Source organism: Falco biarmicus, chromosome 10, assembly GCF_023638135.1.
Source record: "Falco biarmicus isolate bFalBia1 chromosome 10, bFalBia1.pri, whole genome shotgun sequence".
Classification (NCBI taxonomy): Eukaryota; Metazoa; Chordata; class Aves; order Falconiformes; family Falconidae; genus Falco; species Falco biarmicus.
Window position 1 is genome coordinate 21,403,241 of NC_079297.1, and position 520,857 is coordinate 21,924,097.

Sequence of the window (520,857 nt, forward strand, 5' to 3'; positions counted from 1 at the left end):
GAAGTTTTATAGTTGCTACTGCATTGTATAAATGTGAAGGCGTAAAATAATGGTTCCTGAAATGAGGATTTAGCCATAAATGGCCATATTGTCACAAGGAATTTACAAAAATAATTATTAAAAAAAAAAATAAAATCCAAACCTGTTTGTAGGAACCTTTGGAACTCAACAGTTTTAAATCAGAATTTCATTCTGTAGTTCATGATTTGATAGATAGAACTGGTTTTTCTTTTAGGGTACAGAGAATTACGCTTTTCGCTCTAATCTTTCAATTTTTTCCTGGTTTAGGCATTAAGATGGCTGATTAATATGGCTAATGTTCAGCATGTCTAGTCATCGTGGTTATATTTGCCATGCCCAGCTGAGCCCCTTGGAAATGGATGCTGCTGCAGAGATGTTAGATGTGTGGACAATAAGGTATGAAGCACTTAAAGTTCACTTTTTACAGGGTTTTATTTTAAGTGCTTTAAAGATTTAGAAGCTAATTCTCATTTTCTAAAGGGATGCCTGAATTTAGCAACTTTGTTCAGTATCGTGGGCTTTGCTGTGTGTGAGAGGGCCAGGCCCTTGCAGTTTGGGGGTTAAACACCAGAAGCTGAGTGTCTCAACTCTGGGACTTTCACAGGAGCGTAAGGAAATTGGAGCCAAATCCATGTCAGATTTTAGGATTTCAGGGGTCCGTTTGCTGAGGGTACTTTGAAAATCCTTAGGGGCCCACAGATCCCTTAGCTGTTGAGTCCAGCCAAGATTTTATAATGCAGAGATGGGTCCTTGATGTAAAGTTGAAGTGCTATTTTTAATTTTTTTCCTGAGTGGGAGAGCTGGGCTCCATCTCTTCTTGGCCATTCTCCCTGGATAGTTAATGCAGCTCTACTGCCTGTGTCACATCGGGGTCAAGGCAGAGGTGATGGGGCAATGTGCGTGGTTAATGCAGAGGTGACAGAGCAACGTACATGGTATGAACGTTTCTTGTAAGGTGCAAGCAGGGAGGGGCTGGGGCAGGCCTGAGCTCGCTGCTGGAGTACGCAGAAAGCACCAAGAAGCTTGGAACCACTTGGTGTTTGTGCCCTTGGTGATTTATGTTAGGGCCCTTGACACTGGAGAGAGCTGAATCTTCTTTAATCTTCACTCATGTCATGTAGATCATGTACTTGCATGGATTTGCACTACAACCAACTGCAGGGAAAACTGTGGAGAAAGATTTTTGCCCCAAAATGCCAGTGTTTTCCTTCTGAGTTTGTCAAAGAATTTAAGGGGAAAAGGCAAGGAACGAGCTTCAGTTTCCTGGCATTGGTGCTGCCTCCTTCCTGTGCTTCTGTGTGATCCTGGGTGCTGCGTGCCCCTGGAAGGACGCAAGTCCTGGTGAGAGGCTCTTTACAGTGCGAAGGAGCAGTCGGACCCGTAAGGGTTAGCTGGCATTTCATATAAGCCCCGGTCCACCGTGCTTCTTGGGAGCAGAGATGGGAAGAACAGACTTGAAATATGCAACTGGAGCGTACTGGAGCATAGACATGCGTGAATTTTTATATTCCTGGTGGAGTGAGAGTGTAGTGTTTTCTGTAAATCAATCGTAGGGATTAAAAAACACTGCTCAGAGAGCTGGAACACAGCATATCAAAAGCAGAGTGAGCCTGAGGATCAGAGGGACTTTGCTGGAGCTTGGCAATGGAGCGCGTTGGTACTCGGGTCACGTTTGTGGGTAGCTGGGGAGAGCAGCGAGCTCAGAGAGAAATGTGGGTCTTCAGGGGAATAGGGTACTGTGGGCAGAGAAGCGGCAGCTTTGCAGCCTGCAAAACGAACAAGAAGAAAGTGAAGTGCTACGTGTTAGAGTCTGTGTGAAAAAGCCACTGTATTTTGACAGGAGCTGAGGGCCACCAGGCAGTAAGTCAGAACGCACGTTCTGCTTTTCAGAATGGAGCCCAATTGGTGAGAAGGCCGTTTCCCCAAGCCTAATTACTATAGTTTCTTATTCTGTCAAGTGTGCTGTCCAAAAAAGGAAAGGTTTGTGATTTTTTTTTGCTTTGAGCAAGGCAAATTTCTATAAAACTTTGCCTTTATACTTCTCACATGAAATTGATAGTAGGTGTAAGATCAATCAATTACCACTTTGGAGGAGAAAATGAAAGTATCTACTCCCTGCTGCAGTGAGAATTCCTCCATTTCCCAGCTTTTATTCTTCTCTCCCACTCATGCAGGAGTATTTCAATAGTGATCCCATTCTGTCAGGTGTATTTTGTATTATAATTTTGCATTATTAAAGAGCAAGCCTGTTAGTTTTACTGTGCTGGCTGTTTTAAGTATGTTTGTGTTAGGTTTTTTTTATCCATTCCAAGTCTGATTCTTGGGCTTCGCTAGCATTTCTCCTGCCCTAATTTGGACAGCCGGGCACGTTTCACCTGGCAAGGCAGATAGACTCAGTTTCCTTTGTTAGTTGTTCCGTTACCCAAGCGTGAGCTGAATGAGGCAGCATCATCTTCCTTCAGCAAAGCGACTCTGCTGTGTGATTTAAAATTCAGTTGGTTTAACTTCAGCTGTTTGATATGAAAGTGCAAGAGGGGAGAAACAACAGCTGGAAGGTGACGTTGGCCTTAGCCAGAAAGCAGGAACGAGTAGTACAGCCCCTGTATGGTGTGGGTACGCCCGAGACATGGGGCTCCCTCCTCCTAGAAGCCAGACCTTGTGGTGTTTGTGAGTGAAGAGTGAGTGCTTCAGTAACTGCACCTGTGATTTCTGCCACAACCCTTTTTAGATGGTTACTGAACCTTAGGTCAAATGTTTTGAGAACTTTGGCTTGAAGCCTGTCCAGTATCAAAGAACCTGTAGTGTGTGTACAGCGTAGCACACAGCTGCCTCAGACTGAGTTTAACAGAATAGGGGCAAGGTAAGGAGTGTTCATCTTGAAATCTGTTAGGATTTAGTCTGTTTAACAATTAACTTCTCAGGTGACATTGGGACAGCACTTTGCAGAATGCTCCAGGGTGATAAAGAGACTCTGAATTCCTAACTTTGTAACTATACTTTCCTCTGTTTGTTGTTATTAGGAGATGTAATCTCTAGGTCAGGAGAAAATGAGTTACTTAAATCCCTTTCTGATGAAATGCGATTTTCCTTCAGAACACAGAGATATCCCATCTGACACAAAAAAGAACAAAGAGATGCCAGGGGATGTACAGTGTATTACTTGACTCAGGTAATTAATTTGATCAAACAAAAAAGTCAAAATTTGAGTTTAATGTTAAGTTTAATCTGAACAAATTGATTTAAAAATACAGTATAAATAATTCTTAACTTATATAAAACTTGATTAAGAATTAATTTTTTGGTTTTTGGTTTTTTTTTTAACTAACTTTACAAAAGAGCATTACTGAACATAGAAGCAAGACATTTTAACTGTGGCCTTTTTGTTAAGACATAAAATATGTACACACTCACAGTACTTTTCTTTGTGCAAAACATGTACTGACTGATAGACTGTACCTTTCTGTACAAAGACAATTTCAGCTTACTTTGCATAGTATAAAAGCAACACAAAAAACCACTGGATACATAACTTTGTTGCTACAATACTTCAGGTAAACCTTTTGTAAAAATTATTAGACATAAAATTTCTCCTTAAGAGCCAGTTTTAATTCTAAAGCAATTAATAAAGGATATTCCAGTATAGAGATCTTGCCAATAATGTCCAGAGCACACACTGTTCATCATACAATCCAAGATGTGTGCAGTGTGATATCAGTAATTATGGCTGCTGACAACATTCAGCAATTTGATATTCCCAAATTAGTCTTCTGACACTTCAAGTTTTCTTTGAGGAATATACAGGGTTCCTTGAGAGACTTGATTGGCGCCATCTGAATTTGCAGATGGTGAAGACACTGTGTTTGGCCCTCCCGGTGTGCGGAAAAAGTTCTCTGTAACTCTTTGGGGCTCGTGGGATTCCTTTGGAATAGAGGGCTAGAGAGAAGAGAGAAAATCACTTTCATTTAAGGGGAAGGAAAAAAAAAAAGTGAATTCTTGTTTTAGGTTTCTCCAGGACATTAACAAACACTTTTTCCCGAAATTTAAAAATGGAAAAACTTTTTATCAATAAGAATACACCTGTATTCCTTGATATATCTATAAACATATATAGATATAAATAATTAAATAAAAATATTTTTTAGGTCCCTCCTAACTCCTTTTTTAATACAAAGAGATCTTGGGCAATAAAGTATTACACAAAATACACAGAGAAAGTTCCTTTTGAAAAAAATATTCTTTCAAAATCCTCTACAATCCTATTAAAAATCCCTAACATTAAATGCAAGAACTTGGGCAGATTAGGAAGGAAAAATCAAGTAACACATGGATAATTTGTTAATAAGTGTCATCTCAGATCTATGCCAAATCCTCCCTCAAACAGTTGTCTCTTGGTATCTTGTAGTCTTCCAGCTGGCTCCACTTCCACAAAAAGCCACTTGTTCTTCCTTTCTAACCTCCCAGTTATATTGTACTAGTGCCTGGCCTTCACCACCAGCTCTTTTTGGGCAGTGCTCATTTATAGAGATTTAAAAAAAAAAGTTTCTTTGAAAATTTTACCTGCTGTAAAGGAATTACTGCACTATACTTCCTACTCATTCCACCGTGGTCAAGAAGTTGCAATTTATTTTTATTTACCTCTTCTTCCTGCAAGTTTGTGTTTTCTGAGCCATGGCTAACACTTTTTGGTTGTGAAGAGACTGGCACGTGCTGAAGAACAGGATTTGCAGGAACTTGCACACCAGCAGGTATTAGTCCTACGTGCTGCAGCGTGAAGTTCAGAACTGACGAACTTGGACTTTGGGCAGGGCAGGTATTACTCGAATTGAGACAGGAGTTGCTCAGTACAGGTGCAGCAGCTATAGAAGTTGGTGACAGCATTATATTCAAGGGTGTTACGTGAAAAGCAGGAATGTTAACTGCTTTCAGTTCAGACGCTGGCACTGGAATAACACCTGAAACAGAAAAGTCAAGGGTTGAAGCGGTTAAAGAAACTGAGGCTCAAGGCATTGCACTGTAATATCATGAGCTCGGTCGGATGAATCTGGCCTGTGACCCCTGAAGGCAGACAACTGTATGCCTATTCTACGTAATACTCACCGGTAATGGGTGAGCTGTAGGTAGTGTGCTGCACTGAGCATATCCCAGCTTTCTCTTTGTTAAGAAAGCCTGCCTTGTTGCCCTGGGTGCACTGAGTAAGAGGAATAAGATAACCAGATGGAAAAAAAGTCTGAAAAAGAAAAAGACAATACAACTTTACCCCAAACATGTAATAAAGAAAAAAAAAAAATCATCAAGGTTTTCTCCAAAGTTGCACCCCCCTTGCCTGCCTTGTTCTTATTCCATGCCTGTACTACTGTCTGTGTGAAATTAGACCCAAGTGACTCAAGGACACACTCTTGATAGTAATACTGCCCTACTGCACTGAAATCAGTTGGCTCCACTTCCAACTGATATCCTCAGTGAAGAACTGGAAGTCTATCTGGGATTAACACAGTGCAATTAGAGCAGACTAAAGAGAAATCCTGATACTGAATACTCTTCCCCCCTCCCCCCCCCCCCCCTCCCCGGAAGAAACATCTGGACCCAGTAATCATCGTGTCACCTCATTCTTAGATTGTGTTTTTTTGTAAAAAAAATATTTGAAGGCAATCCTTTTGCATTTACAAGTTCTGGGTTTTTGTCAACAGAACTATTCTTCATTCAGGTTCTCTATAGTAATAAGTTTTCACTGCAAAATGCCGAATTTTATTGACGAAGGGAGTTTCATGTGATTCTGTTTCAAAGTATTTGAAAGTAAATAAACACAACGGATGGACAGGTAAGGGATCTCAACGTGGCCTTATTCTACTTAGTCTTAGTTGCAATCATCCCAATTGAAACCTGAAAGCCACTTTCTGTCCTCTTATTTCTGTATTTAATGCAGAAACAGAAGTCTTACATTCCTACAAAATAAGGTTTTAAAAGTGCACTAAAAATAATCCAACTAAAGACAATCTATGTATGTGTACTTCATTATAGCTTTGTTTCTTTTGCAAAGACTGTAACTGATGTTTTCCCAGGTAATGGCAAGATGTGCTTTAGAGTCTGACAAAGCTTACCTCGTGAGCAGGAATGGCAAGTGTTACAGGTATGTCTTGTTTAGTTTGGATTTTGTCCTCTCCTTCCAGAACATCTTCTCTTTTACACTGGTCATAGCAACTTGCCATGTTTTGATCTAACGTTTCAGTTTTGTTCTGTCTCTCTTCCTGGACATTGTCCATTTTGTAATTCGTTTGTGAGCTACTGGAAGATGGTCTTTCATTTTTCATGGATACTCCCTTTAAAAAAAGTACATATAAAAACAAAGGCAGTCATTGTAAGACTTAACATTCTCAATTACAGGTCTACAATGATATTTATACATTTAAAAAATTCGGAAAGCAAGCTTTCTCATTGCTCCTGATTCCCAAGTTTGTGTTATAAAAACTTCAATAAGACAACCTGTTCCAGGTTATCCCCTCTCGCTCCTTTACAGCTAGTGGATGTTTGACACCACGTTGTCACAACACGCTGACAACATTTCACAACTGTTTTGGCAAGGACAATTTAAACCAGCCTAATAATTTAAAGAGACGTAACGCATTCAACAACCAAGGAGTAGGAAGCGATCCAGACCCAGTTTCTCCATACGCATCAAGTATATCTGAAAGTCTTATCATCTTCATGTGCTATATTATTGTACACCAATCCAACATTAACAGTCTGCAACTGTTAGAAATACTTAGAAGGTATCAGGATTTTGGGATGTTTCATGTTCAGCGACTTTTATGTGTCCACTTTCCCTCCTGACACCTCTAAAGCAAAGTATGAACGCCAGCAAGATTATCAACCTGAACTGCTCCGGAATCACTGTATAAATAGGTGAGTCTTGACACAATGTTCTGGGAGTTGTTTTACTTCGACTAACGTGTACATTTTGACATGTCTTCTTGGAAATAAATATATGAAAGAAAGATAAGGGAACAAGGAGAAAAGTACAGCCTGATCCTAGGTTGGTGTTTCAAAGGTATGTTATATTGCATACTATATATTCTGCCTGATGTTTTCATATACCAGTGAGATTATGTGAAATTTGAGATATAGGTAGATATATGTGTGTAAAAGAACAAAAACCAGCCTCCCGAACATCAGCAAGAGCAACAAATGAACATCATCCCTTCAAGCATGATGTTATTTAAAACACCTACATGCAGTGGTAGACTCCTCAATCCCTTTAAAAATGAGTAGGTGGCCACATTATTAAGCTATAAAATGGCATTTTAAAGATAATTTAACTTACCAGAGAAGTATCAAGACTTTCCTCATCGCTTCTATATCTCTTAATTAAATTATTCTCTGGTAATGCTTGTGATCTTTTAAGGCACCGCTGTGAAGAAGTTTGTGATTTTGTACTCGGTCTTTCTTTAGCTGTCAAGGACTTTGTTGGATCACGTGCAGCTATCTGATTGTCCCTTCCCTCAGTGGTTATTTGATGTAGTACCTCTGAATTAATTCCAGTTACATTAGCACACGGTAGAGGCTGCAACATGATACTGGGGCTGTACGTTGTCACAGTGTGGGCTTGGGAAGGGTGCAGATATATTGCATATGAAACACCAGAAGGAGCGTGAGGTAGTATTACTGGTGAGACAGAGCTGTGGCTTGGAGGACAGACACCGAGCAGCTGCGTGAGAGCTGGCTGCTGAGAGGGGGCTGCCATGCAAGGAGGTTCGTGGCTGGGGGCTACCGCAGGTGAGGACAGACTACATTGCAAAGCTGGTCTTGACAACTTCATCTCTGTTGCTTTCCTAAAGAAAAACAAAACAAAACAAAAACACACACACCAAAACAAACAAACAAAAAAGCCCAAACATCTTTTAATACTTTCCTGCAGAAATTAATGCCTCAACAAAGTATTTGCTGCAATACAAAGCCTTAACACAAACTTGTACTTCTCAATCCACTACAGAGAATATAAGTGGAGGAAAAAAAAAATAGCCTGCAGTATCGGGGATTACCAGTGTTTGCAGACTGTGCCCAGCTCAAGCTGAGCATAGCTTTTATTTAATGGCCAGTGACAAAACAAAGCTTCCCACCTTAACGCTTGAGCAAACTTACTTTGATTGTCCTTCCAGCTGATGTTTAGCGACTGCTGGAAGCTGAGCCATTTTACTTGGGAAGGCTGATAAATTTTGATCCGTACCTGGTTGGCGGGGGAAAACAAAACAAAACTGTTAGTACATCAAAAGTAGAAGTTAAATTTTGTCTTGCAGAGACTACGCTGTTTAATGTGGCATACATAATTAATGAGAAGACATTAAGACTCCATGTTATCTGCAAATAACAGCCTTGATTTGATCAATTGGATGGTAGTTTACATGAAACTAATTTTAAAGCCTCTGCTCCACTGTTTTTTTTCCCCTCCGAAGAGAATACCTGAGAACAACATCAACATCGATAGGTAATTTTCTGGCAGTTTTATAGCACGCAGAACTGCTTAGATAGTAAGACCTACAGCACCGTTTTCACAACAAACCAAGGTTGAGGCAGTTCATAAAGATACAATATCCAGAGAATCAGCTATGTTACACAAACAGAAGGTTTGTAGCCAATGAACCATCACATGAAGTCAAAACAGTGATATGTAAAAAAGGATTTCATGTTCTTCTTAAATCCAAATCAGTAATATGCCACTCCTCGTGTCTTTGCTGTGAAAGAGGAGGCTAGAGTCTCCTACCTCATGCAGAATGTAGTCCAGATCTCATGGGATCTATTTCTTTTGCTGCAACTGTACAAGCTGTGACTAGATTTGGTTCCCCAAACTGGAAAGAGCTTCGACTAATCGCAGAGCTTATGCACTGAACACAGATCAATTTAGCTTTGTTTTCACTATGGATCCTGTAAGGCCATAGGATGTACTGGCAAAACATATTTTCCCCTGTCCTGTCTACTTTTGACATGACAGGTTTCTTACCAGCAGGCATACTCATGCATCCGTATCTCCTATGAGAAGATGGCAAGCCTGAACATTTAAAGCAAGACTACTTCCAAGTTAAAAACAAACTTAAAAAAAGATACGTACTTGGGCTTATTTTAACTGGACTGGTCGGAGCGGACTGGATCTTTCTTCTGTCATTTTCTATACTTTTAACTAACTTTATTAGAGATGGATGTCGAGTGAAGTTTTGCTTTCCTTTTGAAGGAAAGAGGTTTTTTGAACACTGCTCTTTGGAAGGGATGGATTCTGACATAGGTGGGGTCGTAGAAACTGGTTCAAGTTTTGTATCTGAAAAGCAGAAAAAAAACCCTAAGAGTAAGTACATCTCATATGCAGTCAGTAATTAAAAGCAGTTATTTGAGCCTGGCTTATTATTGAAGTCCTAGCAGCAGCAAAAACGGGAACACGAGAGTCTCAGTATGAGTTCATCTGCTACCTGGAAACAAATGCAGGTGTGCTACGCTGCCACGGAGCAACAGCAGTGATGTGAGTGGCAAAGACTTTCTGCTTAGTTTACTCTGTCTTTTGGTCAAAAAAATTCTAACAGAGAAAACAAACAAACAAATCAAAATTATGATCAGAAAAAAAGTGACCCATACACCTACCCTGAATATTTGGCAAGATCTCAGGTCCTGTCCACTTGAATGCTGGTTTTCTTCCTCTCTCCTCTGTAACATGAACTTTCTTGATAAGCTCAAGGCTACTGAGAACATTTGCTATGTCATAAAGTCTCCTAATTTTGGCTGAAATAAAATGAACAAATGTAAAGTATAGCAATTCTGATGAATAAGTTAACGTATATCAGATTTAAAATGTTGTGATGCCCTTTTAGCAGCTACAAAGAAAAACCTCTATCTTTTCTTTATAACAACAATTTTGTGGGACAGATATATGAAATAACATACCTTATCACAAGATAAAGTTTATGTGTAAAATACTATGACAGACACAAATCTAGAAAAGAAAATACTGCTAAGTATATTATGCTAAATATAGGGGAAAAAATATTTTCAAAACAAGTTCTGTGCAGTGACCAAACCTATACAAATTCTGAGTGGAAATAAGTAGCTTAAAAAGGAGGTATGCACATGCAACGGCGAACATGGGCAATAGGGGAATAAACACACTAAAATCCATCAGGACAAATACCCTGCATGTTCTTAACTTCTTAACTGGTTCGAGATCAAGCTGTTAGGGGAAAGGTTTAGGCAGCAGTCAAATTACAAGTGAATTCTGGACTGCAAAGTGAACCCGCTTAGGCCAAAGCTGCTGCTACAGAAAATTTAAATTAAACACTTTGGTGTTCCCAAAGGGAACTTGGGACTGCGCTTGTTAGTTAAGAAGGTGGTAAAACATGCGATACCTGAAGTACAGACATAGGGATGGAATGCCCTGAAAATGCTTGTATTGCGATACAGACATTATGGAGGAAGAAGAAAGAATGAAAACAAACAACCCCCCCAGCTGACTACCCACCCACCCTCTCTATGTTGCCATGATGCAGTGGGAAGGAAATTATGAACTGAAACCAGCGAGGATCAGTTTTCCTTTTGCATAGATATGGTTCCACAAAAAAAAAAATAATCTAAGGAGTCTATCTGAGAATCAAGGAAGGGTGCAATTTTCAATGAAATCCACAATTAATTCTTGATCCCTCAAGAGTGAGCACACTTTTGGTTATTACAGATGTACAGGGCTAGACCTAGAAGCGCCTTTTCATTTGAGTGGAGAGGACGAGAGGAAGTGTGCAGGGAACTGAGAGCAGGGTAAAAACGAAGAAATAATGGGCAGTTGCAGTATTGGGTTTCACTTCTTCTCACATCTAAGTTATTAACAGGGCTTTTACAGAATTTTTTTAGATTTCCAACAAGTAAGTTATATGACTAGAGCACAGATTTGCATGATACTGGGGCATCTTTGAGGAGATGACGCCGAAATCTTTGAAAGACTGCTTGAGGAAAGAGAAATTGTTACTAATAAGCAGCCTTGTGACATCATTTCAGGAGAGAGGATTTAGTGGACTTTTTCCTCTTATGTGGTCATTTTGTCATTATGTAGCAATGACTACGCACAAGCGGGTCCCTGTTAAAAACCATGCAAGGCGTTCAGTGAGTTTTTGGAGGCTCAAATGTATTTATGGCAGGAAGATGATGGTATTTTACACCATATGAACTAGTAGTAACATAGCTCATTTAGCTTATGCTTGATAGTTTACTTACTTTTAAACTTGCTTTTATCTAAGTCTTCTAACTGGTCTTCTCCAATCAAGATTTTAGCGGCAACTTCAAGGCTTACTATTTTAGGAGTCGATACAAGAAACAGCATCACAAATTTCTGACTCATCACTCGTAAAGACTTGTCTTTCCTGCTGTTCACTGATGCTGCAGCAGACAGGAGAAAGGATTAAAGCATAAAGTGACTTGGCAGCTACAAATGTTTTTAAAACAATTCCTTTAAAAAAGAAATTTGTCAGTAATAATTATAAGAACAAACAACACAACAACTAGGCAGGGCTGACGTGGACTGAAGTCATTTTTCTACATGGCAAGAATCAGGTAATTAGATAGATACCAAGTCGAACTACAAAGAAGAGGGTGATGTTTCCCCCTGTGTATGTTTCCTGTTGCCTGACAAGTTGTACTCTTAAAGATGCCTAACTGCAGGTTACACAATGTATTTAACAACCCTTAATTAACATTTCTTCCATGAATCAAAGCTAAATTAATAAATAAATGAATAAATTTATGCTTTTGGCTTCTGTAACATTCAATGGTGACAAATGCTGCAACTGGATTTATGTTGGGTATGTTTTGATAGTTTCACCTCATGCCCCCTTGTTCTTGCACTGTAAAACCAAAATCCATGTGAGAGAATTGAACGAATTAGAGAACTGGAAAAGTGCTGTGCACTTTTTCTCACCACAACCAGTTGCGGTGTCTTTCAGGCTGTACCATTTCAGGAAAAAAAAAAGTCCAATAAATATCTATGAACTTGGAAAAAATGGTTATCATTATAAGCACATATTGTTCTTGGCATTATAGAGAATTATTACCAGCACGAAATTCCATTCCTGGGAGCTCAACAAAAGACATTTCTGAGTGGTCATTTGAGCCAAACGATCTTGCCATTTCTTCGTTTCTTTCACCGTTGAGATCAAATTCATGCTCATACTCTCTTTTCTTGATCATCTGTATTTGCTGTGTGTATTTGTTCTCTTCTCCAACTCTTTTCAATGCCTGCAGGGTTTTGGAGAGATTATGTCGCCCGTGCCAAGCGTATTTGTTTTTGGCGAGGCGGCTCACCATGTGTAGGCTCTCTAGCACGTTCACGATATCATATATGCGTCGACGTTCGACATCTGAAAAAGAAAGATTAAATTGACCATAACACATTTTATGTAGTAGAGATGTCATGTCACACGTTTACCTGAAACGTGGTTTGCCCAGAGAAGGGATCCGTTTCCTGTACTCCCCCTCCTCTTAATATACTTCTAAGCCATTTTCGCCAATTCCTCATTACAAAGGTCTCTGAAAACAGCCCTCACAGATCTCACCAGCAAGGAAAAGAAAACCTTCTGGCTTTAAAAACGGAAGAGCTTGCTTGTCCAGTTATACTTGGTTTACAGCATTCCTTCAGAAAAAGAACTTACTGTTGCCAGAAGAGCCATTAGATGAGTTTCAATACAGCTTTAAAAAAACCCAAAGCATTTTTAATTATTCATTGCATCAATTTTAGATTGCCTCATTAAATAACCTTGGAAACTCCTGGTAGCAACTGTTTGTAACGTGTTTTTATATGTTATTGTATTAACATGCTGTCCTTTTTCTTTTGTTGAATTCTTGGTTTTGACTAGGCATTTTCCAAAAGTTGTTACTTTGTACAAAGTATAAGTAGAATAGACATTTTTTTAATTTGCAAGTCATCCCTCTTCTGTGTCCCCCAACATATTCTGAAGATATGACACCGAAAATTTTATAGCAGGATTATTTATAACTGTTGTCAGTGCCATAATCTGTAGAATACTGTTATGTCATAGTTGTCATTAAAAAAACCTTCAGCTTAATGTTAGCAACTTAAAACTTTTGGTAGATCGTTGGTGCACTATAAAAATAGTGATATAAAGTGAGAAAGTTACATTTTAGAGAGCAGAAAATAGTTTCTTGCTTTGATGTCACGACTGGACAGGAAGCTGTGGGTTCAGCTTGAGAAACGCTAGGTCCTGCCACAAAAACCCAACCACTAATCTTAGGCACCACCTCTAGATCCAAAAAAGTGCATCTAGTTATTTGTAGTATCGGCAATAATTGAGATGTTAAATCATAAACAAAATTCAGGGTTTCTCAATTCAGCTCACTGAAGAAACGTTAGCTTTTTAGAATAATTGCTCTAAGAATGAAAAGCTTAAAGCTGGGTTTAAGTGAGTTTGACAGCACTAAGTAGACATTCAGCATTTCAGGGAGCAAAAAAAGTACTAACACAAGTGGTAGGTTATTGGTACATTTGTATGAAGAAATATATAATAGCATATCTGCCAACTTACTAAGCTCTTCAGCTACTTCATCAAGGCAAATGAAATTATCTGCTGCAGCACTGGCGTGATCAGTATATCGAGCTAAGAATTTATGACACAGTAATCCTAGGCTTTTCTCTTTGCGACTCGGTTGAGATTTTTCATATTCATCTCCTGGTAAGTGCTCCTACACGGGAATAAGAAAAAAGACATTTTGAAATCTTCGACAGTATGTAAAGGTAGATATTTAACAGCTTGATTGTGAGCCACTGTCCAAGGTCCAGGGTCCTCCTTTTGTCCTTCACACCTGTGAAATAAAAGCAGCAAAACGCTACCTGTATGAAACTAGAAGATATCCTTAGTTACACTTGCTAAACCCTCCAAAATCAAAACTTAAAAAAAACCCAGTTGCAGTCTGTTAACGTATAACTTTTTCTAGAGAATAGACAGCCTTCAGCCAACTTTCAAAAAGAAGAAGCAAACAAAGATGACACCTTTACAGCGTACCGGCAAACAGTGTTTTGCCTGTAGAATCTGCCTTGCAGTGTTTGACAGTTCCCTCCGCCGCTCCCTGCTCCTGATCTCGGGGCTAGCTGCGCTGATCAGCATTTTCAGGTTGGCAGTGGGCGTCCATGGCTCGGTGGGCAGGAGTTCTTGGGGTTTCGGGGGGGTGGCGAGTGGCTGACAGCCGGGCTGTATCTCTGCCAGCACCGAAGGCGAGGCAGCTCCTTGCTTCAGTGGCGTTCGCAAGGCGCTTCTGCACAGCTCGGGAGGGTGATTTTCCTGCACCGAGAAAAAGGAAAGGGAGATGTTGGAAAGGAGTAGGGCTGCGGTGCACCGCGGGGGGACAGGGACAGCAGGCTGCGGGCAGGGGGACAGGGGCAGCGGGCCGGGGATAGGGGACCAGGGCAGTGGGACAGGGGCAGCAGGCCGGGGACTGGGGACCAGGGCAGGGGGACAGGGGCAGCGGGCCGGGGATAGGGGACCAGGGCAGGGGGACAGGGGCAGCGGGCCGGGGATAGGGGACCAGGGCAGGGGGACAGGGGCAGCGGGCCGGGAGCAGGGGTACAGGGACAGCGGGATGGGAGCAGGGGTCTGGGGGCAGCGGTGACTTTTGGGTGGCTGAAGTCAAAGGCCACAGTTTTAGCCTGAACTGACGGATCGGTCCCTGGGACCTTTAGCTTAATTCACCTTTTCGTATTTTATTTTTTTTCGTCTCTGGGGAGGGCGCAGAGCACACGTTAATGTCTGGCAGAAAGCTATAAAGGCCGATGGGAAGATGGGAATAGTTTTGTTAATAAAACAGAGGAGGCGCGGTGGGAGAAAAGCGGGCTGTTGCGTGGCCGGGCACGGCGCGGCGGCCGCGCACGACGAGGGGAGCCGGGCACGGCGTGGGGCTCGGCCGCTCGGTTACCGCCACCCCACGCTTTCACACGCGTCCTCCCGCACCGAGCCCCGCCGCCGGGCCCCGCGGGCTGTCAGCGGCCGCGGAGCGGAGGGATTACCTTGTCGCCGGTGCCCATCTCCCGGCCCGCCTGCTGCATCCTCCCGCCGGCGCGAAGCCTCAGGAGCCGTCGGTCGCCGGTCCTTCCGCGGCGCTCCGCATCGCACGGCCCACCGGTTCTGCGGGACCGGGGCAGCCAGCGGCGCGTTAGCGGGGACCCCGGTGCCGGGCGGGTGGCGCCACCCCGGCCGCTTCCCGCCGCGCTCCTCCCGCCTCCCGCCTCTCGGCCCGCGCGCGCCCACCGCCCAACGGCCCGGCCCCGCCCCGCCCATTGGCCGCCGGCGGCGGCGGCGGTGGGCGGGGCCCTTCCGGGATCCCGTTTAAACATTTGGCGCCACCGTCGCGTCCCGTGGGCTGCTGCGCCGCGCCCGGCCGTGTCTCGCCCCGCCACCCATCCCGCCCCGCGACGGCGAAAGCCGGCACCCACCGGCTGCCCCGCGCGCCCGCCCTGCGCCGCCGCTCCCGGGGCCGGTTTGAATTCGACCCGCTGCGCCGCCGGCGGGGGGGAGGGCGGCCCAGCCAATCAGCTCGCGGCACTCCGCCTAGCGCAGCCAATCGGAGCGCGGCGTTGCCCAGCCGTTCCCTCCTCTCCCTCCCGCCGCTGCCGGCGGGGCTCGCGCCGGGGCCTTTGGCGGGTTCGCGGCGGTGGAGCCGGGGCGCGCGCCGCCTCCTTCCCTCCTTCCCTCCCCGCCCCAACGGCCGCCGCCGTGAGGGGAGCGGGCGGCAGGACCCGGGCCGCGGTTGCTAATTGGATTAGCGCGGTTAATTATCGAATTATTTGCCGCAGGCCGAGCAGATCGGTCGTCCCTCGCGGCCGCTGCGTCCCGTGGCTTTTCCGCTCCTTTAAAGCACCGAAATAACAGCGCCGTATCCCGTCCCGCGGGCGGCGGGGCGGGGGATGGCAGCCCGCCCTCACCTGCGGTGGGCGCAGCTTCCTGGGAACACACTGAAGTCACTGGTGTGCTCCGAGCTGTGAGCAAAGCCCTTATCAAACGGGGGGGGGCGGGGGAAGGACCTTGCTACCTGGCCGGCCGCATGGCTCGGTGCGCGGTGGGCGCCCCGGGTGCTCGCTGCCTGGCCGAGGGGCCCCCGGAGATAAAATCCAGCAGCTGCCTGAGATGCTTATCGCAGGTGTTACGACACGGCTGGTTTGCAGGTACGCGTTTGGGACTGAGGATCAGTTGACTCTGGACATTCATTATGCTAGACTTGGGGTAGCACCACGGCTAAACCTCTTGATTTAACTGTAAAATCTTCCGAAAGAAAGTCTTTGAAAGCACGGACATTCAAATCGAGAAGTTGCCCATGTAACTTTCACTCTGGTAGGCTAGCCGCAGGGCAGCTGAAGCCTGTTCCCTTGCAGAACACATATACCTCACCCTAAAAAGTGATGTTTAGCTTTGGGTTGACATTGGCTCTTTCCCCTTGTTTGTGCTTCAATGTAATTTACCGTGCTTTGGCCTCTTGTAGAGGGTGCGCTAGAAGGTGTAGTTGTGTGTTCTGGGAACTTGGAATTGGTGCATCGCTCACAAGAAGTTCAAATCATGAATACTGAAAAATAGTGGTGGGTTTTTCCCCCAGGGATGAACACATGTGATACCATTTTTGCTGGAATCTGAGTTGTTTAAATGAGGAGCAAATACATTTGCGTGTTTCAGAAACCAAACTGGGGGAAAAATAATCGGGCTTTTATATTCAAGCTGTAGTTTGATTATTTTTTTTTCCTTCATGCAAAGCTTTGACAATTACCTTTATCCCCTAATCAAGAAGCCGTTATCTCTGTTCAAACACACTGTAATATCCCTCGTGCCTTTTGCTCAGGGGTGATCTTTCCTAGTCTCAAAGTTAGTCTTAAATCTGTCCTGACAGTATCAGATATTTTAAAGCAAAGGTTAAAAGAATTGCTGACATTATTGCAGTTACTGAGATAATTGTTCTGTTAGCAACTTGTGTGCCTCTTCTGTGGTCTTCCTCACTATGCTACTGCCTTCACCTTTCTGAGATGATAGAAAGACATGAAGCAGCCCATCGCTGTGCTCCTTTGCAGCCATCTATTTAAGCTGTGTTGCCTTCTGCTCTTGCTTGTGTTTCTCTCTGTAGCACTAGGGATTAGAAGCAGTGCTTACGTTCCCTGCCAGGTACCTTTTTAAAGAGAAAAGCATAAGGATTAAAAATTGTATGGCCCTGATGTGGGAACCAGAGGCACCAGTACCAAGATCAGAATAGCTCTTAATGCATAACCTTGAAGCCTTTTGCCTGATGATTGTGTGCTGTTTGCTAGTTTCAAGTGCTGAATCAAGATACCACCTGATGCCAGAAATCAATGTTCTGTGTGATAAGTCATTTTATCTATGCTAGTTCAACTAAAGAGTTTCTTGAAGCATAGTAATGTGGATTGAAGAGTATGTGTGTAAGTATCCTAGTGGTTTTGCCAAATCTAATGAATGGTAAACTAGGATTATATGTAAGGTGGTTAATAAGTAAAGGATATGTTAATTGAAGTGCTTCTACTGCCTGTATTCTAGTTAAGCATGCCTCCTTATCTTGTCCATACTTTCCTCTTTCAGTAACAGCACTTGCCATTCTGAAGAAAGCACTAATCTGGTTTGCTCTGCATGCTCCGCTCAGAGTTGTACATCTTCTGTGAACATCTGTTGTCAATAATGGATTTGTTTCAGCATGAACCCAAGGCAGCACACTTCAACATCTTGAGCTTGTGCGCTTCATGGATGTGGTGCTGTACTTCTGTCAGGCGGAATTGTAATAAATGGCTCACATAAAATCACATACTTAAAGAATTTTACTGAAATTGTTGTTACCATGTATAAGGTCACTTGCAGGCTGCCCAGGGAGATGGTGGAATCTCCATCCTTGAAGGTATTCAAAAGCTGGCTGCATGTGGTCTTGGGCAAGGGGCTTCAGGTAGCCCTGCTTGAGCAGGGGGTTGGACAGGATGAAATCCAGAGGTCCCTTCCAGCCTCAGCGGTTCTGTGATTCTGCAAGATGAATAGTGATTACATCCCTGAATGTAATCTGTTGTAAGGTTGGGGAAGGAAAAAAAAAAATACCTATGGTATGTGAATTTAAAAGATTCTGGTTTGTACAGCCTTCAGAAAATTAACCTTTCTGTGCTGCTGCCTGATTGTTCAGACTATTTTAGGCTGCTTTCCTCAAGGAACTAATTTGTGATAACTCTTTCTAGGACGGGAATTGTAAATTTGTAAACAATAGTCGCCTGTGGGAGCTTTGTGGGAAAGTGCCTCCAGTTAGGCATCTGAGTCCCTTGTTGAAATACTGCTTGTGGGAATCCTTGCTAGTGCTGCTATTTATTGCATGCATCTCCTCCCATTGTCATGTTTTCTTGCAATGTTTCTTTTACTCAAGTGAATTTTTAAGGAAATGGTTATCTTTCTTTATTATACCTTAATTCTAATATCTGATGGGTATAGAGGAGAAACTGCAGTCTTCCGCAGGTGTATACTTCTAGTCAAAAAGTTCATGATACAAGCGCACCCTGGAATATCTCAGAAATCTATCAGTAGACTGGGTTAAATATGTTATTTACTTACATTTTAAGTGTAAATAATGCAACTATTTTATTCAATAGAAATGAAAAGGAAGGCAGAGGAGATTAAGAAGTACCATGTAGTAGTCAGAAACCACAGCTTTTTCCTTATTCAGATGCTTCTGTAATGTTAATCTCTCCAGTCACTTCAAAATTCTGTAGTAATTAGGATTATAATATTTATCCTCATCTTCACTCTAGGTTATGTTGTAACAAAAATATATCTTTTTTGGACCTATGAATAAAGTTTTCCAGAGCATGAAGATGACTTAAGACTCTGCCTCTCGCAGAAGTGGTGTAAGCACTTGGGTTCACTAGAGGTCAGACTTCTTTTACTCCTTTGTATCTACAAGACAAGACTGCTGTTCAGTCATGGAGATGTGCTTCCTGCCTGTACTCACGCCATGCTATTTACTCAGCAAAGTGACGTGTAATTTTGTACAGTATATAACAGCACTAAATGGCTTTTAAATTATTTTAAAAACCCCAAAACTTATAAAGATTAAATGTATACCTCAGGGAAATGATGGCAAATACAGGGATATGTGGAAGACTAAAAAATAGACAGTGTCTAAAGGTGAGCTCATGTGTTTTTGCCATCTAATGCCGCTGCAGACGGCAGCATGCAGTTTGCATCGCCTGGGTGGTCGGTAGTATCAGCTCTGCAGTAGATGTACGTGGCCTTAGTTGCATGTAGGTACCCAAAGGAATCGCTGCTGCCACTGGCTGCCCCGGCAACTGGTGTGCTTGCAGGGAGAAACGATGGGGGAAGAAATAACTGGCGACCCCAAATCCAGGTGCGGGAGCAGCACGGAGTGGCCGCAGCAGCAGGATGGGAACAGCGCCGGGGGCAGGAGCGGTGGCAGCGCCTGGTCTAGAAGGCACTGGGGAGTGCTTTACTGCAGCCTCACCTAATTTTCTATTCATTAGTCTGCATACAATTAAATTGTATTAGGACATATTATTGAATAAGTTGATTCAATTTAACTTCAGTTTATTTGCTTTCAGTTGTTACATTATCTTTTAATATTAGGCAATTTAAATCAGCTGGTCAAACCCTGAGGTGAAGGGCTGGGAAGGCAACAAAAAAACCCACCCACGATGGAAACCTGAATTCCTAAACAAACAAATGCCTTTTTCAGGCATGCTAATTTCAGGGAATGCTAATTAAAACTTAATGCATGCACTAGAAACTACACTGCAAGAATATTAATGGCATGATACAAAGAAGAATAGAGATGTAGCATTTTGGTGCTTCACTTTTGTTGGTATATTCTTTCTATTAAGATGGATTCCTAGGAAAAGAAGATAAAGGCACATAAATGTGTCTATATTCAAGATTAAACACGTCTGAGGTTCAACAGGACACATTCTTAGAGGTGCTGAGCATATAGGGCTAAGAGCGTGTTTCTACTTCAAATGCTTTCTAATTGTAGTCAAACATTTTACAGGTAATAACATCTAAACTATTTTAGTGTGTTGTAAATTTCATTCCTTCAACGTTTTAGAGACGAGCTATCTCTACGAAGAGTAGAGACTCGTGGCCACCTAAGTGAATCAATTTTTTTGAGGAATGAAGAGGAATTCTGCTTGCATACAGACAAGTCTTTCACTGAGATGTTATTTCCTGATCCAAATCTAAAGTGTAAGTTGGAGCAAAGACCCGTTTCCTTCATGTCCTTGAACTAGATGATTAGATAATTTTTTTTTACTTCCTTGTGTGCTTTTCACTTAATGCACTGAAGTCAGAAATTCATGGGCCAGCTAAAACACAGGGTAAGCTGTGATCCTGAAAACAGGTTATAGTCATAGTGACAAAACCCACATTTATATATATATGTATACAGGGAAAAAAATAGCATTTCTACACAAGCTGCAGATCCACTGCATATTGCATGCCTTGGTCTTACAGGGAGCTACACTGCAAGCCTCAGTGTCCATCAGCCCAAGCTTCTTTGTGTCAGATATTCTCCCATCTCTGCCTTTTGCTTGTGACTGACAGGAAAATGAGAAGATGAATGCTTGGAGAGGATGAGAGAGAGATGATGGAGAGGGGCAATAAAGAAGAGGGGTAGATAAATGTCTCGGAGATGAGAAGTGTCAGTAGTGCTTGTGTACAAACCAAGCAGTTGTGAAGGGCTGTGCTGGTATCCATTCTCAGCTCGCTGCTATTGGAAAGAGGTGCTCTTTTCATGCTACTTTGATAGTACCAGGCAGTGTTGTTCTAGATAATGTTAGATAGTTATAGATAACGTCACAAGCTCCATTGTGATATTGCGGAGGTTACTGCTGTGTATGGGTCAAGCGCACATGATAGTATTAAGTAGTATCTGATATTACTGCTTGACCGAAAACTCAGAATGACGGTACAATAAAAGAAGTTAATTCCCAGTTAATTCCCTGCCAAAATGTTCTATGTGGTGGAGTAAAAAAAAAAAAAAGCTTGCTATTATATTGTTATCTGCAGGAGCCCTTGGAAGATCTTATTTCCCTAAGTGACAGTGCTACTGAAACAACTCTCTTTTGTATTTCGTCTGTTATATATTTATAGTGGAATCTAGTGTGGATTCTTAAAGCCAGCCTAAGAAGCATTTTTCTTAAGACCTAATTTTATGAGGCTCTTGCCAATAAGCAGCATCTAAGTTCTTCAAAAGGATTCCTACTGCACAGACACACCCTAAAGTTAATGTTAGTTCAAAACACAGATTCTTACACAAATTCCATCGTCCCTCAGTGCCTTAGCTGAGAAATGACACATGTAATGTTAAATGGCATGTCAATAGCAGAATACTTTGTACTGTAGGATTAACAAAACAGACTAAACTGACATTGTACAGACATACTTTACTCCTCTGGTTCAACTGAATAGATTCACAATAATCTTCTGTTGAATTATTTAGCTTAACTCATCAAGTAGGAAGAATGTTGTATTCACACCAAGGAATAAATTTTTCTCTAGTATAAACTGACTGGTTTCAGAGAATTTCCATCAGGAATTGATTTGGTTCAAGAATGTTAATAGTATTTTCTATTTGAAGAATTTTCTCTGTTTGAATGGAATTCTCCTTTCCCTGAATTTTTGTACCACGTTACATTTCGGTGCTGTTTTTCTCTGAGTTTGCTCTTCTCATGTCTTGCTTTAAACCTTCTGGCCAGCTCTGCCTTTGGAACTTGAGCTGCCTTTTCGACACAGGGTGCTTCTTGCTCTGTAGGTTCTCTTGCTGTAACTTCTGACAGCTCCTTTGTTTCACACTAGCTCTCTTTTAAGCTCGTTTTTGGCTAAGCCCATCCAGAAGAGGTGTGTTCTTGCAGGCTGTCAGGTACCACAGTGACAGGTACGTGACAGGCACCAGCACTGGGACCTGAGTGTGCACTATAGTTATCTCTTAAGTTTGTGATGTAGTGATAAACGCATTGAATAAGGACTCAGCATTCTTCCTTCCTTCTTTCTTCCATCTTTCCAGCTGAAAGGATTACTTACTGAAAGACCTTCTTGCAATTTGAGAACTCTGACTTTTTAAGAGGTACTCAGCACCATATGCCCTGTGTCCCGTCTTCCTTGTAGTAAGTACATCTGAAAGTCAGACTATTAGTCTGTGCTGTGGATTCCACCATGTGGAATGGGTAATAAAATTTCCTTACTTCTTGGAAATCGCATGCATTATGATGGCATAAAGGGAACAGGGACTTCTGAGTTTCTTCCTTGTACTGTTAAAAGCCAAATTCTGTTATGAGTTGAATACAGACTTTTCTTTCCATTACCTAGTTTTCCTGTGTCTTCTGCGTGTAGAGGAAGTTATCCACCACTGCACAGATAACCTTTTTCTTTTTTCCCCTAAGAGGATGCTGCTTGAGTGTGCTAAATCCATGACAAAGCCCATAATATCTGAAATAAACTTTACTTGCACCTGCCGTATTCTGTTCCAAATGCCATCTCTATTGAAACACTCCTCTATATTCTGTGTATAGAATCTTAACCAAGCTGAATCATTTCATCTGCCACAAAGGGATTAAACATGTCAACAGTAATTATCTCTGCCTTATTCTCTGGCAGTTGTTTTTCCTTAAATGCGCTCAGAGGTTCATTATAACTTTCTCACTAAATCTCATGCCACATAAATATATCAAGGTATCATTTGCTGGCATAGCAAGTGCTGACACCTGTGTCCACTCTTGCAACCAGAAGGTGGTCAGGAGGGTTTTACTCATAAATTATAGTCTGTGTTGTTCTAGTTAAAATCCCAGCTGAGCTTGCACTCTGCTTGGAAGCCTGTTGGGCTGCTGCTAGGACGTGATTCTAACTGGGGAGAGGACTCAGGTTTATTTGCAAAGTTTTGTGTTCTTAACAGAAAGTACTCAGTGCTTTAAATTCTAATGACAGTTGAGCTGTACTTGTAACTAGAAGAATTGGCAGAGGTGAGTGAAGACAGCAGGCAAGAAGAATGACTAAACTGATCTTCAAGTTCAGTAGCCTGTTTAAAGATGTACCACCTGCCAGCCATGGGCTCCTGAGCCTCATATATTTCAGTTTACAAAATAACAGAGTAATATTTTGTAGACAAAGTATTTCAAGTGCTATTTTTCAAAACCTGTTTGTCATTCTTATTGTTACAAAAGGCTTAATTTGATGTTGTGATTTATTAACAATTTTCATTACTTAAAATGACTGTAAAGTATCATTTAGCGAAGCCTCGCAATGAAGGTTTTGATTAAAATATCACAGAAGTCAAGATAAATGAAAAATGTTGTTAATGTCAAGTTTTTAAGGGTGGGTGGTTTTTTTCCAGAAGATTCAAGCCATGTTTTGCTCTTTTGAAATATTTTTATTGGAAAAAAAGTATGTAGTCAAATATACAGTAAGCTGGAACTGCATGAGAAAATAGCTTACAGCCCTCTATTATTAAAGGACTAATATAAAATGTATTAACTCTTCGCTGTATTCCTGCTGGAAGCCTAGTAATTAGGGCTAATAACTAGACAAATACGTTTAGGGTGCTCTCTGGGCATTATAATATTCCAGATGAGGTTGTTGGCATAGGCAGTATAACGCAGTAATATTCACACTCCTAGGAGGCACAGAGGATGATAAATACACATTGTGGTGTGCCCATCAAAACACAATCCAGTTTGCTTTGCTTGGCAGCCTTGCCAATTCTTCACAGAAATGATAATTCTCTGAGGATATTTTCTTGTGAAGATACAAAAGAAAAAAAGAAACTTAAATGCGTTTGAATATTCATTTCTTAGCTATCTTGTTCTGTTTTGTTTCTTCCCCCTCGGAGAATGCAGGAAAATGTGTGGTGCTCTAACAAAGAGCCTTTTTTTCTTCTAAATTATCTGACACGGGAAGATTTTGCATCCAGTGAAGATTGTGGCGAGCTGGGCTTTTCACCATGAATTCCCTCCTGGCTGTACTCCAGAACTTGGCCTGTCAGTCAGGTACACACGATTTGCAGAGTTTGCTCCTTTTTCCCCTGAAGGGACTGATGCAGTGTTTAGCCACAATGGAGAGTTGTCCATTAAAATGACAGGGGTCTGGAAAGACACTCGGCATGCTGCACTCGTGAGATGAAGTATAATGGGCTGTTAACAGTCATGTAGGCACCTTTTTCAAGGGCCATTTATCCTGAAGGAAGCTTGCTGTGTGTCCTCTCAAGTAAGGGATGCCTTTTCGTTGTTACTTTCAAAAAGGGAAGCCTCCTCTTTTGAGAGCTTTGTCATGTGAACTGATGCTCTGCAGTGTGTACGTGCACCCGGCAGGTCCAGCTCCTCTGGGGCGGTGGGAGACTGGTGACAGGGTGGGACAGCAGCCAGTTGTTTTTATACCTATTTGCTATTGCCATATCTTGCTGAATTACAGTAGCATCCAGGAGCACCAGCTGAAATAAAGACTCTATTCTGATATTTTGTGCAAAACCATAAAATACACAAGGAAGAATTTTCCAGTAATTAGGGTGCTTATTCGAAAACCGGGCTTCAATTTTCCAAAATCCTACTCAACCTAGTTGATAGCAGACTTTAGATCCTGAGCCTCTTCTCTCTAGCCAAGCCCCCTCCAGCTTCCCAGACACTCAAATAGCTGCCTCTGGCTATGCCTGGGATTATTTTAAATTTTCTGCATGAGGAATATTGCAGATAAGCAAACCTTTATCAGGTCAGAGAGTGAAAAAGAACTAAATCTGTCACAGCACATTCATCTGTGAGAAGGTACTCCCGGTGTCTGCAGTGAGAATTTCACTTAAAATACCTCTGTATTGTTTGGTGTAGGGCAAGAATGGCAGGTGGATGCCCTCACTTTTCAGTTGCTATGTCTTTCTTTTCTAGCCTAATAAGAAGTCAATTATGCTCTTCATGTGAAAGTCCTTCAGTGGAAGAATTGGGAAGATTCTCCTGGTGGTTAGGGTCACGCTAGGGGAGATGGGACAGAGAAGATACAATCCCCCTGTGTAGAGAAGGACTTCAGCTATTTTACTAGGGAGGAGTTCCAGTTTGGCTTTGTGGGATGGAACAGAGGTAGCTAATTCTAGAAGATGGTGTAGACTAACAAATCCTGAGGGCAAGATAAGGGTGCTCCTTATCAAAATCACACAGGCCAGAGAGGGGTGGGTATGAAGCTTGTTGACTATGTTAACAGCTCAGCTTTTTGTCATCTTGAGTTTGTAGGAGCAAGAACATGCCACCTTCATGCATTTAGCCAGCATATCCATTGCTTTCTCAGTCTTTCTGAATTACTATTTTTATATCAAGTAAAGGTAGAATCTGGGGTGTGTTTTATCTAGACAGGAAAAAAAAAGCAAGGATCAGGCACATAGTCTTCTTCATTCCCCCAGAATCAAGAAATCCGCGGCAAAACAGAAAAGCCAGCATCACTGCTGTTTTTTAGTTCACTGCTCTACAGCTGGATTTCATATGAAAGCGTGATTAAAGAGAGACTATCAGGTAAGTAAGGTTCAATATTTTTCCTTTAGAACTCACAGTGTGCACAAACTAGCATTGACAGACAAGTTTTAAGCAATTAAATACATGAATCAAAACCAGAGATACCAGGGTTACATCCTGGCTTACATGCGAGGTTTGGGTGGACTCAGAAGGCAGGGTCAGGTTCATTCAATCATGAAAAGACAAAAGCTCCATGTTCTGGGAGCTTAGCGGAAGGGAGATGTGGCTCAGAAAGAAACTGGACTCAGACGATAGATGGGATATTGGCATGGAAAGCTACCGTTTATATTGGGAAAGACATGATGGAAGCTTGGATGTACTGAAAAGTAGGGGCCTCTGCAATGACCTTGGAGGCAGCATGAGCAGTGCCCTGAGTGACCTTTCTATATGGGCCAGATAGCTCTTGGGAATTTTGTTTTCCTTCACGTAATTGCTTGAATGAGGCTGCAGAGGTACAAAGCCAGTTCTCTGCTGTTGATACGGGGATGGTTTGCGGGAATGACTGACAGCCTATTGGGTTGGAGATAAACATGTTTCTCCAGTTGTTTGCAGAAACTCTTGCCTTATGTTAAATCATTTATTTCTGTAGTCAGTGAATCACAGATCAAGATAAACACTTGTGCAGAGTCAATAAACCTGATTTTTATTTTTATAATTAAATCTTAAGAGCCACCTGATTTTGCATGGAACCAAGTGTATAATTTCAGCAGTAAACATCTGATATTTTATTGTAATGAAGAAGCTAAGAATGAATAGAGACACATTTTTGATTAATTAGAATTTTGTTGCCAAGGAATTAATCTGTTTTCCCTTCTCTGTGGAAAAAAACCCAACAACCAACCTCTCTAAAATGAGTTTCTCAGCAGGGATAATTATAGAAATGTTGAGTGAACTCCAGCAGCAGATATGTTTCACCGTGCCTTTATTCTCCTGGATTACGGGGGCTAATGGGAGAAAACAGATGACTCTTAAATGCTGAACATGGCTATTAATTTTCCTGAACATAAAGTAAGAGAAAAAGCTAGCCCTGGACCTAAGACTTCCTGGTCACTAGCTATTTCTGGGTGAGATAAGAGGAAGTTTAACTCTGACTGTGATAACTCAGACCTGTATTCATGTAGAAATGGCTCCAGGGTGGAAGTCTATACTAGTTAGCTGCTGCTGTATCAACTGAGGCGTTGCTGTAGTAATGCCTTATAGGACTATGCTTCCTTAGATGATCCTTTGGACTGATTCCCATCTTCTTCTGAGGCAGTGGAGGTGATGCTAACAGAACTGATAAGCCCCCAAAATGAGTTAACTGTACCGCAGTAAACTTTACTCGGTTACTTGCCATTTATAGATGTGAATGCATTTGTGCACACAGCAAGCTAACATGTAATTTCTGTGGGTATGAATAAATAGGGCAACCACTTAGTATTTTAAAAGGTTGCTTTCTGTCGTTACTTGTGGCGGCAGGGGATGCATTTCATTTCTTCTAAGTTTAAAGGAAGAAATGCTTTTTTTTTTGCTAAGAAAAGCTACCACACTTACGTGATTTGTAATAAGTAATGTGTCAGTTGCCATATTCCTGCTTTAATATGTCTCTTTAGGATGCAGAAAGGTATGTTCAAAGCAGTGATAACCAGACAGCATTAGAAAATTTGTCTCTGTATCAGAAGGGGGATCCAAATGTCGCAGTTCAGGCTCATCAATATTGGTAAGTGTTTTAGATGTGAATAATTGAAACTTGCTGTTACTGTGTGCTTCTAGCAAGGTGTGAAATTGAGGAACCAGAAGACAATACCCAAATGCACAGATGCATGACTGCAGTTTGAATGCTTTCCTTGTGGGTGACTGAAGCATTTTATTGCCTAGTTACAGAAACACTTTGGGTCCTAAACTTCACTTCTTCATTTTACTGTTAGCTAAAAAAAGAGAAAAAGCCCAAAGTCCTGTATAAGACTGACTAATGGTGTAGTAAAATGTTAGGTCTTGCTATTAGCATATTTGAAACTGTACTGATGATATTTTTCAATTACTTTCTCTGGAAGTGGTGTAGTGTAATTTTTCTTGTGCGAGTGATGATGTATATGGATTGAAAACTCAAATATGCTGACCTGGACTATTCCTTAAGAAAATCTTTCGTAGTTAAATGAGGCCTGGGTTGTTTTGTTCTCCAGCTTATGCTAAGCAGTGGCTAAAGAACTCTCCCCACATAGAGGAACTTCTTTTTGAAAATTGTCTCCTCTATTAATCATCTCTCCAGCTGTAGGGAGAGGAATGAAGAAGGAAGGGTCCCTTTTCCCATCAAAAGCCATGTAAAAGAGCGGTAAATAAGTCTGCTCAGTAAACAGACTTCATGTCAATGTGATATTAGTTCTTGTGCACTAGGTTCTTAAATAGGGGATGGAAAATGTAGTATCTGTATTAAAAGGTAATAATAAGGTACTTATATCATAGCTCAAAAAATGAAAACTGTTTTCTGAAAATGATTCGGTGTGCAGAGCCCTTCCTAATTGGGAAAATTGGTTCAGCAGTCAGCATGCCAAAAGAAGGAGGGAAGGAAGAGAGAGCATGGCTGAGCTGGGTTGTGTCTGATCTTCCAGTTGGGAAGGGAAATTGGTTCAGCAGTCAGCATGCCAAAAGAAGGAGGGAAGGAAGAGAGACCATGGCTGAGCTGGGTTGTGTCTGATCTTCCAGTTATTTGAGGTAGAAGACCCTGAATATAGCAACCTGATCAGAATTTACCCCCAAAGGTAATTTATAGCTTGCCTATTTGAACCAGCAGCCTATGGTATACTTTTGAGCTACAGATTTTTATGTAAACCCAACTTTGTCTCCTTCTAGGGTAGGCGTAGCTGTTTTTTCCCTGTCTGGTCAGCTACATTTATGTTTCATGGAAGCAGTGAACAAATGTTATTTTGAGTACCTCAATATATACATTTATCATTTACATGAATTGCTTTTTAAAAGAGAATAAAACATTGTACACATACTGGAAATTGCAGCCAAAGCATCTTTTCACTTGAAGAGGAACTAGTGAATACAGTGAATCCAAATTTCTTTGTGCTTCTTCTCTGGTGAGTGTATCAGTTCAACAAAATTCAGGTATCCCACTTAAATCCATAGTCTGCCTTAAGTCTGAAACCTTGTGAATATTCAGTTATGAAGTGAAGCAAACAGTAGGCTGAGCCTGACTGCTAACTCATGGATATATTCTATCTTCTTGCTTGCTGTATCCTACTAGTATCCTACTCTTTAAACAGTGCTGCAAACACCACTGTGACTATATATGAGCTATAATATGAAAGAATGACAGACTGTGCAGGAGGAGGACCTTTTCCATAAATAATTTCCCTTTGCAATGATTCTATTTTCTCCTCTGTAAACTAGTTAGGGAAAAATACTACTATATTCTTCCTGGTACTAATAAGAAAAATCATAAAGCAAAGGAATTCTTTGACTCCAGGCAGTTGTGTTTTATGAACCAGCCCTCAAAATACAAAAAAGGTGTCAGAAGCTTGAATTGGTGTCCCTTCCTGCTTGCTAACAAATCTGCTTCTTTCCCACTTTCATCATAGATATGGGCTTTAACCTTTCCAGTGTTAATATTGAAATTGTGGTTTTTGGTTTAAAAAAAAAAAAAAAGGATACTTTCAGTGTATTGGAGTGTTAAAGTATCATTTCATTTCACAGCATTCCTCCATAAAAGGTTGTCACAGCAGCAGTAAACCAAAGATTAGTTAAAAGCCATGACAAAATTGTAATTTTATTCTTAACGTTCCTATATATAAGAAAACAGGTGACAAGAGCTTTCCACCCCACTGAAAATTCCTGCTCTCTTACATCTTCTTAACTGACACTTAGTGCTTGGATAATAGTGAGAACATAGGAAAAAAAGATTATAGCTATACATTAGTGACACTAGAGTTATGGCTGAAGAGGCGCTTTCATTCTCAGCCTTCATTTTCAGGCACTTAAAGCTTTCTGAATATATTACCCTTTGGGCTCCCATTACACATGCTTGCTTTCATCCCAAAAGGTGGTTTGTGGCTTTTTTGTTTAGTCTTTTTCTTTATTCTTTCATTACATTTTTCTTGGCTCTTTATTTGATACCTAACTATGTGGAAAAGTATCTTCATCATTTCATCGATAGTTCAGATTTATTTCCCCCACTACCAGCACATTGGTGTTGACGCTTCTACGGAACAGCTGCCTTTGATACAGCAGAGAAAATTTCTGCTATAGATAACTATTCAAAGTTCTTAAAACCTGCCACTCCTTCTTGTTTTTTACTTCTTGAAATAACCAGTGAGTTTTTCCTTAAAAAAGAATCCTGAAGTGTGATATCATGGTTAAAAATGTAAATATGTACTAACTTATTCATGAAATTGCTCTGTGTGAATGGTGGCTACACATATCTGAGTAATAAGAATAGATGATTTCTGATGGTTTAGAGCAGGATTCCACTCTCCTTTATGATGTGGTGGGGAAAAAAGCATCTGTTTCACCAACAAATGCCATAAATAAAAGCCAGAGTTTATATACAGCTTCAGTTTCGACTTCCCTAACACTCACAGCCGATCCCCCCTCCCCCCTTTGTTTATGTACAGTTTAGATCAGCAGATTTGATGTGGGAAAATGTTGAAGAACCAGGAGAGTCAAATCCACTGCTATGGCTTCCTGACAGAGCCCCTAGCTGTCAGTCCACAACAATAATAATTTCAGTCTCTTGGCTTTCATTGTGAATGGATTAACTCAAAAGACAAATTAACATTGAGGGTTTTGTATTTCAGTGAGAAACTACTCTGTGTGCCTGTGCACATGCACAAAAAGAATGAAAGATCAGCAAAAAGAACCAAAGATCATTAAACACAAACAAAACCCAAATCCTGAGTGGGAAGTTTCTCTAACACAACCGTGCCTCATCTACAGTCATTCTTAAGTTATTTAAGATGGTGAATGTTGTTTATTTGAGACTGCATATAGGCAATTTATTATGTTTATAAGTAGCATTAGGTGCAGATCCAAAAATACACCAATATTGTACTTCTGAAAGAAAAGCGGTTTTGTACAGAAAAAGCATTTGTAGAAAGCAAATAGTTAATAAGTGCACTGTCTGTGTTCCTAGGGTCGACTTTGCTGTAGTGCTCGTCCCACCTGGTACTGGTAGTAGCATCTTGAAGCAACACACACAAAATGTGTCTGAGCAAGGTCCTCCTTGCCCTCAGAGTCTCTATAAGGCCACAATTTCATGGTGAAAGTAGTCCTGGCGATGCTGGCTGTTGCTAATCTTATTAAGACTGGGAATATGTTTTGGTTGGCACTTCCCCTCTACCACCGCCAGCTTTTTTTTTTTTTGAAGTATATGTGAAGACTTCATAATTCCTATGTCTCAGACAGCAGCCTTTTACTGAAAAGAGAGAGCCCCCGAAGAAGGATGTTAACTGATACTAAGTTTACAGAAATACTGTCTTGTTTTTCAAAGCTGCCATAGGGCATTATAAGGAGAGACAACAGATCAGGGAAAATCCAAGGCTATGTAGCACTGCATGCTGTGAGCAAAATCCTGCAGCCATGAGGCTAAGCGTCCTGTCTGAGCGCCCCTGAAACCAAGCCCTTCTTTGGAACGAGCGTGAGTTATGGTAGAGATGATGTGTAAGTGATGGCCTTGCAAGTGTGTGGCTTTCTTTTAAAGGAAATAGCAAATATGAGTGTAAGGCGTAGTTTCAGCCTTTCTCCTCCTTCTTCTCCATCCTTCCCCCCCCCCCCTCTCCCTCAACTCTCTCACAATAGCTTGGGCAACAGCATTTTCTTGCTTCATTGGTTTTGAAAAGGACTTGCTGTTCCCTGCTGTTAGATTATTTCCAGGAGACCGTCTCAGGTCAATAGTCATAACATTCTTTGCTCAATTCCCTCTTTCCCCCCCCCAGACAAAAAAAAAATATGAAACAAAAATAATTAAAAAAATGGGAAGCGGGAAAGGGAAGCAGTTACTTACATGATTGATCTAGAGTATTTTTGGTAAGGAACCTTCTTTTTCTTTACATGTAGCTGGTCACACACAATGCCCATAGAGAAATTTCTCCTGCGAGGCCTAAGCAGTAGCAGCTAGGTTTCGGTGAAATTGCCGAAAAATAAATGAATCTTCTATCGGTATTAATTTTAGTGCAGTCTTCGAAAGAAGATTCCTTGCTCCAAGGACTGTAGAAGACATTGAATCTAAAGAAGAAATAAGCCAAAATAAACATAATCCAGCTGTGGTTACCTTAGAAATTAGTTCTTCAGGTTTTGTTTCTACTGTCCTTCAGCTTTGTTTTAACAGTTTATAAAAAGGCAGAAAGCTGTTCACCTGAGGTGCATGTTGCCACCAAACCGATGCCTCTTTTGGTTCATCCACAGCAGCTGAGCACTGCAGAGTTGTGGTATCAACTGTTTTATATACAAAGGTGGTAGGTGCAGACTTCACAACTGTGGTTCATCTGCAACTGTTCTTCCCCCAGTCTTCTCCTTCCCCTGAAAATATTTTACATAGTTCAAGGTGTCAGGTTAGGCCTGCCAGTATGAAATAATTGTATTAGGTTTGTTTTGCGTGCTGTAAATTTTGGCTCATGTTAGGATGGATTTTCATTTTCTGGAACTGCTTGAACCCATTAAGTTCATGGGAGTAGATACTTGCAAACGAAGTAAAGACAGTCCCTGTTAACTGCAATGAAAATTTGTTTAAGTGGTGTTTAAATAGAACACTATGTGATAACTAGCAGTCATTGATAGTTTTACAGTATACAAAAAGGGAAAAGACTGTAGCAGGTTGATTTGACAACAGCAGAAGCGAACAAGAAGACAACTCAGTATTGTGCTAGCCTGTCTTGGGAACAAACACGTTTCCTTTATTCTTCATGGGATTTTTTGTAGATCTGATTTAAACTCTCTCTGGTGTGCACCTAACATTGCTGTTATTGGTACGTGGCACCGTAGGGTCATGCAGTTAGGCAGCGGCCAAGCTGCACGCCTCACTGAGATGCTGAATGCCTCAGCTTGGACCAAGAACTGCCTGAATTCTACTCAGTCATATTCTTGCTTTTTTGAGTTTGCTTGGCCAGCTTGGGGCACCCAAGGCAGCAGGGGAACTTATAGTGTCCGTTGTATCTTAGAACTAGTGTCTGAATTAGTACTTAGTAGTGTCAGTGTCATGGAAGTAATTAGAATAGAATTATTAGCTCTATGAGTAACACAAGCAAAATCAATGCATTTTCATCAGCTCCCTAGAATTATAGGCTAGCAGTGAAGCCAGTCTTAGCAGTAAATGAACAAAGGCATACTCTGTGGAGCTAGAGCTTGGTTTTGAAAGTGTTATACAAGATAAGGTGTTATTTACTTTTTTCCATCTGGAAAGCTGATCTTCCCAGTATCTGAATGTTTGGATTTGTGAATTTGGTTTAAAGTCTTTTTAAAAAACAAATAATACAGGGAGAATGTGTTGCACTCTGTCAGAGGAAACACTGACTTCTTGGATATAAGTAGCTTCTGTCAAGACAGACGGATTGAGCCATCCTTAGGCTTCCTTACACATTTCTTTTTGAATAGACATTATTCAGTTTAGATGCATCAGTTTAAATACCTTTGCTTCAGTGCTTTAGGGGAGCAATTTTGAAAGTGAAAAACATAGGTGATGGAGCAGCTTGTCAGAAAGTAAGAATTTAGCACTTAAACACTCTAAACGCATTTCCACATATGACAGCGAACAAACTACTGTTGAGATCTAAAAATCTTCTACCTTCAGTGTTTTTCAGCTCTGGGTAAAAAAGCCTTCCTGAGCTGATGGGGGTTGTCTGAGCTCTGTCAGCCTGGGATAAGCAGCATCTTGCCCCAGTTCTTGGGGTACTGAAAAGTACAATGCTGTGGTGTGTGTATGGCACGTAAGCAATACATTGAGAGAGAGTCCAGACAATTTCTAGAAGAAAGAACTACATGTATCTTGATGCTGCACATCATTACAGAGTTTGGATTAACAAGTAAAATTTTACTGTTCATCCAGATCCATTAATAGTAACGGAAATAAATGCCACTCTTAATAGCAATGCCATAGAGAAGATAAAGGCTGTTGCTACTCATGAAAGATAAAATAACCTTCAACTGAGAGAAGCCTGTGCTGAAGAAACTGGAGGTTTAAGCTCTTAATCTGTTAATGATGTGTGTGTGAAGATTTTTGAGATGAAGGCCAGTTTGGCAGCTAAAATTTTGCAGACCTCTCAAACCCTTCCGTGCCTTTCCTTCTATACTGAGATGCATGGTCCCTTGGCGTGACTCGGTGCATCAGCTTTTACTTTCTAAGGCTGTAGGGTAGTTTTAGAGGGATAGATGCAGCTGGCTTGCTACTACAGTGCTGCTATTCCTGGTCAGTCTGCATAATGATGCTGATTTGGGGGCTGGACATTTTTTCAGCTTGCCATACTCTCTACAGAGGTGGAAGTATGTTGCAGCACAAAGCAAAAGGGAGGATGACCTTTAAATTATGCTCTTCTTTTGAACAAAGTGGTTGCTGGCCAAAGTGACTCAGGAGCGCTTATAGGTGAACACTTGGAATAGTGATCTCCTACAGGGGAAAAAAATTTGCTCCTAGATATTTATCTTGAAGCTTGATTATCATCATTCTAAATAAAGGCTAACATGCACATATTATAACTCAGGTCTTTGCTTTTTATAGAGTGTGAAATGACCTCCCACTTGTAATTGCAGGTATTCTTGACTGATGTGAAGCTATTTTCTCTGTAAGCAGATACTTCCCCATTTCTAGCTCTGTTCAATTTATGAATAATCAATTAAAACAAACTTTGGGAAGAAAAATCAAATTGCAAAAAGGTTCATTTCCTAATGCCCCAGGCAGTAAGAACTTCTGAGGTAGGAAATTACATGCCCTTAACAGGACCTTTGTCTCTTCTGTTGAATGAAAGCCATACACCAAGAGACATCTCTCATTAACGATTACAGCACATATTCTCCCTGGAAGATACAAGGCACTTTCCCTTTGGGTCTTGCTTATGAATTTTTACAGCTTGGAGAACGCAAATATGCTTGAAAGGAAAGTGTATCTGTGACCAATGGAAACATAAAAGGGGAAGAAAAGTTGCAAAACTTCATAGAATACTGCTCACCTCCTGAAATGCCACGTCCCTGTGCATCAAAGGCTATGCTTGCTTTCTGAAAACTGCTATTTTTATCATCGCACATGACATTGCATGCTTTGGGATGAATTCTGCTAAGTATCAATAGAATTATTTATATCTGAAACTTGTCAGGTTAACAGAGGCACAGGAATTTGGCTAGTTATTAAAGATGTGAGTGCATTCTAATGTTTTGTATACTGTGCCTTCCAATAAGTGCCAAGATTCCTTCCTTCTGCCGTGACCTCTGTGTTCAGAGATTGGGTTTGATTCTGAGGAGGAAGGCGTTCTCTAACTACTGGCTTGGTTATTTCATACAATCCTGAATGCTCTAATTTGCAAAGCAAATTCTTTTCAATATAACAGTATTCTGCAATATCTGTTACCTCTATAGGCTGAAACTAAGTTTTACACGTTCAAAACAACCTGGGTTTTTTTCAGTCTGATCTATTCCCTGTTCATTTCTGCTAGTACTGTTATTGTGTCCAGACTGTCTGTCTGTATGTAGTAGTAAACACTTCTTAACAATTTTTCCAGTCCTGTGATTTGGCTTGAAGGCACGTAGGATATAAATGAAGAGGAAAATAGTGGATTTTCCATATGGTCTAAGTTCTAGATGAAGTTTTAGGTGCGCTATTTCCCCTTTATATACATTCATCTCTTTGAATTTCAGTCTTTAAATCATTATCTTTTCTCTCAGACTGCTGTGAGACTTAATTCATTAATGTCTATGGAGTGCTTTGAAATCCTTAGATGAAAGAGATTATAGAAGTGCAAAAATGTGAACCCACAACCTCTCTCCTTCTCTCTCTTAGCTCACCTGTTCATGAAGATCTTTGTAATCATATAAACTACCCTTAGAATTGAGGAAAATATGTTTTCTTTTGATGTACAGATAATGTGAGGTTGTAAATGCCCACTTTTTTCAAGAATCTTTTTCATATTAACAAATTCAATGTAAAAACTTCTTAGCAGTGTTTTTAATCTTCTATTCACCCTCTCTGTGCTTCCCCAATTAAAATGTGGTCCTGGTTAAATCCAGCTGAATCTTGCAGGACTGCATCAGTGCTGAAAGATTCATGCTGCTCTCTTCATAGGCTTATATTAGGAAACCAGAAGTTCCTCTATCGGTTTATGTAACTTTAGATTGTAATGTAACTGGCATAACACAATCTTTTAAAAATGTGTAATTTCTTTTCTAGATGGGAACCATCTTCTCTGTCCTAACATCTGCATTGGTTTCTGTAAAGCAGATCCTCTATTTTCATAGGATGATAGGATAATTCAGGTTAGAATGACCTTGGAAGATCTCTAGTCCAACCTTCTGCTCAAAGCAAGGTCAGCTATGAGATCAGACCAGGTTTCTCAGGGCCTTACCCAGTCAGAGAGCATCTTAGCCTACCAACTTCTATCTGGAACTGCTAAATCATCCGCGAACACAGCTGCTTCTGTTTCTGTTACAATCTAAAACCTATAGAAGCCTTTAATAATATTACTGAAATTAATACCCCAAACCCCAACATCCCAGACTAACATTCACAAAAAACTGTTGCAGGTGTTACTGTTGGGACACAAGGAATTCATTTTTTTTCCCCCACCCCACCTTAACAATTTATCTCTGTAGCCACAAGATTGTCTATGGACCTTCCCAGTAATTTCTTTTTCCCTGCAAAGAAAATTGGAGAAGGGTAAGAGCTGTTAGTGAGCCTGCGGGAGGTAAGCCAACAGCCTTTTCAAGACATTGGAATGCTGCACATTTAAGGACAGAGTTAGAATAAGTAAGGAAGGGCTGCCATCTAAGCTTCTTGATTTGGACGTTGAAAGTCCCCCTCTTCTAGCCTGCTCAGATAAGAAATTCCCTCTCTGCTGTAGCCACTAGTTAAAATCTGTAGAAAGTTACTTTTCTCAGGCATTCATGACTGCCCTTTTAATCCATACTGGGCATCCCACACTGTCTTTCACGGTCTCCAAGAGGAAAGGCTCAGTTTCCTGCCTTCTGAGTCAGTGTGAAAAGACTGACCTTATGCAGGTTTCAGTTTTCTCTCTGGTGCTGGTCTTATGGCTCCCAGCAGGGTAATGCTTTGTGTTACTGCAGTCTTTACTGACAAATAGGATGGAGAACTTGTTATCACTGGGGAGACACCCCCCCCCCCCCCAAACCTGCATTCAAAGCTCAGTTACAACATTCATGATGTTGATTGCCCGAGATGGAACAGCTACTCACGTTTTTAACAAGATACCATTGTAGTGTCTCTCATCATCCCACTGGAGTTCATATGAACCTTTCTGACAACAGCCAATGTATTTCAGAGTTGCTTCGTTCTGCTGCTGCTGTGACACTATCCTGCTCTTCCAGTTCAGCCACTTGAAGTCAGTAGAAAACTCTAGTGACCTCTTTGTTTGCAGACAGAGTAGATATCTACAAGCCAATTGTGGAGAGTAGCTAGTTTGAATCTATATTTAAATACTCACATCAGCATATATTTATTCAGATTTCTCTTTAAAGTTTAGGCTCTGAAAGTTTCTCCTGTATTACATATGCATGTGTTGATATGATCTGGAATTTTGAGTTGATTGTAATATTGCTACTAGATATTAGACTAGAGTTGTTTTACCACCACTTCTCAAAGACGAATTAATCATTGACTTAACTAGAATGCTAATATGAATTATTGTGTTGTTATGCATATGTTTGTTTGTTTAATCTTTTCAGCCTTCTAGGTCCCTTCTGAAAACAAGCTAAGCCAACCAAACTTAACAAGCTTTCACTTGAGTGTGTATAAATGTTAAGTAAACAAAATATTCCTGCTGCTTATGCTTGCAGTATTCAGCTTCATTAAACAAGTTTATATGCAGCCTAAAACCTTTTACAGTATACATGACTAACTGGTAAGACAGATTCCATTCAGATAAATGCCAACGTGGAAGATGTGTTCTGGAGAACTTGTTTGAATGTGGGTCTCCTGAGACACTCTCAAGGTGTCTTGTTCAAGCAAAACAAAGGTCTCAAATCTTGAAAAGTGTGCAGTGTGTAACAGGTCAGGCGGGCTTCTTGTAGATGGACTTTGCACCAAACAATGATGCCCATTCTGCACTGTGAAGTTGCCCATGGTTAGCAGTGTCCCCACTGCCAAGGAGGAATCCCCGGGTCACACAGCGGTTGCAGGCTGAGGCGAGCATGGTGTGAGGGTTAGTACATCCCACTTCCTTTGGCAGCCTGAGAAAGGGTTTGTTTCCAATTAGGCGGCCAGGCTTCAGAGGCCAGGGAGACACTAACAGCAAAGAGAATTTTAAGAATGCCACCACATCTGGCAGATGTTCAGGGAAGACCCTGGGAATGCACACAAAATACTGGGGTCTGCTCCTAGCCTCACCTCCCAAAGCAAGGATTAAACAAATGTGATCAAATTGCTTCTTCCTACTTCTGTTTTATCTTAAAGCACATAAGGCAGTACCATGAGTTTGATGCCTTGATGCAACTGAAGTGCTTGACAGTGATGGAATCACAGTGCGGCGAGATGCCACTTTCTAAAAAATTCTGGTATCCTGAGAGAACATACGTGCTGGGTAAAGGAGAGAGAAGGTTGCTTTGGTAGAATGGGAGTACCGTTAAAATCTTGGGACAAGGGCTTAATGCAATTCTAATGCTTGCAAAGTTTTTTTACTGTAGTAATGAGTGACCATGGAAGATGCTGGCTGACCATGGGTACGAGCCACAGGTGAAGTTAGCAGCGACACATTCTAACCATGGAAATACAGTGACAACTCTGAGGAGCTGGATAACAATACTGACAGTTGATAGAGGGTTGTCTTAGAATATTTACGCTGTAAATACAAGGCACTGTGAAGCAAATCCTTAGCTCAGGTAAACTGCTGTAGAGACATGGTTTTGTGACGTTTTACTCATCTAAACAACTGCCCTTGTGAGCTGCGAGTGAGGAATCTACATATTTCTCACCAAAGAAGTAGGGATACCCACCTTTTACCAAGTGCAGGGTGGGTGGACATAATTCTTAGAGAACAGCTGTCCTTTTTCTTTTAAAACTGTCATTTAAATTTAGCATTTGAACTTCCTCTTTAGTCTAATGGTTTTCAGATCACATGAGATGTAAATGGGTGAAGCAGTTGTTGGGATATTATATACCTGTCTTGTCCCAGTGATCAAATGAGCACTTGATTTCATTTGCCAAACCTCAATTTTATTCAAAGAAATCTTTATTATTCAAAAAAACAAAGCAATCAGCCCCCTGCCAGAGAATACAACAAAGAATGGCAGCATCTGGCTGTCCTAGAGGAAACCTATTAGCTATCTCAAGAGTTAAGCTTTCAAAGGTTATATTGGATTTCATTGAGGGAAATAGATTTTCAGGAGGCATTCTATCCCCAAGATCAAAAATGCAAAATAAGACATTTTTAAGAATGCGTTGCTTTAAGTCAGAGCTTATATGAACATTCAATTTGATTATCCAAAAGCTAAAAGGTACATAACAGAGCCTGAAAAATTAATGAAAGCTTTGCTATTTTAGTTTAACATCCCTGTTTTTCTGCTCCCTAAACACTCCTGCCATTGCAGCCATCAGTTTCGTAACAGAATGGTTTACCAGACCCTGCAGCAGATACACAGACAAATGAATTCAAGATTGTCCTGAAAAGTCTGTGAAAACACCTCAGGAAATGTTGACTCTTACAGTCTAAGGATCAAAGCTGAATTATCTGAAGTTAAATGATTTAAACTCTTTAGATGATGAATTGTATGTAGCTGTTTATGAATGTTTTGTTTTCTAATTATGAAACTGATATTTCACTTACTATAAAATCTAGTTCTTCAAGAATATGAATAATATTCAGTATTTTTAGGCATCTTTTACTGTTTTAGAACTGAACTTTCAGTGACATTTTGCTGTGTCAGAAAAAAACCACTTTGCAAAAGAGGCCTCATATTTTCAAATGGTTATGGTGAAGAGCGTGATCATGGGATCTTGGCCTTCACAGCATTTAAGTGGCCTTGTATTGCAGTGGTAATTAAAACGCGTTGGGCCAGATCCTGCTGTCTTTGCTGAGATCACAACTTCAAGGCACGTTCAGTATTAGTGTGCGCTCAATCATTGTGGACGTGGTATCTCAAAGTTCCAGCTAAGATCAAGGGCTCATTTTGTTAGAATTTCCGTGGAAATTGTGGTAAAAGGCAATCTTTGATTTAATGCATTTACAATGCATGGCTGGCATTTAGTTTTTATCCTGTGGGAACCCAGCATGCTTCCACAGTACCTGGTGTGAGCTTAGATGACAGTTGACAGATTCAGGAGTCCTGAGTCCCCAGCTGGCGCTCCTACCCCACCATCATTTCATTTCTGTGAACATACTAAATGGCTTTTTCATGGGAATCGTATTGGGATTTGAATGACATTATCACTAGACTAAAGGTGTGCGTTTGAAGTGTTTTGTTACTGATTTTTGTAGGACAATGACTGTTACCTGCTGGTATATAAGCATTCTTAAATTAAGAGAGAATTATTACTGTACTAATGTCCAACAAAGTCATCAAAATGCTCCTGGTTTCATTTTTCATCACCAAGATGAGAAAGTGGGCTTTGATCACTGTCTTTTTAGAGTCCAAGCCTGTAACTTCACACATGATTACTTTTACCTATCTAACAGGCTGGAACACATCAAAAGGCTAAGTACCAACAAGAGGGGGAATAGCTTGTGGTTAACATGCTGAAGTCAGTTGGGAGACCTGATTTTGGCAAATTCCTCTCAGCAGCTCTGTGCCTGAAATAGACATTAAAATGTTGGCTTTTTAATCTTGCATTTTGTCCTTCCAGATTGTAAGTGTTGGTGAGGGTACACATGTGCAACAGTTTGTACATTAGTGCTTCTTACTATAACTGTAACATTTAATCAACAAAAACATGCCCTAGACTTCTTTGATTGGTAAAATGCTGCATGTCTCGCTCATCTGAGCCAGAGAGGAACATGTATTTGCAGATGACCTTTAACTGGAAAAAGTAGAAGCTCACAGTCCTTGCCTTTCAGTAGGGGAGCATGAACCCAGTGATGCAAATTTCCAGGCTCTTGGCATGCAAATTAACAAAAGAGGTGGCGGTACACCCGTCTTTTCAAAGCTCAAAGCATCACACATGCACAGGAAAAAAATAAAAAAGGTTACACTTCTGTAGTTCTCTACAGTCAAGCATTCTTTCAAAGGCAAAATCCATCACTTTGAAGAATTTACAGAAGAAAACCTCCACAGCAACCAAAGCTGCAGGCAAGCTAGTGAAAAGCAAAATGCAACTGCTGAGAAAAATAAATAAGGGTCTTTACAGCAGTCCCATTGAATTGAAATTTTCCTTTATCACAGACTAGGCTGTTATAATCTTCTTTTCTACCTCTAGCCACATATTTTAAAAGATGATTTTTTAAATATAAAAACGTTACAGCAGAGGCTGAGTTTCTTACTGGTATATTATAAACCATCTCTTTCCGTACTAAAACGCCACCTGAAATTACCAAAGAACCAATCTGGCTTAATCTTTCATTGCTGTTGTCTGCATGTGAAACATTGATCAGATAGAAAAAATGGCAGCTCACGTACCGAGTGACAGAAATGTCATTTTCCATAGGAGCTGGCATTCAGCAAGCACACTGAATGCTTGCAAAGGCCTTAGGGCATGGGCGAGACCGAGCGTCGCGGTGAAGCCTTCTGCCAGCCACGATGCCCTTAAAGGTCCCAAGAGCCACAGCAGCCCAGGTGCTGGCAGCATCTTGTTTTTCCAGGTAAATTTAAGCAAAACCTCAGGCACTGTAAGTTCATAGACTTCTTTTTACAGAGACCACATACTTTAACATTTAAACTAAAGAAACAGTCTAGATGAGATGTAAATTTTATTTACTGGTGTTCCATGTTAGCAGACATCCTGGATACTGGGCTGAAAGCTGTAGCTCTGCTGAATCAGCAATCCTGAGGATAAAGCTAAAAGCAAGGTGAAACTGCAGTCGTATTTTTATCTGGGGGGAGAACTGAATTTTCTTTCCTCAAGAATGAGGCGCCACAGGAGGAGTCACATACAGGATTTGCTAAAGTTTATACAGAAAATTAGGTAAATGCCTTGAGATCTTGGGCTGGTGCCATGATCCTGCTGAATATATCCTCCTGAGGAACCGGGTCCACTCCTCTCTGTGCTGGCCTCTCCCTAAAGGTGGCAGGCAGTAGCCATCCTGGGTTTCTTGGACTGCAGACAGAGCAGGTGGTGAGCCGTGAGCGGCTGGCTGCCTTCAGAAATCCATGGTCCCTTGACACTACCCGCTTCCGTGGCCTCCAGCCAGCCTTGACTTTGACACTCCTGTTCTCTAAACACGAGGTGTCACAGCACCGTCTCTCCCTATAAAAAGCACATTTCAGTTTGAGGCCAAATCTCTCCACGTAAACCCCACGCATTTTGCATCGGTGACGGTACCTGGTATTTCTTTTGCTTGCCCCCAGCAGCGGTGTGGCTCAGGCAGGGCTTGCTCAGCAACGGGGAGGCCGAGGGAACGCCTCGTGCTGCGGAGCCCTGCCGGGGCCCAGGCACGGCCATGGCACGGCCACAGCTCCCGCCGGGCTGGAGCCTGCCCACGCCTCGGGCTAAACCTACATCCCAGTGGCCTTGTTAGCGCTGGTTCGTTAACGCCGGCAAGGCTCTGGCGCAGGCTGGCTCTGCTCCATGCCATCGAAGCACCTGTGCTAAGAGGAGGCTGGTGCCATGTTTGTCACATCAGGCAGTGCCTGGCACCAGCCGTGCCCTGCATTAGCAGTGCTGGGCAAGCTACACTGCCTGGCGCCGTGGCCTCCCTGCCCGTGCACCCGTCTGCCCTCACCGCACCGGGCTGAGGGGGCGGCAAGGCAGGCGATACGGGACAGCCTAAGGGGCTTGCCCGGGGATCGGGCAGCCGCGGCTGGAGCCCGGCGCTTGGCCCGGCCCGGCCACCCCGTCCCGCCACACGCAGCTGGCTCCCGGCCGCCATCTTCCGCCGCAGGGCTGAGGGGAGGGGCGGGGCCAGGACGAAGAGGCGGGGCTAGTGGCAGCCCCGCCCTGAGGGCCGCTTCCCGCCAGGGCGGGGCCGCGCCCTTCTACCGCCCCTCACACCCTGCTCCCGCCTGGGAAGAGGCTCTTCATTGACTTCGCCGGCCGCGGCCCCCGCCTCCCATTGGTCCGCCGGCCCCACGTGGGCACGGCGGGCGCCCTGTGGTTGGCTACCGCGGGCGGAGCCGTGAGGAGGGAGGGGATGAGGCGGAGAGGGGCGGGAGGCAGTTGCCGGGGCAACGGGAGAGTGAGTAGCGGCAGCGCGGAGCGGCGGGGCCGCAGCCGGAGCCGCAGTCGCAGCCGGAGCCGGGCGTGCAGGGGCGGCCCCCGGCCCTGCCCCGGGCGCATGGGCCGCCGGCCCGCGGGAAGAGCAGCGCGCCCAGCCGCCCGCCCCGCCGCAGCAGCGCCAGGTACCGGCGGGAGCCCGCCCGGCTCGCAGGCGGGATGCGAAAGTTTGGTCCCGGCGGCGGGAGAGCCGCGGCCCTCCGCGCCCCGCCGGCGGCGAGGGGCCGGCGGCCGGCCGTGCCTCGCTGGGCTCGGGCCGGTCCTCCCGGTGGGGCTGTGCCCCGGCCGCCGCGCCGCCCGCCCCTGCCGCCGCGCTGGGCGGGAGCGGCTCCTGCGCGCATCGCTCGGGCGGGTGGGGGGCGGCGGGGGGGGCCGCTGCCGCCGCTCCCCCCGGGGGGGGCTCTCCTGGCGGTAATGGTGATGGTGGTGATGTTCATTGTGTGCTGGGGCAGAGGGGTGCTCGCCCTTCCCGGGGAGCGCGGGTGGTCCGTGGGGGTGCCCCCGCGGGGCTGTGTCACCGGCCGGGAAACTTGCTGCTGTGCTTTTATTATTTTCATTATTATTTAAAACCTACGCACAAGAAAAAACAAAAAAGCCCCGAACCCACAGTAACTTGTGGAGAAAGACCCGCGAATGCGTTTGGTATCGCGGTGTGCCTGTCTGCGGGGAGCCCTGGGCAGCTGCGGGAATGAAACGTTTCCGACGCTGCCGGCTTGTTTGTTGTTTTAGGAGGGGAAGGGATGATAACAACGCAGCGGCGGGCCCGCGGGGGGGCTGCCCGGGGGCGCCTGCTCGTGGGGCGGGGGCGCGGTGTTCCCGCGGGGGTTGCCAGCCCGTCCCCGGGGTGTCGCCGCCTGCCCCAGCCCAGCCGGGCCGAGGGTCCCAGCTCCTCGGTGTGTTTTTTCCGGGGGGGGTCCCCAGTCCGGTCCCACCTGGAGCCTCGGGGTGCTGCAGCCATGAGAAAAGGGGGTGCCGGGGTTCTGGGTGCTTGACATTCTGCTGGGTTTCACGTCTGATGGCTGTATGTGGGGTTGGGCGGCCAGCTTTACTCTTTTCTTTTTTTTCCTTTTTCTTCTAAAAGTTTCTATTTTGTTTTTAATGTCACTTCTGTTAACAAACCCATCTTTGCAAATAGGCATGCCACAGAGATAAAAAGTGAAACTTCTTTTTGTTGGAGGGAATAAGAATAAATTCAATCAAGATACTTAATATTTTGTTTTGTGGCCAGTTTGAATTAAATAGCTTTTCAAGCTTCAGGATAAACTTGAATGTAATTTGTTTTAGACGAAGCTTGGTGTGGCTAACTCACGCAGTGACACTGCATAGCCGGCAATGCGTGCTCTGAGGTTACCGGCACAGACGGAGTGCTGTATACAAGTAGACATTTGTGCATTTCCCCAGAGAGCCTGTCTGCTTCCACGATGGTTAAAGCCATGACATCAAATGCACAGGACCTTCCAAAGGGGTTGCACTTTCTTCCTTTTTTTTATTTTTCTTTAAATTTTTTTTTCTGGTTCAGGAGACCTTTTCACGCAGAGAGACGGCGTCCTTAGTTGCACCGGTTATGTCATGCTATTCCAGCATGGCATTACACGATGTGACTGATGCAGCCTCGTGTGTCACATCACAGTGAAATCACTGGAGGGAAAAAGTTTTCGTTGGTGGGACTTGAGGATATTTATAAAAGTTGGCTGTGGCTTTTTTTGCATTGATACTTGTTGCAAAGGTCAAAGGTCCTTTATTGCCTTCAGGCTACCTGTATGATTTCCATGGATATCGTCAGCAGGTGTGAAACCACAGACCAGGAGGAGGTGGTTGTTCAAAATAAAATTTGAAACATCTTGTTTCTCTGTAAAACAGGTTAATGTGTTTTTAGATCATTCTCAAATGGCAAAGCACAGCAGCAACACTGTGATCAGTCACATCCTTTCCTATACTCGGCAGAAGAAAAAGAACTGCATTAACGACCTACTGCTTTGCTGTGAGGAGCAGTGAAGGGGTGTTTCAAGTGATAGGCAAAAGCAGTATTTCTACCTGTTGTCTTGTGGCTTTTATTTTTTTACCTTGGAATAACAAGGGAATGGGGCATGTAGAGCAAACCTGTTTATGCATTTGACCAAAAATCCCAGTTGGATCCAAGGCAGGTATTTGATGCAGGTATTGAGTTCAGGTAGTGCTGAAGCTTTGTAGAAAGATGGGGGTGGGGCAGAGATATCCAGTTTCTACTGTGTTTACAGAAGCATTCATTTTTCATGCTATCCATCCTTTAGTGATGGGTGAATACCTGATTATTAAGACTGCCTTCTTTTTTATCATCTTCTTTGGTTACATAGGATACTTGGCTTTGGGTTTTTTTGGTGCTTATGACCAGAGCTTGTATCGACAGCATGCAGCTAAGTAGGTGGTCTTAAACCATGCTTGACGAAGGTTGCTAAAAATCTTTTAATATTTAGCCTTTTTTAGATATGGAATCCAGCTTAATAAATGTGCTTTTGCTGGTGCCTGCCTATTGAATCCAGCTGATATTGATCCCACCTTACAAGTTAGCTCGGGAAGCGATTTGTCTCTGTGGTATACTTGGGCTTCTAAGTACAAAACCCCCAATATTATATGGTGGTTGAGTTGCTAACCTGTAATTTCAGGTGCTGCTTTCTTTCCCAAGTGTAACAGTGTAACCCGTTTGTTGATGTATTCCGGTACCCAGGATTTTGGGAGGTGGCACACAATAACCAAATAAAAGAAAGATCCCCGGGTAAGAGACCCCAGAAGAGTAATGAATTAGGCTGTAGATCCAGAAGCTGAATCCTTGCAGGCTTCAGTCGGCATCACAGTAGGCTCGACTCTGATGTACAGTGCTGTCGTTCTGGGGTGGTTTCATGTGAGATGCTCCAGAGGCAAGGTAACATGCTAAATAGGCATCAGAGCATTTTGAGAGGCTTTGTATGTACAAAATAGGCAATTATTGTATCGGTTTTGACCTGTGGCTTCTGGTGGTGGGCAAAGGATATCAGTAGCTCTATGTTTTCTTTCAAGGTGGTAAAAACTGCTTTTTTCCTCCCCTTTTAGGTATTTGGTTGAATACATGGAAGAAGATGACAAGCATGCATGGATGATTTTACGTAATTAACACCTGCTAGATATGCAAAAGGCAATTATCGCTGTGAAGTGTTTACATTGATTTATGGGAGGAAGGTGGCCCAAGAGAGGGATGCTGATAATATCAACACAGTGGATTAAATGCACATTTACACCTTTATTGACATATAAATTATCTGTGCCAGGAATGCACTGAAAAGGCTGCTGATGGAGCAATAATGTGGCACAAACTACTGGGTTTGGATTCAGCTCTGTCATCCTTCTGTAAGGCACGTAAATGGAAACCTTCATCTGAGCTAAAATAGGATATAGAGGCTCACAGAATGGCTGCTTGTTAAGATAATGAGCAGTGATGGCAAACCAGAATTTAGAAGGATGATAAAAAGGATGGACGAGATTTGAAGGAATTTGCTTGCCTTTTTTTATTATTTTTAGATTTTTGTTGTTCATACTATGGATTTTTAGGGAAAGCTTAAAGACGCTGGAAGAGTCCTTGTAGCTGGGAAATGGAACCTGGCTCTGAATCCAGCCAACATCAGAAAAGAAAGCCTGTGACACATGGACTGGAAGATCAAAAAAGGGTAAGTGACAAAAGGCAGAAGCACTTTCTGCTTAACTTGCTGAATGAGGTACAAGTGGCAGAAGAGCTCCTTATAACTCTTTTATCAATTGCAGTTGCTGCATGCCACGCTTAGCTGGCCGTAGATCTCTTTTGGTTATGGATATTTCTTTTTTAAAAAATGTTTGTGTCTCTGTTCAGGCTTATTTCAGTGTGTGGAACGGAGCGCTGAGGGAAGGGAGGATTGTAATATGAGTGAAAGAAGGGAAAAACTGCCAGAATTTTGGATAGTTGTTGATGAAGAGACATACAGTGTAAATGGATGACTGATGTACTGACTCTTACTGAGTCTGGTGAGGTTATTGATTTATTTTAGCTTCAGCTTTTTTATTGGTATCATTAGAGAGCTTAAAATTGCTTTCTTGGGATTTGGTGATTAAATCTGCTGAAAGTGTTGTATGCTTGTCAGCATCCTCCTTGTCCTGATGGTAGCATTCACATTTTACTGTAGTTTCCAGATGTGACTTTGCCTTGAAAACAAACAAAATGCACAGTGGAACGTGCTTAACGTCAGCTGGCGGACCGTATTTTGTACAAGTGCTTTGTGGAAGCTCTGTGTGTCAAGGTAGCATTGTATTATTTAATACTGATGCATTGGTGCATTAAGTTGACCTAAATGAAGTTGCAATCTCAAACTGTGGCTTGTGAACAACTGGGACTTCAAAGTTGTTTTCTTGGCACCAGTCAGGCAAACGGTAATACTTGACATGTTTCTACCGTATAAATCATTTATATAGTTTTCCACGCAGATTTGATGGGTGATAGAAAACAGTGTGTTCAGCTTTGTGTGGCGAGCTCCCTTTTCCTGTAGCTTTCACAGATGATTTTTTTCAGCTGCAAAGTGAGTTGGAACCCCCCCCCCCCCCTTGACCGCCACCTATTATTTTTGCTGTTCAACAACGCTGTCTAATTTCGGAGAGGGGGAGGTTTGTGTCACAATTTCATCAAGTCTGCTGAAGAATAAAAGTGGTTTCCCTGTCACCCCATTAGAAATCTAAGCAGCTTGGAAAACTTTCAGGAATCGGATAAAATGCAGCTGTTTCCTTGGAGAGAAATGACATTTAGGGAACACTTAGTTGGGGGAACCAAAGAGAAGTCCTAAATGTATTTTAATTGCAGCAAGTGTGATCTATTAACTGATAAGCTGCCAAGGTCTTCCTTTTAGTTTTTTTTTCAAGGAAGCATTTTGGGGCTGAAGTAGATGAGTAAGGGTTGAAACAAAATCCTTCTGTTGACTCAATTTCTGGAGGCTGCTAGTATGCTTTTTTCCCTCCTTAAAGTACACAACCTTATACTACATATAGGGTATGATGGGAAAACCATGTGCGAGCTGTGACACCACAGTATACTGTAATTGTTCTGATGCACCAAAATTAATATGCAATTATGTGTGTCCCTCCTTGCTGATAGGTATAGAAGCCTACATCTCCCATCTGCTCCTGCTCCGGGTATTTGGTGCACATGTAATGTGGGGCCTCTGAATGTATAATATAACCCCAAGTGAGGCTCAGTGGCAGCTGGGATAACATCAATTGGTCATGCTTTGCTGACATTCATTTTAACTTGAACTCTAGCCGTCATGGAGATTATTAAATTTATAATGATATATGTAAGATCCATTTTAATGACTCTGCATGCTTGGGTGATCTCTCTCACTTCTGTTTGCAAAACAAGTCTTAATAGAGTATTACATTTCATTTCCTATAGAATTTTCCAGGGAAAGGTTACTGACGAGAGCTTTGCTTAGACTTGTGTTTACTGGGGAAAATAAGTTTGGAATAAAACTGTTGATGCAACTCGGTCGTTACTGTGGAGTTGAATAGTAGTATAAACTTTGGTGTTCTTAAGCTTCAAAGTCTGAGATTTCTGATGGGGAGAAGTGGATGTGTGATTAAGGACCATTAAAATTAATCATCAGTAGACACTTTTGTTACTGGAAATGTGGCTTGTGCTGGAAGAAATAAGGCCAAGATCATCATGAATTAGGCAAGTGCATTCTCCTTTTTATGAAAATCTATTTTATAAAGTCAACTGTTGTTTAGTGTTTTTGAAGCAGTAAGAAATCAGCATGTATAAGTACGCCATTGAAGGATGCATCTGGCCTGTCTTTGCCAAGTAAAATACAGAAAGATAGGTTTGCATTTGTTGTGTACAAATAAAGCTTTATTTGCCCCCCTTTTTTTCTGTAAGTGTTTCTTTAGTATCTACTTAGTAGCTATATTGCTTAAAGCAAGACAAGATTTAGTACTTTTGCTTACTTTTCAGAGGTATGGAGTTCTGCTTTTCGTGTGTTGGCTGATCTTCAAGAACTAGAAACGGGCTGCGTCTGACATTGCTGAAATCAGTAAAAGCAGGTTCTTTTCACTTGTTGCTGTGTTAGCTTTGCAGGCAGAGTTGAAGAGGAGACGATCTAGTATTAACGTTTAGGATAGCATCACATCTGTCTGCGTAACTGACATTGACTCTGGTGGGAATTACATAGCCAAATTCCATGCAACTTGTAATACATGAGTGAAAAATTTGATCAGGTTTAACCATGTAAGTGGACCATCTGAAGGTAGTAGGATTACTAACGTGAATACTAATGTGAATAACGTGAACAGGCTTTATGCCAGTATATGACCTTGGCAACAAAGTCTTCAAATACAAGAGTGATACAGGTGATGCTATAGACTTGTGAAGTTTTTGTGTAGGATATTGTTTTGATACCAAAAATGGATGATCGGTCATGGCCATTAAATTCACAGATTATTTTTTTTTCTTGGAGAGGAGACTTGAGGAAATCACTGTAAAGCAGTAAAAACTGCTACTAAAATAGTCTAGTTAGGTACATTTCAGTTGTCCTGTGTCACAAAAAGTGTTCTGATTAAATGCATTTTCTGCTGATGGGTGAAACGGAGTATTTCTTCAGTTGACTTCCGTCCTTCATTCCCACTCTCCCTGACTTCGCATTTGGATCTGTAGTGGGTCACAGTAAAGAAATGTGTATGTGTAATAGTGACAGAAGTGTCTTCTGCTCTGCATAAATGAACCCTCTTTGATTAAACAATGAGTAAAATATAATTGTGAAATGAATTTAGATCTTGGAAGGATCTCTATATGTGTGTGTATTATGCTTATAAATGATCTGTTGTCCAACTAAATTTTTGGCTCTGATAAAACCCCAAAATGGCAAGATAAGCAGAGATTTATGTGTACCTACCTGGTGTATTGGGTTAGTAGATTTTGGGAAGGACTGTCTTCGTCGTCAGCGGTGCAGAAAACAGCATGCTGATACTGCATCTCATAGGACTTAGAGGTGGTTGGTTGCTTTTGTGTGTGTTGTTTATTTGACTGCAGAAAAAATGTCACCCTGGACTTTGAAGTGCTGGTTCAAGCTACCTAGACATGCTACCACACATGCACAGTGGATCTGGCACTGTAAAACCAAACTGATGATGGTCTGCCAGGACTGGGTTTTTCCCCCCCTTCCTTCTATTTGATAGAAAACTTTCTCTTTTTTTTTTCTTTCTTTTTTTTTCTTTTTTTCTTTTTTTTTTTTTTTTTAAATGAGGAATGTGCAAGCTGCAGTTTCGCAGTGTTAAAAGCAGGCTAACACTTTTTTTGAGGGTGTCTTCTCTCTTGACTTGTTTTTATTGAAACAGTCATCATGGTACACATGACTGAAGCCATATGTTGTAGCTTTCTCTTTGGCTTGTGTTATGTTTTTCCTGGGTTATTATTGATAAGCTTTAGCATCGCTTCAGGATACTTTGCTGCCACCTTTCTATCAAAGTCATTTTAAAGAGCATAAGTGGTCTCGCATGTGTTGACCTTCTCATGTTGAGAACCTGTGTTGTTTAAAGTGGAGTAATGTTGGCCGAGTACCATATTTATTAGTAGATTCATTTTTTTTTTTTCTTCCGAGACATTAATGCAGTTGATGGGTGCTGTGCTGTTGAGCCGGTGTGAGGGCACTCAAGTATAGCCACTTATAAATTGCAGCAAAGCTTACTGTATGAAATTACGGCAAGCTGCAATGTGGTGTTTTGGTAATGGAACTAACTGGGCTTTTATGAAAAAGAAATGCAATAAAAAATCCACTGAGCAAGAGAACTGAGAAAAATGCCATAACCTGTCCTTTGTTTTGCAAATATTGAAAGCCTTCTGTAAACGTAACCATCTGTAAGTGTTTAGTTCCTGGCTATAGGCTTTATGTTTTTATTCTTGTAATTACAAGATTGTTAATAAGTCTACTTTAAACCTGATATTCAGAGAGTCAGATTAGGGAGACTTAAGTGTCGTGATTTAACCCTGGCAGGCAACCAACGCAGCGGCTTGCTCATTCCCCCTCACCCAGAGGGATGGGGAAGAGAATCGAAAAGGAATGTAAAACTCAAGGGTTGAGATAAGAACGATTTAATAGGTAAAGCAAAAGCTGCACACACAAGCAAAGCAAAGCAAGGAATCCATTCCCTACTTGCCATGGGCAGGCAGGTGTTCGGCCATCCCCGGGGAAGCCGGGCTCCATCACAGTAATGGTTACTTGAGAAGACAGAAGCTGTAATGCCAAATGTCCCCACTTTCCTCCTTCTTCCCGAGTTTATACACTCAGCATGACACCATATGGTATGGAATGTCCCTTTGGCTAGCCTGGGTCACCTGTCCTGGCCGTGTCCCCTCCCAGTTTCCTGTGCCCCCCCCCCAGCCCTCTGGCTGGCAGGGCCCAAGGAACTGACAAGTCCTTGATTTAGTATAGTTATCACCCAGCAATAACTGAAAACATCAGTGTGCTATCAACGTTGTTCTCATGTCACAGCCAAAACACAGCACTGTACTAACGACTAAGAAGAAAATTAACTCTATCCCAGCTGAAACCAGGACACTGAAGTTACACGGATGGGCCCTGGTGATCTGTCCAAGGCTCAGCTTCTGCTTTAATGTCTTAAGTATTCTGCTTTTAATATGCTCTTGAAACCCATTTTGTAGATGTGCTGTCTGTGACTATTATAAATCATTCTCTGTTAAGAAATTGGCTCAAAGAAACAATCTGTTTGTTTTGGTGACACAGATTTGCACCTTGATGATTATTACAAGGTGCTCTGTTCTATTTTCCGTTAAAAGTTCTTTCTGCAAGAGTGAGAGCTGTATGTGAGAGTGTGGTTTCGTTATTTTAGTCCTCTCACAGTCAGACTGTGGTCTACCAGAAATTTCCTGAATGAAGGAACAGGGCTTCCTATGACTGTCAAAAATGTTTACGTAAGGTAAACAGCGAATCGTGCTTTTTGAGCTGACATCTGTTGTAATAATTCTCTAATTAAAGTAATTTTGCAAGCTCTTTAAAATTAGAGGGTGATTTTTTTTTTCCAACTTGTGTATATTTACCTTAGGATGTGATACAAAGGATCTGTGGTGATGTAGATGAGTTGAAGATTAGGCTGCAAGTAGTGAACCTTGAGGTCTCGGTGGTACAGTCTCAGCTAGAATTGACTCACCTGTAATTCAGGCAGTTTTTCATCTCCCCCCCCCCCCCCCCCCCCCGCCCCGAATCTCGGCTACTGAGAAATGAAAAAAGCTTGTGTTGGATTTCTTGAGGTCTTACGCTTGCACAAACTGTTGGGTTTTACCTCTGTCTTATAAAGAGAGTAAACCTTATGCAGCGTATGTGCCTAAGCCGTGACTTGTTAAGCAGCGACAGATACAGAGGTAGATGTATGGCTCCTGAAACAAATAGATGGAGTAGGTATGGATGGGCTCTGTAAGGTAGATGTGCTGGATTATTTATTTCTGTTCCTGTTGGTGGTCAGCTGGACATGAAGACATTTAGGAAGCTGAGTGTTTCCGTGGCTCTGCAGGTAGGTTGCTTTTTTGTGTCTGGAAAGCCAGCTTCACTTCAAGTTGAACCGAAGCAGATCTGTTCGTGTCAGGGATTAGGACTGTCGTCGGTCTTATTGTCACACTTGGCGTGCCAGGCTACTTTTGTGACAATCTTCTGTATTGAGTATGATATTTTTTTTTTTTCCTATTCTTCAGTTGTTAATGTTCTGGAGCCTCCTTCCAAACAATTGTCCCTAAAGGACTCCATCCTAAGATATCCTAGATGATGTTAATTATGTGATATCATCGGAAGGGGAGACTTTAGTGCAGCTAACCAAGTTCAAATAATGACTTCTGCCTGATGAGGAGTGGCTGTCTCGTATCTGTCAGTTGTTTGTATTGCTAGGTATGCAACTTTTGTTAAATGACATGTACATCAGAGTCAATTTAGCTTTAAAAAACTCCTCTACGTTGGTGTATTGGCACACTTCTGTCCTCTCTGGTTGAGAATGCTAGATTGAACTCTTAAATCGTTTTGGCTGAACCAGCACAACACTTCTTTCACTTAACAAGAATAGAATAAGGAACAAAATATTCTGTAGTCACTGAAGGCTGTATTTCTCTTCCTCATAGTGAATGAAGTTTGTTATCTTGAAAATAACTTTGCCTTGACTAAAGGGTTTTTTCTGAGGTTCTAAGGATGTGGAAAAAAACACCCATGTGTAAGCACAATAGCATTCCAAGACAACATAGCGTACCTTTCAAAATCATTTGGGTGTGCTTGGAAAATTCTGATGTTATGGGTGGGTTAAGTGATGAAGGGCAATGTTGGCTCTCCACATGAACACTGACTTAAAGCCTTTGTTAGCGGAGGGAAGTAAAGTTGAACTGGAGATGCAGCTGAGTAGGTGATGAGATAGCTAAACAACTGCTACTTGTGTCGTGGCTATGGGATAATTAAGAATGAAACATTACACTATGAAGGATAGGATTCTGGAAGTCTTTGTTAAAGACACTTATACCATCTTCTACAAGCTTGCTGATGGCACTGTCTTAGCAGAATGCCCACTTCTGGATCTTTACCTTAACCAAGAACAGAGCATGGGGACGAGTTACACCGTGCTCAAATACCCTGACACCCGCTTTCCCCCATGTGTACAAAAACCAGAACAATTATTCTTGTGGGCTTATTCCAAAATCCTGGAAAGCATGTCTCTGAAAATGCTTGTATGGAGGAGTATTTACATGGTAGATGAGTACAGATGCCGTATTTAATGGAACTGTGAAAAATCAGGTAGAAATAATTTCTGTTTGCTGAAACTGTGTTGAACAATATGGAACAGCTGGTAATTTCCAGTCCTAAAGGAGTGAAGGTTAATGCTGATTGGGTATTTTTAAGACATCCTTAATGCTGCTCTTGTCTGCAAGAGAGTGTCCCTGCTTGCGTATGTGTTTATCTACGTAGCATCTAGTTTTAAAGATGGAAAAAAAAGATTTTTTTTCTCTGCCTCTTCTGTGATGGTAGATTAAGAACACACTGGTGTGATGTGCTCGGACAAATCCTACAACAGGCTGTCTAGCATGCTGTACCGCCTGTGGCACTGATCGATATCTGATGTTTCAGAGCTGGAGAGAAACCTAACAATATGATGCATCAGCTGGTCGCCTTGCGCAGAGGGAAGAAATCCAGCCCTTGCTCCAGCTGCTGCTGACAATGGGCTTAACGCCCTGTGGTGTTAGAGACGATTATCGTTCTTCTCTTGAACGACTACAAGTATTAACAGTCAGAAATTAGGGGGGGGGATATTTTAGAATTCAGCCAGACAGCTTGATTCGGTGGAAAAGGTCCAGTTGGTGGTGGATTGTACAGAGGGGGGGTATGCTGCACGGAATGCTGGTGTCTTTAGCTGGTTTGGTGGTTCCTTGTCTGGGGATGGTGAACCCAAGTGTGGGCTGAGGAGCAGAAGCCCCCTGACGGGCCTTGGTGCTGCAGCTGTGTCTCAGTGCGTTAGTGAGCCTGTTATTCTAGTTTTGCACATCCCATGGTATAAATGAGGATTTGATAGCTAAGGTTCTAACTGGGCTTCACCAATCTAATATCAAAGGTGATGAAACCAAAAGGCTCAAGCAGTAAATACAGGTAAGTGCTGTGCAGTATAGTATATTTTCTTTAAAGAACAGTTGTTTGAAAATTAAGTGAATTTCAGATGCTAAGAGGAAAAGCCTGCTATACTAGTATCAAACGTGGATTATAGGATGCTATGGAGGACTCCCTGCCTAATAAGAAAATTTCTTCTGTTACTGGATAGTTTCTATAAAAATTACTCCTGACATGTCAGATCCAACGTGTTCTTGGAAGAGCTTTTTTCTCCAGCTGTGAAATACCCTTTCCCTCTTCTTCAGTGATTTAGCAGAAATGGGTGTGTGTATTTCCCTCATGCTTTCTGTGACTGAGATATAGCAAACCCGTGTTTTCTGTGCTATAGGATGCATTTCCCCTGATGCACAGCTTCAGAAGCCAGCCCACTCCTGCAGTCCTTACATGTGTGAACAGTCCAGCGTTAATTACTGAGTTGGAGTGACTTGGTATTGCAAAAATTAGTCCTGTGTGTTCTTCTTCATTTAACAGGACAGGTGCCTCTCTGTCTGTTACATAAAAGGTACAGGTAGCTAAACATTAGAGGTCGTGGGTTTAATTATTTTTATGAAGCAAATGTGACTTTCAGATAATACACGCTAGAACCCATTAGCACGTAGTTTCCTGCACACCTCTTAAGGAAAAATGTTCATTATTATGCAAATGGATAGCCTCTGGCTTTGAAGTAATTGTTATATGGAATAATGTGTGGGCCATGACATAAAGTTCTTTGAAAACTAAATAGCTGGGAAATTCATACTGCACAGTCAGATACTGCCTCTCATGATGCCTGTGCCTGGAAGCAAGTTTGATATCCCCCAGGTCTGCTATCTATTTTGATATTCCTGGTGAGGGGAGTGGTAGGAAATGGAATGGGAAAAAAGGGGAAGGAGTGTAAAGGAAATAGCCTCTCTGATAATTCAGACTGATGTACTTATTTTAGGGCGTATTGCAAAGCTAAGAGTACCTCAAGGGCCTTTCAGAACGGGAGGCATTAGGGAGAGACAGACATGCATTTGTTGGTATTTATTTTTAGGCACCAAGCGTTAGGGTTTTTTCTGGTTGATTATAGTCTAGTTTGACAGATGTGCTGTAGATTTGTTTATGCTTGCATACTACAGCAATTCACAACAACTTTAACAAACATTAGTGACACTTCCCAGTAGCAGTGAGGCTATAGGATATACCTTCTTTAACAAAGAAATTAGATTTCTGTGTTAAGGTATAGATCCAGTATGACAGAAAACTTAAAGCATATTTACTGGTGCTGGTTGTGGCTCTGTAATAGGTTGCAGTGCAGATGAAGGAGCTTCTAGTGAGCATGAGAGGTGTTTGTTCCCTAGCTAGGTATTGCTCTTCAAAAGCATCCTATGTCTGTGTATGCATTGAAATTCATGGATTATTTTCACAGGACTGCTAAAAGGAATATTGAGGATGTAACAGAACCTGGTGGTAAAACAGATGTTACAGATGAAAGCTGATACTTTTCTTCTAAAATTGCTTAAGATTACATTGGTCTAACTGTAAAATAACTGGTAGGAGACTGCTGGACTAAGTTATCTTAACTTATTCTCCTGACCTGTAATCCTCTTGTTAGGGCAGTGTATTACTGTTCTTTGTCACCTAGACCAAGTTGTAATTGCTCATTTATTTGCAGAGAAAAATGGGAAGGGAGAGCACAGCTGGTTGCTTGCCTCTTCTTGCATGGAGGTTTTTGCCCATTGAACAGTTCTCGTGTGATTTCTGCTCTTTTTCTGGCGACATGGAGCACCCCTGAGGTAGGACGTGACAGAACCGTAGGCTGAGATGAAACGGCGTGTGTGCAGTGTTCTAGGGGAGACGGAGCCAGTGTACGTACCTAGACCTTTCTCCCACTCCTCAGGAGCTTGTCACCCCTTCTGATGGGGAGCAGGCCTGTTTTGGGAGCCTCCTGAGGGGCTCCTCTGTGTTCCCATGGCAGTACAACAGTACAAGTTGGTGAGAGCATGGTCTTTGGGGTTTTCTCCTTTACCAAAGTATGTCCTTCGTCCTTTGGAAAGGAATGATGTGGCTCACAAATTAGCTTGTCCTTGCAGCATTAGGAAAAAATAGCACGGTATTGAAGGCTGTGATTCCTTTTCTCGCTAACAGAGTATGATGCGTGGATGTCTCTTGAGGCTATCGCACATTGATGGTAATAAATATGTACTCAGACTTGTGTAGCTATTTTTCAAGTGTTCTGCACTAAAAAAGGAGTTGGATTCAAGGGAGCTGAGGGGCAGGAGAGTATCTTCTGAGATCTGATAATAGGGTGAGTTGAAAAATCGATAGAGACAAGGTAAGCTTGTTATGAAAAACCTCATTTATAGGTGGAAAATGAGCTCTACGTGCTGCAAGCGTTCAGTTTGCAGTTTATTTTCTAAAGTCTTTCAGTTCTTCATTGTGGTGACAGCAGTGACTATCAGATCTTAGTAACTTGGAGGATTTGTTTTGGATAAACAACATACATCTGATACGACTATTCCAAAAATGTAATGAGGCAGATGGAATTGCCTATGCTATTTCGGTGTCTCTCTTTGAGTTTTTCTAATTCAGATGTCTCGTTCTCTTCATTGATTTTTTTTTTTTTGGTGTATCATGTCAAAGAAGGTAATGATTTTTTTTGAAAGTCTTCGATTCAAATCACTTAGAAATATTCAAAATTTCTAAGTAAATCCTGTAAACACACTAGAAATAGGGGAGATCAGAAAGGGGAGACACTGCAGAATTGCTAGGCTTTGTGTAAGGGAAATTAGATTGTCGTCAAAATTTCCGAGAGATGGGCAGGAACTGGGCTTTGGTTCCATTATTGTTCCATTGCTCCACAACAGGAATGTTAAAAAACCCAAACAACACATCAAAACCAGATGATGCTAGTTCAGTTAGCAGAAGCATGTCCTTTCCATATCAGCCCTGATCACAATCAATGTAAGATATTAGAAATGAGTGAAAGTTGCGTCAGCTATCCCTTAGTTGCATAAGGTGGTGCTTCAAAGTTATGTAGCAAAAAGCTATATATGATAGCTCACATCCTAGTGAAGGGGAAAATAATCACCAAACACCAGAAAGATCTTTCTTTTAAACACTTAACTTTTGCAGGTTTTAAGTACTTGCAGCACTGCACTGTTGAGAAACTCATGTAAATCTCGTGCTGGGTTTTGTTGTTGTTGTCTTTTTAATTTGCCTTCCAGACAGGCATCATTTTGCTTAATGTGCTGCCTTCTGGAGCTCAGGCTGGGCAATAGGCATAGCCTGTCTTCAAACTTGTTTTCCTCTAACATGCTTGACTACATAAAAGGAAGATTAGTTATAATATGTGTGTGTTAGGACTGGAGTAAAATCTTCATAAATATTTATCAGGTGGGAAAAATAAATACATGGACGCATCCTTTTAAAACTCAAATGATACGACATAATAGACCAGCTGGCGGAGGATGAAAGTTGTGTATGGGGGAGATTTTTCACATTGTATAAAGTGCCTGTGAACTCTGAGTGCCGTGCAGCACATTGAAGTGCTAAAATAGATGGAAGCATGTACAGACAAGGGCCCTTCTAGATAGGCAGATGATGGCTTTCCTGAGAGCTTGGAACTTGAAATCTTGCTGGTGGGTGGTCTCGTGTCATTTCATTGCATTTGCTGTAGCTGAATCTGAAGTGAAGGTGTTTAATGCTTTGACAGAATCAAAATGAGCCAGGAGATAGATACTGCATAATGATAGTGTCGTAACTGTTGCCTGTGTAATTGTGGAGGCAATGTTGCTGAAAGGTAAGGTGTCATATACAAATCTACATAATTCTCTTTGCTCTCCTAGCCCACGATATGTTTTTGTGGGAGAGTTTGTAAGAGAAAGTGTGAGAACATCGCCTCTCGGTCTTTCCTACCTGTAACGTGGGGTCATACTTCACAAAACGTTTTGGGACCTCCAGCTGACAGAGTTGAGTGATGTTAGCACGAAGTCCAGGTTACTTAACATACATTGTAATCAATAATAGCATAAACACAGTGTATTGTTGATAGACTTCTGTACTCAGCTGTCTTTGTTTGACTTAGAGGTCATATTTTCAGCTTGTAGATGTAGCTATTAGTTTTTTCTGTGTGTATAAGCTTGTGTCTTCATAGAGTGGAATATTAGTTTTTGGTGATTGGGAATAACAGGAGGAAAGATGTAGCGCTTCGGTTTGGAGGAGCGCTCGGTCAAGTGCTGAGGTGTGGAAGGAGACCCTAACTCCCTTGCTCACTGCATTGGTGTCACAGCACCTGAAGTGTCCTTTGGTGTTGCCCTACACGGATGAGAATAGCTGAGACAGACAGCTCACGCTATTGGACTTTCTTTGGGTTAAGATAATTTTTGTGTGTGTGTTTGGAGGGGGCGCATTATTTTCAAATGAATCCAGCTGGTAGCATGGTTTCTTGTGGCTTTTGGGCAATGGGGCTCCAAGATCCTGGATTGATATTGGAATCAGGCAGAACAGGAGGGTGATGGACTGTGGGAAGGTGGAGGAGCATTGGCTTGTTCTTGCTTTTCCTCTTGTTCCTGCAAGTTCTTGCAATGCTGGTTTAATTTTTTTGTTTCTTTTGTTGCTATAAATAAAATGGAAGTTAGAAATGGATAATCTATATGAATGATGAGAAATACTTACTCAAGCCTTGCAGACTAGAACACAAGGTAAGCAACACAAAAGCTAATGTAGTGCAAGCATTCGCTTCATGTGAGGAAATCTGCTTAAAGATTCAGGTATATGCTTGTCCTTATTTCTAAAAAAAATAAACCCACAACCAAACCCAAAACAAATCCCAAAACCCCAGCACCCCCCCCCCCCCAAAAAAAAAAAAAAAAAAGATTTACGCAGCCTGTAAATGACTGTTACTGTTGTATAGAAGGCCTTTCATTTGTGGATTGAAGTTTTGATGGTTCTGAACGTGGTGGCTGGGCTGAGGGCGATGTCAGGCAGAGCCGGGGGTGTGTGGCAGTGGAGCTGAGTCTGCTCGTGCACCGCCCTGAGCTCTTGGGGAACAGCCCTAGAACTTTCTCTATTCCTCATCACTTGAACGTGTTGTTGAAGATGAAGAACAATAACTGCGCTCCCCGTCTGTTTCTCTCTTCATTTCTTCTGCCTGAAGGTGATGCATCATGCTGAATAACCTGTGCCGTGCGATGAACGCTAGTGCCTGTGAAGTGCAGAAGGACTTCTTTAATGACCAAGGCTTTGGTCCAAGGCGTCTTGAATGTGTCTAAAGAGGTGCATGCATAAACTAATTAAACACACTAATTAGGTTATGAGGTGTCTTCTAAGTAAGCATCTAACTTACTTCATACATTTCATGATTTTAGATGAGGGAGTAGTGTAAAGGTCTCGTGTCCTGCTTCTATGAACTCCAGCAGCACTTAGAAATGCAACTTCTACGGTAAGCCTTTTCAGTAGGTGTACTTGGGATATTCAGAGCAGAGGAATATTTTTTAATTTTAATTTTTTTTTTTTGTCAGTGAATCTTGTCTGAGTGAGAGGGTCTAAATTAGGGAATGGGTAGAGGAGGGCAGAGTCCATTTGTTTTCAGCCCTGGCAAGTACTGTGTGCGCCACATCTAGTGCTGGTACACGTACTTCATTTCCCTCGGAGTTTCTCAGGCTTGCGTCTGTTCTGGGGTCAGGAAGGCAACCCCCCATCCCTGATGAACCTCCATATATACTATTAACAACCTCACGCTGCATGAAGTGCTCCAGAGTGTATTGTAACTGCTGCCCTGGCTGACCAGCTGAGGATGTGGCTTTTAAAGAGAGGTAATACAAAGACTGTTAGTGTGGTCCTTGGAGGATACAACAGGATGTAATTATGTTTCCTTAAAGCTTGCACATGTTTTTAGCAAACTTAAAAATGTCCAGATATTATGCCCAAATTCTTTTGGGAGTTTGGAATGACTGATTTTCTTCTGAAAGGAAATAGCATGCTGAAATTATGCCATTGCAAGTCAATTCCTATAACGAACTTTAATGATATCTATTGTTGCCAATTAAGATTACTAATATCTAGAGTGCTTTTTACATTATTACAGTTAATTTCTATTCTTATACCCGTTCTTACTAAACTAGAATGTGGTTTTCAATTTAGGATTTTTTTTTGTGGCATCTAAGTAATGAAAACAGCCCATCTTGACTCCTATTTAATGGCTGGATAAACACTGGTTTTATTTATAATATAGCGTCTTCTCCTTTGCAGATAATGTTAAAGATGTGGTAAAACATCATTGTGACTGCTTAACAGGTTAGTTGCATCGTTAATGCTTGAGAGGAAAACGTGACTGTGCACTTAAGCAAATTGTTCAAAATCAAGCCTTAGACTCGGGTGTCTTAACTTACTGCGTGTCTAGAATCCAAGCACATTGTCAAAGTGCATTTCCACATACGCTGCGTTGCCAGAGAGCATTGTGCAGTTCAACCCTGCTGACGTCAAGGCTTTGATGAGGCAGACCTAGGCAGTATGTCAGACCTTTGAGTGGTGAACTTTGGAAGCCAAAAACTATTCATAACCATTGATGATAACTTAATATCCATGGGTTCTTTTCTTTTTGGCCACCTGCCCAGATTCTGTAATGATGAGTAGTTATCTTTGCAACCTTTCACATTGTTGACAGTGATTAATAACGTGTTGTGCACACTTCTATTGCATGAAATACCAATTTTTTGGGTAATGGGAAAAAGAATATCTAATTAGGGGACTAATGTAATTCACTTCACACATTATAATTTGAGTACTGCTTTTGAAAAAGCGAGGATATGAGTAGTTTATGATTTTTATGTAGTTAGGGAAGTAGATTATTAGATTGTTCATTTCTATCATTTTTCCCATTGTGTAGTGACTGAAATATGAGCATATGAACATAAAATCATATTGAAGCATATTTTTAAAGGATTTTACTGCGAGGGAGAAAATCTTCTTTTAAATCACTAGGTGCCTCATATACCCTTTTAAATGTTAAATCTCAAAGTGATAAAGATGGCAAATGCTTATAAAAATGGGATGGCTGCAGCTCAGAAATCTTGTTTCTGTAGGCAAAACTGCTTTAAATTGCCGGTGTCTGCACTGATAAGCACTAGATAATTATCTCTCTGGCACTGTATAGAAAGTGTAAAGCTGCTGATTGGAAATTAAAAGATGGGTACTATTCTCATACTTGGGTAACTTTCATGTGATTACACTTCCTTCAGTTGCTGTAATTCTTTTTTTATTATTGATGGCATTTAACCTGAAGCTTACTACTTTTTTCTTTCTTTCTAATAGTACTGAAGTAGATTGCACCTCAGTGAATCTACTCAAGAGAAACTGAACTGTCAATCAGGTCACTTAGGCTAATGTGTTTTCCACACCAGTTTTTTTTCCTGAAATGAAGTTAACAACAGATTTCCTACTGGTCGTGTAGTTGTGTGTTAAACTTTTTCACCTTTCCGAATTCGGGGGTTTTTTTTTGTGTTGTTACAGCTGCACTCTTTGCTAATGCAGAGCCTGTAGTTGTTTCATGATTTAGATAATATCTTTATGTATATATTAATTTCTATTCATGTGGCTAAGGCCTGACATATTTAACTGGTATTCTTTCTGGTTTGTGTCATGGTTACTTCATTAACCATGTTGAATTATGCTGTAAATGTTTGCAGGAGCCCAGTCTTTGTGCTCATTCTCTTTGGGGAATTTGCATGGAAATTGATGGGGGATCTGAGTGTTGTAAAGTGGCTCAAGTGGGCATCATCTGCTCTTTCAGGCAGGCAAGCTTAAGTGGTAGAATATATTTATATATTTAACTGCTAATGTACTGTTATGGCAATCAAGGGGATGATTCCTTTGGTGATGTAAGTGATTAGGCAGGATGGGGATATCTATTTACTCGGAAACAGTGGAGATATTTGTCCAGAAAACCTCTGGATAAAAGCAGGGGCCAACAGAGAAAATGCAGGAAAATTTCAGTAAAACTACATAAGATGTGATGGGAAGGATGCAAGTTCAATAAAACAGGATTGTGACACTATAAAAGGCTTTCACTTGCTCCTTCCTCTTAAGTGTTCTGAGCCTACTATGAGTATTGTACTAAAGGTGACATGATTCTGAAAGTTTGCTCTGGAGTTGCTGTATGCTAGGATATATGCTCACATACAGCTACAGGACCAGAGGAAATTACTTTTGAAAATTAAGCAAAATTCACACTACAGTGAAAATCTTTATACGAGGAAGTGTAAGTGACAGGGGAAAATGACATAAATTTGCTCCTTTTTCTCACTGCAACCTTGGAAAGGAAAGGTTGTTGAATAACAAATCTTGTGCCACATGGAGAGAAAGCGCAGTTGGAACAAGTTGGTTTTGCAGATGCACAATAACAGCAGAGAAACACTATAGTGGTCTCATAAAAATGATACAAACTTATTTACTCTTACGTTGACTATTTGGCTCTGACCTGTATTTCAAAACCGTACATGCAAGGGGAATGAAAGCCTGTACTGGATTGTTGAACAATCAGCCTTAACAGTTGGCATCTTTCCGTTTTGTTACATACACAACCTTCATCCTTAGGTTTTTCTGAATAGATGGTAAGATCTCTGGGACAGGAACTCGTTGTGGATTTCTTTGTGATTTCTTTGTGGAATGGCACACAGCAACCTTAAGCCATAAATAAAATTGGTGGTTTTGCCTGGATCTTTCTGTCCATCCTGATTTTCCCTCTCCATTGAGGCTATGAAATCAGAAGCGAGAAGCTTGGTGCAGAACAGCTTTGTGATGGCTTGCTGTATTTTGGGTAGACCCTTTCCTGTTTTCGGATGAGGCAGGTTGGCCATATATACTGCACTACCTCAGTGCTCCACCCAAGACTTAGCAACGAGGCATGATGACTAGTGAAAGCAATGGAAAAAAAGCTGAGGAATTGTTGTTTCGGTTGATTTTCAGTGGAGGGGAAGGGGTTTGTAGTCTTTTTCACAATCTAGTTTGCATTTCACTGGAGACTGCCAGCGGTGATATTAAGGCCTGTGTTATTTCCCTGGGTATTTGGAATTTGTAAGTCTGAGTTAGACTTTTCTTATTCTGCCCTGACTTTCCCTGTGTGATCACTAGGAGAATTTTTGGTTCAGGTTCAACAACACTAAGGTCTCATGATTATGCTAATACTCTCTAAAGAAAAAATGGATTTTCTCATTTGAGATCTTGCTTAAGGAGCTTTATTTGGCTCTTTGTTCCTTTTAAACTTGTACTTGAAGCATCCTTGCCACTTTACACCCAGGGTAAGATTCTAAAATATATGTAGAGAATGCTGAAGAAGGTGATGCACAGTGGTCATGCTTGCTGAAGACCTGCTAGCATGCAAATAGGAAAAATACTTGCCATAAAACATTAGGGGTTTCCAGTCTTGCATTTCCAAAGCTTTCCAAAGTGTTTTCCATAGCTGCAGTACAGTTGTTTCCAAGTAATAGCTTAGAAGCCAGGAGCGAAGCGCAGAATAACAAAGGAAGTCCTGTGAATATCAACAATGAAACAGTGCAAGCGTCTTCCATCAGAAATACTCAGATTTCCATTAAATTGCATGGAGATAAGTACCATTGGTCATGGGAACGAGTCCAACAGTGATTTGGAAACCAGGACTGGCCTACTGCACTGTATTAACAAACTGAACAACGGTCATGTTGCTTTGAAAGTGATACTAGGGGGCTTGCTATCCTTAGCCTCTTCGAGCTGATACTTAGTCTTCGACTCAGTATTAATATTTCAAAGGGTTCCTATCAGATAGTGGATTGCTTATTTGTGATGTTGATGCTGATAACTTTTTTTTTTTTTTAAAAAAAGGTAATTCTTTGCTTCCTTGGTGACTTAAAGGAGTGGGTGTGATGCCACTGGAAAATGAGCGCCGTGTCTATTGCCAGTTTGAGCATTCAAATGGTTGTACTAGGGGCACCTTTCCTAGTAAAGAAAGTTCAGTGCATCATTATTTGTATTACTTCACCACATAAAGGAATCTCTTTTAGTACTGTGAGTTCACTTAAAATACACCCTGGTGAGAGAATAATGGAAAAGCCAGGAGACAGAGGGAAAGCAGCGCTTTCTACTTGCCTAACCTGTGTAGTTGGAAGCTGAAATACCCGTCTTGGCCAAGAACAACCTGTAGGACTCGTCCTTGAATGTGCTTTTTGAAAGGTAGCCCAAAAGTTTAATCAGCGAGTGCATGTTTTGATCCTGTGCTGTTGTCAAGTTCCCCATCAGATACTCGTGGCTACTCCTGCCTGCTCTAACATGCAGTCCTTGCACCTCTGTTGCGTAGGGGTGAGTTCTAGTGTAGGCATAGGACCAGTGGTTGTGGGCTGGCAGGAGAAAGCCAGGATAAGTAGTTTCTGGGCCATATGTTACATAGCTTGATGCAAACATTGGATATTTTGAGATTAGATTAAAACCTTTACCCCACAATTTCTTTCTTAATTGTATTTTGGTTTTATTGGATCCTCATTCCAGACCTTTGAGCAATGGGAATGAATATTTGACTAAGTAGCATGGAAAATACCAGGATGATCATAGAAACTTTTGAGGTTGGAAAAGAGCTTTAAGATCATGGAGTCCAACCATTAAATCAGCACTGCCAAGGACAACACTGAACCATGTCCCCAGGCACCGCATCTACATGCTTTTTGAAACACCCCCAGGGACGGTGACCCCACCACCCCCTGGGCAGCCTGCCCCACTGCCTGACCACCCTCCCAGTGAAGACATTTTCCCTGACCCCCAACCTGAACCTCCCCTGGTGCCACCTGAGGCCGTTCCCTCTGGTCCTGTCGCTGTTCCCTGGGAGCAGAGACCGACCCCCCCTGCCCCCAGCCCCCGCCAGGCAGCTGTCGGGAGCCATCAGGTCCCCCCTGAACCCCCTCCTCTCCAGGCTGAGCGCTCCCAGCTGCCCCCCATCAGCCTTGTGTCCCAGCCCTGCTGCCCATATCTGGGGATACTCCAGCACCTCGGTGTCTTATGTATATAAAGATACAGGACCATATCTAGAACCACTTTGCCGGTGATTGTTGGCAACGAGGTTCACGGTGTAACCATTGCTACAAGGTTTGAGCCTATAAATAGTCTGAAATTAAGCTTTTTGAGGTACCTCTGAACTGCATGATTGGTTGATAGCTGTCATTCCATGGCTAGGTAATGGCGAAGAGGAACCACATCAGACCTTAATTAGCACTTCTATATCCTTTCATTGAAGCCCAGTAGATGCTTTGTATGTCAGGGTCCTGTGTTCAAGGGGACAGGCTCGTAAGTGCATTTAGCCTGGTTTGATAATGATAGTAAAACTTGTGCATTTGTGAACTGATGGACCGCGTTCCCTTAACCTTTGCATCAAGAGAATTTGACACGGTTCACAGATAGTCTTACTTTCCATCTAGAAGCCAAATTAAGTGCCTTACCTGTCCAACAGGTTTCAGCCAGAGATGTATCTTTTAAAGACTAGAAATGTCAACCACAAAATATGAATGTGAAACTGAATGATTGTAGCAGTTCGTCTGCTCTTGAAGGTGAGTAACGTTTCAGTATGTTGTGAAAACCTTGAGATTCGAGGCTCAGCTTCAGTAAACAGGGGGTGGGGTTGGAAGCAGCTCTTCTGACCACCGTTCTGTGACAATCTGACTGTTCCCTGACCTTCAGTCTGACCGAGATCTGAGCTCACCTTTGCAAAACTTAGTGCCACCTGAAGGAAAGCTCTGGCTCCTTAAGAAACACCTGTAAAGCTGTTGGGAGTGCTTTAATGGCAGTCATCCTTTTCAGAGATGACTTTGTGCTTTCAGCTGAAGTGGAAATGTCTGGCTGGTTTGGTCACCCTAATAGTAAGTGAAGTTCAAAGTTTTGTTGATGAATCTACTTAAAATAGGTCACGACCCATTTAACAGGTTTGTCTTTGAAATGCCTCTTAAAAACTGGAGGTTCTTGTGGAACTATTTCCTGTCCAAAGCTCGAAGGTGGGAATTATTTGGGCTTTTTGGGGAGAGAGAGATCTTTTGTCATTAGGGTGGTTCATCTCTGTTTTCTCCTCTTTTGCCGCTTACAGAAAGGTGGGGGTGGTCTTGGACAGGCCACGTGCTTTTCATGGGCTGTCCTACACGTCCCCAGTTCTCTTCTGTGTCTTCTAATAACGTCTATTCTGTTCTGGTGATCTCCAAGGTGTCTGGCCAAGCTGCACAACAGCTGCTGCCTTCTGTTGGGATCTTTCCTAGGTCTTTGCTTTGGTAGTGAAACTCAAGGCTTCTGTCTTTTTGAGACACTTACTCCTTTTTTTGGTTAAAACTGAACTGAGGGGTTAGAAACTTATTAAGGGAAGGAAGGGTGACAAGCTAGGCTGAGTACATGCTGACAGAAGTGTCTTCCTGCAAGAAATAATGTGAAAAAATTTTGTTTGGTGGTGCATCCAAATCAGTCAAACTTGTTAATGCTCATCTGAAGTAATGAGATAAGACTGGGAGCTCTTAACCAAACATTGTGTCATTAGGAATATTGTATTTTCCTTGACTGGTGTGATAAGGATGTATTCCTGGAGGGAATGTTGTTGGAAGAATATTTTTTTCAATGGACTTGTAAGAGCAGGAAAACATCTTACTTGTAACTTTCCATTAAAGGGTAAGTTGATTAAAAACTGTCTAGTGATACTCATGTAGGTACAAGTAGAAGCCCAAAATTTTGTTTTTGAAGGTTTGGATGAATTTGCAATACCACAGGAAAAAACAACAACCCTCTTTGGCAACAAATGTCAGTAGAGCCGGGACTGCGTCTTTGGGGCTGGAACCCCTTATTCTCATGGTGAGATTTGACCCCTTGGCCGTCCGTGTTGAAAATGATAAAGAAGGCTGTTCTGAGGCAACTCTGCCAACAACTTGAGGTTTCCCAGGCTCCTTGCAGTGTGCTCATTGCTGGGTCTCATCCAGAAGCTGAAACCTTAGCAGCAATGGCCTAAGGCAGAGTGGGGTGACACCAAAGTGACTAAACTCAAGTCTTTCCCTCTGAATGCACAGAGGGTCTTGCCAGGCAGCTGGTCTCCATACCCGATGTTCTTCTTATGCTGGGTCCTGCAAGGGTCTCTGCCAATAAAACTAATGATACTTAGCTCCAAATGTCCCATTTAGTCTGTGTTCTCTAGTGTGACTGCATGAAGAGCACATGCAGGGTTGCAGTCATTACTCCTGTGTGTGGTTTCAGCTGTATCTTCTGAAGTGGTTGATGACTTCTGGTGAAATGTCTTTTTCCTCTTATGACAAAGCACTGCATATCCCTGTGCACCATAAATTGCTTGGCCCATGTAAATTGATTGCCCAGACGAAATTAAAATGGTGGCTTTCCAGAAGAAAAAAAAATGCTGAATTTTCACTTGATTTACATGACTTTATAAAAGCATTTCAAACAATACAAGCAAGTCTTGGAAGCTGTCCGTGCCTGCACAGATGTAGGAGCGTAACAACCTGACGTGGGTGGTACACGCGACGTGTAGGCCAGGGCTTTCTCATAAAGTGTAGAAGATGAAGAAGGTGAATGTGGTAGTCACTGAGGTCTTCTGGGGGTCGGTAACGTGTGGTTCGCCAACAGAGGAACAAGCGATTGATGTGGATGTTACGCAGAACTGGGTTTGTGTGTCCTGAGCGCTTGGGTCTGTATCTGTGGTGTGACTGTGCTGGGCTCGGTGCCGCCTGGGGGGGAGGCTGGGGCTGAGGGGGTCGGGGTTTCGGAGGAGAAGGGTGCGGGGAGTGCGGTACCCGCTGGGCTCAGTGCTGCGGCACGGCGGCAGAAGTGTGGTGGCTTGTGAAGATGGATCTGGGGGGGGGGAGGGGGAAGAGTTAGTGGAGTATGAAATGAAATGGATACATTCATAGCACACAGAACTAATGGGTGTGATGTGCACGTATATACACAAATACAAACTGGAACTATAAACTCCCCTGTTCTTTTATAAATATTTGTATGTTTCAGACTTTCATTTTGGTTTAAAATATGTAATCTACCCTAGCAAATACAAGTGTTTATTTTTTTAGCCCTTGACAGACCTTGCCAAATGATTGCTTTTACCAGCCGTTCCAAATAGTAGAAGAAACGATGCGCTTAAAATAAAATAAAATTGGAGCTTGTGGCTTCTTCATTTCAGCATCACTAGAAGATTTGGACAGTAGCTCTGTAATTAAGTACCTACTTTTTTTAAAGGCTATAGCTACAATGAAAATAATACATTTGCCGTTTAAGTTTGTACTTGAAAATCTCTCACATCTCTTCTGAGGGAAGACGGTCGTCCCCACTCATGTAAACCATATATACAGTTAAGAGACAAGTACTGTCCCAAGAATAGAAAAATGCTCAAATTGCCCCCACTCCCCTCCAAAATGGAAGAAAATCTAGTATTCTTGATGATAGTTTTCATATGCTTCTTCTGTGCAGCTGGTTTCTTGAAGCTTTTTGTTTCCGTTTTATTTAAGATAAGGTTCGCTCCTGAAAGCAGTAGAGCCCACCTTGGTGAAGGCAGGCAGTGGTGGTGTGTTTTCACCTCTTCTTGGCTAGCATGTGTATTCTAAAGGCTATGCTGTGGGGTGTTTGGATTGTGGGTTCCCGAGAGTTTGTGGATTTTTGAAATTTCCTTCCATGCTAAATTAGCCCCTTCTTTGAAATATGAACAACAGCTGTGTTAGTGTTCATTGGGAACATGACTGTAATTGGAAGCCTAGGGTTTAATGTCGATTTTTCTAAGCTTCAAGGTGAACTGAGTCATGTTCTCAGTGATGAAGAGTCACTGCTCATAGCGCTCATAGATGTCTAATCAAATTGCGACGCTTACATACATACATGTACTCAGTTCAAGTGACTAAGTTGGAGAAGTATCTCTAGAGTAGGTCCTTCTTGCTGTAGGCAGTTCAAGGTAAACTATGTATTTCAATACTTTTTTTTTCCTCTTTCCAAGGAGTTACATATCTTTTCCTGCTGATACTGGTGGTGGGGTCTTTTTTTGTTTGTTTTGGGGTTTTTTTTGTGTTTGTGGTGTGTTGCGTTTTTTTTGGTCCTTTTTCTTTTCGGTTGAGCTTGTTGAGGATTTGCTGGGTGGTTATTTCCCCTGGTATTTTCCTTGCTTGTATTAGCAAAAACCTAAAGGCTGGCTGGACTACTTTGTCTCCTGCTTTTGATGTTAGCCTGTGGTCTGTTGCATACAAAATTACTAGGTGTAGAAACAAACTAATCCCGTCATTGATGGTTTTTGCTAATGGGTTGTGTGTGTGCTTCTTCCCGTGAATGGAAGAAATATGCAGATGCCCGTTGGAAGAGCTGGGGGAATCTGGAAGATAACGTCACTGGTCACTATGTGGGTAACTTGTTTTGGCACATATTTTCCTGGGAAGTTTCTTGTGCTGCAAAGCTAATCTGCTGCTTACAGAAGAGTCTGTCTGATACTTAAGGGAGATCAAGGGGCTGTTTAGGTTTTTGTTGGTGTGCACGAGTCATTTTTTTGGCTAGCATCGTGCTTATTTTCCAGTTGCATTTACATGCAAGTGTTTGCGATAGCTTTCTTTGTAGTTTGTTTTTTATGGTTTATGTCATAAATACTTGTAGTAGCTTACACTTATTTCGACCCCCAGCAAGGAGTAAGGGTTAAGAACAGTAAGTCTTGTTCCTTCTGTGAAGAATTCCCAGTTCCTAGGGGAAAATAACACATCTGTTCCTTCCTGGGGTGTCTCTTCCAGATGAAACTGCTATTCTGTATAGATGGCTAACCCTATAAATGAGACTGTGGAATAGGGGCTGGCCTTGAAAATAATTAAAGGATTCAAGTTTTATCTAAAATGCTTCTTCTGTGAGAGAGACGCAGAGTCAGAAGTAGACTGGGGCGATTGTTGAACGTCTTTTATTCTCTTTCCAATATAGGCCGAGTTACGAATTTGAAATATCTTCGGTATTCTTCTTTGCACAACAATCATTGAAAGTAGGGCAGGTGCTCTGCTTTTGTCTTTTTAAGCTTATTTAAGATAAATAGTGCTTCTGTCTGGTATAAGTATGGACTTGAAGATCAAATGCACAGATTGAAGAAACCTCTGCAGCTGCCCTTAAACTTTGTAACTGTAGTTGCTCCAACTGTCAGGTTAAAATAATTATTTCTCATCATAGGAGTTAAAATAGCTTTGGTGGAAAAACTACAAGCAAGAGCGATATAATAGGTTTGGCACCCCAAGGTCTTTTACTTAGTGAGCTTTCCCAGTTTGGCCTCCGCAATATGGCTTATCTATGTGTTAGATCCTGAATGTGCAATGAATAGTCCTTTGTGTAAACACCAATAGATAAAATTTTATCACTTAAAACAGCTATTTTCATGTAGCGAGTTGCATCCGAAATCCAAAACAACTGATGAAGGAGAAGATAAGTTTGAAGATGTTAGCAACAGCTTATGAGCAAAAACGTTAACAGAGCTCTGCAGTAGTGAAGGAAGGACTGTAAGCAATTAGGGTATCCGAAGGTCAAGATAAAGTTATAAAGAAGCTGGAAACAAGGGAACTGGCCATAATATTGGAAGTGCCTAGTCCTGCTGCCTTCCGATGTGTTCTGGCATGGCCTCTTCCTGACGGATTCTTTGCTTGTGTATTTGGTAGGACCCTGGGAACCCTGTTTCTTCCCATCCCACTTAAACGTCTCATGAAGTTGCCGTCCTTGACTTTCTTTTCATGGAGTTTGAACTTATCTCACTTGCAATTTTTAGATATGGTCTCTGTGGTTTTGGTTTTCTGTTGTGGAGTGGTAATATACTTTAAGAGGGCAGTGGTGTGATGCCCTGCACTGTGTCAGTATGGTTTACACCACGCTAAGGCTGCTCCATCATTGGAAGGTCCTGCCTGTTGGTATGAAAGAGAGTGTGGTCAACCCCAGTATAGCCCTAGATCACTGGGATTCTGCTGGCAGCCAGCGGAACATGTAGTTCCTGGGGCAAAAGGCAGTATGATGTGGGACTGTGAATGCTGCTTGAATATCAAAAGTATCTAAGTATCTTGTGCATGTTTACCCCAGGACAGAGATGCACAGGCATCTAGCTGCTGATGCTGGGGGGTAGGTAGTCACTGCTGTGAGGCAATGTTCAAGGAGGCTGTGAAAGAGGCTGTGGTGTAGATGGTTCCAAAATAGGAATGAAGGCACCCTTTTCCCACCGTGGAACACCTTCTCCCAGTCTATTTTATTTATTCATTTTATTTTCCCCTAGCCTTCCCCCCATCACCCCTAAATAACCTTTAAGCACAGGCTTTTTAGTCAAAGTATAAATAAAGCATTAGTTTGACAAACACCTTTCTTAAAGCGGTTTAATGCTTCTTGGTTCTGTCTTGGCTGTGATGAGGCAGGTGAAAAGTGCAGGTCCTCCAAATGCTGGTACTTCCCTTGGCCTTTACCATGGTCCTTCCTAACCTGGCCCCTCGTTCTTGACTGACAGCTGACAAAGGAAGAATCGTAGAACATCTCAGCATTTAAGAAAGAAACGGGTGTTTTGAGGCATTTTGAAGCTGATGCCAAGTTGCTGATGAGGATATGTTACCAGAAGCTGGACTCTGCCTTGGGAATACTCTCTATGAATTAAATTGCTGCTAGTGCCTAGTAGTATCTACTACCTAATTGTGCAGAGTAGACGGATAACAGACACCTGAACAAGCATTTGAGACAGAGGCACTTCTGGGTAACACAGATAGCTTTTTCTCCTATTTACCGCCGTGTTAGCTTCTGTGGTTCACATGTGTACACAGGTATTCCCTGTTGAACTGGGTATTTACAGGCCTGTAGAAATATTTGCAAAGCACTTGAATTTGCTGCTCTCCCAACAGCTTGGCGCGAGCCCTCGGGAAACACTGCTGCTCGGAGCAGTAGGTTGCCTTCTTCCTTGGATTTAGTGATTCACTAAATGTCTCAACCTTAAAGTCCATTACAGTAATAGAAATAACAATGCTACCTGGCTTCAAAAATTATTTTCTCTTGTTTGTTTAGTAAATACTACTCCCTGCTTCCTGTGGGTAAACCAAAACAGCAATCCTGGCTCTGTACGAGAAACTTTTCTCCATTTCTTTTCTCTCGTTGCTCTCTAGTTCCTTACTGATTTGTTGGATAGCATGTGGGTCGTCTTAGTCCTTGAGAAAAAAACTTTTTTTTTCTCCTTTAGCTGTTTTTTTTAGAAAATAATGCTTTGCACTTTCAGAGCACTTAAAGCTGTCACCTTCATGCTTCTACCCAATATTTCAGATGTCTCAAGCTTGCTAGTCTAAAAGCAGCACCTTGCCCTTCTGAGGGAGGAAATTAATGAAGAGCTGAGTAAGTTCAATGGTACTAAGCTGTATCCAAGGTTACATGGGGATGGAGGTTAGACCAGTGCTGAGTTTCCCTGGTTTGTGAGCCCTGATTGCTTAATTTAATTGTGTATGTGTGTGTATATACATGACAAAATAAATTTCTTGATTATAATTAACAAGGCTATACATGCTTTTAAAAATTAACCCCCTCTTTCTTCCCAGAGGTATTTCTAGGTGACTTTTCCCTCTGCAAGGGAAGATAGCCTCAAGCCTAGTCTCATCTCCGAACTTTTTCTCTCTGACCTTTTCTTCCCTGCTGCGTGCAATCTCTTCTCTCCACACTGCCCTTGCTCGGAAGGAAAAGCCCTATCTGAGTAGCTGGCATGATAGCAACTGACTTGACTCTCTCTTGTGTTTCGCTGCCAACGTGGATAATTCAATGTGCTCTGCAGGAGGATATAGAAACCTCTTGGTTTGAGTTGCAAAGGTTGCAACAACAGACCTGCCATTTTTAACCCCTGGCACCACTTAAGCTGAAATTCAGCCCTACTCTGAGACGTTGCTACACTTACAGTTAGATTTCTGCTGTGTTAAATGAGAAGGGGACGTAATCTGTGAGGAGGACTGTGAGTCTTACTGAAGAAAACATTTTGCAAGAAACGGAGCTTTGAAGTGATGGATATACCTTACGCTAAATTATTTGAAGGCAGAACTTAACAAGAGTAGCTTAATGGGAATGTTTTAGCCTAAACACAGGCAGGAGTTTGTGTTCAGTGTCTGGGCTGTAGTGATGCAACAAAAAACCCAAATGTGGATATATCTTATGCGTGTGTGTTATGTAGTAAAAGCCTCCACAGTGTGGGTCTACTGCAGATTTGGAGCATGATGTCTTAGGATGCGGTTTGGGTAGTGCTTTACGGGTCATAGATTGGGTAGTCGGCAGGTAAACTGATAGTCAGCACTCTTCCAAGCTGCTCACACCTGGAAGATCAAAAATGTTATCAGTATAGTTAACAGGCTTGTAGATATTTTGTTTATTTTTGAAAGTAACTTTTTCCCTCAATTTTTCTTGGTACCCACACGTGAGAACAGAATTGGTTTTGCCCATAGCTTGTATTGCCACCGGAGTCCTGACGTTTGAGTAGTTGTGTGTCGGCCACATTCCAGGTAGCTGGTTGTAGTATTGAAGATAAAGTCAGAGGGGAGCAAAACAGGGTGAGATGGTGCCCACTGGCAATCTGGAGACCCCCATACAGAATACAAGACAAGGTACATCTGTACACAGTGTGTATCGGGCATTGCAGGGCCTGATACACCTTTTCATTTACTTTGAAAATTCTCCTAAGCTTTTGTGATCCCAGTGTGACGGATGGCTTCTGCTTCAAAACAGAGGCTTTCTTCAGCAGCGTTTGGCAGAGTAACAGCATAGGAAATGTTGTAGCAGAAGGAGAGGGAAATGGGGGAGGGAGGCCTTTCCAGCTCTAGTCCAAGAGGTGGCCCTCGGAGCAGTGTGGCGGGGAAGGCTTTCTCTGCTGTAGGGCAAGAGTGGGAGTTAGACTGCACATCATCTTTAACAAGTTGTAACTTGTTTGGCTTGTGTGTGTATAAAGCTTCATTCTCACAGGAACCGTAAAGCTTAGGTGCACACTGTACGTCCGCTATATGTTTCCTATAGGGGGGTCAAAAGAGAACAAGCAATAGAGAGTCAAAGAGTTCAGCTTTGTATGAGCCTGGAAATCCCATCTCTATCAGAGTGCCTGAGCAGTGCGATAAAACCCGAATACAATAAACCCCAAGCTTATCCACCTGGATTCAGGCATCTTTTGTTGTAACTCAACGTGAATGCAATTAAAATGTCTGGAGAGTTTGAAAATAAATGTTTAGGGCAGCTGGTATAGTTGTCTTTGTAAATCAGTGGTTTCAGTGTTTTATACCATGGTTTATGGTCCCTCAGTACTGGAACAACTCTGTGCAGGAAATGTATATTTTGAAAAGGAGTAAACTGGGCGGACTGTGGGTCTCGGTGCTGTGATGGCGTGACGTGGTCAGTGCTTCTAACTGGTGACTAGCTGTAGGTCTGCTCAGAAAGCACATGCCACTGTCACCAGTGGCAGCGTAAAGAAAATCTCGAGCTTGCTTGTTAGTTCGTGGCAGCGTGGACTCAAAACCACACTTCTGTAGTTCGCTTTGAGCAGGTGGCTGTATTGCACTGAAGTAGTGTGAGCTGAACTATCGGAGTAGATCTGTTTTTCTGGTTGGAGATCTCACAAGAGAGCCTGTTTCGAGGCACACAAAGCTTTTGTTTAATGACCAGCTTCATCCTCTGTGCTTTTTGTAAGCAGAGTCAATTTCTTAATTAGTATTTCTGCCATTTCCATAAAAATTGGGAGTGAATATTGGCACAGTGTAGACAATGTGAAAGTAGAGGTAGAAATCTCATTAGCAGTTACTGTACTTTTTTTCATCTTAGTACTACGCAGGACTCTGCCTTTATATTCAGGGTGTGTTAAACGCAAATGGGATTGCTCTGTCACCGTTTCAAAGTGGCATTTGTTGTAACTTTTTTATATGGACTTGTAGCAAAATTTGTTCTTTTCAGTTTCTGTCAAACACCTGTGACTTGGAGCAGACCAGCTCGTGTAGTGATGTTTTCTGAAGAGGGAAACCTGTGCTGGCACAGCCCTGGGACGGCAGCACCTGTGTGGTGGAGATTTTCTGATTAGGCAGGATTCCAGCCAAGGTGAGCACTAGGAGCTGAAGTCAAATGCCTTTTAGGCACTTACAGAAATAATGGTATATCTTTGGAGAACATGAAATACAAATCCTCTGTGCTGAGCAACTGCAGTTAAGATGCAGCAGGTAGTTTTCAACAAACTGTGTGCTTAAAATGTTATTAAACCTACTTGGTGTCAGCTCAGCATTTTTGTTCCACTTTAAGGCTGGCAAAAAAAAGCCCTTTCAAGTCCTTGTTTTTAACCTTATAAACTAGACTTTTCCTGGGGCTTGCTGGGTATTTTGTTTTGCATTAGATATCTTGATTTTTACTAAGTCCTCAGCAAAAGGAAACTCTGGGTCATGGTCAGCCTCGCAGCGCAGCGTGGCTGTTGAAGTTATCAGTGGTGAGGAAGACGTGTGCAAACAGTTGTTCTGAAAGGTTATTTTGAAAAAAAAAAAAACAAACCACCTGAGACTTTTATGTGTATGGATGCAGCACCTGTAAGTAGTGTGCTGTGTTAGGATTTTTCCCGGTAGAATCTCAGACTGCTCAGAGCTAGGAGAGGAAAAAGAAAAATGCAATTGCTCCTTGTTATGGAGGCAACTGCTACACCTGTGGGGTTTTTTGGCTTTTATCTGCTTTTTGGGTTTAAGGTTTTGAAGTTCTTATCATAAATTGCTTTCCAGATGTGTTTGGAATATACATTGTGCTGTGATTAAATTGATCCTCTGCTCTGGAGGGACAGATGAAGGCATTTTTGTAACCTGGAAGCGGGAGATGTTACACTTGTTTTGCTGCAGTAGTGCACTGCTTTTTCTTGCTTTACTGTGATAAAGGGTGACTATGAATTTCAAGAAACTTGTTTCGGTACCTTTTGGATGTTAATCTTACCAAGATATCTAATGCATACTACCAGTTCTCTGATTGCGTAGAACAAATCCAGTTGTCCCAGGCTGCCCTACTGGTAATTTGGTGGAAGCAGTTCCGTCTGCCTGTGGTGGCTTTTTTCTCTGGCGGTGTGAGGCTGGCACCCTCTCCTCGCACCGTGCTGCCGCGTCTCCTCTGCCTTGCGGCGAGGCAAACTGAGCAGCTGTAGGGGAGATCTTTCTAAGTATTTCTAACGCCTTTTTTTTTAATGTGTTCTGGGTTTTTTTCTCCAAATCTAGGCTAATATTATTATTAATGACTTTTCCAGGCTGTGTTTTTTGTAGGGAAATCACTTATTCACCTTTCCTGTGTTGGTAAAAGCGTGAGATTGCAGGTTCCCTTTGCTAGGTACTGGTAATCAATTAGCTGTAGGTCAGACACACACAGCAGTAGGGGCACACAGACTGTACTACTCAAAGTAATGTGACTTTTAAGATTTTTTTTCCTAGTTACTGTGTAGTACTCTTATCTTAAGAATAATTCTTGTCTCTGGAAGAATGATGTGGAGCTTTTCTTCTAAGGATGAGAAGAAGGGCTGTATATAGAGGGAACCCCCCTCAAACTAGCTCCTGAAATACATGTGCTTGCCTTAATGTCTTATAAAGGAAGGCTTTCAAAAGAATTAGTTACTGAGATGCTCAACTTCACTGAAGGCTCAAGGGACCTAAACCCTGATGGATTTGTGTGGCTCCCAGTAAGGCAGGTGGCAGACTTTCTGTTCTTTTACTGGGATTTGGTGTACACCCTTGGTTTGCTGTGTTTTTTTTCTTTAAAATGAACTACACAACTGCCAAGCTAACAAACAAACAAAAAAAACCCCAACAAACCCAAACCACCAAATCTGTGTGAATATATCTACGCTCTTCAAGAGCTTCATTTTGGTCATGCGAAAGAAGGGCTTTGGCATATATTATCTGTAGGACTAAATACTTGCCCGGTCAAAGCATGGACAACAATTGCTGCCTTGATTTTCTCCAAGGCATAGAACAATGAGAAGTTATTTTGCATTCAGAGTATTTGAAAGAATGAGTTTCATGCATATACCATATTTCATATTCACTCCAACTTTCAATTCAGGAAGAAAGTGAGGATGTCAATTACAGATATTCAGTGTATTAGAATTAACACTTTTAATTTTTAGGAAGAAGTTTGGTGTTGATGTTCCTTGTTCACGAAGTGGAAATGTGGTCATTGTTTCCTCCTGTTAAAAGTAAATCTTGGTGAATTGGTAGTCAAAATATAGTGTAGTGAGCTACTACCTCTGTCTTGGTCCCAGTTGTGCTGTAATCTGGTTTTGCTGCTAGAAGCAAACTCGAAGTCTTACCTTCAGCGATTTCTGGACAAAAGTAAGCAGAAATGACACAGTAAGAAAACTCATGCTATAACTTTTAAGGTTGTCTTTTGGTCTGTAAGAAGTGGACTCAAACATGTTTAGATCAGGGGAAAAAAAAGGAAATACAAGATGGAACACAATCTTTTGGACATAGCTGTTAGAGCAGCTATTGTTTACTGATTAGAGGCTTCTAAAATACAAACTTCATTAATGGTAATAACTGCTGAAAAATTGCTTGCTCTCAAAATAACTATTACCACTTAGGTTGATTCTCTTTGCAGATATCTCTAGCTATTTAAGATCAAAATAGCACTTAATGGGTTTAAGTAATCAATAGTCCTAAAGTCTTCTGAAGATCTTGGTACATAAAATATTAATACTTTGTCTTTGTCTTTTAAGAATCAACTCAGCATTGTTAACACATTACAAAGTACTAAGATTGCAAAGTGCTTCTACTAAATGATGTTAAAACGCTCTACAACAAGCACAAGATGCTTGTTTTATGTATCAATGTAAACAAATGCTGTTTCTGTTCTGTTGAAGTACAGAGTTACTTTGAGGTTCAGTGTTGAGTTTGATTTGCCGACAGGCTCGTTTTACTGCAGGATGGAAAGGTACCTCTTCCAAAATGTCATATTTCTGCAGTCTTTATATTTTAAACTAGATAATATTTCTCACCTAAAAGAAGATCTTTGGCACACTTACTGGACAAGTTTACAGGAAAATATCTGTTCAACTCAATCTTATTTAATCCGGGGCAAGAGTAAGGTGTGTGGTTATTACCTGTAGCTGCTTAAGGCACTGTGAGCTGGGCAGAAGTGTCAGCTGCAGTGCAGGCTGATGGATCTCGAGGTGCACTTCTGAAATCCCACAGCAGCCCAGAATTAACAACCTGTTGCAGCTATTAAACATTTCAGTAGAAATTGGAATTTCAAGTGGAATTTAGAAAAGGAGACTGTGGTAGATATTTAGTGATGCTCTGCCAGCCCCTTTGGTATGAGGAAAAGTGGTACCCGCGCGGTAACTTACTGAAACGCAATTTGACTTTGCAGAGACAACTTGTTAGGTGTTATTTGGAACGGTAACAGTCTGCCATTCCCACCTCTTCCGCTGTGTTTTGTTGTTATATAAGCTAAGCTGGCTGGTGTGTGCTTGGCATGTACATTAGCAGGAGCAAGAAAAAATTGTTCTGTAGCTCCCTGTCTCTGTGTGTGTATGAAAAGCAGATGGATGAGATAGCTACAATGACTGCAGAAGAATGGGTAAAAGTGAACTACAGTAAGGATGTTTTTAAGAAACAAATTATAATTGCTTTAGATGAGCAGTTCAGGTGTATCTGTTAGTTTTCATTGGGAAAGGTAGATCCCCTGATGTATTTAAGGGGAGAAAAAAGAAACTAAGAACTTGAGATTGTCAGGAACACGTGTGAATCTTGACCTGCTTGTCTCAGGGAGGCAAGGTTGTTGTAGATCTCACTACAACGAGCTCATTCCTTTCTAGCAACCCATGTCTAGTAAATGAGACTGTTTACACCGTACTAAAACAGGACACACCGTTTTCTCTACTGGAGGCTGAACGTCTCAAAGAAGTGTCTTTGTCTTTAAACCCATACGTGCATAAACATTCAACGGAAATTGCTATTGATCAAAAGGGCAAGTTGTTTCTATCTGGTCAGCTTTATGCATTACTAGAACAGCTATTTTAGTCACTTTGGCAGTTTTTATTTAGTGGTCTCTCAATCTTCATGCTCTATACAGAAAATGAAAGTAGTTATGATATTTTTGTTTCATTGATACTCAGCTGCTTTCAAGGTGGAAGTGGGGATGGGAGGAGGAAAAAAAAAAAGAAAATTCACAGCTCCTGTCAGACACAGCTTGACTGTGGGAGTACTTGAAGACCTTCACTGGTAGCATATGGTATGAAATTGTGGCTGATAGGGATGTCTGGAGTTTAAGCATAGAAAGAGTCAGGTAATGTCAGTCAGTGGCTGCCAAGAATTGGAATTTAATGAAGCGAGCTTTAACCTGCATACCTAGTGAGTGCCTGTCTCTCAAACATCACCTGCACAGAAGATTAAAGATATCTTTTTTTTTTTTTTCTAGTGGCAGATTGGTACTGAAATCCAAAAAACCCTTTAAGCTTTACCATCCCCCCTCCCCTAAAAAATTGCATAATATTATTTATATTGAATTGCACTTTGGGAAGAATAGGAGAAGGTGGGTGAGAGACTGTGCCATCCATCTTTCGGGAGCAGTCTGTTTTGAAAGGCAGTCTGATAATTTAAAACATCACTTGACTGTGCAGCAGTCATGATGCCAGGTTCCTTCTGAACAGCTGTTTATAGGAAACTTTAAGGGCACCACTAAATTTTCATCTAATCTGTCCTCTCTCCCCACCCCTTATTAAGGCAAAGAAAGTGCTTGTCTGCCAGCTGAATTTCTGCGTGCTGTAATCCTTCCCTCACTGCTCCGGATTGTAAACACCTGGGTTCTTGTTATCTCCCTCATGCTGACAGTGCCATTAGAGGGGTTTTAAATAGTGCCAGTGCGATGCTGGCGGCTGTTGAGATTCAGAATCCTGTTATGACTGTAAACCGTGAACCGTGAAATCTTGGAGGACAGAGATGGGGAGAATATTCTGCTTGTCTACCTTAGATCTGCCTTTCCTTTTGCTCTGGAAGAAAAGGGGTTAACTCTCTTAATCGAAAAAGAGAAAACCCCCAAACAATAAAAGGTAGAGGAAAACCCCTGTATGTGTGTGGTACAGAAATGGATTGAATCAAGCCCCTAATAAATTTCCTTTCTTGTGTATTAGGTTGTTTCTGAGTGATGTGCAGAGGAAACAAGGGTTTTGGAGCACAGTAGTAAGGGCTGCAATCTATCCTCTTGATGTCCAAGAGCAGTCCTTGTGTGAACCAGTTACAGAATATAACCCCCTCACATTCCTATTTTATATTATCAGAGGAGCTCCCTTCCTTGCTAGCTGTTGCCTGTCTCTACCAGTAAGGAAATAGTAAATAACGCTTAGTGGAGGCCTTGGCTCTTATTTCTGCTGAGAAAATCCTCTGTTCCCTTTTAGGAGGGGTCTATGCAAAAGGCTGAGGTTTGTCTCAATAAGGATTTTTATTTTTAAACAATATAGTTTAGCTGGATCACTGTGCATCCGCAATTGTGTAATATTTTTTCAACCAGTTGAGCTTTTCTTGATAGCGCTGTGTGTTTCACTTATTCTGCTTTTCTTGTGTTTTCTAATGCAAAGATATCAGCAGTTGCTTGAGCCTCTGCTGTCGAGTTGTCCTGCCAACTTGTCTGGCTGACGAGAATCTCCTTCAGACCAGTTCAGTGTTTGTAAATAGGCTTGATGTAAGTCATGTCACAGTAAAAATAATGAGAAGCCCTGTATGAAGTGCTACGCTAGTCCACTGGTCCCGATAAGATCGGTTCATCCCTGCATCAATGTAATTTAGAGAAATAGCTGTGTTGTGAAAGGAATTTAACTAAGAAGTCCCCGCGGAAGAAGGGTGGTTAAATTAAAATGGTGTTTAAATCAGAGTAGCACAGAGAAGACGTCAAATATAAATCAGCTACATTAATGGCAAACAAAGCTAATTTTGGAAAGCATGGTGTAAGTGGGAAGGTTCTGCCTTGGTTTTCTTTGTACCTATGCATTTGTAACAGTTTTAAACACACTGTAAAACATTCGAATTTTCTCCCTGCGTGGACTTGATGTCAAGATAAATAACACCACATTTTTTTACGTGTCAAAAGTCAGCTTGACCACAAAACTGAAGAGGTACTATAGTGCAAACAGGGGAGAAAAAAACTCTGTATACAAAGAAACAATAGGCATTAATGCACTGCAGGATCTTTAATTCTGTAATATTTTTTATTTCTTGGTTAGTTTCTTTTTGTATTTGACATATTCTTATCTGAGCAGGGAGGTGACATGAATTGTTTGGTTGTGAAATAAACCTGTACTGTATCTTGAATGTAATATGAACACCCCCACTTCCCCGCTCCAGATCAAAAACAGGGGACCCAGGTTTGCCTTGATTGTTCAGAAGCCAAGTGAGGCAGAGGGACTTGGAAAGGTACGTGGAAAATACCTGCAGCAAGAGAAAGTGTCCTTCGTGTCTGCTGTGACAGATGGCTTGCCGGTCGCTGTATACACCAGATACTTGCACATCGGTAGTGGAGCAGGATGGGGCTGAGGATGACGGTGATGGTGTGCCACCCTGGCAGCTCTGCTGGTCCCTCTGCAGCCCTGGTCCTGGCTTCTGGTTTTATCAGAGAGGATCACAGTCACTGCACATCAACTCTTGCCTCTGCTAGGCTTGTGGAAAGGTCTCTCTCTGCCCGCTGGTTGAAATGGCTTCAGCTGAACCACAGACGTGAGCCAACAAAACTCGGTGTTGATAATTCTGGCCTTGTTGTTCTAAACACAGTGCTCAAGCCAAGCACTGAGAGCTCCAGCTCGTTCCTGATCAGGTCTTGTCTTGGAAGAGTCTAGAAACACTGGGCTGCTGGAGAAAGGAGGCAGCTGTGCACAGTGGGGGGCCCTGGGTGTCGCAGGGCATCTTGGCTCCCTGCTTGAGCCCTTACTATGCTGATGTGCAAAAAGAAATCACGGGGACTACTTTTTAGGCTTCATCTTGCAAGTGATATGGGGTCAACATCTCTGTCAATACTTAGGTTAGTAGATGTGACGGACGGTGTACTGAGGGAGCAGGGGGTTGTGTTCCTTTAGTCCTTTCCCTGAATATTCCTTGCGCTGTGGCATGAGTTACCAGATTGACAGTATCTTACTGACTTGGGGGAGGAAGGGAATGTTTGGTCACGATATAGGTGTAATGATAAGCGGTAAAATTTATTGTCTATATGTAATCAATACCTAGCTCTCCCATGGTTGATTAGATATCCAAATGCTGAGTTTGACTTGTACACGTATGTTATCTCCTGTAGAAGTGCAATGCAGTTGGCTCCCAAATACAAATGAACTATAATTGCAGCTGAAGAGCTCTGAACGTGGATGCTGAATGCACCATCCTGACTGATTTGTTGTGAGAGCTGGGGGTTTCTTTGTTAACCCATCGGGTGACATTTTGCTTTTTTAGCTCTGGTATGCTCAAGACTCCAGGTTTAATAGTACAGCAAGCTAATATTTTGCACTGTGGCCGATCAGAAGCGTAACTTGTCAGTGGGTATCAGTATTTCAGTGAATAATAGTGAATAATAAGACACTCCTTGAGCCTTTCAGTATCTTGTTGGCTCAAAAGGTTTTGTCTAGTCCACTTTAATAGAAGCATTTTTTTACCTAACGATTTTTTTTTTTTTTTTTTGCTAGAAACTTTAGCTAGAAATAGTTGTACTTTTGGAAACAAAGATGCTAAAAGCAAACAGCTGTCCAGGGACTCCTATTGATGTCCTTCAAGCCTGTTACTGATTTATGTATCTCAGTGCATTCGCCACTTCTTGTCCTTGCTGTAGTTTGACTCATTTCTGTCTTCTCACCTTCTCCTGGTTTCACACAGCCAGCAGTGCCTTCCGTCGGGAGCGCCTGTGGTGCCGGTGCCCAGCTGGTCCGAGGGGCCACTGCTGAGTCCTGCTGAGCAGCACCTCCCCGAGGACTGTGGTTCTGCTTCTGCTTGAACCTCTGTGTGCAGGAGGCTTTACCATCAGGTTATATCTGAAAGACTGTGGAAAGCTTTGCTACCATTAGAAATTAAGAAATAAATATTTGACAAATGTACCTTTCTGTAAATCTAATTTGAAGCTCACGCGTGCCGAGTAGCGTAGTGCCTAGAGAAAGGACAATGGGATATGGGACAAGGCAGCAGAATGACCTGAACTACCAGTGGATGCTCTGATGGATCTCACCGTTCATCTTTCAGTACACCGTTTGAATTTAAAGTAATTCAAGAATCTGAATCTGCCTCTTTGGTCTGAGTCCAGAGGATCCTAAAAGCCTTAACTGCCAACAGCAAGAGCGGGGACTGAGGCTGACAAGAGACAAGCCGATGGCCGCTGGCAACTCTTAAAAGGATGGTGGTAACTTGCAGCGTCTGCCCCTTCATTTGTCTTTGGATGCTTTCCCTGTTTGTCTGGTGAAAATGAGAGACATGGTTGCAGAGGATATTTAGGATCATCAGCCTGTCAGAGGTTAAGCCCTGCACAGAGGTTAAAATCTGGATGCTAGCAGCTCTCTGCCCTGAGAGCAAATATATAATGAACAAGCTGGTCCTTCATTTCTATTTAGATGTTTTGTTTATTCGTGAAGACTTCATTTCATGCTTCAGACTGCAACTAGGGGATGAATCCTGAATTGGTGAAACGGCGAAGGTGGCCCTGATCTGGCTGAGGAGAGATTTTTTTTTGTACCAGTTTTTGGGTGTTTACTCCACTTCAGTTTAAATGGAATCTAGCGATGTCTTCCCTAGTGCATGTCGTGGTGTGCTCCTGAGCCTAAATGTATGGGTTTTGGGTGAAAAAAGCCTATATTTGGCTGGGCATTCCTCTGTGATGCATCTCCTATGGATATGACCTTTTAGATAACCAGAAATATTGCTGTATGTTGCCATCTTAATATTTCAGTCTGTCAAATGGCGATGGATATTAATACCCTTCATTATTCAATCAAATGGTAAAAGTCACTGCAGGAAGTTTGAACACTTGCTGTTGGACCTTCATTTATTCCTTTTAGGAGCTCTCCACCATTTTTCTGATGCTAATCTTGAATTCTTAAAGCCTTGTCAACATCCTTTATGTTTTCGTATACTTATTTACTATGCTTTTCAGTGCATCCAATTCACGGATTTTTTCAAAGCGAAAGAATGCTTAAATTCATTAAAGCTGTTGAGACAAGAAATATAACTTCAGAAGGGGTAAAAACATAGACAAAAAGCACCTTATGCGTTCCGAGATGCCAGGATGTTCTCCACTGAGGCTGTAGTGTGGCTGTGTAAAAACTCCTCTATTAAGGAGCGATGCCTGAAGCTGTGCCTGGCTGCCGCATACATGCTTTCTAGAAGCTAGTGTTGAATAAGTGTTTCCTCATCTTTTTTTATGCGTAGTGGTGTATATATATAGCTGAAAAAAACTTGTAGCTTAATTCTTTAGAGCTGTTGTGGAAACTTGCTGTCCTGAGTAAGCTGATATGAGAAGCCTGAGAGGTAGGAAACTAAATATGGGGGTTTCTGAGTACTTATGCTAATGCCTTGTTGGCCTTTACTGCAACTCTTGCATTTCTGGGATCTGGTGGTTTTTTATAAACAGTGTGGGTTTTTTTCACGTACTGGAGAGTAGGGACCATATCTTGGCAGAGATTGTTGGGAGCTGTTGTTGAAGATCAAAGTTAGGGCTGGCACCTCCTTTCTGACTGCAAGGATGTCTGCTGGTGCTGTGGATGCTGGCTGAGCCCGCATGTTGCTGAAGAGCTCTAACCGAGCTTTCCCACAGCGATCCGGCAGGATTTTCACTTCATCTCTACAGTGTGTGTTGAAGGCTTACTCGGGAGTGGAATTCAGGGAGAAAGAAAATGTATTAAATGTGCTAAGTGTGTTTTAGTTTGGATGTCATTTAATCACAGTTGCTTCTGCCATGTTTTCCTTTTTAACTTCTGAAAATTTGGAGGAGAAAAGCTCAAGTATAATCAGGAATGACTCAGTCATTGAATGTTCCAAGGCTTTTAAATGTAGGTTTACTGAATTTGGCATTTTCAAGCCTTGATCAAATATTCTTTTCCTCTGACAGTGACCAGTCACCATGAGAACCTTCCTTACATGTTGTATTTTATAAGAGAAATCTAAAATCCCCTTAGTCTCAAGAGCTTAAAGACAAAGGTTTTAAGAGAGAGGCAAGATCCTTCCTTAAAGAGAAGGTCTGAGATCTGGGGAGAGGCTGAGTGGTGTAATTTTTATAAAACTCGTTCTCAGGTGACTATAATGCTGGTGCAATTGAATGTCATCCTGATGTTAATATCTGCCTTCACTATTAGATTATTACTTTTATTTATTTATTTTTTTAGCAAAAAAATTCCTGGCTTAGGAGCAAGGCGGGGCTGGTGTGGCAGTAGCAGGAGCTTGTGCTGGACAACAGCAGTTTAGCAGAGGATGCAGGCAGCGAACATAACTTATGCCAATCTAGATTCCCAGGGGATAAATCCTCGGCTGGTATGAATTACCATAGCTTCATTAGTGCGGGTGAGTGATGTCAGGCTGTACCCAGCTGATGATGCAGCCGTGTGGCTGTAATACCTTCGGTGGACAATACGGCTTGGGTGGTTGCCTGTGTGTTGGTGTATACACACACTTAACGTATAAAACGTGGGTGTGTTAAACTTGGCATGACTCCGCAGTCGTGGAAGGGCAGCCCGAGGATTTTTGTGAGCAGGGTGTTCACGCAGAGCAGAATGGATGCTGCAGCTCTCCTGGATCCTTTCCAGCTTGAGATACTCTGTCGCTCTTCGAGCCTTTTTGGAAGCTCTAGCTTGGCTGGTGCACTTCTGCTCTTCCCTGGTGCACTGCTGCACCTTTGGAAGAAGAGCCTGGTGCTGTGGCGCTTCAGAAGCCCCCATTTTTGGCTGAACGCTAGAGGAATCAGATTGCTCTGTACACCTGCCCTCTGACAGCACCTTTTTTACTGGCTGTTGCAGTAAACTGCAAAGGGCATTGACTTGCACTTCAAAAATTCAGGCTCGGGCTGTGGCATGGCTCCAGCTGTTTGGGACATCCCTTCTAGGCTCCTGCGACGTGCCAGTAGATAGCACTGAAGGAGATGCAGACACAGATCTAATCTGGCCAGAGCTAAAATGCTTTGATGAACTGTTTCCCTAGAGATGAGAAGCTAATGGTTTGTCCACAAAGCCACACAGCTTTTCCCATTTCTTTTGGAAATGAATAGAGCTGGAACAGAATCATATGCTGCATTGTGATAGCCTAATGCTCTTACAGAGCTGTGTGTTATTACCCGAGCTGCTTTAGTGGACAAATTAGACATGCAGAATTTCCAGATTTTACTTTATTTAGATTTTAATTAACTCGGTGTAATAAGCTGTAAGCACATTAATAGCAACAAAATACTTTGTACTGTATCTGTTAATATTCAGATGAAAAAGCCAGAAGTACTGTTTTCATACAAAGACCGGTGAAGCTAGAAATAATGGAGATCTTTTTTAGGAACTTGGAACATGCTTTTGAAATAATCCTGCATTTTCAATGGTAGATCTCAAATAATAGCTCTGCAGCGGAAGGTACTTTTATGGATTTTTTTAGTATCACAAGCATATTTTTTTTTAAAGCTTATATTTTAAAAATTGATAGATTCATTTGCATTCACTAGCGTGGACAGATGGTGTGATCTGTTACAAAATACTCAACAGCATACTAAAAAGGATCATTTCAGCACCTATCCCCTGGCAAGCAGCTTTTGTCCAAATAACAAGACAAAAGCTTTCAAAACACAGCATCCTCATGCAGGCCTTTCTGAGGTGAGAACGTTACCTGGGCACTCGCAGGTGGACGCTTGCAGAGGTCCTGCCTAAGCTGGAGTCCAGGCTGCAGCATCGCTCTTGGTCCCTGCTGTCCGCTGTCAGCGGATGCACATTTGCACCTGCTTGGGCATCTGCATTGGGAAAGGTTAGAAAATATCAGCTGTATTTATTGAAAAACCTTTTTTTGGGAATAGGGATTTCCTCACCTGCCACTGGCATTGTTTCTGGATGCAGCTAACCCTGCGGCAGGAGATGCACAGCACACCGCTGTGCGCAGGAATAGGTAACTGGGGGGGGGATCCGGCTTCCCAAAAGCCTGTGAGGTGCTGAGCACCACTGTGTGTAGCTGTGCTCCGTCGTGTATCCTGACGGGAATGTGGCCATCCTTTGATGAGCTCTTTTGGCTGTGTGTACAAAACTAATTTTATGGAAATGTTCAGCTTTTTTTTTTTTTTTTAAAGCCACCTTTATGTTCTGATTAGAAGATGAGCAAAACAATATTATATTTTCCACCATCTATTTACGCTAGCATGGTTTACTGGTTTTAACCATCTGGAGGCCATGGAATAACTGTCCATTTGGAACTGGAGCAGTAACCTCCATTCTGTGTCACTTGCATTGTGTCTTCATCTTACAGGGAGACCAGGGAAAGACTTGACCATCAGGATTTTTGAAGAAAATTCGTTGGAGAGGACAATTATTTTAGTAATAATTGGAACTTATTTGAGTTAAAATACCACTGGAATTCTACTAAAGAGGACATCTGTGGTTGCACATTAGGAGAAAAAAAATTTCAGATACTGCCAACTGAGCAAAGCTGCAATATGTTCTAAAAGTCAAGCTGTGTTTTCTCATTTTTGCACATCATAACCAGTAATAAAAGTCTTTGGGGCTAAATTAGGTTCTCTGTTTCGCTTCCGAAACCTCAGTTGCTTTTATATGGTCAGCACCAGCACAAACATAGAAAATAGGATTTCAGCAAGGTTCGGTGCAGGGATAATTACAGAATCACTTGGAAAAGTCCCCACTGGTACAGCACCACTTCTTAAGAGAAATTTTACACCCCTCAAAGCTTCTTAGTACCCTGCAAACAGTAGAGCTTTGAAGCCTCAAAGCATTGTCTGAAAGAAATGGGCTTTTATGTTTAAGGTATGAATCGGCCCTGAAAAGCAGCATACCCAAACAAATGTATGTTTCGGCATCTGTTTTTTTTGGGTTTTTTCTTTTTTTTTTTTTTGGGGGGGGGGGAGGGGGAGGAGCAGAGGGTTAATCCCTAAATATTTATTTTGTGCCACCGTTTGAGGGGAATTAGCAGCTGTTGCTCACCTTCCTGTTCAGCCTGGCAGTTGTGCTGCTGAACAAGGCATGTCACAACATACCCTACAGAACTTCAGGATGTGCTGGATCCACGTGTGGTGAGGGTGGGACAGGGGAGCTTCCCGGTTCAGCTGGAGCAGCCCGCGCTGCGTGTTTGAGCTGAGAGGTGCTGGCCGGGTTGCTGCTGCTGCAGCTGGGCTAGCTTTTTTGGACGATGGGATTCTAAAAAATAGAGGCAAGTTCAGTGTTTGCCAGATAAGCATCACTAACCAAAGGTGAAGGCTGCCATTGCACAGATCCAGGGGGCCTTTCAGATGGTAAAATTTTCCATTATTTGGGGTGGCTGTTTATGTTCTGTAGTTGCTCGAAGTAGCATTTCTTAGTGGCAGGTTGAGATCAGAATTGTTGTACTTTGTTAGAAAGGAATTGTCTTGGTTAAGGAATAACCACTGGACAGTATGATGACAGCAGTTGTTCACCCATCAGTATAGCTTGCTGGGATAACTAGTCATGGAAATATTTTTTTCATCGGAAATTTTTGAGCAGAAATATTGAGAGCTGGGAAACTGTTGTTCTACAGATGCATAAACCGAAGCATTTAGGTTTGGGGGAGGAAATCTGGAGAAAGGTTTTTATTTGCAGGAATGTGGGTGCAGGTACTGAGGAAGAAGCAGTCTGTAATGTTGAGCAGTGATATGGGGTTGTGTTTGAAAAGTAGTTCAGTGTATATGGAGGGATGACACTTAATCATTTTGTTTTAAGAGAGACAGTTCTGGAGTCTTAATGCTGGTCCTGAAACTGGTTTCATTTGTAACATGGGCTCTTCATAGGTTGGAGGGCTTGATGGGATTGTATCCTAACAAGATGATGATTTTTGCCATCCTGCGGGCTTCTGCTCTACCTCTGTCTTGCTTTCTCCGGCTTTAAGTTGGAAGTTCAGCCACTGGGCTCATCCACAGGTTTGTGCTTGTGTGCGCTAATTGTAATGAACTGCTCTGGCAAAGGAAACGCTTAAGTCGGTGCGAGATACTAATTTATCACGCAGATGTCATCAGCTTGCTGTATGTGCAAATACAAAAAATGAGTATTACGCTTGCTGTGCAAAGACCAGCCTCTCCGAAGTTGTCCCAGGATGTTGGATGCCGTGTGGCTGCTGTGGGGCTTGTCTGAGCTTCCCCGATGGAGAGCAAAAGCCAGCCTTGGCACCGTAGCCTGGACTCAGGGTGACAAATGCAAAGCATTGCGTTCATGCAAAGAAGTCAGATATTCTTGGTATGTCAAATATCCGTAGAAGAGTCATTTTGGAGAGGGATTGGTTCATCTTTCTGGCTGTGAGACACCAGGGTTGACTGGGAAGGGCTGATTAGAAGGTCCCAGTGCCACCCTGCTGCAGGGTGCCCAGCTCGTAGCATTCGTCACCTGCCTGTGCTTGAGCCTGCTACATGGGCTTTGAGTGTTTTCATTTGAGACATGCTTTTTGTAAACTGTTACAATGGTAATAGGGACTTACGTTACTATATTGCTTAAATTTGATTTATTTACTTATTTATTAAGAAAGGATGTTTTTGTAAATCACAAAAACTGTCGCTTGCGTCTCCGCTGGCTGGCCCTGGAGTGTAGGGACCACTGTGAAGTCTGGGGCACTTAAGAGAATTTGTTTGTAGGGTTTCTGTACTTTGTTAAATGGGTTTTTATATAGAAAACAATACATTTTTGCGACATAATGGTATTTTGTGTGACATATAATTTTGATGTGACATATAATGGTAATTTAATGTGAGAACAAGATACAGAATATAAAGTGATGGAGGCTTTTACTGTGTTCTGAGCCTCTGGTTTCAGCTGGGCTGCACTGGTTCCTGTAAAGATGTGCTGCCTCTCCTGTCTGATGCCAGGCACTGTCCTTTGGGCTTCTAGATGGGGACTGAAACCCAGAGTAGAAAGTGCGCCTAAAAATAAACTTTTCTTAGTAACATCATGTAACCTCAAATTAAAGATGACAGATAGTCCATAAAAATGAAAAATGAGCGTCAGTCATGCTCTTTAGACTAGATTGTATTAAGCTTTTAGACCATTCAGTTAATGAATCCTTTGATTAATCCCTCAATTGCTGAGTTCAGTTCAGCTGGCTAAATGATAAGGACATTTGTTTTAAATGAAAATACCTATCTTTGCCTTTTTGAATTTTTTTTCTACTTGTTGTTTTCAGTTCAGTGTAAGGAACCGGGTAACTCCATCTCCCCCGGAGTGCAGTTTCAGTGTTACGGTTAGGCCAGTGGGTTCAGGGGATCTGGGGCCATTTCTTTCTTCTGTCACAGGCTTCGTGTGTGACTGAATGAAGTGCTTTATGCTCCTGCACTTGGGTTCCCGGTCAGCAATTGCATACCACAGCGCTGGCTGCCCTGTGCCTGTGCGCGTTGCCAGCTGGCTGGCCAAGGTACGGGTTGTCACACATTGTCAGTGCCTGATCCCTTCTGGCCCCAGCCTGAGACCCCCTTTGCCTCTGGCCTTCAGTACAGCCATGAGCAGGAAAAAATGGTGAACACCACAAATCTGCAACCTACCTGCTTTAGGACTGTCTAGAGTGCTTGGGCACTTGGGCATCAGCTATTCCTGCTGCTCGCATACTGTATCCTGAGGGGGAAGTATGTTGCTGATTTTCCCATCTCCCCGCCCCCCACCCCCCTCAGAAAAATACGTTCTTCACTGTTGATCTTACCTGCTTGATGTCGCTGATAAAATCTTTATTTGCGGATTGATGCAATTCTGGCTCACAATGTAAACAAGCCTATAGCATATTGCTTTTTCAGAGTATCTTCTTTGATATAAAGATTTGATAATCATTTGGTAGTACATTTCCAGGTGAATATATTGAACAGCCCTTAATCTGAAAACCCATCTAGGTAGGCTGTCACCTACTGCTGATGCCCACATCAGTAGTTGTGGTTTTTTTTTTTTGCTTTGTTTGTTCCTCTTGATAGCTGCAGCTCCTGAGAAGCATGGTGGGCTAAATGTTCTAGTGCTTCCTCATGCCGCCCAAGAGAAATAATTTTGGACGGGTACAACAAGCTATACTGAATTTAGTCTGAAGGCAGAGCAACTTCTCAGCTTTTGAAACAATGCACCTAGAGATGGAAGGATAAAGTTACTGAACACTGCTTCATTCTTGAGTCGTTGAGCTGGTTTTATGGTGAAGTGGTAGATGCTTTAGATGCTCCTGAGTGGGATGGTGGCAATCCTCTGCTGGTTGCCATAGTGGTCCTGCCCCGGAGAGGCAGGCAGCTCAGCCTTTCCCGCTCCCAGGTCGGTGACAAGGCCACCGCTGAGCCGTCATTTCATTTACGGTGCCTGATTGTGACTCAGGTGACACCGGCTTATTACTATAGCGTATTATTATAGCAATAATCGCCTGGTGATTTTGAAACTGAACATTGTGAGATTAATACTTTGTGTGAAGAGGGGCTGTCATGTCAACATAGTATTATAAAGTCATGGTTAGTTTTACTGTTTTCTCTCCTGAAAGGAAGGAGGCAACTGTCCTGGAGCCTGGAGTCATGTCAAAACCCAGAACTCCCACCCAAGGACATGTAGCTTAAATTTGCCATCCTATTAAGATTTGGAAATAAGAATTCTGTATTGACTAAACAACATGTCAAAGATGGGACTGGCTTTTTGCCTTTTTGCACTGGAAATCCCTGAGATAACACTGCTTTATTCCCTGATTTCAGTGTTAGGTTTCTCCTCTGCAAGCAGTTGGCGAGGTGGGTCTGGTGTGTGTGTGGCGACTTCATTCCTGGCTTCTCTCCAAAATGCACTGTGAGAAGTAAGAGATGCTCAGTGCCCTGTAAAGCATGCCAGGGTCAAAAACTGATGTTAATAAATTTTCAATTGATAGAACGGTTCTACCAGGCAGGCGATTTGGGATCTTTAACTTCTAATTAGTGACCTGGATCTGAAAGAGAACATTTAGGTTAAAATAAAGCACAATGTTTGTGTCTCAAACAGATGGAAGCTGTGCTTATCCTTTCTTAAGGTAGGCAGAGCTTGTTTCTACCATTGTTCAGCGATACAGAAAATGTACGTGTCGGGCTGAAATGCTTTCAAAGCAGCTGGGGTGAATGTAGTGTTATACTTGCTAGTAGCAGCAGAGCATAAAGACTGATTAGAGCAGTTATTCAAGATAGATCCAGATTATTAAGTAATGTATGGAACAAACGTAAACAAAAATAAGATTAATATCTACAGGAATATCCTGACAGTGATTTATTAGACCCTCAAGTGTTGTAGACTGCTAATAATCTCCCACGGGGTGGTGGTCTGCTCCCCCTTTAGAACATTTACAGGTGGGTCAGTGGCAGTGTCAGCAAATTGGCAGGAGACCTGCTGTCCCTTGTGTCTGCTTGCCATCATTCCTTAACTTGATGCTAAATGGGCTACTAATAAATACTTCCAACTATTTTTTCATAAATGTCATCAGCTTGAAAGTAGCCTTGCAGGTGCAGCTATCACCTACAGGTGATAAAACCACAGTACTTTGTTTCTCAAAGACATCCAAAGGATGCTTAAAACGTGTTCGCTGTGTCTTCCGGTAGAAACTGAGAGCCGTTGGAATAATTTTGACTTCTAAACAGTGCATGCACTTTAGTTCTCACTGGCCCTCTGTTTAAGACTCTAAAAATTGTGGTTGAAAAATATGATTTCTATTGAAACCTTAAAAGAGAGTGAGACCTCCTGGTTGGGATTGTGATAATGCTTCTGAATTGTAACCACAGCAGAGATTTTTGTTTCATTTGTAATTACTTACTTTCATTATTATTTTTTTCTTTTAAGAAAATACCTTTTTTAAGAAAATATGGAAGGGGTTTTTGGTGTGGTTCATATCATAAGTGTCATAGTCTGGGCAAGCCTAAGAGTATCTTGTGTTATTTTTCCATGGTAGTTAATGCTTTGACGATAAAATCTTTCAAGATCCTGATGTTTGTGTAATGCAGCATTTTGGTTGTCAGGAAAGTGAGAAATATATCCTATTCTTGAAGGAAACAGCATCATACTCTCCAAAATGTAAGCTCTTCTTGATGTATCAGTAAGGTCCTTCTGTAGTTTGAAGTCCTAGTTAGTGGTGCTCCTGCTATAGAGAGTGGCTGAGGAATCTGAAATTACCTCTTTAAAAAGAACAAGCCCTCTTCTAAACCTCATGTATTAGTAAGGAATGAAGGGGAGATGGACTAATAAATGGATATTCAAAATTGGGCGTAAGTCTTACTCATGAGTTAATCATTGCTGTGATACGGTGGAAGGTGTTTTGGCAAGCTGGAGTGTCGGGTGCTTGAGCTAGTCTGTGGGTAGCATAGCCCACTGCTGGGAGGCTTGAGAAATATTAGGGTGAGAGACCTCTGATGTGACAGACCCTGAGGGAGATGCTCTCAAAAGGCTGATAGGCTTCACGTTCAGCTTCATTTCAGGATGCCTGGTTGACCTTGTCTCATCAGTGCTTGTGGTAAGCTCTGTTCATCTAACTGGGGTGCCGTTGCCACAAAGTGTTGGGTTAGGTTTTTTTTCCCAGGAGGAGGTTTGTGGTTTGAGGCTTGAAGTTGTTGCAAGAAAGAATTCGTAAAATCAAACTTTAAGAAACGTTGGAATATAATACAGGGTTTTTTTTTTGTGCTGCTGCTTCTCTGCCAGGGATGTTCTCGTCAGCATGAAGTTTGTTTCCGTATGATACAGCTGTTTCTGCTTTTGGTTCAGTGCAGTAAGACAGTGCTTCTTGTATGGGTGTTCATGGGGTTTGCTTTTGTGGGCTTTCTTCCTTGTAATGTGTGTGTCAGAATTAGGGAGAGTTTTCCTATTTAGTCCATGTTTACCAGAGTGCCACATTTGAACCTGCTCTCATTGGACTTTAATGCAGCTTTGAGGCATCAAAGTCTTCTGTAGCTACTAGTGAGGGAAATGTCATCATTTTCAGTAACGCGGTGTTTTATATGTCGTTTTGCTGACTCCTAACAGTTTCTACAAACTAGATTTGATATACATCTCGGTTCTCAGTAATTAAAAAAAAAATAAAATTAAAATATCCAAAACCCCACACCAAATCCAAACACAGAAGACATTCTTTTTTCCTTCACGGAATGCTGTGGCTTAATTCAGGGCGAGATCACTTGCTGTGTTTGCATGCTGTATGTATTGCTAATTCAGCTCGTTTGGGAACCCAGCATGAGGTGCGGGGTCCGATTCCAGTTGCCTTAATTTTCATGTCACTCTCAGATATGTGGTTACTTCTGTGGCTAAATGCAACTCATCGGAAAACAAAACGTCCACGTTGTTCTCTGATGGCCGTGTGTGGGCTGACGGTAAAAGCTGTATTTTTGTGTTGCTGTAATTAGTTGGGGGTGAGTGACTTCCTGGAATAAGTAATTTTTCAGAGGGAGAAATGTGAAGTCAGTAGTCTGTCTTGGACAGAAGGTATGGGCCAACTAGCCACGGGCTTGCCGAGGGCTGGAGGAACCCGGACCTGCAGACCTGCTCTTAACTCTAGCAGAGCTGAAAGCCCCTGACCTTTAATTCCCCCTGTCTCCTGCAATGTGCTTTTATTCTCTCCTCACTGGCAACGTAGCCTTTTTATTTTTTAGCTAAATCTGTCTTGCAAAACACGATGGTTGGGTAAGACGCAATTTTGCTTTAATTATGATTAAATTACTTTATGAATTAACCGGAGGATCTCATGGGACTGGAATCTTTTGACACATGAGAAAATTGCCTTTCTTTAACAAGCTGCTTCAAGCATGCATGGTAATATTAGCATTTTTCAGTTATAGCTTCAGGGGATTAAATAATAAGGGGAAGTATTGAACCTACAATTACATGGTGTGCATGTGTGTGTAAAAAGTCTTAAAACCAAGTAGAAACTGAAGGAATCAGTTGAATTGCTGAACCTGTGACATTGCGCAGTCCGAGTGTGAGTAGGGATTTTTTATTTTTCTTTATGAAATGGCTTGTAAGGTGGATTTTTAAGAAAACCTGCAGGTATCTGAAGAACTTTAGTTCATAGATTTGCAAAGGTTGGTTATCATTTGAATATATTGAGAATAAAAGCATCCTAAACTCGATACACCTGTTTCACTTGAAGGATAATGACCCGAATGCAATAAAGGGAGTGAATGGTAAATTTTTTTGTGTGTGTGTGTGTGTTTTACTTAGTGGAGGTGGGAATTGTGCTAAAGTCAGTAATTTGATGTTAAAAGATGTATTGCATGATTAAGCTTCTCTTGAAGTACACCTAATAGTACATGCTCTCCATACAGCTCTATATATAATATATATGATACATGTGATGGGGTCTCCCAACTATGATATTCTTCTCTTTTAATGCCTCTAAATGCATGCATAAAGTTAAGTGTTTTTCAAGGTATGCTGTGTCTGATGGGTTGCAATTGCTCGAGACGATAGAAATTGAGGGTGTTGAGTTTTCTTAGGAAAAAAAAAAAGGGAGGTGGAGGAAATAGTACAACAGCTTGTGCCAAATTGAGAAGGAATGGGACAAGTTAAGCTGTATGACCTCTGCATATGTTGTATTCAATGTGGGCTTGCACCTGCACGACCCTGTTTGGTTTCAGAGGGTTGCCACTGGCTTGTGGTATCAAATCCAATGAAGTGGAAAATTGACAATAAGGGATTTAAGCTATTGTTGTCCTTGCCCCAGCTGTTCGGTTGTTGTTTTGATGACAGGATTCATTCATGTTCTACACAAATCCATAAGGTAACAGTAATTAGTGGGACCCATAGAAGTTGGGGGGGATTTTACAAGGTTATGAAACCGTATAACAAACAGAAAATGCTAAAGTGTTGCGGCAGTTCTGTTGTTGTAAAAGGAAGGTATGCGCTTAATACGTACTTTATAGGTTAATAAATGTGTGCTACAAAAGGCAAATAATTTGTTTTAATAACAGTCAACGACTGAAACCCAACACCTTCATCTCTAGATGTGAGATGAAACTGTGCCTGTGTAGTAACAACCAAAAGTAATGCTAGTGTATGTAAATGCTCTCAGTAAGGCAGGCTTTTATTTGAATAGATTTGTCATGTCTTATTTTAATTTAAGATTAAATGCGCACTAGCCATTGCAGCTATTGTACCATAATATAACTAGCCTCTCTACATTGACAGTCCAAAGACTAAATGAGGTTGGTAATTTTAAACCTAAACCTGTTCTGTGCTGGCAGAATAGTGCAGTAGGTGACGGTCATAAGGCTGTAGTTTACACCGTTTACCTTACGCAGGCAAGATCCATTCAGTGTTGATAGTCTCTTGATCACATGTGGCTGAACTGTATCTGAAAAATTGAGAAATTCTTTTGAAGATTGCCTGATTATTAGAATTTTTTAATGGTAACTGTGGAGATGACAGAGAAAGTTCACATGGAGGAACAACCAAGCTCTGCACTGTGGTTGCGATGTAAAACAACTTTTTAACTTCTGAATTTCCTTCTGTTTGTTGGTTGTCACTAAAGAGTCAGTTGATGCTGAATGGAACTTTATGCTATGTACAGGTTCAACCCAGGGCTCCAGAAATTTGCAATCAAAAAAGTAAATCATCTGTTACTTTGGATAAGTATTAGCTCTGACAAATTAAAAATGCATTTGTCTGGTGTGCATTACACCTCATCTCACGAAATGATAATTGTTGTTACTGTTATTGCTCATGCTTGTAGTGAGGCGCATCTGTTTCTTGTGTAATTGCTAGTGTTCAAATCACAGTCAGTTTAAAATAACTTTTCAGGACTTTAAGGTAGCATATCCAAAACATCACAGGTGTTCCCGATTCATACTTTTGGGCTTTTCTTTTTTGATGTAATTGCATTTAAAAAAAAAAAAAAAAAACAAACCAAACAAAAAACCCCAACAATAATAAAAAACAAACACCAAAAACCCCCCAACAAATAAGAAAAACAACAAAACCCTGAAAAAGGCAGTGGTTGGACTGAGATAGTAGTGCCTTGTGCTGTACTCGAGGGCAGTACTCCACAGAAACAAGAAATACTCTGAGGTGGTTGAGCTGCCTTTTGCCATCAGCAACTACGCCACTGGCGAGCCTGGCCACAGGTTAGGGAGCCTGGAGCCCACCGCTGCCACTGCCTTAGTCGCTTGAAGGTAGAAATGTGTTAAATGACTTTGTACACTCTTGACATGGCCTGGTGTGAGTTATTGGTGACAAACTGTTTTTATTTTTTCCTCTTTGACAGTTGATCTTTGGGTTTTTTTCAAGCTGGAATAATCATCTTCCTTCGTACTTGTCCCATGCAGCAGGTGTCCTGCTGCTTTGCTTTTCCATGTCCCTTGGCTGTTGTTTTAAAAATCCTCTTTAGGGTTTCGAGGCTCTGTACAACCAGCTGGGAGCTGTATCTTTTTCCAGTCCTCCTTCAACAGCAAATTCTCACACCTGCTGAGAGGATAATGATGATACAAGAACAGAGGCACCAGTTTTTCCTGCATTCTCCGGAATCAGCATGGGGATTTTTAAACTTCCATTACTGTTGTCATCTTTCCCCTCGTCTCCCATCAATAAAACAAGAAAATGCAAAACATAAAGAATAAAAAAATCTCCATCAGAAGAGATGAAAACATGCCTAATAACCAGATGAGGAGCACTGCAGAGCTGCTGGGGGGATGGGGGGTGGGCTGTGCAGAGGGAAGGGTTTGTTTGTGTCGTCTTCAGAGATTTTCCAGTGGTGCTGTACCGACTGTAGTGTAACTGCTTATCAGCCTTACCTCGGGGTGGGGGGTGGTGGTGGTGATGGATCACCTTTAGCAGGAGTTCCTACATCGCTTTTGGGGGACATCCTGTGGTCTCTGCCCTTCAGGCTTCAATCCGCAGCTTGGCTGCGGGGCAGTAGCCTTGCTTGCCATGACCCCTGGCGCTGCCTGGTCCCAGCAGTGCTCCTGATGCTCTGGCATGATCCTCGTGCCTGCCATGGGCTCCTCTTCACGTTTCCCTGCCTCTTGTGCGACTGTGAGGTCACTTATAACCGCTCACGCCGCGGTGTATGTTCATGACGTACGCCAAATCAGTCCTGGCTGTTTCCTTGGAAGGGGCAGGCATAGCTGCAGGGTCTCGCTTAAAGGAAAAATGCTGTGAAAATGCCACGTTGAGCAAAGGTTTGTTTAATACGGATTCCTCAGAGTGATCTGTGCTCCTGTGCAGTGTATTCTGGTTGGCAGGTTGTTGCAGCAATTCCTTGTGCATTTTTCTGTAGTAAACACCTGAGCTCTATGTTGTTATGGCTTTAGGATGAACTTGTTCTGAGAGATGCACCCTAATTATATTTTTATATATATAAAATATATAAATATTCTATAACTAATAACTCTTAGGCGATCTTATGGGAAAATTTGTACATGTTGTGTTCAGTTTAAGTTTTTACACTGTTTTAGAGTGTGTGTGCGGTACAGGAAGGCAGACATGCATGCACCTTGGGTTTTGCTGCTGATGTGGTGAGAGAGGGGGAAGAAGAGCGGTGGCTGCCAGGCGTGGCTGTGGGTGCTGGGGAAAGCCTGTTTGTGTGAGCAGGATGCTTGACGTGCGTCGTGACTTGGTGGAAGTTCTTTATAAACATGTATTTTTTGTCCACTGTCATAGGGCTGCCCACCAGGGTGCCACAAAAAAAGGAAAGATTGCAACTGTTTGGTGATGACTCGGCTGTGTCACTCGTTATGTTTATCCCATAATGATGCTGGGATTCGGGCTACAGCAGAACTTTTAGCTTATTGCATAACCCGTCCCCTCCCTGACCTCTTCTTGTTAACGTTTTTGTGATACCATTGCCTGACTTAATTGGAACTAATAGCACACAACACTTCATTAGGTTTTCAGTAGGAATTTTACGCTTGGGGGAAAAACTGAAGGAATTAAGGGATAAGCTCACTTTTAGCTCCTGCTAACCGCTTCTGAACCTCTCCTGCTTGGAGTTAGGTAGGAAATCTGAAACAGCTGTTCACATCTCCATCTGCAACATCCAGCAGCACATGGGGCATTTCTAGCGGGGGTCTCTGCAACTGTCGTGATCTCTGGTAATGGCCAACAAAACCTTCAGTAGATTTTTGTTCCTCCCTTTCCTCACTGCTGCTTTGCGTAGTAGTGATTACGCACCTCAGCCGAGAAGTCCTAAGAATTTGGTAAGCACATTCCTCAAGTAATAGTCGATACAGTTGTAAGCAGTGATTTATTTTATAATAGGAGTAGTAAGTGGGTTTGATCTGAACGGAATAGGGATGGTTTCCTCCTCAGCCGCATGCTATATGATGGTAGCTTCGTGAAGAGTTTCACTGTTTGCATCTCGCCTAGTGAAAACTAAGAAAAAAAAAAAGTGACACGTGCTGTGTATCAGCTCTCTGGATATGAAACAGAAGATGGCTTTTCTATCAGCAGCAAGGTTTTAGTCACTGGTAGCTGTAAATACTCTTCTCCAAAGTTTGCTGGATGCCGCAGCTGAGCACCGTTGGCTTTAGGTCAGGTCAAAGGGGATAAATAACTTCTGAGGCAGTTACCTTCCTGGCTGTTAAGCGTACAGGCAGCTGTGAAATCTGTGTGTGCTTTGCTGGGAAGCACAAGGGAGCCTGTCCCAAGCCAACGTGTGGTTCCAGTGCCACGGCCATTGCCTTGGGTGGCAAAGAGCCGCTGGAAATGGGGCTGGGCAGCTCTCAGGTGTGGCATGGCTTAGGGTTGTTGGGGTTTTTTTCATTAGTTTCTTATGCTTCTGGAGCGAACTGTGAAACTTAATGTATGCTCTAAGCTCACGTGAGGTTATGAATTTGTATAAGGGACTTGTGAAACTTTTGTATGAAGCAACCAGAAGCACTGCTTAGGAGACATCAGATGCTTTTAAAATGAGTCCTGGCACTGTGAACGCCGTATCTTTTGTGAGAATATTAAAGGGAGCATTTTTATGGTATTTCCATGGGGGACCCAAGGATAAAAAAAGGTCTTGAAACGTAGCGTGATGTATCAAGCTGCCTGCAAAGAGCCCTTGCCATTAGGACTTGCAACAGAACTAGCCCGTGTCTGGGCAGTGTTTGGTGTACAGTTGTAACTTGGGTGTTGTGTCCAGAGATACTCTCTAGCGTTTGACAAATTAACAGATGGTTTTAGTGACAATAGTGTCATGGTTTCTGGTGGTGGCAGAAAGACTGCCTGGACCTAAGAATCTGTGGGTAGTCTTGAGTCCAAGCCTTCCAACAAACCACAACTTGCATTTTCAAACCAATCACCGTCATGCCAAGTAATGACTCATGTGCTGTTTCACCTGTGCCTAAAGGAGTTCTTCCCTCCTTGGGTTAATCATCAAATTAGGTTAATTATGCTGATTAGGCACCAACCCTGACTCGTGTAACTCATCACTTCCTTCATAACTGTCCGGAATGGGATGATTAAACTCTTTCCAAACTCAGCTGGAACAAGTTGAGATCTTGCAGCACCAAGTCATTACCACATGTTAAAGCTGCCTGGAACTCTAAACTTTTCGTTTAGAAAAACCTAAGCGTAAACTCTGTGTATTTCTTCTCCCAATTATGTCTCCCCTATTAGCACCTTCCTCTATTAAACCTGGTTTATGAAATCCCTTTGCCTCTGCTTGGTTGTGGTGATGGTGATCGGTCCTGGGCAGGCTTTGGTGTTACTGGCCCTGCGCTAGTTTTGAATCCCTGTACAAGAATGACACCTGCAAGCCCACTTGGACAAATAGGAATTATTTTTTTCCCCCAGCCTATGTATGAAAGTATTTTTCCATGTAACTTTGTGTAAAAGAAGGCTCTTGAAAAGCAATTGTTGTATTGCCAAGTCAAAGTCCCCAAGAGATGTACAACGTGTGCTGCTGTTGTGACTGGCACTGGTAGAGGTGCTTCTGCTTCGTTCTGCTGCTGGGCTCCTCCTGGCTGATGCTGGGCTGGTTGCCACCTCCCTTGTGTGAGCACAAGCCACCCTTTGGGGACATATGGAGAATTGGTCTTTGTTCTCAGCCTGTCCGCGTGAACGTTGGTCTGCAAAGGATGGGAGGAGCAGGAATGAGCAGCTGTGGGCTTCTGTAGCTCCCTGTGGCTTTTGCACCCTCGGTGCACTTGTGCCAAAGAAAGGTACTGCTGATGCCAGGTTTTTGAAAGGCAGTGTTCGCAGCCTGTGGTATATCTCACTGTTTTCAGGACTACCACATGATATTTTAACGTTATTTCAAAAAAACCCAACCAACCAGCCAAAAAACTAAAAACAACAGTAACAACAAAAAAAACCCCCACCCTGAGTCCCCAAAACACGCGGAAGCATCCAGAATTCTTTCTGTTTGCCTTCCAAATTGTGAATCACGGGAGTCCTGTGTGTGCCTCCAGGGTCTGAGCTGTGGCTGGAAGGCCTGCGAGCCTGATTCCTAGCTCTGCCCTGGGTGAAATCAAGTGTGTTCGCAAGACTTGGGTGGGGGGAGAAAAAAAACCAAACCATAAAAAAGGACTTTGTGAAACCTTGGAGGATGTCAGGACTTGAACTTAAAATCAGGAGACTTAATGCTAAAGTAACCCAATAGGCAATGAGGCATATTTCCCACATTTTTCTGTGGATTCTCCTCCCTTCTGTGCACACATTTCTTCTACAACTAAAAATCCTTTGTGAAAAGGGAAAAACAATATATGTTTCAAAACCCAGGTCGATATATCTGAAGATTTATGTCTGTGGTATCTGAACTGGGTTCAGGTTATATTGTAAAGCTTTGATATCTAAGTCACTTCAGGGAGGGAGCAGGGAGAAACTGTGAAACAGCCATGCTTTTACGGATGAACAGACTTGTGAAGTGCAGTTCAGTACCTGTTTGGTTCCGTTTTTCTTCAGCCTGTGCGGAGACTTTATGTCCTCCAATTCCTACCCAGTGATCTGTGTCAGCCTCTTGGCGAATTTAGCCTTGATGGGCTTGTATCTTGTCATCTCAGTCTTGTTTTAAAAGTCTGGAGGAATGGAGCTCTAATAAAAGCTACCTTGAAATAAGAGTTCTGTGTGTTTGTCCTAATTATTCACAGTAAAACATATGCCAGATTTCTCTTCGTAAATGTGCCAGACAGGCACAGACTGTTGTTATTTGCGCGCAGGATAGTATCGGGGTATAGCAGGCTGCGTGACTGCTGATCTGTTGCTTGTCCAAAAAAGGTTTCTCTTCGCTTTGTGTCTGTGCCTGGCTGCCCTGGGAAGCGTAATTAATCCAACTTCAATGATCTGCTTTGCTGTAAGTTAATATTCCATAAAGTCAAGTAACAAACAATAGCTGCTCATCTGATGGATGGAGGTAGATCAGGGGGAATGGTTTCAACTTGGAGTGTGGGCATAAATACGGGATAATGGGAAGACATGGGAGACGTTTCGGTTCAGAAAATGCCGCCTGCTTATGGGGAGCACCTTAGGGACTGCTGAAGAGACAAGTCATGGCGTTCCTCAGAGGTTTTGGGTAGTAATTCCCTAGCTCCAAAAAGAGATGCTAAAACTACAAGCCCCTTGCTCTGTTCCCCATATATGAGGCGTAAGTAACGTTTATAGTCTTCAAGACAGTGCAGCATGTGTCTCTCTTCATTTACCTCCCGTGTGTGTATTGGATGGTACGTGACATTGATTTCTCTAGATTAGTTTTACTTTTGGATTTCCTGTTAGATTAATCTTTTTTCCACCCACGCTCCTCTTTCTAAAAATCTCTAACTTGTAGTTGGATGTGTTTTTACTGCTGTGTTGCAGACCGATGTTTATTTCTTCAACAGATAAGTCTTAACATTTTTACAGCTCATAGCCTCTTGCTATTCAAGTCCATAAAGCAGAGGAACAGCAGAAAGCATCCATCTGGCCTGATGCCAAAGGCTGGTGTCCAAAGGTTGGCATCCTCACTTGGGAACACACGGAACAGGAGCACGTTTGCTCCACAGCTCATGGAGAACGCTGCCAAGAGAGCAGCGGTGATGTGGCTGGCAAGAGCTGCTGTACCAGTTGAGGGCAGCTACAAGGGCTGGAGCAGCAGTATCGTTGGGAGCCGGGTACCAGTATCTATGTACGCCATATGCTGCAGTTGGGCTGCAAGGGGCAGGAGCGTAGGAAAGGTATCGCTTGTGAGGGAGTGGAACAGTTTAAGCAGATAAGCCTCCTCTAGTGATGCTTGTGTGGCTTGCGTGATTAAGAATGTGTCATTTAAGTTGTGGAAGGACTTTTGTACTCTGGTGTCAAGTTTGGTGCAACATGAAACATGAATTCTCATTCTGCCTCTTGCTATTTTATTCTGTGCTGTTGGGTGTAGTTTAGAGTGTGATTTTTTTTTTTTAAATTTTTTTTTACTTTTCATTGGTTTGATTTAGATTAGGAGGTGTCATCTAGGGTAAGGATATCCTTGGATGTTGTAGACATGGTTGCTCTGGGTGATGGATACAAGATTATTTTCTCTTTAAGAAAAACAGTAATGAGTTTTTTTGTCTTCTGGTGTTCCGTTTGGTATGAATACAGCTTCAAGGCTGAAAGTTTCCCTTCATATCTGTGCAGAAATTACTATTTGGCAGTTAGGTAACACGTGGGTCAAATACAATTTATTATTGCTTTCAGATGGTTTATCTATTCAGGGAAAAAAGAATGAGGGGAAATAGCTGTGGTCCTTCAAAAAACAAACCCACCACTAACTCTGTAGCACTATTAGCTAATGTCCTGTAACACTACCGTTCAATAATCCATAGCGTCCTCTTCAAACCATCACTGTTGGTACTTCCAGTATCTATTTTGAGCCCTAGCTTGGGAGGAGTTAGTTGCTCACTGCCATGCGTGAATGGCACAGACCTTGGAGCTGCAGTGAGCCAAAGGAGGGTTTGCGTTGTGGGTTTTTTTTCTGCCCTCCTTGGAGACAGTTACAGTATTCTGTGTTAAATTGGTTTGATTTGTGATCAGTAAAGTCCAAAAGGTAGAGACAGATGATTAATTACTTAAAAAATATTTACAAGAATCATCAACCAAGGGTCAGCAGCGTAGAAGAGCACAAAGAATGAGTATTAATATTCTATGGAAAAATCGTAAAAATCCAAAACCAACAACACCAAAAAGGTGAAGCACCACAAACCAAAAAAAGGAAGGGCAAATAAGATGGTTGTTTTTAACTGAAAATGCAGTTTCTGTGTATTCATTACGTCCTTTTTGCTTTCTGCAGTGCTTTGGAAATGAAGCAGCTGTGTACGTGGATCATACCTAATGCTGTGATAGCTAATGCTGGTAGCTTGATAGTAATCTAAGAATGGAGCGTGTTTATTCATAAAACACCAAAACATATTTTTTCTTTATGGAAGACAGTTATTTTACATTCATAAGATAATAAATTATCTTTTAGGGCCAATACTCGTAGGTCTGAAAGGTAGTCCTGCAGCTCAAGGACGGAGTGTTACTGTTATTTCCCACTCCCATCATTGTTCTGCCTTTTTCCTTCAGTTCTTCACTACCTCCTCCTCTCATTTACTTTGATATAAATCAGGATCAAGTCTTTTGAAATTGGCAGACTGAGGCTGGTGTAAGACTTGCGTAGGAAACATTTTAATCAGGGCAGGATATGTTGCCTCTAATGGGAGCCCTGATAGTAATAGGGGAGGAGCAGCTGGGACCTGGGGGAGCCTGGTGGCCTGCTCTCCTGCCAGCTGAGCAATTAATCTCGCAGCTCAAAATCTGCCTATTGGATATCTCTGTGAAAGAGGGTAAAGGAGAGTGATGAGCAGGCCAGATATGTTTACAAGGTCTGTGCTGAATTTTTCCTTTCTCGTGTCAACTAATTCTGTTATCCTTTAACACCTCAAATACCTGGATTTTGGAAAAGTGCTGGAGCCGTACTGGAGAGATGTACAGTAACTGATGAAGGCGATTTAGAATCGGGACCAGTAGTGAGGGTTGAGGCTTCTAGGGTCCTTGTAGCTGGATACCGAGTGACACCACGGTGGCTGGCCAGAAAGAGAAGTGCTGCCCTGACTGAAGCCCCTTGTAGACATGGAGGGGACCAGCTCCTCTCCCTATTTGCGGCACAAGAGCCAGAGGAGAAATGTTCTGAAAGTTGCAGCATAACTTGCTAAACTTATGGCCGTATTATCCCTCCATCATCTCTTTTACTTAAGTTCTAAATCCCACATATTCCTGCTGCTTCAGCACCTGATTTCACACATGGGTATTTCTGTGCGTTGTCCCTTCTCTTCCACTCCATTTCTGTGCTAGCTGGCTGGCTGTCCCTTCCCACCTTACCTGTACTCCTTCACTGCCCTTGTATTCTCACCCCTACACCCCGGACTCCTGCAGTTGTAGCTCCCTCTCCCACAACATTCCTTGCTGCTCCCTGGCTGCCTCACCTCTCTTGGATCCGCAAGCCCTGAAGTAAGAGAGCTGCTACCTTGCTTGAGACAAGTGTGACGCTGCAGTTGCTCCTTTCATTTTCAGTCTTCACAGCTGCAGACCAAATAATTAAGGACACCTTGTGTGTGCTTTTTCGACGACTTAATAAAAAGAAAGGCAATGGATCTTCTCCTTGCATCTTGCTGTGTTACATTCCAGTGATCTTGTGTTCAACTTTGAACTTCCAAAACGTGAGCAGAGTATAGGCATTGCCTTTGGCTTTCGAAGCGCGTACTTTAGAGATGTGCTTCCTACATGTGGAGTGTTCTGTCTTGCACTTCTGAACACTGAGCCCCAAAGCCGTTTCTACCAGCTGTCGAAAATACTTTGGCCTCTTTTTCTTTAAACAAAAGCCTGTAATAGCTTAGTTACACCATTTCTTCTAGTCCCCTTCAGCTGGCCTTTGTTGGCTTTGTTTGGAGTTAGCCACTCTGGTGACATGAGACCAGCTTACTTAGGAGGTCCCAAACCCAGCCAGTTTTTAGATGAAGCAGTAGCAATACTGTGTGGGTACCGAGGACGGATGAAGCGCCGTGGAGGAGAGCTCTGCTGTTGGGGTTAGCGGTTCAGTCGAGCTTTGGAAGAGCTCTGGTCCTCACGTGGGAGGGAGTGGGATTGTGCAGCCGGGATGTGGGGAGGCGGCGGGACCTCACCATTCTGATGGCAGCAAGGTAGTGTATCTCAACCCGCTATTAATAGCAAAGAGGGCAGATGAGCCTTCTCCTCTTCTGCCATGTGACCCCATGTTCTTCCCTGTGCCACAGCTAGAACCCATGTACTGCTGAAATCCATGCGGGGTCTTAGAGCGATTTCAGCTGCTTAAGGATCAACCCCTACCTGAATTTTTAAAGTACGGCTGAACTGACCTTGTGGCCGGCTGCTGCCAAAAATGTTGGTGTTGATCTTTCCTCCCTGACTAGAGACTCCTCATAGGGTTTTTTTTGCTCCCGGGTAAAAAAACCTGAAGCCTAGTGCTGGTTTAGTTTTTTAAGCTTGGTTCCCATAAGGGTGAGGTGAGAGCACCAGGCACAGAGGAGGTGGGAGGCTGTGGCCAGGGTTATGGGGACAGGACCACCTCTTCTGGCAGCACCCACCTGTTTGTTGATATGAGAATTTGATTTGCTGTCCCGTTAGCCAGCTGCCTAATTTTACTTTGCCGGACAGTTTCATCAAAAGTGGTTGGCTTGTTTCTTTTTCCCTTTCAGAGCTGGCTCCTGCCACGGAGCTGCCTTGCTGGAGCAGGAAGGTTGGGGGCTTTTGTCCTGTAGCCTGCCTTGCACACAGGGTAGGGGATGGACGGGGAGGGTTTTCATTCTGGGCTTGCCTTGCTGCTCTGAGGCGTACGTGCGTGAAATTAGGAAGAATTCAGGAACCGTACATATGCAAATACCCTCAATCACTTATCTTGATTTTATTGTCTTAGTGTTGTGATCTCATGGCTAAAAATCCATTTTCTCCTGCCGGTATCATTTGTTTCCTCCATGTCAAATGCCATTTATGTGTGGCAGAAAGCCACTAATGCGAGTTAGATGTACTGAACCTGTGAAGAGATAGTATTTCAGGCAAAGCAGCTTAGAATTTATTGGCTTTGTTCTTTTTAGAAACCTTGTTGTTATTTTTCTCTAGAGCTGTCGAAGAGAAGGTGAAAGATTCTGTGCAGCTTCCATGAGCGCGGTCATGCTGAGAGCAGATGGTCCGTTCTTGGAAACTCTCCCAAACGATGGATTACTCATCTGATGCAGAATGATGCACCAGAAAATTGCAGGTTCATTGGGACCACTCTTTGACTCTTCTGAAGCTTTGATTCCTTTAAATTTTCGGGTTTACTTGTCTGCCTGTTTTGTTGCTCAAAAAAACCTTCAAGCCAGAGCCACAGACATTTATAATTTAGAAGGGAAACTAGTACAATGCGTCTGTATGTATTGAGGGGAGGAAAGACTTTGGAAGTATGGTTTCTTGTATTGTGCAGTTGAAAAGAACAACAACAAAAAATCAATTTTCGTTAAGGGTTGCCAGTGAAAAAGAAGCTGCGCCCAAGTATAATAGGCCTCTTATGCACTTGTCAGCGGTATCAATTAATAACATTTCACTTAAACTTACTGCCAGGATCATTTCTTAGGTATGCATTATTTCATGTTTGCATGTGATCCTCGCTTTTAGGCCATGTTAACAGAAAAAAACACGTGTTTGATGAATTCTGATACAGGATGAAGGAATAAAAAGCAAGTCATAAGAAGCTGAGAAGTTGATTGTTATTCATTGTAAATGTATTCAGTGAACCCATCGTTTTGGAAGCTGATGGCTCGGGGTGTTGCAGAAACTAATCTGGCAGGAGTGTTTCTAGCTAAGTCCCTGACTGTTGAAGGATATATATTTATTTTTTTTCCTTCCTGTCTATCGCACTGATTTGTCACATTGTTACTGAGTATTGTCTTCTCTGCAGAGCGCCCCATTCCTACTGCTCACTGTGCAGCTGCCAGTAAAATGACCCTGGATCCACCTCGGAGAGCGCGGAGCTCCCTTTGTCAGCCGCTCCGGTGTCACAGAGTGATGTAAATGGGGGTTTTCAGCCTGATGGAATTATTCCTCCAGAATATATTGAGATTCTGCTGGTCTAGAAGGGCAGGAATCGGGAGCAGGTTTTCATGATAGTTTGATGAAATCATCTAGGCGGTGGAGGAAGCAGCCGTGTAACTCCATATCGAAGTCCAGCCTTGGCCATCCTGTGGTTTGATGGCACTGCTAAAAGCGCTGCAGAGTGGTTGCATGGGTGGGTGTTCTCCTTACTGTGCTGAGCAGTGGTTGGGAGCAGAGTCCTGCGCCCGGCTTGCAGACCCTCGGCACGAGGGGGGACTCTGCTGTCACGGCCTCCTGTTCCGCAGGGGACCGCGGTGTCAGCGCGACCAGAGTTAGTAAGGCTTTGCTCCCACCTTCTTTGTACTCTTCTGCAAAAAACGCTTTCATTTAACAAATCAAAGGTATGAAAAGAGCAATGGTGATCCGGAATTGCTCGGTGTTGGTTTTCTTTCATTGTTTCCCCGTTCATTTAATGGCACCAGTCGTCTTGGTTTTTGGAGACCGACCGATGCACACGAGCGATCACACTGGCCTTCCTGGAAGGATCTTGTTTTCCCAGGAGTGAGGCGCTCGAATGGTCTCTGTTAGCACTGGGGTGACACAAGCTTTGTTGTGCCCACACAAACACCAGCGAATGGGCCTCATTTTGCTGCCATTTACCCTGAGTTAACTCTGTTAACAAGAACAGAATCGCCTCTCTTCTCTGTCAGAAGCAGATTTAACGGTAGTATTTTTGATCCAGTGAGAATCAAACTCTTCAGGCCCATGTATTAATGCCACTCTACTTGATTAGAAGACCCAAGAGCAGAACCACTTGAAATGCCTTAATTATCTTTATCTGTAAATTTTCACAAATGCTTTTTAAAATGAGCCATAATGCTATTTAAAGTTGTAGCTTCATGTTCATCTGTACCGTTCTTTTTACTGTAGTACATGGGAGGTTGAGGCATACGTGTTCATATATTTTATGCGTGTATTAAGTTGTGTGTGAAGAAGCTTTGAAGTCTCTTATGGTTCTTGCTGTTAGCATCTTGGTTGGTTGTGGCGTAGAAAGGAATTGCTATCATTTAATCGAGTTCCTAAATGTTTATGTAGTACTGACTTCATAAATGGGTTTGAGGTGTTAATTTCTTGAAAGAGTGCAGTTCCTTGCGAAGCAGCCAGCAATAGGGTGAGAGCCGGGACAACGGAGCATCCTGCGAACTGTGGGGTTTGTGTTGCAGTGCCTCCACTCATCTCACCTAACATAATTTTCAGTCCTGTTAGTTCACGGGGGGTAAGTGCTGGGGAAGGAATCTGGGAGGTATCTTAACAGCCACTCTATTTAGAATTGTCAGCTCAAACGTCACGACCATAAGCAGGCATGTATTTGAGCAAACATTATAATAATTTAGATTTTTTTAATTAGATGTTGATGAGAATTTTTGCTTTATTTGGTGTTTTGTTATATCCAGAAATCATCCTATTGTAATCCATCACATGCTTATGACCTTGGAAAGAACAAAGGATGGTGAGGGCAAGACTATTTTTCAGGAGTAGGGTATGAGCAAATTTCATCATTAATGTTTGAATCTCTACTGTGTAAGATTATGCATATTGCATGAGGTTATATTACACTGTGTTCATACCGTGCTAGATGCAGAATAAAAACCCTCCAGGACTATCAGAGGGAAGTAAAGCTCTGGTGATACCTAGCAGTGCAGTTATTGGTTGGAGTTACTAAAATCGTGGCTTGCCATCTGTCAGAAGAGTCTTGCCCCTTTTCCAAACCTGATGAAGTATTTTTACTGTTTTCTCTTTCATGTTTAGTAACTTTAAGGTAAGTCAGATCCATTATATAGCCATTTTTCTTCATTTAATTTCCAGTTTCTTCATTAGTTGGATGAGGAAGCGGATCTGGCTTGGGGACGTGGCTCTGTTAAGATCAGAGTCATTGAGGTTGGAAAAGACCTTTAGGATCATGGAGTCCTACCGTAAACCTAGCGCAGCCAAGTCGGTCACTAAACCATGCCTCTAAGCACCACATCTATGTGTTTTTTGAACACTTCCAGGGACGGTGACCCCACTGCCTACCTGGGCAGCCTGTCCCAGTGCCTGGCCACCCTCCCAGTGAAGACATTTTCCCTGACCCCCAACCTGAACCGCCCCTGGCACCACCTGAGGCCATTTCCTCGCCGCAAAGGGAATGGTAACGGTGCAGGTGACTTGGAGGAAAGAAAAAAATATATATTTTTTTTTTCTTTCTGGTGTCGGCACCGCATTGTCATACGTTGTGGTTGAACTAGGACATCTTAAAATCAAAAATGATTATGCGCTCTAAAAGTGAAAGTCATCCAACCTAGGGGGAAGAAACCCCCTGTGTGATGTTCCAATTGAATTAACAACTCTAGCTGAGTTGTTACTACTTGTAATAGTACTTTTAGTTGAGGAACTGCTAATAGTTCAGTTAGGATCTGTGGTGGTGTTATCCACAAAGTGTGGATAAACTAAAATCCATTATTGGTATCTAAGAAATTTATCCTATAAATTATTCATCTGGATTCTTGAACAGAAAAGTGATCCAAATACTGAATTTCTTTTGTTTGGACCAGTTTACTTATAGTGATAATTTAATGAAATGAGAAATGTTTTTCCATGTTTTTCACTTAGTTTAGCCAATATAAACATAAACACAGTTAGTATGTTGTGTTTCTTCTAATGGACTTGCAATCATTTGGTCAAGATGTCGTGGGCTGCTCCAGTCCTGTACCGTTCAGCTCAGTGCTGGGAGCTGCTGGGATCTTTTATGTTAAAAAGAAAAAGGGAATAACCAATATCAGAAGAATGAAAAGACCTGAGTTTATGAAATGTGTGTTCCAAGCTGCTTTTGAATCAGTTCAGACATGGGGCCACATAGCCACATTAGCACATTACCCAAATTTTAGGCACTATTGAATTTTTGTGTATTTAAAGTAAAAAAAAAATAAACCCATTGTATGCTGCTACCCGGTTTCTGAGGGATAATTTAATGAAGGCTTGTTTGCCCAAAGGAGCTATGGAAAGCAAACTGGTAAAGCACAATCCTTTTTGTTCAAAACAGTCTCGTGCCTGGACTTCTTGATCCATACACTGGGCTGAGTGCCCTGCTGCTGACATTGGCGTGTTCTTGGCAGTTTTTGCCTTCTCATTGTTAAACTCAGATCTGTTTCCTTTCATGCTGGAGTGAGAGAGATTGTGACAGCTGAACTGCTGGAGAAAAAAAAAAAAAAGAGAGAGAGAGAGATGGCAAAACACGATAGGGTGTATATAAATGTATAATTTCACTTCAGGGAGTAAATGTCACTTAGATCTCTACTCAAGTTGGTTACAGAACCTAATACGTATTAATGTAATGCTGCTGCCCATGGAAGGAAATGTGGTTATAGGGGAAGTTTGGACGTGTCTATGCCTGGGATCTGTAATTTATGCACGGCAGGTAGTAAAGTGAAGCATTTTCCAGACAGATTTAGGAAGATGTGCGAGGGCAGGTGGTACCTGCCCGTTCCCCTGACAACTGTAAGGGGAGGGAGGACCCTGCTCCAAGCACATCTGAGATCCCAGTCTTCTCCAGCTTCTCTCCAGCACCCCTTAGGACACCCTCAAAACCAGGAGCATCAACAGTCTGCTTTTCTTGGCACCTCACTGTGGCAGATCACTGTCTTTTGGAGTCCAAGGACAACATCGGCGTGTAGACCGGTGGAAGTGTTTAGTATTCAAGGACGCACTAGGTGAAGCTTCTGGCTCTGTTCTGTGTGTCGCAGGGAAATAAGTCTTTAAAATCCGTGGTAGTGATAGTGGGATAGAGGGGGTTCTCTTTTGGCTGGTAACAAAGTCAAAAGATTTGGCACTGACAAGGTGAAGATACGTGTATTAACCTTTTCTGGTGCTATGCAGAGTAGTTTCAGTGATGTAAGCGATGCTGAGGTTTCGTCAGTCTTTGTCTCCAATAGCGATGATGGCGTGCACTGTAGTTAAAACAAAACCACAAAACATCTGTATTTTTTTTTTTTTTTTACTTGAAAATGATCACTTATCATAGCAAATTCCTTTGTTAAAGTAATGTGGACTTTTCAGCATCCTAACTTTGTGGTTGTTCTCCCCCCCCCCCCCCCCCCCCCCCCCCCCCCCCAATTACTTTTTGCTTAGATCCAGGCAGCAGCAGCACTGGTAGGTACTTTTTTTTGTCTGCTGAATGTGCTTCCCTTGTCAGACCAGCAGTTCTCATTCAGCTGTAATGTTGTCTTTAAATATGAGATAATTAAATGAAATAATGGCACTGGTGACCAAGGAAGGGAAAGAAGATTTTGTTCAAGTTGAAAAGAGTTGTTTTTTAATCATAAACAAGTGCACGTTCTCAGGAAATTTCCATATTAAATCCGGTAGTGATTGTGAGGGTTATTAAATTCAACAGCAAGTCAATGTTGACAGTGAAATGTCTAAATAAGTGGGAAGGAAGTCAGAGCTGTCATGTTTGCTGATTATTTTAAACTAAGCCATAAATAAAACCTAATACTTCCTTTCAGCTACCCTGTTTACTTCTCTCCTGATGGGTATAAATTAAAGTCGCTGAATCCCTGCCTGAGCCCAAGTGAGCACGCCTCTTTGTAACGTGCTAAAATGGCCAGCCCTAATGTTTTCCAGGGCTGTTCCTCCTAATGGATGTGGACTTTACATTATTTTCTTCCTTGGCCAAGTATGTTTCCATTTGTGTAAGACAACTGCATCTTTATATGGCTCACTTGTTTCCACTTCCTAAGTGGAGAAGGAATAATAATAATAATAATAAAAGTGTCAGTTTTAATCAATATCATCAGACATTATGGGAATTGAATTCTACCTTGCTGCTAATATATTAGGTGTATTCTGCTTTATCTTCTTCTGCAGAATTGATTTGCCACTATTCAGTTCGCTTCACCGTTGTCATGCAAATTTTGGCATTTCTCCCCCATTGACTGCACAAACCGAGATTAGACTTGAAAATCGAGTCTCACTGACCAGCTGCTGCGTTATTTTTCATTTGATTTCTCCTTCCCTTCCCTTCCCAGTCCCCTTCCCTTGTTTTCACCTTCTCGGCTGGCAAGGCGTTGATAATGCCGTCCTGGGGGAGCAGGGTGGGAATCGGCTGCGTGCAGCTGGGGCTGCAGCCCAAGAGCAAGCCGGGGATGCGCTGCTCTTTTCAAGTAGCTCTTGCTCATGGCCCTCTGAAGTTGGAGGGAGGGGGAGAGGGGAAGAGTATCAATGGTTCTTCGTATTACAGTAGGGGGTAGGGGATATTCGGAGCGGCCGGCTAGGTGGCGAGCAGTAGGGTTTACCTTGTCTCCTGTCGGTGGATGTGGAGTTAGGATGTGGAAGAGCTTGCTGTCCTCACTGGGTGACCTTGCATGTCAAGCAGGTCATTTGACATCACACAGAAATGGAAGCTATGGATGCCCCATCCCTGGAAGCGTTCAGAGCCAGGTTGGATGAGTCTTTGAGGAACCTGGTCTGGTGGAAGGTGTCCCTGCCCATAGCAGGGGATTGAAGCTGGATGGTCATTAAGGTCCCTTCCAACCTAAACCACCCTGATTCTAAATTCAAACAGGGGTAGCTGAATACAAAGTAAGTATTAGAACAGGGTCTGTGCTTATAAGTTTATTGTATTTTGACTGCTTTGTCAGAGCACTGATGGCAGTGTTTAATATCAGTGTTCTCATGTAGTGGTTACTGATGTTCAGGGTAGTTGGTAGATAAAGTATTTGGTCTAGGAGCAACAATTACCATAGACTGAGTTCGCTGTGATCTGAGCTTTCATCAGCTCCAAAAAGCAGAGGTCAGTGGTTTAGTGACTCATGACAGTAGATGTTGTTTCCAATGACTGAGACCAGGGAAGGAAGGGAAACCAGGTGGGTTTCTTAATTTACATGCATGTTACTGAGCCCGTTGCAGCAAGAAAAATGTTCAAGTAACTTGAGGAAAGGGGCAGGGAGGAAGAGACTTACAAAAAAGGGGGGGGGGGGAAAGGCAGACAAGAAGAACAAGCAGGACAGAACTTCTCGTGCTGATGAAATGTTAATTTTAATCTTAGCTGTGTTTGGTTACTTACTGTAACATCTGCACACTGCAGAACCCTTCATTTATTTATCCTTCGTGTTTCTGCAAGAGCAGTAAAGAAATTTTTTTCTCTTACATTTTTTTCTTAAACAGAAGGACAGTAAGATCTGTGCAAACCGGGACCAAATTATTTCCTTTTCCCCCAAAAAATAAAATATTGTAGATCTGAACTGATTCTAGACTTAAAGGTACTTATTTTAATATCAAGTCCTAGTGGAGACAAAGCACAAATAGTTTGTACTTAAATTGTAGTTGTATAGTTGTAGTTGCTTGTCATGTTATCGTTGGCCAGGTTAGAAGTACGATGTATCGTGTATCTCCTTGGGTTTTAGTGCAAAGTAGCAAAGTCAAATTGGATGTTTCTGTGCAGTGTGCTTTCTGGCAGTGAAGGTGCTGTCTAAATAACCTGACTAAGGCTTGAAGGCAGGAGTAGCAGGCAGAAGGGTATCCGCATCTCATGGTGCTCCCCGCTGCTGGCCCAACCTTCAAGCAAGGTTGACCAGGGACACCCAGTTCACATCGAAGAGCAGGATGTGGCAATACCTGCGACAGCCCTTTGGGCCCTTATTTAGCTCTCTGCTTTCTAGGTGAACTGGGATTCCTTTGGCAATGTATGGACTCAGATCCGATGGAGGAGTACAGTAAGACCTGGTACATACTCGGGTGGTTGCCTGATTCCACCAGTTGTGGCAACAGCTATTCAAGGAGTTAGGGTCTTACCTTGAACGCTCTTCATCAGCACATGTCTTTGCCTTGATACTTTGCTGTCTTGTACTACTTGTTTTTAGCCTTCAATATTTGTAGTCTCAAAATTGAGACAATGTTCAAAACACTGTTTTTTTCTCTTTTTTTTTTTTTTTGTGGTCTTTTATGGTATAGACATCAGCATGATTAACATAATAGGGATGTCTTGAAGATTTTGCTTTCACTAGTGAAAACATTTCAGATGGGAACAGATTTAAGACCTAATACTAACTTTCACAGAAGACTAAATTGCTGTTAATCATGCGTTTCTGTATAAATTTTAAAAGGAAACTCACTTGCTACATACATAGTAAATTTAGAGCAGAGAAGAGTATATATCTTTTTTTAATAAAAAAAAAATAGCTCTGATCCCTGCATAAAGTATGGTGGAATTAATTCTTACTGAAGGCAGAGCAACCCATGCTTTTTGTAAGATAAATAATCCTGTATATAATGTATTATTACTGTATCTCCACTTTCAGGTAAGTGATGTGTCCCTTAGCTCGTTCTTGGATTTTCTTACAGTAAATAGGTACTTGGGGTGTTAAATGAACGAGTTAAATGAATGAGCAAGTCTTTGTAGGGGTGGGTTGTGCAAGCCCTGGTGACCCAGTGGGAAGGAGTCGTCTTGACCTGGAGAGACCAATGCCCTGCTTGCAGCATCTGCAACTACTTATTTTAAAAAATATTTGGACTATGGTCAGTCTTAGACCAATGTTTCTTTACCCTTCATTCTCCCTAGGAAAAGGTAACCCGGTAGATGTTGGAAGCAAAGTGAGTGGCACCATCCTCTTGCCTGGACTTGCTGCTCCTGAATTAGCAGTCCAGAAGTTGCTTTTCACTTAAAAGATGCTCACTCAGGTTTCTAGGCAACCGAGCCCATTTTCACTTCCCCCCACTGAGAGATAAGAGCTGACTCCTCATGCAGGGAGGCGAGACCATGATGGATTTCGGCAGCCTTTAATTTGAGCTGAAGATAAAATGTAGACCTTGAACGTCAGGGCGAGTCAGCTTTAAAACAAGACAAAACAAACAAACCACCAACAACAAAAAAAACCCTAACCAAAAAAACCCCAAACCAAGCAACAAAAAAATAACCCAGCACAGTGCTGGGAGTGATGAGAAGCAAATTGGCGCTGCTAATTAGGGAGCTGTAAGAGGTATCTGCGGCACTGGTGCCTGCAAGCAGGAGCTGCGTGCTCCTCAGGCCTGCTGCGAAGGGCTGCCATGTCTCAGTCTGGGTGTCCAAGGGAGGCTGGAAGAGAGTGATTTCCTTCCAGCTGGACTCTTCTCATCCGGTGCTTGGATCAAACAAAGGCAACTTTCCTCCCCATCCCTGAAATCCGGTGGCCAGCTGCTGGTGCTCCCTCATTTCTCATGCACCCAAGCAGAAGATGCTAAGACCTGGCTTCCACGGCATCACAGATTAAACAAAAACTTGATAATGGCAGAATGAAAGAGGAGTTTGAGGAGACCTGTGCGTCTCAAAGCAGCATTTGGGCAGGCGTGTGATAGATGTTTAAGCATCTTCTAATAGTCATGTTTGGAAGAAGAGATTTGGCACTGTCCACTGCCTTCGGGAGCGCGGCAGGCCAAATAGTGGAGTGGGTGTTGGAGGTGTTAGCAATTTTACTCTTGGGGATGTTAAGACAATTCAACCCTTAACTGAAATTTTTCTCTGCCCTGGACTCTGTTCTGTGTACCGGTGCTTCACCCTTAATTCCCATCAATCTGAGACTTTCATTCTAACGTTGTGGTCTTTGTACTTGTCCCAAGTTGCCCAAATTCTGCTGTGTCCCCATGGGCAAAGTGAAGGGAAGCTGGCCTGATTCTCTGTCCTGCCTTCTGCCCAGTGTCTGTGTCTAGGTAAATCCATTTATTATCTCAAACTCCTCGCTGCCTGTGTTCAGTTTATGTCCTGCATATTTTATAAACCCTTCCATAACAAGGAATTATTTTATCCCTGCCAACTGCTGTGTAATACAGCTGCAGTGGTGACAGATATTGGCTTGGTGCTAGCAGCCAGATTTTATGGTGGTTTTTTTTGTTTTCTTTTTAAATTTTTTTTTTAAAGTGCAGTGACCTGCAGGGCTGCTGTGTGGGGAGAGCAGATGAGCGCTGCCGCAGGTGTGGCTGGCTCTGCCTGCTTTAACTCTTCCCCGGCAGCTTTTGCCTGTGGATTAAAGACTTCTGATTCTGTGGTTTCTCCTGTTATATGGAAGACAAAGAGGGATGGATGCTGTTAGGGGCAGGGGTTTTGTTGTTCTGCCTGGGCTTGTGTTTGTCCTGGTTTATTGACATATTGGTATTCATTTAATGTCTTAGAGAGTCTAAATTGAGGGCAGAGGGTTAAATGTTATCACAAATTGTAGCTGTGTTCCAGTATTCATCACCCTTCTAAGGCCCTCCTCCACCCTCCCTCTTCAGCTCCCGCTGTTGTGTGCATCCCTTCGGTGGTATTCCTCTGGATGCCTCTTATTTGTCTGCACTGGATGTTCTTCCCTCTAATTAGGAAAACTGTATTTTGGACCTTGCCCAAAATATATGGTTTAAATTCATTTCGGCGCTGCAAGAAGCAAGACAAAAATAGCTGTAAATAATGTTAAATTACTGTATTGGTAAGCCTTGCAGCCTCTTGTACCTGCAGTGCAAGGAACTGTAGCTGATAGCCTTGTGTAAATGAATTTTTACTGACAAGTGTTATTGTAGCTTTGGAATTAAGTCAGGTACCTTGTTTTGTATAACCTCGTGTGTTTATGTTTTTTGATACTGTGTTGCGAGTGTAATTGGCAAAACATTCACAAGAACATAAGCTATCTTTGTTAGAGAAGTTGGTTTTACTGTGATGTCTTTTCTTGGCTTTAATGTGAATTATATCTTAGTTTTTGAAGCTAAACAAAGCCATTCTTCTCCCCCTCTATTAGTCAATACTTCATTATGTCTCAGATTAAAAATATTTTCTTGTTCTAACCTTAGCCCCTAACTTTTATTACAACTTGAAATGTGCTTCCTACATCACCTTGTTTTTCTGAGGTTACATTGAATAACTGAGTGAAAAGCATTGATTCTGATACGGTAATTGTATTTAACTAAGATCTTAAAAATAACACTCTCTTGTTAGCAGAGACAGAGAAGCCTATTAGTTTACTTGAATTTTCACAGCAGGAAAGCAAATGGAGTTAGGGACTGGGCTGTGTAGAAAGACTAGTAGGCAAAATTGGGCAATTAAATGCTACGTGTGGGAATTGCTTTTTAGTTACCTGTTTCATGGGTAAGTTTTTTCATATAACAGCGACTAGAGGAAAGTAATGCCAAGGGAACCAGTGTGAGATAAGCTCAATGATATTTTAAATTACAGTGTTTGACACGCAAGATCAGACTCTATGAATAAATAATTTTTCTTGTATTTCAATACTGTTTTATCCTGTTGTCAGTGGTTTTGGTATTGGATGTTGAATGGAGTTGAAATGGTGCGTTTGGTGACAGATGGAGTGATTTTCAGATGTGTATTTCAGATTAGTAGGTTTAATTATTTATACTTACATTTCCAGTACGCGTACTAAATCATTATGACAACGGAACTCCTGCTTTCCAGCATTATTTTATTAATCTTACTGTAAGAACACATGAAGTGGGACTTCTTGAGATGCAAAACTTAATAAATAGCCCTAACATGTTGCATGTGGGGTTGTGGGCAGATGTCAGCCCAAGATGCTCCACTAAATGCAAAGTCTGCAGGAAGAGACAGACGGTTGGGTTTTGTGGCAGGTATGTGGGAAAGAGAGTTAAAAAAATACCTACCTGTAACTCATTAGGACACAAATTGCTGATTTCTCAGAATTGCAAGGCTCTTGTTGAGGCCGATTGCAGTGAAGATTTGATGATGCCCAGGCACAAGGCTGAACAGGTCTTGACTTCCTGGCAGCACCTGGACCTTTTGGCTTCTCTGAATCCCAACTCTGATGTTTCGGTTGGTTCCAGGTTTTTTATCTAAGTTGCAAAATAGGACAAGGAGTTGATTGGGAAAGTTCGGAGTACTTCTGGGCAGCACTGAAGCCACAGGTCATTGACCTTGGCAGGAACACTGAAGTGTTGCGCTTCTGCAAGCTGAGCAAGCGTGAGTAGTTGTGCGACAAAACGCCGATGAAATAGCGTTACAGTTCTCTGCGGTCTGACATGCATATACAATCAGGGTGAAAACTGCTTGTTCTTTCACTCTCTCTCTGCTGCAAGAGCTGCAGCTCTCCCAGTGCCTCTGTCTTGTGTAGCATCAGCATAGATCAACTTGCTGACCATGCTGTTTGATGTGCCTATATGTATAGGCATTTTGCTTGATCGTATATACATAGGTATTAAATACCAATTTAATATGCTATAATACAGTATGTGTGCGTATATAAAAGCCTTTGATTGATGTGGCACTGGTGATCTGATGGTAGTCCTTCATGAAAATGGCTGAGATGCCATTTGATAGAATGGTAGAATCATTTCAGTTGGAAAAGACTTTCAGGATCATGGAGCTCCAGCTATAAACCCAGTGCTGCCAAGGCCACCACTAAACCGTGTCCCCAAGCACCGCATCCAAGTGTTTTTTAAACGTCCCCAGGGACGGTGACCTCACCACTCCCTGGGCAGCCTGTCCCAGTGCCTGGCCACCCTCCCAGTGAAGACATTTTCCCTGAACCTCCCCTGGTGCCACCTGAGGCCGTTCCCTCTTGTCCTGTCGCTGTTCCCTGGGAGCAGAGACCGACCCCCCCTGCCCACAGCCCCCGCCAGGCAGCTGTCGGGAGCCATCAGGTCCCCCCTGAACCCCCAGCCCCTTCCCCAGCTTTGTTCGCCCTCTCCGGACATGCTCCAGCCCCCTACGTCCCTGTGGAGTGAGGAGCCTGGAGCACACATTACTGAATGTGATGAGCAGTTTTATCAGGTGTGCAAACTAAATTAGTATTTTAAAATTCTTTTTCTGTTCACGTTTTCTTCTATTTGTACCTTTTCCCCTTCCCTGACTGTAGCTATTAAATGATGGGAATTGGAGGTAATATATCATTATCCTGGAATTGCTTCCTTACTCCTTTTCTTTTTCAGTAAATAGAGTGGAATAATACAGAGACGGGGTTTCTTGTGTTTTGTCCCCTTCCTTAAGGTTTTTTTTCTCTCCAGGAATGGTAAAAACACACTGGTGCTTTGCTGTTTTAGATCTCAGACCCACTTTTCAAAGCTTTGCCTGAAGGTAAGTACAATTTTCATAGACTTGCTACTGCTAGTGACAAGACTGGCAACAAGACTTCTGCAAATTACCCATTTTTATTTACAGCTACAGAAACCTACCTTTGTGGTGAAAAATCTTAGGCCGTGTTACTTCCAGGTGGTATTCACATCCCGTTCACCAGAGTGCAATTTCAAAGGCAGTGACCAGAAAAGAAGAGTTTGCACTCTTTCCTGATGTTTTATTAGTGTTGGGGAAATTTTGTTTTCAGCATCTATTATGTTTCAGTTTTCCCTGGCTTTATGAGGTAGGGCTGATGATTCACAGCTTTACTCCTCTCGGTGAAAGCTGGGCTATATTCTCTGCTTACATGAGGCAAATGTCCTTTTTTTTTTTTTTTTTTTTTTTCTTTCTTTGGGCAGAGAAAAGCGAGTGGGTTGGTAACACAACACATTCAGCAAAGACCGCAAATCCTATCTGTGCACAATGATAAAACATATCCCTAAAAATGTAAATTAGCCCTCTTAGTCTCTAAGCTAATTTTCATGTGTATAGTGGAAACAAAAACATAATAAGGAAAGATGTAGCTGTTTAACCAGATTATCTTTAAAAAGTGACAGAGATATATGCTGGCTAATAGCCAGCTCCTGGTGAAATGCCTGCCGTACAAAGCACGTTAAGGCCTTTCGTTCTCCCAGCAGCGCTGTGCTTTTTAATCAGGGAAAGACAAAGAGTTTAATTCTGTTTTGTTATGCTGCGATAAACTGGACCGCGCGATTCAGCCACCCTGTTCTTCAGATGCCTCTGGGGGCCGTTTGGCTGCTTGAATGGGAGCTAGAAGAGGTCTTGCTGTGTCAGGACCTCCAATTACAGTCATGTTAACAAAGGTTATGATTGACTGCTCTGCTTTTTGGACAATGATTTCTCTTCATTCCCTATTAATCAAAGTATTTCTAGACATTTTAAATGTAAAAAGGAACTAAGAGTTCATCTTGGCTTTGGGCTTTATCAACTGGAAAGATCACTTAATAATTTGTTGTTAATGAGGCTTTGACAACTTCTGCGGCAGTTTTGCTTGGGTAGGTAGAGCTATTTTGCTTCTGGTGGAGGTGATGGAGGGATGCTCTGTATTGACTAGAAGAAAGGAGTCTCCTCCTTATAGTAGCATCTTCCATTTGGGGCTAAAGCTTCATGGTACAGGGGATGGGTCTGATCTAGCCTGGCCTGACTGCAGCGAGCATTTGTGTGTGTGCTGCTGGAGGGGGGAGTAGCTTTGCCTTCCTGGTTGCTTTCTTACGGAGGCTCAGCCCTACTGAGTGAAAGAACCCACCTGCTAACTCCGTATGTGCGTTGCCTCGCCTATGCTGTGTGCTATTACAGTACAGCATGCTGGTATTGGTAACGAACCTATGCTAATCAGACTTACTTAGGAGTAAATAAGTGTGCGAGGGTGCTTTGTCCCACCAGAAGGCAGTCTTTACTCAGAGACGCCGTTATCGTGGTGCTTACAGCCAGCTACGGGCACGGGCCAAGGTCTGCTCCACGACACCGGCGGTGGTCACCCTACAGCTACTGTATGTAAGGGGAGGCAGAGCAAAACTTCCCTGATATAAATTACGCGGAGTAAAGGACTAGGACCAGCTTCTGCCCGTTACATTTGTTAGCTCAGAGGCTCTGACCGTGAGGTATTTTATTTGCTCTGGCAGGTGGATAACGTATTTTGGATCATGTACATTTTAATGAGGCTGGAATGGGAAAAGTACAGGTATGGAAAGGAGTTGGTATGAAGAGATGGTGATGGCAATAATTAATGTTTGGTAGAAGTCTGGCCCAAACTGTGGGGATCTGCATGAACTCACTTGTATCTGAAGATCTCTACTTTTTGCGGGCTTTGCTGCTGCTGGCATTAACATGCTGCTGCCATCGTTCCCCCGCATCTTTCAGGGTACAGAGGGTGGAGGACTGAGCTATTAGGATCTTAACACCTTAATTGCACACTACTGTCAGAAGTATGCTAGACAAGGGAAAGCTCAATTTCACATCTTATCTCCCATAATCCTAGGCAATACTTTACCTAGGTTTTTAGGTAATCAGATTGGTAAAAATGTATTTTCGGTGTTATACTTACTCAGATGAATTTTTAGTTGATTTGCTAATTTCCGGACACTTGTGAACTGGTTTCATTTTGGTCATTCCTAGTTTGGGTGCCTTCTTGCAGTACCGCGTGCTAGAATGGCAAGTCTGGTTAAACTGAAGAGGGGGTGGAAACCCCCCGAAAGCTTCATACCCTCAGTCCTCTGAATCTGTTGTATCTGTAGGTTGTTAGTTTTGACTTGAGCATCCTGATGCTGATTTCTACATTGCCATATGAAACTGACCTCAGTTTAGATGTATTTTTCTAACTTCGTTATTGTAGCTGATTTTTGAACTGAAAGTGGCATAAAGTTGTTGGAGGAGTACTTGGAAGCATGTTGATCTGTAACACTGTGAAAGTACTATGAATGCTAGCTTACATACAGAGTATTTTAAATGCTCATTACGTTTTGCAGATTTTGCACTGCCTGCGAATTCTGTTGCTTTTAAGCTGTCTGTAATACCTTTCTTGCAAAGCAGACTCTACTCGACTCTAATGACTTCTGTAGATCATGAATTAATGACTCAATACTGCTTAAAAAAAGGTCTAAAGCTATTAATGTGCACGTATATTACCCGCATTTATAAACTGGCAAGTGTAATTCTTTTAGCATTTGATAGGCTCTGCTTATAGATTTGCTTAAAAATAGAAAAATTAATGTACTGGAACAATTTTGAAAGGCCCATAAATAATGAGCTGAGAACCAAAAGCTTGAAACATATCTAAGGTTATGTTAATTATGATAAATTACTTCGAGAGGTTTGTTAGAAGCCTTGTAGCAACTATGAACCGTAATTACTGCACATCAGTGAAAGCACAGAGACTACAACTGATGCATCTCTCCCTGGCTGAAGGTTTATTTTTGCAACTTTTGTTGTAATGTGCCTTAAATAGAGTACACACAAGCTTAGTGCCTGGCTGGGGCTTGGCTTAGAAACTCAAATGGGAAAGGTTCCATCGCTGACTCTGTGAAGCTGCTCCAGTCGTGGTTCGCGCGTAGTGGTAGACCTACGTGACAGCTGGTAGTCAAAGACCTTGCAGCACCAGACCAAATTCAGCCTGGTGATGTTTCTCTCTGATCTGTTGTCATCTTCTCAGAGTAAACTGAAAGTACTTGTTTGGGTTGTTTTTTAAAGCAATCAATAGGCATCTTTCATGTGTATGCAGTTAAAACACGATGCAGAAGCTGTGACCCCAGGGGAAAGCTGCAGAATATCAAAACCTAGATGGGTTCCCTGTGATTATGGATGTTCGGGTGGTCTAGAATATGAGGAGAGGAAGAATAATCTGTGGTTTCTGAGCTGTGTTTGGCTTCTGACGCTGCCAGCACACCCTGCAGCCATCAGAGCGGCTGCGTTCATGGTCAGTCAGCTCGAGTTGAGGAAAGCCAGCTTTTCATAGCTGGCTTCATCTTTGCAAAGACTTCTCTTTCCCAAGCTGCGCTATTATCTTCTGAACTAGAGACAAGGCATGGTGCCAGAGACAGTCAGGAAGAAATACAAGAAAAAAGATTCAGAGCTGTCATTCATTATTTAAACAGTGGTAACACCAATCCACATACATGAAGAGCAAGACATGTTGTGGTTTTTTTCCTTTTACACCAGTGTTGCTTATCTGAATCTTCACTGGGGAGTTGTTTTTGGTTTTGTTTTTTTTTTTTTCATGAAATTGGTTTTTCCAAACCAAGTGAGTTAAATTGGTGCAAACCCATTTATTAAGCCCTCTTTACATCACTGAAAAAACAGCTAGGATCCTTAGAGAAATTGAAAAGAAGGGAGATAAAGGTTGCATGTGACTTAGAGTGGTGCAGGAATTGTGTAGCGTAAAAATGCTAAAAATTGTACCTGAAGAGAAGATTACTGGAGTCTTAAAATTCACTGCTACTAAAAATGTGATTCACGCATGTGAAACGTTCAGCTAGAGATTAAAGTAATCCCACTCCCAGCTCGTGAAATGCTGTTTTCTCCGCTGTGCCAGCACACCTTTCAGGGACGAGGCTATGGATGGTATCGAGGGATCGGCGATGTTTGGCTCTGAGCGCGGCCCCGCAAGCACCTCGTGCTCTCCCAGCTGAGGGGTGGTCAGCTATATGTGATCTGGTGGAGGAAAACGGGGTGGGATGAAGGCAGGGTAAATATTTCTTACACTGGTATTACTGCTAAGCTCTTTGCGCTGTGAACCTATGGTTAACGTGCGGATTTGGGTGTAGTTTTACTCAAACTGAATAAAAAAAAAAAATGGTGATATTGCATACTTAGCGCAAACAAGACGGTTATAAGTCAGCCCCATGGTGAAATGTCAAACCCTGTTTCTGCTCAAAGAAAAGCATGAATGTGATTATATCTTGTTCCATTAAAGCTGCTGTTTAAAGGTACCTATAATACAAAAAAAATTAAGGTGTGCGGTTGCGGGAGGTGGAGTAGTGCAGTTAGTGTTTCATGGGCTGTTGCATGGATGGGTGATGAAGATGGGTGATGAAGCTTCATCTGGAGCTGGATGCTCGCTATTGCACGTCTCTCAGAAAACAGCTAGAAGGAGTAAAGAAAAGTTGAAGAAAATATTCAAAGACACGAAAAAAATCTCTTCAAGAGGAAACTGGTGAAGGTTGGGATGCTTCCCTTTGCAAAGCTGGAAATGGGAGGATCTGGGAAAAGTATGAGGCACCTAACTAGTGGGACAAAAAAAAAAAGTAAGTAGGATTTTCTGTTGAGAAGTAAAGACTGAGAAGCCAGAATTTACCCTTAGAGCTTTTGTTTCTGTAAAAATGGATTAGCTGGTTTAACTTGAGTTGGAATCCAACCTTTCTCCCACCAAAAATAATGGCAAACTTCGAACTTTTGCTTCTGACGTGTATTCGCTCCTATGAGCTTGTTTCACTCAGATGTCTTTGCGCTCTGTGCGCAATTCCCATTAACGTTAATGGGACTTCAACGGGCAAATCCCTTGGGAAGCGCTGTGTTTACAGCCTGTGACTAGATCACCTCTTTGCTAGCCTGTGATATGATGGCGTTTCTGACAGTATTTGGCAGTCTTCTTAAATTAGCGCACCAAGTGACGACTGCATCGCTCTTTGACAAGGTGCCTCCTCGCCCATGGATGAACAGAGAGCAGAGGTAACCCACGGTGGCCCATGTTGCCGTTGCAGCTTGGCTTGGCCAGGGCTGCCTTGCCAGACCCCAACAGCAGTGGCTTTGCGTGACAGTGGGAGCCTCTAAGCAACACATCTGAATCCAGGGAAGGGGGGAAAAAATCCCCCCAGACTTGCTTTGGTTGGGACCGTGAGAGAGAACGTGGCATTTCCCAATGCCATGAGGTTGGGAGATTGATGGGTGTTGGGTGCTGTGGAGGAGATGATCTGCAGCGTTTGCCGCTGCCACCCCAGGATGCTATAAGCTTATCTTCCTTAGTATTGGCAAAAACAAGGGGAAGCACATGGCTGTCGAAATGAGAATTCCCTGAACTGTGTAAGAGTCATTTATTATCATCACCTTTGTGTGTGCATGTGTGTGTGTATATATATCTATATGTATTTTATTATTTTTTTCCTCCTGTTGAACCAAATTCGGTGTACTTACAGTGGTGTTGCTATGGTGACCCGAAATGACAGCTGTTTTGTGCTTCTCAGAGGACTATGTGATAATGATGGCTGTTTTCCCGAGGGGAATGGGTTGGTATTAAAAACAAATCTGAAAATACATTAACAGGTAGTGTGTTTAAGAAAAATAAATAAAAGAATCCATTCTCATTAGCAGTAATTAACCAAGCCCTATAGGATTCTAATGGGGGGGAAATGCCAGTTTTAGAGGAAAATATCTTGTGTTATGTGAGTGTAAATAAGCATTATATTTGGTGCAAGGAGGATGCAAAACCCTTCATGTTTCATTATGGTAATTTTCTGCTTACACTTGACTGCCCAGTCCCAATGTCGGGAATGTTACTCTTTGGGCTGAATCCTCAGGCATTCAAAAACCCACATTGTCATCCTTACAGATGAGGCTGTTTGAAAGAAAAATATTTTTTTAAAAAAATAATAAAATGTAGTCTTACTGTTTTTGAGCCATAAACGCACATATGTATACTTGCAAACTTTTCTCTGCTTCTCAGGTAGTGCTGAAACTGTTTAAGTGTACAAATTCCAACACATCACGCGACTGAGGACGGAAAGCACTGTTACTAGCTGCTGTGACTTTGTCCTTCTCTTGAAGGAAACCTCAGTATTGACTGGTTCTTGTCTTCCTGCCATTGATTAAGTGTATGTGAACTTTTGAGTCAAAAAGAATCTTTCAGTGGGTAGTGAGGAAATGTTTGATGCTGTAAGCAGCTTTAATTTCAATGAAAAACCCCGCCGTGTTGCCTGCCTGTGCTGTCATTTTGTCACACGTGGTCGCTGTGCACCATGTGCCTGCGGGCTGTCCTGCCGTGCGCTGCCGCTGCCTGCCCCAGTTAGCCCGGTTAACCTGGTTAGTTGGCTGTGCCGTGGTTTTGTGCCTCTCTTGAGCTCCAGCCTCGCCTACGGGCTTTATCTTTTTCCCTGCCACATGGCTCTCCAAGAGGAGTGTCTCTCCTTCGTTTCTCATGGCAGGACGGGCTCCCGCAGGCTGGACCCCCGGCACAGCTCCCCTTTCCCTGGTGGCTGCTGTTCCCATCGGAGGGCGGCTGTGAATGAAAGGGGTGCAGGAGTTGAAAATACCTATTCATAGAATCACAGGGTGGTTTGGGGTGGAAGATCAGCACGTTCCACCCCCCCTGCCAGGGGCAGGGACACCTTCCACCAGCCCAGGCTGCTCCCAGCCCCGTCCAGCCTGGCCCTAAGCACTGCCAGGGATGGGGCACCCACAGCTGCTCTGGGCAGCCTCTGCCAGTGTCCCACCACCCTCACAGGGAAGAAGTTCTGCCAAATATATCATCTAAATCTACCCTCTTACAGTTTAAAACCATTCTCTTTGCTCTTATCACTACCTGCCCTGGTAAAACACCCCTCTCCAGCTTTTTTGTCGGCCCCTTTAGGTACTGGAAGATGCTGTGTGGTGTCCCTGGAGCCTTCTCCAGGTGGAACAACCCCAACTCTCAGCCTGTCTTTACAGGAGAGGTGCTCCAGCCTCTGATCATCTTTGTGGCCTCCTCTGGACCTGCTCCAGCAGGAGTGTCTCCACAAAGGTGGTCTTCATAGCTCGGTCTGACGACTTGGAGTCCGAGATGTTTGCTACGTCACCCTGTATAAATGGGCAATAAAAAGACAAAGGTCTGTATTTATATTTATCCTAATTGAAGCTGGGAATCTGACAACTGTAATAAAACATAACTGTTCCCAGCTGCCCCACATGGGTTACGTTCCGCTGCGCTCCAAGGTGTAACTAAACATTTATACAGCCGTAAGCAGTTTACCTTTGGCTATGGGTATTGTTAAATATTTTATGTCAATGGCGATATCGTAGACATCGGTTTACAAAGGAGTTGGTAACACTGTGACTCTTCACGTAGTGAGGCTATATCAAGCTGTAGCACTATATATAGTACCAATAAAAAAAGGACTTGTGAATATTAGGCTGAAATATTTAGCCCTTCAGCTTTGATATTATGCAAATAACACGGCAGTTATCTCAGTGTGAGGTGAGGAGATAAAAAAATCTGTTCTTTTCTAGCGAACCTGTTAAGTTTTTGGTCAGTGCTGGGGAAGCAGTGGTGCTCGTGGGTTGTTTTGTCAGATAGGTTTGATGTTCTGCCTATCAAAAGGAATAAATAAAGGTGGCTTGATTAGAGTATATTGATAACTTCACTGCGAGAAAATACTGAATAGCAGAAAAGCTGTAACAAACGTCAAGCCCTGGAGACTGAAGCCAGGTAACCGCAGTGTGAAATGAACAGCGTTTTCAAAAGAGAGGGTGTTAAATGTTGCAGAAGTCTTACCGAAGCTGGCAGCACCTCTCTTGGTGCTTGTAATTCCGTACTTGGATGGCTCTGAGAGAGGTCGCTTTAATCTATTACAAGTTAGTGGGCTCAGCTTGAAGCTTACTGGCCACGGTTTGAGTGGGAACACAGAAGGGACAAGTGATCCCTCTGTCCTTCAGCTGGGAGAAGCCCCCTCTCCTCACTCTGGTTTTCTTCCCCATGCTGCGAGTCGTAGCGTGGGTTTTGCTCAGTCCTGTGTATGTGCTTTCTGCCAGCAATTCGTGCTTTCTGCCTCTGCTGTTTCCAAAGGCTGGAGGAAAACTGTGCAGAGCACCATCCTGTTCCGAGGGGGGAGCAGCCGCTGACGGGAGGTTGTTGCTCAAATGGGTATCTTGTCAAGACTGTTCACTGCGTGCTTGTGGAAGGGGGAGTACTTTGTGCTATTTAAAAACAAATGAACAAAATTAGTTCTAAACTCCTGTATTTAAGCCTATGAAAATGAGCCATATAATGATGCTACAAATGTTTAGGCCAAAATCTGATGGGAGAAGTTACAGTTGTCTCCCGGGGTGCAACTGCCGGCAGGTGGTGATGCTCTTGATAATGTGTTTTATGTCCTGGCTTGTGCTTATTAGGCTGGAGTGTGGGTTTTTTGCCTCAAAAAGCACATTTGTTTGAGGTCTTAAGTTCTTGATATCTGTGATGGCACTGAAGGAATTTTGTGGTAACACAACCATTTATGAAGTGTATGTTTGAGGCACAAGCTGTAATGCACAGCTCTAATTTTCTTTTGGTAAGATAGATGAAAAGCTGAAATGATTGGGTTTGGGGTTTTTTTTGGTGGTTTGGTTGGTTCTTTTGGGATGTTTTTGTTGGGGATGTTGTGGGGTTTTCTGTTATTCTTTTTCTGATTAATTTTGTTGGGACCACTCAACAAGTTTTAGTATTAAATGCCTTCTATTAAGATAGGGAATAGTGTTTCAATGGAGAAAAAAAAAACCACCATCAGCTGTGAAGTCTGTAAACTAATGTAGCTTCATCAGTCTGTAGCACTGTCTTAAGTATTTGTGATGGGTGATTGACAACATAAAGTCTTCTCTTAGAGTGCAACCCAGAGCTGACAAGAGGACCTGGGGGTCCCTGTGGCTGAGCAGCAAGGCTGGCTGAGCACCTGTTGATGTGGTGTGCTCATCAACTTCCATTTCTGAACAAGGAGCTGACAACTGCCCCACTGAACTACTTACCAGCACCTCTGTAAAACGCTTTGCTCATATATTATTTTCTTTTTAATACCATGGATAACAAACAAAAACATGAATTTTTTGGCATTTTAGAAGGAATAAAACATTGACTTAATGCTATTGAAGCACAACTGCTTCTACTTGGCAGTGTGTGTGTGCCTAGCGTTGCTTCTGTGCATTACAGCTTTTTGACTTCGGCGAATCTTTGTTGCTTTATGGCATTCACGGTTCTACGGTAACCTTAATTAGGTGTTTTCCTCATTGATTTTCAGTTAACCGGGGGCGTCTGTTTCTCTGGCTGAGAGATGATTTACGCAGGCAGTCAAAAACCTCTTCAAACATGTGAAATTTGCCTGTTGTGCGGCGGCTGCCTGTGAGACACTATCCTGAGATCCGTAGGTGGCAACTTCATAAGTGAGCATTTTACGCTCTATTGCAATTCAACTTTATTGAGCAATTTAAACTAGCTACTTGGTATTTTGTTTGGTTTCACACCTGAGAGGTAGCATTTAATGGGCAGAGCTAAAATATAAAGTAAAAATAAAATTTCACCCTTGACTCAATGTCCAGAATCAGTCACTGGAAACACACGAGATTTTACCTTCACCGAGATGGATAGTTAATTCCTATTTGAATTATAAAACCTCCCACCCTTTTGATTATTATTTTAATGACCGATTAGGTACTTTGCAAATGAGTATGTACAAAATTTTCTGTAAGTTGAAGTAAAGACCATATAAAAAGGCTGAATTGCAGTGAATGGTTTCAGATTTAAGAACTAAATGGTTCCTCAGTGCCAAAGAGGGTTTTTGTATGTTTTGTAATGTACACTAGTGGAAAAAGTTATGAAAACACAAAGAACTGCAAAGCTCATGAGATACCAGGATTCCTCTAGCAAGTTCATCATTGGCGACGTTGCATACACATTCAGGAATTTATGGGAGTATTCAAAGTTGCATGGTATATTGCACGAGATATAAAATAGGGAAGATTACAGTTCCTCCAGGAGCTTCCTAGTTCTAATATTTTAACTTCTCTGTGCCCGATTTCTTCATGTTTATGTTGACTAATATACATTTTTGGTAAATAACTGTGATAAAGATTGACATTTATCATATTTAATAGTCTTGAGGTAATATGCTCAGTAAAGCCTGCGTTGTAAATGCTGAAATTGTTAATAAAGCTTTACTGTTTTACAATTATGAAAGTATATCGCCAGGGGAGAAATAGGTTTTTATTCTTCCTAGCATCTGACTTAAGTAAAAAAATAGTGTGTGGAGCAGAGCACTTCATCCTTTGCCCGGGGAATAGCTTGAATTTTCAGAGATTTAAAGGGACCGCGTAGCATTTAGGATGTTGTGAAGATTTCAGAACGTATTATGTCAGTAAAAGTCTTTTCTGGAAATACACAAAATAAGTGTTGCTGCTAAATTTCCCATATCTGATACATAATGTTATGAATAGCAGCTAAACTTCCTTCTACCTTAGTCTTAACTGAAGACTGTCAAAATGTTTTGGCTCTTACTGCTTGGCTATGGAGAATATGAAAATATTGTTTTGAAATGTGCTAGCTTTTCATACCTTCCTTCAAACAGTGAGTAACGATCTAATTTTCTGAGAATTGCAATGTATGGCAGACATGCCTACTGCATCTCTTAGTATTGGCGGAATTAAGCCCCAGCGTTACCCGGCTGCACTTGGCTTATTTTAAGAACGCAATTCTTTAAGAGGAAAAAGCCAGTTGAGCAAGATGGGCACAGTGTTCCCGGTCAGCTGGGGGATACACCTGGCAGGTTCATTGCTCAGCTGCTAATTGTGGTAAATGATAATTTTCTAGATTCCAGGGTATGTGCTCTATGGACTGCCAGCACTCAGGGGAAATACAGAAGATTTGAAGAAATGTCTTGTGTGTTCGGGGAGAGGAATAGGTGCACCCCAAGCTTTTTAGGGACAACTTTACTCATTTCTGTGATTCACAAATGGTGTTGAGCGTGATGGCAATCACTGCCTACTCCTGCACCGGGTGGGTGGAAAATAACAGCAGTGGCAGACGGTGTGAGGAAAGGGCTGGAATGCAAAGCCAAGCCATGCTGTATCCCTGTGCTCGTCTTGGAAGAGAGAGAAGGCGAATGGGGCTGCGAGCTACTGCACTGGTCTAAAACGAACCTGGGTATTTTCTTTTTCAAGTAGGCTTGCGACAATATTGTGGAAAGAGCAAACAAGAACTCCGTTCTTGTCTTCTAATGTAATAGGCAGAATATGTCCAGGGGAACATCCAAATTTCTATGGTTACAGGATTGTGTCCTGTTGTGGACTGGAAGGATGATGACACGTGGATCCGATGATCCCACACTACACCTGGAATGCCATGAGGGAAGCAGGAACATGTCAGGGGTTTACAAAATCCTTGTTGTCTTGGACCTGGGAGCACCTTGAGAATTCCCTTGCTGTTCTTGGACTATCCTGAAGGAGCTTTTCATAAAGAATATGAACAACTAGAAAACATAGCACATAAATAATAAAAGCTAATAAATGCATTCTTTCTTAAAAGGTCATATTTCTGGTAACTAAATAAAAAAATGTTGAGGTTATTTTGTTTGCTTCTGTTAGCTTAAGTGAAATGAGAAAAAAATCACTGGAAGAAATTATGAAAATGGGATCAAAACCTTGGGAAACTGAAGTTTACTGCCTGCATGAATGTTGTAGTGGTTTCTTAGCCCTCCAAACAGGAATGATCTTTTTTCCTTAGTCTGATAGTGGCATTAGCAATTAAAGCTTTTTTTTATTTCATTCAGTGGCTAGAGTGTTTCAGGGCCTTGGGACAGCTGACAGTGTATCCCCATCGGGTACAATCCATCAATTAGCTCCGTATAATACTTTAGTTCATTTGTCATGCCTAAAATTCAGATGCTATCTGTTAAACTTCCAATTAATAAAGTCTTTCAGACAATAGAGTTCACTGCTCAAATACATGTTTTTTTTCTGTTTAGCTTGAAACAGCATGATTAGAGCTGGGACCCTTCTAGAAGTGGTAAGAAAGAGCCACAAACTGCACACGGCTGTGTGTAGTACCCAGCCCTAGAATGCGCTCAGGGAAGGCGGGTGGGATGGCAGCCCGATGCGGATGGAAATGATCACGATGTAACCTGGTTGGGGAGGATTCAGGTAGCTGTGGTACCCACATAGCAGAAATGCAAAGAATCCAGGGCTGTGTCTGGTTAAAGCTGTGTTTCCCCCTGCCCGAGAGTGTTTTGGGTGAAGGTGGAGAAGACTTCAGCAGCACAAATTCATAGATCACCTCCTCCGAAACCGCCAGGAATACACACAAACAGTAGTAGTACGTAATCAGCTGTTTAGTCCATAAAGTGTACCATGGGGTGTAGCTTTATGGGCTATTTACTACTTCCATAAAAAAAATGAGGTGGAGGAGGAGGCAAAAGAAAGTCAGCTATGAAAAGAAACCCAGTTGCAGAGCTCTTGGCCTCTGAGGAGTGTCTTCACAGTTCACTGATAACCCAACTGAATTTTGTTTTTTCAGTGGAATTAGAGGTGTAACTCAAGCCAAATTACTGTCTGCATGATGCCAGGTATTTCATTTCCTTAGAAACAGCTGGAGAAGTTTAATTTTTTTTTTTACTCCATATAAAACAGAGAGACATGGAAGATGTGCTCTGTCTTTCTAATGTGGTTAAGCCAGCTGCAGATGAATCCAGAATAAAGCCGGATCAAGGGTAGGATTTTTTTTTTTTTTTTTTTTTTTTCCCCTGGAAATAAGAGGTAGTGCTGCTCTTTCCCAGAATGAAATATTGACAGGGTTACAGTGTTGACAGAGGGAGCTGACATGATGCTACCGAGGTTGATTGGATTATAAAGGGCTTAACTAGTAATGGGATTGGAAGATATACTTCTTGAATGAAAAGACAGCTGTAGAGGGTTTTGAAAGGAAGGTTTATAGGGTAGAGTCGGTTCGTGTGGTCATTGCCTTGCCTTCAGGCGGGCGCTGTACGGGGGCAGGAAGCTCACAGTTTGCAAAGCCCCAGAGGTAGAAATACAAGCAAAACCAGAACCTGAGCCCTTTGTTCAGGGGCTTACGTGGACTTCAAGTGTTCATATAAATGCTTCAGGAAAAAGAGAAGTCTGCCCTATGAAGTTTTGTTTCCTAAGCAAGGGTGAAAATGTTACATGCCTATGGTAACGTGTTGCAGAAGGTCTGTGCTGATTGATACATTACCCTGCTTTCACTGCCACCGTTGTTAAACAGTTGTAGTAATGCAAAAAAAATTTATTCCTGCAACAAAACCATAACAAAAAGGAGTTGACAGAGGAACAAGCACCAAAGCACATGTACCATATATATGCTCTTTCCCTCTGAGAAGATTTGTGTGGGGCAGAAATATCTGTGAAAGTTGTAGGTAAGACTCCTTTTACCCTTACCCTGTGCTTGCAGGAACCCCACATGTTTGACCGGGTACAATTTTAAGAGAAAAGGAGAAGGTGGAGTAGGGATTAGATTTTCAAGCACTATAAGAGATTTAAAAGTTTATGGATTCCGAACATGGTCCAGGTGGTGGGATGTGGAAGAGGTTGTGGGGTTTTTGACTGACTGGATGAACAGCTTTAATTGGCACTAATGAGTCTAGCATCAGCCAGATGATAAATCGTGAGTGAGATGACACATCTTAACCCTTTCTGCAGAAAAAAATAGGCAACTGCAGCGTTGGAGAGACCTTGCAGAGAGAAGTATGTGTCTCCTCCTACCCTGTGGTCAATTTTATGGCCAATTGGAGGGAGAAGAAAGTATTTTTGAGTATTTTTAGCTGTTTGAGGCCACAGTCCATTGAAAATGTAAATACTTAGCAGATATGTGAACATGTGCCTTCATTTCGGTTAACAGCTATGAACTTTGTTCATTTCTTTCTATTTTCTTCTTCAGACCAGCATTTACCTTGCATTGATTAAGTTTGTAACCAGCCAGTATCCTCATTGGTCTGCACTGTAAGCTTAGGTACTAAAAAGCGATGGATATTCTCCTTCGGGGAGGTGCATGCATGGTTTTGAAGGAACCTGTCACTGTCTGTTCTCTTTTGGCAACCAGTGATGTGAGGTTCAATTTTTCAAGTCATTTATTGCATTCAACTCAAATTATGGCTTGAAATTGTGGGCGATCTGTCCACTGGAGACAAGATCTCTGCCTTCCAAGGTTAGGGCTCTTTCTGAAATTGCTCCAGTTCCAATCAGTTTTTCAGTACCAGGTAGGAGTTCACACTGGAATGGGAAAAGTGCTCATCTTCTGTATCCTTTGGATACCGTGTTAACAAAATTAGCTTTCTGTCGAGAAAACTCTGCTGAAGAGGCACCTATATTACTGCAGGAGCAGTTGCTGAGAGCCCGTTTCTGTTGCTTATATACTTCCTTCGATAATTCAAAACACTCGAAAACCCTAATTTTCAGTGACAGATGTTTTACTAAGCACAATTCAAGGAATTTTATCATGTCATATTCCTGTTCATTCAAGTTAGCCAACTGGTTATTGGCTATAAATGCTTATCTCTTTTCTTATATTTATTTTTAATAGAGGTAAATCAACTGTGTCTAGCCTGGGAGATGATGAAATGTAGCACCGGATATCAGGTTTTTGATCTCAGGGACCCGCTGTGGAAACAAGTAATATAGGTGGAATTTTCGTTGGAAATCTGAGGTCAGTTTGCAATTTTAGTCTTAGAACTTTACTAAATGTCCCTCTGTGTATTCTCAGAGGACAAGCAGCAGCCCTGTGTGTTGGGCACGAGCTGCTGGGTCTGTTTCTTATCGTTCCCTTCTGGATTTTCTCTTTCACCTATAGAAGCTCACTCTTGCAGAAATCCTTTGTGGACAATTGATTATATATGTTACAATGCTATGGTAAGTTAGAGAAAACGTCTTATTAGTAGTGGGCTTCTGAATGTGACATACAATCAGGGTTTGGTGGTGATCAGGACTGAAATTCCTACCACAGCTGTACCTCAGGCATCGTCTCCCACATACTCTGTAAATTATTTTTGGCTTCGATATGGCGACGTTTTGAAAAATAAAATTACTGGGACCACATCCATGAGTAATTCTTTTGCGATATGTCCTTAGAATACAGAAGAAAAGGCTATGGGGGTGTGATTTAGGGTTGCCTAACCATAGCAGAGGGGGTGTCTGTACTTGACTGTCATTATTGCTATTAGTGTGACGAACCAAAACAATTATGTTCTGTGGTTGTTATGTGACAACTGAATTTTTGCCACGGCTGGTAAGCTGGCGATAAAACAAAAGGTGAGAATAGCTATAGCCCCCCCGGTAAACATAAGATTTAAGTAATATAGTGGGTATACGAAATATGGTTGCATCAGTGTTTCTGTTCTCTTTCAATATTTCTCTGAATATGTCCTTACTTCACCAAATTATCTTGTTGGGGTTTTTTAATTACTATTTTTAAAAAGTCTGTGGCTTTGTACAAAATGACATTTAAGAATCATTTACTTATACTCCCCATGTATGCGTTGTGGGGATTGTTTTTTTATTTTAACAAATATTTTCGATATTTGGGATGGGGATGCACGCCAATTACAATTTAACTGAAGGCTTTGAAATTATTATTACTATTATACAAATACAGAGTGTGTGGATGGAAAAGGGATGAAAAAATGTTTGCCACCTTTCTGACAGATTGATGCATGTCTCACATAACCTTTAGGCCAGGCAGCTTGGAAGTTTAATGAACCTGAATTATTCAGAAGCCAGTGAAGATTAGTTTGATAGTGAGAGTAAGTATTGATCTGCCAGCATTCTTTCTGCAGTGTTGAGCTTCCAAAATATTTAGTAACTTTTAAAACGGGCTGTTACTTTGACAAAAAAATTTGGCCGGTGTTTTTGCAGAAAAGTTGTGGGGTTTTTGGTAGATGTTTGCTGCATGTGAATCTTAAAAAAACCCAAACCACTTGATTATTTGTTAAAATTTTTAATTATTTTTTTTTTACCAGAGTGTTTAACACCACATCTGACAGTGTCTTCTATCCTTCCGCAACAAGATCCATTTCTTTCAGGCAATTACCGGCTTCTCTTTCAGATAAGATATAGGTTTATTGAGTTTCCCACTGTGCAATTACAGTTCTTGAGAACAGATTACTACGTATGAGCAGTCTGGGTGATGGAGCTGATTGCAGTGGAAAGTAGGAGAAAGGTGCTGCAGCGTGGTGGGTTTTTTGGTGGTGGTTGGGAATATATAGGGAGAAACTTTGGTGGTGTTACTGATGCATTTTACTTCATGGCCAGACGGAGCCAGCCTAATTCTTGCACAAACTAGTGATGTGTGGGGCTGCAAAATGAATTTATTTCTTTAATATAGAAAATACAAAGACCCACCATTAGCTTAAAACACGCTTTCAATTTTCCAGCCTGTAATAGGAAAGACAATGTTCATTTCTACAGCGATTTCTGCAAAATAAATTTTCCTTGTACGATCTGCCAACGCTTCAGAAAATGTTTTTCAGATTTCAGTGGCATTGCATAAAATGCTCTTGCTCCTTGCATTTAGCAATGATTATTATGTTAGGGACCCAAAGAGGGGCTCATTCATATGCAGACACTGTGCTTCTAGGATTAGCATTCCATTCCCAACACCAACCGCACTAGGATTGCCTTGTGGGATTGTTGCTTTTGGAAGGTGAGGACAATTAATTTAAAGCATGTAGCAGGGATACATATTTTTTTTTTAAACTATATCAGCTTAAGTGACTTCTTGGGATGTATATCTTCTTTTTATAATTAATATGTAGCTCTGTGTTTTAGAATAACTGTGTCTCAGTGAAAACTGCTTTGTATTCCCATGCTTAGCCCGTGTTATGCTTGCTCAAGTTACAAGCTTATGCAAATATTTTTCATTCTGTCATTACTCTGCAAGGCTGAAGATTTAGTCAGGCTTTAGAAGCCCAGCTTAGCTGTTCGTGCAGGAGGTATGCCTCTGCTGTGGGTAACTGCAAATTCCAGGGCACGACACATTTTAATATACAGCATTTCATTCGAATTTTGGTTTATGCCCCTTGTCTTAATTAATTACTTGATGGACTGTGGTTTTAAGTGCTGTCGTTGTAGAAAGCAGGAAAAAGGTGTCTCTCTCAGCAAAATGGTGCAGCAGGAGTCTACTGCCATTACACTATCTAAGATGAATCTGTTAGAGCCAAATGACCTTAAATTAATGACCATTTTTGCCAGTAAAATAAGCAAGTCTGGACAATTGTGGAAGATGGATATTGTTCCACAGAAGTCAGCTGTACTGTGCTTTAATTAAAAATAAGCCGGTTGAAGAATTTTATTTTGCGTTGGCACCCTTATTATTTCTGTGTCGTTGAGGCATAAAATAGGTACAAAATCTCTGCTTACCTTTATTACAGGGTAGGAGATATTGCCAAAACGTTGTACATGTGACTGTAGTCAACTGTAAATGTCAAATATAACGACGTTGAATCTGGCTAATGATTCTGTGCCCCTCGACTAAGCAATAATACCGCCTGTGTGAGCCGTGGTGTTGCCGGTGTGCACTGCGAGGGGCGCAGCGGTGGTCCCGTGGTTGGTCTAGCTCTAAGGCAAAGTCTCCTGGGGAGCTAGTGTCTTTGCTAAAAGCAGGTACTGCCACATAGTTCTTCGTGAAAGTAGTTTTGATCTAAAGGAAAGAAAATGGATTTTGTGTAATTAATCCAGTACGTGTATTCTTCTGGTCTACTTGGTTCCACTCGAGTGTTTCATACCACCTCTTGGAGATTCTGGTGGTTTGTAAACCATCCTGGGCTGAGAGAGTTCTCGCTGCAATTGTCAGGGGATTTCTTGGCGTTCTCTTTTTTTTTTTTTTTTTAATTATTTTTTTGTGTGTATTGATTATTTTTCCCCATCTTTGTTCTGTACTGTTGGGGCCCAGTGTCTCCACAGTAATGCCTTAACATGAGAGGAAGGTCTAGGATGCTGGTCTGCATTTCTGTAGGTGTGTGCCTGAAGCTGACCGGATGAGCAATTGCCTTTATGAAATACAGTGCTTAAAATTAGATGCAGGCCTTAATATCTCATTCAGTCAATACCTAGTTGGTGGAATTCAAATCAGTAAATACATTTTCTCCTGAATTAGGCAGTATATGTGGTTGAACTTGTTTTCCCTCAAAGTACTACGCTTCAGTGAACGTGGAGAGGGATGCACTGCTGCTCTGCGCGTAGTGCCTTTGTTCGTCACCCACAAATGCTGCTGGAATGGGAGGGATTGACCCTGCAGTACTTGGCGCCTGCTACTAGCTGGACCGGACTGGCACTCCGGATGCCACCAAAATGGAGAAAATATTTCAGTGGGTCTTAGCAGGTTTGTAGCAATTCAAGAGCTGGCTCAGTAAACCTGTCTACTTAAAGAAGGAAAAATTACAGTTGAAGTCTCTGTTACACGCTGCCCTCGTGTATAGAACTTTCTCCTATGCATAGACAGTACATCGACGTGTGTTCTGACTGTTTAGTGCTGCTGGCATCCCCTGAGCATCGGCTTCATCCACTTCCAGAGAATTTTTTCCGTTTACTGTAATGATAAAACATAATTATTTGAAATAATCTTGCTGCTTCTGGAAATAGATTTTTTTTTTCCATCGATTTGTGAATTTTTGAACATCAGTAGAATATGTGAGTGCAGAGTAAGTGATTGATCTGTCAAAAAGAAGTGGTAGAGCTGAGAAGTGAACTTTATGCACCATCGCGTGGGATCCACGAAAGCCCACTGGAGAGAAGTTTGTGCTGTGCAGGGGCAGTGTGACTGTTCTCTGTGGATAGTATGGAATTGTCTAAATGCTGGAGATGCTTTGTATTTTTAGGTTCAGCACACGCCACCTGACTCCTGCTGCTGACAAACCAAGCACGCAGGCCGTCTGTATTTTAAATATTAACTGCTCTGAAGTTGGCTATCAGGCCGTTGGTATGTGGCTCTGTGTTCCTCATGATATGTATAATCATTTGAACATTGCTCAAAAGTTTTACTTTGGGAATTTGGCTCTTAAAAGTCCCATTTTATAATTAGTTTATTTGCATTCTTTTTATTCCTTATTAATAAATCATGGTTCAGCAGTTTGAGCTGACTACTTTGATGGCAGTATCTGGTGATTCACACACAGTTTCATTCCCTGTTGGCATTTAAAATGCGCTGTTGTGGCAATGCAAACAAGCGCACGTGGCTACAGTTTGAAGAATTAGCAATTCTGCGTATCGAAACATCCTAATGAGTGACTCGCTCCTGTTCATATGTGGTTGTTCATTAAGTGAGCGAGGTGGGGTCATTAGCTGGCGAATCCCTGGTGGCATGACCTCATGGTGGAGCTCTGGCAGTGGATATCCGTGCTTTATGGCATCTGTTACCATTGTTGTTATTTATTTTTTTTAACTCCAGGAAACATGTTTCAACAAAGGAAGAAGGAAAGAAACTTTTTTCTTCTAGGAAACTGCGATGTGGGAAACGTTTTGCAACTAAGGGAAAAATAGAAAACCAGCAAATAAAGAGACAACTCGTGGGAATCAAAGAACTTAATGAGATAACACTGATTTTTGTTGTATAATTTGACAGCGGCTTTGACTTGTTCTAGGCAGGTATGTTTCAGAGCACTGAAATTTCAGCTGCCTCCTTTTGGACCCATCTTCTTTCCTTATGGTATGGGAAGGAGGTGCTTCTCATCACCTGTGATACATAGGATTGAAACCTCCTCTCAAGCAAACTGGTTGCAGTGGAAGTAGGATGTGTTTATAGTACTGGAGTCTTTGCTATCCCAGTTGGTTCCGCAGAGGTGCAGATGGTGGAAACATCCCTCCCTTTTGCTGTAGACAAGAGGGACCCATCTTCTTAGTATGCATTCTGCAATGCTAGAAGTAGAAATTAATTCTGTTCTTTTCCTTAGATTCAAATGCCACCACTTGCAGGGAAAGAAATCACTCCAGTAAAAAGGTCTCTGTGGCTTGAAATAGTTTAAGGGCTATAAATCCTTAGAGATCAGATTCGTTTACCTGAGTATACTCCATATTTAATAAGACTTGCCTCATAACACTTCTTGCACTTGAGGCAAGAGGAACACGTAGGACTCTGCTACATCAATGAACTTCTGTCTGACCTTTGATGTAATCTTTCTTGGCTATAGCTTCATTGTATATGGAACAGGAAAAATACCAAGTGCTGTGTCTCATTCACAGAAGCACTTTGAAGTTAAATTCCCCATTAAAAAACATTTTTAGATCCCTGGAGGGAAGATGGTAGAGCTGCAAGCTGCTCGTCGCTTATATATTTCATATGTGAAGGAGAAGGGAAATTACATATACATTGTATTATGTACTTTATCCAATGGACTGAGTCTAAATATAGTAGCTGAGCAAAAATGTGTTAGCTCATTATGGCTACATGGTAAAAAACTGGGTTGGAAGTATTTTTTGGAAGAGTTTGAAATGAAACCACTTTGGTATGAGATGCTGACCGAAGGGAAGACCTGAACAAGTGCAGGAAGGTTTGGATGTGCAGACAGAAAGCACGTACCTTTCCTTCCCCGCGTTCTGAGTGAAACCTGTTTTCTGCAAACAAGTTTACAAATGCTGTAACTGTATCCTGGTGCCTAAAACCCTAAGAACAAATATTCTCAATGTGGGGGGTGTGTGTACATGTCACACCGTCCGTGCCACAGTTTGGGTTTATAGAGGTATTAGGGCAGTGAGCAGTCAGGAAGGCTGCATCTGTGCTGGATGGGCTTTGTGCATTTGGGGTGACTGGAAAGCCAAGAGCATGATCTGTAACGTCACCCACAGTGTTGCTACGAGGTGCAATGTCTGCAGCAAAAGGTAGGTAGCTGTGCCGGCTGTCCGCCTGAACCGCCTCCCCGCTGGCCCACTGCAGCCGCAAAGGGAGAAGGCAGGAGGAACTTCAGAATTCCGCTCGGTTTCTGCGAGTTGTGTACGTCAGCGGCTTGGCAGGAGGAGCAGACCCGAACGAGCCCCTCTGTGGAAGAAAGGCAGGGAGGGTTCGGCTGCCAGGCACCTTGTCTGTGCGGACAGAGCAGAAGTCAGGGGCAGGGGCTGACCCGCAGTGGTGTGTGTGCCTGTGCCTAGGGGGGCACACGGGGGGCAAGGGGAAGAGGCAGGGGCACCCACAGCACAAGCCCACACGCAGTACTCCTTGTACAGCTCATCGAACTGATGTTTCAAAGCCTTGAATAGCACGTTCTGTGCACGGAGAAGGTTTTGGAATCTCTGTAGCTGAGTGGGAAGAAAAGCCATCGTGCAGCCTTGGTTTTATCTCCTTGCCTCACTGCTGCGTGCGTTTTAATGGCTTTGAGCGGCTTCATATGTTAATGCTAAAATGAGCAATGGAACAGTACGAACAACTTAAATTTAATTCACTTAAATGATTAATGCGTAATTTGTTCTTGCAATTAACTCATTCCCAGTGGCAGTGGTTCTGAGATAAGGCTTGTTTGTATCATTGAACTGTTGGTGTTTGTTGCCATAAAATGCAGTAAGAGATGATGTGTTCTTGAGTAAAAATAGATGAGCTTGACTCTCTGCATACTGCGAAAGTTCGGTATGGTTGTAGTATTGCTTTCTAAACAGGAACTGGTTCACAAAACTCCAGTTAGTTATTTAATAGCTATATTTATTGTTGGGGAATACAAAAATTCAAGTACTAACAAAACCCAAATAATGATGTTTTTTTTTAAACAGCAATCAATTCAGGATTTTTTTTTTCTCCATCTGATTTCACTGGAACTACTTAAGGAATCAAATCATCTGGTGATAGAAATTTGCCCTTTGGAGGCAGTGTGAGTCCCTGGTCAAACTAAGATGCTGAAATATGCTATAAACCCAGGCCTTGCTGCCCTGCCGTGCAGTGAGAGGAACCTCTTTCTGTACTGCTGTAATAATTCTTTTCACTTACGGAGTGGGACTGTTTTCTTTTTCGGGTTTTTTTTTCCCCTCTTTATACTGAATTTTAAATCTGTTCTTTCCGGTCTGTATCAGGAGAATCTTACTGGTGCCAGCAGCCATTGGCTTCACCAGTGATGAGCTGAGCTGATGCGATACCCTGAGCCTTAGCCCTGAATGAATATTGGAGCAAAGGGAAATTGTGACCTATGATAGTTGGTTTTTTCCACTTAAATGATTCTCAGTCGGCTTCTACCAAACCTTAAAATTTCTGTAGAAGGCTTTAAGTTGCTGTCTGTTTAATTGATTTGTGTAGTACCTTGGCGTGAATTCTTGATTTTGTAGGTAAGCATGAAACTTTTCAGGCTGTTGGAGCCACTGCCCTTCCCTTTATAGCATAGACATGTACAACTTTGAAGCATTTCCTATTATGTGCCTGCAGCAAAAAGGGATCCTGTAGCCACAGAAGTGAGAGAGAGCCACATTGCTGAGGGATCACCTGCTTTACTGGAAAGTAGAGGGACAATCTGTGAAAACTGCCGGTATCCTTTCAGTATCCTGGAAATGTAAGTGCCTGCTGTATATATTATATCTCCAAGAATTCCAGCTGGTACAGAAGTAATGTAGGGGAGCGGTCAGCTTTTTTCGTAGTTGTAAATGAAACTAAAAAGCAGATGTGCCGTTATAATGAAAAGAATTTATTAAACCTGCAATGTGGTCATTTGGAGATGGCAAAAATGGATATGCATAATATGCTTGCTCACGAATTCGTGGGTGCTTTCAGCAGGTAAGCATCATCCGTTCTTGTGCAGGAACAGGATGACAGTTCATAGTAACATTTATAGGGAATTAAAATGCAGAACATGCCAGAAGAAAACATGTCCCTCTGATTTGTGGTGCCCATGGGAGCCATTTTCTTCAGTAGGTCATTTTATTTTGTAATAATTGGATGCTATCATTGATTTGAGCTGCAAGCCACCTGGTATCTTACTTAAGGACCACGTTTACTGTCTTGGATGACACAATCTTTCCCATTTGGGCTGCCTGCTGAAAGTCAGCTGGTTAGCTTATATGAGAAAGCACTGCTTATATAAAATGCCTGTGCAGTTCAGTGTTCTCTAAGAAAATTGTCTTTATATAAAAAGCATAAATTTTATGGCTTTAGTCATTCTCGGAATGCTTTCCTTCTACACAGAAATACTGCTCTTGCTCTAATACAATATTAAAAATAAATGAAATAAATCTGCCCTCATCTCAAAGCTCCGCATTAAATAATGTTTTACCTTGGTTGAGCAGTTTCTCCACTGACATCAGGCCTCTGAAGCTTGTCCTTGCAAAGGAGTCCTTTTTCTGAAAAAGGGTAGAAATAAAGATTTTAAAGAAATACTGAGATCAGTAGACTTTGCCGTAGAATCAAATGAACACTGCCTGGCTTGATTTGGTCTGTGGTCCAATAAATGACTTGCTCTTTGAAACTATGATGATGGATGTAGAAAGTGATTAGCCAACTAATTAACAAGCCGTCATACTTATTAATCACAGAAAGACTTAGTAAGTCACCAAAAGGTTGGCTTCATGCTGCTGATGAAAACCAGCATGATACATTTTTTAAAACATTTTTTTTAATTGATGAAGAGTAGGATTAATGTATGTAGGCTGAAGCAGAGGACAGCCACAGCATCTCTCTCACAGCTGAGTAGTTAGGTAGCTGTAGTGGCAATCAAGTCCCCAGATTTATGTGGATCTAAACAATTTCAGGTATGGCCAAATGAAAACTTAATAATAAAAAGGAATTCAGCTGTGAAATGAACTTCCAGAAATGAGCTAAGCCACAGTTTCCCTGCCTTCAGTCCATGCTGCAGCAGCCACCTCTTTCTCTTTGTGTTATAAGTCCTTATTTATGGATTTAAAAGATAGAGACAAGAGTAGATGACCCAGACATGCACACGGATTAGAGGATTTTCTCTTATTTTCCTTTTTTTTATTTCCCCTTTTGCAATAATTTCAGGAAATAGAAAGAAATAATCTTTCAAATGCAACAAACAGCAATATATCCCTTTTACAGGTATTCTCTCTACGGCACGAAGCAGCGTTCAGTCATTGAAATAGAAACCCCTTTGAGCAAAACGAGAAGGAATTACTGAGTTTTGTCTTGCGTAGCACAAACCGAAAGCTTTGTCACTTACAGTGTGCTACAAAGTAAAAAAATATAATTGCAAAATTGTCTGGGCATTTTGCTGAGCTGAGACATAGCGCTTACCCAATCTGGTACTTAAAGCAACTCCTTCCCGTGGCTCCTGCAGGCACTCAAGGTCAGCCGCATTCATTTGATGTTAATGGGCTTTAGAAACCGATGCAATCAATATTAGCTCCCGTGCTTATCTCCTGCCATGGAGTTCCCTGTGCAATTTCCATTCCGTCTTACTTTTCTTGAGCGAGTTTGATGCAAAAACAATACATCTTGTGGAAATGCGGATGCGTAAGGAAACAATCGCTGACTAATTTTGCAGTGATTGTCTGTTGTTTACTGTTCTGATGGTAATCATCTGCTTAACAATGTACATGGCACTGCTGTTTACAAAGAACAAAACCAGGCGGTTGATGCTGCCAGACTAATTTATATCGGCAGCGTTAATTTTTCAAGCTACCTGGAAACTGCTGAGGGCAGCCTTAATTAAAAGTGCTGAGCGTCTTTTTAAAAATACACGTTTAATGGCCTCGAGTATTCAATGCCACGATCATTCTCTTGGCCTGATGCTCTGCCAGCAGGAGAGGACTAACCTATTTAAAACCTCCCAGGGTGTGTTTTGCCTGGTTCCCTCAAGAGGCCCTTCAGGACAAGCTAGGCATGGGGATTTTGCTGGAAGGCTGAAGATCCAGAGGCTGGATAGTAAAGAGCCCCAGGCAGTGCCCAGCGGAGAGTCAGGTTTTCTGGGTAGGTAGAACCTGGGGTGGTCAGGAAGGTCCAGTTCCTGCCACAGGGTTTCTGGCTTTTGTACGTCTACAGAAGTTCCTGACTCTGGGTGGCTCTTACCAGAGGGAAGGATGAGGTGACACCAGCTTAATCTCTACCCACCCCAGCCTCCTGCACGTGGGGCAGATGCAGGTGTCCCTGGCTGGGATGCTCACCAGAGCGAGTTGGGGGGCTGGAGAGCCCCTTACTGCTCTTACCTTCACAGAGGTCTCCATCTTCAGCCTCAGGCTGTCTTTTGCTATCTACAGTGAAACAAACAAATTATTGATGCCCAAGGGTCAAGTTGGACTGGGTTTTTTATAAAAGGAACCAAAAATGATCAGTGGGATGGAGCATGTCTCCTGTGAGGACAGGCTGAGAGGGTTGGGGTTGTCCAGCCCGGAGAAGGCTCCAGGGAGACCCCACAGCAGCCCTTCAGTGCTCGCAGGGGGCTTCTATGAAAGATGGGGACAGAGTTTTTAGTAGGGTCTGTAGCGGTAGGACAAGGGCTAATGGTTTTAAACTGAAAGAGAGATTCAGATTAGATGCAAGCAACATATTTTTTTTACGATGAGGGTGGTGAAACACTGGAGCAGGTTGCCCACAGGGTTGGTAGGTGCCCCATCCACTGAAACGTTCAAGGCCAGGTTGGATGGGGCTCTGAGCAACCACATCTAGTGGAAGGACACCCTGCCCGTGGCAGGGGGTTTAGACTAGATGGCCTTTAAAGGTCTCTTCCAACCCAAACTGTTCTGTGAAAATCTGTATGGTGAAAGGCTGACGGTGGATGTGTCTGGAGTGAGTCACTTGGCTGGAGAAGGTAACGCATGAAATCTGGTATCGCTACCAAAGGTGATTTAGCTTTACGTACTGTAGATGTTTTATTGCAGTATAGTTTTTATATCCTAAATCTGTTAAAATCCTAAAGGGCGGGTGCTGACTACTTGACTAATTTGAGGGTGTTGCAAGGAACATCTCATTGCAGTACTGTGCTGTGTCTATTGCTTGTCTTCCTGCATGGGCTGTTTCAGAAAGCTGGCCAAACTCCAGAAAGACCGAGGTAGGAGTCTGAAGGAATACCTGTTTTCGCCCATGCCATCCATAGAGGCATTTTAGAGGATATTACATCCCTGTGTGCTGGAGACAGACTTGGGCTTTGAGTGGTATCAAGCCCAGTGTATGATGCGGTTGCCTGTCAGTTTGATGCAACATTGCTCTTTTGCAGCACCCTTTCCTACGGAAAACTGCTCCTTGACCAAATTAGTTTCACCTGCAAGAGTTGAAGGAACTGGCTGCTGTGGAGATTGGAGGATAATTTCCTCTTGAAGGGTTTGCTGGTATGTCTACACAAGTATACTACTGTAAAAGCTTCCTTACAGCTCTTCAGAATTTGTGTCTTCAAGATGTTTGACTCCAGGATGCACGACATCCTGACACCATGCGTGGACATTTGGTCACTGCTCTGAGGGAAACGTGCCATCTGCTGAAGCAAAACCAGTTCCTCCAGGTTTTCTTGATGGTCTCTCATGCATGTAATGGTTGAGTCCAACTCTACTTAGTACAGCACATCTAATGGGATCTGCAGGTCGTAGCCTGTAGCAATCTTCCAAGCCCATGTAATTAAAAACTAAACATTTGTGTTGTCTCTAGTTTCTAGTCGCAACTGAGGTGTCAGATTTTCCCTTTCCCTGGTCTGTCATCTCTGGCAATTCCTAAGAACCTCCTAGCCAGCCTAATTAAATAATCAAAAGTGCTGTTTCCCTCTCCGTGGCTTCTTCTCATTCCTTTATTCAGTATTTTCCAGAACTTAACAAAGCAGTAAAAACAGTAATTAGTGCTCTAATTGGTTATAAATAATAATATAACAGACTAACTGTCACAGTAACAACCACAAAGCAATCTGCTCTTTGAGAATCTTTCAAATTCGCAGCACCACGGCATTCAAAGTAGTAAATTATATTACAGTAATTTGCTTAAAAAACCAAAACCCCGTAAATTTATTTTATCCTGACAGCTGTGACAAGCTGCACTCCTAAGCATGTATCTGTTTCAGGTCTGGTTGCTCACCTCTCTCCTGATGCATAGTGCTGCTTGAAGGATCATGTCTGCTCCTAATTCTGTATTTTTACTATTTGAGGTGCATCAAATTTGTAAGCTCTGTGTTTCTGTGATTTTTTTCCCCCGTCCACTTTGCAATCCTGGCAAAAATCTTACCAGCCTCGCCGTAGTGTTACTGGACTGTTTTCTTTGTCTCTCGCAGCTGGTAAATTATTAATGAAGCTGTGAAAGGGGCGCAGGGTGCTCGGGCGGGGCGGGTAGGTTAGCTGGTGGGAGAAGCTGGGCAGAGGGATGTTGGGGGAGCCCCAGGCAGCTGCTGGGGGTGCAGATGGGGGGAATGCACAGATCGGTGACCACCAGGTTTCCCCACATTGAATTTTTTTTCCTGCCTTGAGGGCAGAACAAAAGGGTACTTTACAACAGCAGCGATGGAAAGAAAACAGATGGGTGGAATACGCGAGAAGAGCTTGTGGCAGTGAGAATTTGCACTTTATTGGTATCGTTCAGCATTCGTAATCTTTTTGTTCTTACTCAAGACCCTGAAAACTGATGAAAATGTTATTTGGAGTCTCCCCTTACAAAATTAATAGAAAAACAGTGGGGGGAAATGCATCTAATATTCCATACTTGCATGCTGGTTTAGGTGCTGTGTAGTGCTGATGTCTTTTATTGACATACAGCATTCCCTGCGATTCATGAGTGATGATGAGGTAATCTAGGGACGGGTCTCTTTCCGCCCACCCAAAAGTGATAAATACAACCTTTGGCAGAATCCTCAGCTTGCTCATTTGCCATAAACCCCTTGAGAAATCCCTGATGTATATGAGACACAGCTGCAACAAACAGCAATATTATTTTTTTTATTATTTTCTGGTTTTAGGGAAAGGGTGACAGTGCTTACTGAATTATTTAATGCTACAGGGATCTTACAAATTTATAGACCTTCTCGGTAAGCTGCTAAGATTTGATAATGTGTTTGAAGAGGGGGGTTAGTTTAAAAGTATGCAGAGTTTATCGTGCAACCTCCTAGGAAAGGGGAGGGAGGCATTTTTCCCCCCTCAGCACTCCTGTAGGTGCTGGCACTGAATCTCTAGTCATCGTGGCTATTATGCGGGGAGGGGAAGAAAAAAACCAGCAGTAAGTCACGGCTAAAAGGCATCATCTCAGTTTAGAGCTGTTTCTTTTTCCAAAATATGCTGACTGGGAATGAAATGCAAAATGTGCCCATGAAGGTTGATTCAGCTCTTCCTTCTTCCAAGGCAACATACCCCAGAGGGTATCCCATCACAATAGGATTTTATTCTCAATATTGAAACGAAGGTTTTTGTTTGCTTGACATAATCACTGCGACTTGGCGTGCTTCCCAAGGCTTCTGGAAGTGGGAGTCAGAATGTTCTGACTTGTCTGCTGAAGCGTGTGCTATCGCTTTCTGCCCCAGCCTTGGCAGGGGCTGTGTTTCACTAATGCTGCAGGCATTTTCAGGTACTTTGTCACCTTCTTTGCTGGTTTTTGTTGTTGTTGTTTTTTGGTTTTTTTTTTAATAGAAGTTACTTCTTTTGGGAATTTGTATGCAAATACTTACTTGAACATTTTTACAAAACTTTTTTGTCAGGCTAAATAGGAGATGATTGCATTCAAAATTACACAATAAACATTAACTCAAGAAGAGAGAGTACTTGCTGCGTGGTGCTGATTCTGGGAGAAAGCCCCAGGCACCCAAAAAAGAAAGATCCAGAGGGGCATGTTTGATCTGGTGGATTTGTCAAACACCTTTGTAATTTCTGTAGCATGCTTTTTCTCAATAACGCTGTTCTCAGGATATTTGGCGCTTTATACATGCGCGAGTGGGTTACTGCAGGCAAAGCCTGGTGAGCAGTGTGTCAGAGGGGAAGTACAAGGCAGGTGACTTGAACAAGTGGGATGAAGTTGCCCTCTTGGTGTCTTGGCTTCCCTCGTGTCCTAGCGCAGGTAGTAGTGTGCAGGGTAGCGCTGGCATAGGAAAATGCCTGTTAAGGAGAGGCATATACCCATTAAGTATTGATTCTGTTTGCCCTCACCACACACACATCCTATGCGTATCTAACTGGAGGTTGTCCTTCCTTATAAGACATGTTCGTTACCTAATAAAAACTCATTAATTGTGATGGTACGTGTCAAAGATGATCCCTTCTTGCTAAAGGTTACGGGGCAGGGGAGTGTGTATATCCGCCATCCTCTCCATTCCCCCCGCCAGGATTTTGCTGAAAAGGACACTTGGTCAATATATTTATAATTAATATTTGGATGCAAAATTTGTCTGTTGATAGAGCTACATCATACAGTTAACTGCATTTGTAGCTCTCGCTTTGGTTTGACTCACAAGCCCGTTGAAGTGGATCTAAGATAAGCAGTTTGTCTTGTAAATCGGCCAGAACGCAGCTGCAGGTAGATACTGGGCTATTAAAGGACATGTTTAGTTGCCGTATTTTTCCCAGTGCCCGTCGGGGTTGTGGATGCTGACCTGCTGGGGGGTTGTTGTCCCGCTGAAGCAGGGCCGGGTCCCCGGGTGGGCTTCGCGGCTCCTTGGCAGGGCAGAACCTGCCCTCTGCTGGGTGCTGCAGGAACTGACACACGGGTGACTCCCAGCTTGGCGTGACGCTAATAAATCAATCGTGTATTTAGCTTTAATCCGCTTTCGCTAGTCTGTCCCAAAGCTCCCGCGTTGTTCTGTGTGTTTCGGCACGCTGACACCTTATAGACGCCTTAAACTAACCCGCTGGTAGTGCACGGGCAAAGGAAAGCACCGTGGTGCCTCACGGGTGGCTTCAGTTGTAAAATAAAGGTTAAATCTGGATATTTGAGTTTTAACTAGAAGGTGCTGAGGGTGACTTGATAGAGCAGGCAGTGGGGAGGCGTTCGTGTGGGTTTGGTCTGGAAGGCGTGTGCAGCGCTGGAGCTGAGGGTCTCTTAGGAATGGATACCGAAACCAACCCCAAGGAGCCGTGCGCCGGGCCTGACATACAGGTGGGGCGTGAGGAGCGAAGGGCCAGCTGGGCATGGGTCTGGCGTGTCCTTGTCCCCCCTGAGGCGCTCTCTGTCCCCTGAGTCGTTTGCGTGAGCAGGTGCGTAGTTACTACACGGGAAGCTGGGTTAGGCTCATTGCTGGGAACGGTGGGTGCCCTTGGAAGCTCAAAGCGGGTTAAAAGGGGAAGGCTGGCCAGAGGCTTGAGAAGCAAATATTTTTTTATGGGAACCAGGTTTTCCTTCAGGAAGGAGCCTGTGGTAGATGGCTCCCCCGTCTCTCTGAGGTGCTCCTTTTCCAGGGGTGGCTGTATCACATCGCTCACTTGCCTTCTAACCAGAAATCACCTTTTGAAGTCAAAACTAAGAAAGAGATCTGGGGAGCTGAACCCAGCCTGGCTGGATATTTAAGGATCGTGACTGAACGTTTGTTTCAGCAGTGGGAGGTGTTATTGTCATACAAACCCTATTTATTTATCAGCCATTAAAACTAGGGACAGAAGCCTGCGCTGGCCCTCAGTATGAAAAAGAAAAATTACTTTGTGAGAAGTGGGTTGGTGATGCATAAGAGGAAGGGGACAAGTTGGGGACACTAGGCAGTATTGCATGGGTCTCAAAACAGGCTGCTTGGCAGAGGGACATGGTGCTTGAATATTTCTTCTCTGTTACGTCGTAAATGAAAATTTTAATTCCAAATCGAACTGCCCAGATAGATTTGCAGTGGGGACACTATTGGCTTTATACTAGGCTTGTTAGATAGGACAAAAGAAATTGAATTGAATAAACCCTAGACCTGTACAAAGTAGCCCAGCTCCTCAGTTTTTGGTTGGCTTCAATAGCTGCCAAGCAGAGAGGAGCCCACGTCAAGCAGGTTTGAGGCGGCAGCTGTAGCAGCAATTGATGTTAAGTAGCTATTTCAGTAACTCATTCACTAAACTCAATAAAGTAGTTTTTAAATGGCTTCTATAACCTCTTACACAATAGTGTCCTCCTTGGTGTTTCACAAATGAGCTTGTTCGACAGATATCCCGGGAAGCAACCCAGGGCTGGATCCTAAAGCCAGGGGTTGTGGCCGTGGTCTGGCCAAACCTGAGGACCTCCGTATGGCAAAGGTTAAAGGGTGTCCTTGTGTGATCTCCTTGACGGGGTTTGGAAGATGTGGCACCTTAGAGGAGAAATCTTCAGTTGTGAGTTGTGTTAAATTAAAGCTCCCGGGGAATTACAGGAGGTTCTGAGTGGCTGAAGGATCGTGGTGGAAGGCAGAGGGGTGGTCAGGGATGCCAGGATGAAGTGGCTTTTCTCGATGCTCTGGTTGTGTGTCACTGGTGCATCGCATCTGAGGTGCATTGCAAGTCTTCAGATTTGACCAGAGAACTTTACAGTGACTTGAAATCCCAGTGGTGCTAGATGCTAAACCTTTTCTAGATTTTTTTCCCCGCTCTTAAATTACTAGAGGAAAAACAACCAAGCAAACGGTACAGAACAACCAGCTGATGTCTGTGGCTAGTCATCTGATTTATGGTATTATGGATTAAGACTTTCCTTTACGTAGAAGATGGGAAGAATTAAGGGCTTTTCTGAATGGATTGTACTTTTTTTTTCTGCTCCTCCAACAGCGTTGTTTGTATTAAGTTTTAATTTAGTTGATCTCTGAAGTGATCTTTTAACCAACTCATTAAATCAGTGTCTCTTCACAATGCCATTATAATTACTTTAAACTGGTGTGCGCTGTTTATGTACGTCTGCCCTTGCGTCTGTAGGGTTCAACGCCTCAGTCTTTGCAGTGATCCATGCAGATGTTTGGCTGGCAATACCTCTTCAGGATGAATGCTCGGCTCTGCAGGACTGAGACAGCGTTTGCTAATAGCAGCACAAATGTTTCTGGTATCTAGCTGTGGGGAGAGATAATAATGATTTCCTCCGCTTGCTTCGGCGTTATTCCCAGGACAGAAGTTAATGACGAGCAAACAGCATCGCAGGGGATAGGGAATGTAGAAGTCCTGCCTGTGTGTCTCTGTTGGGAATCCCATATAAAGCTATTCTGTTGACTTAATTTGATAAATACTTTAGGAAATTCCAATTGGGAAATTACAGTATGCGTAATGTCTCTATGCAACACGCAGTGAGCTGGGTTTGACTCTTTGTCTGCCTTTGGCAGCTGCAGGAACAAACCAGCACCCTCAGCCCAGTTTTCCTTCCCACTTACTGAAGTGTCTCGGAAATGAGATGGAAGGGGCCGCGGGGCAAACTGGTGCCAGAAATACTTCAATAAGAGCATCAAAGTATGGATGAGAAATGGTTTTGAGTGTGATCGAGAGAATGTTTTGAACAGGTAAATTAATTAATATATTGGGTTAAAATGAATCTAGTCAAAAACAGCCCTTTCAGCTGGAAATACCTGAATTTTAGACCTGTGGAATGGTTATAATTAGTCCTGGGCTGGCAGAATTACTGGAGTGGCAGCCGTAAGTCACAAACTGTATTAACAGGTAGTTCAGAACCAGCGTCGAAGTCTGTTTTTATTTTATTTTACTTCTTTGTCAACAACCAGTTCCCTATTTTGAATTATGGTTCCCCATCCTGGAAGGAAGCAGTCCTGTGTGCTTCGCTTCCCTAGGGAGAGCGGGGGTGAGTCCTGTGGTGTCACGGCTCAGGGGACCAGGCGCCTGCATCCCAACCGAGCGGGGGATGCAGGCTCCTCGGGGCTGAGCCACCCTCATCGCCAGCTTTGAAGGACACAGTAGCTCTGATGCGGAAACATGGAGGTTTCTTGTTAAAGGTTCTGATTCGTGTACTTGAGCAGGAGTGTGTTAAACTAAGTTGAGTTAAAGGAGTGGTAGTGGGGGTCTTAATAGACATGTCTGATATTTAAGACGATACATGAGGAGCCTCTTAGCAGCCAGCCACACAGTTTTAAAATGTAATTTTTCCTCTAAAAATGCACAAATAAACGTGGCCAGCTAATTGATTTGCAGCAACAGCCACAAACCCAGAGGTGTCTCTGTCCCATTGCCTACTTACGGTGTTGTCATTCAAGGTTTCCATCCCAGTGGCTGAAAAAAGAGAAGCCAGCCAGGGACTTGTGTGAATGCTTTCTTGCCAGATTCATCATTCAGATTTTAGGGCAATTGAGATTTTAGGGCCATTCAGACATTTCGCAATTAAAGGTAAGGACTGCATGTAGTCAGGGATACCTGCTCAATTTTCCTCCTCCATCAACCCACCTCTTCCTCTGCAGTAGCTTTCTAAAGTTAGGCTTCCGTGGAGGGACTGATGTTTATTCCGAGTATCAGGCAGAGTTTGCTGTACGCGTGTTTTATAACCAGCAAATGCACAGGGTGAGAGAGCAGGATGATAGCGGAGCTCTTGCCCGTTATGCTGTGGATCTTTTCTAAATGTCCCTTTGAAAAGAGTGTTTCAGCTGAAAATGCATGGAGGGGAAAAATCCTTCCTTCTATGCAAACAGTGGACTCGTACATTAAAATATTTATCCCGTCTCCACTCTGTTTTCTGGTCAGTGAACTAGAAGGTGCTTGGCCTCTGTCTCCTGCCAGGGTTTATTTCAAGATGGGGAAATAAGCACCACAACTGCTACTGAGTGCCAGATGTTGGGAAGGGAAAAATCATACACAAGACCTGGAGCAATTGTTTTCATATTTATAAACATTTTAATCTAACAGGCAAAGCCAGAACATGCTTCTTCGTGATACTTCAGATTCTTCCTGTTCTCATGTAAGAAAGCATTCAAACGCAGAATAAACTTCTTAAAAGCAGATATTCGTAGATGAATAGAAAGTAGACATCAGTTGCTTCTCCAACATCATTTCATTTTGTTTTGTTTTCCATGATTGTGTTATTTCTTCTTTTGTTAGGTGCAATTTCACAAAGTAACATTGATCAAAAATCACTGGCCAAAATGCAGCTTGTGAGGATGCTTGTAAGTAAAGATACGGAGATACTAGTCCTGCTCTGGAGCACACGCATGATTTCACAGGGAGCAAGTCCAGTGGCTTTAAAATAATGTATCAGTAAAATTTAGTAGTGTTTGCAGAGAATGGAGGCTGAATACTGAAAGCAAAATAATTTGCAGCTGCTTCCAAGGTGAAGGAATAGTAGTTGAGGGGAAAAAAACCCCTGTAACCAGAAGATATATTTTTGGGCATTGGGCAAACCTTAATTTTTGGGATAGACATAACTGATTCCGAATTGCTCAAGTGGGCTATAAAAAGTCTCCTTTTCCATTGCACCATCTGAAGGCCACAGCAATCCCTGAACCGCATAGTGTCCGCTGCCTGCAATTCATCTGCTCTGTCCTGGAAAGGAGAAGAGCAAATTCACCCTGCTGGCATTTGAACCTGTGGATTTAAGGAATATTTTACTGGAGATTAGACCGCTAAACCATTCCTTCTGGCTGTTTAAACAGTTTTATTCTCAGAAGGACATGGGAGTGCAAATATTATTGTTAACTCTACTTGGAGGTAGGAACTGTGTATTTCTATCGCTGGTGAGTTTGTTTGATCTGCCACTTCGTTTTTGGAGGGATAGAAACGTGTTGGTTAGGAATGCCTTATGGCTGCTGCTTAGATTTTGGTTATCTTTTTCTGTTGGATCATTTTTGATCTCCAGAAAGTTTTCTTTGTCCTTAGGTTTTCGTGCTCTCCCCCAGGTGCCGGGGAAGGTCAGAGTAGCTCAGGAGCTCCTCAGGCTTCCTGGGGTGCCCTGATGGCTGCGGATCTGTTTGTAATCTCCTCAGCACAGGTTGGCTACAGCAAATTTGCATGGTGTGGTGATAGGGAAAAATGTCAGTGACCAATTGCTGCCTTCATTTCGCTTATCAAAAGTGGGATATGAACTCACACTAAGAAGCTGGATGGCTGAACTCATAGCACTGATCTTTGCCTTACTCAGTATAAGCATTCGGAGGTAAAGGAGAAAGCTTCTGAACTTTGATGAAACTGGTCTTTAATTCCTTCAAATATTTTCTTCTTTCTTTTTTCCCTTCCCCCTTTTTTTTTTTTTTCCTTTCCCCTTCCCAGCACAGCTAGTTTTCCTTAATACCCAAAACACTGGCCACTTGGTATACATTTGGTTTCATATTCATGATAATACTTTCCAAAAATAATAATATATCGAGCAGAGAAAATAAACTGCCTCAAACATGCAGATAATAATTCGGGAACGTTTTTCACTGTGCGGCAACATATTCCTAAAATACCTTTGCGGCAGGCTGCCTTTTGTTTTAAATAATTCTCGCTATTTCAGTCATTCGGTCCCGCTGTTCGCCTGTTGCTGCAGGGTACCGTGTGTAATTTGCTGACAACAGGGGGCAGAGCGAGTTTATGTTTTAAAGGATGAGAAATCACTGTCAGAGGAGTCAATGATTATTTTTTTTCAAATGTAAGCCTCATCTTATTGAAAGAGATAATAGCACAAGTACTTCTCTGTTTAAATCGGCTCTGCACAACTCAGGGATGTCTAAGCATTTCAAGGGCTTGGTTGCTATCTTAGATCCTCTTTTATAAAGCAGATAAGGCAGTTAATCTATAAGTTTGTATTTATTTAGATTGATTCAAACTCTTTTTATTAACTGTTTATTTAATTTTAGCCACCCAATATGGCTCTGGCAAGCTCTCAGCATACTTCTGGCTGCCTTGACTGTCTAAAGAGACATTTGGCAGGGTCTTAGGTCTGGGATTTGCACGCTTTTTCCATCCTAACAAGCATGCTTGAGGCGCCTAACCATACTTAGAAAATAAAAAAGGAACAAACTTCACTTAACCATGAAAGGAGTAGGAAGGGAATCTGTTGCTGCCGTTATTACCTCTGCACGCCTTGATCCAATTCAGACTTTGATGCTGAAGAAGTGGCAACCTGGTTTCTGGAGCACTTAAAGAAAGGCACAAAAGTATCCTAAACTGTCTTTGTCATTATTGCTTTATTTTATTTAAAGGGGTAAAGCACAAATTGGAGGGTATAGTTGTCATGTTTTGCAAGTGTTCATAGTTATCTGGCAAGGTAACACGTTGCTTTTGGAATGGACTGCAATACTAGCTTCATATTTTGAAGGCTTTTTCTAAATTTATTAGTTGCTTACTGTGAATTCAGCGCTACTGGCCTGGGTTTCGTATTGATCTGTATATGGATAATCACCAATGGAAAATACTTGCAGGTCCCATCAGAGCTGTGAATTACATCTCACAGATAACTCGGTACTTCACAGCAAGTACGTGGTCTTGAGTTTTCCCTCTCCTGATGGTGCACTTGAGTTTCCCAGTACATCTGATGCGTAGACAGAACATAGACTACTTCTGGTTTTAGCTGTTCCCAGCTGAATTATTAGGGACATAGTTAAGCCAGTGGCTAAGGACTGTCTTCGTTTAGAATAAGACATTGGAAATTCCATGTACATCCTTTATATGGAAATGTTTATCCAATATAAACTTCTGCTTAGTAAAGCAACTCTTTTTCATCTGGACAGTCTCTCCATACAATGCATCATGCCAGACAATAGATGAAGTGTTTTAGTGGTGGTAAGCAGTGTGTGTGTGTATGTGTATACATATTAAAAATATATATTTATATATATTCAACCACATGTGAAATGTCCTTTCATTTCCAGCCTTTTAAGGGGAGATTGTATCACACAGCTACCTAACGCCAGCAGGATGTTTAGCTCCCACGTTCGAACGCCTCAGAGCTCATGTTTGGAAATGGGAGGAAGGCAAATCACCTACATCTTATGAATGGGCCAGTCTATCCCTTAGAAGCTGTAATTAAAGCTCTGCTACGTGTCGCAAAAAATACAGGGAAATCACTTCAAAATGGTGATCGTGTGAATAGTAGCTGCTTAAAATACTGCTACTAATAAAAAATTCCTGAAGACAATATTCATCTAATGTCTAAACTTTTGCAGGGTCTCTTTGTGGCAGCAGACACACAGTGTTGCCCAAAATAAGTTTTACTGTTTCAAATGACTGCAAATAAAAATTGCAAACGCCTTTGTCATTTGTGCTTACGGATACATGCTCAAAAAGATCTATTCTAAAACTATATGTCGTACAACTGCTTTTAGGGATGAAAGGAAGGCAAAGGCAGCACAACAGAATGCTCTTTCTGTAATACTTGTAACTATGATGTAAATAATTTAGTCTAGATTATATTCCAGTATTTCCTTCTCGCTTCAAAGGAGACATAGGAACAGCCTGTCTTCCTTACTTACCACATGCACTGTCCAAACGTGGATTCTGTGTGTTTAACTGTCAAGTTTCCAGCTCCCCGTTTCCCGTGCCGTGAGATGGCCGCCTTGCTGCAGTTCACAACGCCAAGGTACCCAGGAACCCAGATGGCACATGGGCCTTCGTTTTGATCTGTGTATGTATCTACACACAGACACACACACACACATATATATATATATATATAACACAACTTAATCAGCGCAACATACATTGACCTGAGGAGTTGGAGCAGCTCCTGCAGCTCAGATAGGGATTAAAAAAATACAAGTATGCGAAATAATGTATGCCCAAGTATGACTGTCTTTGGCATGAATTACTCTGCTGAAGGATTCCCTCCAGAGGGGCTTTTCTCAAATAGAGAAAGTTATCACATAAGGGACCGCAGCGTCTATGCTATAGGTGAAATGGTTCCAGGTGAGCAAAGCCACACTGGCTGTTCAGTGCCTGGGTGAGAGCTGCTTGTCCCATGTTCTCGTTCAGCTGTCATGCCAATATTACTTTTGTTCAGGAAATGCTTTGCAGTTTTACACTCTTTTATTCATGCCTGGACACTGTGAAAATTCAAATGTGGCTTAAAGATACGTGCTGCAAGTGTTACACTCAAAGGGTGAATTGTTGGAATTGGTTCTGTAGAGCCACAGCCATTAGGTGGATCCTTGCTGGTTGTACGTTCAGCTCTGATAATTTTTAGTTCAAAGGCAATGCTCAGGGGGGACCTGATGGCTCCCGACAGCTGCCTGGCGGGGGCTGTGGGCAGGGGGGGTCGGTCTCTGCTCCCAGGGAACAGCGACAGGACAAGAGGGAACGGCCTCAGGTGGCACCAGGGGAGGTTCAGGTTGGGGGTCAGGGAAAATGTCTTCACTGGGAGGGTGGCCAGGCACTGGGACAGGCTGCCCGGGGGGTGGTGGGGTCACTATCCCTGGGGGTGTTTTAAAAAGCATGTAGATGCGGTGCCTGGGGACATGATTTAGTGGTGGCCTTGGCAGCGCTGGGTTTGTAGTTGGAGCTCCACGATCGCAAAGGCCTTTTCCAACCTAAATGATTCTATTAAAAGGTTTCTTAAATAAAGCATTAATATGTCCCCAAATATTAACAAGTTCAGCTGTGAATTTTGAATGTATGCCATTCTAAACAATTTCAAAATGCAGTGTGTAATTGTGCTTTGGAAATAGAAGTGCTAAATGCAACTAGAGGAAATGGAGGGTTTTATTTGAGCGGCACAGTGCTGCTCCTCACGGGCTTCCTTCAGGGGAAGACTAGAAAAGTTCTCATCAAGTTCCAGTTGGGCCAAGTGAGAGCAGCTTTTATTTCTGCTGTTGGGCTCTTAATAGTTATAGTCACAGATTTGGTTGCCTGTATCATTTCCTGGTGTTGGGGTAATTTGAAATAATGAAGTCAAATGCTCAGTGGCACAGGTGAGGCCAATTACCCACGGTTTTGGTACGACCTGTCATGTATTTGGGAGTTTTTGGTGGATCCACAACTTGCCGTGCCGTTCGTTCGGCATGGCTGGTAGATGAGTAAAACTCCTCTGGGCTTCATTTGAAGTTTGTTACTGCATTGTCTTGTGAAGCTGTGGCTGAATCTGGATAATACCGACTTGAAAATGAGCAAGCGAGACGGCACGGCTGTGTCGTGGTGTTCAGGTGGCCCTTGAGCCCCTCACCCCCTGCAGCAGAAAGGATCGCTGCTACGTGTAACTGTGAAAAATGGCTATCGTAAGTGTGAAATGTTTCCTGACGTTCAGTCTGAGCTTTCTTTTTAGTGATTTTCCTTCTGCATACTCATACACTACACAATTTTTACCTTCCTGATGACCTGGATGCCATTTTTTTGGTGATTCCCTTGGGCTTTCTGCAGCAGCGTGTTGGAAGGTGGCTGTCTGCACCTAGGACTTCATCAGAACATACAGGGAGCTGTAGGAATAACTTGGTAGGGTTGATGTCCCTCTGTGGGCAAACTGGAAAGGCTGAAGGGGTCAGGGGTGTTTCCAGAGCTTCATTTAGTAGCTTCTGATGAGTTGGCATATTCCTGGTTGAAATCTTGATCTGGGATGGACAACCAGCAAAGGCCAGTTTTGTGTCTTACCAGAGCATGTGGTGTATATTGTTTAATACAAAATGTCTCATTTATGACGCTGGGTCTTTCTAAAAATACGGTTTTTTTCAGACAGTGTTTATTGATGTAGATATAAGTGAAAGTCATGCAGCCTGTTTTCACAGCATCTCAAAACAAATACTCAGTGACTGAATCTGACTTTAATATGTGGGTCTATAAAATAATAGAAGAGAGCAAACCTTACAGTATTACCTATTCTCTAGTGTGTGTTTGCTCAGAAGTGTTTTGCAGTCAGCAGGTGGTATATTTTATGCCCTTAATTTTCTCTTCCAATATGAAGGCACCTTGCCATTTCACTTCTACAGCAGTAAATGTATCTTACTGTTGCTTGTGGAAGGTACTGAAGTCACCATTTTCATTTTTACCTTTAAAAAGTCAATGTTCAAAAACAAGAGGCAAAAATAATCTGCTTGTTTGCCTAATACGGACATGGATATTATTAGCCAAATAAGTGATTTAATTTCAGATGAAGTAAGCACCTGTATTTCTGTCCCTGTATTGCTGGGTGCTTTTTTTTTTTTCCCCCCTTCACTGTTTTTATTATTTTCTCCCTCACAGAGAGCCTGGATGCCAACAAAATAGCCTGGAAGGGTATTAATCTTCTTCTCCATAAGCTGTCAGATCCTCAAATATGTTTTATTTGAAATGCAGAAGATTCCCTAATGAAGCTCCCGGGCTGCAGTAGAGACCAGAGCACACCCATGGGTTTTATCGTGCATCCCAGAGGTAGGCGTACGTGTTTGACTTCCTGGTTCTGGGAGCACGGTGAATGGCAGAGCTATGTAAGGCAAAGTCTTAGCGTTGGGCCTTCTGTCAAGGGGAGCTCGCTTGCTTTGGAGCCGGCCCAGCCGTCGGTGTAAACTGCAGCGTGTGAGTGCAGCAGAGGAAAAAATGCATCGCCTCTGCCAGATCTCCCGCTGCAACGAAAGGAATATTTCCCCCCTTCTGTGTCTTGCTCCATGTTCTATCTTTTTAACAGCTTCATTTCCTTTCTTTTCAACATATCTATCAACGAAATGCTTTCCATCATTTCAGGCTATTTTTATCCTCTTATCGTAGTTATTTCCTTGGGTAAATAGTTTCCTGGCGGTGCTGCTGGAGTATGCTGCTGGGAGCTGGAAGGGGCGTTGTGGTGCAGTAGGTACGGGCTGTGTGGGAGGTGAGAGGCAGCACTACAGCAATCCTTGGCTTTTTTTGCCTGCTGCAAATAAAACAGCTCCCATATCAGCAGGATGGTGCCTTGAAGGAAGAAAAAAAGAAAACAAAGAAAAGGAAAGAAAGCCACTAAAACCAAAGCCCAGAAAACCCACTAAATTTTATGGATGTAAAATATATTCAGGGAGTCAAAAGGCAGAATAACTAATTTTTCCAGTTTGTCTGGCTGTGCAATCAGCTGTGTGCTCTTTGCTGGCTTGTAGATATATTCCCCTCCACCCTGCAGTTGATTGAGAGTGACAGATCTAAGTACCCACAGGGAGAAGGTGGCAGGGCATGGAGGCTGTAGCACAGACCTTTGATTACTGTCTTGAGAGATGATGATATTTTGCCTAAAAAAAATAAAAAGTCACTGTAAACAAGTGGGGACTGGCAATCTCCGCTATGCGCAGCAGGAGTATGGAAACCATGGTACCTGTTGTTCAAGCTCTTGCAAGCTTGTGATCCCATACGTGCCTCTTTATATGCCATTTGTTATGAGTGTATTCTGGCTTGGTCTTCTCAGTTCAGTTATTTTGAGGGGTTCTGCATGCTGTCCCATCTGTGAGGAAGTTAATTGTTTCCCCACATGCCTTTTGGGGGGGATTTTTATCAAGATTCCCTGGAAGCATTTGTTCTGTTTTCTTACTGAGGTTTTACTGAATTTATAATCCCTTGAAATTTAATAGGCATATGGAGGAGCGAATTACACAGGTGTCTCTGCACATCACTGGAATGAGCAGTTCTGTAAGTCTTGAAAACTTTTTCTAGAAAATGCTATCGTTTTCCCTAGATTTTAATACAAACTGAACACATGAAGTAGTAGCAGAGCAGGTACTGCTTTAAAACAATGTATATGTTGTCAAACTACTGTGTAAAGGGAAGAAAAATATATAAGTGCTTTTTTAATTTTAAAAAAAGCCCCTGATTTTGTTGGGGCTTATGTTAACATTGAAACGCATTAGCTGTATGGCTTCTTAGCGTTACACTGGAGAAAAGGTATTTTAATCATTTCTGTTACTGGGTCATTTCTCGTGCACACTATATTCAAACTTGTAAATTTAAAATCTTGAAAATACTCTTGCCTTCCTTAAACACACAGAGGATGACTTGAAAAGATGCTGGTGAGTATCCTTAAGACAGAAGCAAGTTTTTTAGGTCCTCTGTTGTCAAAAAGGGCTGCCTTGAAGTGAATACAGACTCCTCTGTCGTACAAGTTCCAAAATGGCTCTATTGGAAACTTAACCTTTGTTGTGTTTTAAATTCAGCCAGTCTGGATACTCCTTTTTTTCCTTCCCTATGTTTGTAGCCAAACGAATGTCCTGGGCCAGTTGAAATATAGCTAGGGCAAACGGGTTTTAGAAGTTGTCTGGTAACTTCCTTGGAGCTGCAAGATATATTTGATATTCAGTGCTGCCTGTGAAAAATGAGTTTCCCAACTGAAAGGCTTGAGTCCAGGTGAGGTTCCCAGGGGCTAGGAGCGGAGCTGTGAATCTCATGGAAGTCAATTTGGTCATGGTTGAATTTGAAGGTCATTTGAAACAATTTGGCTGCAGGTGAAGTTAGAAAAAAATTTAGAAAAAAGTACAGTTGCCTTGGCGGTGTGGTGAGATACTGCTCCGTGACGGCAGGCAAACCGTATCCATATTTACACTGCAGCTTCCCTTTTATTGCCACCTTCGTTTGTAACTGGATGTTAACGTTGGAAAAGTTATGTCGTGAAGCTGAGGAGCTGGTGTGATGCCACTGCAGTTCCCCTGCCCTCGGGGTTCCTCCCCATCAATTCCCACACTGCCAAGAACTCGGTTTCTGGTTGCTTTTTGTTTCTTCCCCTTGATTTGTGCCTTTGAGTTATGCCATGCTCTTACTATTCAAGATTAAGGCTTAAAACTCAGCTTTATCTTTGATTGCAGCATTCTCATATCCATTTTGTGCTTTTTTGTGTTGTTGGCTTTTTAACAATAGGTTTCTAATTTTGTCTTCTATTCTATCAGTTATAATAGCATTTATTACCTGGTTTGACTTAATGAAATAATGATCATTACCTAAAAATAACTCTCCAGTGGAAATGTCTAGTTATCACTTCTTTGCCTTTAGGCACACTGGCATTTGATGCCTCTTTTTTTAAAATTTATTTTTGTATTATTACTCCAGTAAGTTACATTTATTAATATCTTAGAAATAAATGCCATAACATTGTCTTTGCATGGTTTTGATTGCAATAGGATTACGGCTCTGAAAGGTTATTACTTGTAAAATTATACTGCTCTAATTGGCAGTTGGTATTAATTAGTAATGAATGTTAGGAGTAAGAGGACCCTTGGTCTGTTCCCAAAATCTCTGCAGGTAGGTTAGGGTCAAATCTGTTTTTCCTATTAATGTCTTTCTAGTGCAAGTACCGTTAAGGAAGATGAAGGCGTCCTTCTGTCCTGCTGCCTCTTCGGGCTTCAGTAGCACATGAACTGCTCAAAGCTTTTATTTTGAATCCCTGAGCAGGCACTGCTGTACTCGTCTTACATCAAGCTTGTAGGATATTAGGGATCATTAAGGAAAATGTGTGATACTCAATGGCAAGAAACCACAGTGGGGTGCAAATTGCTTTTAATTGAGACTTTCCCCCCCCCCCCCCCTCTCTCTTTTGAGCAGGACAGATCAATTTTAGACAAATTTGAATCAACCACTGCATAAGCATCTACCAACAGCAAGAATTTTGGGTATTACAGAGCTGCTCATTGCACTGAGCACCAGATCACCACCCATGTCCTAGCCCCGGGAGAAATCAAAGATGATTTTGAAATGCTTCTGTGTGAGCTGCACCTGATGATCTACTCTTGTTCAACCTGAATAACCTTCAAATAGCAGTGGGCTTTCTTCTGTCAGGTGACTAAAAAAAAGCTGTGCGTGTTTTTTTACCTGTTTACTGATACTCGGGTGCTTTGTCGTGTATTTCATACCGCAAAGAATTCTCTCTCAAATCTGCCATTTGACCTGAAAGTGTTACTAAAGGGAGCCCTTAAACTTATAAAACAACTTCCCAAATGCATCCTACAGCTCACAGCAGTCACATTTTCACATCATGAAACACACAAGCTAAAGGGCGGTAGGAATAAAATTAATTAGCAGAACTGTGGGGAATTAGATATTTCTTTTTTATTATTTTTATTTTAATTTTTCTGTTAATCCCACTCCAAAACTTTAATTATGCCATGGCTTGCAACTAATGGAGGCTAACTTCCCGGCTTTATCACTGTTTTGCACTAGCATGTGTCTCTTATCTAGGGCATGGAAGACAAATGACACCAGTTTGGAAGAAAGCCAAAATTATTTGTACCATGGGGTGTGAATTAAAGCAGACTCTTTTAAATCGGGGTTGTCAAGTCGGGGCGTGAAGAGAACATTGAGCTTTCTCTTGGGTAAATACATTACTTTAATTCTGCCTCAGAAACCTAAACAAATGATGGTACAACCACCGTTTTTCATAAAAAAAAAAAAAAAAACCACCAAACAACGGTGAGGTGGAACACGAGGTTGCCTGTCACTACACTAGTGGTTGCTTTCCCAGTCCGCGGGAGAGCCAGGGTTGGATCCCCATCCCCAGGGGATGAGGTGTGAACCTGCATCTCTTACTGGAGTGGTCCAGGAGCATTTGGTTGCAATATTCAGGATAGGGGTTACCTCATCCTCTTTTTTTCTACATCCTTGGAAAACAAACATAAATCCGAGGTGCTCCTTGGCACGAGAATGTGCTGCCTTGCCTCTGGGTCAGTGTTGTAGCCAGCACACACTCGAGCTTCTCGTTACTTTCTGCCCAAAGCCAGGGCAGGAATTTTGTATGAAATGAAATACTGACAAGAGGAGAGGAGCCACCTTGGCATGGGGTAGGAGCTGGCGATTGCGACATGCTGCGGGCTTGGGCAAAGGTTTACTTCAAGTAACAGCCTGGGACGGGGCCAGCAGGAGGCTGAGCTGCAGTGCTGCTGTGGACTCCAAAACCTCTGCTGCTTCAGGTTTTTTTTCTTAGATTTGCCCATGAAAAAAAACCCAAACATGTTTTTTAAATTTATACTGCTTAGTACATTCAATTGAAACTCATTCCCAGGGATAGTTTAACCAAAATTAGGTTTTAATGGATAATTTAGTTGCCGAAAAAACTGTGCAGCTCTGATGATCGGAATTTTCCAGTCATCATTAGGTAACTTGTTTGTGGCAGTGAGGTCTGTGAAATGACGGAATGATGCAGTTGTGTTTCTGGCACTGATATTGGCTACTGTTTTCTCGGTTATCGTGAAATCTGCAGGTATCGCAGCTGTGGGGTGAAAGAGCAGCACTGTGTATGAAGTCTGCATATCAAGGCCTTTTAAAAACTGTCAAGTAATCATGGATAAATAGAAAATGCTGTCGTAGATGGAACATATTGGCCTATCAGGTGTTCTAAGAATAGCACTACAGGAAGCACTACAGAAAATACTATCAATGTTCAGTGGAAAAACGTCTGCCTGTACCTGAACTGATATATTTACTATTCAACGTCACCGAGAGCCAAAGTTTTGTGGTTTAAGACCAAACTTCTGATTTGTAAGCAAAATTATCTGTACATCCTATTGCCTGGCTTTCTAGCAAAATGAGCCGTATTGTAATTAAGCTGCTGCATCAGCACTGAGTAGGGCTTTTTGCCTGCCTTTATTAGCAGCAAGTTATGGAAAATCAAATTAGCAACAATTCTGCTTCTGGATAAGAAATTAATTTTGAAGTAAGTAGGAAGTAGGTAAAGAATAGCAACTCGAGCTGAGTTCTCATGAGTGATTTCGACCTCCTGTGTGAATTCCCAGCAAAATACCACGTAAAGGAAGCACTGGAGTTACAGGGTAGAGATCCCTGAGGTTCCTTACCAGACCAAAGGGAGTAATAGAGGACTTACACAAATGTACTGTAATAATAAAAATGTAAATGGGTTTTCAACACTTTTAATTGACAGCGCTCACTTGATTTGGCAATATATTTCACAGCATTTAATCCCAGGTACAATTTAACGAGTAAGATGGCAGCCAGAGCGGCTGGGCAAACAAGTTGTTAAAGTTCCTGGTTGCCATCGGTGTATTTGTTTTCAAACTGGGTCTCTCAGTCTGTTTCCCGTCACAACGTCCTCAGAAGACCTTGCTCTAGCTTTTTAAAAAAGCTTTGGTATGTGTTCTTCCCACAATACGTACAAGTATTTCCATTAGAGTTAATCAATCAACACCAAATAACAAATGCTTTTACCATTAATGGGAGCAATGGGCCTGCGAGGAGGACGGAACCGTGGTGTAAAGGCAGCACAAAGAACAGGAGGAAGGGCTGGGGGGGATTTTCTGTTTGATAATATCCCAGGCAGGTCTCGTGTCGGATTTGTATGGTTGCCTGTTGAGGTAGAGCTGGATTAGGGGGTCGTAAAATGTGCAGCTTGTCTTCCAGTTATTTACTTAGCCAGGTAATGGAAGTGGGAACGAGATATTAAAGAATTTAGGGATGGGAGGAAGAGAAAAGAATAATTCATTTATCCATAAATAATTCAATTTTTCCATTTATCTATGTAACATACTGGATGCACGTTTTCAGCACATTGCCCCTGTGGTACTTGGTAGTTCAAACAGCAATTTCTGCTTTTCTGGTAGCAGCGGTCAGGTCTGGTGCATTTGCAGATCTCTAATTAAGCATAAGGACATGTGTAATTAGCTGGTACCAGTTCCCGACCTTTTACATGAACCTGTAATTGGTAAAGGGCCGTGACACATGGAGGCCAGCAGGTGCGAGGTGTTTGCTGGGCACTGGGCAGAGCTGGTGGGTGCAGGGGACACCCTGAGCTCCTGTGGGTGCAGGGGACACCCCGAGCTCCTGTGGCCACCCCCAAGTGACCCTTGGTGCCTGATGGTGATGGTTAGCGATGTGAACATACGCAGGTCTTGCCACAGTAGTAAGTAAGGGAAGTAGTAAGTAAGGAAGAGGTGACTTAAAATACATGATCGATGGGTCAGGGGACATCTGAACACGTAGCGGCTGTGACCGGTGACGCGTGTGCTGAGGGCTCCGCGCAATGCCCCGTCTCACCCGGGGCTGTGCCCCTCTGCCTCCCGCCGCCGAAGCCCACGTGGCTGGGCCATGGGGGGGGCCGGCTGGGGAGGAGAGGTGTGTGCACGTGCTGCTCCGCCTGGCGTACGGTGGGTTATTTTTCCAGTCGTGTCATTTTCTCCTCCTTTCTTTTAGCTGAGAGACGCCCTAAGCTACGGTTTGCAGCAGTGAGCACTCCAGCTTTTCTTTGACAGCAGCAAGGTGCGAGCTTAGAAGTAGCTAATTACATATTCCTGGGATTAGGGGGGTTGTATACACAATTAGTGCAAGTTTCTTAGCCTGATTTGTAGGCAGTTGCTCCGCATTGTTGGTGCACAAAGAAAAATGGATCAGTGTTCAGCCAGTGATGCTTTGTTTTTTGCAATCACTATTGTAGCATTCAAGCAAGTATTATGTATTTTTCCAAAGTAGTAATAAACTTAGTGATAAGTAGTATGTGTATTTTTTAGATTATCTGAAGCTAGTGGTAGCTTTTGTTTAAAAAAAAAAAGGTTATCTTAAGAAACACATTTCATGTGTATTAAGAACTTTTTTTCTTGAGTTTCAGTATATAACACTTCACCTTGGGGAAGAAAACTACAGGATTAGACCGGATCTTTTAATTCTATAATCTCCAATTTTAAAAAGTTACAGCAAGTATAATGTTTGGGGTTTTTATGAAACTATGTTCATTTTAATGGAAAATATTAATTTTATTAACACATTTCACTGTGAAATTTTAGGGAGTAATTCAATTGACTAGGTGAATAAGAGTCTTTTCTTCGTTATTTAACCCCGGTCTCAAGTAAGGGTAACGTGTCCTGTGGAGCACTTTTTGTTTCATGTTAAGCTGAAACATCATCTGAATTTCAGGTCCTTTTCTTTTAAGCAAACCCTTGTGTATTGCTTCATGCAGGTGTTCTTATTACAAACTTCCCTTGAACTGCACATGGATGACTTGAATATGTAGCTCCCACATGATACTGTGAGGAATTCCTGTATAATCTTAAACAGTAAATTCTTAGAATGCGATATACAGCATGAGTAAAAAGTCACTGGTGTAGGCTAAGGATAATGGTGTTGCCACTAATACTTTAACTAAATTCACAAAAGAGTGTTCTTACAGCCTTTCCCAATTTAGTTCTTGTTAAGTTTTGGATTAGTGACGTATATTTGGTGCTGTTCACAGCAAATGAAACGTTGTACTAGAGAGGTTTTTCACTTGGTAGAAAAGCAATTGTTTAGGAAAAGAACTACATTTAAAAAACCCACCCAACCAACCAACAAAACTACACCCTTCCAAACTGGGAGTATCTTATAAAGCACAAAAATCTGATTCCTGCTGAGAGCCTTTTTGTTCAGTAACCTTAAATGATGTAGGTTCAAAATATGCTGTGGGCTCTGATGACTGTTTTGTAAATGCATCACACATTAAAATTTCTGGGAGTAGTTCAGATTTATTTGCTTTTTTTGTTGTTCTCAGGACAATAATTCCCTATAGGATAAAACAGCATTATTAATACCTTCAAAGCTATGTTGGCTTTACCAGGCTTCCAGGTGGAGTGAGGGAAGAAGGGAGGAAAATCTCTGCTTTTTCCCCTGTTTTCTTCCTCTGTCTTGCTTAATGGGCCACATACGTTTCAAATCAGTTTTGCAGATGTAAGTTTAAAGAAAAATACACATTCAGAGTATTCTTCAACTATAATTAATAACAAGCATCATGAGTCATTTATTGTTTGCAAAGGCGTTGAGACATTTATTAATGTCACATTTTACTAATGGTTTAAGAAAGGATAAGTTAATAACTCTGAGTTAGGACCCATAGATGATATTGACTCATTTAGTATTTTGTAATGTTGCCTTGAGTATACTTCTGTATGTTAAATGCTCTGGCCTGGATTTGATATAATATTCACACACACGCTTAATTTGGGATGTTATGGAGAGGCTTAATCCTATTCACACATTTGTGATCGCTGCATTTGCTGGGGAACATCACGCAGTCATAATTGGAAGGATGTTCATTAAGCATATTTCATTAATATATAATGAGTGCCATAAATATAGTGACCTTTGAGATAATTGTCACTTACATGTTTTGATTCATTACTGCATTTTCCTCTTGTTTATTCATCAGGCATGAAAATGTGTGAATTCCTTAGCTTCCCGATGCCTAGCAATATATCATGTGTTCTGTGAGAACTTCTACGGGATTTTACGGAGACCCTTGTGCTAGCTCTGGTTTCAGTACAAGAGACGACAGAAAGATGGAATTAAGCGCTTTGGTTAGCATGGCAGTGATTATCCATCACTTCATCTTTATGAATTTAAATGTAAATATGTCAACAGACTTCATATTCCTTGCAGACGTGTCGATGCAGGTAGGCATACCCCAGCCTACCCTGATGCTCCGCAGTGTTCCCGCTGATTGGAGAGCAGCAGCACTAGCACAAGGCTCACGGCATCTCTGCTGCTGCTGGGGCGAATGCCGTGGCCTGTGCCAAGCGCGACGCTGCCGATCGCTATCACGCTGGTGTAAAGCCAGTGTGGGCATGTCTACGTGAGCCGTAGTCGCAGCTTATTGCCAAGGCAACTCTTGATGTAATCCCTGTATTCCTGTTGAACTTGGCAGATGTGTATGTTGTTGTGTATTGGGGGGGGGGATACGACACAGTGACACACAGACAAACAAACAAACCCCCAAACACAAATCAATTTTTTTTAAAAAAAAAAAGGAATCAAGAATATTTTTAGTACATAAATTTCTGAAATTACATTTGAGGTGTGATCCTTTCAGTTTAAGTCATCCTCAAACCATTTGCGAAGCTGGTTCAATTTCCTTTAGCCTTCTTTTCACAATGCATGACATGCGGGGTCTTCTGAAGATTTTGAGGTCAAGTTTAATTTTACTGTCTGCAGATAATTAAAGGATGATCACTAGAAATGCTTTTTATTTTCTAATGAGCATTAGAGATGGCATATAACAGTTGAAGAACGAGGCCTGTCAAGAACGCGAGGCGTGTGCGTAGTATATTTACAGTGAACAGTCAGTTGTGACAGGACTGTTTCTATCCAAATGCAATACTTAGTCACTTCCTCTTAAAAAATTGAATTATGATGCAACAAACCTAAAGGGTGTATCAATTGGTTTGCCATTGCAATGGCTTGAGTTAAAAAATAAAGCTTCCATTTTCTTTTCCCTACCTTTTTCTATTAAGCTTGCATGTACCCAAAGCAGCAAAATGTTCTAATCCTTTCTATGTCCTCTACCCCAACAATTTGAATCACTTCCAAACTATTGATTGATGGTGGATCTCATTTTATTAACTCACCATGTTGACTTTTCCTAATGGAGCACTTCTCCTGATGCTCTGATTCAGCAGTTGCTTCTAATGCACAGGCATTCCTTTGATTCAATTTCTCTGAAATAAGAGGGCAACTTTGTTGGGGAAGGTTTTATGTCTGTCACTCTGGATTTGTACTGATGAGCTCTATGAGAAACTTCAGCTCACAGAGTCCTTTGAATTAATCTCTGGAAGTTCTGCTTCCCTCTTTAGGTTAAGTGCTTTGGTGGACAACAAAGTGGTGTATGCTCTATTTTTGTCAGTAATGCACCCATAAAACTCATCTAGAGTAGCAATCTCGAGTTGTTAAGGGCACCTTCGGTCTGTTCTCTGCTTGCTTGTGGCTGAGAAGAGCCTGGTCCTTTATATGTGTGTGGCTTCTGGAAAGGTTTTTTAGCCTTTTGGAGCTCTCTTGAAATTCAGCTCGCTACACCAAGGAAGCAGTCACACAAACTACAATTAAGATCGTATTGTTGCTGCTTATATCTTCTTTTTTTTTTTTTAAAAAAATAAAGTATGTGCCTAATGCCTAAAATATTAAGCGACAGCAATTTAAATTCTAATATACCTCTTAAGAGAAAAACCCTGGGTGAGAAAAAAGGAATGCAGAGGGACAGAATCCCCAAGAGCTGGCTACCCTAGTGGTGTTTCACACATCTCCAATCTTATTTTTAACTTTATTTGTACCTAAAGTAAGTTCTTCCAGTCTTACTAATTTCCCTGTCCCTCTATACACCCTCCCACCCAAAAAAACCCCAACCCACCCCCAGCACAGAGCTTTCTTGCTTTGAGTTCCCCCAGTACAGCAGCCTTGCCCTTCTTTCATTATTGTTTCTTGTGAGCTTTAATCTGAAAACCCATCACACGGAGCCCTTGGAGGCTTCTTTTGGAGCCATGGAGAATAGGAGTAATTATCAAGCCTATGATAATCTGTTCCAATATTAATAACTTGCATTACAAGAAATAAAGATGAAATTTTGACTCATAGGATTAAATCCTGAGAGGCGGACGGGTTCGGATTGGCCTTTACCCTGAATACAGTTGGCTGTGTTGTCTGGCCCCTTCGGTCTGTCCCTAGGTTGATGACTAAGACAGTGATTCCACTTGCAGTGGGAATAGCAGACGTTTCTCAACAGCCATGACTTCAGAGATATTCCAATAATAGTGTTTTTGTGGTTTGGGTTTTTTTTGTTGTTTGTTTTTTGTTGCCTTTTTTCCCCCTGCATGTCATTGTATCTACGAGAAGGTCTGAATTTTCAGCAAGTAGTCATTAAAATGCTGTTCGTTCTGTGCTTTCATTAAAATGCTGATTCATACCCAGACTCTTAATGAGAGTCTGGATACAATAAATGGACAGAGAACTGCTGGAAGCTGTGACTGGGATGGACTAGCCTAGCCTAGAGTTTCCTGCAGTAAGAAGAGAATTTTCCATCTGAATCAAGGAGGAAGAGAAATGCAAGTGAGATGATACGTTGCATCTTTTATAGCGGAAGACTCAGAACCATACCCTGTTAAAAAAAAAAATTGATTTGCTTCACAGTACCAGGCTACACCATAGCTTTTCTAGGATTTTGCACCTTGTGAAGGTAAATGTTGACTTTTTCTATTTTCTGAAGTCTGTATTCTTGGATAAGCTTGATCACGTGTTGTGGCAACAGCAGGTTTCAGTGTCTCAGAACAAAGCCTTACGGTATCTTCCTACTGCTGGTGATAGCATTTATCAGATGGAAGTGATTTCGAAGTCTAGAGCAGACAGGAATTGTTTTGCATTTGGATATCTTGCCATCAGAAATTTTTATCCCTTAAGCCTATTGCTATGCTAACATGTAATCTATCTGCACACAACTAATATCATCTTTTCTTCACACCCTAATTATTTAAGTTTCTATCAGCATTTTATGGTTGATGGAAAACTGGCAGAGCTAGATCTGGCAGAGCTAGACCAGTTCAAGACTATCAGTTTGCGTGTTTGGCATTCTTGGCCTGTGAAGTGTTCTATTTTACACTTAATACTTCAAGATTAGCGTGATAGATTAGAGTGCTTAGTTAAATGTTTTTACAATTTATGCTCTTATTAACTGTCCTGTTGATCCTAGGAAATAGGTGGGGTTTTTTTCCTGATGGATGTCACCTCACAGTAATACCTCAACTTGTAAATCAGGTGTTGCTTTTTGCTATCATGATGTTGTGTTAGCACCAATTTCAGATGGAAAATACTGAGATATATAGATATATAAACATCAGCAAGTGCAAAAACTCCGTCTGCTGACATGTGATAGAAATTCACAAACTGTTGTCTGCCTTGCAAGCTTTGTTACTGTAGTGTGATCCACAGGCACAACTGAATTTACTGAAGAGAAAAAGAAGGAGCCTGGCAAGTCCAAGAGGCATCAGAGTTCAAGCGATACCAAGAGCTTACGCATCCGCATGCTTAAAACCAGTATGTGTGAAACTCCAGGACCAGGAACAAGCAAGGCTGTTTAACCCTTGGTCTAAAGGCTGTACATGATCTCACACAGATGTGCATATCGTATCTGAGAGCTTGGATGCTCCCTATGATACTACATTCAGGAAGTTCTGAGGTTTATTTTATATATGTAGACACTATACAACATCTATGTTTCTTTTTCAGTCCACGTTCTGGGATATGGTATCCCTTGGAAAGCAGCTGGAGATATGAGAGAATTTTGGATAACACTTCCTTCAGATTTTTTCCCTCGATACTCTGTTTTTCTCAGTTTCCTCTTGTGCCAGTCGTTGGTCCCTCTCATCGCTTCTAGTTAGGTTGTAGAATTGTAGCATGCATATATACACATATATATATAAAAATAGAAAAATACCTGCGTGCATATATATGTCAGAAAACTAAAAGCTGTGCTCTACCTTGGTCTTTTATCATGATCACTGAAGTTGCAGTTCTCTTCCAATAGAAAAAGGTGATCAAATCTTCATTGCTAACTGTATAAATAACTTAGTTATGTGTTTAATGGTTTTCCAGGGATAACCTCTGGCTTGTTTTGCACCTGCTCTGAGCTGGTTAAGTGTGAGGCAGATCCAACCCAAAACTTCTATACAGCTGCATTAGCGTGTTAGCATACCTGAGCTGGGGAGCCAAGGCTCTTTGCTTTGAACTTCAGCTGGCTCCAGCAGATACGGCTCTGAACATAAGCTGAATAAGAAACGCAAACACTGATAGCATAAATCTCACCCTGTGGGCCCAGGGATCATTCTGTCCTCTTTTAAGTGCCAAACACATAAAACTTTTATGTCCTTCAAAAAAATCTTTTTTTAAGCAGGCTTGATTCCAACCTTCCCTTCAAGAAGAATGTTGCTGAATGCAAGTTAAATAGCAATTCTGAGTGTGAAATGGAACGGGAAGCATTGGTGGCTGTGGGTGTCTTTCAAAACGGAATTACTGAATGATTAATTACTGTTCTGCATGAATAATTGCTGAATTATTAACACCTTTAAAAAAAGACAGCTCCACAGATACCAACTTTTTCATGTGAAAATCTCTAGCATGTAGCTTAAAGGTACAAGCTTGTGTAACAGACAGTGGGAGCCTGTGGTTGTACTTGTGCTAGATGGTCCACACCTTGTCATCAGGCATCTGAAAGGTGTGGCCAGCACCCGAAGGGGCTGCATCAGCTACCCACTGATGGCTGGGCTCGCCTGGGTTACTCTCAGTTGTGTAGCAATAAGTGCTAGTGTAGATTAATGCTAAAGCTCTCTGTGGCATTTTCAAAATTGCCCAGGGAAAGAGTTCCCATCAATATATATTTTTTTTTTCTTTTAGCAGTGATTTTTTTTTTTTTTTTTAACTAAAGATAGATTTTTATGTCTAGGTCTTCCTTAGATGGAGGAACTAAAGATCTTTGTTACAAGGTTAGGTCCTTAAAAGGAACAGATAAATCCTCTAATGAGCGTGGTGTGGGTAGGTATTTGTAAGCTACTTTTTCAGATACCACAGCGAGGGGTTTTGTGGAATTGTGTAGTGATGTTTTCTTTGCTCTCGCCATTCTGTTTGCCCTCCTCCTTTCCATTCTTCTAAACAGTAATTAATGCCTAGGATCAGCATGGTTGCTGCTGCCACGAGAATATACTGCAGGAGGAACAAAAGGATGACGTACACTTTGAAAAGGAGCCAGATAGTGAAAAATGATTACAGCCTGCTTAATTACGGGCTTTTTCAGAGCAGTGTGTTTAGTTTTGCATCACTTAAAAAACTAATAGTTTCATGTCTTTTTGAAAACAAGATAGGGAAAAGAAATCTGATATAGGTTATAAAAAGAGCAGTGATTATTTATTTTCTCTAGTGTAACATCTGGAAAAGTTGAGGCTCAAGAACAGCTTTAAATAAATCGTTGCATAAAAATATCACTTAAAAATACAGAAGATGTGATTTGCTGTTTGCACGCAGCGGGAGATATTTGTTGAAGCCGTGTCGCCTGCTGCTGTGGCAGTTGTCACCTGCAGTTTCAGTGCTGGGGCAGCAGCACCTGCCTGCGCCTGCGGTCCTCCGTCCTTGCCACCTTGCTTAGCAGTCCGTCCTCTTCTGCAGTCTGTGCCTGCTCATCGGGGGGGGGTGCAAGGTGGTCTCACTGCATGCCTCCTCTGCTCAGGTTTGTGTGGGGTTTGCATGGGTTCTGTTCCTATTAGGACACGGCTGTTGGAGGGCTGCTAGGGCATCGTTGCCAGCCAGCACGTTCCAGCAGCTTGCCCATCTTCCTTGCGCCTCAGGGGAGGCTCTGCTGCCCTGGGGCTTGCACGGGGAGAGTCTGGAGTGGAACCAGCCTGAGCTCAGGGAGAGCCCACTCCGGCTTTGGGCTCCTCTCCTGGCCATGCTTCTGTCCCTTGCCTGCTGCCAGTGCCGCCAGTGCCTCTTGGCTCGTGCTACCTCGTCCTTCCAGAAATAACATTTCCTTCAGACTTGCAGGTGGAGCGGGAGATGACGTCTCAGTTGTCTAGCAGATACTCTTCCAAAGTGCTCGATCTTCCTCCCACGCCACAGGCAGGCCAGCACCTGTATTGAACTTGCTTAGGTGAATTGCTTTCCAGATGAGAAATGCAAAAGAGGGGGAAAAAAAGTGCAATTCTTCAAATATAATGGTTCCCAGGTAGAGCTATTCTGATCAACCAGATTAGAGATTGTAGCTGATGGTTGTTGAACTTGTCTGACCTAATCCTCTTGAGGTGGGCTCTTGGGCCTTCAGATGTAACCCATTGTTTGGAGTCAGCTATCAAAGGCATGAGCTGGCAAATTTTCCCTCGTGGAGCAGGTGGCAGCATGAGATAGTACATACAGCGCACGCACAACCCCCCCGATGGGTCTGTATATCGTAGATCAGGTACAACTGATGAACTTAAATGTGCCTTTGTGCATTCAGGTGTGCCTTTCAGAAATACCCTGGGTTTTATTTTTGTAACCGCTTGAGGACATGGAACATCTTCAGTTGTCCTCTTTGAACAAGAAATGTTAAGCCTTATCATTATCCGAAGATGGGTTTTAACAAGTCGTCTTTTGCCAATATCTGAATCCTAAGGTAGCATTCGTCTTATATTAAAAAACAATAGTGATGAATGGAGGACTCTTGCTGTCCTCAAAAGCTGAAATTTTGCTGTTTTATTTCACACAGCTTGCTGGAGTTACGCAGGCAAGCGTCGTGGCAAATATGAAACTACTGATTTTTGTATTGATTGTCTGATCAGATCGATCGTGTGCACTGTGATCTGAACCGAATGGGGTATATTGCAGATATGAGTCAGTTCCAAACTTATCCTATAAATGGTGGGAATTAAATTATCTGAGAGTTGAAAGATTATTTTGATAGCTGTTTCAATTGAGGAATTTCCTCCTGTTTAGTATTAGCATCTGAAAAACACTTTGCAAAAAAGGTTGGATGAGTAAGGAAGCAGTTCAGTTTGTATTTGATAACCTCCCTCAAGGCTTTTCAGGAAAGGTTTATGTCAAGAAGGTTTCTAAGGACTGAGTAGCTAGGCTAGATGTAAAATTGCTGATATTTCTATGGTAAAGGATGACAGAGGGGATTATATAGTATTAATCCTTAAACATAATAAAGGGAATAAAAGTGCAGCATTTGTCCTGTGTCTCTGATGCATTTTTTAAAATCTAAACATTGTTTTAATAGCTTTGCATCTTGTTACCTACTTCTGTCACCATCATGCATGTTTTCATGTATAGGGAAGCCAGTATTTCCCTTGTACTGAATGTGCAGAATTTCTTATTTACCCTGAGCTTACATGAGGTGAATGTCAAGATAGTACTAAGACACTTTCACACTAGTTCTAAAATGGCAGGTTGATTTACATGTTTATTTTTATAATTTGAGTGAAAAAGTAGTTAAACACCACTGTTTTGTATGCAAGAAGAGAATACGTCGTATGCTACGCTTCTGTTATCTGAAAGTGCCTAAATTGCTTTTGGCAAGTAGAGAACTTAGAAAGAAATTGCTTTAGTGACAGAAGTGTTTTGGAAATAAACCTTGAAAGTGAGAATATGAAACCTGTAATTATCTAATGGAAGACAGAAAAGGTTTTTAAAAGCAAACCAAAATGTAAACACTAGAGTTGCTGCAGTTATCTGACCTCTCCACATGCCCTGTCTGTGTGCTGTGGATTTGTAGGGTGTGATGTTTCAGATTCCCGTTAGCCACAAAATGTCTTGGGTGAGGCACTGGGATCACAAAAACAGCGGAAAGCGCTCATGCAGAAAGCGTCCTTGCTTTGCAGGTAGTGCAATTTGTGAAGGCACCAAGTTTTTAGAAGACTTCAGTAAGTTCTTCCTGAATTTCTTTACCGCCTCCGTATTTTTTTCAGTTTTGTGGCCACCCTGTTGACTTTCTGCCCAGGATTGGGGCATGTATTTCACATGAGAGGCTGATGTGTTGCTGTGCTTGGGGTTTTGTTGTGGCTAAACACCCACTGCATGCTCACCGTTGGGCTGGGATGAGCCGCGCTGCTGCAGGGCTCGGTACACCAGGGTCAAACCTGCCCCCGCCACAGGGCTTTGCTGGCGGTCGGGTTTGACTCTTGTGAAAAGTAGGTCACAAAAAACCTGCTGGGGTCACAGGTAAAGAAAGGTGTGAAGATCCCTCTGAGATCTCCAGGACTCTGGGAGCAGAAGGAGGTCTCCCACAACCTGCCCATCTTGACACTTTGGCTGCCAAGCTTAGAGTCCTTTCTTGGTTTTCATGACTGCTGCTCGCCGGTGGTGTCACTGCCGGAGATGAGTGTAGGCCTCTTTATTCGTGAGGAACTCTTGTTATTCTGTACACATAACTTGTGACCTCTGAGAATTTGAATTCTTGGAAAACTTTGGTAAGAAAAGGAACTAGATGGAGAAAAGGTTTGATGGATCCTGTTCCCATTGATGCCCACAGAAATTTGGGATTTTTTTAAGTCACAAATGTCATGCTTGACTGTGATTGAGACTGGATGATGACTTCACCTCCTTGTTACTGGCATCTCAAAAATCCTACATCAGTCAGAGGAAACAAAATAAACATCTTTGCTGTTGCAGCACACGGTTTACATTAATTGCTATGGCACTTCAGCAAACGTGCCTGTTGCTGTGGGCATCTGGCTACATCATGACAAGTTTAGGTCACAGTGTCGGTGTCGCTGTAGGGGAACGGCTCTTGCATATATGCCTGCATAGGAAATATTAGTGTCAGGAAGCTCAGTAAATCCTTATTCAAACTGATACATATAGCTTTAAAAATGACTCTGTAATGTATTTAGTCTCTGAGGGAAATCAGAAGAATTTTTGGTCTATGAAAGACATGAATTTCTTTACTTCCAAAATGCAACTGATTGAGCTAGTGATAGGTTGCTACCAGTGATTGCAATGACAGTGTGTGGCAACACCCAGAATAAAATGTGGATAAGAGAGAGTATAAAGAACTTTGTTAATCTGTTTTGTAGTCCCATCCAGGATAAGGCGGGGATCGGTTTCTGCTGGTACTCTGATGCTGGATTAATCCTTTTGAGCAGTTACAGTTAAGAGCTCTGAGATGCTGCTTTCATGCTTCATATGGTGTGAAGAGTCCCTTTTGGTACTGGAAGTAAGTTCTGCATTTTAAAAAGTAGCTGGGAAGATTTACTTCTCATCCTCAAGGCATCCTGCCAGGGAGGTCGTATGTGACACTGCTGATGGCTGAAAGGACATGTCTGATTTCAGAGTAACTCAAGGGAAGGACTCCAGTGGGTTATTTTTTATTAAACTCTTGACTTTTGTATTCTTTCAGCTCAAACAAAATTAGAAAATAAAAAATCCCAAAAAATACTTCAACTTGCGATTATTATAGCAATAAACGATAGTTACTTTTACCTGGCACACGTTGGCATGGCTGCCAAGAGAAACAGTCCCACCTTCCCCTGGCAACTGGTTCACATTCCTCCACCGGTGCCGCCTCCCCGGTGCCAGCATGAGGGTATGCACAGCTGTGCGTTGACATGGGCTGAGGAACCAGCACAAGGTAACTTTAATCCAGGAGAGGTTGCTGTCTTTTTGTGTTTCTGTTTGATCTGGGGCGCATTAGCCACTGGGGCTTGCAGCCCGTGCCGGCATGGTGGGAGGGAGAACGCGGGGCAGGAGCACAGGATGGAGAGCAGCTTCTGCTCTTGGGGTGACAGTGTGGCACTGCAGGAGAGCTGTGCTGGCTGACCTGAGGGGAGCATAAATAGTTAAAACGTGAAGTTTTTGGATTTGCCACCTTTTAAGTCCCATGTTTTGCAGGACAGCGAAGAGCAGTAGCAACTAATGTGCAAAGTGCCGTGGTACGAGGGTGTGAAGCATTGTTATTTTTCTGCATTTGAATTGTCAGCCCTCAGTGACCTCACAATGCTCCACAAAGGTCTTGCAAGCTATTGTTGTATGAAATAGCCTTTAACATCCCATTTATGGGTAGGTAGTGCACATGGGATCCTGTTATACTGTGGATGCAGCGAAACTTCTCTGTTTTATAGAGGATTTTTTTCAATGGGTTTCCTCCGGTTTGGTTTTGGTGTGTAATTCTCTGTCAAAGTACTTTGCTTAGCGCTGCTGCAATGGGGTTGATTTTAATGCTGGTTTTAACTGCAGTGATGTGTGTACAAAGGTCATCAGAAATAGTTAAGCAAAGATTAATACTGTCTCTGAAGCTGTTTTCTCCTTGGTTGAAGAGAAAACAAAGTGAATTGCATGTGAGTGGTTGTGAAGAAGCTAAGGAAAATTTTCTGATAGGCCTCGATATATGCGTTGGATGTTTGCTTCATTGTGCAACTCTACTGACTCTTATCCAATTCTTTTTTAATCATGAAGTGAACTTGTACAGGCATATATTTATTTATCATAAACAACTTAGGAGCTCTTTTCTATCTGTCATCCGTTTGAATTACGTATCCTTTTCATAAACAACTGTGCGGTCTTCCATACATTGTGCCATAGTTTGCTTATGTAGCTGAACTGAGGACAAAAAGGTCTTTTAACACATTTGGGATGAATGGAAAATGCAGCTTTACTGCCCTTACGAACCCACCTTCTGCTTTTTCTCAACGGCATTAAGAAAAATGATGCAGTTCATGAAGTATTAATTACTGGAGGTGCTCCTGTATGTGACTTGTTCGGTTACTGCTGTTGATGGTGACGGCAGCTTCTGCCTTGCTCCTGGACGTCCCACGCGTGCAGAAGGATGCTTCTCTTCATTCTTTTCCCTTCTTTTCTTTCTTCCCACCTACTGGGCACAGCCTTCCTAAAGACGCCAACACAACCTCCTTTTCCATTCTGAGGCAAAACGTTGTGGGGTGCCTGGGTCCCCTGCAGCCCCTCCATGAGAGCTCTGCTCTAGGGCAGAACTGGGGGGGTCTTGCTCCCTGCACCTCTAGGACACCTTGGTCCCCCTTGCTGCTGTTCTTGTGACCCCCTGGCTCTCTTGGAGCTGCTTTGCAGCTGCAGGAAGAAAGAGGGAGGCCATGAAATAGCAATGGAGGGATGTTTTGTGATGTGTAGAGTGGGAGTTTCTAAATAGGAAAAAAAGAAAAATAATCCTCCTTCTCTCACAAACTGGGATCCCAGCCTCACCTGCTGGCTATTCTAGCCTTTGCTGCGTTACCAGCTTTGATTCCCTTACCTCCAAGGGACTTGCTTCATTTCTCTGACTGGTGTTGGAAGTATCAGTCCAGCTGTTACCTGGTTTTGGTAGACACTTTGGAAAACCGCGAGGGAACCTTGGAGCTGGGAATTCCTCTTCTTTGTATGAATAAACTGCTGCCAGTCAGCTCTTAACGTCTGTTTAAACTTCTCTGTCCCAGTGGGAATTGGGGGCTGCTCCCACCCAGCACAAGCAGAGCACTGCACTGCTCCACGCGCCGTGTGTGTGTTACAGCTTGGGAACTGCCGTGTGTAGTGGTACTGGGAAAAGGTGGGTTACAGTGGGGTGAAAGGGATGCTGGTGGCCTCTTCCCAGCTGTAATCTGGTCTAGAATGTGCCGCCTCCTGCATCTGCACAGCTGCCTGCAGTAAATTTTGAAAACCCATATGAGGATAAATGCAACAGAATGAGCCTTAGTCCGTAACTGAAGAAAAATCTGAGGTTTTAGACCTTTTGTGGTTTATGTCCGTTTAATTAAAAATTCACTTTTAAAACTTGATCTTAATTGTGCTGGAAGCATCTTCCCTTGCAGCAGACGTTCAATAAAACATAAGCTGGGCTTTCAGCATGTACATTTCTGGTTGTGATGTCTTTGTTGTGAAAATGTGTCACTGGTCTGAGCACATCTCTTGGCGAGCCACCTGCCTGTTCTTTTACCCACTGGTTTCCCTTTGAGGTTGATACTGAAAAGCACAAACCTGAAGAAGGCCTCCCTTCTCAAAATTTGCTTCTCACATTGTGTTCTCCTGCTAATGCTTATTTTATTAGCCCCCTTCTTACTCTGGCAGCAAACGCAGTGACGTAGCATTCAAGGCACTGGTCCAAACTCTGAAATTTTACAAGCAGTACACAGTGGAAACATTTACAAATCTGTTCCAAGATACATATACACTCGGTGTATATATCCAAACGTAAATATTCAGATCTGTTTGTTAAGTTTTCAGTTTGCTAACTGCTTAAAGGTTTATGTTCACGTGTCCACGGAGAATCTCTGTGGTCAAAATGACAGCAGGTTTCCTAGGGGGGGAAACAGCCGTTTTCTTATCTTTATGTTCCCCGTGGCTTATCTGGAACCTTCCAGCATCCACGTAGTGGCTGTTGACAAGGAGAGAACTGGCAGCTCAACCAGGTCTGCATTGCTGACTAGTCCTTGATTCTTAGTTATCCATTTGAAGCGATGGGCTGCTGCGGCTCTTTGAGGTGCTGACTTGGGTCTTGAGCCTTTTTCATCTCTGAAGGGGACTGGTTTCAGTTGTTTTGGTAAATCATAACTTTTTTTGAAGGACGGGTTCTTCTGGAGTCCCTCACTTGCTGGATGGAAAGCTGTAGCTCTTAACATTTTTCAGAACAGGAGATGGAGAGGCAGTGGCAGTTTTAATAACTGATGCTCTGTCCTCCACAAGGGAAAAATGATACTGGTTTTCTAACTGTAAGGTTAGATAAGTCTTAATGGTTTAAAATTCAGTTCTTATTCCTTGCTGTAATTGAACTATTTTTTTTTTCTGAATTGCAAGTAAGGTGTTGACCTGTAGGCAAAATCCACTTATGATCGTTAATACCTGGTCAGATTGTCTTGGAAAATGTCATTTTCCAGTATGGATAAATTCCATGGCTGATCAAAGATGGTGATCAAACTGTGTGTCTGAAGAAAACCCAAACCTTGCAAAACTTCAACATTGATGACTTGCATCTAGATTTGAACTAAATGGATTTTTATAAAAGCAAACCTCTCCTAATACTGTAACCAGAAGTTCAGAGTCCTGCAAATTCCTGGTCGTGATTTTTACTCTTAGGTTTATTCCCATTCCTAGGACTTGGTATCGGAGAAATTAACTTTAGCTGATATAAAACCCTTAGGATGTGATCATATTCCAGGGATCATCCCATGAAATGACAGTGAAGGCAAAAGTACACTCTTGGAAGCAAATGTCTTGTTTTAATGATTTAGATATTTATTTTTTTTTACATTACAAATAACTTAATTTGAATCCATCTGTGGTAAGGACATAAATCTTGCAGCATCTAAATAAATGGAACTTGTCAGAAACCCCTTACCAGCGTTGACTTGCTTTTCTGCTTAAGGTTGTTACCTGTTCTGTGCCTGTAAGTCTGTGCTTTAACATTCCAGTGAATTCAAAATCAGATAAACTTTGAAGGAGTTAGAAGTTATATTAACAGTACTGGGCATGTTTTCAGTAACAGTTTCTCAATTTCTGTTTTATATACCGTATTTAATTTGGTAATGCCTTTCAAACATGCTGCAAAGTGTTTGGGGGGGCTTCCCACAGCAGGGTGCTACGTGATGTTGTTATCTGCTTGTAAGGAGGAAAGACTTGGCCATCCAGTGTCACTCACTAGGTCTGTGGTTTCACAGCTGGGTAAGCCCGCTGGAGTGGATGGGCTACCTTTGAGAAAGCTCCTCTGGTTCCTCTGAGGTGGCTGTGCTCTCTCTGGTGATGGTGTGAGCAAACTGGAGAACAGCCTCCCTTTGTCAGGCTGCGTTTCAGCTGGATTTAGTGCCCTTATCTAGCTCATTGCATGAGATGCACAGCTGCTGCTAAGGGCCCTGAAGCGGGGCTGGGATCACAGGATTTGTCTTTTCCTGACAGCCTGCGCTGACATTGACTTAAAATGCTCGTGAAACCCGAGGACCAGTGGCTTTACAACTCACCGAGGGCAGGATTATCCCCCCGTGTTCTGGCGTGATACCTGCCTGGCATGGCAGGGTGATGCTTACACCCCTCCCTGCTACGCACATGCGTTCTGTGTGTCTTAATAATACTGAATGGCATTTTTCAGATTACTCTGTCTGCAATATTATGATATCTGTAACTACAGTAGCAATGGCAACTTACGGAAGTTTGCAGATGCGCTGTTTGAATTCCAGCTCTTTGCCTTACGAAACTATTAAATACATTTGCCTAAAAGAACCATTTGGTATCAGTGTAGCAGAAAAGCATGAAGAGGTCCAAAGGTGTCCTTTGTCAGGTCAGCCAAGCCAGGGAGGGAAATATTGCCCTTGCTTTATGATGGACGTGCCTGTGCCCATTGCTTCCTTTTGAATTGGTATTTTGAGCATATGCTTCACAGTAAGCATGTGTTCAAATACATTCTTGTGCCCCGCGAGGAGGAGAGTGCTCTCTAATTGCTCATCGACCTTCCTAACCACCACAGAAACGTTAGCCTAACTGCCAAAGCACTATTTGGCTTTCCTGCCTGCCAGACAGGTGAATCTTGAGAGTATTCCTTGGAGAAACTGTTGTGGACAAGAGTGGGATGAGGCAGAGCCCAGAGCCCGTATGTTTGGCCAGACATCCCATTGGATGCACTTTTCTTGGTACCTGGCTGTGTTGCTAAATTTTTGCGTAATTTATGCAACTGCAAGCAAGATCTACTTTTTTCTTGCCCTTTTCTTAAAGTTACACGCTGCTGTTGGTCATGTATAAATTCTTACTGCAGCTACAGCTGGTGGAAGACACCGTGAGAAGGCTATGACGCAGGAACTATAAATGAGTAGAAAAGATCAAGTCACAGTAAATAAAACAAGGCAGTATTTTTTACATCAAAGACAAGTTATGCAGAACCATAGCCATTTGGTAGCCCAAGCAACCCAGCTATCTCAACTTAGGTTTTCCTACATCATCGCCATTCAAATTGCCATAATACTTTGTAGTAAGCTTTGGAAATTTTAATAAATTATTTGCAGGAATAAAAAAATGCATCATTAGATTTGAAGGATCAAGCTGAGTCTCCCCAGTTCAGCATGAAACACAGTAAGTACTTGTGTTCCCTGTCTGGATTATTGTCCCTTTACGTGAATAATGAAAGCTGCAGGTGTTTTCATATGAACAAGTAAAACAAGCAGAAAAGTACTGGATTTTGCAGGGTGAACGGCCATAGTTACAACAGAAATAAGGAGATACTAGAATTTTGAGGAACAACCCAGAAACAATTTCTATTGAATTCATCTATATATGAGTAGCGCACAGTCATGGCAAAGAGTATGAATGTACCATGTTCTTAAATAACATTTCTCATTTGTAACTTAAGTGGCTTTTTACAAAGGACTAAAGTATTTCGGCTTTTACCAGATTCAATTCTCAATAAAAACTTTTTTCCTAGCTGGCTTCTGTTCCCCTTCAGTGGCTGTAGTGCCCAACTGTACAGTTGCTGCTTGTGATGAGCAAATCAATAAAGTCTTATTAGTGTGCTCTGCTGCTTCTCATTGCCATCCCCACTGCAGTGCCCGTCCTTTGACGAAGGGATGCTGGGATGTTGTGTTCCCAACGTCCTCTGATTTGTGGTTAGCGAGGCAGGAAGGTGAAAAGGGATACAGGATTGGAACAGTTCAAATATCTATTAAAACAAGCCCTTCTGTGAGCAGCAGAGCCATGAAAGCCTGGTTCCCCCTGGAGTCGTCTCTTGTTTAGATTTTCTGGTGCCAAATAAAACATCAATTTCAGCGTTGCTGGTTTTGAAGCCTTCGTGACTAAATTCTGGTGCCTGGTATCGGTGGTTCCAGCTGCAGCCCTGTCCTCGGTGGGAGCGTTACTCTAGTCCATAAACCCTGTCGGACCTTGATACGTTTGAAGGCTTTGCTAATACAGCAGCTAAACGTAGCTGAGGGCATTCAGAGTTGTTAAAGAAGAAACAAATGCACAGAGTGACAAGATTTGCCTTCCCCCCCCCCCCCCCCCCCCCCCCCTTTAATTCAGGCAAAAATTCAGGAGCTGGTGAACTGCTGTGTGTATTAAGGAAGGCTGATCCCAGCCAGCAATGGCTACCAGTGCCAACACGGCCGCTTTCAAAATTTACAGCAAGTTTTGGTTTTATTTAATTTCTTTTAAAAGTTGAATTTTAGATAGAGATCACTTGGGGTCAGACTATCATAACAAATAGCAGAGTATGGTATCACACAGTGACAAATGACGAGAGATACACCTACTGGAAACACTAACAAAAATATGCCTAGTAAAACTAGACACCGTAATCCTTTCTGATAATCCACGTGATCCTAAACCCGTCTATTCAAAAGAAAAACAAATTGCCACTTGTAAATGAAGTGAATCTTAAGATGTCTTTCCCAGACCTTCACCTTTTAATAAATAGCTTCTAAATATAGCATCGGATCAAATACTTGAGCAGAGCATTTGTGTTTCCACAGCAGTGCTGCAAACGTCCGTCTCCAGTGCTTTATACAACTTGCGTCTCTGGGTTGTGCAAAATGCATTGCTAATAACAGTGCTTCTTATTTATGAAATATTCTTGTGGCTGGTCATTTGGCTCTAGTGGTATCAAATTATAATCCCATTTTTCCAGGTGCTGTAGTCAAAGATGCGGCTTACGGTGTATGGCAGGCTTTGCAGATAAACTACCATTAGTCTTGATGGTTGGCAGATTGTTTAACCTGCCCTCCAGGTACAGTATCCTCGGGAAAGCTTGTGAGTGTTGTTACCAAACCAGGGATAAACGGGGTGAGGAGATGTACCAGAATGTGAAGGCTGATGTTTAAAACCAAAATTTTCTGCATGAGATTATGCATTTTAATAGCCTTTGTCTCAGAACTCTCGAGTTTCACAGACGTGCAAATATTTCTAAATGCAAATACAAATGCTAAATATATTAAGTCATTTAAAAGGAAAATGGTTAAAAAAGAAACAATCTAGGGGATATGAAAAAATGAAGTCAGCAGGTAGGAGTTTTAAAATAAGGAGGAGATGATTTCTAGCCACAGTATGTGGTTAAAGTCAGAAACTGCCTGCCGGATGGTGCAGAAGACATCTCTTCAGGGTTACTAAATATGCAGCAAATCCCCCTAGCTCAGGAGGGTCCCTGGTAAGATGGGGAGGTGTGACAGTCTGTTGTCCTGCTCTTGCAGCCTTCTCTGGGCAGCTGCTTTTGGCACCATTTGGGACCCGAGATGGGACCAAACTGCCCTGTGGTCTAACCTGGTACGTCGGCTCTTCAGTGCCTGCGCTGAAATTCTCACTATAGAGAGGGAAGCAGAGGAATGGAGGGGACGTGTCTTTTGAGGTGGTAACTGCCTCAAGACTAATTAGGGAATGAAAACAGCCTTTGTAGTTAGCCTTGGCAGAGCTTTTCTATGTTGTGTAGAAGAGAGAGGTGACTGAAGACCACCAGCGATATGATTGCAGTATGAATGCTACACACATCTTAAATTTTCCCTCCAGTTATCTTCCCATCACCACTAAGGCAGCCGGTACCTGTACGTAAAAAGGATCTTGTTGTTAGTGCTGTTTCAAGGTGTCTTTACGCAATTCTTTAGGTCATTTTTAACATACTGGAACGACAGGCTGAATTATGCTTTGGCCTCTCTTAAAACTCCTGAAATTCTCTTCTGTTTTTCCCTCTCTCAGATGCTGAGTCGTGATGGTGTTTATCAAAACCTTAACTCATTACCTAGAAATCATGTAACTTATTTAGAAATGCTGACTTCCACATTTTATCTGCTAAACTAAGCAAGTACTAAACTGGCCTTGATCAATGTGCTTCAGTCAAGGGTGCAGGCAGTTTACTGGCCCTGACCTTCCCTGTGTGTTTAAGAGACAAGACAGGGAGGGTCAGTGGCAATTACACCATTTAAGAAATTCATGGAGAGTTAGGCAGCTAAATAACTCCAAGGATTTATAACAAAGCTTTATGTACTACTACTACCTTTTTTTTTTTTTTTTAGTATCAATATCAGCACTTAGTCAAAGGTTCATTCATTTATGGTGAATGAATAAGGTAGATCTGACAGCAGTGGGTTCAAATAAATAAATAAACTCTGCCTTTGCGCTTCTGAAAATCAACTTTTAGGTCCTCTAGAGAACATTATTAAAAAAGAATTACCTAGTCGGTCAGTTAAAAGATCTACATAACACTAGTACAGGCTGTGATACTACTCTTCATGTATTGGACCAGCCTAATAAAATTTAATCCTGTTTTGTGACTCCAAAACTCTTAACTTTGGCTAACAAATGTTTAAATATAGAGTACGTTGTAAGTGCATACATCTCTATAAAACATTTTTGCAATGTTTAATAATATTGTCATTAGTGTGTGTGAACTAGCATTAGTGTTCCCTGCCTTGTAGGGGTGACATCAGGATGGTTGCTACTTTTTCCAAGTCACTGTGATATTAGCTGAAAATTAACATTTTCATTGGAAATCCTCAGTTAAACGCCCATCTTTGTATGTGATGGGCACGGTCACGTGCGACTGATGCCATGGTATTTAATGTAATGGCATTTTGAACTGTAAGGCATTATTTTTGCCCTGGCTTAGCCCCTGGCGTGGGCGTTGTGTCGTCTCCAGCCTTCTCCATGCTTCCCAGTGATGACAGACTGAAAAAGACAGTCATTATCTTCTGCTCTCCGGGTCCCAGAATGGAGCAGGATTTGCAGCCTGGTGTTTCTCTAAGATGCTTTTGTTCACTTAGAGGACTTTCATCATCTGAATATTCATTCGTGCATCAAATTGCACATTTCTTCAGAAAGATGAGGACTAAAGCTTTTCAGTGCTGTAAATTGAGATGCAAAAATGCGTCATAAATCACTTGAAGAATTTTGTCTTTAAATTCCCATATTGCAGTTTATATAAGAACATGTATTTAAACAACCGTCATCAGTGTTCTTTGACATAGGCCGTGCTTACCACAGTGAAACTGTGAGCACCTGCGTGAGGGGGATGTACAGGAAAAAATGTTTAAGATCATTTGAGATTCCTCTCAGAGCACTGCCCTTCTACTTTGTCGTTGCCTTTGGGTTTATATTTGCAGTGAGATTTTCAGGAGCGAGGAGACCTTCATTTATGTTTGTTATTAGGAATTGTAATGTGGGCATCACCTTCAAATGGTTCGTAAGAAAGTGGTTTGATTCCCCCCTGCCCAAGTTGTGTGGTTCAAGGCTTTCTGCGAGTACTCAGACGTAGAGAGATACATAAATGGATCTCTGCATACCAAATACTGGCTCTGTTTCTATCAACAGTTCCATTCTCATGCCAACATCTGGCTTTTATCTCGAGCAGTGCTGTGGCAGGTTGACCCTGCCTGCAGGCGAGGTGCCCACCAAAGCCGCTCCATCACTCCCCTCCTCAGCTGGATGGGGCAGAGAAAACACCATGAAGGGCTGGTGGGTCGAGATGAGGGTGGGGGAGATCGCTCAGCAACTACTGTCACGGGCAAAACAGGTTTGACTCGGGGAAATTAGTTTATTACCTGTCAAATCAGAGCAGGGTAATGAGAAATACAACCAAATCATAAAACAAATTCTACCCACTGCTCCCTTCTTCCAGATTTCCCTCCCGCCTCCCCCGAGCGGCGCAGGGGGATGGGAATGGGGGCTGCGGTCAGTCCATCCCACCCCACGGTGTCTCCGCCGCTCCTTCCTCCTCACGCCCTGCCCCTGCTCCAGCCTGGGGTCCCTCCCACGGGAGACAATCCTCTACACACTCCTCCGGCGTGAGCCCTTCCCCCGGCCGCAGCCCCTCACCCCCTGCCCCGGCGTGGGTCCCCCCCGGTGGGTGCCGTCCTTCAGGCCCAGCCTGCTCCGGCGTGGGCCCCCCCGGGTCACGCGTCCTGCCAGCGACCCTGCCCCAGCCTGGGCTGCCCAGGGGGTCACAGCCCCGTCGGGCACCCCCTGCCCCGGCGTGGGGCTCTGCCCCCCCCCGGTACCCTCCGTGGGCTGGGGGCACAGCCTGCCCCGCCGGGGGCTTCCCATGGGCTGCCGGGAGCCTCTGCTGCGGCGCCTGGAGCCCTCCTGCTCCTGCTGCACCGGCCTGGGGGGCGGCGGCGGAGTTGCTCTCACACGGTCCCCTCCTCTCTCCGGCTGCAGTTGTGTAGGCTTCTCCCCTCCTTTTAAAATATATTATTCTCGAGGTGCTACCACGGCCGGTGATGGGCTCAGCCTTGGCCAGCGGTGGGTCCCTCTTGGCACTGGCTCCGTGTGACGTGGGAGAAGCTTTTGGCAGCTTCTGGCAGAAGAAGGGAAAACTCAAGATAACTGCAGCTAGTGTGGTTTTGTCCTCACAAAACATTCAGCTCTGTAACCTCTGTGGTCCTCGAGGTCTGCACCCAGATTTTGGTGGTGTCAGGGTTGGTAGCAGAGGTATCTTTGGGTACGGTCATGTGGTGTGAGCTCGGAGGCAGAGTTCAGGAGCCGCCCTGTGATGCAGGTTACACCGATGGTGTCCTGCTAACTATTTTTCTGCAATGAACTTTTAATTTTTCTTAGAGTGAATGGAAAATACTGGCATCTCGTCCAGATGTCAAGGACTACAGTTACTTGTTGTGCATACATTTAATTCTACTAAGCTATGAACACTATTTAAATTTGTTTAGAAATAAATTAACTGAGGAAATAATTAACTATAATCTGGAATGATCTGAAAAATGTGCCATTACTGCCAAGACATGTTCTTCGTATGACAAATCCTATAGTTTTTTTGAAAGGGATGATGAAGAGGAGGCAGAATTATTCTGCTCTTCCTTCTTTTATTAGCGCTACAAATGCATCTTTCTTATACTAAAATGCTGACAGTGAACTTTAATAAATCAATTTCATGGATGCAGAACACTGTCTAGGGGACAGTGGTTAATGTAGGGAAATGAATGCACTTCAGTAGACATGTGCTTTGGAAAATTGTGACTGGAAAGAGGTGCAGAAGTGGAATCAACTTGCATAGTTCCCTGTGAATAGCAAAAACATCTCGGTGAACCGCGAAAATAACTTAGAGGGAACTCTGAACCCAGTAATTTCAGCCTGATTGGAAATACCTGCAAGTTAATTTGAGGTGATAGTGAAGTTGCTGAAGGAATGAATGAGTGTGCCTGGGAAATCCCTGATGGCATGTCCTCTGGTAGGCACGGCGGGCAGCTGTGCAGGGACTGTTTTCTCTCAAGCCTGTGGGGTTCAGGTTCATTCCTGGCATACATGTGGTGAGTTTTTACAGCGATTGCAGGCAGGGGAGAGGAGTGGAAGCAGGAACGTGCTGCAGAAGGAGGTGTTTTGGAGGAGATCGGTAATGTGAGTGCATACAAAAGACACTGCCTTTAAGGAGGGAGACTATAGGAAAGCATTATTAGTATGTATTTGAGAAAACCAGAAACAGTTTTTGTTGGGCTTTTAAATTTAATTTTATTTTCTGTGAGAAAAAGGTAATTTTATCCCAAAGTGATTTTTTTCCATTTGTTTCCAGATGCCAGTTGTCCTTTGGTCTGCTGCCTCTGTTGAGCTGGCTGGTGTTTTGGGTTCTTCGCTGTTTCTTAAGTAGCATGTTTATTGCCTTTTGCATTACACTTTAAATGTTAGCAAGGGCATAAACATTTAGGTCAGGTCAGGCTGAGGTCTTCCGTTACTGCTTAATATCCTCCCTTGAGTAGTTACATTCTGCTTTTGTGTGCCGTCTCAGAGGAACTTTGTGTTGGTGGGAATGAAAATGAAGCAAAGCCAACACATTTTTTAAAGGAGGTTGATTAGACATAGACAAGAAAACTGCTCTGGGAACTGTAGAGAGAGAGGATTTAGACACGGAGGGATCGTAGGAGTATTGAATCCTCTTTATTTCTTGTAGCCTCATGAATGAAATCTTCACAACTCAAAGCTCGGACAGTAATATTTAATATGCTGCTCTGCTGAACAACAGCCCAGTTCCAAAAAGCAGTATTCCAACTGACATGTTTTGAAAGAGAAATTAGTTTAGCCTATTAATAATCATGAGTGAGAAAACATTTTTCTGCAGTCGTTATGGATTGTAGTCATCAGTTACGGGTGTTTTTTATGTGTCTCCTTTAGCTTTCCCCATGGTAGCCTTTTTTTCGTTCCAAAGTCATGTATTTTAATCTAGGAAGGTGGAACTTGCATGATTTATTTCACTCTGGTCATCTTTTCCCCTGCTTGCCTGTGGTTTCCAGCCTCATTGCCCCAGTCCTCTTCACAGCTTCTGAATCCTCTGACCCATTTTAACCATTATCTCAGCAGTGCGCTGTAAGGTTCTTGCAAGTTTGGTGAATATTACCACCCAGGTGGAAGAGATAAATCAGATTAATTATTTTGCTAACAGAAGATTTGCAGTGGGGAGCCCATTTTCTCTTAAACCTGCAAAAGGAGAAATGCTGTCAAGGCATCTACCACATAAAAACAAGAAGTCAAAGGAAACTCATGTTTTACTAAACTCCAGCAACTGCAACCACTACACAAAAAGCCATAGGAAAGCAGCTTCATTAGTGCTTCATTAGCTCTACTTAACAGACTCAAAGGGAAATGAGCACTATACACGAGCTGAATACTGTTCCACATGCTCCAGATTATTTTCTAGCTTGTAGTTCTTGTGAGCTGTTCAAATTGGCCAACATCTGCGAAGATACTAAAAAATGGTTCTGCTATTGGAAAATTAGAATATTCCCCTTCTGCAACCCGCATCGCTGCTTCTCCCTCTCTTTTACCCTGCTGAGCCGGCTCCCATCTGCGTTTAGGTGATGTTAGCACAATTCAGACTGTCCAGAACTGCTGAACTTTGTCATACATGGTAATCTGTATAACCAGGACACTCTTTCATGTCTAGAGCATTATTTTTATATATATATATATATTTATGTATATATGTATGTATGTATGTATTCCTTATACCAGAACTGTTGGATAGACATGTAATGTCTCTTTTTTTTTTTTCTTCTGCTGAGACCCTTGCATATTTATGGTTGTTCTTAGCTATATTTAGTTTGTATGATTGAGTTCTTTCAATTTAAACAAGAAGTGTTTAGAAAGAAAATGTTCCAAAGTGGACCACGTGCTTTCCTCTTGTATGGCATTTTTGTTCGATTGTACAGCAGCCGGTGTCAGTGGAACTGAGGCATTTATAGAAAACACACATTACAAACTGCAGAGGGTATTGACTTAGGCAGTAATGCTAATGCTTAACAAATGCCTTTCCTGATCACAAGTAAATAGGAATTTTGGAGATCTGTGTGTACTTTCTTGACAACTGCCGAGTGTGTGTGATAGTGCCTCTTTGTCCTGTGCTGAATTTTTATGAAGAAAAGAGCTGGGCTTTTTCAAGGCAAGACATAATGAATTCTGGTACTACTTTACTTTATATTTTTAGATCACAAAGGATAATTTACTTGTCCTTTTCTTACAGCTCTTGTCGGAATTCATGTTGCTTAATCTCCTTGCTCTGCTATTAAAACTCACCTTTGTGTTTTCCGCATGCTAGGATAGACTAATCTTAGCTCCTGGTAATTAGTGCTTATTTAGTTCTTTGTGCTCCATGGGTGGCCAACAAAGGCCTAATACAGAATGTGCATATTTTATCTTCACAGTAAGCTAAGAATCCAATCAATGAAAAGGCTTTTTTTTTTCCTCCATAATTTGTATCTTGCCCTTCCCCCCCCCGCCCCCCCCCCCGCCCCTTACCATGTAGACCTGTGGATGTATTGAGATAATAACGCTAAGAATCAATTTAACCCTGCTGCTGTGGTAAGAGCAAGAAGCAAGAGCTGACACTCAGAGTACTTCTGCAGAGGCCGAGCTGAAGTGTGACAGCAGCGTGTTTCAAAGGAGCAGTGTTTTCAGCTGCTGCCAGAAGGTAGCTCTTCCCAGGGCTGCGTTAAGCAGCTGCTAGCACGACAGACAGCTGCCTTCCAGGACAGCTTTTGAAGAGTATGTCCAAACGGGATGAAGATCCAGCTCGGACTCTTGCTTTTGACACCCCTCTTTCCCCCACAACCCCAACCACATCAGTAGCCTTCTTGCTTTTTAGAAGCTCATCCTGCAGAAAGGATCTGTTCCTTCCTTGAGGTTAGCGTGTTAAGCTGGTGGTACCTCCTGAAGGAAGCCAGCAGTCTCACAGTATTTCTGTGGTATTTCTGCGCTCACAGAAGTCTGATGGCAGGTCAGTGGCAGGTCTGCCAGGCAAAACAAAGTGCTGTTGGGGGATGCAGGTGCTATAGAAAGGATGTATATGGCTGACAACCATGTTCAGTGCACCCTAAAGGTAGAGCATGTCATGTAAATTCCTGACTTATGTATGTGTGTCAATATGGTGGGATCATTTTTACTTAAATAAATCCTTCTTAGTTTAAGACTGTGCTGGGGATCTAAGACAGGGAGAATTAAACGGTTCCAGTTGATGCAGTTTGGGAATATATTTAAAGTAGTAAGTTCATTGCTTTTTAATAGGTGATATTCAAACGAGTTAGAAAGGCTTGCTGCTGAAGACTGCCTTAGATGTAGATCTGAAACATAGGTAGGTAATTTTAAGAAAGATGTGGAGGACCACAGCTTTAATCCGAGACAGCAGTTATCAAACATCAGTAATGGCTTCCTGCCTTTAGCAGGGCAGAATGTCTGCTGTGGTTTTCTGCCTTGGAGTTCAAAGCTTGAATGTCTGTGCTCTGAAGCTAAACGGACAGGGAAAGCAGTGAGTGCTCCAGTAGAAACGCTGCTTAAAATTTTGGATTTCATTTCCCTTTCCTGTACAGCTGTGAGCACCCAAAAACATTCCCATTGTTTTCTTGGGTTTGGGTTTTCAGTGGCAGCGAAGGATGAATTGTTTCCTGAGGTGGCTCCAGTACTGCCTTTGGATTGCACGGCAGAGGCATCTGCTGGTGCTCAGAGTCAGACAGACCGATAAGTCATAGATAAGCCCTTGTATTTACTCTTGCCGGTAAGCAAAGAATGGAAATGGTTCTCCTGCCCCTTCTCTTACCGGCGATTGCATTTTGTGATGCAGAATGGATTCAGGAGCTGGACTTCTACTCATGCTGCACCTTGACAAAGACCTGTGGCGTTGCCAAGTTGTGGGATGGCACAAGTCATCGCCTCGGGTACAAATCCTCCCCAATTGATGGGCAGAATTGCAAAGATTATAAAAAGATTTAAGATAGGCACACTTCGCTGTTTCAGAACTGATGTGCTTGAATGACAAGAAAGTGTCAGAACAAGCTGAATATTTCCAAGTAAAAGTAGAAAAAACCTGCAAAGTTCCTAATTGCAAATACTCAGATTGAGTGTTTCTGTCTTTTGCATGCATGAAAGTACAGCAATGCATTAATAAATCTGGTGGAATAAGATAGGAGCCGTACTGTTTAGGTCAGTGGCTTTGAAACCTCAGAAAAAAATGTTCCTGAGATAGTTCTGGTTCTTCCAAGCCTTGTGCTTAGGGAGTCTCCCTTCTCATGATGTGTTTTTGTTTTACTGGGAAGTGGTGTGTTACTGATTCACTCTCCCTTCGCTTCCTTTTGTGTATTTAAGCTACTTCCCTAAAGAACTTAAATGTTTTTTGATGATTCCGTTGCTCCTTTTGTCTGCTAGTTCATCTTCTCTACCTCCTTCCAGTACCTTTTGAACCCATTTACCAATTTCTGTAATTGAAGGAACTGTACGTGCATTGAATCTCTACAAATGGCTCAGTGAGGCTAATGAAAATCTCTAGCTGCCCAGAGGAAAGGCGTTCAAACGGAGCCTCTGATGGAGGGAAGTGCATCCTCAAGCTGTGGTGAGAACACTGGAGGTTGTTCAAGAACATCTGGAAGAAACTCTGGATGTTTTAGGGGAAATAAAGATACTCACAGGGAAAGGGATGGCAACAGGAGTAGCAAGGTAGTAGTGAGGTGGTAAGTCTTCAGGAACTTGGGGGAAGCAGGGGGGTATGGTGGAACGAGTGATTACTGGGAATATGTCATTTAGAAGGGCAAAGAGCAAGGATTGTTCGTGATGGATGGAGGCACGTTTATGGGATGTAGGGCACAAATCCACAGGAGATGCTTTCTTGTTCCAGTGTGGGCAGGAGAACTTTCCTCTGGTGGCACCCAATTAATTGTGGTTCTGTTTGATAAATGTTAATATATTCCTGTCTCATAAAACTGCTGTGTTAGCATGTGTCTGGCTGCCATTTGTGAATTCAAACCAGCAGTTTTGCTGTGCAAGTAGGTCTGCTTTTCAAAAGATGGTAAATGAACTCGTGCTGACTTTTCCACTTCAGGTCAGCCTGCGACTGCGTTTGTACAAAAGCATTGTGTTGGCAAATCAAGAAATTAATTCTCTAAACAGTTTGCTGCTACAAAAAAAAAAAAAAAAAAAAAAAAGTGTTTGGACATAGCTGGTTTTAGGATGTAAGCTTTCTAAAAATATAATGTTCCCTGGAATTATTACAGGTACTGCATCATTCCCGTCGGTTGTACAAATCCATTTTTATATGTCTTCATTGCAGTGGCTGCTTTAACTGCTAAATACTGATTAAAGCATTTTGATATAAAGATGAGCTGCTAGCGAATTGTCTGTATGCAAAAATTAAGTAAAATTAAGCTTAACTGAATTAAAGTCAAGATGGCTGTGCTCAGTCAATTTACATTTGCAGAAAAACTGTGCTGCAGTATGTATTTCTAGAATGTGCTAAGACTTACATATGTTTTATAGTCCAGTAAAAAGAAGTAGCATTTGGTGATTACTTAAATAATTTAATCTGGCCGATTTGATAAATCTTTGTTAATGCTGTTATTTTGAAGCTTCTTGCATTGACTTTGGCAGTCTAAACTAAAAATAGGGCAAACAGGACTTGCAGATTTCAAGCTGCAAGTCATTATGTAGTTAATGCACATAATTGATGAACAAATGGGAAAAGCATACATCTGATAAATAATATATGCATAGAAATTGTAGCCTGCCTACAAAGAACTGTGAAACTGAACTGAATAAGCCACAAAATTGGAAATGTATTCAGTGTTATTTGAATTATTTTTGCAAGCAACCAAGATCAATAAGGGCATATACTAGAGATTAGAGCATTACATTAGTGTTAATAGAATGCCCTTCACTTTATGTTTAAAAGCAGTTGCCATATGGTTATTTCTGAGTCCTGCTGTGAATCTGGTTTTGATGAAGCATATGTTTTTGCTTCCTATCTCCTTTGGTTCAGGCATGCAGCAAACTGAACTGGTTTCCTAGCAGCTGGATGCCTATGGCTGGTATCTCAGCAGGATAGCCTACTCAAGGACTCCTTGTATCACTTGATGGAATCTTCTTAGCTGTTTGCAGATTTTTTTGGTGTGAGCACTCTTCTGAGGATCTGAGTGTTTCTACATCAGGTGAAGAGACCACAAAGATGCCCTTTGCTTGGATGCATCACTCTGTTCGCAGTTCTCGTGCCCCTCATATGTCTTTCCATTTAGTGACCTTTTTCCAGCTGTCCTGGTGGAGGGATAGGTGAGCACAGCTCATTCCAGAATTCATTAGTGCTGCTCCAAGCATCAATTAGTAGTGAAATAGGTGGTGGTTGTGGGGTAGCGGTAGTTCCACAAAATGAATCATTTTCATCTGCCCTAGGGACATGAGGAATTGCCTCCAAAACGCTTCCACTGTAAACTCAGATGAAATCACTGTTCTCTGTCATAGCAGCGTGTTCTGCAGTAAGTAAATCACCTGCTCAGTCTATGCTGTTATATCTGTAACAGTTAACCAAGAGTGTGCTGCTGAGGCCCCGAGTCCTATTGTAAACCAAAACAAAACAACAAAACCCTCTGACAAACCTAGCCTCAAAATAAAGAACACAGATACAGAGCTGCATCTGTATTTGCCAAATGAAAGTGAAGAGCCCTGTAGTTAAATTTCTGCATTTGAAGGAGTATTAGATGTGAAAGCTTGTGCAACTGAGTACAGGAGTCTGACTGACTGTCAGCTTTCGTTTATCAGTCAAAGGATATTTCTCTATTCATGTAGTATAGATCAGAGTGGCTGCAACCCAGGGGGGCCACTTTAAATCAGTCTGGGTATTCATGACAGTAGGAGAGAGTGCTGTGGAGGAATGCTTGTGCTCAGCACGCGATGTGGGTTGGTGCCAACCACTGAAGTGGGGGAGTCTCCCTGGGTCTCCTCCGAGTAACAACATCGTAAAAGTATTCAGAGGAAGAACTTGGGTGTAAATATCTGGAAGTTACAATACTGTATGTTTAAAGTGCAAGCTCTTTTCAATGATGCTGCAGGTCATGCTTCGTTTCTGGCAAACACCAGCATGAATGGTTGGTTCTTCCACTGACATGAGCTTTTCAAGGAGAATGGTTTTCAGGTGGCTTTTCTGCACGTCTCGAAGCACTGTCTGTTCCTTCTGTACCGTGTTTTTCCCATCCCTTGTCTCTTGTGTCTTTCTGTATTGCATGCTGTTTGTGGCAGATAAAAATCTCTCATGAGTGTGCAAAAACCCCACCTGGATTGCCAGGTTTGGCTGGGGCTGCCGAGTGCTAATAAAAAGGCTGATCAGAACTATTTCTGTATATACAGTTGAGGCTGTGGTCCTATGAATTTTCCTTTGGGAGTCTGTTTTCTATGAAGAAACTGTCCCAGTAAAAACAAGCAAACCCCTGCAAAAAGATGCTCAAAAATGTAAATGTGGTTACTTAACAATTTTGGTACCTTCTCAGCAGACTTTGTAGTGAGTTCCCAATAGCGGTCAATGCAAATATGGTTATGGACCAACAGCAAACTCAGATTCGCCCCCTAGAATAAATTAATTCTTCCAGTCCTTCTGGAACACAGTAGGTGATGAACAGAAGGAAACTGAATCCCATTTGCTACTTTCTGAGTGGTTGGTTGATTGGTTTGGGGTTTTATTTTTTGTTTGTTTGTGGTTTTTTTCCCCCAAAAGATACATCCTAGTTGTATGCACTGACAAATTTTAAAACCAAAGTTATCCCCAATATACCTCAATTAGATACAATTATGGGGATTAAGAGGGGCTTTAGTCTCAGCTCGTTAATTGCGCAGTCTAGGGATATATAAGCAGTGTTTTTGTATCTTACCTTCCCCACAGTGTGGGCTGAAAAAGCCTCAAGCTACTCTGTGTAGTAAATGTTGCAGACGTTCTTTAATGCTTGTAACATACATAGAAATCTTGGGCAAATAGTATTTTACAGTATTTTGATGAAAAACTGAATTCATTGAAGTTGTTCCTGTAGTTTGGAAGGTGACAGACTTGATCATAAGGAGAGCTAGGTACAGCACCTGTAGAGAGTAGGTTACTACACTACTACAGTCCTTTGTTTCCTACCAAGAATTAAGAATTATATGTGAGCATATTTAAAAATTAAAAATCCATCAATTAATCAGAAGTGATAAAATATTTAACAAGTGTACTGCAGAGTGCAGATCCTTCAGACTAATGCAATAAATATGTTCACAATATTTCAGTTTTCCTACCCTGCTGAGGATGTCGGGAGGACCTCCGTGCCAGGCTAGGCTTGCCTCAGCACCTGGCAGGGAGGAATTCAAGCTGGGCTTTGGCTGTGGGCCATTTCTCCGCTCCCATGTGTAAAGAGCAACCCCTGCTCCTTTCCTTGTTAAAGTAATGCTCTTTCCCTTTTCACAGCAGAAAAAGCAGCTCAGCACAATAAACCTCATCCCCATCCCAGTAAGGCAGTGGCCCCTGGTGACCTCCTTCCCTGAATCTGCTGCAGAGAAGCTGGCTGGTTGCAGTGGTGAGGTGTGGGAGGAAGAGACAGCCTGACCCGGAGAAGTAGGTTAATGCAGCTTTCCCAGGGAATAGCTCAGACAGTCGGCACGCTGCAGGTGCTCCGGTCACAGCAGCAACACCGTGCCTGAAGGCTGCCCCTGGTTTTCTCCTGCCTTTTCTCCTGCCACTGCTTTTACAGTGAGGAGTCATGTTCTGCTGCAAACCAGCACGTAATTATTTGATCTTAAAAAAAAAGAAAAGAAAAAATGGTCTTGTTAGCATATACTGTAGAACAATAAAATAGTAAATACTCTGCACAGAAAAAAAACCTATAGTAAACAGAAATAATAATAATTTAATCCTGTTTAGCATTAGGAATTTTTTTAAATTACTAGCCTGTTTTGTGACCAGTCAGGAAAATTAAGTGTCTGATCTCTCTCACTGCTGAGTAATGAAATGCCTGATTATTAATTGCTAGAAAGTTTTTGATGGGTCACGTTGGAAAAATCTTTTGTGTTTTGCCATTCATGGTGCAAGTGGGCTTTTAATACCACAAGCACGTCAGTCCTAACAAGTTCCCTGGAAAGTGTTAGGCTTTCTGTAAGACTGAGCTTGGCCTTATAAGCTCTCCGTGAGCTGTAATGCAGCCGGGTGGCTGTAGCTGTCAGGATGTCCCAGTTTACTTGTATATCAATTGGCTATATCCAAGCACCATCTGCTTGAGACCTGCTGCTGCAAGTGGAAGTTTACACTTGAAACGGTACTAGATCAGATCAATGTATTGCTGTGCATCTTGATTGTTAAGTAGTTAGGAAGCAGAAGGAAAAATAGTGGGATATTTTATCTTTGGATACAAATTTGCAGGTAGATGAATAGTAGTCTTCTGAAAAAAAAAAATTGCGTATATAGGTTAAAATACTGTGTCTCTTTTTCAGCACCCTAAAATGTTTGTCTTTTATTATATACTATAATAATTTTTAACAAAGAAATATTGAGATTTTAAAGCTGTATTCTAGGATATGCTGACTGAGAATTAGCCAAAACCAGTGAGATAAAGTGTGCAGCAAACTCAGTTAATCTTCTTTACTTTTTGCTGCAGTGGTTTAAAATAAAAACCCCAAACTATCCCATGATCTTTAAGAAAAATGCTCCCACATCAGGGACTTCAGAAGTAAAACTCTTATTGCTAGCTCACAGCAGGGGATAAACTCCCAGCAGGCCAGCAGGATAATACTATAGGTAAATTGAGCAAATGTCCTTGCCTTTCCAATCAGCTAGTATTTGAAGGGTATTATCCTTGCTAAACTTGTCATCCACTTTAAATGGAAGTTGGACTGCAAATGTACGTACTCAGCATGACTTTTGAGTTGCCTCTGCAGTTTAGGGCTTGGATTTAATTCTTAAGGACATAACTCTGCTGCAGCTTTATTTAATCTCCGTTTCTTTGCTTTACTGTTCTTCGGTGTGTAAGGAAACTACTAATGAATAAGCAAAGTAAATAAGCAACATCTTGGAGGGAAGAAAAAAAGTTGAAAAGCTGAGTATCAATTAGATTCTGTAAATTTATTTCTTAAAGTAGACAGAAAATAACTGTAACTACTGTATGTTGAGGAGAAGAAGTAACCTTTCTGGCATGGAATTGAAGGATTGATGTGCTAGAATATTTAGTGAAATTGTGGGTTGTCCTCTCTAGCCAGTGCATTCCACGTAACTAGAAGTTGAATTGTGAAAGCTTCTGTTTGTTGTTGCTGTTGGTTGCCCATTTGACTCCCCTGTTTTGTCCTATTATAGTCATTTTAAAGGCAGATGAACCCAAATATTTGTTAGTCACATAAATGCCATTGCTTCCTCATCCAAAGCCCAGTCTCCTGCAACCATTAAATAGGAACTGCAGTCTTCAACAGCTTCAGCCATGTTAACTGGTACAGTATACAAGGCACGTTTTCCCCTTTTAACAAGTATATAGTAAATCTCTCTCTAAATAGGTAAATATATACATTATAGATATATATATGAAAGACATGAGTGGAGGAAGAATGCACGGAGGAAGAACAAATGAATAATCTCTAAATCCTGCTGAATTTAATATCTTCACGAAAGTTCTTAAGATTGTCTGAATAGCAGTGGTTGTATTAAACTGAGCTTGTTTTGATCGGTACCAAGTGTGAAATTTTGTCACCCGATAAATACCTTGCTCTGCCACAGGTGTGAATAGCAAAGCAACTGAAAATGTTTCCTAGAGACCGGGCATGTTGTCTCAGCTGCAAACTTCACTATCTTCATGTGTGCTTTTTCTCCTCTTTAGGGAGGAAGAGTCTGATGCTACAGGGAGAATAGCGTTGTTAGGCATGACACCTATAATGAGGGGGGTTGCCCATTAGTTTAGTCTACTTTGAAAGGAAGAGAAGGGAAAACACAAATAATAGCAATATCATAAATACAATGTTTTTCATATCTCATGCTGTCAGCTCAGCCTGAAGGATAGCTGCAGTGTCTGTTGAAGGCAGTGCTGAGGAACTGGAGGTTTCACCTTGTTACACACCAGCGCTATTGCTTTAGTGGTCCATCAGTCTGGCTTGCTTACATGAGGACAGCGCAGATGCTATAGCATGGGCGCCAGTTTCTTAGTTTCTCACTGTCAGAGCAAGGGAGATGCAATTCAGATTATGAATGACCATTTACAGGCCCATTTAGAATATGGAAATCAGTGTAAGGTTTTATTAAAAAAACAACCAAACAACAATGATCTATATCTTTTAATAAAAGTAGTCATATTTTTATGTGAAACCAATGTTTCCCTGAAGCCACAGACAACAGGAGAGAGATACTGTGGCGATGTCTGACATGTTAACTGTATTAAGTCTTGTGAAAATACACCCAAAGGGCAGTACTGGAGACCTAGTAACCTAGAAAATGTAGCGGGTATCCTTTGACAAAGTCAGGAAGTACGACACTGTGTGGCAAAAGGCTTGGAGGTTTTAAAATGAAAAGTAATTGAAACAGACTTGCCCTCAGATGACCTGGCTAACCATGTGTTTGGAAGTCCCTGTTACTCCATGAGAAAACACTTCCAGTTTCTGACTCTGTGGATGGAGAGGGTGAAGTTTGCAGCTGAGACAACATGCCCGGTCTCTAGGAAACTTTTTCAGTTGCTTTGCTGTTCACGCCTGTGGCAGAGCGAGGTATTTATCGGGTGACAAAAGTTCACACTTAGTACCGATCAGAACAAGCTCAGTTTAATACAATTACTGCTATTCAGACAATCTTAAGAACTTTTGTGAAGATATTTAATTCAGCTGTTGTATGCACTGGCTGAGATAAAGATGGAGCTTTCTAGGAGTACACGTGAGCCTGCATGTGTGAACGGCAGAGGAGGAGAGGAAGGGGTGGCATTATGAACCCCCAAGAGAGAGGGATGAATATCTCATATGGCCTGGATTAGCGTGTGTTTGTCTGGTGTTTTTCTCGCTTACAGGACAGATGATGATTTTCTCATATTCTGTAGGAAAAAATGACAATCAAATCCACAAGACAAAAAAAGACAGCCTGAAAACCCAGATAATTATTTCAAAAAAATTTCAGCGACGTGCAGCTTGCAAGTATGCTTTTGATAGAATGGAGCCCCTCAGACTGCGTTTTCTTAACCGGGTCTATAGAGCTATTTCATAGCTATTATTATAGCTATAGCTGCTGCATTTATGATCTCCCAACAAACAGCAGAGACACAGTATAGTGTGGACAATGAGTTCGTAACATGAACTGGATTTTGGAAAATAGCAGTTGAAGAAGGATTTAGTCTTTGGAACTACAGTGTTCAAAAGATGCTTTCCAGGTAAAGTGTTGGCATTGGATGACATACCATAAAATTAGACGTTACCTACCTGATCAGGAATGAACCAACAAGGAAAGACTTATTGGAGAGAATTTTGTGTGAAGCACTCTCCCTGTCACAGTGCTTACGCAGTTGAACTACCAGATGCCCAATTACAGAGCTTTTAGTCCAGTGCAGGGATTTGAGTTGGGCTTTGTGATATGTCTTCTACAGTTGGCAAAAATCATGCTCACTCCTCCTCTATAAAAATCTCTGCATCTATAAAAGTCGATGCTATACTGTAAGAACTGTTAAGAATTACAGGTGGCTGAGGCAATATCTATTTTTCAGCATTTCTTGCAGGAACATGGAAGCTCAAGCCTAATGAAATTTGTGTTTCTTTTGGATCATCCTTGAGTTTTTTTGAAACGAAGTGACCTTACTTAAATCCATGTAATCTGAATACATGGTCACTCCAAGCGCTCTGGATGATGTCCCAGAACATTTTATCTTTTTGTATTGCAAGAAAAGACTTTCTCATTTCTTTCATTGCTGATAATACTTGTACTGCAACAGTTTGGGAGTATTTTGTTTGATGGAGCCCATGTTTACGTGAGAAAGTTTTGTTAATTTAGTTCACAGCAGATATAATAGTGACCTCCTCCTGCCGAATGTGTACTGCTTCTACTTGTAAAAGCTCTGTGATCCAGAAGCAATGCTCAGTTTATATAGGCAGTTCATTTCTTCTGAGCATCTCAGGTGCCAAAAGTGGCTGTCAGCCTCCGTGCAGTCTGGGGTACTTTTCACGATAAAGTTAACTTCCGTGCATCTGTGGATTTGCATTAGCTTCCAGTATAGCTCCCTGTGACATTTAAGCAGGATTGTTTCCCTTTATATTTAGGTGCTTGGCTGAGAGCAAATAATTCAGTGTGTTACTTCGTGATCTGTTGCTTCTAGAGTGGGTGGATTTAAATTCCTGTTAAAAAAGAGAGGAACCAATTACTATTCAAAATTACTGTGTCAGCCTCTTTGCGGTAGAGCGATGGCTGATGAAAGTACAGCCTTGACAGTCTGAGGTCTGGGTTTGAAAACTTGCAAGTGTTCCTGGGGAGGAAGTCATTATTGCTGGAGGCTTTTTTTTATATCTCTCTACTGTTCTGATTGTGGGTCAACTCTGTTCTCTGTTTGAAGTCACAAGATTGAATGCTGAGCTGAAAAAAACCAGTTTGCATACCACCTTGGGATTGTTGAAAGGAAGTGCTGTAGTTCTCTGACATTTGTATTTTATAAACATTGCAGTGAGGTCAAACGTAGGCAAGTGTGTTGTAAAAATATATGGCAAAGTTTTAGAGATTTCCTGGCAATAATTGTAACATGTCCTGTTTTATTAGTTCTCATGTAGTTGTTTCTCAAGAGATTGCTTCATTCATGCACAGTACTAGTTTTCTATGGATACAGAATTAATTAGGTGAGGATGGTGTAGGAAAGTTGTGTGCGACTTGCTCTTCGGAACTTGTTTTCCTCAAAAATCCCATTATAATACTGTTTTCCTGCTCTGAGGCTTTACATACTTCATTTGGTTTGCATAAAAAGACTTACTGATGTGGACGGTTAGAAGAATGCATCAATAGGTTTTTTTCTTTCTCTTTCAGTTCATGTTCATTGAAACGTAGGACTTAAGCAAAAACGTGGTTTGGCCATCTGGATTTATTTGAAATAGGAATAAACTACTCAGTTTCAGAACAGGAAGAAAAACAGTTGGTATTTTTTTTTCCTTTTTATTATAGGAAAACTGATTCAAATTATTATTTCTTGTGGGAAGGGGTTTTTGTCACCTCAAGGTTTTGGGGCTGTTCTTATTGTGTCCTTAAGTAGCTGATGAGACCCTGAAACTGAAATTAAGCTGAGGCGTGGGATGAGGCTGTCTTTACAATGGGAGCTATTTAACCCAGTAAGCAAAAGTAACTTTGGGGTTTGGAGTGCGAGGTGTTGATTCAGAAGCCAGGTTTTCATTGCTGACCATCGCTGCCTCACTGGTGGGACTTAGAGTCCCCAGGTCCATCAGCTCTTATCTTCAGATTTAGCACTCGGGGGAGATGGTCTGTTGCTTTGCACTCACACAGGCTACATTTATGCTTCTAAATAGAATTCAGGGAGTGAACTCAGCCATGGTACTGCCAATGTCCATCCTCCCTGGTAGCTGGTCCTGAGGCACTTTATCCCTCTGATGTGCTGAGGCAACATATGCCAGGGACCATTTTTGCCTGGCTCCCTTTGTCCTGCATTGTCCTTTAGCACTACTTCAATGCAGTTGGAAACCCCAGACACCCCGTGATGCCCTTTATGCTACAGCCCAGGGCATGAAACACATATCCCAAAAATCCCTGCCATAAAACTTCCTGGCTGCAATGCAGTCATCGCGTTATTTCAGGCACTTAATTGCCAACGAATGATTCCTGACCCTGTTTTATTTAGCTGTAGTCAAGGAGACTAGAAAGATTGGGCTGCGATTCATCAACAGAGATAAAGCTGGCAGGGTCTGGTTTTTCCTCGTCCCCAGAGAAACAGAAAGCAGCATGAAGTGAATGGGCAATTTCTGGTCAAGGTGGAAGTTCATTGGTACTGAAAAATGCAGCATCACTGAGGGCTTCCACTGTGGCCCTCCACAAAGCAGCCATAGCCATGGCTTTTCCCAAATCATGATCTACCATGACAGAGGTTCATACAGTTTTGGGCAGTTGGCAGTGATTTCTACAAGCAGCCCACGACAAGCTGGGTTTGGAAGAACTCAAAATAGAAATAGGAGCTTGTTGCTTTGTAGCCTGTGCAAACGATGTCAAGGAAATCTCATGTCTGTTTTCTTGCCTAGTATTGGTGTGCTCTCCTGCTAGCCGCTGTCTGGGAATTCCTGGGAATAAGGATTTTGCATGATGTGGCTAAATTCAGCAGAAGCTCCCCAAATTCTTACTACCTGGTACAGCAAAATGTCCCTGTCTCTGTTCTTCACAGGCTCTGAAACAAGAGCACTAGACTTTCAGTTTGTCTGTGTGTGACACAATTTTTAACTCTGGTAAAATAGAAGATATTCTGGTCAGTTCATAGTCTATTGTTTTGAGAGAATGAAAGCCTCTTCCACCCTTTCCTTCCTCCCCAAGTTAGGAAAAGCATAAAGCAAACAGCTTAATTTGAGACAGGCCCTTAGAAGGGAAAAGTCCTTGCTCATGGTAAAGAATTGAGCAGATCCCCAGGCTAAGCTTAGTTAGTAAGCCTGACTTGGTATCTGTAGGCTGACTGAGTTGTCAGAAGGCTGTTTGGTGGCCGTTCATCATTTCAAGGTTAATGCTTTTGATCTGCAGAGGCCGGATGCTTTTGCCTTGTGCAGCATGACAAGTCCTGTGCATTTTATGAAAACGAAAGCATGTGCTGCGTGTCGGCATGGTGACTCCTCCAATGAGTCAGAGGATTTGCTGGTTAACTGACGAACCGAGTGCATGCTGCTCAGATGTTTCCAGTTCAGTTTCTGTCTGACTCGCCTTCCTGAATAATTGTTTACTTTTGAATTACAGGAACATGCCTTAGCATCCAAAAAGTATTAGAGAGAGACAGAGTTGCTGGGAATTAACCAAGCACATGCAGTCAATTCAGTGTATTTTTTATTTCCTAGTAGTATTTTTTAATTGTGCTAGTACTTAGGAAATTTAATGCTTGTGAGAGTTACCAGGCTTGGAAACTCTGGAACCTGGATTGAAACGCATAGCACAAGCAGCAGCAGCAATGTTCTCTTCCCGTTCATTGACCTCATTGTAGAGCTAAGGGCTTCAAGATGGGTGCTGTTCACTTCCTTTAATCAGTCTGTATTTATTATGAGGTGGACAGTTTTGCATTAAGAACTGCATTTATCTCAAAGAAATGTTCAGTAGCTTTCTAGAATGTTGTATTGTTTTCTCCTTTAAGTCTCCTGTTTGTTACTTATTTTGGGAGAGTGGAAATGGTAACTTCACTGAGAGCATTTCCCTGTAGTAGAACCAAGTAATCCAGTTCCTTCCATATAGGCAATTGCCCTTTTTGTGTAGTAATACTGTGATAACTTAATTTTTTTAAACATGAGTGGAGATGAGTTGAATAGCTATTTGTATTATTATCAGAAAAGTGGACCCCATTTCCAGTCTCTGGGTAGTAATTTCCTCAGGTCTCTCAACACTGCATAATTTTAAAGAACCTTATGTGATTCAGTATAGAATCTCTTTCAATGAGAAATTAATGCATCTTTCTGTAGACCTTTGCAGTGTAGACGTATACATTTGAACTGATTGCCTTAGGCTCCTTTTGTAGTTAAAGGACAGAAATAAGCATTTTTAGGATGTGATTCACCTGAACTATTTTAGGTACACGCTGTGGGATGAGCTCAAGTATAGTCCCCTGTGATGGCAAAGGGAATTCTGGCTGGTCCTGGCTTTCACCATACCGTAATCATTCTTTCTGTATACAGCCTGTGTCCTGTATGGATATTCATTATGTGCAAGGTGATCTTTTGTCAAGCTAACTTCTCGCCCGATACAGCCTTCAAATATCTTGGGCATCTGTTGTTGTGCTTGCAAGTAGAGTAAAACTAGTACTATTTTTCTTCTTCTCTACTTTTTTTTAAAACTTTTCTGCTTTTCACACTTCTTCAGCATAGCAAAAGGAGGATTATAGACCAGCTCTGTCTGCCTTGTATGGCTGAATCCTTCAAGTTCCTTCAAACCATTGAAATTCTAGTGTGGAGTTGCCTTGGAAATAGCAAATAGAGAATGATGTGTAGAAACGGCAGAAAAAATGTGAGAAAATGTCTTGAGTGGTTGAAAGAATTAGTCATTTCAATCAAAAATATGGGAAGAAATTAAGCTTGTGTGGTGCTTTTTTTGTTTTTAGTGTCAGTTTTGGCTAGTAACAGCTGATGGTAGGTGAGATGAAATCATGTGTGTGCCTGGGTTGTTGCAGTTTTCCTGTCTTAATCAACCTGTTAGGTACTCCTCAAGTAAACCATGCATTTTTAAAAAGGGCTACCTGGTGGCTTGCCTGTAGGCTGGGGCATCAAACTCTCTAATTCCCTTCTCAGTAGACCTAAAGATCTTACCATGCTCACACAAGTCTGAAAATGCTGTAATTGGTCCAAAGAGGTGGCCCAATAACACTGTTTAGGTTAGGTTGTATTGCAAAGTTTAGATATTTTTTTATCCATGTGTCATGCAGCTGTCCATCGGTTTCTCTGTAGAAGTGCATAGCAGTTCAGCTAGAAATGGTAGGCAGGCTTCTGACTCTGCCCAGTAAAGACCAATGAGGAGCACATGTTGTCTGAGAATAACTAAAGTATTTGGTTTGGCTTTAATAATCTGGATATCTAAATGATGATATTATAAAATGGAAAGAATGATGATAAGAAAATGTCTTCTGTGCATGAACAGACAAGGAAAAAAATTTTTTGCTTTTTATCTGTTTTCCTAGCTAGACTGACAGCTGGCTGAGAGTTGTTGGATGTGTTGCATTGCCACTCTTAATTTCCTTCATCTGAAATTTACAGACTTGTTTATACAGGAACATGTTTCTTCTTCAAACACGGTGGACATCAGTGTTTCTTCTCCATAGAGAGATAGTGCATTGTTATATCCCAAAGGCTATAAATATGCTACAGTCTACAGCATATTGCTGAAGCCTTGATTTAGTTGCTGGGTGAGCAAGTCAGTCATCCGTAATGTCTGCATAAGATGCTGTGGCTTGTATTCTGAAATTGGAAAAGAAATTAAATTGTGATATTAATAATCCACTGGCTCAGGTCTGGGCTTAGCTGCCTTTGGCAGAGCAAGGAAACACTGTACCTTGCCTCGTACCCACCAGGTGACTGAGAGAGCGTTTGTCACTGCTCTGACATACCGGCTTCTTCCAGAGACCAGCAGTTCCCCAGGGCCGAAATTGCCAAGTTTACTACTGTTAGTTTAGCCTGAGATTTGATCCTTATCTTTTGTTTGGACTGACCTTTGCTCTTGCATATTATGAATAGGATCTGTTTTAGTCCAGCCGCATCCATGGAGGACAGCAGTAGCGCTTCCATTAGCCTGTAATTGCACTCCCATGCTAGTGTGTTCCTTCAGATACCCTTCTGCGTTTGAACATGCAGGTGAGGTTATGGAGCTCAGTGGATGCAGCAAAGGGGTCAGTCCTAAACTCAGAAAACCTGTCGTGCTTTTTTTACCAGCTGAGACAGAAACCTCAGTGACTTTCGATGTGTGCAGGGCAGTAGCCATTCTGTCTTCTACTCTCTGTTTAAAATTAATGGCTCCATGCTCTCAGCTTAATATAGCTCAGTTTTTATCACTGCACAATCCCAGAATGTCTTCGGCTATTGTCAGCCGCAAACACAGGAAATAATCCCTCATTAAGCTGAATTATCTAGACACAGCACAGGCTAGCTAGGCTAGTGCTTAAATAGCATTGTATTGGTGAGGGCTTCCCGTTCTGTGCTGGAGAGCTGAAGCGCCCGCTGTGAAACGGCGGCAGCAGGCCCAGTTGAGGTTCTGTCTCGGCTGCTGTAAGGAGCTGTTGTAAAACTCCCCATCCAACAAAAATAAAAACCCAGCTTTTGGGCTACACTGGCAAGAGTTTCCCTTAAGAAAGGTATCCAGTGAGTTGCTCTGTACATGGTGTGTAATATTTTCAGCCTTTTGGGGTTTTTGAGGGGAGAAATGATAGGCTTCAAGATTGCTTCTGCTTTTGCTTAGCAACACAGGCTAGACATTCAGTAAAAATGCGTTAAGAACGTTTACAAGGTCCAGCTAAACAAAGCTTCAGCGTGTTTTGCTGCAGCTGTGGTGCTCGGTGCTCAGAGATGAGGGAGTAGCATGCTGTGAGGGAGAAGGTGGTGTCACCAAAACCGGGAGTAAAGCCTGTAACTCCATTGCAGCATGAAGCAGCAGGCATGCTCTTCATTTACAGCACTGGATGCAGGGGGGACCGCTCCGCCCGACGAGTCACCCGAGGGTGCACGTTCTATACAGCTACACCATTGCACATTCAGTGTATAACATATTCATTCATGTACAGGGTTGATTCCAAGTTGCTTGCTCCTAACGTAACCCAGCGGACACCCTCAGAGGGCACTGCCCAAGGGTTTTACCCACTGGGTGGGCTCCCCAGGCGGGGCTTGCCTCTCTCCAGGGCTGTTTGAGCCGCAGATCCCGATGTCCCACTTCCACAATTACCTTTGTCCTGCTTTCAACCAGTTTGCTGTGACCTGCAGCGCTTTATCAGCTTGTCTCCTCTTGCGACCAGAGCTTCCTCACTCGGGGGCCCTTTGCTGCGTAACGGATAGCGGCATTCTGTCCCCCATCCATTCTTTGTTCCCCGGCCTTCCTGAGGCTGCCTCCCTTGGTTAGAAATCCCTATATTTTAACAACGTGGCCTAAACTTTGTGCAGTGATTTGGTTATTGTATAGCCAAGCACTAAATCAGAGCTTGGCAATTCGGGAGTGGGGGCCTGCGCACCCAGGCAGGCCTGGTCGGTCTCTGAGAAGATGGCGGACAAGATGGCAGCCGGGCAGGGCTGAGCACACCTGAGGGACATGGTCTCTCCTAAAGGTAACACACTTCACACGGCTCCCTGTGTTTATGTTTAAAGGTGGCTGATCCTGTGCGGTGGTAACGAGGTAGAGGTTTCTCTATGTCAAGGTGTATGTGGTGCTTTGGTTTGGAAGATTGGAAGGAAAGCTTGAGTTTGTTTCTGGAAGAATAGAGCAGCCCTGGAGCAACGCTCTCAGTCATGTGCGGTTGGTTCACTGTGTGGGATGTGCTGTGATCAGGTAACTGTAGTTTCTGAAGAATTTTCCTGCGAGAGGGTTAGTTTTTAAATGGCCATTAACCACCCAGGAGGACAGGGCGGCCCCAGCCCCTCCTCACAGAGCCCCCCACCGCTGAGGGCGCCCAGGCCAGTTCATATACCAAGCCCTGCTGTAGTGGCATGCTGGTGGGTTATACCTTTCTCTATCTCCTTTATGCTGCTTGTTTCACATATTTAGAGCCTGCTGGTTTGAGGCAAGATCGTATTCTGATGAGTGGGCATAACTTCCAGCTGGCCTCCGTGAAGGCGCAGCTCTGTCTCTGCTGGCAGCTGGCAGATGAGATGGTGGACATGGGGATAGGTCTTTCTGCTTCAGTGATGGTTGCAAAACAGTTGCGTTGAGGAGAGTGAACCTGGAGCCTGACCGAATCTGGCACCAATTTGTACTGGCCTCACTTTCTGCAGAATTTGTGGGTGTTTTTTTAGACACGATTTGGGTTTGGTACTTTTCATGTGAGACATTTTGCATGAAATCTCACAATCTGAAGTCTAGCCTTTGCCTTTAAAATCATTTTGGTCATGTACAAACCTGCCAGTAAAAGAGAAATATAAGAGCTTCTAGGTGATGGAATCCCAACCCTTGGGAGATGCCTGTTAGAGCTCTCTGCTCCCCTTTCCAAGGGGGAATCCTGAATTTCTAAATTCAGCTTTTAACCTGTGCTGCTCTAACTTTTAGAGTACATTGGGAACAGAATCGTGAGGTTTTTGGGCAGATCCCACAGTACAGAGGTAGTGGCAGGGGTCAGGAACCAGGGAGGGGTCCCCCTGCCCCTTAGCTTAGACTCTGACAGGCAAGCAAGTGACGCTTCAGCTTCTTGCTCTCCCATTCTGTCATTGAAGAATGGTGCAATAAGTATGTCCTTGATGTTTCTGTATGCGTGTTAGAAATTATTCTGTATGGTTGGGCACTAGAAAAAACGTTCCACATAATCTGTACGTCAAGGCTATGTCCATTTTTTTCCTTACCATCTCTTTGAAGTTGCCATCTCTCCAAGTCCCTGTAGTAACCTGAAAGAAAGGATATTGCTTACTAATGCTAAACATAAGCCTTGTGCATAAGCAAAATTATCATGTTTAAGCATCTAATCCCATACATATCCATAGATATCACTGGTATCCAAGCAATCTGTTTTTATTTTCTTGGCTCTTGCATTATTTATATGCTGCAGAGGTCTCCTGGACAAAAAATTCCACATGGCTAGGTAGCAGCCCACTGGATAAATCACCACAGTTTTGTTTAATATAAACGACTTCTATTTTAAAGCCTAGGATTTCCCACATGTTTTTCTGTTGCTGCTTAGTTCAAATTTATCCATCCCCCAGATCCTTGTGATCCCCTTTAAGGTACTTACACAGTGCAAGAAGATCTCCCCTGTAGCCTTCTCATCTTCAAATACATACGCTTAAGCGCCTCATCCTGTCATCTTAGCAAAGCCCTCTCTACTTTTGGCCAGACTCATACCTCCCTTACAGATTTTCTCTAGAATGTGTATATTGCTTATATGAAGATAAGATGTGCCTAGCCTCAGCTTTTGCCCCAAAATGGCTGTTTATAATGGCATGGTCATTGGATTTTTTTCATGTGTAGAAATCATCCTTTGCCAAGTTGTAGAACCCAGCGCATGGCTCTTCCCCTGGAAGAAGTGTGCTCCAAGGCTGGCTCTGGGGAGTGTGATGAGGGAAGCTTTGCTCACGTGGCTGTCGGGGAGGAAGGAGAAGTCTTGCAAAAAGTGATGGCAGTGATTCTGTCATCCCATGATGAGAAGAGCCATCGACTGACATAGTGACTGCTTTAACACAGGATGCAAGATCAGCTAGCTTCGCAGCAGAGGCTGAGTTACGGTGTGCAAGGTACCTGCCGAGAGCAATATAAATAGCTGGCTAGGCTCAGAATATATGGATTGCAGTGAAGGTGATAGAGAGAAGCCACGCTTTTTGCAAAACTCTAGCAATTAATGTTTTTTATTCTCTTTCTTTCAGCTTGGGGGCAAAAAATTACTGGTATTGAAACGTTTCCTTGCAGTATTCACAGTCTGAATCACTTGACTATTCATGTCTGCCAGGAAGTGAATCTGGGAAGCCTGTTTCCTTTGGACAACCCTGGGTAAAATGCATTGAGGAATAAATAGGCAAACAGTGATGGAGTCTGTGGAGGTGTAATTTGTATTATTGCAGGCCAGGAAAGAAATGTTAGCCCAACCTTATGCCATTTGTTAATGACAGCATGGCATGAGGATCAGCGATTTATCTGGGGATCAAAGAGTGACAGCAAATGGACTAGACATAGGAGAAGACAAACCTGTGTGGTCTGGTACAGAATTGTGGAGTTGAGCTAAATGTATGAAAGAGAGATCTGCATATATTTATCAGTTGTGCCATTTCTAGTCATTTCAGTGCCATGAGACTATCCCTTTAGCATAACATTTGATTTAAAAGCACGATTTAAAAAAAAAAAATCTTATATCTTGGAACTTTTTTCCTTTGGTTCTTGAACCTTTTTAAAAACATCTTTTGCCTCAGAGGGAGAGAATTGGTCCTGTACAATATCTCTTCTCCTTTGATACCTCTCGTGTTGATCCTGCACTTACCTGATGTTATAGCTAGGTGTCAGCCTCAGATGTGAATCAGAGGCTTGTCAGTCAGGATCAGATTTATTTTTGCTTGTTGTCTCTCCATACGTGAGACTGCACAGAGAGCATGATAACTGGGACTTGCCTCCTTCCCAGAAACATGGCCTAGGAGGTTAATTATTAAATTTATCAGACCCATTAGTAAGGATTTGCTTTTAATGGACTTGGAGGACTATCTATGCCCATAGAAAAGTTGAGTTTTCTGTTGACTTTGCTTTGGAGTCTGGTGGACTTCTTACTTTGCAGGTGATGTCCTCTGCCCATAAAGCTCTGGTCACAGCCCTCTCTCTGAATGCCTTCCCTCAGTAACGTGGCCTTAATGGGTGCCAGCAGCTTCAACACTAGCTCTGCACAGGCTGACGTGGTAAGCTACTGAGGCAAGGACAGTTTCAGACCTGTGACAATGACAGCAGCAAGTGTGCTGGAAAACGGGTGATTCAGCTATTCCAGTAATTTGTCATGGTGACCTGACAGCCTAATAATACAGCAGGTCATGTTTCGGAGGATTTGGGGACATACCAGCTAATGAAGGGTTGTGACTCATGGGGTGACTTATGCTGGGAGCAGTAGAGGGTCACAACTGCAGAACTGGTTTGCAATGGCGTAGCTGAGGTGGACAGGCAGAGGCTGGACCACTGCAGTTCAGAGCAGCACTGATTTTGGCTTTGTCTGTGTGGGGCTTGCTGTGAACTGCAGCAACCTGAGGCCTGTTTCATGGGAAGCTGGAGCCATATGTGCATTAGAGATTGCGCGCACAGCAGGTCCTAGTGACTTGTCAGTCTTTCCAGTGTGTCAGTCCTGCCTGTGAGTCAGCATCATGAGATGGGATAGACATCCAGATTGTTATTAGATTTTCTTGCAAAAGACCTTGGTAAGAAAATGTTAAATTATGGAGTATAAGGATTGTATATCCATTATTAAAAGTAGGTAGGCAAGCATAAAAAGCCCTTGTCTTTCTGTGCTAGCCTTTAGAGAAGACTACTTAAAGTCTGTGTTGCTGGGAGCTTACTGAGTTACTACAGGCATTTAAATGCAGGTGATTACCTGAGGGCTTACTAAGCTCTGGTCCCTCCCTGTCTCTAATGCAGTTCAATTTACCTGATTAATCTTGTTGCCCCATCTTCTCTTTCCAGGAAGGACAAAAATTGAGAGAATTCTCTGCTGCAAGTCACCACGTTTCTTCCCACACTTCAGTAGGTTTAAAGCTAAAATAATTAGCTCCTTAATGCATAGATTTGCAGGATAGATATGGTGATGTATCCTAAAAGTAATATCTTGGAAAGAAAATGTCCTGAACGATAGATTCTCAAGCTTAATGGAACTCGTCACTAAGTGGGGTTGAAGCTCTGTAGCTGCCTTAGAGGAGTCCCACTACGATCTTCCAAATTGTAAGCAAACAACAAAATACAAATCCCAACATGAGAGCTTGCTGTCCAACGAGCTGGAAATGTTAGCTTTTAGTTTGCCCATGACATCACCCATGTCTTTCGTTGCGCTGTTGCTTCTCTTGTTCCCATTAATTTCAGCTGCTTGTCTGCTCACAAATTATTTCAATTTCTGCTTTTGTTGCCTGCCAAACTCAGGGCAAGGAAAAGCAGCAGGTGTAAACACAGAGCTGTCAGCAGAACAAACTCATGGGTGGTATTTTGAATGTTTAGGTGACTTGCTGTAGGAACATGAATATTTTATTATGATTATTTTTGGTTTTGGAGGGACACTTGTCTATTTTTTTTTTTTTTTTTTTTTGCCTTTTACAAGAAGACGGAGAGTTGCACTCCTTACTGGGAGGCAAAGATTTGGGCTCTGTGGCTTAATTACTAATATCCTAAAATAATCTTTGTTGGAAGGGACGTTTGGAGGCCATCTGGGAGTGGGAGTGTGCGTGGTAGTGTACTGCAGTGTGCCAGGGCTGTCCCCTGGCAGGGTGCAACCTTCCAGCCCTACTCTGCACAGGTGGCTGGGACGTGGGCATGCAATCTGGTCATGGTGTTCCCGTCTCCTTCCCGTTCACCAAAACTTAGAGCTACTCTGTGCTGCTCAAGAGTGGCAGCAGCTAGACCTCTCTAGTCCCCTTAATTTAGGAATCTCAGCAGATATCAACCCTTTCATAACAGATACAAAGAATGTAAGAGTCCTGTCACTCCGTTGCTCAGTACTTGCTATATCTCATGAAGGACATCTCTGATAAGAGCAATTCCTTTGCAAATACTGAGTCAGCCTTGTGAAGTGCTTCCAGACACTGAGCTAAAAGAACCAATGGAAGCACAAAGGTCTTGATTTCGGTTTTCTATACATCTTCATTCAAATCTAGGAGCTACTGCCTGAGGATTTTGTTTCCTTTTACCTATATTTTAAAATACTTTATCCCAAGGTAAACATGTTATTCCCTAGCTCTTGAAAGTGCCTAGCCTAATTTTGACTGTGAGGCAAGTTAGCATGTTGGTGGTTTTTGTTTTTCTTTAGGAGGCAAGTAAGACGATAGATACCTTTATGGTTAGCAGCCATATTTTGCAGTGTTCACTTATGATCTCCTGCGTTTTGTAGCAGCTACTTTATAGTTGGCACCCGTTTTGGACCTTCATTCATGGCTACCACAACTACACCCAGTATAAATAAAAATAACCACTGGGTTGTCAGAGACATAACTGTATCTAATACCAAACCCAGGGTAATGTAAAAGATGTTTATTTCTTTCTCACTCAGTGGCTTCTTACTTACTTGAGGTAATGAATGCAGATAATTATCTTACAGAATGCTTAGGATTATTAATAATATGTAACAGGGCAGCAGTTAAAATTCACAACTGACTACATGTAATTTTTGGTGGAAATTCTTCAAACATCTAGGTTTGTGTTAATGTTGGTACTGATTAACATTTGCTGCTATGTCATAGAGTTAAACTAGGACAGCAAACAAGGTTTACTGCTCCGCATCGGTTCACAAATACTGGAAGGATGCTTGATTGTATCTCTGATAGCCAGAGTGAAGTCAGGTGAGGATGAGGGCAATCCTTGTGTAACAGAAGTGGACGGGAAATGCACAGAAGTAGGAGGTTTGGCAATGCCACTCTTGCTTCTGAGTCACTAGTGAACTAAAAATCTGGGCAGTGTGAGGGGGTGTATTGACAGGGTAAGCTAATTGCTGTCACAACAGTTGCCTCTAATCTTATTTTCATGTATTTATAGTATGTAAGATAACATTTTCTCTCAGCTGAGCCCTCTTGCAGGCCCCTTGGCACAAAGGGACCGTTTTCTATCAGCATCTTATGAAGCAATACTCTGATTACTCAAAGGGGATCATTATTGCTGCCTTGCCAGGTTTTGCTGAGTATGTCTTCAGGTTGAATTCAAGAGCTCTAATGACCTTGATTACAGACTAATAATGAGCTTTGGTGCCATGCTTAAACCCTGAGTGGGAAGAATAGCAAGCAAAGAGGGAGCTGAAATATGGGACCATTGGGACAGTTTCCAGCTTTGACTTGTGATCTTTCTTTGTCCTCCCAGGCTTTGCCCTGTCCATGACTCAATTACTTATTTTATACAAGTATGAAAGATTGCTGTAATGTGGCTGGTTCTTTGTTTCTGAGGTCTGTTTTCAGCCAATGTCCTAAGCAATTGAATTTGCCTCCACATTGTTATATTCAGAGATGCCTTTTATTTGCCTTAATTATCTGTTCCTAGCACAGCTCTGCCACACAAAGGTTCATGTGTGTGTGCCTGTATACACACACATTGGAAACCACTGCCCTTTGTGCTCTGACTCTAGGTGGTAAAGTGTAATACGGAAAGGAGGATGAACATTTTGTGGGGTTTTTGGATCAGGAAACAGAACTAAGTTTTCAAAGTTGCAAACAGCATTAGAGTTCTGTCACTCTCCTGTTCAAGGGGCAGGGACTCAAAATAATGAGAGTAAAAGGAAAGATAAACAGTACCTTCCTTTATTTCTTCCGTCAACATTGTTATCTTCATAACCCTCCCCGCTTTTTATCTGATTTGTTTGGGGTTTGGTAGTGCTGTAAACATGAAATCAAAACAGATATTCACATCAAAAGAGAAAGCTGTTATTTCAGACTGATTTATATATTTATTAGACTTTATTTCTTTGTTTCTACTCTTCATTAGCTTGCTTACATATCCCGAAGGGTTTTTTCCAGTGGTTTTGTCTTTTCCATTTGTCAGACTTTGGTCTCTATCCCCAGTTCCAACTGCTCCCCTGTTGCGATTTATACAGGTTTGGAAGTAATTAGAGCCGTTTCCTGTAACTGCTGCATCCATGTGTGTAAGTCTCTAGACAGGTCAAAGAGCCCTTGCTTGTAGACTAGCGTAGAGAACTGATGTTAGCTGTACCCTTCAGGAAATATAAAATCAATGGTTGTGCTCTGGATTTTTTAGTTTTGTCTTGCTAAGGAGCCCAAAACATGACCAATTTAAACTTTTTTTGTTTGTTTCCTAATTCCAGTTGAGGCTGGTAAAAGATGACACATTTAATAGTCTGTTCTTTACTGGAACAGTTGTTGCCTTTGCCTTCCTTTTGGATTTGCCCACATACCAGTAAAGGCCTCTCCACACCCCCTGTAATGCAGAGGAACTAGACTGTAGGTATGTTACACAAACATAGATCAGCATTAACCACACAGTGGAGATTCCATGTTTAAGTGAAATCTGTATCTGGTAACATCTCAGTATCTGAGGGCCTCCTGTTAACATAGCTGTCACATTTCCCTGGACAGTGTGAAGACATTTTTATCTGGTTTTACAGTTCATAAAAAGAAAACGAAGAAATACATTTCCAAAGCAGCAACTGATTTTACTTGTTTCTATTTTGGGAAGCCTGGTTTGAGGCATTTGCCAAGCTGCCAGGCCAGCTTGCCTACGTTTGCAGGGGAGCTCAGTGGCGGCACTGGGCGCTCATCCCATGCTCTTGACTTCCAATGTCACAACTCTCCTGTAGTTTAAAGTGCTTTTCCTTTTTCCTGAACTGGCCAGATCTGTCATACTCTGTTCTTTCTTTGAAGTTCAAATTGAGAAAACGTAGCTTGTGTCCTGGTTGCAGACTCTTAAAACGCTTCCTGAGAAGTGCAGCCTGGCCGGTCGCAAGGGCTGCCCTTGGAAAGGAGCAGCTTGCTCACCTTGCAGTGTGGCTGGCGAGGCGCTGTAGATGGCATGGAGCACATCAGTGTCGTCAAGACCACTGTGATTAAATTGTTGGGGAGATAGGGAAAGCCATCTGCTATTTGTTCCCCCTGCCTGCTTGCTATTCAGAAAGCTGGTGCCAGACATGACTGCCAAGCCTGGCTGACTAGATGCCAGGCTGTCATGTGGAGTAGGCCTGGCTGCTGCTGAGACTGGGTCAAAGGTTTGGTGACCCATTTGCAGGTGACATTGTACGTACGTGTGGAAAAGCCTTGGCTGTCAGTTGATGGAAGGAAGTTGTGGCGAAGGGTGTGATGGTGGCTGGAGCGCGCCTTCTACAGCTGGTGGCTTTGCAGCACTGGGTGGTGATCCTAGCTGAGCTGATAATGTGTTCTCGCTCTCTTCAGATATATGGCTGTGGGAGTTGGTCTTGTGCCTGCTCCCGCCCTGGAGAAGGAGAGGTGTGTGGGACTTATCCCAGCATCGCTGCAAGGTGATGACCTTGGGGTTGCTGCTGTGCCTACACCAGGATGGTTACCAGAGAGGAGGTGTGCATCCCATCTACACTGACAGGGTTGGGGCAGGCTGCAGGGCTGTTTGTGTGGGGCACGGGGGCGGACTGTGTGGGCTCTGTGCAGTTCTGCTGATTTCCCAGGTAGCGAATAGTCACTGTGAGTTTTCTGTGCAAGTGTCCAAAGCTTTTTGATATACTGTCTAATATACATTGGGAAACTGTCAAATTCCTTAATCAACAACAACAAAAGTGTTAAAAGAATATTAGAATCATTGAGGTACTAAGGTTAAGGATTCAAAGTTTAGGAAATGCCAGAAGCAACATCCTAGGTGTCTGTTTTTTGCCATTTGTGATATAAAGTCTTTTTGTCATGATGATACAGTTTTTAAGGGCATGATCATATACTGCTTTTTCCTGTGTTGGACTTATACAGCAGTGAGTTAACAGGCAGTTATTTAATAGTATGTTTTATTAAAAAAGAATGCTATATGAGACTCTAAGCTGCATTTGCTCTGTTTAACGAAATTCTTCTCTAAACACAAAATACTTACTTTCTCTTCCTCCTTGTGCCCCCATGGATTTTTCCGCTTGGGTTCTTCACAGTGAATAGTGCTGATCAGTATAATACCTAAATACTATATTGGCAGTAATGCACCTTCGCCTCATCCCGGGATGAGATTTGGTGGATTGTGGGGATAGTATGACCTCTATTATGTAAATAAGGGACTGAAACACTGGAAAAGTGAAAATGAGTACTTTGCTGCCTTTGTGCATAAAATACAAATCTGATTTTGGAGCATATGCTGTGTAGCATTTTATAGGTTCAGAGCTTCCATATCTTAATATCTTCCAATTCTCTTTTTCATTTGTGGGTGTTCATCCCAGTCCTGTTCCTGTTGCTGGCTCCGCTCTTCAGACCTTCCTCTTTGCAACCAGTTTCCATTTTCACGTTGTTCCTTAGGCCAATCTCTCAGCCCCACTTACAGGTTTCCTCCTTAAACTTTGTTATGTTCCCCTTTTGTTAGGTTCCTCCTTTTGCTCATTCTGCTGTGGTCCAGCTCAGCTTTTGAGTTAGGCACAGGTAGTGTTGTCATTCATAGCACTTGTGAACCAACAGGAATGTTGCTGGCAGTACTGGGAAGAGAGCGGGGGTTTATATGCAACTACCCCAAATCCCAGTTACAGTGCAGGGTGGCTCTTCTCCTCTCTCTGTGCTGGGGAGTGCCCAGTTCAGCCGTGGGTATGGTACCCAAGCAGCACCCTCACTTCTGGGAACAGTGAGGGATAGTGTTCAGGAGGATGGGCTTGGCAGATCTTAGCTGCTGAATGTCAATGTTCTTACGGAGCATGTGTAAAATGAAGTGTTTTTTACATTGGCTGTGTTTTGTGCATTTTCAGAGAAACCATGTTAAACTTACTTCTGGCAGAAGCATCACTATCTTGCTTAACGGAGAGTTCTTGTTCAAAGTTCTGGAGTGCCAGAGCTTGTTAAAGCAGAGGTCACTGGTGCTTTTTTACGTGGTTGTGTAATGATGTATTGTTCTACCTTGGTTCTGGCATTTTGGCTAAAACGTTTGAAAATTTTCAGCCTGAGGTGGGCTCTGGCATGGTATGCTGCGTACTGGAGTATTAAAGTTTGACGAAATGTTCAGCATCTGACACCGAGGTATTAGAGTGGGAGATCTCAGTCAGCTTTAACAAAATGATGGTGATGTTTACAAAATTTATACCTGATATTTAATTATTCCCTAATGGGGTTTAAAGCTTCCTGTGAGCAACACAAGTGGCACAGGCAACAGTGCTGCCTATCCCAGCGCTCCCAGTGTGTTTGAGCAGCAAGTGCTTGTGGTGGGCTTACAGTGATGAATTCTCATTGATCTTTGCTAATGCAAGGTTAAAGCTTTGGTATTTGCTAGTGCTCTAATTTTTATATGGTATGCTAATTACTCTTTTGAATTGGAAATGCTTGTTCAGCACAGTGTAAGAGATTGGAATTGGCTTCGTGATGCTGTGTTGCAAGTAGTGTCGAACCTTTTCCTGTTTATGTAGAAATGCTGTTCTGGTTTTCTCAGGCCAAATTAGAGATCACCCCATTTTTATTCAGCTCAACAATATGTGTGCATGTGCACGCATGCATATGCATACGCATACACAGTTGTAATTTTTTATTGTTGTACTAGCAGCGATACTGTCCAGAAGAATTTTTTTTCCTAACAACATGGTGGAAGCATGATGATGATTTTGGAAACAGATGCAGCTGTCTGAAAATGAAAAAGAAAAGACAAAATAGAAACACAAATATTTTGTGTCTGTGCAGAGGGACTAAAAGGTAATTAGCCAAAGATAAATGAGTTAGTTTATTTTGAAAGACCCAAAATGGTGACCCAAAATGTTTTGAAAGGTTTTCTGCATGATGGCATTTCCATGTTCAAAGTTTCAGTCCAGGAACCCTCAGACAAAAGTGATAACTGTTGGCAGGGGAGAGCAATGGAAAGTTATGCCTGTGACAGGAAATCATCCTACTTTTAAAAGTGAACATTGCTATTTCAATTTTTAATTCTCATAATGAGCAGTAGCAGCTCATCCTCAAATTGCTTTTCTAACATTAGGTGGTCCAGAACTGCATGAGGTAACTTAATGTGCCATTTTATCCTGAGTCTGTAATTGGAAAAAAAAAGACAGGAACAGCTAACTGCTATTAATTGCACAAGCTATTTACAGCAACAAAAATTTTGTTTCTCATTTATATACGTATAGAACAGTGTTAGTGCTGCTAAGTGGTGCGCTTCAAAGGTTTTGCTTTAATATTGTGTATCAAATACTAATTTCTGTTACTGAAAGTCTGTCTCTGCCTATACTTCATGTGCATTTAGCCAGAGTACCTCTCTTGCTTTCCAGCTTGTTGTTAATGTATTCCCCAGTGGCTGCCTTGCTTGTGTGTCCTTTTACACCCTCCTCACCTCTCAAGTAGATATGGCAGACACCTTGGGTGCAATCTCTGGTATCTTGCTGTGTTCTTACCAGCCTTTCTGGTGGCCACTAATAAGTGGAAGATGCATCAGTGTTTCCTGTCCTATGTTATGCCAACTCTTAACCTGCAGATGAAATTGGGATACCTGAAGAACATTACTGAGAATGCAGTGGGTAGCAAAGGAACATACTGAGATGTCCTGGTGCTACAGTTTACACATATATTATACCCTAGGGTGAAAAAACGCATTGTGGCTTGCATTTTGTGTTGAAATTGCTGTTGATGCAGGCTAGGGTAATGTAAATTGCAAATGTAAGCATCTGTTCACATAAATCAAAGTGATAACACATTTGTGTTTGAGAGAGATGTGGGAGAAGAACTGAAAGAAAAATCACACTTAAACATGTGCTGCGGTTTTCTTCCTAAAATCTGATCTACTGGTATTTTCTTCTGGACCTCCTGCATAAGCATTTGTTTGTGATTGATCAGATCATTGTTTATAGCAGATTTCCCCTTCAGGTTCTTCCAGTGGAGCCCGATGGATATTATTATTTATCTATTTATCTATTATTTATTATTATTATTATTTACTACTACTACTACTATTACTATTATTACTATTATATCTTTTATTTTATTCAGGAATCATTGGGGTAATTCAGATTGGAAGGGCCCTCAGGAGGTCTCCAGTCTAACCTTCTACTCAAAGCAGGGTCAGCTGTGAGATCAGATATGTTATTAAAGGCTTGATTGAGTTGGGTCTTGAAAACGTCCAAGGACAGAGACACAACCTCTTTGGGCAGACTGTGCCACTGCCTGAGTCTCCTTGCAGTGAAAGGTTCTCCTTGTACCCAGTCTGAATCTCTTGTTGCAGTTTATGGCTGTTGTCCCTTGCCCTTCTGTTGTGTAAAGCCTGGTTCTGTCTTCTTGATAACCTCCCCACAGGTAGCAGGGGCTGCTGCTATGTGCCCCCAGACCATATCTTCTCCAGGCTGGATGACCCCCATTCCTCAGCCTCTCCTCCCAGAGTAAGTGCTCCAGGCCCAACTGTCCTGCTGATCTTCACTGGACTCCCTCCAGTTTGTATAGTGAGAGTGGAATAGAGTAGTTTCTTCTCAATTAAAATTAACGTTTCGCTTCTTAGAAATGCAGTTGTCATCTCCTATACTTGACTGGCTCATTAATGACTCCTTGCCACCAGGCTGCTGGGGGGTGTTTGCCTGAGGTCCTTCTGTTAACAAATGGACTTGTGTGGCTCCATGCTGGATTGTGTTTCAGAGGAGGTGTAGTATATGCTTTATTTTTTGGGGGGTGGGGCGTGTGTGACATGGTTGAGTAGATGGATGCCCAGTGGCATTTTCCTGGACAATCTCTTACCGGTCAGATGAGGAGATACAAAGCTGGTTACGCCCAAGGACAGGACTTGCCTTGATTCTTCAGGAAGCTAGAGGTGCAAAGCCTCGAGGTAATTGAAGGTGGAACAGATGTTACATCTATATTGAAACTTAGTTGTGGATCGCTCTCCGAAAAGGTTTATAATTTGCCAGTTATTTTCCAGATGATCATCTTTAATGTGCTGAGGTAGCAGATGTGTTTGTTGTATCCAACTCTTTAAAGTCATTTTAGGAAGTTAAACAGATGGATGCATTTTGAAATTCGGCAGCATCTCTTTCAGCATCTGTAACGTCATCGTTTCATGTGCCAACCGGGATAGAAGGAAACAGAGCATCTCATAAGTACTTTGCCTATGACAAGCTGACCCAACAGCCAATAATATACTAATGTTGTGACAGGAATGATTGACTACTACTGCTTTTACAGCAGGGTGATTTGAGTTTCCAGACAGTTGTCTTTTTTTTTTTTTTTGTCTTTTTTTTTTAATCTTTGAGTAGCTTGAATACAGGTTGTTTTACTGCTGGAATAAACAAAGCTCATGTTGATTCTCATACAGGAGGTGATTGTGTCTCAGAACACAGAAAATCATTCCATCAATTGAATTCCATCTGTCTAAAAAAAAGGTTGTTTATTACAATTTTCCTACTGCTAAAATGGCAAGAGGAAATATGAAATACATAAAAATTATCTCTCAGTGCTATGCCTTCTGTTTGTTTTCCAATGGTAAACATCAGCCAGACCTTCCTTGGGGTGATACAGCATATTAAGGCTGGGTGGTGTTTTGACATTGACACCTTCCAAAAATATTCCAAACACTGAGAGTGGCATTATTAAAAATCATATGACAGGCTATGTAAATTAAATGCAATGCTGTTAGATCTTTAAACAGTGTGGGTTCAACTCAGCGTCATGAGTAAAATTCAGGATGGCAGGAAACCTTAGGATGTAATAATATCCTGCCACCTTAAAAAAGTAAAATTGATTAAATTTTGAAATATCAAAGTTGTTTATGGCAACAAATGTGTCATTAATCATTGCACTGGGAAACTCCTTTGTTTTGGTATGAAACAAAATACTAGGACAACATTTAGGGTTTTTTTTAAATGTTATTTTTGGGTGGTGGATATTACAAAAGCTTGAAAAAAATCAGTATGAAAACAGTAGGAGGCTAGTTATCAGTTTGCTAATGGGAGAGTGAGAACAAAGGAACTCTAAGGATATTCGAGAAGGGAAGCTTGATACTGCCATGCATGATGCTGCCTGGTGGCCCTGCAGCACTTTAGTTTTGAGTATTCTGTGTTAGACTAATAGAGATTAAAGATTAACTGTTTCCTGTACATTTCCTTGCAGAGTGATCTTTCAGACTTTCTGGTTTAAAACTGAGCATGATGTTTGGCAGGTGCAAGTAAACCCCTTGAATGTACACATGATTTTTAAATATAAAATTATTTGTACTTTCTGTTGTTTTTCCACAGTTCATGGGGTAATCCTCTTCAAATTGCCTTGTCACAGATTATCACATTGGAGATGGCAGATCAGTTTTTTTGGACATTGACTCTCCAGAATGGCCACAGCTGTTGGGCTGAAGGTTGACTGGAGTTATGACTGTGTAAATCTGGAGAAGTTTCGCTGAAATTCCTGACTTAAGAATTTCAGTAGGGCCATTAGTATACCCAAAATTTTAGCCTCTAAGGATGTGCTTTTATTTTCCCTGAAATTCAAATCCTTTCTTTAAAGGAGGTGTGGAGGTAGGCAACATTTGTATCAGGGCATTGTGTTAAGCACTTTCTGTGTTTCCTTTATGTGATTGTGAACAACCTAGGTGGTTTTTTTTTTCTTTCTTTTTTTTCTTTTTTTTTTTTTTTGGTAACACATTCAGAAATAGCTGGTGCTTGTAACATTGCAGTTAATCATTGTGACATTATATGGTGCATTGCAGGTGACCTCCAGCAGCAAACCACTCCTGAATGGTTGCCCTGTGGGAACGCTCTCTTTTTTTGGCTTCTAGGGAAGAGCAGCTGCCTGCAGGCTTTGGTTGTGAAGTGTGCTTGGCAAAGCCTGCAAGTGTGGGACGATATTTGTTGTTCTCTGATATCTAGTTGGCAGTTGGTGAGCACCACAACCACTGCTTCCATGGTTCCAGAACTGCACTGTGCATCATCAACTGAACTGGATGCATGGGCTGAGTATACAAGATGATTTTTTTAATACAAATTGATTGGTAATGTGTACTAATGAGAAGGGAAATAACGTGAGTATAGGATAGGATTGGAATAGTTATCTAAGGAAGATTTTGATAAGTACTTCTAATTTGGAAGTCAAATCCTGATGTTGGCTGTAGAGAAACTGCATTGATTCAGTGCAGGTGAAAATCTGATTCTCACTATTTAGTTTGAATACTGATACTTGGCTCTTTACAAAATAGCTGAAGTTGCTTAATGATAATCTGGCCAATTTGTGTTTGTTCAAAACTGCTGATGTGGGAGAGATTGATGGCAGCTGAGGCTGGGTTGGAATGCTTAAGCAGATCCAGTTGGAAAAAGGGCTTTGAAATATAGCCTGTTCTTCCAATCTGCTTCTCAGATGGTTTCTACCATTAGGCTCTGACAAGTCTTTCAGATGATGGAGCAGGTGTATTTGAAACGTGCCAGTAAGGGACAGTGATGTTACAGAAGGTGGCTACCTGGTGTCGTGAGATTGTTAGCGTGTAAGTAGTGGATTTTTTTCTCCTTGCCACTTCTTGAGAAGGTAGGAAGAATAACAGCACGGGGAAGAGAGCATTTTTTTAGGTCTTTTTTACATATTTCATCTTAACTTGATGGTTGTGCAAGTCAAGAGTAGATTGTGGTATTTGGATCATCGTCACCTTCCTTCTGTGATATTCTCATTAGTCACAGATGTTTTCTTTACTTTTCCAAATACGTGAAGCTATAGGTAATGTCAGATGAGGCATAAAATAATACAGAAGCTAGTACTGTTAACCTTGCAGAAACAAAGGACACATGAAGAGATTAAGAATACCCAGACGCACATCTCTGTTGGGGTACGCAAGGATCTTGCTAAAATGGTATTGAAATTTTTATTCCAGGTGCTGTTATTGGCATGGAAAGATGATGTCCCTTCTTATGGTCACAGGCGTTAAGAGATACTTAAGTCAAGGTGAGCTGTAGGTTGGCATGACAAGGCTAGTCTGTTAGGAGCATCAAGATTATTCATGCATATATATTTTATGCAGTCGTCACTGCTGTGACCACAGTATAGACATACAATATGCATCTAAATCTTACAACAGTGCAGAAAGCATTAATTGAAATAAGCTTTTGCATTCCTTGTTCCTTTTTACTCCCGATCCTGATGAGTTTAAGTCTGAGGAATGAATTTTGCATATGAGAACAGAGATGGACCTTTTCAAAGCAAATCACAGAACCGCTGTCAGTATGTCAGTCTCCAGCCAGCTGAGCCCAATTTTTATTAGATTCTGAGAAACTGATACAGGTACAGATCCAAAAGCAATGGAAACATAATGAAATCAAAGATGTGGATGATAATCAAAATGCATTTGCTATGGCAATAGAAACTTACGTAGCTTTTGAGTGAAGCACTACCAGAGTTAGTCCAATGATAAATGAATCATGAAATAAAAAAAATGCCAGTCTGGAATGAGGTAGGAAAAGTATTTCAGTGCAGTTGTGATGCCAGCTCCTACTGTCCATGCTTACATTACAAAACCATGAAGTGTCCTGGTACAGAAACTGGATTAAATATGAGCATTGTTCAGAAGATGCTCATTTAAAATGCTGCCTTTTTGTGTCACCATGTAGAAGTGTCTGCCTGTGTCACTAGTGCACCTAGTGAAACTTTCTGTGTATCTTTAAAAATGAGTGTAGAGGGTGTTCTTGTCCAGGTGGAACTTAGCTTGTGTACTTGTTAAAATCTGACACTGTTATAAAATAAGGTGAAATTAAACCCAGTGTGAATTAGAGAAGTGTCAGGGGATTACAGAAGGGTTTTTAGACCAGAATTAGTGTAATGCAGACAAGATTTCTGTGAAAAGAACTGGGAACAGAACCAAGGTTTCCTCCTTTTCTCTCTGCTCTATATAAAGAACTCACATGTACAGATTATAATTGCTGTGGTGAGAGGATGCCAAATTATATAATGCTTCTACCAACATTCCTCTTTTCTAGTATCTACCATTCCTCTTGTGAGAACACAACAAAAAAATTAGGAGTTTGATCCAATGTACACCTTTATGGGCTCTTTCCTGAAATGGTACCGTAAATCTGTGGATGGGATCAGACTTTTATATACTCGATACTCTGATCAGGGACAAAAGATGGATATGAATGTGCAAAATGTCTGCAGTACCAAAAATAGGTCTATATTTATTCCTGTCATAACTTCACTTAAGTTGATGGAATCGCGCCAAGGCTGAATATGCCCACAGTCTATAGGACAGCTGGCGGCCTGGCAGTAGTAAAGTTCGATGAGAATGGTTTTGCAAGATTAATTCTGCTGATACTGACAGTACATAGTGACATTTTAGGACTATTCACCTCAGCTTAAAATGATTTTCTGGGAGATTTCAGACACATCTGTAATGCTTAAAAGACAAGGATAGCATTGATCAAGGTATTTTTGAGCTTTGAGTTTAGTTCCATCAGCAGTTCTGAATCACCAGACCAGTTAATGACGTGTTCTAATTGATATAGTAATTCTACATAGTTTTTTCACTTACACTAATGTAATACTTGGCTTCGTTCAGGATGGATATTAACCACAAGTTGAAGGGAAGGTCTGATTGTCTGATCCTTTGCTACATTTCATAAAGCTTTTAATTTTACTTGCAATACTCACATGTGATCCGTATAGGTATTTTCTTTCCACTTGGGTCTAGAGAGCCTGTTCAGTTATTAATTGTTAGTGTACGAGCAATGAAGGCAGCTTCAATGGTTTCACTGTTCCAGAAACATTCATCTCACTCATAACGATCATCTGTTCAAGAGCAGTCGACCCTGGTTTTTGTTGTTTACTGCCTTTTTTTTGGGCAATGTGCTGACTTGCCTACAAGCTCTTGAGCTACAGAGTGTTCAAACGTTTTCTACTGATGTGTTAAGCACTCCAGTTCACATGAGTCTGCTCACTAAAATTTTGAAAATATTAAGCCAGTTCTCGACACCGGAGTCTTGGCCCTTGAGATGATGCTACGTGGTGCTCAGTAGCCACAGCTTAAATCCTGAGCAATGGCATCTCCTGAGCTTAGAAATCAGTCCTATGAACCAAGTCACAAGCTTTTTGTGTGTGGTGGGTTGTTTGTTTGTTTTCTTCTAACAGGGAAGCAGAGAGCTTGTTTATAGCATTTTTTCCTCCATATTCCCCCATCTGGGGAGTGGGTGGCTGGATTATAAGCAGATAAGGGGGGATGTTGTGATTATTCAGGCCAAGATACTCATCAGACTTAAAGCTCCAAGGGAATATTCCCCTAGTTAGTGGCTTGTCTGACATTTGTGGCAGGAAGGAATGAAGCTCTTGCTTTTTGTTTAGGTAATTTGCCTGCTTTTTAATATTACTCATCTTATACAGATACAGAAATTTGCATTATTCAAAACAGGGGAAGAGAAACATTTGTTTGGGCTTTTCAAAGAAGAGAAGGAAGATGGGCTTCCAGATCCCATCAGCTGTCCAAGAGAAGTAGTTTCTTTTAAATATTGTAGTCTTAAAACTGGGTTAAATCAATTTACTTATTAAAAAAAAAAACAAACCAATAAACAAACCAACCACACAAACAAAAAATTAGTCATTTCCAAAGATAGACCAGAACTGATGTTGCCCATCTTTGCAGATATAGCCTGTATGTGGTGTGTTAACAATTTATGACCTCATGGTATGGCTGCACTGCCACTGCATACGGTATGTTGCATTTCAGTGGCATTGTGCTGTAGTATTTGGATATATAAAACAAAATATGCATAACATAACCCCTCCCAGGTATTAGATGACAATTGATAATTAATGCAAACTTTTCTCTTAAATATAGCTGCTCTTTACTGAACTCATAAGAGAAGCAGTAATTCTAGGTCACTCTTCAAATGTGTCATCAGGAATTCACATTAAGCTTTGGTAAAGAAGGGGTCCACGTTACTGATTTGGCGAAATAACTGCAGGGGCACAGACTGAGTGCATTCAGAAGACACCATCTTCATCCTCCCTTCAGTAGGCAGGGCTGCACACCAAGAAATCAAATCGTTTCCTCTAGCTGTGGAATATTCAATCCACCATCAAAGAATCAGGTTCAATAATTGTTAAAGGAGCAGTGGAAGAAATCCTTTTCTTTTGCTCAGATTAACTGTGTGACTGTTTTGGTATCCTGTAACCTAGCCAGTTTTCCAAAATGAAAACAGAACAACAAAAACTGGCAAGTTCTGTGCATCTGGGATTGGTGGCCTGAACCTCATAAAACATGTAAGTGAAGAACAGAACATAAAGCTGTCAATTAGATCTTCTAATAGCTTTTAAACATTACTATATTTTATTACAGACCTAAAATTAGCCTTGTTTTCAGACTTGGATCTTTTTCAAGTTTTTCATACCTCAGCTCAACCTTCTTTTAGCTACAAGGCTGAGTTTTCAGCACAGAACAATGGAAATGGTGTCAAAGCATTTGACACATTTCTGCTCCCATAACTACCAGTCCTTTCATATGGTAAATCTGACTTTTTTCATCAGGTTGCAGGGCTTTGAAATTTTCTGTATAGTTGTGTTTAAGCTGATGCTGTGCATGGTGTTACGACAAGGGTGTAAACATTAGAAGATCCATCTCAGCTGAGCAGAGATGTGCAGTTTCCAATCTGAGATTAGTGGATAAAGAGACTAGGGTGAAAGCAGTTACTTGTAAAAACAACAACAACAACAAAAATTACTCTCTTTGAGTTAATACAAACCACCCTGCAGAGCTGGTCTATGTGAAGGCGGATGTGCTGAAAGATCCCAGCAATAACCAAAACTGTGGTTGACGTGAGCTTCATGTGTACTGTGGGAATTTGAGGTGCTCAAATCAGGGCAGTGCTAAGTGAGTGAGGTGGCAGACTGCAGTGACAGTGTGTCCAGACTTTGCTTTTGAGTTTAAATAATCTAGTTAATGTGGGCTATCTGAAAAAGAAAAAAAAAAAAAGAAAAAAAAAAAGGGCAAACAAAAAACCCCAATCCAGCAACAACAACAAACTACACCACGTAGTACAGCTAGTGTCTTCTGGAACTGTGTTCTGTTAATGGAGAGGGACTGTTTGACATTGTGATGTTGAGGAAGAGTAGTACTTTATAATGGGTAGAACACAAGTTCTACTTGATTTGATTTCCAGTTCTGCCACTTACTTACTATGTAACCCTGGATAAATCATTGAAGATGACATCTACAGAAGGATGCAGCATGCAGGTCTCATCCGATTTCCATTTCCATGTCCTAAAATGCTATCCCAATCCTGCCGCCTAATCCTGGAGGATTGTAGGTTCAGAAACATCTACATTTCTACAATCCAGAAATGCCTCGTTTTTCTGTCTGAAAGAGTCTCAGGTGTAAAAACCTGGGTTTTGGACATTTAAGTTTTTCCCAAAAGTCAGGGTGTCAAAGAGGCAGGATACAGCTCCCCTTGGAATGGGTCACGGAGCGTGCTTCAGCCTTCCTTCTCTGAGTGCTCCTCGCAGCTTAGGTGGGGCAGGGTGATGGGGCTGTGCTTCCTCTGTCGCGCCGAGTAGCTCCATGCGTTGGAAGCTGAGCCAGTGTGTATTTCAAATATTTCGAGGTTAGGTTCATTGCTTCACTCTGCTTGCTGGGATCGCTATTGTCCCTACCTCAGGCAGTGGGTGAGGTGAGAATGCAGAGCTGAAGGAGGTGCCCCTGCTTGGGGAATAAAGTGATACCTGGGGCTGTGATGAGGATGTGATTTAAATGCACCTTTCTCTTCCACATCTTGTGTTGGCTTTGTGAATATTATTCTGAGGCGCCCTCCCCTCCCTGTGTATAATGTTAAGAAGCCGATGTGGTAGCTCAAAACCTTTGGCTTCCATTACAGGCTACCTGAAAATGAGGCATTGTGGCCCTGCATATCACGGTGCTAAGACCCCGCTATGAGTCCAGAGGCACCGATCTCCTGGTGCCTCGAGTTGCCACGCTGATAACGCTCTGCTGGCCAGGACGGTGCTCTGTGGGCGGAAAGAGAGATACGTGCAGCTCTGAAATGTGTAATGCCTCGCAGGAATGAGGGATCTGGGGGCTGTAACGGATCAGGGCATCTGCAGAGCAGCGTGAGGAGGAACCTGTGACGCCAAAAGAAAGACTCCTAAAAGCCAAGTGTTGCTATAATAGGGCTGGATTACTCACTGCGCTTATTCAAATTCCTGTTGATGCTGGCAGCGGGAGTTTTCCCGAATAGCAACGAACAATGAGTCATCTCCAGGTGTTTTTATTTGAAAGTGCTTTATTTCCTTTTTTTTTAAGAATTTCAAAAAGAAACCGGCGCGCAGCTCACTCCGCGCAGCCCCAGGGGCATCTCGCCACCGCCACAGCCGCGCAGCCCCCGCCGACCCGCGGAGTTCCCTGCCCGCCGCGGGAGTTGAAACCGCTCCTCCCCCTGCGGAGAAAGAGATTTGATTTTTTTATTTATTTATTTTTTTGTTCCTGCTTGCAGCAGGCAGGACCAATCGGGAGGCCGCCCTGCCTGCACCGTGCCGGCAAGGCAGCCGCCCCCCGCCCGGCCGCCCCCCCGCCCGCGGAGCCTGCCCGGGAGAGGCGCAGGATGCGCTGAGCAGCGCATCGCGGGGACCCGCTCCACTGCGGGAGGGGAACATGAGGTGGCAGCTGCTTTCCTTTCCCTCTGACAGCTAAATGATTTTTTTTTTTAATATTGGGTTTTTTTTTCCCTCCATGTTTTCATGATCAGCACTGGGGGAGTCGGGAAATTCTGTGGCCACTGGCATATTTTGATTTAAAATTGCTGTCAGTGGACGTTTCTCCTTCAGCTCCAGCATCGTTGTCCTGTTCACAGCTCTTAAGGCTTAAGAAGCTTGATTCTCTAAGGCTGGTATCCAAGGGCATCAGTCATTAACACACTGAGCTACATCTGCTTCTTGGCTAAGACTGAAGAAAGACATCTTAAGCTGGAAATCCTGCTTGCTTGCTCACTCGCTCGCTCTCTAGTGCATACGGAAGGGGAAGCATATGCAGCAGCAGGTTCGGGTTTTTTTTATTCCAAAAGGCTGCCTCACTTTGGAGATGCAGTGACAAGATAATGGAGTGAAAGTCTCCCATTTCCAGGGAAGAAAATTACAGGAGTCAGCCAGAGAAAGGAAGGAGCAAGTTAAATAACAGCAGAAATAGGAAAGAGGACAGTGGTGAAGAACTGAAAATAAAATTAGAGGAAACAGGTGGAAGGCTGGCATAAAGCTGAGAGATATTTTAGGCTGAAAGTGGTGTGTTGTTTTTCTGTCTGTCTTCTTTTTTTCCCTTTTTTTTTTTTTTTTTTAATTGGTTTTAAATGCTAAGCTGGTTTTGGAGATCCCTGCAGTAAACCAGGCTGCTTTAGTGTAGAGCTGCTTCCCCAACCTGTGCTTTTCTCTCTCCCTGCCTGCTGTCTCTGCTGGTGCTGCTGCTGACAGAAACGTGTTAGGAAAGCAGAAAGAGAAAATGCCAGCCATCCTGGTAGCCTCCAAAATGAAATCGGGACTACCTAAACCCGTACACAGTGCTGCTCCAATCCTGCATGTCCCAACAGCCAGGACCATCCCGCAGCCCTGTTACCTGAAGTTTGGGAACAAGGTGGAGGTGACGAAGCCATTGTATTCCAGCCAGATTCCTCTCAAATCTCCTAATGGACAAGAAAACGCAGGAGATGGACTCCCACCAAGGAAGAGTAGCTCGGTAGAAAATGGATTTGACACACAGGTTAGAAGGCAGCAAATGTTGGGGAGGTGTATGTGAAGATTTGTTTCTATATTGAATGCGTGCAGCAGGTTTTCTGAGGGAGATAGCAGTGGTGTGAACAGCAGTGAGAGAGGGGGTATAATCTGTGTGTGTGTAATAACATCTGTCTACAGCGGTGGGATGTTTTATATTCCACACAGTGGCATGTGTTACCAAGGGATGATTTTGTAATTTTGTCAGCGTGGTGGAGCTGATGGTGGGGTGGTGAGGGATGGTACTCTCTGTGCTGTTTGCCTGCGTTGCCATCTCTATTGCCTTTGCTTGAACTTGGGGGATTTTCGGAAGGGAGATGGTAGCGATGTTGTTTATGGGGTGTGTTCTTTGTGTTTTTTCTGTAGGTGCTAATTGTAATGGCTGGGTTGTGTGCCCGGGATGGGGAAAGATTGCTGGTTGTCATGACTGTGTTTTGTGTTTGATCATGTACTGTACTGGAGCATTAGTTGTGTGAACGTTGTGTATTTGTAGTTGTGTGGGGAGTGAATGGAAGGCAGTGTTTGATGTTAAATTACAATATGCATGTCATTCTCCGTGCAGCTAAATTATATAGATCATGTAGGAAATGAACACTCAAGTGGAATTGTCTGTTTTAATGCTGTATGTGCATGACATCGCAGATGCAGCACACTATCAATATGCATTTTTTAGATTTCCCTTTAATGTGTGTTAGCTTTCTAACATTTTTATATATGCTGCTTCCTGTATAGGGAGCTCTTCAGCTCGTTCAATTATTGTCAGCACAGTAACATTTTTGGCATGGCTCGGATTGCCTTGTACCGCTGATGCCCCAGTGTGCTCAACAGCAGTGTAAGCAGATAGTATGTGTTAGCGTACTACGGTGTGAGCAAAGCAGATGGTATGCTGCAGCAAGCAGAATTGATGACCATTATATAGAGATGCTGTATAGCAGCGTGATGCACTTTGGCAACAGCCATGTACATTGCAAGCTGATTCTACCAGTATCTGAGCCCAGTAGAAGGTGATACCATTATACTGGGATAGGGAAAAGATGACAGATACTTTTTTTTTCCCACCCTTCTTCTTTTTCTTCCTCAAGGAATAATGGATCATCCCTACCATCTAGATTTTGATCTGTATGGCCTGGTAACCCTATTTTCTTAAGACAAGTGTGACTACTGATTGGGCATGTTTGGCCCTGTGCCCTGAATTTTAGGATGCGCTGCACTTTCATTGCTGGTAGGCACAGTGACGTATTGGGCTGCTCAGGCCAGATATGAATATGACTGTAGCAGTTCCTGAGGGACTCAGAGCAGGAAAAGGAGGCAGACAAGTATTGGTGGTAGGGTGGTAGCAACAGACAAACTGACCTGTGCATCACATCTTGTTCTTAGAGAAACAAGTATTATTTTTTTTTCTTTGTGCAAGGAGTCTTTCCTTGTGATTGTGAAATGTCAGCAAAATCACATTATATGCTGCTCTTTCTCTCAGACACACCTTGGTTTCTGCATAGAAATTTACATTCCTGCAAAAGTGATTGTTATTCATAAATACTTTTCTGTCTTATAACATTATAATCCAAGAGATCCTGCCTAGTGGTAGCTGTTTGCATCAGTAGGGGGAATACTGTGTTGTTTTTAACTCTTATACAGACATGGAACAAACCCCATTTTTTCCTATCCTGATGATGAAAGGGTCTTCATGCAGACTTGTTATATTTAAAGAAGGAGTGATTCTGGGTCAAAGAATTTCAGATTATTTTGCATTTTGGGTAACTTCAGCAGCTGGAGAAATCCTAAGCTTTGTCACTCTCGGTAACCTCATTTGGGTAGCAGTCTTAGCAGATGACCAGCACCTTTTAAGATGTGAACCAGTGATATTTGTTTTACTATCCATTATCTTGAATAAACACAGTCCTTTTTTGTTATTCTTATTGATCCAACTTTGATCCCTCTGCCCACATAAGCATGCAGGTTTTTGCCATTCAAGGTAGTAATTTGAAACGTCAGTCTATATCTAAAGGGAGATTTTTCCAGATCAGTTCTGTCAAGGACACTGTTCTTTTCTTTTTCTGCCGTCCCTCCCTCCCAAGGGAGGAGGAACAGGATTGATGGACAGCTGCCAGATAGTATGTCAGCAGCTGAAGCATTTTTATCTTGGAAAACCTTCAGCTACATTCAGGTATAGAGGTGCTTTCTCATAATAAGCTTAGTAAGGTTTAATCTTAGACACTGCACTAGGACTAAATATCTCAAGAATCATAGCATCATTTAGCTTGGAAAAGATCTTTAAGATCATCAGGTCCAACCATTAACCTAACACTGCCAAGTCCACCACTAAACCATGTCCCTAAGTGCCATGTCGACATGTCTTTTAAATACCTCCAGGGATGGCGACATGTCCTATGAGGGTGATCACCTGCTTGTCTGGATATTTTATCTTAAGCATTGCTGTGGCCCTCACCATTTTACGTTGCAGGCATCTGGCATCCCCTGTAAGCGACGGAAGTTATATTCTTGTTGTGGCAATTTGACTTTAGATCTACAGGTTGGACTGATACTGAATGGTTTGGCACCTGTCTTTTCTAGATCTTGGTCTCCACATGGAGTTTGCAGCCCACAAGGAAAGCCATAGGGTGTAATATGCTCCTAGGTGGGTGGAGGGAGAATTAAAGAGAGACTGGGATCAAAAAACCGAAGAGAAGAAACAAAAATTACTGAAATCTATTTAACTTGTGCTGTATTCCTTACTGAGGCTGAACTTGGAATTTGCATCCCCAAGCTCTCTCTTACAGTTAGAGGTATAAGCTCTATCTATCAAAACCAGGGGTGATATCAGGCCACTTTCAACACAAGTGGCAGGGAAGCGTTGCTTTTGTACAACTGCTTAGCGGTTAGAGCATTCGCTCAGAGAGTAGGCTATCTGAGTTCAGATTCTATTTCAACACGAGGGAATTCAGACTCCTGTTGTATCTCTGAAGGGTTTCATAATCAGCAAGCCACAGGATGTTCTGGGAGTATTTTAGGGAGTTACTTTTAATCCTGTTGAAGTTGGTGCTTTGCACTACATAACATACGTTCAGCTACCTGCACAGAATAAGGAGAGAGAGAGAGTAACTTGACCTAATATTTAGGACATCTGCTTGTAGGGACGGAGGTGGTGGGAGCGATAAAACAGATTATTTGTACATACAACTTTTTCTCTTCCATCATGGTGTATATACATTTCCACTTTGAATTTGTGGATGCCTTTCTCCCTGCACTGTTTACCGACTATTCTGGAGAAGAGGCTGTATCTAAGACGTAGGCCAGAAGTCACAATGTGAAGATGCTAGACCAAATCCTAATGCTGTTTTAGCATGTTTCAAGCCACTTACACACCAGTGCTAGGTTCATGAGCTTTTCTTGGTACCAGGTGGTACCTGTCTTGAGCCTGATTGTTCAGAGAACATGGGTACTGCAGGTGGTATTCATTAAAGTACTCATTTTTTTAAAACCTGCTGACAATTAATGTGTCCCACTTGAGAAATATGGTATCAGTGAAAACTTCTCAATATCTTGCTTTTTGGTGCTGTTGTTCTTGATATGGTTTTACATGTGTAAGCTGGATTTTATAGTAACTGTAAGTTTTGTGCCTTAATGCCATATGAGGGCAATGTGTTCCTTAAAATGCTGTGCAATTTATAAAAAGCATTCCTCAGAGTATTTCAGAGGCACTTTCCAGAGAAAGGTCTGAAGGTTTTACCATCAAACCTGTTGTAAATGCTAGTCGGAAATCTTAGGTTGGTGAATCATGTCTGTATCATTCCTAATTTATTGTTACTGATATACACACTCCATTCATTTTTCCATATTAAATCCCCTGTGTTGTGCCCAACAGTATCCTACTGTTGCACTGGTGCTTATTTTATCTAATTTGAAAACACCGCCAATAAATTGTACCCGTATTTAGAGAGCATTGTTTTGGAAATATTTAACTTTGTTACCAGAGAAACTTCCGTCAAGTAGATAGCAAGATAGTGATCTCTCATATACAAAATGGTGTTTGTTAGTTATTCTGAAAAACTCATATGTATTTGGCTACTAAATTTGCATTAGTTATTTAAGACAGAAGTAATTGCCAATTAGAAGTCCATGAGCATGGTAAAATCGTTTGTGCAGGATGCAAGAACAAAGATACCATTCCAGGAATACAGTCTATTGCCATGTTATGTGGAAGCCACCGAAGGAGATAGAGGATTTAATTACTATCTTTATTACTGCTATGTTGTATTCTCTAGCTTCTTGATTTTCATTCTCTGGAGAACCTAAGAAGTCATTACTGTATCTTAACAAACTGTAGCAGTCCTGAAAGCACCGGGACCTTACCAAGTCATCGGTCCCACCCTTCTACGAAACCTCTTCAAGTTGACAGGCATCTGTGTAACCTGGTATTAAAGTATATGTATTCAGGAGGTACCTATAACTGTCCTTAACATTTGGCAAGACGAGGGGGGACTCATCATTTCTTTGCAAACTTCTTAGCAATATTCATTTGCTGAAAGTTTGACAGTTATTCTCTCCTGGTGGACATGGGAGGCAGGTACTCGCTCGGTGTTAAGTTCTCCCTCACTTCTCTTTTTCTCTACATTAGGCAAACCTAATTCTTTTAACCTTTTCTCTCAGGATTTCCTGAACGCTTACAACTCTTTGTGCTATCTACTGAACTCTTTTCATTTTGCCTAGACCTTTTTTAAGAATTCAGTTCAAAACTGGGTATCTTTGTCTGCAATACACTAGAAATTCAGGAGATTCTTTCATCATTGGGTTTTCATTTAGAATATGCAAAGGGTCACTTGGATGCAAAGTTCCATTCAGTTTTGGAAAATGAGTGAAAAATTTTTTTGCTCTGATTTCACTTTGTGACAGTTCTTGAGTAAAAGAGCATTTGGTCATCATGTAATGTTCCTTCCCAAGTTCAGTACCTTTATTGTTGAATTGCCCAAGATACGATTCCCAAAGATACTGATAGTTGTGCTAATAACGCTGCTGTTGAATTCACCCAAGTTTTTACAGTCCATAGTAGTGTTTTTGAAGTACTCGTTTCATATGACCTTTTTTTCTTGCTTTTGATTTATGCATTTTTTATGCTATTTCTCTGATCTCTGCTAATACTTTATATCTAAGGGGCTTCCGAATTTTAATATACTTAACCTAAGAGCACTACTTAGAGGTAGGGATATTGTTCTTATTTTGTAAATGAAGACCTAAGGCACAAAGAAACTTACTCAAGGTCATAAAGCCTGCAGTGCTATAGAGAATAACTGGCTAGTCCCCTGGCTATCAGATTATCTTTCTCCTTTGCAGCTACTTGTTAATCAGTTCCAAATGCTTATGCATATGGTGTTCATGTTCTCTCTGTGTCCTTGAAACTCTTAGTTTACTCCAAAAAATTGCATTTCTTAAGTGAAAACTCTCTCTTTCTTTGTCCCTGTTTTAGCAAGTAATTTTTATCACCTTCTTTTCTGACAGGAGATGTATGGCAACACCCAAGCAGGACACTTTGGTCCAGCTGTCCTCTAACCAGAAAAAGTTTAATTTTTTTTTATTTTAGTTGTTTTCCTTGCTGTCCCTCCCTGCCTGCTTTTGCCTCCCTGGCTGCACTTGTGAATTTCTTTAACAGCTTTTAGAATTTTGCTTCTTATTCTTCCTAGATGGTTTGTCCATTGTGTGTTCCATAGAACTTCTCTTTCTTGATGCATGTGTTGGGTTTCAGTTCTGTTAGACACTTTGTCTCTGCTGGAGGCTTGTTTGAGCTGAAACTGGCTTCAGTAGAGAAGCATTAAGTTTTTCTACCTGTCCAGCTGGTAGCTGAAATATCTAACTTGTCAATCTACAAATATGGATAAAATAATTTTAATTTGAAAAGCAAGTGTAATGTGAGGAAGCTGAAAGGCAAAAGCATCTGTGTGTGTCATAGCCTGAGCACAGGCACCACTGGAGCTGTGCAAGTGTTCTTAGTGGCTGAAAACCACGCTGGCATGCTTTATGGAGCTCATCAGAAAGTAATTCTCTACTCTTCTGCAAAACACTCTCATCAAAAATCAGGTGATATGAAATAGGAAACCTATCCTAAAGGAGTCTCCTGGAGATGCAGAGAGGGTCATGGATATTAGTAAAGGAGAACAACACATACTGCTCTTTAAAATTCCTAGCACTAAGCCTGAGTTTTACTTCAAAAAAAAAAAAAAATCAAATTGGATAGAGGGGTCTGGTAAACAAAACGTGAACCTTTCCAAAGTTTCAAGCATCTGAGAAGTGCCAAAAAGAAAGAAAATTACCAGACCAAAACCACCTGTGCTCTTTTTTTTCTCTCCAGAGGGAATCGGAAAAGAAAGCCTTTATTTTATTGAGATAGGAAGGGTGGATTGGATTCAGTTCTTAGTTTTGGAAATTGAGAGCTGGTTTTGACTATTTTTTATTTCCTTTGAGAAACGTTGTCTGCTCTGTAATATCGGTTTCTAGATTATCTCACCACTAGATTTAAATTTCTTTAATTTGTATTGTAATGCTTTTAGCCTACAACTCCCTTTTTCCTACCAAGGTGGAAGAAATTAAGGAGGGATTTCAGTCACTAATTATTTTGTCTAATCTCCCCAAACTTGAAACACAGAATAAAGATTGTAAGTGCTGCTTAAGAAGATACAGTTTTGAATGAAGCGATAGCTGGGCCTTTAATGGAAGGATGCGTGTTCTGTCCTTGCATTTTTTTTTTCCCTTTTGCTTACTGCTTATTTAAGCTTTGGGGCAAAACCTTCTATTTCTATTCTGGTATAAATCAAGAGATGCTCTTAAAATTTAACCCATTAATTTATTTTTTCCTTGCAGCAAACACTAGAATTTCATTCTTCTGAGAAGTTCACCTGGCTAAAAATACCCTTCTTGAATATTATTTTTAGAAACATCTATATTTGAAGTATATAAATGGTCAGATTTTATGTGTATTATTAGACATGAACTGTTGGTACATTTTGTAACAGGAAGCTGCTGGTTTTCCATTCACCAAGAACTGGAATTCAGTCAAACACTTGGCACTTACTTGTATGCCTCTAATTTTATCTGGAAATTGTTTTTTTCTGAAATAGTTTGTGGAAACATTCTCAGTTTCTTCAGTTTTGCAAAGCATAGGCATGGAAATAACGGCTAAAACTTAAAACAAATAAACCATTTATCAAAACAAATAATTGAGAAAACAGGTCACTTATTTTAAAACAGGCTGAGATCTGAAGTTTTACTCTGATTCCACCTTTTTTTTCCTCTTGAAAGTATTTTTAGGTGTGTTATCCTTGGATTATTTTTCAATTTACTTTTGGATTATTTTAGAATTGGAAGCAATGTGTGGGAAAACAATACATGAAAGGAAAAAATATCTAACTTCTGGATTTCAAAATACACTTTTACCAGGACTTTTTCCCCTGTGTGTGTTCAGTTTTGGACCATAATACCATCATATTTTGACAATGTCTTGTTTACTCCCATGGCCTCTTAAATTTTACCCTGTGTCTGTCCCTTGTCTTGAAAGTTTTCTTACATCCTCTTTGCAGTCTCAGCTTGTGTGGGTTCTTTCTCTACAGCTATGGTTAGAAGTTGCCATATTATCTCTGTCATAGTTGGAAAGAGTCCCTAAATCTTCATATTTTACCTGTTCTGTCACTAATATTGGTCCATTTCTTCTGTCTTGTCTTTTATGTAATGACCACCGTGGTATAATACAAAAGTGTGTAGTAGTGAGTTCATGTTTGTGGTGTAGATTTCAGAATTGCCTGTAGGTATCAGACAGTAGCAAGGCTTTAGTGGAGGAACTAGTAGCTGTAAAGAGAGTCCATGTGCTGCTTTCCAATAGTAGTTGTTGAGATTTTATTTTATACATACAAGAAGGAACACCTATGGACTGCAGAGACCAAGGAGCTAGGGATTAGCAGGAGCTGGGTTGGTAGCACTAGTGCTATGCCTGACGAGAAAACATGGTCCGGAGTCTGTGAAACATGAACTCTTGGGCAGTAAGTTGATGGATTCATCAGCGTTTCCTTTTAAAGTGGAAGTCTGCCTCTTCATAAGACTTGTAAATACTGTTAGTTGTTCCTTCGAGCTCCAGAAGCTTACAGGAGTGGAGGCTGAGGTACTTGATGTGCTGTTCCCTCCATGCCTTGGGTGGGAGAAGGATGGGTTCTTAGATGTGATGGTCCCAGGGGCATAGAGGACTGGGCTGTAAAGCCTTCTTGGAGAAACCCACAGATGTTGGTCTCGCCTGCCTGACAACAATGTTACTTAGTTATACACATCCAGGCTTTCTCATTAAATAAACAAACAAATAAATAAATAAACAGCCAAACAAAATCCCCCCAAAACCTAAACCAACCTTTGACAGGCAGAATTAGCTGTTGTCGGTGCTCAGATCTTGTTGATCTGCTATACTTTCTCCAAACAGAAGCCCTCAACTGACTTCCTCAATCATGTCCATGTACTTCCTTGTCTCCGTAGTAACGCTGTAGAAGCTGACAAGGCCTTTTTGCTAATAGGCAACTACATTTTTTAGACTTGTATAGGAAGAAAATTTTCTAGGATGGCTATCTGAGGACACCCATGCTTTGTTCTTGGGAGAAGTGGAAGAGGTGTGCGACAGGCTGGAATTGTAATTTTATGTATTATGTGACTGTCATGGAGCTCTTTAGAGGCTTTTCTTCAAACTAAGGGGATTTTGAGTGTGGTTGCCACAACATGTGAGGATCTGTAATTTTTCCTGGCATCTCTGCCTCCTTGTAACCCATTTGAGGGTAGATCTGTCATTTGGACAATAGAGAAATGTTCTCAGTGGTGAAGACTGTTTTAGTAATACCTTTTTGTTTCATGTGATGAGATGAATCTTCCCTGATAAGATCACCTATATTCTACTACAAGTGCTGACCAGAAATTATTTTTATATGGTATTTTTACCATCTATTAATTCCATATACTTGCCCATTGGTAGAACAAAATTAATACCACAGTAGGATTTTGTGTTGCTGGTCTAGCTTGTGTGACATTTTATGGTGAGCATGGATACTGAGACTTCATTACACTTGTATATCTTGAAACAAATATCTAGAAGTGGATTCCTTTTTCTTTAGCCATGTCCACTGTTAGAAACTACAGGTAACTTTAGTACCAATAAGCTAAATACTGCTTTTGTATAAGTAGTTCTAAAAGACTGTAACAGCTGTCTTTCCACGTCATATCTATTTTGGCTGTTTCTCAGATTATGACACTAATTACCAGGAAGTAATTTCTAATCAACTTGTACAAGGGGTCTAGCAAGTCTGTTTCTTCTGGCAGATACGGAACTATCAGGCATAGTATTGTAAAATCAAGCCGATAAAAAGATTTGTGTCATGTCTTTTGGAGTCAGAAATCCTCCTTAAGCTAATGTAGCATGATGAAAAGTTGTATTTCCTCAGAGAAATCTAATCTGAGACCGGGATGTGTATGTGTGTGTCAGAGGTTAAATACCTGGAGCAGTTGTAGAGGACACATTTGCATCCACAAAGATCAGTACGCAACTTTGATGATAGCTGGTAGACACCATAATTAATGGATTGGTCTGGTAAGACAGATTTGATTCAGTTATAAACTGTTCTTCATTTCAAAGAATCTTACGGATATTTAAGTCTTCAAAACTAATTTTAAAAATGTCATGTGTGTTTCAAGATCAAATGTGTATTAGCTATTTGAAGCAATAGCTTAGAAACGCGTTTCTTTTTCTTGCTCAAAAACCATGGGTCAGTCTGCTTCTCAGGACAGCCATATGTATTCCAGACTTCGTGGCTTAACTGGGATGGATTATTTTGGGAAGCAGTATTTTCAGCATTGCTGCATCTTACTCCTCCGGGATGGGCTCTGGAGCACACAGGGGTCTGATCCTCCAGGGTAACATACCAAACAAGTACTGCCAAGGAAAGCTGGCAAAAAGGTGCTATCCTCTAGCATGGAGCTGGAAAGCGGAGGCAGCGGCATCCCATTTATCCCTACACAACCTCACCAGGGGAATTCTAATGAATTTGCTTTAATTTACAAAACAAAACCACTTTCTGCTTTTCAAGAGGGAAGAGCAGCCGTTGCCTGGGATCCTGTTTCCAAGCAGTCGGATCCAAACTTCCCTCACTGCAGCAATGAAGATTTTAATTTTGGTTGCCTGAAAGAGATAGCCTTTTGGCCTTTCACCTGGACCGCATCGAGTGATTTCTGGTGCACACACAGTATTGGGCAGTGGGATGTCATACCACCGGCGGTTTGGTTTGGCAGGTTGGATAGCAAGGCAGCTGTACCTTATTTTTAACTTGAGAATCAGTTCCAGCTGCCCCTTGTTGAGCAAGGTTACTCTCTGCAGTAGGCACTTGAAAAAGGAGAAAAAAAGAAGAGGGGGGGAGCAAAAAAAGCATATGAGAGAACCTGAAATCAAAAAACCAGTCTTTAAAGCTCCTAGACTACTTAATAGCAGATCCTTTACTCTCCTATTGCAGTTTCAGATTTGTGCTGAAACTTAATCTCTTGGCTACATCAACCTGAACTAGATAAGGTTTAGTCCTCTATTGCCTCCTGAGCTCTCTGAGATTCAGCAGAAAAGGGGTTTGCATTGAACAAACGCATATTTTTATCTATTATCTTCATAGTGTAAGAAATGCCTGTTGGTGTGAGACATTATGGTGGGGACTGATGCCACCCTCGGCTCCCCGTACACTGCAGTGTCAGCATTTCTGAGCTGATGGCCCGTCACATTCACTCAGCGTTTATTATACAGCATTAAGCAAAGAGAGATTTTAAATGTAAGTGTTCCACGGCAAATAATGTAATTTTAGAAAATTTTGCTGCGCTTCTTCTCAGTTTATATAAATGGATTTTCAACAATTAAAAGCCTCAGGCTTCCCATGCACATGTGCACGTTTCAGTCATGCAAACAATACCTGTGGTAGAAGGAGTCTCTTGTAAACCATCTTGTGAATAGCTGTAGCATCACTCGGTGCCATTACCCTCCCTCCTTCTTTCTTCTCTGACAGCAGCTGAAATGGCAGGGCTTGGTTTGGCCAGTACTTTGCATCATTTACAGCAATAGTGTTAAATGCTGGGCTGAAACGGATGGTAGCTCAGCTAATTTGCATGATTTAAAATGCCAGCTCGGTTTAATGTAGAGCAGCTGGTATATACTTAACTCCTTCAGGAGAAAACTTAATACCAGCAGATCGCATTATCCAGGACTGTGCTGCGTTTATTTATTTATTTATTCTGTCTCTTCACTGCTTCCTGGAACATTTGTAGAGATCATTTATGCGTCGCCAGGGAAGGGCTTTGCTCTCTGTTGATATTTCTGTGTCTCGCAGAGTTCACAGAGGAAATAATTGGTGTTACTGTGTGACAAGTACTTGTTGCGATTTCCTGAGCATCCACTTACGCTGACCTTAGCAGATAGGACTCTGAATTAAGATGTGACATGATGAAGGATGGCGAGATTAGTTGGACGAGGGACAGGTGTAGAGGCCTGGATTACGTGGATTACTGCATACTCAATTTCTTAGGGTTAAATTTCAAGGTTGAAAATGGCTAATGCCACAATTATGGAATTAGGACGTGCCATGCCGTTCCTCTGGGTGCTGTGCTGGCAGATGGAGTCACCTTGTAAGGGAAGGGAGAGTTGGAGGATCAAATAATTCCTTTGCTCCCCTGAAATAATTAGCATAGCCTCAGTGAGAGGATGGAGGGACCATAATCTTTTAATACCAACCCTTCTCAAAATTGACCTTGTCACAGGCAGATTCAGCTTCTCGCAGAGGAGCAGACATGTGATAGAGTCACACAGAGTCATTACTGCATCAGAAATGCAGGCACAGTATTTCATCTTCTGCCAAAATTCTCTTGTCTTTCCACGGGCAATGGGCCTCGTGTGCCAAAGAGCTCTGCCTTTGAACTAACCGTAGTGTATTGTGCGGTGAGGATGGACTTTTCTTCCTTAAGGCAGTTATGGTGGAGCTTTCTCTTCCTCTGGAAATGTTTTATTCTCTCAAGTCATGACTTGAGCTTAAGTAACAGCAGTTTCAAATGGTCAGTTCTGAAGACCCTTACTAGTTTCAAGCACAAGTCATTAAGCTATAGAGAAAACTTATCTGTTAAGTTCTTCTGACATGTGTAAATCCTTAAATATTGTGTATGAAGTTTAAGCATTTCTATTCTTTATAAACCTTTGTGTTAGAACATACTATGTAGTTACTCAATTGACTTCAGTGTTGTATTTAGTGTATAGGACATGAAAGTCACATTGGTACAACAGAAAGGACAGTTCTTCCCTAATGAAAACTGATTACTGTCATTTTTGTTGTGAAAGGAAAGCCACTAAGAAGATGATGTCCTATAATCATCTTCCATGAATGTAGACAAGATGAATTGCCCTCAGTGATAAAACACTTCATTATTTCATCCTGTGTTGTCCATGTGTAAGATCATTAGCATTCCTGCATGCTGTGGTAGATTATAGCCCTGTATTGTATGGGCAAATCATTTACATTGTAGTGTATGTGTACCATAACTGGGCTCAATATCTGAATGTTTTTGATGTATAATATGCAAATAATTTTATCCATTTGAGGAAAAGGCTTGCTGATGATTACTCTTAAAGGCAGTAAATATATTAAGCAACATGTATCCATCCTTTAAATAGACAAGAAACCATTTTGTGAGGCAGTTCAGAAGGTTCCTTTACAGCTGAGGTAGTGTGGTTTAGGAATTGGTTGTCAGGCACTAGGTCAAAACTTCCAACAATTGATGCTATTTGTGTTTATCAAGTCTGACTCTAGGCTCCTGGAACGGGAGCAAATTCGCCAGGTTTTAATTTATGCTGTGTGAGAGCTGACTGCAAGCTAGTAAATCCTCATCAGCCATGTCACTTGAGTGTTTTAAGTATTGTTTGTTTTCTTTTTATAACTAAGGGATAAGTTTATTTCTTTTAATCCTTTTCCATTGGTTAATACAAACTTTTCAGGGATCGAGGCTTGATCTCTAATGCTTATTATTTCATTCCTTGCTATTTTCCACCACATGTATTTTTAGCTCGATGTTTTTAGGACTTTTCCAACTGGTCAGAAGGTTAGGAAAGCCAGTTCCACCAGACTGGACATGCTGTGAAAAAGCTTGAAAAAATGGTAAGACTAGCTTTTCTGGCACCTTCCTTTTGAGCTGTGCCTCCCTGTCAGGAAGGGTTTCAGTCGTCAGAGGGGAGGGAGGATGGAGTGGTGAGTGTGTGAGCCGTCAAGACCCACTGGCCATCAGTGCAGCTTCAGATGAGTCACTTCCCGCTGCAGTTGGTCTGCAGCAACTGCCTTGTCTCACAGGTGTTCTGCAGAGATAAATCCATTATAATTCCAAGCAGCTCAGGTAAAGTGATACCTGGAGCCATGAAATGACCTTAAATAGCTAACTGTGTGGCTCCTAAGCCTTCATGCCTCGATATGATCTCCTTTTTCCTTATTTTTTTCTTAAAGTAGAATTAAAGTAAGAGATACTTGATATAAAATCCTTTCCACTAACTATTTATAGATTTTATTAAAACTTGTGAAGATAGAAGGCACATCATTGCTTCTGTTAGAGGAAGGTTCTCAGCTATAGACAGGTATCATTGCTTTTGACTGTGCCTTCTGAAAAAAGCAATTTATCTTCTAATGCTGAAGAGGATTTAAAGAGAAGAACTGAAAAGCTGCACATACACTATTTCAAATTATAATGAGGAGTTGTGGGCTGTGGGTTACCATCTGCACTCCACTTTGATGCCATCTGCCCACAAGGAGAAGATCACCAGCGGAGAAAATAGTAGGATGTCCTGCCATTACGAAGCCTCATAACCACCAGTTACACATGAAGACCTTAGGAGATATGTAATGAAACTCCAAGCCTTCAATAGTTCTGCTCTGAAAAGGAAGAAAGAAGTGTAAAAATGGCCGTTGAGGTTTTTGGAGTGCTGAAAAAGAGGATTTTAAGCCCCATGAATCGCATGATTGACCGTGTTAGTAGAAGCAAGGAATCTGCAGAGTATTAATTCGTACCATGTAACACAGTCAACGGAGAACTCTCTGTGAAGGCTGCAATTATGCTAATTTATGCAGTTCACATTGCTACTGCAGTTTAAAGATAGCTTCTTTTCTAGAGAACTAGAGCTACTGTATTGCTGTGTGCAGCAGGTTGACTTAGTGTTTAGCTTTGCAAATTTTACTGTTTTGAACACAGAGCAAACCCCTACTTACATGGTCTTTTTATGGGGAGGGCCGGCTGGTTAGAAACTGAAAGGAAAATGTTAGTCCTCCTTCTGAGGAACGGTGTAGAAGTATTAGTGGATGCTGTGAATAGCTGCAGTGTTAGGCCTGGGGCTGAATGCCCAGAAGAATAGTTGAGATCAAAGTGTGTTTTGGGTTTCTTGGTATCTGGTTTTGTTTTGCAGAGCTTGCTGCCTGTTGCTCAGATGTGTGGTGCTTTGGAGTACCTTCAGGAGGTAATTGACTCTCCTTCCACCACTCTACACATCACTGGTTTTGGTGCTGATGAGATATAAGGAACAAAAAAGGGAGTGGGGGGACACCTCCACGTATTAGTTGTGATTAAAACCAATTTTCAAGTTGTCATGTTTGAACTGAATTGGCAATGAGTGCAGGTGAAAGTGTGAAATAACAAGTATATTACAGCTGGAGTCAGTGGGTAATTTCATGTTCTGATTTCTTATTTTAAATTCTGATGGAGCCAGAATATATCTTGCAGTTAAAGTCATAATTTAGCTTTATGAATAAAATTGCAGACAGTACTGGAAGTGGTTTTAAAGCCCAAAGCAAGTTGAGACAAGAAGTCCTGGTGTGTAACTTGCATTTAAACAGCTGTTCTTCTGACAAGAAGATGGTAACTGGTTTTACCTACCACAAGATAAATCCTTTACATCCTAAGAATGAACGTGCTCAGTTCTGGAAGTCCACAGTGATGGGTGGAAAGCAAGAAAATAAAATTCCCTTTCCTCCTTTTCTTTCCACCACCTTCTGTTGTCTTCAGTCACATTTTTTTTCCCCAGTCTTGGGATAAGACTTTTGATAAAGTGTTAATGCTTCAACCACTCCCTTGGTTAGTGGACCAGCCTTAACATTTTGCAGCTGGCTTCTTCTCTTTCCCTCCCAGCCAGCTAACAGCTCTTCCTGATTAAGCTGGGTGGGACTGGCTGCTGTTGTTAATCAGCCTTAAGGAGCTGCACATGGAAGTGGGCTGCCTCCCTTCTGCTTCCCAGTGTATCTCCACAGCAGGAAAGTGGGGGAGGGGGGGCTTGTGCTGGAAGAAGTGGGAGGCTTCAGGTAGGCATTCCTTCTGGAGGGGGGTGAGGTCTGAGCTCTTTTCTAGGTCATTGTGTTGTGTGGAACTGGCAGGGTTTTGTGGTTTATCATGTGCATCTGAATTGGTGAAGATCTTGTAGGTGAAGCAACACGCAGGAGAGAGGTTGTCTGTGAGATAGCTGGTTTGAAATAATCAGGTGGTGTGTTTTGCTAAAATGGTTTCTCTAGTTCAGGTCAGGAAGGACTGATAACTCCTGAGACCTGGGTGTTTATGCTGTCTCTAAAGTAGCTGATGTGGAAAGAGATATGGGTGCAGATTCAGCTCATTTAACAGAAGAATCTTAGCAGAGAGTAGTAGCTACAGTGCAAATTATTAAAGGTCTGCTTTAGGGTCATATAAAATGTTTCTTGATTTGCTCAGTGAGTTAATCCATGCAAGCCAGAAGCATGGCTGCTAGGGAAGGAGTGCCCTGTTGATCTTTGTGGAGGTGGAAGTTACTGGCAGTCTTAAGTCACTCAGTGCTCAGGATCATCCTGTAAGTAGGTCTGAAAAGCAGGTGGAGATCAATGACTATGATTGTTGCCTACCTTATTGTAATTCCAAATGGGATACTGGTGAGGCCAGACTGCTTTTGGATTTACAGCATCAGAATCTGGTGTGATGCTTGCGACTATATTTGTGTTTGCAATGGGAATTAATTTCAGTACACCAAGCCACGTCTGCTTCTTGATCAAACTTAAACAAAATAATTGGTAAAACAAGATTATTGGGTCCTAACTCACATGGAAAACCCATTGAAAGCTGAGGAATATAAGCATCCTTTCTGATCTAGCTTTCGAAGTACAGTCCTGGAATACACTATTGATCTCAGGTCATCAAAAACACCTTCTTTTTCTGCTTTCCCAGGTGTCCTCTGGTTTTGAGCATAGATGCAGCATTTGGTAGAAGTGTGTTGTGTGCGATTACATGAGGGCATGTAGCATTGTTTCATAAGCAAGTTCCATGAAGATATAAAACAGTAATGGTGTCCTGTGGTAGCAGAAAATTATCGAGTGGCCTACAGGTACTGGGAGATTCAGGGCCACACTGTCACCTGTCTGAACCAAAATACACAGAAGGGGAGGTGGTTTGCAGGAGTGAACCCAGCAGACAGCCTGCATGAGGCAGCTATGCCTTCTGCACAGCGAGAGCAGGATTTGCAAGGTTGGAAGCGATTGTTCATGGATTCTCGGGAGCTGTTTAGATTTGACCTAATCTTTGGACTCTCTCATTAAACAGGAATAGCTGTGGTTGTTCTTATTATTATACATGGTTAGTCTGACACCGAATTGAAGTGCTGGCGAATTAAAAAAAGCTCGGGGTAGTGCTGAGTGGCAGGAGGAAGGGCAGGAAGCGGCTCCCGCAGCTGGCGGCTGCTGGGCTGGTTAGCTGGGCTGCTGCTGCCACCTGGTGGTGTGAGCGAAGCACACGGGATCGCATTTTCCTTCGGAGGCTCCAGGTGAGTTTCATGGGATTAAGTAGCTGTTGGGTATCAATCATTATTGTTATAGATGCGCTGTTTTCCCAGATAATTCTTTCAACGAGGAAAAAAAAATCCATTGTATTTTATGACCAACATTTATTTGGGGCATAGACAGTGTTGTCGAAAAAGATAAAAATAATTCAACTTGAGCATCATCAGTTTCTGAATAGCAGCAAGTTTTGGGGGAGTTAGTTGCTGTGTGAGAGGCGGTTTGTGTGGGCAGCCCTTTGCTGTGTGGGTTGGGTAATGTATGGCACGTATAGCTGTTGTCGCTCTGGCACAGCTAAGGCAGCGATAGGCCAGTGGTTAGCATTTTAATTTCTCTTAACTGTTAATTAAATTTAATTGTAGCAGGTTCAATACTGGTGGTTAGCTTCAGCAAGCACCTGATTTCTTTTTGATTGCCGGACGGGAGTACTTGTCTGGCTGGAAACCCATAAAATAAGCTTGATTTGTGAATCCAGAATCTGCCTTTCCTGGTACAGAGTGACATGACAGAAATCAGACAAGAGGTAACGAAATCTCCTCCCAGCCTCAGAGCATCTCAGCCAGAAACACGCTGTGAGTTGGTAGCATATGGAAGCAGAGTTAATGAACATCTCTGAATTGCTTCAGCATGGCCCAGTCACCGCATTACCAGTGCAAATTTGATTTCTGTGGGTGATTAGTGTCTTATTTTGCTGAAATTAGTGGATCATTATCAAATTGTGACTTTTTGCACTTAACATAAGTGACTTAATTGTTCTTTCATTATATAGAGCCTTATTGCAATCCTTCTAGTAGGAGAATACAGATTAAGTTGTAGTTGCTAAGAAAAGAGGAGGTCCCTGTTCAGTGACAAAGCCACACTCTAGCTTTATCTGTAGATTCTCTGTCTCTGCAAAACATCTGCTGGAATATTTCAGAGCTTCGTAACATTCTCCAATGAAGTACTGGCATAGGTTATTTGCTATGAATCTTTCAGGAAGCACTTAGGAGCTAAGGTCATCTTTGTTGCATATGGAGATTTGATCTGAGCTGTGGTAGGGGTCTGACCTAAATGTCTCTTCCCCTCTGTTGTATCTGTCATGTGCTATGCTACAAAGTCTCTACTTCAGGGAAAAATGTAAATCCATCCAACTCAATTCAATTCAGGGCGTACCTCACAGGACTGGGTGAAATAGATGCTTTGGTGTATTTCCATAGATGATATTTTCAAAGAGAGAGGTACAAAATGTAAATGCTGACTTGGACATTATGGAGGACTAATGGAGTTTAAAAAGTAAACAAAACAAATAATGAGTCTGGTTTATACCTCATTAGTGGCCTGATTCCATATCATCGCTTGTCAATATATGTACTATAAGAAGTGTAGTGGAGAAGAGGAATATGTCTGAGCACTTTATGAAGATACATTTTTATCAGCAACATGGAGTATGTGATGAGTAGCACTGCTAAAATCAATGTAAACCGCATTTTTATAATGTCAGACTTGGGCAGATTATTTCAGCAGCGCTGTTTCTGTTAGTCGGGCAGATTTCATTGCGGTTATTTTCATTTAGACAATTGTGTTGAGGCCTCTCAAAGTTCTGCTGTGTGATGTCAACAGAAAATAATTGAAGCACAAAGATTCTATTGACACTCCTTCAAAAAGCTACACATTCCCTTCAGTTCGGGAGCTAAAGCTTTTTTTTAATTTATTTTCAATATACCGGAACAGGCAGCTAGCTTATTGAAAATCAGTTAATCAATCATAGAAAGCCACCTCCTGTTGGAAATACAGAAAACATTGCCGATTAGGCGTTAGATTTTTGTCTTTGCAGGAACCAATTTCATGCCATGATTTGTATTCTGCTTAGTGGGTTCCTTATGTATAATTTCATCCTTGTTACAGTGCGTTCAAGAGTGCCTGACAGTAAAAGCAGGCTTGAAGAGTGGAGAACAGGAGCTCATCTCGTGATTTCTGCGGAGAGTTTGTACATATCTCTGCTTAGTCTTTTGGGAAGGTGAAGGATTGAAGTTGTATGGAAACCAAGGCTTGGCTGGCTGAAAAATTTTGGAAAAAAACCCCATTGAGTCAGCAAAGCATCCTCGTAACTGAGGCAGAGGTCGCTACAGGTATTAGGTCCAACTTGGTGTTTGAATCTGCGGGCACCACCCTTGTTTTGGCAGTTTTTCACTGGCATAATGCGGTGTATTTTGGATAGACACGTTTGAGATCTGCTTCTTGCTTCCTGTCATAGTAAATACTGCTGTAGCATACAAGGCTTACCAGGGAATGAGCCAAAGGTTTATTATTTATTTAACTTGTAAACTAACTTTAAAAAAATAACATTGTGGTTGCAACTAGCACATTCTAGGATATTGAAAGTATAGTTTGACCCTGGTTTAAAATCTGTTCAGTAGCTTAAAAGTAGTACTAAAATCTCCTCCTTGCAGCGTGGCCTGACATCAATGAAAGAATGTGTAATAGAAATAAGAACGTTTAATGTAATGTAATAAACCAAGCCTGATTCTGTTCTGCCTTGCAGCTTATGCCATGGATAGCTACACAAGTTGAATATGAAGGTGAAATGTTAAGTTATATGGTCAAACTTCAAGGCATAGAAGAGTCAGATCCAATGTATCTTAATTGGATATTAATTTTTTTGATCATCATATTAAGGTACATTCAAAACTGGCCAGTAATAATTTTAGTACTAAGTTATATAGCTAATTAGACACCCAAGTGATGTGAAATGGTGCAATTAGGGGCTAAAAAAATTGCCTTGTATTCTAAGATGATCTATAACTATTAACTGTTTGAGTGAACCCTAAACAAAATGCTGATGTTATGCTCATGGAAAGGCATCTTAAATTGGTATTGATTAATAAGGTTTTTTTAGTAAATTCTTACCACTTTGCTCAAATCAGGCTAGGCTGCAAATCACAGTCCAGATTCAGCCTATGTGGGGAGTGAATTAAAACAATTAGCACTTTCTTTGCCACCATCATGTAAATATAGACCAACTCCTTTTAGAATAATCTGAAGTAGACTGAAAGCAGTATTAAAACCTCTTTTGACATTCATGGGGTCAGGACGTGGTCTGTTCACTAGTGCAATATAAAATAAACTCAGCAAAATGCTGCTGGTTGTTTACCATGGGGCATATATACATAAATATATAAATAAAAAATAAGGTTTTGGGGTTTTCTGTATGATAATGCCAGTAACCTGTGGGAGTAATCCTTAATAATGAAAATATATGGGAAAATAAAATAAAATTTAAAATCTATATGCATACCTCTGTGCTATTTTAATAATCCACCAAAAACATAAACCAAGATGATTTTACTGTAGAATTTTTGTGTTTGTTTTCAAGCAAGTGATAATCCCTTTAGAAGACCAAGTGCATTAATTCAGCATCAACTTCAGTGACTAGAAAAGATTTGCTTTGATAAAATGTGTTTTCAAGATCCCTACCTAGGCAGCTTATCATTTGTTTATCCTTCAGGGAAATCTCCCTCTTCTAAAGGAGTAGGGCTACATTGAGATTTGGATGTATGTATCCGTGATCATGAATTGCAATTTGCATTTCTGTTTCATATATCCTAGAGCACTCCTTGGTGATAAATATCATCTTCATTTCTTTCTTTGTCATTATTATTTCTTCTTCTGTCCTTAATACTGGTCCCTCCAGCCTACAGAGACAGAGCAGCTAAGTCATGCCTTTAGCTGATTTGTAGTCTGCTGCAAACGCTTCTGAGTTTGTAGTTATCTCGATGTTTTCTTAACTGACAAGACTGATGATACAGCAGGATGAAAATTGAGACAGAGGCTGAAAGCAAGTGGCAAGGGTGAATTCCAAATGCTCTTGAAAAAAATGTGGAAATTTTTAAGCAAAATTTGTTTCCCAGTCATTGGACTTAATCTATCATGTATAGAGAAAAAATCTCAAAAAAATTAATTTGCAGAATAGGGAAAAAATGTGGTAAGTACTTAATTCTTTGTTTCTTCAGCTGTTATCAAACTGTTCCTTTGCATGAGCAGTAGTACAGTGAGGAAAACTGCAGCTACCCAGAAATGCAGTGAGTCAAGGGGAGGCTGGCAGAGGAGGTGAGAAAATAACAGCTGGAAGTGAGACAAAGAAAAGCAGAAGCAGCCCAGACAACAGAGACAGAAGTTTTTGCTTTAGCAGAGTAATCTTTTAAGATGTTGAAATACTATGGAACTATAATGTGTTTAACTACACTTTGAACCTTTCAGTTACTGCATATCTTGTATGCAGGTTTCAACTCTGCTTTTACCTTCAGAGTTCAAGAGATTATCAAAGGAGACATGCATTGTGCTCTGTCATTAAGGCTCTAATTATTTAATTCCTTGTATCTTTGTTTTGTAGTGTCAAATTAGTGCTCTTGTGACTGCAGCCTGCCATACCACCATGACATGCACAACTAGTATTTCTCTGTGTGAAGACAAAGAATCTGTGCATTCACCTCTGAAGAGTCTGGGTATGCAAGGATGAAGAAATCATTCCTGCTATGTATGATCATATCTAGTAATCGTGTTTTTCACAACAGTATTCCCAGTATCAAAAAACCCAAGGGTTTCTCAGTTCGTCACTATAAAGCTCAGGGTAAACAGTTCACTGGTGGTACAGAAATCTTAACTTTTTAAAATCCATTTGATTGAGCTACTGAAGGAAGCGCGAATTTATTTAGGAGAGAGAGGAGGGCCATAGCATCCTTGTTGCCAATTTAAGCATCCCCAGCACAGGACCAGGGTTTTTCCTCTGTTTCCATGTGTCCAGTTTATGATATCTAGGCGCTGAAAAACAAACGTTACTGTGCAGCCGCTGGGAATGTGCCTTTTTCTAGTTACAAGCCTGCACCAAGAGCTTTCCCTCATCGTGTGACTTGACATTTTGGGTAAGAGATCGAGATCTGTCCCAACCACTGTCCTTGGCAGTGTTGGTCCTTGACCAGCACTCTTGCAGAGTAAGCAGTATTTTTTCATGAAAATACAGATTGCTTTTCATAACCTATGGTTATATCTCCAAGCTGTGGTCTTCAGGGGACTGATTATGGCTAATGACTGAGATGGACATGATGCATCCCTGACGACACGTCACCTTTACCTTAGAGGCTGGGGAAGGGGACGAACAGAGGGCAGTTTTGTGGGGGTGGCAGCAGCTGTGCCCCGCCTCTTGGTTGAGCAGGGGAGGCAAGGGGAACTGTCCAAGGCTGCCCATGCTGATGGCAGCCCCCAACTCAGAGATGCACAGTGAGGAAAGCAGGACAGTATTGAAAGTTTTCAAAGGTAATGCTCTAATAAGCAACCAAAAATTAATGGGATGGCCCTATTGATTAATTAACGTTGTTCTGTGCCATCGTCAAGGAGGATGGAACCAGGCTGGCATTGTACTGACTTGTTTAGTGTTGAAGATGCAAGTTCAGAAGGCAGTGATGGAAGCAAGAGTAGTAGAGTCCCACCCAGAAGCTTCTGTGGACACCAGGAATGCTGCTTTGAAATCAAATTAGTTGGGAAGTCTGTGATTATGGCACTTCCGTCAATAGTAAATTGCTTACAACACTTATGGGCAAACTACTGTAGGGATTCAACTCTAAATGTAGCCTTTTAGTTAGTACAAGTGGCTATAGATATATATATATATGAAAGTGTGTATTTCTATATGTGTATGCATACATAATTCAGAATATGCATTTTGGCTCAAATCTACAATATAGGCTGTTTAGTTCACAGAATTTTGTGCTCTTGGGTTAACAACTGCATCCTTTAAGTTAATGAAAAGTATAAAGGGAAAGATTTTGGCAAGAGGAACTGGTGGATGCCATTTATTACCAAGTGTTCCAGGTACTAATCAAGGCTAGGAGTATCAGCTATTTTTTAATGAAATCTTAGTTTGCATTCTTTCATGGGAAAGGTTTCAGAAGTTTTTGTGAGGGATCTGTTGTTAAGTACCAAGCAGCTTCATCCACAGACTGTAATTTAAACACTTTTTCATACTGTTGTGCATCTGCCTAAGAAGGCTTGCGTAGTTAATTTTAAATTATTGTTGATGTTAAGGGCACTTGGTAGAAACCCAGCAGAAACAGAGTAACTAACTCTTTCCTGGCTGTATTTTCATTTTTCTATCAAAGTAACCTGAATTGAGAACATAGTAAGTAAATATATTTTTGGTTGACATTATTATTAAGGTTTTTTCTACAGGAAAGTTTACCATTAGTTTTTAGACTTTAAAAGGGGTTGCTTTCGTGCAAGTTATACTGAGTGTTACCTCCTGGGAAAAAAAAGCTGGTTGACGGAAGTGCTTAGTCACTAAATGACTTTCTGTGCACTGTAGCACTTCATGGTATATATAGCTCTTGATTGTATGTAGAATCATCTATTACGGATGTGACTGTGCCTAAAGCAGATGGTAGCTCAGTCTGTGCACCTGGACAAGGTTCTCTTCACAAATATTACCAGTATATTTAAGAATATTTTCTTATTCTTTTCCTCCGCCCTCACTGATCTGAAGGAAAGCAGAGGGTTCATTGCACTTGTGAAAAGTCAAAAAGCTTAAACAATGTTGTGCTTCAGTAGTACTCGGATTTCCCCCTGGTTTTATTTGAGTAGGTGACAGTTATGTCTTTCCATCATTTTTTACAAATACAGTTTCACTTATGAGTTTTAGTTCTGTATCTCTTTTAGTGGCTGCACAAAGTATTTGAAGTTTTTGAATCCTGTGTAAATGACCCATCCTTTTATTAGCCAGGTCTCTGGCCTTTGGAGGTGACCACAGCGAGTTGCCAAAGGAGGAGGACAGCTCCTTGGCCTCTTTATTTTGGCCAGTAGTATGGATGTATGGTGCATATGGCTTATGAAAAGACATGGAAATTATGAGATGTAAACGTCTTTGGTGCATTCTGTCACCTGTAGAACAATATCTTTGGCAGAAGGTGCCCATCTGTACCATTCCTCAGCATACTATTCCTTCAACTATTGAAACTTCCCCAAGTCTCTTAAACTTGTTAACTATTCTGTGCTTGTACATGTTGGGAAACCAGGTGCAAGGCATATCAGGTCACAGTGCTGGGAGCGTGAGCTGGGATTGCATTCGGAAAGTCGTAAGCCCTAAGGGATTTTTGGAATAGGATCTTTAGAAGGTTTCCTTGGCAAAGCTGACCCCTGGATTATTGTCCTCTTTGGACTGTTATGAGGTCATAATTATGTGATTATATATATATATCTCATAATAATGAGGTCATCATAATCTAATGATTTTGTTTTTCAGTTGCTGTGCTTCTCTAGCGGCGTTGTGTTATGGCAAAAGCTAGCAAGAAAGCTACCTTCTTTCATTTCTCACTTTTTTTTTTTCCTTTGGCTGTAGTGAGGAAACAAATACCTGCCTTAGTTAAATAACCTGTAAAAGATGAATAAATAGTGAGTGGCCTTGGGGATTTTTTAACATTTGTAGAACAGCAGAATGTGTTTGGTGATAGTAGTGCTTGACTAAAGAGTTTTTCTCCTTTGCTCTCATACTTGACCACAGTGGGTAAAAATGAATTGCTTATTTGTCCCCCCAGCTCAGGGGCTGGGCCCTGCTGGATGCTTACTGAGATTTAATTGCATGGGTGATATTGCAGACAGAGAGTGTGTCTTGTGAACAAAATATTCTGTCTGGAAATGTCTACAAGTAGACAGATGCTCTTGTGAAGCATGTCTTCGCTTGTGCTCTTGGGTAGTGAGCAGAAGAGAGGGAGATGTGGAGAGTCGGGGCTGTTAGGTGAGGATGGTTGGAAGAGGCTCCTTTCAGCAACTGGTTTGTTTGCTGTGGTTGTGGCACTTGGCTCCCTCAGATTGCGGTGGGAATTTACTGCTCTCCATCACTGGGCAGTCTGGTTAATACTGTCAGCATTGCTTAACCAGTTGTTCAGTGTACTGTTTGGGTTTTTTTTTTTAATTTTATTTATCAGCTTTTTCTATCACATTGTGTATTGAATCAAGAAACTAATGATTAAAAAAAACCAAAAAACAAAAAACAAAAAACCCAAACAAACAAACAAAAAAGCCACAACCACCCAAAACCCACAGCCCCCACCTATTTCTTGGTGCACTGGTGAGCTGTTGAGTACAATCAGGCTGGAACGTGGGGTGGAGCATAAGAAACTTTCCACTACTTTTGTGTTCTTTTAATCCTTAAAGGCTGCTGGATGTTACATGGGTTGCTGGCAAAAGCCAGATGATAGTATCAGTTCTAGCAGTGTTTATACTGCTTTAACTTGTATTGGTGAACACGTGGGAGGCAGTGAGGCCAAAGTGCATTAAAACACCTAGTGATCTGGCCCTAATAGTAGAATTATCAAGCAGACATCAAAAGCTAACTAAATCGGTGATGCCTGAATTTTAAATTTTTTTTAATATTTTCTGTTTATAAATGTTGGGGATAGGGGTGGTTCTGATTTGTTCCGGGGTTTGTTAGATGATTACATAGGAATGTGTCCTTTTGCCTGGCTACCCTTCTCTGCAAGAGTTACGGTTGCAGCAGTGCTTTCTTCATAAGCCTCCTATTCCTCAAGAGGCTTAAAATTTACACCGAGACATATTCTCATATCAGATTGGGCTGCAAGGTAGGTTACTGCGTTTGTGTGTTCTCTCTCAGAAGCGATCTCAGTCTTACCTGATAGTGGGGTCAGTGGTTTCTTTGGCCGGTAAGACTTACTGTTGTAATGCCATTTTTGCTTAGACCTCTGTCATGCTTTAACCCTGGACAGCAACCAAGCCCCACGCAGCCGCTCACATACTTCCCTCCCAGTGGGATGGTGGAGAGAATTGGAAGGGTAGAAGTGAGAAAACTCACGGGTTGAGATAAAATCAGTTTAAGAAGTAAAGCAAAAGCTGTACATGCAAGCAAAGCCAAGCAAGGAATTCCTTCACCCCTTCCCAGGGGCAGGCAGGTGCTCAGCCATCCCCAGGACAGCAGGGCTCTGTCACACATAACAGTGACATGAGAAGACAAACGTCTTCACTCCAAGCAGCCCCCCTTTCCTTCTTCCCCCAGCTTTACATGCTGAGCATGATATCATATGCTATGGAATATCCCTTTGGCCAGTTCAGGTCAGCCGTCCTGGCTGTGTCCCCTCCCAGTTTCTTGTCCCCCCGCCCCCCCCCCCCCCCCCCCCCCCCCCCAGCCCTTTTAACTTGCAGGGCCTGAGAAGCTAAAAAGTCCTTGACTTAATATAAACATTACTTAGCAACGGGTAAAAACATCAATGTGTTATCAACGTTATTCTCATACCAAATCCCAAACACAGCATTGTACCAGCTACTGAGAAGAAAACTAACTCTATCCCAGCTGAAAACAGGACAACCTCCTTGAGTCTTTCTGAAACCAGTGAGCTACAACTATGTGTAAAGGTTGGCAGGAACAGATTTGTAGCTGATACACTTCCATGGGGAATGTAGAAATAGCCTTTAATGATAAAGATAACCATAAATGTGATAATTCACTGACTTCCTCCATGAAACAGTCCACATGACTCTTCCTGAATTACTTCATTTTTTTAATTAGTACGTTATGATCATGTATTTGCCCTTACTCTTCTCTGACAAATCAAATAGAGCTTTGTGAATTCCAGTCCATAACTCGTTCTTGTGGCTCTTCTCTGAAGCCTCTCCAAAGGTTCATAAACCTGTTGAACTGTTGCATGCAAACCAGCATTAAAACCAGCAGGTGACAAAGCCTATCCTTATTTGATAACCACCTGTTCTTATGTACAAGAACTGCCTCATGCCACAAACCCGGGCCTTGCGGTGGCGCATCGTGGCAATGATGCTCCTTCCAGAACCCCAAGTCTTTCAGATGCACTGAATTCGTGGAGAGTCCTTTTCTCTGTGACTTTCTTAGTTTCTCATTGATTATACCTGCTGTATTGAAACACGCTTTCATGGTTCCAGTCAGCATATATGAACTTCTTTCACTTTGATCTTACTCTCTTTTTGTCACACTTCTCCCGTTACTGATGATGTGCCGTCTGCAAATTTTGTAACTGTTCATGCCCCCTTCTAGGGCTTTCTCAGGGAAGTAGGGCTGAAAATGATCCCTGTGAACCACAGTCAAGCTATGTATTTTCTTAATGATAGTTTCTCATTTATAATGTATTTTTAAACCAGTTAGCTCATTTTCAGTCCAGCTGATGTATGTCAGGTTGATTTGCTGTTACTCTGTTTTTTGATGCGTCAGGAGACATGAAGGCAAGAGCCTCTTCGTGGAATCGCATCTGCGTTATCGCTGTCGTAAGCATCTGCAAACTCAGCAGAAAATACCCATTTAGCAAGACACATTTTCCAGAGAGGGATGCTCATTTGCCAGTAATGATACTATCTGCTCAGCTGTTGATTAATTGAGTTGCTATCCCTCGCTGTGTACTTCTGTCTGGGACTGGTGGGAGGCTGATAGGCCTGGGACTATCAAGACCATCGCATTCTCACTCTTTGAACACTGGTACCCAGCAAAAGCTCTCTCTGTGTCCTCCAGAACCTCCCAACAACTGCTGAAACAACCACGATTAACCATTTGGGTAGCTCCTTTGTTGGGTGCCCTAACACTACTCAATATAATGTTTACTTCAGAGGAGGCTGCTATTCAACACCATTTTGAGAACTTGTCTTGAATGAAAATTATTGTTTAGCATCTGTTATGGTTCTGTGAGCTAGTCTCTCCTTCTCTCCCACATCATACATCGCAAAATATTGTTACTGACAACTTCAAGTTTTTGAACCAGTATTTTAATTTTGTAGATGTTTCTATTTTGTAAAGCATGAAAGGAAAACCTAAGTGGTTATTGGCATTTGGTAAAAATAAATAAAAAACCAGCTTTCAGTGAATTGAAAATTTCAGTATTTTTGACTAAAATGCATTGAAGAGCAGAATCAAATTTTCTGATAATATGCTCCCTTTTCCAAATAATAGCCAAGACAAACTGTTATGTGATTAAAAAGCAAAAGTAATGGGTAAGTACATGAGTGTGACTTTGTTTAATAATTGCGGAGCAGGCTGTTAGCACACATATTTTTCAGAGGCAAACAATGGATTATTAGTGAACGGATTTCCCCAAGCTTTCTTCATAGTAAATGTGGCACAGACAATGACTGTAGGCACTGAGTTCATTCATAATGTCTCCAACACCTGTTTCCTCCTGTTTTTCCAACAGTTTTATTTGGAAAGTGTTGAGAACTGGAATGATGTCTCATTAGAGAGCGGGGTATGCCAGGGACACACGTGTTTCTCTGTCATTGAAGACTCGCTAGCGAATAACAAGTGTATTGTTTAGCACTTTAATAGGGATGTTTAGATGCCCATTAGTGCTGTAAATAATGTCCTTCTTTGAAGGTTCAACTTAACACTGTCTCCATGTCATCATGTATGGATTGTCAAAGTTCATAAAAAAAGCTTGCTAGAGAGTTCGAATGCTTTATGGTTAAAGAATTCAAATAAAGCAAATATCCCATCCTTGTTCTCTTTTGAAATCGGACATTGTATGTGCAAGGCATCTCTGAGATCTGTCAGCAAAGCCCGGGCACAGCAATCAGGGAAGAACTCCCGCCGCGATGCTGCCAGGGGGCAAGAGGTCATGCAGGGATTTTACCAACTTCAATCCCAATCTTATCTCTTTCATTCACCCTGTCGAGGGAGCCTAACGGAGAGATAGGAGGATGAAAGGCAGCTCCAAATTCTTACTTTTTAATGGAAGAAATAAATTCCAGTTACACCTGGCAACGCTATCAGAACTCGGGGGATCTTCATCCCAAATCAAGGCTATCTTAGGAAAATCCATTAAATAAAAGCAACACAGATTTTAATTAAGGATATTAATTAATTGTAAAAGTGATTGGGAGGCACAGAACTTACTCTTCAACCTCAGGAGCTTTGCTTCATTAATATTTCAGGCTGATTACGGGTGAGCTTCTCTGTCCGTGTTCAGCACGTTCTGTTGGCCCTTAAGGGATAAAATGAGCAAACATTCCAAATGTGAGCCGCACTTCAGTTAATGTGAAAACAGATGGCAAACTGTGTTCAGAGGAACGAGACTGGTGGGCTGAAGAGCAACTGAAGCCTACACCCTTCCATCCGTATCTGGTCTTTTAGCCTGCCGGTTTGTAACTGGGCACCCCTCGGAGGGGCAGGTTTGGCTCTACCCTGTTGGGCACTGAAGCAGCATGAGGAGGGTCCCAAAGGTGGTGTTTTCCTCTGCAATGGTAGACAAGGACCTGGCATTTTCTGGGACCTCTCCTTTGCTTCTTGCAGTCCCCAGTTTCGGCACCAGGTTGAGGGTTGAATGAAAGCATTTGGCTGCTCAAACTGGCAAAGCAGATCATCAACAACCATTTAAGAGGCTTAGGAGATGTCTGAGCCTACCCTGACTTGTGCTGTGGGTTGTCTTGGCCCTTTGTGTGGACCCTAATCCTGCAAGTGTAAAGCTCCTTGTGTCTCAGCTCCCTTGCTTTTTGTCTGAAGTTGGTGTGTTTTTTGGAAGCCGAGCACAATCTTTGAGTCATGGTATTTCGGCAGATGCCAGCACGTTGGTGGGAAGGCCTTGTGATGTTTCCACTGTGTCAGCAGCAGGGAAGCGACAAATTTAAGCTTGGTAAGGAGCATGCACTACAGGCACTGGCAGCTCCTCTGAGGTGCTGGTAAGATGCTCTTACAAAATCCTTTTGGCGTCACACCCAGGCTTCTTCCAAGTGCATGCATTCATTCTTTCATTCATGGGTCTGTCAGCAGGTTATTGTTTCTGCCTGTGACCCTCCTGAAAACCATACATCTTATGTTCAAGCCCTCAAATGGGCTATGACCTTCTCCTCTTTTGAATGTTGTAGGAATGACCTTTCAGCAGGGTACTTGCTTGTATAGAGGGCTGACTGGGAAGATTTGGCTGTGTTAGAGGCTTTGGTCCACATTGGCCTGAAGTGAAAGAACAAGAGTTCTTTATTCTCAGGAAGGGATTCAAATTTTACTCTTATGGTTTGAATGTAACCTGTATGCATAAAGTCTTTAACTGCTTTCAGCATTGCAGTTCTTTCTCTATGTGCATCTATTCAGGCTACCAAAATTGGTAGGGGAATTCTTTTTACAGTGAAAGAAAATTATTATTGTTTGTTTTGATAACTATTCCTTTTTTCTTACCATATACTTAAAAAAAACCCCAGAACACACAAAAAAATTACAGACTTAAGGAACGAAATCCAAGTCATAGAAGTATAACTCTATAGGGAAAGACTTCAATAAGTGTGTACATGCATTTTTTTCTTACTGAAGTGTGTACATGCAGATTTCCAAATGCTTATTTGCTGATTTATTGTAGTATTTCTTCAGCAACATGCTGAATTGGGTACATGAAACAACCTAGCTAGTAAAATCCTGCAATAGGGGAACTTTTAGCGAAGGAAGCAATCAGTTTTGTTACAATTTTGTCCTTTTTTTGTAATGTCTTGGCTGTATTGTGAGAACAAATAACGTTGTATTTACTCCTTTTGGTCTCTGAAGCCAGCTGTGGGCCTTTAGAAGGGATGTTACAAGCACAGGATTGTGGATTCAACTTTTGCAGGCATAAAATGCATCCTGAAAAAGAGACTCAAGCGCTGTAGCTAAGAAGCAGCCACTTTAAGGCTGAAACCTCCAGTGCCTCAGTGGCAGAAAGTGTATGCTGGGTGCTTTTGTTTAAGGATTGTATCTTTTTAAAGGAAATTTAAGTGGTTAACACTTAGAAAATGATGGCAAGCTGACAGGGGCTGCCTGTGGGCTCCTGGTCTGTTAATCACAGGTTATGCCAGTGGTCATTTCTTGCCTCCCCTCCTGCAGCTGGCACTTTGTGTATAAGACTCACAATCTATATTCAGAGAGAGAGTAGGAAGAGGGCGGCCTGGGGAATTGCTTCAGTTGTTGGTTGGGTTTTTTGATACTTCCCTGTCACTCATTTGTGGCCTGGCGAAGTCAAAGGGACCAAAGAAATGACTACCCAAACCCAGGCTTGGAGAGCGCTGGATGGGGATGCACCTGCACTGCAAGCTGCTGGGTGCGTGGAGCTGCTGTGGCCTCCTGTGCCGCCATGGCGCCTCATTTGATCAGGTACAGTGCCCTCGCCAGAGCAGAAGGGTGAGGAGCAACAGCCAAGTGCGTGGTGTGAGGCTCCTTTCCCACTAGTGATTTCAGAGGACCTTGGGCAGGACCAGACAGGACTCTTCCCACAGCTGAGTATCTGGGCTGGACTGCTCTGCAGGGCAAGATGCTGCTGTTGTGGGAAATTTCAGGAGGATGCGAGAAAGCAGCTGTGGAATGGTCTGGCATTTACATATATGTTTAATAGCTGTAGCTTAAGTACAGACCATGTGGCAAACTGGTATTTATTGCCATTAAATACAGCTATTCTGGATATTCTAAAGATTCTTACTGATGTCTTGAAATGTGAAGTCTATGTTCCTGAAGTTCATCTGTGATGTTCCACGTGTTGAATCATTTTTAAGGCTGTATATTCTGGTCTGGTTTTAAGGGAATTTTACTATGGAAAAGTTTAGTCCTTTCCCATCTAGCAGACTTTAAGTATAAATGAAAGCCGGGGCCGGGGGCAGCCGGGGGTGCATTCGGTGGTGCTAACACAAGCCAGCTTTGGAAGACGAACTCTTTACAGCATCAGGCTGTCAAATCTGGGAGAAGCCCCTGCAATGTACCGCTTTGCTCTAAGCCGTGCCGGGTAACTTGGGGCATCTTCCTAAAGCACTGACTGCTCCCTGGGAACTCTTCTTCACTTCTGTTTTCAAAGATTGCTTTTTGCAAAGCGATCCCTTCCACCTTCCCTGTGTACTTCGTTCCCTATTCCCCCCCTCCCCCCCCTTTCCTCGCTGGGCCGGCCGAGCGGAGCCCCCCGCCCCCCGAAGGGTTAAGGGCGAGCCTTCGCCGGGAGCCGGGGCGGGGGGAGCCCGCCCGCCGCCTGCCCGGGCCCGCAGCGCGGAGCGGCCGCCATGTAGCGCGGAGCGGCCGCCTGGTAGCGCGGTGCCGCCGCCTTGCAGCGCGGTGCCAGCCCTGCTGCCCGCGGCGGGGGGGCCATGGCCGCGTAGCGCCGCCGGCAGGTGCTCGGCGGGGACCATGAGCGTGATGCTGTGGCGCTGGGAGCAGAACAACAGCACCATGAAGCTGGTAAGGGTCGCGGAGCAGGACCTGCGGCAGCCGGGTGGTAACTGATGGGGTTTCCCTTGCCTCTTTCTCCTTAGCAAGCAGGAGCTGGTGTCCGGGTGAGGTACTGAAGTATCTAATTAACAATGAACCAGGTGGGCTGGAAGGGCTGGTGCTGAAACGATGTGCTCTCCCGCTGGAATGCTGTTTTGCAATAGAGTTGCAGCCGGATCTGTTACTCATTAGTTCATCTTTCGGACTGCTTTAAGTTGTTTTGCGTGTTGTTTGATCTCTGTAGTTAAGCGCACTTAAAAGCAAGGATAGAAACGTCGATCTCATGTTTAGTTTCCCCCTCACCTTCCTTTATTTATTGTCTCTTTCACTTTTTTCCTGGGAAACAGTTTTCTCTTTTCTAGTCTTGCTAGAATAATTTTGTAGCTGGGAGCATTTGGGGGTTTTGTTTGCTCAGCAGTTCGTTTTGCAGTTCCCCCCATTTTTTATTTCCTTCAGAGGAAAGTAAAAAAAACCCACTAGTCCCTGTAAGCAGTAAGTGTGTGGCTGCTTCATTCCTCCAGCATAAATGAGATCAGGAAACCCACGTATCTGCCTGTCTGTTTGAATTACAGTCCATACCAAGATTTAAACTCTGGTTAAAACTTAGAGAGACTTCTTGTGAGCAGCTTTTTTTTTTTTTTTTTTTTATTAAAGCTATTAGATGTAAAGAATATCAAGGCAGTGGCTGGCTGAGATAGCTTTAAATTTGTTTTCTCTGCCTCTCTGGCAGATTATTTAAACAAAGAAAATTACATTTCTATGCATTTTTTATAGGAAAGATTTCTTTTCATGAGAAATAATCAAAACCAAGGATTTGCTACAGGTCTAATCCTTTAGCCTATATTTATGAAAACTCTGTTGAAATCCATGTGGGAGTCTGAGGTACCCAGCACCTCTTTGTATCAGGCTCTGTGATCATAGAAATTTATAGTGCATCTAGTAATGTAACAATCTCTTGTTTTTACATACTTTCCTTGCAAGGAATGAGGTGATAAACACGTGCTATTTAAGGAGTATTCTGTTCTAGATAGAAAAGCAGCTCTTCACGTGGGAGCAGATAGTTTTGGATATTTCATGCATGAGTAGCCCCTGGAATAATGAATTTGTGAGCTGGTGGTGAAAATGTGCGGCTTAGTGTGGGGGTTGCCCAAGCTAGGTTCCAGCTGAAGCCAAGTATTTTGGAAAGAGAGCTTAAAGGGAGCCCTCCCTCCCTTTTCATATGCAAAGATCTCTTCAGGAAGCAGAGCCAGCTATGTACACAGGTGTATGAAAAAGTCCTTGCATATACATTGGCTTTTAAACCGCCTGCAAATGGACTTTACAAACAGGCTAAGCATCTGTGAGAACTGAGCGTATTAAATCGAGTAGAGAAAAGGAGATGTGAGGTGAGAAATGAAAGAAGTGAACTAGCTGCTAGTAATCCAGGCACAACAAACTCTAACCAATGCTCAGACTGCCAGTGCTGGACTTACCAGCTTCTTTGGCAGAAGGAGAAAAGTATTAAAACTTTCATCCCATGCCTTACTCCTGACTCACTCTCCCTGTAAAGTGGTGGACTTTTATTGCCCCCTGTAATCTGGGAATTGTAGAGATTGCTCTCGTGGGGGTGCCACCTGCCTGGTAGTGGCTGGCTGGGTGCTGGGGCAGGGAGAGCCCTGGGTGCTACTGAGTCTTGGGGGCCTAGCAGGTCTCTGCCTGAGGGGCTCGGGTGGGCCGAGCTTTGTGCAGTGCTCTTCACAGGCCTTGGCTGTTCTGTAGTGATAAAGTGGATCAAAGAAAGCCAGCTTTATAATGATAATTTAAAAAAAAAAATAATCCCCAGCTAAGTGAGTATTAGGGTAAATAGACCAGAGGATGCCCGATGAAAGTGTCTTGGGTATATGAAAATACAAAAAAAAAAAAAAAAAGTTTTTAATTGGCCACAACTAAAAAGAGGAACTGAAGACCTGAATGAAATATTTAAAATAAATAAAATATTAAATCTATAACTGCATATCTTGCAGGAAATAAGATGGGATTAGACTTCCTCAGTTGTTTGTCACAGCTTTTAGCTGCAAATGACAATTTGCCTTTTATAACAATCAGTGAAGCTGTACTTTTCTGTTCATTCTCTGACCATGAAGTTTTATGCGACATAAATTTATTGAACACAGAATTTCATACAATTGTCCCTGTTTCTCTGGCACAACTTTTCAAAGGATTTCAAAGTACTTCATCAGCAGTTCACAGAGTCTTAATGTAATTTCTCCTGGTTCCCTGCGAGTGAGAAAGACGTCATGACTCCTTACCTTGCTGCTGAAAGGCAGGCATGGGCTCCATCACCATCTAGGAGTGGGCAGCAGGGCTTTTGCAATAGCTGAGGGCAGGAACTGAATCAACATTTTGCTGGATTGAGTCGGAGATGGAGGGTGTTGGTGTTATTGGTGGAGCTGGTGAGTACTGAAGGGGCCCAAAGGACGCCTACAAAGCACTGTGCCCTACCGATTCCATTCTGCCTTCTCTCCGTCCCCCTCCCTTTGGTCCCATGAAGTTTCTGTGGAGGAAAGAAAGAGAAAATGCTTGTCAGCGTTTACTTAGGGTGAGCTGATTGTGGCTGGTATACCAAAAATAACTAAATACCTACTGTTGAGTGTTTTGGGTGGTGACAAGCAAGAATCACTTTGTGGCTGAACGCATAAGATTCAGAGTATGGAAACTTAAGGTTTTTTCTGATTTGTAAGGCAGGACTTTTCAGGTGACCAGGGATAAACCCGTTTGCTTGCTGTTGTCACAGAGTCCCCAAATATCAGATCCTGCAAGACTTAAATTTGCAAATATTGGGATGTTGCCGTAAGTACGATGCAAAAATAGGTGTCTAACTCTGCTTGAAACTCAGTGTTGGTAGCTCCTCTTCTGAAATACTGCCCTTGAATCATCGAAGAGAGGGGATTTGCCTGATTTCTGTCACATACTGCTATGCAATCCATTTAGCACCCATTTCATTTGTGTGTTTGCTTTAGCTCTATGAAAAGTGTATCAGGGGGATTCTGATGTTTAAGGCACATCTTTGTTACTTGTAGCCATGGGACTTAACCATAAGCTAGTTGAAAAGACAGTTGTAGAGGATTAGCAAGTCCTCTGCAGGTCCAGCTCTGATCAGGTTATTGAAAATGGGCTTTCCCCTTCTGTGGACATAGAAATATATTATAAAATAAAAAGTTTCTAAGTAGAGCAGTATAAAAACAGAGTGAAGAGGGTTCAGGTGACTTCTGCAAGAGTCCTTAGTTGAGGTACTGCCAGAAGCCTCTGACCCTTTTCATTTTTCGGGGTTGGGGGTGTTTGCATAATACCAAACTGTGCTGCAGCATCTGTACGAGTGTTTTCCAGTCCTATTCTGGAGTGATGCTCTTTGTTTAGTACACTTGTCTTGAGGCTTGATGGTTTGGCTGTTGATGCTTCTGTTAGACTTTCCACCACTTCACGGCTTCTCTTTTAGGTACTTATCATGCCGCTCTTAACACTTCAGAAAAGAATTGTATATATTTAGAAACAATTGTTTCAGAAATATTTGGCAAGCATTGCGATTTTGGATGTAGTGTTGTACACTATTGAGTTGAGGGTAAACCAGCCAGACATAAGGAGGCTGTATGTAAATTGTGTTTTCTTCACAGTCAGAATTGCATTTTAGACATTTTATCTGTTAATTAAGCTTGGGAACCAAGATGATGACATCTGAAAGATACAGAAGGCAAATTGTGGTGTTTGTTAAGAAAGTGTAATTAAGATCTGGAGGTGACTGACTGATCCCTACGGAGTACTTAAGAGTAACCTTAACTATCACAACTATTTTTCTAAATAGGATCACAAAATAATTTAGGTTGGAAAGGACCTCTGGAACTGATCTAGACCAACTCATTGCTCAAAGTAGAGCAGCTCACTTAAAAGAAACATCAGGTTGCCATGGGCCAGTTGATTTTGATAAGCTCAAAGAACATACTGCTTCTATTCCAGTGTTTCACCACTTCCATTGAGAGATTTTTTTCCCTAAATCCACCCAGAATTACCCTTGATTCTACCAGTGATGCTTGCTTGTCTCTTGCTATGCAACTGCCTTCACCCACCTTCTCTGGATGTTTGAAGGTGGGGACCAGAGGCCCCCACCCCATCTCTTATGTTTCAGAGGCTGAACAAACTTGTCTCCTTCTCCTCCTAGCAGTTTCCCTTCCTTGCTTGCATTGCTTGTAACCTAGCGAGCACTGGCATCTAGTTCCTGAAATGTTCCAGACTTGATTCTGGAAAACTTGAAAAATCTTAGGGTTTATGTTAATCACCTCTTTGGGAAGGTGGGAAAAATTACCTGACAAAATGTTGGTACAAATCTGTTTGTCATCTTGAATCACCTGCATAATACAAGGTTGCTTTTATTGCTGGATATATTTCCTGGGCAACCATGGCAAACTTCTCGCCAGTCTTTCTGGAGCATATTGATGTTGTTCCTGGACATTGAGAGGAATGGCCAGACCATAACCAAGATAGCTTTTTTGCTGAATAGACTCTGCCTATTTTCCCAAGGTGTTGCCAACTCCCAGGAGACAAAAATTGCATTTTGGTAGTTTGCTCCTCCTTTTCGTGGTGACTTGTGCAAGGCTGTTAACCTACCTAGTCTGTCACCAGAGTTCCTTATTCCTAGACTTTTAAAAGCAAATGCTTATTTCTGATTTTCTTTCTGCTTTGCATTTGAGACTAGCAGAACAAAGTTTCAACACAGAGTCTAAAACCTTCCTCTTTGCTTAACTGTTATGAGTCAGCTACACACCTTATGCAAACACCTTTTTTTTAATGTAATCAAAACAAGGACCTTTCCCACTCACTGTTTTATGGCTTAGGGAATTTGCAAGGGGTAATGTATTGGTTTTGTGATGATTGCAGGTTGTAAAAAGCATATGATACTTTCTCTTTAGGCAAGGTTTAAATTGTGTGGTTTTGAGCTGCCCCCCAGCCTTGTAGCACGTGTATACAACTGTGAAATCTGGGAATGTTCCAGCCTTTTACAAGACCTTCCCTACTACTATATCAGTAGAAACATGGTAACTAACCTATCTGGATATAACTAGCACTAGATAACCTTTCCAGGTTTTTTGGTTGGGGTTGGGGTTTTTTTTCAGCCTACAAGCAACTAATGAATGAAAATGGTTTGTATGTCTTCTCAAGAGGAAATATTGTGGGTCTGACGTGGAATAATGAATGACCTCAGATTAAGCCCATATTGTAAGTTTTGTTTCTTTAGATGGAATAAAAGAAACTTGATTGAAGAGCCACAGTAGTGTCAGCAGGAGCTAGCATTTTATTGTGAAATGTACCATAAATAACAGTGTTTCAAAACCAACTTTCAGATGCACAAGTATTTGAGCTTGTTAGGATTTTATTTAATATAGGTTTTGTGGGGTTTTTGGTTGGGTTTCTCTGTTGTTGGTTTGGTTGTTTTTTTTAGGGAGTAGCTTTTGTCTTTTCTCAGTTGGGCTTAGATTTATGGGATATACAGAGCTGGATAAAACTGAACAGAGGATTGCTCAGCTTTCCTTGTTCACCTCTATTCTTTCTATTTCAGTTTATAAAACTTGAATGGTACTTACTATTAAGCAGATAGAATACTGTTTTGATTTTTCTTCCCCCATAATTTTTTTCTGTTTAGATTTTAACATGTTGAATAACATGAGAGAAAAGAAATGTGCATGTCTTTGCCATAAGCACTTTACATATAGGTACTGTAACTTATGAATAGGACCAGGTTCTCATTTTCATAGTAGCAACCAGACTCTGGGTGTAGATGTCCCTTAGTGTACATCCGGCCAGAATCTTATCCTTATTGCAAAGAGAACTCTGTGAGGACTATTTGCACTTGCATTTGCTCAAGCATGTGGGCTGAGGGGAGGGAAATTTCAAGCAAGGATGGTTTTCCCATCCTTGCCCTTGCACCATAAAAGACCCTGAGCTGCAGGGAGTGGGAGACTTGCTCTGGCTGAGATCACTGCTGAGCATCAGGAGGTGCAGGAAAGAGTTGGGCCATGTCTTCGTCCCATACCCCTGTGGCTGGTGGAAAATGATGCTCGAGATGGGCTAGGTAAGGAGGAGTGATGTCTCCTCATACAGCGTAGCTCAGCACCACCCCAAATGGGTGCCAGGAGGTGGATGGTCCCAACTAGACCAGCACATGAATTTTGTCAAAGGTAGTGGGCCATTGGGTAAACCATTGGCATTTTTTTAAAAAACGTTCTTAAAAAAAATATATAGTTGTTATAAAATTGTCAGTTAATTCATAATTTTCCATGTGAAGAGAGTGTTAAAAGATTTATCACTATGTATAAAATTTCTGTCCTGGTTTACACGTGGGTTCTTCTATTAAACTTTTCCTCTTAATGCTGTTATCTCAGTGTGCCTTCTGGACTAATGTGTAGCATAGAGCAAAGAAAATATACTTATTTGGAAGAAACACTTCATTCTGGAAGAGATTTTCGCGTGCTTAACTTAAAAACTGCAATAGAAGAATTGTCTGGGATGATAAAAGCTGTGAAAAGTTACAGTTTGATAGATCTATTTTTGCTAGCTCGTTTAGCTATACTTTTCATTAAGTAAGGGAAAGAATCACTGCAGTTCCCTAAGCTTTTGCCATCTATATTAGTGACTTATAAGCAGTTTATTTGAATCATCAAAGCATTATCTTGCGGCTGATAATTGACTTGATGTTGGAATCGGATCACTGCCTATTACAGAGTTTTTCCAAGCTGAAAAGTTTGGAACCTCAGCCAGTTAGTAGATGTCTAGATTGAAGGCTTAGTCTCTGGCACTCTACCAAGATTAAAATAAATAGCAAAGCACCATTCTGTATTCCATAGGTTAGGATATTTCTGAAAGACACTAATGCATATAATCATACATTTCCCACCCTTCTGTTTAATCACAGTTAAGAAAATGTTCTTTTGACACAGAAGCCTGTGAGTGTACAGTGTGTTTAAAGGACTCATGCATCTTTTTCCTGAGGAGGATCTGTCAAGAGAGGACATAGCAACTCTGAACTGCAGCATCATAAGGCTGTGAAAAAGGCGAATTTGTTCCTAAGAAGTATCAGGAAAGATACTTGCAGTAGAGATAAGGAAGTGTGAATGCAGTGAAACCACCAAAAGGCAGGAGAAACCTTGTACAGAATATTATAAACAGTTGTGGTATCATTTATGAAAGGTCAGTTCAAAGGAAACAAAGGCTGTTGTGTTGACCAAGGGAAAGAAAAATCTGTCTGCTTGACACTTGTGACCAGGAAAACAATGATAATGTGGGCATATGAGTATTCTCTGTAAAGACACCAAACACAGCAGAGCATTTCTAATCAATGCAGGCAGGTACTGAAGCAGGCTCTTTTGAAAAGGTAGACTTCAACGTACCTTTTAGGAGAGACTTTGATCAATTTATGACAGCAGTGGTATCATATAGTTAGTTAAATTGCTAGATAGATGTACTTACCATGCTGTTTTCCTGTTTAACTCTAGGAGCTCTGCATTTTGTAAATAGCATGTGTGTGTGTACTGGGACCAGCTGGGATGGAGTTAAGTTTCTTCAGAGCAACCCATGCTCTTAGCTGCTGGCCAAGGTCAACCCATCCCAGTGTGTATTTGTTCTGTACAATATTTAAATATTATATAAATGCTGCAGTTGTATGAGGCAAAGTTCTTTGTTTAAAGTAAGGAGTTGACATCATCACAGAAATCAAAGAAACTAGAAAACAATTTTAATAATGTATAAATGCTTTAATGTGTGTTTTCAGTTGTTTATATCTCAGTGTAAATAAATACCGTATTATAACTGTTTTGTTACAAGCTGTACGTGTCGCACGTCAGTGCAGATATCATTAAAAAATTGCTTCTTTATATAAGGAACTTCAGAAGTGAGTCTAAAAATAAATGTTGGTGCTAGATGTTGCTTGTTTTAGGCCTTCTGAAATAGTCCAGATTAATCTGTTTGTCTGCCTTAATTGAGAATTGAGATATGGAGATTTGAGCCTCATTTAATTTTGCTCTGTGATTATGGCAGTAAACAGACTGGAAAGGGAAAGGCTGTCCTTCAAAACACATTCCTTTTCTGGTACAGGATGTCTTTTTGGGAGTGCAACTTGATTTTAGTTTATTTACTTCTGCCCTCACAGGACACCAAGGGAAGATTAAAAATCATATACACTGTTCTAAAAACCTCATTATTTCTTATACTCCCAATGACATGTATTTCTGTGCTAACTTCTTCGTTGTAGAGCATAGAGGGATAGATGCAGATGGTGGATACTTAATGGCATGTGAGAGAGGGATTTTTTTTTCACCCTCAGTGTCAGACTTTACTGTTACGATTTACTGATTAACATAATGATATCACCCTGTTAGGGGATATAAAGTCTGAAAACTAATTGGCTTGCATTCTTTTACTCTTCCTGGAAGACTGACCCCAAATTTTTCTCCAGCCTCATCTGCTTTGAACATATGCATAGCCTATTCATATGCATTTGGGGAGATTTTGCCAGCGTGTCTGTTAACTGTTCTGCTCCTCTTCCCCCATGTTCCTAGGCAAAGAGCATCTTACTCTGTGAAGTTTAAATAAGCCAGATTCTTTCTTTCACAAGTCTTTTTTCACAAGACAGTTTCTTAACTTGCTGAGTCCTTTTCTGTACCGTTTCTAGTCAGATTTCCTTCTCCTTGAACACAGGTGACAAGAACTGCACAAGATTTTTCAGGTGAAGTCTTCCCAGGGCATTGTACAAGGTCTTTAATATGTCTTCATTTGCATAGAAATTTTACATGTGAGTAAGCATTCAGCCTTTCAGCCAGCTACTACTTGCATTTTTTACTAGCAGATTGCTCATGATTAGGTCATTATGGTGAAGCTATGACCTATCAGGTTCTGTGCTGCCTTTCTGTTTGCAAAGCCTTACTTCAAATATTCACCATGCCCTTTCAATACACTTGTTTATGGTCATAATGGATCTGCTTTTTCGTTTTGAGATGTGCAAAGTTTCATTTGACAAACATTATTCCTTACAGATTATCTGGGCAGTTACTAGATTTTATTATACTGATCCTGGTGATGTTGGCTCAGGAAAACGACCCTACACAACTTGTGTGTTTCTTGTATTTTATTTCTTGTATTTCTTCAGGGTAATGCTGTGGAAGTGGAGGGAAGATGATTTTGGTGCAGAAGCACATTGTACTTTTGAAGAGGCTTCTGAACTGAGAAGTAGTTATGTATCTTTTTTTTTTTTTTTGGGATAGGTATCTTTTTAACTTCAAAAGTGCTCCTTGAGTATGTGATTTCAATTAGTTGAGTGCATTTCACTGTTTCTAGTACCTTACCATCATGCCTACATTGTAATGTGATTGATAATCACCTGTGAAATAGTTGGGCATTGGAAAGCAAGTTGATTTTCTCCTCTGTGGTGCTTTACATTTAGAGGTTTGCTGTAAGGGCTGTTTCCTTTTTTTTTTCTTTCTTTTTTTTTTTAAATTTTTGGAATTCTTTTTTAACCACCGAAATGCACATAAAATAGCCTGAGCTGAGAATTAGGCTTCCATTGGATTCAGTACAGAGTATATGAAGAGGTCAGTATTTTCTAAGGTGTACCTGAATTCTGGCTTGGTTTTGGCAGAGGCTTCCAAAACCACGCACATGCTACCTTGCTCTCCTGAGTTCTGTGATACGAGTTTTAGTATTCAGAAGGTAAAAATATCTGTTGTTTGATTTTGGTTTAAGATATTCTAGTGGAAAATTTACATTAGGAGAGGATCTACAATATAGGATCCCAGGATTTCTAATGATGAGATGTCTTTTGAAGAATCAGTCTGTTCTGGACATTTTATTGTTATGACTAAGTGTGGATTTCGGATGCAAATTTTTGACCTTTTGAAAAACATTATTTAGATCTTCAGATAGCTGAGATTCATTTACTGAGATCACAACCCTGCTGTGTGAGGTGCTACTGAAACATAAAGCGGCATCTCTTGTCCTGGAGGTATGTAGCATAAATATGTGTAAGCATATTCATCTAAATAAGACAAGGGGTGGGAGGGGTGACAGGCATGCAGAGAGATGAAGAGATTTACTCAGGGCTGAAAACTATTTTCAAGGAGTAAGAAGAGGGAAATGCACCTGCCATTCTGTGCGCCTTGGTCTCATGCAGATAGGGCTCTTTTCTTGTCACTTCAACAGCCTGTGTTGAAAATATTGGAAATACTCGTTGGTTGGCTTTGTACTTAGTTGAGAGCAAATGAATGTATGCAATGAGGTACCCTGCCCCCACATCACATGCAACTCTATATCTCTGTCCCCAGATAACCTGTTGTTAACTGATTAACAGCTACAGCATTGAATGGCCTTTGCTGCCAGAGAGGAAGCCATCAGGCTTCTTGCTTTCTTTAATGCATTTATATTGCATGTCACTCGATTTTTCTGCTCTGAAGTCATCAGTTGCTGAGCCAAATCCTGTTTCCACTGAGGTCCGTGGCAAGGCTGGAGAATGCATGTGCCCTTGAGGGAGGCATATGTTGACGTGGGCGTTGGTGGGACAATCTGAAATCATTTTTTTGGGAGAAGCAACTGAAAGATGCTGTTAATTATCGGGTCATTTTAGGGCTCCCCTGTACTGCTAAGCCCAGCTAATTTCAGATGAGAGCTGTGGGACCCAGGAGAGTTGTTACCTTGCCCCTTAAATCACGTCCTCCCTTGGGCTCGCCAAGGTACACGATGAGCGTGTGTTGTGGCTCTCAGCCGTTCAGGGATTTTGAGCTGTAGTTCTTCAGGTGAGGAATGATGGCTGCTTCCATTAGAAGATTGTTTAAGACTGTACCTTCGACTGTTGTTTCTTAGATGCGTCTATGAATAATCTACTTTGAAGACTGGAATTAATGAAGGGATAACACTGTACCGCTGCAAACATAACTTATTTCCTCATCCAGGGAACCTGACTCTATGAAGTAGGCAGAAAATTTAATACAGACTTGAGTGGGTGCTTGGGAGGCCTTTGTGTAAGATTATACTGTTTGTATGCAAATAGAAGGATACAGAAATATATTGAGGGTCTCTTTGAGCTAAAGAGAAAATGCTTAATAAATGTAGTTACTACTTGGAGGTAAACCAGCACCTTGAATCCAAACAGCATGAAAGCAATGCCTTATTTTTTATGGTGGTACTTAATATTAGGCTTACTATCCATTCTCAAGCACATTTTATCAGTTTATAAAATAAAGATCCTTTAATGTAATTTCAAAGGTAGAGGGATTGGAGGACTGGCTACATGCATTTAACAATAATGTGAATGGGGCCATGTGTTGGGTTCAGTTTGGTGTCAGCTGTTCATTGCTGATCTTTGACTGTTTAATTTAATTTTATCTGACATTTGCTCAACAAGCTTTTTTGTTGTGGGTTTGTTTTTGGTTGGGTTTTTTTTTGCTGACAAGTGATTGCCAATGAGTTGACTGATTGGGAAATAAAGCGAGTCTCAAGGTAGCATAAAGCAGTATGCAAATACATTTGGGGGTCCATGGATCTTTTGCTCTGTATTGGAAAGGAGAGGGAAATTTTTAACCCCATGGAAAAATTACAAGTTTATTACTTTGTTAGACATCTGCTTTACTGGTTAGCCACAACTGATGCTGACTGTGTTTAATCCTGTGGGGGTGGAGGCTGGTCACAGGGATAGTAAGTACTTTTACGAGGTCTGCTACTCTTTGCTGCGCCCATGGAAATATCCGTCTGCTAATCTGATCTTTGGCTTATTTGCTTTTTGAGACAAGCATCTGCAGAGAGTTGGGAAGAGAAAACGTCAGCAGCATGAAGCAGGTGTCCCTGAAACATTTGCAAAGCCCTCCCTTATCCTGATCCCTTACCCGAGCATTGTCACATTGTAGTTCATAAAGAGAAAATGTAAAGGATCATACTAAATAGACATGAGTGTTAAAATACTACAAAGACTAATTCATTTAGATTGTCAGAATACTTTAATGTGCTATTTAATACAAGTTATACTAAAAAAGGAAAAATCTATAATGTAGAAGTACAGAAACGTGCTAAATGCAGTTATATGTAAATGTTTCATTTGAGAGTTGTATTGCTAAGAGCTTATTTTCTGCATTATTGGTTTGCAAAACGCTGGACAAATGTCAGCATATAAAACTGCATAGACTTTGCCCCTTATACAACAGGCAAATGCTAACAGCTTCTCCTTTGGACTGTGGCTTGGCTTTCCTGCTAATGAATTCATGGAGATGGGTTAAGTCCAGTTTAGCTTATCAAACGTCAGCATTATTTCATGCCATGTTTTATACCACGTACGCTCTTGGGGTTTTTAATTTGCTGATTACAATCTCAACATCTAAGATTGCTTGATTTGAAAGTAATCACAATTTCTACCAGTTACTGCCTAAGATAGTTCATAGTCAATAATTATTTCTTAGGTCAACTATGCTGTAGCAGTAGTAAATTTTTGCTTTATGCGCTAATAAGAGGAGCTTTGAGGACTTAATGGCTTACACCAAAGCATGCATCCATCCTTCAAAACCTTTAGGAATTTCTGAACCCTTGCAATGAGATCTGTTTCTTTTGTCGGCACTGTTGTACCAGCTCATCAGTATTCTTTACAGTGTGTGTTGGGAAATGTTAGTTTCTCTGTGCTCTGCAAAACTGTCTCTGCATGACTCTTCTGAATGTGCCTGTGGACTTAAACATGAACATGTTTTTTAAGTGCAGGAAAATAGTCCTTCAGGGGTAGTGTCTGGCATGGTTGTCATCACTGCTATTTAGTGTACCTTTTAAATAGGCATGGCAGAGGATAATTTTCCTGGTAGATGATAGTTTCACCAGAGTAGTAGAAGTATCTAGTGAGCATGTGTTGTGTGCTTCAGCCACTCCTGGTGTTATGGCACTGAACTGAAAGGTTGGTGGCTTCATGAAATGTTGAGAGCACTTAACATAATACTTCTGTATGGATTTGGTTCTTTGTGTCTTCAATGTAATTGTTGCTAAAGCTGATAAGATGTTGATGTGTTTGGAGTTACTTTGTAATTAAATCTGAATACTTTTTTTATGGCCATGGTCACTTTGTGATGACCTTGAGGTCGGAAACTTGAAGATTCCTTATAATGTAACTTTAAAAAAAAAAAAAAAAAGTGTTTGGCCAATCTATTTTTCGCTATATAAATGAAATCAGTGAGAATCTCGTTGAATTTAGATCCTTCTCATGTTTTAAAAATGAAATAATGAAATTGTGCTCTAATTTACTTACAGTTTTTTCTGGAATATTTGGGTCTCCTGGATAGCGTTGGGGCCAGAGTGGATGAATGGAAACTAATTTCTATAAGGATCTATTTTTCCCAACTCCTACTCTAAATATAAATTTGCCCTGTGGAGAGAGCAGCTGCTGCCTTTGTCAGCTCTTATATAGTTCAGTAGGAATTTTTTTCTTTATTGGCTTTTGTGTCAGAATCGCAGTGATAAGGACAAGCACGTGCTCCTTTAATTCATGCCTATAAGTGTCACTCACCTCACTGAGGTCCTTAAGACGATGTCCATGTCCAAGCTGCGATGCAACTGGCCCAGAACCACACACTAATTGTCAGTTGCCTGAATCTATCCTGATTCTCACAGAGTGTGACCAGCTTACATGCTTTGAAATGCATTTGTTGTTTTGCTGAGGCCGCCGTGCCTGTTTTAGTGATAAATGCAATCACAAGTAAAAGCCTAATGCCAAGCAGTCTTGCTCTTCAAGAGTCCAACAGTGATGGCTCAGGAGAAAACCTACAAGAGATATCTGGGAAGTTATTTGTAGAGATAAAAATGGATAATCCATAGCATCCTAGTGATTATGACATGGAACAAACAAAAGTTGCAACAAAAGTGTTGCCAAAGGTGTTAAGAACAACACTGCAAAAATGATAGTACCAGGGACTTAGGCAGTAGGATCACCACTGTTTTTAAAAGAAAAAAAACGAGCTGCCTTTTCCTTTTAGGTTGTTTTAATAGTAGTTTTAGATTTCATTTGCAACTCAATCTTCTGCCTGTGGTTTAGTTAATTTGTGACAATCCCAAGTTTTAGACAGTGCTCTTAGCCTGCCTTTTGAAAAAAATGGCCTGTAACCTAAAATCTCAACATTGTGCTGCAACAGCTATTGCAACTCCGGGTTTTTTCTTTTTTTTTTTTTTGGGGGGGGGACGGGGGACGGGAGCTATTTCTAAAGTTAATGCAGATTGAACTATAGGTGACAAAGAACTGGAGAAAGTAATCCTATAAGTATTGCTTGTGTTTGAGCAGGAAAATAGACAACTAGTCCTGATAGCTCTTTTTTTCCTCTTAGTATTGGTATCTCTGTGGTTAATTTCTGAATTAAATTTTTAGGCTATATGTATGCATGTGCCCTTTTTTTCCCCTTTTTTCTTTCCTTTTTTTTTTTTTTAAACTAGCAGCCTGGTCTTTGTTCCACATTCCTCCAACCCTTGCTCCAGGCAAAACAGAATAACTGATTTTGCTGATGTCCCTAAGCTTTGTTTCTATGCCAGGAGGCTCTGTCCTCCCGAATGATTACCAGTAAATTGCTCTTATTTTATCTGCAGCTAAGCCCTATTCTTATCTGATGTTACTGTAGACCATACTCAGTTTCACCCATAGATGTGCTTTCACCTATCCTGTGTGAACATTCGACCATATCTGTAGCATGGATCAAAGTGAATGTTCTTCTCTGAAGGAAAACTAAGAGTTGACAAAGTAAAAAAAAAAAAAAAAAAGTCAAATGTTTAATATCTATGGTCTCCGGTAAAGTGACCACAATGGATTATTTACAGGGGTTTATTCCCTATAAATTCCCTATTATCAATCTTCTCATTAAACCTGTTACTCAGCTAATTTTAAGAACTTAAGTTTGCTGGAGTAACACTCCTAGGTGTAGCTGTTCAGAAAGAAGCAGGATTTAAATGCAGGATCTCAGCCAGAGAAAGGGATTATGTAGGTGTGCATAAAATTACATAGGAATTTGAGTGATGGAGGCCCCTGGGAGGATAGTCTGCTGTCACTGCCTTGTGCTTCTTGAATTTTCCAGAGTTTGCAGGTCTTTTGATCAAGCTTCTTGCTGCCATATAATTCTTTAAAAAGTATTATTAATAATAATAGAATTTTTTCAACCATCTGCATTTTAAAGAGATGGGTATCTACAGAGATCACAAGGAACTAAAATCATAGCCCTAGCCAGGAAGGTCATGCTGGTTGAGACTTAGCAATTTCCATTAAATATCTGTATGCTAAACCCCTTTGCACTGAAAATAGATTAAATGTACAATTGATCTGCCTCATGACAGTGCTGTTAAAGGACTGTGCTATATATATTTCTGAATAAAGCTTCAGGAGCAGTGCAAAAGTTATTTCCTTTGCTTGAATGAATTTTTCAGGAAGGTGCAGGAGGCCTTTAAGTGGCCGCTAGCTATGCAGGGAGGCTCTCAAGAGGAGATGCCTGAACCTGCTACCCTTGTGGGAATTGTGCTTGTATTTTCATTTCTTGATCAACCATAAAATATTATTTTAAATTATTAATCACTAGCCTGATAAAAATTTTTACTTTACTGGATTTATTTTTTTTCTTGTTTAGAAGGCTGTAGTAGAGGCTCAGTATCAGAAATTTCCGTAAAACCCTACAGCATTGATTTTAATCACTAGATCAATGAAAGCATAGGCTAGTGTCACTTTAGTGAACCTCTCTAATTAGGAGCATAGGATTTGCCATCGCAGATCAGGCCAATGGTCTACTGAGCCTATGAGCCTAGCATCGTGCCTCCAGCAGCGCCCGTGCGGGCTGGCTTGGATGGAAGTAAGCCTCCCCCCTCCCTCCTTCCCCAATAATACATAAGGTCAGTAGGGAGCGAAGCAGCAGAATTTTCCTCTTGTAACGTGCAAAGTGTCATTCTTCATCTCAAAGACAGTGAACTGGGGTCTTTGCCAGCATGTCTGTAAATGGCCTTTAGGGTTAAAAATACTCATCCTTCTGTATTAGCCATAAAATCTAATTATTTACAGAGGTTAGCTGTTTCCTGCTGGAGGGGTATTTCTTACATTCTTCATAAATATACAAATACGTTTTGATTGAAAAGGTATTTCTTTGTGACACAGACCATAGTGGAGGAAGGGGAACTAAGGAGTTTTTACTGTAACCTCTGTACTCTAGAACTTTTTTCTTATATCCCCTTAGCCTGCATCATATGAGGATGCTACACGTCTGAGTTGGATCTGTTGCCAAATGTGCAGCTTTAACCCTTACCAATTGTCTTCTAACTATATAATTGGCATGTGGATCATTATATAGAAAGTGCTCCAAACCCTTTAAATGGAAACAGGAGGAACTAAGCTGAAAGCAGGGTCAGCACAGACAATTTAATTTAGAAAGTTATCAGTCATTGGAAGATTCAGTTAGATTCGTATCTGTGAAACAGATGGCCAACTGCAAGATGATTATATTAGGTTTGTAGCATTTGTGGAAATTAATTCAGCACTTTATTTTTTGTGTGTTTGGAAATAAAGCAACCAATGTTTATGATTTAGTAACTGCTTAGCAGGAACAATTTATGAAGACCACCTTATTCTTTTGTGTAAAATATGGCAAAACACTGGTGAACCCTGGGTATGCAGAAAGTTCATTGCTATAGCCTGATTTCTAGGATGTGTAGCAATATAATAAATGACATCACAACACCAGAAATACTGCCACCTATGGATAAATGCTTGTTAGTATTTCCAAATGCAAGAATTTTATCCTGAGTTCTCATTAGCAAAACATTTAGGGTGAGACACCTGTGTGGGCTGTCCCTTCCCCCCATCTGTGTGTTGATACAAATACATATAGGTATGTATATATATTCCTTCTTCCCTATTGAAGAGTGAGGATCAGGTTTTAAAAATGCTGGAAATCTAGCCCTTGTTTAGGATTTTAAAAAGTATCTGAAGTTTCTGACAATTTGGTTGTTTATTTTGATGGGTACATGGAAGTGATAATCTGGCTCTTAATTGGGATGCTGAAACTTTTTGAGGTTCTTAGTCTTTTTACACGTCTTTGGGATCGACTCTTTGCCACACAAGTTAATGCTCAGCTGTCACAAAGTATTTTTCACTATCTTAAAAATGCAGCTTAAAATAAAAATAGGTCTTTCAAAAGTAGGTCAAACCTAATATTTGTCTAGCCAACTGTCCAACTTCTGACAGTGCCCGAGAGCAGGAGGAATGTTAGAAATAGAAGCATGGGTAGAATATATAGAAGCTTTTTGAAAGATAATTGGCCCCTTCTCAGTCTTACTCTCACCACAAATAATCTTTAGAAACAGTAGAATAAATATGTAATTCTTTAATGACAACTTGAGTACAGTATTCCTGTTCAGAAGAGTTAAACGTTTGCTAACTTGTTGAGACTTGAGTACATGCTTGAAGCAAGTGTGTGGTCAAGTGCTTCCTCATGTTTGGCTCTTGTTTCCTCCTCCATTTGTTCTTTCCATCTCCATATCTTGCATTCACCTTGTTTGGCAGACACCGTGATGATCAGGCGGTTGGCCTTCATAACTCAGTTGCACTGATCTTTTTCATCCATGTCTTGGTTGCATCTTGCTTTATGTCATTTCAAGTGTTTGGGGAGCACTACCTCTCATCAACTTCTGGCAACTTCAGAAGCGTTGCCTCTTAGGATAAATTATGGACACTGACCTAAATTACATGTTTACAGAGTGAGAAAGGCAGTGCAGATGATTTATTGTTTTTTTGAGTGACATTAGGCATCCTATTCATGGGAGTGGAGGATAGTGTGCTGGTGACTTCAGGGTCTTGGTAGGGACACAACCTACCCAGCTCTTGGTTTTGAAGACTTAGTTTTTTCAATCGAGCACTAAGTAGACCCTAAAGGGAAAGCTGTCTTGTCCCTCTTAGCTAAAAGAGGGTTGGTGTTTGGTCTCTTGGGTGAGACAGAGGCCAATTTCTGTGATTCCCTGATCCCCACAGTAAATTGCTTTTGTTTAAAAATTAAGAAAAGTGCTTGCAATGTTTCTGGCGTCACAGTTTGAATCAGGTAACACTCATCTTCACGCATTGCTAGGAGTTGAAATCATTTAGAGCCTTTTGCCTTTGGGATTCATTTTACTTTCAATTGGAGTTACTTCACAACTGTGAACGTTGTTTTGGTGAAGTAAATGGAGCAGAGGAATGAGTCTGTGTTTGAGATGCTACACGGCAAGTCAGGTTTTATTTCCAGCCTTCTTCAGATTGTTAATATCTCTTGGAGTTTTTTTCTTACACTTTCTTTCTCAGAATCCAGTACAGCAGTGATAGTTTGTCTGGTTTCATCCCTCATGTGGCCGTGGCACTCTGCCCAGAGGAGATGATACTGAAACCATACAGCTTTGTGACCCCAGGTGAAAAATACCAATTAAATTATAACAGCTGTTTGGAACAGTCTGACACACCTTTTCCAAATAGAGAAATTAGAAAAGTTTAGAAGACTTATTTGCTGTCACAGGCCAAGTGTGCCAAAATTACATTGAGTTTTGGGACCTGCCTCGTTGAGTATTGCAGTACTGGGTGCTTATAGCAGAAAGCTGTATTTTAAGACTGTAGCTGCCCGAAGTTAGATCTCCCTCCCGTCCCCAGTAGTCAGGGTTTTTGGTGGGGGGAACATGTGCAAACCTCCCCCCTGTCTCACACTCAACGCGGTGCCTGTCTTTGGTGGTAGGGCTGTGGAGTGTTCCTGGGCACATCAGAGACACAGTGCTTAGTGCTGTGTAGGTAAAGCAGCTACTTACGTCTGGGATAGTCACAGTACAGGGTGTTCTCTTCAAACTCCATCAAAGCCCTGCTCACCCCTCACCTCCCCAAAACAAACACACACCTCCGCTGCACTGAGTAGCCTTTGCTGGAGGGGAGAGCTGATGTGGAGACACTGTGGCTACCAACTTATTTACTTTCCATGGACCGGTTAAAAGACCCCTATAGATTTTACTCTGGCAGAAGTGTGCCTTTTGAAAAATTAACAGTTCAAATGTCAGAAGTCAATCCTTCAGCTTGGTGAGAGGGTAAGTGGAGCAGTCGTCGCTTCTCACCTTGTCAACGTTGGTAACGTTATTTTTTTTAATATAAAAAATTTCAAGCAAAGCAGCTTACAAGGGCCAATTCTGTGTATTTTAAAGGAGTCAGCATGGTCAGACCGTGGGATTTAGGGTGACTTGCATGGGAATCTGGATTTTTATGGCACGCAAAATTTTGGATTTCTGTTCAGAGCATAAATCACCACAGACACTGGGAGCATTTAGATGAAGGGGTTGTCTTCTATAGTGGGTAGAAAGTCTTTGGATTTGTGTAAAAACAAACAAAAAAAACCCCAAAACAAACAAACAAGCAAAACAAAAAGCTAACAAAAAAAACCCCAACAACCCCAAAACAGCAACAAAAAACCCAACAAACAAAAATCCCACAATAATTCTGGTAATTCTGTTTTAATGCCTACAGCATCTCATGCAAAACACCTGCCAAACTTTATGCTTGCTGTGAATAGCTTCATTATTTAAGAGTGCATGTGTAAAATATATCGATCCTATTTGGTGTGCACCATTGAAACTGTTACAGAGAATAGTGAGAGAAGCGAGCAGTGGGGCTGTAAGGGGAGAGTGGCAGGAGGGGTGGGAGTTGTAAAATGTGACAGTGTAGAAATCTGAGCGCTGTGCATGCGTGACTTCAGCTAAAATTAACCATCCAAGCTTTGCATGCCAGCGTATATGTCATCATTTAACTGTAGACCCCTTGAGAAGAAAGAGCAAGCTGGACTTGAGCAGCATACATTAATGTTAAATATGCCAATAAGTAGTACAACCTTTCGGGTCCCTGCTCGTGGGAGAAGTAAATTTTCCTGTGACCATTATAAAACAGTAAGCAGCTCTGGGCTCCTTGATAATGGCAGCGGTGCTGTTGAACAGTAACTAACTTCAGTCTCAGAAGTCGTGTTTGGTTTTTTTCTTTTTTCCCTTTCTTCTGCAGCTTGCAGCTTCTTAAGATTTTCTGTGATTTGTCTTCGGAGTAGAAATGTATCACCTTTGCAGATAAGCCCTTTTCTGTTGATATTTGTGTGTGATAGTAGATGTAAATGGGTTTGTTTCATGTATGACAACTGTGATATTTGACAATATTGGTGTGCGCTTTAGGTGACTTTTTAGAAAACGCTGAAAAAAACAGTACGTTTGCCTCCCTTGCTCGCTGAGGTCAGTTAAACTTCATTGGCGTGAGATCAAATCAGTTGATTCACTGTGGCCAGGTATGACTTGGAGTGAGTTTTGCTGATCAGCTCAGCGATCTAAACTCTCTTTCACTTACAGATATGCAAAGGAATTGATGCAGGTGTGAATGTAATCTCATTTCTATTCGGGACTTAAAATGTTTTGCAAGGGGGAACAAGAGTGGCCACCTGCTTGGCTTAGTGTGTGGTTCCAGCTTGAAGGGGATTTGTACGTGGGCAATGTGTATAATGGGAGCATTGAGAGCAGAGCCTGGTGATACAGCACAACTGCTCGCCTTGCTTCACTCTCCGCTGCTGGGAAATGCTGCTTTGGTGGGAAATCCTGACCTCGCTGCCTGTCTGTAACGGGGCTCGGAACCTGTCCTGCTGGCGGGGGGGAATACCTCTCTCCTCCTTTTGTTATATTTAATGTGGTAAAATCTTCAGTAGGGTAAGAGTAAGAAAGGTGCCAGCTAGGCAGTTGAAAGCGTATTATTTGTTTAACACCTACCAAAGCCGCGCTTTGCCCAAGTCAGAGGCAGCAGTGCCTGAAGTGTGGGTAATCCAAGGCTGTATTACTGGGCAGGCTTGCAAGCATGCTCAAATTTACACACATGCTTGGCTGTGTGTGCTGTGAGTCAGGCCATTGCTTTTGAATAGCAGTCATATGCATGAGAATAGGTCTCTCCAGTCGGGAATAAGGCTTTAAAGAGAGAGAAATAAATAGTCCCGGTGGTGTTTGCTTAAATTACCCATTTCTCTATTTAACTTCCAAAGGGTAGTTAATGCAGTAAGCTCCAGTAAAATGTAATATTCAGCAGAATACCTCCCACCAACTGACTAATAATTTAAAGCTGTTCCAACAAACATTTGCACATGCGAGTAGAATAAGTCATGTAGTTTAGTTCCGCTTGACAATAAAAAATAAGCCAAGTTACCTCTGTCTCCCTAAAGAAGTGGGAACCAAGACTTCGGCTGATTACAGCATTCCCAGTAGCCGATAACTGGGAAGTCCCAGAACTTCAGATAATCAGTAGTATTTTATGGGCATCGTATTTGATACTAATTAGTAGCTAATTATTGTGACAGCTATTTTTAGGGGATTGCGAAAGTATGGATTCCTTTCAGGAAGGTCACCTATCTGTCAGGAGGCCACCTGCAATCTGGTCCAACATCACCTGAGACTTGGAGATTCTGGTGGTTTCCTCCCTTTTGGCTGGTGCTGGGCGCCAAGGTGCTGGTAGGATGGAGTAAACTAGTCCCCAGGCTCCCACCCTGACTTTCAGGGTGCTTGGGAGAGAAGACATGTAGCCTAAGGCTGGTGTCTGTGCCCACTGCACCATTCACTGCCTGTCCCATATGTCCACCACTCCCTCCAAGTTGGGGATCACTGGGGACCTGCATGTATCCCTCAGGACAGTGTATTATTGCTTCGTATTCTACTGTGTACTTAACTTTAGCTGTATCCTTAAAGAAAAGGAGCAGACAGAACTCTTTCCTCAAAGCCCACTCATACCTTTTATGTAACACAGAGAAATGTGGGCACACATCAATTCTGTGCCCTGCTTTTTAAGCCTTTTTTATTTTTATTTTTTTTTTCTCTTGCAAGAACTTACATTGGGGAGGAAACCCCCAACAGCCTTTTGGATAGCAGCACAAAGGTGTACTCCTTCTAGAAGAGCCAGTACTGTCTGTTTAGTGGGATTTGTGTCATGGTACAGAAGTATGGGTACGGACTTCCTACAGGATTTAAGAAGCACGTGGGTGCAAGTAAGGCAACAAGTTGTAAGAAATCTCTGAAAAAATGTCTGTGACAAATGCTGTTACACTTTATTTTTATTTTTCTTTTAACCATGTGCCACTTAGTTGTCCTTCTGCCAGTAACCTGGCAAAATATCAGCCATGTTATTGTCAGGGCCATAATCTCTATGCACTTTCAAAATAGCTGTTATCCTTAGTGTGTTTCCTTGGAGCCAGAGGTGCTTCTGAGGGATGAGTTTTTTGGCTGAACCTTTGGTTTCAGCTATTTACCTCTGGGCTTTGCAGTGTGATATCTATTAAGAAGATCATTGTGTTGGAGAGTAGCATGGATCAACATGAGACTGCAATTAACGTTTACCAGTCAAAAATTGTGATTTCATGACACTCTGTGTGTGTAAACCCCATTACGTGGGGTAGCAATGAGTATCTGATGGGCTTTCCTTCCCTCATAGCATTGTAACAACTGCAGGCATTGCCATTAGGATCATCTCAATCTGTTGGGTCTATTTTTAGGTTTCAGGGGGATTTTTTCCCCTGTGAACTTCAGCAGGCAGTGTGGTTTGGTTGGCAGGAACACAGGCGTTGCATTCTAATGGGTGTTCTGATGGAGTTCATCGATGTGACTAACCGTGCTATTCAATCATGAAAAAAGCCTTGCTCTGCTCTAATTATGCTACATGATATCAAAAAGATGCTCTTCAGCTGTTACAAAATTCACCAGATCCTGATTCATGATAATTATTGGAAGAAAACAATCAGTCTCTGATTAGTTAGGAACTGACATGGTGAAGGAGGGAAAGAACAATTTGAAAATATACTTGGACATTTATTATAATCAGATTTATTCTTTTGGTGAAAATGCGTAACAACAGGTTCAGGCATATTTTCTGCTTGTGTAGAAAAGGAGAATTCTTTTCAACTAGTTTTGTGTGAACCCTTTTCATAACAAGCGTACTTTAGAATACCAATGGGGAGGCAAAAAACATTGGGTATGGCTTGCCCTTCCCATTTGGAACTGAATTACATTTAAAGGAGACCCTGGAATACATGATAATACCTGGAACCTTAATCTGGTTGCAGCTCCATGGGTACACTGCGGCTCCTTTATGATCTTTAAAGAGTCTTCCTGGATGCATTGCTCTCATGACTTTATTCATGCTCAGTTTCCTGGGTTTGACTGACTGTGGGAACAGAGGAATATAGTCCTGTAGATGCTGTGTGTGGCCCTATCTGCCAGCAGATCGAGAAGAACCTGAAGACTGCAGCGTGTCTGAGCACCCAGGTATCAGCTTATTGCCTCCAAAAATGGTATCTGGAGAAGGGAATAGTGTGGTTTGAGATGCCAGCTTCAGATTGTTATGGCTAGCTAGGCAAGTTCTAGTTTATTTGCCTTCTGGGTTGATTTTTCCCAGGTTAAAAAGACTGTATAAATTACATTTTAAGTGGACAGAAACGTCAGGGGTTTTGCTTTTTTACTGGGCAGTATGTTCCCCAGCCCTCCCCAAGTGCTTAGTGGTAGCTGTGTGGTCTCGAAGAAAGTACCCATTCTGCAGAAGGCACCTTTTCTGCTGAAGCTAAGGGGCGCAGGGAGAAACACCCCCCCCCTAAATCTCGAAATGCAGTGTTCTTACTCATGGAACACTTAACTGATCATCAGTCCTTTTTCATTCAAAAGCTTTAGAATTTGGGGTTGTTGCGTTTTTGTTTGGGTTGGGTTTTTGGTTTTTTTTGTTTTGTTTTGTTTGGTTTTTTTTTGGTTTTTTTTGCTTAAAGCCTTGCTATTTAGTGCAATAGTGTTTTGGCTGTGACTCACAATGTACTGAATTTTTCCAAAATCATTATTTACCTGTACTGTTCTTAATTCAAACCTGATGGATTGAAGGGGAGTGGGGGAGAGAGTGAAGAAAAAGATCTTTCACATTTGTTTTTAATTTGTTCCTAGATAATTGGATTCCTAAGATCATAGTCTACAGAGGAAAAAAGCTACCAAAAAGCTGAGTCCACGTTTATCAAAACCCAGAATTTAGCCCCGAGTTAAAAATTAAACTGATTGGTCTCAGGCACAAAGACCTGCTTAAAGGTGATAATGCCCAAATCATGTTGTTTTGTTAAGTAACATAATGAAGCTGCTTCCAGTGATTTTCATACTGTGGGAAATCACTGAATGTTTTTTAAAGCCCATGCTGGAATATATAATAAGGCATTATCTGTTTGCTTGTAGTGGATCGAATATTTCATATTGCAAGGTTTGGGGGTTTTTAACTAGATAATTGTTTCGGTAATTTTCATGTGAATTTTCAAATGTGTGACTTGAACCCATTTGCTGAAAATACCTAAGGAACACTCAAAATTCACGTGCGTAGATAGGCATATATGAATGGAAAGTTTCTCAGCAGTGTTTTCCTAGTTCTTTTATTGTTTTCCCAATTATTTGCCTAGTTTTGAACGTTTGAAAACACTGTGTGCTTTGAAACACTTCTAATGTGTCTAGAAATAGCAACCATTGTACACTTGTATTTTTTTCACTTGTTTGTATGGAAAAGGAAAAGAAACATTAGGAATCATATTTGTGTAGTACATTACAAAGACTTGCAACAAACAGTTTTAGAAAACATCCTGGAAAGTTTCCATAATTAGCTTAATATATGCCATAAAAATGAGCAGTGACCATGAAGATCTCCTACAATAAGCCTGGATAATACTGTATGCGTAAGATTGCTTCAGGGCTTGTAAATATATAGCCCAGTCAGTTTAAAAAATATCTTTTTGCATGTTACGCGTATTGCAAAATAATATAGTATGATAAAGTTTTTAAGAGCAGCACAGATTCCTTATACCTGAATTTTCCTGCAAAAGGCATCCCTAATCAACTAGTTGAATGAAATGATATTCCACCCCCCCTAAATACCCCAGAAACAAATATTTTCTCCATACTGGCATGCATTATTGATGCATTTAATGGAATATTTTATGAGCATGAAAACTACTTGCAAACACAGGAATTCACTTCAGCACAGCAAGTAGGCATGACAGGAATAATTTGCCGACAGAGGGAGTTTCTTTATGTGTAATTGGAGACAGTGATTCAGACAGTGGGTATTTGGGGGTGTTTCAAGTTGTCTCCTTTACCAGGAGGATTTGTTAAGGGGGGTAGGGATTTCTTTGATGCAATTTATTTGCAGGGTATAGATGTAAGATCTAGCGTTCCTGGATGCAGCAGGAATTAGTGCAGTAGGAAATGTCAACAAAATAGCAGTTTTGTCATGCCAGTCACGCATTATCATGCTGTTGTTTAACTTAAAAAATCAATCCAGCTAGCTCTCAGGGTCTTGATGATGCTGTATTTCAGACTCTGCCAGGAGGGGTCTGCTCTGCCTATTCTCTGGCCTTGGGGTGTCTCAACTCTAGGGCTGATCCCAGCACATGTTTGATTGCATGATGAGCTCCACCATGGAAATGAGCCAGGCTGGAACTGATGCATCAAAGTATTATCCTACATTTGCTGGAAGTCCTTCTGTGATAAATCAGGACTTTCATCATAGCCCTCCCATTAAAAGAAACATAGGTATTGTATTTGATATGTTGCTGGTCAGCTAAAGCACAGTAATGGTGTAGGGGTGCGTGTGGACCCTTGTGCTGGTGAAGTAGTTTTCAACCTGTTTCCCGATCTGTCTTTACTTGTAGATAAGCTACAACCATGTGGCAGAAAAATAGGTGAAGTCAACCTTAGTTCCTTGAAGTTGTTGGATCTTTAAAACTATTTTCCTGTTATGGAAAATGTTTTCTTGTAAAGAGCTAAGGAACACAATGTCTGGTTTGTGCAAAGTGTGGGGGATTTTTTTCCCTTTTCTTTTTTTCAGCCAGCTAGGGAAATCACTCGTGTACTCAGCATTTATTTCATTGAGATGTTTGTCATTGAGATGTTTTTCAGCTCTGTTTTTCTTCACGGAGGTGTTCCAGCATGTTTTTCTGTCCAAGTCTGTGACGTTGTTGGCATAGGAAATGCACATCCTGCTGCTCTGAAGATGAAATTAGAGGATAAATGATGGAAAATAGGGACATATGTTTCAGGTTATAAGTGACTTGTTCATTGCTGCTACCAGTAGTGTTCTACAGGTTTAAAAAAACAAAACAAAACAAAAACCAAATGATGAAGACTTTGTAACTGAAATCACTCTAGTCAAAATATCTGTTCTTCATTTTCATATTAACATTGAATCAGCGAGTGCAAGAGGAGCATGAAGTTACAATCCTATTATTTCCAGGTTCCTCTGTCTTGTGTAGCAAATACTTGACTCTTAGACTTGGCAGTTGGCTTTTGACTCCCACAGAGGAGGACATAAGCCTTGCATTTTCAATGTGATGCTGAGGATGCTGCTGGGATTAGTAGCCATGGCTATGCTCGGTGATACTAGTAATGTAAAGTATCCACGCTGATATACAATGATGGGGGGGGTTGCATAGCTCGGGAGAGCGGTAGTGGAGGGGGAATGGCTCTAAACCCATATTTTGTTCCAACATTGTGTTGTCAGCAGAGAAAATCCGATTTTAATGGCCATGGTTTACATCTGCTTCCTTAAGGCTGGGGTTAGGAATCTTCATAGCTGGTGATCACAGCCCCGAGGGCTAGGGCCCTTCTCCTTGGCCTCTCCCCATCTGTAGATGTGAAGGAAAACAGCAGTTCCTGGGCAATGCACAGGGAGAGCTTTCCCTGGGCTCCTGGGGACTGATCCCTCCAGGTCAGTGATTCACCCGCTAGTGCGAGGCATTTGTCACCAGCATAGCGCTTGAATTTAAAAACTACAAAAACCCCCACAAGCCAGTACATGGTGGTTTATAGGGGCGGAGGATTGGCATGTGTTATGCTCTAGAAAACGCGTTGAATCTACTGCTGCTTACTAACAGACTGAGTTGGGATGAGTGTATTTCTAATATGCTAGACACTCTTAAGAGCAGGGATGAACCTTAATATATTTCTGTGTATGTAGAAGGTAAAATCCTGATATTTAGTTGGTTTTACTTTATTTTTTGGAATATATATAGATCATATAAAAAAACTTCCCATAGATTTTGTTCTATATGAAGAACAAGAAATACTACTTAATTCATAAGCAGAAATTCCTAATCAAGTATTTTTTCCTTCGTTTTGATAACATAGCGTAAAAAGGTTTTACAAGTTTCCTGGTGATCTTTGATAAGTTGTGCTAGCATGTAGTGAGCAATACTTAAGGCAAATTCAAGAGGGATTTTGACTGCTTCGTTGGCTTAGTTTTCAGATAATAGTTTTAAAATAAATCCCAATGGTTAGAAGTTTGCGTGAGAGATTAAAATCAACTTAATAGACCTGTTTAACCTGTGAATGGGATTCATTAAATCAGTAGATTTTTAAGACCTTTAAAAGGCTTGTTGATTAATATAACAAAGGAGTTTCCTGAAAATGAAATTACTATATGGCTAATATCTACCAGAAGTGGTTCTTGGAAAAGAATCTTTAAAATTTCTCAATAGCAAATATAAAAAAGAAATGTCAAAGGGGGGAGAAGTGCAAAAAAATAGTTGAGTGGAGAATGAAATCTCATCCACACACTTGTTAGTGCCGTAGAATATTTAGCTGTCCACCCAGTGATCCAGTCAAGCTGTATCATGTTCAGGAGTTTACTATCATCTTCTGCAAGCTTTGATGTCAGATTTCTGAATAGGAAAAGCCATGCTATTGTAAGCTGAATACTTGATCTGCACAATGCCTTGAATTTTAATATTGTTGACTTGTTTCAAAGAGCAAAAAAGCAGTGATCTTAAATCAGCCTCCCGGATACTGAGAGAAACAAAGAAGTCACATTTTTAAGGTTGATGTTATGACTAACAGTTTATTTTTGTGTATCTTTGTCCTAACAGATTTATACGGATTGGGCTAATCACTATCTGGCAAAATCTGGTCACAAGAGATTGATAAAGGATCTGCAGCAAGATGTGACTGATGGAGTCTTATTAGCTGAAATAATCCAGGTTGTAGGTGAGTGACTTTCTGGTTTTGTACCGGGTATCCACCAACTCCCTTAGAAACTCACTGTCTTTTATCTCCTGTATAAACACAGGAGGGGAAATCCATCAAACTGCATGGAATTATGTAGTTTATTTTCCTTTAGGGACTTCACTAATTAATTAACTAAAGCCTTGTTTTAAAGCATATTGGAAAAATATTTGATGTTGCTGAAAAGATCTCCTGACATAGCAATATTGCTCCGCACAGCTGGATGTCAAAAAAGCAACTGATGAGGGATTTTTATTTTTTTTTCCTGCTGGGATTCACTGTGTCTATTTCTGATACCTTTGGGGGTTTGGTCTGAACATAATTCACAGTGATACTGACCTGCTGTGTTCAACCTCCTGTCTCCAGCTGGATTTAGAAAATCCATATAAGCAGCCAGGAAAGGAGGAGGAGTATAATTTTTGTGTGGCAGAAAAAAATACCTTTCATAATGAGTTTTCAAATGAGGAAAATAATTTGTCATTAGGACAAATCTGAAATATAGGCAGGGTTCTACAAAGCCTGTAGTTCTCTCAGTTTGCGCCGTTTGTAGATAATGAAGGTTCTGAACCATTTTCTCCATTAGTCCCATGTAAAGCCACATACTGTCCCTCTTCCCTTCGGCCTGGATCCTTCATTAGTTCCTTCAGAGGCTCATCCATCTGGTACTTGGGATGCCACAAAACACATGCATGAGCCAATGGAGATTGATGGAATCGGAAAGCCTGCTAATGAGAATTAGGACAACTATTATTAGAAGCGAACTGACAGATTTGAGATGCAAATTAAGAAGACGGCAGTGAAGTAACAAGACATCAGTGCATGCATATTTATATGTGTTTGAGATGCTAGTTCCTTGATTTAAGGTACAAATCTGCAAGCACTCCTCATCCTCAGATGAAATTGTGAGGCATCATTCCAATGACTCTGCTAGCACACTGGAATACATCAAAAAAGATTTTGTTTGTGTTGTAGAGCAATGTTATATCTCACTAGTATTCTGGAGACCTGCCGTGCAGCTACAGATGTATAAAAACAGGCTGTGAATTGATTGTGTGTTGACAGGTATTCACCATGAACAATGCTTCATCTTATAGCTGTTTCCTTTAATTGGGAAAAATTTTGTAAACCTAGGAAAAGTGCACAAAAGGAATCAACACCTAATAACATCTAGCTGCCCTGCATTAACACTGTTGTAGAAAAGTTTTGCGTGAGAATGTGCATGTAAGAATACCACCATCAAAATGTGAACCCAGTTCTATCAAATATTTCAATGTAGCTGTTTGAGTATAGACTTGTGAAAACTCTTACAAAATTGACGTCACTCCCTCTAAAATACACAGAAATAATATTGCTTCCTCTATTTTGCTTTGGCTCACCTTTGCATTTCTTTTCAGCCATTCTTAGAGCTGCCTTTTGGCTAATATTTAAGATTAGGTCTGTTAGCTTTCAAGAGTTGAAGTAAAAGGTAAAGGATTTAATTTTCTGAGAATGTTTTCCAGGTGAAAGGAAGTTCATATTTAAACATTCTCAGCTTAATCCTCCAAATTAACAGTGAAGAAAGTAATTTGTATCTGCTGTGCATGGCCTTAGGCATGCTGCATCTCATTGTCACAAAGATGGCGGTAACTTTCACACCTAGAAGCAGCTGTAACTGTAGCCTACAGAATACAAGCTTTTTTCCTAACAAACAAGACTGCATACTGAGAAAGCTTCCATATGCAGCGCAGGAGGGGTTTTTCTTTTTTATGTTGTGGTGTGCTATGTGGAAAAGCAGCCATGAAGATCCTTCCTCCTTTTTGTCGTGTGCCTGGAGTATCTGGAGGTTATCCAAAGTCATCAAAATTGATTCAGGTTTTATTATTAGTGACACAGTTTTTCTTGTGTTCACCATCTGAGATTTAAATCACAGCTGTTGAATCTTGAAATACTATTTAATATCCAAAGCTGGAAAAAGAATGAATGTGTTTATTATTTTTTAATGAAGACTCGCTAGGAGTTAATGATTATACAGAGACGGTGCTTGCAGTCCTTTCTGCTTACGTTTCTTAAGTGAAATAGTTAAATATTTTAATATTATTAATAACTATAGGTAGTTCTTTTACCTTAGGATCCAAACAAGGAGCAATTCTAAAAAGACATGAAACTGAGTATCACTGCACTCGACTTCATAGGAAATAATCTTCAGGCTTTAAAACTGCTAATGATGATATGGAAGCATTATATGATGACAGGTTTTTTTTCTATTTGCAAGTCTATTGAAATGCATTAATAGTATTCTTGTTTATTTCAGTTCAAAATTTATGAGTCTATAAAAGAATACATAAGTAATATGCTGTACTAATGCCATATAAACATAGTAGTAGCCATATTTAAATTCAGGAATGCAGATACATTGGGTCTGTGCATGTCCTGAAATTGGTTGTATATCAAATTGTTTGTTGTTCCCTGTAAGAACGTTCAATTTTCAAGACTTAGAATCGATGCTAAAATAAAACTTACTAAACTTCAACCCAGTCCAATAGGAGTTTTCCTGCTGATGCTTAGGATATTTTATGGAATATTTTAATTGACTAGATAAAACCGAAGTCAGATCAGATACAAAAGCTGTGGCTTTATACATAGCTTTTGTCTGCTTTCATGAAAATTGTGTTACTACGTTTGCAGGGAAAGGCTACAGGCTTATGTTTCAAACCAGAACCTTGGGATCAAGCCTAGCAGTACTCTCTAGTGATAACTCTTACCATATTTTGAGTGGGACATTACCCAGAGGTTCATTTTACTAATATTTGAGTGGCTGTACAGTTAAAAGCTGCAGGTGAAAGTTCCTACGCAAATGTAGGAATTTTATTGAACAGTATTCATTCATATGTTCAAGAAAAGTCATCCCTTTTCCAAGGGTATGCCTAAAGTACAGAGTAATGCAGAACAGCTGCTAAGGTTGTAACAGAAGGCTTAATTCATTATTATGAAGAGCATGGACTTACTCTTTTGGATGGTTAAACCATCCATCCATAGCCAATTTTATTTGGTATAATGCTTAATGAAATGCTTTTGATTTGTTCTGATTATAATTTTTCATGCACTCGACGGAATGTCGTTTGCTGAAGATTTTTCCCACCAGGAATGCGTAGCTGTACCTATATAAACAGGACACTGATGGCTGATGGGCCAGTAGTTTTAAAGTATTCTGTGCAACTTTTTGTGCTAAAGGTTCCTTTTCATTTGTGTTTTCATATAATTTGCCTTGCAGTTTCATAATATACATCCTGTCAAAATAAATAAACCCAAATATTCTTTTTAAGTACCATTTTCCAATCCTTGGTTCAGATCCAGCTAAAGAAAGCTCAATGTCATTTGTTGCTGCTTTCATTGAACAGCACAGCTGGTTTCTTCTGTCTCCTTAGTACACCCCTCAGTCTGTACAAATGGGAAAAGTTTGCAAACTCTTTAAAGCATTTGAACGAAATTCACTGTATTCACAGTGAAGGGAAAAAAAAAAAGTGACGATGGAATTTGTGTGGACTCGCTGTCAGTTTAGGGAAAATCTCCAGCATTTCACATTTCTTTGGTTGTGTATTTACATCTTGCTTAAGGCTGAGAAAGCCGTGAGAGCTTTTATGATTGCCAGTGACTTCCAGTTTATGCTAAATGATGCAGTATTCCTATGTGGCAAATAGAACCGGTAGCTGTGAGCTGCTGTTTACCTCAGGCAGAAATCCGTGCTTGTGCAGCTGTGAGATGGGACACATTCCCAAGATCCCCTATGTTCAGTGACTTGTGCTGGGAGCTGGACCATCATGCTGCCTATGGGCACACCGCATCCTTGCCTCATTCACTGCTGGCTCTTGCCAATCATCTCCGCAAGATGGGCAGCCGACCTCCTGCCTGCTGGAAGCACTGTTGCCTGGAGCTAGGTGGAAGGGTGGAAGATAGGGTCCAGCTTATGGCCAAGGAATGGGAGCATCAAAACAATTGCCTGGTGAATTAGGAGATTCCTGCAAAGTGACAAATATGCCTGGGGGCCACTTGGATCCATCTTCCCAGCCTAGGCTGAACTGCCGAAGTCTTGCCCTCCTGGGCTTAATGGAGAGGTGTGAGTTACAGTTCAGCCCCACTGCCAGCCCTTCTGGTTGCTTTTTATTCCACCTGCTCTTCATTGCTCTTGCACCAGCAGGGAGGGGTTGATAATTGCATTAATCTAGTGAAAGGACTAACTAAGGGCCATAGGTGAGTTGACAGTGGATTAGAAGGTGAAAAGGTAGGGCATAAACTTACCCATGGAAAGGTGATTTTTTTTGTTTGCCCAGGAGTAAGCAGAAACAGCACCTGATGGAGCAGAAACTCCAGTTCTTGTTACTTCTCTGATTCCCACCAACTATTTCTGGTCATCTGCATCCTAAATCACCTGTGATAGAGAAGGTCAACAGCATGAAAGGAAGTGATGAGTCACTGGAAACTGATGAAGAATCATCATCTGGGGGGAAAAAAACCCTCCAGGTTCACAGGTGGGAGGGAAGGTTGCCTTGCTTTGACCTAGCTTTGGAGAGGAAGTAAAAACAACTGTCTAAAAACAACAACAAAAAGGTGGAGCCCAGAAAATGCAGAAGACTGATAGTAATGAAATAAGCTGCAAATCAGTTGATCAGAAGAGTACAAGGATAGCTGATGAAATCTTGTAAGTTGATAAAAAGGCACAAGGGCAAAAGGAATGATTTCTAGGTGAGAATGGTAATATAACCGCAGTGTAAAAAAGCAAGAGGATAAAGAGGTAACATCCCAAACAGCTGGTGTGTTGGATGTAAATTTCTCCTGACAGAAAAATTTAAGGTGGCTTACATCTTCATTCACCGTTTATTTTCCCCTGTTACAGAAGGCTGTATTAGTTAGTTTAGAGGGTTTATAGGATTAACCTTTAGTGTACAGCTGTAGAACCAAGCTTGTACTCCAAGCCTGTAGCAATACCCACAAAATATCAGTGTTGAGTAAATATTTTGATTTTACATTTGCATAGTAAAAAAAACCAACCCAAACCCCCCCAAAACCAAAACAACTCAGAAAAAGTCAAACACTGTATTGCAGCAGAATTTTGGAAACAAGTCACTAACAGTTAAGGCAGTTTCAGGTAGGTGAGTCTAGGTAGTTAGTGTGCAAAAGCGTAAAAGAGCCGGGTAATACTATTATAAAAATTATGGTTTGCTAGCACTGGTTTTAAAGGCATCATGTAATGTTTTGGAAGTTCTGGAGGACTAGGGAAAAACCTGCTCTTTTTGAAGGAAGGTAAACAAAATGACTTGGGTTGTTAGAGATATCTCTGTTTGTGTCCCCCGAACAACAGAAAGCTCAGAAGTTCACTAGTTCTTTCAAGTAGTAATTATGAATGGTGCAAATTTGTAGGGATATAGCTATCAGTTTTTTAAATTACTATAAATATAGTTGATAAAGATATTGGATGATACTAAACTGAGAGATGATAAATATTAAAAGCATAGGATTTGTAAATGGGATTTAAATAAATTATTTTTGTTTCAGTATGACCAAATCTGAGATGACGTTCCTGGAAGAACTTGGTGCTCTCTGTGTGTAGAGGCTGATAGGCCACTCTGGGAACAGTACGGTGGATTTAGCTGCAATCTTTTTCAAATTAACATCAGTTCTTAAGTGCATTCCTGGTGTATAAAGGTGTACTGTGATACTTCTGTGTGTACAAAGGGGCATACCAGGCAAGAGGGAAGTTATCTTACTTCTTTGTAATTTTTATGACTGTTGTTGGAATAGTATGCCAAATTTGACACTCATAAACGAGGACAGACATGAAATGAGATGGGAATTCTGACTGATGTTGGGAGTATGTGAGACTGGTAAAAATACAGTTTTAAATATAAGAATCAATGGGAGGTGAATCATTTTGGTTTATCAGATGGGATGTGGACGCATACCTCTATTACAGTGAAAAACTGTGGGAACCTGAACTTTGATTATAACTGGTTTTTGAGCCTAGCACTAGCACACCTCGGGGTCCAAGACTGAAACATGAAACAGAGCAAAGGCGCTAAGGCAGACATTTAACTACCGCAGCAACTTGGGACTTTAAAGATTGAAGCGGTATCTTTTTCTGCAAGTAGGGTTGCATGTAAGCCAACGGCAAGATGCTTGTAAAGTAGTCTTGTGGTTTGTGATTTAAAACAAACAAACAAAAAAAAATGGACTTATTGATAAAGAATTTCCCATCTAGATTAAAAACTTGTATTCACTGTACGAGCAACTCCACTGACGTGCACTTGCGTAGCATTTGCTTTTCTACCCAGCATTGCTGCAGCTTCCAGTGTTTATATCTTTTTTGTAGTTTAAAGGCGTTATCCGTCACTGTGTAAGATGATGTCGGAGCAGTTGTTTTCTGCCCCCAGCTGTCTCTAGAGGCATGACACACCAGAAAACTCCAGCTGCTTTTTTTTTTTTTTTTTTTATTGATGGGTCTCAGTGTTTCACATATTCACTTTGACTGGACAACTACAATCTGAAACCCCTTTATTTAGCTAGCAGCAAGTGCTGTGAAAATTACTGAAATTAACAACTTCAGTATAGTTTTTTGCTTAATTTCCTCTTTCTTTTTTTTTCTTCTTTTCAGCAAATGAAAAGATTGAGGACATAAATGGCTGCCCAAAAAATAGGTCTCAGATGGTAAGTAGTAAAGTCTTCTGTTGGTTGTGTGTAGGTGGTTGAGAACTGAGTGAGAGTATGTGACTTCGATGTCTGAGACATCTAGTAACAATTTTTAATTAGTTTTTCACAGTAGTGAGAACAAAGGTATAATCTGAAGAACATTAATATTACAGTTCTTGCCCTGTTGTACTTCCCAGTAGTTGAATTAGGCCTTATAATTTATCACATACTTAAACAATATTATTCTTACATTGGTACTTTTATATTTCTGAAATAACACATAGTTAAACAGGAATGTATAAAAATAAAATCTTGTTCTTTTATATAGACAGCAGTATTAAAAATACAGAATTACATATTTAATTTGAAGTTGGATTGAGAGTTCCTATAGCCTTTGAAAAGAAAATAAATGAGCAAAATGCACTAACTGAAAAAATCTGAAATTGTAAACCTCAAGACGGTTTATGTATGCAACTTGGGTTTAACTGGTAAGGTTTAATTTGCAAAAAAAGCTGGTTTATATCTTGCTTGTATATAATATTTAAAAAAAGTTTTAAATTTAAAAATGAATGTAAAATTAAAGGCATATAGTATCTCAAGAGTACATCTGGTATGAGTGTTGCTGAAGCTAAAATTATAGGCAGAACTTTACTAAGAACATAAATAATAAGAAACTGATTATTCAAATGCATCTTAGGAGAGGAGCATTTAAATTCTATGATACTTTAAAAGGTTATTTCCTTCTGTATCTTGAGAAAAAACTCGTTTTAGAATATAAACTCTTAAATCTCTCCTTTGCATTGCAAATGCTCGCTTTGGGATACGTTAAGTTGTTTTAATGTTTGTCATTTTTATGACTCTGTTCCCAGCTGCCCCTGCCTCCACAATGGCAACCTGTGCACCACCACTCCCATAATTAAATGAAAGATTAAAGGTTGGATGAGAGTTTGCTATCTTACATCAGAAACTGCACTGCATCCTGTTGTTCTGTTTTGGGTTTTTGTTGGTTTTTGGAAGTTACCAATCTTGCTTAAACCCACAGAGCAAGCACTCTGTAAAAATAAAGCCATCTAAAAGATTTGCCATTGCTACTTCATACTACTTTGAAGCAATTGGTTGCTATTCTTGCTGTACCCACAGCAGCTGTCTAGAGTATAAATAATTGAGGAAATTTTGACAATTACACTTGTGGAACGTTAAATTATAGTATCATAAGAACCGAATTTCAGGACTGGAGTCTATAACAAATTCCAGGACATTGTAACTAAGTCACTTGAAGTCATTATTCTCAATGAAGGAACAAGCGCAGTTCTGTTGGACAGTCAGGTGCACGTTGTAGCTTGCTTCTAGAAGTCAGATCTGTTTATAGGCAGAGGTATGCAGGGGGCATGTGCTGGGTCAGGAGTTGTGAACAGTGCTGGAAAGAAGTGTTTGCTCTGCGCTGTCTCCTCTGATGTTATTCCAGCCACTCATTTGGGAGGGTGGACTGAGCAGCACTGTGTCCCCTGCTCATGAGACCTAGTGCATCAGTCATAGCTAGGGACACCAAGTGGTTTTCCTCACATGAGAAAAGCCAGGATTACGCTTATGGCTTGCATTTATTAAGTGCATGTGCTTAGAGCTCTTTATCATCTTACAGTAAAGATACTATGGCAAAAACGTAAGTATCTTCATAGAGGCGGTGATCATGCAATTGCTTGCAGTGTTTAAGGAGACAACCCTTTTGCAGATCTTTTGTGTTCTAGGAAGAATGTGCGTGTTACAGTCTTTATTTAGATACAGCAGCCTTCATCCCTTGCATTTCAATGCACTTTCCTCTGGAGAATGCTTGTGAGCTATATTAAGCGGGTGGGAGCTGGTGTTTGTGTCTGGTACTTCTGGTTCAGAAAGGCAGCAGAGGCTATCCAGTCAGTTCAAACACTCAATCAGGTGATGTCTAGTCTTATTTTTTCAAATTAATCTTTCAGGTACAGGTATCCATATCTGTATTGTTTTGTCTGTAAGGTGGGCACCGCAAATGAAGAGGGTTGGGGGGGGGGGGGGGAACCAAACCAAAACCAACACAAAAAGACAGTATAAATGAAGATTTAATTTTGCTTATGAAATAGAAATATAACAGAAGCCTCCTACTATCATCTTTTCCCCTGTGGGCAGTTTTCTCCTTTGTAGGCTCAGGATGCCATGGGCAGACACACGCGTGAGCTGAATTGTGAAGAGCCAGCTCATGTCCAGCCAGATGTATCAGCTTAGAAAGCTGCAGCAAATTGGTATCCTCCAAGCCCATTGAAGGGGGTGTGAAAGCAACTATACATGCTTCCATGTGGCGCAGGCCTAGGCCAGTAAAGCCTGCCAAACCCTAGTGAGCTCAACCCAGAGCCAGATTGGGTTGCTTTGCATTGTTGTTCCCATTGCTACAGTGTTGGAAAGCATCATACAAATTTGCCCAAATTGAGCGTTAGGGACAGCTTGGGTCTGTCAGGCTCAAAGCCAGCGCTAATAAGCCTTGTCAAATCAAGTTCAGTACTGCAGAACCATTTGGGACCATCAGTGCTTATCGACCTAGTCCCAGTGCCAGAAATGGCATGACAAGGACCCCCGCTGGCTTTATGAAAAATCAGTTAGGTGAGAACCTATCGGCCATCGTCATCTTGTCTGGGTTTCTCTGCTGTGGGGAGGATCCCTGTCTTCCTCTGCTCCAGATAAGAGTTGGCTGGCTTTCATATAATTTATTATAGACTATTCTATATCTTGTTCTCTGCGTAAGACCCGTTTCAGGAGTTTCTTTTCCAAATCTCTCTATTTTTATTCTGTAGATACTCCTCTAAACAAAAGCCTGTAATTGTGATGATTAATTCCAGCTGGCATGCAGAAAATCCTGTGGTTAAATAGAGGATGTAGTGTTACGGAGCACAGGCTCTGGGACCAGGAACGTTTGGAGACCATCACCACAACTGCATTTCAGTTTTTAGGATGAAGGCCCAGATAATATTGGCGTAGTTCTTTATAACTGGGCAAAAGAGAGTAACATAAGACCAATTTCCTCTCCTACATGCTTCTTAAAAAAAAAAAAAAAAAAAAAAGCCCGAGGTCAATAAACTCGAGTAGGGCTATCTCTGCTAATTTTTTGTTTGGTTATAGAAAAGAGATATTTTTTTTTTCTTTTTTTCAATTTGCCTTTTGTTTTGGGGGTGATATTCTGCAGGATGCTGAATGTTGAGCTCTACTCTGGACTATATAGAAGGTATTGTTTAATACCTGCCCTTGTAGATTATTCTTACTGATGTGGGTGCCTTTACAAGTGCTGAACGTGACCTATTGTAAAAGGGTTCACATCACTTATATTAGTAAAATGACACAGTAAACAAAAAATAGAGTACTTAAGTGCATTGTTATAGGCTATACGTTATATATCAAGTCTGACTGTAATGGCAGCCTATACAAATTCTGCTTTGTAGGGGCTGTGTTCTGTCTGTGAGGAAATATGTTGTGTAAAATGCTCACAGGTTCTGAAGGACGTTTCCCAGTGACGTTTTAGCACAGTGTGATAGCTTAGCGTTTTATTACCTTCTATATTAATATAGCCTTTTTGTATAGCATGGCAAGGAGGGAGAGAGAGGGAGGTTGTCACCACCTATGATGTGATCATAGCAGATGAGATGTCATAACAGATGAGATAATGGTAAAATTTAGATTATATTAAAAAAAAAAAAGGCGAAGAAGAAGGTGTTTGAAAGATCAGAGCGTTAAAGTAGAGAGCCCCTGGAAGTGAAGGAAAGAGAAGCTCCATATCAGCTAGACTAGAAGTGACTGGGGGGAGAGAGACAAGTAAAGAAAAATAATTTTGAAAATGTGGACATGAAAATAAAGAAGAGAGGGCTTATACTTGCCAGTGAAGGGGTATGTTGGCAGACATGAGCAACTATTGAAGCGTAACTGAAGATGGGACTGGAAGAGGCAATAAAAGAAGTAGCAGCAAAGTGTCTTATAGAAGAGGTAGAGGGGATTTTGCCCCTTGAATGTAAAGGTAAGAAATACTGAATGTGACCTTGGAAAGAGATAGGACATGTCCCTATATATATGAGAAAGAAGTATGAGAAGAGGCTAATGAGAAAACAAATTTATTTTTTCCAAGGTTCAAAATAAAATGAAAAAAATCATCATAGATTGTGATGCTATAGAAGAGCTGGAGTGTTAAGTGTGAAAGTCTGAGAAGTGATGGTATGTTACCCTTGTTACTGAAGTGTGAAGGAGTAGGGTGGCAGCAAAGCTGTCAGTGCTGGAGGGAAGGGGATGGGGGAATCTGTAGGTGGATACACCAGACTCTTTCATCTTTCCATGCTAAGCCTGGGGAAGTTGTGGGACACCCAAGACAAGAATTCAGAGCAACAGAAAAGCATGTAGGCTGAACCGACACCACAGTTCCCTCCTATAAATAGAGGAGGAAATAACTGTGGTTTGCATGTAGGTTTCTGGCTGCGTGTCATTATTTTTAAGGATGATTTCTTTGTGTACATAAGTATCTGTGTTATCAAATAACAAAAAGGAGATTGGGGGGTTTTGTGTGTTGACCAGAAGTTTTTAAAGAATCATCTCTTTCTGATGTGGCTATCAAGCTGTCCTAGTAAAATAATGCTGCTCAGTCTTTCTACTACTGTTTGTTTTGCAAACAAAGAATCTCGTACTGTAGCATGGGGCAGAGCTTGCATTTGTCCCCAAGGACTTTGAGATTGAGGTGAAGGCTGTGTTTTTGATGTGATGACTTGATTTGCAAGGAAACCTTACTCTAGTGATGGCAATTTGACTATTCTTTTAGTATTCAGCTGATTTTTTGTATTCTGAAAATGAGCTGTTCTGTAATGTTTGTGACACCCAAAGTCAAAGAACAGTTGGTATGAAAATTCCCCAACCTGGTAGGGACCCTGGTTTGGAAGGGAGCAGCGCAGGGAGTTTTATTTCCGTTGTTGGAGCCAGGTGTTCGCTTCCCTCCTCCGTGTGACCCTTGCCAGCTCCAGCCCCTGCTCTGTGAATCTTATCGGTGAAAAAAGCATTAGATGTTGAAATCTTCATTGTTTGTGTGTATGGCACGTCCTATACATATTTGTGTCCTTTTTCTCAAAGAACACTTTAATGAATTGAAATAAATGTGAGTGCTGCTGTGATACGGCCCATACTTAAAGGGTACAGTTGGTTACACATTAGTGAGTTGACTGGTAGGAATAATACGAGCTGAGCAACTAACTGTGTTTGTGTTAATATTCACTAAGTGGGTGAGCTGATGTGTTTTGTACCAATGACTAAAAATGGCTGCTGTATTTGAAAAATAGATAAATTCTTAGTTGCTTGTATTTTTCTCACAGAAAAATTATTCTGTCTCTGCTCTTCAAGAGCAGGCATCCATTTTAATCTGCTCCCCTAAGCATTTTGAGTATTTTTATATGCCCTGTGTTGTCTAAACGTGCCATAGCTAGGTGCAATAAATCTGGAAGGCTGTTGCTCCGGCTCCCTCTGGGTTGCTGGGGCTGAAGCCTGGTCCATTCCCCAAAGCTGAGGAGGACTCTGCTGCCTGGACATGTGCTGCTAATTCAGGGGAGCAGCTCTACTGGAAAGATCAAAAGCATCACAAGCATGTTTTTCCTTTGCAAAATCCTAGCGTGGGATTTTTGGAGTCATATCCCAGTGGTTAAATATAGCCATATATTTCCAAGTAATCCTACTCCGAGGTTGCTCTGAGCAATGTAGTAAAGGGAGCTTTTCTGGTATGCCTTCCCCCTGCTTTGCTCGGGGAGTTTGTGTCTTGCTGGCAGTATTTATTTAGAAATTCAATCTGTTTTAATGTTACTGCAGTAACAAAAGGGTCTCTTTCAGCCCTAACCCGTGGTACCTTTCTTCACAGCTGAAGGTTAGCTGTGGGGGGAAGATGTTACCTGGAGCTGTGCCAGACACCGGCTTAGCTCTCTCAGCTTGGCTGGGGGGGGGGGGGGGGGGGGGGGGGGGCACTTGGCCAAATACTGAGTTTACGAACATTTAAAGCATTTTCTCTAAGCTTCCTGGGTTTCCGTTGATCACATGTGAACTAGTGCTGTCATGTAGACAAGAATGATTAACTACAGAGGTGATCTGCCATGTTGCTTGTACTTAGATGTCCTTCTTATTCACTTAAATAACGACTGTTGCTCCTAGATGAGATTCATTTTACTGCCTCTATTTTTCTTCCAGAGATCCAGACTGTGGTTACGCTGTGACGCTTACCGCTTGTGTATTGTTTTTTGTATTGTGTGTATTGTTGTGTATTGTGTATTGTGAGACAGGCATGGTCGGATCATAGGTTTCTGCGTTGCAGAGCTTGCAGTCTAAATAAAACCACAAGCCACCCTTCCACTCCTGCCCTCATCCTACACAGAAAATAGCATGATAAACAGAGCTCGACTGGATTGGGAAAGGCCAATATATACATCTCCCTGCCATAAGGCATCATAAAGTGTCACCAAACAGATACTTGTTTCGTTTCTGGAGGGAAGGGCTTCTAAAACTCTCCTGCATGCAGAGGTGGGAGATAAGGCAGTGCATACGTACTGTCTGCCCGTTAGGTGGTATGTGGTACCTTCAGAGACATTGCTGATGGCAGTCTGTCCTTTCTGTAAGGGGATCATCTTTGCGGTCCCCAACCTATTTCTTTGCCCTTTTCAGTGATGCAAGAACTTAGACATCATTTGTCCCTGAAACAGTATAAGGTTCAATACAAAGCAATAGAGAAAAAGTTATTTTAATGGAAAAACTGGAAGATGTGAGCTTAACTGTAAAAACAGAATTAGTTTCTATTTGATCATTTATTTTGCTGTTAAACTGAATTATCACATCTAAAATACCTATGGTTCTGCCTCCCATGTGGACTAAATACATGAAACAGCAGATGTGTTAAGGGGCCGGGGTCGGTGCACATACGTACGTGGCGATTGCTGTATCTTTCACTTAGGTGTTTACAGCTGCACCGAAGTCTAGAAAAATAACTCTGTTTGCCATGTCTATTATTTATGCAAAATTATTACATGAATATACCTTTTATGCAATACTTTACAAACATACAGCTTCTTGCTGTTTTGCATAAATGGGGGGAAATGGGAAATCACGGATGACAGTCTGTAGCTTCCTCCGCCTGTGCGTCAGGCACGTGCCGTGTCTGAAGCGGTGTCCCTGGTGAGGCCGGAGTAGGTGCCGTAGAGTTCATTAGTTTCCCTGAGACTCTGCTGGTGTTGAGCTTGGTACCATGAGCCAAAATTGTGCTCGGACTAAATTTTGTGTGGAGTCTGTCAGGGATCACTTCTGGTTTTAATACAGGGCTAATGTTATCTGAGCCTTTACTAAAGAAAGAAGGTTGATGGAAGGACAGGTGGAAGTAAACATTCATTTTTTTTTCTATTTTCTGGGAAATTAATTATTTTTTCTCAATGCTGGTGACAAAGACAACTTTTTGCTGCCATTTTGGAAGACTACGGTCACAGTCACCTGAGTTTAAAGCTTAGGTCAATAACAAGAGTATCTGCTCATGTCTGCAAGCTTATTCGTGGTTTCAGAGTTGTGCATTGTTGCTTTGCTTTCTCAACTGAAACTCCACTGTCTGCTGCACTGCTTGAAAACAGTACACTGACACTTAATATTAAACAAGAATGTTTTAAATTTCTCTGTCAGGTTTGTGATGTAAGAATGCGAGATGTAAGAATGATGTGAGATGCTGTTTGTATGGTGGTTTCTTCTGGTACCTAGGTCTTTGCTGCTTTTTACAGGATATGTAGTACTAAACTCTTCACTCTTGAGTATCTGAAACAGATCGTAGCTTTTATGAAGCGTTATATGGCCCAGAGAAATAAACTTTTTGTTGAAGTGTCTTGTCATAGATCTTCGATTTCCAGCCATTGCTTATATACTGTAACTGTGTGATAGTGGTTATTTTAATTAGTCTGTGAAGGTAATACATACCCAGATAACTTTATTTTGCTTTTTATGTAGGATTATGAAATATATTTAAACAGCACTATTGTACTTGTCCTAAGCAATTATGCAGGTGAATTTCAGTAAGAGATGTTACTCAGTATCCAGGTGCAAAGGAGAGGGCATATATGTGGTGGTGCCCCTCCAGCCACCAGAATAAATCCATTGGGAGCAGGTGGAGCTGTGACCCTCAGCCCTTGGGACATAAGTATGCATGTTGGCCAGGGCAGAGAGGGTACGCTGTGCCTGGGAACAGGCTGGGGCGGTAGCTCCCTTCCCATGGATCTTTTTTAGAAACAAACAACTGTCAACAGCTATATTGCAAGAGGTCCTTCACGTGACACACAGTTGTATGTATTTGAGTAAACGAAACCAGATCATTTGCTGATGTACTGTCACCTCACGATAATTGACAATCTGTAATTTATTTGCATTACTTAAATTGTTGATAGGTAGGTTGTTTGATTTTTGTAATTAATGATTTAATAGAGTGCAGCAGTATTAATACAAAACTTTTCTGAGCTAAAAGCTGTTTGTGATAAAACATTCTGCATTGTTCTTTCTACATGAGTTTTGTGAAATTCTGGATTCCTGCTGCAAATTGAAGTTAATGATATACAGAGCCGTCAACACCTGAGCTGGTATTTGAGGAAATACAACAGCGTACAAGAGCCAGCGCTTACTGCATTGAGTGGGTTTAGTGTCAGTCCTTCCTTTGAAGTATTTATGCTTTTTAAAAAAATATTCTTTTAATGTAGAGTTGAAGGATGTTTTGGGAAGAAGTTCATCTTCACTAGGTATTGATGTTTTTAATTTCATTCCAGCTGCACGGCACTAGACACCTAACTTTCAGTCTGTAAGCCCCAGATAGAAGAGGGTCTCCTGCAAGCAACTGAGGAGGGTGGAAATGAAGCATTCATGGGACTTGCTACCTTCCCCATGTGTGTTCACTGAGCACAGCCGTGGCTTCTCCCCATCTGTTCCTGTCTTCAGTTACATATAAGCTGAGATGTAGTGCCAGTAATGTACAGTTGGTGTGCTATGTGCTGAAATCTAGTCAAGTGTCTATCGAGACCAGCAAAGAGTTTCATCTGTAGCCTAAATGAATGATTCTCCAGAGGCAGGATACTCTTGATGGCTGTTTTGCAAAGTTGAACTTGTTGCTTAACTAATGATAATTTAGGATGTCTGAAGTTTTCAAATTATACACAAATTATCCACTTCAACTTTTCAAATATATTTAAGGCCTGATCCTGAAAAGCTGATCCAAAAATAATATTTCCAGGGATAGTTTTCAAAGAAATTACCCTTTACTTTTTTTTTTCCCCCATAGGAAGGTTTCAGTTTTGAATAAATAAACATGAAAAAGCCTTGAAAAGCTGAATTTCAAAATAAACTAAAGAATTCTACAACCCTTCCATCTATCTCTCTCAGACCAGATCAGCTTTGGCAAGCTCTGTGAGCCATGCAGGATTGTCTGAAACCATTCACAATAGGGGGATGCCCTTTGGATGCTCTTTGATGTAATTAGAAATTTTGGCAATAATGAATCACAGCTTTCTCTGTGGTGCTGACTGCCCCCATTTCTATTTATATTAGGCACTTTATGAGTGAATATGGAATATTTGTCCCATTCTTTTCAGAGCAAGAGCTGAGGCACAGGAAAGTTTTATCCAGGGTCACAGAGAAGGGGATGCAAGAGATGAGGCTTACGCTAGTTCTTTAGCCTTAGATTAGTGCCCAAACTGTACTTTTCTTAGAAAAATAGAGATCATACATTTGTAACAGAGAGAGTCAACTCTTCACATAGATATGAAAACAGTGTACCTGTGATAACAGATTTTTGTTTCTGTGACTAGGTCGGTTACAGCCTGGGTTCAGCATATGGATTAGCTTAGTTCGCCCTTATGTTACATGTCTGTTACTTCTAAGATAACCACCAAGTTCTGTTAAAATCCTGAAACTTAATTTTGAGAGACATTTTTATCCAAATAGTCAGGAGCAGCATATGAACACTAGGAGCAACGTATTATTTTCTTTAAAAATGCCAACATTTTGATTGCGATAACTACTAATGGAAGATTTATTTTAAACAAAGCGATAATAGTTAGTGCCTCTCCTTCTGGGGAAGATGGAATTTGCAGCTTTGCCTTGGTATTTTTCACATATAATTATGTTTAGGAAATAGTGCGAATGAGACATTATTTGAAGGGAGAACCCCTTCCTCCCCCAAATCTCCAGGGTTTTAAGGACTGTCAATGCAATGCTTAAGATTTTAAGGCTCTTCCAAAGCTTTATGATACAGAAATATTGAGTGTAAAAGCTTGATCTGAAAATACAGACAAGGAATAGATTTTTCCTTATGAAACAGCTTGCTGAAAACAGCTTGAGATAGGCTCCTTCCTCGTTTCCACATTGTATGTGAAGTCTGCCAGAATATTGCATAAGGGTTTGTGAAACTTCAAAAACTTTCACATTAAATCAATCATCATCTTCTTTGAAAACTAATATACTGTACATAACATGGAGGCTCAAGTTAAATGGAAAGCACCGTTTTCAATATAAGTAGTGGGTTTTCTGGATAAGCTCATAAAAACTCCACGTCTATCACTGTGAAAGCTGGGAGCAGACGACTTGCATCATAACATGAGAAACTTCCCATGGTTTCTATGTAAAGGAACCTACAGTAAGTGATTCTGACTTCTGTTTGAGAAAAACATCTGTATCTGTCACATGGCAGCACTAGTGTTATGGTTTACCCTGTCTGTTTGACTTGGCAGACTTGGACAGACAGCTTTGGCTGTAGACCATTTCCATATTCAAGCCTTTGATATAGTCAAGGTTCAACATGTATCGGTACCCACCTATAGGTCTACTTTTACTGGCTACAGGATGGGGATATTTGGGTGTTTGGTGCTTTTTTGTTTCTGGCATGCCCTTTTCTGCTCGTACAGGCCAGGACATGTTTTCTTTCTAGCACAGACAAGAATAGAAATTGAAATTGCTATTACATGACAAGTGCAAAAACCTGTGTGGGTCTGGTGGCCAGTGTTGCCGGAAATACATAATTACTGTAGTGTACTGCTGAGAATAGAAGGAAATCTGAGTCATATACCTGGGAAAGTCATAGTTAAATAAGAATTAAATAAATGTATTCTGATCCACACATAGGAATTCAGTGAAGCTGTTAAATTTGTGTGTACTTGAGTTTCATATGTGTAGGAGCTAGGAAGGAATGAGGAGTGTGCAGGTCTGGTGGGAATGCAAACGATGATGTGCAGTATGTCCTTAACAAAGGTACTTAGAAATCATTAATTACCTGTGACCACTAGCTTTTAATTCTGCTTTTCCAGCAAGAGGCTGATGGTCTTATTGGTGTAGCAAAGCAACTGCTGCTGGTCTGGCATTGGAAAGTTAGGCATGTGTAATAAATATTACTTAGCCATGATGCCTTCTGCTCCCATCTTGCCAAGTGCCACCCAGAGATTTGTGTTAAGAGGAAAGGTGATCGATGACTAGACCTGAAATAGTTTATATGTGGCCATTCAAAAATACAAATTCATTTGGGGCTTTTGGCCGTGAATTAACAAGGCAAGGCTCAGTTTTGGATGCTCCCAGTAATGGCATCTGAGTAAAATAATCACTGTGTATATGTTTCCTTGGTTTTCCTTCTTTTATACAGCTTTCCCCTGTTTTGGGTAGGCGGGAAATGAAAGTGTCCAACTACCATCTTTCCTGCTTTGCTTCTGCTGTGTTAAACATTGCTGGCAAAGCAAATGAGAAATCAGAATTGTCAGCCAAAAAAAAAATTGTAGTTTACAATGAAAAAGGTTATATATGCTCCCCTCTGGCAAATCCAGTCAGTTCCTATCTGCTTAAGGAGTTTAAGCAATGCGAGGACTTGGCCAAGAAACGGCCTATAGAGTCTCGGTGATGATTTGCTGCTGAATGCTGTAATTTCAAGGAGGAGCTGCACTTTGTGTTGGAAGTCACCGTGACACAGGGTCATTAGGCATTTTCTTAGGTGAGATCTATCCAGGAACTTCACTTCTGTCCTAGGTCCATATATCTAAGTGGTCTAACTACCATGCTACTACTTCAGAATAGCTTGTTAGCTCCAGCTCTGTATGCACTGGGGGATCTTTCTCCATAAAACAATATTTGCGGGTTATAAATAATTAGTTTTGCTGTTAATATAGCAGGGGCTAGAGACAGAAGCCTTCCCTGGAGCTTTTATAGGTGAACTTTGTTAAATGTTACACTGTTGGAAATGCTTCTTTCTAGTGCATGTTTGTTGAGAGTAATTTAGCCAAGGGTAGGGCTCTTCACTCAGGCCAGTGGCCACAAAATAGTATTAAAACCTTAAGCTATTTGACATATGAAGATTTCAGTCGCTTTCTTAACTTTAGTTTTTACAACAGGAAAAATTGATGATTGCTTCCCTCATGCATCCCAGCATCACATCTTTCATTCTTGGCACCTCACCGGGGTTAGCAGACAGCTCTGGTCGAGCATTCAGGGCTTTTGCCTCTTCAGAGGCTCAAGTGCCAAATGAGCATGAGCCCTTTTCCCCTGGAGCTGGATAGCAGTCCTAAACCACTTTCATGTGGGCCACCAGCCAGTCATTGTGTGGGAAGCACCTTGAATTCCTACCAACACTAAATTTGAATCATCTCAGCTATAGACCTGCATTCTGTGTTTCAATTTCTTCTTGAAAGTCCCCAAATTTCTTTCCATTTTCCTTTTCAGGCTTTATTTTTCCTTCAAAATCAACTAATTGCTCACATTCCTGTCATTCTGCCAAGTAACGCTGTTGTTATCGTTACAGATACTGCATAAATGTTAACAGAATCATTGATGCGTTTTTATCCTTCATTTGTTTGTTTTTTTAGTGAATTCCATGTATGTGCAATGCTGTACTTCTCCATAGGATCTTATCGTAGCACTTCATGTTCTGAATGTAAGAGGTTTGCTTTTGCAAGCCTCTGTTATTACCACTTTATTTCATTGTGCTTGGTTTTAAGTACGGAAATGGGACACTTTCCTGTTTCTAGAAGGTTTTGATTATTATGAGTTCTTGACTGTAATGCACCAGAGATTTTTGACAGTCCAAGTTCTGTATCTTTTTTACTGCATCTTTATTTTTTAATATCGTCATTCTTTTTCTATACCAGTCTAGCACCAAGCCCTGTTTTTCACAGCCTTTAGCTAGGCATTACAGCTGGTGTGGCGAGGTAGCCATCTGTGCCTTCGTACGGCAGCGAGGTCCAGGGCACTCACCCTGTGGGCCAAATTCACACCTCAGGCATTGGCGCTTGAAGTCATCCCCCGGGAGGTGGGAGCGGTGTATCTTAATTAAGTGGCTAAAGTGCTCAGTAAAAACTGCGTCGTTGTCCCAGGGAAGAAGTGGAGTTGACTTTAAAGGGGACTCCTGAATCTGAATCTGATCTGCAATGAGCATGAGATGAAGTAGTCAGCAAGGACTACTCTGTAGCACCAAGAGTGAGGGCACGGGTGAGGAGGCACTTGCTACCCAGAAGTAGATTTTAATCCTCTGGTCACTCTGGCCTCCAGGACAGTTTGAGCCAAGATGAGGGACCTGGGAAGAAAAGCAAAGCAGGACTGAAAGAGCTCCTTGGAGCTTTTACAGCTGCAGATCTGGAGTGGAGATGAGATATTGCTTATCTTTACTCACTAACCTGAGGAATCCTCCTGATTAACAGAGGAGACGTCTACTCACAGCTGTGGAAGTCTGGAGATGTTCTTGTAATGATGCAGCTTGTTAAGTGGAGGTAGTAGAAATGGATTGATGCTTTTATGTGATGTTTATTCTTGCAAAGGTGAACCTTGGCTTTCTGGCAAAATCCCAATCACCTCCATAAAAGAGCGGTGTTGGAAACTTGAAAGGGTTGTTGAGTGCTGAGGAAGGAAATGGGTAGAGATGGGCTGTCGTGTCGTATTGAACTGTGGATAAATGAACCTTTGAACTGGACCCTGCTACGGGCTGTAAGTTCTGAATGTTACAGGAAATGTGTTCTTCGGTATCTATCTGGGTTTGAAAGTATATAGTATATCTCAAAGTGTAATGAGGTTGATAGAAGTTTTGAGCATGTCGGTGTTTCTAATTGTCGAAATCACAGGTAATGCCAGTAACTTTCTCCCCCCCCCCCCCCCAATAGAAAAGAATGTTTTTATTGTTATAGTTATAGACAATAAATGGAAGTACCTTGAGAGTAATCCGTGCTGGAGGATCTCTGGCAGCTTCCCTGGTACTATTTTATTACTTTGAGAAGGAAGGGAAGTGAAGTCAGGTGCTGGGAGCTCAGCCTCCAGAACACCACGCAGCCCTCACAGTGTATTTTTTTTGAGGGCAGGCAGGAGCTGACAGGGAAGCTGGATCTTTAACCTTCCCTTTTGATGTCTCCAAACTTCACAGAAGAAAGGTAGTTACGTGAGAGCAAGCGTGGGGGCCTCATGTCTGTCTCCTTCCTTACCTATAAAGTAGAAGCAGTGTTTGGTTGTGATACTTTAGGAATTAGTAAGTTAATGTTTGCAAGATGTTGAGACGTGGAGACCCTGTTTTATCACTTAGTGATTACTATGATGAAATAAAAAATTGTTCAGTGGTATTATCCAAAAGTCTTCTGTGTAACCACACATGAAACATGGTATTTCCTAAAATGCTGTTGCTTGCAGCCTCCCAAGGTGTCTAAGCTTGCTTTTGTATAGAAGTGCTTTGGTCTGGGAGGGGCTGGCAGCTCTCTGCATCATTGTCTGAATATGACAGCAGGGCTTCAGTGGGAGCTTGGTGGCAAAGTTAAGTGTGAAGCTACTGCAAGATTGCGATATTCAGGTATGGTAGAAAAAATGCCATGCCTGACTCATCCAGCCTTTCTGGAGTTCACTTTGTTAGCTGGGATTTGAGTCCGGTCTGTATATAGCAGCTGTAGTCACTACCAGTCGGACTTGTTGTGCAGAAGACCCCTACCTACTTAGAATTAATTTTATCCTGTGCAATTTAGTACCATTGTACCACCTCTCTGAAGGGCAGGATTTGTCCCACAGTGAGGGGCCAAGGTTGCCTGTCCTTTCTGACACGTGGAGAATGTTGCGAGGGAACATTTTTTGGATTCCGGCTGGGGTTTCCAGTTACAGTTTTTATATTTGACTGCTTTTGTGGCTGGAAACTTTTGCCAGCTGTCAACTTAAGAGCAAGTGGCTATCTGCCTCCTCCAGCAAATGTGGCCTCCGTGTTTATTTTTGGTTTTGTGTTTGTTATACATATTGTAGGTTAAAAATCCTGGCATAACATCCTTGACCCTTTAGTAAGATATGTAGTGATCGCCTTTCATGGTTAGAGTATTAACTAACTCATTTCATACAAGTGCAAATAACAGAAAGTCCTGAGTCCTGACCCATGTAGTACTCTGTTTAGGACCTTAGTAACTGAGGAGGTTTCAGATTATGGATTCCATACAGTGAGAAATGAGACTTTTTGTGTGATACAAAGGCTGAGTGCAATAAAGGGTGGCAGGAGATGAAAGTAAACAATTATTACAATGCATTTTATTTCTGTGTGTCTCGTTTGTTTGTTTGTTCCTGAACAGATTGAAAACATAGATGCATGCCTCAGTTTCTTGGCTGCTAAGGGGATTAACATACAGGGGCTGTCTGCAGAAGGTGAGTCAATTGATTGTTTAAAATTTAATTTTAAATGAGGAACCTGAATTACTACTTGTGATTGTAACCAGAACATGGAGTGTAATGGAATATCAATATGGATAATTTACATTTTTTACAGTCTTTACTACTTTTTCCCTCATCTCGGTGTGAAAGGTAGGTAAAATACGTATCTAATCTCCACACAGGTGGCTTTTAAAAATAATCAGTGAGAACAAATTAGAATTCAGTCACCACTTTGTTTCCTTCTGTTAAAAACCAGAAATTTCTCATCTAAGTTCTATAACTGGCACATGTATCAGAGTGTAGATTTTGCAGATATTTAAAATTAATTGCTGGTTGTTGTTTGCCTTTTGAGAGAGATATTTATTTCCTCATTCTTCAGTTACTCTTTTACCTGAAGAAGTATCCTGCTTGCTTTTCTTTTTTAAGGAAGATTTTTTTTTTAAAGCTTGTTTCCGTTTGCATGGAACGATAAAATCTGAGTGTTTATAACAAAAACAAAAAAGATGTTTTGACCTCTAATTAATCACTCTGCTTTTGAGGAGCACCAGCATTTTTCTGAAATCCAAACATGACTCTGTGTACTATATTCCTTTATGCCAGTACATGATATCTGTCAGGAGGTATGGTACCTGTTGGCTCAGAAACTGTTTAACTGTTGTCTTATTAAGAGATTGAATAGATTTCTGTCATCCTCAGCACCAACTTTCATTTACGTTTGCATGTAAATAACAATTCAAAAAAAGCAATTGGATTCAGTAGCTGCTAAGGCAAACTTTGAATATACTGTGTGCCACCTCCTTCAGAGCTCCACAGAACAAATAATTGAATGTGTGGCATCAGGTGAGACTTCAAGTTAGGTTTGGTGACTAAGTGTCTTTGCAAACTTAATTTTGAGGCAGTAATAGTGTTGTAGATATATATATATATATTTATTTTTTTATATATATAAAACAGTTTATATATACTGTATATAAACAGTACATGCCATGTACTGTTACTTGTGTGTGAATAACTTAATTACCTGTACGTTTAAAGCCATGTTTTCTTCCTCTGAAGGAATCCTATAGTTCAAACAAGGAAGGCAAGGAAGGGTGTGTAGATGTGGTGGGCTGACCCCAGCCAGCAGCTAAGCCCTGCACCGCTGCTTGCTCACTCCTAGCGGGATGAGAGAGGGAATACTAAGAGAAAAAGTGACAAAACAGCTGGATCAAGATAAAGATAGTCTAATGGGTGAAGGAAAGAGGAAGAAAAAAACCAAAACAAGTGATGCAAAGGCAATCACTTGCCACCTCCCACAAGCAGACAGATGCCCAGCCCATTTCCCAGCGATAGCTGCCTCCCCACCACCCTCCCACCACCAACCTCAGTTTTTATTGTTGAGAGTGATCTTAATATGGGATGGGATATCTCTTCAGTCAGCTGTCCAGTTCGTGTCCCCTCCCAGGTTCTTGCCCACCCCTGTCTGCACACTGGGGGAAGGCAGTGTGGGAAAAAGAGAAAGCCTTGGCGCTGTGCAAGCATCACTCGGCAACAACAAAACAGCGGTGCCTTATCAGCACTGGTGTAGTCACAAATCCAAAACGCAGCACCGTGCACATTATCATCATGGTCTGAAGTCTCAGCTTTGAATTGAAGATTTGAAGCCTTTTCTTTATTGTTGGTAAATGATGTTTATGAAGTGAATGCTAGATACCCACTGTGGATGAACTCTGTGGTGAAACCATCATGTACATGGGTTTTGTATATGTGTGCTACATTAAAAAAGTTACAGAAATATTAAAAACTTCTGTAACTCCCCTATAAAACTACAGCTATTATTTTTTAAAAACTTATTAAATATTACAATTTAAAAATACATTTTCACAATTTGGAAAGTAGCTTAAAGAATTCCTTGCTGTCCTCAAAAATAAGCCTCCTACCTCATCCTAGTCTATGAGATCTTACAAGGCACTTTAAAATGTGTATTTGAAATGTCATTACACTAATTTTGACATGGTTCGTAAGTGTGGGAAGCAAAGAGGCAGATATTTAGTACACATTGTTCTAACCTGATTATGCCACCACTAGTAGGGAAAGAGGAGGCTGAACATTAGCTGTTGTCTTCTGTGGTATATCCTTTAAGCTGGGTTAGAACAGCAATAACGTATTTTCTTCCAAAGCAAAGCTTTAATATAGTCAGCCCAAGTACTGCCTGCATTATATACCTCAATAGCTCGGTTAGAATCAGGATTCTCATGTCAAGAAAACAAAAGTATGAGCTAAAACTTCTAACAGCAAAAAGTTTGTTTACCAGGAAACGGTTAAAAAGAAAATGCAACTGAATCCATTGTAAAAGCCAGTTTTGACCTCGATATGATATGTAAAACTACAATAAACGTCACGTCATTTACCTGTCTTTATACAATGCAAAATATAAGAAAAAAAGCAGATTATAAGAAAACTTCCTGGCTGTGCAAAGTTGGCAGTGCTGTGTTGTTCGCACTGGGGCAGCGACAGCATGATTAATGTTCGTTCGTTGCTCTCCCGCCAAATCGCAAGTCAGACTCTGTAGGATATAGGTTATCCCATGGCTTCACTGGGTTTGTATTTCTTCCCTTCTTTTACGCTGTCTAGGAATTAACATTTTAAATCATACAGAAGCTAGGAAGAGACCAGTAATGTGTGCTGCCAGCATATGAATGAGAGAATGTACTGGCTCCACCACTAACATTGAAGGAAAAAAGTGACAGCAGGAGGGGGAAGAAGCATTTTTTGTAAAATGAAGTTAAAGGACTTGAATACAACAAGGAATTCAGTTTCTGTTCTCAGTCCCTCCTTAATGGTGCTGATGAAGGAGGGGGAAACTAAACAGGAGAGAACACAGAACCACTTAAAGTGAAGAGTGCCTTAACCAAACAAGCCAGTGTTTCTGCGCAAGTTGCCAAGACCTGCTAGGTCCACTGCAAACAACTTTGTTTACTTCGCTGGCAGATCCTCATCGAGGAGGAAGGAGAAGATTGTGATTGCTTCCAAATGGGAGTAAACATTGAAGTCTCTCCTGGGTTGCTTGAGAACACGTATTTTTCAATAGTGCAGTTTTAGTGTGGGAGGAAGTTAATGATTCAAAACCGGGATTTGAATGACTCCTACATGTTGAAACAATTTGGGAGTTCATGTGTCATGTCCTTCCAGTGAAAAGAACCTGCTCTGATACATATGTGCCATTTAGACATGGCCTTTTGCTACAGATTTATGCAGTGAATATGCTAAAGATCTGCAGTCACTGATGGTGACCATACGGTGCTGTTTTAAGCACAAGTAGGGCACTTACCAGGCTACCAGAGTTCAATGATACCACTGAGTACACTTAAGTACAGTCTTCAAAAAATTACTCTTTAATTATCAAAAACTGCCTGCAGATCAAGTGTGTGTGGTGGAAGTTAACTCCTTGCATTTCCCTTCCTTGTTTTTATAAAATTCCCAGTATCGTTCACATTCAGATCATGTTCCGCAGTAGAGTCTGCAAAGTTCATCCCAGGGCTGTTGTGGTACCTTTGGGTCCCTGAAGTCAGATAGACCCCGTCAGCCTAGAGCATGTGCAGGCGGGTTTTGAGTCAGTCCGCCTGGACTTCGGGATGTGCCCTGGATCAGCTCGAAGTATATCTGCTTCTCAACATTTTGACTGAATTCAAACCTGCTTGTAGTTATTTTCACCCTTTCTCTCCTCTTCTGTCATTCGCTGTGAACAGAATTTCCTGGTTTTTGGTTTTTTTTTTTTCCATTTTGTTCTGGTCAGCAGACCATCTTGCCTCACCTCTTACACGCACTAAGCAGGGCTGATGGGGACTGCACACGGAATCCCTTGGGGGTCAGCCCTAAGAAGCTAGTGCAAAATGACAGAAGCAGACACCTGCTATCTTTAGGGGTGAATAGTACATATATATGACAGCCCTGTTTTCTGGCAGGATAGGTGCAAGCTAAGGAATGTGCAGTGATTCTTAATTTGTATGCCTGGTAGCCAGTTTGGCTAACCAGTCCAGTCCATGTAAACTAGTTCTGTTTGCTCTAGTCCCACGTGCTTTAAAGAATCAGATGCAAAGTAAGGTTTACAGAAGCAGATGCAAACAAATGACTAAACAGCGACAGGCTATTTTTCTTCATTGGTTCGCATTGATCTGTATTCTGCACACAATGAGTAGTTTTGATTGGCAGAAATTTCATTCACAACTGTTAGAGGAATCAGATAATGATATTGCTCCAGTGATTTATCCAGCAGACCTTTTTCTTTACCTTTTTTTTCCTGAACTGATTTTTTTTCTTTTCGATTTCCGCTGAGTCCAGCTTATTTTTGTGAAGACCAGTGAAGGATGATTGGCAAGCTACAGTAGTGAAAGTTCTACCTGTAGGGGAAACAAGTATCAAGTGAGGTATTCCAGGAGGGAAATTTCCCAAGGGTAGGTTTGTGGGGGTTCTCTGAACACCAAATTCCAGTTTCCTCTCAAATGTCTAGAGTGTTTGTTTCTAACATACAAGTCATTTTTGGCTCCAGATTTAAAATAGGTGGATGACGTGCTTGCCCTTATCAAAGTTAATATACATATTTAAGCTGACACATGGGCTGGAGGGGACTTGAAGCAGGAAGCAGCTGAGACTGCAGTGATGGGCAGGACCTGGTGCGGGTGAAGTACTCTTTGAAATAACTTTTTGTACAAAGTGCAAGGGCAAACTGCCAGGTGAATTACCTCAGTCTAAGATAAGAGAAACAGAACTACCTCTGAAAGCCCTGATTGAAATATTTTGCTTAAAATCCTGAGGGAAAGAGACTGCTTCTTTTGAAAGTCAGTAAAGATGTTTTCCCTTTGATTATCACTTTTTGGTCAGCTTAGAAAAATGCCCAAAGCAGGTTGGTCTTCTGATAAATGCAGTAGAAGACAGACAGCCATAGAAAGCGACAGGTTTAGGTGGGTTATAATACCCTCTCACCTCACATGGAAATCAAGTCCCCCTTTGCACATGCATATAGCTTTGCTAAGTTTAAACATGCCGACCCCTGGTAATTTCTTTTATCTCCTGGCCTGTATTTGTGCAGTTAAGCTTCCCAGTGCCTCTGGGTCTGTTTAGTTATGCTTCAGCTTGTGATTAAGTGCTACTTTCTTTACAATTCCCATGAGTAACTTGAGTTCTTTACTGAAGATAAGGACATCCTTTTCACTGTGCTTTGCTGTCTTTTGTGTTTCTTTTACTTTATTGTCTACTCCCATCCCTGTCCTCCTTAGCTGAACACTGGCAGATTATAGAAGGAACCTGCCTGACGGGCAGAGGGAGAAGCTGGGTTTGTGGCATGAGGCTGCATGGGAGCAGGAGCAGACTGGTAAAAGGGGCAACAGCCAGGGTACATTGGGACCCATGGTCCAGAAAGAGACTAAAATTGGCTCAGAAAACAAGGGAAAACAGAAAATGGTTGCTTACGGGCCCTGGGATTGATAGTCATTTAAACAAGGGAATGGGGGCAGTGATGGGAGAGAGCACTGGTGGGGGGGCCAGACTGCAAGAAGGAAAAAATGGCTAAGGAGATTCAGTCAGGAGAAGAAAGGAAGGGGGTATCCTTGGCCTGGGTGATGACCCAGACCGCTTAGATAAGGTCTAGGAGTCTCTGAGAACATGGGCATTTGACCGAAACAAAACTAAGGAAGAAGATAGATTAGTGGCAGGAAGAAACAGTAGACTGAGGCACAGCTAGGCAAGGAGACCAAAGCTGGCAGCTGGTATAGTAAAGAGGAGCAAAATTTTTAAGTCATGAACCTGAGATTTTGTGGATAAAGGGCTTGAAGTTCAGAACAGAAGTTTGTTACACAGCAAAGATAAGCAGTGTGAGCAGAAATGTGGGTGGGAGAGGGAACAGAGGATAGAACAGGGCCCATTACAAAGTCGGAGCAACCCTTCAGCCAGAACTGGGGAGAGAAATTAAAACTCTGGTTCTCACCTTTGTGCTTGGCCACTGTTTTGCCACATCCTTTTCTTCCCCTCTTGAACTAATCCATGTAGAAGGATTTAAAAGCTTAGGGCAACAGGAAGTTTTATTAGTTCAAGCGGTCTATATAGTGCATGTAAAAGTTCAACTGTTTGATGTAGCCTTTTTAATTCACTTTTTTAATTTAAGAAATTAAACATGCTAAATAATTAAGTCACAGCACATTTTTAAGGTTGTCTGCAAGATTGAATTGGTGCTCTTGCATTTTAATTATAACAACAGTGCATAACAGCATGGCCTGACACGTGTCTTTATCTTTGTATTTCTGTTTGGTTTTGTTTTGGCATTTGATAGGATGACTTTTAGGAATTGAAATGTTTTTCATTCACTGTCAAGCTGTCTTTAGGTACTTTGGGTATCCATTCTTTATTGTCTTGTGATAGTATCAGACTGGTAATTATCTTTTTTAATACAGCCATTTCACCCAATAATCGTATTTTCTAGCGCAAAGCTTGCATCATTGTCGTATGGGAAACGATCAGTTTGATATTCCAGAAATGACATAATACTGTGTGATAACTTATTAGTTTCTCTTCCTTAGGCAAATTTAGGACTGAGAAATCATTTTCAGTGTACTGTTGTTAATACACGTGTCATTGTGGGGGTTTTTGTTTTGGTTTTTTTAGTTACTTTAAAGGAACTCTCTTTTTAAGCACACTGGCAATAACACACAGGCTACGGCAGAAATGCGAGACATAGTGTAGTCACCACGGGGAAGAAATTAGTTACTTATTTGTAGCTGGTGCTCACTGGTGATCAGCTGTAGCGCTGATTAGATGTGCAGAAAGCCTGTCATATCCTAAAGGAACGGAGTTCAGATGGCGTTATGAAGAGTGCAGTGGCTGACCCATTGTGCTGTCGGAGAGAAACAGTGACTGGTGGCTGACAAGTTCTGAACATTGCCTTACAGAAATCAGGAATGGGAATCTAAAGGCCATCTTGGGCCTTTTCTTCAGTTTATCTCGATACAAGCAACAGCAACAGCAGCCACAGAAACCGCAACCACACCACCATCCGTCCCAGCAGCCTCCCTCAGTATCTCAGCCAGCAGGGACTCCATCCCAGTGCCAGGTCGGGGTACCACAGCAGCAGGTACCAGCTTCACTCCAGACTCCGTGCCAACAGCCCCTGCAAGCTGCGCAGCATCAGTTCAAAGCACAACCAGAAATGCAGTCCAGGTGGGGAAATTTCCTTTAAGTTTGGTTTTTTCCAATGTTTATTTATTTTTTTCTTCTTGTTAAAGGTCTTCAAAAGCCAAATAAACTTCTTTCTTTAGTTCTACTCTGGAATAAAGAGTATATTGGAAATTGAATGCTGGGTAGCAGTTGACTTCATGCCTTTGGAAATCAAAACAGATGTGCTTAAATATGTTCTCGGTGCTGGAAATATGCAGTCCAATGGGTGTAAAATACCTGCTACACCAAGTAACCACAGTATTTCTTAAGGGTGTTTTTCTCACTATTCCTTTTGCTTCTTTCTACTCACAAAGCATGTAGATTGTTGCCATTACAGAATATGTACTTGGGGCATGTGAAAACCAACTTTGGTTCTCAGTTTATAAGAATTTCAGTCCTCACTAAGAAGTAGAAGGCTCTAGCAGTGGTAAAAGAAATGGAGCTTATCATGGTTGGTGACAGTGAAAATTAAATCTAGGCTTACCGCTCAAAATAAAATATGGCTTAGATGAAAAATAATTTTTGCAATTGGTGTTTGTTGGCACTCCTAGATCAGAATATTATAAATAGAGGGGGTCTTTGTCCCCTAAATGTCTTAAATCCTAGTGCTGCTCTTGCCAGGTTAGAATAAAAGCAGTTTATGAGGGCGGTACCACTGTGAATGCATGGACAGCCTTCTTGTCTGACCCTTCCACTGCAAAGAGAGTGAGGGTTTTAGTGGGGATAAGTGGGCAGCATTAAAGGATGAATCCATATTTGCATAATTACTGAAGTATGAAGGTTTTTTATTTAATATTTCAAGTTAAGGCTTATTTGTGTTAAAATAACACATTTTAAGGTGAACACTTATCTTAAGCACTTTTTATGAGGGATATAAACAGTTTAAATTAAGCCTTCCAAGTGAGGCTACCCAGAGCTTATTTGGGTTTTGCTTATGTCTTTCCTCATGAATGATACTCATTTTGGGTATAAACAATATTTTTGTATAATTAAAAAAAAAACAGTGTTGCTACAGAATGTATAAACTCATAGAGGAAATAATTACTGTAAAACAAAGATGTATTTTAACATATTTATGTGACTTCCCGGTCAAAAACATGCAGAGATACATGGGACAATTTGAATATTGCTTTGGTGTTTTCAGTCCTTGTGCTGGGTTTCAAATAATCTAAAAAATATCAAACCTGAAGTTCTTAAATCTCATGTTTTCTTAGCGTATGCTAAAGTTCAGTTGCTCAGATTCTGTAGGAATTACATATAATAAAGGATTGAGAAGGAAAGAGTAATAAAGTTGAGGTTTGCATGCAGAATTGCATATTTATTACTCTATAAAAATTAATTCCTTTCAGATTGTAGGAATTTTGACCTGGAGTCATACTTCAGTAAGAAGCTTTTTTGCCTGTGAAATTCTTAAAAACTCTTTCCTCCCTAAATCTACTTACTAAATTCAGTGGTTTAAAATAATAAAAAAAAAAGTTTCTTTGTTCAATGTTATCTTCCACTTTTTCTTTCCTATCACAGTGCTTCTCCCAGGGACTCATCTCAAAGCAAAATCATCCGATTCACTCTTGGTCAGAAAAAGTCTTCTAGGTTAGCATTTCTTCATCTTCTGCAAAGCATGAATAAACCTTTTGCATTGTTTCTGGATGCATGTTTAGGGTTCCTGTTGAAAACAGTTTGTAACAAGGCATTTTACAAACAGCTGAAATGTGGAAATGTTAGATGGATTTTAATTTGTTCTTTTTTTTCAAGGTGTGGAATGCATTCTGGCCCGCAAGAAAATAATTGGGTTTTCTTGTCCTTTTGAGCTTTTGCTTTTGAGAACAAAACATGGTTCTGGGAGTTCCCTCCCCACTGTACATATCTGTATGAGTTGTGTTTACATTTGCCTCTTTGAAAGGACTAGCATCAGGCTCATGCCTTAGCTGGTAAGGCGAGCATCACATGCACCCTGTGAGCCCGAACAGCACCGTGTGGGTCTGTCTCACCAGAGCACCGGCACTTCCCAGTGCTCTGAAGCTGAGCGCGTCTAATCTCCCTGAAAATGATTAATAGGTACTTCAGTAAATTTTTTCTCCTGAATCCCAGCGTGGCTTGCTTGGCAGCTTGTATGGCCATCTCATCGCAGTGATCATAAGGGTTGCTGTGTTATTAATGTGGTTATTAATCATGTTTACTTCTAGTACGATTATAGATTAAAATATTTTACTATAAAATTTTATATAGTTTTATATTGGTAAATTATACAATACCATTTTTACTAAGCTTATGACCTATTACTTCTGATTTTTATTCAGCTTGACATGTTAGTGTAGATTGTTAGTTCTGCTGTATAATTCGGTTTTATTTCCCCCATCTTATTTCTTTCATGACAACAGTGAAGGTCTGCAATATAACTCCTGTTAAAATGTTCCGTGTTCCCTTTTCATGTAATTGTGGCTTGACAGTTTGTATTTGCCTAGAAGAGGTGCTGCAGAGTGGTAAAGGAGAGCATTCTCTGAGCTCAGTACCTTGTCTCTAAGAGCAGGAAGCTAGAAATGACTCCCTGAACCTATTTTTTTTCCGCCCCTAGATTTCACAGGGACTACTGTGAAATGTATTGGCCTAATACCAAAAGCAGGAGCTTAAAATCAGTGAATTAAACTACAGGGGGTGGAAAAACGTCTAACAGAAATACCTTCGTCGAGAGTGTTTTTAGCACGTATGTTTTTTACTCTCAGTATGTTTTTATTGGCAGTGACAATACTGACTTGAATTGAAAACTTGTCACTTCTTGAGTGGTCACATGGTTTGGGCAGCTTTATTTAATTTTAAATGTGACAGATTTGCAGAAGCTGTGTGGGCATGCGTGGGAAGACTTTTCTTACCCATCGGTACAAGAACATTATCCCTTCCCTCCTGCCAAGCCCTGCTAGAAAACTCCCCTCCCAGTACTGGGGGCTCTGGTACCCTTCATGAGGTGGCTGGCCCGGACTCTCAGTGTTTTATCACTGGGTAGAAACTTTCAGGTGAAGTATCTTGTACCTTCCTGCCTATAGGAAACCTAACTTGTTTCCTGTTAAGTAAAACAAACTTTTAATGAACTTTCTTGTCTTGGTGACTTCCAAGTTCTCAAGAAAAGGGTTTATCCCTGGTTTGCCTCTGCTGCTTCCCATGTAGTCTGCTCTACAGTGGATGAAGCATCTCTGGGGTGTTCTTATTTACACCTTGCTGCAATGATGAGTATGTACAACTTTCTAGCACCCCTCCGTGTTGAAAAAGGCTGGATAAATTAAGGGACTTTCTAAATGGCTTCGGCAAAGTCAACCTCAGAACCATGATGTGTTGTGCCAAATCTGTGGTGGTTTGAGTTTGTAAATTAGTTTTTGGTTTTGTATTTGAATTATGCCCTTATGTCTTACCCTCTTTTGAGCTTTGAAAGCATGTGCATGCAGCTGCTGACATTTTTGTTCTCATCCTTCATGTTTCTTTTCGTATTTCTTATTTCTTCACTAGTCTTGGAGAGGTCAGTTTATTTAGGAAGCCCTGCCAGACTCCTTCCTGGCTTCTCTTCCTTCCCAGCGGCACAATGGTGATTTGGTCGGCTGCATCCCTGTTCTTTCTGACAACTGGGACTTTTTCATTTTAGCCTATTATAGGCACGAATTATTGAAGACAGATTTTTGTGTTTTATATAAAGAGGTTTTAAAGAGATTCTACCATACAAAAAAAAAAAGTCAGCAAAGAGCGGTCCCTTTCAGGGAGGGCTACTGTAACTGGTTCTGTCTTTTAGTGTTTAGTGTGATGTCCTTGCTTTTCAAAACAGGGAGCTGTTTCGCTAACTCTGCAGTGTGCATTTTGAGCAACTAAAACAGTTGCTCAATTTAGTCAATTTTTAGTATTTCATCTATTTGGAATGTGGAAATCCGTGTTCATTTGTGCACCAAATGCAGTACCAACATGGAAACTTTGATGGACTCAAGTACACATATTGTTGAGATGTGATGTCGGTGACTTTCCTAAATCTGTCGGGCTTTACAGAAAAGTCTTCCCCCTCCCCTTTTGCCTGAAAAGCATGATAGTAGTATTCTTCCCTGTCTACTTACTTCAGAATCCTAACTACATTTTTTTCCTATTTTACACAGCTAAATCTTGTAAATACAGGCTATGGTAAGGAAATGCTGGAAGAGATTGACCCAGGTTGAATGAGAGGCTTACACCAACTCGCCAATAATGTGGTTGCCCTAAGAGGGGGCACTTAAGCTTTGTGTGATTTTTTTATAGGCTCAAATAATTAAACCAAGGTGAAGTTCCATTGGGCTTGGTTACTAGGCTTGCAGCTTTCAGAGCAGAGATGGGATGTGCTTCTCTACCAGGGAAAAGGCAGCCATGTTCTCTCATTATTACTTCCAAAATACAGGTAGCCCTTCTGCATCCAGCGTATAAAAGTGTCCAGCAATCTGGTTTAAGAACAGTCTCACTTAACCTTAACCTTGTACCAGTGGTACTGCTCTACTGAATTTACTTGCAACTATTTCTGATTCACAAGATTTGTAGCAATTTGATGTGTGTTTTTCATCTAGGATGATTTATTTTTCTGTTGTTCTTCTAAAAGAACAAAGACCCTTGTGAGTACGTACTTGTGATACTGATCCTGTTCTTTTCAGCTTAGGCATGGTATTCCACAGTTTCTTTCCTAGAGTGCTTTTTAATATATTTATTTGTACTGTAATTCTTTCATCAGACTTCCAGGCCCCACCACGAGGGTGTCCGCTGCAGGCAGTGAGGCCAAAGCTCGTGGTTCTATTAGTGCCAACAATCGACGCAGCCAGAGCTTTAACAATTATGACAAATCTAAGCCTGGACTTCCCCCTCCGACACCAACAAGTAGCAATGACAAAGGTAAGCACTTGAGATTTTGCCATCCTCAGATTTTTCTTAATAGTGGCTTCGTTCAGGGGAAATTGAGTTTTCCATTAAGCTCCAGAAGTTGTAAGACTATCCCAAAACTGTATGTTGTAAACATGACATTTACAATCCAAAACCCAGCTGGCTTCTCTTGAAAAAGGTATAATCCTCCTTTAATGTAACTGCAGTTGTGACTTGCTGTCCTGGAGGTACTTGGAAAAAATAACTTCAAGAAAAGCGGGCACTGGTGAAACACATTTTTTCATTTTGCTTCAAACACAGATAAGGGGGAGTAAATTAATCAAAAATAAGACATTTTAGTGAGTAGTTTGACAGGAATGGAAACCAGCCACTAAAGATTTCTTCAATATTTTTATCTGATAAATTGTACTATTTGCTTTCTTTTCCTCCACTATTGTGGGAGGTCCTTTAAGTTACAAAAGTACATGCTCTAAATCTAATTTCAGGATTTGTATAACGTAGGGTTTGAAGGTGGGAACATGTTATGGTTTTATAAATATTGCAGTGAAACTGTGTCTGTGGCAATGCATCAGAAATGCCAAGTACCGTGTTCTGTCTGAAGTGATGCTTTTCTGAATGACATGTACTGACTTTGTGTGCATTCACTAAGCTGGTAATCTGACAGCTTTCATTAGCTTGAGTTTGTAGCTCTGAGCTCTATAATGCAGCATTTACCAGTGGAGTTCTGGGGGATGTGGCTGGTGAGGACTGAGCACATCGCTCCAGTCTGATATGGTCAAATTGCCGGCACAGGCCAGCAGCTAATTCAGTATCCTTATCAAAGTCATTGCACTTACAGGATAGATCAGCACTGGATTTCAGCACAGTCGTCTTGCAGTGACTTGGCAGTCACACCCTTTAGACTCAAGTCTCCTTGTTCTCCGTGTGTAACTTCTAATAACAGTGATGAGGATTTTCCTTGAGGGAAAAATACCGGTCTGGTTCAGCTTACCAGTGGTTCTTGTTTCTTTTCTGGAAATTGTGTTTTTCCTTCTCTGGAAACTGTTGTCCTGTGACTGCATGTCATGAGATTTTGGAACGTTACCCCATCTAGCCGTCACAGCCCAAAACCTCATCTCGTGATGATGGCAAGGGAGGGTCCTCAGCATCCTCCAGGGACACTGAATCACCCCGATCAGACCTTGTATAAGAAGAAAATTAAATTCACAGTTTAATAATATAATTATTATATTATAATAGCATAATATGCTAATAAATTTGCAACATTCTATGTTGGAAATACCATGCATACTATTTTAGAAGATACACTATGTAAATAGTGATTTAACTAATATCAGCATGTCATAATCATCTCTAAATCTGAATTAGATCTGACTTTCATTTAAAAGAACAAGCTGGCAAGTTCTGGCATGAGTAGCAGAACTGATGAAACCTTGTTTTCCTGTGTCATGTTTCCTCTGTCTCCTCCTTTTCAGTACTCTCCTCTTTTGCTCATGTCCCGTAACTACTGGACTCGGGAGACGCAGTGTGGGATGCATCTCGTCCTGCAGCATTTGCTGGCTGGCTAGATGATCCCTACCTCCATGTGGGTGATGTGCTGTTAGGCTCATGGAAGACAGAACTTGAACTGTCTTGGCTTTTTCTCAGTTTACCAAGATTACTAAATAAGGAAAGTAAAGTACTTATTTCAGTCTTTAAAAAAAAAAAAAGAGAGAGAGAGAAAAAAGAAAAAATAGAAAGGAAAAAGAAGTCTTCACACACCTCATGCATACAGAAAAAAACCCAATAATTTGTCAACTGAGTAACTAAAATACCAGCTGCTTTTAGGCAGATAGTTCTGTGAACCCTCATTTCTCATTGTAATCCATCTCTTCAGAAAGACAAAGTGGTTGCTGAAGAAGCATACAAGATCATCTGCTTCCTAAAATATTAAAAATGACTGAAAGAAACAAGGTTGCTTTTTAAGCTGACAGCCTACAGAAGTTGCATTGAATACTCAGAATTTTGTTCTGGTTGAAATTTCCAGTCATAAATTATGGTCTTGAAAAAAAACACAGCATAATGAGGGCTTATGTAAGTTGAACTTGAACCTCACTTAAAAATACAGTCATGACACAAAGTTGGTCCTCATCCATGAGAAACAAAAGCAGTTGGTCTGACAAATTTTTGGCTTTTTTTAAGTTAATTGTAGCGTTGCCAGGCAAAGTTTATTGTCAATGTGCTGAGACAATTCAAGTTTTCTGACCCATATCCTGTATTTTGCCTAAGGAAATGAGACTTGCATGACCATGTTGTATGCCAGTCTTGGTAAGTTCTCATCTCCTTACCCAGTACTAGCTCTGATGTGTGTTTTTGGAGAAGGAAACGGGAGAAAGAGAAATATGCCTGTTTTGGCGGACTGTTTTGGCACGAGTGGTCACTTTGTGATAGAAATTAGCCTTTGCTGTACTATGTTTCAATCATTTACAAAGTAGGTTGCAATTTTCAGCTTTTATTAATCTGTGGCCTTTCCCTCCAAATGTGAATTGTCTTGTTAGTCAATCGTCTGTGTCTTGTGGCAATGAAAGTGCATTAATTGAAACAGAATACATCAGAAATGAAAGGGACAGTAAATGGAGCATGGAGGAATAGCTAGCTACTGGGAAATAAATAACCTAGATTTTTTGAAAGATTCCATTAATCAGTTCATGATGAGACCATTGGTTTTCTAGAAATCTTGGGGAAAGGATTTATGTAACATCAAAAACGATTACACTGTTCCATAAAAGTAAAAGATTCCTGGATACATGCACATGTTTGTTGTGAGATGTGTACGTACTCTTAGCAAAGGAGTGCACATAAAGAGATGCAAATCTCACTTCCCCATAGTTTACATGGTGTGTTCAGTATTTCATTTTGCTTTCTCAGTCTCTGCATGTTGTCTGACACTGGTTTCAAGATGTGGAGAAGAGATACATCTCTAGTGCAGATGACTTACACAGCTAGTTCAGTCCTGTGGACACTTTTGAGGTTAGGGCATGATCGGTTTAACTTGCCTTTTGAGTTAGCCCAACAGTTTATATGCAACACTCCCTTCAAAATTACAGGAATTTCAGTGCCCTAATTCCCCATGTCATAAAATGGTAACACGCTGTGATAAGTTTTATTTTTATTTATTGTCACAGTGATTAGCCATTTATAATTGGAGTAACATTCTAGGCAGGGTATTTTAATGTGTGTAATTGCTGTTGCGGGCATTTTTTCTTAAGAAAAATCCAATTAAAGTCTAATTGCATTTTTGGATTGTGGGAAAATAAAGAGCCATTCAGGCTTGTGACTTTTTTTATGTCATCGTAATCCTTTCATACAGTTGGAGCCTTTTAATTCACTTCTGAATTGTCGGAGTTATTTAGTCCATGCATATGTAAGTATACCTTGGTTTACTTCCTTGACCTTTAATATCCTATAACACCACAAGCGTACTATGGCATTAAAAGCATCAGCCACCTCCCAGGTTCACTATTGAACTCATCTAAATTATCAAAAACATTTATAAGGAATGTAAACAGACAAATGAGCTTTGCATTTCTGTGCCTGCATTTAAATTATTAGTTACTAGTTATCTTAAGGCTCCACGTTACCATGCCCCTCTAATTGCCTAATATGATAATGAAATAAGAAATAGCCAACATTTTAACAGAGTGTGTAATTTAAAGAGGTCTATTTTTTGTCCATGGCAAGAAGGAGCAGAATCATGTCCCAGGTAGTGTCAAGAATGAAACCTAAATATTGAAGCCTACAACTTCAGTAAAAACTTTGATACAGTAGATTTTCTCATGAATTTATTTCAGTGTTTTGCTTAGCTACACACAATGGAGAGTCTTTTGAGACATGCTTTAAAAGCAATCTGCAGTTCTGCAAAATGGTGGGTATTTTTGACTAGCTCTGAACACCTTCATATATCCACTGTCTTGGCTGATTTTCAGGTACTCAAGTTTTCATTCTGCAGTCTCAAATGTCTGGTAACATTGTATGGGCATATTCTGCCTATTACTATCTGATTTGGATCCACAGCCTATTATAAAATCCCTGAATTTATGAAATAGGAAATACCAATTTAATACACCATCTCCAATATGTTTATGAAGTGCGATAGTAACGTGACAGGTTTACATCCTTTCTTTTTAGGTTTTTCTTCTACTTTGTTCCTAATATTTTATTTAAAATAATCCTACAGAGGGCACTAGCAGTCTGGGAAAAATGACACTTATTCTTTGGATTGAATCTTGGGTTAAATGTCAGCAGAAAAAAAACACTACCAGACTTTGACCATTTCCACATGAGATCAAAGGAAATGTTTATTCTTCAGATTTATGAAGAAGGCAGTGCTAATAATGTCAGGTTTCTCTTAAATATGTGAAAGGATATATGCATACGGTTTCATGCCCTCTGTTGAAATAAATAGCAGTGTACTTACAAGCTTACTTGATACAAGTCTCATGAGAGGGTTCTGAAACCAGATCCTGCTGACTCAGCTGTAATCTTGGCTCTGCATGCCTTCATTTTTCAGGTAGGGATGCGCTATTTGGGCAGGAGTGTAAAAAAAGAGTGTGCTGCTCTGGTTGATGCTCCTTCTATTTCTTTCAAATTTAGGGTAATCCCTTTTAACTTGGAACACAGTCTATATTTAATCACTATCTTTTAATATGTAAATGGTAGTCACTCTGTTCTGGAGGATAAATGGTGACAGGATGGAAGGCACGCGATCCTTTAATTTCTGTCTGGCAATAGGAATAAAATTCTTCACTATGAGAAGAAATAAACATTGGAGAAGTTCGTCTAGAGAAGAAGTGGAATCTCCCTTGCCGGAGGTATTCGGGACTTGCCTTAACAGAGCCCTGGATAACCTCATCTAAGGCCCTGCTTTCAGGTGAAGGTTGGAAGGAATGATCTCAGAGGTTTCCTCCAACCTCGACTGTTCTGTGATTTCTACAGTTTAAATGTATGGTTATTTTCTTAAGAGTGTTAAAAGTGTACAGGACATTGACTTAACAGTTATCAGTACTTTATGTAAGGAACACAATATTTAAGGGTGACAAACTGGATTGTGCTTCAGGACTGATAGTTCTACCTTTTCAGAAAAATCTCAGATGTAAGTGTCTTATGTGCCTGCCCTATTTAAATGTCCCACGTTTTCCCTCCCTTTATGCTGATGTTCCATTCTGGTCTGTTGTGCAGAGCTGTGCGTATTGCGATGTGATGCAGTGATACTCCAACAAGTCCGTGTTATACCCATCACAGATATATTAACCTTGCTGACACAGCCAAAATACTTCCAGTACAGAGGGTGGTGCAGAGACAGAGGGAAGTACTGGGGGGACTTGCAGATCCCAAATAGACAGGCTCTCATAGCAGTGACAATTTCATGTGGATCAGACCATTATGGAACCAGCAGTAATGGGCTAATATTACTTGAGTCCAGCTCTGAGCTCTGGCAGGTATAAAATTACCATATCTTGATACCTTTAAATTTTATTTCCTTTAAAAATTTTTATTCAGTATAAACTAGTTAAATAGGAAGAGATATTAAGGCATTTCAAAGGACAGTTAAGGAATTTTTTTCCTATAACCTTTTAAATTTGTGTTATCAAAATAGGATAGACTACCAAACTAGTAAAGTGTTAGCAAGGAAATGTAAACCTCTGCTCCGCTGAGCAAATAATTTTTATTGGTGTATGGTTACATATGCCAAATGTGTGCTAAAAATGCACACACTTTATATCTAGGTAGTTATATTTATCATACAGTTCAAGAGGGCATGGCTTACCTTGTCATAGCTTTTGTAGGAATGACTCTTCAGTTTAAATCGGTATAGCTGCAATGAGATTTTTGCACTAGATGTAGAATCTAGGTATCCCAGTGGTACTGATTCCTGGAGGTGCTCTGCTTGGAAAACCACTGGGGGATTCTGTAGGGTGCTTACTTGTACGTTCCTGTTGTCTGAATTAAATAGCATACATCAGCTGGGGGGGGGGGAAGGGGCGGAGATAGTATTTGTCCAGAATCGGTTTACAAAATAATCTTTTATTTTACTGATGTTGGTGTAAACCATGGTTTTCCATGTCAACTTTACTGTGAAATCCAGATTTATTTATTTAAACATCCTCTTGTGTAAAGAGCAGAAAATCCTAAATCTGGAACTGAAGCACTTGAAATTTCTCCTCCTAATGACTCAAATGTTTCATATTAAATCCTGCATTGATATTAAAAGTAGATGGGAATACAGTCTTATGGCTTGGTTCTATGTGAAATGGAGCTTGTCTTGAGCTCAGCATCGCTTAAGGTCATTTAAAAGTGGCAGTTTTGGATTATGTCAAACCCTCAAATTCTATTTCAAAATATGAATATAGAAATAGAGAGAAAAACTCTCATCCTTATGAGGAGCAAGTGCATAATGAGATCAAAACTCGGAGTTCGTGTGGGTAATATCTTGAAGGCTAAAATTTTCAGTGGTATTCAAATGGGCTGTGGAAAAGAGGGGTGCTGATAAAACAGAAGAGCACTGCACAATTAGAGCTGTGGGAAAACTTTACAGTTAGGTGTTTAAAAGGTTAATTTCTATGCTTTTCTAAAAGAAAGGTTACTTCCTTGTTATCTATAAGATACCTGTAGGTAGAGACATTCATAGTAATGAGAATTCTTTATTACCTCAGTAGATAGCATGGGAGTATCTATTTGTTTGGAATTTGAAATTAGCCCAATTCCGACCACAAACTGGATGGAAATTTTAAGAATGAGGATGATTAGCCATTTAAAGAGATTAAATCAGACATAGTGAGTTAAAAATTAATATTTACGCGGCGCTGATGTTCAGACAGAGGTTACAGTTTTGGCTCAGAAACTATCGAGTGAAATTCTTTGAACCATGTTAAGATCAACTCAGATGGTCCTAGTAATTTTCTTGAATGAAAAATCTTTCATTTAAGCACATGGAAATGGAGGACAAGACCTCTTCTCTAGCTGCACATAAAATCAGATGAAATATTGGTTGGCCTGAATGGCTGGATTTGGCTCTTGTACCAAGTACAGGATGGTCAAGTGACGTGGTGCAAGCTTCCTCACAGGAACCCTTATGTTCTGTTTAACATCATGCAGTTTTTCCACTCCAAATAAATAATTAGTAATAAGCAGAGACAAAACGCAGGCTTTTGCCTTTATGCCAAGTAATAGTATAAGAATTATATAAAAAAAAAAGTACTGAAAAAAGAGCTCTGAGACTTGTAAAGCATGATAGAGATTCCTGTTAGTTAACATTGTAATTTTTTTTTACCCATTTATAGTAGCATTCTCCGTAGAAGCCTGAATGTGAAAGCAAAGGCATTTTCTGGCCGCAGGTACAGGGACAGTTATCACGACAGCTATGGAAGAGGAGCTGAGACATCATATTCAATTCCCGTGGCATTAAGCCAGCTTTGACTTAGGCCTGGCAAAAGATTGCTGGGGTGGCTGAGCAGTCAGTCTGTTCCAAGTGGAAGCTATATATATGGTCAGCCTGTTCCAGTGCTCAGTGCCACCTCGTCTCACCCTTTCCTGGCCATTGAAAAAGCCATTCTTTTGGATATTTAATGGTTGAGATGATCAGGTTAACAAGTGTTACGTTTAAAGCAATCAAAACCCCTAGATGTATTTCTTTATTTGGTGGTTAGCGAGTTGTCAGCTAGGGTGTGGAAGTTTCAGAGCTGGGCATGTTAATGACCAGCCTGGGCTGATGTGAACTCATTTCAAGTTACTATTGTCCTCTGGAAGAAAAAAGTTTAAATAAACAAAGTTTATTGTCACTAGTTCATACCAGCTCGATTTGTATCTATGGCCTATAACCACCTTATAAAATTTTCTTTCAGCTGTAGGAGACAATAATAACACTCTAGTGTTGGTAAATAAATATTTTTGGGGCTAAAATAGCAGTTGTCCTTTGTGGTTTTGTCAATTTTAGTAATCAGACTAGAGGAGTTACTAGGCAGGATTGTTTGGCTAAATAAGAAAAGTTAAAACAAAAGCAGGACCTCTAGATTTGGTCTCACAGGTGGCTTACTGCACAGCCTGTGCTGGTCAACTTCTTTTAAGCATTGATGAAAGTTCTTTTATTGGTGTTGTGCTGAACATCTCCAGTTTTCGAGGTTCGTCAGGGTCTGTGGCTAATTACCCTCAAGTTCAGAGACTGTCTTGAAGTAACAAAGGCGGGTGCTTTTCAGAGAGCCCAGTGGGGGCTTTTTCTTTAAACCAATCTGAAACCCACTTGTGATATCCTCCTGGTTTGCTTAAAAAGCCGTTGTGATGTTGGTTACTAGTAGAAGCTACGAACAATATAGCAACAAATTGTAACAGTTCTTAGAATTATAATATATATGTGTGTATATATATATATATAAAATTTGTAATAAGTCTCAGCATTTTGAATGATGTCTCTTACTAATCAAAGACTGAATCATCCTGAAGTGTTCAGGTACGTGGTGTCTTACAGAAGAGTTCATACAAACCCACAAAGTTAATTTGCAGCTGGGAGGACTCCCTGTTTTTACAGCGCTCCCTGCCAAGTCGGTGACTGCAACATCTGGTAGCACACAGACATGTTGCTAAATAAGACAGAAATGTGAAATATGAAGCCTGGTATCTCAACCAGTGTCCTTCACAGGCTGTGACTTCTGCCTGCGAACTGTGATTAATACTACAGTTGAAATTGGAAAGGCTCAGTGCCTTTGGACCCTTTGGTGCAAAGTTCCAGGTCATCACTGAAATCGGTGTTGACTGTGCCAATGGACTAGCTGTGAGCCCAGCTCTGCGAGGCTGCCGAGAGATGGGGGAGAGAGGGATTTTTGAAATTAGGAGCAGCAGAAAGATTTAACTGTTCACCAGAGACTGGCAAAAATAAGCAGAGTTCCTGAGATGGAAAGATTCCTCTCCGTATCGATGAACAGTGTATGGATGTCAGAAAGTTGGGAAGTGATTTTATAGAATGAAACAGTTGGCTCGTCCAACAGTTTCAAGCGGTACTTTAAAGGTATTTTTTTGGGCAGCTATAACTTTCTTCGTGACAGAAAATTGTGTCTGTATAGATAGAGAAAAAAATTCTTTGACTTTTTGGAGCAGTTACTTTCACTCTTTTTCTACATCCATCTCAATTTTAGTTTTCTTTTTAAGTTTCTCTTTAGAAAATTGAATGCATCTAATGTGTACTTTTGAAGTGTTTACTTGATAAGACTGCGAAAGTCACTAAGATTAAAATGACTGCAAAAGTGGAAATGGTTTTATGTTTTTGGAAGCATAAGTCTGTAAAGTTCGAAACCAGTGTACCCCACACTTTCAGATTTTCACTGTGAAGTAAATGTGATTGGCTCAAAGTGTGAGAATGATAATTTCATAAGTTTCAGTCATTCCACCCTTGAAAAATGCGCAAGTGTTCAATTTAGGTCAAGTATGAAGCAAACAGTGTTATTTTGCTTCGTGTTTAGGATGCTGCGTCTGTGCTCATCTGTGCTGGCAGCTGAGAGATGCTGTCTGTTTTAACTGACTGAGAGTTTTCCCTGGAAGTCAGATTGATGATCAGATAAGTTTACATAATTTGTCTTGACAAATCTATAACTGGAGTGGCTGGTATTTTCTGCCATTCTGCTGTATGCACTACCAAAAAGTAGGTGCTGGAACAATCCTGTTCAGTTTTTGAAATTTAATTTGTACTGAAGGTATTTACCAAATGTTTGGTATGATTTATTTTGCCTTGAGTATAGTGACCATGAATTTGATGTGGCAGGAGAAAAAAAAAATAAAAACAGAGAGGAAGGGAGGAGTGTGGGATAATCTGAAAGATGCTCTGAGAAACTGGTGGTTGTTTTTTTGTTTTCTTCCTTGGAGAACCTCTAGGTTGTTGCTTGCCCCTTAGTCTAAAACTACGTTCAATGTCCTTAGAAAAATTTGAGTCATAACGTTGCAGTATAGATGTGTCCTCTGCTTTTAACTCCATTTAGATCAAAGAATCGTTAAGGTTGGAAAAGACCTTTGAGATTGTTGAGTCCAACCATTAGCCCAGGACTGCCAAGTCCATCTCTAAACTGTATCCCCAAGCACCTCATGCCGCATTTTTTTAAACACCCCCAGGGACGGTGACCCCACCACCCCCCGGGCAGCCTGTCCCAGTGCCTGGCCACCCTCCCAGTGAAGACATTTTCCCTGACCCCCACCCTGAACCTCCCCTGGTGCCACCTGAGGCCGTTCCCTCTTGTCCTGTCGCTGTTCCCTGGGAGCAGAGACCGACCCCCCCTGCCCACAGCCCCCGCCAGGCAGCTGTCGGGAGCCATCAGGTCCCCCCTGACCCCCAGCCCCTTCCCCAGCTTTGTTCTCCCTCTCTGGACATGCTCCAGCCCCTCCGTGTCCCCCTGGCACGAGGGGCCCAGAGCTGAGCCCAGGGCTCGAGGGGCGGCCGCCCCAGTGCCCAGCGCAGGCGGACGGGCACTGGCCCTGTTGGCCATGCTGCTTTGACTACCAGCCAGGAGACTGCTGGCCGCCGTGGCCACCCAGGCACAATTGGCCTTAGCCCATGGCCCCGGCCTGCCCAGCCCCCCTTGCAGAGCCCCCCTCAGGCCAGCACTCCCCGGCCGGGTGTCACCTGCAGGCTGGCTAAGGGTGGAACTGTTTGAAATGATGACAAGTTTGCAGCGTATATTATATATTTATAGAATTGCATCTGTAAATAACCAGGGGAGTCTGTGCTCAAACTCTGAAGGAAAATCGACTGCACCTGTACCGGAGAGGTGTTTGCTACTCAGTTCCGAAATCTCGTGACAGGGATTTGACAATCTCCTTAAGTGTATCCCTTCCAGTGTCCATTTGGTCTTAAAGCTAGCTTTTTTAAAACAAACAAACAAACAACAAAAAAACAAAACAAACCACCAGGATTCTACTTGGCTAAGAATTAAACACTTCGTTACTCTTCCTTGACCTCTCTCCTGTTTATAGCACTCTTCATATATCTGAATGCTTACAGTGTTTCCCCTCAGTCTTCTCTCATACAGACTAAACAGTCTCTACTATTTCATCCTTCTTCTCATAGGTTCCTTCTGATAAATCTCTTGCGTGTCTTGGTGATCTCCTCTGGCCTCTTTCCTGCCTGTTGGTCTCTTTTAGGGGGGTGCTGGAGCTGGACACTGCACTCTACCTGTTGCCTTACTCTAGTGCTGAGCAGGAAGGAATAATTACATTCTCTGTCTTATACTCTATGTTTCTATATATGATACTCATAACGCATTCCTAAAAGGTGTTTGGTTTTCCTTAGTGTCACATTATAGAGGTGTGCAGCTGCCATCTGCTGTAATTCCTATTTCTGTTCTGCAGTACACTTACGTAGTTGGTTGTTTGACCTTTTATATTTAGCCATTCCGTTTCTCCTTCCTAAGCACAGAACTTTTGAGTCAACTTCAATGAATATTATCTTATTGACTCATTCTGTTTTTCTGGTTTACCAAATGTATTAATGCCTTGGTGTTCCCCAAACGTAAGGTTACTGGCCTATGTCAGAAGATGACCCTCGTGAGAGTCATTAGTGTCAAACAAAATACTGTTCTTCAGGCAACTGATATATTTAGGAGTGTGTGTGTATATATATCCTGGGGTATTGCTTGCACCCGTTCACTTTTCTAATCAAATATATTTTTTGAAAGACTGGCTCATCTTCGTGAATCTTTAGTGACATATTTATGTTGACTGTGCGCCCATAAAACAGCCTAAAGCCTGTCAGAATAGAACGAGCAGTATGGCATGTTTACAGTATAGTATGCAGTAAATCATGTTTGTGCTTAATTTTACAACTGTTCAACTGGCTGAATTTGGCATTTAAAAATATGTCCTCTTTCACCTAAACAAAGGCTGGCTGAAGGCTTAATAATGCCTGAAGCAGAGCTTTATAAGGCCACAGAACTTTGCCATACTTGGTATAAGCTTTAGGAATATCTAAAAGAAGAAAAAATTTATTTAAATAAAGTTTTTTGGAGAAAAAAACTCACCAACAACTAACTACAGAAGTAGCCAATGACATGTTCTTAACTGTACCATTCATGAAGATAAAAATCGTGAGCTTTGAAGTAAAATGTAACCTTGAGAAGCAGCTTCTTGCCCCATGTACATCTGCATAGCTGCACTGGAGTCAGTGGAACCAGGCTGATTTATACCAGCTGAAGAGCTGGCTGAGCATTTCATGGCCTTTACAGTTCTTAGATGTTTCCTTTTAAAATAAATATTTACAATTTCTTGCAAATTTATTGCTGCGTGAATTGTGCCAGAAGAACAGCCATGGAAATGAAAGTTCAGTATTAAATCATAGGAAAGCAAACAGCAGTGGTGCTACGTCCGAGACTTCTGTAAGTGCCAGCACGTTTCTACCACACCTGTATTAGCCTCCTCTTCTTGGGGAAGAGCATCATCCAGCCTCTCTGGTCCCTTCCATTTTATTTTTTGCCTGTTGCTCATCCATAACCAATATACCTGAAGAATCTGTGACTGGTGCCAGAGAACTGCCAGCACCTCTGAAGTGGCTGATGAGCAAAAAGCCATGGCACAACCCATCGTTACTGTCATGAATAGTAGATTGTTACCTGCATGTTGGCTGGGTTTGAATGATCTGCTGCTACAGATTGTAGAGTAGTTTCATTGACCAGAAAGAGAAAATGGAAAAGACCCAAGTATAAATGTCTGTATGTGTGTCAGCTGTTTTTGATGTAAAAATGTAATAGATTTCCACATATTTATGTATGTTCATATATAGGTGTAAATATAGAGGATGGTAAAGTGCTCGTATTTCTGTATGGTTTGGTTCAGCTCCTCAGTTTAAACAGAGAATATCCATGTTTGAGAGTGTGTTGCTATTTGCCACTTGACTGTGTTCAGCTGGGCAGTTGTTCGACTGCTCACTGAGCAGAGTAAGACACTTCTGAGTTAAAATGTAGTTTACCTTGGCATACTGACTGATCAGTGGGAGTTTTCTCAGATATTTTTTCCTATTGCCTGTCCCTTCTTCTAAAAATCTGTCTCCGTTTCTACCTCTGTGGTCATTCCAAGCCCTGACTAGAGCCAGTATTAACAGTCAAAATAGGCCAATGGACAATATTCTTTAAGTGCAGTTCTCAGACCACTAACGTGCATGTGGCGTATTTCATATACCCTACCTGTAGGAGAGGTGTGCCAGATCAAGGCTGCTAAATCTACATACTGTCCACTCCAGCTACGTATAAAATCTAATGAAAGACTCTGCAACACCTCCCTGCCTGGAATTCATTAATGCTTTTGAATAACTCTGTTATGAGAAATCTTGGGGGATTTGGTTGTACAAATAACGAGAGGAAAATGGAGAGTCATGAACAAGAATGGTATTTGTCTAGTATTAAATGGAGAGTGCGACTTGTTTTGAAAGGCACAGTGAACTTGGTTTCGTTATTTTTATCATCATCTAACTGGTATGTGGTCGGTAGAGGTCCTCCAACCCCTTTCTTAGGCAGTCATGTGGACAGCATTTTGAATTTTACAGTAACTAAACAAAAACAACAACGAATTCAAGTGTCTTAGTCAGTTATGTCAAGACAATGAGAAAAGGATCGCCTGTGCTCCAGTTGTATTTCCCTTCACCTCAGCAAATTCGTCGAGCCTTGGCAATGTAAACCAGTCAACAGCAGAACTGTTGTTTTATATGCTGGAACTCTGTGTGGAAGAAGGCAACTTCACAGAAACGTGGAAGTTGAGTTACTGACATATTCATGGGCTTCAGTACGGGTTTTCAGAGGTACAGCGTGTTTCTGTGAACACACAGAACTGCTACTGGAGCAACAGTTTACAGCACTGGGATTGAAGAAGTAGGTATGATGGAAGGAAAGAAAAATATCAAGGAGTAAAGGTAATTTTTGTCTTGTGCTACAACAAATGAAATCTCCCCTAAAGGGAAAGCCAGAGGACAGAAGCTGAAGGAACCCATTCAGCTCAGCTTGGTGAAGTTTTTGTCCTCAGTGAACTATAATGTTTCCTATCTGGGCTTTTCTTAGATTATGCAGAATTTTCCTATCTGGTAATCTCTGCTTTAAGAAAACATTTTTGTTGCTATTTGTTGTGGTCCAGAGTAGAAGAGACAACACAGAGCTTCAGTCATCTTGTGGGTGGAGGCCATGCCTCTTGCCCATCCCGAGCTGGTAACTCGATCAGTCCCTTCTACCTAGTTCTCTCCAGTCAGTGGCATTACAATTGAAAGAGAAACTTCTGTGGGCCAGAAGAGTTGCCCTTACTTTCAGAAAGGGCTGCGTGCCAGGTTGCTCTTGTTGGAAATGTTCTGCTCTACCTGCTCGTGCTTTGGATTGCGGGAAGATTGTGATTTTTGTAGGCAGCTCCTGGCAGAAATGCAGGCATTCCCATACTTCAGGGTTTTGCTGAGCATAATAAATCATTACTGAAGAAGGGAATAGCACAGCTAAAAAACATTTCTCTCTAGTACTCTTATTTGTAGTGCTTTGAAAGAGAGTCTTCTGGTGGATGGATAGGAAAGGTCAAGACTCACCACTGTATTCCTCTAGATGGGAAACGATGAAACTGCCGCAGTGATTTCTGCAATTCTGACACTATAATGTCATAGAGCCAATCTGCTTTTACTTCCTAAATTAGAATTTGGTTGTAGATCTTCTTTTAACTTGGTTATCTAATCTATGGGCTGGACTGCAAGATATTTCTCTTCATGAGAACTTCTTATTTTTCCCATAGCTGTGAAATAAAAAATGACAGCTTGTTCATTTTAAAATGAATAAAAATGCTGTTAAGTTCTTGACCCTCCTAAGGAGAAGTAACTGTGAGAACATCCTTTGTCTTTGTGTTGCCTTTCATGCTTATGGTGATTGGTTTTTGAAAGTTTTAAGTTATAGCAAATTGAAGTCCACTTGCTTAGAGTCAACATGACAAATGACAGTAAATTGCGTATATTTTCTCCTGACCTTATTATAGCATAAGCTCTCAAAGACTTCAGTGGAAGAATTAAATCATAAGTCTTGAGATTCTTTCTTTTTTAAAAAAAAAAAAAAAATTTTTCACAAATGGGTAGGTTTGCAGATGCAGTTTGGGCTTTGCAGGAGCAGCTGAAATCAGATTTGCCCATGCTACAGTGAGTATTGGCATCGGAACTAGACCACCAACATCTTTTTTAACAGGAACACTAGGAACAAAATAGATTTCAGGCCAAGATTTGACTTTGAAAGGAGGAAAGCGATCATTATTTATTGTAGACTGTAGCTTGGGTTTGAAAACATTTCTTTTATAGTCAGTTTTAGTTAATGCAGTTTGCTGAAGAAAGAAAATATCTCCCTCACAAAGGAACACATGGGAAATAATAAGCTTATTAATCGAATGCATGAAACATGCTCTCCTTTTTCATGAAAAAAGGGCCTATGCTACGCTGAATAAAACTTTCCCCTTTGCATGCTGATGTGTTATGCACGTATTGATGTTACTGCTTCATTAGGAAACCTAGCATTTGAATCTGTATTCTGGCAGCAGAACCTCTTTCGTTTACCAGGATTGGTCTGAGGAGTAAAAGAGCCAGCAGACTTGTTTGTAAGAAAGAAATGGAGAATTTTAAAGACTGAAGTTTTCTTAAGCTGAGGCCTTTTTTTTTGTGAGTGTGTTTTATGGTGGACCTTTTATTTCCTGCGTTAACTTTGCATGGTCCAATGTAACAAAAAGTTGAGGATTTAGAATTTCCAGTTTCACTGTATTTGACCCACATATGTATCAAGGTCTACTGTACTGGGTAAGAAAAGATCTCCTTTCCCGAAGTGTCGCTGCTTAACATGTGTATTTAAGAGTTTGTAAATATTTTTCCTTAATTTCAGATGTGTAGCATCCAGCACTCACAGAATTCACTTACTGGAAAATGTTAGGTAGAGACTGAAAATCACATCAATGTCCCAATATATTCATTTTTTACAATGTTACAGTCATAGTATTGTTGTCCTATTTCTGGTTTTTTCGATGTGTCTGTAACTGAGAAGCAACTCTCTGAATGGAGTTAAATTGTACTCATCCTACGGCACTGGCAACATACGCACAACCAAGTTTCAAACCAGGAGTGTGTATGCGGGGGAGTTGGAGTTGAAGTGAACGCTGTGTTTAAAAACAAAGTGTGAATTTGTTCAGTGGCCAAACAGAATTTTAAAAAGAAAATCAATAAAAATATTGTCAAAGCATTCAAAGAAAGGGGAAGAGGAAAAGTTCTGGATTTTGGGGGGGAGATATATTTTGAGCAATGCTTTTGTATATGGGAAACAAGCCATTTCACTTGATCCAAGCAAAGCCTTTCCTGAAGAATATGTGGACTTGGAGCACTCACCTGGGCTATTAGGATGAAGTTGATGTCCCAAACAAACCAACACCTTCCATTCACTTCCAGGAAAACATTGCAGAGCTGGTAGGAGCACTGCTTTGCTGTAGGTTGCCTCTGGTTTCTGCTCCCATTGCTGACCTGCGGTGTGTCAACAGCTAGCTCAGCGTTTGAGGTGGAGTCGGACTTCACAGCTGGGTTATGGACCACAGCCTGCGGTACTGGGGTGGCCTTGTCTCAGGTGTGTGTGCCTCAGCCTGTGGGTCAGGGCTCACGCGATATCTCTGCATAGGCTCTGAGTTGTGGGGAATGCAGGATGGCTTTGTTTGTACCAATACACACACCTGTATTTTTTTCAAAGTGTTGTCAAGAACCTGTTTGAGAAGGACGCAGGTTTCTTTTCCAAGTCTGTTAAGTTGGCTGCATGCTCAGACTGAATGGCGTTTCATCTCAAGCTGGGTTTGTGTTGCTGCATATGTTGTACTGAGCGTGCAACCAGCTCTTCTACTTTGTAGTTGCATCCCTTACCAGTTATTTTCAGTTTGTCACTCTGAGATTGTGCCAGTCCCGTTACTCCTTGCAGCTCTCTTCTTCTGAGAAAGTAAAGGGTTCCCTGCCCATATGGATTAGTACATTAGGTTCATCTCTGGACCTGGTTGTATATTCGTCCTCGGCGTGTTCATGAATCACAGGCAGCTCTGATGATTTATGGGCATGAGTACAGTCTGTGTTGAGATTTGTTCAGTATGATTAGGCCAGATGCGTTTGGATTAGGAACTTGGTGCTGCAAGTGCTGTGACTCTCTGGTTACTGTCAAAGTATCCCGATATTGAGATGGGCAATTAATAATTTTTTTAGAAGAAGCTATACAAATTATTTGCAAATGATGTACAATTGGGATTTTCATGAAGCTTTCATTGCAGTGCTGGACGTCTTCTGTGGAAAGCAGGCTGAGACAAAAGCTTGCTTGTCCTGAGTTTACAAAAGGAGCATGGTGCAGTGTTGCAATGGGAAGTAGGTTGTGATGGGTAGGAGGGCTTCAGGAAATAAAAATAACAACAAAGCGGGAGCGTACAGTAAGAGGCATGAAGGAAAAGGCGATGGTGCACAGCCTTTGAAAGCAGAGGGAGTAACATTTGCAGCAGCTTCTGAAGTAGTTGTGACCTTCCTTCCTCTCCCTTGTCTGTGGGCAGGGTGCTAGGATGCTGGGTCGCTGCTTCCCCTTGCTTTGGGAGTCACTGTGACTCCTACGCTGTCACTTCTTCAGTCCTCCTTAACCCATCAGGTTGAGTTTAGCAGGCTTGAGCAGAGCAGCTGGAGGACCAGGTGGCATTGCCGTCTGGGACATGGGGTGGCTTGATTCTCCTTCTCTGCTAAAGCGGGAGTAATGCCCTGGAAGTCAGCAGACTGGCACTACTTTAAAAGAAGTACAATTCCTTTCTGTGTCTGTAATCCAGCTCTTGCTTCCTTCCAGCTCCATGTGGGTAGTTTGCCATAGGAAAAGGACTAGCACAACCAGCCAGTATAATAGTTATTGGTTAATAACGGAGTCCTGGAAATCTTCTGACTTCAGTAATATTTTTTTAAAGTATCGTTAATTCCTGCTATCCCACTTTATCCCTAACCACGTGAAATGACTGGGTTTATTATTAAGGAGTTTCTAAAACTCTTAGAAACCAGATTTTACGCTAGGTCAGGAAGATGTATGTGCTTTAAATCTTTAGTAGATCTGTTTTGGATCAGATGAAGAAGGTTAACAGAGCTGTATCTTCACTGAGCAGCTGAAAGTGAAGTAAAACAGTCCCTGTGTGGTTGCAGTGGCTCGTGATTTACAGGGCTGAATTCACAGGCTGCTCCTGCTGCCGAAAACGCACGCTCTCAACCGCTGTTGATTTTTGAATTAAAATAATGCAGCTCTATACACAGTTTACTTTATTGCTAGAGGGCAGGGAAATATAGGTAAGAGCCGTTAATCCCCAGCAGGCTGCTGGGCAGGCGAACAGTCATAGATGACAAAAGTTAATTGGAAACATGAGCAGTTTAACAGAAAACATATTTGTGATAATTGAGAGAGTAACGTCTCCAGAAAGGAAACTCTGCAAAGAGAAACTTCAGAGGAGAAGTGGCCGCTGGTAGGTGAGTGTGATTTTTCAAGCTCTCTTTAAGCTCTGAACTGATTTCTTGACAAGAACAAGTAACATTAAAAGGAACTAAATAAATAAAATATTTGCTTTCTCTGAGTTGGGGGGTGGGGGAGGCTGTACAGCTCCTGCACTAGTTTCTCTTACAGCTGGACTAAGATACGTGGTAATACTTAATTTAGGTTCATCGCATAAGGACAGGGTTTTATTTTTGTACATGGAATTTTCTTCTACCTTTTGCATATGAAGATCTCATCCCCACACGCACACCCCAGTAACTGAAAGGACTTCAGTTTTAATTTTTTCCTTACTCCTGTATTTTTTATACGTTGGACATTTTTCTAAGAATTGCACTTGGACAGCAAGTATTTTGCCAAAAGCAGAGGGAATGCTTAGTTAGACAATAGTGCTGTGTTTTTGCTAATGAAATATTATGAACTTCATAAGGGAGAATACATTGCAAAACACGTTTTGGTTTGAATTGGAGGAGTTTCTTTCCCCTGGAAACAGCAAGTAAACGTAAATTACATAGTAGAAGCTCGTTGCTGTTCTGCTGGGTAGGAAAAGAAAATTGGCTTTTATTTTCTTTAAGTGATGCTGATGTTGAAAATACTACTATGTGTCTATCTTTTAAATGCTGTTAGTGTAAAGTTCCTTATGTTTCATTACAGAAAGAAGCCCAGACTAGCTACAATTATCAGGTACTACTGTTTTGGTTTTTGGGGTTGTTTTTGTTTTTTTTTCCAGAGCCTGCAGACAGTACAGCCTCCCAGCCCACAGGAATGAATGAAAATGTCTCATCCTCAGTTCAGAGCTGCAGCAGTACTGTTAGTTGCAATAACTCATCAGCCATCCCTCAGCCAAGCTCTGCTATTAAACCTTGGCGCAGCAAGTCCCTCAGTGCTAAGCACACAGCTACGTCTTCCATGTTATCTGTAAAGCAGCCTATATCGGAGCCTCCAAAGCCACCCTCAGAAATCGCCAAAACAACTCCCAACGGTCAAAAATCCATGCTTGAAAAATTAAAACTCTTCAATAGCAAAGGAGGCTCGAAAGCAGGAGGGACGACGCTCGAGTGTCCGGGGTCTCGGGACAACAGCTGTGAAAAGCTCGAGATGCTTCTCAGCTTTGAGGAAAGCGAAGAAACTGATGCCGCAAATCAGAATGTCAACAATCCAGGATCGATGTCCAGTAGTCCCAAAATTGCACTCAAGGGAATTGCACAGAGGACTTTTAGCCGGGCACTAACTAATAAGAAAAGTTCTCCAAAGGGTAATGAGAAGGACAAAGACAAACAGAAAGAGAAAGAAAAGGACAAGAGTAAAGACACTGCAAAGAGAACATCTATCACTGAAAAGCTGGACCTGAAAGAGGAACCAAAAGAAGACCAGACGGCACTAGCAACAACAGAGATGCCAAAAAAGTCCTCCAAGATCGCAAGCTTTATCCCTAAAGGAGGAAAACTGAATAGTGCCAAGAAGGAGGCCTCTGCCCCGTCGCACAGTGGAATACCAAAACCAGGAATGAAAAACACCACAGGGAAATCCTCAAGTGCCCCCGTTCCTGCAAAGGAAGGCGAGAGAAGCCGCAGCGGGAAAGCCGGCTCGGGGCTTTCTCATCAGAAGTCTCAGCTGGACAGCAGGCATTCCAGCTCCTCATCCAGCCTGGCTTCTTCAGAAGGAAAAGGCGTAGGAGGCCTCAACAGCAGCAGCAGCAGCCAAGCTGTCAACGGACCCACCGCCACGACACACACCACAGGGAGCAACACTGTGAGTGTTCAGCTACCTCATCCCCAGCAGCAATACAGCCACCCGAACACTGCCACGGTAGCTCCCTTCATGTACAGGTACGGTGAACTTCTCCGGCGGACTGCTTTGAACATGACGCTTAGATAGGGAGATTTGTTTTGGACACTCGCTCTGTCAGGGGGCTGAGTGAGGCAGCAAGGTGAATGCCATGATGTGTCAAAGCTTTGTGCTTTAAGAGAGTAGAGAATTTATACATTTACACAAAAACTGTTGGTGAAGGCCATCGGACTAAGATGTATAAGGAGTTGTAATAGGTGGGAGGGTAAGTATTTGTTGTATCCGATCCTGCTAACAGTTAAGATGGGAATGCTAGCACCTTCTTGACCAGGTGCTGCTCTTACCTGGGCTTTTACCCTATGGATTAGGTTTGGTTTGTGCATCATAGCTCTAAAAGTTGTAACAATGCCATTTTATGACATAGCTATGCTCATTCTCTTCAGTGTGGCTAACAGTGGTGGAGCTGCCTTGCTATAAATAGTAATGGGGAATCTTGGAAAACAAAAATAAAAATTCCTTAGTACAGGTAAGGCACCAAGTCTGCTGTTCTGTGCATTAACCCTGAATGAGTTAAGCAAAAGAGCAGCCGTATGGGGTCACAATTAACCTCCATCTAGTCCAGCATCTTCTGTTGGGCAATGGCAGTAGAGGCTACGTACAGAAGAGTAACAAGAGGGAAACTGACAACAAAGCTTCCTAAGAACATGCTCCCCAGTCTGACCATGACACAAGAAATTCCTCAGTCACATGGTGGGATTTTTGATTTTGACAGCCATCTCCTAGTTTTCTTTTGACACCATTTAATTCTTTCAGAGGAAAAGAATGAAAGCAGTTATTCCATCTTCATGGTCTTCCTGCTGCTGCTGATTTGAGTGACCTCTGTCATATCCTTCCCTCCCTTAAGATGTTTCTTTTCTAAGCTAAGGTGTCCTAGCCTGTGTGGTTTCACTTGTGGAGATGCTGTTCATAACCTTTGGTCATCTTTGTGGCCCTTTCCCCTCATTTTTTTTCAGTTCTACTATATTAATTTTTGCCTTTCATCTTTTGGCACATGTAGCATAAGAAATGGTTGGCCACATTTTTTAAATAAATGTGTATGTACATGCAATGAGCCTGAAGGAGGGGGACGCCAAAGGCCTGTGCAGGAATGCAAAATGGGAAGAGTCTTCTTTCTGTGTGTGTGTAGAATAAAATGCCAGGCGTCTTTTCTGGCATGAGGTCACATGAAAAGGAACCAGTTGAGAAAAATTCATTTGTCTCAAACTTGTATAAATAGTACATGTTCTTGATTTCTCTTGCTCTTGCATTCATCGGTACTACTTTGGCTGAAGGCGGGGTTTACTACTAGTGATTTTTAGGGATTTGGTTTGAGTTAAAAACTGCCAGTGCAGTTTGCACTGTTTTAGTCCATAACTAAATAGAAAATAGTGGTTGCAAACTGATTGTATTGGTGTTTATCCCTCATAACCTCCAAAAATGCATTCGTGATGCTTTGGGTTGTTAAGTTTATCACTGCAGTGTCCTATCAAAAGATAAAGTGAAAAGCACTCTAGTTAGTGTTCATCTTCCTTTGAACTTAGGTATCGGCATCTAAAGTGTAAAAGCAGATGCAGTCCATATGTTTTCTGTAATCTAAACATACTGTTAAACCCTAGGCAGTATTTATTTAACTTTTTACAAAAAACAGTAATGAAACTACCTATTGGCAGCTGCAGAAAATGCTAAGAAATTGAAAAAATAACTCTTTTACAACATTGGAGGAAAAAAGGGCCAAACTGTGTAATCTTGCCAGCTTTAAAAGGAAAGAGAAAAGTGAAATTTTATTGATTTGCAAGGCAAATGTATAGCATTATTATAGATTTAGTATCGAGACACTTTCCGAATCTACAAAATGCACTTGTTAATGCGTTGCAGTGGTAGTCTCAGGTTTTTTCTGCTATCAGTTGAGGTTACTTTAATCTAAACTTCTCAGCTGCCTGTAGACTTACTTTTTGTTTGTTTTTTTAAATATTGTTTTTTAAGTAAAAGACAGGAGAAATTGTTCTACATTTCATTTGGAGTTAACTGAAATTAAGAATATTGCAATAGTAATTCCTTGCTGTGTCTTCACTTACGTGCAGCACTTACTCTTTGGACAGGAGAACTTGCAGCCTTTTGTTGGTGTGGCTCTACAAGCAAAACACAGCGCAGCTAGTAAAATTAATTAAGTCAATACATTTTTCAAATCTGACAGTAGATTCTTACATCACCTTTAATTACCTGACAACCACAATGTCATACAATAAATTGGAGTTTGAAGCTGGTTTTACCAGTCAGTAATTTTAAAATACAAATGAGTGACATGGCTAGTTATTGAAGGGAAAGTAGCAGGAGTGTAACATGCCCTCATGCACTACCTGCTTTATATTAGTGCAATACAGACTTTATTAGAGAGGATCAGATTAGTCACAAAACCTGATGTTATTGATAATTACAGTTTAGCTGGAAATCCAAGTGTCTCAAGAGCCTGTCTGAAGAGCTATGAAGCCTATCTTTGACTATGAATTTTTTATTTTTTACAGCTGAGTGCTTGTTTCCATTTCTAGGACATAATTCAACATGGGACTAATGAATTATGTAAAATCAGTCTGCTGGTCTGTTCTGGAGAGAGGGACAGAGCAGCTGATGGCAGGTGCAATTGTCTCCTTGTTATACTTGAGCTACTTTGGATGGAGAGTGACTACGCATCTCTGTTGTGTGTTGCCTTCCAGATCACAGACGGACAATGAAGGGAACGTAACAGCTGAGGCCAGCACAGGAGGGGTCAGCATGGATTCTGCTCTTTATGTCAAAACTGGACAGCCTACTCTTGAAGACCTCTCAGGTATGTCTTGCAACCTACTGACTGCGGTCTGGTCAAATAAGAATTGGCTAAGGCAAGCCTGAAATCAGGAGCTCCCTCTTTAGGGGCACATTTAATTTGGTTTTATTCCTGTTGCTTTTGTTCTTACTAGTTACGGTATTTCTTTCAGCTCTTCAGCAATGGACACTGGGTGTCAATAATCTGAATACTAGATGCTCAAGTTCTGCACAGCGATGTGCCCCCCAAATTTCTTGAAAGCGTTAGGAATTCTGGGTGCTTAATCTCTTTTTAGGAGACGTCCAGCACCTTTTAGGATTAAGCTGTTATAAGGATCCTAAGTATTCTCAAGCATTTGATATTTATTTTTTACTGTTTAAAACTTCGCTTCAGAATTTACAGAAGAGATTAAATTAATTTCCTTGATGTTTTACTTTGTTTATAGGTTTTTTGGGTTCATATTTAAATTTGAGAGCCAGTTTAAAGTAAGAAACGCAGTGTCCAGCTGCATAAACCTTTTCAGTATTACCTCTTAAGCATCAATTTGTCTAGCCTAGATGTATTTCAGCCTGTCAACTGAGAAGTGTTTCTGAATCACAAAAGGTCTTTAGTTTTTTAATGACAGCTGTGATGTAAATGCAAACTGTTCTTCAAGTAGAATGTGTAAGTTTTGGGATCCAAGAATGGAGGACAGCTGACAACCTCGGAGATGGAGATGGAAAACCCAGCTGTGTGCCACCAGACCCCGCAGACAGCAGCAGTCCTTAAAGGGGTCTTAGGGGAAAAGGAGCAAAGAAAACAAAATGTTCCCTCAACCCAAATACATTAGAAGAAATAAGGGACAGATTTCTTCTCTCCCTACATAGCAGCTGTTGATGCTTTTAATTTAAAAGCACATATAAAACAAATGAGAGCATAGGTAGGGAAAACTGGAAGCTGAATAGTTTAATGACGCTGCCTGTTCATGAAGAGCTGATTTAATAATTAAGCTCTAGTAGCACTATCCAATGTCTGCCTTTTAAGTGTACTTATATTTTAAGTAATTGAATGTCATTTAAGTAAAAAATCTGCTATCAGTTTAGGCATGAGAGTGATCTCAGAAGAAATTGGTTTAGCTTGTCTCATGTATGTTCTCTTAAGAAGTCAACTACTGTTTGCCTTCGTACCTATGAGAGAAATGATCTGTGAAAGAGCACTGTGACCTTTGTTAGGCTACAGACCTATAAATGTTTTATGTTCTTTGCTGCAAAAATTTGTAGATCCGTGAGTGTAGAAAATATTTTCTGTCCCAGAGACCCGCTGGCTAAAGGAATTGGTCTTGTTAGGGAGCTATATCCAGTCCAGCCAGATCATAATTGTTTGACCATTTGGCCTAAGTGAATTGTATCTCAGGGAGATTATTTCCCAGGGCATAGAGAGCCATTAAAAAAAAATTGCTAACATGGACACTACCTGAGCCATTGTTTTTTCTCAGAAAGGCTAATGATTGTATAAACATTAAAGTCTATCTTCCCCTCCCTAGAAGGTTCCCCATAGCTGGGGCTCCAGCACTTCGGTGAGTAGTTGGGGCCGCTGCTGCTTTGCAGGCAAGAGTATGTGACTTGGGCTTTCTGTGCCACCAACCTGGCATCTTTCAGAAACATGAAGTTTAAATCCAAGAATGTGGAAGGTTACAAAAACAGCTTATTTATCTGGATCTTAACACTTCTGATTTGTGTAATAAGTAGATAGCCATTTAAGCTAGCGATCATTGCGATGACCAGTATCCTGGCAGCTTAAGAATTAATCACTTGTACAAAGAAGGCGGATACAAAATTTGAAGTTTTAAATCTGCTGTAGTATTTTCTTTAGTCATGAGCTGTAGGCCCGTTAGAATGAAATCATTTCCTTCTGTGCCCAACAGAAGCTTTGTGATGGCTTTTTGGTGGTGTTCTGTTTCAGCATTCGGCTTATAAAAAGAATACATTGGCACTACTAGGAATTCACTTCTTCTCAACCTTTTAGAAAGTTTAACTATATTAAGCTCCACCAAGTTAGCAACCAAAGCATTTCTTAATTGACAGCTGAGAGCAAGTAAATAAATTATGCTGAGGCACTAATTAAATTATTAATTTTATAAAAATAAATTATGCTGACACACTGGGAGGACTTTTCTATTTATATAAACTCTACTTCTAGAGTTAAAGAACAGGACATAAATGTGTTTTAGAAGAGAATATTTAAAGAACGGGATTTCTATATGCCAGGGAAACTGAAAGTCATCCCCCAGCTTTGTGTCATGTAGCACATTTAAGTAAAGATGTTGTGATGTTGACAAGCAAAAACTTTTGCTATTTTACCTAAAACATCACTTAGCATGGAGCACCCAGTCAACACACTTTAGTTTATTGACAGTCTGCTGTTGTAGAATGGGATCTATTTAAAATGGGGGAAAAGAAGATCTAGAGAAAATATAGAATTAGAGAAACTGGCTGTGTCAGATAGATGTTAATTGTGTCAATATATAAGATAGGAAGGGTGGTATTGATGGGTTATATTTTCTAATGAGATTGAAAGTTAACTGGAATTTAAATGGGGTCATATGGGGAAACAATACAGAAACATCTGGTGCAAAGGCAGACTGTGCAATGAAGTTAACAGTACAGAGCTCGTTCTTGGTCCAGCTGCGGCAATGGCAGGTGCCTGCTCTGGGGGAGTGGGATCTCCATCGTAGTCGGTTTAGCGTGTTAAATAAGAGAAAGTCAGGGGAAAAAAGGGTGTTTGAGTCAAATTCGGAGTCAGATTCAGGCAGAGGTAACAGCTCAGTTATGTGCTGTGTCCTGCCATACCCTTTCTCATGGTTTATTTTCCCCGTAGGAGAGGATCCAGAAACTCGGCGGTTGCGAACTGTGAAAAACATTGCTGATCTTCGGCAGAACTTGGAGGAGACGATGTCCAGTTTACGGGGAACCCAGGTCACTCACAGGTAATGGCATGACTTAGCTTATAATAAAAAGGAAGTCATTGTGGTCTTACTTTTACATCTCTTGGATCTGGCTGGGTTGTATCGAGATTAACACTGGCAGTGAAAGATACTGATCTTGTGCTTCTTGTCTTTAAAGCACAGATTGTGAATCATGTTCATTGTTTATTGAGATATATGATGGGTAATTGATGGTGGTGGGTTGTGTATAGAATCAAAGGTGGAGAATGATTAGTGCTTGTTGAATGTGTTGGGTGATGTTTGAATATAGGTTACAGTTCAAAAAGTTTCTTCATCTTACTCTTGAACAACTTCAGTGCATGACACCACTCTCCCCCAATGTGTAATATTTTGTTTAAAAAAGCAGGTGAACTGTGCTTGACCCACGTTATCAAGTGCATAACTTGAATTCCTGGCCAATCTTTGGACAAACAAATTTTTCTAATATTCTTAGTCATCCGTGTATATAACTGCTTTTTCTTTGTAAAGCAACGTTTGGAAATTTCAGCAATATTTAAGATATGCTCTAAATAAATAAAGACATTTAAACATTCTGTGACTTGTATCTTCTCAATGTTGAACAGGAGGCCTGGGAGAATAAGCTGTTTGTCCCCTGCTGAGGTCGGGGTCCTAGTTAGAGCTCAGTGCTTTATGGACTCCAGCCCTAAATGAGTTCATTGGGAGAACATTTTGTGTTTTGGCTTTGTATCTAAAACTGAGGCAGAGCTTGCAGAGATGAACTCCCCATGCTATTTTTCTTTTCAAATTTCAATTAATGTGACTGCTCGTTGTGATTTAATTACTATAACCGGAGGACACATAGGTTTTTGCAGCATACATGTGACATTATATTGTGAATAGTACAATGCTGCTTATTTTAACAATTATCCACAATAATAAAAAAAAAAGTAACACTGTTGAGCAGGAAAGGAAAAGAGGAGTGCATGTGGGTAAGACAAGTTGCAGCTATGGATTAACTGCAAATAAATCAGCTGCCACTAAGCTGCGAGTGTTCATTGTGTAGCCTTGCAATCTATACCTGAAATCTCATGCTGTAGCAGTCCCATTTTTAAGGTTCCTTATAGCAGTCTACATTTAGTCAAACGCACTTATTTTTTGAAGCACATTGGAAACTATTTTTGACACCAATGTCACTACTGAGATAAGTGGTTGCAGCGTTCTCAGACTGTATGCAGGCCGTACCAGCAATACTGTTGGAAAGGATAAACATATTCACACACGTGAGATGCGGAAAATGAAAGATTTCATGTAGCTGATGCTTGTCAAAAACTGTATTTACAGGCTGTGACCTCAAATGCTTTGGTAACCAGAGCTCTGTATAAATATTAGCAATATTTTGAAAAATATATTCAAATCATAAGTATATAAAATGTGTTTTGAAAAATAAATTTCGTTTTACTTTTTTATTATTTTTTTCATTTAATCCTTTCCACAGTGTAAAAATAGCTACCACCTTGGTGCTGAACACATCTCCAGAGTATTAGGGCTTTCATGAATGCAGGCAAAAAAAGAAAATATATCAGAAAAATAGTCCTTGAGTTGGTTTTCCCTTTAGTCAGCTTAATATCCTACTCCCTTGCTCAGAGTGGCAAAACGGTGGTATCACAGAGTTATAAATGATTTAACATGAAGAAGTTATGCTTTCATACTGTGGATAATCCATTAAAAAGTTCCTGCTTAAGTCTTCTAACATATATATTGAACACTTGGCAGCCTGGGTGCAAGACTATCATTATTTAAGAACAGTGTTGGAGGAATGGACCTAACTGTCTCCAGGCATCGTAGCAGGTAAATTCTGTCCATGCTGTCATTTAGGGTCTGTAACTTGCTGACTGTTCAGGGTGTAGGGTCTTGCAATCACCTGAAATCCCATGGCACTCCATGTAGCTGGCTGCATTTAATCAAATGCATTTCTGTTTTTTAAGCACATTGGAAACTACATTTGACACCAATGTCACTACCGAGATAAGCGGCCGCAGCATCCTCAGCTTGACGGGACGACCGACCCCCTTATCGTGGAGACTGGGGCAGTCCAGCCCTCGCCTGCAGGCAGGCGACGCTCCATCGATGGGAAACGGGTATCCTCCGCGAGGGAACGCCAGCCGCTTCATCAACACAGAGTCGGGACGTTACATGTATTCGGCACCTTTGCGGAGGCAACTGGCGTCTCGCGGCAGCAGCGTCTGCCACGTGGACATCTCGGACAAGGGAAGTGACGAAATGGATCTGGAAGGCATCACCATGGATGCCACCGGCTACATGAGCGATGGCGATGTGCTGGGCAAGAATATCAGAGCTGACGACATCACGAGTGGGTAAGTGCTTTTACTTCGCAAATACTGTACTTCGTGTGGCTCTTCAGTTGCATTTAGTGATGCTGTATTCCTCTGATTGTTTGGAGGAAGAAAAAAACCACACCAACAAACCCAAAGATATTCTGCTAGTTCTAATAAGTGTTTGGAGGGACAGCTGGTTATTATAGTTAATTTCGTCAGTGGGATTTAAGCACGTGCTGTAAGTTTTATGTGCATATGAAGAAAATATTCCTGTATATGAACATACTCTAGCACATGATGAAATGTTTTCTTGCAGCAGGGCTCCTTGCGGGCGTCAGACACATGCTGCTGCAATATGCATTTACGCCGCAAGATGGCGAGTGAGGCGTGTCCTGTACCTGACTGAACCGTTTTCTGAACTTTTAGGGGACGGTTCACTGGAAGGAAATCAGTTCACATCTCTGTGTAGGGTAAAATAGTCGTACGCGCAAAATAAAGTCTAAAGAACACGTTAGTGTGCAGAAATGTGAACTGACAGACAGTTATCAACAAGGTATTACATCAACATTTTACTTCTGCCTTGACTGGAAAACAGCATTTGCTCTTTATTCCAGGATCAGCGTTCCGTTCAATATGTCCATTTTCAATTCCTGCTAGAATGGTCATTTTTTTTCTTAGCTCAAGTATATCGGCATTAGATTGATGTCAGAACTGATCTTTGAGATGTAACTGGCATATTTATTTCTGCGGCAGCCTTTTCCCTGTCTGGCTATCTTACATCCTTTGCTTTTCTCTAGCTTCTTTATAAGTGACATTTCTTGTAGCATTGGCTTATTTGGAAGATTTAGGGCCTCTTACTGAAATAGAAAGCTGGAATCCAGCTGCTGCTTTGTTACTAACTTAACCAATTCAGTTATGCAATCTGGAAATCTGTGAATATTTGGGTGTTTTCACAGTGTCCTTTTTGAAAAGTTGGACACTTTCTTTCTAATTCTTTGTTAGAGAAGCATATAATAAAGAAGCTGATGCAATACCCAGTATAAAATGCTGTTTCAAATAAAGCACCGGTAGCTGCTGCTGCATTGACAATGCATTGTATCCTAAAGCACAAGTAGTGCCATGTTTTCTATAGAACACCAAGAAGTGTCCCTGACAGAATAGTGTCAGTTCAGGCTTCTGCTGCTCATAACTAGGGGAGCCCCAATCTTTGCAGATCTTTACTTTGGGTATAAAGTTCAGAGTCCAGGTTGATGAAAAGGAATTAATAAGAAAGCTGTTGAGTTTATGAATGATATTTCAGGGACGTCCGTGCCTTCGTTCATCTGTGTATAGTTTCCTTTTCTGTGTCTTCTCTGGTGATCCTGTAGGGTAAAAAATGGAAGTCTCCATAGTCTGAAAATACAAGAGTGCTCTTTAGATTCTGGGTCTAAGGAACTAACAATGTAATAAAATATTTTTGCCCATTTGTGGAGAGTAATTGTGTGTAGAGATTCCCTGAGAAGGCTGTATTGCAGTATTGGATTGCAATAACGGCATTGGACATAATCCCAATATTAACATTGGTGAATCTCCACTGACATCTAATAATGCTGGATTGCCATCCACAGTACTGATGAGATATTTGGTAGCCTGTTTTCTAAGTTATCTTTCCCAATGTCAATTTATTCCCAATAATAAGAGAACAGGATAGCATTGCATCTTTGTGGGAGAGGAATAATACATCACTTAGAAATCTGGGAGGATGCTTGTAAAGAAAGCATCCGTGTGGCTTGCTGCAGCCCAGATCTCCTGAGATCAGTGTTAGGGCGAACAGGCCCGATACTTCCAGAAACTGAGTTACAGTATGTGGAAGGCAGCACAAGAGGGCATTTATAGCATGAATAGCTCTTTATTAGCTGGTATGTGTTTCACTTTGTCATTTTGCAGAATTGCTACAATCCTGCAGTCTGAAAACCTTGGATCTGTGTTTTCATTGGCAAACTGATAGGGAAGGAAGCCAAAATATTTGTTACAGCCAAAATAAATCCAATAGCCAAGATAAACTATTTTAGCCCTGTGATCCTGATGCTTTCTCTGAAATGTACTGGGTCATGGGAAGTTTCATTTGGCCTCCTTTAGCGAGGCTGCTCAAGCAGAGCTCTGGCAGACCCCGGGATTACTTTCATAGGGTTAGAAAGAGTATCTTTTCTGAACGGGCAGAAGTTATCTCTCAAACTAAGAAAGTCTCCAGGGGGTGGATCAAAGGTAAGAATTTGTCTTATTGTGGGAGCTAAAACATCAACTGAAGGACAAAGCAACAGGTCTAGGGTATGTGTGAGGTGGGCAGGACGCACCCCACGCACCTCCTGCCGTGGCTGGCGGAGCTCGAGGCGTCAGAAAGGGCACCCTGGAGCCCAGAACTGCCTCCCCTGTCCACCCTAAAGATTGTCCCAGGTGGGGACATGCTCTTGTGGCTTCTGGGGTATTTTTCAGAAGGCATGGTCCACTTCAGTCTCCCTCTGGCTACTAACACACACATTCCTACCTCTTTTCGGCCAGTTCCCCGCTGCCCACCTCCCCCTTTCCTCCATTCTCTCTAATGAGATGTAGAGCTGATTTCCTTTTTATCTGTCCTTGAAATGGACCAACAGAGCTGTTGATCAGAAAGGCCTTTTAAAATTCTTTTCTCTTAATTTAATTAGTCCTCTGCCCCTGTTTTCATTGCCCTAGTGTGCAGATTTCTATGCAGAATTAACAGTGTGAATATACCGATTGGTGCTGGTCACAAATTTTCTCAGGAAATAGCTCTGGGTCCGCAGACGCCGCTTGTCAAAACACTCTTTTGCAGAAGCATGGCTGTTCCAGCTACCTTCTAACAAAATGTAGATTTGATGATTTGACAGCTCAGCCACCCCAGAGCCTGAACGTTGAGGCAGGGCAGATGTAAGTGGCCCCGTGCGTGGACCATGGGTCTGCTGTGGGGCATGCCCAGCTCATTTTTTTGTGTGTATCTCATTAAGGAACGTTACCTAGTGACTCATACCTCGCCTAGCCCGCTGAGCAGTGAACTGCTCCCTCAGCTATTAGGTGAGGACAGCAGGGCTCAGCCTGCACGTAATGTTCAGGGGCCCTGGGCTAAGATTCTCCTTGCAGTAGCCTCCCACAGGCGCAGTGGCTGTTAGGGGCAGGGGTAGGACTTTTAACCATTTTATTAACCTCTGCTTTTATTTGGCGCTTTGGGGTCAATACGTTCCCATTACAGATCTCTATTTTCCTCTTAATGTGTTTGTGTGCATGATGCTCATGGGATGATTCCTTCTTGTTTATTCAACCCTTTATGCTCCTTGGGGATCTTTCTACAAGCATTACAAGCAGGTGAATTTGTAATGTGGATGAAAGGATGCTAGAAGGGAGAGAGCAGGCCACTCTGGGCTGGGGAATCGGGTTTTACCCCCTGCTTCTGCTCAGGTCAGTCAAACCCACACAAAAGCTTTGTGCCCAAGGTAGAAACCATCTTTGTGGTGCAGAGGCCTGTCTACCTTTGAGTAACATCGACCAAAACGATCATTGAAGGAAGAGTTCTGTTGTCAGCTGAAATTTAGGAGTTATATCTTTCAGGAGGCAAAGAAGAGTTTGATATGAAGAGCTGGAATTGAGCACTGATTTCATTTAATGTTGATGGGTAACTTTATTTGTAGGATTCTTGCAGCTCAGTTGCTTAATTTTCTTCTATGTGTCAGTCAGACAGACAGAGATCTTTTTCAGATGTCAGGCTCATGTGTGGCGTAACAGACCTTCACTTGGGCTAAGGTTTTAGAGAAAGGAAGGGAGGACTATGCAGCTTACCGCTAATGAGAATTTGTTCTTGCTAACGGTAGTTAAGAGGAGCCGTTTCTTTCTGAGGTGTCTGCAGCAGGAGTGGTTGCTGCTCCAGGTAACGCGTGGCTAGCTAGGAATCAAGAGTGGCTGAGCTAATCGTGGTCTGCATGAGAACCTGCTCACCCTGTATGCTGAATCAATGCTAGCAGTAGTCTTTTCTGACCTATTTTTTGCCATGGAAAAAAAATACGTGGTTGTGGTAGTTCGGTTTTGGGGTTTTTGTACACTTCAAGTTAGTGGGTTAGACATTTTACTAGACACTGCTCTTTAAATGGTATGATGGTGTGGTAAGATTTCATCTAAATACAGTGAATGGGTAAAATTACATTCCTTATACGGCTACAACACTTCAACATGACTAAGAATCATTAGGAGGTTTATTTTATTTTTCTTCTCTGTTTGGGCAGAGTGTTTATTTGAACTGCCTTCTGTCTTGCTAGGATTGGCTTCTTAGATTTTGATCTTTTCAGCATTGCAGAAGAGCAGCTATATGTGGCAAACAGATAATTTGCACAAATAATGAAGAGGTCAGGCAAGCAAACGCAAAATTTTTACTTTTTATAAAAGGGTATTAGGAAACCTTGACTTCTGACTTCTTAGTGAACTCTGTTGAAGGTGGTGCAGAACTAGCTTTTGGGTTTAAAGACAACTATGGTGCTGTGAGAGTCAAAAGAAAAAATTATGGCAATGTTTAAGTCAAACTAATAGTCTTACTCCAAGAATCATACTTAAACATCTTTACAGGAGACATGTCTAGAGTATAACATTAGTATTGTCAATATTATTAATGTTCTATATTATTTAAATAGTATTAAATATGGCACTCAGTTCAGGAGTAGTTCTGGTGTCAGCTTCATCAATAAAACAGTGTTTGATTATTTATTACAAATGATACCTCGAATAACATGCTGTCATAGAACTTTTCTTGCAGTGTAGGCTTCGGCACAAGAAGACACCATAGGCCTGTAAGTCCGAACCTTAGAGATCAGCTGGAATTGAGCTTTTTGTTCGGTGTAAGTGAAAAGAGCCACTTTAGGTCATATGTACTGTTTGTCAGTAAAACAAACTCACAAGTTGTAGTGTGTTGTATTTTTTGCTTACTCGTACGTACTCTGCTATTGTCAGTGACTACCAAAATATCATTTAATGGCCATTTTCCCACTCTGGACTTTTCTGTAATAAACACCTCATTTAACTGCTGCTTCGGCACCAACAGGTTTTGTAACTTGAGCAAAAGACAGCTTCCAAAGGACAGAATAGGGTCCCACTCTGGGGCTAGCCAGCAGAGGGGGATGCAGTCATACACACTTTGTCGATATGGATCATCTGCAGGAAAGGAGTAGGCATGAGGGAGCCGAAAGTTGCTGTGGAGTAACTCTTCCCCCGCTGCTGATCCTGCTGGGAAGCTGCTGGGAAGGTTGGTCACACACCGTTCCTCTCCATTCAGTTCATTCCTTTCATTCAGTAGTTTGTTAATTGCAGGTAGTTACTAATTGTTAGCAAAAGTCTATTGAATTATAAATTATAGACTGCCTTAAATATAAAATTAAATTTTAAATGCAATGAACAACAGGTTTGTAGTTTTATGAACCTGAAAGGTAATATTTGGTCTAATGTTAGGGATTTGGGCATTGTATTAGCAGTCCCAGCCTGAAAGTTCAGGACCTAATCTTGTTCCTCAATGCCTTTGTTGAAATTCACGTGGATCAAAGATTGGAGTTTAAACTAGCCACGGGCTTGTAGACGGGGTATATATTGAACCCTTTGGTCAGAGAGATCAAGTATTGTGCCGATGTGGTGGGCATTGTAACAGAGTGGGCAGGTGAGAATAACAGATGGAAAGACTTTGGGGGGAAACACAGGGAAAGATCATACGGTCTAATTCCAATATCATGATGGAAAATGCAGGCTAAATTCATATTAAACAAAGAATTTTGGCATTGCCATCATGCTGCCGTTAGGCTGGCATTTCTTTTTAAGTCAGATTTAGAATATATTCCTGGTTGAAATAACAGGATCATTTTGATCACATTTCTTGTATTTCAGAAAAAGCAGCGGAGAATGTTCTGCTGGTGGTGTTTAGTAACTGGCAAAGTGAGACTCCTTCTTTGATACTCAAAGTGTTAAGCCTCTTGATCTCATTTAACTGACTGTAATGATGAGGCAGATGAAGCCTAGCGAAAATAAATGTTTAAAAGAAAACATTAAGGATAATAGTGTTACTGCTGCAGCTAAAAGAGAACGCTTTTGCGTGTCAAAGCGGATGTCGATGCACAGAATAGTCCAAATGCTGTAATTCCTACAAGGATTTTGTTTCTTTAAGTTTCAAGGGCTTGGTTGCTGGGCAAGTCTTCAGCCAGGAGGCACGTGGGCAGCTGTTTCCAAACCAACCTTGAATCCAAAGCACCAAGAGGAAGGCAGGAGCACCTGGCCTGCCAGAGTCAGCACCAGCTTTTGGGCACGTTGCTGCTGTCCTGCTTGTGGGTTTGGGATTATGGAGCCGCGTGATGCTGAGCAGATCAGGGTAGGATTGCCCCGTCTGTTGGGCGCTGCTGACTTACCTGCTGCTCCTTCTCTTCGTAGTGCTTCAGTAAAGACTGCCTGTCCCTTGGCTATCTATTTTCAAAATTGGAAAATTCACATTCATACGTTAAGTAGTGAAATGAATATATATGAAGTGGTAGAGTTGTCAGACCATAAAAGTAGGTGTGCTGTTGGCTGGCTGTGTACATGGCTAAGTAGGGAGTGCGGACAGAAGTCAAGTGACTCAGACCGCTGGATTTTACTGATCCCTGGCATAACCCATTCCTGCTTCTTCAGCATGCCTTGCAGGAAAGGGAAATAAATCACTTCAGCATCAGAAATACCCTAAAAATATTGCACTTGGAAGCACTTATTACAGCAGTCAAAATTTCAGAGGCACAGAAAGGGTGTATTTGGCTAAAGAAAAGAGAAGTTTAAAGGTCCAGGTTGTCCAGGGAACTCCAAAGCAAGTTACTTTATGCCTCTAATACAGGGCAGGGAGCCACCTTCTTACAGAAGAAAAGTGTCACCTAGAAAGTGGGCTGTATGTTCCAGTTGTCTGTTAGAAGTGCATAATACTGCTCTTGTTTAACCTGAGCCTTTTCAAATTCAAAGAAAATTGGATAATTTTGTTTCCCTGCTGCTGAAGAGTGAAACTGTAGCGATGAGTATTAAGTATTAATTCCTGAAAAATATTAGAAACTTCTTTTTAACCAATGTCATCACTGTCTCGTCCATTCACTAAGTGTTTCTATATTCAGCTTCATTAAAGCAATCATTCCCCATGGGCTGTTGGTACCATTCCTAAAGCATCTGAGCTATTAATTTTTTTGAACAAGTAGAATTTGTGCTTCTGTATAGAAGTCACAGAGTCTGGATACTATGCATTTTCCCAGATCATATATATAAACTTTCTTCTTTTGGGGCAGGTAGTACTTCAGAGTACTTGTTTGTGCCCTGAATCTGCTTGCAGAATTATTATGACTCATGATTCTAGCAAGGCATCTAGTACAAGTTTGTCATGTTCTTTGATTAGAAAAGTCAAAGATACTGCACCTAATCGATAACCAGCCTAATCGAATTGTTTGGGCTGTGATGGGTCGTTGTAGAGGAGAGGCTTGTATACTGGCATTCCATATCATCTAGCTGTATGACAAGGCAATAAATTCCGGTAACGTTGAGTACTGTTAGAATTATACACGTGCAAGATATTTCCTGGGTTTATTCCTCCTAGAGTAAAACCTTGTAAGATTGTCTTTAGATAAATAGATCTTCATTGTAGTTTCCTTTCTTGTAAAGCAAAAATCTGCAGCAATAATAACACTGTATTCATAAAAGCAAGATGGTTTCTGAGAATTATTGCAGAGAATTATTTTTTTCATATATTTTCAAATGTATTTATTGCAAATGCATTTTTCTTGACAGATTTTAGAAGCTAGTACCTTTCTTTCTTTCACCTCAGGGTTGCATGCAGGACTTCAGGCATCATTGGTTTTGGCATCTTTTTGGAATTAAACTTTCCTGGGTAGAGGACATTGTGTGTAATATAAATAGGATAAAGCTTTCAGTCTGTGATTACACAAACCTGTTTTGAAATACACAAATCTGTCTTGCGTTGTTCTGGCATGTGAGAAACTTGTCCTATTGGTATAGCAAGTACAAGTCATCATCTATGACTCTGCTTTTTTCCAGGGTCTTGCTTAGAAAAAACTCATGATCTACTTGTCAGCGATGGCAAAGGCATCCAGCTTCTGCTGACTTTATGTAAGATTTATGAGTGCTTAAAACTAATGAAAATCTGACTGTTAGTATTCAGTTTGATGCAATTGAAGAATTATTCTAATGTATCAGCTTGCTGAGCTTCTATGTAGAGGACGAGATCTGTTGATGCTAGTGAGAAGGCTTTCCTTTGACTTCAGTGTGGCTAACTCTTATGAGTAATGTATTTCATTTCACATATTCCAAGTAATAAGTATGGAGAGCAATCTGTTTCAGCTGTAGTTGATCTATTTCTATCAAAGAACTAGTCATATGCCAGAAATCTGACAGCAAAGGCAAAAGCTGCATTTTCCAGTATGTGTGCAATGGAGACTCATACAGAAACATGTTCTGTGTGCAGACAAGTATCTGCAATAAACCAATTAGCATATGCACATTAGATGTTTTTGCAAAAAGCTGTTTGTATAACAATATGGTCTTAAGCTCCACTTTCTTTTCCCTTGCTTTTATTTTAGTAGCTTAAGGAAAAAAATATTCTTCCACGATAAAGTATTTATAAACTGTGTCAAAGACAAGTTAGAACAGTAGACCTAAGGCAAATTCCACATGGTTACAGTGCAACTGCTCCTCTTGCTTCTTACAGTCTTTGTTTATGAGTTTGGAGAATTGTGTCCCCACAGATTAGCTGAACGGAGAATACTCCTGTGTCTGACTCGTTGGGCTTAGCAACCTCTTTGTTAGACTCCCCGGAGAGACCCCATGGCTGTTCCTGGGAAGGCCCCATCAGATTTATATATACATCTAACTGAAATGCTAACCAGCAGATTGTGCAGGGCTTCTTGACTCTTACCAGTCCCATTTTTATAAATGCAGTCATCGAATTTGACTCAGGTAAAGTACATCTCTTGCAGCAGCATCTCGCCAGCAGAGGCATTGCTGGCTGCAGCTAGGACCATCTGTCCTTTCTTGCTGTGGGTGAGGGTGTCTTGCTGTTAGGGAACCAGCTCGGTGCCTTATTAAGCAAGAGGAAGGTATCCTGTGTGTCTGGAAACTGTCCTGCGGGCTGCTGGCGATTTGCTAAGAGTGGCTAAAGGATTAAGAGGATGCAATCCCATCAGCTCCTAACTCGGTGAGGTATGTTACGTGTCCAGCGGTATGCCTCAGACAGCAGCTGGGTTGCTCGAGCTGTTAAGAGTTATTTCAGTCTCAGGTGTGTGAAAATCTTTATGGTGTGTTTACACAGCTGTCAGTGCTGACGAACTGGTGGTGGTAGCACAGAGCTCACTCCATACCATTGGGAGGCAAATGGGACTTACCTTTCCAGTTTAAAGCTAGCTCGCGTATACCTGTGGCCACAAGTGCTTTAAGAAATGAAGCTAAACAAAGAGAAAAATCCTCCTGTTTTATTTTGACACTTGGAACTTGTTGACCTACTACTGTCATGAAATGCCATAAAATATTTTAAAGCGCTATTGAGATATTGATGTAGGGCAGCTCATGGAGAAGCTGTTCAAGAATGAAATACTGAAATTAAGCTGTTACTTCAGTCTTCCTAAATATTTTATTCATAATCCAAAGTGCTGGGTAGTTGTACAGTTTTTAAAATTTGGTTTCCTTGGTTACCACCACATCCTGAAGTTGTATTAGATGATGTCTGTTGCTGTCTGCATCAGCACAGCTGTCAGCAGAAATGCTGGATGACAGAATCTGCATTATCGTGAGGGATTGTTCCTGCTGATCAACAACATCTACCTATTCTTCTCCACCATGTGTCATCTCTGTTCTATTTAAGATTCATTTTTTATTTGTCTGAACTACAAAGTAAGAAATGTGCTATCTTAGCGATTTGTGAAGTATCATATATACACCTGGCACTTCTTACTATCCAAGAGTATAACACTTTTTAAATGCGGATGCCTCTAGGTCACAGTTGCAGACCAAGTACAATGTAGGAGCCAAAACATAATTGAAAAAAACTTTTCATTTGTGCTGCAGCTTTAGTTTCTCACAATAAATCTTGGGATGCTCATTGTTCATGGATCACTGACGAAATCTATGTGATTTTTGTAGTTAACTTGTAAAAGGGTTGAGATTTCCATGGTGTTGTTTTAGCCCACACAAAGTAGTTCAGAATGGTATCAACCATGCATTTTTTGGACAGGAAGGAGTCATTCATGATATCATTCACAAATATCAAATTACTTCCATCTAGGCATCCTTGATGAAAGTTAAGTATTCTTCCTTTGTCACGGTTATATTGAAATTCAGTTCTTATTGATGAGAGTGAGTGCAGGATGTAACGGAGAACGATGAGAGGCAAAAAATACCTCTGATCTAATCAAGAATAAAGTTTTACTTGCTGCATAGTTTGGGTAGTAGTTCTTAACTTAAAAGTAGGAAAATACCAATATACAGTTAAAAATGTGCAGAAGCTAGGAGCTCAAATAACACTTAAAACTTTTATTGTTTTACTAAACGTGATGTTTTGTTTTGCTGTTTTAAAGGTATATGACCGATGGTGGCCTGGGCCTCTATACGCGAAGGCTAAACCGGCTGCCCGATGGCATGGCTGCAGTGCGGGAGACAATGCAGCGCAATACGTCACTGGGCCTCGGAGATGCTGACAGGTGAGGTCTCGTCCAGCAAATGCTTGCGTGTAACAGTGCGTTCGATTCACGCTGTGTCTAATACGGATTTGATCTCTAAGATGAAATGGCTTTAGGAATTCAGATTCTGAGTACATGGATATAAGCTTCTCCAGAGTATTTCAGATGTCAGGATAAATGCTGACTTTATGTCTTCGGATTGCTTTGCTGAAATCTTGTCTGGGTTTTTGTAGACAGGATGCAACACAAGAAAATGTAAAACTTCTATTTTTAATAGTGTTTGAACTAAAAAAGACTTCGTTCTCTTCTCATTTCCACTGATTCTTCAAAGTCGGATGATTCTGTTTGAACGGTCAAGGCCAAAGATCAAGAATTAGGGGACTAAAAATCCATGATTTATGGGAATATGATAATAAGGGAAGATGGGAGATGGACAGTAATGAGACTGTATTCTGTTAGAGCTGAGGTAAATGGGTTAAATACTTTTGCTTTTAATGGCATCAGCCTATAGCTGCTTCTTTTCCTTCCAAACCCAAAGCGTGGTGAGTGTTACTGTTGATGTAGTAAGTGAACCGTATCCTTTCCCTTCCGTGAGGGGCCCCTAAGTATGTACAAACCATGGATTTTGAAGTACAGGTTTGAACCAATTTCTGAACTAGAAGGTTTGTGGGTTTTCTCTTTGTTTTGTTATCCATAGCTCTTTCCTGGGACATAACACAGCTGACTGAGTTTGATATGACTGATACTTTCTTAATAGTGATGCGTGGATTACTAGGGAAATACAAGTGATGGAGAATCTAGCCTTGTTTTCAAAGCAAGCCGTACTAAATTTGCTTTGGTGTTCTCTTGGTATTAGTAAAGAGCAGGATAGTGAATCTAAACAAAAGAACTAAAACCTCTCTGAGAATCTCGGCTCGGTTTCAGTTACTAAGCCAACATATGTTCGCCAGTTATAAAATAAAAAGTGCTTGCTCCTGGTTGACTGGGTGAAGGCATTGCCACCTGGTGATGCAATGGAGGAGTAATTAAGTGTCATCCTCATCTGTTGCTGTGTCTTCTGAACATTGTCACATTAACAGAAGCTATCCGTTTACAATACTGAATTGGTTGAATATAGATTATATTATTGTTTAAGTAACAGCCAGCTTTCTGGAGAGCTAGTAATACATTCCTTATCGTTGATTCCTTCCCCTCTCTGAAATATCAGATTTTCTGTGAAATATCAGAAATTCTGTGCTTGCAACACTTTTTCTTGGCATGTAAATTATTCTCACATTTTATTTGGTAACCTCCTTCCCTGAAGACGCCACACATCAGGGTGAATTACGTACATTCAACAAGAAAGAGTATTTGTGTGTTTAAATATATTCCAATTAGAATAGGACTGTGACACACTGAAATGCAATCCCGAGTTTAAGTCAATTGTTTCAGCTTTGAAAATCGTCATTCTTTCAGTTCACATGGAGGGGATGGACTTTACACACAATAAAGACTCTGTGGCTGGCAATTTAGCTGCAACACGGGATCACAGAAAAATTACCCTTGATCCCACATTTGGTGACATTACATTATTATGTGATGTTTTGATTTAGTCTTTTCTGTTTAGAATATAAGCCTACTCACCTTACACAGGCAATCAGAATTTTCTGACAACAGGGCAGTGACTTAAAAATCGCTCCACTTGGGTTGCTGGGTGATCATGACGTGCAGTTTAAACAAAAACTTAATCTTGGTTTCAGCAGCAGTTTTCCAGGGTGCAAATTGGCGTAAGGAAAAGGAGTTGAATAAAACGGTGCAGTAATGAATTGCTTTCTTCATGCTGTGAATGGAGGCAACGAGCAGGATTGCTGAGTTTCTTTATTGGTACACCTAGAAAACCTAAGATTACATTTAACTTGTTCAAAGCAGATGTTAATTGAACGCATGGGAGAATGACTGTGAAAGGCTATGAACCTTGGAGTATAAAGTTAATCATTAAAAAGTTACCAGAGGAATTTTTGCAATATGCTTACTTGTTTAGTTTCTTGTGTTATTTATTGTAGAAGTTTAGTTGTGAAGCTTTTACTCGTTGGCTCTGCTAACATAAAGCACAGACCTTAGAAGGTCCATTTCCCCCTGCAGCAGGGAAATCCAAAGAAGGCAGTTTAATTTAATGCTTGATTGCAAGGTTAATGGAATCGTTGTACAACACAGCTGAGCTTATGTATTCACTTCAAGACAATTTGTGTTTGCATAGAACAAAGATATTTTTAGTGAAAAAGGCATTAAAAATGCCCTTTTTAATTTTTTTTTTTTAGGTTTATGTTTTATTTAATTTTTTTTTAAGGTTGCAGTTAGCCACCTATGATTTTGTCTCTTCTGTATGTATGGACTTGGTGTGTACCATGTGGTTGTTTAAATTGATTTCACATTGTTAGGTGTGGCTGCTTGATCTGAGACTAAATTCTGCCCTTACTTCCGTATATGTAACTTGCATTTATGAGTGCCTATAGGTAAGAAGGAAGAAATTTGAAACTTAGATATGGGTAAATCTTTCTGTAGTTGCTTACTTGTTCAACCTATTTTTCAGACAACATTATGCAGACCTGTGCTGATTTATCATATCCCTGTGAATAGGACAGGAGACTGTGTTAACGAATGTGAGCTTGTCAAGAGTAATTTTAATGCCGTTATTAGGGCAATGTCTATATGACTTTTTAAAAAATCCTCAGTGATGAAGTGCTACTTCCAAGCATGATTAACTTGGATCGTTTCACCTTACAATTTAATTTGAGGTTGCTTGAATTACATGTCTTTGCATAAGCGTGTAAGGCATCCAAAGGTCTTCCCAGCTTTCGACACTTAAGGACCTTTCTCATCAGACAGCAAATTGCATTGCCTTGGTGCTTCCAACAGCTATGGCATCGGTGCGCTGCAGGTCAAACATGGCTCAGGTGCTGAGCGTGCTCTTGAAGGAGTGTTTCTGTATCACGGTTCAGATCTGTGCTGACTCTGGTAACAGTCTTGTCACACTGCTGGTTGAAAACAAGACCGTATTCAGTTTAACTCTTAGAAGAACTTGTAACTGCAACTGGCTCCTGGCAGTCAGTAACAATTTGATAGTATTTTCTGCTTCTGGCAAGATTTTTGGGTAATCCCAGAGGAGACTGTAGAACCAGGAGAGGAGATGGACAAGAAAGAATTGTAAGTGAAGCAGAAACCAAGCATGGAGTCAGAGGACATTCCATGCAGAACACAGCTATCTCATTATTAATAATGAAGTCATTGAATGCAGATTTTTTTCAGATGCTGTGGTTTATAGTAATTTCTACAAAAGGTAAAAATTATGGCTTTCCAAAATAGCTGAAGAGTATAATTTTGCTGTTATTTTGCATTTTATAAGAACAGATTAAGGCTATTTATATGTCTCTTGGCTCTGGTAGTAGACAACATTTCACATTCATTCACGGAGTAAAACCCTTTGACTGGAATATGTTTAAATTCAATAGCTGCAATTTAATTTCTTGAATCCTGCTACAGTGATGAGATAACTAAAAAATGAGTTAGAGTTAGGCGCTGGAGGGAGATTGTTGGATTGCCTTCATAACCATGGGAACTTGGATCACACTTCAGAAGAGCTGAAAAGCAAGTTGATGCAAGTCATCTAGTTGGGGGCAATGTTGGCCTGTTCTGAAAGGTGGGGATGAAGCAGATGTCACTGCTTTTGGAAGGAGGCAGGTTCCACTGAAAGCAGAATTACAATGTGCTGATGAGTATCACATAAGAAGCTGCACCGAATTTTCTTCTTTTTAGCCTATTTGTAGTCTACTTTATCGTAGACAATAGAAAAACGCTACAATACAAGAAAAAAGAAAATGGAATTTTTTGTTAAGGTATTCTTTATGTAGTTTTATAGTAGGATAAGATAGCTTTAAGTCCTGAACATGTATTTTCAGTTTTACTGAGACAGTGCACCTAAAATTAAATTAAGGTAGCTGCAGTTCCTGGCTTTGCAGGTGAGGAGTTAAGTCATCCATTCACAGAGAATATCCATTAGCAATACTACCCCATTATTACTCAGCTCATCATTATTGTAGTTTTGCTGCTCTAGCAATGGTAGCATGATGCATAAGAAAAGGGGGAAAACAGAAAATGTCTTTGGAATAGACACACAGACCGGATAGTCTTTGTTTTAAAATGTTAAAACATGACTGGGTTATATCTTAAACTTCAGATGGGCCCAACTGTTGTAAAAACACATGGAAATAGATACTCCTGCATTGTAATCGCAGTGGAATTCCCATCATCTCCTTCCCCCGCAGCATCTCCTGTTCCTGCAGTGGTCCCTCAGGACTGTTGACATAAGTGTTTGTGGAGTTACACAGTAAATGAACTTGCAGGGAGATTCATTCATCTGGTATTTTATGTGAATGGGTTTGTGGAGGGAGGATGTCCATTCTGTCAAGAGAAGGAGTAACTGTATCCATTGAAATCATCTACAGACCTCAGATCTCCTCTAAGAAAGCTGTTGCCAAGCTGTTACAGCTCTAGCAGGAGGATTTTGTGCCATCAGTTCACAGCTCCTTCACTTCAGAAAGCCCTGGCAATTGTTCTTGCATTCAGTTGTTACAATGAATTTATAAATTCTACTTTTACCATATTTTACGTTGCTAGGACAGTGGAGCACCCCTGTTTAAGGGTCCTATATACTAAATAAGCACGGTTTTCTAGAAAACAGTCTAAAAGTCTCTAAATTGGTTTAAGGTAACGTCAATCAAAAAGTAAGTGCCAACACCCAAGCTTTCATTGTTCGCTGTATCTTTGCTGTCTGTCAGTCACTGCAGTCGATAAATGTAATGCCCACGTATAGTTGCTTAAGAGCAATGTCACAGGGCTGATGAAATTATTCATGCCTAACCAATCTACTCTGCTTGACCATCTGTTTGGATTTTATCACCAAGTTTGAAGAAATACTACTGCTTCTAAACATGCACGTTGTACCTTGGTACCTGTAGATACCTATCTCTGTCTTTGAAAGAGCCCACATTTATCTTGAAGAACTGACTCACAGAAACAGGGAAATTCACATTGCAAAGATTCTTTCAAGTTTATGGCATTGGAATCTGCTGATTAGAGCCACAATACCATATACTTTTATTTTCCAAGGAATCTTTTTACAAGCTGTAATCCAAAGTGGTTTTAGGTTACACAAAGTAATTGCAAAGTTAAGCAACAAATAGTAGTTGAAAGCAAAGGTATAGTAGCTATAGCCGAGGGCTAAAATTAGCAGTAACAAAAGGGGGGTAAAAAACCATTCTGCATTCAAACAAGGCAAGGTTAGTCAAGGGAAGCAATGTCTTTTGGCGGATTTGTTTCAGTGGGCTAAAGATGACAAACTTCTGAGCATGTAAGCTTTTCTTCAGGTCTAAAACAGAAGCAAGAATTTACATTACTAAACACAAGGTAAAGAACACTCGCTTTACATATACCAAGATGTATTAGTTTAGACTAACTCTTAAAGGCAGACAGTACCTACAAAGCAGAAGAAGATTTAGCAGGGAAAGTCATGATACGATGTTTCTGTGCTGTAGAAAAAAAGCAATTGCAATGTGTAATGTAAATTGTAATGTATAATGTAAATTGTAGTGTGTAATGTGGAGGGATTAACTGGGGAGAGGTAGCAAATTACAACAGGCTGTAAAGGCTATCTCTTTATTGAATCTCTGGTTTTTAATATCCACCAGAGTTGTTATTTTAATACTCTGGTTTATTCTTTGAAGATGCTTTATAGAACTCCCTTGAGGATGAGAAGGAAGAAGTTAGAGATGAAGTGGCCGTGTGAGAATTGCCCCCCCTTGGGTAACCAGGTTTTTCTTAACTTTGTGGCTTGCACATGCATTCATTCAGTGGGTGCAGTAATGGGGGGGTGGGGGGGTGTGTTTCCTTTTTTTCCACACGCATACTTTTGGGGATACATATGATACGCTGGATAAGGTATACTGTGTTCTGGGAAGTACTTCTGTAGGATTTGGTGATAGTGTCTGTTCTGTTTAGAGAGGCATGATGGAATGGGGCTATGTTGGGAAGTTTTGTTTGTTTCTCAGGCGTGGTCTAATTTTACTAATTGCATGATGGTCAGCAAAGAGTTTGCTTCCAACAGTCAACTTAGTGAGGCTGGGAGCTGTTTGAAGGCTAGAAAGAGTTTTGAGGAGGGAATGACTTAAGGAAGTAGATCATTTTTCAGCAGAGATTGGATTTGTTTAAAAATTTCTATCCAGGCTCTAGATGATCATATCATGTAGCACTAGCAGATGTATGATTGATGGGGGGCAGAGGGGTTGGTAATTGAAGCAGTTCTGTGCCTTAGTTAATTGACTCTGAAAAAATACAATTCATTTTCCTGTGGGAGAGTCCCTTTTGCATGTATCCATGGCCACTAACAAAGGCAGGGTTTACTGCAGTTAGGAGCTATGTGCACCCAAGAAGCCAGGAATGATCCTGTTCTCTTGTGACTAATACCTGGTTTAGTAGCTCTGCAGGCTGGCAAGGCAGTTGAGTGCAATTCTCCGCCTTTTTCAATAACTTCTTTCCAACGTGGACGTACAGTTCTACCACTTGACACTAAAAAGTAACCAACCAAGCCAAACACCCCACAGTTGCAAGCTGTTCCCTCCAAAACGGGTGGATTAGGCAATCTTCATGTGCTTGACTTGCTGAGAATTGCTTTTTTGCCTAGATGGAAACACTGAAAAGAGGCTGGATCTAGGCTTTAGGAACCGCATTTCTTGTTGAGACTTTTTTCCTCGTGTCATGCCACTTGCTTTTGTTGTTGTCATTCTGGGGGGTACTTACCCCTCTGCTTTAGCATCTAATTAAAATGCTTAAGCCAGGAGCCAAATTTCATTACAAAGCTAGTGGAAGGTGGCAGGTTGCCCTCGAGGGAGCAACTCGTGGCAGAGTCAGAACTTTCTTGTTGCCTGTATATTCCGATGTGGACAGTTTGTCAATTCCTCTAAAAGGTTGCACTGCAGCATGCATACAGGCAAAGGGAATTTAGCTTTTCCAGAATAGTGGATACGGATTCTGTGGAAACAGGAAAAACTGCCTAGGGATGGCAAAGTCATCATCCTGTACCACTGGAACTAGATTTTCCTGAAGTGACATTTCCTTTCATGCCCACCCACTCTATAAGTATAAAGTTGATCTAACTGCTGATTTGGAGGCTTTTCTGAAACCCTCGATATTTCTGGTTCCATTGCCAGAGATTAGCACTGTCTTCTCTGTTGTATGAAGTGGCTTTTAAAACACTTTAGGCATGTGGGAAATGAAGCTTGTATTCCAAGGGTAAACAAGATTGTAGATACAAAGACCATTTTGAACTGTATCAGGGGCTTTGTGCTTTGCATGACAAACCGAAGAATGTGAAATGCTTGCTGACATAGTGCAGACTTTGTTATTTGGTTTTCCATGTCGAATGGTAAGAGAGTCAACATAGTCTCACAACTGACCTACACCAGTAACCTCTGAGTTTGGGATTTGGAGATTGAATAGATAAAACTAATAGCAGACAGCTGTCAGATTCCAAAAGAAGGATCCCAGTTTGGGGCTCTGTGATGAGTGTGGAAGCTCATTGTGGCTGTAAAGCAGATTTCAAGACAGATGATGTGTGTGTGTATGTGTATATATATATATACACATATAGTGCGTATCACTAAACATGTCATTACCATAAAATCTAAAGATTCTCCCATTGGTCTTTGTTTGCCCTTCTGAGTTTGTTGGGGCTTTGGAGTTGTCCAGAATAGTACATTTCATTACAATTTTTCATAATGTTTTTTTGCTTCTGTTCTACAGCTATGTATTCTCTTGTGATGATAATAATAGTCTATTAGTATTAGCTTACATGTCAATAGAAACATTAGTGTTAATAGTCAGGATCTAAGCTTTTTGTTTAGAGGCTGAATGTTTCCTTTAATTGTCTTGTTTGGAAAATGGTATCAGAACTGTGAGTCCAAATGTAAGGTGCACGTGTCTTCCTGCACGTTCATCTGAGCTTCGCTGAAGTTTTTTGTTTCTTTTTCTTTACTCTATTGATTACATTTATTGAATATTCAGTCATTTATTCCCAGTTTTGGGACAAAACTCCAGTGAAGAGCTTTCAAACATTGTAGTGCAGATGGGGTGAGGGGACACTGTATCATCAATGAGAACCCTCCAAGGAATGTAGGATATCCAGATGCATTGATCCATTGCCTATACAGGGAAATGGGACTCCTCATTTGGACAGCCAACTAAAACGTTTAAAGTTGGATGGTACTAACAGACCGGTATATCCAATACACGTCCGTGTCTGAGCATAGCGGGAGAAGCTGCAAGGTATCCACAAGTTTGAGCTCGTATTTAAACCACTCTGTATTTCATAAGCCATCATCTCCTACTGTCCTGAGTGGCAACTCCCATATTAAGAAGGTACTAAAATAAGGGGGATACTTTTCGTCCATTCCCTTCTTATCCGTAAGTCCTGTTCTGCTCTTCTCCATTCCTCAGCTTCCTCGTGGTATAGGGATTTCCCAGCAGTACGATAAGGCGACTTTGTGACCTTGTTTATGACAGCTCACAGGGTTCAGAGTGGAGCTGAGGCTCCACAGAACAAGTAGTCACTTTGCTCATGATCTGTCAGAGCTGAGCCCCAACATCCTGAGGCTTAAACGCCCCAGTGTTAATGCAGCTCCATGGGGTTTAAAAATGCTCTGCTGTTATATAAACAGGCATTAAGGCTTTCACGTGATAGTTCTTATGTTGCTTAAGTATATACAGTTAAATATACATTTGGCCAGCATAAATAATTGCATACTCTACAGTGGAAACACTTGGAGCTACATTGTGCTATTACAGCAGTATTATGAGAATGTGGGTAATTTGGTTTTATTAGTAGAAGTTTTTTATATTCTCCCTAAAAATAAAACATCTAATTTTATTAGCACTGATTGCTGCAACTTGAAACTAATTAATTTCATGTAAGTGGCATTGGAACACTGTGAAACCTGTGCACTGGGAACCTGAGTAACTGCCACGCTGCTGGAGGCTATATTTATGTGTGTCCAGGTATATGTGGTCAATAAGTAGCCAGAGGATCGGCACTAAGCATTGCAAGTCTGATTAGTGACTTTGCCTGAGCAAAGTCCAAGGGCTGAGGTCAGCTCTTTTTTAACTATATGATTTTTTTTGTTGCTGTTTCTTAACTGACAAAGGTTCAGCTCAGCAGCTACTGTGGACTTACCATGTGCTCTCATCAGCCCCAAGTAATATTTTTATCTTTTTAATCTAATTTTCACTTTAAAGTTTATCTTCTCTGATTATGTTGTTAGTTTAAGCTAATTTTCATATATATCAACTAATTCATTTGTTTTGGTTTGGGGGAAATGAGCAAACCACCTTGAGTGTTCAAAAAGGTTTTATTCCCTCTTTCATGTTCATTGTCAAGATTGATTTAGTCTTGTTATGAAACTTGCAGCTAGAAATACTCTTCCTAACATGACTTAATGCTTTAAACATCTCTTTGAAAATATTGCTGTTATTTGATACTATCTGATGTGCACATGCATAGTTTTATCTTTCATTTGCATTTTAATGCAAACATTTAATTTTTATTTTCAGAGGTGACTGAAACAATGTTACATTTGCAAAACTGGAGCTGTTTTTTGAATGCAGAAGGGATGAACAGAATATTATCGGGGAAATAGCTAGAGCTGTATTTGTAGACAACTGTATGTCTCTATGGAGAAAGGAGAGAAAGAAGAATCAAGAGTGTCCTGTGCCAGCTGAAGTTCACAGAGGTTATGTTCATCCAGGAAAACCTTATGTTCTGCTTAATCTCTATTTTGGGACTGTGTGCATTCTCTGTCTCCTCTTAGATAGAGAATTTATCCATCTTTGCTTTTAGACTGTTTCTGAACCAAAGGACTCATGAGATGGATCAGGTGGTGGCAAGAAATCTGCATTTATACATAGCGAATCTCTTAAAGGGGTGTGCACACACAAAAGAGATTTTCTGAAATCAGAAGATTGTGATTTCAGACTGAAGTCAGGATATGCATTCTGTGCTCTAACTTCTGTTGGAATTCTTTGTTTGCTTCTAACGATAACCACTAAGCCCCTTTGTTTGCTAAAATAGATTAAAAGCAAATATGCCACACAGCAACACGAAGTTGCTTGTCATTCCTGTTGGTCAGAGCGTGCTGGTGGTTTGGCCTCCCAACACCAACATCCAGAGGGTAGAATCAGAGGTGTCTTCAGCACTGTGGTTTAGAGTTTGGGTCCATTTCTGCAATAGTTTCTGACCAATTCTTGACTTCAGTGACATTCTGCTTTGCTCTCTCACCATGTTTTTATGTAATGGCTGACCTTGCATGAGCTGTAATGAGCTAAACATGTGACTGATAAAATAATCATTCTCTCCTGTGAGTCATACCATATGTTGCCCCCTCTCTACTACCATAATTCAAGGCATGCTTGACCCAGTTATTTTGCCTTTCCTACATCATCCCCTCTGTGCTACCATATTGTTTTCTCTTGTAGCCATTTCTTTATTTCCTAGCAGTGCGTTGTGCTTTCAATGGTGGGCTTTCATTTGGTCTACCTTTGTCCTCAACAAATTACTGAAACCCAACTTTGTCCAGGAAATGTGTTTGAATCTTAACATTGCTCCCCACTTTGGATGCATTCTCCTCTTATTTAATGGCATCAGTATCTGATTTCACTTTTAGATTTTAACACCATTGGAATGAGGGAGCTTGCAATACATGGCAATGTGGTTAAGTTTTTTATGGCAATGTATATGTTATCGAATCATTTAGGAACAAGGGATTATTTTAGAAAGAAAAAAATGAGAGCCAAAGGTAACTTACAATTTGGCTAAGCAAGCCTGGGTGAGATCATGGGAGGAAAACAAACTTTCTTTGGACATTTTCAGGAATAATAGTGAATTGTAGCTATAATTTAAGTAGAATGGATTCAAGGGAAGACAGGCAAAACATGGAGTGATTATAAGGAAAACGTCTCTGGCACTTACTGACTTTTACACTAGCCTCTGGGAAGTCTGTTCTTTGTGTTTTTGAAAAATGTGTATGAACCAAAGCACAATTGCACGTTAGAGGGAAAGTGGTGTGAATAACCAAAGAGGGGGTTTCCACGTGAATCTTTATTTCTTTCTTACTACTGAAGGCAAGGATTTTCCTTGTGGTTTTTTAGGTGTTCATGTTACAATGCAAAATATGAATGCTTGCATTAATCTAACTAGTAATCTGGGCTTTTTTCTATGTGGGGTTTTTTCCTTAGGGGCAAGGGGGCATATGCTTCTAGTGATTTTTATCCTTTCATCCTATCATCCCTTGTGCAGTTCAGTTCATTAAAGTTTCTAAACAAAGATACACAGTGACCACTCCTTAATTCTAGAGGAATTCAGTGAAATAGAGCTGTCTTTGTCCGTACTAGTTTGTGTTAAGTCTCTGGTAGCGAAGTGAGGCACCATCTCACAGCTCAGCTTTAACGAGATGGCCACATTCTGCCAATGTTGAAACAGGACAGAGAGATGAGAGGCTGGGTTACGATTATTTTCATTTCATGATTTCACTGGGATAAAAAAATAAAATAAGGGTTTGGGTTTCATTCTTGTTTTTTCCTTATGGACTGGTGATGCAGTTCTAATAGAAAAAGTCAAGTTGAGGTCTCTGTTGTGCCTGACTGCAGCAGGGAACTCAGTTTTGGCCTCCTGTATTTGGGTTGTTTCTTTAAGAATATTTCTCTCTGTTGCTCCTGCCAAATTATTTGCTGGAAATAATATCAACACAAGATAATGAAAGGTGTTAATTGGACTCTTGGCTATTGAGGAGCTATCAGGTCACAGAAGTGGGATGGAAGGAATTACGGCTGAAGTCCTTTAACTCTCACATTCCTCCCCTGGATAATTTAACTATGAAAATTAATAGAGGTCCAAGGGAGTCTTCTTAGTGTTGGGAAGAGTTACATTTTTTTATAAACCAACAGGATATTTAATGATATTTACTCAAAGAAATCCAAACCATCTCTAAGACGTTGCTATGGCTGTAGCAGAACTGCCATTTTGGGAGTTTTATCTAAAGCTTGCGAAAGTACCGGGAGCGAAGAGAGTGCCTTACAACCTCTTCTTAAGAAAATAAATTTCCAACTGGATTCTAGTTATTGCTTCAAAGCTGCTTTTGTGTCACCGCTGTGGTGAAAGGGTGTTGTGTTCGGTTAGAAGGTAGACCTGCAAAGCTCTCAGGATCTCAAAGGAAGAGTGAGTGGCAGGGAACAGTCTGGGTCTCTATATGTACTGCATATGAAAAATGGCATTAACAGCAAACGGAGGCTTTGCATGGTCCATCTGCTGCACCAAGCGGGCAGGGGTTCCTCAGGTTAAGAGCCGACATCATGGTGGAGCAGTGACCCACCTCTGCAGCAGATCTGTCTCCTGCAGTCCGATAGGAGTCATAAGAACAGACACAAAGAAACCCAACAAACCCAAAACAAACATCATGAAAGGATGTATCACATGTTTATTTACACACAATTTCAGTTCTGGTATTTCCCATCCAGTTTGTCCCACATGTATTTTTTCCTTCTCCTACTTGAGGCTTCTTGTGTCCCAGTTGTGTTGTTCTTGTGCAGCAGGTCCCAGCCTTGGACTTCAGAAGTTCCATCTAAATTAGTTTTCCCTTTCCTTTTCTTTTTTCCGCTTCTTCTCCAAGTAAAATCTCGGCTTTCTTTCTTGACTTACTGTCCCTGTTCTCCAGGGCCCTCCAGAACCAAATAAAAAAATTACATTGTGAGACGAGGTTTCTCAGGGAAGATACTTAATAACATAGTAGTAAAATCACATATATTTTCTAATGATACTCGGGAATTGTTGTGCTGTTTTTTCAACTGAGGTTAAAAACATCCATCCTTAGGTTGGCATGCAGCTTGGAAAACTTCAGGCCAAACAGCTCAATTTTGGCAAAATGATAAATAATTGAAATCATTTCCCCTGCTAATTATTTCATTACTGTAACACAGCCATATCTGAAGCTGAGGGTGTAGCCTCAGAGAGAACAAATATGCAGTCTAAAACCCAGCAGGGCTGGGGCTGGGGAAGGAGATACTGGGCAGGGAACAGCTTTGCAAGTTTTTGCTCTTACAAAAATGCTAGGAAAGGTTAGAGAGTCCTGCAGAGACCCTGGGACCTCAGGACCTTCTACAGGGTAGGGAGCAGCGCAAGGAAGCAGGGCCAGCATCAGTGATACAGACCTTGCAGCTGATGGAACTGGTCCAGCAAGAAAGCTTTGTGCAGAGCTACCGGGAAAAAAAAATAAAATTGTGCTTTTCTGTTACATTTCATGGCTGGAATGATTAAAAGGTAAAATTCATCTGAAGTACAATAGGATAAGGGTGGCAGGAGATTAAAAAGGTTTATGGCTTTGCACAGTTGAGCTTTTGTTTTCTCCCACTTTATTCCCATTTTATTCCTTTAAAAAAAAAAAAAAAAAGAAAAAGAAGCCTAACTGCTTTAACTTTCTTATCAGTAAAGAAGTAGAGAGAGAATGCAGATGAAGTTGCATATATCAAGAGATCGGTTGAACAGGCTGCAGTTCAGTGATGATGGGGGTGGGAGGGGAATGCAGCACCATAGCAGAGGCTCGGCTGAGCTTTGAACTGGATCAGATGCTCGAGGGCAATTAAACACACAAGATTTCCCCCTTTAAACAAAGGCACAGAAGGGAGTCTCCCTGTTTTCTGTGCTGTTAATCATCAAGAGGAGAGAAGAACGTGAAAACGATGAAAGAAACGATGGTGCTGTTTAAAGGAAGGATGTTAGACCCCAGCAGGATGCTTGCTTGAGTTGCATCTCAATAAATAATAAGCAGTTGTTATGCTAATAGTCACTATTTTCAATAGCATGATTTGCATACAGATCATATGCATGTTAATTACACTGCACACACAGCCAATAACGCACATCTCAGGTTTTGTCCTTAGCATTTTCATGTGTAAAATGATGCATCACGTTACTTAATATTGCAAAGTTTTGGAGTGCAAATGAGTTGCTAATACAATGGGGAGCAGCATACCGAGCTAGATACGGCCCGAAGATAACCGCATACCAGAGCCGGGGATGGGAGAAGCCCAGGATTAGTGTCACTTCTGGTTCTGACAACAACTGTCCTTGCACCTGATTATAATGAAAATAAAAGTGAAACAAAAGGGTGCATGAATGCATGATAATGCAATGATGCGTGATAATAACTAACCCCTTGTTGTCTAATCACTGGGTGCATGCTTGTGGATATTGCTGTGGTTTTATACTGGAGCACAAAGTTTACTGGTTTTCTACTGACTTCATGCCATCTGGGGAGTGAGGACAGGCAAGACCTGGCTCTGTGGAGAGGTAGAATAGTGCGGGCAGAGCTAGTCCTTGAAACATTATTGAATTTTTGCCATGAATCAGAGCCATGTTTATGTTACATCAGTGCTTTGCATCTTGTGTCTATAGCATTTCTGACCATTAAGGAAGACGGAGCTTTTTGAGCTGGATCTGAAGGGCAGCTCCACAGTCGTTCTTCTCTCCTTTCCCACGCATGTTCTGGATGCCTAGCATTTCTCATTTCATTATGTCTAATTGAAAGTTCCCACTTGTCCTCCTGACCTACTAACTTAAATGAATAAGACCAGTAGAAATTAGCCCATAGGATGAGAGCACCTAACACCAGAAATGAATGATGCCCTATAAAATGTAACAATGTGACAGCTGAGGATGTGTCATGACGAATCTGCATTGCATCCAGACCCAATTTTGTATCTTCAGATGTGCTTCTGTAAAGCATAATGCAGCAATGGTTCAGGAATCTCTGAACCATGTTTCATACCACCGTGTAGCTTTCTGTATTCATAGCTGTACTGATTTTTTTCTTATACTATTTTGACACCACTGAAATCTGCTTTCAGCTTAGTACTTACAATGAAATTAAAAAAAAAAAAAAACCAAAAAACAAACCTACAGTATCTTGGGAAAAGATCTAAGAGTTGTTATCTAGTGTTCCAGACTAAATATTTAACATAGTTCATAAGGTATCTAATAGAAATATTTACCTGTTAGGAAACTGTAAGAATATAATTTACAAGTTATTACCAGATTAATTTTTCAGGTATCAGATAACGATATCAGGTATCAGATAATCTGGGCCCTATAAGGCACAGATGTTTGGAATTAGTTGTTCAGTTTCAAAAGAAAATAATTGCTAAATGCAATAGCTCGCCCCATCAGTGTTCAGTTGTTACTGCCATTGGTGTTCCCAGTTGGTGTTCCACGTCCCACTGCAGCTTGCTCTGCATGGTTTATACTTACAGTATCTAATAGCAATTTAAGGGATTTGCTTTTCTACAGAGAAATTAATGGGTTTAATAATTTTGAAGAGGTGCTGCTCTCTCAAGTTCCCTCAGCATAGGCAGAAATGTTGTGCAGCCTCTGGTTCCCTCTGCAGCCTGCTCCCTGCGGGGAGCGGTGAGGGGGTGATGCACACCCTTGCAGAAGCATGGACCGAGTTGTGTGCAGCAGCCTGCAGCCAGCAGTGCGCTCGCTCTGGCTGTGCGCGCTCCGGCACCGCCACGGCTGAACGTGCAGGTGTAGGATCTGCAGGAAGTTTTGTTATGCCAGCCCGGTTATCCATCCGTTCAACTTTGCCGTTCCTTCTGCAGCTCCTCTGCTTCCCAAGCCCCACGCTCTTGTGCACTGTAATTGCAGTCAGCAGTCAACTCTGTCTATATTGACCTTCATCCCTGGTATGGAAAACATGACATGAATTTGCCAGTCGTGTACTAATTGCAGTCTCTGCTTTGAGTAGTTTGCCATGGGGAAGAAACCTTATGTCCCTTGCCAGTAGGCTCACGGTCACTACTGTAATTCTGAGGTAGCTTCTGCTGAGCATCTGTGACAGGCCAGAGACGTAGGTAGCACTGAACCAGCAGTTAATGTTATTTAGGAGCACGGGCCACCATGGGAAAGCCAATTGGCACACTGCAGAGTGTGCTGTCATCTTGTCTTTCTGGTGGAATAAAAGCAGAACATTTCACCCTTAGAGGCTTTTTGTGTTTGCAAGGAGAAGAGTGTTTTCTCTGTAAGTGAATAATTTTTGAGCAATGGAAAATAAGTTTTTGGTGTACGGTCTAAAACACTGACCCTTTGATGAGAGCAAATTTACCAGCTGAAATTTCCTCTTGTCAGGCTTCTACAAAGCTGATATGTTAGCTACCTGAAAGGCATGCTGTGATACTTTAATCTGGAGAGCCATTAGCCTTCTCAGGTGATCTACAGCTACAATTTTATTAGGGCTTAGTGAAGGTCGGAAGTTCAGGTGGGCAAGGTGTGATTGCCACAGGTGTTTGAGATAAGGAGTTATGTGGAGGGCGTACTTCTCAGCTGCTGCAATTTGCAAATATTAGTTTAAATCCAGTGTTCTATCTGAAGAGCTTGGGGTTTTCTTGCTGCATATTTAACAATTTCTATCTCTGAATGAGCTAAATTCTGAGTCTGTAAGAGCTGCCAGCATTATTCACCAAACCATGAAATGCAGAGCTAGGAAAGACTTGTTTAAAAGCATGCACTGGTTAGAGCTGCTGTCTTGTAGGTAAGTGGATTGATTCAGTTACTTTTTGTGTTAGGAAGATTATAAATTTAAAGGAAACTTGCGTAGTTTTCTTAACCAGGCACAGGTAACAGTGGCAGGGAGCAGAAATGTCTGAAATTCTATATTGCATTAATAGCCTACAGTGAATTTGGCAATGGCCGGTTGGTCTGTTTGATGGACAGTACCAGTGAGAGTAAGAAAAAAGCAATTCGCATGGAAAACCGTGTTCAAGAGAGTGGAAAGATTTTGCAAGGTAACCTGAGAAAGAGGCATGTCTGTTGGCTTGGATACAATCTTTGGAACATCCTAGTGTTGGACAGGCAAAGTAGATCCCTTTGTTTTATTAGAAAAATGCAGATGGATTCTCAAAATGAAGGAAAATTTAATTTTTGTTGAAGTTGAGAGTTTGCATCTTTGTTCTTTGCTCATTACTCCGTAAAAATGTTTATGTGGTTTGAATGTCAGACTCAGTAACACAGAGAATTTGCAAACACTGAAGATCAAGCTATAATGACGCTAGCTGGATTTAATAGTTCTACTTTAATTAGGATAAATGAGTTTACTTTTCTAGTGGGATGTATTAGCGTTTTTAACAGCTACAGCAACGATAAAACAGCTGTAAATGCAGAGATGTATCTAATTAGGGGGGGGCCAAAGCAATTAAGACGGGCATACTCTGTTGATCGTAACTGAACAGGATTTGACAAAGACAGATAGAGTTGACAGCAGTGCTTTTAGTGTGGATGCCATGAGATGGTTGGTGACCGCAGTGAGATGGTTTAATGACTGCAGCTGATGAAGCACTAACGATTTTAGTATTTTCTTGAGGGGGTGTGGGAGGGGAGGGTGAATCAAGTTTTACAGGACTTTTCAAAACCATAGCAGAAATATTTGGAGAGCTGCTTATTCAATCAGAAGGATCTGAGCCTGGTTCTGTAGATACCATACTTGGCGTGTCCTTCTTGGGCCTGAATGCATCCTCTGACATAGTCCCCTGGTCCCACTGGCTGGAACAGAACCTGTAATTCACGTTTTAGCTCTTTCTGAGCTGTTCTCTACCTCAGTGGCCATAAAGAACTTTGCTTCTAGATTACCTTTGTATAGCTTCTTTCATATCTGATGTTTCTGTTCTCTACTGTATTGCTTGTTGACAAAGAAAATATCTTAGAGAGCTCAGAAAACAAACTGTGCATCATATATGGACATCTGTCATACATTCATCCCAAGGCGTTTTTCAGAGTCCTGAAAAGAAAGCAGTGGTGCCAGCTGCACTAGTTTTGTAACTTAATATGTTAGGGATCAGGCTGCAAATTGTAACTGTTGCAGATGACAGGAAAGTCTTACAACAATGAAGTAGTAAACTGTTATTCTATTCAGTGGTTGAGATGGGAAGAATTAAATTTTTTGTCCTTGGTCAGTGGCATGTGTTTTAAAATTGGTGATTGTTGTGCTCTTTGGGAAGAGGGCTGCTTTTTACAGTTTGGAGAAGGACACAAAACTGCATTTAAAACAATGGGACTGGCATTTCAATCTTGCATTTCACTTCATTAACTGTTTGCATTTTAAGATCAGATTTTCTTCCATTTTGTATAGACTGTTCTTACTAATGAGCTATTTGCCATGTTACATATATATATATGTTCGATTTGATTATTGTTCGATTTGATTATATTTGATTGCTGATACTATATCAGAAAAAAATGAGCCTAGAAAATGTATATACAAAAGCATATATATGGTATGTCGTAAATATGTTGATAACATTTTTCACTCAAGGAGTTTGAGACTTGGCAATGTGTTTAAATTTAGAAACAAATGTTTGGATCATCCCAGTACAACCTCTGGATTCAGCGCTCATATGGAATTCCTCTAGGATAATAGCATGCAAGCTGCGTCACTGCCCAGCATCCCCCAGTTTTATCGGATTATCTCCAGTTGCCTGCCTTTTTCTTTCTCCGCTGCCACTGGAAAGTAGCCGTTGGTGTTTATTCACTCTGATGTGCTTATTCATTTGAAGTGGGTACAGTGACAAGTATGTATCACCCTTGTGTCAACACAAATGCTCCGTGTAGGCTACTGGTATTTTTTAAACAAACTTTGAAGTAAATACAAAATGTTATAAACCCACTTTTTATCGTATATTACACATGCATAAATAGCCCTTTCTTCTCCATCAGGCATGCATGTCACCTTGTTGGAGGAAGCTGTGGTTTTCTTTAGTGGTTGGTCTGTGAAAAGAAATTCCTAGGAGTTACATGCTGAGTCTGTCTCATGCTATTTTCCTGACGCATTATCAATGCAATAATCATTAATCTTATTGCAAATCATTAATCTTATCCCATATTTGGCTTTTCTGTGTATGCACAGTCTTTGCAGGGCCAAAATCCCTACTCTTCAAGTCAAGTCAAGTATTGCCATTGACTAAAGTAGTGAGGGACTTGCCTTGGGTCTGTAAAAATCTCACCATCTTTCCCTAAATCTGTGATTGTTTAGTTCCTCTGCGTTGCATAGGTACCTATGCAGTAGTGCATGCTGATGGCTCCTTATTACTTTCTTCTGTACAACACTACCCATATGAGTAGTTTTAACAAAATCCTGAAATATTCACGTGTTCACTTCTAAAAATACATAAATGCAGACAGCACCATCATAATAGAATTGTCTGCTCTCCGGGAAGTCTCTGTGGCAAGAGAGTACTGTCACCCTCAAGGTTTAAGAATGCGCAGGAGAGTGTTTCATAGCATGTATCCCTCATCAGTCTGCAAACGTAGTGCCTTTTTCATTCAGCAGAATGGGGGGAATTAAAAAATGGATCTTCATTTTTCCAGACCCGCTCGTCCTGGCTCCCAAGCTCTTTTTGGAACCACACTGAAAAATCACAACTTCACAGGACTGTGGCAGCTAGCGTCAATTTTCTACCACATCTCTTACCGTGGGTTTATGGTGCTTCCAGTGTTCCTCTGGTTTTAACTGGAAATACCTTCCCAGGATTGACAATTACATATGAGTTCAAGGAGCTGGGGGTGTGTGTGTGTTTAAATGTACTTTAACACAAAACTTAGTTTGTTTAGGTTGATACATAGAACTTTAGCCCTGTAGTGTGATGCATAATACCTGTAATGGTGCAGCAGTGTTGCTGTGTTCCTGCTTTTATTATCTCACGTGTATCTTTAATCAATGAATGTACTTGAAAAAGGTGTATTTTTCATGTGCTCAAGTTAAAAGGATAGAAGTATATTCAGAACCACATTTGCGTCCATTCAGAATATGTTTTGGCTTTAAAAAATTTTTTCCCCCTTCTTTAAATGATCTTGGTGTTCTTTTAGGAGGAAAGAAAGGGAAAAGAAGTCTGAAAAAATTACTGTTGAGATTATTTTAGGACATCAGTTCTCCTAGTTGTAACGGACTCTCTTCCAGGGTGAGATGTGGCAGACGCTTCATACCACACATTATAAAACAGCTTACAAAGCCTGTGAAGCGTGATGTCTTTACAGCCTACACTGCTTGCATTACTTGTACAATCATTGCAGTCATCAAATGCAGACATTTTATAAGCTCCTAAGTGACATACCTCAGCTAAGGAGAAAAAATATAAAATGAATTAACATACTCATGTAAACCCCCAATTTTCAGGCATTTTGGTGTTCTCTTCAGGCAGAATTTGAAAGGCAGCAAGATTTGTGCTGCTTTAACCTAGAATGCAAACCTGTAATTATGGTTTGGGGCCTTTTCAAATGAGAATCAAACTACACGTTTCTTTGATAAGTCTTTTTTTGTTGCGTACAGTTTTAGCTCAGTTCAGACCATGAACACAATTCTTACCGAGGTTAATGGGAATAGCACACCAGTATGGGGAGAAAGAACAGCAATTGGAGGTGCAATGATTTCATTACGCTGAGTATTAGGACACTTAGCAGCCTTTTCTAAGCAGCTGTTCTTTAGGGAAATTAATACCTGGGGTCTCTTTACTTCTCCTCAACTTTAACTACCATAAAAGAACTTAATGTAAAGCTGTTTGCAGTTTATCTCACCCGATTGCTATGCGAAACTTCTAACACAAACGCTTTTATAAACTGCAGCCATAACACACTAATCTTCTGAACTTCCTGACCCATAAAACTATGATTATTGCTACATGTAAAATTCATCTGGAAGTATCCCTCTGTATTTAGTGTTATGGATATTATGTTGCAAAATCCCTCCTCCTTTGCAGTGTAAGGGCTGCCAGGAAAGCAAAGGACAATGGAGCTGTAGATGGGTGTAGAGAAAATAACACTGTACCTTAATCTCGTGATTTCGGTTGTATTTGGAGCTGGTGATCTAACAGATGAGATGTTCTGATTTTTATTTTTTTTTTCCCTAGGTTATAATTTCAGCATATACTTTTTTGATTAGAATATTTCTGGCTGTTCTTACTTACCATTAGGCACAGGTCAGTCACTAATTTCCTATACCACTCTGTGGGCAGGTAATTAAGAAACATCAAGTTTATAGGAGCTATTTTGATGAAGACAGGAAGGATGTTAGAGATGAGAAGAAATCTTTGCTATTCCAGGTGTGATTCTTTTAAGTATCTGTAATATCTGAGAGTTATCTCTAGTAACTCTTCTGTGATTGAAGTAATGAATGTGAACAAGAAGCAGTTTGCAGGATATCTTTTTAGTAAAGGACACTGGTTAAAATCAGCAGAAGCAAAAAGGGATTAATAATAGTTCACAAGCACCTTTACCCTCACTCTAATTATCGGTAACACATACTTTTATTTTTTAAAAAAGCTACATGATTCTTGTCTGATCTACAGCAAAGATAATGACATCGACAGTTTCGCATTTATACACATGCACATTGCAAGGGGGGTGGGATAACTGTGCTCTGGGGTACAGACCTACCAAAAAGTAGAAGAGTCACGTTTCTATCATTTATTTGCTACCAGATTAACTTAATATAGATAATCATCCAATTGGGGGGTGGGCCAAAAAAAAAAAAAAAAAAAAAAGGCATTAAATGAACAGCCTTTTTTCATTTTAAAACACAAACATTTGTATTAAATGATGCTTTTCCCAAGCAGCTTTTATTAGTAGTATTGTTCTAAATTGCAAGTTGTCACATCCACCAGCCTCTAAATTACCAGTCCTCTGTGTTGCTATAGTAACACTGTGGCCACTAAAATACAGACTCTGGCATAGAAAGGCAAGCTCAGACTGCGACTCATTTATTTGAAGGTTTTGGCAGCAGAATATCTCCACGAGGTCTTTATTTTATAACCTTTGAATACTTGCATTTTAACTCTTTCAACCACAAATGCAGCATTGTGCTAAAAGATGTGTTTTAAGACGGCGTACCGAAGCTGAACAGGGTTAATACATACACGGGGATAGTTGACTTCTGACTACTCTTCCCTTCTCTTCTCTTCTCTTTGGTTTTGGGCTGGATGATTGATGGCTTTCTTGAGGTGAGGCTAAGGCAACAGTGCAGTATTGTCTTCTCCACTTCCTCCATCTCAAAGGCTGCCCATCTCCTTTTCACGATGTCTTGGTGACTTTTCAATGGGATCCCTCACTGGTAACCTGGACAACGGAAATTACCCTGGTTGGATTAGAAATGCAGTTTCTTGCTTAGTGAACAAATCTTTCTGTAATAATGGAAATGGACTTGTGTATTGCCACTTGGCTGCAAGTCAGTGTGTTAGTGCTGGTGACTGCATAAACTGCAGTAACAGTCAGTATTTTGTGTGTGTCCCCGTTTAAGTAACAAAATATGATAAACACTATAGGTTCTATCTTGAACTTAATCCCTTCTCCTTCTGCGTGTTACTGTGATATGCTCTTAATTTTGTGAGCTCAGACTTTTTTTCCCAATCTGTTTTCTCTGTTTTGCAGTCCAACTCCCTGACTTTCAACTGCTTGTCAAGTTCATCTGGCCTCCTCACGGTGGCTTTAGATCTGATGGATGTTTCTTTTCAGCCTCAGAACATCTTCCCAGACCACACCCCTAACCTCAGTTTCCCTCTTTCAACTCCTTGTCCCCAGACTCTTTCCACATCTACTTGTAGTGTTTCTCCCACCAACTTTGTTCTGCTTGTAGTGACCTTGAACCAGTCCCTTGGTTCTTCATCCCCCCATGGGCTCCTTGACCTCTCCCAACAGCCTCCTACTCCGAGCTCCAGTGCTGCCTTCCATGCAAAACTGGTCATGGCTGCTGAACAGCACTGTGTTTTCCATCCTCTTATGTTGTTATTAGCACCATTCCTCTTGTATTTCTAGCAATTCTCTTTTTTGGGTACATGTATGGTTTCTTGCTCTGCCCACTAGCCCACAGGACACACCGTGAGTGATGAGTCTACGCAGGCTATAAGTGACCAGCCTTCCAGTTCTCACTGTCTTAAAAGTTTTCTAATGTTTACAGTTAAGTTCGTGCAGCATCTAGCACAAGGGTAATTAGTGCCTCTGAGCATTACTACCCACGGTAAATAGAGCTGGTATAATTTTGCATAGTAGAATAAAAAAATCCCACATGTATGGCAGAATGCAGAGGTGTAGGAAGAATCCTGTCAGAAAGTATTTATATTAGGCTAAAATAAGAGTTTTGAATGCTAAAACCATAAATTTTTATTAGCCAAATATGTATTTATACCCATCTCTACTCGAAATAAAGAGAAGTAATAAGCCCCTTACTTTACAGCTGTAAATAAGAATTGGTGTTTTTAATCCCTACTCAGATAAATATTAACATAACTTGTCCCAGTTTCACAAGGACTTTACTTAGGATACCAGTAGATATCCTAAGATACCGTTGGTATTGAAAATGTTTTCCTACACCTCCAAAAAAAAGAATTTTGTATTTTACCAGTATTCCAATATTTTATGGCAAAACGTTTGGGGTATGTCTCCTGCTACATTCTTGTAAAACTCTAGTTGCTTTAGCAGTCACCTTGTTGAATCCCTCTATAAAAGCAGGGTAGGAAACATGCTTTTCGAGATTGTAGTCTTTTAGCTGAGATCAAATACTGTCATTTAGTACCTTCAAGTACAGGGTTGCTGACATGAGCTTTTCCTTCATGCGATGCGGTATGTGATCCGGAGGCACCCAGGCTGCCTGCTCTGTGCCACCGGGTTACAGCTTTTCACAGATGACCCAGTCCCAGCAGAAAATCTTGACCTCTCCCTTTTTCAGCACTTCAGAGGTTAATTTTGTTGAGGGATCAGATTTCTTTCTAAGGGGAAGTTTCTGATGATCACCTTCTAGCTGAGGCTTTACTTGCCAGTGTCTTTCCGAGCTGCTGAATGTTGAGGGCTCTGTTGGAAAACAACCTTGCTCCAACTTTCTTTCAAGCCTCTTCCTAGACAGTCAAGTTACAAGCTGTTTTATTTAGGGGGGTGTTGGATGGTAGCCTAATGAAGGTATCAACCTGCAAAATAAACCTCAGCCCTTTTGCTGGAATTCTTCATGGGCAACAAGGTGGAGAAGTGCTTTGGCCTGGGAATATTGCAAGGTAAGAGATTTTTCTGCTCTTTTGAAAAACGTGGAAATGTGTTGTGTTACACCTTTGTGTAAGTAGGTTTAGCTTTGTAAATAGTGGCAGCAATGGAAATCCATTAGATGATGGAGTAAATCTGAGAAGTTTTCTCCCTGCGCTATTTCATTTGACTTGTTGTACGCTACATGAAATCAATATGTGTTCAGTAGATTACAAATATTTGAATAACATAATAGGAAATTCCCCGTAAGGAACTGACAGCTATTACTGTATTTGTTTTTTCTGGCTTCGCTTCAGGTTTCTGTGAGGTTTATCAGTATTTTTTTGCGTCTCATACCTTGCAGTCTAACCGGCGATCTTTCCGCTAGTGTTACAGGCTTGTAGCCTCGGAAAACTATGGGGCTTTGTTATATTTTAGCTCTGTAAGTTTGCTTTCTGCGCAAACCAGGAACCTCTATGGGAATGAGCTCACTCTGCAGGGAAACAAAGGCGTGTGTGAGACTGTTTGAGGCCAGATCGCAGCCCAGAGTGCACTTGCTTTTTGGGACATAATGTGCACATCGTATCCCTGCTCCTGTGCAAATCTCTGCCGGCTCCCAGATTTCTCTGAGCAAGGTTAGAAGATCTTTTCCCTTTTCAGGCTTTCTTTCAAATAAGCCTGATTTTAAAGGCTGGAATAAACCAGGAGTTGTTGGTACTGCTTAGAATGTGGCAGTTCTGCTAGGAAAAAAAACTGCATTCGGAATTGGTAGTAGCTGACATCTTCTTCGCATCTCCACATTACAAAGGATAAAGTGCTTCACTTGGTTATTGTGTCTGTCTGTCCTATAAATCTCTGGCCTGATAAGGACGGTTGTTTTCTATGGCTTGGCTTCCTGAGGGACAGTGCTGTGCCCTGTGATCAAATTAACACCTTTTATTGCCAAGGTCAGCTTTATTTGAAGATGTGTCAGCAGGCTGTAATGCGTTCAGAAAGACCAATTTTGTGGTTTTCTCCTTTTTTCTGATGGGCAAAGAGTGTGCAAACGTATGCATTATCTTTGTGTCCATGTGCTTAGCTGCAGCAGACGGTGCTGTGTGAGAGGGGCACTTCTCATGTGTGAAATCTCGGGTTTGCTGTGCACGGCCTTTTGCCTTGATCAGTTTATGTAGAAGCTTTACAGCCTATTCTGAATAGGGAAGAACTTAACAGTGCCTGTGAATTGCTTGAAGTCTTCGTGTGTATCTATCACTTCTTCATGTTGTGCCTGCACATTTCCTGCTGGGGATTACAGCCGGCAACCCTTAAAAGATTTGCATTGGGGTCACTAGTGGAGTTACACTGTCAGGAGGGATTAAAACAGGACTGGGAAACGGAGGAGCCACATTCTACCTGCCAGCTGCTGGAGGGTTTGGCTCAGTGGTATGCTTAGTAGCCACCTTTCCCTGCGTGAGGCTGCCCAGTGGTCCCAGTTGGCCATTTGTGCTGGGGGAGCGGGTGGGCAAGTGGCCACACAGGGGCAGGTGGGTCCAGCCCCATGAGTCTTTCAAAAGCACACCCAGAAGTAGAGAACTTAAATGTCTTGCATAGTGTTGTTTCCATACTACAGCTCATTCCTTTCCTTCCACATTTTAGTTATGTCAGGCCTGTAAGAATTTAGCTAATCTTTTTCTTCTTGGTGTTTAAGCCTGTTTTTATTGTGGGTTGGAACCTTGGACAAGAGGCACTTCCAGGTACCAGTAAGTGCTGGTGTGCTGCTGAGCTCTCACCAGCTCGGTCCAGGCAGATGGGAGGTGGTGTTGGAAAGCAGCTCAGTGTTCTCAGTAAGTGCCACCCCTTCTTTAAGTTGTAACTTAAATAGCGCCTTCGTATGAGGAGGCGAGGTGATCCCGAAGGTACCTGCTTCTGGGGGAGGAGGAGGTATGGGTGGGTAAGGCAGGCAGGGGGAAGGAGCCTGCACAGTCTGGTGTTAGGCTGTCACAACCCACCACCCCATGGGCTGGGCACCTGCTGCTGCCTGGAGGAGGGAGGGAGGTGTTTGGGCTGGGGCCTGGCGGGAGGGAGGAGGAGGAGGAGGCAGCATGTTGCAGTGGTGATCCATACCCAGGGCTTTGCCAGGGAGCCCCATTGCCTCACCCCAGAGGGACTGCAGGGAGCTGGGGCTGTCCCTCAAGCACCTCCAGCATCCCCAGTGGCTTTGGCTTGACCTCTGGGTTTGTTCAGTCCATCGCTGTCATGTGCAGGCTGTGCACTTCACAGGGGTTTATTTTCTGGAGAGCACCAGAGACTTTGTAGGTAAATGAGGATTTCTGACTCCCATTAGAAGACTTTCCTCAGCACTTCTTACTGTCTTGGAAACAAAGGCATAACAAACAAGGCTTTTTTTTTTTTTTTTTTTTTCTCATAATAACAACTAGGATTAAATGCTGACCTGGCTATGATATGAAGACACTGATTTTCTTTCCAGCTTTTGCTGGTGCAGGTCGGTTGGAGTCAATGGAGCCACATCAGGGATGAGTATCAATCCCATGGCCTTCAAAGCAGGGAGGTGAGGGTGCCACTGGCTGTAGGGGTGCTCTGTGCACCCACTGCAGGGCTGCTCAGTAAACTGCTTTGTAAACACACTAAGTCTTCAGACAGAACAGTAAATGGGGAGCACCAAAATTACAGTTTATAGGTCATGAGCCCAGGAAAAAGGGGTTGGTAGCTGGCTGGAGGTGTTTGGCGCTGATTTTTTCAGACCTAGCTGGGAATTTGTGTTCCTCCAGCACCTGGGTCAAAGGCAGTGCCTTGCTCTGGTTTCTTGCCTTCCCCCGAGGCTGTGCAATGCCAGAGGAACCATTGTGGTGAACAATGGCCAAAAAAACAAGTTCCACCAGTCAGGCATTTTGCAACTGAATACGGTTGTGCTGGCTGCTGTGTTTAGTGACTCCAGACAGTGAGGGACTGGAGGGTCCTGAGCAGGTGAAGAAGGCGCCTTTGGAATTCCTGCTTTGGAGCAGGAGATGCTGAGTTTCGGTAGAAAGTCAGATTGCTTTCATGAAGCTTTAGAGTGTTTCAAATGGTAAACTCCCTGAGATTAGCTGGGTTTAGCAGCTCCTGTACATGTGTGCTCAGCTGTGTTCAAGTTTGTTATGAGCTTGGTCAAATTCCTGGTCAGATTTTAAGGGACAAAATAAAATCCAGTGTTATTTTTATAAGGTTATTAGCACTGATATAAAAATATTAAATCAAAAGAGCGTGTGCAGTTTTCTAGCTTATAGAAATCTTGTCTTACCCAAACTTTTTCGATGCTAATTGATACTTTTCTTCTGCGAGTTATTCTTTTTTACAAAGAGGTATTTTAAATGTAAATTCTGGAACTTTACCTTGGATGAATTCTAAAGAGAGCTTTGACAGGGAGCTGCATTTCAGCTTGGTGGTGGTAAACCGAACAGTCGCTACACATGAAAACGGTCTGAACAGCTCACAGCACACTTAGAGCAGTTTAACTCTGCACCAAAAAATGTCATTAAAAGGATTAGATTCTGCTCCAGACAGAACAGCTGGAAATGGTCTATATTCATTTTGCTTGGTTTACTTTTCACTTTTCATGGTCTGGCCTTACAAAGTGTTTCAAGGTAACAGTCCTGTCCCTGGGCTCCACCTTCAGTTAGAAACAAAGTGGTTTATTTTAAAATACCTATAATGAGATGTAATGAGAAGAAAGTAACTGAAGTCATGGAGAAGTGGGGGATTAATAACCATGTAAAATATATTAATTAAATTCACTTCTCTTGAAGTAGATTTCCATCCATTCTCTTGCAAATGGTTATTTGTCACCTTTCATAACAATTTGAAAGGAAAACCATGCAAGGGTCTGTATATGGTTTTTGGATTTCTGACACAGTGATGTCAGTATCATAGGAAATCCCAGAAGAAAACAGCGGAAACTGCAGTATTTGGTATCTCATCTTACAGCACATCTACATGTATCTGGCTTTTTTATTTCTCTTTTTAATTCTTTGAGGATGCTGTGAAGTTTCAAATCACTTTGCACCTTGATATTTTTTTGTTTGTTTGCTCGTTCTATCAACTCATAAATAGTTAATTTTTTAGGTAGAAGAGGATAATTACCATGTTTCCACTTGAAATATTGTAAAGCCCCAAGGCCCTATCTTGGACAAATGTATTTTTCAGCAGCTCATTGTAATTTTGGTTTTGAGTGAAGATCCAGCAAAGTTAAAATCCACACCCATCTGTAGAGAAGGGTGCATTTTCAGCCTTTAACAATACCTTTATTTAGTAGGATTTTAATGACTCGTTTGCTTTGGACTTGCATTGGGGAGGATATCTGCAGTGAGGGGGGCTGTCCTGAGGATCACAGGATGGTTTCTGTGCCTTCCAAGTTGACAAAGAAGAGCCAATTCTGTGGATGATGATTATGCAAGATGGAAAAGTGCTGATAGACTGTGGAAAAATACAAGTCTGAGCCTAACCTCTTTACAAACCTGTTTCAAAAAGCAGCTTTGGGTAGTTGACCTGGTGCTGTATGTGGGCCATCTATAGTAGCGAGGTTGTTAGTCGCATTAGGGCACGTAGTCTGAGATGGGGAGGGAGAGGGAGGGGGCTTAGGGGGGCTTGGTTTTATAAAGAGCAGGAGGCAGCTTTGTGGGAGTTTTTAAATGTTGGTGGTGGTAGTTTTTAAGTGGGTGGGTGTATAATTAAGAAATTTTTTTGTAATTTTCAGTAATCAAAGTAAAGTTTCAGGTGATTGATCAAATAGAGAGAGGAAAGCCCAAACATTTCAGCTTCAGGTTATGGTTGAGTAGACTTCTGCTGACATCAGAAATTATTAATTGCACCAGCTAAATTACAAAGATGTTATCTTGGCTCTGGGAGCCAAAAACACTGTAATTATGGCTGTTAGATCCCCGATTCTGCTTCCTTGCTTTTGAATTTAACCATCAAGGCACTGGATCAAGGTAAAAGCGAACCAATTTGTGTGGAGGGTTTGGGGTTATTTCAAGAACAGTGTGAACTAGAGATACTTTAATTTGTTACCAGATGCTGTCCTGGCACGAAGCTGCACTCTTCACCCGTGTGCAGATATGGACACGGAGCAGCCTGTCCTGTGCTGTTGCGTATTACACCAAATACTGTATGATGGGCTGCTTGGGGGAAGAGCTTTTAGTGTAATAGATCACTGACAGCAGGTTAAACAGTATATGTGCTTTAATAGCATTACTTTCGAGCAGCTTATGCGGTATGTTTGTAAAGTAGCTTGCATTGGCATCTAATTTACACAGTTCAGTGAATTCTGCAGGCATCTCACTTGCATCAAAACCACCTCCAAAGGACAGCATCAATAGTTTTTTATGTCGGTTTTCAAAATTATTTTAAATTTCTGGAGATGTTGTGTTTCCTTGTGTTTCTTCTTTCTCTTACATCTTACTGTTCTTCTAGGTGGAGCCTGACCCCTCCCACCCTCCAACTGAAGTGATTTTTTTTTTAAATAATGCTAAACCTGAGATGTCTGGTGTTGGCTGACACAGCATCTTGCCTTGTCAGAGCAGCCGTGTTCATCAGCATCATCGCTTGGTGGCATCGGTACCATTGCTCGGTGGCATCAGCATGTCTACAAGAGCTATGTTGCTTAACTGCTAGCAACCAAAACACTAGTTGTCTATCTTTGGACCTCAGAATAGCTAATCTATTTTAATTTAGTATTAAAACAGAGTATTAGAAGTGTGTGTGTGTATATATATATATAAGTATTAAAAAGGATTAGTGAACTTGAAAACACAGAGCTGGAGTTGTTTGTTTCCCTGAGAACATAAGAGACTGCAAGCCCAGGATATACTTAAGGGGAAGCCACAACCATCAATGTATTCAGGTGCATGCTTCTACCTCTGTCCTCAGGCGCGTGTCCCAGTTCAGAAGGGCACTCAAATATTTCCATAATGCCTGGGATTGCCCAACTGCAGTCAGCGGGGCTGGCTGATGCCAGTAAAACTACTTGTGACACATTCTTTAGATGCTGATGAACTGGGAGCTGTGATGGTTTAAGGATGGTGAATGGCTGGAGATGTAATGTTTCTGTATGTTCAAGGTGGACCTATGGGTCCTGCAGAAGAACGTTATTGGGGAGGGGGTGGGGAGGCATTGCCGAATCTCCATAAGAAGGAAATTAAACTGTTAAACATGGAAAACATTGCTGTTGCTGATACTGTTATTATTAGGATTTTATTATAGGTTCAGCAATAAAAAGATGATGCTAGTTGCTGCACAAAACTTTGGAAAATGAGAAGCATATTCTTTTATGCATTTATTTCAGTAACTGTCGTGTAACTTTATAGACTTGTAAAATCTAGGTATAGTAATTGCTTTATGTTACAGGTTTTGAAACAGAAGTAAAATATCAGTTATAAACTGAAATTGAGAGGTAATATAACTTTAAATATTTTGCATTATAATACTTAATTGCCTACTCTTAAAAAAAACAACAACCAAAACAACATTTCAAAGAGGTCTTTCAATTCTTTTCCAAGTTATCAATGTTTTTCCATACTCTAGGCACTGAGGGGGGAAATAAGATTCCCCACACACCCCCCAACCCCAAGACCCATTGATTTCTTTTCATGGTTAGCACATCTTTCATCCAGTTATGCTGAGGAAGATTTTGGAAAATAGCAAACAAAATGGTTGTGTCGAATCTGGCTGGCTGGCTGGCTTTCCCAGACTCAACAGGTCTTACATTGTGTATGGAGTTTTATTTTAACATATGCTTTTATTTTGTATTATGACAGATTGCTCTCTAAAAATACCCAGATGAAGGCACATCTAGAAAAAAAAAATTACATCTTTCATTTAAATTGTAGCATCACCAACACTGTAGATTACAGCATTTCATTCTGATCTGGAGAGCTGGTGTGCCTGTGGATTTAGGAAACGGCATTTAGAAAACCTTTCTGCAAAGCCAGGGCTTTGCCTGTAACTGGGGCACACCTGGAAGTCAGCCAGAACTGGCAGGAGTGTGGTTTGTAAGCTGGAGGACACCACATGAAGGGCCACCCCAAGGCTCCATGAAACGGAGCCTGCAGCAGCAGGGGTCAGCGGTTGGTCCCGGTGTCTGTCCCAGTGCATCCCTGTCCTCCACCAGCAGAGCAGCCTGGCTGAGCACTCGCAAATTTCCTGAAGACAAAATCAATCCAGCTTGCTGAAGCTGTTGAACTGAGCTTCCCAGCTGGCTTTGTCTGCGATGGTATGGGGAGAACTGGCACAAATGCCTGTGCTGGCAGATTGATGAGGACAGTAACTGGGACCAAGGCAGTAGCAAGGAGCAGCTGTGAGCAATAACCCTTTCTGCAGGCACACAGGGGAGCGCGTCCCTGCGGCCGCTGCTCTTCATGTGCCTCAGTCAACTGTGCTGCTCTTGAGCTCTGCTCAACTCCCTGAAAGGCCTTAGGTAGACGTGGGTGAACAAAATATTGCCAAGTAAGAAAAATGCAATTAAAAATTGTTAAAGCATCGTTAAAACTCACACAGGTAGCAGTTTTGTAGCACTAAGTGAGAAAAATAAAACGCTTTTCATTTCAGAGTTGCCGAAGGTTATATAGTAAGGCTGTATAGTAAATCAGTGGTGGAGCTATGAATAAAATTCAAGAAACCAGACAGAGATTGCCTTTCTTTACATAGTTTGATTATGTAAGATGCAATTCAATTTCAAGTGCATTATTAAATGTCCAGTATATCAGTTTGTGAATGGCTTTCAGTCTGTGGTCAAAAAACTCACTGCGATCTCGTTGCTACAAGTTATAAAGCCAACAGAAATGCAATAGGAAAGAGAGTGGAGCTCCCAAAATCTGAAGCTGTTGTAATAAATAGATAGTGAACTGCCAGGAGATGGGCTCTTAACTCTAGCTTTCACATATGATCTATGAAATACATACTCATGCGTTTCCAGCAGTAGTTATTGATCAGTGGACTGAAATGTCTTCACAGAGCTACTTACAGGACAGTGTTTCAATCTCAGCTTTATTGTTCTTGGAGATGGAGCACTTGTGAGCCAGTTCATGAATCTCTTCCTTAAACAGCTTATTTTTATGGGCATTTTAGGAGTGGAGCATCTGGCTTGACTTTTAGATCATTTTGATTCTGTCTGTTCTAACATTCAAATCGCTTCAGGCATCATGGGCATTTTTTGTTGGTGCTTTCAGTGTCCTGAATTTCCAGTTACATGTTTCTCATTTACTAGAAAATATTGAAGCTATCACACGCTGGAAGCAGGTAGTCCTGAATAGTAACCTGTTCATAGATCTCCTTGAAAAGGATGTCTGGTACAGCTCAGGAGGGTTTTGTACCATCTGAACAACTAAACTTTCCATTACTAAGGTTTTCGGAGACCGCTAATGCTGTCGATGTTAGATCCAGGTTGTTGCCCAGGTCTTTGTAACAGCCAGGTACAAAAGATTACTTCAGGATGATATTTTTCTTTGCTTTTAAGTTCCTTTTCTGCGTTATGGCTCCGCAAGTCAGTGCTATGCCAACCTGGAGACGCCTTCTTACCACAACCTTCCCCTGCTCTGGCACTGCAGGCATAAATTTCGAGAGTCACTGGAAAGTTTGTTTATTCATACAGACTTCCAGCTGAGCCAGGAAGAGTTGCATCCTTGGTGCTGTTGGCTTGATGATGGTATACGTTAGGCTTTGTGGCGACCATGTAGTTAATAAGCTGTATGAATTTAGACTTGAAATACAAAGAAGATAAGTTAGGAGAATGAGCAGGCCGTTTTCATTTTGCAGCTGCAAGTAGGGTAAGGCTTGTAGAAATAATACTTTACCTTTTGAATGACATTTCGTCTTTTGACCCTTGTTTTCTACCTTTGCTGTGCTTTCTCTCCAGCTGGGATGACAGCAGCTCTGTCAGCAGTGGGATCAGTGACACCATAGATAATCTCAGTACCGATGACATAAACACTAGCTCCTCTATCAGCTCCTATGCCAACACACCTGCCTCCTCCCGCAAAAACTTAGATGCACAGGTAAGATTTCTAATTTAGACGAGGAACATTCATATTTGTTATTTTGTCTCTGCAGTAGGTATAATTATTTTAAGTTGGATGAATTTGAACCCACAGCTGGCCTTCAGTACAGACAGTATCACTGAAAGGGCAATGTCGAGCAGTAGTAACCACCGCCTCATACGTGGCATTTGTGAATATTTCCTCTGTGCGTGGGATACATGGCATCTCTGCCGTGGTGGTGTGGCAACAAACGCCTCCTTAGCAGCACTGCTGTATAGAAAACATGCTTCAGTAGAAGGGATTTATTTTATTTTATTAAATTTTTTTAGCTCTAGAAAAGGTATTAAGCTATTGTGATTTTTCTTAAAGAATAAAATTTAATTAAGTCAACATTGAAGTTTAAAGATTATTTACACTTCCATCGGAAATGTAAGCATGCAAAGGAAGTTAAATAGATTATTTAAAACTTCTTGGGCTGCATGTTACTGCAGGCTTTCTTGTTTGGCGGCATTTCACAGGAGGATAAATTTTATGTCCGTTGGCAGCATACATGTATATTTTGTGCTCAGACACACACATCCAAAGAGGGTAAAATGTGTGAAGGTATCCAGCAGTTTTTCATTCATCAGTTAGAGTGTATAATACAGAGATTTGCAGTAGTATAAACTGCTTTTCCCCCCATTTATATAGAATTTTGTTTGGAAAAAAGCGGCACTAAGAAGTCCAGCTTTGTTCTTTGTACACCCACCTGCCCAGGGGACTCAGGTGTTGTGTGTCAAAGCAGCTGGGATGCAGTGACTTGGCATTGCAGCAGGTAGAGGGATGTAGGTATGACCTTCACCTCTGTTTCTTTCCTCTTTTATTCTTCTCCAGTCCTTTTCATGACTGGACTCTGTATCTGTTTTTAATATCAGTTTTAATGTAGACGTGTGGTTGCTGTGAAGTGTTACCCTGCCTACAGAGCCATGGTGCAAGCATGTATTAGTCTTTGTTCGCTTGCCACGAAGTGCATATTTGAGCCTACATTAAAGATTTCCAGTTAGCCTCTGGTTGTGTATCGGCGATTGCATGTGTGCTCGAAACTGCTAATACAAGTCCCATACAAGTTGAGAGGAGTTAAGATCTATCGAGCATGTTTTTCAGTACGTAACAGTAACATACACAACTAGAAGTATTTTTTGACAGTTCTTACTGTTTCAGCACTGTAATACTCTTGGGGGGAAAAAAAACCAAACCAAAACCCAAAGAAAAAGGGAGACATGACTAAACATCAACCTAAGGAAAAAAAATAGAAACTCATTTGACTTCTATCTTCTGATGGATCTGATTCTTGGAAACACCTCTGAGAGATCAAAATCTGTGTTGATGAACTCCTCTTCCTCCTCCACAACTATTGCAGCATCCAAGCGGGTGCAGACATACAGCAGAAGAAAAGCAGCTGAAGCTTGTGCAGACAGTAGAGCACAGTCATTAGAAGAGGAAGCTGGGAGCCAAAACGTACACGTTTTGTTTGCAGTTTTTTGATGTGTGTCTGTGACCTGCTTCTCTCCTCAGTTTCCATGGCTGACAATATTTATTGTAGCTACTACTATTATCTGCCAATTATTATCCGTGAAACACTTTGTTTTCATTTGAAAAGAATAGCCTAATCTTGTCAACCAAGGGAATGAAAATAGCTTGGAGTGATGGAACCATGTGTAGCTCGCAGGGTTGATTTTTTTGCTGGCCAAAGTACTCCTCAGAGCTCATGGCACAGTGAACACTGCCTATATGCCCTTTCCATCTTACCTGCAATATTGTATGGTGGCCTGTGCCCAGATTTGCGTTCCACTGGGTGGTGAGCCACAAAGGACTGGCAGACATCTGCAGAGGGACGTGGACTTTTCCTCCCAGGTGACCCACTGCTTTGGTTCTCCTGAATAGTAAGTGCTTAACTTTTAAGCTGCTGTGACTCTGCCACATCTCATTGAGTTGGTACAGAAGTTGAATTTCAGATAATCAAAGAGGGAGCTTGAAGCTAATACATGTGCAGCTGGGAGTCCAGACAAATAATACAGCAACATCAAAGGGAGAGAGCCCTGCCATGTCAGTGTCTGCTGATAAAATCAGTTACTTATGCAGAGTCATCTCTGCAAAGGGAGAACGCGTGGTTGCAGTAGGAAAAAACTCGCTGCTAAGAAACTGATTTTCAGAGCTGCCGAGTACCCTGCACTCCAGAAGCTGTCGTTTCTCCATCTTTGGGAAGCAGGACTTAAATAAATATGGTATTAACTGCATCCTCGCAGACGTTAATAGTTGTAGCCCCTTTCTGTAACAGTGCTATGAAGGTGTTAGTGTTCGTTCTGAACAAGCTAGTGATGGGGACCAGAATTTGCGTTACCACGTTGCTCTGATGACGCCAAGTACCAGACCACTTCATGGCGCTGTACAGCTTCTGGGGCCCTGATATTTTTCCCTTACATCGCACAGACATAGACAAGTTACCTTTTACCCAGCGCTGCATGTAGTACACCTTTAAAGTCACATCATACACGTATTTTAATGAGAAATTAAGACCTGGTGGACATTTGGAAATAAATTATTTAACTGATATAAGATGGAAGAGAGGAAGAGGACAAGTAATAAACTCGTTCGTGTAATACTAAAAAGACCAGGAGACAGAAAGGAAACAATTCCTTTAAACAGAAACAGCAGCATCTTTAAGCAGTTGGATGAAGACAATGTCTCAGTTTTGTGGATGAAGACAATGTCTCAGTTTTGTTGAAGCAGAGGTGGGTTTTGTCTGTTCACAGCTTCGTTAATAGATTTACAAGACCATCAGACTAAGTTAAGAAATGCTGGTTATCGCTACTCCCAGCTAAATCCCAGGGTGGCAGGCTTTGCTCCCAGCACACACTCGCTAGGTCGTGCCATGACCTCCAGCCAGCAGCATTTCCACTTTCACCCTTCCAGGCAGGTGCAGTTTCAGCTGCAATCCCGAAGCCAGGTTTCACCATGTTTTGGTTTTGATTCCTTAGTCATGTTTCTGCTGTTCGGAGTGTTTACCATTAAACAGAAACATCTCTGGCCAGAGGGCTTCTAGGGTGGATGTGCGGCATTTCAAAAGCTACAGAAAAACTTTAGCCATGGGTGTACTAATGGAATGAAATGGAAGAGAGCGAAGAAAGAGGACTTACTGTAATGTTTTTCTCTCTGTTGAGACTGCATTATCCTTACAGATGTAAAGGAGGAGAAATAGAAGGTACAGGAATATTTCGTAGTCAGCTAAAACCAGAATAAACCCTTTACTCGCTCTTGAACGCTAACAGTGTAAATACACAATTCCAGACAAGGTACTTGAAGCAAGATACTAATGAGAGCATGTGAGGCATGATGTTGAGGTGGGTTTGTTGGTCAATTATTTATTGCTTCTTGCATGTGCTCTCTTCCAAGATCTGTAAATGTAGAAGTTTAGAGAAACATGGGACATGGAAACAGTCACACTGTGAATTTATTGCACACCTACCGGCGGTCATAAATAGAAAGGTAACCACCCTCAAGCCTTGCAGCCACGCGAAGAGAGTTAGAAAGCAGTGTTTCATTCAAGCCTACGCTGAGTTCCTGTCTTTGAATGGAGAGGCAAGGAAACAACATTTGCATAGCACGAGGAAAGTGCAAGAAGATAATGCCTAAATCTGTAATTCAGCAAATGCTTGTTAGTCTAATGACTCAATATGCAGACAAATAATTCAGGTCCTGACTATTTCACATGGCTGAAGAAAGACCGTTGTGATGTGTAGCATCAGCTTACATGTACTGATTGCTTAACTAGTTTTTCAGGCTTTTAAAATAAAATTAATTACAGCAAAAAGCAGAGGAAATGAAGCTGCAATTCCCCTGGGTTCTTTAATATTAATGGTGTGATCTGGTAGGAAAAGTGAAGTCACGAACTTGAAATATACTTTAGGAACGTAAAAATAAAGTACAGCATTTTGCTGAAAGCATCATATATGGTCATGTGTCCTTTCCTGTGCTGTGCTTTTCTGATTATCGAAAGGTAGTAAAAAGTTGTGAGCTTTATAATGCTTCGGGTTATTTAAAATAATTATCTTTTAAATGATATTGCCATTCAACTACTGCACGGTGCTGAGCACATTCATCTGCTGCTGAGGCTGCAGGGAACAGATCAACATGTTACCAAAATTTTCCAACCCTTCTTTGGGAGCTTCATGATCAAGGATTGAATTGTCAGTCGCTTTCATAGTACCATGATGGTTGGAGAGCACTTAAACTATAGTATTTTTACCTGGATGAAGATCAGATGTGTAGATGTTTGTCGTTTGTGTCTGGTCACAAAATAGTTGGTTGTGGTTTACAAAATTTGTCTAAATTAATCAACAGCATTTGACAGAAGTCAGATTCTGCAAGAGTGATCATTAGCAATAGAAAATGCTATCATATAGGGAATATATATTGTTATATATATATCTCCTAATAGATTTACTTTAAGTGTTTCTGGGAATTTGGCAAAGACTTAATAATGAGAAAATTCTGTATCTGATGTTGGGCTTTGCAAAATTCTCCACAGAAGACTGATAGCACAATCAGTCTGTGCAAAGAACAGGGAAAAAAACAGTAGTGAGAGCTGAACATCAATTAAGAAAGGAGGTAATTTCTGTATTTAAGTCAGTCTTGAATATTGTTAGAAGGTTGTTGGGGATTCATTTTCCTTCAGTTCTTGGGTGTCCTTCTACTGTGTTAATTAGAATGAACAGCATTGCACATCTTCAAATGTGCTCAGAAAGCTGCCTCCTCGTGCTCTGGAGATCAGATTGCCAGACAAGAGGTAGGAAAGCAGCAAGAACAAAGGAAAACTGGGTTTGAAATGATTTTTGGCATTGCAGTAAAAGGGTTCATCAGAAATTTGAGATGGAGGATTATAAATGTCATGGAGCTGAATACGTCCTTTATAAATCAAGTGGGTTTTTTTATTGGTTTGGGGTTTTTTGGGTTGTTTTGGTTTTTTTTTTTTTATTCTAAGGGGCATGGCTGTTATGTTTTTTGTATTTTTCCCCTAGCATATTTTTTTAAAAAAAGATGTCATTGCTGGGGTTCATTTCTTGCTGTGATGTTTCTTTAAGGCGTGTTACATTTGTTGGTACTCAGAGATGACTGCTGAGTTGATTAATCAGTTTGATGGTTCTTGCTTATGAAGCTTCTTAAAAGAAGGGCTTGCTCTGAAGGTTATATTGCAATTCCTTATCTGTCCTAGACTGATGCAGAAAAGCATTCCCAGGTTGAGAGGAATTCCTTGTGGTCCAGTGATGAAGTCAAGAAATCGGATGGAGGATCTGATAGCGGCATAAAAATGGAGCCAGGATCTAAATGGAGGCGGAATCCCTCTGATGTGTCAGATGAATCTGATAAAAGTACTTCTGGTAGGAAGAACACTGTTATTTCACAGACGGGCTCCTGGCGACGGGGCATGTCAGCTCAGGTTGGCATTACCACACCAAGGACTAAACCTTCAACCACCTCAGGCACATTAAAGACACCTGGAACAGGTGAGAATTAGGTGTAAGATACAAACAAGCCCAAAAGTGTGTTCGGTATGAAAACAGTTTAAATACTTTCCAGAGGCAGAACCTGAACTTCAGGTAATCCTGTCTTTATTTTTAGGTATTGTTTTAACTTCTGCAGTATCCCGTACGTCCAGTTTTCTATTTCTGTCATTTGAAAATGCATATTTTGGATTAGTACATCGTGAAAGTTGTTTTCATGACAACTAAGCCAAGCTATTAATTGAGCACAGTATTGCCATATGAAAAGAATGAATAATATAATTTCTGCTTTTGAACTCACGGTTAACTTTAAGAACATAACAGTATGTGTGGTTAAGGTGATTTTTACTTACCCCCCGCCCCCATACTAAACCAGCATGTTAATTTATACTAATAGTTCTGGCTTTTCTTATAAATGTATCAGTGATTTTAGCACTTGCAGATGTGTGAATGAAAATTGATTGAATTTGTATAATCAAGTAATGTAAGTTAATACCTCTCTTATTTAGTCGTGTACACGATTGTACATGAAACAGTTGATGAATGCCTTTTAGGAAAATCATACTAATGGCCTAACACTACTTCTGTCTAATGACGAAGGATCGATCTGTGATAGCTACAGAGGGAAACATATTTTCTTGTCTGTCACTATTACATAAGACTGTTCTGCTTTTCATATTCTTGAGGGCAAACACACCACGTACTTTCTCTGGCAAGTCTGCATGTATAACTCATTAGAGTGGCATGTAAGTTCAGTGCAGACTAGATCATAACTTTTAACCACACTGTGGTGGCTAGCACGCTTTTGCTTTTCATGCTGCTTTGAGTTTCATCATTTGCTTGACGTTTTCAAGTCATTAAATATTAGAATTCTTTTTCTATTTTTGTAGGGAAAACTGATGACGCCAAGGTATCAGAAAAGGGTAGACTATCTCCTAAAGCTGGACATGTTAAACGTTCCCCATCAGATGCAGGACGCAGCAGTGGTGATGAATCCAAAAAGCTTCCCACAAGTAACTCTAGAACAACTGCTGCTAATGCTAATACATTTGGATTTAAGAAACAGAGCGGGTCAGCTGTAGGCATGACTATAATCACTGCCAGTGGGGCAACAATCACCAGTAGATCGGCTACCTTGGGAAAAATCCCAAAGTCATCTGGACTCATGGGTAGGACCACTGGTCGGAAGACTAGTGTTGATGGCTCTCAGAACCAGGATGATGGCTACTTAGCACTTAGTGCCCGAACTAATCTTCAGTATCGTAGTTTGCCCCGGCCCAGTAAGTCCAGTAGCAGAAGTGGAGCTGGGAATAGATCTAGCACAAGTAGCATAGACTCCAACATAAGCAGCAAGTCAGCTGGGCTGCCTGTCCCTAAAATGAGAGAGCCGGCCAAGGTAATCCTTGGAAACTCTCTGACAGGATTAGTCAATCAGACAGATAAAGAGAAAGGGATTTCGTCTGACAACGAAAGCGTGGCCTCATGTAATTCTGTTAAAGTGAACCCTGCATCACAGACTGCTTCTAGCGGAGCTCAGAGTTCTCACCAGCAAGGAGCCAAGTACCCCGATGTGGCCTCTCCCACTTTGCGCAGGTAGGCAACAAATTCGTTGATTGTGCAATGATGTTAGTCGGAGCTGAATGATCAGGACTCTTCAAGCCAGGCCTGGCTGGGTTTTGTGGAGCACTTACTATTTAGTGTCCTACATCAAAGTCATTGTATTTACATTTAATTTCACCTAAACAGGTTGGCCAGTGTTGTAAATGCTCAGTACCTCCAGCAACAGCAGCAAAAAATTAACATTTGGAAAAAAAACAACTGTCTGGCAGAAAGTTTGGCAATTGTGATATGAGTCTTTGTTACAAAAATCATACCTGGAGGCTTTATCCATCCAGATATCACAGGAATAAGAGTTTTCTTATCTGAAGGTTACTGAAGAGTTCTTTCACCAATGTATTTGTAACAAAACTGGAAATACTCCAATGGTGGATCAAATTATAAATTGACAATAGGAGCATTATTCCAGATTTTCATGATCATAATGGTATGGTTTGACCTGCCATGCTTAGATTCACGTGCCTAACCCAAACCGACCTTTCAGATGTGTGGATTAGGCCAGTGTGGTGTGAGATTCAGCATCAGGTTATTCACCTGTGTAGAAGAACCCTGAGTAAAGTTACCGTCTAAGATGGGTTGAATTTTCTTATTTGAGTAATATTTTTTTAAAACAAAAATCTTATCTGTCTTCTCTTTCTCCACAAGTACCACACACATTATTTTAACATTAACATCAAGTTGGTCAGGAATTAATTTGTCGATGCATGTGCATCAAAGCCTCGATATTGGTGAAAGGTTCTGTTAATATTATTTTTCAATTGAATTTGACATTGAGTAGCTTGTCTGTTTCAAGTTGCAGTGTTTTGCATTTCATTTGTCTTGACGCCCATAATATCCATACAGTTATGCTGCATCATCCTGCTTCCAGTGACGTGAGAAAGCCACATTCCATCTGAAGCACCAGTGCAAGCATAATGGCTGTGATGGCAGCTTAGGCTAACGCTGTAAAGAGCTGTGAAGTGTTTCTTAGATGGGTGGTTTTATTTGAAGAGCCTGTGTGACCATAATTCAGACTACTTCCTTTATTTTATTCCTGGTTATCATTAGATGAGCCATGTCCTTTAGAACATAGAATGTTCCTCAATGGCTACTTAAAAACTCCAACAGACCTTTCGTATCTGTAGTATACCCCATGAGAAATACAGGGTTTCAGTGTTGCAAGCCTCAGGCGCATAAATCTTGAATTTTCATCGTTTATATTTATTTATTTATTTTTACTAGAAAGCCACATTGCTGGCTATGTAGTTGAAATACTACATTAGAAATACATGGACATTCAAAGAGAAGACCCTGAGGCTCAATTTAACTATTCTGTCATTCGATATACAATTTTGCTCTTGAATTTTCACCAGACTGTCTAAATTATCATGTATTGAAATGCATCAGAGTTGAATTGGGCCCTGTCTGCTTATTACTGATTTTTAGACTGACGAGAAAGAAGATTTTGAGCTTAATTTTCATAGTCAGTTGGGATGAGTTGCACATGTTTTTTGCATGTTTCCTCTTGGCCCTGTAATTTTTTAATATTCAATAATAACTTAGAATCCATACCTTTGTAATGATACAGATTTATCTGTAAGTCTATGAATATATGTAACTTTTATGTTGCCATAAACAGTGAGATTTTGTAATTCTGCTATGAGGGCCATCCCTGTCTCTGTTCTCTCAGTATTGCCTTTAACTCCAGTTGTATGTAACTGGCCTGTCCCTTAAGTGAAGCCATCATTCATCTTGATATATTTTACTATTAAATGGGGCCTTCATGCTCTGCAGTATATAATATGCTCCCTTTCTGTTGATGGGAGACATGCATGACCCAAGAGCCAGCTCAGATACATCAATCTCTTGTCAGTAATAGTAGATAGGAGTAAATAGATGTCCTCCCTCATGGGGTATGTCCTTCCTTGTCCTTCCTCGTGGGGTATGTCCTTCCAGAATTAATCTCTGTGTTGATGTGACTGTCTTGCTGGGCTGGATTTTCCTGGACTGAGAGGTGTGCTCCCCAGACCACATCCTCTTCTGAAGGCGCTTGTTAGAAGGTTGTGGTTCAACCAGACGCTGCCTTTAGCGTTTCTGTTTGTGCCACAGTGCAGCATCCTTTCAGTTGTATTAGAGGTGCTGTGAAACAGTTTGGGGAAGACTGCAGAGCTTAAAAACAGCTTGTAAAACTGTTGGGTGGGATTGTTTTAAGCCCTGGGATCCTGCCTCTAAGAGTGCAGCTCCCCCAGTACAACTGAAGAGGTGGTATGCAATGGCACAGGAGCAGGGATATCCTAAGGTGGTGTTGCTGCTGAAGGCCATGTGTCATTGCAGTACAGTTTGCCATTTTCCTTCGTACTTGCTCTAATAACATTAACTAAATAAAAGCTAGACCCTAAATTCTCTCAGTCTCTGTAGGAATGGGTTTTATCATTCAGTCTGACTTGTCTAAGTGAGTGTTTCCTAATCAGCGAGGTGTGGTGTCCAGATGAACCAAGTTTGCCAGGTCTGTGCCTGTTTGTGAATGTCTGTCTGCACCGGGTGCTGAGAGGATCATGGCACAGAGCAGTGCTGGATTATGACCTAGATGCAGATGAGCATCTTAGCCTGGTCCAGCAGTGTTGTCCAGGTGCTTTGTGGCAAGTGTGCAACAGCAGCCATCCAGCCGAGCTGTGTTCCAGGCATCTTGCACAGGTACACTGGAGCTGCAGGTAGCACGTGCACCATCACTACAGTGCTTCTCGGCATCACTGGGCTTAACCACACACGTGCCGTAGGGTGCCCAGCTATATTACACAGTCTGTGTTTCTGGGAAGTGTTGGACAAAGTGACTTAGTGTGCATGTGTTGTACAACCAACCTGGACATACTCAGAAGCAGAGGAAGTTCTGGTTGGTGCATACCCACCCGTAAGTCTTCAGGAACTCTTGCACAGAAGCGCTGTAGTCCTCTATGCTGCGGACTACAGTCCGATAGATACCTGCTTTGAAAGGTTTCATCCCCAATACTCCACACTGTTGGTAAGAAAAAAGCAAATCCATATAGGCATGTGTGAGGAAAACTAGCGTTCCAAAGGCAGTTGCAGGAGCTTAGTGGCAGAAACAGAAGCAATTTTGGGGTGGATGTTAGAAGCTAGACTTGAAAGATATTTTTTCATAATTTTGAGGATCAGTTTTAGGATGATTGAGAGTCTAGTTTTAGGTATGTTTATTTCTAAAACACTTCTGCACTTCTGAGAACTTCCCAGGTGACTGTTAATGGGGGAACTGAAGTGCCTTCCTTGATGGCAGTGCATTGCCATCAGAGGCAACAGTGAGGCAAACTGGAGATGCTGCAGTCATCCTCCTCCAGCTGTGCTTTTGTATCCCCTCCCGTGCACTAGTTCTGGCACTCAGCTAGTCTTTTACTGAGCCAGTTCTAGGTGCCAAAGCAGGTAAAATCTCATTTTACAGTAAAAGAAAAAGAAGTAGTTTCCAGCCAGCTTGGCTCCTGAAATGAGACAAACCTGTATTTGATATCAGTAAATACTTTTCCTGTTACATCCCAGCAAATGCTGCTTCTGTGCGGCGCATTTGGTGGTTTGCAAAGAATTTACCCAGACAACAAGCTTTCAACCTCTAATATCCCATCCTTTGGATTAATCAATGCAGTACTTCTCTGGTATCCTTTTTCCTTAAGGAGCAGAAGATGGTATGGCTGTATTGTAGTTCTGTTAAGCTTTCTTTTAGCTTTATGAAAGTAGCACTTGCTGATTCAGAGAAGACACACCTAAGATAGATTGGAAGTTATCGTTACTGTCTTGGGCTTTATTGAAGGAGGAGTGAACACAAGGAGATTCATGAAATTTATAGTTGTGTATGTCTAATCTAGGATCATTTACTTAATGCTGGTTTTCTGAAGATATGTATGGTCTAGATATAAAACACCCTTGCACTTAATATTCCATTTTATGGATCTTTCATGTTGTCTTTTTTTACAGACTTTTTGGTGGCAAGCCTAGTAAACAAGTTCCCATCACAACAGTTGAAAATATGAAAAATTCAGTAGTCATCTCCAATCCTCACGCTACTATGAACCAGCAGGGTAATCTTGATTCACCATCTGGCAGTGGTATGCTGAGCAGTGGGGGCAGCAGTCCTCTGTATAGTAAAAACCCAGATATGAACCAATCTCCACTAGCTTCTAGTCCCAGTTCAGCACATTCAGCTCCTTCCAACAGCTTAACGTGGGGTACCAACGCGAGTAGCTCTTCTGCTGTTAGCAAGGATGGCATTGGATATCAGTCTGTCAGCAGTCTTCATACCAGCTGTGAATCCATTGATATCTCTCTGAGCAGTGGAGGTGGGCTGAGCCATAACTCCTCCAGTGGCTTGATTCCAGCCTCTAAAGATGATTCTCTGACTCCCTTTGTCCGAACCAACAGTGTTAAGACTACGTTGTCTGAAAGGTTAGTGGGTTTTTTTCTCTCATTTCCATATGTTTGTGTATATCTCAAATGTGAATGAAGTGCTGGCAGCAGTAACTGACGCTGCAGGTATAAATCAAGTTGTGCTTCTGGCAAGATAAGACTGGATATTACTGCTACATAGAAAATATTACTAGAACAGACAAAAAAGCCATTCCAGGCAAGGAGCCCAGTTCAGAGCAAGAGGATGGGTTCAGGTGAGTTTTTTAATTTGCTATGGTAGCCAGCGTGGCAACTTCTCTCGCTACTATATTATACCTAATATTTGAATTTGGCATCATATATTATGCTTCCAGAGATCTCCGGTTAGTTGATCTGATAGTGATACTCCAAAAGACCTCCATCATTATACCATTTTGATTTGAGAAGCCAACTGTTTCCTGTTAAAACTCTCGTTGATAACATTTGACAAGCGTTTAAACTGGAGGTCATGCTGAAAAGAGAAGTCCCTGTCTCAGCCACTTGATCCCTTCTTGGCCTCTCCCTGCTGTCCTGTCCCATCTCCAGCTGCTCCTGACAATGTTTTGATACAGGCATTCCTGTGAATGCTTTGTGCGCCGGCCTGGGAGGTGGATCCAGCTGAAGAATGATCACCTGAATTGTGTTTCGGTCACCTGAATTGTGTTTCGGACCGGTCACTTCCCCAGCTCCTTACACGATGAGCTTCGTCGGTATCTGTGTGGACACAGAGTAGGAGCTGGGGACAGGCTGAGTGGGGGCGAGGGAATGGGGCTGCTTTTTCAGTGTCAGAGCTGCATTAACGGCACGTTGAGCTAACCTCGGGATAAACCAGACAATGACTTGCAGTGCATGGTCTCCGAGCGACCTTTTGCAGTAGGCTGCAGTACCCTTGCAAGCTTTTGAAATCAGCTACATCCTGATGTGCAGTTATGTAGTCAGGTGGCAAAATGTTTGTAGTTGCATCTCAATGGAGAAAATTAGCATCGAATATAATGTTCTGACAGTTTGGGTTTCTGTTTGTGTTTTATTGTAACTCCTTTTTGTTCTCTCCTCTTTTCATTCTAATGTTCCTTCTCTTGTTTTCTGTCTTGTTGGACTGATTCTTCTAGCCCTCTTTCTTCCCCTGCTGCTAGCCCCAAATTCTGCCGAAATACTTTGCCCAGGAGACAGGACAGGTAATGCTGTCTCAGGACAGGAGTACGCACAAGGCCGTAGGTTTTGTTGCCCATCTCAGTGAAGCAAATTGTTTTGTGACAAACTGTGCTCAGTTGAGTCCTCTGCTGTGTTCATCGTTCAGGTGTGAACTGACACAAAGACATGCCAGTGAGAGTCCCCTCAAACACCCCATCATTCCACCTAAATCAATCTGGAGAATGGCATACAGCAGAGTTGGCATGTTTTTGGTGTTGTTACTGGGAACGTCTTTTGGTTTGTGGGGGTATTTTTTCCTCCCCCTTCATTTCTTTGCCAAAGGCAATTTGAAAACCTTGCCATTTTTTTCTACCAATCTAAACTCTCACTAGCATTTCAGCATTCCTCTGGCATGCTGCTTTCCCCACTGCCTTTCAGGCCTGTCCTTTTTGTCGTGAAGTCCCCGTGTCATTCAGTGTCGTCAGTCTTTTATTGCAGTTTGGCTCATGAGTGTTTTGCAGGGACTTGGGTACATCCATCCTTGTAAAGGCAAATGCTAAAGTTAGGAAAAGGTGACCCAAATCGAAACATTCTAGCTCACTTTTGCTCACCGCTGTAATTTTAATCAGTCCCATGCTGTAACTTCTAGCTGTAAAGATTGTCATTAAATTAATTTATTTAAGCACGTGGATATTGTCTTTAAAAACGAATTAACAGACTCTGCGCAGTTACAAGTTCATCAGTTGTAAAAACAGAAACTTGATTATATGAGTTTTGGACAACTAATAGGTTCCTTTTACTTCACTAAGGGAATTTAAGCTAAGGTTTGAAAATTTGAACAGTCTGGGCTCAATACTTTTACTGATGCACATTGCAGCTGCCTAGCGGTAATTAGCTGCATTCCCTAAATGGTGTCTGCTGAAAGAAATGACGGCAAGGTTGGACTTGAAGATTCTCATCAGTTTTCACAAATAGTCTGCCTCGCGCCTGCTGAGAAACATATTTTTAAGCATTCATTGGACATTTAAAGAGCCATTTGTTTTTTTTCACTGTGGGTAGGAGAAATAGCAAAATCACATTGTGAGCAGATGAGATTCATTGGCATGGTACCAGATGCATGTTTGTGCAAATCCACACCTGGGTAAGGAGGTTTTTGCATGTTTCTGTAGGAAGGGCTCAGCACCTTTTCCTCTGAAAAGGTGATGCAGATGTTTGTCCGTCCTTCGTCCTGATCTTATTCCTTCCCTTTTGTTCTTCTCTGAAGTTCTTTTCTTTTAACTTTTCTGCAGCGACCCACATCTTGATAGGAACACTTTGCCTAAGAAGGGACTCAGGTATTGGTGTTTCCACACGGTTTAACAGCTTTTGTTGTGGCTTTGGAGTTTGCTTTGTGTTTCTGTTGTGGCTGGTGGTGATGGTCTCAGTTTGCAAGAGGTGGCAACAATATTGTTTCTTTCTTTCTTTCTTTCTCTCTTTCTTTAATCCTCTAAAGCGGCCATTGACCACTGTGGTTGTTTTTTTTTCATTCAGTGGCTTCTCTGCTTGAGCAGGAACTGTGGCTTTTGCTGGCTGAATTGCTGAAAAGCATCTCATAAACCACCACTGGGCTTGACTTGAAAACAATAATTTTGCAGCTTCTATGGCTATTACATGGAATGACTTGAGATCATTTTCACCCCGGGAACCTTGGTGTTGATAGGCAAATAGAAGAGATTTCCAATATCATGCCAAACCTTTTAGGATGAGATTGGGCATATTAATTTGAAAAAAAATTTTTTTTTGCAGAATATCTAAATATATAGGGCTCTTAGAGATGATTTCTACTCCTCTAGGAAAGAACAAAACAATCCCCAAACTAACTCTTGTCAATTGTCTTCTTATACATTTTCTGTATCTGTAAAGCTGTGATTTTTATAACATAAAAAAACTGCACTGAAAAAGATTTTTCCATTGATAGAAGCAATTCTAGCAAGATCGTCAACATTAGTGTATTAATTAAATGCTGTAAGTATTACAGAATCTACAGAAGATATCTTAGACAATTTAGATAAAAAATTGCTTAATGCAACTTCTGGGACCACTGAGTCACTGCCTTGAAGTTGCAGCTGCAATTTATTCTGTACTATAGACAATGTTCTTCACAGCAGCCTTGGCCCATGAAGCTGAGAGCCAAAAGCCTTTCTTAAAATGGCACTTTGTTTAAAATGTTTCTGTGGTTCTCAAGCATGTCTCTAATAAATATAGATTTTCTTTTATGACTAAAACATTTAAGTGCTGAAGAGGTAGGTATTAAAGCTGCAAAAATAATAATAAAAAAGAAATCCTTAGTGTGTTAAAGTAAAATGACTGTTTGAAGCCCCTTTCTTAATAAACTGATACATGTGCAAAGTTTAAGAGATGCAGATAGTCGGAGTCTGTTGCTTAAGTGTTGAAGCCTAAGCAGAAGAATGAATGTATTTTTTGAAAGCAGTGTGAGTTTTTGCAACATTAGTTGTTGTAGTGTTCACGTAGATCTAGAAGTCTCAGTAAGTGATATCTTACTGCAGAGCATTTATTTGGAGGGAATCTAACTAAATAGATAATATTGGGTAATAATGGGCTCCAAGTGTTTAGTTTTTGGAATGAGAACCAGTAAGAGAAAAAGCAGATGGCATAAGACAAACACTGAAATCCATCAGCAGACAAGTGTTTCCATGATGCTGTTTCTGTCGATACCTGTACCCTATCATGTATTTCACATAACCCCTGTGGTAACATTCCTATTTTTCAGGCATATACAGGAGCAGGTTTAAAACTTTGCTTAAGCTGAAGCCAGCGGGTGTTTTGCCAGTGATGTTGGCATAGACAACATTTCCACTATTTTCTGTGCCCACAGAAAAGGCTAAACATAGTCTTCTTTATGATGATTTAATGCTATTAGTTTTGAACTAAATGGGATAAACCTCCACAGGCCTCTATATTAATGTCTCTGGAATATGAGTTATTGGGTCACAACTCGTTGAAAAATCTGATAATGGCTGTGTTGACTTGAATTTAGTTATAATATGACAAAAAGCTAGCTAAGCGTAGCCATGCACCAAAACGTTAAAATAGTGATGGAATTTTGGCATAACCTAAGGAAAGGAAAGGATTTCCAAAGTATGGTTTTATGTTTAAGTTGTACATACGTAATACACACTATATTTTATGCTACAGTGTTACAGTGCTCGAGTTCTGTCTTTAGCTTTTTAGTCACTACTAGTTTGGCTGTTACTGTGGGAGGTTTTTTCCCCATACAGAGGTGGAATGAATTAGGAACAGCTTAGAACAGCTTGGAGTAGCTCCTTAAATCAGAATTTTGTTGGGTTTATCTAATTTTGATCCTTAAATTTCATACGAGTCTTATTCCATCTTTCTTTCCTTCTCTCCCTTCCCAAGTCTTGTGATATTTCGTGGTTGGTTTGGGGGCTTTTTTTGAATTTATTTATTTTAAATAACTGTCAAAGTTCATTTTGAAAAAACTGTTTGGTTTTGCAGGTATACTCCATCCTCCCAACTCCGTAATCAGGAAGATGCAAAAGAATGGCTACGGTCCCATTCAGCAGGAGGACTTCAGGATACTGCTGGCAATTCTCCATTTTCATCTGGATCCAGCATAACATCACCCTCTGGAACCAGATTTAACTTCTCACAGCTTGGTGAATAATTATCCGTTTAAATAATCATAGCAATACAGTGTGTGTCTTAAAAATAGCATATTACACAATATGATTTTCTTTCAGCAGCTCCAAGTCCCACATTCAGCTTCAGGAAGCACTTTCACTGAAATGAGTGTGACTAATTAGCATTATTATCTTGTATGCCCAAAGGTGGCATACTTGCAGTAGCTCTTTGAAAATACTTCTCTGGGAGTAATCAGATGCCTTAATATAAATTGTGAACTCTTCAGCAGAGCTATTTGTTAGTATCACACATTGGTGTGCTTAAAGGACTTAAATCTTAAAATTAAGAGTTGCCTACCTGTTTAGTAATACCACTTTAAAATCCAAGCATATTACTTACTACACGTGCCAGTTTCATCAGTGTAAGATATTTTATCTTTGTATGTATGCGCAGGTGGCTTGTTGGGAAATCACAGAAAGCACAGTCTGAAATAATATGTAAAAGTCAGAGTCATTTAAAGTCAGAAAAAATGCCATTCCTTCACTGAACTACATTGATAAAAGTAAACACTTCTTAAATGAAGGAAACGATAAAAGTTGATGGACAGGATCAATAAAACATTGCAGGTCTTAGTTGGCCGTATCAGCAGTTGAAATAACCTAATTAAAAGTGCCAGCAGACCTCATCTCTGGTGTGCTCGTTAAATATTACTTAGTTGCCTTTGCCATTTGTTTAAGTAGGGAAATCAATCTTAACAGTATATATATTGTCTTTAAGTTCAGTGACTTTTGGAAAATACTATGTAAGCCAGACATTTTCTTTTTGACTTTGAAGCCCTCCGTCTTTTCTAGAATGATAAAGAAATGCTCTACAAGACAGTTAAGCCTATACTTGTGCACTTCTTGTGTTGTGTGAATTTGCAGCAGCTTACGCAGTCGCTTATTTCTAGTGCAGTTTTTGAGTTGCAGCAGTGGCATTTTCGAGCCTTTCTTTGAGTATGCTGAAAAAACCCAGATTAAATAAACAGCTTTAAATAAACCGACACTTAACAGAATTTCAGCTGAACGTACACACAGTGTAATTACATTGCCAACAGCTAACAGACTGTCATGAAAGTTCATGAAAGTACTTCAGTGGTCAAAAGAAAAAAAAAGGTTACAATAGGCTTATGAAGTTTATGAAGTTAACTCTTTATGGAGAATTTTGAGGATTATTTACATTATTAAGCTTCAAAAGCTGTTTGGTCACAAGCAATTAACAAAAAAGTAAGAAAAAGATATTTTTATGTATTCTTAAGGAAAGAGCTTGCAGAGACGGGGTCAAGAGAGATCACTGCATTTAATTTAATTTAATTAATTAAATTTAATTTAATAGCAAATGTTGATATGAAAGTTGAGCACCTTTAAACTGAGTTATGGTATCTTCTACAATAGTCCATATCAGTTGATGGTGTATGTAGCAACAGGCACCGACAGTACACCAAGAGGAACCTGCCAGTTGAACAGCAATTTTGTTGTTCTCTTTTTTTTTTTTGCCGCGAATCAACTTGTTCTTAGTAAATAGCAGGTATAATTTTAGCACAGCAGTTCTTCAAGAAAATGTGAAACTGGAGTAAACGTTTTGTACTCTAAACACTGGCTGGAAGAATCTTGGCTTTTGAGGCAGAATTTATATTTTATAATTCTTAGGACTTCATGGTAGAAGGAAACAATTCTGAAATACATAACTATCAGGAAACCAAAGCTCTTAAAATTTGTGACTTAAATACACAGAAAAATATAATTTTTTGAGAGCTTTGAAGGAGGCAGTTCATAAGGCCTTTTCTATATAGGCAAAATACTAGTTTAAATTCCTTCAGGCACTTCAGTCCTTTCTGAGTTCTGTTTTGACTGTTCCAAATTAAGTGATGGTTAATTAGTTCATGCCTACAAGGTGTTAGTGAATTGACTGAGCTTGTCTGTAGAAGCATAGGCATATCACTCAGTGCTTAAAATGACTTTATTTACTTGAGTTTTCTTATTCACTAGCTTAATTTGCATACCATATATTTGAGTTCATTGAATTTAGGAAAACAGTGAAGCCTGGAGAGGACAACATAAAAATTTTGTGTCTTAAAAAAATACTTTTTTTGGTAGTTGCACAAAAATTAGGTATGACGTTTTGTGGTCACGCAAATAAATAGGTGTTTATTCTTCGCTTTATAGCAAGCCCAACCACAGCAGCCCAGATGAGTCTGTCGAACCCAACTATGCTGCGGACCCACAGCCTTTCCAATGCAGATGGTCCTTATGACCCCTACAGTGATACGCGCTTCAGGAACAGCTCAATGTCCCTGGACGAGAAAAGCAGAACAATGAGCCGGTCTGGCTCTTTCCGCGATGGCTTTGAAGAAGGTCAGTAAAGCATGTGATGGTGCTGGAGATGATCAGAAGATGACGTTCACACATAAACCTGATAGGAATTTGGTACTTTTCAGTTCAGCATAGTGGTCATTTCAGAGCACAGTTCTCTCTGTGTGGAGCTCTCAGTGTTAGATAAGACTTTAGTCCTAGTCATCATTGTTCTGATGATATTCATTCAGTGTTTCTTCTGGCAAGACATAGGAAAGCATGTAAGTGTTGTACCTAGACCATCACTGTTCAAGAAGATGTTTAAACGCATCCTGTGCTTCATTTTTAGTGATCTCAGTTCTTCTGAACCTGGAGCTCCACACTTCTGTTGTGGTATAAATAATTGATATCAGCCAGACTGTTGTTTCTGTCCCGGTTAATTTTCCCAGCATTTAATCTGTATTCAAATGTCTTTACTTTTTATTTCTGCCGAATAGCCTGGGTTGATATCACACAGCTTCCACAGAAGGTACCTACGTAGTTCTTCAAAATATCTAGGCCCTTCTTTTTAATTCCTCATCATCTTTTCAAATATGTAGTCATACCTAATAAAAGAAACCCGTGTAAATGTAAGAAGAAAAAGTCATTTACCTATAAATAAACGTTCCATTTGGTTGCTGCTGATGAAGTGACCTTACGGCTGGAGTGGCTATATGAGCACAAGCTAAAACCCTCAAGCATGGCGCATTGGGAAGTCGAGCACAGGGTGAGCTCTGGGAGCAGTTCGTGGGAAGGTCATAGGACTCTTTCAGCAGTAGCTCTTTGAGTCTGAAATCTCCTTTCTGGCAAGGATTGGGAGGTTGGTTGGCTATGAAATACTTTATCGCTGCAGGTCACACAAGCTCTTGCCAGTTTGCTTCCTCCACTGCTGCAGACCTGCCCTTAGCATTTAATACCAGTATACTTAGCAGCATATAATACCAGTGCCCCATTGCTGCTGCTCCCCTAGAGCCCAGCATGCGTGGAAGCCACCCTCAAGTACTTGTAGAGGCCTTTAAGAGCCACAAGGTGCCTTCTGGAGATACTGGTTAGCCCATCAATTTTCTGCCATTGGAAGAGGTAGAAAATGTGTATTGACTATGGCTTCAGAAAGATTCAGGGCTAATTCATTATTGAATGTAGTCAATCTAACTCCATTACATTTAATTGTATTTGAGAGCCCCGTGGCTGAGGATCTTCATTAGAGGTTGAAAATCATTAGAATAATGCTGTAGGGCTGAAAACAGTGTCGTTGCGGGAGTTAACCTCTCTTTGTGCCGTGCTCTCCGAAAGCTAGGTGGTGAACAGTCAAAGACTGCCAGATACTTAAGTCAGTTGATCTCCATTCTGTCATGAACTGTCCTGCTCTAACTAAAGAGTTCCTTAATATAATCTGTGAAGGAATTTAAATAACTGCACCTGTGTTATACTTAAATGATTTACTGAAAGGGCTATTACAGCAAAACTTAATCAGGCTTTATTGAAGACATCCTCAAAAAGATTGTAACTGTAGTCTTTTAAAGTGCACTTAACATGGCAACAAATCCGTTTGGGCATGTGGGAGGTTAAACTATCTTTTATAATTCAGAAATTCTTGTCCAGGAGAGAGGCTAGTTTGGAAGAATGTTTCATAAGTATTACATGTTTATGGACAAACCATTTTAAAGGAAAGGATAGGAAAATGGAAGAGTTAGGTGAAATGTTCTACAAAGTGCTTTTCCTTCGTTTAAAAAAAGTAATAAAAATTAAGTCCAAGAAAAATTTACCAAGTTATGGACTTGAAAGCAGTGGAAAAGTATCACTTTTGTACGCAAGGAAGGAATTTGACCCTAAGTGGACTTGCTGAAGAAGTGCCTTTTAGATTTTCCTAAATTTTTGGTACCTAAAAAAATAATAATATTTTACCAGATGGGATGAATGTTTAGATTAGGTCTCTGTATTTTTGTGTTCAGGTTAAGGTGTTGTGCCGCTTCTCTGGCCATACAGAAGGCAGGGATAACCTGCTTATTAGCTCCTGCTTATTTCTCAGGGAGTCACAAGTTACAAGTGAGCAGCAAGGTGTTCTGAATGGGGCATATGTGTTCAGACCTGTGGATCTATAGATATTCACCTTCACCTTGAAAGACTAGATCAAAAAGTAATCTAGAAATTAATGAACAAATTGATTTTATGTAATCAGCCAATGTCAAATGAAGCATAAATCCAGGTCTTAAGCGAAGCTCACCAACCTACTTATTAGCACATAAGATTGTAAGACATTTGTTTCTTATCAGCTTCAGCAGGGCTAGGATTTATCCTTAAAAGCCTTTTTCTATTTTGTCTCTGGAGTGTGAAGTACAGTCATGTTCTGGCACAGCACAGCATGTAGGTCAGAATGTTAGCCAGCCTTGCGGTACATAATGCTTTTGATAGGAACGGTTTCAGGGCTGGGGAGATGCCAGCAGGAACAGTCTCCAAATTATCTAGAACTTCAGGGGAAAAACCAGCCTAAAATGTAAGTGGTCTCTGGGCTATCCAGTGGCCCCGCTTCCCTGGTCATCGGTCTTCCCAGGAGCTGTGCTGCCACTGGCTCCACCGTGAGACTTCGACCTCCTGGAGAGAAAGGAATTAAATTCATTGTCATCAGGATATACATTTTTATTCCTTTTTGTGCTACTGACTGCAATACCTGTTGTTCTTTCTGCTCTTTGGACAGTTGATCACAGCTAGACCATTTCTTTTCTAACATTAAAAATGATACATGCTTGCATATGCATTTATAGTGCTTTAAAATACTAGCCCCGGAACAATTTGGGTTTGTAGCCTGCATGCAGATGCATGTTAACTGCAAAAAACAGGAATCACATCAAGAGCATAACTGCCTTCAGGCTTCTAATTAAATAGCCTTAAAGTAGCCATCTGCAGATACTTTAAAATGAAATTGCACAAAAATATTAACTCCTTAGTTGTCCTGGAAATCAGAAATCTTAAGTCATATACACATTCAAACGATGCAGTGGTAATGTTTTACAAGGCAAGAGTGTGATTCCCAGAGTTATGTGTTCTTTCCCTGTTTTCATTTTGAGCTTGCTTTCCTCCTTTAAAGCCCCAATGTGATCTTAAAAATTCCAGTTGATGCTAACTCAAAAATGCGCATGTCCCAGTCCAGTGTAAGATCTGTTTCTTCTCTGGCCAGTTGGTATGGTTGCTTTTTTGAATACATCTCTGTTAGTAAAAACTGCACAAATGAAGAATATAGAGAGGCAAGCCAGCAAATAATATTATGTTCTCTGTGTGAGTCCATTGGTGGCCCTGCACAATATTGCCTATGCTTTGGGCTTTCCATCCTTAAAAAGGCGGTCCGAAGGGTAAAATGCAGGTAAAAAGAAAAACAATTAGGAGATCTTAAGTGCATAACATCTGTTACATGAGGAGGGTTGAAATAGCTTAGGAATCTTCGGCTTGGAAAATTGATGACTGAAGGGTGATAATATATAATTTAGTGCCCTATAAAGAGGTTAGTTATCCATCACCTCTCATATCACAGGGTTGTGGAGACACGCAAGGAACTTACTGACTGATTCAGCAGCAGAATGAGATTTCTAAACACAAGAGGAGATTTTTGTTACAGGCAAATGTGTTGGTAGATTCAGAAGCAGTTAAGCAAGGTAATGGTAGAGACATCACGGTGACTGAAAAATAGTGGGCTGACTGCAGTTTCCATCTCAGGAATTTCCATCTCTGCTGATTCCCAGCAGATGCAAAGGTCTACCCAGGGAAAAATCACTGGTTATCTGCCGCCTCCTTGCATTCTTTTCCATAAACATGCACTGTGGCTGCAGACAGCGATGGAGCACACGATTAGACAGACCCTGGGTCTGACTCACGCTGCTTAATTTTATGTACTTAATACAGTACAGTCCTTAACATCTAACTATAAAGATCACTTTAATTGAAAATATGATTAACCAGAAAAAGCAAATGGCTGTGAGGTTTTTTTACTTTCTTGTGGGTTTTTTAAATAGTCTTAAACTCCTCCAGAAGACAACTTAGACTTTGTTTACTTCTTATTCCAGCCTTGCCTTAGGATATAATGTCAGTGGGAAAGCAGAGCCCATTTATTATGAATGTAGGAGAATTGCAGTAGGTAATTAGAGCAAAATGGCAGTTTCTCTAAACTTTTTTTTGGGCTGCAGGATTTACATGAAAGAAAAAGTGATTTAACACGATTTCATATGATTTGTATGAAGTTACCTGAAGTTTGAATGAAAGTTTCAGTTTAAATGTATCTTTTTCCTAAAAATAAAAGTAAAGGAAAGTAATTTTGCGTGTTTCAGTAGCAGAAAGAATAGCTTTAGGTAGTTGTTTTTTTTAATAGCATGATCAAAAGTAAAGTATGTTACACATAAATCCTAACACACCAGGGTGATGGTGACAGCCTTGAGAACAACAATGTATATGTATATCTTTTACTGGATATATATTTAAATGCAAAAACTGCTTGAAATGGATTCTTTTCCAGAAGAAGTTTTATAGCTATGTTTTCACTCCAGTAATTTTCCTATGAGAGAATGAACTTTGCCTTGTTAAAGAAATGTCATTGCTTTAAAGAAGGACCAAAAAGCCCTGCAGGGACAGGGAATGTTCAGCTCCTCCATTCCCGTGATACAGCTCCCTTGTAGTCAACAGAAGGAAGATACAGCTAAATTCAGAGGACACTTCAGAGCTCCAAAATTAGAAAACGGTTTGTGCCCTGGGTGCTCCACGTGTTCTCCTGGAGCATCTGGTTGCATACTGGAGCCTGGGTATTGTGGTCATCTTGGGACATCTCCATCTCGGTCTGCTGCCTAAACAAAACAACCCGACCCCTCAATCTATCTAAAATTGATGATGAAGTACTTAAATTTACTTTTGTCATCTCTTCTGCATTTCAGTTCATTTGTGGTTTTTTTTAATCTTGAGTGAGACCTTTTGGAAGAGTCTTAAGATAAGCTGTCCAGAGAAATACTTATTTCTGAACAAATCTTTATCAAAAATTCTAATCCTCTTGACCATACCTCATTTTCCCAAAGAACAAGGATTATTAAATTGTTAAAACAGCTTTACCAAATCAATATGGGTTCTATTACCTAGCCATGCAGTCTTCAAACCGTACATTATTGGTGCAATAATATAATTTAGTTTATGATAGATGATGAAATTCATGGAAGTATTTCTTCAGTAGGCTGGTTGTTGGCAGTGGATGATCTATGATGATCCCACTGTGTTTACTGTGTTTATATTCACTGTGTTTATTTTCTTTCCTTTAGTGCATGGTTCTTCTCTCTCTTTGGTATCCAGTACATCATCTATTTATTCAACAGTGAGTATAATGAAATGAACAATTTGGGTTTACTGATCAAAATTATTGAACTGACTGGTCTTACTGTGCTAATTATTTTTACCATTCAAGGGGGAAGGGAAAAAAAGCACTTTTCATTTGGTTATGTTCTGAATACTAGCAACAAAAGAAATTTTTACATTCATAGAGATGTCTGTGGATATTTAGCAGTGTCTTCATTAAACACAGACATCAGTGGCCTAGAAGCAGCAGTTTATTTTCTGAGTCAATATTTTACAACTACACTAAACAAGTTTTGCCTCAAAGGACCTTGGTAGATTTGAACATTACCTACAGCATCCCAGAATTTCCTGGATAAAGTCATTCCAGCCTTGTATTAATGATTTCCTACTAAAGAATTTTTGAGTAGGTTTTTTAATGAACAGACTTTAATAATTCTATAGAAGCCATTTGTTCACTCTACCAGTAATATTTTCTCCAAAAGTATGTATTTTTGGGGGTTATCTGATCCTAAAATAAAGCTTTACTGGAGTTTGAAAATACGGGGCGGGTGGGGTGGGGAGGGGGTGGTGGCAGTTAATTGCATGTTGCATTTGCTTATTTTCTTCTAATAGCCTCACAGAGCATTTTCCATTTAAACCAACACTGTGGAAGACATTGTAAGGCTCTACCTGTGCTGTACTGGGAGGTGAGGTGGCTGCAACGTGCAGACCCCATCTCACCTAGCTCTCCTCTAGCTCGGGGGGGTGTGTGTGCAGCAGGCTCCAGCCCAGAAGTGTTTGGCACTGATGGTTCATTCCCAGTGGCTTTGCTGCTGTTAATATCCAAGCTAGCCAGATTAAAGGTGGCTCGTGTATTCCTTGGATGATCTGGTCACGCTTCTGGGCGTTTCTTAAAGCACAACCTTTTTAAAAAACATTGCACAATAAGTTCTTCTGAAATACATGTTAATTGAACAGGATCTTCTATTTCAAATTCTTGTGCAAGTATGATGCATCTTCACGCTTACCACACATCCCCAGCTGAAAGAAGCGTGTGTGATACCAGAGTACATGGAAGACCTTGTACAACTGGCTATGAAGTCTGTCAAGACAGCATAGTGTTACTTAGCGTTATTTCACATACATGTTTCACTGTCAGGCAGCTACACGTGTAACATTCCCTTAAGACCTTGATAACAATTTGAAGATACCACCTTTCATTATTGACCTCACCTCAAGCAAGGCTCATAGGAAGCCAAAACAGATAATGTATTGGAAGGATGGAAACCAGGTCTTTTGCTCTGGGCTGTTGCTCATAACCATGAGAGCCACAAGGAGAGCGCTCAGCAGCTGCTGTCTGAGCTTCTGGTTTATGTGCTTGCTGCCCAGGCACAAGTGGCTCTTAGTAGCGTGGTTTGATGGGTATAATTTTCATGGGGGCTGGTAGTGGACATGTTTACGTAACGACAATGGAGTGTGTAACTTTCTACCATATACTTCTCTCTAGCTGATAACTGTGGTTAGAAAGAAGCCATGGTAGCCACAGTTTTACCATGCAGACCACAACGGGTGGTCAGTACATCCACTTTGCATCCTTGGATAACTAGCGGTGTGTCCTCAGTTTTTCATCACTACAGTGCCTAGGCAGCACTCAAGTGAGAGCAATTTTTTTTTTTCCCGCATCACTTTGGAATGCAAAAATATCATCTCAGTCATGGGAGGAAGGGAATTGCCTAGGATCAGCCATGTTCTGTGGCAGGCCTGGCTCTTCAGAGCCTCAGGCAGGCCCTTGGGACCAGAGCTGGGGCCTTCACCCTTCCGCAGCGCAGAGCAGAGGTGTGCTGGCTGGGGCTGTGACGTGGAGCCCAGACGCCTTCTGTGGGGAGAAGCACTGTACAAGCAGCCTGCCTGCTTTTTCCTGAAGGGTAAATAAATGAGGAAAATATCTTAGATTCAATATTGATGTGAGAATCCAAAATAAGGAATTCACATTCGAGTTCTTGAAACACAAAAAAGAGTACTGAACTGTTTTATAAATTTGTCAGGCTGGTTGTGCTGTAGTATCCTCATGTATTTTCCTCTATTTTTATTTTATAGCCTGAAGAGAAGTGCCAGTCAGAGGTAAGAACACATCATGTTTGACAGGCATTACTGTTCTGTCAAGACACTCTGCATTTCATGTCTTGCTATTTTATTTCTCCATGTTACGGTGCAGTAAAGTGCTCTCTTAAAATATGTAGATTCGCAAGCTACGAAGAGAGTTGGATGCATCTCAAGAAAAAGTGTCAGCTCTGACAACTCAGTTGACTGCCAATGTGAGTACAACTCTGAGAACAAACACTAATAGGGAATGCATTTAATGCACCAATTAACACCCCAATTTTTCTAGGTGACAAAAAGATTTCAGGTGTATGACATAGGGTTTGCGTTACCTGTGTGTTTAGAAAAATAACAGCATGCATGTGGGACCTTTCCAAAAATAGCATCCTCTGTCCTTCTGAATTGTCTTCTGCCTTTCTTTAACTACTGAATTATAATATTCATTTGGCTTTATATACATGTAAACCATCTTCAGATCTGAGGAAATCATTGAAGGACAGGGTCTTTTTTTATGAAGAGTGTCTTACTTTGACATTTAGGTGGGATGAGGTTATAACTGGTAGGAATAAAAGTCGGTAGAAATGTGGCTTGAAATGCATTATATTTTGCTGTTGCATAAAGATGTTGGCTAGTGGTGTGATAGGTAATAGTAGCATAAGGGGCTCTGAGAACTAATTTAAAGTTATGCCTTAAGAGTAGAAATACCTGATTTTTAACCAATGTAGACAATACTTCTGCTTGTTTCCTCTGAGGAATTTGATGGATAAGTAATAAGTAAGACGCTTGGAAAAAAAAAAAAGATTTGGAAGCCAGGAGGTGTTGAAGCAACACTGTGTGTGACCCTGAGCAAGTTTATTTATGCATTCTGTGCTGTAGTCACAGATAGCAGAAACCTGCAAAACAGGAGCTTGCTAGAAAAATAAGCAATTCTAGAGTAAATAAGCTACAAATGACTAGTCATCAAATCGGATCATACTGACATCCTAGTTTGTGGGAATGAATAAACATCGGAACACATGCTACTGAAGAGGGCATTGCTGTCCCTCAGTTCTCTGAATAGGTGGAACAGGAAACTTGGCACAGTAAAGGGCAGCTTCCACCTGAGCCCTAACACCCATCACAAGAAGAATTCAATGGGAAATCTACTGTGGTGTTCACAGAACATCACAGAAGCGGGCTTCCAAAATGGAAAGGGAAAACCAAGAACACCGTTAACAGAGAGGTCAAATAAAAGAGCTTTGACTGCATGTATTCAATCAGTCACTTCCCCAAGAGTAAAAGAAAAAATTTTCCGAAGAAGAATCTTCCAAAAATTAAATCTTATGTTTGCCATTCAAATATAAAAGGGACTGGATACGTTAGTTGGTTTTCATCCAGAAGCCTTTTTTACACAGGAGAAAGCAGGACCAGACTCTCTTGCATACTTTTTTTTATCGTGTTGTTTAATAACCCAGCTTGTGTCCTTCAAACAAAAGACTTGTCAGCTGTGCGACTCCTCCAGCTCTGCCACAGTTTTGTTGCATTCACCTACACATGATGCTGACATGCAGCAGGCTGCCACTCGGCGCGGAGGTAGCAGCCCAACTCCAAGAGCAGTGAGTAGCACAGGCTACTCCCCAGCTGCTGTTTATTTGCCCAAATACTTGCATCGTTACTACCACTATCTTCGCAAGGAATACTTTTTAACATATGCTGCTGTTCATCTTCGTTTATTTGGGGGTCTTTTTGTCATTTATTATTTTGATAATACACCATTTTTTTGCTTCATTCGCTTTGCTAACATTTTGTAGGTTTTTTTATTCATGCTATTTAAACTTCTTAGACTTGGACCTGCCCCTTATTTCTCCAGGAATCAGCAACAGCCTGCTGCAGAGATGTTGCTAGAGCTGTCCTAGTAACTTAATTCAGTATCTATCCACCTCTTTTCAGAGAACATGCTCTTTTTCCATGTAAAAAAACAGGTCTGTTTTAAAGAAAAGGTTAAGACTAATAAATGCTGTTTGTTAAAACACTGCCTTATGGATATTTCCTTTACACATAGTTTTTTTTTAATAAAATGCTTTTAAGTTAGTTAGTTTGAATTAATCTCTTTAATTTACTATTTTTTTTCCTGAATTTTCCTGTATAGACACTGCAGCTTTTGATGCTTCTCAGGCCATCAGGGGCAAAAATTTGAAAAGATTTTGCTCCAACCAGGAAGTGAAGATAACTCTTTTCCATAGCTCACTGAACAATTTCCAGAGAGGAATAATTTCAAGGTGCCTGATCTGGTTTTGAAAGAGCAAGTTTTCCTTAAGGTTCAGGTCAAAGCATTAGGGGTTTGTATCCCATTATTAATTCATGAGGTCCTGCTTGCCCATTTATCTTTAGCTTTTGCAAAATATTGCTGAGGATTCATGAATACCAGTTTTGTTGTTCCCTGTTCATCCTCCCCAACAGAGGCTTTGCAGCCTGTGTTTTTAAAATAAATATTTAGCTTTTCATACATGTGTAGCGTGAGGGTTTAAATTACTTTTCCCGATTTTCTCACAGTCTCAGCTCTGCTTGTTTTTATAGGGGCTGACGGGAACAAGAGATGCACATCCCCGTGTTATTGTACTGCTTGTGTTTGTTTTCACTGCGAATGTGAGAACAGTTATTTAGGATAAATCAGCTGTGTACTGCTGATGAATAAGTCTGGAACAGCTCTGTGAAAGGTTTTGCTATAGAGAATGTCCTTTTCCGCTTGGAAAGGTTGTGCACAATTTTACTTGTTGTGTGTATAGAATTACATTTAACAGAGGAATAAAATATTATTTTCTATCGTTAGCGTAGAATATTATGACTAATGAGGCAAATATATATTGAACTATGCCTATGTTCAGCTATTTGTGCACAAGTGTGTACATATACATGTATGTCTATAAAACAGTGCCATGTCATGGCGCTAGAAACCTCGTCCCCTTTCATCAGGTTCCTTTCCATCTTCTCAATCTACTTTTCCTTCCTCTTATTTATCATTTTCAATACCCAGCTGATGTCCTTAGTATAACCAACTTAGGGTTCTCAGTGCTTCATGGGAAAAGAAAAAAGGGGAGTTGGCCAAGCACCAGGAGGTTTTGGATGATATTTCACAGATGGGCCTTGATTGCAAGCAAGCTGCACTCAAATAATATTGGAGAAGCCTTTGAGTTAGGTGCAGGCATATCAGCTGGTAAAGCCTCTGGCAGGCTGGCTACCATGCGGCAGTGGTCCTGTCTCCATCATCCTTACCCTTCTCTGTGCAGAGGAGACATCGCTGGACTGAACTCACTGACTTTGCTTTCCATTCTGCTGTTGGGGTAGCACAGCGAGAATCTTCATCTCTGTGACTTCCAGCATCTTTTTGCCTTAACTGTCCCCAAGGGAACCTAGTTGGAAGGAAGTTTCTGCCTGGCTTTCCTCTATCTAAAAATTTGCTGTATATTTTATTTACTGTTTTCTATTTTATTTTACTTAGGAGGGTACTTAGGTATCTTTCTAAAACTTAGGAGTGATGTTTTAGGTTTTTTCATATTTTTGGGGAAAAGATTTTAACTTTTTGTGAAAAGCTTTGTGGCGAGAGTTACCTTAACTGTGTGAGGGTACCTGCAAACCATCACTAACCTTCCACATGCTAATGATGGCCCACATAAAAAGTCAAAGATTGTCTGATTTCAGAAAAGAATGGCAGGAGATGTTTAGAAATATGGATGGATTTGCCTCTTTTTCCCCTCTACATTTTTTGTGATAACAGATCATTTCATGTCACTGTTTGCTGTAGTTTGGAGACATGGCTAGATAACCAAGGACATCTTTCCATGCCTTTTTGGTATCATGAATACTTTCAGATGACAAGGTGTATTCCCTGTATCATCCTTCAAAAGCCTCAGTTAGTTAATCTGTGAGATGTTTCCCCAAAAAATTGATTCTCGTATGTCTTTCTATTTCAATAAAGTGGCAAAATATGTTTTCCTTTGGTCACCAGATCTGAGCAGCTTTAAACAATTGAGCAAAGTGCATGAACTAGGTTAATTTGAGATGTGGCTCTTCAAAGGACCTTAACTCGTAGGGACCCAGGAGGTGATTTTGTTCTTGATGTATTCTGGACATAGGGTGCACATTTTACAGAATACATGAGAATTCCAAACTCAAAAAAAAATCCCCCTTTGCTGCTCTGTTAGAGTATGTATGAGATAACTGCCCTGGCCATTGAAATCATGGCATCAAAGAAGTGGATGTAGCAGCTGACTGAGGAGCCACCTCCAGGAAATCTCCCACCAGTGTGCCAGCTCACAGTATTACTCCTACGTCTGTGTTTTCTAAAGCGTTTGGTAACAGCTGCTGCCGAGCAGGGCATGGTTTATAGCCTAAAACTGCATCATTTTATGGTGTGCTGCTAGTAGTAGTTACACATGAAAGGGCTGTAATTTTCTAAGATTTTGAAATTGGTCTGTTACCTTTGGCATTTCTAGTTTTCCACAATTAAATTGTTCCCAGTAATTTGTTTGCAAGCATTTTCACAATGTATGCTCTGCTCGTTTGACCTTTTCTCATCAGTGTTATTTCCTCCGTATCACTTAAGCAACAAACGATGCAATGCGCTAGGTGGTCCAGGTCACTACCTGTAGAAGAATTCTTGTTTGGAGGGAGAGAACAAACTACTTAGTTACGGTTTGACTTTCAGGCTCACCTGGTGGCAGCATTTGAGCAGAGCCTGGGGAACATGACGATCAGACTGCAGAGCCTGACAATGACAGCGGAGCAAAAGGCAAGGTTGAAAAGTACTTGGGGGAGTCATAACTTATGTTTCCAGCATTGCTGCTCGTGCTCCTTCCATAGGTGTGAGGGACGGGGGAAGTCACATACGCTGTTGGCCCTAGTTTCCTCAATTGTGGTGAAGGAGTAAAATGTAATAAAAATTTTGTGTAAAACACTCATTTTCGCAGTGGGCTGTTGTGGCAACTGATCAGCTTATTCATATAAATTGTTGCTTTGGATGCAAGTCTTCGGTATTGCATTTTTTTAAATAAATTTCTTCCCAATGCATCCACGCATGTGCATGTTGAAGAGAAACACCAAAAAAAATCCTTGTAATACAGGCAACATTGGGAGTTTGGACAGTATACTTGAATATATGTTATTTCTGTATTACACAGGATGTACTTTCTTGGGGGAGGGCTATCATAATAACCAACCTGTTTTGCAGCCTACTGAGGGTGTGTGCTTCCCCAGGTATACCAAACCTCATTTACATCTCCTTGTACATACACATTCCATAAATTCTCTATCAGCTACCAATACTCAGATTGAAATGTGGCTTCTCTGGAGCAGTTCGGTATCATCTGCATTTTCCAGCATATCACTGTTATTTTTTCCTTATCCAAGGACTCAGAACTGAATGAGTTAAGGAAGACAATTGAACTACTGAAGAAGCAAAATGCTGCTGCCCAGGCTGCCATCAACGGAGTCATCAACACCCCTGAGCTCAACTGCAAAGGTGAGAAGCAAGCACCACATATAGCAACATGTGCTGTGCTCATGAGACTTTAAGCCTCTCGGTAATAGCTGATGTAACCGTCAGAGATCAGCTTTGTCTCATGACCGTGCTCTAGGTAATTCTTGGGTACCAGGTGGGGATTTGAGATGAGTGTCTCTGTAAATAGTGTGATCAATTCTATAGAAGTAAACGGATGCGTTAGACACATGGGAAGGCGTTTTAACAAAGCTTTTCCACCTTCAGTGTGAGCTCACTGAATTTACTGTGTTTAGTAACCCACCCATCTTGACACTGGTGTGAAACAGCAGGGAGCAAAGATCTGCAGTTAGGGCTGTCAGACACTTGGCTTTATTTTCCTTCATGTTGGCTTTATTTTCTTTCATGTTTTCAGTAATTTCCAATATAAAGTCTGCATGCAGGCCTGTCTTATCACACCTCTTACAGTTATCCCAGTAATTTACACTGGGATAAATTGCTGAGGAAAGGTTTGAAGGGTCTGGGTCTGAGATTTTAATCTCTTCACGAGAGACAAGGATTAGCAGCACTGCTTCAAAATACGTGGTGCATCCATTGGAGTAAAGCGATTGGCAAGGGCTTATTGCCCTAAATGTGTCTTTGAGATTGTGTTATTAATACCAAATATCAAATTTTGACAAATGTAATTCTGACACCATCCCCATTCATATTCAGGACCTGGAGCTGCTCAGCCCACAGACCTGCGGATCCGAAGGCAGCACTCTTCGGATAGTGTCTCCAGTATTAACAGTGCTACCAGTCACTCCAGTGTGGGAAGCAACATCGAGAGCGATTCAAAGAAAAAGAAGAGGAAGAACTGGGTGAGTGTATTTTAACAGATTGTGTGAGCTTTATATCAAATTGTCAGAACATGCAGGGTGAAATCTAGCTGCTCCACTCCTCCTTCCTCCCCTCGCGCAACAGGTCAGCACAAGGACTATGCGCTCTTTAAATCCTGTGTAAACTCTCTTTTGAAGGCTTAATTGAATCACAAGTGATGTATATGCTTGTGTTGACTCTGCATAGGATTGAATTTTAGCTTAACAGCCAAAAGGCCAGTCTTAAATTAGGAATAGCTGTCAAAGATCAGTTCTGGCTAAAAGTAATGTGGTGTCCAACCCCTTAGGGAAAACTCAACGTCTGTCATTAAAGTAAAACAAATCCACAATGAGAGATCATTCTTGCCTTTTTTTTTTTTTTTTGGCTCATAGAGCTTTCTTTTAAGTGAACATGTTAAATGCTTTAAGAACTCTGTTTTCAGCATTACTGTGAAGTTCTGCAACAAAAAAAATATCAATCTTAAAAAATGTATTGTGATGGACATTTATTTTGCAAGATTTTGCAGTACTTACTTGTCATTTCCCATTTTTCCTTCTTTGCTGATCATGTACTATGTACAAGGTACCCTGTACTGGAGGAAAGGTACATTATATTAAACTCCATTTTCAATTAGACCAGAACTGCCTTAGTGACCTAGTCTGATTGTAGTTTGGACTAAAGTCCCTAGGTGCTTTATTGTAGCCAGTAAAGCAATCCACCCCTTCCTTCCCACTGAATTTAAATCTCCCTGGATCTTTTGGGTGGACAGATAAATCTGTACAGATACAAAATGTGGTTTGAGCTGGTAAAAGCTTGATTTTTATTCGCACAATATCCTCTCAGAAATGTTTAATGAAACTCCTGAATGGTAAGAAACAGCTTCCTGAGCAGGTTCTTGTTCTATTTTCTCTCTTATCCCAGTGGTTCCATTTTGATATCTTACCAGCTCCCTCGTAACAGCAGAGTTTCCACTCTGCCCCTTAAATAATTGGTTGAACGGAAACAATGCCATCTCTAAATCCTTCTTGTGCTGGATTATACATTAGTTACAAAGTAAATTGCTGTAACTTTTAAATTGCTGGTAACTCTTAATATGTGACACAAACCTTTGTAATGATTAAGCCTTAGTTAAGGTACACACTTAAATTTTTCCTTAGCTCCTATTCTTTGTGATTGTAGCCTAGTAGATACCGTCCTACGTCAGCTTACACTTCTTATTCATCAAATGACTATTTTTAAAGAGGGTTAGGGAAACATTTCCTTACTATAAAAAGAAATAAATGAAGTTTTCATGAGGTAGAAGAAACAGGACGGTATTTTTATGGTGTTATTAAAAATTAACACGTCATTTCTGTAAAATGAAGATTGGGAATTAAATCAGTAATTTACTGAGAAAAATAGGTAATTTTCTCTGATTCATATATTGTTTATTCCACAAATACTGAGGAAGTTCTCAGCCAAGATCTTTTTGTTATATATAGAAACAACGCAGCTGTCCATTCAGAGTTTTCATTCATTCAACCAGTTTTCAACATTTGTCACTGTAGGAGTCTGTAAAAATAACTTTCAGCTCATATTAAGCCAGCCTGTTTAGAACATGCAATTTGCATTAGCATTTAACAGTGTTCATAGAGTGTTCTGAGTTGGAAGGGACCGGTGACAATCATCAAGTCTAAACCTTGACTCCACACAGGACAACCTAAAAGCTAAACCATATATCTAAGAACATTGTCCAAACACTTCTTGAACACTAACCAAAGTTTGGGGATAACGTTAGTTTAACCACGTGAATGTTCATTCTTTTTGTTGTTTGAGAATGGCTGTCGCATGAAAAAAAGGGGGTTTTAGCTGCAGGTAGGTAGAGAAGATGCAGTCTTTTCACCTGGTGAAATACCTGTTCCTGCAGGGAAAATTAGTGTTAACTTGGCTGTTAGCCAAAACATTCTGTGTGAGCTAGGGAGAAAACACAGTTTTAATAGTTGAGAGATTTGGGTCCAGTGTCTCCCTCAAGTAATGCAAAAAATGACTGTATGTCCTTTGAACACCTGGTTTTGGAAAATACAGGGTTCCAGTTTTAAAGCAACCGTTGGTCTTTCTGGATTACTGGTCATGTTTGTCTTAGAAATCCAAAGCTTTCCTTATCACTGGCTTTATCTGGTAAAACATGTCTTTTTTCCTTCCCCTACTTCCTTTTGCTTGCGCTTCTTCCGGCAGGTCAATGAGGTAAGGAAGACCTACTTTAAATTACGAGATACGAAGCTAACCCATCCATTTACATCACTAACCATTTCACCATCATTAACCTTGTCTGAGCCACATTACGTTATGTCTGCAAGTTGTTACATCACTATAAAGCTCATTGCACTGAACAGAATTTGCTATAAAATAGTTACCTTAAAAATAGGAAGCATTGATAGCCTGTCCTATTGACCTTATTAATCTCAAAAATACTTAAGGAAAAAAAGCTTTTTTTTATTCTTTCTTACCTGTATTAAAACATATGGCTGTATCACTTGGAGCATTTGCATGTTAGAGTTTTTTTACTCTGTGTCTTCTTTTGCCTGGTTTCGGTCTTAATGATGTGCCGACTGTTGTGGTCTTGTTTTTTCAGTTACGCAGCTCCTTCAAGCAAGCTTTTGGTAAAAAGAAATCTCCCAAGTCAGCATCTTCTCATTCAGATATTGAGGAGATGACTGATTCGTCATTACCTTCTTCACCAAAGCTGCCACACCATAACTCCACTGTTTCAACACCGTTGCTGAGAGCTTCTCATCCCAATTCTCTGTAAGTGATTTCTTTACATTTTTTAATAGAAAATGGAGGGGAGAAGCTTCTCACTGCATTGGTAGAGGAAAGGAGAAATACCATGCTTTGGAAAGATCCAGTGTTTTCCATGCTAGCTTTACAGGACATCTCTAGGCCGCTTTACAGAGAGAAGCAGAGGTCAAATGTACCCTACACCATCCTGTCTCCTTTGGTTCCTCTAAGATTCTGCACATTTGTATGAGCATGACGAGAGTCTTCCAGCTGTTCAGCCACATGCACTGCTAACAGCGGCTCTTTACTATGAGGCCACAACACAAGACACAGTGGGTCAAACAGATCGCACTTTCAACTATCCTGCCTATTGTGAATGTTTGGTAGTTGAATGAGATAACAGGCAGAGGACAGAAAGGTTGAATTTGTATGTTCAGGGAATTAAAGATATGTATGCTTGCTCCCAACCCAGTACCTTTGCATTAGTGTCCAGAACCCAGTCTCATTTCATCTACTGTAGTATAATTTAATATTTCATTGGGCTGCTCTTTCAGCAGAACATATTGAGTATGAGGAGTATTTATAACCAGGGTGACTTTGAAGTGCAGAATTAATTGGATCTCTCGCCGTTAATGAAACAAGCCAGGCCAAGTCTGGGATTTTGTTTTCCCTGCTGGCTAAAGACAGCACATATTGTACTAATCTGCCATGATGAGCTCCCAATTAAGTTGACAAATTCAGATAAAGGTAAAGATGTACTGGAAGTCAAACAGGGTGGTTTAGTGATACAGCTGAACTCGTCTAACAGCTTGTGCCTGATGAGTGGAGATGATCCTCTCCACATCTGTACCTCCCTCGCCACCTGTGCCTGGTCCTTCCCTTGCACTGGCTCCGCTACTTCTCGGACAACTCCGTGGAGCCAGTGTGACAAGCTAAATTATGTGAAAAATAATCTGACAGAAACATCAGCATGGAGGTTTTTATTCCCTGAGTTGCTGGGTTGGCTCAGCTCAGGGGTCTGATCAGACTGATGAGCACCAGAGCTGGCACGAGCACAGGGGCATGACAGCAGCACAGCTGGGGGAAGAGGAGGGAGAAATAAATACGCTCCTGTGAGTAGCAGCGAGCTCTTGTATGGGCTCATCTGTATGGCCAAACCATACCCTTCAGCTTGTATGTTTGTATGAGAATGAGGTGTAGACTCCAAAGCCAGGACTTCTGCTCTGTGCTTAACTCACTTGGTGTTCATGGGGAAGGTCACAGGCAGTCTTCCAGCTTTGTTTTGACCAAGTTAAAGAATTGCCTTACCGCACTGTCCTGAGCCTAAACTCACATTTTAGAATGTGCTTGGAAAACTTTGTAAAACTGATTTTACGTTAATTCTATGAGTAGCTTCGTCACTTGAGGAAAAAAAAAATATACAGAAAGTTGTAAGAGGCAGTATTGTGCAACATGTAATTGCCAGACAGCCGTGTGACCTTGTAGATGGCATGCAAAGCTTCCAGCCTGATTTCAGATCAAATGCATTTGAGTAAGTACCCAGACTTGAATTTTTGCCCATCGCTCGTTTTCACATGAAGAGGTGAAAACAATAGCAATAGTTTCCAGCCATATAATAGCGATGAAATGTTAGTAACAGAAGATAATCCCCCATGTTTTGTGGGTTTTTTTAAGTTTCTCCAGTTTCTTGAGCCTAACTCACTGAGGTTTTGGTGACTAGAGCAAATTGTGCTTCAGAAATCTAAGGCCAGAAGCTTGTCAAATGATGATCCCATCTATCGTCAGTTAAAATGCTACGTGCATACATCTCTTGACAGGAGAAAAGAGTAAATATGTGAACTGGAGGAAGGATAGAGCACAAATAAAACTTGTGTGTTTTGGCTTATTGGGTTTCTGGTGGGGAAAGCGTCTCTCATTAACCTGATTTAGGGAGAGACATTTTAAATGGTATCTCCCTCAAAGCATGCAGCTGTGTAGTTGATCTTTATATAGATACTTATGAATGTGCTGAAATGTTACTCACCCAGAATCTTTTTTTGTGGGAGTAGGGAAGAAAAATGCCACCAAAAAATTTTTAAGCATGAGTGCTTTAAAGCAAGCAGGAATTTATCACGCTTGAATAGGTGTAGAGTTCCAAAGCCCTCCAGAACAGTTCAGGGAAACCCAGCTGTGCACACCTGGTGAGCTTTAAATCTGTCTGTAAACTCATCAATCTCCAACCAGCTGCTGTTACTGCCTGCACCCCCTTAATTTATTTAGATTTTGGCTTTAGAAGTTCTCCTTTATGGTGACTGCCATGAAAAAAAAATGAAGATTATCCAGCAGAAGATGATTTCCCGAATTCTGTTTCAGATGCTGATTAAAGAAAAATAACCCTCAGACATATATATTTCACTAGTCTCTAATATTTCCATGACCTATTTAATATCTGATTTATGGTATCACAAATTCAATAAGCCAAAACTGTTGCCTGCTTCCTGCAGAATAAAAAGGTTTTCTTTCTCCTTTACTAATAAAAGCTGGAGAAGCACCACCTGAAAAGTAACAAATGGTCTTGTTCAGCGTCTGTTTTTCAATCTTCTCCAGTATTTCTGAATGCACTGACAGTGAAGCTGAAACAGTCATGCAGTTACGAAACGAGCTGAGAGACAAGGAGATGAAGTTGACTGATATTCGTCTAGAAGCCCTTAGCTCTGCTCATCAGCTCGACCAGCTTCGGGAGGCAATGAACAGAATGCAGGTAAGGCATAACCGCCCCAAATGCTGCGGTCTGTGGCGGTGTGTTAAAGGCTGGCCAGCCTGCTGCACAGTAGAGAACTGCAAGAAGGTAAATCTGAAGTTTTTGAATGGTTACTAAATAGTTGTGTTTAGCTTTGTGCCAGTGTTAAACATATTGTACCTTCATTAAAAGTCAGCTGGAACACATGAATTCTGGTGCCCTCAACTCTGCAGCTCTGTTCCAACCCTAAAGACCTTCAGGGAGATCATTTTGTCGATTATCAGCAACCTCTTAAAATGCTCCCGTGCTCTCTCCCATAATGTAGCTGCATTTCAGTACTTAGTGAACTCCCCCCTATTTACGCTTCCTATACTTTGAAAAGTTTCATGGAAGGGACATTGTAAGAATTAAAATCATTAACTTGTTAAAAATATATTATGAAATGGCATTTCTGCTAAACGATTTTTTATTCTTAAGTTAGTTATGTTGTTGTCGTCTTTCACTGTGCCTTCTAACTGCTGACTTGTCTTTTCAAGAGTGAGATTGAAAAACTAAAAGCAGAAAACGATCGGCTGAAATCTGAAAACCATGGCAGCTGTAGCAGGGCTCAATCTCAGGTTTCCATTTCATCCTCCCCAAGACATTCAGTGGGTCTCTCTCAACACAGTTTGAACCTGACGGAGTCAACCAGTCTTGGTGAGTTTAATGAGCAAGGCTGTGGGCAGGTTTTATCCTGCACTGGGAAGATTTGCTTTGGTTAGCCATGGAAAAATGAAAGCATGAAAATTATTAACAGTTGAGGTGTGGAAATATGTCAGGAGCTGGCACGAAGCTGTCTTTTAAAATGTCGTCATAGTTCTGCTACGCCCTAGGTTGGAGTTGTCCAATTATGACCTCAGCTGCGGAGAGTCATGTTTAAAGCCATTTAATGGTGCACTTTCGCCAGGGGATATATCATCGGAAGGAAAATACAGAGTAACTGACTAATAATTTTCAATGACCTTCACTTTTTAGGAGTGATACTGGTAGTTGGGAGGGAAGTCAGTAAACATGGTTCTTGTGTTTTACCTGGGGGCACGCGAAGCCCAGATGTGTCATGGTTGACTGCAATAAATGTGTTGGTGTAAACCAGAATAGTCTTCGTTGTTATTAAGATACAGCTGTGAAGCTGTTGATGTTTTCTGTTCGCAGACATGCTGTTAGATGACACTGGAGATGGCTCTGCCCGGAAAGAAGGAGGCAGGCACGTCAAAATAGTCGTCAGCTTTCAAGATGAAATGAAATGGAAGGAGGTGAGTTGTGTTTCGTCCCCAGCTTTAAGATGTAAGTGACTTTGGCACGTGCCAGAGAATTCAAATCCAATTTGTTTAGGAGGCTTTTATTTGCAAAAGGCTTTTCAAAATTTTCTCGGCAAAATAGTTCATTGATGTATCACTAGTGATAGACAAGGCACTTGGCTCCCTCCCACCTGAATGGAACTGCTGAGAGTCAGCGCTGCTGGTTCAGGTTGTCTCATGGACTCGTAGCTTTTTATTTTGCAGTTTCTTTTTGGTGCATCAGCGCTGGCCATGAACTGTGTCAGTAACACAGGATTGCTAGACTAGACTGTGTATCGGAGGCGTAGGTGATAATGTAAAATTTAAGCCTTTCAGTAGTAACTCTGAGAACTTGAAAGGCCACTCTTTCGGCATCAAGGAAGTTAGCAGGCTAATCTGTGCCTTGGGATAACACCTGGTTAAGATATCTCAGAAACTGCACAAAGCTCTTGGGTCCTTCTGTTAAACTTCAATAAAATTTAACTAATAATGAAAATGATCCAATGTGTCGATAGAAGGTGCACCAACATGCTAGAAGCGCTAATATTCTAGAAGAACTTAATGGATTTAGACTGGGAGATCCGTACCTTACCGTTCTAGTTCAAGTTGTCCTCTCTGGTACAAGTATCCCATTTGGAATGCCATCTTTCAGACATTCTCCATTCACAAGTAATGGAAAGAATACTGAGTACCCAAATACATTTCAGATATTGCAAAATTGCAGCCCACCTCACGTGCGTACTGCATGCATACGTGCTGCACAATCTTCACGAAGCGCTGACCTCGCCGTCTCACTTCATGAGTACCTGTAGAAGTGTGTTCAAGAAATAATTTGGTGTCTTTTGCAAGGGGAGGACAAAAATTTGAATAATCTGTAATAAAATGACTCAGCAGCTCTTTCCATCAAATACCAATTTTGTATTAATAATGACAGCCTGTGACAAGCCAATTAACAGGAAAACTATATTGCTAATTCTGTTGGACTCCACTGTGCCCGCAGTCAGTAAAGGTGCCATGTGGAAATGATTCCTTATGTTTTAGTTGAACTTGAAGTCTTACGATAAAAATCAGGTTTTCTTCATTGAATGTTTCACAGTGTATGCAGCTGAAGGACAATAGAAAAACAAGGTACATTTGGGTTTTTTATCTGCCTTAGAAATCAGAAACAAAATTATCAACTAAAATGCTGTGATGTACCAAACATAACAAAGAAGTTGTTCTATATAAGCTGCCTCTATTTTATTACACTATTTATTATTTTATTATACTATTCATACATATAGCCATATATAATTTATATTTGTTTGTGTACATGTAGAGAGATATATATATAGATATACACACACATTTATCTATGTTCACAGCAGCATTTCTTGAAGTAAATAAGATAAACCTTGCAAATGCAACATACTTGATTGTGAAGGCGTGGAAAAGTGAACATGCCATGAGCTTTTTCTGCCTAGAATTTTCCTAAGAGTCTTTCTGTCTTTTTGCTAAGCTGTAATCCTCTCGGAGATCTTTGAATTGTTCATGGGTTGGTTAATAAATACCTTTTACTTAACATCAGTACTACTTAAGTATCCTTTAGATTTTTTTACTCCAACACTGTAGAAAACGTCTAGTAGAAAAGGAGGATTTCATGTAGCATTCAGAATTCACCATATAGAGTGGTAAAGATGCACCGTGATCAAAAAAAAAAAAAAGAGAGGAAAAAAAAAAGCAGCAGCATTTTAATTACATTAAACAGACTTGTCTGATATGTTTAGGATTTTATTAACTTAAATTCACATTTCTGTGCATTCAGGATTCGAGGCCTCGCACCTTCCTCATAGGCTGCATCGGGGTCAGTGGCAAGACCAAATGGGATGTTCTGGATGGGGTTGTAAGACGGCTGTTTAAGGTTAGCGAGTACAATTCACTGTGTGCCTGCATTCAGCGATTACATTTTGGTGGTACCCAGCAATATTTAACTTGCTGTGATTGTTACTATTATAACCTAGAGCAAAGTCACAGAGATTTCAGTGCTGGGTAACTTTTCGTGTCTCTTTCTCATCCTAGGAGTATATCATTCACGTGGATCCCGTCAGCCAGCTGGGACTGAATTCAGACAGTGTTCTGGGCTACAGCATTGGAGAAATCAAACGCACTAATAGTGCAGAGACACCTGAGCTGTTGCCCTGTGGCTATCTAGTCGGAGAAAACAACACTATTTCTGTTACCATCAAAGGTAATTACGCTTGACCTGTCTGTTGTAGTTCTCACTAATTACAGTTTTATCAAAGCTTGCTGTGTCAAGAAGCTCAGAGGAGTAGAAACGTTTTATTGTGTTTCTTTTTCCCGTCCCTACCTTTTATTTATTGGTCCTTCTATTTTTACTTGATAAAGACAGCACTTTGAGTATGCCAAGTCCATAAATTGAGCAAATTTTCGGTCTGTAACAGTAGGAATAATTACACGCACAGCAGTTTTCTCCACATACCTTGAACTGATGCCTGGAGTTGTCGTAGCAAAGATATCACACCGCAAGGGATGTAGTGGAGTTTGAGCAGCAAAGTTCCTTCCAAATGAATGAAGCCTCAGAAATTCATTACCTCTTTGTAACAGCTATAGTTTTTATTTCCTTCATGCAGAGTAAAAAAAATCCTGATTTATCTTGTTTGATTGGTCTCGCTGAAGAGTCCCCCCTTAGGCACTAGTAAGGAGGCATCCCAGAATTCGTGGGACACCTAAAAATCTGGATTTTTTTCAAAATGTGTGGTTTTCAGAACTCTCATCATTTTCATTATCTCATACTGATAAGCATTTAATGCTTGTATTTCTCATGTGGTTTCTCATTTGATTTCCAGAGAACCATTCTTATATGAAAACTGTACTTTGAAACTAGGTTTGAGGGGGAAAACCCTCAGCTGCTGCAGTTTGAATGTACATAGTTTGCTCAAAGTTACACCAGTGAAATCTACACCATAGATCTGCCTCCCGGTGGTAGCATGTTTGAGAGCATTGCCAAACACGCTGCAGCTCAACTTGGAAATTTGGCTGTGGCATTTGACTGAAAGCAGTTGGATTTTTGAAAGTTGGTGTAAAAAAACCCAGTTACCTTGGGTAGCAAATCAGTGGGCAGGAAGACAAAATAAGCCATGAAATATCTCAATTTACTGAGGCTTGCTGTGAACCCGGGGTATTTTGCTTGCTTACAATATACATTGTCTGATAGTAAATCCCAGTTGACATACTGCTTGAGTTCTGGGCATATCTGTAAAGCTGCGATCTGATTTTATGTTTAACTTGCATTGGCTTGAGTTCTACTTTGAAGGCTCGTATGTGATAACAGTTTTCAATAAAATAGAAACATATTTAATCAATTTATGGAGAATCAGTTACATATACCTTTGAGATATAAAGCTGCCTACATAAATATTTAATATTCCAAGTAACCATTGAGGTGCAAACATTTCTACGTGTGATCTGCCAACTTCCCTTGCTGCTGTTTATTTTGAAGCACTGTGTATTTTCCCTGAGCCAATTCTGCCTAAAGTGACTGCTGACATTGCGTAAATGCTTATCAGCAGGAGTTTTATGTTAGAAGCGATAACTATCAGCATACAGAGAAGGAGTTTAATTACGAGCGTTTGGGAAAGTAGGGGGAGTTGATGATAGCTGGGGTTTTTTGCCTAGCAATTCAAAAGTAAACAGGTAAATTCTGGATGAATGCGCACTGTACGTGGCAAAATACCATAAAATGGATGGGTTGTGTGTGAAAAACGTGGCCTGGAATCATTTAGTGTGGCAGGTTGCCTAGGGCCTTAGACATGGTAGGGTGCAGCTGAGTCTTTGCAAACAGAAAGCTGAAGGAGGATCCGGGCTAAGCCCACAGGTCATCTCTGAAATTGTTTCACCAGCTTTATGTGTGCTCCTCTGCACCGCGAGGGGTACCAGAGCGGGAGGGGATTTGTCTCTGAAGTGAGATACGGCTTGGTCAGGTCAGGTCTAAATCTGCTGGTTCTGAGAGTTATTTTGGGGGGTTCTCCTACTATTGCTGGGACCAGGTACATTCACAAAATCACATTTTTCAGTTCTTGGTTTGGCTATCTAGTCATTTTAACTAATTTTGATTTCTTCAGACTCCACTAATGGGATTGCTTTGCAGCATTGCAACTGTTTAGTAAAAAGAAAAAAAAAACAAACTGTAACCTTTTAAAAACACAGGTGATTTGGATAAAAATTGGGAATCCCTCTAAATGAGGAATCTTTTCCTGTTGCAGGTATCTGCGAGAACAGTTTGGACGGTCTGGTGTTTGAATCACTGATCCCAAAGCCTATACTGCAGCGTTATATCTCTCTCCTGATGGAACACAGACGGATTATCTTATCCGGTCCCAGTGGCACTGGCAAAACATATCTTGCAAACCGTCTGTCTGAGTACATGGTCCTTCGAGAGGGCAGGGAGCTGGCCGAGGGCATTATTGCAACCTTCAATGTGGACCACAAATCCAGTAAGGTGAGGACACAGAAACCGTCTTTGCACAATTAATGCTACCATATATCAAAAATGAGAGGCTCCTCCTTTATTAATCCACCAAAAGCTGATTTTAAATTTGCCTTTCTTTTTAAAGCATGATGTTAATCCTGAAGGGAATATTTTTAAGGTTTTCAGAACGACAGATTCACCTGATTATGGGCCTGAAACAGCAGGCTTCCAGGTGTATATCGAAACACCTAAAGGTGTTAGGAGTTTTCAAGTGGTTAGGAGCCTGAGGATTGCCCAGGAAGTTAAAACACCTGCATAAAAATTCCCAGCAACTTAAGCAATCCCTATTGCATGTGGGCATTTTTCCAAAAACCCTCAAATGCATCTCTAGGCTGTCAGGAGTTTCTGCAGCTGCAAGTATCAGCAGCTGTAATCTGTGTGTGCTGGGTTTGAAGTGACTGTTGTCCAGACACATTCCTGTGCCGGTAAGGCATGTCTCTGGTTTTTTATGTGCTGCTGGTTTTGCTGAATATACCTCCATGAACATCTAGATTAAAGAAGAAGAAAAAAAAAAAAAAGCTGTATATTTTATGGCCTTAGGCACATTTTCCTCTGGAGGAAAGGGATGGTTGAAATTGTGGTTGTAGGCCAGCGGTATAATTTGAGGCATGCTATGGAATAAATGCTTTAAAGCTGCTGAGAGCATTTCAACCACACCCAGGCAGGCAGCAGCCCCGCAAGCTCATCCCTCTTTCATGGCATTAAGGAAGGCATCTGAATTTGGCCTCTGCCGAGGGATGCTGTATTCCAGATTAATGTTATCGGCTGTGTTTTGATGGAAACACAATTGCAAGAAGCTATAACAAACGTAGCTCGAAGGCGAAGTTTGATTTGGTATATAGAGAGTTGAACAAGTTCCTGAAAATAAAGAAAAATACGTTTCAGACACCTCTGTGTCAGATTAGGACAGCACAAATGAAAAAACATAAATCAAATGACAAAATCTTACCCTTCTTTAAAGCACTTTTCTCACTCAGGTTTTCTGATATAGTCTTGGAATCGTCAGCATAACCTACAAAAGAGAAAGTAAACCCTGTTCCTTTGTTTTCCTATGGAAAATGTGTGCATTTGTAACATACCAGGCACCTTTGCTTCAGATTTCGTTACAAAGCCATAGCTTATATATCTTAACTGAATTTTCAAGGAATATGAAGAAAACTCTTTCTTTTTTTTTTCTTTTTTTTTTTTTTTTCTCTTTTCTTTATATATGCTTTGCAGGAACTCCGCCAATACCTGTCCAACCTAGCAGACCAGTGTAACAGTGAAAATAACGCTGTGGATATGCCTCTTGTAATCATCCTGGATAATTTGCATCACGTTAGCTCCCTAGGAGAGATCTTTAATGGACTTCTAAACTGCAAGTACCACAAATGGTAAAGAAATAATATGAGAACACACTCCCAGTTTCAGTGCTGCAGTCAGACCAGTGCCACTGCAAAATGTGACCGCAAAACCCGACTCTGGGTTGCTTGTAAAGCAGACTGAGGTGGCTGGATTGTCTGTATCACAGACAGCGCTTCAGAGGAGGGTTTTTTTTCCTTCATGAAATGATCGATTCCTCTGAAATCAGTAATAAAAAAGTCCTAGAGGGTTTAGGTAATTTGCATTCTCTGCCTGCAGAAGATATTCAGTACTAACCACCCATTTTTAGTGAAAGATCCTGCTTTGAGAATTCTGTTCTGCTTTCAGAATTTGATGTTCTCAGAAGTCAGATCCTCAGTGAAGGATTTGGTTATAAGTAGCTACAAAAACCTTCTTTGACAAAAGACGTTTGAGTAACTTCTTTTAATGTTGAGATCTTGCTGAAAAGTTGCTTTTCAAAATTTACAGGTTTGATTTGCTTGACTTTTTTTTTTTTTTTGATAGTCCGTATATTATTGGCACAATGAACCAAGCCACCTCCTCAACACCTAATCTTCAACTTCACCATAATTTCAGGTACTGTTTATTCATGTTTCTCATTTATGTTTGTGGGCTGGCAAGGGAGTAAGGGCTACTGAGGCATCTGAAATTATTCTTACCAGCTGAAATAGCAAACCGAGAGAGAAACACTGTTTGCTATTAGTTGCTGCCCAAACATGTGCAGCTTTGTTACGATGCTGTTACTGAAGTAAATGTGGTTCGTAAAACTTTCACTTTTCAGAGGATTGTTAAGATATTTGATCTTCTAACAAATTTTAAATAAGACAATATTTAGGCAAGGTGGATACCAAATGAGAAATAAGCTGAAACAACGCACAATACAAATTATTTCATCTAGTGAACTCATCATTCCAAAATAACTTCTCCTAGGAAACATAAGGGACTGAGCTAGCTATTTTTGATGATCAGCAGTGCAACAGCAGCAATAAATAATAAGAAAAATTTAGTCCAGAATAATTACATTCAGTAGCATGAAGGAGGAGTAATGGACTTTTCTGTTGTTCTGCCATAGATGGGTGCTATGTGCTAACCACACTGAGCCGGTCAAAGGCTTTCTCGGCCGTTTCTTGAGAAGAAAGCTCATTGAAACAGAGATCAGCGGCAGGATGAGAAATGCAGAGCTGGTTAAAATTATTGATTGGATTCCCAAGGTCTGGCAACATCTGAACAAATTCTTGGAGGCTCACAGCTCCTCTGATGTTACTATTGGTAAGTGCTCTGCCCATATGCCCAGGCAGATGTAAATAGGTGTATTTTATTTCCTTGTGCCTCATCAGGTAAAAAATGTTTCTTTAAAAGCCCCACTTTTAGATGGCAGTGTACTCTCAGGCAAACGGTACGAGAAGTTTCTTTTTTTTCCTTTTTCTAAGTCCTGGGTACGAACTGTGTTATGAAATCTGGTTAATTGTTTTCACCTTGAAGGCTGTAGTTTTTCAAGTTGATTCAGAGGATTTTTGAGCTCTCAGGAAGAGCAATTCACCAGCTGGCTACTTATGTTCTTTCATTCTTGGCTGCTTTTTCCAGAGAACTGGAAGTTGTTCTTTGATCCTATTTTTGATACGTATCATGATTTGAGTGTAATATCTTGATTTCCCTCTCCAGGTCCACGGCTCTTCCTCTCCTGTCCGATAGATGTAGATGGTTCTAGAGTCTGGTTTACTGACTTGTGGAACTACTCCATCATCCCCTATCTTCTGGAGGCAGTTAGAGAAGGGCTGCAGGTGAGCAGGCAAAGTGAGAAATCACAGCTCTTTTGTCTATTCAAAAGGCAGCAGAGCATCAGGCAAAACTGAGTAATGGCAACGTGTTCTCTAGCTATAATTTTACATACCGAATACCTGAATTTCTGTGAAAATGTAACCTAAATTGTCATTAATTTCAGGCAGAATTATTCTCTTCAAACTGTTTTGAAATATGGAGTGGAAGCACTGAAAATCCCGGCTAGATGTTTTGAAAAGTGTTCCCATGCCAAATTACTGACGGGGGGGGCAGTGTTAGACACCCAAATACCTTTCAATAACCTGTTCCAGAAGCATGCCTGAAAATTGTACTGTGAATCTGAAAAACATGTTTGTGGCTATTAACTTAGTTATGCAGGATTTTCCTTTGTAAATCAAATCTTTCAACAGAGTAGAAACAAAGCTGTGCATGGAGAGAAACATTAATGAGTGACAGGATCAGTGGCGGTGACATTTTGATTACTTCTCAGTCTACAGGATTAATGTTCTAGTAGATTGCTTCATAATTCTTTCAGAGACCATAGTGAAATCATTGATTGCCCGTACTTAGTAACTGATTCATCTCTTAGCAGTTTGGATGGTTCTAAGCATTGCCGCACAATTCTCAGTATCTGTATGAGTACAGAGCTTGTTGGAATCAGGAGAAGGGTTCAGCTGAGGATTGCTATGGACTTGGCATGCAACTGTGGGGGGAAAAGGGCTGTTTTCTTCTTCAGTCCCCTGCTCACAGGGTAAGCAGGGCAGCACATGATTTAAAAGCCGGTTTTGGCGATAGCGTAGTCCAATATCAGTAAGTTCTGGTCACTGCATGCCTGAAAGCTGAACACGAGATCACACATACAGAAATGAAAGGTGGATTGCAGTGAGAGGCTAGAAGATTGAAGAAGGGCTAAAGGTGGATGGAGAATAGGAAATTACAGCAATGCATTGGGAGCTTGTGTTTTGCGAAGAAGACAAATGCCATTTTGAGAGCATAAGCTATAATTACATCTGCTAGAAATAGGAAGAGGTTAGTACATCATGTAAAAACAGTCATTAGAAAGAAATGTGGAAAGGGTTCAGAAAAGAACAATATCATTAAGTATTATGGTACAGGAACCATTATTCAATGGGAAAGATGAGAAGCTCAGACTACTCAGTTTATTCAAGAGGAAGCTAAAATATTACTCGGTCTATGGGAGTCTCTTCTGCTTTAGTTTTGCAGGGAAAAAAGTCAAGTGGATGTCTGACAAGTTTGGACTAGTAAAATTCAAACTATAAGCAAGACATGGCTTGTTATTATTGGTAAAATTAATTAACAGTTGGGAAATTTTACTTATGGTAGTAATAGGTTCTCTATCACATACGTCTCTGTGTCTCACGTGTTTCTGAATCATAAAATAACTCCCAAGTACAAGGTCCGTAGAGCAGCCGTTGTAGTGCAGCGTGGTTCCTTCATGTTTGTGAAAAACAGTTCTCTCCGTTCTGCTACTGCTTGCGGCTCAGCATTGCTGTGTTTGTCAGGATGCCTTGCCAGTAAGATACATGTAAAAAAAAAAAAAAGCATGCAAGACCTCTTGGGAAAATACAGGGATTTTGTTTTGTTTTGCTTGTTTATTGCATTTCTTTTCAATGCAATACCCTTTTGAGGTTCAGCTCCTGTCCGCATGGGAGTACTCTGCAGAGTGGGGAACTTGTGAAGATGCAGCGGTCTGAGGATTTGAAGAAGTACTTAAAAGAAAAAGGGGAGGGAGGTGGAATTTTACATTGTGCCGTTAAGCCACCTTGGGTTTCATCGGCTAGCTAGACAGCAGAAACTTACAGATGTTTACAGAGAAGAGAGGGGAGACAACCCTGTCATAGAAAACTGAGCTTTTACTAATGGCTTCTTCCAAATCTAGGAAATACATGAATTCTTCAGTAAGTTTTGGTTAAAAGTTGGACAAACTGCGACTGCCATTTGAAATTTCCCAGTGCCTGGAGACCTCATTTTCTTTGGGACGATTGTGATAGACTCTTAGACATGTGGAAAACGATAGGTCCTAGGTACAAAACACACAGAGGAACTTTGCTAGAAATAAAACGGGAGAGCCATTTTCCATAAAACTTCCTATAAAGGAAGGTCATGGCAGCCAATAATCTTTTTAGACCTAAAATGAGAAAGGAGAGCATGTGACACTGTTTCCTTCTGAAATGGAGAAGACTGATGCTCTCGGTGATGCTTGGGCTCCTTGTGCTGTGTTTTGAAGCTCATATCACTGATCAGTAGGTGTGGAAAGCATTGAAAAATTACTAATGGAAATGAAGCGAAAGAAAACCATTAGTAAAACCATCATTTGTGCTTGCGTGTTTTGCCTGATACCTGCCTCTTCCCTTAGGTTGTCTGAATGGCTTGCATTCCAGGTGGAAGGATTTCAGTTTCTCACTTTATGCTTTAGACTCTTTATCCACTTCGGTCCCATTTTCCCAAACCCCACTAACTCATTTCCATTTAAGTAATGTCTCTTTTTTTTCTAGTCAATGGATAAGGATAAGGCTTAAGTACTTGAAGAGCAGCCAGAGTTGTGCTTAACAAGCTAATGCTAGAAATGTGTGTTTCATTTTGGGCTGTTTTCTGTCCCCCACACCCACAAAGGCTCCTCTGAGAACACATCTTCTCTCACCAAAGTGCCTGCCAGAAAGGAAGGGCGGACTGCTGATTTCACTCTGATCTCTGCGGATCTAAACTGAACTATTTTTATATTCCTGTTTCTCATTTAGAGAACTATTTCGGGTCAAAGACAAATGAGCCAAATGGATCCTTAACAATAATTGCTCCCATTGGAGCTAAGTATTTTTGTTCTTCAAAACAGGGATGTGAAAATTAAAGGGTTATATAAAACCCCAAGTTCTTCCTGCTTGGCGTATCGATACAGAATGCAGCAGCAGCAAAAAGAGGACCCAGAGTCCCTGCAGCTCCCTGCCACCATCGCTCGTACTCCATCACATCTCTGTGGTGCTTTGTGAAGGAACCTGTTTGTGCCTTCCCCCTTAATTGCTTCCTAGAAAACATGAACGGGATGGACAGAGCTGGTTGCTGCGGAAGGGAGTAGTGAGTTAGTTGTTCAGCCTCTCATCTGCTGAAGATAGGTGGGGATTTCGTGTATTGAAATGGGAATTGTACTTACAAGCTCATTTTCAGAAACGAGCTAGGACCCACACAGACCTTCTAGGCAGCAAAGACCTGCGAAAAGGGTAAAATCCTTCTCCACTTGGCAACCGACAGGTATTGCTGTAAATTCAGGAACAAGGTGAAAATAGGAGAACTGGTTTACCACAGCTTGAAGACGTTATGCTGGGGCAATAATATAGTACAGCTCAAGGATGGAGAGTGTTTAGGTTGTGGAAGAGGCTGTGTGAGATGACCTAGCACCATCTGCTGGGCACCTCTCTGTGGGCTGGGACCTGCTCCGCTGTGCTGCAGAATGAAGCAATATTGGTATTTAGGGTGATTTAATACTTTGGGCATGTGAAAAATTAAACCACAAAAAAAAGCCAAGAAGAAATAATGATGAGAAAAATAAAATAGTCTTAGATTCATCAGAGTGCTGATGAATTTCTTGGTTAGGCTGCTGCTTTTCCCCCTGCACGTTGTGCAGGAGAGTTTTCTGAGTTCAAGTGATGAAACGCCAGTGACCAAATCGAGTTGCTGAAGGATATTTAGGCTAAAATCTGTAAAGTGGGAGTAAACATTTGCAAGTCACTTGAAGCTGTGTGTTTGCTGTTGCAAGTCCTGTGGCATTGAAATGAATGTATTAGCCAATTAAGGCAAACCAAATATAACAAGGAGAAGAATACGCTGGGATTTGGTAGCACAGCCTGTTCAACACAGAAAAAGTTTTTGAAACAGAGCTTGCTTATTGGAGATAGGAACATGACCACAGACAAATTGTGTCGGCACTTTTTCTGAGTTGACTAGAAAGAAATTCTCCCAACTTGAGAGCCTTTCGCCATGACATCTGTCATTGTTGCCTGGTGACAGGTCTGACATTTCCTCTTACACGTTCCACTGATGGCAGTTTTGTGACGACAGCAAACACAGATAAAGCAGTTGCTGGTATGATCCGGATGTCAACATTGATGGCCTGTTCTGTATATTCGCTTTATTTAAGTTAACTTGATTAGGCGACGTGGTTTTCAGGTCTCCCTTTCTTCAGCTGGTGCCAGGAGAAGGGCACTGCGGTCTCACAGGAGCTGGTCAGCCCCTTCCAAACCAGGTGCCACTAAAAATAGCTTTGTGTGTCATTAGGGTAAGGAAAATCTCACTTGTTTGTGTTCAGCCCGGCTTGCAAGTGTTTTCTGCCACCCAAGAATCACGGCACATGCCTTTTGGTGAGGGAGGCGCTGACTGAAGCGGTTGACTAACAGGAATGTTTTACATGTGGTTTTGTTCTTCCAGTTGTACGGGAGGAGAGCGCCCTGGGAGGACCCTGCCAAGTGGGTGATGGACACCTACCCCTGGGCAGCCACCCCCCAGCACCATGAGTGGCCACCTCTGCTGCAGCTGCGGCCTGAAGACGTGGGCTTTGATGGCTACTCGATGTCACGGGAGGGCTCAACCAGCAAACAGGTCCCAGTGAGTGATGCTGAAGGAGATCCTTTGGTGAGTTCTCGTTTTTGAAACCGCAGAACTGCTTTGTTTCCCTTGTTTCTAAGGACTAGAAACAGGACTAAAAAAGTAAAGGACCGCTGAGGAGTGATGAAAAGTTTCAGAGTGAGAAGACAGTGTTTCTGGGGAAGTCATCAAGTCAGCCTGGGGAAAGCATTCGCACAGAAAGCCCGCACAGTTTTGCGAGAGACAGCGGCAGAAGCTTTTCGCATTTGTTGGGGGTACTTTGAGGATTCATTTTTTGAGGAGTGACTGAGGATGTGTGTACTAAACTTAATTTCTATGCTGTGGAATTCAATATGTGATGTTGTTACACGTGCCTGAATTACACGGTGGAACCAATTTGTTGAGCTTGTTTTGCCACAATTGCAAAATAGGCTTGTTGCTTTACTTCACTTCACGTGTAAGCTATGCTCTTGACCCAAATGAGAAATGAGATTTCGAAGGAGTATATGAACTAACGGTGTTCATGAGTGGTGTCTAATTTATTAGTCAGGCATACCTCACAAGCATACAGGGAAATGTTATACATTCTGTAGAAGTACAAGTTCAATTGAGCTTTCCAGTGGGAAAAGGTTACTGGAGCTGCTGTGCAAACTGAATGCCCTGAAGCTGTTCTGTGGAGATGTACATTTTTCTGGACAGCTGGGAGTACTGGATGTGTGTTACAGGTTTTTACTAGCTCGTATATACTATACAAATGTCAAGCTAGCCATTAGGACATTCAGATTTGCCTCTTTTGACTGATCTGTCCATGTTTCCATGGGTCAGAGGAAGAGGGGTAGGATGCTTGCAGAATCCTGTCGAGCAAGGCCGTGGAGTAATCCCTTCGATCTTTGCATCTTCAATTTTACTGGAAAAGCATGCTTGTTATGACTCACTTGCATGCTGCTGTAATCTGACTTACAGTTAATGTCTCTTTTCAGAGACTCGGTATTAATTAGTCTGCTTGTTCCTGCCTTTTTCACCCACCGGCAAAGTGAATGCTGCTGTAGCTTTCCTATGGAGTTGATATTCTTTCTGCCTCCGAATACAAATAATTGTGAACTTCTGTGCCTTTGCAGATGAACATGCTCATGAGACTGCAAGAAGCAGCCAACTACTCAAGTCCTCAGAGTTATGACAGTGACTCTAACAGCAACAGCCATCACGATGACATCCTTGATTCATCTCTGGAGTCAACATTGTGATCTTGTTCAGATAGAAACAGGCTGTTTCCATATTGCTCTCCCACTTGGCAAGAACCCTGATCACAGACTCATGAAAAGAACACGTTCCTGGGCTGGGCTGGGATCTCAGTATTAGAGCTGCAAGAACAACAAGACACTTGGAGTCAGTCTTGAACCTGGGTGCGGGCAACCCAAGCAGCCTTTGTATTGTTTTTCTTTTAACAATGATGAGAACTGCACTATTCCTTGGTTTTCTTCTGTTTAGTTGCTGTAAGCTCTCATGCCTAAGATACTGAAGATGTTCAAAATAATCATCGTTACTAAAAGTTGAAGGGGTGGGAGGGGAACTTCCCAACTGTGAAGCGAATAGCTTTGTGCCATGTACTGTCCGGAAGGAGAGGGGAGAGGAAATATTTGCCTATGCTGCTTCTGACCAAACACATTTAGGTGAGGGCTGGACTTTTACCGATCAGCTTTTAGGAGTAAACTCAGCTTCATATAGTTCTGGTGCTATAACAGTATCGCTTGCCTTGGAAATAATACTCAATAAAGGCAAAGCTGCAAAACAGGGATGTTTGAATAAATATCAAAAAAGAGGGGGGGGGGGGGGGGGGGGGAAGCAAAAGTGCTGCTCTCCTTGCCAGTCTGAGACCTTGGCTTTCTTTCATTGTGTGTTTATAAAGATATATATATAAATAGGAATATATAAAAATATATATACAGTCTGAACAGATCAGGTTTTTTCAAACACTGTGTAACAATCAGTCCTACTACAAGTGAAAGATCAGGTAGCCCTTGGCTAGTCAGGGCCTGATTCTCTTCCCACTGACATCCACATAACCAACTTGGTTGACTTCATTGGCATTAAAACCGATTTATTTCCGCGAGGGGAGTGAGTGTCCCTCCTCTGCAGCGAAAGGGCCGTGCCCCGTCGAGTCGTGCAGCTCCACAGGACCCTTGGCAGTGCACAGGCGTGGAGAGCCCTGCACACGGAGGTGAGCTACACTCCTGGCAAGGGATCAATCACACTTCCCAGTTTTTAATTCTTGCCATGAAATGTTACAGCTGTTTTCTAAAAACTTTGACTTTTGTTCAGAGGTTTCGTTCCAATCAGCATAACTATAAATGGATTAATTAGAACTCTGTGACAGTTCCAGTGCTGCTCCGGTTGCAACATTTACTTCCATGGTTTTTCATTTTAATTGGGGGAAAAAAAATAATAAATGAATCTTTTAGCAGTATTCAGGTCTGGAAAAAAAGGAGGGAAGGCACTGTGTCTTTTTAAGTTTAGCTGGGCCATGCTTTTTGAGTTTTGGCAGAGCCGTGAACCTGGTTTTATTTCTCCTCCTCTCTGAACGCACACACCTACACTCGCAGTGTTAAGGCTCGTACTTGGTTGGGGAAGCAGAATGCCTCCCAGAGGGTTGCGCTTCCCTTGGTACGGAAGCAGATGCTCACACCACCATCACCGCGATGTTGGCTGTACCTCAGCGACAACATCACTCCTTGATATGGATCCGTACTAGCCTTTCCAGCTATCTTTTGGTGCTGAACTTTAAAGCGATGCCTTATTTTGTACTAATTGTGTTTGATTAAATTAGTGCTGTATATTACAGGATTTTATTTAAAGAAACAGGGCTAAAGTCATCTCTTGGAATATCATAAGTTGCTGTGAATATTGTTTGTATGAAATACTAGAATTTGTTTAAATGTGACAAAAAAGGAGGGAAATGAGATAACTTTTCAGGTTCATATCAATCCGCAGCTAATAAATCACTGAAGAGCTGTTTTATCTACCCATGCAGGAGGAAGGAAGGAAAAAAAAAAAAGAAAGCTTTTCAACTGTAATGAATGCTGTCATTAATAAATTGCAGGAATATGCTGGTTTTTCAATGTACAGAAAGAAAACTTATTACAAACACTTTTTTAAGAGCTTGTGGGTTTCAAGTAATATAACAGACAAGTTCATGCTTCTGTGACTCAGCTTGAGAGGATGGTTTTATTATACCTCATGACTTTCTGTAACATAACTGTACTTTGTCTTACTGAGCTGGTCTTGAATCTGCTCCTGTTACAACTTTTAAGTGCTGATGACTTTTTTTTTTAAGAAGAAAAATATTGTAAAAGAAAAATTTAAATATTTTAATGACGGGGGGGGGCGGGGGGAAGAGCTTGGTGTTGTTACTGTTTTAACCTTATGAACTCTATTTCATGATTTCACTGAATGAAATACCAAGGGTTACTCAGCTAACGTTCCTAATCCAGTTCTTGGTACTGTAAAAATGGGATAAATCTGTGTGGAATCAAATAGATAGCATGCTGATGATGAGTTTGAGAGAGGTTACTTTTTCCAGTAGTCTGGACAATTCTGCTTCCCAGCACTGACTTTACCTGCTACTACTGTGAATTTTGGTATCTAATCCCCCAACTGAATCCGTGCAGATAGAGCATGTGCCTGTAAAAAAAAATCCAGTTGCAGGACTAGGGCTTTAAATGGACTTTATCTCCTAGAAAACGTCTCGGTTAACCTTTAACTGAGTGCTGTAAGACATGTTTAAAACGGTGTTTTATTTGTGGGGAACGGGGTTTTTTTCTTTTCTTCTCATTTTTAATCCTGAGCTGAAGCTCAGGAAGGAATTTCAGTTACTTTTTATTGACACTAGCTTGCATTACAGTGAGAGAGGCAATTTTGGCTAGGATAGGCATTCTAAGCATCACGATATTCAGTGTCTTTTCTGAAACTTCGGGAAGCAGGGTTACCTGTTGTGCACATGTCTTCATTTTTATCAAGACTTCCTGTAGATTAGATTAAGTCTTTCTTTAAGTGGCTTAGTTCACGTTTAAGGCTTTTTCAAAACACTTCCTTGTTTTTGCTTTTTTTCCTGACAAAGTTGGCTTGTTTAATAAAAAGAAAATCAAGAAAGAAATGCAAGATTCTATGCAACATTCATGTTGAATTATAAATTGGAAGTATAAACAGTTTTCTTTCCTTCAGAACTGCCAAGAATGATACAGGCCATAAATGAGATGTGGTTTATTTGGGGAAGGGGGGCTGGGGGGGGGGGGGGGGTTGGTTGGCCTTTTTGTACATTTTGGAAGAAGCAAACTGATATTTCATTGTTGATGCTTAACTTCGGTATTATGTGTATGAAATCTTGTCTAAATGTGGCGATTTTCTTTCAAGAAAAAAATACAAAAACGGAGCAAAAAAAATCTTTCTTTGTCGATACTAAATGGAAGGTTGCTGTTTTGATCTAGTCATTTCCAGTGGAACAGTTTATGAAATATGTTCTATAAGATGTACATTTTTTCATTGTAACATAGAAATGTAAATAATTGATTAAAAGTGCTGCATTTTGATGAATTTTTTCTAGCCATTTTTAAAGAGAAAAACTAGGAATTGAGTATTTTGTGTACGTTTTATGATGTTTTCCATTTGCTCCTCTCCCTATTTAATTTTCAGTTCTCATTTAGGATTGGAATTTGTGAATGGTCTGTTTGAGATCATGCCTCCCCTTTCTCACCCTCCCCGTTTCTCCCCCACCCCCTGTGTCATGGAGAATAAAGCTGATGATTGTACCAGTCTTAAATTATTCATGATTCAATAAAATTGATGCTTATTTATTCAGATTTCTGGTTTCCCAGAACTTTTTGTCCCTTCCTAATCAAATTTTTTTTTTTTTTTTTAAGATTGCGGGGTTCGCTTCTTGGGTTTATTGGCTTCTTAAAAGTACTTCTGAAAAGATGCCAACAGCCCTTGCCCACATCCAGGAGGAAATTCAGCAGAGGGACTACACCGATACCACACTCCCCCATAGCTACTCCTTGCACACAGCATCCATCAGGATCTGCTCAAGGCTGGCCTGTCCACTTAAGAGTGTCTCTGTGTAAAGCTGTCAGTCAGTAGGTGGCCAGCAGGCTGGACATATCCTGATGGCAGGTGGTGCCAGCTGCTTCTTCAAGAGAAGCCCCTGTAGGTGACGAGGGCTGCAGGCGGTGTGTGTTCGCCTTATTCCGAACGTGCTTTGCAGGGTGAACCTCATAGAATGGGTTGGGTTGGAAGGGACCTTTAGATGTCGTCTAGTCCAACTCCCCTGCAAGGAGCAGGGCCATCTTCAACTGGATCTGTGATTACACAGTAATAAATTTATGTGGGTCAGTAAGAGAAGGTAGGGATCTATTCTTCTTTCTTTCAAATAAATAACTAAAAAAAAATAAGTACTTTCTTCAGAAAGGATAACTGTGCAACCCTGCACTTAAAGCCTAAGGGAAACTTTTCACCAGTAGTAACTTTTTCCTTGGAAGCTATTTTCTTATTTCTCCTGGGTTTTGGCAGTTCCTTGTAGTTATCTTGTCCTCTACTCACTGATTCAAACTATTGATGTCAGTAGGACAGATTCACCTGTACCAAAGAGAACGTTTTGAAAAAGAAGAAATTCCGCTAAAAATTGATGATCTGTGTTCAAGTTAGTTTAATCTAAAAATACTCTGCAACTTTAATAATGCAGCAGTGCAAACCCTAGCTCAGAGCCGATCTTTGCAACGTGGGCTTCATCCGTCCCTCCGCCATGGTTTTCCAGAGGCAGGATAGTTTTGGATGTGCTCGAGCAGATTTTTCAGTGTTCTGTAAACTTCCTTTGATTCGCAGAACTGCATGTTTTAGAATTGGCCCTGGGAAGCACCTCAGCCCTGATTTTGGGTAATGTTTGAATCAATTCTGGACTGGCACCAAAATGCTGAATCTCTCAGGAACTCTTCCTCCTTTCCATCCTTTTTTTGGCTGCCCCGTCCCTTCCCTGTGCTCTTCTCTGTTCTGTGCACACCAGCTTGAACACTCATCTTCACTTTTTTTTTTTTTCCTTTACCTCATCTTCTCTTTAACCTTTATTGCCCTGCTTTTCTGTTTCCAACATCCTATTTCATTCCTATTTTATACCCTTCCTGGCTCCACCCCATCACTCCTCAGTGCTGTAGGATCAATGCTGAATTCCTTCCTGCAGTGGAAAGGGAAATTCCCTTGAGTCATTTTATGAACTCAGTCTGCAGCCTGTGACTTACACTCTTCACTTTCTGCTAACCTTTTCCACCAGTATCTTGAAGCAGTCATGCCAAGAACCAGAGAGGAAAAACCTCCTGGTACCCTTCAGGCTGCCATCCTCTCTTCTGCACAGCCTCATTTTACCACCTACAGGTGCTGAGGATTCTGGCGTTAATCATGCTGTTAGGTGTTATAAGCGAGGGCTGATGGTATGGAAACACCTACTCTTCATTGGTTTCTAGCTTTTCACGTGGACTATCAGTCTGGTTCTCTCTGCTCCGAGATTATAGCCCCCACTTGGCATGGGGAGGACCCCCATGAGGTTGCTTTCCATAGCACACATTTGCAGTGTGTCGGCAGGAGAGGAGCAGCTGTGCAGGGACCCTAAAAGCCCACAGTCGTTCCCATCCCCTCCTTATTTATCAGAAGACTTTTGGGGCTCAGAGCAGAGCACAGCAGCTGAGGACAGCTCTCATCTGTGCCAATGGCAGCAGGACGGACTGCACACAAATACTTTCCCATCAACATCTCTGTTTGCTTAGGCACACAAAGAAATCAGAGTTCCTCTCTCCTTCCTTGATCATGGAATAGTTTGGGTTGGAAGGGACCTTTACAGGCCATCTAATCCAACCCCCCTGCAAAATGAGCAGGAACATCTTCAACTAGATCAGGTTGCCCAGATTCTTCTGGTTTCCTCAGTTGCTGGAGACTCAAGGAGAGCAAGGTGGTTACAGAGGATGGAGACCATGGGCTCACCATGGGTCATTCCTCCTGCTCCTGCAAGAGGCTCACTATGTGGAGCTAGGCAACGGGAGGTCTGAAGCACCTTAACATAAGGTGGGATCCACAGGGAGATGGGAAGAGGTTGTGCTTCCAGTGAGATCTTGTGGTAATCCTAACAGAAAGACTTGTACACCAGGGAGCTGGTGAACCACAGAACAGTTACCCTGAGCACGCCCAGGCCTGTGCTGCATTCTGCCCTATGCTGCAAGGCCAGCCTGGCCTTCAGACCGGTGCTGGGCTGCAAAGAGCCCTTCTCCATGGGGTAGACTCAGCCAGCCATTCCAAGGCAGCTCCTGCTGGGTACTGGGGTTAAGCCACCCGTGTGTCCCTGCCTTTATCTAACCCTGCAGCAAGAAGTTCTCACGAGTACATCCCTGGTATATGTCTGGACAGCAGAAATGATGAATAGAGTTGTTTTCGTGTAAGAATAACCCCCTATAACAGCTCCAATAGTAGGGGGTGACTGGAGGCCCCTTTGATGCTACACCACTCGGGGGTCCCACGGTCTAAGGGGATTGTCTCAGATATTCTCTAAGATATCTCTGCTTTCCTCATCTTACCGTGTTAGCTCTTATAAAGAGCGCTTCGATACCTCACTGAGCCCGAGCACCTTTTTTACTGGGATCATAATGAACCAGCACCACCCAGTGCAAAACAGATGTTAGGACATCGAGCCTGAGCCCAGCGGGGGAGGAACAACACAGGCTCGAGTCTGTGTGAGCCACTAAACCTCATCCACAACAGTATTTCTGGCAACATTATTCCACCACTTCCAGCCTCCCGCTCCCTGCCCACCCCGGCATCAGTCCTGACCGTTAAATCAATCATTTCTGCACAGCCATGCAAGGTCGTCTATCGGGTTCCTGGATGGCACTGAGGGGGACAAGGACCCTGTATTTCAGACAGGCCAGCTTCAACAAGCTCCAAGCCCAGCTGTGAGAGTCTGTGGGCAGCATCCGTGGGGGGCAAAGGGGCTGCTGAGTGCTGGGAGTTATTCAAGAACATCCTCCTGGAAGCACAAGAACAGCCTGTCCCCTACAAAGGGCAAGGGAGAAGGCAGAACAAGAGACCACCCTGGCTTAGCAATGAGTTGGGGTGTGCCTAAACAAAAAAAAAAAACAACAAACAAGCAAACAAAAAAACCCAAACAAAAAAAACCCAGAAAAACAAACAAAAAAAACCAACAAACAAACAGGAAAAAAAAGAGACATACTGGTTATGGGAAGGTGGCCAAATGCCCATCAAGGACTACAGGAACCTCGCTGGGGCGTGCAGAGATGCAGTTAGGAAGGCTATGGCTCAGCTAGTACTGAAACCGGCCAAAGATGTCAACACCAAGAACAGGTTCTTCAGCTTCGTGAGCAGCAGGCAGGAGCACAGGGAGGGCAGAGGTCCAGGGCTAAACAGGGCAGGGAAACTAGTTACAAATAATGCTGGGCAGGCAGATGTTCTCAAGAACATCTTTACCTCTATTTTTACCAGCATAGCTGGACGCCAGATCACAGCGACAAGTAGATACAACGTACGTGTCAACCCACCGGCAGTGGAGGGAGGCGGTCTGTGTCCTTTTGCCAGGGCTCAACCCACACAGACCTGAGGGCCCGGGCAGAATCCGCCCCAGGGTGTTCAGAGAAGTGGCTGCCACTGCTGCGAGGCCAGTGCCTGTAAACTTGGACAAGTTGTGGCCATCAGGGGACATCCCTGATGACTGGCAGAAGGCAAACGTCAAACCCATTTACAGGAAGGGCCCAAAAGAGGAGTCGGGGAACTGCTGACCCATTAGCATTGCTTCAGTCCCTGGGGAAGTAACGGAGCGAGCCCTCCCAGAAGCTATGGCAAACCAAATAAAGCAGGTGATGGGCAAAAGCCAGCATGGATTTACCAAAGGCAAATCATACCAGCCTAGTCTGATCACCTTCCACAGTAAACCGACATTTTCTGTCTACATGGGGAACACGTTAGCTGTTGTTTACCTGGACTTCAGCAAAGTGTTTGACACTGTTTCCCACAGTCTTCTCCTGGACAAACTGTCAAAATACAGCTTGGTCAGGCGATCAGTTCAGAAACTGGGTGACAGGCAGCACTCAGAGGGTGGTGATCAACACTTTTTACTCCAGGTGACAGCCGGTCACAAGTGGGGTCCTCCAGGGATCAGTGCTGTGCCCCATGATGTTCAGCGTCTTCACATAGCTCTTCTGGATGATGTGGTTGACAGGGCGCTCACCAAGTGATGCCACTGAAGCAGGTGGTGAGATGGACACAGCAGATATAGGCCTGGACAGGCTGGGAGAGTGGGCTGGCAAGAACAGTGTGAAGTTTAACAATGACATAACCAAAGACCCCAGGACGGGCTCGGAGCAGAGTGGCTGGGAAGCACCTTGCTGAAGGGGCCTGGGGACCCTGGACAAGGAGCCAAATGTGAGCCAGCAGCTCAACAAAGGCAAGTTGGACCCTGGGCTGCATGCACGTGGGCATTACTGGCAGAGGGAAGAGACATCATCATCCCACCCTACTCAGCACTTGTCAAGCCACACCTGTGTCCAATTCTGTTCCCCCACCCCAGTTAAAAAGTAATGTGGACAGACTGGAAGGGGTCCAAGGGATGGCCATGAAGATGACCAAAATGGTGGAGAACCTGCCCTATGAGGAAAGCAGTTAGGTCTCTTCTCCTGGAGAGAAGACTTGGGGACGACCTCATCACAGTATTCCAGTACTTAAAGGGCAGTTACAAGGAAGATGGATGTCCTCTCCTCACAAAGAGCCACACGGAGAAGACAAGGGGCAAGAGGTACAAGTTGCACCAGGAGAAGTTTCACCTTGAAATAAGGAAGAAATTTTTTACAGTGAGAAAAATCATTCACTGGAACAACCTTCCCAGGGATGTGGCAGGATGCCCATCAATGGAGGTTTTTCAAGATGTGATTGAACAAGGTAACAGTTCTCATCTAGGCTCCCTTTCCCATGAAAGGCTGGACCAGAGGATGGATTTTTCCAGGTTCTTTCCAGCATGGGCTGTTCTGTGAGTCTATGAAGTATTTTAGCTCTTTCCTGATTACAAGGAAGGGAAAACCAGGTGAAAGTAGCACACCTGGCACTTCTGCATGTTCAGGAAAGGCACTCCTGTGAGGTCCTGGCTACTCTGCTGGGATTTCCCTGGTGTTATAGCCCTGATATTAGATTGGGAAAGGGATGCTAATACATTTTTCAGAGTTTGAAGGATTTTATTTATCTAGATCACGTTTAATCTTTGCTGAAAAATACAAGAGCCCTAAAGATGTACAATTAAGATCATTTAATAATAAGGTCTGGCAGGAGGGATGATCTTCTGCACCTCTTTCCCATCCTCGCTGAGCATTTCTGCCATGGCAGTGAGGCAGTTCAAGTGCTAGACCAGCTGAAATCAAAGCAAATCAAGAAAACAGCTTTCTGCTCTTCAAACTGATCACTTCAGGCCCAGCATGTGTGCACGGGTCGGGGAGGAGGAGGGGAAACAACGAGAAGTGAGATGCTGCCTTGTTCCTCTGACCACAGCAGAGCCCACAGCTGGTGTGTCACACTCAGCCTTAAACTTCCCAGGCAGAGATTTTTAAATGCCATCAGTATTTTTGAGGACCAAACCTGGGTCTCTTCAAAGAAGTCTGTTTTTTCCTTAAGGTGGGGATTTAGCACTGGTGGGTATTTTGCCTTTCATGAGCCTCAGCCTCCACTGGTTGCTTCTGGGAACCAAGGAGCCTTGCTCCTTGGGCTGTGTTGTTTTATGATGATCGTAACGTTCAAATGTCCTTGGAGGACAGGTGTTCTTCAAAAGAGGGAATTTTTTTTTTTTTTTGGTTCAGCTGTGGCATTCTGAAGCTCTATGGCACTGCAATGCCAGTAGCTGGCGAGGATTTCTTGCTTACTGTTGTTAGAAAAGACAGTATTTCATACAGACGGGATAAACGTGCTTTCCTGTGCTGTTAACATCTGTGGCTTATGAGATGATTTCTACACGTAAGGATAAGCATGTTTTCAATGGTGTACGGCTGCCTGCCCTGTCTGCCCCAGCTGTGGCACAGGTGGGAATGCTTCTAGCCCCCCGGGGGGGAGCAGCCTGCCAGCTGGGGAAGGGGACCCCAGAGGCACACTCCAGGGCTGCTGCCAGAGGATGCTGCCTACGGCTCTGCAGGTAACAGCACAACTCCCTGAGAAAATGGTTTATTTTCTTTTCTTCCCCTGTCCAGAAGCCACTCTTGCATGCTGGGGGAGATCAGAGTTACAGCAGGCACAGACGTGGAACCAGCTGGTTTCTTAAGGGGTTAAATCATTGAGAATTTGCTGCCCCGAGCTCACAGTCTGCAGAGATAAATCCCCCTCCTGCCGTACCCCTTTCCCACTGTCAGATATTTCCATCCTGGCTGGGAGAAGGAAGAACAGCTGTACAGGACCGCTCCAGACCACCGGCTCTTTAGCAAGAGCACTTTAATATCACAAAGCAACAGTTATGGGAGTGCATTACATACAGGATCACTTTGTTCCAAAACTATGGATGCTACTGGTCATTTTGGAAATCTTGCCATCTCCCTGAAGGCAGGAAAGGCTTCTGACCACCTTTCCTCCTTTCCCAAAGCATGCAGAGAGCTGCATTACAAAATAAAGAAATAATTTCCAGGGCCAGCAGTTTTGCATTAGCCTCACCAAGATCAGCTCGTTTCAGGGAACAGGGGCAGGTGGCCTTTGACACTCCTTACGTGAACAGCAAATTATGAAGCATTTTGCTCTCAGAAATACACTCCAGCTGAACTCCCAGTGTCATGCACAGCAGGGACAAACCCAAGGGTCATCAGGTCCTCCTAAAGCAACTGAAATCTCTCCCCATCCGAGGTAAGAAAATCAGTTTATGCCTCTGACATTAGACCTGAGGAACAGTAGCTGCTTCTACAGGACTTCTCTTGGCACAGGTAACTCGCATAAGCCATCACCTTCCAGGGTATAAAAAGGAAGCCTTGGAAAGGTTGGGGTTTTTTCCTGGGTGTCACAGGTGCAGTTTGGCAGCCGTTGGTGAGTAAAAAACCCAGCTTTTTAATATCTTATTAAGGTATCCCTGAATCTTAAATGGCTGTGCTTGGTGGTTGTATGGTGCTTTTTTTCCTGTAAGAGAAAAGAAAAAAAAAAAAAGACCCTTGAAAAGAGGGGGGGAAAAAAGAAAAAGTAAGGTTGATCAATGTCACATTTCAAGTAAGGGGTTTTCCCTGTTAAATGGTATTCCAAGGTTATTTTTCCTTTAGTAAGACTATTTGTCTAGCAGAATAAGATGTATTAGCACTCAGGCTGAAAAAAGTAGTCTGGAATAATTGGTTTTGGTAACACTTTAAATGCAGACAAGCTGTAAAGAGCAGAGGGTTAGCAGCTTCTGTTGAACACTGAATTATGTACATTATATATATAAATATATATAGGCATTATGTATAAGCGATACCTGTTCTTGTTTTGGATGGGTTCTGTTCTTGGGTGTTGTAATGTGTGTGATGGTACCTGGGGTCTCTGAATTAGCCTGTGAATTTTAAATCAAAATAAGTATTATGTATTAGATCCCTCTTTAGAGGCTACTTAACTGTGGTTTTATGCTTACTGAACTAGTAAAATTTAAATTACAAATAACTGTCATGGGGTACTTGATCGCTTAGGGAGTTCGTAGGTGGATAACAATACATTCTCCAGCATACAGACTGCTGATAGTGCACGTAACAGCTCTTTTGTTTGACCCTGGATGAGCACTCAGGTACATGGTACCAGTTGCTGTTTAATGTGTGTTTGTAGGATAGTTGAGGTATGCTTGGGAGGTGTGCTGCTTCATTGGAAAAGCTTTCTTTAAAAAAAAAACAAAACAAACACACACAAACAACAAAAAAAAACAACCTAATGATTAAACTCAACAAACACTTATGCTGTTTTGCTGTATTCTGTGGGATAAATATTTTATGTGCCTTATCCATTCTCTGCCCTCTCTCAGGTGTATGTTAAAATTGCTGATGGCTCTAAGGTGTTGGAGAGGTAGAAGATGATTAAATTGATGATGTGTCCTGGCTTCTGGCTTAGGTGTGTCCAATTACCTAATCAGAAAGTAGCTGAGACCTGGAACACGCTTCCTAGGGGGGTGGTCAGTGCCACATGCCTGGCAGTGTTCCGGGGGCTTTTGGACAATGCCCTTTAATAACATGTTTTAATCTGTGGATATTGCTGAAGCAGTCAGGCAGTTGGACTAGATGATTGCTGTAGGTCTCTTCCAGCCAGATCGTTCTCTTCTTCCTGTCGTGCCTTTCCTCATGGCTGCGGCAGCGTGGTAAAGTGGAGCATACCGAGACAGTTGTGTTCAGGTGGCATCTGCTGCGTTTGTGTCTTTTGGTTTGGCATGTTGTGAGTGCTGGGTGTTAGTCAGAGCCTATGGAGTAGAGAATAAGCTAACTTTATGGTGAGATCTGTTTCAGCAGAATGCTGCTACTGGTGAACATTGACACTTCTGTAGTGCGTATTTGCATCTAAAAAAATGCACAGATGGTTAGGGATTTGCCTCTGTTGCAGGAGTGATCCTTCGCTGGACTGAAGCTGAAGAGCTGTCCCAGGCTCTCTCTTCCACGCTGTTTCTCTACTGTATAAGACTATTCTGATTGCGTGCTCCCAGCCTTCACACTGCAGCATCTCAGCAGGGTGATGCGGGGCGAGTATCTGTGCCCTGACCTACCTGGGCAATAACTGGAAGGAAGGAGGGTCAGAAGGGCTTCAGAGGGGAGCACAGGGTAGCATCAGTGGAAATTAAGTTGCATTTAAATGCAAGGAGGGAGAACGTGTATTCATTTTAACTGCAAGGAAACTTTTAATCCTTCGGTTCAATTACTCTAGTTAAAAGGCTGGTCAATATTCTTGTAAGGTTATTTTATTTGAAGCTCATAAATTCTTATTGAATCCCTATACTGCTGATAAAAGGTACTTTTCTTTCCCTGCTTGGCCCCAGACACAACCTGTAAACCAGAACCAAGTATTACTGAATTATCAGACTTGGAAATCTACTTTTTTTTTTATTTGACAATCATTCACTTTATTATATATACATATTTAAAGTCTGTACATGGTAAAATACAAAATAAAAGTGTTTCTTTATAAGTTACACAATTGAACAGCTACATTTGCCTGTAGTTTAGCTGTCACTTAATTAAAAAAAGGAGAGAACCTTGTTGAGCCATCGTTATATTCATTCACAATAACCTTGGTATAAAACATCCATACAGAGTAAGTGTACAAAATAGCGTACAGTTCATATAAGCTGTGCAAAGACAGCAAAGTTCAGTCAAAAATCAAAGAGGTGTACCCACTTTCCTCTGTCCACACCATGGATAGCAGAAGCAAAGTGGAAATTAAGCACAAGCCTGTGGGCAAAAAGGTGGCTTATACAGTGCTTTGTATGTAATATTGATGCGTAAGTTAAAATGAAAACCATAAATACTCTGTTACAGTGTTCTACCTTAGAAGTCATTGCAGGGATTTCGGGGGGCTGCTGCACAAGCATTGTGCTGGTTGGGGTGAGGGGGGAAGCAGCGGTTGGGCTGTGCCCTTCCTTGCTGTTGCCTTTCAGAGGAAAGGGTTGCTATGTCAGACCAGTCATCAGGGGCTGAAATCTTAATAGTACGTGGAAATTCCCTTGAGAGGCAGTAAAAATGGCCACAGCATCTATATTGGGGTTTTCTGTTGTATCTTACCTGGGGGGAAAAACGTTTCCCTTCCAACAGGCTGTGCATTCCTCCCTGCTGCAAAGCAAGGAGAGCTGCCTGTTGCCTGATTTTAGGAGAAGGCAGCTAATCGAGGCAGTGCTGCTGGTTAAGCAGAGAGAGTTACAACAGCATTAGCAAATGCTGTGAATGTGAAAACCTCCCCATGGGGCAAAGAATCGGAAACACCTATGAGTAGTAGGTCTTGCAGCTATGTGATAAAGAACCTGCAGTGAAGAAGTATGTGGACATTTGAGTGGGACATCACCTCTTCAATTTATAGCGCTCTGTTTTATTTACATCTTTGTAGTGTCCCCATGTGATGGTAGGGGCGGGTGGGTGATCTAAGAGACTGTTATCTCCTCCTCTTCTTCTTCCCCTTCATCATCCTCTTCCTCTGAGTCTGAGAAGTCTGAAGGTTTGCTGGGGCTGCTAGAATGGGATGGAGACATCTGGGAGTCCAGTCTGTCCCTCAAGTGTAGATGTTCTGGGGACTGGTGGTAGGTTAAGGGATGCCGGGGGCTGGGTGGGCACTCAGGGGGGACCTCCTCCTCCTCCTCCTCCTCCTCTCCTGAACATTTCTTGCCTACGTCACTGAGGTCTGGGTGAGGGTTAAACTTGGTGGGTAGGGTCTGTTCTCTGCAGCCACCAGAAGAGAGGAGCTCTCTTTCTTTGGAGTTCCTCCACTTCATCCTCCTGTTCTGGAACCAGATCTTCACCTGTGGGGTGAAGCAACATAGAAATGAAATGGTTCAGTGAAACAGGGAGCAGGGATGGCCTTTGGATTGCACCCTCAAAACCATGCTCATGCCTGTTCCAAAGCCAGCAGGAACCGCAGACTCTGACCTTCGGGGACCCTAGGAGAGGGGTCAGGGAGGCAATAAGGTCGTGATCTGTCCTGTCCTGCTCACCCAGCTGGGAACTGTGCTGCTCTCTTGGCTCTGATGCTCGCAGCCTTGTAACTTGCGTTGGGCTTCCTCCTGGCTGTGAGCAGTTCTCCTTGCTCCTGCCTCCTCCCCTTCTCTCCAGCTGCCTCTTGGGTGGGTGGCCCAGCTCCCCATACCCCCTCTGCCCTCCTCACCCAGTGCCCCCCTCACCTGTGAGTCCTTGAGGCCCAGTTTGGCCGCCAACTTCTTCCTATCGGGCTTGCTGATGTACTTCTGCTTCTGGAACATCTTCTCCAGCGCCTTGCGCTGCACGTCAGAGAAGACGGCCCGACGCAGCATGCCACGGCGGGGCTTGCCGCGGGCGGCCAGTGGCCAGGAGAAGGTGCCAGGGATGGGGACCACGGTGGAGGTGGCTGTGGGGGACACACGGTGCTGAGCAGAGAGGGACTGGCCCCTACCACCCCCTCCCTGCCCTTCGAGTGGGCACCCACCAACCTGGGGCCGCGCAAAGGAGCTTTAGGCTGGAGTGCCCCCCTTTGAGCCAGCGATCTCTGGGATTAGATCTATGAACTCAAACGTGTAAAATGGATCAATAGTGGCCGGTTTTGTTGGGAGATTCAAAGGTCTCTGGCCTGAAAAGGGAAAGCGAGGCGTACTGACTAAGATAAAGGTATAATAAAAAAGCTTTTCCTCCAGCTCAGAAGCATTTGATTTTTTTTTCCAGGCGCTTTTATAGTTTCAGACTCTTTATTATGCTGGAGATGAAAATGAGGACTTTTCTGATTCTGAACAAAACAGCTCCTCTTCAGATGCAGTTCTGATCAATCAGTATTCATCTTTTTATATTAATCTCTTCTCTCCTCCCTCCAAAGTTGGAGAATTCAATCCAAAGACATGAAAAGTAACAGCTAATTAGCACATTGCCTGGTTCCCAATGACATTGGTATGATAAAAAGGGCAGAGTTTCGCCTTAAAAAAAAAAAAAAAAAAAAAAAAAAAGGTGGGGGGGGGAACCTCCCCAAGAGAGACAGAGATGCTAATGAAGCGTGAATGGTAATTGTGTAGTAATGAACTAACAGAAAAAGACTGAGGACAAGCAGCTAACGCCATATATTATTGGAACAAAAGAGATTTACACTTTCAAACTAAACACAACGGCATGCCAGGCTCCTCGGGAGAATACTGATGGCACAATCGTCTCTTTCCCCAAATCATTTTCATTAAATGGACATGAAAAGCTATTTATAAAGCTCAAGTTGTTTTTGTTAGGCTATTCACATGCTGGAGAAAGGAAGCAAATTCCATTATCCGGAGGATGAATGGAAGAGCTTGGGTTATTTTTTTTTCCTCTCTCCCTTCCCCTGTTTTCTTTTTAAATTAATAGCTTGTTTGTGTAATTAGATTTTTTTTTTAATTGTTCTCTCGGCATCCTAATACTTCAGCGCTGTAAGAACCGTACCCCGCAGCCTGCTTTCTGGCTGAGACCACGTCGTTTGAGTCCCACTGACGGTCTAAACGAGAAGGGGTGAGGTGGGAGACCCGGGGTGAAGGAGGGGTGGGCTAGTACGGGGGAGGGGGACGGGACACACGAAGCCGCGCCCGCGGGACCCTCCACCCGCCTGTAAACGCCAGCACCGGGTGGGATACGGACACAGACGGGACGCGGAGCAGCCGTGCCGGGCAGCCTGCGCGGAGCGTGTCCGCGCTGCGCGGGAGTTGCGCGGGCGGGAGCTGACCGCTCCCCGCGTGGTGCTGAAAGCGGCGGGGAGGGGCGGGGGGGGAACCCGCCTGGCCCCGGGACCGTGACAATCCCGGCTAATTTGCCGATCGGCGGGGGGAGCGAGCAGGGAGTGTCAGGCGGTCGCTGCCTGTGCTAAATCGGGCAGCAAATTGGCGCGACTGATGCGTGCCTGTTGTACTCCCCCCAACCTCTGAACTACAGCCTAACCCCGGGGGGGCGGTGCGCTGGGAGATACCGCCGGGCTGTGCCTGGGGAGGGGTCCGCCCGCCGGGAGAGGGGCTTTGGGAGACCTACCTGGGAAATAGGAAGATCTGATAAAGGGCTGGAAGGATCCTTCAAAGTACGGGAAGGAGAAAGTCTTTGGAGGGACGCTCTGGAGCAGCGCAGGGGAGGTTTCTAGTAAATAAATGCAATGAAAGTAAGCAGAGGGTTACTGCGGGTTGGGCTCGACCGACGGCACGGCTGGGGCTGTCGTGTGGTTGGGGGACCGGCACGGTAGTACTACCCCCTCCCCCACCAAAAAAATCAAAAAGCTCCGGAGTGATCTCGGGCAGCGGCGCTGCTGCTGCGACGGCTTTGGCGGCAGAGCGGCACCCGGGGGACCCCCCGTCTGCGGGACCCCCGCCCTCCCGCCCCGCGGCAGCCTGCCGGCGCCCCCCCGCCTGTAGATCGGAGCGATGCCGGCGGGTCCTGCAGCCCGGTGCTGGGGGCTCCCTCCCCTCCCTCCCCCGTGTCCCCCCCGCCCCGCTCCTGCGGGCAGGGGGCTCCGGGAGCCGCTTACCGGCGCGGGGGGCGGAGGAGAGGATGGCGTTGACGCCGAACTTGAGGAAAGTGGAGTCGCCGCTGGAAGCCTGGGGCGAACAGATCCTGCGGGAGCCGGCGGTGGAGCTGGGCAGCTCGGGGGTCCCCGCGTCCGTCCTGGCCGCCGAGGTCGGGGGGGACATGCTAGGCGGGGGGGCAGTCCTGGGCAGGTAACCGGTGGGTCTGCTGATCCGGATCAAATCTTCCACCAGGAAGCTGGAATGGCTGGAAAAAGCCGACTGCAGCGACTGAGGCAAGGTGAGGGTGGGAGTGGGGCGCAGCAGGCTGGGGTAGACGGCCGGCGGCGCGATGAGGCTGGGGAACATCATGGCAGGGGCCGTCCGGGCCGGGCTGGGGCCGCCGCCGTGTTTGTTTGTTTGTTGGCTTTTGTTTTCTGCTTTGCAAACCTCGCTCGGTAAAGATCCGGCCAGGCAGCCTGGCGGGGTTCACTCTGCCCCTTCCTCCTGGACCGAGGGTTTTATAGTGGTCAGCCCCGCTGAGGCTCTTTCAAAAGTGACAGCCCCAACAATGGGGTTCAACAAAGTTCTCCACTTGAGCTTCATTCAGGGCCAGCTCCCGGCTCCTCCATTGGTCCCGGGCTGCAATTTATGATTGGATTAGACTTCATAAGCAACCGGGGCACAATGGCCCCGCCACAAAGAAAGTGTAGTCATCAATTTTGCATATTGACCGCCTCTTTGGAATACAGCGCTCCAAAGGCTCCCAGCAGGGTTTTGTTCAGAGGCAACACACACAGGCTAATTAAATGCCTATTTAAAAGTTTCGAATGAATCTTGCCTCGTAGAAAGGGAATTATTTAAAGAAAGCACTAAATTTATTTGCCGCTCCCCTGCTGAGTTTAGGAAACAAATCAATAAATATTCATATAAACTGATCTGCGGGCCCGCAGAAAAGCACGGGTTTTCTGGAATGGAAAATACAAATTAGAGAACGTGGAACTAAGCTCCGTTGGGGAGTGTGTGTGTGTGTAATGTTGGGAGAGCGGACCCCATCGTGGTTTGAGCGTGTTCTGCCCCCTGCTATTAGCCTGCAGCAGAATTGGTGCTTGTCGTTGGGGTTATTTTTCTATCTGTGCGTCAAAGGTCCGGCAGAAAGGGAATTGGCGGTGTTAACCTCTGCTCCCGGGGTCCGAGCTGGTGCCAGTCTCGTGTACGCGTGCTCGGGCGAGAGGCTGGGGATTTTTTCGAAGGAAATTCCGGACCGAGGTGTGAGCCCCGGCGCAGCCGGTGGGAGCTCCGCTCCCAGGAAGGCGCAACACTGGCCGCAGGGAAGATGCCAACAGCTTTGCGGGACCCGAGCATCCCGCTCAGGTTCTCGGTCTCTCGGTCCTTTCAAGATCATCTACGTTAAAAATAGTGGAAATCGCTACCCGCCCCGACCGTGAAAATGAGGTCAATGTGGTAGCGTTCGGACCTAAGGTGGCCCGGGCTAGTCCCGGGTTTATCAGCACGGGTGGCTCGGAGCCTGCCCGCCGCAGCCGCCCGCTCCCTGCGTGCCTGCGCAGCGGGTGCGGGGGTGCGGAGCCCTGGCTCCCCTAGCTTCGGTCCCAGGGGCAAGCGTCATCGTCTAACGGGAAAGTACAACCGGGGATTTTTCTGGCAAAGATGTTTTGTTTGTGGTGGTGAAGATGGAAATTGGCGGCAAGTGCGGTTAATTTCCTTTGGAGCTGGGTGATGAAAGGGACTATTGAGAGTGGGTTTACCTGATTTCTCTGTTACAGACTGTAACAGATGTGTTAAATGTCCTATGTTTTAAAAGCACCCTATTCAGCCCTTTGGTGTGGCTGAACCTTTGCAAGCAGAAGTGTGCAGCTCAACCATGCAGCCTTTATCCTATTAACCATGAACTAACTGTCACCTTCAGCTGTTTTCCCTTTTTACTTTTTAACACAAAGCTTTCTCAAAAATCTTATTAACCAGCTTTATTTCTCTCGATGGTTTTTGTCCGGACGTTTTGTGTTGATTATCTCCATGTCGATGCTTTAACCATTCAATAAAAGTGCATCTGCGATTTATATCACATTAGGGAAGAAAGAAAGTCTGTTAAACCTCTCCCTTGGTTCAAATCAAAAAGTTATTTATTAGAGAGGACGGAATCAGCCCTCCAAATTGTATGATCCTGACAAGCTTTCCCGGCGCTGTACGCCGGCCCCCAGCAGATGAGCATCTGCAGAAGGCTGGCTTGGAAGATCCGCTGTCTGAAAGTATCACTTTGAAATCAAACCTGGCTGGAGTGTCCCCCCTCCTCTCCCCTCCCCAGTTTTGTTAATCTGGGTGTTTAGCAGGTACAGAAGGAAGGGGAGGCAGGCGCGGGCAGAGCCCGAGGGGCTGGGGGTGTTGCCGGGCACTGCGGTCCTGCCCCCTGCCCACACCGCTGGGGCACTACGGCGGGGGTCGAGGGCTGGGGAGGTGTGTGTGTGTGTGTGTGAGAATCGGGGGGCTGTCCCGTCCTGCTCCCGGTTTAGCTTTCCTCCCGCCCGGAGCGCTGCAGGCTCCGCTGAAGCTCGTTTGTACACATGGCTGCGCGCAAGGTGTTACTTGGCAGGCGAGCGGGACGGGAGCGAATGGATAAGGCAAACGGGGTTTTCCCAATAAAATAACTGACTGGCACCCCCTGCGCCCCCCCACCCCCCATATCCCCTCCCCTCCTGCAGCCGCGCTCCTGCGCTGACACACCACCACCCCCGGCATTTCCCAGCGCAGCCCCGCCCGGGCTGCTCCCGCACCGCTGCGGTTTGTACAGTCATTGTACGTTCCCTTTGAGATGATTTACTCCTTTCTTTACATATACATCGGGGGCATTTTGCCTGACTATAGACCAACTGCTGCTAATTTCTCTGGGTTTAAAAAAGAGGGGCTGACATTTTCTGGAAGGTTGGGTCAAACGCATGCTGGGGCACACGTGGACCCAGTTCCTTGTGATGGGGCTGAGCACACTCGTAAAGAATTCCTTAAGCACCAAGGCAAAAGAGACTAGACATCTATTGAAAGGGAAGATAGACCATAAGAAACCAAGAAATCAGACGAAAGGATCTTATTTTAAGTGATCTCCTTTGGAAGTTTCTTTTCAAAGGCAGTGATCATTTAAGAGAAAGGGAATTCTAATGTCTCGGGATAAAACCTGTGACTAATGCCGTTTGACCCATGCTCACGCCGTTTTGTGCTTCCTGCCATTCATTTTAATGTCGTTATCTTCAAATTTATTTCTTAAAAGTCACTCACTTTCTTTGTCGCTAAAAACAAAAAAAAAGGAGGGGGGGCAACCCAAAATCCAAGCCCCAAACTGCCGGGAGCAGGGGGAGGGGGAGGGGGGATAGGGCTTGGAGCCTGCGTGTGTCCCGGTCCGGGGCTGTAATCCGCATGAAATCGGGAGAGCCCGCACTGCCAGTGCGGAGAGCAGAGGGCTCGCCGGGGCCGGGCCAGCCGCTGCCCGGAGGTGTGGAGCCGCCCCGCTCCGCACCCCCGCCCCGCAGGACGGACGTCTCAATCATCGCCGGGACACCCACACCCCCCGAGGGACACCCACACCCCCCGAGGGACACCCCCCGGGCCGCCCCCCGCTTCCCGCAGCCAGGTGAAAGCCGAACTTCCCCCGCCCGCCCCTCCCCCCCTTCCCGCCCCGCTCCATCCCCATCCTCAAGCTGGGAAGGGTTCTGGGCTCTGGGGGCTGCGGGGATCGGGGCTGGTGGTGCTCTCCGCTCCCGGGGAGGGGGCGGCGGGAGGGATGCTCCGGTCCCGGCGCATCCCGTCTCCCTAACGCTGCCGGGGGACCGCGCCGGGAGCCTGGACGGAGGCGGCGGGGGCGAGGCGATATTAAGACACCTCAGGCTTCACCTTTAGAATTGAGGCACAAGGAACAGTAACTGCTGGTTCGTTCAAAGCTCTTCTAGATCTCCCCCCCCCCCCCCCCCCCCTTCCTTTTCTTGAAAATCCTTCTATTGTGCCAATCAAGCAGATGGTTTGCAGGAAATATAGCTTGGCCCCAGTGACCGAAACTAATTTTAACTAGCTTTCCAAGCCTGGCACGTTTGTTTTGCTCTTAGAAAATAGCTAAAAAAACAGCTGGCAAGGGTGAATTAAACCCATTAAAGACACATTTATAAGAAATTATATTCACATAGGTTGCTTGAAACCCCCCTAAGAGGGGAGAGATGAGCGTATTGAAATGAAAATGTCCCTGAACACACTACCCTCCTTAACATCGCCTGAGAGTCTCAAAACATTTTACTAAATAGATTAACTTGACTATTGTTTCGCATCACATTTATCAGCTTCATTAAGTGAATAGCTGAACAAATATATTACGCATGCATGAAAAGCTCTTTTGGGGGCTGCCTTATTGTGTCCTCAGCCCTGACAGGTGGTTAACTGTGTTTCTCTCTCCTCTCCCCCCCTCTCTCTCTCTGCGCAAAGAAAGAGGGATCTCGGACAGAGCGCGCAGCCCAGACTTGGCAAAGGGACCTAGAGGGGAGAGTTACTTTCTTTTCCCTCGCCATTCATGCTGGCCAGCCTAGAGCGCACACAGCCTGAAATGCAACCAGATGATCTGATCATGTCAAAAGTAATTAACTTTAGTTTAGTCTCTGTGTCTTGCTCGCGCTTTACTAACTCCTTCCAAGCCTGTTCAATTTGCATCCTTTCTTCCAAATTTGATTATTTTTGTCCACTTTGTCCTTTTATCCTTGCCCAGCCTCCACCTTTGTCTTAAAAAAAAAATAATCTGGGGACGATCAGTCCCTCTGCTTTCTTCTCCACTGATCTGTCTAATAAACAACCAACCACACAACCTCCCTACAAACAAGTCTTTTCACGAGCTAAGATTTGCATGGTTTGGAGAGCTAGGATTTGCAAAATGCAATGTGGTGTTTTATTTGTTGCCTTAATTTCACGATTCTTTAGCACGGTGGAAACTAGCTGGGCATTGGGCAGTGGCTGCTTGGATTCTCAGATGCTGGAGGCCAAGGTCCTGCTTGTTTCAGTCGTGGTCTCTGCCCCAAGAGTTTCCAAGTTGGACAGCGCAGATGAAGTGGATGAGAGAACATGATACTTTGATGTTTATTTCCTTCAATACATATTTCTCTCATCTTACTTTAGTAGGTAAGAGGAATTGAAAATCCTTTTGTCTTTTAAACCAGGTCTTAAATCTACCCCTGCCACCACAACAGAAACCACAGAGGCGATCCTTTGCTTGTGGTGGTGGCAAATTTCTCTTCTTACTGGTTCACAGAAGTCTCCAGGCAGTGGGCGATTTTAAGCACTGGGAGCTGAGGATCCAATTACTGTTGCACTTCTGAAGCCCCAGTTCTCTTCCCCATTCTCTAGGCTATGTCAGGAAGGACAACCTTCCTTGGAGGAAAGGCCTCTGTCTCGGTAAGTTAACAGGAGCATGAATTTGTCCTGGGGCAGATGTCAGCGAACCTGACAGTTTCCTGTCACCTTAGCAGAGGGTCCTCGAGCCCACGCGCTCCGTCGGTGCTTGTTGCAAGAGCGGGCGCAGCCGTTTACAAGCTGCTTTCCATCCCTCTGCCCGCTGAGGCAGGGCGTAGGGACCTCTGTCTCTCAGAGAGAGCAGAATTAGTATTTAATTACCCTGTAGGATTAAACTGGTACCTTCTCCTGTTTCTGAACCTTTTTTTAAAAGGGCCTGACCGTTAGCCCTCAATCCCTCAACTTTTACCGTGCCAACTGACTGATAATGCACTTCCTTGGGGGTTAAGCCTCTCTGGAAAGTTTTAAGAGAGAGGCTCGGAACAGAGATGCTGATGAGAACCTGAGTACTTGGAGACGCTTTGCCCAGTGGAAAGTCTTCCCTAACGTACGTGCTGGTAGCCGGAAGGATGCTGATGTGCCGAGAGGCTCGCTTTGCTCCTTCTAGGTGAAAATACCTTCAGGTGCTGTGATCTGGTGGGAGAAATGGCTGTTGTGGAGGCAGCAGAGAGGGTTTAATGAATTGCTCACCTGCGCTGTGGTGTATCACCCTGTCTGGAAAGTCACGCTGTTCCTCCTGGTGCAAATGCTCTGGCCATGCGCATTATCAACTGCTTGGCACAAGCTAATTGTTGCAAGAACATTCCTGATTTGAAGGGGTGGAGGTACCTTCTTCAAAACTCAGTGTTTTTCTCTCAGAGTCCTATGTGAAAGTGCTGGAAGTTTTTTTGACAGGGATTAACCTATACATCTTCTTGGTGGGACCAAAAGCCATGTGATAAGGAAGGAAGAGAAAGGTAAATACTCTGTAACAGTTACTTAGCAAGAAAAAAAGTGCAGCATTTCTTGCTGGGATACTGCCATGCTCTGAAAACTGAAATGGGGGAGTAAAAAAAAATATTTGTGAGGGCTGGGGTTTTTTTGATGATTGAATTCCCTGGGTATTTAGTGATCTCATCTTAGAAGCGTTACATTGGTGACCTTGTCTGTTGAGGCAGTGGATTCATGGTTAAATGGTTCCATTCCAGACCGTGCCCTGACTATCACTATGTTCACACCTGTGGGTTGCTGGCAAGCTGTATTGCGTCCTTAGAGCAAGAGGCTGTATGTGTGAGCCTCCCTGGAGAAGGTGCAATGTTTGCTGTTTCCATAAATACAAAGCTATTCTTGCAGATGTTGATATGGAGTATGTTTGATTTCTGGAGCTCTGATGGAAGAAGAGGACTTCCAAACCTTGTCCCTCAGGGTTTACCTTTGTAGAGCTACTGAGAAAGGAGTTAGCAAGCACTGGTCTGTGTGCTCCACTCCCGGGTACTTTATGTAAACTGGAAAGTCAGAGGAAAGAAGGTAGCTGTATATCTGTTGTCCCTTGGTGATGCTTTTTATCAAGTGGGGTGCTTCAGGTAAAGAAAACCACGGAGAGTGGATTAATGATGCCTGAGGAATGAATACTTTGTAGTCAGGCATCATGGACATCTCTTCAGGATTCTCAGATGTAGGTCCCTGATTGCAGGGTGATTGGCTCCCTGCAGAGCCGATAGACTTTACGCTGGGTGTCCACTTGTGAGAAAGAGCTGTTCTCTTTAGAAAACTTTTGGCTCGTTGTGGAAACTAGAACAGGACCCCCCTTCTTCTAGGTTTAACTTGGCAAGCAGTGCAGCCTCATGGATGTTCAGAGATGAAGGGCTCTTCCCTTTTTATCACTGGGAAAAGCTGATGAGGTCCTGATTTTCCTTGCAATTGTAATATTTTCTTGAAATAGGAAAGACCAGAACCTTTCTCATGGGAGCTTCCCCAACCTGTAGAAAGTACGTTCCTTCTCAGAAAATTGTGTTTCTTTCTGACAAACAGCAAAAAATGCCTTGGTTCCCACCAGCCATGAGATCGGAGAGATGCATGGTGGGACGTGTTGCCCATTTATGCCTTCAGCTTTCTGAAAGCAAATGGAAATCTCTAGGACTAAGGAGAGTGCAAGCATTTAAAGAAAGTTGTAGAAAAGCTTTTCCCTATGCCTTTGGTCTGAGAATGTTGCTACTTCTGTCAGGGCTGAAGTCAGGGGCAAAACTCATGCTAATTTCAATGCGGTGGGGTTAAGCCCTAGAAGAATTTGAATGTACTTGTCTCTTTTCAGTACTTTGTCAGGGGTGTTTTGATACCACAGGGGGAAATATCAAAGACAACTGAAGTTGGGAATTAGACAGCCAGGATGTTTGAATGGGATCTTCATAGTCTGAAACAGGTTTTCTCAGGTTTCTTTTCATGCCTGTGGAAATGAAAACTACTTAATGGAAATCATGTTTTAGTGGTTGCATTCACAGTGTTGACATTTCACATCATGATGCTTTATCTTTTTTTTTCCCCTTCTGTGTTTTTAATTTCCGTTAAAAGTGTAGAAGGGTGGAGACCATCCAATCTTGTTTCTCTAGAAAGGTCTTGAGGGGCATTGGATGGGATTTAGCAGACTTAAAAATTGACTTGAGGAAACCAGGTAAAGTCAGGTTGTCCTGGCACAGGACATGGCTTTTTTGGAGGAACCATGCTCTGGCTGCTGCTCATCAGACCCAGAAAGGTCAGGAGACAGGAGGTTAACGTAGCTTTAAGATATATTGGCATGCTCCAGATTGATGCATGTCCTGAGATAAGGGGTAGTTCTCTAGCATTTTTTAAATAGTTCTGCTTTAAGTCTTAAATGGAAATTTATTCCCTCACCTATTAACCTTCCTGGGGCTGTCAGTGCCAAGGGCTTCTCCCTGCTGCTGGGCTTAGAGCAGAAGCAGGAAGGGGTAGGACAGCTACTGAAACACAGGAAAGTTCTCATTCACCATGGTCTGTGACAGCTGTGTGTACAGCAAGAGTCTCCAGATTTGTGAGAGGAAGGATGGAGGATGTTCTCTGGTGTTCTTGTGCTATTTCCAGTGTCCTTTAGCCAAAAAGAAGGGGGTTTTGATCTCAGTTCTGGTGCTCCAGCCCTAATATTTAAAAGGCTGTTTTGAGAAGGATGAAATACCCATGGGATTTATGAGGTGTACTGATCTGAGCAGAAGGAGCCTGTAATTTGATATCTTTCTTTGGAAAAATTGATTCATACAAGGGACTGACTCTGGACTGGGCTGAGATCAAAATTCCAAACTGGGATATTTGCATCTGGGCAGATGGCACAGAACTGTGAAACAGACTTACTCTTTCCAAGAAAAATATATGGCCTTTGTATGAAAGCTTAGGAAGAATATTGTCTTGGCTTATTTCCCATTTACCATCACGTGTTATCACAAGCCCTTCCCTCGCAGGAGCAGGTAGGGATGATGGGCTCCAACACACCGCAGGTCCTTCTCACCCCACTTTTAGTGTCTCTGAGGAGTCTGTATGCTTCAGACTGGCTCTTTACTTTGGGAAATGGGCTCCAGTACACAGCTAGGTTGTCAGGCCACATGGAAAAATCCACAAAGACAGATAACTAAAGTCATCTTCCAGGGGTGGGGACTTCTTAGCTTTCATGCCAGGGATCCGGGATGTTTCCTGGAGCCAGGGCCATGTGGCCAAAGAGGACTGTCCTCCTCCTCCTTCCCCAGCCTGTTCGCTGTGAAGGATGTCCTTAAGACAAAAAATACATCTTGAACTCTCTAGCTTAGATGTGGTTTAAGTGGTGCTCTCCTGAAGAGCTGCCGTTAAATCATAGGGTTTGTTTTATGGCATATTTTCAAATAAAGCTTTGTTTAAGCAAGACAGCCAAGTAATTACTTCCAACATTTTAAGAAAGTGCACTTTGTTTTCTTTTCCTCTTCATTTAAATTCTAGAGTGCGCAGGACTCCCATTTTTAAGTAGATTTTAACCATGGCTAGAGAAGCTTAGTTATCAGTTATGCACTATAAACAATATGTGGGGAGGGGGAAGATGTTTCGATCAGAGCTATTCAGCCCTTGCTTGCTAATCTAATTACAAAGTGTAGGTTTCCTGACACAGAGCTGCTTGCATAGAAAGGGCTTTTCTCACACCTGGTGGATTGTTTAGCCAAGCTTTTTCAATGCTTACAGTTTTAAAGAAAAAAAACACTTTAAAAAAACCCCACAAGTTCCTCTGCAGGGCAATAGAAAGAATTTAGTGGTTGTCAACATGAGTTTAGTATAAGGGTGCTGCGTAAAATGTGGGTTCACTTTACATTGACCTTTGGACATAGTAGCCCAAAACATTGTTTTACTTGTTGGTGTGTTTTGGTGTTTTTTTTAAGGGTTAAAGAGAGTATGAAAGATAACAGATGTCGGTGGCTGTATTAAATTAAGTGTGTGCATGCATGTGTATGTATCTGTGTAGGGACAGACATGATGCGCCCGTATTTTTGGGTGTTTATTGTTCGTGCCTCAAGTGCTCCACAGCTCTGAAAGGGCAGCTTTGAGTCGCAGTCCCAGCAAAACCGTATTTTTGTGTTGTTTAGTGCCCCGATTCCTACAAACAAAATAGAGTACCTTGTTGAATAAGGGCCATTGAGCAGGGATGATGGGTTAAGAGTGGGGGTCTGAGGTGGCGGCGTGGGTGCTTGTTTATCAGGGAGGAGTTGTCAGTTGTTGGCTGCGCGGGTGAAAGGAGGGACGCTAGAGGCTGATGGCTGGGAGAGCATTGATGTGAGGTAACGGGGTAATCGGATTGAAAGTTAGCCATGGTATTTATGTCAGCTCACATTTCGTCAAATGAATAATATGAGGTTGCTACCTAGCCCAGGCCTTGGCCCGGGGGTTGGGTTATAAAGAATCTAAGGCCTCATTTGATTCAAATATAAATTAATTCTCACTGGAGCGTTGGCTGATTAATCTATTTGCATAATAGTAGAAAAACTGCAGTGTGGTTACTTTTGCGGGGATTTGGACAAGAAAAGCTTTAAATTCATTTGAAAGAATATTGTGTGAGAAGTCAGGGAAGCAAAAGCACTTCTATAGGGCTCCTGAAGCCATTTCTTTTTCCCCCAACCCTGATGGGCAAAACCGAAGACTGAACTTGTTCACATGGAAGTCTGACACCCTCCATAATTTTCTTTCAGTTCTAATGTCTAGTTGCACTTAGATTTTTGTGTTTGATGTAAATAGCATCACTTTCAGTAGTCAGAATGATGGCATCCTTTACCATTTTTGGTATCTAACAAAAATAAAGCCAAAATAAAAAAGTCATGCTGTGTAGGTGGGGTAAATGTTGAGCAGCACTGAAGCTATGTGGGGAGATAAAGAACTAGGGGTCCCAAACTGGCTGGGAATGTAAAGGCTAATGGTGTGTAAGCCTGGTTATCATTTGCTAGAAGGGAGTGAAAGATCACAGTTCTGCTGGCCACACGCATCTCAACAGCGCAACCAGGGAAAGAGAGCGAGCGGGTCTCGGTGCTGTCACCGAGCAGAGGCTCGAAGAGACAAAGGGCGTCCCCCTGCCCCCCGCAACAAGTCTTTCCAGTGTTTCACTTGTGGAGGTGACACCTGAAGCACGCCCTTATAGAGGGCAGCACACGAGGGGGGGTGCACCCATACGCACACAGTCATGCAAACCTCTTATTCTATCACATCCCATTTTTACTTAAATTTTCAGGTGAAATACTGTGCATCTCTATTGCCTATAGAAAATGTTATGTAGGGTTTGGTTTTGTTTTGGTTTTTGTTTGTTTGTTTGTTTGTTTGTTTCCTCGTTATCCACATGACTGTAGTATTTGGCTGTTTGGCAAAGGATTTTATGTTTGTGCACAGATATTGGGGCTGTTTCGTGACTCACATTTGGGTCCATTGAGTGAATAGAACTGTGTAAAAATTCACAAAATGCAGCAGCAAGGAGTTTAAAGAAATAATCCAAATCCTCATTGAGGTCTATAGACATTTAGCCAGTGAGAAAAAAAAACATGCTCTGATTAAGCAAAACGCAAAGCTCCCAGCAAAGATGTTAGGATGCAGTTAGAGTGGATCCACGTGCACATGTCTAGTGACACCCTCCAGGTCCATATTCTCTAGATCTCAGGAAAGTTGGGTGGTTACGTGGACTCACTTGAGTTTTAAAGTGTCCCCTAAGATTAAAGATGTCAGGAGTTTGTAGTGAACATGTCTCTGCTGCAGACCACCAAAGTTTTCACTTTCTTCACGTTCAGAAAGTTGATAGTGAAGGACTTCAAGCGCAGACAGTGGCAGCAGATGTGCCACCTGCCCGCTTCAGCTAAGGGCTGAGAAAGCTTGCAGGGCTGTTCCCAGTGAAACCTTTGAATCCAGGTACTTGGGAAGAGTCAAATTGGTGTTGCGGATTATAGTTAGGCTAAAGCAAATGACACTGTAAAAATTGCTCATGTTCTAGGTAGGAATATTGTAATTTGTGGCTCACCTGTGAGTACGTTCATGCACAGAAGGTGGGGGTTTGTAGGGGTGTTGTCAGGTGCACATGAACTTGAGTATTTGTGGGTGTCCCAGGCACGCACATTTCGGGTCAGATATTGTGCTGAGGCTTCCTTACAGCACCAGTGGCATTGTACCGCCTTACTTGCTGGACCTGTTGCTGGAGAAGGTCTGGTTCCTCCTGCCTCACCCCCTTGTTGCTGCTGGCTGTGTAAGCCCATGGGTCCTGTGTCAGCCCTGGAGCCTGACCCTGTGCCAGCCTGTCCCGGTGTCCTGGCTGAAAGTTAAGTGGGGAAACCAACCCAGGTGGTTTTCAGGTGTAGCCTAGTGCAGGGTGCCAGGGGTTGGCTAAAGCCCATGCGGTGGAGAGGGGACTGCAGGGCCACCGGTGGTGGCGGGGATGTGGCAGCTTCACCAGCTTGTGCTGTGTGCAAGGCATGACGTGAGCTCAGGTTGGAACGTGTAACTTCCTATTTATTTATTAAATTCTTTGCTTGCTGTTTCTAACTTTTGAGTTGTGTGTTGCCTTTTTTCTTTTTTTTTTTTCTCTTTCCTTAGATTAGCCCACCAATACTGTGCATCAAGCATAATTATTATTTTGACCTGGCTTTCACCCTGTTGATTGCTTTTCAGAGCAATTTGGGAAGGATGTGCTGTTCCTTAGTTGAATGCTGTGGTTTTTTCTGAGCTGGGAATTAGGCAAAAGATCTTGACAAACTGCCACTGAAAAAGGAAAGACGGTGGTCAAAACGTCTTATTTATGTAAAAAAACCACCCCTGCTGTAGTGTCTGTAGGTTCACTGTTGCAAGATCAGTGTCTGAAAGCACAAAACAAATTGATCCTAGCCATGGTCATAAAGCAGCTACACTGCAGTATTTTTGTGGTTAATTCTTGTGGAAGGGGAATGTCTGGGATCTGCAGAAGGTTGGGCCATACAAGCAAATGACATGCCTGATTAACAGAACGTTGTTACGAGATAATAGTGACTCTGCTGTCTTGCTCTGGTATTTATGAAGAATAAACAAGACCAAGAAAAAGCCAAGACATCTGCTTTCTGAACAGAAGCCCTCAGTCTGTTGACAACCTTCTAGTCCAATTACTCCATGTCTTTTACACCCAATGATTGATGTAGGTCTGATCGTTTAATCTGGGGGAAATTGAAGGCAAATGAAATGGAGCCTCTGTGCTTGTCGGACTGACCTGGGTAATATACCCATTTGAATTAGATGCTGAGTACTTAAGAGAAATACAGGACTTGTATGTACCTTGATGCAGAGTAGGGAAGAGGTGCCTGACACACAGAAGACAGTATAAGGCACCAAGGCTCCTGGGTTCTTTTCATGGTCCTATCTGCAAAGCAAAATGGTTTAAGTTGATTAACTCCACTGAGCCTCTCTTATTCCTTCCAGCATGTTTGGCTACACTGTTCATAGCACTTAATTCAAGAAGGGTTTTTGACACTTAAGACATGGATTTACTTCGTTTTCCTGTACTTTGCCAGAAATATACATTAAATTACTTATGCTTACCTCTTAAAGGAAAGCTTTATCTTTGAATATTTCTCATTTCTCCATTGTACCTTTGGTACTTGCTATATAATTTTTGCAGTTTAGATATTATTGATTTGTGCTTCCAGTAACTCACAGTGCATTAAAAGAGAGTAGCAGAAAAGAAAAAAGGCATCTCTTTCTTCCGTGCCCTGCTGTGATGTCAAATTTGCGAAATAATATTCCATTTGACAACAATAAGGACAAAAAAAAAGCTGTTGGGTAGACACTGCTGATTTGTCAAAGTTGTTTTGCGCATTTACAATAAACCTATCTGTCCAGGTTGCACAAATGAAGCTAAAAATGATGCTTAGAGGGGGCTGTCAGACCAAGAGGCTGAGCTCTGTCTGGCAGCCTGCGGCTGCTGGAAGGTGCAGTTTCTCTCCTGTCTGTTTTGACCACGAGTCCATGGTTTCACTTGTGGCACTTCTGGCACTCCTTTGACCTCTTTGTGAACAGGTTTCAATGGGAAGTTCACCAAGGGGGGAAAAAAAAAAAAAAAGTAATTTTTCGAACTGGGGTTTATTGTTGAATGAAAGGAATTAGTAGGGACTTGTATATTAGGGACTTACATACTAGGGACGTATATATATATTTAATTACTTTCAGTTACGGTGCCAGAGAGAAGCACATCAGGAAATGAAAAGAAAGAATCCTTCTCCAAAGTTAGAATGGGCTGAGTCTGACCTTCTCCAACCAGATGTATCAGTCAGAAATATTTGGTCCAGGGTAAGTTTGAAAGCAGTGAGCTTTGCCTGCTTTCTTTCTGGTTTTTTCCTTTCTTTATTCACTTTATGCCTTTCTATCCCAGACCAAGAGGCTAAGGTGAGCGTAACAAATCCAGAGCGAAGAGCCAGGTGGACATTTCTGGACTAGAAACCATAAGTACAGACTGCATAGAAATCCTATTTGTATGCTGTGCGAGCTGTTTGATCACATTTGCCTTCGGTAAAGGCTTAGGCTGGTTAAGCGGGCAGGTCAGCTTAGGAAACTGCAGAAGGAAAAGTAGGTCTTTGCTTCTTTCTGGAGCTTTTTGAATATAGAAACACCGTTACAAGCTGTCTCATCACCAGTGACAAAGCCAAGCTTGTAGCCAGGCTTCCTCGCTGGTCTCTGTCCACCCGCACTTTTATGTTTCACATTGTTTGTTGGTCGGGGTTGAACAAACCTGTGTTTGACATTTCTAGCACAGCTCATTACTGGTAAAAAGGAAACAAGGAGCTTTTCGTGTCTGCTGGGTAAGTCAGATATATGACACGGAGAGAAATGATCTTCCTCTCAGAGCTGTAGAAAGTTGAACGGCAGAAGTAAATAACCAACAATGGGATATGCTCAACAATATTTATGTCAGCCTTGTGTTCTCAGATACACTTGGATGGCGGTGAATCGTCAGTTACTATATCAATCTGCCAAGTATGAATAGCTCTCAAAGAGCTTGAGCGTTCTCAGGTTAAGGCATCTGTAAAGCTGATAGAGATCATGCATGATATTGATATGACCTCATTCTGAGGGCATATAAATTATACCATTCCTAAGTGAGGGCATTGGCTCGCTCAGCAGTGTTCACATGGAAACATGAGACATTTTGCAAATAGGCAGATACCCTGGTACTCGCCTGTCAGCTCAGGCATGGTTCAGTCAGTCGTTATCTATCACTTCTATACTGCGCTCATCACCATGGCTGACACGGAGAGCTTCAGAGCTTGCACTAAACTGTCCTTATTTGACAGAGGATCTTTTTGGGAGGGAGTGCAATTAGTATCATTCCTGTGGCATGATCTTAGCTAAAATATTGTGCCTGCGCAAAATGGAAAAGTGCCGTTCACTGCTTAAGTATGTAGGAGCCAGAAAAGTGTAAGGGTTGTACTGATCACATCCAGCGAGGAGGTTTTGGCAGTGCTCTTTAAGTTGTGGCTGAATGGGGGTCTAAAGTCCTAGCCATAGACTGCAGATCATTTACTTAGTTACAAATAATTAGTTGAGCTCTAGGTGGATTCTAGGTTTCTCAGTTGAACCACACAGTTTTAAGATGTGATACTAATACTTCCCACATTTCTTGTAGGCTTCTGGGGCAGGTTGACAGCTAGTCCATGATACTAATTTCAGAATCTTGGGTAGCTTTGATCAAGCCAAAGGTGCTCTTGATTCTCTGTCCGCCTTCAGTCAAATAGCCACAGCTGATCAAACTCGCTTCTGAGAGAAGATCAGGTAGTAGTTCAAGAAGCAGTCTGCAAACCTTTCTCTTTGGTGAACAGGACCTTGTTTCAGTTGGTTTTCAGTGTTCTTGCTGACAAAAAGATGATCTTCCATGCTGAGTATCGTGTGGGTGTCTTCCATGCCATGCTTCCTGACAAGCACCGTGCTTGTGCTGCTAGCGCATTCTGTGTTACTGTCCCAGTAAATGTGTACTGGTGATTATTTTAATCTGTTTTCAAGGAAATGCTATGGGTGCAGCTCTCAGTTGGCACCTTTGTAGCGCATCAGAGCTTTGCACTGGTGCAGTTGAACAGGTACTTTGTTTTTTTCCAGGAGTCTTCATGCTCACAGGTATGAAGATAGATGATAGGCATGAAGATAAATGCATAAAGTAACCCTGTGGTATGCTCGTGGCTTGCGAGCTGGATGGGCTCCAGCAGTAGGAAGCTCCAGGGTGATGTATTTGGGGAAAGAGGTCTGCAGCTCCTGTCTCTGAGGCCCTGCTCCCCATTTTTCTGTTGCATAGTGGAGCCACGCTGTTCTCCGTATGCAGAAGAATGTGCGTACCCTCTTGTGCTACCAGAAATTCACACAGATACCTGCATTTGCTGCTTCATGGCATCGTCTCCTCAGGACTCTGTGACCTCTCAGCTGACTTCTAGACACAAACTTCTGAAACTTCTGGGTTTGACGCCACATCCCCTGTAGACAGATGCTCAAAAGCTTTAGAAAAAAGAACTTACAGGAGTGACATTTAGGATATTACTGCCGAATCTAATCTTCATATCCTGTTAGTTGACTAATTCCAGTTTTCTGTGGGCCAAAACTAATTGGGCAAGATCTGTAATAAAATTTTATGGTGGTGTGACTTTCACTGAGATCTAAATCATCTATTGAAATCTGGTAAAAGTGTTCCTGTAGAGATACCCTGTGAGATTTTTTTTTTTTTCCCTAGCAGGATGAAAGGTCTGTTTTTAGTGTAAAAGATCTGTTAAAATCCTACCATAGGGCCAGGCGAGATGTTGTAATTTTAGCTCTCACAGCTGCTTTGCTAGGGCATATCTCAGCTAATCCAGCTTTGCTGAAATGGTATCTTTCCTCCTAGGATATTCATGACCTGTATGGAGGTTTTGAGTTAGCTGTAGTAACCAGTGACCCATTACAACTGTGTTTACATCAAAACTCCCAGATCCATTAATCAGCAACTTCATTGTCAAACCAAGACCTCAAAACTCCTTGTGATTAACCACTGGCCTCAGAGGGTACTTTTTATATTCAGGTTAATGAATCTGTGTTACACAATTAGAGACTTGCTGATAAAGGACAGCAAATGCAAACTAACAGGATCACAACACACAGCTCAGCCTGGGAGTACTTTTATCAGCTATTAAAGGTAATTGTTGATTCTTAATGGTGTCTGATAAATTCAGGATCTAGAAAGGACATAGGATGGAATGAGAAGTTTAAATTGCATCTCCAAACTGAACAGAAAAACTTTCTGTTTGGTTCTTACAGAGTTATAGAAGCTATGAAGAAAGAGAAAGCAAAAGAGGTTTTCTCCCTCTGTGTTGCTCTTTGACACACACAGGCTCAAGCCATGCCACCATACTTGGAGTATTGTCTCCACCACCTCTGTTAGCCACCAGTGTGGACCATCAAGGCAGATGTGGTGCATACACTCCTTCTGCACCCTCAGTGCTCCTGCCTTAATATTGCAGTCTCCTCTGCTGTGCAAAGAGCACGTCAGAGGCCACGCTGTAGGCTGTACGGCACTCAGCTGTGGGCTTTATATGCTGTTAAAATACTCACATTTTGGCCGTGATTGACAAGGACACTGTAAGAAAACATGCCGTAGAAAGGTAGGTGAGACAACAATCTTGACCAAGTAAAAACGATCAAACAAAATGACCAAGGATCCCATTCAGTAGTGTGCATAAACCAGTTTTAACTCATTCCATGCAGCTGTTCCTCCAATGAACAAAGTTCTCAGAGAGTGTTGCACTGAAATTAATTGTTGTGACATCTAATTGTAGGACTTAAGTGCATGGGGCCAGGTCCTGTATTGACTTCTACCACATCAAGTCTCACTCATTAGCGCTGCCAGTCACAGGACAAATTTAAAACCAGTTGTTTTGATCCGGTTGCAAGGTACTGAACCAGTAACTGGCTCAGGCAAAGGCAAGGATGGCTCGGAGTCCATAGGAATAACAGTGGGAGGAAGGAACACGCGTCTTTAACTCAAGCCTGGAGAGTAGTTTCTTTCCTTATACACTGAAGACTGTAGTATTTGCCAGAATCCACTTATCTCCCTGGCTTAAAATCCTTCTGATTTGTCTGTCTAGTACAGTTCATTGCCAAGCACAAAGAAATTGATTTGCAGTTCCTGTGGCCCCATAGCTATTCCTTTAACATTTGTGGGGAGTCCAGGCTCCCATGTGCAATTAACTCATCTTTCAAAAAATCCCCTGACTGCCATTTGCTACATACAGCACCTGACACAGTGAACCATTATCTAATTGAGGCCTCCAGACTCCTCTTTCTTTCCTTCCCCCCCGATTTGTCTGTGCAATGGGAGTGAAAGGAGTTTTTTAACTCCTCTGATTTCTGTGCTCTGGTGTTTACTGAACGTTTGACAGTTTGGCAGTGATATTGCTGACTCCCATCCAGTGCTAGCTGGCCACGGCTGCGTAGTTTTCTAAATCAGCTAAAAGCAACTGCCTTTGGTTACCCTTAGTTTCAGGTTTGCATAGTAAAATACTTTGTTACTATGGCAAATGACATGACAAAATTGTTATCTGTAGTAATTAATTTTCATATTATTAAAAAGGATATTTTATTATTATTATATATATCATTATTTCATTATATGTTAATATTATTAAAGGAAAAGAAAGGCAAAAAAAGACTTTGCTATCATATAGGCCATCACAGCAACTCCTGTTGACCGATTTTTGTAGTACAATTATTTTGCACTCATTGTATCTAGTATAAAGCACGTTGCCTTGGCCATCAGTAGAAAATGGCTGCAACCTGATAGACACTTGCATTAAATGATCCTGTCTTACTGGATTCACTACAGTGTGATTATAGCTGTGCTAGTTCAGTGTCTTAATGCAGTCGGAATCTCTCAAGCTAAATAAAAGAATGAAAATCCTCCACAGTGTTTATTTTCCCTTTACCCTGGTGATGATAATCTTTACTTTTGCATTTTCCCCCCCCAAAATTATACTTTATTACTAATAATGTAGTAAAAGCAATTAATTGATCTTAGAGATTGGCTTGCCAGAAATGAATGACATTTTTTTTATCCCATTATTATATGATCCTGTTCACTGAAGCAAACTTTAAAATCAAAACTTCCTAGTGAAAGGTGGCCGATGTAATACTGGGAGGTGTGGGGGGGTACTTGGTGTATATCTGTGATAAATAAAGTGTGATGATAAAATGCAATTGAAAATCTAATGGCTCTGCACCAACAGCAAATAAAGCAGAAAGGAGACAAGATGATGGGTGAAGCTGGGAAGGGGTTTAGTTAATTTTTTTTTATACTTCCCCCCCCCCCCCCCCCCCTTTTTTTTTTCATAGACTTTAATGTGTAAAGGGCCATACTGCTGCTTTGGAATTTGATCCTGTTCAGTATGGCACAAATCTCAGGGCAAAAAGGTCGTTAACAGCCTGTTAGGACCTTTTGAACTCTGTCTGCTCTGCAAAAACATCCTCTGAAAAGAGGTGAGCCACTGTCCAAGTAGGGCAATACTAAATTAAAACACTCATAAAGTCTGGCTTGGCCAGTGATCGCTCCTCTAGCTGCGGTTTCAGTTACTGCTGGGTGAACAGGAGGTGCCATTCCCGAAGCCTGAGTTGCCCTCTCATATAACAGGAAAAGTCCAAGGACATATTAATTAATTAAACAGAATTTCCTCTTCCCTCCCCGAAGAAGATGGGTGCTTTCCCATCCTTCCAGGGCAAACAACTAATATAATTTAGCTATAAACAGCCAAACAAAAAAGAACAAACTGTGAAGAGAGACAAAACCCTACGACATTTGCTCTCCTTTCTCCACCTCTCATTAATTGCTGGGATCTGTGAGGGGAAGGACTCCAGCCCCGAGCTTTGCACAAAACTCATCCAAGAGTGAAGAGGGCAAGGCGAACACTGAGCCTCTCCAGCTGCCTTGAAGTGAATGGCTTTCTGAGGGGTATGAATGCTCGCTGTCTCTCCCCATACAATGTAGGTGTTGCTGCTCACGAGGAGAAAAAACCAAAACAATAATCACTTGAAGGGGAGGGAAGGCTGTCCTGGGCAGCGGGGGAAGCGCTGGCTCCCCAAAGGGTATAAAATCGTGCCGTCTTGGTTTTGGGAAGAGGGAGTGGGCGCAGAAGGTGAGGCAGGGTGGTGCTCTCTTAGCCTGGGGGCACTGGGAAGAAATGTTCCCCTCTGAGTAAAGGGGGATTAAAAGTGTGTTTTGCAGCGAAATAGCAAAAAAACCCTCCCCAAACCCCAAAAGACAGAGCAGCACACCTGAAGGTGCATACTCTGCTGGGCATGGTTTCACAAGCGCTTTCTTCTGGCTTTCTGAATCTTCCCACACGATTCACGTGTCTGCACGTGGCCTAGCAAGTGGTTCACGAAATCACACCCTTTGCCGTTTTCCTTCATTCATAAAACAGAATATGAAATTAAATTGTTAGTTGTAAGCGACTTCTGCTCACATGGAGAGGAAAGCAGCTGGCACCGTGGGGACAGCAGCCGTTCTGGGCTTTCCAATAGCCTTTGTGGATGTGCACCTGTACGTATGAAAGAGACTTGGAGAGAGGTGGAGACATAGAGGTCGTGGTGTAACGTGGCTTTTCTGTCTTCATCTTCCGGCTTTATCAGACCCGGCCACTTTCTCAACATTTGTTTTGCTCCGCTCATCTTCATTTTTAACGTGGGCTTTTGGAAGAAGAGGCGAGAGGGAGGCAGGCAAGCTGGGCGAGATCAGATGCCTGCACTTTTAACTCTGATCTTGTTCAGTTTGTATTTAGACCCTCTGAAGGCCTTTTGCATGAGTTACTTTTGGTCCGAGCAGACCTTTACTCTTATGTCAGCACAAAGGGGTTAGGTGCAGCGCTTTCTATGGCAAAAAGCCCTCGCTGAGGCTGAGCAAAATCTCAGCTTTTTCAGGAGCACAGCGACACAAAAGATTTAAGGGGGGAAATTGTTAAAAGGGAAGCCCTTTTCTCTTTGGGTTGAATGCAGTGGGGAGATTAAAACTTTCATTTGAGATTTTGCTGTATTCATAGTAGTGAGGCCATGAATAGGTCTAAGTCAGAGCCCACAGTGGTTGTGGTGTGCCCTTTTATTCTCTGGCACATCTTCAGACACAGGTTGTTTTGCACTTGAAAGAGGTGAAAGAGGGGAATGTGGGATTTTGACAGCTGATATTGGCCTCTGAGCTCTTGATGGGGATTTTCTAATTAACCCCAAGGGCCCATCAGGTGGTCAAAATGGAATGATTTCTGTCAGAAAGGGCAAAAAGTTGGGATTTTCTGGTTTTTTTTAATTTCAGACAAATAAACTGGGGATGATTTTAAATGTCATATATATGATGAAACCAACTATGAGGAGGATTTTGGAAATTTTTAGGGCACGAATACCCCTAAAGCTCAAAATTTCTAGGAGAACTTCCTTGGTTGTGAAGATTTCTTGGACTTTCTGTAATAATAATGCTAATTTAAGCAAATGCCTTTTGATCCCAATGTATTTCCTGCCAATCTGTAACAGTGAGACAGCCTGGGGTGGCACACTCACCCTGTCCACTCCAGCTTTGGGAACTGGGGGTGGTGAGTCCAAGGAAACCAGCTATGGGATCCTTATGGCATGTTTGCAGCTGGCAAAGCTGCTTAGGAAACCTGTCCCAACACAGAAAGATTGGACTCAAAGTGCGATGGTTTGTATACCGCATAGAGCTGGCAAAACTTTCTCCTGAAGTTTTAAATGGCAAAACGTGAGCAAACCTGCACATATGCATTTGCACTGTTTTTACAGTATTGAAGGTTGTGCAATACACAAGCACGAGAAGTTTAAAGGCAGCCCCCCTCCTTACCTAGTCTCCTACTACATCCACCATGCAGACAGAAGCTTAAGATGCTAGGGAAAAAAAATCTTGAAAGTTGTGATACCTGTAGAGTAGGGGAAGGGAACAGAAAGGATTTGTTATGGATTTCTTTATGCTAGTGGTGCTGAAAGAAGAATGGCATTAAAGCTTCATAATATGTGACTTTATACAGACATTTATAATGGGCTGGATAGCTAGATCGGGTCTAAGAACTAGTGTAGAAACCTGAGCGACTTGTCCAAGACAACATTAATTTACTTCTTTCTGTCTGGGGTATTTGAGAGTCGTAAAGGAAAAACTGCATAGCGAAGGAAAGGAGCAAAAGGCAGAATGAAAGTGGAGGGTGAAAAGAATCGACTGAATTAATTAATCCAGAGTAATAACAAATCTAGCTAGATCAGGAGATGTCTTTCTCTATTCCTCTGCTTGTCCAAGGCACGCCCTACATTTCTTCTGCACCTCAGAACCAAGGGCAAGAAGTGGCAATGGTTTCTCCTTCTAGTCGTGGAAAAGGTCACACGGGACATCAGCTCTCAAACTAGAGGTATGCCTCATCCACCCTTCCTTATCAGCCAAGTCCAAATTTATGATTTGAAACTCAGTTGAAAGTAGCACCCTGGACCACCCTTAGGTTTGTGCCGGGCAGCAACAGATGGGCTGAGGAAGGGAGTAAGATAATGAAGCTGAATAGACATCAATAGTAAATTTATCAGAATGCTGCTAGCAAAGGGTAGTCGTTGAGGGGAGAAAACAGAAAATTTGAGGATTGCAGAACCAGACCAAATGTTTCAAAACAAAACTTAAAACCAAGCAAAACTTGGTTTCGCTCACATTTGGCCACAAGATGTTTGGTACAGGTCCAGAACCATTTTTTTCTGGAATGCACTGAGTGTGTTTTGAGTGAACAGAGCCAAAAGCTGTGGAAACTGAGCTGTTTTGGGTCTTATTTAATGCTGGGAGGCAAATAGAAGTGTATGTTAACTTCCATAAAGTAAAAGATATGCCCTGTCCTCTGCTTTTACAGAACCATAGTTACTCTGCTACGATGGGTGGTAATTAAACTTAAAAGCCTGCTAGACAGGGTGAGAAAAATCTAATTTGGCTATTGAGACCCAAGATCAGTTTGTACAACTGTGTAGGGCTAGTACCTAGCAATTAAAATGGATGCTAAATAACTGCAAGAAAATAAGTATGAAATCCAAAGATATACTCGGTGAGCCCTTTGGAGAGTCCAATTCCTCTACATATGTTACAAAGAGGTAGCCACCCCAGTGGAGATGTCTGGATGTTTGGATAAAACCTGCCTAAATATTATTTAATAGTCTTGAGAATATGAATAAACAGACTTGACTTCGGGCAGGCATTTTATGCTTTCCTTAGCCAGGGATTATTTTAAGAAACCTGATGAGGTAGAGTCATTGATCCATCTTCACTGAAGTTAATAGTATTTCTTCTTGCCTAACACATGCTGGAAACGGACTGATTTTTTTTTTCTCTTCCCTCCATTCCCAATCAGCATTGCCATGTGGACGAACAAGACATTCATCTTGCTGACACATCTTGTTTCAGCTGTTGCTGTGACAAATTGTTTTTGCTATAGTTCAGCCGAAGTGCTGGGAGTGCCTACTGTATCCCAGGGGTTGTTCATAATGGGTTTAAAATTGGTTTTTTTTTTTTGGAGGACAGCTTTAAATCAAAATCAAAGTGAGTATTACAAAGCGCTGCCAACCACAGATGACTTTACACAGAGAGAGCTACTGCTAGAGGGACAAAAAAGTGCAGGGTGGTTCTCGGTCCTCATGAATCTGCAAAATCCACCCCGTTTCTCAGCCATGTTATGCACAGTAATTTTTTGCCAGAACGTGTAAGAAAGGAATGTTTCCTCTTGTGGGGAAGGATTTGGTTCCTGAAACAAAATCCCACTTCCACTACCTCTCAATAAAATGCATTGTTTGGGAACTGGCCTATATATACATTAGGAATGCTCCAGTGCTTCCCCACCACTGATGGCTTCAGATTATGAGATTAAATTTCATATGTTTTGGCAGGGGCAGAGAAAATAATTTTACCATGATGGTAACGATGTTATGTGATATTAAAGACATCCCATGATCGCTCTAAACGCACCAATTTTCTTCTCACGCTTAAGAGGAGCGGAAAGGCCATATCTCTAGTTTGAATGATTTATTAGGGGAGGGTTATCATCTTGAACCTACAAGAGCTTGCCAGGGCACTCCATGTTTATGGTTGCTTTCTTGCTACTGGTGACCCTTGTTTCTGCAATGTGCTCCTCCTCCAACTGAATTACCTTGTCACTCTTGGTAGACTTCATTCAGGTTTTAATTAGTAATCCATGAGGAAAAAAAATCCATCGGCTCACAGCATAACAGCACAGCGTCAAAAAGGAAAGCTTGTTTTCTAGGGAGCAGTTGTTACACGTTCTGTTTCACCTCCCAGTGAGTTTGGATAAAGCCATGGACTTGTGATCCTGAACATTGGAATGTGTCATAAACATGAACACGTTTGAATATGGCCAGCTAATTAACAAGATAAATTTATCCCCCCAAAAAATCATCAACTGCTTTTGAAATGAACTGAGAAGACTTGAGACACTTTCTAATTCCTCTTCCATCTTTCTAGACCAAAAAGGCTTGGTCCAGTTTACTGTCCTTAAGCACCTGCTGTGCACCTCTTTGTGCATTTGCAGAAGGGAGAGCTCCAAGAGATGACAACCTCTACAGGCAGAAATGCTGACAAGGGAATTTTGGAGTGGAAACTCTTGCAGTTAATTTTCTGTTTTTCAAGTTTTAAGCAATGCTGGAATCAAAAGCTAAATGATATCTGCCTGGTGGCTTAAGAAGTAGTGGCTGTAATACTGCTTTAGCACCTATATGAAGGGTTTCTTCGTTACACATTAGTTTTGCATGGGGATATAAATAAACGTGCTTTCATACCTGTTTTCTATGTGCATTTTTTTGTCTTGGTGTCACACAGCACAGGAGGTGCTTATTTGTGAACAGTGTTACTTATTTTCTTTCTTTGTGTGTACAGAGAGAAATGCAAGAGCATCTGCTTTAGAAACAGTTGGGGGAAAATAGTTTCAATATATTCTCAGGTCTCAAGACAGATGGAGAGTGCTTTTTGTCTAGTTCTGACAGTGTGATGTTTTTTTGGCTCCTTCTTTTTCTGGCACTCTGTCAGTTAATGGGAATTATCAATCTTCCTGAATTAACTTAAATAGCTTTTAATAACAACTAAACCCCCTCGCAAATGAAACTGTCTTTTTACTTATTCCTTTTTTCTAAGCACTACATCCTGATGCTCTTCTTGTTGGTGAAACAGTTTAGTTTATTCTTGAATACAGTATCTGTGCCTCATGTATATTAAATGTTCTTCCTTACAACACCTTCTGATTATAAGAGCTTATCCACACTTTCTAGCTTAATCACTGAATCACCAGGAGATTAAGGCTCATCTCTAGAGTATTTAGTAAGCCAGCTAATTGCGGGTGAAATCAGTGGGCATTAGAGAAAGCTGTACGGCTTTGGGAGCTTGGGCTTGAACGGCTTGGGACAGGGGAGGGTGGCAGTCACTGCCCGACTCTGCCCCTGGGGACCCTGCCTGCGGCAGCAAGTCATCGCATAGTGGCAGCACCCTCATGGACCAGGCGTTCTTCTGACTTTTGTGGGGTCTCCCATCTGACTGTCCTTTCAGCGGCTTCACACCTGTACAGCAAAGTGGAACTTGGGTAGGGAGTTTGTGGGGCTTCTCGTGCTCAGACTTGATCTCAGGAAACTCACTGACATCAGTAAGAGAAGCCTTTAAATTTTCTTGCTGAGATACAGCAGTGGAGCAAAACCAGAAAATATATACAAATGTGTTTAATGTGCTATGTAATGTAAGAACACCAGTGCTGCACGTGTGTGGAAGCAGATACAAGCTGGGATGGGGAGGGATGCTTGGAAAGCCCAGAGGGAAACCCTTCCTTGCTGCGAGAAGAGCAGGCGAGTCGTACCTTGGTGGTGCTTGGGCTGTGCTGGGGAGACAGTGAGGACTGTGATGGCCTGAACAATAAATGTGGCCTTCAGCTTCCCCTCCTCCTCCTCCCCCCTATCAGGAAAGGCGGGCAGGCAGCAGAGCGAGGTTCAATGTCACGCAGGAGCCTGCAGGGTCGGAGCTGGAGGTGGCAGGGGGCTTGCTCATCACCGCCTCCTGCGCCGTTGGACTTGGTAGCGATTAGGACTTGATAGTTGAATACGTAAGGATGTTGCCAGAATTAACAGAATAAAAACTCTTGCTATAGTGGATCACCCTTAGGGATAAAACGCTGGTCTTAAACTTCCAAAAATACATTTGTCATCCCGGATCGGTCCGGAGTGGACGGAGATGGATCCTGCTTTTTCAGGGAAGCAGCCACGAGAGGGCAACATGAGCATGAGCTCAACAAAGAGGCGATGCTAAGGCAGAAATCGGTGATGTAAACATGGCTTGCGATTCGTGCAGCTCGCCTTACCTGTGGCTCGTGTGCCGGGACATTAGGACAGGACCTGTTCTCCCTGTTCAGCACTTGCCTCGATCTTTGCAGAGCTCCTCAATGCCGGGGGGAGGTAATGCATGACAGTTACACGGCTTTTTCCAAGTGCAGAGATTGTGTAAGGCTTTGGGATCTGGAGTGGTGTTACTGCTTCTCCCAGCTTTAAGGCAGACCTTGAAACGTGAGGTACATCTGCTTCTGGACCGATCTAAATACAGATGAACCTCTGCCTTTAAAAAAAGGTAGACTCACGGGGAAAACCATTAATATGTGACTTTTCACTAAAAAGCGAGCAGAAAGGGTTTATGATTTTACAAGAGTGGTAGTATGATGGCAGCTGCCAGTGAATGAGCCCTGTTTGTTTGGCTGGGGAGTTCAGGAAGATACCCCCAGCCAGGGAACCTCAGGATGTGTCAGACCCAGGTGGCTGATTCTGGAGAGCGGATGGAAGCTGGGCTGGGAAAGAGCAGCTTTTGCTGCCAGGCCCGTGCCCCAAACTGAACCAGAAGCACACTGGTGGCAAAGGAGGTGCTGCCTTACACCAAAACTGAATCTTAGGTTTGTGTCAACCTGCAGCAGCTAAATCCAGGGGGCAATTCAGAGTCATGATTTACTTTCACATTAATGATAGTCTCGAGGTCCAGTGACCAAGTCTTGCTTTCAGATCCCAAGGACAAGCCAAGCGGTGGCGGTTTGCCTTGGGCTATGCTTTCGTTAGCTGCTGCTGAGCTCTCCAGGGCCTGGGGGGAGAGGTCTGCTCCGGCACTGCCCCTTCGTACGTACCTGTATACCTGCCGCGTTGGTAGGACACGTGAAAGATGTGTGTTCTGTCTACCTGGGGAAAAAAAAGACACATTTGTAGAAGAGCTGAAAGCTTGAAGTTCATGTAAGATTGAAAAAAAATGTGTAAGCAACTACAAATTATTATCAGGATTTCAAAGAATTAGTTGGAAGCATTCCCTGCTCTGATCAATTGGACTTAGAAGGTAGTTTGGAAATGGCATTAATAATGGATTGCTTTTAGGTTTCCAGCACGGTCATTGTGATTCTTTGCAGCTGTTCCTTTAAAAACAGGGTATGGCCTTAATGGAAAGAACAATTTAAGAAAGAAAACAAGAGAGAGCAGATTTTCCCAGGGTACCCTTGGAGGAGGAGCTCCTGCCTCTGTAAGTGTCAGAAATCAGTGTGACAGGTGTCTTCCAGCAAAGCATTCCCATTCTGGAAGGGGTAATATTTCTATCCATGGCCAAGCACTCTAACACTGGTCTGTGCTGAAAGCTCAGCAAGGGCCAGAAGGTGACAGAGCTTGTGGGCTTGGCTCTCTATCAGAGGAACGTCTGCCCCCAGGGAGAGTGCAGCTCACACAGGTACTCATGCACACGCGCAGTGCACCCGTGCGTGCCCCTTGGCTCCCCTGGGGAAGCGCTGCTGTAAGCAGCAGAGCTGGCTCAAGAGTTAAGCGAGGGCTCTCCCTGATCTGAGGTGGTGCTGGCAGGCTGTACAGTAGGGTCTTCACCTGTATTCGTTCTCTCCAGTTTGCTTTCTTGTTTCATTTAACCTTGTTTTTTGGCCTAGTTTTCCCATTTAAATTTCATCTTTCCATTTTACTGATGAAATTCTTCAGATAGCCACCGCTTTCCTCAGGAGAGGAAACTGCCTTTTTAAAGCGATTCTTGATTCTTTCAAGAACTACCTGAGGTGTTGTCATGTCTGACCTTTGGGCTTTGTGTATTTATTTGTTTATTCACCCGGCCACTCTATGGGAGCAATAGGTGTGAAGACCCCACTGTAGCTGCAGGACCAAAGCTGGGACCGGCCAAGAGCAACCGAGGAGGTGGGGAACGTGGGTTGGGAGGCTTCTAGATGGTCCCTGATAGGTTGTGGGGAGCTCTGGAAGAGGGCTGCCCTGCTATCCATACTCTGTCTTTCCTGGTTTTTGGCAATAATTAGACCAGCTCATTGTTTTCCATTTTTGTAGAACCTTGTACACACTATCTTGTGTCAAGCTGCAAGGCGCACCTCAACCAAACAAGACAGTGGAAAGCATTAATGAACTTAATACATGGTCTCTTCATATCTTAATTATTTGTGTGACTATTTCCCTTTGACCTTTCTCCCTGGGCATCTATTTGATGCATTCATGGAAAGAGATGTTTTGCACAGAGGGAGGAAAAAAATGTTCACCTGTTCAAAAAGCTGCCACCAGGACGCAGATACAAGCAGAGATTCTTTCTCTCATCACCGTATTATTTTCCTGAACACACTGTAATTTCATCAATTTTCCATGCTTATGGTCATGAATGCTTGACATTACCATGTCTTTGCGTTAACAAAAAAGAAATTTCATGGCTTAAGATTTCACTAGAAGAATAGGGAAAGCGTGAAAAGCCGGCCAAATTACGGAGCGCTACAGTGTCCTTTGTTCCACGGCAAGATTGTCTTGTGAAGAAATTTGTATTGTACATTTTGGGTTGCTTATTAGTTACATGTTTTTAACTAGAACTCGTACAGGTTTCTTCTATTGTAACTGTTCACTGGTTTGCATTGAAGTGGTGGTTTATTCATTTCAGGGTATTAGGATTAAAGGTGAACACAATGTTTAAGTCTTTGGGAATTTGGAAGACACAAATATCTGCCAGGCTAGATCTTCAGTCGGTTTGAATGAATGCAGTCCTCTGTTGGTTAGCACTAGGCAGAGATGTAACTCCAAATATTTCTAGGTTACAGTTTTTTCCAATACATTACTTGGACCACTTGCAAACAGCATCCTCACACACAGGCAGGTAGGTTAGGATGGATATGCCATCCTTTACTTTAAAATGTTCATTTCATGCACCAGGTAGATGTGACCATGACCTGATCCCAGGATATGTAACGGGATGTTTCTGGGCAACCTTGGAAAACTTGTGACTTCTTGTAGCCGAATTTACACTCTTTCCTTTTTGCTGACCTCTGGCTCAGAGGTGACGATGATTCTACCAGCAGTTGCCACTGCATTTCCCTGTGGCTCTGTGAAGGGAGCACATTGCATTGTACTGGGTTGCATTTGGGCTTAATGAAATACATACCCTGGCTGCCTGACGCATTGAGTAAACTGAGCCAGATTTGGAGAACTTTCCCCTCTATTTATACGGGGAAGCCACAGTGGAGCCTGTGGAGCCTTGTTTGCCAGTGGGGATGTGATAATACAGAGTGGCTTCCCCAAGCTGCTGGACTTTTTTGTGTCAAAGGATGGCCAAGCCAAGCTAAGACCTCAGTAAGTCCTTTTCAGAATGTGTTACAGGTTTTCTTTGCCGAATACCAGTTTGTTCTACACATTTCATGTTTGATATGCCTTTCAGCTATGAGAAATGTCAGTTAAAATAGCACCGATAAAATAGGTTTAGGCTGGGGAGCCTGTAGATGTGGTGATTAGGTTTTCAAGTTCCAGGTGATGCTGTAACTGCTGCACAAACGTCCTCACTTGCACTATCCCATCAACGGGCTGAACAACAAACACGAGGATGTTGGGTGTTCCTACAGAAGTTTAATGTAGTTAATGAGTTCAAGTTTGAACTGTGAAATACTTTTGGCTGTTGATTGAAAGGATGGACTGCTCTGAGCAAGAGAGGAAGAAATGGCATCTGGCTTTTCTGAGGCAACAACACAGGCCTAGCAGGGATGAGATGGTGGCTGCTGCTCTGTTTGCTGGTCGACAGCCATTTATTTCTTCCCATGGAGCCCTTCCAGTTGAGACTGGAACGAATGAAGTTGGCTGTCTATGCAGCTATGCTAGTGTGCATCGGGAGTAACTTCACTCCAGTCAGCAGCCGCTAAAGCATAAAGCTGGCGTAAGTGAAAGCATTGCAGGACCCAACAGATGTCTCCTAAGGGAAGACTTTAGCTACTAAATTACATAGCAGTTTTACTCTCCATGAAAATGAAATTAAATCAGACTCCCATATTCATTCCTCGAGTCTGACAGCCAAGTCTTGATTCATATACTCTTTCTTCCCTTTCCATAAGCTTTCAGCACACTGCAAAAATGCTAATGGAAAACAGAACCTGACCGGACAGCTACTCTTGTGCTTTATTAATACTAATGTCACCAAAGCTCTATTAGGCACAGTGGGAAGTGTACAGTGCTGCAGATGATTGTACATACCTCCACTAGCTGTTGCCATCTTTTGCTTCAGAGTGCAGATAATAGAGGAAGGTTTTAGTATTCTGTCTTTAGACTTAAATGATTGCTATTTCGCTTTAGGCTAGTATAACCAGATTTACTTTTGCCTTGTGCATTTGCTTGGAATTTCTTGTTATTGGACTTGCCAGATGCAAAGGAAGATGTCTTAAGATCAGGGTGGGAACATTGCTAGAAGTGCTTTGTAAATGTTTGCTGTAAAGCTGCTACTATTTGTTATCAACCAGGTTTGATACCAGTATAAGGAATATGCAGTGCTTGGGAAAGTTGCATTTTTGGCCCTTGAGAATGAAATGTGTTGATGTACAACAGCTCCAGGTGCAGCATGATGTGAATGGAGGACGACCCACTGCCTTTTCCCTGCTCATCCTCTCCACTCCAGTGAGAGCAGCAAGGCAGGGGTTCACCCTGTGCTGGGTTTTGAGCTGAAGAAAATAGATGACGTGAAACTAGGGGCTGAGATATTCACAAAGAGAACGAACAGGAAGTAACAAAAGGTTTGTTCAGTCACTTCTTAAACAGGGTAGCTTGAATTGATAAGATGGATGTTAGAAAAAAGCCACCTTGTGTCTCCCTGAACAATGCAGTGCCCCAGAAATTAAGATTTGTCTTAATCTTTCTCAGCTGTCCGGTAACATGTATGTATGTGTATGTATGGAAGTATGCAAAGTGCTGCTCAGAAGTCACTGTAAAGTACATAATACACAATTAGACTCTGTTGGATGACAGTGTGACATGACTACAAGGATATAAAAGCATTTTTTTAAAGTTATTGACTCATATTGTGAGTTACAGTTAGTAAGTACTCTGTGCTTGTGTTACAAGCTGACACATCGAGAGACTCAAGCAACACAATTGTATTCTAAACCAGCAGGCACGTGCAGAGGTGCTGCCAGCAAAACACAACCAGATTAAAAATGTATCCATCAGGAAAAATCTCTGGATTTTACATTTTAGAAAGGAAAATGGAAATTTTCTGGGAAAACTTTTTCCATACATTAGGAAGTAGTATCAGTTGAGTCTTTGGCATATTCTGATCAATGGGGAATCACAGCGCTGGCAAGCTGCTCTTTACTGGTGTAAATGACTGTCTCACTTCCCACATTCAAAGCAGAATCTTTTCTAATCCAAATATTTATGTCGGGTGAATTCTGCCTGATTTGAATTCTCATGTAATAGTACGTTAAAGATGTGAGTGTATGTTTAGCAATTATTTTTAATTATGAAATTAACTTTTTGTTTCCTATTTTATTAACTTCCCTTCAATTTATTTCTTTTTGTAGCAAGGACTGAATGTATCCTATACTGTGTTTTTCTGTAGGTCCTATTATGGAAAGATAACTGTTTTTTTTATTTTTAAGGGCATTTACAATGTTTGCAGCTAAAACATCAGGTGAATTATTTACCTTCATGTGTATTATTCGCACACTCGTATTTTGTGACCTTCACTTGAATTTCACAGCCCATATGGACCTGATGGTCCACATGGTGCTAATTTTTTTTGTTATTATTAGCTCTTCATTGCTGACTATAATTATTTATTACTTATGTCATCAATTTAAATTAAGAACCAGATTTAAAATAAACTTTACATGGTTGACCATTTCATACTCTGTTGCATAGAATTTGAGACAGGTGCCTGATCATCAGCTTTGTTGTCTTTGTTTCTTTTTCCTTCCTTTTTGTGTATTAGTCTCATGCTTTGTAACAATCCAGAACAGCCAAGCTGCCGAGAAGATGGCTCGCTGCTGCCAGTGACTTGCTCCGTCCTTTATCTCGATAGGTAGAATTACATCAGCAGTGTCTGAGAAACATAAAGTTGTGTGAATTTTGTTTTTTGATTGTTTGTGGGGTTTTGTTTGTTTGCTTGGGGGTTTTATGATAGCTTTGTGAGGTCTGTGAATTTATTCCCTTCTCCCAAGAAGCATAAAGATATAAAAAGTCCAGTAAAAAATCTTAAAACCCTTCAAGCCTAGAATGATCAAAATTGGAGATTTTTATCAGGCTCTTCAGGTTCTAAAATCCTGTGACTTTCAGCATAAGACAGTTTTGTGGATTTTTTTTTTTCAATAAATTTAAGAAATGTCATTTAATTTGCTGGCATTAATTGAATTAGATTAATTTGAAATAAAAATTTCAGTTTTGTTGAGCCTTCAAATGTTGAGCCAACTTAACTACCGCCTCCGGAATGACAACAGCGGGACAGGGCGCTCCTGTGGGAAATGGCCTCTCGGTTTTCTAGCACTGCTGTGCCCCGATCTGAAGGCTGTTCTTGCCATAAACAAGCACTGCATCAAGACTTCCCAGAATTAAATGTTTGCAGAATTAACAATTCCATACAGTCTCTCTGACCATGTAATTTTCAAAGCAGGCTCCTGTTGTGCCAACAGCCCCAGTAAGTACTACAGCACACTTGTCTGAGTAGGAGTTATCAAGTTATGGCTATTGTTTCACTTATTTCTAAAGGCTGTAGCATATTGTAGATGCTGTAGTAATATATTTATTCTTCCTTTCATGGCTGTCGAATACCCTGGGCTGCATAATATTCATTTCCCTACTGATGGTGCTGTTCTTTTGCTCTCGGTTACGATGAGACCAGATGCAGGGAAGCAAAACCTGCCGTGTATTTTAGGGGGCATTGAAATATGCTCCAAGCAAGAAGAAGATAGGTAGAAATAGAGCTAGGTGCCAATTCTCTACTGTACTCTAAATAGTGTTGCAGTGGTTTTGCTTTTATGACATATCAGACAGAACAATGTGAAGTTTCTTAAATGTACACGTGGTAGCATCTCTGTATTTATAAGCACAGCCAGCACAAATGGCAATGGTTTACCGCTGTGACACGGGTAGGGAGAAACAAAACATGTTTGTACTCATCTGCTGGCACTTTCTAACAATTCATTAGCAGCTGACAATTATTGTGGCCTAATATTCTTATAGCAAAAATCAAATTAACGTGACTGAGCTGTCTGTAATCATATCTGTAAGGCTGAGAAGTTCAGTTGCGTATGTCGGCATGAAATTAGCTCAGTCTACGGCTGGAAAATGATGGGACTGAGGTGGAGGTTTATTGCATAATTAGTTAAACAATATTTCATCCGTGGCTCTTATCAAGCTGTAAGATAGGCATATCTGTTGTAATTATATTTTACATTGGTAATGGGACACATTAATGAAATGTGTCACTACGCTAGTGTTAGGATACATTTCATTAATGCAAAATACTTTTGTTGTATGCTTTACATTTGGAAACAGATTTAAGTATTAAGTGGCTAATGTCTGCAGTCAGGGAATCCTTTCCGAATTTGTAACACTGACCAGAACAGACCGCATTACACTCTCCAAATGGTGCATTTTTGCATTTGAATGTCTGAATTATCCTGGTTTCTTAGAGACGACCACAACACCAACATCTTAAATCCTCAAAATATTGTCCGCTTCATTGAATGCTCGTGATCTAAGCATATGTGTAATTATTCTGTAATTCTCCCCAAAATGTGATTCCTTGGAAATGCATACTAGATTTCCCCTATTGTAGCTGCAATGACTATTTCTTTGTGCCCGCTTCTTTAAATACGGTCACAAGGAAGTCTGTGTGCCTTGGTGCACCGCATGTGTAATGATGATTTTTTTTTTCCCCCCTCCTCCCCCCTCCTAGTATGCCCTTCAGGAGGGGGGGGGGGGACGACCCAACCAAAAACCTGCTTCATTTGTTTTAGGGTACAGAGCGAGGTCACAAAAAGACTATTTAAGATAGTATACATACAACGGTAATCTTTCTGACAAGAAATGGCCCTAATACCACGTACAATGGGCTTAGAGTTAGGCAAGTATACAAAATTAGAATTTGCAAGAGTTACCAAACCTGGCTCCGATAACATATGCATGTGCACACTTTGGAAGAGGGCAAAGGGGAATCCCATGTACCTTAAGCAGATTCAGGACACATCATGCATCAGTGAAGATGATTTTTCAGAAACTGCTGCTAGTGCAATGTATATAGACTCTTAAAAAAAAAAAAGAAAAAAAGCTCATTTATCGGTGGGAAAATCATTTTGTTCATTTTAAAAATTACAGTTTATTCAGTAATGCAAAGAAAATGCATATGTTGGTTTTACTGAACCATTACTTGCTTTTCAATCAGGGAAAGAAAGTTCTCTAGCGACACGAGTTGTGCAGACACCAGGGGTGCAGAGGCTGAGATCTCATCTTGTTACTTGTTCTAGTTCACAGGTGTCTTTCTAAGGGAGCTGTAGGGAAGATGTCTGTCTTTCATAGCTCATTCTCTTAACAGCTTCCATTTTAAAAAATGTTATCTGGATCTCTAGTACTTATTTGATAAAACTCGATAGTTAATTCTTTCATTTCAAAGGAGCCAAAGTCAACCAGAATTGGAAATCCATGAAAGCAATGCCTTTTTAAATAAAATCAATTCATCACAACATTTGCTGCAATTTTTGAGTTTTGTTTGTATAGAAATGTGCCTTGACAAACACATTTCTCCCACATTTTTTAGTTGAAAAAAAGACTAAAGGTGTGAAAACATTTTATGGAATGAAATTAAAGGATTTTTCTGAGAAGGATTTATAAAACTATGCTTGCTAGATTTTCAAAATGGAGATGTTATTTGGGATAAATACAGAGTGAAATCTTCCATAGCAAGAAAGGTACAGACTTGCAGTTCATTTTTACCTTTTATGCCAATAAACCATAAAGCTCTGAGATGAGGAAAACAGAAGTAAAATTAAGCACTGATGCATGCAAAGAAATTCACATAAGATGAGGAAATTAAGCCCATGTGAAATAGTTACTACCTCGATTCAGTGTAATAACTCTCAGCAAGTGGTGCAGTGTTTGGTCCCTTGCACCACTTCATCTTATTAGTGTACCAGTTGAGTGTGTTCATCCATTTTCAGCTTTCCACTGTTAGATTTTCACAACTAGAATTGAAATAAAAAATGCCCTTCTAAGGTTCAACCAGGAAAGAAATCCCAAGATTGAAGAGGTGCAATAAACAATTTAGTATTGCTCTGTTTTTTTACTCTTTAATTAAAAAGACCTGATATTTACTGGTTAGGACAAGTTGTACAAAATTGGGATGAGGTAGACTGTTACAGTTCAATAATTGTCTGAGGCCCAAAAATAGGTGCTACACCCAGAGAGTCAAGCTCCCTGTGGCTGTATCCTCAACTCCAACTTGCAAGGCAGGTGGGTTTCCACATGTGCTTTCCTCCTGGTGGCAGTCATCGCTGTCATCCTTCAGGTTTCCACCAGAATAGATGAGGTATGAATTTGTACAAAGCACGTGTGGAATTCGTAGCCCTGACGCAGGTCTCTGAAATGCCACTGACTCATTAAGTGTGGGCGCAATCCCCCTTGCTGCCCAAACGGCATTTATTTCTCCCGTATATGTTGGTGATGAGGCACCTGAGTTGGCAGAAGTCAACCAAGAAAGGGTCCCCAGCAAGTCACCCCCTGCCACATCTTCATCCTCTGCCGAAGTGCAGGGAAGTCCCCAGTGCAAGCATCTAGCGATTTCAAACATATATTTTGTTTTGGAGCCGTGAGGTAAAATCCTGACCCCGTGAAGTGGATGGCAAAATGCCGAGTGGTTCGAGAGCTGCTTGGGTTTGGCTTCATAAAACTGCTCCCCGCTGAATTAAAACCACTAGGACGGAGAGTGCCGTTACAGGTCTGCAGGGCGCACATGGGAGAACACATCTCACTCCTTCAGGGATAAAAATATTGAAATAAATATATGAAGTGCCAGACTGCAAATTAATTTTTATATCAGGTCTAGATCTGGGTTTATTATGGAGTGAAATAGTGCCTGGGAAGTGACTTACATTTTAACTTGAACAAAAAAGAGCACTTTTTTGTTGCTGCAACTGTGTTTGTCCTCTCACACTTCTTCCTCTATTATTATTTGCCATATTTTTTTTTTTCCCTAAAACTCTGAAATGTCATCTGAATGAAAATGATCTGGACAACTATGAAAAGTACCTATAAATAAACATTTGGCAGAGAATCTTTGATACTGTGTGAATGTTGATTGCAAACATTTTAATGAGGCCAGCCTTGTTTTTTGAAAAAAAAAAAAAAAGAAAAAAGAAAAAAAGTTGATTGTAAATCAGCAAAATGTGCTGGGCTTTCTAAGCTCTGACTTGGCAACAGCTTGTTGAGAGTAAATCCTCTCATGGAAGGTTTTGCTAATCTGAATAAATTCAATTTCAAAATCCTTCCTTGATCTAAGCTTGCTTAAGCTCTCACCAAGGCCTAAGGACCCTGAGGGTCAATTCCAATAACAAAAGATAAGAAAAATCTGCCCTTTCTCATATCTCTTTGCAATACACTATAAGCTGTTACCTCACTGCAAAAAATCTTTAGGTTTAATGAAGTCGCCTTTTGATACTTTTTGAAGATGAAGTTCAACGTTTCCCACCCTGGTGCATGGCTGTTCCGCATGCCACCCAGCACCGATGGAGGGGACCTGGCCGGCTCCTTCCCCGAGCCCTGCCCACGCTGCAGCGGAGAAGTCCTTGAAATCGCTGCGCTGAGATATGTAGCTCTAGGAAAGGATGATAAATGGGGCTTTACAAATTCGGCGGAGGTTTTTTTCAGGGGTGTGCATGACTGATATCAGAATGGGTATCTGCACTTCTTAGACAAGTCTGGTTAAAAAGGCATAAAGAGAAAGTTTAGCTCAAAACCTGAACAGATTCTGGGTCTGGGCTGTGACTCTGCACCTCCTACAGCCACCGTGCAGGTGTACGGCAGCTGAGACGCCCGTTACTTCCGAACGCTGCACATACGGTTGGAGAGCCAGAGGTGCAGACAGCATTTGTGTTATTTTTCTTCCCAACGGTCCTCTGTTCCGTTTTCCTCGTAGTTGAGATGCCTTGTGTTGAGCAGTAGTTCATGCAAAGACTGTGAGACTTCAGCTCGTTGCACTAATTGGATAAGTAATGCAAAAATCAGCAGAACTGGAGCTTTTGAAGAGCATTAGATACTGGGCAGCTGTGAGCTGATCGCAATCTGGCCATGCTGTTTGTTTCAGTTGGGTTTCTTGGGCAAGCATGCTTCCAAAATCAGCTCTGTTATGATAATTAAACTTGCATAAAGGAAAGTACCAGAAGAATTTGGTTTCTTGCTCTGATATTCTATCACAAAACATAACTTCAGATGGTAGAGAGGGGAAAGACTACAGGCAATGGCAGGCAAAAGGAAGTTTTACTGGCAAAGCAAAGAGAGTCTATAGATGGCTGTGACCTATCTATGGGGCAGAGCGACCTCGCAGAAGTTACAAATCTGCCCTGCCTCCAAGTGAAGCTGTTGGAAAACTGAGCTCGCTCCAGCTGTGTTTAGCTAAAGAAAATGGATTTAAAAGCCTAACAATTTACAGCAATATGAAATAAAATTTTCTACTGCTTCATTTGACGGGGTGTTGGAGAGGAAAGGCTGTGCAGAATCGAGGTAGATTTGCGTGTTCCTGGATAGGATCTTATTATTTTTATGCTACTATTATTCTCAGATAATTTCCTCCATATTTTTAGGAGGCTGAGTTATTTTAGTTCAGTTGTATGAGGCTGTGCTTGTGTTTGTTATTTGGTCTGATGAGCCCAACTGTGAAACGACTCTTATGGCTTGTGTTTGGTGTTGGCAGCACCTGGGTGCTTGTCGTGCCTCTCACTCATGCTGTGACATTAGGACGGGCCCTTAGACACTCTGGCTACTTAACTGGTAAAAGGTAGTAATAAATCTACGTAATAATGTCAAAAGATTAGTAGGGGAGTGTGTTGTTTATCCTGTGAGAGAGAACAGAGTGTCTTCAGGTGAAGCCCTGAAAAACTGAGGTCTGGCAAGCAAAGAGAAATGAAGAGGCACAGGGCTTAAGAAGAGAACCAACCCATTTTATGGGCTCCCCCAAACCATTTAATGGGCTCCCTTTTAACTCCAGTGGGGATCTATCTGAGGAGGAGATGTGTAAACGCTTTTTTCACAAAGATATTCCTTTACTGGAATTTGAATTTTCTACTGAAATTACCATCTACCTTGTCAGCTCCACCCTGCACATCTCTGCTGCTCTGCCAGTTCTGACCTTCACCGTGTTTGTTCCAGCTCCAGAAATCAACTGGGTTTGCCATGGCTGGAGATGAACAAGGGGTATTTGAATTGATGTGGGGCTTCCCAGAGGGTTTCTGCACTGCGCTTAGGGAAAGAAAGCCAGCTTGTGTGTAAATGCAATGAATGGTCCTTACAGGAGCAGTGGCAAATACTCATATGAGTAAAGCTCAGGAGTGAGTAAAGCACGTGACTGGACCATAATGTCAATCGTCATTGTTGGGGACGTTTTCATAAATTCACCAACAGCATTGCAGTATCACAACAAAGGTTAGGGGTTTGTTTTTGTTTAGGTTTGGGCGCTTTTTTCTTTTTTCTTTTTTTAAAAAGAATTGCATGGTTTTCTGTGATTTCTTTCTGCCACTTTTAACAAAAGTTATGCAGGAAAGTCAGTTACATAGAAAAGGAAAAATTCATACCACCAAGATAAAACAGTCTACTTGAAAGAATCCCATGTGTCAAATATTCAGACGCAGTACTACTTCATAGCAAACGGCACGGGATGTGTAACATAAGCTGTTGTGCTGACCTATATAGCAACTCCGTACATAACACTTATTTGCTAGTTTGGCAAAGTGGCAACTTGATAGCAGTTTCACAAAGTCCATATTTTGAATTTTAGCGCAATGGATGTTTTCCTTACATTTTTATTATTTCCTTTATGAAATTGCGTGCATTAAACTGACTTCTGTCTCTGTAGATAGCAACTTTAGCTTACATTTAGGTTTTAAAACATTCCCTTGGAGCCTAGAAATGCTTGTGTTTAAAGTTATGCAGTGAGACAGATAGTATTACCAGTTATTACACAGTATAACCAGCTATTCTCATAGGCTGGATAATTTGTTGGAAGTGGTGTTTTTTGTCAGAACCACAGCTCCTGGAGTTATATCATTACATAAGAATATCAGGTTTCTTTAAAATAATAATAAAAAAAGAATCGGTCTCCTTGGTAGCCAAGAGAAAAGATGAAAAATGGCTTAAATGCCGTAGAAAGATTTGATTTTGAAAGTCAAATAAAAGATCAAATGTAGGTTTTAAAGCAGGTTGGGAAAAAAATACAATTGGCATATGTTATTTGAAAGTTTTTCAGTTAGTAATACAATTAATTCAAGCCTGTACTTCACCTAGCATCTTTTTTTTCCAAGTTCACAAATTTAACTTAAAGTAATTGTAAATAACTTGTATATAAAAAAATAAATGAAGGTTTAAATAGGAAGGACGTAGACGATGGTACTGACTGATCACGGTGCATGTGAGTAATGCGACTAATATTCCTATATCCCATCTCAGCTGCTGTTTCCACTTCCTCAGATTCTAGCACTATTTGTTTTGAGATCCTTACGTCGGCTGTGCTTGCCCTATAGACTATGCGCTTCCTTCCACATTTGTTTTGCAGCTCAGCAGCCTGCAAGCGACAAATAGGGTTTTAAAAACAAACTTAATTGGAGATTTTAGATTAAACTTTTCTTATAGCATAAGGATTTCCATAGTCTCTGGTGCATGTACCTTAATATCTTTATTTAAGAGGTTTCTTTGTGCCTCAAAATGCCTTTATGTCAGCTATACAGTGCAGTTGTTGGTGTGAAGCTATCAGATTCAAATTGCAATGTTCCTACAGTGCCAGTTCTGTTTTCCAATTTTGAGCTGACTACAGCTACTGAAGAAAATTATTTTGCCTCCATGCTTAACAATTCAGGGAGCGTCCTGGAGCTGTTTATACATAGCAAAAATAGCATTGTAGCTGAATCTGCTGATTTTTGTAAAATCCTAGGCAAATTTGAGCAAGTGTTGAACCTTTCTTTATTCACAAATCTTTTCGGATTCAACCAATTCATTTTGAAAAAAAATAATTTAAAAAGAAGGATTAATGCAGACAAACATAGATGTAGAGCTTTTCCTTGTTAGGGATATTGATAGTGTTTGGTACAGGCATGCAGATGAGATGCAAGACTCTCCTGAGATGGTCAGTGCAAAATGAGTAAAAATGGTCATGCAAGGCACTAAGATTATACACCTAAATCTGAGCATGGGAAACCCCCGGCAGCTTGTTGTAACTGTCTCTGTGTCACAGATAACGCTTCTGTGTCTATTTGTACTTTCGTGTACTAAATGTACTGTGTCTATTTGCAGCTTTCAAAAAATGAGACGATTAGCAATGATATGTGAAGACTTCACTTTCTGGTTTGTCCTTCTAGGTGGATAAGCATGTGTGTTTCAATTTTTGAAACTTCTGACATGCAGAATTAGTTGTTAAAGGTGTTGGTCAATTGAAAAATCTTACCTATACACAGGTATGGCAGTATCATGAGAAGAACTGTATGATTTTATTCCCTGCCACTAGTTGTTGCATTGGGCTCTAAGGCAAGGGAATAGATTAATTGACTTTTCAAGCTACTTAATGTCAGCTCAGAAATCTTCTTTTTTTTTTATGATTGTTTTTCTAGTCCCCAGCTCTTGGAGCTCATATAGTTACAAAGAAGTTGCAGCCGCCTTTCTTTTTTCATTTAGATGTATGCTTTTGGCTCTCTTGAATGTGAAAGAAATCTTGAAAAGATTTATTGAAAGTGTCTTTTAAGGGTAAAAATCAAAAGGCAAATAATCAGAACTCTTAGATGATTTTTTTTTAAAGCGTATAATTTTGATGGCAGTCTCTAATTTTTGTAATTGTTGCATGTACAGAGTAGATGACATTTTCTTATGATTTTATCAGTTTTGTATTCAGATAAAGGTAGAGCAGCATAGTAGAAGAGTTTGAGCAGTTAACTAAAAGTCATCTTTTCTTGCACAATGAGGACTGGGCAAAGATTTGATGCAAATTGAACAGTGAAAGGAAGCCAAACAGTGGCTTGTGCCTTGGGAGGTAGATCATGGTAAGCACTTATCTTCTGATACAGACAAATAACCAAATATGAGAAAAGCTTTTTTGCCTTTTTTTTTTTTTTGTTAGCCGAAAAAAGATCCATCAAGTAACTGAATATTTACTGCTATAAAAGAATTGAAATACTTTTCACTGTGATGGAAGAAAACCTTTGGGATGTGTGAACAGTGAATACAGGGGGGGAATAAACAGGCATTGGGTGGAAGCGCTGGCATTAGAAGTGTTACCTGGCTAAAAGCAACGCATGTACCGTGGAAAGCTGTTTCATGTAATAGGTTACCAGAAGAAAGAGAAGGAGTAAGGATTTCCTGTAAGTTGCCTTGTTTGTTCATATAGTTTATATGACTCTTTGGCTCCTACTCAGCCCACTGCTGTGCTGAACAACACACAGCAGCTCTTCCTGGAGACTACCCAAGATAAAACACGGTCTCTTGGGATTCAGGATAACAAATAAACAATTTTTTCTCAAAGTTGTTAGATTAGGTGAATTAAAGCGTCCTTGCCCCAGGCATCTTAATTGGGAGAGAAGGGGCACAGTGAGAGGCTTCTCTGATCGGTTAGGACTTAGAATTTGCTGGGTTGGTTTCCCAGGTCCTTGCACAGTTCCATCCCCTCTGTGATAAGCGAGGCTGTCAACCTTCATTCATCTTCAGCCTCACTGACATGGAGCCAGTGTGACTCCCACATACATAGTATCTACCAGCAAACAGTTTGATTTTTGACTGCAGGTCTTCCACTTCCAGGATGAGGATCTGCATACATATACAGGCACGTATTTATGTGTCTGGCATGTTATGCATCTCTGCAGGACGTGAGCAGACTTGGGTGTATCAAACAAGGTAGCAGAAAGAGTAACGAGGCTTCATCAGTGAAGATTTTCAGGTCAGCTTGTGTAAATACTTTCCACACATTATGTATATATTCAGACTCAAAAGTCTTAAGAAATGATCACAAAAAACCCTGCAGAAATCTTAGCTTTCTTTGTCCAAGGTGTAGCTCGAGAAGGAAAACAGGTTGTGTTGTCTGTACTGCAAAGACTTCGTTATACTCAAAGTCACTTACGAAGAAAAAGGATCTGTAAACATACTGGGCTCTCTGGCAAGTGCTCCTGTCACAGTATAACATATGGCTACAAACAAGATTCATTATCAGCTTGTACCTTCATGTTTTCTCTTTTTCTTTTCCCATGAATTCCCCTTCAGGACCTCTTCCCCAGCACTGTAAATGTATTAATTTTTCTTTCAGACCCAACATACTGGCATTTTGCTTGCATACTCCTATGAAGTGTTGGTATTTGGAAAAATCAAGTGGCATGAACACTCAAAAAATTCAAACTTGAATTAACCATAGCTTTCCGTGAGTCTTAGGTACTGTTTGTTCTTTGCAGCCGCCTTGGACACACAATATAACTTTTGCCCTAACTTCCCTATCACCGTCCTTTAACAGTCGTGGGTTTTTTATAGTTCTGAGATCTTGGGAAATCACACAATGGCCTGATTCTCCCTAGAGGTATTTTAGTTACACATAGCTCCCTTATTGCTGAAAATCCACCTTCTCTTCCATCTCTAAAGAAATTTAGTTCCTTCTCTGTCATGTCTTCTCTCTGTGGAAATTCATATCCTATTTCTAAGCTATGGCAAATTGATTTTGCTTTTCCCTTACACTATGCAAAAGGGAAGCAACAGCGTCTCCCAGCTAATAAAGTGAAAGCTCGATACGTGTCAGGCAGCGCTCAGAACCCAACCCAGTTAACTCTGCCAGACCCGTGCTTATAGCCCAGCATGATTTTCATGGCAAGGAAGAGAGGCAGATACTAGGAAACTCTTTTAACTGTATTATTAATGAGGCCTTTCCTCATTAATTAGAAACTTTGTACTGTTAGACCCTTAAAGCATTAATCTGACTGTCAATAATGCAAGAAGATTTTAAGTGCAACATCCTAGCAAACATGACTGTCTCTACACCAAGTCTGTAGAGCTAAAAGTGTTGGGGAGCAATACCAACACTTGTTCATGGGTGGCATTTACAGCACGTGAGAGACTGGATTCGTCAGTCTAAAGAGTGACAGGGTAGATGTCTGAGATGTCTCAATTGTCTTTATAGCTGTTGAAGAGACATAAACATGTCTAAGGTGTGTGACTCATCATCTCTCCCCGAGGCTGACATTTAAAACAGATCAGCTCAGTAATGCCTTAAAAGATATTTCTTTCCACAGACTAGGCTAATTCAGACAGAGTGCTGTGTCCTACAGACCTCTCAAGTTAGATGAGGTGACCCTCATCCTAAATCCTTTGCTAAGGATGGCACCTAGGGAGACTCCATATTTTAAACAAAGACTAAAATCACAAAAAGACATGTACATTTTTGAGCATTTTACAGTTAACTCTGCAACTTGGCACTTTGTTACATATAGGTTTAGCAAATAGTTTTCCAGCGAAAACAGTAGGAAAGCATATAGGCACATAAGGATTATTTCAGTTGGTTGCTGACAATTCAGGTAGAATCAATGTTCATTTATTAAAAAAAAATAATTAAAATAATAGCTTGAATTTCAATCATAAACTTGTATTATTGAATCTTGACTGTGAGGCTGAGAGATCTTTGTTGTTGAGCGTCTGGTACATCATAAGAGAAATCAGAAGGACTACTTTTTTCTTTTTTTTTTTTTAAAGAGAAAAAAAAAAAAGAAAAAAAGAGAGATCAGCACTGAAGTTCATCCCATTGCCTTTATTATTTTACCACCATTCAAGTATGATGAGAAAGGCCAAAAAGCTTGCATGACAACCAGAGTGGGTAATACATGAATAGGAAGCCTAGTTTCTTTACTTCTCCATGACAGAGCTGAACAGTAGGCTAGGGAGATTTGGGGCTTTTTTTCTGTTCGTTTTTTTCCTTTCTTTTTCCTGATTCCATTCTTCTGTATAACTTCTGTCAGAGAAATCCCCCACCAGGACAAAGGTTTGCTACAAGTGTCACTCATTTTGTGCTAACATTTACCAAGAAGTCAAGATTCTACCAGATACATGCTTTCTATGTAATAAATACTTCAGAAATAGTGTGTGTGTACAGCATGTAATTCTGGTTCCCTTTAGATGCACAACAAATTCTATACTAATTCCAATACTGTTTTTCCCTTTGCAACTGATATTTTGGTTTTATTCCAGAAGTTTTTAGCAGTTCTCCTTTTATTTTAAAAGTCATTTACAATAGATGACACTATGCTATTCTTTTGGTTTGGTTTGTTGTTTTTTTTTAGTGAATCAGTCTTGTGTAAAGACTTTGGTGTGTGGATGTACCAGTAAAGAATAATTAATGATGAAATTTGTATTATTATTTTCTTTTGTCACAGCAACAAATTGATAGGGTAGGAAATGTCTCTTTGTATTTGCTAGATACCTCAGAAATTATTTCTTGGACTTCTCTTAATTTTGTTGGATGCATTTCATAGTTTTGCAGCAGTATCTGAGCAGGACTGTAATGAACATTTATTCCCCTGAGTTTAAAGTTAATTTTATTGTCAATGTTAACTGTTTCAAGGAACAGATAATTTACCAGTCATTCTCAAGATAAATGCTAACTGTGCTGACATAGTGGAATAGTTTGACCTGTGCAAGATGAATTTTAAAGAGCAAATTAATTGAGAGCATCAAATAGTTAAGAGTTTTCAGGGTTGGTTTTTTTCCTAAGTTTGTATGTGTTACAAATTGCATATCAAATAGGATATGATAATCTTAGATTTTTGAAGTTACGAGTAGTAGTCTTTCAAAATCTTAAAAGCAATTTTTGGTAAAGATCTTGCACCTTCTTCAAGACTCCCATTTGTCTCAGTCTTTAAAATATGGAGGTTTGCACATGCACGTTGGAGCACTGAAGCCAGCTACCTGATGACCTCTCCTTAAAGAACCATTTTGAACCTTCTCTGCAGTGATGCTGTGCGATTTACTGGTATGTTCCTAAGAAGCAATTAGTGAGTTTTGAAATAGTTTCTTATATTTATTTTTTAAATGGGGATTGATACAAGGAAATGTATACACAGATGTTGTGAGAGTTTCCAAAAAAAAAAAAAGGGGGGGGGGGGGGGGGGGGGGGGGAAGCCCGTACGTAGCTGACAGCCCGACAACTTTGCATATGTGTGTTAACAGGAGAATGCGCTGTGTTTAGGATGAATGGAGAAGCGGGCCTAAATGACTTTCAGATTAGCTGGAACAGATGGAAGGGTCACAGTTGAACAACTTTACACAGGAACATAAAGGCAATGTTCAAGTGGAGTTCATTGCCTCTGACAGATACTGTCAATCAAAGAGGGGACTCTCAGTTAACCAGCAGCCTGTCCTTTTAAAGATTAAATTAAAAAAAAACAGTATTGTGAGGCGATGACTGGAGTTTATCTGGTCTATGTCGGGCATAAACTCCACCCCAAGTGACTAGCGTTTTCAAATGAAGCACAATAGGATGTGGATATTTTGAAGACAAGTGAGTTACAGGCTACACTGAGAGGCAGGACCACGATATCATTTCTGCAAATGTGAGATCCGAGTCATGCCATTCCAAGGGCGTAGATCAGGTTTTGGTAGCTAAGAATCTCTTACTGATGTCCTGTGTGTCGGAAATGAAAATATCCCAGTGTAAAGCAGATGAGCACACCGAGAGGCAAATGAGTTCAGCAGGGAGGATGGAGATGGAGATGGGTCGGGAGACAGAGTTCTTCTTTTCTTTGCTTGAAAACAGGCACTTGAAAATGCTTCACATGTGAAGCTTCTCAGATTCAGAAGCTGACACACACACTCACCCTTTCCTTCCTCCTTTCCAAATAATTGGAGACAAATGGAGCAATGCAGGTCCCTTGGATATATATGTGAGGAAATATTCAGAAGCAGAACCTGTTTATACAGCTCCCTCCAGCTCAGTCAAAAAGAAAAGTTATGAAAGCAGCAGCAGATGAAACTTAGCAAAAGTGACTTCTAGCAGGTGAAGACAAAAGCTGCACAGTTCACATCTTTGCCTGCAAAGGCCCATCCAGACATTGGGTCTTTTTCCTACAACATAGTTCTTGGTAGTTCGCTTCTCCAGATGAGTCTGTAGACTCAAGTCAGGAAACCAAGACTCGAGGAAATGGGCTATATTATTTGTATGATCCCTGACTGTAGCCTGAAGTGTTTGTGAAAGAAGTACTCAGCTCTGCGAGACACCTGATCCTAGCTTTATCCTCAGCAGCTGGCTTGCTCACAAAAACTATATTAAAGCAGAGATCCAAACCCTGCTGATCCTTAGGCAAATAAGCTGCGCCTTCTTCATTGATCATTGTATTCCACAAAATAACTAGTTTAGTAGCAAATTCTTGGTGTTTTACTACACAGCTAGGCCAAAATAACATTTCTTGTTATCTGTCCCAGAAATACTCCTTGTGGGATCTCAACAGCATACAAAATCAAGGGCAGAAGCGTATGTGCTTTCCTCAGTAGGATCACTGCCTGAATGGCTGATCTGATTGTCAAATCTGAGATTTCAAAAAAGTTCTTAAAAGTTAATAGTTTTATAGCGTGTGTCAGCAGCCTCTTCAGCTCTTCCTGCATTTCTGGGCTATTTCCTTTGAATTGTTTTGTCTCTAGCAGATGGTGGTGTGTTTGATGACTGTTTGCTTTGTTTTGCACCGAAGACAGCACCAGCCCTTTCCATCTCTGTTTTGAAGGAAACCTGTCATCTGCTCTCTGTCAAAAAATCATTGCATGACTTAAAAACAGGAGACTGCTAGGGGTGCTCTTATATTCTCCTGAAGGCACCCACTCTTTGCTTTTGTTAGGGACCAAATCTTGGGTTGGTTAGAGCGGGGTAATCCAGTCAGTCGTGCACTTTTACAGCAAGGCAGGGGGCTGAGAAGTAAAAGCATCTGACAGGGCAAATCTCAGCAAAGTCTAAACCTTGCAGATAGCACTGCAATCAAAAAACCCCAGAACACTGAAGTGGTGTTGCATCAGGAAGATGCCATATTTCATTTTACTAAGACAATATATCTGCAAATCCCAGTATCATATCACTTAGGTATTTCGTACTGACTAATTACAGCCGAGTGCCAGCAGGTAACTAGCTAGGAAGACCAGCTAGTCTGCTCTTATCCTGCAGTAACCGGATGGAAAACATCATCAATATTTTTCAAGGGAAAATTGAGCTTTCCCTATTTTTCAGGTGGGAAATGAGGTTTTGTTAAAGAAAATGTTTTATTTTCTTGGGCTATTTTTAGTTCTCAAACTTTTTATGATTTGACATTTAAGTATATAGACTCACAGCTCTGCCCTATATGCCACTTGTAAATTTTCTTTTTGAAAAATATTAAAATCTTTCGTAAATGAACTACTACAGATCTTTGATAATGCTAATGAAGTACTATTATTCTGTAGCAGACAACATGCCATTCATCTATGCACCTGTAAATTATTCCTACAATTCCTCTTAAGATCACTGTTTGGCCTATATCCTATTAATGAAATCAAGAGTTATAATTGATAGGAAGTATGTGGCATTTATTAAGGCAAGTATAATGGCTGATTAAAAAAAACCCAACAACACCTTGATATATATGGCACAACAGTTGGCAATTACCGTGCTATTATAATTGTAATATACTACAGGAGATACACTATTTAATTGTGGAAGCGAGGAGAGATTCCCACACCACTATGTATAGCATTGAAAAATGTGTACTAGTCTTTCATTCCTTTGACTAAAGCACTGCAGAAGATACCAGCAATGTGGAAAATGGTTTGAGGAGTCAAGTCAAATTTTACACATGTAAATTTTGCTTCGTGGCTGTGTCTGGAAGAAGAGGGAGCACCAGGAGCAATATACCTTCTCTTGCTCTGTGGAGTTGAACTTTTAGTTGGCAAGCCATAATTCTTTCCATTTTCCACCACTGCCATATTGATACACAAAGCCTTTTTTTAGGTCAAAAACTCATGAGTCTCACAATTCAGAAAGATACTGAAATTGGGCAGTTGTGGTTTTTTCACCATTGTTTTCAAACGGAGTGTCCCCACTAATTTGATGTTTGCTTATTTATAGTGATAACTGTGGCTTCTTAGAGTCTGAGCTTGTCACTGAAATCCGAGGCTCACTGATTTCATTAGTGAAGGTTTCCATTGATTTTAATGAAGTCGTGATTACACTCAAAGAGTGTGACCACCTAGAAAAATTCCATGCATGTTACATCCTACATACCTGATTGCCCCCCTAATTTATTTTGGTGTAAACACATTGAGTTGAATTATTCCTGGTTTATATGCTTAACTAGAGCAATGAATCAAATTGTACATGGCTTTTGAGCTTGTTCAAATGGGAATCAACTCCCCACCCCCACACCCCCACCCCCCAGATCACATGGAAGTAATATAAATTAGAAAATGATTGCTAAAACAGAGAAATATTCACTGAGCTAGGAGGACGTTTAACTGTTCGAAGAACTAATGTGACACATCCCTCTTTTATTCTGCATGACACTGGCCTTATTAATCAGACAAGCAAGCTTTGAAAACAAACAAACATCCAAACAAAGAGTTGCAGAGATAAAGCAAAGCACCCATTTTCCATTTAGATTCCCTGACACAGCATGAAAACAAACCGGGCATGGATTAATAAATGATCCCCAGATACGTCATTTAAAAGCTTTGTGTCAACCGCAAATAAAACCAGCCATGTCATGCATCCTTTTAGATGTTCATTAATGGATCGCAGTTCTGCTTTTTTGATATAATCGTGACAACTGGGCAAGATGCTTAACAAATCAACTTTTGTTTGGTCAAAGTTTTAAACCTCACTCTTTTGTATGGTTGCCTGTTTGGTGGTTGTTTTGGTTTTAGGGTTTTTTGTTTTGTGGTGGATTTTTTTTGGTTGTTTTTTTTTTGGTTTTTTTTTTTGTTTGTTTTTGGGGTTTTTTTGTTGTTTTTTTTTTTTTTTTTAACAAACTAGGTATTGGCTTGAACTGGAGAAGAGCTACCAGATAAGCTATATTAGCTGAAGACTTCTTATATTTGATCTTTCCTTATGGCTAATGTTTTCCATTCTTTTCTTCTCTTTGCTTTGGGTTAGTGCCTGTCAGAACACCAGTTCTGTTGTGGACTGCAGTGTTAATGCAAGTTGCCTCGCATAATGCTGACCATTGTCTAGCAAGTTGCCACACCAACTCAGCAGATCAAGGAGACATGCAAATGGGTCAGGAACACACACAGAGGTTTTCTCCTCACCTAAGAGGATAAGAGCTACGGAGAGCTAAGGCAGTGAGTTCATCATTGGTGGCTGTGCGCTACAGAAAGTTATTTACATTTGAACTTTGCTAGAAAGCAACCTTCCTTAATCAGTAGAAAGCCACTAATTGAACACCACAATTTAATAGCTGCATACAGGTGCTTCAGAGAAATTATTAGTATCCTTGAAGCTGAAGGAAGAGGTGGTGGAAATTTCTGGGCTAGTAGGCAATACTCTTTGGGGTGCACTTTGCTGTACGGCTTTAACTTTCAGTTTTATGAGCTCCCCAACTGTGAAAATGTGTCTTTTGAGCCCTTGCTGTAAGGCTTGTTGCCATTTTTTAACTAACTAGTGTAAGCCACTTTGAGATACCAGAATAAAGAGTAACACAGAGTACAAAATACTATTAAATGAATTAATTTTAAAACCAGTGTAAATCTGCCTAGAAATATGACCTTATCTGCACTAGCAGTAGCTGTTAAAAGAACTTAGCCTGTTCTTGTGCTACTTTTTGGGTGGATTTTATTGTCTGCTTTGCCACAAGCTGTCATATGACCTAGGGAAAATTACTCTTCCTCCCTGCTGTTTCTTCCCCCCCCAGTCATACAGGCGATGCCTAGGCTTGTTGGAGAGCAGGTTGTAGAGAACCTAACAAGTCAGGACTCACGTTACCTGCTTCTTAAGGCTTCAAATAGTAGCAAGGTTTGTGCCAACGTTGACAGTTAGAAGACAGAGGGTAATTAGAAACCAAGTTGCCTCTGCAGGTATAAAAAAGACATCTCTAAATTTCTAGAAACTTTGACTTTTTGAATGGGATTAGATTTAGGTTTGACTCCTATACAAGCCATCTGGCTTGCTCCTTACCCCAGCTGGGACACTGGCAAAACTATGGTTCTCTGTGAAAAACATGGTGTGGACTTCTTCTGTTCCAAGTC

The 520,857-nt window shown here is 41.7% G+C and overlaps 3 protein-coding genes and 1 long non-coding RNA gene across 14 annotated transcripts; 1 reads left to right on the top strand and 3 right to left on the bottom strand.

Annotated features, from left to right (window-relative positions):
* Positions 1 to 3,222: 3,222 nt before the first annotated feature.
* On the bottom strand, positions 3,223 to 15,514 carry E2F8 (E2F transcription factor 8). Of its 3 annotated transcripts, none has more exons than XM_056354763.1 (14): positions 15,479 to 15,514; positions 15,053 to 15,170; positions 14,055 to 14,330; positions 13,578 to 13,734; positions 12,090 to 12,395; positions 11,257 to 11,418; positions 9,643 to 9,780; positions 9,122 to 9,325; positions 8,158 to 8,242; positions 7,340 to 7,847; positions 6,120 to 6,338; positions 5,119 to 5,248; positions 4,657 to 4,973; positions 3,223 to 3,954 (listed from the first exon to the last, which is right to left on the bottom strand). In XM_056354763.1, exons 2-14 carry the CDS (start codon positions 15,089 to 15,091, stop codon positions 3,781 to 3,783), a joined length of 2,715 nt encoding a protein of 904 aa, XP_056210738.1. In that variant the 5' UTR covers positions 15,092 to 15,170; positions 15,479 to 15,514; the 3' UTR covers positions 3,223 to 3,780. The 3 variants fall into 3 exon arrangements, with proteins under 3 accessions (XP_056210738.1, XP_056210737.1, XP_056210736.1); XM_056354762.1 differs by lacking the exon at positions 15,479 to 15,514 and having other exon boundaries at positions 7,340 to 7,747; positions 7,778 to 7,847; positions 15,053 to 15,416; XM_056354761.1 differs by lacking the exon at positions 15,479 to 15,514 and having other exon boundaries at positions 15,053 to 15,416.
* Positions 15,515 to 46,498: 30,984 nt separating this feature from the next.
* Positions 46,499 to 456,976, top strand: NAV2 (neuron navigator 2). Of its 8 annotated transcripts, XM_056353339.1 has the most exons (39): positions 233,567 to 233,869; positions 293,871 to 293,988; positions 300,632 to 300,684; positions 316,260 to 316,332; positions 323,259 to 323,526; positions 328,247 to 328,404; positions 347,653 to 348,751; positions 351,461 to 351,573; positions 354,406 to 354,514; positions 356,458 to 356,847; positions 367,413 to 367,535; positions 400,514 to 400,652; positions 404,067 to 404,159; positions 405,886 to 406,177; positions 407,065 to 407,767; positions 411,749 to 412,216; positions 413,305 to 413,370; positions 414,616 to 414,660; positions 416,843 to 417,003; positions 419,173 to 419,361; positions 424,626 to 424,678; positions 426,736 to 426,759; positions 426,879 to 426,953; positions 431,423 to 431,506; positions 432,124 to 432,235; positions 432,926 to 433,071; positions 435,681 to 435,853; positions 438,413 to 438,566; positions 439,082 to 439,241; positions 439,737 to 439,837; positions 441,666 to 441,761; positions 441,920 to 442,088; positions 444,124 to 444,359; positions 445,608 to 445,762; positions 446,256 to 446,327; positions 446,824 to 447,020; positions 447,414 to 447,532; positions 451,968 to 452,171; positions 453,242 to 456,976. In XM_056353339.1, exons 1-39 carry the CDS (start codon positions 233,612 to 233,614, stop codon positions 453,365 to 453,367), a joined length of 7,374 nt encoding a protein of 2,457 aa, XP_056209314.1. In that variant the 5' UTR covers positions 233,567 to 233,611; the 3' UTR covers positions 453,368 to 456,976. The 8 variants fall into 8 exon arrangements, with proteins under 8 accessions (XP_056209320.1, XP_056209321.1, XP_056209314.1 ...); XM_056353345.1 differs by lacking the exons at positions 233,567 to 233,869; positions 404,067 to 404,159 and adding an exon at positions 46,499 to 46,726; XM_056353341.1 differs by lacking the exon at positions 413,305 to 413,370 and having other exon boundaries at positions 233,568 to 233,869.
* On the bottom strand, positions 259,925 to 273,536 carry LOC130155745 (uncharacterized). Of its 2 annotated transcripts, none has more exons than XR_008824213.1 (4): positions 273,424 to 273,536; positions 268,218 to 268,462; positions 262,618 to 262,705; positions 259,925 to 261,017 (listed from the first exon to the last, which is right to left on the bottom strand). It is a non-coding gene; the product is annotated as an uncharacterized LOC130155745 (long non-coding RNA). The 2 variants fall into 2 exon arrangements; XR_008824212.1 differs by having other exon boundaries at positions 259,925 to 261,010; positions 273,424 to 273,535.
* A 10,274-nt stretch (positions 456,977 to 467,250) lies between the features above and the next one.
* Positions 467,251 to 470,664, bottom strand: DBX1 (developing brain homeobox 1). Its single transcript, XM_056353134.1, has 4 exons — positions 470,316 to 470,664; positions 469,829 to 469,930; positions 468,004 to 468,206; positions 467,251 to 467,625 (listed from the first exon to the last, which is right to left on the bottom strand). Exons 1-4 carry the CDS (start codon positions 470,662 to 470,664, stop codon positions 467,251 to 467,253), a joined length of 1,029 nt encoding a protein of 342 aa, XP_056209109.1.
* Positions 470,665 to 520,857: the final 50,193 nt, after the last annotated feature.

Bases quoted from the DNA above. Each gene is read 5' to 3' on its own strand.
- E2F8 (XM_056354761.1), bottom strand. From the start codon at position 15,379: ATGTTTAAACGGGATCCCGGAAGGGCCCCGCCCACCGCCGCCGCCGCC. The intron at 12,396-13,577 runs GTAAGTTGGCAG...TTTCTTTTTCAG, and splicing joins TGAAGTAGCTGAAGAGCTTA to ATGTCGAACGTCGACGCATA. The intron at 3,955-4,656 runs GTAAATAAAAAT...TCTTCTCTCTAG, and splicing joins CAAACTTGCAGGAAGAAGAG to CCCTCTATTCCAAAGGAATC.
- NAV2 (XM_056353339.1), top strand. From the start codon at position 233,612: ATGCCAGCCATCCTGGTAGCCTCCAAAATGAAATCGGGACTACCTAAA. The intron at 432,236-432,925 runs GTGAGAAGCAAG...ATTCATATTCAG, and splicing joins CCCTGAGCTCAACTGCAAAG to GACCTGGAGCTGCTCAGCCC. The intron at 447,021-447,413 runs GTAAGTGCTCTG...TTCCCTCTCCAG, and splicing joins CTCCTCTGATGTTACTATTG to GTCCACGGCTCTTCCTCTCC.
- DBX1 (XM_056353134.1), bottom strand. From the start codon at position 470,664: ATGATGTTCCCCAGCCTCATCGCGCCGCCGGCCGTCTACCCCAGCCTG. The intron at 469,931-470,315 runs GTAAGCGGCTCC...TTTATTTACTAG, and splicing joins CTCCTCCGCCCCCCGCGCCG to AAACCTCCCCTGCGCTGCTC. The intron at 467,626-468,003 runs GTGAGGGGGGCA...TTCACCCCACAG, and splicing joins TGGGCCTCAAGGACTCACAG to GTGAAGATCTGGTTCCAGAA.